Here is a 522,434-nt window from a genome sequence, read left to right on the forward strand (position 1 = left end):
CCAGGCTTCTGCTCAGTCACAGGCTGCCAGCCCCCTATCGCGCCCACCTCCCCGCTACTCCACCCGCCCCCACCAGGCTTCTGCTCAGTCACAGGCTGCCAGCCCCCTATCGCGCCCACCTCCCAGCTACTCCACCTGCCCCCACCAGGCTTCTGCTCAGTCACAGGCTGCCAGCCCCCTATCGCGCCCACCTCCCCGCAACTCCACCCGCCCCCACCAGGCTTCTGCTCAGTCACAGGCTGCCAGCCCCCTATCGCTCCCACCTCCCCACTACTCCACCCACCCCTGCCAGGCTTGTGACGTGACCAGAGGCTTCCAGTGGCAATCGCGGCCCTGTCTCCCAGCTAGGAGGCGGGGCTGTGAATGCTGCTGGGAGCCTGTGATTGCGCAGAAGCCTGGCGGGGGCGGGGCCACCTTCATCAGGCTTCCGTACGGTGCCCAGCCGGAAATATCAGAGAATACTGGACACTGCACATGTCCGGTATTGTCTGATTTTTTTTTACCGGGCGGAGAGCTCAAATACTGGACTGTCTGGTAGGATACCGGACACCTGGCAACCCTAGAAAGGAGTGTGGGTGTGGAAGGGGGAGAGGGCTCTGACTGAGGGTGTGAGCCCTGAGGGGGGGCTGGGAATGAGGCTTTTGGAGTGCAGGCGGGGGTCCAGGCTGGGGCTAAGGTATTTGGTGTAGGAGAGGGCTCAGGATAGGAGGTGTGGTGGGAGTTAGGGCACTGGAGCAGGCCTAGGGTTGGCTACAGGGCCTGGGATGGAATTAGAGTGCAGGAGGAGGCTCAGGGCTGGGGCAGGGGTTGGGGTGCAGAGCCTACCTGGGGCAGCTCCCATTTTGTGTGTGTATGGGGTGGGGGGAAGCAGGTGGCTCAGCATGGGCTGTACTGCCCTGTGCTTGCCTGCTGGCACCATCCCTCCCCTCCCTGCCATGCAGCTGAGAAACCTAGTCAATGGGAGCTGCAAGGGCAGCATGGGGACAGAGCTTCCCCAGCACTCACAGCTCTGTGAGGCCTCCCAAGCAGGGGGATGGCAGTGCATAGAGGCCAGTGGCTTTAGTGCCTGCATCCCAGGGCCCTGGGCTAAAGAGGCATCTCAAAAAGATCCAGACTTTTTTTGGCGGCCTGGAGATCTTTATGTGCCCTCTCTTACCCTGGGGCCCTGCGCTGCAGCCACGAAAGCCCCTGCATTAATCCATCCCTGCCTGTAATTGGGAATAGGCTTGGAACAGCAGCAATTGCACTCCACCCCCATGTGTACCCCAAGGCTCAGGGCTTCCAGCCTGTGGCACAGAAACTTGCTGTGGGCTGGCAAATTAAGCAGTGGTCTGGGTCCAGCTGAAGGTTCCCTACCCCTGGACTTGAAAATCACCACCTATATAGCAAAGGCCACAGAAGATCCCCAAATAATCCCAACAGTGCATCTTTTAGAAAACTATCCAGTCTTGATTTCATAGAATTATAGAATAATAGGACTGGAAGGGACCTCAAGAGGTCATCGAGTCCAGCCCCCGCCCTCAAGGCAGGACCAAGCTCCACCTACACCATCCCTGACAGATGTCTATCTAACCTGTTCTTAAATATCTCCAGAGAGGGAGATTCCACCACCTCCCTTGGCAATTTATTCCAATATTTGACCACCCTGACAGTTAGGAATTTTTTCCTAATGTCCAATCTAAACCTCCCCTGCTGCACTTTAAGCCCATTACTCCTTGTCCTGTCCTCAGAAACCAAGAGGAACAAATTTTCTCCTTCCTCCTTATGACACCCTTTTAGATATTTGAAAACCGCTATCATGTCCCCCCTTAATCTTCTTTTTTCCAAACTAAACAAGCCCAGTTCATGAAGCCTGGCTTCATAGGTCATGTTCTCTAAACCTTTAATCATTCTTGTCGCTCTTAACATTGTCACTGATGAATGACTGTGACGGGGCAGACAGGCCCCGCACTAAAGGGCAGGGAGTAGCCCCGACCCAGTTGGCTGAGAAGGCCCAGCTCCTCCAGCCCTGCTGGGCATGCTCTCAGCACAATCCAGGTATAAAAGCAAAGGGAGCCCTGCAGAGAGAGGGAGGTTGCAGGGGGAAGGAGTAGGGTAGGCAGTGCTGGTGTTTCTGCAGCAGCTGAGACCTGAGTTGCTGACCTGGGAGCAGAGTCAGCAGTTGCCACCCATTGAAAGGCAGGAGTGCTCAACACCCACTCTGGTAAGGACTGGTCTGGGAGGCTAGTGTACTACAGGGGTACCAGGGTGTGGTAGGAAGCAGCTCAGGGCAAAGGACTGACAGTGTGGGTCAGCATGTATCTGCTGGATTCCCCACTAAGCAGGAAGGAGCCATAGTCTCTGCCTAAAAGGCTCTGGGCTGGGACCTGGTGGAGAGGGAGGGCCTGGGTCCCTCCCCAACCACCCTTTTCCCTACCCTGGACAATCAACCCCTGATCCTGGAAAGGCTTCTCTGGGTGGCTAGGCCTCAAAGGCTGTATTTACCCTGGTGGAGGGACATAAACTTTGGGACTAAGCTGTCATGATTATGAGGGTTAGCCAGCAGCCTGGGGATTAAGGGGTTAACTACATCTAGCCAGGTGGAGAGACCAATAAGAATGTAGGTGGGACTTTTCAAACTGGGACAAAGGAATTTGGGTTTTTTTTTCTTCTCTCCTTTTGTCTCTAAGAGCTCTCTGCAGCTACAGAGAGGGACAAGCATGTCTCTCTCTCTCTCTCCAAGACATCATTCTTCATTTTCTGTAAGTAGGGTAAAGTTTAGGTAGTTTCGTTAGGTTTTATTGTGTTATGGATTGGGTATGGGATCTGAGATCTGGCACTGCTTAAAAGATGTTTTGGCTTTTCTTTGTAACTAAGTTCTAGGCCCATGGAGTTTCTCCATGAGTATATTTTGTTACCTTCCTCTCTAGTCATTATACTTGCAACCAGAATATTGTTGTAATAATAAAAGTTCTTTCTTTTCTTTTATTAACCTGGCAGTGGTTAATGGTGTGCCCTGATTTTTGTTTTAGGGGGAAGATTTCCCAAATGATCTTTCCCCTGGTTTCTTTAGCAACATTTGGGTGGTGGCAGCGGAAGTTTTATTCCCAAGATCTAGGTTTTTAAGATCTTGGGGGAAGTTTTATACCAAAGCCTGGTAGATAAGGCTTTGGGGTACACTTGCTGGCCCCCACTTCTGCATTTATCATGCCAGAGTGGGGAAGGAGCCATGACATAAGCTATCAGAGCAGTATGTACTCTGATAGAGAGGCATTGACTTAGTGGTGAAGCTGGGAGTGGGGGAGAAGGGAGATGAGTCTCCCCACAAGGACCCATCAGGGCCCTTCAAAAATTGTTCTACCCCTGCCAATTTCCAACCTTCATTCTGGTTGGAATTTATCTAACTCCATCTTCCAGTCATTGGTTTGTGTTTATCTTTCTCTGCTAAATGTAAATACTTAGATTGCAATCAAGTCACACCTTAGTCTTCTTATCTAAATTAAATAGATTGAGCTCTTTGAGTCTATCACTTTTATTTCTAATCCTTTAATCATTCCCAAGGCTCCTCATCAAACCATCTCCTTCTTGAATTGTTGGCTACAGAAGAGGGACAAAGTATACCAGCAGAGGTTGTACTTATACCAGATAGAAAGATAAAATAATCTCTCTTCTCCTACTCTAGAATCCACTATTCATGTGTCCCAGGATTACATTAGCTATGCTGGATATAGACACACTGGGAACTCCAGGCAGCTGATTATCCACTACAATCCCCAAATATCTTTCAGAGTCACTGCTTCCCAAGATAGTCTCCCCCCCCCCCCATAAATATGGCATACATTCTTTGTTCCTACATGTATTGTTTGCTTGCATCCAGTTTACCAAACAATTCAGCCTTTTTTTTTCCATCTCACTGGTAAAAATCTTAAATAGTAGAGGGCCAAGAAACAAGCCTCACAGCACCCCACAGAGTTTGACAATTCTATGTTTATAGTTATATTTTGAGGTCTATGAGCACACTTTTAATCCACTTAATTTGTGCCATATTCATTTTATACCATTCTGGTTTTATCAGAATGTCATGTGTTTTCATGTGCCGAAAGTGTCTGTCTGCTATGTACGTTGGACAAATGTCTCAGACACTTTGCCAAAGGATTAATGCCCACAAAACAGATATTAGACAGGATCACAAAGAAAAAACAGTTTCTTACCATTTCAACCGGAAAGGACATCGTCTCAACAACTTAATTACCTGCATCCTGCTTCAAAAGCCTTTCAAGAATACTCTTGAAAGAGAATCCTCTGAACTGTCATTCATGCTCAAATTCGACACTTTATGCTTAGGTTTGAACAAAGACTCTAATTACCTTACCCATTACAAAGATAGCTTTCCCAATTATCACCTCTAATATCATTAGCTCACAGATATTTACCTCCTCCCCCCCCCCTCCTCCTTCTGTTCTGAAATTTGATTTGTCCTTTTCATATGTGTTCATTTTTTTTTAAATTGTATCCTTTGGTATATATGGTTGTGACAATTTTCTTCCACAGTTTGATCTGAGGAAGTGGGTCTGGCCCACGAAAGCTCATCACCTAATTGTTAAAGCAGGCTCTTTTCTGGCCAGGCCTCATGCACATAGCCTTCCTAGTCCAAGATTACCTTCCCCTCAAACCAAAAATCCTGCACTATGTGACTTAAGATCAGTAAAAACCAGGAGTAAAACACCAGGCAGGTAAGGGTCATGCAAAGTTCGTGCCAGTCAAGGGCCATCTCACCCCCTCTCCTTTCCCCTCAGCCTGTCACTAGGCAGACAGAATCTGTTACGCTTATCACAACTAAGCGCGGGAAAGCTCTTGCTCTCTCTATAAAGCAGCTACCTCTCATGCATCCAGTTGAGGGTTCCCGAAAATTTGGAAGGCAGAACATGAGCCAGGTTCTGAGGGCTGATCACCCGAAGGCCCCCTCCCGCTCACCGAATCTACTGAATTTTCCGCAGAGCGTAACGAATATGCTGTTGTCTCTGTTGTCCCTTGTATGTCTGATAAGTGTGAGTATTGCTGTGTAAAGTTAGTTAATCTTAACACTATTATTTATCAAACCTTTAAGTTAGAAGTTTGTTAAATAGTATAGTTAGGAGTTTAGATGTCAGACCTTATGAGTAAAATTAATGTAAATATAACTGATAAAAATCCCTAGGGTGTTATTGATAATTATTGGGACTTGGAAAAACTGCAGGGTATTTTCCTCTATTGCATTGCAGTTTGTTTATTGTTACTGTTAATAGTTATCTGGCACCCATGCATGTAAAAAGCTGATAAGTAAACAGTTATAGTTAAAAGCATTTTAATAAAAGTTAAAAGATATTCAGAACAAGGTTGCCTGTTTCTGCACCTCTCTGGGGCTGACCACATTCTCGAACCTTCCATTTTTACCTCATCACTAATAAACCATCTTGTTAAGTCTTTAAAGTGCTACATAGTCCTGTTTTTTGTTTCAGCTACACTTCAGACTAACACGGCTACATTTCTACAAGTTAAATATCTTATAGAAGTCTGTGTATGTTATGTCAACAATAATACCTTTATCAACCAAACTTGTAATCTGAGCAAGAAACAAATGTTAGTTTGAAAGGATGCATTAATTATGTTATCCTCTTCTAGACTTGCATTAATAATGAACCAGAGGAGGATAACAAAATTAATCAAATCTCATTTCAACTTCTAAATTATCTTGCCTAGGCTTGATGTCAGACTGACGGGCCTAGATTTACCTGGTCATTCTACTTACCCTTTTAAAATCAGCATAACTTTAGATTTCTTCCAATCTTCTGGATCTTTCCAAAGTTCCAAGTTGTACTAAAAAACTCAGCATTAATTGTCCAGCAAGCTCCTGAGCCAGTTCTTTTAAAACTCTTAAATGCAAGTTATCTGGACCTGATGATTTTAAAATGTTTACTTTTAGTAGCTTTTTAAAATATGCTCCAGAGATTAGTGGAATGGAAAGAGAATGATCTGTCTGCCCCTCTCCAAAACAGAACAATTCTATAATATTTCTGCCTTTTCTGCATTATTATGGATCATTTTACCACTCCCATAGTGTAATGGACTAATATTATTGTCAGGAGTCTTTTTGTTTGATACAAGTTGGACCTCTTTGGTCCGGCACCCTCGGGACCTGACTGGTCCCAGATGAGGGATTTTGCTGGACTAGGTGAGTTCATTTTTGGACTCCCCTTGCCCCAGCCTGGCCACTGGCCTCCCAGCCAGCTCCCCACCTCCTGCTGGCCCCGCTGACCTGCTGGGCAGCCATCACTGCTGGGGCTCCAGGCAACTGCATGCATGCTGGGGCTCCCTGGGCAGTCCCACACATCACATGTTGGGGCTTCCTGAGCAGCTGTGCAGGGGCTCCACAAACAGCCCCATGCATTGTGTGCTGGGTCTCCCTAGGCAGCTCCACGTGTACTGCACACTGGGTCTCCCAACCCTGGTGGGCAGCCCCACACTGGGTCTCCCAACCCTGGTGGGCAGCCCCACCATCAGCTCCCTGGCCCTGCAGGGATCCTTACTGCTGTCCCACCACCGGGACACTCTGGTCCTGCGCAACATCCATGCTAGACCATGGATGTTGCCAGACCAGAAAATCACAGTTAAGAGTTTCAACCTATATATTGAAGAAAAAGTCGTCTTTTCCTGAAGTCTGCTGGCCATAGAAACCTCCTTGTGTTCTTTTGCTAACCTAATCAATTTTCTACACTCCCTCTTCTGACTTCTGTTTGTGACTATCCCCATTCCCTTTCTTCCATTTGTTGCACATTGATCTATATGGCTGCCTTCACTTCCCCTGCAAAGCAGATGTCTTTCTTTTTAATTAATATGTCCTTTTTCTTGATTGTGACTTTTTAGGCATCTAATAAGATGTTCTTAAATTATTCCAGTTATCGTTCACATTTTTCTGATTAAATTCTTCCTCCCAGCTAACTTTCAGTTCATAATTATGTTTAGCTTTGTGAAACTGGTCATATTAAAGCACTAAGAGGCTTTCTGGACCTCATTATAAATGTAATCTAGTTATGATCACTTGTACCTAAGCAACCAGTAATTTTTAGGAGCTTCAAGGGATAGCTGAGTTAGTCTGTTACAGGAAAAAAACAACAAATGGTCTCGTAGTACTTTATTGACTAACAAAACATGTAGATGGTATCATGAGCTTTCATGAGCACAGCCCACTTCAGATGACCAGAGTTATGAGTAGGGGATATGAAAACTCGAAATAAATAGGCTGATAAGGTGGTTCCTTAGTTGTTGTTTTTGTGAGGGTGTGGCATAATTTCTGGCTGTAATCCGTGGGGTATGTAGATTGTTGTGGGTTTTTTACCCTTATTCCATTAGGTATAATGTCCATCTGTTTGCACTTGGAAAGGAAGATGTCAGTTTGGATCTGTGCAAGCTTCTTTGTGAAGTTGATGGATTTCCACTCCATATGGCTGAATGCTCGCAAAAAAACTAAGGAACCACAGCCAACCTCCAGGAGAGACCAAGGGTTCAGACGAAGATTACGACCCAGGTAAGACTGGAGGGAAAGCCCATGTCCACTCTCATGGACTCAGGCTGTAGCCAGACCCTGGTCTGGGCAGAGTTCCTCCCTGAGGGGCCAGTTCTGATACAATGTATTCATAGAGATATCAGAACTTACTCGACGGTGTGGGTTCACCTATCTGATGGAGTGGATGAGGCCATTTGTAGGGTAGCTTTAGCCCCGAAGCTCGTATATCCGGTGTTGCTGGGATGTGACTGGCCCAGATTTGGCCAGATTATGAGGGACTGGGGCCAGGAGGAACAAGGCTCCCAGAGTTGTGGAGCCAGCAGGGAGCTGAAGACATCTTTAAGCTCTGAGGAGATAGGAGCAGGTGAAGACTTTCTCTGTGAGCAACGGGAAGACCCCTCCTTGACGCATGCCTGGGAGCAAGGTGAAACCCCAACCGATGACCAACCTATTGAGGTTTGTTGAGGCCGGATACCCAGGTTTGAGGTAAGGGCCGACCTGAGGATCAGGGAGAGGTCAGACAATTGCTTTTGGAGGCAGGTATTAGACCTGGCCCACTGTAGTCAGACAGGAACTCCCCCTCCCCCCTTGTAACATCCATTTTTGCTTGCCTGGAGCATGCAGGGCACACAGAGCAGAAGGCCCAGGCTGTGTGACCATGAATGGCTGTAAACAGAGATATGCCAATTGCTGACCAAGAGGCTGCCAAGGAGTGTCCTTGACTCAAACCCATATTGATATGAACACACAGCCATCTGCAGGGGGAGGAATCTCTCGCCCAGTAAAAGAATATCTGGCACTCCTAATTTAGCTATCTTCCTCTCTTGCAAGTGTGAATTAACTTGAAACTTGCTTGTAAGAACTGGCGCCACAAAATGGACCAGTACAATTTGGCCTCTTAGATAAGAAGATACGGGCCCCCAGGGGTATAAAGATGGGTCCAGCAGTACATTTACTCTGAGTGTCAATCTACCATCTATCTGCTGGTCAGGTTAGGTGTTTGATCTCCTGAGGTTCCAGAGGGGACACCCACCTCGTATTTGTCTTTCCTAGGAATTGAGAGACTGGCCCTGGCCTGACACACTGAAGTTGAGAGGCACAGAAAGGGGTAAAAATTGTACCTGGATGTGGTCCTTTGTCTTAAGTGTACACAGACTTAGAGCTCTTTAAAGATTAAGCTGTCACTTGGTACCATTATTTCTATTTTCTATCTTTATTTTCTTTGTAACCATTTTTTTTAAATCTGTATTTGCTAACAGTTGAGAGAGCAATAGCCATTGTAACCATATGATTTATAAGTCTTTTTAATAAACCTGTAACTGTTTAAGTTTTAACCTGACTCCTTCAGTTGCTGTAATAGAACCAAGCACAATTTAAAAGAACTTCAGCCAGTTATAAAGAGATAGGCATAGGAAGAGCTTAGGCATTTGGATCTGTGTCACTCCCAGGTGACAGATTCGTTGGGGCACTTTTCAGCCTTCCCCAGGCTGCCCGCTGCGAAGGAACGTTGTGTTCTAGCAGCTAAAACCTAAGGTGTAATAAGCTCTTCCTATATAACGGGGCGTCTGTTGGCCTGCTGGCCACCCTCTGTGACGGGACCCCGGTCCTAGAAGTAAAGACATGGACGTTAAACCTTTTCTCGGAAACACGCACACGCACATGCACACTGCCCTGACCGTCGGCTGACGCCCACGCCAATACGTAGGCTGGACACCTGGGGTGAGAAAAAACATTTCAATGGATAACACAGGTTCTTTTGGCCGGGCATTCATAGAGCGGTTAGGGACTTTTGCGAATCTTGCCCTGAGTGCCAAAAGGCTGGTCTGGGGATAGTACCAGGGGCTCCTCTGATTCCACTCCCCGTGGTGGACGTCCCTTTCAATCAAGTAGCTATGGACCTGGTGGGACCCCTGGAAAAGTCTCGGCAGGGAAACCAGTACATTTTGGTACTTATAGATTATGCCACCCACTACCCTGAAGTGGTCCCGCTTAGGAACACCACGACCGCCACCTTTGCCACAGAATTGGTGAAAATCTTTGCCCGAATGGGGATCCCACAGGAGCTGTTGACCGACCAGGGGACCAATGTGTCATCTAAATTAATGACGGAGTTATGCCACCTCTTGAACATGAAGTCCTTACGGACTTCAGTATATCTCCCACAGATTGATGGGTTAGTTGAATGTTTTAATAAAACCTTAAAAGGAATGCTTCGACGGTTCATTGAGCTAAACATGAAGGAATGGGATATGTTACTGCCTGCGTTATTTGCAGTCAGGGAGGTTCTCCAGGCGTCAACAGGGTTCTCCCCCTTTGAGTTACTATATAGGAGACAGCCGCGGGGAATACTAGACTTATGTGAGACCTGGGAAGAACAAGACTCCTGGGTGAAGGGTACAATCCCCTACATCATAGACCTAAGAAAGAAATTGCAAACAAGAGGGGAGATAGCTAGGGAAAATCTACTACAGGCCCAAGAAAAACGGGCCCAGTATTATAACCGGGCAACCAAGCCCCGAACATTTTATCCAAGAGACTGGGTGCTTCTCCTACCATCACCAGAGTCAAAGCTATTGGCCAAATGGCAAGGACTCTTTGAGGTCCTAAGACAAGTAGGACCAGTAGACTACGAGGTGAGGCTGACAGGTAAACATAAAAACACCCAGATCTACCACATTAATTTATTATAGAAGTGGAAACCACAGGAAAGCGTGTTGATTATGTTACAGCCACCGGATCCAGAGTTGGGGCTCTGGGGAGGCAATCTGGTAAAGGATAGCTCAGCGTCCCTAGGGGCCAATTTGACAGACCACCAAAAGAACGAGTTGGGAGTCCTCCTACGAGAATATACGTACGTCTTATCAACACAACCTGATAAGTACGAGACCAATTGTGACACCTCCCTAGGAAAATGTGGGAACCCGTACAGGAGGAGGTACAACGGATGTTACAGATAAGGGTGGTCAAGGTATCCGGCCATGGCATAGCCTTCCCATACCACCATCCTGGCCCCGCACACACTGCCCTCAGAATGCCTACTGTAGGTGTTCTGGTGGCAGAGTGTTGCTGCCCCTTGTGCCCGCCTTCCCTGTGCTCCAGGGGTGGGGAGGCTGGAGCCACGTGCAGCCTGTGCTGCAGGCCCGAGAGTCTGGAGCCATACATGTCCACCCGCCTTCCTCCCCTCCCTATGGTAAGGAGGGGCAGAGGCAGCTTGGCTCCCATGCAAGGCAGAGCCTCAGCAGAAGAGGCAGAGCAGGGGGTGGGGTTGGGACCTTGCCTCTCCCAGCCCTACCCTCACTGGCTGCCCATAATCTCAGCAGTATCAAGAAAGCTGTCTTGGACGATCACCTGTGAGACTGAGGTGAAATCCTGGTCCCATCAAAATTAGTGTGAATTGTACTGTTTCTAGTAGGGCCAGGATATCAGCCTCAGCCATTTTCACAATGGAAGCATAGCACCAAATGTTGACAGTATCTGTCTTAGTGAGTTTATTAAAGAAATTCTCTTTTAATAAAACCTATGCACCTGTTAAATTGTGTCCAGTGCTGCATCTGAGGCAAGTATGACAAGCATGTAATTTCTTCCCCATCTCTCTGGATTTCTTTCTTAGTGTCTGTATTTATTTAGACAGAATATATAGAGCCAAAGGCTAATCATGTTAACATGACCCTGTCACTATCCAACATTAAACTGTGTTAAACAAGTTTTGGGGTTTGATATACAGAGATCATAGCTTGCTTAGCATAATGGCAAGCACACCATCTAAAACCCTTTTTAAACTTGAATAAAAAGACACAAGAAACATTTAACATAACATAAGAACGGCTGTACTGGGTCAGACCATTTGATGAAGCAGCATTTGAAATATAAAGGATTAAATATAGCTTTCATTTTAACATCCTTATTCCCTTTCTGTTGAGCTGCATCGATACCTTTACAAGGAAAATCCCCTTTTGTTTAACAGACTTTTTATAGTAAATGTTCTTTTTTTGGGGAAAGAGAAGATGTTAGTAGAGAGAGAGGCTGGAGCTGTTGTTGTTGGCTTTGCTATTTAGTCAATCCAATTCCCTATAAGGTAAAAGAGAAATGCACACAAAAGAGAAGAGCAAAGATAGAAAATGCATTTCTAGTTCTGCTGTTGACTTTCATTTTCAATCTCACTGCTGAAAAAACACAGGCCTGGTACACAATTTTATCAGTCTCTCCAAGACCTGGCAAACCCGTACCAGTATCAGGCTATTTAGGGCATTGCTTGCAGTTGCAGTTTCTGATCATGGGCTCAGTGTTGTAAAATATACCTTCGTGGCTGCCTAAGAGAAACTTATTAAACAGGAAAGAATAAATAACATGGGGAAGGAAAATTACACATTGTGTGAATGACAGTCTCATATCTTTTTAGTTATGTAAAGCCCAAAAAGGATCTATCCAGGAAATGGAAGGAGAGACATTTCACCAAAGAAGTATGAATAGGAATAGTGTATGAAATCAAGAAAGCCAAGCCAAAGAACGAGTGACAGCTGGTAAGGAATGCTAGAGACAACAAGAAGTGATTCTACAAATATCTGACCACAAGGAGAGACCAGAAATGGTGTGAGTCCACTGTTCAATGGCAAAGGTAAACTGCAGAGGTGGCACATGGGCAATGTGAAGGGTCGCCTGTCCCCTCAATGCCAGAATGCCATGGGAGTGGGGGGAGGGAGGAGAAAGGCAAGGGGCCAATAGGCAGAGCAATACCCACAGGCCCTGCACTCCACTTCCTGGTGTGGCTGCTGATGCATGAAAGGGGAAGCCTGAACCCTGCCGCCAGCTCCAGGCCTCTAATTCCCTAGGTCATATTGCTTAGGAAAGGAGGCTTGTGGGGAAGGAGTGGAATGGGACCAGAGAAGGGGTGGGGCAGGGGTAGAGATTTGGGGGAAGGGGCACAGAAGGGTTGGGAAGAAGAGAGGCCTGGAATGGAGTGGGGCAGTGGTGGGACTAGGTGGGCCCTCCCCTGAGCTACGGAAGGCACAGGGAGGAGTCACATGGGGAATGGTCATGTGACCAGTGTCTCCCTTTTGTCCTGCCCCAGCAGTTGTGGCTGGTGACCTGCTAACAGAAGATAAGAAGGCCAAGCTCTCAATGCCTGCTATGCTTCAGTCTTCTCACCCCCAAAAAAGTGACCAGGCAACTAGCAAAATTACCATAGACAAAAAAGGGAAAGGATGCAGACTGGGATAAGTAAATAATACCTCAGATCCTGCACTGCTCATTAGTCTTGTGATGAGCATTATGAAAACAACACAGCTGATTCTGCAGAATTTCATGAGCTGAGACTTGGAGCAGGAGTCCATGCTCTCTGTCCTGTTGGAAAGAAACCATTCAAGATAGATGTTGGTATTCACGGAACAGCTGTATGAAGTAGAACATTGCTATTGGGCTCAGGAAACAAGCACTAAATGGGGGTATCAAACCATGATGCAGTTATGGCAGCCACTGCTTATCATCCCATATTGTATGCACAAATCCATCTTTTTTGAACTGTGTGCAGAGCGAATACGAGCCTTGTGGTGTAAGGACACCAAAATGAGAAGAGCCCTAATGGTGGAAAAACACGTGGTGATGGCTGCATAGAAGCTTCTTTTGGTCAGTCACAAACTGGTTTGTAGTTAGGAAATCCACCATGGGGGTTATGGTGATGCAAATGTGCAGGGTTATTAATCTCCTCCTACTACTAAAAAGTAATAGAGATACAGCCGTGTAAGTTTGGTCTAGCTGAAACAAAAGACCGAACTTTGTAGCACTTTAAAGACTAACAAGATGGTTTATTAGGTGATGTCTGGCCCACGAAGGCTCATCACCTAATAAACCATCTTTAAAGTGCTACATAGTTCTGTCTTTTACTACTACAAAAGACTGAGATGCTGGGCAATGTGCAAGAAACAGGGAATCCTCTTATCACAAAGCCACCCATGAACGATGGCAGGGTGATAGAGGGCATGTATATCTTAACATTGGCTCCAGACCATGTTGTAAGCTAAGTTTCCTGTAAGCTGCACAGTTGCCCATTAAGCACTACCCAGGCACTCAAAGCAGCAGCAGGTAGAGATGCCTCTTTCCCAGCCCTGGACTTGCAGCAGTGGGAAGAGGTGCCCCTCCCCTGGCCTCAAACCAGCCCCACACCCACTGTAGCTAGAGGAAGGGTGCCCCAACTGAGCTTTGGACTTGCAATGGTGGGGAGTGGTGCCTCTCCCTCCCAGCCCAGATGCCGCTGCTGTGGGTGCAGAGAGCTGGGAGTGAATGGGTTGTGTCCTCTCTCCCCAGGGCAGCTTGCACCGCCTCCCCCACCCCCAGCTAGAGCCCTCACCCCAGTCATTGCACTAGGCCTAAATCCCCTCATCCGTGGCCTCACCCCAGAGCTCACACCCCCAGCTAGAGCCCTGCCCAATCTCAGAGCTTGCAGCCCCAAGCAAAACCCTCACTTCTCCCTCATCCCCAAATATCTGTCCCAGTCCTGAGCCCCCTGCCACGCTCCATACCCCTCACATCACCTTCATATTGGTGTACATAACAAAATTCATTCTGCACATTCATAGGAAAAGTGAGAGGGAACATTGGAATTTGTGAGTACCTCAGCAGAAAGGGCTGCTTTTCTAGATGTTGCAGGCACCGGTGGATCACTGGGGCCATTTCACTGACATCAGTGCAGTGAGTCAGTGCATGACACACACATCTGTAGAGAAAGCTGCAGGCAGGTACTTTTTTACCAGACCAGAAGATTCCAATAGATGTGGAAATGTCCAGAGTGCTCCTGAGCAATACAGTTGCTTATGTAGCCATATACCAGACTTTTTTTAGTAGAAAGGAGCATTTCAACAATAGGTTCACACGTGCAGAATGACCATAGAACAGAGGTCCTCAATCTGTTTATCATTGTAGGCTGCATAGCAATGCTCAATGTTAGCTGGGTCACAGACTGAGAACCACAGCACTCCCAAATTCCAGACCAAAATGCCCAATGCCCTGGCCCACCTACAGACCCTTCCACAGAGTGGAGCCAGAAATGGACCTCAGGAATGGGGCAGCAGGGCAACCTTAAGCCTTGACCCTGCCATACAGGGCTGGGTGACCAGCAACCCAAAGCACCATCCCAAATAGTGGGGTAGCCCGCACACCTTTCTCAGCAGGTCCCAGCAACCTTTAGCACACAGTTGTGTGACAATTGGGTTGCATGTGGGCTGCATGTTGAGAACCACTGCCATAAAATTTGCATCTGGCAGATCAGAGTTGCTGGTGCTACCTTTTTGGTAGTTAGACCTCGATAAGGAAAATATTTGTGAAATTATACTAGTCTTCTGTGTTCTGTATAACATTTGTGACTCCAAGGGGGAAAAGTTTCTGCAGGGGTAACACTGAGGTGGATAACGGGATATCTGATTTTGAGCAGCCAGACTCTAGGGTTATTACAGGAGGCTACTGGAATCGGGGAGTCTTTGAAGCAACTTTTGACACTGAGTCCCAGTGATGTGTCTTTCTGTAATGAATTAAGCCATGTGTCATCTAGGGAAAAAAACTTGTAACTCCCACCTGAGCATTAATTGTGGTTTGAAAATGCATTAATTTCTGTTGCAACCACCATGTGTAGACAGGAATAATCATTGTCTTTGTAAGCCTAAATTATTATTAAATGGCAATACATTATTAACATATCTCACAAGGGATATGAGAGTGAGCAGCACTCTTTGAAGCTGCCTGTAAGTCCAGTCATAATTATGGGATATGTCTGTCAGGATGGAGTGCCAGGAGTATTGTGACAGGCCAGAAATGTGTTTGGGGAGGACAAGGAAATCTACAGCTGAGCACATGTTCCACCTGTAGCACAAGCAGAAGCATCTCTGTTTCTCCATGAATTTTATTGTCCATTCCTGCCCATCTCCTCTCTCGGCTATCCATTTCTAATTTATCATTTATTGTGTCTCTCTACACCCTGGGCTTACTATCAGTTTAATCTGAAGATTGCAGCAATGCACAAAAGAAGTGCCTCATCTGACAGGTTCTTCAGCAGTATGTAGGAGTTGGACATCCAGGGTACATTGACAGAAGCAAAAAAAAAAAAAAAAAAAGAGATCCAGAATTGTGTGCAACCTGGGAAAGGGGAGATTTGGATTTAATTCTCTGCTCTGCTATATAGTTCATGTGTGATGTTGTGTCTTGCTCAAGGCTTGTCTACACTTTAGTGCATCACAATCCAGAGTGTGAAACTGTGTGCGCTAGCCTGTTGTGCAGTAACAGCTGCTGAAGTGTATGAAGAATTCTGCAGTGCACTTGGGACATACTCCTCTGTAACTTTTAGTGCATTTTAGTATGGTATGTAGTCAGTGAGCCTGACAACAGTCTGGTGCAGAATAATTCATACTTGTGATTGCTATGTGCTAGCTTGCCATCTAGCATGCCCTCAGTCTCTGTGCCAGTTATAGAATGGGGATGATATAGTATTGCCAATTCTTGCAGTTATTTAATGCACTGTTCAGTTTATTTAAAACTGCTGTTCTTGGAAATAAAAGATTACATGAGACTCTTGGCTTTTCTAAATAAATTCTAATTCACTCTACTATCAAAAAATAAAATAAAATAAAATCCTGGCCCATCATATAGCCCCAAAGCTCAGAAACTAAAAGGGCAAATCTAAAGAACGAGACAGTTTTCTAAACTCTCTTAGGGGTGTGGAATGTTCTTATGTTCTCAGTCCTGTAATGGGTCTGCACATAGGCCATATGCATGTCTGCACTATCACCCCTAGTATCATTATCTCATAGATAATAACCCTCCCCCTTCTGTTCTAAATCTGATTTGTCAGTTTCATTATGGCTGTGTCTACATTGGCATCCTTTTCCGGAAAAGGGATGCTAATGAGACCAGTCGGAATTGCAAATGCCCCGGGGATTTAAATTTTCCCCGCAGCATTTGCATGAACATGGCTGCCGCTTTTTTCCGGCTCGGGGCTTTGCTGGAGAAAAGCGCCAGTCTAGACAGGGATCTTTCGGAAAATAAAGCCTTTTCCGGAAGATCCCTTATTCCTGATTTTAGGTAGGAATAAGGGATCTTCCGGAAAAGGCTTTATTTTCCTCAAGATACCTGTCTAGACTGGCACTTTTCTCCGCCCCGAGCTGGAAAAAAGCGGCAGCCATGTTCATGCAAATGCCGCGGGGAAAATTTAAATCCCCGGGGCATTTGCAATTCCAACTGGTCTCATTAGCATCCCTTTTCCGGAAAAGGGTACCAATGTAGACACAGCCTATGTGTTCACGTTTTTTCATTGTATTCCTTTGGTATAAACAGGGGTTGACAAATTATGGAAAACCCTACTCACCAGACAAAAAAGGGACTCTCCACCCTCTCCCACAAAAAGTGTTTTTTTAATGGCATAAATTCTTAATAAGAACAGTAATTACTAATAAGTTATTAATAAATATCACCCAGGTTATTAATAAATATCTTATAAACCTCTACCTTTTCTCTCTGCTGCCATGTCTCCTCCCCTTGCTCCATCAGCTCCCCTGGTGCCTGCTGCCCCCCAACCCCTCACCCTCTGCTGTCTTGACTGCTGCCCTTCTCACTGCCCTCAGCCTTCCTGAGACCTGCCCCCCTCCACCAGCCCTTCTCTCCGCCCTGTGCCCACTCCTCCAGTAGCCCCACTCTGATCGTGTAAGCTACCCCTCCTCATCCCCTCTCCTAAACCTCCCTCTACACACCTGCCCTGCCTCTCTCCTCTGGTGCTGGTCCCTCCCCTGCAGCTGTCTGCCCTTCTGCTTCACCCCCAGAATCCCTTGGCACCTGCACCTTCCCTTAGCCCTGTCCCCTCCTGCTGCCTCTCCCTTCCCTCACTGCCCCTGCCCCCTTTGCTCTCTTTTTCCCTGATACCCACCCCCTCACCACCCTCTGCCCCCATTCCCTTCATGCCCCTGTGCCCTCACAGATGCCTTGCTCCATCCCTGCCTTCCTCATGCCCACCCCTTCTTTCAAGCCTTCTCCCAGCACCTCTCCCTCCTCCTCTAGCCCCCAGTGCCCTTACCCTCTCCTCTCCCAGCATCACCCTGTCCCCCCTCTCACTGACACCTCCCCTCCTGCCCTTTTCCTCATTGTCTGTACTTGGCCCCTTGGCATTTGTCTCTCCTGCACCACTGTCCCTTGGTGCCTTCCCCTTTCTTCTTCTTCTTCTTCTCCTGACCTCCTCCCCTCAGCAAAAGCCCCTTCCCCATATTTTTCCCCTCCCCTCCCAACTGCCCAGCCCAGCCCCTTTCCCTCCCCAGGGGCCAGCTCTAGGTTTTTTGCAGCACCAAGCAAAACATTTTGCCCCCCCGCTTTGTTGTTGTCTTTTACACGTTTGCATTTTGCAAGGGGTTTTTTTGTTTCTTTTCTTTTTTGTCCTGGCATTTTAGCCCTATAAACAACAAATAGCATTTTCATTCATTTTTTACCCTAAAGGCAAAGGCGCTTCAGGTGAACTCCCCCGTTCACTCGCTGCTGGGTCACAGCAGCCTTTTCCCTGCTCTGTGCAGCCCCTCCCTATGGGCAAGCATCCTTCACTCCCTACCCACAGGGGGTGCAGGGACATCACAGAGCCAGAGGGGTGCAGGGAACAGTGGGGGAGTACGGAGGTGGCACGGGGAACGGGAGGCACAGAGCCTCGCCGGCCGGCGGATCAAATGGGGCTGCGCCACCCGTAGTGCGGGCTTCGGCCAGCGTGTCACAACGGCCCACTGGGCCAGTCCGCCCCTGCACTCGCCCAGCTGGAAAAATCTACTCGCCATGGGCGAGCGCATTTGTCGAGCCCTGGGTATAAATATGGTCATGCCAATTCTCTTCCAGAATTTGATGAGGAAGTGGGTCTGGCCCACGAAAGCGCATCACCTAATAAACCATCTTGTTAGTCTTTAAAGTGCTGCCTAGTCCTGTCTTTTGTTACTGACAGCCGGGTGAGAAGAGGGGTCGGTCCAGGCTCTCAGTACATGTCGGTTAGTCTGTGAGGTGCCCGGGCATGCTGGCTTTTAACGTTACAGACTCACATGGCTGCCCCTCACAGATGAAGCACAGTCGAGTCGGTACCTCGGGGCGCCTGCTTAGTTGAGAAAAGTATCAAGTCTGGTTTAACCGTCTTAAACTGCCGCGGGGGAACCCGGGATCCCCTTCAACAGCGAGCGGCCCTGCGCTGCGCCTGCTCCCCGTGTCCCGCTGCTCTCGGCTACCTCTGTGCCCGTTTCTCACCGGGCCCCGCCTCCCGTCGCTGGCTGGGGCAGAGGAGCCCAGGCGGGAGTCCCTCCGCCGAGCGGCCCTTCCCCCCAGCACGGAGGGGCCGGGCGGGCTCGGTGTCTGCCCCAGAGGGGCCGGGCCGAGCCAGGCCGCGGCGGCCGCTCGATGTTTCGGCGCTCGGCATCAGGCCGCGGAGCCAGCCTGGCCGCCATGGCGCTGAGCGGGGTGCGCGTGCTGGAGCTGGCGGGCCTGGCGCCCTCCCCGCTCTGCGGCATGATCCTGGCCGACTTCGGGGCGCAGGTGGTGCGGGTGGATCGCTCGCCCCGCTCGGCGATGAGCACGGACGTGCAGGGCCGGGGCAAGCGCTCCCTGGCGCTCGACCTCAAGCAGGCGCGGGGGGCGGCGGTGCTGAGGAGGCTCTGCCTGCGGGCGGACGTGCTGGTGGAGCCCTACCGCCACGGTGAGGGGCTGCCGGGGAGGGGCGCAGGGTTGAGGGTGGGGTGCCGTTGGGGGAGGGCCCCTGGGTGCAGGGCTTGGGAGGAGGGGTGCTGCTGCCTGGGAAGTAATAGGGAGCAGGGCTTGGGGAGCGTCTCTTGCTGTCTGGGGAAGTTCAGAGGTGGAGAGGGGCTTTGGGATCCTGGGGGTCCCCTGCAGAGGAGACGAGGCAGGATGGGGGCTCGGTATCAGGGGTACCAAGGTGGGAAGTCAGGTGACTATATGGCAGTAGTGAGTGTTGCCCTTCATGGGAGATAAGGAGTTGGTGTCTGGATGACAGCTGGCACCTGGCTGGATAGGATGGTGGGAGCAAATGTTAGGAGATGTAAAATCCTGTTTAATTAGTTAACTGGGCAAACATTGGCTTCATCTAGACTGGCAAGTTTTTCCTTTGCGGAAAAACTTTCCAGCTGTCTACACTAGCGGCTTGAATTTCCACAAGAACACTGACTTCCTACTGTCTGAAATCAGTGGTTCTTGCGGAAATGCTATGCTGCTCCCGTTCGGGAAAAAGCCCTCTTGCGTAAATGCTTTTACACAAGAGGGCCAGTGTAGACAGATGAAAACTGTTTTGCGCAAAAAAGCCCCAATGGTGAAAATGGCGATCGGGGCTTTCTTGCGCAAAACCACATCTAGATTGGCATGGATGTTTTTCCGCAAAAAGTGCTTTTGCAGAAAAGCATCCGTGCCAATCTAGACGCTCTTTTCCGCAAATGCTTTTAACGGAAAACTTTTCCGTTAAAAGCATTTGCGGAAAATCATGCCAGTCTAGACGTAGCCAAAATATTTACCTGGTTAAATGATTAAATAGGGTGAGTGGGGGCTGCCTTGGCGGGCTGAAGTGCCCCCCACTCATGGTGGACCCCACCGGTTAACTGGTAGGCCTCACCTGGTAAGCCAATGGATGACCCCAATGCCTATATAATGGGTTAAATTGTGGCATGCAGGGGCTTTGACCATGCAAAGATAAGCTTACACTTTTCAATCGTTTAAACACTTGAACTCCCAGGCTGCATCTAGACTGGCATGATTTTGCGCAAAATCAGCTGCTTTTGCGCAAAATCTTGCTGCCTGTTTACACTGGCCGTGAGTATTTGTGCAAGAACACTGACTTTGTAATGTACAAAATCAGTATTCTTGCGCAAGAAGCCAAGTGTAGATAGCAACATTAATTTATTGCGCAAGAAAGCCCGATGGCTAAAATGGCCATCGGTGCTTTCTCGCGCAAGAGAGCGTCTACACTGGCACAAAAGCAAATCTTTTGCGCAAAGGCACATGCCAGTATAGAGGCTCTCTTGTGCGAATATTTTTAACGGAAGAACTTTTCCGTTAAAAGTATTTGCGCCAAATCATGCCAGTCTAGGCGCAGCCCCAGTGTCTACAGTTTATCAAGCCTGTAAGGATTTGTATGTTTGGGGCCTTAATTTTTAATATGGAGGTGCGATTCCTGTGGAGAAGACAGCTCCAGCATGCTCTGTTCTTTTCTAAGCCACGCAAGCCCATATATTTGAGCCACAAAAATGGCAAGTTGTAGCAGGAGGCAAGTTGTATATCACATATTGATTCCTGTGCCCTTTGGGCTGAAATTCTGTATTAAAGATTGAGCACTCATGGAAGTACTCGTACATTGTGATCTGACCACATTAGATTGAGGACTAAAGGGTCACATTATCATTTTAAATATCAATTGTTGTAAATGATCATATTTATCTGTGTTACTAATAATGCCTGTGGTCATTAAATCTTGGAACTACATATATCTGGTGTGCTTTTTCTTTGTCTATTCCTGGGTTTTGACATATTTTTTTTTCCCTTACAGGCTGTACTGTGGAAATCAATAAAACTGATTTCATTTTAATTTATAATTTCACATTTTCTGGTTGAAATGTTTGGATTGCCATGGGATTGTATGGTTAAAAGTGAGACAATTCCATTGGAATTTTGTGATTATTATAATAGAAATTTCTATTGCCTTTTGGTATTGTAAAAACCTTTCTGCACAATTTAAACATGAATGCAAATATGAATTGATGCTGGTGTCTCATTAAAGTTAAAATTCCATCTGCAGTTCCTTGAAATTTGGGGTCTTCAAAGTATTTTTGGGGTCTTCAAAGTATTTGAAGGCTTCAATATCTGAGATATAGGTGAGAGGATTATTCTGGGAGGGGTGGGTGAGATTTTGTGGCCTGCACTGTGCAGGGGTTCAGACTAGATGATCATAATGGTCCCTTCTGACCTTAAAGTCTATGAGTCTATGAAATTCTATAAGCTAGTTAATACATCTTATGGACCTTGTCCTGAAATTGGTTTCATACTGGTTCAGAGATCTTCTGTCATGGAGCCAGGAGCAGGGTTGGGGACCAAGTGATACATGGGGAGATTTTCATTGGCACAGACTAGTTAGACACCCAGATTCCATTGGCTTTTAGTTATTATTTTGTGAAATCTGTGGGAGGTAGGCATTTGAAAATCTGCTCTATCATGGTGAGAGAAAACCAACACATTGGCTGTGTCTAGACTGGCAAGTTTTTCTGCAAAAGCAGCTGCTTTTGCGGAAAAACTTGCCAGCTGTCTACACTGGCCGCTTGAATTTCTGCAAAAGCACTGACGATCTCATGTAAGATTGTCAGTGCTTTTGTGGAAATACTATGCTTCTCCCGTTTGGGCAAAAGTCTTTTTCCGAAAAACTTTTGCGCAACAAGGCCAGTGTAGACAGCAGAGATTTCTTTTCCACAAAAAAGCCCCGATTGCAAAAATGGCGATCGGGGCTTTTTTGCGGAAAAGCGTGTCTAGATTGGCCACGGACGCTTTTCTGCAAAAAGTGTTTTTGCGGAAAAGCATCCTGCCAATCTAGACACACTTTTCCGAAAATGCTTTTAACGGAAAACTTTTCCATTAAAAGCATTTGCGGAAAATCATGCCAGTTTAGACATAGCCTTTGTGTCTAGTTTAGTAAATTTTCACCACAGTTTTGTGAGGCTGTATTATAACTTGTCTGGTAGTAAAGGGCTCTATTCATAGGGCCTATTATTAATAATACAGGTCTTTTCATTTTGAAAGTACTGAGTTAACATTGGCAAAGCTAAAACTAGTTATTTCTAGATTAATTTTCTTAAACTTTGATCCTGCATCTATGCAGATGCAAAGCTTCATCAACAGTTTCTTGTGAGTGAATCCAATTTGAATATACAGTCATGAGACCTTAACATTTCATTATTGCAGGAAGGGTTGTCTGTTTGGGAACTTGTTATTCAGTGAGTTCACCTTTTAGGGCAAGTGGAAATTGAAGAGCCAGATCTACATAATTTTAAATATTATTTAATTGATGCAAACATATCAGCAAATCTCTCTGTTTCTCTTCTTAATCATTATCAGTTGACTCTTTCCAGTCAATGTCATGCTCCATTTGGATCTTGAAGGAGTTGAAGGATGATAGGTTTGTGTTTTTATAAATTAGTTTGGGCAGGTGTGTTCCATTTGAAAAATGTGATGAGCAAGCACTTTTAAGAATCTAGTATTTCTCCTCTTCTCTCCTTTTCAGATTGTATTGCTCTGCTATGTCAGCCCTGTTTTATCAGATAAAGTTCTGACCAAAGTTTAGCTGTAGTTTGATAAACACAGATACAGGTCTGTTTTACAAATTATACACAGTTTGAATATTTCATCTGTAAAAAAAACCAAACACAAACAAAACCCAAGTCACTTTTTGAGAAGTCAGGCACCAAAGGGAGAGACAGAGAATTAAAAATGTGAATTTACATAGTTTTTCATTCTTGTACTGTAGATTAAAATTGATCAAACCTACATTTCTCTAATTTTGCAAAAGTTTCTTGCACTTCAGGGTACAGAAGAAACTTTGCTTGTGCAGTTTCTGCAAATCATTTGCTGAGTGTCAGTCTACTCTTGTTTTTATGATAGATAAAAAGTAATAGTAGTAGAAGGGTAGGCTAGTGTAAAGATAAAATTAAATGTCTTATACACATTGAACCTCTGTTAACCAGGACTCCCTGGTATGGGTGCCAGACCACGATGTTCCAGGACCAGAGAGTCCTGGTGAAGGGCTGCCGGTTCCCCACAGTTGGGTTGTTACGTACAACCTAGTGGGGCTGCCTGGCAGGGCCAGGAGCCCAGCGTGCCACACTGGGGCCGTCTGGTGAGGCCAGGAGCCCAGTGTGCAGGAACCTGTGCTGGAGCTGGGCTTCTTGGCATAGTAGGGACGGGGGTGGAGGGACTGGCAGGCAACAAGGCTGGTGGCATCGGGGGAACCAGCCAGGAGGTTGGCAGCCTGTCCAGGGCTGGGAGCAGGGGAGCCGGATATGACCTCCCCTGGTCCGGCAAAATGCCTTATCTGGGACTGGTCAGGTCACTAGGGTGCTGGTCCAGGGCAGTCCAATCTGTACCAACACTGAAGGAAAGGGTAAAACTATATTAAGCAAGTAAGCAAGGAGAGTTGTCAATAAGCGTTATGCTGATAAGTGACAGAAGCAGTCCTGAGAAAGTTGTCCAGAGGTTCAACTTTGTAAAGATTGGGGAGTGTGTTAGTCACTTTTTCTATGGTGCCTAATCATCTGGGAGCTGTCTCGTTGGTTCAGCTATATTCAGTCATTCATAGCAGACGAAGCTTGTCAGGATGGTTATGAGGAGTCTGAAGCTGGGAGAAAAAAACTATTTTTACATTGATTTTATATTTGGTGCATTCAACATATATAATAAATTTAGTGCATTATTAATTTGTAAAATATTGGCAGTTTGTGTTTTAATATGGCTACTGTCTGTACTGGAGGCTTTTTTGAACTGAATCAGTATGTTAGCTATGATTCAAGTTCATAAGACTAATACATTTTACAGTTTTTTTTTTTTCAAATCAAGTTTATTTTGAATCGAAGTTAAAAGAAAATGTTTGCATTGGGATTAAACAATTTATTTTACTGTTAAGGTGTCATGGAAAAACTTGGTCTTGGTCCGAAGGTCATTCTACAGGAAAATCCAAAACTCATCTATGCTAGACTTACTGGATTTGGCCAGTCAGGAAAATATGCCAACTCTGCAGGTCATGACATCAATTATTTAGCTTTGTCAGGTAAAGTGTAAAAATTCCTATTAGATTAACTCTATTTTTGCTTGAATAAGAATTGTATTAACAGGCGTTTGTGCATGTGGTTTAAATTTCTTGAGTGTATCGTTCTCTAGGTAAAAGACTATAGAAGAAGAAAATCTCAGTAAAGTAAATAATTTTTATGATAGTCTTCAGTTTTATCTTTTCATTTTAGGCCTAATCCCCCAACTTTTACTCACTGAAGCAATCCTTGCATGTTTAGTCCCATGCAACTATAAATCAAACTACAGATCAGTATGTCTGCTTGTGTGAGAATGTTGAGTGAAAGCTGCAAGATCCAGGACTTTTGTGAGCTCTATCATGTCTTAGTACTCCGCATATCCTTATATTGAATGCCAAAATGAAGTAATATTATTGATTTAGTACTGCTGGACTGCAGAACAAAGTCCACACTGCTTTCTAAAATAATTTTCTTCCTAATTTTGGTTTAATTGGTACCATTTTGTGTGGTTCTTCGCATCTGTTACTGCAAAGTAACACCTGTATTTGTACACACTTCTGGGGGAGGGCAGTGCTCTTTGTATTAGAAAATGTAAACTGTGCTTGTGCACCAATTAACATTTTTCTCAACAAATTAAATTTTATCAGAGTTTTTAAAAAGATCAGACAAGTATATAGAGTGTTTACAAATCTAGCTGTATGTTTTCTATGTTCTCTAGAGTTAATATTTCTCCAGCTGCTTTTGCCAGAAAATCTAAAAGTAAATGATAATCCTACTTTCTGGCAAACTGGTTTTATTTTAGCACATAGACAATCTGCCTGAAATGTCACAGGCATGCCAGGGAGAATTTTTTTTGCCAAGTTTATGGCAAATTAGACAAGGCATTTGAGAGGTCTGACTGCTCAAGAAATTAGGTGATCTCATGTCTTGGAAAGTTTCCTTATAGTTTTCTGTTTGCTGTAACTCAAAACTGATTTGCCATGGAAAGTCTAAATTAGATTTAATATGTTTGTCTACTGGTACTTATGACACCAGTTGGACTGTTGAATGGCAGGTTTTAGTTAATGAAAAGCTTTGTGCATGCATCCTAAGCTCAGTGGTTTAACACTGTATGTCAGTGTGTGTCTCTTTAGAAAACACACACTGGTATATTTTCATCAGTGCCAGGCAGTGTTTTAGGATGCATTGAATTTGTGTGCTGCTTCAGCTGCAAGAATCAACTCCTAGGCTGGAGGCTTAGGAGGAATGTGGCTCTGCTGCAGAGCTGATAACCTCTACCTTGCCCCACTGGCAGGAGGAAGAGAAAGAGGGTGGTTATGGGGAAATACATAGCAAAATGAAGGTAAGGGGAGTGGTCAGGGGAGCAAAACCGGCTAGCAGTGTAGAAGCCCCTTTTCAAAACAATGGCCAAATACTTGACTCTGCTTCAGCCCTTTTTTATCACTCCAGCCATGTAAAGAGAGCATAATGTTGTTTTAAATTGCTAGCTGAGGATTCCCTTGGCATATAGGGGATTCTGTTGTTATCTTGATTAAGGTATAGAAATTGAAGAAATGTTAATTTTCATTTTTCTACACTTTGATTACATTTGGGTTTTTTTTTTCACAGGTGTGCTGTCGAAACTTGGTAGAAAAGATGAAAATCCTTATGCACCAGTAAATCTTCTGGCTGATTTTGCTGGTGGAGGTGTAATGTGTGCAATGGGTATAATTATGGCCCTCTATGAACGTACAAAATCTGGCAAAGGGCAAGTAATCGATGCAAGTATGGTAAGTCTTTGGTTTTGAAATGTATGTATTTACTTTTTGTTTTTAAACTCTGACTCTATAGAAGGGAAAAATGATGAAGTTGTTAGTAAGGCATAGCACTAGGAGTTAGGGAAATGTCCCTAATGTCCCTAATCTTTATTCCTTCCCCCTTAGGCAAACATCTTATCACACCTTGGCTTTGTCTACCCTTGTCATGACATGAGCATTGGGAGCGGTTTTCCCCTGGGCTCTTTGCAAATCACCTCCATGAGGGGAATAGCTAACAGAGCTGAGAGCCCAATGCTGTAGCCTTGTTGACACTGACGTTTTACATCACTGTAACTTGCTGTACTTGGATGTGTGATTTTATTTTTTCACACCACTGAGCTATATAGTGCCAATGTAGACTTAGCTCTTGCCTCTGTCCTAACTACTGTACTTTATACCACAGAAAATGGACCACAGTCTTACCTCTGCCCCGCCATGATTGCTAGAGTCTGACACTCCCTTTAACAAACTACCTCTCAATGCAATTATTTGAAGCTGTATGAGGTGGTAGTTGGATGAGTTGGAAGAAAGTATGCAACAAGAAAACGTTGTGCATCACGTACCCAAAATGATTTATAATGGCAAAAAATGACCTTTAATCCTGAAAATTACTTTTGAAAACAACCTGCTTGCTGCACCAGATTGATCAAAATTTTATCTATCTGCCAATTTTGGTTTAGATAGACAATCTCTTTTGAAAAAATATCTTAAAAAAAAAGTCAGAATGTCTTGGATGAATTTAAACAAATCAGTGTCAGACACTTTATATTAAGAATTATGAGAACAAATCAAATCCGTGTAGAAAATTCAGAGGACTTAGAAATGAATACTGAAATTTGTCTCTGAAAGAAGAGAAAAACAAACAAAAATGTGTGCCACACTTTAAACCCTTGTAGAAGCCATGGAGCCTTAATTGTCCCTCCATAATAGTGTTTTAAAATAAATTTTTGCTTCTTTTGAAGGAACAAAATACAATTTTCTTTAAAAATATTTTAATACAATAGGAAGAGTCATTTTGATGTTTAAAAATTTGAATTTAAAAAAGTAATTAATTAACTAATTAGAAATTAATTCTCCATTAAGAGTACTTTTCTAATCATTTTACAAGAAAACGGGTATTTTAATCTACACAGGCCAATAGAGGGACTTGCATTGCCTTCAGTGAACTTTGGATCTCTGTTTGATGAACTTGGAAAGTCTTTAGTAGGCGCGACACTAATTACAAATATCTTGTATTTGGGAATATTGTCTTATCTTCACTATCTGTACTTTTATTCCTTTACAAAAAATTTTGATTTTCAAGTAGGGATGTGAATGGTTATCTGGTAATCATCATCCTTACTGGGTGATTCTTACTGGTTACAGTTAACCAACGAGGGCGGGAGCTGCCCGGCCCGTGGTGGGCCCGGCCTGGTCCACTGCAGGCAGGGGTACTGCAACCTGGCACGAGCTGCCCCCATTCATGGCAGAGGCACCGCTGCTCCAGCCCACCTCCATCAGCCCACATTTAATCGGTTAACCAGTTAAACCTAATGTTTATCTGATTAACTAAATAATTGGATTTTACATCCCAAGTTCCAAGGAGAGCATTTAAAATTCACTGATGTCCTGATAATGTCTCCAGCTAGTTGGGAACGAAATGTTAAAAAACAACAACAAAAAAAGCCTTGAACCCTTCCTCACTCCCAAGTTTTATTTTATTGGAATATTAACAGTGTAGCTTAATTACAACACTTCACTTCTTAATGATGAACTGTGATTTCTATCAGATGTGCTTGTTCAGTGTCACCAAATGTACTTTAATCTGGTATTTCATTATGTTCCATTCCCTTGAACAGACATAGCATAGGAAAGTGATGATGGAAAACATATACTCATCATCAGTAGCAAAGACAGTTAAATAATAAGTCGAGACAGATGAGTCTGGTTCCACTTCCAACTCTGACTCATGGAAATATTTTTTAAGCCTAATACCACAACCTACCAATATTTGAACTGTTCTTTCATTTTAACCTATTTTGGTTTAACAGGCACAATACTTACGTTATTATACAGGCATCTGCATCACATTATGAATTCCTTCAAGTAGTGGAATTTTCTTAAGGAGAAAAGGAGGAAGTAGTTTTTTAACCTTCTCTCATGTTCCTATAATGACTGTTGTACCATTTCATAGTCTTCCATAGATTACTTTGCCCTGTGTCATGACTACACCAAAAGGAGGACTTGTTCTCAACTTCCTGCCAAGCAACCTTTTTCAAAAGTGTAGTTAATAATTTTCACACCATTCTCTATAGATGGTTGGATTGAGAATACCTGGGATTTGAAGTTATGTTTTTAAACACATACTCTCTAGCAAATGTTTTAAAATAATGCCCATCAAACTGCTGATCATTATCAGGGATTCTATGCTTGGACAATATGGATATCATGCACATTAATACATCTATCTATCTATGGTCTAGATGGTACTGGGTCCTGGCATGAGGGCAGGGGACTGGACTCAATGACCTCTCGAGGTCCCTTCCAGTTCTAGTGTTCTATGATTCTATGTTTTGATGTACTAGTATCTAATGTAACAACCACTGGTTAATGAGAGTTATCCAAAATCAAAACATAGTCTTTAGCTATATATGTAAATAAATCCATACTAACTTTAAACCATGCCCTTAGCTGTTCATTGTTTTATAAACCTCGGTTCTTTTTTTAGTTTAGCTTGATTTTTCTGGCATGTTTAATACATTGAAAGTGTTTTTTCTATGTCATTGTTCATCTGTAGCCAATACATTATCTCTTTGGCTCTGAGTTTACATTTCTCCATGTCCCTGTGTCCTTCATGTATTCTTGTGAGTGTGTCAGCTTGTTTTATCTTCTGTTTTCTGGAAACAGTAAGACAGACAGTTCTGCTTCGAATTGGAAATATGGACTTGGAACTCTGTGGTAATAGCTTTTAATTACCTCTGTGAAGTCTCATCATTGTGGCCTCAGAAAATTCATTCCACTTCCTTTCTGAGACAAGAAAATTTTTCCTTTATATTTGGTTAGCGTACACTCTGACTCATTCCACCTCTCTTTCTAGTACAGTTTATCAAATGCTCTGGACAATGTGTCCATTACCACCATGTATTTTCCTGGTGTGTAGACAATTGTTCAATCATACAGTTGGAGCTGGAAAAATAGTTGTCATATTGTTGACAGAGTGTCCATTCACCCCTTCTTTGCAATTGAGTCAGAGACTTATGGTCTGTTTCTGCAGCACTTGGTCTTCTATGCAATGGCTCTTAGGGAGCAGCCTGCTTGCCCCACTCCTTGCACTGCCGTCTCTGATACAGCATGGGACAGCAGGTAGAAGCCACCTGCCCTCCCTCCGCCCCCCATGTATAACTGTGGAAACGCTTAAATTTCCAACTGTTACAGAAATACTTACACATTTGAACATCCCTATTTTATGTAGAGATTGCTGGTTTGTGAAGCCAAATTAAGTATAAATATGCCAATAAAATTAACCATTCCTATGAACCAGTGAACTTTATCTTTATTTTCTGGGTGTGGTATATTTGTTAGAGCTTGTGTTCTCCTAGGATCAATAAAGATAACTAATTTAGGAGAAAAGTTGAGTCTCTGAGTCTGAATTTACATTTTTTTTAATTTGCTTAGCTGCGGACCTATTGCTCTAGCTCTGTCCAGTATTTTTTCTAACCTGTAATTATGTTGTGCTAATATGGAGGATGTCAAGGCTATTCCCCACTCTGGCACAATGAATGCAGAAATGGGAGCCCACAAAATCACCCCAAAACCTGATCTCTACAGGCTTTGGTACAAAAAACTTCCCCCAAATCCTGATACCTGGACTTTGGGAAATAAAAAAAATCCACTACCACCACCCAAGTATTACAAGAAAAACCAGGGAAGAGGTTACTTAGGAAACCTCAGCCCTAAAGTAAAACCAGGACACAAAAATTAACCAATACCGGTTAAAATAAAAAAGAAAGAACTTTTATCATCAAAACAATACCCCAGTTACAAGCATAGTTGGAATGGCTGTGTGGTAAGAGCCACCAATTAATATACTCATGGAGGATTCCACCATGGGCCAAAACTTAAAAGAGAGGAGAAACCATTTCTTAACAGCACAGACATCAGATCCAAAGTCCCAAACCAGAAAACAATACAACCTGACAGATTTATCTAGACTTTACCATACTTACACATTATGAGTATAATGAAGAGTCTTTTTCTTGGAGAGAGACATGTCTTCCGTCTTCCTCCGTATCTAGAGAGCAAACTGGCTCAGAGACAAAGGAGAGAAAAGTTACAAATTCCTTTGTCTCAGTTTGAAATCCCTACCTGCATTTCTATTGGCTGTCCGCTACCTGGCTAGGTACAGGGGCCATAGTTAAGCGCTTTGTCCCCAGGCTGCTGGCCATCCGTCATGGCCACGGCAGACGATAATGTCATTGATATAGAACGTAAGAATGACCAGACTGAGTCTGAGCAAAGGTCCATCTATCCTATTATTGTCTTTCAACAATGGCCAATGTCAGGTGCTCCAGAGGAAATAAATGGAACAGATAATCATTAAGTGATCCACCCCTTTTCGCCCATTCTCAGCCCTGACAAAACAGGGACTAGGGATATATCTGCCCATCTTGGCTAATAGTATTTCTGGGAGGCATTCTGCTCCAAAAAATAAATAGTTCTACAAAATTTTGCATATTTCATTTGTCAAAATAATGCAGTATGACTGCATCAGTTTCACTTACTTTGGTAATTTATTTAAACTACCATAAATAAAAAAAATCACAATAACTATTGAGGACTTCCTAGACACATGAAAGTTAAATACAAATACTTGGTAACCAGGATCCTGTGTTCCAGTTATAATCCTGGTTTAAAAACCTCTGTACAACCTTTTTAATTTTAAATGCCAGCAGTCTGGTTCCATTTTGGGTTAGGTGGAGCCTGTACTTCTTGAATAGGTTCCCCCTTCTCAAAATATTCCCTAATTCTCAATAAATCTGAACCCCCTCCTCCCAGCATAGTCATCTCATTCACACACTGAGCTCCTGCATTTCTGCCTATCTGGTACTGTGTGTGGAACTGGAAGCGTTTCATAGAAACATTCCATGGACTTCAATCTTTTAACTAGCAGCCTAAATTTGGCCACCAGGTCCTCTCTATGTCCTTCCCTATGTCATTGGTACCTATATGTAACATAACTACTGGCTCCTCTCCAGCACTACACACAAAACTATCTAGATGTCTCAAGAGATCCAGAACCTTTGAACTAAGGCAAGTTCCATGTGGTTCTCCCAGTCATCACAAACCCAACTATCTATGTTTCTAATGATACTAATACCAATCTTTTCCTAATGACTGGAGTTCCTTCCACCAGATTACACAGTTTTTGTGCTTTCAGTTTTCTCAAATATTTGCTGGATAGCTCCGTAAAAAGGTCTCAGGCAGATTTTAGACTAAAAGCAGCATCTTCCATATTGTGTAATAAAAGTACATAATTTGGAGATCTTCTCATGTGAGGGAATTTGCCAGAATCCACACCATGCGTTTAAGGTAGTAAAATATTTTGTACCACTCATAGCCCCAAATTGTCTTCCCTGATGGATTACTGAAAGTGTTCTCTTTTGATAAAGTTGTTATGTTTCCTTAGGATCCAGGCATACATAATATCAATATTCCATTCTTTTCCTCCATACTATTTGCAGATGAGTGCACATATTTTGTAGGCTCTTCGAATTACATCATTTGCTACTAAGTGGTCATGTTCTATTTGTTTCATGCTTAGGAGAATATTTCTAGGGTCTTGTATAAGAGGTTTTGTTCTGCCAGTTAAATTCTATATTCAGTTGCTAATTTTTTCTATGCCCTCAGAAACATCCTGATACTGTTCCTCTGTCTCTTATCTCTTCTACCATGAGCACTCTTTGAAGCAGCCCAACAGCTTGTCATGTCTTTAAATCTGCTAAAGTTGCTTTATTTCTTTTAATTATCACAAAGTGAATTAATTCTTTTTGATCTTTTGCTTTTGTATCTAGTACACATGTACTTCTAGTAGGAAGGAGTTGTCTATTATAACCTTTCAGTTTAACCTGCTAGTTACTTTGTTCCCTGTTTTTTTTCTTTAAATGTATAACACTAAAATATGGGGGGGGGGAACCCATTTATCTGAGCACCAGTGTCTAATTGGTAGGTTATTTAAAGTTACATCAGTCTCTAAAGAAATTATCCATTCAACTGCTCCTTCCTCATCAGATACAGTTCCTAGATAGAACTCTTCTATGCTTCAGTTTGTCCTCTCTTCTTAGATTTGACATCAGCATTTATGCTTTGCTCCCTCTTCTGAAATTGTTGATCCTGATTGCACACTTACAGGACTCAATAATGCCCAGCTTTTGATAAATGCTGTAATTTTTGTAAGAAATACAGTTATTTTACTGTATTTGTGTCCACATCTTGTGCAAACCTTGAAACTCCTCCTTTCAAATTATTGCTTTACTGTACTTTTTTTCATGCTTCTCTTTGTTTTTTGCTCTGTACCAAGTTATTGTTTGCCAGTTTTTTTTCTCTTGTTCTACTCATAGTAGCAGTGGCCAGTTTTCCTTCATTTTTTTTATTCTGTTCAGAGTGGCACCAGCTGCCTCACACCGTCTTATTGCTTTTTCTAAAGTGAGAGATCTTCCTATGGTCATTTCTGATTCTAATTACAGTCTCAACCCTTGTAGCGGAATCTGTTAATTCATAGTTGTAGGTTTGGCTCATTAGCTTCCGCTCTGTTAGAAATTCTTCAAAGGACTTTCTTTCCTTTTGTCTTTTAAGGTGAAATATACCTTTCAAATGTTACCCTCTTTTATGTATTTTAAAATTTCTGCAAAGTTGTGTCATAACTTACTGTCTTGGCCTGGTCTAATGCATACTTTCAACTCCTTTGCCTCAAGTCTTGAAGGCTATGTCTACACTGTGCATTGTTGCGCAAGAAGATATGCAAATGAGGCATGGCGATGAATATCGCCACGCCTCATTTGCATACCTACCGAGCTGCCATTTTTGCGGAAGGGGCTTTTGTGCAAGAAGGAGCTGTCTACACTGCTCCTTCTTGCGCAAAAAATCCCTCTTGTGCAGGAGCCGTTCTTCCTGAAAAAAAGTGGCAGAACAGCTCTTGCATAAGAGGGGGTTTTTGCGCAAGAAGGAGCAGCAGTGTAGAAACCTGCTTCTTGCGCAAAAGCCCCTTCTGCAAATATGGCGGCTCATTAGATATGCAAATGAGGCACAGCAGTATTCATCGCCACACTCCATTTGCATATCTTCTTGCACAACAATGTGCAGTGTAAATTTAGGCGCAGTGTTTAAGAAGATTGCTATATTCCACTTCCCCCCCCCCCATCCCACCAAAGTCAGGCCACAGGGCTACAGGAGAATCGTAGAAAGGAAATACATTAGCCCCAGATTAAACAGGCCCCTCTACTTAGGATAAACTAACAAAGGCTACTGCAGAACCAGCAGGAACTTGCCAGAATTAATCCTGACTAAAAAAAGGTTCCCACCCCAATCTAGACTCTTAGAAGTGGCTTTATCAGAACTAAAACGGAGTTACATAGGACAAAGGAGAGCTGTGCTCTCCTAGCGACATACCTTCAGACTGCTTGGATTCTTTCTAGCTCAATCCACTTCCCTCTAACATGTGCTCTGCTCTTAAAGCACAGTGCATACTTCCTAGAATGCCTCTGATACCTTTCTATTTTTCATATTTACATAAGCTTAATATGCTCAAAGCCAAACATATTTTTGGTTTTCTTTATGTAGTTGTGATAAGTGCTCCGAGCTCTGCACCCACATGTCAACATCCTCACCATCTCTGCTACACTGTAAGGTTCCTAAAGAGTGCTTGCAAGTGAGAAGCTGGAAGTGCCACAGATTAGAGAGAACTGTGGGGAATAGTCAGGTTAACACTAGAGGTGTAAAATTCTATTTAATTGTCTAATTGAATTTGATGTTTAACCATTTAACCGATTAAAGGGGGGTTATGGGATGTCTCTTTGGGCTAGAGCAACCCCCCTTCCACCCACAGCAGCTGGACTGGAGTGCCCTCCCCCCGCCATGGATAGGGGCTACTCCAGTCTGGCTGGAGCAGCCCTTGCCTGCTGTGGGTGAGGAGCTACTCCAGCCCTCGTTAAGGGTGATGTTAACGGGTTAACCTTTCACATCTCTAGTTAACATAGAAATCATTATGTGTACCTCTGTTTTCTGGGTACTGAGAACTAGAGAGTAGGGATGTTAAAATCATTAAGTAACCAACCATATAACCAGCGGAGGGCAACCAAAATGATTAGGGGTCTGGAGCATATGACCTACGAGGAGAGGCTGAGGGACTTGGGTCTGTTTAGTCTGCAGAAGCGAAGAGTAAGGGGGGACTTGATAGCAGCCTTCAGCTTCCTGAAGGGAGGTTTCAAAGGGGATGGAGAGAGGCTGTTCTCAGTAGTGACAGATGGCAGAACAAGGAGCAATGGTCTCAAGTTGTGGTGGGAGAGGTCCAGATTGGATATTAGGAAAAACTATTTTACTAGGAGGGTAGTGAAGCATTGGAATGGATTACCTAGGGAAGTAGTGGAGTCTCCATCCCTAGAGGTGTTTAAGTCTCGGCTTGACAAAACCCTGGCCGGGTTGATTTAGATGGGATTGGTCCTGCCTAGAGCGGAGGGCTGGACTTGACGACCTTCTGAGGTCTCTTCCAGTTCTGTGATTCTATGATAAGGGGATGGTTGGATGAAATAACATGATCTTGGTAACTAATTGACCATTCATTATAGGGAACTTTCTGGGTGTCTGGCTGGTGAGTCTTACCCACATGCTCAGGGTTTAGCTGATCGCCATATTTGGGGTCAGGAAGGAATTTTCCTCCAGGGTAGATTGGCAGAGGCCCTGGAGGTTTTTCGCCTTCCTCTGTAGCATTGGGCACAGATCACAGCTGAAGGACTCTCTGCATGTTGGGGCCTTCAAAGTATTTGAAGGCTTCAATATCTGAGACATAGGTGAGAGGATTATTCTAAGAGGGGTGGGCGAGATTCTGTGGCCTGCGCTGTGCAGGGGGTCAGACTAGATGATCATAATGGTCCCTTCTGACCTTAAAGTCTATGAGTCTATGAGAACTGTGTGCAGCAGCGTGGGGGAGAGCTGGTGCATGTGGGGAGCCTGTTTTTAAGCCAGCTCCTCCCGTGCACCGGCTCCTGGGTTCCGCCTGTTCCCCATCCCCGTGCCGTTGCTTCTGATAGAGTCAGCAGGGTGGGGGAGAGAAGCTTCTCCCTGGCTTTCAAGCTGGCTCCTCATGCATGCCGAGTGCCTGCATGTAACCATGAAGGTTAACCAGTGAGCCCAGGCTCATCGGTTAACTATGTAAGGTTACTCTTTCACATTCCTACTAGAGAGAGGCTTTTATCTTTTGACCTCCTTCATGTTTTCTGAAAGCAGTTTTATTTCAGCTAGTAAATTGCTGAGGCACTTACTGTGAAGTCACTTTACAACTCTTTTCTTTAATATTTGAACCTCTAGGAGCTTGGTAAAATAAGAAACTTTATCCATCCAATATATGAATGTGTCTTATACCAATCTGATATTATCAGTCAGGGCTCCTTATTATTGCTTTTAAACTTAGAAAACCTCACACACACCGCTTTAAAGGCAAGGTTGGTCTTATGAATGATATAATCCTTAAATCAATTACCGAATAAAAATATTACTATTAAAAATCCTAAGCACGTATAGCCTTTCTTGTAAGGTTATGAATACTTGCTTGTGTAGAATTGTCAGACATTGTACTAGTAACACTAATGTGTATGTTTTGTTTTTTTTAAATAAATCTTTTAAGGTAGAAGGAACGGCATATCTAAGTTCTTTCCTGTGGAAATCCCAGAATTTAGGCCTGTGGAATAGACTTCGTGGGGAGAACTTGCTGGACAGTGGAGCTCCTTTTTATGAGACCTACAAGACCTTAGATGGGAAATACATGGCAGTTGGGGCCATTGAGCCCCAATTCTATGAGCAGCTAATCAAGGGTAAGTAACTTCCCACAGTTGGTTCAGATCCGTCGAGCCTTTCCTTAGCCAGGTAGGGTTGAAAGAAATGAAGTCATTATTATTTAATTAATATCTCTGTTCTATGAAATCCATTGATTTTGGGGGAGGGAAGGTTGTACAGGCAAAATACCTTTTAAAACCAGCTTTAATAAACTACTTATTTTTGTAACATTTGAATGGGTAAGATTTGTTAAATGTATATGTTGAATTAAAAATTTTCTTCTGGAAATGTGCTACTGTGTTATTTTGTGACTGAACTACTGAACAATTTATTTGTAAACCACTATTTTCAAAGGGTTATAAGTCTGCTTTAAAAACTCACTATGGGTGGAAAGCAAGATTTTAGGCTAGACTGCAAATTAAAACATAGCTTTCTATTGTTCAAATAAATTAATTAAAACTATTTAAAAATGCTCTTGCAGTGTAGATAGTCAATAATAGTGTTTCACTTTTTAGGTAAAATTGGATTTTTAAAAACAAGTTGGCTATTGTATAGTAACTTTTACTGCAAAATTTCATAAAGCTGTGTAGTATCTGCTGTCAGATTGTCACACTAGTAATCTGTTTTGCAAATACTATATGCAGTTTTTCTAGTAATCCTTGATAAAGTAATAAGTAAAAAGATCATCAATCCCAGTCTTCACTAGACTTTCATCTTGAATTTAAAACCTGATATGCTCCTGGCTTCCCACACTTTGCCTCTACTCACAGTGGTTCCTTCTGTTGCAAGATACACCTTTCCGTTCTTTCCAGTCAAGATCGGGGTTCTTTTAGAATTGAATTTGTGTATCCTTTAAAAACATACTTGGGTAGATTTGGGCTTTATAGTCCCTTTCCAATATTCAAGTTATGAACTGTGTAAGAATCTCCTTTTAGTCTAAATTTCAGTTTTGTTTTGCAAGTAGAAGAAACACCAATATAGGGGGTGCATGAGGCAAATACCGAAATATTTGTTCCCAAGAGTATAATGAAGTTCTGCTGTGTTATGTAGTGCTAAACAATACTGCACCCTTTTTATTTTGAAATAATTGTTTTTGTTCATTGTTTTATTACAGCAAATATGTTCACTGTTATAAGGCTGTTTTTGAATAGAGTGTTAAGTGTAATTTATTTTATTGAGCTGGGATCCCAGTTGGAGAGTGTAACTGACAGTCTTTTAATGCAGGACAGTTCACATATTCATCTGATATAACAAACCCAAAATTTGTCACCATTGCTGCTGACCCTTCATAAGTTTCCCAGACTGCAATTGCAGCATCTCTTCCGTGTTCAGAAGAGGCACTTCTCTTGGGAAGTAGCTACGTAATACTGAGTGCCGCCTTATGAAATTCGCCCCCACCTCCCACCGATCTCCCCCGGCCAGCCACGCTCCCCCCAACCCCCTCCCAGCCAGCCGATTCTCTCCCACTTCTCCTCCCGATCTCCCCTGACCAGCACCGCTGCCCCCGTCCAGCCCTACTTCTGGCGGCTGGTTCTCCCACCCTCCTCCCGATCTCCCCCGTCCAACCCTTCCCCCCCCTCCTCCCGTCCAGCCTTACTTCTGCTGGCCGGTCCCTGCCCCTCTGCCCCAATCTCCCCCAACCAGCCCCTTTCCCCCCCCGACCAGCCGGCCGATTCTCCCCTGCTTCTCCTCCCGATTTCCCCTGGCCAGTCACCCTCCGTCCCTGCCCCCTGTCCAGCCCTGCTTCTGCTGGCCACCTGCCCGTCTCCCCTCCCCCCGATCTCAGCCAGACAGCCCCACTGCCCTCAACCCTGCTTCCCGGTGGCTGGTTTCCCCCACATACACCCCTCCTCCCAGCCCGCCCCACTCCCCTCCTGGCAGCCATGCTGAGGCCCGGTATTTTTTTCCCACGGCCCAGTACCGGCCTGCGGCCCATAGTTTGGCAAATCCTTCTTCATCAGATCAATAAAGGCCATATACGACAAGGAGTGGCCCAGGGGGTAGCACGGGCTGAGCACAGCCCTAGGCCAGCAAGTTGCGGGCTGGAGCCCCTGCTGAGCCAGGAGCAGCTGCACTGCTGCATTCAGGACCCCTGGCCCGGGGCGCAGTGGAGTGGGTTGGTCTGCGCCCCCCTGCCACCCACTAAGCGGGTGGCAGTCTCCCCCACGCCACTGCTGCAGGTGCGCTACCTGCCCAGCTCCTGAACTAGGAGGCTCTACAAATCTGTGTGTTTGTTTGCAGCCACGTCTTGCACCAGGGCCTGGCTGCCATTTGCTGCCCCACCTTGAGCTAGGGCTGGGCCTCCATTTTGATTAGCTGCCCTGCCCTGTACCAGAGCCTGGGCTCAGCTTATTGAATTTATCACCGCGCTCTGCATCAGGGCCTGGGTTCTGCTTAATGTGTTTGCCGCCCCGCCCTGCTCGAGGGCCTGGGCTTGCACCCTGTGTTTGTTGCCCCGCCCTGCTTGAGGGCCTGGGCCTATAGACTGTGTTTGTTGCTTGAGGACCTGGGCTTACCTACTGTGCTTTGGTGCCGGCCGGGAGTCAGGCTGGACTTTTTAAAGGGGCAGGACAAGAACTGTGAGCTGATAGACTTGCGTATATGATGAACTTCTTCCCCTGCGGCCCGGATCTGAAGCAAGGCTAGGCACGTGAACTATTGCCTCTCACCCCGACCTGAAGCAAGGCTGGTTGTAGACTCACTGACTTGGACTATTTTAAGGCATGGTAGTGCAGTGGGGGCGGACCGGCAGCCCACTGCAACAACCAACCAGCCCCCGGAAGGGGGGAAGCTTAGAGGCTGTTGTGGGCACTGCGCCATCTGAGCTAATTCCCAGGACCAGCTGTGGCAGTGAGTGTACCCCGCTACAGGCTGTAATTTCAATGCTGTTCTTGTCAAACCAGTCCTGATGGTAGCAGGAGGTAGCAAGGCTGATGGAATTCTCACAAGCCTCACGCATAGTTTATTTTAGAGATTTCCAGTCTTCTTTGACTCTTGTGCTGTCATTTCCAGGTGTGCATATGGTTAATTTTTCACCGAAGAGTGATTGGAAGTTCTCTTGGTGCACGGAGGCTTGTAGTCTTTGGATGTTGTACTGCCATCTGTGTGATTTGGATTGCTTTCTGTGTTTTGTTGCAACTCTGATGGCCATGACTGACCTCACAAGATGGTGGTCGGTGCAGCAATCATCAGCTCCTGTCATAACATGGGTGATTTGTGCACCTCTTAGATCCTGTGTTCTTACAATGACGTAGTTTAGAAGCTGCTACTCTTTTGAGTGGGGATGTTACCAAGTTATTTTGTACTTGTTGCTTTGTCTGAAGATTGTATTTGTGATCACATGGTTGTATTCTGCACATTTGCAGAGTAAAAGGATGCCACTGGATTTGGTCTTGTCCACTCCTTCCTTCCCGATGGTACTACTCCATTTGTTAGACTCCCGGCCAACTCTTACATAAGAGTCCCCCACCTATTTTTGTAATGGATGACGCATGCACTGATGATAGTGGCAAATAACTTATTGGCCGGTTGCATGCAGAGGGTCATACTCCTATGAAGAGTCTTACTGCTTTGAATTACTGATTTTATTCTCAGGATGTCAAAACTCTTTATTGATGTTCATCTCTCCCCATGAGGTAAATGTGTTTCTGATTTTGCAAATAGGGAATCTGCAGCCAGAGAGATGAGTGACATCTGGGACTAGAATTCAATTTTCTGACTCTCAGCTGATGCTTTAATTCCCAGACCAATTGTCTCCAACGTTTTTAACCACAAGATCACTCTTTCAGTTTAAGTTCAGTGTAAGAGCCACCTCAAATACCCTTGCTCCACTTCCCACTCCTTCTTCGAGGTCTTGCCCTTCCTCAACCCCTTCTTCTCCAAGGCCTCACCCTGCTCACTCTATCCACCTTTCTCCCCCATCCTCACTCACTTTGACCAGGCTGGGGTAGGGGGTTGCAGTGCAGGCTCTGATCTTGGGCCAAGGAGTTTGGAGTGTGGGAGGGGCTCAGGGCTTAGCCCAGAGTGGGGAATTGGGGTCCAGGAGGGGTTTCAGGGTTCAAGCTCTGGGAAGGAGTTTGGTTGCAGGGGGATTAGCATCTGGGACAGGAGGTTGGGTGTAGGAGGAGATTCAGGGCTGGGACAGGGGTTCAGGAAGTAGGCTCTGACTGGGCACCATTTAACTGAGACGGCTTCTGGGTGGTGTAGCAATGGGGATAAGGCAGGCGTACTCCTGTCCTGGCCTTGCACCACTCCAACTTATCGCGGGACTTTGTGCTAATGAAGTCCTGCCAACCAGCTCAGGGCTCCTTCTTGCTGTCCTTGGCTTCTGGTAGCTGCCCTGCCTAGGGTTTTGTATCTCCTTCAACTAGCTCCACACCGTCCACACTTACAGCGCCAGCAAGGAATTGAACTCCTTCTGGTCCTGCAATTGTTATCCTAAGCTGCCGTACCCTGATTGTGTCCCACAGAGCCAATCCAGGCAGCTGAGAGGACTTTCTCTAACTGCTCTTCTTTGAGGTGGGATGTGACAGGGCCATGGAGGTCTCTAAAAGGGCCTCAGCGGGTCCTATACCAAGTCTCCATTCTATGGCCTTTTTATAGGGCAATGGCACTGACTATTGGAACTATTTTCCACTGGTAGTGGTGAGTCCATCATCTCATTCTTGAGGGTAACAAAGACTCTGAGCTCAGCTCTTACTATTGTCCCAGCGCTCCCCATATCCTTAGACTGGTACTGTAGTTTGTTTATCGCAGTGATGCCAGTTGGACTCATTGTGGAGTGCTGCGGGAAACTGTCCTACAGAAGAAATAGGAGCCATCCCTTAAAACAGGGCGGGAAACCTTTTTTGGGACAGGGGCTGCTGACCCACAGAAAAATCAATTGGGGGCCATACACAAGTGAGAAGCAAACAAAAACCAAATAAATAAACAAAACTCCCCTAACTGACACAGCCCCCAACTGAGGAGAAAGACATTCCCCTCATTCCCCTTGCACATGAGAGCCTAGGAGGGCCCAGTTTGGTGGATTTTGTGTGCTCCAGCCCTGTGGTGGGGCAGCAAGGGGGCTGGAGTGCCAGCATGGGCTCCCCTATGCTGGGGGCAGGGCATGCATCCGTCTCCTAGACCTGAGGTTCTCCAACCCTGCCTTAAAACAATCTGAAGAGGACTATCTTCCTAGCTCTTTCAGGAAGATAAAAAGGACATCGCTATGTATATAAAATACTTAGCAATCTTCTGCAAGTGTTAGGAACACACCATGATTATGGAAAGGTCTCTTTTTTTTAACTGTAAAGGACCACATCACAAACAAAAAGTAAAGTTTTATGTTCTGCAGAAATTGATGGCTGTAGATGATCATGCTCATTAGGGAAAATTTTCTACTGGACATTAATAAAGTTTTCAAGCCTGGGTTATATTATAGACAGTGATACAATGTTTCAATTAAAGTAAAAACTTAAAAAACAACAAATAGTCTGGTAACACTTTAAAGACTAGCAAAACGTGTAGATGGTATCATGAGCTTTTGGGGATACAACCCACTTCTTCAGATGACTGGAGTGTTGGTAGTCCAGATCCAAGGATAAATAAGGGAAGAGGGTAGTGGAGGGAGAAGGGAAAAAAAATGAAGGGGAGGAAGAAAAAAAGACTGAGTAGGTAAGCTTCAGAGGGATAGCCGAATGAATCTGTAACAGGAAAAACTGAGTAGAGGCTGATAAGAACCTGGTTAGAATCTGGTGTTGGTCATCTTCCTTTCCAAGTGCTAACTTACAGTTCTTATCAGCCTTTTATAACTACAATACTTAGATTACAAGTTAATTTGTCTTTTGCTAAATGAGCTTCTCTTTGACACTTCATTTATGCTGAAAGTCTTCGCAATAAGATATGAAATGGGCAATGGTTTTGAAAGAAGAAAGAATTATTGTGACTGAGTAAAATTTGAATTATTTTTAACTGTTTAATAAAAACAATCCTCTGCCTTCCTATAAGGGCCCAAGGAGTTGTCCTTTCACTGTACCAGTAATTATTATAGCGTGCAGACTGCAATTATTGTTTGCTGAAGATAAGTTGGATGTATTGCTGCTTATGTTCATGAGTAATCATGATAATTGCATACACAAACTAAACAGGCACATGTGGGCATTACAGCACTCATCTGCTGACATTCCCGCCCACAAAGTCTATTTTCCAGGTAGAAAATGCTGAGTATCTTAGACTATGGGGTGGAGGAGGAGAAAAAATAATGTATAATCTTCTTTGAAAAATGTCCCTATGGGTGCTCCCCATCAGGTTGGTGTGCTGCCGCCAAGCCTTTGATTGAAGTCTTCAGAGTAGTGTCCCTGGAGCCACGCAAGCCTCTAGCTGCATGCTCCTATAGTGCAGGTATCACGCAAGTGCGAACCTTCCTTCCCTTCAGTTCCTTCTCTACTGCCTTCAGCCAGAGACGGAGCTTGGCAGTGTGCTTTATAATTATATTATAAGGATTCATCATAATACATTGCAAAAATCAAAACGTATTTTAACATATAGATACTCAGTTCTGTAAGAGCTAGCAGAGGAATTCAATTCTGTATCACCATAAAAAAGAAAGTCGGATGATAACGTGTATGTAATTCTGTTTCAACACATGAAATCCTATCAATTTGAAATAATGTTTTTTTATTAAGGCATTTAGCTTTGTGTGCTTAAATTCTATCATTTGTTTTGACTTAATGTAGTCAGTCTATCCTGAACAGAATTGCATCATTATCTGATTACACAGTTAGACTGAAAGATGATTGTGAGGAAGTGAAGAGAGGAGGGCCTGACATTACAGGGGTTAAAAAAATCCTTTTGGCCCAACTAGCCCTGCCCCACTTTATCTGTAGCTAGTGCCAGGCCTGAGGGGAGGATAAAAGGAAGGAGCCTGTCTCAGTTGCCTGCTGGCCAGCAAGGAGACAGGAGCGTGGTTCTGCTGTCTGCGGGACAGGAACCAAAGCCTGTCCACTTGGCCAGCCACAGGAGCCTCCAACCCCACCCTTGTTGGACAAAGCCTGCTAGAGCCCTAGCTAAAGGGAAGATCTGGACACTTGGGGCCACGCCCTGAACTCAGGGACTACACTTATAAAATGGGCTGGAGTTTTTAGGCCAGGGCAGCCAGTGGTAGGGGTCTGCACCACTGTTCTGCCAGCTAATTCTGGGACCTAAGCAATAGGCTACCCCGCTGCCAGGGTGACCTTGCCACAATGATGTTTAAAGGAAAATTAGCAGGACTTATCCTGAAGAAATACAACAGCACATACATCTTAGAATTTGGAATTACACACTTATTTTCCAATAACCATTGCAGACTTTAACTTTAAAAAAAAATCAAATCATAGCCTTTAAGTTTGAAAGCTTTTCATTTTCCAGTCTGGATTATTTGCGGTGCAGACAGAATCATAACAAAGAAAATTATGTCAGCAGGGAAACAATTATGTAATATAACATTCTTCAGTTTACCACAGAATGTCCAATTCCACCAGAACATAATCAAAATGTGAAATGTTTTCTATGTAGCATATCTGGTATAGAAATTAGGAACTGGTTTTGGTTTATTTGGTTATTTTAATCTACTGGTATTTGCTTAGAAACGGTCAGTAATTTACAGTAGAACAGCTTTAAATACAATGGTTTTCTTCCATTCCCAGAGAAAAAAAAATTTCCCCTGTATACTTTTGCTATAAAGATATGTGCTGTAATTAAATTAATTATTGAAATATTTTACAAAAACTGTATTTTTAGGGATTCTTAAAAAAGCAACACTGACATTCAGACCCCTTAAGGGAAACAAAATATTTCTTGTCAGCTCACTTGCAGATGGGGGTAGCTGTTGCTAGGGTTTGCCATATCATCGTTGCTGGTTCCATGATGGCTGGGTTAATCAATAGGGCAGTTTTAGAAAACGTCACCATTTGCAAGATGTCAGTCAACTTATGTTGGTTTCTGGTAACTTCCTGAAGTGGAATGTTCAGTTCTGGGGACATGCATTTAAAAAGATCTTGAAAGTGTGCAAAATCATTTGCAGTAGTAGGTGGAGGATGTATTATGATGAAGGATTAATAATATAATCCTTACAAAATTAATGTAATGTAATGATAACGTGATAATGTGTTCTAGCTGATAGGCAGCTAGAAATTTTAATTTGAGTGAGGAAGCTAAACTAATAGAAGTTGGTTTCATCTTTCATTGGGATTGATTTGGATATTATGAAAGGTAGATATTAGCCCAAAGATTAATTCAGTGTGTGGTTACATGAAACTCACAAAAGAAACCAAATGAAACCTGTATTTCTGAATCTGTAGATACAACTCCTGTATGTATGTCAAACAGCAGCAGACTGATACTAACAGAGTTTTATTCCTTTTATTCTTGTTCGCAGCTGCTATTCAGAATATTATGGGCATCAGTAAAACGTTAATATTTCTGGAGAAACTGAGGCACAACAGAGGCAGGCACTGGAATTATTCACAGGGGAGGAAGATCCCAAAATAATGTGGATGGGCAAGATGGTGGAAACCTCTTTTTCCCCCTCTTCCCATCCCCCACCCCCACTACCTTGCAACAGCCAGGAAATGCTACAAGAGAGGTTGGGTAAAAAAAGCCTCTTTCACCCTTGTAACATCCAGAAAGCTGTAGTGAAAATGCAGAAAGCTCTTTCTCCTTACCTTCAGCTAAAGTAGAAGGAGCTTTACATATAATCAGTCATCCATTAGCCCAGATCTTGTGTGAAAGATGATCGCCCAACCATGTTCTAGGAACAACACTCTGGTGAGAATCCTAGTTGCCCCTTTCTTGCGCAGAAGCTAAGGTAATGAGAGATGGAGATTAGGCTTCTCACCAGGACATTGCATCTGTAGCTGGGTTGGGGAGGCTCTCCCACCCGGTGGTTATTTTCCCATCTCTGGTATATTTCATTCCTGACTAATAGGCAAATTTTTCAAGTCCTGCTTATTTTTGTTAATTTGTCTCAAATATCATTGACTTTTTACTATTATATATCTTTTAAAGTAAATTTCTTAGAGAATCTCTTGAAGGTACCAATCACTTGGCTAAACTTGGCACTAGAATCTTACTCTTGCTCCTACTTTTCGCAATTTGTGTATGCAGGGAAACCCTGTAGAAAGATCATTTAGCTGAATTGTGCCTTTGTTCCTGCAAGAACAAAGCACTTTCCGAGTGGTAACTATAACAGCAACATGAGTATAGCTTCTAGTCTATTTCATGTTCCAAATGTTGATCTTGTTCTAGTTAAGATAGTGGAAGCATCCTGGAGTCCAGGCATAGTTACACAATCAATGACCAGTTTCCTTAGCAATGGAAGGAAATTTTTTTTTTCAGTTTTGCTGAAATTTTCCATGGGGAAAATTGAAACTATGACTCTGAGTCTGCCCGTCTGGAAGGCTCTTGTCAATTTCACTTTTTGCCTGTTAAATTGACATGAGTTTTTCTAGAGGGCTCAGGTACTCTTCCTGACTCCTTGTTCTGGGGTTGGAGAGTCAAAGATCCCAGGCACATGTGAAATTGACAAAAGCCTTTGTGGTGGGTTGCTTCTCTTGAAACAGTATTTCTTTGAATTCATTTCTATGAAAAAATTAGTAGTTTTTGAGAGACTTTTTTAAAAATGAAAAATTGGTTGTGGAAAGAGTCCTTTTCTTTTTGTTGCCACTTCTTTGAGACATATCTTCTGAGCATGCTTTAGTAGGCAAAGACTTCTAGCAAAGTTTTGTAGTACCCTTCTGCTGTTGTGACAGTCGCCTTGTTCTGTCTGGTGTGCTTGTCCCAAAGCTGCCTTTGGAGCTATTCATAGTTATAATATTATGAGCAAAAAATTGTGATTTGTTTAATTTGTTGTTTGTATGGTGCAACTACATTTGTATGGTATCTGGTGCTTTTCAGACATGCAAGAGGACATGGAGTCTATGCAGTCAAAGGCCAGGTCTACACTGTAAAGTTAGATTGAGGAAGCCATTCACCGATGTGAAGGATCCATATCCCTGAGCAGCTCAGTTAGGATTACTAACACCCTCATCCCCTGTAGACAGCACAAGGTTGATATAAGAATTCTTCCATCTGCTGGAATGCTGCAGCTGTGCCTCTGTAGTGTTTCAAGTGTAGACAAGCCCTCAGTAGGCAAAATTGAGATAAAGAAATGAGAGAAAGTGATGCAGCATCAAAAATAAATCAGAAGTGGATTTCCATATTTTTGTTGCATTTTACAATAAGGTTTCATTTAAAACATGTTTCTATTGCTTTTTCTATTGAGGTCATAGTATAAATGATAGAATCATAGAAGCTAAAGATTGAGAAGGTCTGTTAGGCAATAGGATCTCCATCCTTGTCTTTTCTACATTAATTTTCCTTTGTTTCATATTTTTCAAGTCTTAAGTATACTGTCCCCATTGTATGCTGTCTGTACCCATTGCATATTGTCTTTATGAACATATACCTCATATACTTTAATATAATGGCAAGAACAAGGGACATTGGTTTTTCCTTTCCTTTTTCAAATTATGTGCCCTGCAATAAATTTTGAAACCATTTGTCATAGCACACTAGTCTTCAATTACCATAGGTCCTTGTAAGGTGTGCACCTGCATGGCCGTGCACAAAAAATTCTCCACCTGCCCACCTCCTTTGCTGAGTCGAACAGCAGCACTTACCTTCCTGCTGGAAGGTGAGTGGCACAGCAGGTGGCTGCTCTGACAGGCGGGGCTGGCTAAGATGGCATGGGGGGGCCAGCTGAGACTGAGATGCAGGAGGTTGGGGCCTGCTCCGGAAACCAGGGCCTGCTGTGTGGTGGGGGGCAGCGGCAGCAACCTGCTCTGGTGGCCACGTGGCAGAGCCTGCTCCAATGACTGGGGCCTGCCATGGGCTGAGGGGAGAGTGTCTGGGGCCTGCTTCAGCGGCTGTGTGGTGGTGGTGGTGGGGCTGCACTGGAGGCCGAGGTCACCCAGGGGACTGCTGCTCTGACGGCCGAAGCTGAGGCCAAGGCTGCCCAGAGGGTGACTGCTCTGGCAGCCAGGACTGAATAACAAAGTATTCGTACTGTAACGCCAGAAAAGCAACCATTCTTCCTGACAGTGTTCATTATGGGATCTTTGAAAATGTAAATATTGTTATATTCCCCTTAAAGTGCATCAGGGTATCCTGTCTTGAAAGTTCACTGTGGATAACTGGATTACTATTGCAGTAGTTGTAGATGATTCCTTTCAGTGATGCATTATCTTTTAAATCTTCCTTTGATAGACCCAACAACCTTAGCGGGCATCTAGGAATTTTTGGTCAAGGGTATGAAAGTGCTTTAGAGACTTTATCTAATTAAACCTCTCAGCAGTTTTGCCAGACAAATGTAATTATGACCAATTTAGAGGTGATAAAACAAGGCGCAAAGCTTAAATCACCTAGGGAATCCAGTAGCAGTGTTGAGAATAGAATCCAGGAATTCTGATGCTCCATTCTTGCTCTAATTGCTAGATTATGCTCCTTGACTCAAAGTCCTCTGCTCCAACCAAAAGAACAAAATCTCTCTCAGAGATGTAAGTCAGAGATCATGATTCCCACTTGTTGTTTCTCTAACCCTCACTGACACTGTACATACTTCCTTTTATGATCAATGCACTGCAGATCGTCATCCCATGTATGTTTTCCTTCCCTGCTTTGCCTCACTCGTTAGCATCCAGGTTGTCAAGAGAGTTAAAATAACTCACCTTGAGTCAAGACTCATTTCTTCATGTAGGTTCCTTGCTAGTGAGCACATCTGATGCTGAGTAAAGTCAGATTGATGCCTTGGCACAAGAACTGATTCATCGGCCAGAGCTGCTTGTGGTGCAGGACACAGCAAATTAACAAGGGCCTCCCTTTGGACTGAGTATGAGGATGGACTCTATGATCTGACGTGTGATAGTGTAGGAAACATCAAGTAAGAGCAAGCTAAGAAGAATAACTAACACACATGACCCCCCAGTAATTCCTCTTTTTAATCTGCTACAGAAGTTTAATTTTTAGGGCACTCAGTTTTCTTATTTGTTTTAAATTAGATTCGCAGCTACAAACATTAAGAGTGAAACATATTACAGTAAAACTCCAGTTGTCTGGCATCCAGTGGTCCGGCACTCCCGATAGTCTGGCACCAACTGGAACCGGGAAGTGCTCCGGCCAGCCGGACAATTCAAGCTGCTCAGCGCTGCTTCACCAAGTCTGCTGCAGTCTCTGCTGAAACTGACCAGTGGCGGACTTGGGGAAGAGGTGCAGAGCAGAGCAGCTGCTGCTGCTGAAACTGACGAGTAGCAGACTTGGGGAATCTGCGGAGCAGAGCAGCTGGGGTGCTGCCGGGCACTGAGCAGGGGGGTGAGGGGCAGGGCTGCGGGATGAACCAGGCAGCACCCCAGCTGCTCTGCCTCCGGCTTCCCCAAGTCCACTGCTCGTCAGTTTCAGCAGCGGCAGCACCCCAGCTGCTCTGCCCCCGGCTTCCCCAAGTCCGCCGCTCATCAGTTTCAGCAGCGGCCTCCCTGCAAAAGGCGGAGGGTTTGCCCCATGCTGCGCCATTCCCCCCCGGCCCCTCTCAGCCCCCCTTCCGGAGTACCTCCTGATACTCCGGCACCCTCTGGGCCTCAAAGGTGCCAGCTTATCGGAAGTTTACTGTACTTCTTTCACTAAAGAAAGAAGGGTGGGATTTATTTGATCAGTTATTGATTTTACCCTCGATATTCCTTTCCTCCATACATAGTCTATAGTTAGATTTAAAATATTTATTTTGCCCTCTTTGACCTTCTTTCTCACACACTCCATGGTCACCATGGTTGTGTGGAAATACCCCAAGCTCTTACATCAGGTTTTGTATGTTACATTCCTTTCCATCAAATGGTACTGTGTATGAATGAAATGAATTCCGACAGTAATCATGGGACTGGAAGGGAGCCTAAGAGATCATCTATTCCAGCTGGGCAAAAGTCTGGGAGAGGGGCTTTAAACAGAGGAAGCTGCTTACCTAAAATTTTTCAGTATTAATTTTCTTTTTATTTGACTTCATGTCATGGCTCCTTCTCTACTCTGGCACGATAAATGCAGAAGTGGGAGCCAGCAAGTACCCCAAAACCTTATCTACCAGGCTTTGGTATAAAACTTCCCCCCCAAAATATTAAAACCCTAGATTTTGGGAATAAAACTTCCGCTGCCACCACCCAAGTATTGATGCGAAAAATCAGGGGAGAGGTCACTTGGGAAATCTCAGCCCTAACGTACAAAGCAGGACACAACCATTAACCAATACCAGGTTAATAAAAGAAGAGAGAGAACTTTTATTATCACCACAATATTCCTGTTGCAAGCATAATAACTAGATGGAAAAGTAACAGATAATATACTCATGGAGAAACTCCATAGGCCTAGAACTTAGTTACAAAGGAAAGCCAAACATCTTTTAAAAAGTGCACAGACAGCAGATCCCATAAAACAATAAAACCTAATGGATTTATCTAAACTTTACCCTACTTACAGAAAGTGAAGAACTGTTCCTTGGAGAGAGAGAGAGAGACATGTCTGTCTCCCTCAGAAGCTGGAGGGAACTCTCAGAACAAAGGAGGGAAAAAAACAAAATTCCTTTGTCCCAGTTTGAAATTCCTACCTACATTTCTATTGGCCACTCCACCTGGCTAGGTGTAGTTAACCTCTTAGTCTCCAGGCTGCTGGCTAACCTTCATGATCATGACACTTCATATTAAGTAAATGCTTAAAAATCATGCTTCTTGTTAATGATCCCTCGTTTTAGTATTCTGTTTTCCATAACATTTTAAAATATCTATATCTATATTTGTTTGTTAACTTGGGTGCCACAGTGACACACATCCAAACAAGTGCACATGACCTCAATATTGGTGCACAAAACAAAACTCACTCTACTCATGGATAGAAAATCTTAGGCTTAATCTACACTGCAGGGTTTTTGCACAAGAAGAAGAGATCTTCCACAAAAACTTATTGCAAAGTGCGTCCACGCCTAAAAGCACATCACAAAAGCAATGTGTTTTTGTGCAAGAGAGCTCTGATGGCCATCAGAGCACCTGTGCTTTTTTCAATAGGGGTTTCTTGTGCAAAAAGCCCTCTGGAGCATCCACAGGTGCCTTTTTGCGCAAGAGCTATAGTGCATAAAGGAGTTATTCCTCATGGGGAGAGGAATAACTCTACCGGCAAAAGCCCTCTGTTCTGCCGATTTTCTTGCGCAAAAATGTGCTTGAGGTGCAGACGTAGCCTTAGAGGGAACACTGGCTATGACCCTTATGCTATATGAGGCTTCATGCAGTAAATCTGGATGAACTGTGTGTTGCAGAAACAGCATTTACTCTATTTTTATTACTGTACCTAAAGTATAATACATCTATCACTTTGTTTTTATCTTTTTAGGATTGGGGCTGGATTCAGATAAGCTTCCCAGTCAGTTGAGTTTCTCTGACTGGCCTGAAATGAAGAAAAAGTTTGAAGCTATATTTTCCAAGAAGACACAGGCAGAATGGTGCAGGATCTTCAATGGCACTGATGCCTGCGTAACACCTGTTTTATCTTTGGATGATGTTGCCTTACACCAGCATAACAAAGAGCGTGGATCTTTTATCAAAAATGATCAGGAAGAGATAAGTCCTAGGCCATCTCCTCTTCTTTCAAGGACTCCAGCTACTCCATCTCCCAAAAGGGATCCTTTTATAGGAGAACACACAGAAGAGATACTTCTAGAATTTGGGTTTACCAGGGAAGAGATTGCTAAACTTCACTCGGAAAAAGTAATTGAATTCAATAAACCAAAAGCTAATTTATAATATCTAGACATGCAAATTAGAAAGGTTTCAAACTATCATAATAAGATTTTATGCATTAAAGGAATTACACGAAGAAATGTGAATGTAGCATCACGTTTTTGGGGTCAGGGGTGTTACTGTTAAATTAATGTATTAATTGAGGATTACATATACAAACTGTACTTCTGGATTAGAATGCCTTAAGAATGAAACCACTGAAATTTTTCCTGGGGGCATTTGTTATGAAAAGAGCAACAATGTTTGCTTGTTATAAGAGTTTACATCTTTTTTATGTTTCCTTCAGAAAGTATATGAAAGGAAATGCGTGATTGTTTTAATCCTTGCATTTTTAATATATGCTGCTATTAACCGAAGGCAATGATTTTTATAAAATCTTGTAATATTTTATAAATGGGTTGATGTGTTGTTCATTTATAAATTTGAAAGAAATCTCTTAGCTGGTATTTTCTCATTATTGGTATAAAATTCATTTGCATTATCATCCCAGAATATATATTAAAATACCATTATTTTGGCATGATCTGCTTATAGTAGTATATGGCAGAGCAGCTATACTTCAGCCTGGCTATATTTCCATTGCATAGTTAGTCCCATGACTATTACATTTGGAGTCTTAATTTGGCTGGAAAAACTGCTCTGGGTTAAAATTTGATATATTAGTGTCTGCCAATAAGCAACCCTTCTTTATTCTGTAAAAATTTGAAAATGGCTACAACTATGTGAGTAATAAAGTTTTTCTTTAGATTCGCTTTCAATAAATTGAGAGATTCCAAAGTGACTTTGCCTTTGATTTCTCGGAACCAACAAAAATGTATACCTGGATTCATTTACATGAAATGGATGCAACTAGTTATAAAAAGAGCTGTACTGATAAAAATGCTCCAGATCTTTCTGTTCCACAGTTGAATTTGTATGTTATCTTTGCTGACCTCGTTTATAATTGAGTGGTGGGGGTTTCTGTGTTTTTAATTGGGAAAAAATGGGAGAGTTAATTACATGACATACAGTGTATTGCAAGATTGTATTAAAGTATGGGCTGCTGTTAAAGTGAGAGGGGAAATCTAGTGGACGGGAGGGGGGTCTGTTACTTATAAATAGTTTCATTATGACTTAGATAATGGAGTGGAACATAGTATTATAAAATTTGTGGATGCCACCAAGATTGGAGGACTTGCAAGCACTTTGGAGGACAGGATTAGAATTCAAAACAACTTTGACAAATTGGAGAATTGGTCTGAAATCAACAAGATAAAATTCAGTAAAGCCAAATGAAAAATACTGCACTTAGAGAGGTAAAATAAATGGATAGCTACAAAATTGGTGGTAACTGGCTAGGTGGAAATGTGCTGAAAAGGACCTGGGGAGTTACAGTGCAGCATACTGAATATGTATCAACAATATAATGCAGTTGCAAAAAAAAGTTAGTATGATTCTGGACGTATTAAAAGAAGTCTTGTATATAGGACCCTGAAAGCAATTGTCCCACCCTATTGGACACTGGTGAGACCTAACCCGATGTATTGTGTCCAATTTTGGATACCACACTTAGGAAAGATTTGGACAAATTGAAGAGAGGCCACAGGAGAGTTACAATAAATGATCAAAGATTTAGAAATTGGATCTATGATAGAAGATTAAAAATCTGAGCAAGTTTAGCCTTGATAAAAGAAGATTATGGGTGGGGAGACCTAATAAATCTTCAATATGATAAAGGCTTTCACACCGAGGATGGTTCTTCATGTTCATTGATGATAGGACAAGGAGTAATGGGCTAAATTTGCAGCAAAGGAGATTTAGGTTAGAAGTTAAGAAAAAACGTCCTTAGCAGCAAGTTTCCAACTAGGAGTAGGGAAGCAGTGGAATAGACTTTCAGGGGAGACCGTGGACTCTCCATCACTGGAGGTTTTTAAGAACAGGTTGAGTAAACACCTTTCACAAATAGTCTAGATTCTTGTAGTACTTAATGCAGGGGACTAGATGTGATGCTCTCTTGAGGTTCCTTCCAGTCCTACGTGTCTATGATTCATTTATCCTCTACTTGGTAGCTTCTAGTGATCTTGTAATAATAAGTAGAAAATACTCAGAAGTGTGTTTATTTTTTCCAGATTGATGGTGTTCCTTTACAATAAAATGATCAGAGAGCCTAGTGTGTACTCAGTTTTGCTAAATGGTTTAATTTACTTTAATACAAAATGTAAGCAAATATGAACGGTGGAATATTCTTTCAGTATGTAATTTTGGCTCCCCACCACCATGGAGAATGAGCACACAACTCAGTATTCAGGATGTTTGCTGAATGGAAGAATGTGGGCCTACGTGCTTAGTATCGTTACTGCCTTATAGCAATAATAGTAGTTTTGTTTTCAAGCCAAACCTATGCCCTAATCCATGAGACACGGGCATCCGTTATCTTTTCCCCCTTAAAAGATAATCCTTTACTCATGGATAATTGGGAGCTCTCCAGATAGCCGGGAGCTCAGTTCTGTTAATCTGCACATACACTTCTCCCCTCCTCTTCTTAACTTGTGATCTCAAAGGCAGGAAAGTATGTGAGCCCCTCCTCCACCCTAGACCTTTCCCTCTGTGCATGTGAGCCAGGCTCCCTTTCATCCAGAGTCAGAACAAACTTCCTCTGAGCCACTTACAGGAACTTCAGGCATAGCTAATCCAATGACTTTAACGAAACAGGATTTCAGTGGGGGACTTCTGCCACCCTCTGAGCTGGGCACTGCTGGCACAGACCACAGCAGAGGGAAAGAAAAGGCAATGTTGGAATCTTTTGCAGGAGGAGACCCCTTTGGATCAGTGGAGCCTGAAAAAAAGCCCACTGGAAGGCTGATTATGCACAGTATGGCCATGCTTGGTCGAGAATTCTGCTATGCAGTGGAGGCTGCCTTTGTCACCCCGGTACTGCTCAGTGTGGGGCTGCCCAAGAGCCTCTACAGCTTGGTGTGGCTCATCAGCCCCATCCTGGGCTTTGTGCTGCAGCCAGTGGTGGGATCCGCCAGTGACCACTGTACCTCGGGCTGGGGCAAGCGCCGCCCTTACATCCTGGCTCTGGGCATCATGATGCTGCTGGGCATGGCCCTGTACCTCAATGGAGACATGATGGTCTCAGGTGAGTGAGCTGCACGTGCTGAGCTAATAGACAAAGCTCATCCTGTTTCTTGAATTAGAAAGAAAATAGGGTTGGTGGGGTTTTTTGTTTTGGTCTGTAAATAAGGTGAGAACGGGCATCACATTAGTAGGTCTCACTGGAAGAGCTTGAGGGAACAATATGAACCTTTCCAGGTTTCATCTTAGCTGCCTGTTTTTTGCCAGAGTGTTCTGCACTCTGCATGCATGTACAGTTTGTTTTATGTTGGTTGCCTCAAAATGCATCTCAGTAATGTCCAGGCCTGACAGCTTTAAAGAGCTAACATATGACTTGTTCAATTTGATAGCAGATTTTATTGGTATGGGTCAAATCTGACATCTGCAAATTGAGTAAGTTTTGCCCTTCCCCATCCCCCTGCTCCAAAATGACTAAACCTGTGTTCATGTTCACAGCAAATAATGTAATTATTCATGCATTTAATTCAGGGACCTGTAGTGCTAGTGAACAACTCTCTGGGAATTATTTTGCATTGGAAATCTTGACTAAAACACCCTAAGAATAACATGCTAGAGGCTATTATGTTGCAGCCCAGGCTGTGTTATTGAAGCAGTCCAAGTGGAAAGGTCTCTTTGCTGGTATAATAGGTTACTCAGGAGAAGAGTAAATTTCTTTAAATGAATGTCTGCTGCACTGTTAGCTTTCCCTTCAGCTGGGTAAAGTGGGATGTGTGTGTCCATATGATATGAAGACTTTGTTTGCAAACACTGAGGGAGAAGTGAAATATCACCGTTAGGGTCAGCGCTCAGTTGCGTTTAGTCTATAAACGAGTGCAAAGCAGGAGTTGTAAGAGTAAATTTGTTTTTTTCTTTTTGCAGCTTTGATCCCTGAGCGAGGCAAGCAGCAGACCTGGGCTATAGTCATAACTATGCTGGGAGTAGTGCTCTTTGACTTTGCAGCTGACTTTATTGATGGTCCCATCAAAGCATATCTATTTGACGTTTGCTCTCATCAGGATAAAGAAAAAGGTCTTCATTACCATGCTCTCCTCACAGGTATGCAGGCCATTTTCTCGCTGTCTGTGGAGGCAGGAAATGAGCAGTTGGGTTTTTTCCTCTCACTGCACTTCTAATCTTCTTGAATGAACTGATCATCTGATCCTATGCCTCAGTCACGAGTGTTTTGTTGCTGGGCTTTTATTCTGGGAAAAGGTCAGCTTGTGACTACAGAAGCAGGGATTCTGCTGAAGAAAGCTCCAGGCACAGACTGAAAAGTGACATTTGCAAAAATTCCTACCTAAGGCTACAGAGAATTACCCAACAGTCTCCCTTCCCCACTTAGTAAAAGAGTTAGCAGCCTATTTTGATTCCCACTCAACTAATGGCAAAAGTTAGTGAAAATCATCTGGATTCACAGTTAGAAGAAGATAAAAGTAAGGAACAGCTATTGAAAGGAATAGCTCTCCTTTATTAAGTAGAACTGCCTATATGGCCTCAATTGGACCCAAACTTGAGTATTGTGCAGATGTAAGTTGGGGCTGGCTTGTTATTTAGGGATGTCAGTGTTTAACTGGTTAATAATGGTTAACTGGTTGATCGGTAAGCCTCACCCTTAACAGCTGGTCCAGCCCTGTGGCAGTCCATGGCAGGCCTGAGTGCCCCACAGGCCACCCGGTGCAGCCCCTGCTTGTCCTTCCTTTAATCAGTTAACCAGTTAAATAATATGTTTAACTGGTTAACCTATTTAACATGATTTTATATCCCTTATAGATGTCCAGGCTGATGTGAAGTTAATAGAGCCATACTTTTTCAGACCAAATCCAAATTTATACAGACTTTGGGAGTGTTTGAGTGCAGTGTTTTAGTTTCATTTGTTACATTTGTGTATACTGTGTGAAGTTCACTCATGCTGCAGAAGACTAAGGCAAGGCTCTCTGTACAGGAGGCCCCCGATTTACGACAGCCCAATTTATGATCCCCCGCACTTATGACCTTTTCTGTAAGGGCAGAAGGAGCTGAAATCCCCCGACTTACGTCCTCAGCCCCGTATTTACGACGGCATACGACGCCTGTCATCAAATGCGGGCTCGAGTTACGACGCCCACGTCTTGCAACGTTATCCCTGGAGCCGATCGCATCACAAGTCGGGGGCAGCCTGTACCTATTAAGCCCCATTTTGAGGATACACAGAGGATCACAGAAAGTTTCCTGCACTAAAGGGTCTCCTGGATAGGTTAATGTGGAAGAGCTAATAATAGGAGCCAACCAGATGGTCTTTGCAATCTGTGATTGTTGTTCAATACCAAAAAATGGAATAGAGGCAAAGATCCTATGTTTGGAGCACTGGTCTCTAGGTGGGTGAATTTCCAGCCCACCTTGATTTTATTCTGAGAGCCTGATTACTCAGACTCTTTAAAAATTAAGTCAATTTAATCCATTAAGGATACCTAGGTAGAAACTATTTGAGAAGAGCACTAATGTTAGTTATGTACAAATGAAGATGCAAGTCAATAGAGCATGTACACTAAATGCATCCCTTCTCCTTTTAGGTTGTTTTTTCATATGATGACACAGCAAAGGCCTAATTGCCAAATGCTAAATTGTGCAGCTGCAATTCACAATTGTTAATGAAGCTAATCTGTGACGCAATAGGCTCCAAATATTAATCTTATTCAATGCTGCACAAAAGGGAAAACTATTTTACTAAAAAAAAAAACCCATTCTCAGTTTAATTATTATTATTATCATCCACAGTGATTCACATGTTCAGAAATATTTTAGGCACACAATATATATTCAACATAAAACAATGAATAAGGATCATAATCAGTCAAGGGAAGGCCAGGAAGGACAAGGATTGACTGTAAGATCACGTGGTTATGGGGTAAGGCAAATGCACATCCTGTGGGTTCAGTAACTTTTTGTTGGAGGTGATGGTATTGCCTTACTCCTTTTCAGTTCTCCTAGGCAGGAGGGCAGGTATAGGCCCTGATCCTGGAGTTTGTTTTGTTATGTGGAGCATCGTAGCAGAGCCCCACTGAAGTGAACAGGGTGCATGTAGATATAGTAGGCCTGCCTGCATAGATCAGCTTGCAGAATCTGGACCTTGTATTGTGTTAACTAAATACCTGTTATGTGTGCTACTGATGACACCAATCACTACTAAAAAATAAGATAATTTTAAAAATTGCACTGCTTACGCTATTTATTTACCTTTATCCTTTTTCTCCTCATAGCTAAGGGTGCTATGTAGACGCACTCAGTGTGAATATGTCTGGATTGTGAGGACTGCAAAAGAATGGTTACTTGTTTAAAAACCACAGTTTTCTGTGGATTTCTTTAAAATCCAGGCAGTATTGCTATTGATTTTGTGAAAGCTTAATTTATAAACATCCAAAATGTAGGCAACAGAAATATAAATCAAATAGCTATATTCTGTGATGCTTTTCACATTCTGAGGATATTACGAATATTAACTCATTGGTAGGCATTTTCTCAGGGAAAAATGAACTTTTGGTTGGAATTGTCCAATAAAAAATTAAAGGAAAAGAAAATTCTACCTGGGATTTTAGTAGCCACTGAAGAAAATATACTCCGATGCCCATCATCATACTACTCAGCAAAGGACTACACTCTGACGTAACAGTACAGGAATTTAAATGTTTGTTTTGTCGTTTTACACTATTTCTTTGCTTGCCTGCTCGTTTTGGTGAAATCTCTAGATTATTTTTTCTGGCTGAAGCAGATCAGGAGAAAACCCATATATGACAGTCTCTCTCACATAGAAATATAACAGTTAGTGAATTGGTACTTCTTGGTGTTTTTTTATCTCACTGGTTCAGTTTAGTTAATATATTACAGAGCTCAGTGTCACCACCCTTTACTTATACAGACAGTCCTTGTTACAGAAGCAGGCTAAGGAAGTCAATGGGCTTACTCATGTTAGTAAGAATTATTCACAGGAATGAGATCTGAAGGAGACAGCTTTGATATTAGAGCCAGACAGATTTCAAATTCCTCAGTGATGATTAGGCTGAGATATTACGGAATAAGATCTATCACAGGTCTGAATATAGCCTCCCTTCACCCATCCAAGAGTAGGTGAAAAATTAGTTAAATCAAGATGATTGTTCTTAATAAAGGAAATACAATGTGCCTAATAGTGTGCACGGAATTGCCAACTGAACCAACTGAAGCAAAACAGATATCAGAGAATATCAAACATTTCTGCTGTTCCATATGTTTCTGTGGGTTTGGAATGAGAGAATTTTCTGCTCTCCCGTTATATAAGGCAAAGACGAGTATGAATAATCTGTGGCCCAGCATTTTCTTCTCTGTTGTTACTGTATCTAGACACCTTGTTATGTGCTTGGTACTAGGGCTGAATCCATTCAAGAAAGGGTACAAATAGAGATGAATGCCCTAAGCCTGCATTGAGATCTGCTTCAATCTGGGTGGAATCCCAATAACTTCAGTAGGACTCTTATCTGGACACAGGAGTATCTGACTGGATACTGATGAAGGATTCAGACCAGACATATTAGAAAGAGATTTTTTTTTAAAGCGGGAAGCACTGCATTAAAATCATGTAGTGCATTTAGCAATCAAAGACATTCATATCTGTGAAAAGGGAATAGTAGCATCTCAGGACCCCATCCTGAGAATAACTGAAGACAAGAAATGCAAGAACTTTAAATCCATTAGCAGTAGAAGGCTTGATTTTTACAGCCTTGAAAGAAGGGTGAATTAGAGATTAGAGAATAGAACTGGGGCTCTGTCGTACATTCCTGGGTTAAATGCCTATGCCTCAATTTCTCAACCTTAATAAGGGGTTGAGGCTAAATTCACTGATGTTTCTGAATGCATTGAAATTGCCAGAAGGAAGGTCCTTAGAAGACATGAAAATGTAATGTATCTGCTTATGGGTTTGAACCTGGCACCTCCAGTGCTTAACAGTTAATTTCTTGTTACTCCTACACAGTAAGTGAAATTCTGGCCTTACTGAGGCCAGTGACAAAACTTCCACTGACTTCAGCAGGGCCAGGATTTCACTTAATGTTCCATGCTGATTAGTTATACCACACTAGCCCCAGAAGAGGCAGTTCTTGCTTTTATCTCTGAAGGTCTTGGTTTCAAACCCTGCTGCTGGCCCAATTAAGTCTTATTTATTTCAATAAAAATCAAAAACTGAAAGGGAAACTAAACCCACTGTCAGATCTAAGTGCTTGTGTGCCACAGGGCATGCAAAAGCAGTTGCCAATAGCAGCTTTTATTTTAATGGATGGTCTCTTTTCCCTGTTGGTGGCTTTGTAATGTGACTTCCTGTGTGGTAGCAAAGTGCAGTGGAAGGAAGCTGCTGCTGGATCCTCAACTGATTATTAAAAAATCATCCTTGCAGCTCACCAGTTAGGAATGTGATGAAGCCAATGGATGGATTGTGGTAGAAACAGATTAAATTCAGATCATGGCATTTTCAGTCTAGAAGCCAGGGATGAGTGAATCATAGGGAATGGACTCCCATCTCAGCCCCTTGAAATCAGGCTTGAAGAGCACTGAGTGAGGCGTGAGGGAGCCTGCACTGCTGTTGTCCTTCCCCTACCCTGTCCACCCCCAGTTGAGCTGGCCAGCTCCCCTTTAAAGCCACTCTGCACAGATGGGGCTTCCTGAGCCCAGAATTTCTCTTGAATCCTTTGCTATTCCATGAAGGGTTTATACACCCAGACACAGGGATTCTATTTCTTTTTATGATGGGAATTCCCCCATAGACACTGTTACATCTTCATAATAATTCTTCAGCAACTTATTGAGGATTGTTTTTTGTTTGTTTGTTTTGTTTTTAATAAATGCCAGTGGAGTTTTCTTTCTTTTTCTCTCCAGGTCTGGGTGGTGCCCTGGGTTACCTAACAGGTGCTATGGACTGGGGGCATTCTGTACTAGGAAGATTTTTGGGATCGGAATTCCAGGTGATGTTCGTCATTGCGGCTTTGGTTTTCCTAATCTGTCTTACTGTACACTTGTGCAGCATTCCTGAAGCCCCTCTCAGAGATGACAATACAGAAACTAAGCACTTGCTGAAAATGGATGAGCCCTGCAAGTATGGTTCCATAGACGGAGTCAAGAATGGTTATTTAAATCCAGGATATGATGAAAAAAAGACTTTATCTGAGTTGGGGAAATCCTTAGAAACACCACATACACAGGTAATTACAGTTATTGTTCTGTAGTCTATAACATTCCATTTGGGGAAGGTCACAGCCATATAATAAGCCTGGAACCTATGATGCAATGGCAAGTGTGGGATCAACTAAACCCTCAAGTCCTCTGGAAAAGTAACATGGAAGCAGTGACATTTTTCTAGGGATAGTTACTTTTCCTCAGTTTGTCATCAGTCCGATCGACTACAAGACAGGCAGTATTGTCTAGCGCTTAGAGAAGGCAACAGAGGATCAGGAAATCTGGGGTTTCTAATCTAGACTCTTCCATGAACTCACTGAATAAACTCAGCAAACTTTCTTAGCCACTGGTTCCCAATAGCTCCCCAAATGAGGTTATGAACTTTAACACCATATTACATAGAAAGAACTAGAAACCCAACTGCCCTGCAATACATGTGAACAGCTCCTGTTGAAGTCAATGATACATGCACATGTAAGCTTCAGAAGCAAAATACCTCAATACTCGCTGCTTTAATTAATGTGCTGATTATGGCATTCAGGTCTCGGAAAAGTAAATCCTGGCATTGCTGATTTAGTTTTAATTGCTTCTCTCTTAGATACACCGACCGTGAAGTGAGTAGTAAGCAGCTGGATGCTGCATTTTGTTACTTAGGGGCTTTGCAAATAGTGGTCTCTCCAGTGGTCCTGGGGGATGGGCAGAGTGGGTACTGAAGAGTTGTAAATTGGCATGAGTATTTTGTACATTCCACTTAGACATTTTTTCAAGCCTAGGCAATGTGAAAAAATCACTGAGATAATTCTTTCTGAAAAATATGGCAACAAGGTATCTCTGGCATAAGGCTAGCCAGATGGAATAGGTAGTGTTTTGTTTTTTGCTGTTATGTTGGCTAGAAGTGTTCAGAATCCTTCTTATACTGTTGTAGTATCCTAGGAAGATTAAATGCTAATATATGTGTTAAGTTCCTTAGCCATAAGTAAGGAACTAGTGATCTGCTTATTTTCCTTCCATTATGTGTAAGTGTCTCTGATTTAAATCTTTGGAAACTAGATAAATTCTGTAGCCAAAATAATCAGATTTGGGTGCTTAAAATTAGGCACCTAAATTGTCATTTAGGTTCCTAAATGAAAGTGAGCTGATTTTAGGTGTGTTATTGTTTGTTTGCATTCCATTAACACCTGGTGGCCTCTCTGTGCTAGGTACTATGCTGAAAAAAGAATGGATTATGGGCACTACTTAAAGGGAAGATAAAGAGAAAGACACAAACAACAAATAAGCAACAAATGGTCTGATAGCACTTTATAGACTAACAAAACATGTAGGTGGTATCATGAGTTTTTGTGGGCACAGCCCACTTCTTCAGATGACCGGATTTTTGAGTTTAGGATGTGCAGACCCAAAATAAATAGGAGGGGGGGGAAGAGAGACAGGGAGCTAGAGGGAATCATTTTGTTAGTCTATAAAGTGCTAGCAGACCATTTGTTGTTTTTTCTGTGCAGACTAACTCGGCTACCCCCTGAAGTTTCTGAACAAATAAGCAATTTGTCAGAATTAATGGAACTTGTATATTACAATGTTTCTCTGCTTTCCCTTCCATGAGGCTATAGCAGCCAGCAACTTATATCTTCACTGCTTACCACGAATGCTGTTCCTCCGATTGTCCGAGGTGTTGAATATCCAAGAAGTTCTAAGAAAGGGAGATTTATAGAGAAAACAGGTCACATAAAAACTGATACATACAACTAGCCTCTCACTGCACAAGCTAATACCAGTGAATCAATAATACATGATATGTCAGAAAATCCAATCTCTGTTCTTGCTGTTCCGTTCTCTTCCTCTCTCATCGTTTGGTTGAGTAACTTGCCAGAGACTTAGGATATGTCTAGACTGTATTGCTATTTCAGGATACCGGAAGTATCCCAAAATAGCAACACTGCATCTTTAAATGTGCCTGCTATTCCCCGAAATAGCAGATGTACTATTCTGGCATCCCTGTAACCCTCGTTCCATGGTGGTTAAGGGATTTGTTGGAATAGTGCCTTATTTTGAAATTTGGCACTGTCTACACAGCACCAAATTTCAAAATAAGCTCTTTCAACCTAGACTTGGAATAAGCTACACAATTTGCATAGCTTATTCTGACAGAAGGGTGCTGTATAGACGCACCCCCAGACACTCATATCGAGGGTTTTGGTCTCTGTGTCATCTTCTCTTCTTCCACCGGATATCCTGATATAGTATTCTTATGCATCTAATGTTCCTTTTTATGTGCATGACTGAAACACCCTCACCTTGCCATAAATGTGTGCATCGCTCCAGTGACTTCCTAGTGACACATGCCATAGTCTGTTTCATGCCATATCTTCTGAATGTTTTCCATGTTCATTGCTAAACCACTTAGGTTCCTATTATTCTCTATCCTTTTTATATTTTATTTCCAAACAAGCACCGACTCAGAATTATATTTGTTCTAGCTGAAGAACTATGCTCTTGCATGCTTATTGTCTTGGCAAGAGCTATCAATTTGGATCCAGGCTGGTCTGCCTTTAAAGGAGAAAGGATTGGATTAGTTTGCAGTTCCCTCTTAAATTGATTTCTGTACTGTGTCAAATATAAATTGATATTGCTGAAAGCTTCTACAGCTATGAGTTCAACCCGACCCTTGAATGACACTAAAAATAACATCTTCATTTACAAAATCAGAAATACTATATGAACTAAAAAGCACTTGCAAATTGCTTTTGCTATAAGAGGAATGGTTCAGCTGACATCTTTTGCAAAAAGCAATGATTGTGCTTTATAAGGGCTACCAGTGAATTTAGCTAATCTAATTAATGCCGGTGTGTTATTCCAGGATTAGATACCTTAAAATCAATTGTAGACTTTCAAATGTATTACAAATCTTTTGACTAAACTCATGCTTCTTTATTTTGATAGAGCTACTATCAGATGAATAGACATCTGGACCGAATGTTTGTCCTCTTAACTTGTTGCCAGATTGTTTAGGGCGTGATTCTGTAACCCTTACCCATACTGAACAGCACTCATCCCCATTATTAATCCCCTTGGTTTCAAATTGATTTCATTCAGTGCTTCTGGGTGCTTGGTGCTTTCAAAAAAAGGTCACATTTTAGGTGCCTATGATTGGACTCTATGGTACCTGTCCCCTTTACTTTGCATGAACTGCCCAGAGATCTTTTCTAGATAACACTGTGCCATTTGTTTAGTGTTTCACTTCATCGCCTTTCACATAAACTGCACTGCAGTCACTGTGGGGTTTTCTGTGTGTGTGCTTTACAGTGTTATTCAGTGTTGCTAACCTTTCTGCAAAAGATGGGGAAGAGGAGAAGATATCTCCTCCCAAAGATCTCCCATTTGCTTGCCACTCAGCCCACCCATTCATATGAAAAAACCTAATTACCTAACCTAGTGCTGTTTAGTAAATCCTACAGAGATTTTTTTCTAGCAATGCTTGGCCATACTGCGCATATGCATTCATTGTCTTGTAGTGTTGTTGGCACCTATTTCTTACATGCGTGGCGTGGCTCCTTCAGTTCCGTCTCTATTGTCCTCGGCAGCAGGTGGCGTGCTGTGCTGACTCCTTCACCCTGAAAACCAAAGAAAAACAACTTTAAAACAATTTACTTCCTCAACAAACTGTAACCCTACCTTCCTTATTTAAAAAATCTTCTTTATTATTTATTTTATTTTATTTTATTTTATTTTATTTTATTTTATTTTATTTTTTATTTTATTTTATTCCTACTTTCCCATCTGAACCCTCCTTCCCTTCCAGGGTTATGTCTCTGTTTAACAATGGTCATCATATCTGACTCCCCCAGGTTCAAGAAAAGTGAAACTTGTTGATGGACAATCTTTTTGTGTCCAGTGCCTGGGGGAAGACCGTATTCCCCAGATAAGTTTGCACTGCAACACTCTCAATGTGAGAGCTAGGTAGGACAGAAAGCTTCGCTTTAAAATGATACTCATTGAGAAGTCATTATAGCCCGCTGAAGACAACCCCTGTACAAGCTCTCAGAAATCCTCCAGCAGAGACAAGGCTCAAACTTCCAGGAAGCAAGCCTCTTCATTGCCTAACTGGGACACTCACAAGATGAGAGTTTCCATGGCGAGATCCCTTCCCTCAGAGCCAAGCTCAAGAGTTGGCACTGCTGAAGCACAGGCACATCCGCCACTGCCGCAGCATGGATGTTGATGGCCCCCAAATGTGCCAAATTGGAGCTGACACGCAAAGTCCCCTCCATGACATCACCAATGCTGACATGCAATCCATCACAGAAGCCAATGCTCTTGGACATGTCACATCTATGTATGGCAACAGCCCATACCTCAGTACCAACACATAATTCTTCTTCCAGTGATGTTACTGTGGGTTCTCCACTATTGGTGTCGGGCTCGTCCCTGCGCCACAGATCGGAGACTTTCAGGGAGTCATCAGGTGGGCTGCGCATGTGCGAGTGGAGAGCAGCATTCCTGCCTTCTAAGTAGCACGTGCAGCCCACTTTTCCCTCAGTTCCTTCTTCACCACCTTGGGCTATGGGTGGAGCTCAACCCTCTCTTCCTCAGAATGCTCTGCATATCAAAGAGAAGCAATTGACAATCAATTGAGTACTATAGATAGTCAAAGAGAAACTATTAAGTACTTTAGATAGACTCCTCTCTTTATTCAAACAAAAACAAACAAACAAAAAAGCTGCTAGCAGCTCTCACTGCCAGGGACAAGCCACAGCAAGGGAGTCAAACTGAAACAAAACAAAAACAAACCCCTAATGAATAAACGAACTAATAACCCAAGAAGGCAGCTTGGTTTACACAACTTGGGTGGTATATTTAGCCTTGGGGAGACACACCAGTCCTGCCTAACGATAAGATATGTGGAAGATGCCGGGAGCCTATGCCAGCCTCTGATGCCCACAGTGAATGCATACGCTGTTTGGGAGAGACACGTACAAAAAATGTGTCCACTGCCGCAACCTGACAGCGAGGAGAAAGAGCTCACAGTCCACACGCTGTCTATTGACGAAGTCCTTGACTCCCATAGCTATAAAAGGGGCAATAAGGGCTTTAGAGCAAAATCACTTCAGGGCAATCCCTCCAGCCTTTTACCTCAGAAGGCATGGTCAGAAACCAGATCCTCACCAGCCCACTCTCTGCCCCCAAGAATCAGTAAAGGGAATGAACTGGGCACCTTGGGCACGGGGAAATCTTGAGCCTTTTCTACGACAGGCTCAAGAGCATGCACTAAACAGGTGGCCAAACCACCTGCCCAGGAATCAAAAAGGGCACCTACTAAGGGGCCTGATATAACAGAGGCACCAATGGCATCAGACACAGGACAAAGACCACAAACACCTCCATGTCTTTGGGAGGAAGATGTACTCCTCAACCCTGCAGCTTCGCATAGCCCACTATACAGCGCTGCACATCAGCCTGTGAAGAATTCCCGAGTCACACTGTGCACCAAACAAAAGACAACACTACATACCATACGGGAGACCTCACAACACTTCTTTCAACAAGCAACACCAATAACCTTTAAACCAAAGGGCAAAACAATGTTCCCAAGAACACAGAATACCACATGTGTAGACCGGAACATCTCAGCTCTCTACTTTGAGACTACAATTTTGAAAATTTGGTCGAAAGTCTGAATGACCTCTCCCCAGCACCAGAAACAACGGATTCTCCTAACTGTTTGACTACCATTTATGCACCCTTTTCCATACATTGGCCAATATAACATCAGACTAGTGGGTATTGGAGATTGTAAATTCCAGATATTCTATCCATTGCTATCCACATGCACCCCACTTTGGCCCTGGAGTCCACACAAACCCTAAAATTTATAGGAGCACTCAGACTTCACACAAGCCAGAGAAATACTTCTCCAACACAGATTCGATAACTCACACCACTCATAACTAGAATTACACACAGCCCCTATACCACAGCAAGAACTTGCCACCAAATCTTAGGAGATAGGTTGCAGCTGTCATATGTGGTAAAATATGCCAGACTTCATATGCACTACCTCCAAAGTTGGCTTACTACAGTAGATACACCTGCCTGCCACAGCCTTAGTAATAGACTCATGCTTCCACACTGTGTACTCACCTCTCTACACTGGTGGACACAACCTCAGAACTTGCTGATGGGCATCACCTTCTGTCATGAACCTCTGACATATGTCATTACCACAGACACCTCCCTTATAGGTTGGGGCACATTACAACATCCAGGACAAATAGTCCTTATAAGAATCCCAGCTGCACATCAACCTTCTAGAATGCCATACGGAATGGAATGCATGCCATCACATCATTAATACAAAACAATATGAATTGTCACAGACACTGTTGCATGCATGTTCTACATCAACCAACAGAGCAGTGCCCGCTCTCATTCCCTGTTCAGAGAAGCCCTCAGACTATGGAACTGGTGTATCTAACACAACATCACGGCATCCTATCTGCCAGACTCCTAGAATACCATAGCAGACAACCTCAGCTTTTATTTCACTTCTTAGAGCAACACAAATGGGAGATCCAAACCAGAGTCAGTTGGGGACGCCTTTTTTATCACATGGAGCGGATTGCTCATCTGTGCTTTCCTACCCATACCTCTGATCCCATGGGTCATGCAAAAGATCTGCATGGACTAGGTGCACGTTATCTTCATCATACCGACATGTCCAGACAGACTTGGTTCCCTTACCTTCGCCAACTTGTGCTGTGTGATCCACACACACTACCCCACTGACCAGATCTCCTGTCGTAACATCAGGGAAAGGTATTGCATTTGAATCCAGTGACTCTTTGACTCAAAGCATGGCTGCTCCATGGTTCCAACATGGAGAAAAAAACCTGTTCTGACAATAAACAAATATTATTAAATAGCCGTCATTCCACAATCAGCTATACGTATTTGCATAAAAGAAAAAGATTCTTCCTATGGTGCCAGCAACACCAACTGTCTACTACCATGGTGCCTCTCTCCACAATACTTAACAACATGCTGGACCTCAAGGGATCCGATGTATCCCTGAGCTCCCTTAAAGTCTGCCTCTTGTGGCTATCACAACATTTTGTGAACCCCGTCACCAAAAGCTTTCTCCCAGGGATCCAAAAGATGTGCCCCAAAGTGTGGAACACCATACCACCTTGACCATATCTTTAAAAGCCTTACAAGAACTGTATTTGAACCCTTAACCTCATACTCCGTTCTCCACTTGTCCAGTAAAGCTGCATTCCTGGTGGCAATCATGTCAGCCACACAGGCAGGAGAAATAGCAGCCATATGGCAGACCTTCCACTGTCTTCAGGAAAGATAGATTCATGTTATGCACACACCCAACATTTTTAGCAAAAGTGGCGTCCACTTTCCACATAATGAGCATCATGGCTCATTCCATCAGAGCTGTGACAGCTTCCATATATTCCTTAAAAGTGTCCCATTATCAGACATATGCAGAGCTATGACTTGGGTCATCTGAACACTTTTGCAAAACTTTACACTGTCACAAGTGGTCCCATTCCTATTACTGTCGTTGGTCTTGCTGTCTTCTCACCTACTTCCAGGTCATGACTCCAAAGCCCCCTGGCTCTGTGGAGGATACTTGTCAGGTAGTTGACAAGCTTGTTGACTAGTCACTCCCTCTCCCCCCCCAACTTTGCTGCCACTATCGGAAAAAGGCAGAAGGGGGGGAGGGGAGAGGGTACTTCAAAGCAGCAGCAGCACCACGTGGAGCCTGGGGCCAGTGTCAGGCTCCTTTCAGCCTGTCAAAGTGGCAGTGCCGCATGGAACCCAGGGTCAGCTGGGGACTCCCCTGCTGACCCTGGTCTCCATGTGGCACTGCCTCTTTGAAACATCGCGAGGAGCCTGACGCTTGGCTCTCATGGTGGCATTTCAAAGTGGCAGTGCAGCATGGAGCTCGGGGGCAATGGAAGCCCTGGGGCTGTTCCTATACTTCAAAGGCAGAAATGTCCTGTTGAATAGTCGATACAAAATGCACTGACTATTCGATTAGTCAATTACCCACAATTTAACATCCCTACTGTACAGACACCTAGAGTGGAGCACCCACAAGGACAGAAGAAAAAGAAGAAAAGCTGAAAAACAACAAATGGTCTGGTAGCACTTTAAAGACTAACAATACGTATAGATGGTATCATGAGCTATCATGGGCACTTCTTCAGATCAAAGAAGAAGTTACTCACCTGTGCAGTAATGATGGTTCTTCACGCTGTGTCCCCCTGTGTGGGTGCTCCACTGCCCACACTCCTCCCCTCTAGTTTGGAAACCATCTACTGAATTCCATGGTAAAGAAGGAATGGAGGGGGCCATGCTGTGTGTGAGAAACAGGCACCAGTGCACCATGAGATGGCTACTGCGCATATGCAGCACGGCTAAGCTCTGCTAGGAAACAGCTCTGATCACCGGAGTGAGGTCGCACCAACACCCAGAGCGGAGCACCCACGAGGGGGATACATCTTGAAGAACCATCATTACTGCACAAGGCAAGTAACTTCTTACTGAACCTAACAAAGGGAATGTCAACATTACAGTGACCTTTCTTAATGAAACAAACAGAAAGGACCCTGAACTTGAAAGAGGCTGAGGCTTGCCAACCCGCTGCCAGCTGTTTTGTTAGTTTTCAAGGCAGCAACACTGTAAGCTGTTGTTAATTGCTTTCTTCCAGGTTCAGACACGGATGACAGTTAAAAGCCTCATGAAGGCACTGGTAAGCATGCCTTCCCACTATCGCTGCCTGTGCGTCAGTCACCTCATCGGATGGACAGCTTTCCTTTCCAACATGCTCTTCTTCACGGACTTCATGGGTCAGGTAAGATATGCACACATCTCCTTGCATACCCCAGGAGCAGTCTTCTCATGGGATTGCTTTATGCACTTGCCTGTGCTGTGACAATGGTGTCAAGGTCAGTAACTGCTAGAACTGCTGACTGAGAGTTTTGTAAAGGACAGATGAATGCCCTCAGGCCCTCATTATAGAACTAGATCTGTTGGCTAGCAGGAGTGGGGGGGGAGAATGGGAGGATGTGGAGGACGAGAAGGGAGCCCTCTGTCTTTGATGTACATTCTGCTGCAAGAGATGAAATAATGATTTTTAATCATGCTTCTTTGAATGTACAAGGACATTGATTCCCATTTAACTATTTAAACAAAGCACAGAGATCTGTTGCACACGCCAGTTCTCTGCATTGAGTGTAGGGCTACTCACTGACGAGCAGGTGCACTAATTAAAGACCTGCTGCTGCTGCTGCTTTGGAATAGGCTCTGCTGTGGCAATCTGGAGTAGCAGGCACCATGTGGACCTTTCATCTGGAGGAAAAAGAGAAAAGCTTCCCTGGGGCAATACATGCCTCTGCGGCTCAGCCCGCTTACCCCCTTTATGAACAGATTTTCTCTGCTATGTCCCCTAGACTGCTGAGGTGCCTTCATCTCCATGCCCTCAGAGATTCCTTCCCTTCAGGGCTCCTGAAGCAGCTCTCCCTTCCTTCGGGCAGTTTGTGAACAACAGCATGGGAGTGAATGGGAGAGAGAATGAGTCTGACAGAGAATGAATGGAAGGAAGTGTGTGTATGGGTGAGTGTCAGGATGAGTGTGAGAGAGGGGATGAATGGCTGGAGCAGAGTAAACATGACTGACTGCAGGCAAGGTTTGTTTGGAAAAGGGGAGGGATAGATGGGGAAGTGAGGAGGGGAGGATGACAAGGAAGAAGGGAAGCAAAAAGCAACGTGAGAAAAAGGAGAAAGCAGAACCTTAGAAAATGGGTAATCCAGAGAGAAGAGGGCACCAAGAAGAATGGGGTTCAAGGTAAGTTTGAGAGGGACTGTGGGGAGCTAGCTGAGGGAAATAAATAGGAATGGGAGAGGAATTTAAGGAGAAGAGGAAGAGAGAGATGGTGGTAGGAATTGGGGATGGAGGAGAGACTCAGTAAGTAGGAAGAGGCAAGAACAGGTGATAAAATAATAAAAAGGGTGGGAAACAGGACATGGAAGTGAGAGGGGAGAGAAGAAAAGAAAGGCAAAGTGTATGGTAGTGAATAACTTGAAGGCTATAGGGAGTTGTATTATTGTTCTCGGAACTTGTTCCCTTGGATGTGAGACATTAATTGACTGCAAAACACTCACCTTCACTTTGTGGTATATTTCAGATAGTATACCATGGTAATCCTTATGCACCACATAACTCCACAGTGTACCTTACCTATGAAAGAGGAGTAGAGATTGGATGCTGGGGCATGTGCATCAATGCAATTTCTTCATCACTCTATTCCTGTAAGTACCTGGGAATGTACCCATCTGGCCCAAGAATAGGGGACAAGGTGGGCCGGTTTCAGGTTGGGGTGGGGTGAGCAGAGGCCTCCCTCCAGCACTCCCCAGGCCCAGGCCAGGGACGAGAGGTGGGGCTGTGCAGGCCAACCCCAGCAGCACTCCCTGGGCTTGCAGAGCCATTCTGGGTGGCCCAGCAGTATTGACAGATGGCTGCCTGTGTGTCAGAGGGTGGGGAGGGGGTCAAGGCTGTGCTGCCCAACCCCGGTGGTGCTTAGGGGGACCACGGCAGTGACTTCCCCCTCCCCCCCCCTTGTCCAGCACTAGAGCCTGGCGGGAGGGAGGGGGGAAGTGAATGGTTTGGGGCAGGAGAAGTGGTCCATATGTGTTCAAATGGATCCCAAAGGTGAATGCTGGAGCTAGAGTGGATACACTAGGGATTGTTCTAAGGTTCTGTTTCACCAACAATCCTGCAGCCATGGCCTCTCCCCATCTGTACTCCTCACAAGACAAAGTCATCACAGTGTATTGCAAGACCTTGTGACAAAAATGAATCCTGCCCTGCAATAGCATTGAGCAAATGTGTTAGACCAGGGCCAAAAAATCTGCTTTCTAATCCGTGGCAGGGTGATAAGGGAATAATATATGTATTTTTTAAATTAAAAAACTTAACTTCCTATGTAGGCAAGCAAGCAAGTGGACTTTTGAAAGGCTGAGTTATGCAGTGAATAAAATGGCCATATTCAAATCTTGTGCAGGTCCTTTCCTTTTGGTCTCAGTAGTAGATAGCTATGTAGTACTTCCTTCAACTCCAACAAGAATGTCTAAAACTGGCGTCAAATGCCCTGATGTCAAATAATGGATCTTTGTTTTCATCCTAACTTCTCTGAATGATTATGTTGTAATTGAGTGCTCAGAAGAAATACTGTTGTAATTACTAGGTTGTTGTTTTTTTTAAAGTCTCAGCAGTCCCCCTCCCCTTTCTTTTCACAGACTTGCAAAAACGTCTTTTGCCTTATATAGGATTAAAGGGACTTTATTTCATTGGATACCTGCTTTTTGGGGTAGGCACTGGGTTTATCGGACTGTTTCCCAAGGTATATTCTACTCTGGCTCTGTGCTCGCTCTTTGGAGTCATGTCCAGCACGCTATACACTGTCCCGTTCAACCTCATTGCAGAATATCACAGGGAAGAAGAGGTGAGTTTAATGTGTAGGTAAAGAAGGAACTGGTACTTGCCTTGGTTTGTCCATGTTATTTATATTTCAAATTAAGTGTTGCAGCAGAGGTGCCATGAGGGGAAGTTGAGTTTCCAGTGTCTGGAGCTTTAATAATGTGGTGATAAATAATGCTACTGTTACAAATCATTTTCAATTGTAAAACACTTTTGATCTGAGGAGCTCAAAGAACTCCAGAAACCTAAATGAAGCCTTGTTCCAATCCTGTGAGAATGGTAAGGACTGAATCAGTATGGCTGTGTCTACACTGGACCCCTTTTCCGGAAAAGGGATGCAGATGAGACAAGTCGGAATTGCAAATGCAGCGGGGATTTAAATTTTCCCTGCTCCATTTGCATGAACATGGCTGCTGCTTTTTTCCAGCTTGGGGCTTTGCCGGAAAAAAGCGCCAGTCTAGACAGGGATCTTTCGGAAAATAAAGCCTTTTCCGAAAAGTCCCTTATTCCTCTTAAAATCAGGAATAAGGGACCTTTTCGGAAAAGGCTTTATTTTCTGAAAGATCCCTGTCTAGACTGGCGCTTTTTTCTGGCAAAGCCCCGAGCCGGAAAAAAGCGGCAACCATGTTCATGCAAATGGAGCGGGGAAAATTTAAATCCCCGCTGCATTTGCAATTCCGACTTGTCTCATCTGCATCCCTTTTCCGGAGAAGGGGTCCAGTGTAGACACAGCCTACATGTATGTACCAACCCTGTTCCTGCAAGCAAGACTGGGAGCCAGATCTTCATCTTGTATGAATCACTGAAGCTCTGTTTACTTCAGTGGAACTGGGCCAGTGTTGAAGATGCAGCTGAGTCCCAAAAGTAAATAACCAAAATATGCAAGGACATTTAAATAGCTTAGTTAACTAAATGTATGGTACGAATGTTTTGTTAAAGAAATGGAATTTAATGCAGTTCAGCATTAAGTTATTGAATAAAAAGAAGGTACTTGTTATGCTGGAATAGGGATTTATATGCAAATTAACAACCTGCAGTGATATAATTTCTCTACCAGATCACATTTAGCCTAGCATTCTGTCTTTGAGAGTGGACAGCACCAAATGCTTTGGAAGTTATGAGAAATCCCATAGTGGACAATTCTGGCATGACCAGACATTGGTAACATTTCTTCCAGACCTCTGTGAGAGTTGTTGGCTCATGCCCTGAAGCATGTGTGTCATTCCTTTAAAAACTGCTTTTATCCTGTATAGAGTCATGAAAATAGTATGAGGTTCTCATTATCCATACAAATGTTTGGAATCTGCTTGCAAGCCTGGACAGTGTGAAATACAGCTCCAAGATAAAACCTTGAAAGAACTTCATTTCTTATACTCAATTCTATCATCTTACTAGGCACAGCAGGTCCTTCATGTCATGTAAGATAAGATGTTAAGATCTTTAAAGAAAAGTTCTCTCAAGTGTCTTAAGTTGGTGGAACCATTTGAGACATGAAAGATTAATAAGAATATGGTGGACTTGATCTTTTAAAAAGTTTTTAATATATGTTAGAACTGGAAACTGTAGGAAGATGAATAAATGAAATGTGAGCAAAGCCAAATATATGCTGCAAGCAGTGTAAGGCTAGATTGAGTCAGAAGGAAATACAGCAACTATAAGAACAAATGAAAATGCAACGCAACAGTTGAAAAGATAACAGAAAGCTCTTATTCCAATGAATCCTTGGAGGGTATTTTTCTTGGGTGGAATATTTCCCAGAATTGACTTTTAATTTTGCCAGTTAATGTTCTTGACAGTTCAGATCAGTTGTAACTAAGTATTTTAGAAAGACTTAATGGATGGGGCTGAACCACAAAGCTAAAATGTGTGTGTGTGTGTGGTGGGGGGGGAAGGGGATTTAACTCGTTTCAGGCTAGTCCATTATGGTGATAGGAATACGATGCATAATGCAAATCTAGCTTTAGGGAGGTTCAGGGATGCTGGATTCAGACCCATCTGTCATTAGATGTAACTGAATTAAAAGATGTGCAAGTGGAAAGGTGAAGTTCATCTTTAATAAGCCAGTGTTCTCAAAGAGATAGATAATCAGAAGAAAACCATTTGCTTCTGTTTTGATGCCAGATGCTTGATTAACTCTGTTGGATGGTATGGTTTCACCAGTTCTGACATTAACACAGTTAGTTTTAATCTCAACTTTCTAAAATATACAGGATAGAGTATCTAATAGTTGACCGGATTTCTTCAAACATTGACGTACTTTTTGGTGGAACGATAGGCGCATCATGAGACTAAGCATACGCCAGTAAAACATTTCCCATTTCAATAAAAACTACGATGTAAGCTGCCAAAATATCCCCGTTGACATGCTTTTGCATGATGTCATAAAAATAAATGTGGTTAGATCACATAATTTAAGAAAAACATAGAACAAAGAGCAGACCTTTTTAATCAATGGGCTTTCTATTACAACTGAACTGCACTGGAAAGTAAACTATTGGCCTCTCAGTCCCACTTATGCATTGTGCACAAAGCTCACTTGTTCTCTCTTATCTGAATAGGGTTGACTGTACCTGATTTGGAAGACAGTAGGGGTAGGATTCATGCTTGGATGTAAATATTGTAGTGCTGAAAGTCACAGCCCCTAACTTTAGGTGGAAAGGAGAAGGAAGTGGCAGTGGCACCCATGCTAAAACTTAGCTCAGTGGCTCAAGGACTAGAGAATAATTCCCCCTGGCTCAATGACAGTTTATGTACCGTATTTTCCGGCGTATAAGGCTACTGGGCGTATAAGACGACCCCCTAATTTTTTAGTTAAAAGATATGTTTTCATCTTATACCCCAGCGCCCCTTCGCCTCCTTTGCTCCCGGTGTCCCTGGTCTGCTGGAGACGGTCCCCAGCAGACCAGAGGCACCGGGAGCAAAGCCGCAGCAGCGGCGGGGTCCTGCGCCTCCCCGGCTTTGCCAGAGCAAAGCCTCAGAAGCGCGGGATCCCGCCGCCGCTTCGGCTTTGCTCCTGGTGCCTCTGGTCTGCTGGGGACCGTCTCCAGCAGACCAGGGACACCGGGAGCAAAGCCTCTGAGGATGCCCCGGCAGTGGGACAGCCCCGGCGCGCCTGGGCTGCCCTGCCACTGGAGCCCCTCCGCGGCTTTGCAAAGCCTCGGGGGAAGCCGCCACCGGAGCCCCTCCGCGGCTTTGCAAAGCCTCGGGGGAAGCCGGAGCCCCTCCGCGGCTTTGCAAAGCCTCGGGGGAAGCCGGAGCCCCTCCTCGGCTTTGCAAAGCCTCGGGGGAAGCAGGAGTCCCTCCGCGGCTTTGCAATGCCTCGGTGGAAGCCGCCGTCAGAGCCCCTCCGCGGCTTTGCAAAGCCTTGGGGAAAGCCGGCGGGGGGGGCATCCCAGGCGCGCCTGGGCTGCCCTGCCGCCGGAGCCCCTCCGCGGCTTTGCAAAGCCTCGGTGGAAGCTGCCGTCGGAGCCTGGGATGCCCCACCGCCTGTATACCCGCTGTATAAGACAACCCCCGATTTTTGGGGGATTTTTTTTTAGCATCAAAATTCATCTTATACGCCGGAAAATACGGTATTTATACACAGTGGAATTGTCATTGGGCCAGAAAGCAAGGAAGTGAGGAAATAACTCTGTAGCCTGGTAGTTAGGACGCCTACCTAGGAGACCATGGGACCAGTCCCCTACACTGTGCCTCCGTTTCCCCAGGGAAATGGGGGAAATGATAGTGATTGTTGTACCAAATAAAAGCAAGCAGGATCTTATGAGGGGGATAAGGCAAAAAGCCACATTTATTGTAAGGATAATAATAAAAAAATAAAGAAAAGATAGAAGCAAACAACGTTGTTTAACTACTTAACCCTTATACATATAAACATTCATTCATCCATTCATTCAGGTTCTGTGTATTGTTATAGTTACCAGCCTGGAAGTTGCTTGTGACAGAATACTGGCCAGGTATTCTGTACACAAGTGATGGTAGTGGGGAGCGAAGTCCTGATCAGATGCGCATCTGAAGCTCCTGGTAGGCTGGCAGCAGAACCTTGAACTCTGATTCCATAGTTTTTTAGTCCAGTTCTTATAGGAATTTTTTCCTATGCCAGTCTATGGAAATTGCTGCATCATGCCGATGTCTCCAGGGTGGCTGCCAGGTGCTCATCAGTGATCTCATCGGGTGGACCTCCAGTACTTGGTTTTCTCCACTTGACACCTTTTGGTTGCACTGGCACCTGACGCCTTCTTCAGCCCTTTGTTGCTGTATTCTCAGGCTGGCACCTCTCAGAACCATTCACTCATCATCCAAGCACTCTCTCTCTCTTACATACATTCCTTAATTAATGTTTCCCATGCAATATTTTTGTATAATAATAACTTTACATATATCAGAGTTGTAGTTACAAAAAGTTTCAGGGTGGTATTGCTTAAAACATTCTCTGAGTGCTGAGTAAAGTTACAATGTTTTAAAGAGAACAGGCGTCAATTAAGTAACAATGCCCTTAGTCAATTACAGGGCTTGGCTCCCATAGCAGAGTTAGTGGCTTGACAATGCATTGTTACAATGTATCTCTGCAATGTCAATTTCAAGCAGCCCCTTGCACAAGCTTGAGCATGTCCTGGGACACAGAGGGGGGGCTGTTTCTGGCTACATAGGATTATATTCTTAACAGTTCTAAGTTACATGACCTATTACATTATATTCTAAAGGGGCAATAATAATAATAAATCTAAACATTTAACAATCTTAACTAATAATAAGAATAAGAATTAATAATCAATCTAAACACTTTAAGTTGTGGGGAACAAATTATGGGGAGTCCCTTCCATTTGGGGGAATCACATTTTTAATACATTGATATGTTATCCCTACATGATTGCTTTTGTAAAGCACTTTGAGATCTACCAATGACAAAAGTTATACAAGAGCTAGATATTATGTGTTAATCAGTTGTCTCATTTGATTGGATTTTATTGTATGCTTACTTGCAGAGTCAAAAGGAACAGAATGGAGGAGAAGCTGAGGCCAATGGAAGAGGGAAGGGAATTGACTGTGCTGCTCTCACGTGCATGGTGCAGCTGGCACAGATTATTGTTGGAGTGGGTCTGGGGTTCTTGGTCAGTGCTGCGGGCAGTGTAATAGTAGTTGTGATTTGTGCATCTGCTGTGGCATTAATAGGCTGTTGCTTTGTTGCTTTTTTTGTCCGATATGTGGAATAAAAGAGTATGTAGCTGACGGAAGAAATCTCCATCGGAACATTTTTGTTCTTGATCTGTATCCATGTGGTGCAATTTCTACAATTGTATTTTATAGCACCCTCTTCTTTAATTGGCTGGAATGGTTAAAATTCCAGGGAATTATTTTTCCACAGGGTGGCAGTACTTAGTAAAATCAGTGGCCTCACTTTTCAAGCTGTAAGATCTCTCCATGGCTTTCCTTTCTCTGCCCCAATTTCATGTTCACATGTAAGCCACTTTTATACATGGCAGTGTAAGGCTTTTCATGATTAGTGGTAATGCCCATTATGAGCCAAACTGGAGAAGATAAGAGATTAAATGTGTGTCAAAAAGTATGTACCCAGTAAGGATGAAAGTGGGGGTTACTGATCCCAAACTCTAAGGATGTACTTTTAAGATGGAGGGGAGGAGGGCATTAACTTGGAATTATAGTCCCGGGGAGGTGTCAAGGAGTCACACCAGTGCTTAATTTGTGCCAGGGCTGAGTCCCAGCACTTCTAGGGTTGGCAGTTCATAGCCCTGGCACCTCTGGACTTATTGCATCAGTTATGAAAGTAAAAAAAAAAAATTGCTTGAGCCTCCAGCACCTCCATTACAGATTAAGCACTGGTTACAGCCGTGTCATTCCATTATTGCCAAATGAGACAGGTGTTCTGGGTAGATGAGGAGCAGGCATGGTGTGGAAATGGGAGATCTTGGCGTAGAAAAGATTGAAAAGGTATATCCTACTGCTGGGCAGCTTTATGCTGTAAATTGTGCTTTATATAAATGTGAAACAAAAACATAAACCAAGATTTTCAAACCTGAGTGCCTAGATATGGGCTCTTACATCCGTATTCAGGCTCCTAAATGGGGAGTCAGTGGAAAGCTGCTAGGAACAGAGCACCTTTGAAAATCTAATTATGTGTTTACATGCCTAAAATTAGGCACCCATATTTTAAAAATCTTGGCCAAAAATTCTAAATTTGTGAGCCACCTACAGTGTTCAAACTGAGTGATATAGTATGTATCTTAACAATGAATTCAGAACTGTTTGCGCTCTTTTTCTGCACATAAGGGTCTAACTTAATTACATTCTTGTTTTGCTGCTTTCAGAATATTATTGTGACTTAATTCAGTTCCACAAAGCATTACTATGAATTATTCAATGTATACACCTCAAACCAGTCTGTTAAATCCTGTAGGCAAACTAGTATAGTTATAGAATAGTGATAGAAATAGTGATAGTATAGTTGTATTGAGTACAGATTAAAGTGTACATTTTATTTTTCATTAAAACACCAGAATTTGTTACACTTTAAGCTTTTCCTGAATCATTCCTTCTATATTCAAGAAAGTTTCAAATTGGACCAATAAAGGGTTAAGAGTAAAGATATCTGAATGAGCTTTAGAAAATTGATTTTGCATTCCCTAGTAATTGGAGTCAATGGGAATATGGGGTACTTAGGAGACACCAGACCTGACCTGTTATTAAGATGTATTCCTGGCTAAAATACATCCAAAAAGAGCATTGAGTTGCTTGCTTCCAAAATTTTGATTTTAAAGTGAAGTATCTTCATTGGTGATGTGTGTCTTCTTCTCTGGTGGCGTTCCTATCCATGCCCCAGGGTAAGTGCTCAGCCACCTTAAGCCCTCCGTCAATACAATATTTTGATGAAATCCCACAGGGAGGGATTGTTGCCACATTTGTTTCTAAAAAGTAATGTATGGCTCTTATTAGCACCATTAATTCCAATTTGTTATTGACTTTCAGCACAGCAAAGTACCCTTAAGCAATATGACATCATAGCCCTATGAATGTTGCTCAGTTTTTGATCTGAGGGCTTGTGTGCATTTGTATTGACATGCCACTCAGATGCATTCGCTTATGTTTTTCATTTCTTCCAAACACTTCCCACTGTGACTGGTTTAATCATTGAAGGCCTCTTGGGCTGCATCTCAGGGACAGCAAAGCCCTGAAAGGCTAACTGATGATGGATCCCAGCTGGGCAGGGGCAGCAGCAGGGGCAAGCTGTGCTTGTAGAAAGCCAGCAAGCTGAGAGCAGAAGAGGGCTGCAGGGAAAGTAGCATTCAGTCTCTCCCTGGGAAAAAGGGTATGTGTCTGGAGCTACACAGCCTGGCAAGATGTCGAAGAAAGGAGTTGTCTACAACTATTCCTTGGGAGGAGAGAGTTTGGACTGATAAACCCAGAAGAGGGAGCTGAAGATAAGAGCAGGGAAGTAGGAATGAGTCTAGGGAAATAGCAGCAGGATTTGGAAGCAAGCAGCCTGGAGTTACTTGACAGAGGGTCCCTGAACTGGAATGTGGAATAGGAGATAAGCCTGGTTTCCCTGCCAGCCATCAAGAAAGTAGTGTAGGACCAGGACTTTGAGCAGAAGATTGTCTAGAATGGCATCAGAGAAACTGAGCCAATGGGACTTTGATACCCCGGAAAGGAAAAACTATAAAGGGAGCTAGTCAGAGGATTGTCATGTGAAGTGAGAGCTGCAACTCCTGGAGAACAAGGGGGCAAGGAGATGCCATGTGAACTATCAGATCCAAGTGGAGTTAATCCTCAAATCTAGCCACAAGGAGGTGCCCAACAATAAGTGAATCCTGTGAAGTCATTTATCATAAGTCCCTTGGAGGTCAATTAACAAAGGCGTTTCCTTGCTGACATTTGGGACTTCTGTGAATTATTATACTGGGGAATTCCATTCTAACTCCTTGGGCATTTACTTCCCCTCCATGTTGTTCTCATCCCTCCTCACAGCCTAGCGCATGACAAACTCTACCATTGCATGGCTGCAATTAACCGCCCCGCCCCTTATTATCTCAGCCGTTTGGAATCAGTGGAATCAGGCTGAAGGTTCTGCAGCATGATCCCCTCTCCCACCTGATTTTGCTGAAGCCCCTTTATGAATGCTGTGTTGCATCGGAGTGCCCATAGCCAGTGGTGGGACAGAAACTATAAAACATCCTTTACTTCTTTAAGGGTACGTCTAGACTACAGGCTTTTATCGACAGAAGTTTTGTCGACAGATACTGTCGACAAAGCTTCTGTTGACAAAGAGCGTCTAGACTACATTCAGTTCTGACGACAAAGCAAGCTGCTTTGTCGACAAAACCCTGTAGTCTAGACACAACCCTAGATGCAATAACACCTTCTGTCGACAGAATTCTGTCGACAAAAGGCGTTATGCCTCGTAAAATGAGGTTTTCCAGCATCGACAAAACTGCTGAGTTCTGTCAACGTTATGTTGAGAGAACTCAGCGGTAGTGTAGACGCAGGTATAGTTTTCTCGACAAAAGTCCACTTTTGTCGACAAAACTGTAGTCTAGACACACCCTCAGACTCCAGAATAATAAGAACATAAGAACGGGTTAGACCAATGGTCCATCTAGCCCAGTATCCTCTCTGCTAACAGTGGACCATCTAGCCTAGTATCTTGTCTGCTAACAGTGGTCAATACCAGATGCCCCAGAGGGAGGGAACACAAAAAGTAATCCTCATGTGTTCCCTCTCCTGTCTCCCATTTCCAGACAAACAGAGGCTAGGGACACCATTCCTACCTGTCCTGGCTAATAGCTATTGATGGACCTAACCTCCATTAATCTATCTAGCTCTTTTTTGAACCCTGTTAAAGTCCTAGCCTTCACCACATCCTCTGGCAAGGAGACTCAGAAATTGACTGCAATGAATGAAGAAAAACATCCTTTTGTTTGTTTTAAACCTGCTATCTATTAATTCCATTTGGTGACCCATAGTTTTTATATTGTGGGAATAAGTAAATAACATTTCCTCCTTCACTTTTTCCTCACCAGTCATGATTTTATAGACCTCTATCATAGCCTCCCCGGCCTTAGTCTCCTCTTTTCTGAACTGGAAAATCCAAGTCTTTTTAACCTCTCTTTATACGGGACTCATTCTAAAACCTCTAATCATTTTTGTTGCCCTTTTCTGAACCTTTTCCAATGCCAATATGACTTTTTTGAGATGAGGTGACCACATCTGTACTCAGTATTCAATATGTAAGTATACCATGTTTTTATATAGAGGCAATATGATATTCTCTGTCTTATTCACTCTCCCTTTTTAATGACTCCTAACATTCTATTTGCTTTTCGGATTGTCGCTGCACAGAGAGTGGATGTTTTCAGAGAACTATCCACAATGACTCCAAGATCTCTCTTGAGTAGTTGGAGCCAAATTAATCCCCATCATATTGCATGTATAGTTGGGATTATTTTTACCATTGTGCATTACTTTACATTTATCGATATTAGATTTAATTTGCCATTTTGTTGCCCAATCATTTAGTTTGGTGAGCTCTTTTTGAAGCTCTTCACAGTCTACTTTGGTCTTAACTATCTTGAGCAGTTTAGTATCATCTGCAAATTTTTCTACCTGACTGTTTACCCTTTTCTCTAAATCATTTATAAATAAGTTGAATAGGATTGGTTCTTTGGGGGACCCAACTAGTTACCTTGCCCTACTCTAAAAACTTACCTTTTATTCCTACCCTTCATTTCTTGTCTTTTAACCACTTATCAATCCATGAAAGGACCTTCCCTCTTATCCCATGGCAACTTACTTTACGTAAGAGCCTTTGGTGAGGGACCTTCTCTAAAGTATACTATATCCATTGGATACCCCTTGTCCACATGTTTATTGACCCCCCTCAAAGAACTCTAGTAGATTAGTGAGGCATGGTTTTCCTTTACAGAAATCATGTTAACTTCCCCCAATAATTATGTCCAGCTATGTGTCTTACAATTTTATTCTTTACTATAGTTTCAACTAATTTGCCCAGGACTGATGATAGACTTACTGGTCTGTAATTAGCAGGATCACCTCTAGAGACCTTTTTAAATATTCCTGCTTAAGTGTCTCCTATAGAAAAATGTATTTAGCATCCAGCTAAAAATACAAATATCCTGGCTAGACAAATGGAAAAATTCCGTGTGTGTGCATCTTAAAGAAAAGCTTTTTAAAAGGCACCAAAATCAATCTAAAATATTACAGGTCCTAAGTAGGAAACAAAGGTTCACTTCAGCACTTTGAAAATGTTACAGGTATCAAACATGTTCACTGTAGCACCATTCATTCCAAGGGTTCCACCAGTTCTGCCCTATTACTTCATTTCAATGCATGGACCAAATTATAAATAGCATCAGTTAATGTTTTTAATAGGTGCCTGATTGGTGCTTTTAGCTCAATAACATGGGTTATGAAGTCAAGAAAACAGTGAGATTGGTATTGATCATCCAGGCTTAACTTCATATAAATAGGGTCCAGTATATAAAGCTTTGATGTGGAACATAGCCAAATAGAGAGAGAGAGAGAGAGACTGTGTGTTTATATAATCTCTCTAGGGAGAGAAGCATAGAAATGTAGGGCTTAGTAGGTCATCTATCTCATCCACCTGTGCTGAGGCAGAACCCAATATATGTAGGCATCCCTGACCGGGTGTTTGTCTAACCCAGTGATTTGCAACCTATGGCCTGAGGGCTGCTTATGTCTTGATCATCAGCTATGGCCCATGTGACATCCTCTGGGATGTGCAGATAGAATTACATCTGGGGGGAATTCTGTGCCACTGTGCACGTGCAGATTTTTACATGATAATTGAGAAGTGCTGCAGTTTTGCCTTTCACCCACAAGAAGCCATTGTGGTTCCAGAACAGCCAGCCACTCACTGTGGTCATCAGAGCACCTGCTCGTGGAGCATGGTTAGAACAGACAGAGTGGGGCATATGGGGCTGCTGAGTGTGTGTGTCACTAATTGGTGTTCAGAAGAGCTAGTGGTGGGGACAGACTGGGACGTGGGCTCAGGAGCGAGTGGAATGACACCATTGTGCAAGGAGCTGCATGGAAGGGTCACATGAGGGTAAAAGGGGAGAAGGCTGCAGGAACACAAGGGGAAGAGGGAAGATGTACCTGTCAGAATAGGAAAGGCACAGTGTTAGCCAGGGTCTGCATGGGGGAGGCGCCGCAATTTTTTAACAATCCTCCTCTCAAAAAAAATCCCTATTCCATACTATCCCACTCACCCTCTAGGCTCTTTTTCTCTCCCTCATATCCTCTATTACCCTGATTGCCCCAAGCCTTTGCACTGCTTCTGAGGGGTGCAAGATGTACAGTTCTGAGGTGCAGTTTAAATGAATTAGTCCAAATTCTGTATTAATATACCTAGTAATGAATGTTTGTCAAAAACACATTTCTTGAATCTAATTTTTTAGTCTGTATTGTTTCAGATATACTTGCTGATGGATATTTCAAAATAAATTAACAAAATAATCAAAACTAACATGGTTACATTGTGTTATTTTGACAAATAAAATGTCATAGAATCATAGAATTCTAGGACTGGAAGGGACCTCGAGAGGTCATCGAGTCCAGTCCCCTGCCCTCATGGCAGGACCAAATACTGTCTAGACCATCCCTGATAGACATTTATCTAACCTACTCTTAAATATCTCCAGAGATGGGGATTCCACAACCTCCCTGGGCAATTTATTCCAGTGTTTGACCACCCTGACAGGAACTTTTCCCTAATGTCCAACCTAAACCTCCCTTGCTGCAGTTTAAGCCCATTGCTTCTTGTTCTATCCTCAGAGGTCAAGATGAACAAGTTTTCTCCCTCCTCCTTATGACACCCTTTTAGATATCTGAAAACTGCTATCATGTCCCCCCTCAATCTTCTCTTTTCTAAACTAAACAAACCCAATTCCTTCAGCCTTCTCTCATAGGTTATGTTCTCTAGACCTTTAATCATTCTCGTTTCTCTTCTCTGGACCCTCTCCAATTTTTCCACATCTTTACATAAGAACAGCCGTACTGGGTCAGACCAAAGGTCCATCTAGCCCAGTATCCTGTCTACCGACAGTGGCCAGCACCAGGTGCCCCAGAGAGGGTGGACTGAAGACAATGATCAAGCAATTTGTCTCCTGCCTTCCCTCTCCAGCCTCTGACAAACAGAGGCCAAGGACACCATTTTATCCCCTGGCTAATAGCCTTTTATGGACCGAACCTCCATGAATTTATCCAGCTTCTCTTTAAACTCTATTATAGTCCTAGCCTTCACAGCCTCCTCTGGCAAGGAGTACCACAGGTTGACTACACGCTGTGTGAAGAAGAACTTTCTTTTATTAGTTTTAAACCTGCTCCCCATTAATTTCATTTGGTGTCCTCTAGTTCTTCTATTTAGGGAACTAATAAATAACTTTTCTTTATCGGCCCTCTCCACACCACTCATGATTTTATATACCTCTATCATATCCCCCCTCAGTCTCCTCTTTTTTAAACTGAAAAGTCCCAGTCGCTTTAACCTCTCTTCATATGGGATCCGTTCCAAACCCCTAATCATTTTAGTTGCCCTTTTCTGAACCCTTTCCAAGGCCAAAATATCTTTTTTGAGGTGAGGAGACCACATCTGTACACAGTATTCAAGATGTGGGTGTACCATAGTTTTATACAGGGGCAGTAAGATATTCTGGGTCTTCTTTTCTATCCCTTTCCTAATAATTCCTAGCATCCTATTTGCCTTTTTGACCGCCGCTGCACACTGTGTGGAAGTTTTCAGAGAACTGTCCACGATAACTCCAAGATCCCTTTCCTGATTTGTCGTAGCCAAATTAGCCCCCATCATACTGTATGTATAGTTGGGGTTATTTTTCCCGATGTGCATTACTTTACATTTATCCACATTAAATTTCATTTGCCATTTTGTTGCCCAATCACTCAGTTTGGTGAGATCTTCTTGGAGTCCCTCACAGTCTGCTTCTATCTTGACTATCCTGAACAGTTTGGTATCATCTACAAACTTTACTACCTCACTGCTTACCCCTTTCTCCAGATCATTTATGAATAAGTTGAAAAGGATTGGTCCCAGGACTGACCCTTTGGGTACACCACTAGTTACCCCTCTCCAATCTGAAAATTTACCATTTATTCCTACCCTTTGTTTCCTGTCTTTTAACAAGTTCTCAATCCAAGAAAGGACCTTCCCTCTTATCCCATGGCCATGTAATTTACACAAGAGCCTTTGGTGAGGGATCTTCTCAAAGGCTTTCTGAAAATCCAAGTATACTATATCTACTGGATCCCCCTTGTCCACATGTTTGTTAACCCCTTCAAAGAACTCTAACAGATTAGTAAGACAGGATTTCCCTTTACAGAAACCATGTTGACTTTTGTCCAACAAATTATGTTCTTCTACATGCTTCACAATTTTATTCTTTACTATTGTTTCGACTAATTTGCCCGGTACTGAAGTTAGACTTACGGTCTGTAATTGCCAGGATCGCCTCTAGAGCCCTTTTTAAATATTGGTGTCACGTTGGCTACCTTCCAGTCATTAGGTACGGAAGCCGATTTAAAGGATAGGTTACAAACCACAGAAAATAGCTCAGCAATTTCCCATTTGAGTTCTTTTAGAACCGTTGGATGAATGCCATCCGGTCCCGGAAATTTGTTAACATTAAGTTTTTCTATTTGTTCCAAAACCTCCTCTAATGACATTTCAATCCGGGACAGTTCCTCAGATTCATCACTCACAAAGGACGGTGCAGATTCAGGAATCTCCCCAACGTCCTCAGCCGGGAAGACTGAAGCAAAGAAATCATTTAGTTTCTCCGCAATGGCTTTATCGTCCTTGATTGCTCCTTTTATAGCTCGATCATCTATGAGACCCAGAGGTATTTTAGCAGGCTTCCTGCTTCTAACGTACTTAAAAAACATTTTGTTATTTCTTTTTGAGTTTTTGGCTAGCTGTTCCTCAAAATCTTTTTTGGCTTTTCTTATTACATTTTTACACTTGATTTGCCAGTGTTTATGTTCCTTTCTATTTATCTCACGAGGATTGGACTTCCACTTTTTAAAAGATACCTTTTTGTCCCTCACTGCTTCTTTTACATGGTGATTAAGCCACGGTGACTCTTTTTTAGGTCTCTTGCTATGTTTTTTAATTTGGGATATACATTTAAGTTGGGCCTTTATTATGGTGTCTTTAAAAAGTTTCCATGCAGCTTTCAGGGATTTGGCTCTAGTCACTGTGCCTTTTAATTTCTGTTTAACTAACCTCCTCATTTTTGTGTAATTCCCCTTTTTGAAATTAAATGCCAGGGTGCTGGACTGCTGAAGTGTTCTTCCCAACACAGGAATGTTGAATGTTACTGTATTATGGTCACTATTCCCAAGCGGTCCTGTAACGGTTATCTCCTGGACCTGATCCTGCACTCCACTCAGGACTAAATCGAGAATTGCCTCTCCCCTTGTGGGTTCCTGCACCAGCTGCTCCAAGAAGCAGTCATTTAAGCCATTGAGAAATTTTATCTCCACTTCTCTTCCTGAGGTGACATGGATCCAGTCAATATGGGGGTAATTAAAATCCCCCATTATTATAGAGTTCTTTATTTTGGTAGCCTCTCTAATCTACCTTAGCATTTCAGTGTCAGTATCGCTGTCCTGATCAGGTGGTCGGTAATATAACCCTACTGCTAATTTCTTCTTATTGGAGCATGGAATTACTATCCATAGCGATTCTATTGAACATGTTGATTCACTTAATATTTTTATTTCATTTGATTCTACATCATCTTTCACATGCAGTGCCACTCCGCCACCCACCCGGCCTGCTCTATCCTTTCTATATATTTTATATCCCGGTATGATTGTGTCCCACAGATTTTCCTCATTCCACCAGGTTTCAGTGATGCCTATTACGTCAATCTCCTCATTTAATATGAGGTACTCTAGTTCACCCATCTTATTAGTCAGACTCCTAGCATTTGTGTACAAGCACTTTAAAAATTTGCCACTGCTTATTTGTCTGCCCTTCCCTGATGCATTGGATTCCTTTACATGGGGTTGTTTGTCTGCTCTGGCCCAGGGTTTGCCCTCTCCCCTCCTCTCTTTCTGACTACAGCTTAGAGAATCTCTATCAATGGATTCTCCTCTAAGAGAAGTCTCCCTCTGATTTATGTGCATCTCTACACCAATCGGCTTTCCTCCATCTCTTAGTTTAAAAACTGCTCTACGGCCTTTTTAATGTTTAGTGCCAGCAATCTGGTTCTACCCTGGTTCTTGAAATGCGATGCCCAGAACTGGACACAATACTCCAATTGAGGCCTAACCAGCACAGAGTAGAGTGGAAGAATGACTTCTCGTGTCTTGTTCACAACATACCTGTTAATACATCCCAGAATCATGTTTGCTTTCTTTGCACAGCATCACACTGCTGACTCATATTTAACTTGTGGTCCACAATAACCTCTAGATCCCTTTCTGCCATATTCCTTCCCAGACTGTCGCTTCCCATTCTGTATGTATGAAACTGATTGTTCTTTCCTAAGTGGAGCACTTTGCATTTGTCTTTATTAAACTTCATCCTATTTATCTCAGACCATTTCTCCAATTTGTCCAGGTCATTTTGAATTATGACCCCATCCTCCAGATTAGTCGCAACCCCTCCCAGCTTGGTATCACCTGCAAACTTAATAAGCGTACTTTCTATACCAATATCTAAATCGCTGATGAAGATATTGAACATATTTAAAATATGCAGAATTTTAAAATATTGGTGGCAGAATTTTTAATTTTTGGTGCAGAATTTTTAATTTTTTGCACAGAATTCTCCCAGGAACAAAGCATTGTATGGATGCATTTGCGGCCACAATGGTAAATAGGTGTAGAACTATTGGGCTAACCCAGGGATGGGGCACCCTTTTTGGGTTGGGGGCTGCTGACCCACAGAAAAATCAGTTGGGGGCCAGGGGCTACAGGGAGGTGGCAGGGGGGCTGGAGTGCCAGCTCAGGCTTCCCAGTGCTGGGGGAGAGCCTAATCCTCGGGAGCCAGATTCAGGCAACACAGGGGCCACAACCGGCCCCCGGGCCTTAGCTTTCCCATCCCTGGTCTAACCCGTTACTACAAATCCCCAATGAACCTATTCCAGTATTTAACTATTCTTTAAAAATAGTTTCTTTTTCTCGCATCTAACCTGAACCTCCTGTGCTGCAGATTAAGCCCATTACTCATTGACGTGCTTCAGTTGATATGGAGAACAATTGATCAGCATCCTCTTTATAACAGCTCTTAACATATTTGAAGACTGTTATCAGGTCCTCCCTCCCCTTAGTCTTCTTTTCTCAAAGCTAAACATTCCCAGGCCTCTTTAAATTTGTCTTCACTGTGATGTTATCTAAGCCTTTTTTAATTGTATCACTTTCCTTTGGACTCTCCCATCTGTCCACATCTGTTCTGAAGTGTGGAATCCAAGACTGGACATACTACTCCAGCTGAGGCTTCTTCAGGACCAACTACAGTGAGATAACCTCCCTGGTCTTAGAGTCTACACTCCTGTACTACATCCCAGGGTGGTATTTTTCTTTTTTGCAATTGTAAAATATTGACTAATTCAATTTGTGATCCACTCTATCCTCGAGATCCTCTTCAGCAGTACTATTATCTTAGTTATTCTCTTTGTATTTGAAAATGTGTCATTTTTCCTTCACAAATGAAATACTTTCCACGTGACTTTATGGAATTTCATCTTGTTAATTTTGGATCAGTTCTTCATAGAGTACTTTTTAATGCATAGACCTCAAAGCACTTTACCAAGGAGGTCAGTATCATTATCCCGATTCTTCATGTGGAGAAACTGAGGCATAGAAAAGAGAAGTGAATTGGCCAAAGTCCCTCAGCAGGCTAGTGGCAGAGCCAGGCATAGAACCTAGATCTCCTAAATTTTAGTTCCCTGATTGATCCATTAGAACACAGTACAGTTGGCAATGAGCACATGCCCAAGCCTTACAGGAAATAGCTATGGCTTAAATGAATCAGTGCAGAAAACAAGGGTGAGCTTTGTTAACTTTCTAGGATGATACTTTGTTTCCTTTTAATTTCCCTCAGGAAATGCTATTTTATGTCCTGTTTCGCAATCTAGTATAGAACTTAAATCAAAATCAATCAAAATATTTATTTGCTTGCTTAGAAGTGTTTTACAGTATTAGTAACGAATGTCATGCTCATCATCCCAGTTTACATCTTATTTTTTCATAATCCCATTTGGTTTCCTTGAAAAAAAGCCACTCAAGCAGCTTGTGTGAAATGCTTTTGTCTTGATCCAACATACAGTTCAGGAGGCAAACAGAAAAATCTTAAATTTGGCAAAGCTTGATGAAATAGCACATTTCCCCCCGACACTGATCCCTTCAGTCTTGTCAGACAATATTGGGGAAACAGTGATTGACAAGAGGAGATCTAGTGAGGTTATGATTGGTGTTCCTGAACTATTATAGTTTACTAGCTCAGTGGAGGAAAGGGATGATGGCTTTTGCTATAAAACTACTTTGAGTGGTCTTTCTCAGTTTAAAGCTATTGAATATGACACTATTTTTCTCCAAGTTTCTGAAAATTTTCATTTCTCAGGGCCTATCTATGTGTGTCCATGAAACAAAACATCTGAAGCATTCATCTCAGTATGAGCTATTAAATTATTCTTAACTCTGTGGCTTGCTACAACGAAACCAATATAATACATAACTTTTTAGTTATTTTTATATGGATTTCCTTTTTTTTTTGTTAGGGGACTTAAATCTTCCTTTATATATTAACATACCCTGGTGTGTTAACTATATTAGTTCTATTCCCTTGTAGGGTCCCTAAAGCAAGTTAATATTGAGGAAGAAAGACTCGGGTCAGCTGCCTGTGTGTATTCAGAGTAATCAATGCTGACTAAAGCGAGAAAAATAAATGCTTAGCACTTTCCATTTTTGTTATCCTGACAGGGCTGACAGTGAGAGAGATCTGTTTTGTCACTTTCAAGACAGGAGATCTTGTCTAAAAATTACTTTTTTTGTAGGCACTATTATTTGTCAGAACAAGATTGTGTCTCAGTGATGGGAGGCTGGCATTTGTCTTTAAGTGTCAGGTAAATGCCTCCCACCCCAAAAGCTGAATGTTTGGTTGATCTCCAGTGTCCAATTAGATAAAACTTCTTAAGAATGTTGCAAATAACCTTCCTTATCAGTTTCTAGCCTGATAATTCCCTTTCATATCATTCTGAAGGTTCATTATAAGTATATATCATCCTAATCAAAAAACCATGTGCCTCTTTCTGGTTTTAGAGTTCTTTTACCAGCATCTCATGGTATAAGTTTCAAATATGCTCAGAAAAAAACTCTTCTGTACCCATATGCCTGAGATTTAAAAGCCCAGTTACAAAGAGGGATGTTTGAGTGATCGGAACTAGGGATGTCAACGTGTAGTCGAGTTCACAATTAATTGATAAACCTAGGTTTATCGGTTAATTTTATTGACTAAATTATTTTATTATATATACACATCTGCTATATAGGGGCAAGAGGGAAATAGGGATGTAATAGTGTAGTCGATTAACTGATAAGCAAAAGCTTATAGGTTAATACTATTGACTACATGAATTTCCCTCCCCCCTCCCTTGCCAGTAAATTTTTTTTTGCAGGCTGGCTAGCAGCCCGGCTCAGTCTTGGCTCAGGTCGGGTCCAGGACCTACCCCCACTGCGGCTCTGCATTGAAAGTGTATTATGAGCCAGGTGGTCAGGCAGCCCAACTCAGTTCTGGCTTGGGCTGGGTCCAGGAGCTCAGATGGGCTGCTGCCTCTTTATCAGAGGTAGCAGCACAGGGCGACAGGTAGTCAATTTGCAAGGGGGAGCTGTTTTTTAAATTGTCTCCCCTTGTGGACTAGCTCCTGCCTGGCACCCTGTGTTGCTGCCTCTGATACAGAGGCAGCAGTGCAAAGTGGCAGAATGCTCCCTGGGAGTGAGGCTGGAGTGCACTGGCTGCTGGCCTTCCCCCGGGAACTAAAATATAGTCAACTAACCAATAAGAATTTGTGTGGTTACTCAACTATTCAATTAACCAATATTTAATATCCCTAGAGGAGAAATGAAGGCCTTATTTAGAGTTGTGGAACCCTTATTACCTTCAGATTAGGAATTCACTGACAGCTGAGCAGGCCACTTTTCTATCACTGGGTTTGCACTAGTGCCACTGATTGGTGATAATTAAACAATTTTCTTGATGATGTAAAAGGAGACTTCCCTCTTAGCCTTACCAGATCTGTGGGCTCTTCTGTGTGAGTCCATCTGTGAGGCAGCATCCATATCCAGCATAGGTGTGCATTTATATGAATATGTATACATTTATATGGATTTAAGAATTCAGTTATTTTCTTACTTTGTATGTTCTAAAGAACAAATCCAACTGCAATTGAGACACTGGACAGTGGTTAGAGAAAAGCAACATGATGTTTCAGATATACTGAGCCAAAGGAGCCATTTAACCCACTATCGATCCTTTTCTTCTTAGCTTGCAGAGCTTATTTTACCAGCCACCTTTGACACCTTGTGTGATGGAGACAATTCTTACAATGAAATTGTCATTATAAATAGATTGTCAATAATCCCCTTCATCTGGATCATAACAAATTCTCTTACTAAGCTGGAGAGAAATATCTCTTAGCAAAAACTTTAAATCTAAGCTCCCAGACCAGCAAGCAATTCCTTGAAGAAAAACGTCCTTTTGTTTGTTTTAAACCTGCTACCTATTAATTCCATTTGGTGACCCCTAATTCTTATATTAGGGAAACAAGTAAATAACTTTTCCTTATTTACTTTTCCACATCAGTCATGATTGCATAGACCTCTATCATATACCCCCTTAGTCTGCTATTTTTCTAAGCAGAAAGGTCCGAGTCTTTTTAATCTCTCCTCATATGGGACCTGTTCCAAACCCCTCATTTTTGTTGCCCTTTCCTGAACCTTTTCCGATGCCAACATATCTTTTTTTTGAGATGGTGACCATATCTGTAGAAGCATTCAAGATGTGGGTGTACCATGGTTTTATATCAAGGCAATAAGATATTCTCTGTCTTATTCTCTATCCCTTTTTAAATGATTTCTAACATTCTGTTTGCTTTTTTGACTGCTGCTGCACACTGAGGGTATGTCTAGAAAGCAGGGCTATCAGGGTTATCCCAAAATAGCTACTCTGCATCTTTTAAATGCACCTGTTATTTTGAAATATTTTTTGAAATAACAGGCGTGCTATTTCGGCATCCCTTTAAACCTCTTTCCACAAGGGTAAAGGGATGTGTTGAAATTTGAAATTTGGCACTGTGTAGATGCACCCTGAGGGATGTTTTCAGAGAACTATCCACAATGACTCCAAGATCTCTCTCTTGAGAATTTGTAGCTAAATTAGTCCCCATCATCTTGTATGTATAATTGGAATTATTTTTACCAATGTGCATTACTTTATATTTATCAGCATTAAATTTCATTTGGCATTTTGTTATCCGATCACTTCGTTTGGCAAGATCTTTTTGAAGCCCTTCACAGGCTGCTTTGGTCTTAACTATCTTGAGCAGTTTAGTATCATCTGCAAATTTTGCCAGCTGACTGTTTACCCCTTTTTCTAGATAATTTAGAAATAAGTTGAATAGAATTCGTCCCAGGACAGATCTGTGGGGGACCCAACTAGTTACCTCTCTCCACTCTGAAAACTTACCATTTATTCCTACCTTTTGTTTCCTGTCTTTTAACCAGTTATCAATCGATGACAGGATCTTCCCTCTTATCCCATGACCACTTACTTTACTTACGAGCCTTTGGTGAGGGACCTTGTCAAAGGCTTTCTGGAGATCTAAGTACACTATATCCACTGGATCCCCCATGTCCATATATTTGTTGACCACCTCAAAGAACTCTAGTAGATTTGTAAGTCATGGTTTCCCTCTACAGGAACCATGTTGACTTTTCCACAACAAATTATGCTAATTTAGGTGTCCAACAATTTTATTCTTCAATATAGTGTCAACCAATTTGCCCAGTACTGACACTAGATTTACCAGTCTATTATTGCCAGGATCACCTCTAGCCCTTTTTAAATATTGGTGTCATATTAGCTATGTTCCCGTAATTAGGTACAGAAGCCTATTTAAAGGATAAGTTACAAACCACAGTTAACAGTTCTTGGGTTAATGCCATCTGGTCTTTGTTAAGATTATCAGTTTGTTCTGAAACATCTAATGACACCTCAATCTGGGACAATTCCTCAGATTGGTCACCTAAAAAGAATGGTTCAGGTTTGGGATTCTCCCTAACATCCTCATTCGTGAAGACTGAAGCAAAGAATTCATATAGTTTCTCTGCAATGACCTTATTATCTTTGAGTAATTCTTTAGCACCTTGATCGTCCAACGCCCCCACTGGTTGTTCAGCAGGCTTCCTACATCTGATATACTTAAAGAACATTTTGCTATTACTTTGAGTTTTTGGCTAGCTTCAAACTCCTTTTGGGCTTTTTAAAATTATATTTTTACAGTTAATTTGACAAGAGTTTATGCTCCTGTTTTCCTCAGTAGGATTTGACTTCCAGAACAGGTAATCATCAAGTGATCCATCCCCTTTCCTCCACTCCCAGCTTCTGGCAAACAGAGGGTAGGGACACTCAGAGCACGGAGTTGCTTTTAGCTTATTGTTGCTTTGTGAACACTGCTGTATGTCTCTAATACCCTACTCAGTCAGTGTTCAGGGTTATAAAGATACCACCAGATAGGTCTCAATTGTCTTGAGGCAGATAAATGGCTCTTTGGTTTCAATGACTGGACCAGTTGCAGTCTGAGCACAGGAGCAAGTCTTAATTCTACCCTGGGCTTCACTAGCATGTACAGCATGGGCCAAATCCAGGACTCTGTTTGTACCTCCCTAGGACTGAGTAAAATTCCAATTGAAATCAATGCAAGGTTTTCCTGGCCAAAAATTGAAGGCCTCATCTTCTATGGCCATAATGGGGAATATTCCCCCCTCCCCCCCCCCCCCCCCCACACACACACAGACACCAGAATGCCATTTTATGGAATACCCCACTTCCCTCCCCTTTTCCACCCACTTCATTTGACAGGAGTGAATTTCACAGATGAAATTTGTCTATACTAGAGGTTTTGCTCTTGTTGTAAGTGGGGTTAATTGATCTCCAGTTAACCATGCAACTTTAAATGCCAATGCATGTTCTCCATTTTTCCAGTTCACAACTTTTTCTGATCCACTGTAGGCTGAGCCCAGAGGGGAATCCCAAACATTTGATTTCTGGAGTGAACAGCAGTGTCTGGGGTATCAAATTTACAATTGTGTTAATGAACTCAAATTATTGGCTAGTAGCTTGAGCTACAACAGGAGCAAAACTTCTAGTCCAGAAGAATCTATAGTAAGATGGAAATTCTACCCTCTAATCCATTCTTCCCCTTTCCTCTCTTTTCCCTCTGTGGGATTCCCTAGACTTCCAGCTTCATGTAATTGTAGAAGTCAGACCAGCAGCAGAAGGGGGCTCCTCCAGATTCTCTTCTCCAAGCCCACAGCAGAAAGAAATGCAAATTAATATGGCCTAACCTTGTGCTTCAGTCTCACACCTCCCTCCCCATTCTCTTAGCCCTGTGGAACTCTTTTTCCTCCGAGTTTCAAGGGCTGCTGTGTAGGAGAAGCACCTGGGAAAAGAGATCCTACAGAAGCTGCTGTGGGACCATGTACATAACAGAGGCAACAACATTTGCACTGTGTCTTCTGTAGATCTCCTGAAATCAGTGTAGCTTCACAGTCCTGCTAATGGAATGGATCCTTCCACACAACAAAGGGACAAGTCTGTCTCCCCAGATGAATAGGAAACTCCATAAGCTGAAATACTGGGGTTGGTCTCATCCTTGTCACCCTCATCCATTTCATCATGGGTTAGAATGTATGAACTGTGACAAGAGGCATGTAATGACCTCTTGTGGCATGTTTTATATGAATAAAGCCCAATGATCTTTGGAGATCTAACATCCACAATAGCAGATATGAACAAAAACAGACACATGGAAATTCTGCCAAGGACCTCTATATTCATATTTGTCTGCATTTGGGAGAAAACAAATGTCTCATTTTATGATAACACTCAATTCCATACTATTAGAAGTAAATGTTTTAAGTCAGCAGGTCCAGAAAACTTGCACCCAAAAGTTTTAAAAGCTCTGTCTGATGAGCTTGCTGTATCACTAATGTTGATTTTTCAGTAACTCTTGGAGCCCTAGGGAAATTCTAGAAGACTACAGGAAAGGTAATGTGCCAATTTTAAAAAATGGTAAATGGGTTAACCCATGTAATTATAGGCCGGTCAGCCTGATATTGATCCTGGTTAAGATAAGGGGCAGCTGGTAGCAGACTTGATTAATAACAAATGAAAGGAGGATAAAGTAATTAATGCAAATCAACAGGGGTTTATGGAAAATAGAGCTTGTCTAGCTAACTGAATATCTTTTCTTAGCTCTATACTACAGGTTGCACCTCTATAAACTGGGACTCTAGTCTGGCAACATCTGTGGTCCAGCATGACCACAGATGTTCCGGGATCAGAGAGACCTGGCTTGCTGTGGTGGGCAGGAGCCCTTCACAATGCAAGGGTGGGGGGGGGGGGGGGAGAGCACGAGCCCATTGCGTGACTCAGCTGGATTGCCCAGGAGGAGGGAAGTTGGGAAGCTGCCTGGGGAGGGAGCTGGATGGAAGCAGGGAAGGCTGGTGCATGGCTCAGCTGGGCTGGGCCAGGGGAGGGCCAGGAGCTGGAAAGCTCAGCGCGCTGCTCAGCTGAACTGTGGGTAAGGGACAGGAGCTGGCAAGCCAGATGGGGCCAGCAACAGTGGGACCAGAAATGACCTCCCCTGGTCTATCAAAATCTCTCATCCAGGGCCAGTCAGGTTCCGTGGATGCTGGACCAGGGAGGTCCAACCATTTATATAAACTACAAGCAAGAAAACAAAATCATCACTGATAAAATTTGTAGAGGACACAAAATAGGGCAAGGGGGTCACTAATGAAGAGGACAGGTCACTGCTACAGAGTGGTCAGGATTGTTTCGTTAACATGGTGTAAGCAACATGGTTGAATATGGGGAAGTGTAAATGTATATACATCTAGGATGCAAGCCATACTTACAGGATGGTGGAATCTATCCTGGTCAGCAGTGACTCTGAAAATTTTGGGGCCAGGGTGGATGATCAGGTGACCATTATCTCCCAGTGCGGTGCTGTGGACAAAAGAGCTAATGCAATCCTGTGATGAATAAACAGCAGAATCTCAAGTAGTTGCAGACAGGCTATGTTGCCACTGTATTTGGCACTGGTGTAACTACTGCTAGAATGCTGTGAGGGGTCTGGTAAATAGGAGAGGATTCAGAGAAGCACATAGATTGATTAAAGGGTGAGAAAATATGCCTCATACTTTGAGGTATGCCGAGGTTTTCTAGGGGATACATCAATTCATCTAGATATTTGCCTAGTTTTATAATAGGTTACATAAAAAGCACTTGTGAAGTCACTAAAATCTAAAACCATGATTTGTTTATACTGCTCTATATTGCTGTACACTGAAATGTAAGTACAATATTTATATTCCAATTGATGAATTTTATAATTCTATGATAAAAAGTCAGCAATTGTTCACTATTAGTGTACTGTGACACTTTTATATCTGCTTGTCTAAGCAGGTGGTTTTTAAGTGAGGTGAAACCTGAATACATGAGACAGATCTGACTCCTGAAAAGTGAACAGTAGTTTGGAAAGGTTGAGAACCACTAATTTTGAGGCATCCCTACAGTGTAGATGTGTTATTTTGAAATAAGCTATTTCAAAAAAACTACTCCGGAATAGCTTATTTTGAAATAGCCAAGCAGTGTAGATGTACCCTAAGGTGTCACAGGACTCCTCATTGTTTAATCCAGCTCAGTTATAACACAGTCCAAGGACTGGAAATTTTTAAGCTAGGCAAATACAGACTGGAAATATGGTGTAAATTTTTAACACTGAGGTTAATTAGCCACTCACTAGGACTCATGGCTGATTCTTCATCAGTAACAATCTTTACATCAGGACTGGATGTTGCTCTAAAAGATGTGCTTTAGGGAATGATTTTGTGGAAGTTCTGTGGTTGGTGCTCTATGGGATATCAGACTAGATGGTCCCCCTGGTGCCTTTTGGCATAGGGCTTTGAATAGCCTGTCCTTAAAACTGGCAATGCAGTGGCTTGATTCCTTCTAGACAATGATCCGTTACAGATACAGTACCCTCTGACCACAAATGATTGACAACAATAGCTGATGGTAGGACATAACATTTCACAACTAGTGCAAAGTTTATAATTACAAATAATGAACTAGGGGGAAAAAAGCCCCTTCCCCTTCTCAGCAGCACTCAGATCCCAAATATCAGTTACTCTAGTTTTTGTTTATCGGTGTGAATCATTTCACTTTGAAACAGGCTAACAGAGGGTGAAGTGCTGCAGTGAATGCTCCATGAACAGCGTTCTCAAAGGAGCTGTGCTAGAGCCAAGCATGCAGTTGTATTTACAGTGAGTCGTGCTTGGTTCCCCAGCTCAGTGCTGGGGGAGAACAAAGCCAGGCCCTCCCAATCTGGGCTCTAGTGGGAAGTGGAAAGTCCTGACTTGCTTCTCACATACCTCTTGCCACCTCCTCATACAAAGTCTGCAAGCATCTTCCACTTCCAAGGAATCCTTGCTCCCCATGTAGTCCCCTCAGCCTCTCCACATACAGTAGCCTGGCCATATGGAGCCTCAGTCTCCCCCATTGCCATCCCCTTTCCCTAGAGGAAAGAACACTGCCCCACAGATACCCCTTCCACTACTCCACAGCCAGCCTGGGGCAGACCCAGGAGTCCAACCTCCACAGACGCCCCTCCCCCACTCCACCCACTGCTGGGGTGGTCCCCAGAGGCAAACCCTTACAAACACCCTTGACCTCCATCACTCTCAAGGCCAGGACAGTCCCAGGAGTCCACTCCCCACTGCTGGGATAATCCCCGGAGTTACTCCCCCTAGAGACACCCTCCATCATAGGACACTCCCTGGAGCCCATCCCCCAACTCCTCTCCTGAAACCATCCTCCACAGGCACACCACCATTCACTGCTGGGACACTCCTGAGTCTGTCTCACATGGACACCCACTGTCCCTGGGCTAGGAGGATCCTAAGAGCACATCCCTCACAGACACCCCCTCCGTTGCCCCCAAAAACCCCCATCAGCTCAACAGCGCTGTTCGGCAGAGCTGCTGGGCAGCATGTCCCAGCGGCTGCTGCACACCACCACGCCGGGTGGGTAGTAGAGGAGGTCAGGCTGGGGAGGGGTGACGGCGGGCACCAGGGTGCGTAGTGCTGGCTCCTCGGGCTCGGGCTTGGTGGTGGCAGTGAAGGGCCGTGTGGCGGTGAGCGAGGGCGAGGCCAGGCGCCAAAGCAGGCGGCGTAGGGCGGCACGGAACTCGCGGCGGAGCAGGCAGTAGAGCAGAGGATTGAGGCAGGTGTTGCAGTGCGCCAGGCACACGCTGATGGGGAAGAGGTAGGCCTGCGAGAAGAAGTACTGTGGGCTGAAGTGCACCACGTTGAACTTGATGAGGACACTCCAGGCGGTGATCGCCTGGTTGGGCAGCCAGCAGAGGAAGAAGGAGAGCACCACCACTGTCACCGAGCGAGTCACCTTGGCCCGCCGCTTGGGCCCGCCACAGGCCCGGCCCGCGTGGCGCTCACCCAGGAAGCGCAGCAGCAGCAGGTAACAGAGGCTGATGACTGCCAACGGCACCACAAAACCTAGCAGCACTTTCTGGGCCTGGTAGAGGCCTAGCCAGAACTGGGCGCTGTTGCCACGGCCCTCGGGGAACTTGACAAGGCAGAGCTCCTCGTTGAAGACAGTGGCAGTGGTGGAGAAGAAAGCGTGAGGCAGGGCGGCCAGCATGGCAGCCCCCCAGATGAGGAGGCACAGCCATTTGGCCGAGCAGCACCCTGGGCCGCGCCGTTGGCTGCTCAGGGCGGAGGCCACCAAGTGGTAGCGGACCACGCTCATGGCGGTGAGGAAGAAGACGCTGGCGTACATGTTCATGGTGGTCACATAGCAGACGATCTTGCACATGGCCTTGCCGAAGAGCCAGGTGAAGTCCAGGGCGTTCTCCACCGCCCAGAAGGGCAGCGTCAGCACGAACTGGAAGTCGGTCAGCGCCAGGCTGGTCACGAAGAGGTTAATGGAGGATTTCTTCCAGCCCTGCTTGCTCTTCATGAGGTAGAGCACCAGCAGGTTGCCCACCAGCCCCACGGCGCACACCACCGAGTAGACGCTGGAGATGACGATGCGCAGGGCGGCCGAGACGTCCCCCTGCAGCCCCTCGGCTCGCTCTAGGGCGATGCCCCGGGAGGGCTCCGGCAGGGACTCGTTGGTCCCGTTGCCGAACTGCCCGCCCAGCAGCAGGGAGACCGGCGAGCAGGCGGCGGGCTCGCAGGGGGCGTCCATCCCATGGCAGGGGGAGGCTGGCGGGGGCGGGTGTCTCGCTCCCCGGCCGGGCTGCGCTCAGGAGCCGCGCTGCGCGGGCTGGCCCGGGCCCCCCTCGCCTGCCAAGCACATGCTCAGCCTGGCGCCCCGCGGCAGCCACCGGCTCGGACCGCCGCGACGGCTCCGGGGGCCCGGCGTGGGAGCCAGCCGGGCTGGGGCGTGGCGCGGTGCAAGGCGGGTGCCCCCCGCGCTCCGCTGCTGCTGCCGGCGCGTCTCCCCTGCCCGCAGCTCGCCGCGTTATATCCCCCTTCGGCCCCCGCGGAGCGGGCGGGGGGGCGTGCGCAGCGGCCGGAGCTCTCCGAGGTTCTTCGCGGGGCAGTCCGGCTGGGCACTGCCCGCCTCGCGGCAGCGGCCCGGCACCCCCGGCGGGAGCAGCGCAGCCGCCCCTGCAGCAGGCGGCTCTCCCCCGCCCAGCCTCCTCGGAACTCACCTGCCGGTAGCCGGGACTTGGCTTCCCCCGCGCTGGTGGAGCGAGCTGCGTTGGAACAGCGCCGGAGAAAGCGAGCATAGGAAATGCAGCCCTTCCCCACGTCCAACCGCCCTTCACCTGGGTCCCCCACCCTTTAAACCGCCCTGGTCTTCTCTGTGTATCCCAAAGTCCAACGTGGAACCCAACCCCGCTTCCCTTCTCTACAGACTTTAAATGAAGCGTGGAGTGTGTCTCGGGTCTAATGAAACTCCCAAGCTGCCCCTTCTGTGTGCATCCAAACTTTTAAAAACCTGTAGTCCGGTGGCAAGTTTTGCGTTGAGTTTCAACAAGCACAGAGCTTGTTTACCATGAGGCTTGTCCGTGCCGCAAGCGGACTTTCATCTCTGTTATTTGTTCTGTTGTGTAACTAATTCTGCTTATAAATGGGGTGTGATATTTATTTCCAGTGTTATTTTGTTCACATGATATTTTACACCCACCGTAGTCATTTCCATCCTTACATTCTCCAGGGTTCCGTTTGGTGGCTATCGGCTTCAAGACAATTCAGTTTAACGAAAAGCGTTGCAAATGTTTTGGATTATAAACAAACCCAACCTGGCATTATCCAATGTTCCTGTAACGCATGGATTCCTTGGAGGCATGCGGTACTACATTTTGCTTAGCTACAGAACGAATCCAAAATTATTTGATCTTTCTTTCCCTCCCCCCCCTTTTTTTGTGAGCAACTTGAAAATGTCTCGGAATTATTTTTCTATAACGAAAGGTAAATATGTTAAATGACCACAGATGAATATTAAATGACTGACAATCTTTGACTTCTTAAAATAAAGGCTGAAGGTACCGATGATCCTTATCTCTTAATTTGGAATGGGTTACATGAAAACAGCAAAGATGAGCATCAGACGCTGGATAAGGCCGCAAGAATGCGATAGAGGATTACTATGAGAAATAGTACAGGTTAGGTGGGTGGCCCTGGATTTGAGTCCTATTATTCTCCCACTGAGGTGCCTCTGAGCTTTGCCGTTGACTTCAAACAGCGGAGACCCTTTGATAGAAAATCCTTATGAATATTTTAACATTGGCCACTAGGGGGCTCTGAGGTTTCAGGGGAAAATAGTGCTTTATAAAATAAGGGTTTCGAGAAAATCAGCAGCCACTAACAAATAAAACCTTAGTATCCATGTTTCATTGCTGTAGCCCCTGGGAGGGTGGAGAAAAGTTTAAGTGGCAACTGGGTTGTTGGAGCAGCCTTACCTTTTTATGTCATCTCCCCCCCCCCCCACACACACAACAAACAAATCAAAGCAAATCTCCTCCCCTCCTTGCTGGCACTGACCCCTTCCCCTGTCCAAAACCCAGCTCTTTTCTTTTGGTTACATATGTCATTAGGAACAATGCAGATTCTGGAAAATAACCAAGCTGGCCGTTTTGTTTGTGCACTGATATTGCACATGAGGCAGTACAAAATACAGCATGTTCTGCTGCAGGTACATTGTTTATTGTGCTTTGAGGTAGTGAAATATGTCTTTGTCAGCAAATTAGGCAACAGATACATTGAAAATATGTGTCTGTGTGAAGAAGGGGCTTTAGGAACCAAGTCTCAAAATATTCAGTAATTTTTCTGACCACAATTCATTCTAAATATAACCTCTGAAGAGCACAAGAGCAACTTACACAAGTCAAGTATTATCCCCGTGGTCTGTAAACTGATTTTATTTGATTTACATTTCCACACAGATATTTCTGTACCTTATTACACGCTCCCTCTTAGCCATGGAATGCCTTTCTCTAACTGAAGTTTACTTAAAACCCACTTAGGTGTTGGTATCTGTAAAATAAATCAGCAGTTAATAAAGGTTCAAGAAGAATATAAGGATAATTGGCAGAACTTTTATAATATTTAAAAACTTTGCAAGAGGGCATATGTGTATAGAAATAGTATATATTGTGTTTCCTGTCAAATTTGGTGTATTGTCTGTCTTCTTAGGCCCTGACCCTGCATGTGAGAGCATGCATGCAGACTGCAGAACCCACATAGATTTGTTGGGGCTCTCTGTAGATATAGCACTCTGCCTGTACATTCTGAACTGAAGAATAGTGGCATTAACTTACAAATTTTTGAGGGTGAGAAACTGTATTTTCATCTATGTACAGTGCCTAATACAATGTGGTTCCAATCCACATTGGCATCTCTCAGTACTCCTGTAATGGAAATACTCTGTATTAAAATGCACTGGTATATGTTAGCCCTCATTTAGGAGCATAGGATTTTCACTAACAGATTATGTACATGAAGTGTCCAGTGTTCATCTAGCCTTGTCAGCATGACAGAGACATAGACAGTCAGATCAATTGGTTAGAGAACGAGTTGGGCTAATTCAGATACCAGGAGGTCAGAGTCCAAGACAGGTGAGAAGGCAGGCAGAGAATCAGGTATCAGGAGACAGGAGTGGTGTTACTCACATAGCTCCTCTTCATGACTTCCTGGTTTAAGTACCTGTATAAGGCTGTGTGGGCTGCCACTCAGGTCCTGCTGGGTGTTGATTCTTGCCAATCCCAACTTCACAGGGTCCTCCTGCAGGAGCCTACCCAAAGCCTCCTGTGGTGATGCAGAGGTGTCAGAACCAGAGCCGGTCCTAACCAATTGGTGGCCCCGGCCAAGCAAAAACAAAACAACAAAAACCCACCGGGGAAAATTCATCGAAAAAAAAAAAAGGATCGGGGACAGTTGGCCAAATGTGATTAACCACAAAATTCACCATCATCTTTTAAAATCCAGTTATAGTGTGTGACTCTCTGACTCCCTAGAACAGAGAATTCCACAGGCAGAGGGCATGCTGTGTAAAGAAGTGCCTTCTTTTATATCTTTTACATATCTTCACCCTTTCCTGTAGTTATTGGGATGGGGCTATGACCAGGTAATACTGCTCATTATTAAAAACTTAATTTGCACCTTTTAGATAGAAGAATTCCAAAGTACTTCGCTGACTAGGTACCAAATTAAACCACTTCCAGGTGTTTAATCCAATAGGTGTTTAATGATGTTTCATAGTATCATAGGACAGGAACCAAAGAAGGCTACCTCCTATAATGGAACCTACAGAAGAATGTTATATAGAGAAGGTAGAAATGCCTACATCTGAACATGGCACAACAAGTCTGATCTTGTGAAATGTCAAGGTCTCCTTTTCAGCAGTGCAGAGTCTTTAATCCTATATCCAGAGCATTGTTTTAGATCTTACTCAAAATTAAGAGTACAACAAACAAGTTTCTTGATTTTCTTGAAGGTTGCTCAATTTCTGTTTTTTTTTTTTAATTCTTCTCCTCATCCATTTGTAATTAGCAGTCAAGGAATCATCTTTATTTGACTTGAAAGTCAAATAGTTCAACTGCTATACAGTAGTTTGAAGAATAATCTTAAAAAATAAATGATTTATTTGAAAGTAATGTGATATTCGGTGAATGAATTATTTGTAAATACATTAATCAACCCATTTCTGTACCCGGGGAAAATTCTGTGAAAAAAGTAATCACATTTACTGGAAAAAAAACCAAAATTCATAAAATAAATAATTTCCTGATTATTATTCCTATATTTCCAAAAAATACTATTCCTTATACTTTCATTTGGCCATTTAACTTCTTTCACAGCCAATCCAAATGCCAGGAACTAATAGGACACAGAATGCAAAATTTGATTTCTCATCATGATCTCTGAAGATTTAAAGCCCTTTTCTGAGCACACAGATCTATAAGCCCAATTTTCTTGTAACTTAAATGGGAAAAAGACAGAACCTGTCTTTTGTGTGAAATGAGTTTTATTCTACTTGTATATTTTCTTGCCAATCATATTTGGTTGGTACACTATAGAGACTAAATTGTAATGAAGTTCCAAAACAAGAAAGGGACACAAAATACTGGGGATGGAAGGAAGGGAATGATTAAGAAGGAAGACGTATGTATTCATAATGCAAGCCGATCAAATAAAGCATGTGGGAGTTGCTCTAACTGAATATGAGCTAAAGCATCTCTTGGCAGCACGAGAATGGCTGGCATAACTGCTTGCACAGCCTTTATGTTTATCTTCTGTTTTCTTCTTCATTTCTTTTTGATCTTGGAAAAGAATTTTAAGGGATAGCAAAAGGAGCAAGCTATAGCTCGAAGAATAATTTTAAAAAATGAATGATTTATTTGAAAGTAATGTGATATTCGGTGAATGAATGATTTGTAAATACATTAATCAACCCATTTCTGTATCCGGGGAAAATTTAGTGAAAAAAGTAATCACATTTTGTGAAAAAACCCCAAAATTCATAAAATAAATGATTTCCTGATTATTATTCCTATATTTCCAAAAAACACTATTCTTCATACTTTCTACATGCAGTAATGTAATTCAGGACCTTTCAGAACACGTACATTGTTTGTAGTGCTTCTTTTTTATCAGAATATCAGTGGAGTTTGTAGTAACATGTGAATACGCACGGTGTACTTGGCATAAATCAGTAAGGCTCCAAACATACAAACAATCTGATACATATAAATAGTTGCATAAATGTTCCTGACTGTAACATTTTTCAGAATCCAGGCAGGGTCTGAAATAGTCCTTGTCCCCTGATGTTCAGGGAATGTTACAAAGTATATCTATGTACTAAGGCTTTTGGAAAGGGATGGAATTGAGGCTCACTGGAGGCTCTGCATCTGTGATACTATTGTGACATTTCAGAGGGGTAGCTGAACATATATATTGTTGTTATATATTGAGGGGTGTGAATATAAATATGAAGTTTTATTACCTTGCCTTAGCATTGGCCAAATGAGATTGACTGTAAAATTATCCATCACTTTTAAAAACCCAGTCAGAGTGTGTGACCCTCTTACCCTCTAGAATAGAGAATTCCACAGGCTGAGGACATGCTGTGTAAAGAAGTTTTTCTTATTTAGCTCCTTAACCTACATCCAAGGATGGCACTTTTGAGGCCATATTTTATAAAGCTATAGTAATTAAATAATCTCTATTCAGTCCAATACTCAATGGATATCAATCATCTTATTTGACCATTGAAGACAATGGTGCTTACATGATTTACACCAGCTTGAGAATTTGGCCCTTTCACAGCAATGGAATTACACCAGAGATTATTTTTGTCCAGTATATGCTTTAAAATTGGCTTTCAAATATGCTTTAACTATGTTTATTTAAAATAGTAATTTTCATACTATTTATCCTGAAGGATTCTTTCTGTTTTCTACCTCCTTTTGGACCTTCTCCAAAGACAAGGCATTTATTATTATAATTGCTTCTAATTACTTGCCATTATAAATACAAAAAAATAACAGGCGAGACCACCAAGAGACTGCTTATTGTGACATTTTTATAGCTGTGAAGGATTGTTTTCCTCCTCCTGTTATTGAAGAAAAAAGTAATAAAATTAAAGGTCTTGAATGGACTTAGTTAAAAAGAGTAATTACCATAGGATGCTCAGATGGGATCTGCATAATTCAAGGTTTTATTTTCTCTATAGAACTGTGCTCAAAGAATAACTCCTTTAACAACAATTTTCTGAATATTTATTTATTTATGTATTTATTTATTTAAAGGAAAGGGACCTTTTTTATTCATTTGACTCTCCTCTTTCCCAAGGTTTATCTCTTGGACTCATCTGATCTCTCTCTGGCTTCTCTGAGTATCTTTGATCCCTCCATCTTGTACTAACACAATAATTGTTAACAGCTGAAAGTTTTACAGCTCATCTGTATGTTAAGGTTTCACTGTTCCCACACCCCCTATTGAGAAGCAGAAGTTTAAATGGGACGTTGTGCAATAAGTCTTGGGACAAGGATGAATTTCACCTCCAAAACTCCCTTTTTGGGATATAGAAAGGAAATGAACACAAGGTTTTCAGTAGAAAACCTCCCTCCAAGATGAGAAGGCTATCAACATACACCGGCAATAAAGCTTGGTAGAAAGTTTGATTTGAATATTTAATGTTTAAATCTATACTTATGATCCTTTTGTCTCTGATTTATAGGAATACTCATGTAAACAGGTTTTAATGGCATGAATTTTCATGGGTAGCTAATGTCACAGTAACCACTGATGTGGTGGTATCATGAATTGGAAACACGATTAAATTTGGACATGTGAATGATATTGTCAGCTGGATTTTCCTATTAATCCGAATGGAGAACAGAAATAACACTTTATAACTTAACTTAGTTGTAACCATTTACAACTAAGCTACATTGCTTGAAGAGTGATGGAGGATTAGCCGTTTAGGGAGTCACAAAAACTCTCTGAATATTTTGTTTTTTCCCACTTATTTGAATTTGCTCACAGATACTTCATGCGCAGACTTTGGGGCTAACTTTTTTGCACATCAGTTATTAATTGTAAGTCCTTTACTCAGCACTGAGAGTATTTAGAGTTATCACAGGTGAGCTGTCAATGTCCTTTCCAATGTCCTTCATGAACAATATTGAAACAGAAGATAAGGAGAAAGGAATCTACCAATGTCCATCCCCTAAATTTGCCAGATGTTGGTTGTGCCAAATAAATGGCAGTGTCCCCAGAGAAGAATAAGGAAACAAGATTAAAAATAACATATCTGAAATTTCTCTATAAATGGACCTCAAAGAAGAACAGATGACATTTGGTTATCTAGATAACCTGTTATATAGCCTTCGGGATGGGAGAGAGATTTCTACTACCTCTGTTCACCTCTTTAGTAGAATCAGAGCCACAGCCAGCATTGAAGTGGGAATATTGGGATACTAGTTCTGACGTTTACTTTGTAGTAGCTCTTCCCTGTTGAACAATAGAACTAACACTGTTTCTTTGTGTAGAGTAATTTTAATGACTCCACAGATGGGGCTTCCATCACTTCTTTTGGGAGACAATCCCAGCTCTGTAGACTTAAGTCTGAACTGACATTCAATCTTCATTTTCCTTGCTTGCTTTTAGCCTGTTTCTTCTGGCTATATCACGCAGCACCAACACAAGGAATTCTTCTCCCTCCTCAGTTTTTACAGCTTACACATCTGTAGACTGTCACCAGATTTCATCCTCGTACCTTTAATTGTGCCCTAGCCATTCTATTCACATATAGCTGTGTGACATTATCAGTTTAAACGGTGCCCAAACAGCTTACTGTTGCAACCACTGTTATATGTTTGCATGAAATCTTGTACAAAGTGGGCCAAGTGAAGTGTCTATCAAAAGGTGGCTCTGTTTATAGCTTTTGTATGCATGTATCATTTTTGTATTTGAAGTGATGAGTGTTGGCTTTGAACTTAATGTTTCAAATGTTCATTTCTGAGAGACACCAATAGGAAGCTTGGCTAGCCTATTGTGACAGGACTTCTGGTCAAGTGAATAGAAGTATTTGACTGACAATGGGCCTTGAGTGGGGCCAATTCACATCCAATGAGCTTTTCTGTGAATGTTTAGATTAGGGTTTCCAGGTGTCCAGTTTTCGCCCGGACAGTCCGGTATTTGTGGCCTCTGTCCGGTAACAATAACAGAAAATACTGGACATGTAAAATTTCTGGTATTTTCTGTTTTTCTTGGATGGAAGGCCAGTGGGATGTATGGGCAGGGGCAGGGAGAGTGGGATTTAAAGGCGCAGTGCCTCTTTTTTTTTGTTGTTTTTTTGCTCAACGAATTTTTTTCCCGCCATGTTCGGTATTTTGTGTGAAAGTATCTGGCAACCCTAGTTTAGATCAGCATGGGAGCAATCACATCCACCTGTAAAGAACTGAGTCATGCATGGAAAGGTGATTTGCTCATATGAAAAATTCTATTTTGTATCTGTATTTTTCCACAGGAGAACAATGGGATTCCCTCTATATCAGGGCTGGGCAAAATACAACCTGGGGGCTGGATTTGGCCCACCAAGCCACTGGATCTGGCCCGCGGACCACCCTGCTGGGACCCTCAGGCAGCAGCTGCTATGGTTTCAAACACTGTCTCTGCCATTCTCTGTTCTGCAGGCAGAGGGAAGCTTCGTGCAATCTCCTGGCCCCCAGCCCAGTCCTCAGCTCCTATTGGCCAGAAACAACCTGCCAATAAGAAATGACCTCAGCCAATCACTCAGCTTCTATTGTCTGGAAACAGCAAGCCAGTCAGAGCTAAGAGATTGGCCTGAGAGACTAGGGCAGTGCAAGCCTCTTCCTCGTGCCCAATTGAGAGCCATGTGGAGGGAGGAGGCTGCATTTTCAAGCAGGCTGGGACTGCAGCAGGCAGGGAGCCCAGCCTGCCATGGAGGTGCTGCAGCCTGCTGGCCAGGAGACACTTAGGTAAACTTCTCCCAGCCAGCACCTGCCTCCTGCACCCCAGCCTATTCTGCACCCCAGCTCCCTTCCCTAGATCACCATCCAAAGCCTCTGCACCTTCTGCCCCAGGTGCCAACACCCTCCCAGACCCTGTTACCCCATCCCTCACCCTTCCCCCAGGCCAGAATCCTCTCCTGCACCCACACTCCCTCCCTGACCCTACACCCCAATCTATGCCAAACACCCCAATCCACCCAAACACCCTCTGAGACCCCACACTGTCTTCTGCACCTCAGTCCCTTACCCTGTATGCCCTCCTGCACCCCATCCACAAAAAAGTGTGGCCTTTGACCACTTTCCAAAATCTAGGAGTGGCCCCCCACCAAAAATTATTGCCCACCACTTGCTCTATATGGCCAAAGATATATAAAGGGCCCTGAAAGTCCTCCATTTTGGTTTTCAATCCTGCTTTTCCCCTCTGTAGGATCTTTGCTATGAATTGAAGCTTAGAAAAAAGGACTGATGACCCATCCAATGTGGATGTACTCCAGAGATTCTGTACTCCAAGGACTTCATAGAATCATAGGGTTGGAAGAGACCTCAAGAGGTCATCAAGTCCAACCCTCTGCTAAAAGCAGGGCCAAACCTAACTAAATCATCACCAGCCAGGGATTTGTCAAGCCGGGACTTAAAAAACTTGACTAAACATTATTCCATCTCTGCTACAAGACTGCACCAAGAACTTTGCAATTGGTGTATGTAATTTCATTCCTTTAACAATTCTTTTCCTTCCTTCCTTCCTTGTCTAGACTACTTGCCTCTGCCAACAGAGACTACATGCCTCCCCCGGTTCATTAAAATAAAAATGGCCACCACGCTGTTCCAGCTCAGCTGATCATCGGCACAGCGCGGCAGTCAAGACGTGGAGCGGTCGACAGGGAACGCCTTTGTCGACCGCTTCTGTAAACCTCATTTCATGAGGCATAAGGGAGCGGTCAACAAAGGCATTCCCTGTCGACCGATCCACGTCTTGACTGCCACGCTGTGCCGATGATCAGCTGAGCCGGCACAGCGTGACAGCCATTTTTATTTTAATGAAGTGGGGGATATTTAAATCCCCGCTTCATTGACTATGTCGGGTAGTCTAATTTACATGCCTCTGTTGACAGAGGCACATAGTCTAGACATACCCTTAGATTCTGAAGGATTTATCATCAGCATGCTTTTTGGGTAAGATTCTCTACTTCACAATTTCTGTTTGATTATAATTTTGAAGGATTTTTTTTCTAGAACTAAAGGATTTTCCTGCATTAACAAAGATCCCAGGCTCTTAAATATGGCTCTTCCAGAACAAGAGGCTAGCTATTAACGCCTAATCCCTGGGCTTTGCTTTTCTTTGTGTGTGACCAACACAGTAAAAACAGAAGAAAAAAATACAGTCACACAAATGACCTATTAGAAAGTGTTTTTTGGTCTCTTAAATCACTTCACTTTCCAGATTCAGTATGATATTTCTTGCCTTAACTCTGGAAAGCAATACACTGTTCTTTTCTTGTTTGGGTTGTATTTCTCAGTCTATTTTCCCCACTACTGAATCTCCTATAACTTCCACCACCCAATTTATTCTGTTCAACAGCTGGTGCTCCTTCTTTATTCCTGATTGTTATTTCTTCCTTCTTGTCTCATTGCAGGTCCTTACTTTTATTCTGAAGGTTCACTGCACCTTGATCATAATCCAAGATGATATACGGTGTAGGATTGTAAGTCCTATGGCCTGAAAGCTAGAAGAGAAAGGAGATAGTTGACTAAGCTCTGTGCTAGCAGCTATGTCTAAACTACATTCCTCTTTCGAAAGAGGAATGAAAATTAGGCTAATCAAAAATTCAAATGAAGTGCGGATTTTCAAATCTTGCGCTTCATTTGCATAATCACGTGAGAGCGCTTTTTCAAAAAACGTTTTTTTGAAAAAGAAACCGCAGTCTAGACGGGGTTCTTTTGAAAAAAAAAAAAACCCTTTTTTTGAAAGAACCCGTACTCCTGAAAAAATGAGGTGTACAGGTCCTTTTGAAAAAGGGTTTTTTTGAATTTTCGATCAGCTTCATTTACATTCCTATTTAGAAAGAGGAATGTAGTTTAGACGTGCTGGAAAAGAAGGGGAGTTGACTGTGTGAGGCAGTACCTCATATAAATGTCAGCTGTACTCTCAACCATACCTCATTTAGGGTATGTCTACACTACAAAGTTAATTCGAAATAACAGCAGTTATTTCAAATTATCTTTAATAGCATCTACACAGGCAAACTGCTAGTTTGAAATAAATTCAAAATAGTGGAGCCCTTATTTTGAATTTGGTAAACCTCATTCTATGAGGAGTAACAGCAAATTCGAAATAGCTATTTCGAATTAAGTGTTGTGTAGACATTTAATTTGAAATAGGGGGCCTCCAGCCCTTGCCAGTGAGCCCTGGTGGCCACCCTGGGCACAACCAGGAAAACTTACTCTCCTCTCCCCCAGCCGCGGAGACACTAAAGGGGTAGACCCTGGCCACAGTGCCTGTGCCAGCTCCAAGCCTGCCAGCCCAGAGCCAGCAGTGGCCACTGGGGCCCCTGACCCAGTGGCCCCAAAACATGAGCCAGCAAGCCACTGGCAGCTCCACCGCTCCCCAGGAGCAGTCTGCCAGCTCCCAGGAGCCTGCCTGATAGGAGCTGGAGAAGGCTAGTGCCTTCCTGGTCCAGGGTGGAGATCATGGACCTTATTCAGGCTTGGGGGGGATGCCCCCAACATCCATGATCTCCGCACTAGATGGAGGAATGCGGCCCTGTATGGCAGGATAGCTGCCAGCCTGGCCACCAAAGGCCACATTCAAACCCAGGAGCAGGTTAGCATGAAAGTCAAGTTGGTCTGACGAGACGCCCAACCCTGAGCCCTGAGCCCCTCCCCCTTCTTCCCCTTGCTTTTCCCTTCCAGCTCCCTCCTCCCAGGTTTCCCCCTCCCTCTTCCACCCTCTCTCTCCCCTCTCCCACCTCCTTTTCCCAGTCTCCCCAGAGGTTCATCCCCCCCAGTTTTGTTCAATAAACCCAGTTTCTATTTTTGAACATATGTATATTTTATTTGACATCAGGAAGGGGGGCTAGGGAGGGGTAAATGGAAGGACGTGAGGGAGGAATGGGGCATGAGCCCCCGGTGGGGAGGACCGGGGAGACTCTGAGGGCTCCTTGGGGTGGACGCTCTCCTTCAGGGCCTTCTGGATCCTAACAGCCCCCCCGATGGACTCCCCAGATAGCAGCCTGCAGCAAATGCAGCTGGGCTGATGGCAACGACCCCACAAGATGCACCGGAGTGCCCAGGGGCAGCTCTAGCTCCATGTGGATGAGCGCTGTGGAGTCCTGAGTGCAGGCACTCAGGGCACTCCAAGACAGGACTGCTTTGCTGTCCCTCATCGAGGTAGACAAGCAAGCGGGGAACCCTGAGAACCATCTGTCCGGGGTGGGGGTAGGTTCCCTTTAAGCACAGAGCTCAGTTAGCCTCAGGCAGCAGCCCCACACACTAAGTCCTAACCTGATGCCCTTCCAGCACTGGTTCTGGCCAGCCTTAACTTCGGTTCAGGGTCCACTCAGTGTGGACGTGCTATTTCGAAATAGCAAAATACTATTTTGAAATAGTTTTTGTGTATACAGGCAGTCCCTGACTTACGCGGATCCGACTTATGCCGGATCCGCACTTACGAATGGGGCTTTCTCGCCCTGGAGGTCGAGGTGGCGGATTGCTGCCTGCGAGCTCCGGGGCGAGAAAGCCCCGTTCGTAAGCTGCTCCCGGTGCCCCTGGTCTGCTGGAGACCGTCTCCAGCAGACCAGGGGCACCGGGACTGAAGCCGCAGCCGCGGTGGGGTCCCGCGCCTCTGAGACTTTGCCAGAGCAAAGCCACAGAGGCGCTGCACCCCGCTGCCGCTGCGGCTCAGCTCCCCGTGTCCCTGGACTGCTGGGGGGGGGGAGCAGCTGGGGCCCCCCCCCCAGCCCAGGCTTTTGTTGTGGACCCTGGGGCAGAGCAGCTGGGGCACTGCCGATTGGTCCTGCAGCGGCCGCTCTGGGCACTACTGGACCAACCCGGCAGCACCCCAGCTGCTCTGCCCCAGGTCCTGATTCAGCCGCTGCTGGTCAGTTTCAGCAGTGGCTGAATCAGGGCGCCTGGGGCAGAGCAGCTGGGGTGCTGCTGGGTTGGTCCAGTAGCACCAAGGAGCGAGGAGCGGTGCTACTGGAGCAACCCAGCAGCACCCCAGCTGCTCTGCCCCAGGCGTCCCCAAGTCAGTCGCTGCTGAAACTGACCAGCGCTGACTACAGGAAGCCCGAGGCAGAGTTGCTCTGCCCCAGGCTTCCTGGAATCAGCCGTTGATCAGTTTCAGCAGCAGCTGACTTGGGGACGCTTGGGGTTCTTAAGTTGAATCTGTATGTAAGTCAGAACTGGTGGTCAGTTTCAGCAGCGGCTGAATCTGGATGCCAGTTCCGACTTACATACAGATTCAACTTAAGAACAAACCTATCTTGTACGTAACCCGGGGACTGCCTGTAGATGCGTTATTTCGAATTAACTATTTCGAATAAAGTTAATTTGAAATAGCACTGTAGTGTAGACATACCCTTACATAACAAATGTTTTGGGTTTTTTTTTTACTGTCATTGCTAGAGAGAAGAGGGAGTTAAATCAGTGAGGCAATACATTATTTACATATTTTGGTTAAGATCAAGTGTATTAACTGTGGATATGTTGCAGACTTTGGGGTAGAATCTGCAAAGTTCAGTTCTTGAGAGCGGTATTTTAGAGAGAACTGTTGGAAAATCCCTGGACAAAGCCTGGACAACTACTGGGTTCAGGGTAACTCTGATGATGTTTGCTGAATTTGGGTAAGAGGCATTGAACAGAGTGAGAGTTCAAGAGGAAAGTGATTGAATGTCCCTGGTTTCTTGCTGTAATATCTTTCTGGATGACAGGAGGCTGGCAGCTTTTTATAAAACTGATCACCTTGCACCTAAAAAAACTGGTGAGCTGAAAACTATTTGCCTTTTTTAAACAGAGATCAGTAGGGATCCAGTCATCTGATTAGTGGCAAGTAGATGAGAAGGCTTCAACGGGAGAGCAGCAGATTGAGAGTTGTTGTATGGACTATGCTCAGCACAGGAGTTTGAACATCAGTGTACACCGGTGTCATGGGTGTGGGGAGTCACCGGACTCTGCACTAGCGATGTTAAATTGCGGTTATCTGACTAATTGCATAGTCGATGAGGACCGCTCTGCAGAGCCGCAGCGGGGGTAGCTCCAGGAGCCAGCTTAAGCCAGGACTACTAAATTTGGCTCAAACTGGCTCTTGGAGCCAGCTTCACTGTGGTTCTGCAGTTTAAATGTAGTAAGAGGTGTCAGGCTCGCAGTCCCAGCTTGCGCTAAGTCCCGCAGGCCCTACCCACAGCCAGCCCTGTCCACCGCAATCAGAAGCTGCTCCGATAGCAGCCCCTGTTCATGGCAACCATGGCTGGCCGCCACCAAGCGTTGCTACTGGAGTAGCCTCTGTGCATGGCCAGCCCAGGGCACTGAGAACAGGAGCCTTGACCCGCCGTGGGCAGATGCTGCTTTGCAGCAGCCTCCCTTAGCCTCTTTTTGCTGCCACTGCTAGAGGGGTGGGGGAGGCGGCACCACAGAGCCAGTGCTGCAGGGAGCCAGCTTTAAGCTGTCTCCTCCCAGCACTGGCTCCTGTTCCCTCTCCCCCCTTACTGCCTCTCGTAGTCAATACTCTAGTCGACTACTCGCTAACATCCCCATCCTGCACCCCCATTCTCAGCCAGATGTGACTCTCAGACAGCAGAGAGAACAGAAGCTTTTTTAGTTCACAGGGATACAGCATAGAACAGACTTTTTAACACAGGAACCAGGAGCAGTCAGAGTCCAGAGCCCCCTCCCTGCATACTAAGCCAGCCGAGACTAACTCATACACTCAGCAACCGGTCCAAGCCCTACAGGCAGCCCCTCCTGCTTCCTGGGCAAAAGGTGTCACCTAGTTGCGTCCTCCTCCCAGGCTCATGTTATGGAAAGCTTCAGCCATTGCGTACATGCTGGGAATAGGGAAGCCTCCCTCCCTGAGTGTCACACACAAAATTCCCATCCCCATCTAGGCACCCAGGTCCGTGCCCAGGGAAACTAAGGCACACACACAGAGTTACTACAGGACAGGACAGTAGAAATCACATGCAAGCAAACAGAGCGAATACAATCTCCACTTCGTCACAATTGGCTTAAAGACTCTGGAGAGGTCTTCCTGTCCTAGCTGCTTAAATCATCTGTAAGCAGGGGCTGAACTGCTGCTTGCTGTCAGCCAGTTAAAGGGAGGGGTGGGTGTGCCTGCTACAATTGTTTAGTTCTGCAAGGTAATTAACTGTTAACTGTTGATATGTAAATACTGCTCAGGAGAGAATCCAAGGTGTGGCTATGTAAATCCCATTCAGCCAGGGCTGATGGAGGGTCAGTGTTGGAATGGAATATGGAGAATTGTATATAATTTGGGACTGTTGTGGGGGTCACTAATCATGCTACCCCTAAATGTGGGAACTGTAAAACATGCCACCAGTGCTTGCAGGAGAGACACCACCATCATGGTATGAGGGCTAGGAGGAACAAGCCTCCCCCCCTTCCAGAGTTGAGTGAACTGAGCTGGGGGGAAGGGTTAAAGGGCTTGAGGCAGCCTGCTTCACACCTGCCAGGCATGAGCTGTAAGACTGGCCCAACCTACCCCATTTCCCCTTTGTTTTAAGGCCAGACCTAAAGCAGACTCCAAGAGGAGTCTTTTTCTTTTGATAGTCCAGTGGAAGCTGGATTCCTTTGCCAGTCCAGCTGGTGGCTAAAGAGTTGAAATCACTGAGAGCTGAAATCACTGGTTTGGCTGAGAGCCAGACCCATTGCAGCCAGTGAAGCAGTGATGGCCAGTAGAGTGGCTGGTGGGAATCACTGGCTGGTGGTGTAACGTGGCCGGTAGGAGTGGTGGCAGGCGAGGCAAGGTGACCAGCAGCGTGGCATGGCGCGGTGACCAGCGGCATGGCATGGAGCAGCGGCAGGCGAGGAGCAGTGACCAGCGGCAGCAGCAGGCGAGGAGCGGCGACCAGCGGTGGCAGCAGGTGAGGAGCGGCGGCAGGCGAGGAGTGGTGACCAGTGGCGGCAGCAGGCGAGGAGCGGCGGCAGGAGACCAGTGGAGCATCCGGTGGTGTGGGTCGAGATAGCTGGTGGAGCGTGGCGAAATGTCGTAAGGTGCCCCCTATCTATCCCCTCACCCCCATTTCTACCCAGGTTGGGAGGTGAAACCCTGCAGGTGAACTTTGAGACTCTGGGTGGCACGGACCAGGGACAGAGACTTTTGGGGTGTCAGACTCTTTGGACTTCAGGTGATTCTTGGGTGGCGGGGGGGGGGGGGCTTAGCTCATGTTTGGGTTATGAACTCTGTTTGTGGTGGTTTCCCCAAGTTAATGCCGTATGACTTCTCTCTCTGTTTCATTAAATGTTTTTTTTCCCTACACTCAGACTCAGTGCTTGCGAGTGGGGAAGCATTGCCTCTCAGAGGCACCCAGGGGTGTGTGAATTTCCCAGGTTACTGGGTGGGGGCTCGAGCTGGTTCTGTGTGAGATGGACCCCAAGATATTGAACCCAGCCCTGGTTACAGCCAGGCCTACCTGGCAGAAGGGTTACACATCCTATTCGGACAGGGGGTAGAGCCCCAAAGTTACCTAAGAAGCAGGGACCCTGATTTTTTTGAGACTCATGGAGCCACAAACTGTGAGTGCGAGTCGGGGAGACAGAAAATCTGCTTTAGTAACTCAGGGTCCAATTGTTCAGGAAAGTGATTCCTGTATCCTGGGTAATAATAATGAATGGAAAATAATGAAACTACCCTACCAAGGTAAGGCCACGAGATACATGTGACTTTACGTGGAGAAAGGGCTGAAGTTTTAGAAATGTTCATATTGCCCGAGGAGGCTTCAGTCCTTTCTCTCGTACAAGGGACCAAACTTCTTGCAGGCCATCTAGTGTTCTCCTTCAGCAAGGGACATTTCATGATTTGTTTCCAACTTCAGCCATATCCTTTCTTTGATGGAAGCTCCTTGTGATCTCAACCAAGTGTTACAGTTGAGTGTTTGACCCAGTATCCTTCATCATGTTTCATCCCTCAACATGTAAGCGAGTTTGTCTTGTCTACAGAACTAGCTCGTCAATTGGATATACTTTCCCTTTTTCACTCTTCTGACAGCTAAACAATTTTCTCCTTTGAGGCTAGCACTCTCAGGCAAGTTCCCATTGCTTATTCCTCATTCCTGTTTTCAAGATAATGACTCACTTTTCTCTGTTTCATTGCCAGATGATTCTGAAACAAAACACGCTTTTTAGTCTCCCCCAACTCTCCTCTTCAAAGATCTGTGCCTTTCCCTGTTGCTTCCCCTCTTCTCTTTGTCTAGTCAGAGCTTTTTTATTAGAATTAGAAAACTCAAAAAAGGCTGGTTTGCACTTTCACTGGGGATGTCTATGTGTCTATTATACTAAACAGGACTGCAAATACAGCAAGAGGAGTGCACAATTTGGACAAAGCCAATTTGCAGCATCTCTACCATCTCTTACTAAGGAGCTAATTTGTCAGAAGTACTTACATGACCCCTAGTACTAAGGTATTGGGACACCTTACAGTCTTTAATGTATTTATAGTCACAGCACCCTGTGAGATAGGGAAGTGCTGTTTTTCCCATGAAACAGTTAAATCTGTGGGGGAGCAGGAAGTTTTATCCTGGATATTTCAATATCCTCTATATTTCAATTTCCACATTAGTGCTGGCATGCTAACCACTGGACCATGCTTCTTCTAGTCTTTGCTATTGCTCAATTTCCTATTCTCTTGGGCTACGTCTACACTGGCCCCTTTTCCGGAAGGGGCATGTTAATTTCACCTATCATAGTAGGGAAATCCGCGGGGGATTTAAATATCCCCCACGGCATTTAAATAAAAATGTCCGCCGCTTTTTTCCGGCTTTTAAAAAAGCCGGAAAAGAGCGTCTACACTGGCCCTGATCCTCCGGAAAAAGCACCCTTTTCCGGAGGCTCTTATTCCTACTTCAAAGGAAGGAATAAGTAGGAATAAGAGCCTCCGGAAAAGGGCGCTTTTTCCGGAGGATCGGGGCCAGTGTAGATGCTCTTTTCTGGCTTTTTTAAAAGCCGGAAAAAAGCGGCGGACATTTTTATTTAAATGCCGTGGGGGATATTTAAATCCCCCGCGGATTTCCCTACTACGATAGGTGAAATTAACATGCCCCTTCCGGAAAAGGGGCCAGTGTAGACGAGCCCTTGTATTTTAGATCATTTACTTTGTCACCATCTTCTTTAATTAAATAATTCTAGAATAGTAGTGGAGTTTGGTTTGGCGTGTTTCATCCAACAGTCTGTACATGCTGCGAGAATGTTGAGCACTGCATGTCACATCAGTGCCCTGTGAAGCAGGTAAGTATTATTAAATTAATTTTGGAGATGAGTAAATAATGGGATAGGCTGGTTAAATTGATCTTTCAATGTTGCAAAGCAGATCAGTGGCAAAGCTACAAATAGAATCTTCAATGATTTCCAACTCCCAGTCCCCTGCAGACTTCATTATACTACAAGATATTTTATTATTAGTATTTCATGTTATTAATCATGTTTCTTATACTAAGGCTAAGGGCCAATCAAGAATATGCCCCCATTGTGCTTGTCACTGTACAAATACACATTAGTAGATGGTTGCTGCCCCCAAGAGATTATAATCTAAATAAGTTATTTATATACAACAGAACAGGAGCCATACACGTTGAAACTAGAGATCCTCGCTTGAAATAGTCTCCATCATATCCAGGGTTTACAATTTGGATCAGGGGCTCCTAGCACCCCCACTATACAAATTTGTTCAGCTCCCCGTAAAGAGCTATGTATTAAAATAAAGAAATGACATTACAGTGAACAAAACTTTTCAAGATTGCTGAGGATTATCAGACCCTTGTTATACTTGAAAGAATTTCACAGGATTTTTTTAGGGGAATAAGGCAAAATACCATATTTATTGACAATATAGCATGAATTTGTTATATGCATATTTACACACACACACACAGTCTTGTTGTTGTTTAAAGTTACCAGTTTGTTGCTTACATTAACTTACTGGTCAGATGAGTTAAATGCAAGAGGGAAGAGCAGGGGCTTCTCTCGGTTCGGACCGACACTGATTCTGATAAGGGAAATCTGAAGATTTATACAAGATACCCCTTTTTTATAGAAAATTTTAAATTTAGGTTTATACCTTTTGCTGTGCCAGTTTTTAATTAATTACCATTAGTTTTGTTTGACAACTGTTTATTTGGAAGGTTTTTTTTTGTTTTTGTTATTTGGCATTAGTATGTTGGTGCCTCCTTTTCAGTGTTTATTTAAAAGGGGTGCTTACTTTTAATTTTAAGGCCATTTAATTGTCCTGCACTGGTTTGCCTTATATTGGGCCCAGTTGACAGCACCTTGGTGACCCTGAGTCTTTCAGCTTCTTTTCTTCCTTCTTCAACCATTTAAACTGTGAAACTGCTGAGCCTTTAAGTTGTTACTTACATTTCAAATGTATTTACTTTCCCTTTCCAAGAACTCTACAATTGTCACATGGGGAAAAAAGACACAATTGCCTTTACAAAAGGGATCGATTTGCTTCTAATACAAAACTTCTTGTGGCCAGGTCTTCTGGGCAGTGGGGTGGCTTAGTGGTTAGGTCCTGGAGTTTGCTGGTGGCCCAAGGTGTAGGCCCCTGCCGCTGTCTCTTCTGTCTCTTCACTGGTCAGCCCCTAACTAAGCCAGGTTCCTCTCTTTTATTCTCCCTCCAGGCCTGACATGGGCTGCCGTTGCTAGTTGGGCAATATGGCCTTGTTTAGCCTCTGCACTGTCAGGCCCTCCTCTCACTCCCTCACACTTTTGTTATACAAACTTTTAATTATTTATTACATTTTTTTATAATACAACCTATATTTTAATTACTTCTAAGAGCATCAGTATGATCATGATGAATCATAAGGATTCTTCTGATTTCTTTCTCCCTTGACATCAGATAGGGTCCGTCTACAAAGCAGAGTTATTTTGGAATAACGGCCATTATTCCAATATAACATTATGCACTGTCTACACAAGAAGCCCACTATTTCAAAATAAATTTGAAATAACGGGCTTCTAACTCTGACCTCCTGTAAACCTTGTTGCACGAGGATTAAGGAAATCAGCAGAATAGTGATTTATTTTGAAGTAAATGTTTTATAGACAGCACCAAATGTTGAAATAAGCTATTTTGAGATAAGCTATGCAATTTGCATAGCTCAGGTTGCATAGCTTATTTCGAGGTACACGCTACTGTGTAGATGTACCCATACAGACACAAGCGGTTTGCCTGATGCATCTTTATAGAAGACTGTTCCTCCCTACTAACCAGAGAAGGATGACTGGCAGAGTTATAGTTGTTTAACATTTATTTTTATATTACCCATTAAGCATAAGCGACGAGGAGTCCTGTGGCACCTTATAGACTAACTGAAGTGTAGGAGCATAAGCTTTCGTGGGCAAAGACCCACTTCGTCAGATGCATGTAGTGGAAATTTCCAGAGGCAGGTATAAATATGCAGGCCAGGATCAGGCTGGAGATGAGGAGGTGGATCCAATCAAGGAGGATGAGGCCCACTTCTAGCAGCTGATCTGGAGGTGTGAATTCCAAGAGAGCAGAAGCTGCTTTTGTAGTTAGTGAGCCATTCACAGTCTTTGTTTAATCCAGAGTTGATTGTGTCAAACTTAAAGATGAACTGTAGCTCAGCAGTTTCTCTTTGAAGTCTGGTCCTGAAGTTTTTTTGTTGCAGGATGGCTACTTTTAGATCTGCAATTGTGTGTCCAGGAAGATTGAAGTGTTCCCCTACAGGTTTTTGTATGTTGCCATTCCTAATATCAGATTTGTGTCCATTGATTCTTTTACGTAGGGACTGTCCAGTTTGGCCGATGTATATAGCAGTGGGGCATTGTTGGCACATGATGGCATATATTACGTTGGTAGATGTGCAGGAGAATGTACCAGTGACAGTATGGCTGACCTGGTTAGGTCCTGTGAAGGTGTTGCTGGTGTATATATGTGGGCAGAGTTGGCACCGAGGTTTGTTGCAAGGATTGGTTCCTGAGTTCAAGTTATTATGGTGCGGTGTGTAGTTGCTGGTGAGAATATGCTTCAGGTTGGCGGGTTGTCTGTGGGCAAGGACCGGCCTACCTCCCAAGGCCTGTGAAATTGAGGGATCATTGTCCAGGATGGGTTGTAGATCACTAATGATGCATTGGAGAGGTTTTAGCTGGGGACTGTAGGTGATGGCCAGTGGTGTTGTGTTGGTTTCTTTCTTGGGCTTGTCCCGTAGCAGGAGGCTTCTGGGTACATGTCTGCCTCCATCGATCTGTCTCCTCACTTCCTCGTGTGGGTATCGCAGTTTACAGAATGCTTGTTGAAGATCTTGTAGGTGTAGGTCTCTGTCTGAGGGGTTGGAGCATATATGGTTGTACCTCAGTACTTGGCTGTAAACAATGGATCGTGTGGTGTGTCCGGGATGGAAACTGGAGGCATGCAGGTAAGTATAGCGGTCGGTAGGTTTTCGGTATAGGGTGGTATTGATATGACCGTCACTTATTTGTATCGTGGTGTCCAGGAAATGGACCTCCCGTGTAGATTGGTCCATGCTGAGGTTGATGGTGGGGTGGAAGCTGTTGAAATCATGGTGAAATTCTTCCAGAGTCTCCTTCCCATGGGTCCAGATGATGAAGATGTCATTGATATAGCGTAGGTAGAGAAGGGGTGTAAGTGGACAAAAGCTGAGGAAGCGTTGTTCCAGGTCAGCCATAAAAATGTTGGCATATTGTGGGGCCATGCGGGTGCCCATAGCAGTGCCACTGGTCTGGAGGTACATGCATTAAGCATATTACATAAAACATTATAAAACTCGGTTGTCTATACCCTCGCTTGTCTGTTCTCCTAAGCAGCCTCATTATATATTTCTGTTAACTAGCAAAATACACATTAAGGCTCATTAATCAAATATCAGTTCTTTGTAAACATGTCTTTTTTCTGCTGGTCTCGTGACTGCAAAGAGATGCATTTCTTGCTGGCTTGAAAGATTGTATTTTAACATATTCCTAAGACCCAATTCTCTGGAGCTTCATTAGACAGCTAAACTGAGGTGACTATTTCCCTCTTAGTTGGCTTTGCCTGTTTCACACAAAATGAAGTAAGTGATAATGAGACCTGAAGAAGAGCTCTGTGTAAACACCAGAACTTGTCTCTTCCACCAACAGAAGCTGCTGCAATGAAAGATGTTCCCTCATCCACCTTGTCTCCCTAATAAGCGATAATAAGCGTAAGTTGCCAGAAAATCATTAGGAACAATATGGCACCATCAGTGTTCAGCAGAAGCGCCTATTAAAATTAATGAGGTGCTCTGCCTGGAAATGAATGACACAGGATTCAGTGAGCTGTGCCTCTGGTAAGTGTAAGCATAGGTAGGCAGGGGGCAGCGTGGCCAAACTATAATCCAGAATGGTATGAAATTGAAGTGACATTTGAGAGAAGATATTAATGAAGGGTAAAACAAATGACAAGAGTGTTACAATGGAAACACACATTATAAACCCAGGGAATTGAGAGAGAAGGGTAAACCAAAAAGAAATCCAAGATGCTAAAGGCACCCGTACAACCTTAGCTTCGCCCTCTAGTGGCTCTAAGATAAAACATTAAATAAATATAAATTCAGTTTAATTAATCTGGGTTCACAAACACAAAAGTTACGTCTATATTGCGCAAAAGCCCTGTGCTCATTATGTATGCAAATGAGGCACAGCAATATTCATTGCTGCGCCTCATTTGCATATGTTCTTGTGCAAGAGAGCTCAATGTAGACGTAGCCAAAGGGTATGTCTATACAGCAACATTATTTCAAAATAACTAGCATTATTCTGAAATAACTTAGTCCATGTCTACACAGCAGGTGGTTATTTTGAAATAATGTCAAAATACTATCAAGCTGGAGGACTTCTTACTCCATCTCTTGTGACCTTCATTGTACGAGGAGTAAGAGAAGTAGGAGTAAGAGAAGTAGCAGTGCTCTATTTCAAAATGAGTGCTGTGTAGATGCTCCCAATTTTAAAATAAGCTATTTTGAAATAAGCTATGCAATTGATGTAGCTCAATTTGTGTAGCTTATTTTGAATTAAGCCCTGATGTGTAGACACACCCAAATTGTCTTAATAAGAGTTGTATAGTTATTGTACGGCATTACTAGAGAGCAGCGTGAAGGGAACCCTACAAGGGCTACTAGGAATTATTGTTTTTGAGGGTCTCAGAGTTATAGACCACTGCAGCAAGACATGCTGGGAAGAAGACAGATTATATAAACAACTGTAGGAGAGGCCAGATTGTTGAGAGATCTTTAGGCAGGGAAGTATATGTATGGCTACATCTACACTACAGGGTTTTTGCACCAAAACCCATGGAGCGTCCACACCTCAAGCACGTTTTTGCACAAGTAAATTTACAGTAAATCAAAGGAACAGAGGGGTTTTAGCGGGGTAGGTATTCCTCATTCTACAAGGAATAACTCTCTCGCGCAAAAAGGTGTGTGTGGATGGGCAAAGGGGATTTTTGTGCAAAAAGAGCCAATCAAAAAAAGCACAGGTGCTCTGGTGGCTATTCTGTAAATAGACATCAGAGCTTTCTTTCGAGAGAGTGTTCATGCAGTGTGGACACTCTCTTGTGCAAGAAGTTTTTGATACAGATCTCTTCCTCAAAAAGCTTCTTGCGCAAGAAGCCTGCAGTGTAGACGTAGCCTATGAGTCCTGCAATTTTGATGTGGAAGAGCAGCTATGGCAAAAGCATCTTACTTTACTTTGAATCTTGGTTTTTTTTTTTATGGGGGCTATTTGGTACCTGGGAGGTGGGCAGGCATTAGCCCGGCCACATCTAAAGGACCTCCCTCCAGCCTCTGGGGAGGGTCCACAGAGCCCAGAAAACCAACTGATTATGCTGGACAAATAATGAGAAAACAGGGACGGGTGTGAGGGTCAGAGGGCTAAAATGAGGGAACCAGAAGGGGACACTGAGCACAGAATCCCGGACAGCTCCCACTGCCCCTCGAAGGTCTCAAGTGAGTGTAGCGGCTTCCCGCTCGCCACAGCGCCACCTGCCGTCGAGTTGGGGAATTAGCACTGCTGGCAGGTGGCCGGATCCCTTTCAGGACACTGCCCTCCAGCAATGTCCACAACAGCCTGAGCTTTCCCCCCTTCCGGGGGCAGTTTGTGATAGGCCGGTAGGCCTTCAGGAGGTGGCTCCTCCACCTCCAGCACAGGGAGAGACGTGCCTGCCTCCCTGCGTTACTGCGCCTTAAATTAGTCCAGGCGGGCGAGTCTCGTCCCGGCCTTCCTTCAGGTCCGGGCCGCAGAGGAATAAGCCCACCACTTGTCAGTCTATTAGGTTCGGCCCTCTGGCAGGGCAGCCCACAAATACAGCCAGCCAAACCCAGGCCCTAACTCCGGGCGGGCGGCAAATGGCGCCCAGGCCCTGACGCCAGGCGTGATCGCACCCAAACACCAGTTGGTAGAAGCTCCTCCTTCAGGAGCGGGCCCGGGAGGGCACCGGCAGCAGCAGCGGAGAGGGGGAGACTGCCACCCGGTTAGGTGTGGCAAGGGGGGGGCGCAGGCCCACCCACCTCACTGCGCCCCGGCCCAGGGGCCCTGATGGCAGCAGTGCAGCTGCGACTGGCTCAGCAGGGCTCCGGCCCGTAACTTGCTGGCCGCGGGCGGCTCTCCGCCCGGACTATCCCCATGGCCACTCTCGTCTCCCCCTTCCCAGGTACCTGTAGCTCCAGCAGGTTCTTCGGGGAGCCGAGGCCGGTTTCGTCCCATCAGGGTCCAGGCAGTCCAATCCAGTGGTCAAGGGGTTGGAGCTCTACAGCGTCCCGTGGGCTCGTCCAGCCCCGGCGTTCCAGTACCCATCGGGGTTCCAGCCAGTCCCCCGGCTCGGGCCCGTCCTCTGGGTCCCTGGGAGGTTCTGCTGGCTGGCTCGGCCCAGCCTCCGTAGCCCTGGCAGGGACGCCTTGGCTGGCCTCCGGGGAGGCAGCTGAGGGCGGCCTAGCCCCAGAACTAGTCTCCCCAGGCAGGAGCTCGGGACAGGCCTCTGTCTCCTTCAGAGACTGGGCCCTGACTGAGCTCCCCGGCAGCCTTCTTATAGCCCTAGCCCCGCCCTTTGACTTCCGGTCAGGTGAGGGAGCGGGGCTAGGCTGGGCCCAAAATGGCTCCCAGAGGGGTTCCTCCACCTCCGGCTCAGTGGGGGGCCACTCTACCCCACTTCAGTGAGCCAGTGGACGCCACCCATTGGAACTCTGGCCAGATACTTGAGCAGATACAGGAACGGAAATAGGCCTCACAGTCGCAGGCTCCTCCTCTGGCCAACCTCTGCTCTTTGGTTTTATAGATTGCCAATTTGGCAATAGACAGGAGGAGGTTGACCAGGAGGTCCCGCGACTTTCTGGGGTCACGGATGGGGTGTGCATAAATTAACAGGTGGGGGGAAAAGTGCAGCCAGAACCTCAACAGGAGATTCTGGAGGAGCTGAACGAGGGGCTGTAACCTGGCGCACTCAAGGTAGACATGCACCAGGGTCTCCCTCACAGAAGGGGCAGGTACCGGGAATGGGGGTGAACTGCGCCAAGTACACGCCAGTGCTCACTTCACCATGCAGGATTCTCCAGCTGATGTCCCCAGTGGGCTGTGGAACCAAGGCTAGTCCCACCACTTGGTGTCTGGGCGGGACACGAAGGTGGGGAAGTGGAGTGTGTGAAGCACACGTGTGTATAGGTGACTCTTTGGCGCAGTTCGGAAGGGGACTGGCTACAATGCGTGCAGCCGGCTTGGGTGACGAGGGGGAGGCGGTTGGGAAGGTATGGGGGGCTGGCAGCCTAGAGAGGTCTCACGGAAGACCTCTTAAATAAAAGAGCTGCCGGTCATATTGGAGCCCTCAGAGGTTGAGAAGGAAAGCCTCCACACTGGACTACCTGCATCAAATAGGAGGGTCTGCAGGGCTGGGAGGTGGAGGACATGAACCTAGCTGCACAAACACATCAGGCCCTGCCTTCCCTCCTCCAGGGAGAGATGGAGAACCCCTGCAGAGATCCAATGTAGTCCCGGCCAGAAGAACCACAGCATCAGCTGCTGGATACGAGCCAGAAAACCCAGGGGTGGGGACCAGGGTGTTGAGACGGTTCCAGAGCATGGACAGGACCAATTAGTTAAGCACCAGTGCTCTCCCACTCAGGGAGAGACACCAGAGCAGTTCCATCCATCTCTGCAACCACTCAACACCCTGGACTCTAAACCTTGCCAGTTCTCTGACAGAAAGGGATGCATGGCAGAGAGAAAAACGCTGAGATAGAGCAGCAGACCCACACTCCACCTGATGGTCTGAAGTGTGGGTGGGAGGGAGCCCACCTGCCACCCGGCCCCTACCACCAAGCCAGAGCTCTTGACCCAGTTGACCCGGGCAGAGGAGGCCGTTGAGTAGACAGCTTGCTAAGCCTCCACCCATGCCAGGTCGCCCGGGTCCTGGACCACGAGGAGCATGTTGTCGGCATATGTCGACAGGACCAGCTGCATCTCCAGCTCATGGAGCACCAAACCTGTCAACCTCTTGTGAAGGAGACAGAGGAAGGGCTTGATGGCCAGAGCGTACTGCTGGCCTGACAGCATACAGCCTTGACGTACTCACCTCCCGAAGCTAACCGATGTGGTCAGGGTCCCCTACTGAGCATGCTCAGAATGAGCATGACCAAGCACTCTGCAGAAGCTTACAGCACCTGGAGAAACCCCAAAAAATGGGGCCCGAAGCCGAAGGCCCGCAGGGTACCCAGGAGGTACCCATGGTCCAGCCGGTCGAATGCCTTTTCCTGATCCAAGGACAGGAGAGCGAATGACGGACAGTCCCTACACCCAAGCTCTAAGAGATCCCGGATCAGAAAGAGGTTGTCAAAGAGGGTTTGTCCTGGGACGGTGTACGTCTGGTCTGGATGGACCACGAATACCAGTACGGACTTCAGTCTTAGGGAGATGGCTTTGGCAACGATTTTATAATCCGTGCTGAGGAGCGAGATAGGATGCCAGTTCCTCAGATCGCGGAGGTCCCCCTTCTTAGGCAGCAAGGTGAGCATGGCTCTCCTGCATGATAAAGGAAGGACCCCGCTCTCCAAGGACTTGGCCCAGACACATGAATCTTGTTGCAAGGCAGGAAAGGTGGGTTTCCCAGGAAACCTCTGGGAGGTGAAGTTTTATTTATTAAAAGGCAAATTGGGCCCATCCACACCTTACATTTCCAAAGAGCCAGTTAAAGGCAAAGCTCTGGAAATGGAAGCTTGATGGTGTAAAGAGAACTCAAGGGATGTGGGGATGCTACATTTAATATGCAAACTACAGCAGTTCATTGCTGCCACCTCTGGGATGAAATGTGCAGCTATTTCACACAGCACTGCCCAAAGGCTTCCACAGGGGAAGGGGAAACTACCCTTTTCAGGGTACAAACCACCACCATAATGGGTACAATGTGCTTTACAGACATGTGCCCTGTCCTACCCTGGGGAGTTTATGATCTGACTCAGACATCGAGGAAATACAAAACTAGAGGGAGGCTATCCAGTGAAATGGATGTGAAGGACACGGGCCCCATCTATAGGAGAATGCAATTGTTTCTGCTTCTGCAAACACCTTTATTTGATCTATTTTTCAGAATGTGTTACTATGCTTGTCCAGAATGCTCTCTGTGCTCTGGGAGCGAAAGGAGCCAGGATGCAATCTCTGGCATTAGAATTCAGCTGGAACATCGACAGGATGGGAATTGGTTGGTTGCAGCGCAGAATGGGTGCCTGAGGAGGGGCAGCACTGAGTGAACCTTAGGCAAAGGCCGCTCCCGGGGGCACACCCAGGACAAGACAATTTCAGCCTAGGAGGGCTGAAATTGGGTGCAAAGGCACAGTGCATTCAGCATTAGGGTTGCCAAGTGTCCAGTTTTTGATTGGACTATCCAGTCAAAAGGGACTCTGATGGCTCCAGTCAGTACAGCTGAGTGGGCTGCTAAAAATCTAGTAGGTTGCAGCCGCTAGCTCTGCATGGCTCCTGGAAGCAGTAGGTATTTCCTCCAGCTCCTAGGCACAGGGCAGCCGTGGGGTCTCCATACAATGCGGCAGGTCCTCCTGGGGCAATGCTTGTAGACGAGGACAGTGCACAAAGCCCCATGGCTGGCCCTGTGCCTAGGAGCAGAAGGATGCTGCCAATTCCCAGTAGCCACCTGAGGTAAATGCTGCCTGGAGCCTGCACCCCATCCCTTCTCCCACACCTCAGTCTCCTACCCCAGCCTGCAGCCCACTCTCAAACACCGACCTTCCCTTGGCCCCATTCTCAAGCCCTGCCCCAGAACCCATATCCCTAGCTGGAGTCTTCATCCTCTCCCGCACCCCAGTCCCCCTGCCTCACCTTAGTAAAATGAGGAAAGAGTGAGGGTGAGGGAAAAGCAAGCAATGGAAGGAAGGGGGATGGAACGAGCCAGGGCCTGACAGGCCTGCCAAAAGCAATTCTGGCCCCACCATACAACAATTAATGGATCCCTCCTCCACATAAGCCATGCCCGCGCAGATGCAATCCACCTGGCATTTGTTTGAGGGGTCCAGGCTTTGGGAGAGAGCTTGGGTGTGAGGTACAGGCCCTGTACTTGGGCAGGAGGGTGCAGGCTCTGGGAGGGGGCAGGGACTCTCAAAAGTAGCATACTCCTCTAGTCACGGCTCCCAGGCACATGGCCAGGAGGTCTCTAGGGGTATGTCTACACTACCACCCTAGTTCGAACTAGGGTGGTTAATGTAGTCATACGAACTTGCAAATGAAGCCCGGGATTTGAATTTCCCGGGCTTCATTTGCATGTTGCCTGGCGCCGCCATTTTTAAATGTCTTCTAGTTCGGACTCCGTGCCCGCGGCTACACGCGGCACGAACTAGGTACACCTCGTTGGCACATGGCACATCTGTACACCTCGTTCCACTAGCCTATTCCGAACTACCTAGTTCGTGCCGTGTGTAGCCGCGGGCACGGAGTCCAAACTAGCGGACATTTAAAAATGGCGGTGCCCGGCAACATGCAAATGAAGCCCGGGAAATTCAAATCCCGGGCTTCATTTGCAAATTCGTATGACTACATTAACCACCCTAGTTCGAACTAGGGTGGTAGTGTAGACATACCCTGTATGTTGCAGCCTGCAGGCACAACCCCACAACTTCCGTGGCCACAGAACCCAGCCAATAGGAGAGCTACAGAGTTGGCACACAGAGGTACCCCTCTGCAGGGGCCTCAGGGACCGTGCTGGACACATCCAGGAGTGGCATAGAGCAAGGGCAGGCTGGGAGCCTGCCTTTGCTTTGCTGCACTGCAAGTGGTGTCTGGGGGTTTCTGGGCCCTTTTAGATTACCTGTGCCCAGATATTCTCCCTCTGATATTGTCTTGATACTGTACTATTGAGACTGTCCTGATATTATGGGCTTTGTCTTTATACAAAACTATATTACCTCCCTTTCCCTGAAATAAAATAAAATAAATCTCCCTCTGTCAGCGGCCCTAGGGCCTCAGAGATGGGGTGGGGCAAGGGTATTTGGATTTCTGCCATCAGAAAGTTAACAATCCAGCCTGGTTGGTATTCAGGAGCAGGCAGGCATTGCTTGGGGAGCTGGAGGCAGGTGTATGCAGGGGACGATAGGTGTTAAGTGGGAACTCAAGGCATCCAAGGAAGCATGTAAGGGAAGGCACAGTGCTCCCAGGACAGAGCTCGTGCAGCCTGGCCTCAGTGCAGTGCATACAGGGTTTCTGACCTCCCTTCAGGGACAGACCCAGGAATTACTTATCCCAGATGATCTCCTCCATATGCCCCCCTTGGGGGGAGGGGCTGTCAGGGGAAGGACCAACTACTAGAGGGTTTGAAGGTTTAGCTGGGGTGCATGGGAACTGACACCAACATTGTTATTTGTATGAAGGAGGGATTCCCTGGAAGCAACTTCCTTGCTGAACCCTCCTTCCTCCCCTTGCAGAAATCAGACACCAGAACTCCTAATCACTCCCCTTTTCAGGAAAAGCTTCTTTGCTCTTTCTCTGCAAGGAAGAGTCTCTCTCTCTCTCTCTCTCTCTCTCTCTCTCTATTAGTTTCCCTCGGCCATGCACCTTTACAGTTTTCTTTCTAGCTAGGAGTTGTTGAATACACTCTGTTGATTTCCCCCAGCTAAAACATGCCATGTGTGCAGAGAAACTGGATTGCAAACTTTTTCTTTTGGGTCCAGTTCCTTCACATGCAAGTGCTCTGCTATGGTAGAAATCCTCCACCGGGCAGATTTTTCTTTCCAGACAAGAGGCAAGGTCAGTGGCTTCTCTCATTTTCATTATAGTTATGTTAAATAGATGCAGATTCGGCATCCTTTCTCTTTCCACCTCGGATCTAAATAAACCAGGGTGACCAAGATCTAAGTAAATATTTTCAGTTTATTCTTTTGTATGAAGTGTCTCCACGTCTGTATTTGCACAATGTTTCACTTACAATAGTAACTTCCAGGCAGCTTTGTGACTGATTTACTTTTCCTGGATCAGAGTTGCTGAATCTCACACTAAAGATTGCAAACATTAACAGTGCTATGCTAGATACTCCCTTCCTCTCTGCTGCAATGTCTCTGTGAGTTCATCTCTTTTGGAGTTTCAACGTACAGCTCTGCACTTGCAACGCTCCTGTGGCATACTACTTGATTTTAAAGTTGATGTCAAGAAAGCATAGTACAGGCAACTCAGACTGTCATGTTGTTACCTTCTGGAAGCAATCAGGCTAAATTTCAGTTGAAAATTTCATTGCTGAACTCTGTTTTCATTAGGAACACCCACCGCATTTTTAATTGCAAAATGTAGGAAGTTCGGGTCTTGAAAATAGACTATTTCTTTTTCATAGCAACTCTGAAATACTATGTTGTGATGCAGCAACACAAATGACATAAGGGTCAATGACATCTGGAGCTCAGATCTCATCTTCTTGGATACAAAATGAATTGGAGTTATTCATTTCAGTGGGGGAGGGAATTAAGACACCGAGGGACCTGAAAAGTGCAGAAGAAAAATTCATTTTCTGCAAAATCCCTTTTGGTCTAATCCGGACCCTTCATCCTCACAGTTAAAGAAGGAAAAAAATCACCTGGTTTGGGGGCTCAGGTAGGGAGATATTGTCTTGATTCTGTACTATTGAGACTGTCCTGATATTATGGGCTTTGTCTTTATACAAAACTATCTTACCTCCCTTTCCCTGAAAAAAAAAGTATCTTGATTTTTCATACTTGCTATCTGGCCACCCTAATTTTAAATTAAAATTTAAATTGGTTATATAGTTAAATAAGCTCTGCAGCTCCATGCCCTGCAGGATACTGGCCCGTAGGCTCCTGGCTGCACCAGCCTCCAGCTCTTGCAGATTTCAGGCTTCAATATCTCCTGGCTCCATTGGCCTCCAGCCCCTGCAGGCTCCTAGCTCCACCAGCTTCCAGCCTACGTGAGCCCCCAGACTCACCAGCCTCCAGTCCTTGTAGGGTCCTAGAAATGGATGTAGAATTAATTTCTCTTTCTGTGCATTGCAGGCTCAAGGGCTCATCAGGAGCCTAAAAATTAGAAACTACGGTAGGACTTCAGCCTATCTTCCCGTTAGTTACTAGGCTGGTTCCTTGTCCTAGGAAAGGCAGCAAGATTTTATTTGTTTAGTGTTTCAATGCAATTTCCATATGAAATGTTGCTGCAATTAGAAGAAAAGATGGGCTTCAGAAATGAACCAACCCTGCATTCTCATCCAGCTGAAATGGCTTTGAATGTTCTATTCAGTGAGGCTGTGTCTAGACTGGCCAGTTTTTCCAGAAAATCAGCCGCTTTTCTGGAAAAACTTGCCAGCTGTCTACACTGGCTGCTTGAATTTCCGCAAAAGCACTGACTTCTTACTGTAAGAAATCAGTGCTTCTTGCAGAAATATTATTCTGCTCCTGTTCAGGCAAAAGTCCATTTTGCGCAAAGCTTTTGCGCAAAAGGGCCAGTGTAGACAGCTCAGATTTGTTTTCCACATAAAAGCCCCGATCGTGAAAATGGCAATCGGGGCTTTTTTTCAGAAAAGTGCATCTAGATTGGCACGGACGTTTTTCCGCAAAAAGTGCTTTTGCAGAAAAGCGTCCGTGCCAATCTAGACACTCTGTTCCGAAAATGCTTTTAACGGAAATTGCAACCCATATGCTAACCAGAGGGGTCATTTGAAAGGAGGTCCATTAGTCGAGGAGTCAGTAGAGGGAACTTGACTCCAAGATGCAACAATGGCAGATGACAAGTGTCTCTTATTTTGAAGGAATACCATTTACTTAGAAAAGTATTTGTATTTTTGTCTGAGAGTCTTTAACCATCTGTTACTGTAAATGCCACCACTCAGAGATGAAAGAGACTGTTAGAGAAAAAAATTATGTTTCTCCTTGCTTTGGTTTGTTTACTGTGTTCAGTAGACAGCAGTTTATGTTGGTTATTTCTCTGTGAGAAATACTCTTTTTTGTCTGAGTGGCTTTGAATCCTCACAGCAATAGAATAGACAAAAACATTTTTTTTTTTAAAAAGGCAATGGAGTTGTAAAACCACAAAGTTGGCAAGGAGGTGGATCTGGAGATGCAGTGGCTCCAGTTACTTTAAATTGTTTTGTTAATTTGTGTATGTGCTCCTCATGGGTTTTATAATTTGGTCATGTCCCCTGTCAGTTTTGCAAAGAGAAAGGAGTTCACAGATGCAGTGCCTCCAGAACATACATTCACCACAGTGCAGTGGTTAAAAAGGGATCCAGGCACCCTCAGAATCCCAGATGCATAAAGCTACTTCTGGCCTTCCTCTCTTGGCCTACATGACCTGAGCTATGACATTTGATAGGGCCATCTTAGAATCAGAGTCAGGAACTTTCTCTGAAGGGAGGGAGGAGGGGAAGGCTGAGGAGAACTTTGAAAGTTACTTGGAGAGGCTCCATGATAGCACAAGGGACTGAAGATCCTGAGTGCTATTAGTGAGGACTTCAGGGCAAAATGCCAAACCAGAGCTCAAAAGAAGACCTCAAAAAAAGAGACCCTCACCAAGAATAGCTTATCAAGCCCTCCTCAATATAAGGATATAAAATCCTCTTTAATCAGTTAGTCGGTTATGTAACCCCTTCAATGGGATCCCATAGGCAGGGCGCTGCTCCAGCCCAGCTGGGCCATCAGTTCATTAGTAACTGGTAGGGTTAAAATGTGCTGGTTAACCGGTTAACTGGTGACATCCCTTCCCCAGTAGTACATTGGTCCCATATCTCATCCAGGAGGAAGGAATCTGGATAACTTATGTAAAGGTTTAGAGGAGGTGTCACCATAGGCACCAACTCTGTGGGTGCTCCAGGCTGGTGCACCAATGAGGAAAAAATAGTGGGTACTCAGCACCCACCAACTGCTAAACTCCTTCTCTGTCCCTCTCCCCTCAGTGCTTCCTGCCCACTGGCGCTCCGCTGACCTACTCCTCCCCCTTCCTCCTTGCAGCTGTTCTGAGGCCTTCAGGGGCTCCAGGGGGGAGGGGTAAGAGTAAGAACATGGTGCTCTTAGGGTAGGGGATAGAAAGAATCATAGAATCATAGAATCATAGGACTGGAAGGGACCTCGAGAGGTCATCGAGTCCAGCCCCCTGCCCTCAAGGCAGGACCAAGCTCCGTCTACACCATCCCTGACAGATGTCTATCTAACCTGTTCTTAAATATCTCCAGAGAGGGAGATTCCACCACCTCCCTTGGCAATTTATTCCAATATTTGACCACCCTGACAGTTAGGAATTTTTTCCTAATGTCCAATCTAAACCTCCCCTGCTGCACTTTAAGCCCATTACTCCTTGTCCTGTCCTCAGAAACCAAGAGGAACAAATTTTCTCCTTCCTCCTTGTGACACCCTTTTAGATATTTGAAAACCGCTATCATGTCCCCCCTTAATCTTCTTTTTTCCAAACTAAACAAGCCCAGTTCATGAAGCCTGGCTTCATAGGTCATGTTCTCTAAACCTTTAATCATTCTTGTCGCTCTTCTCTGTACCCTTTCCAATTTCTCCACATCTTTCTTGAAATGTGGCGCCCGGAACTGGACACAGTACTCCAGCTGAGGCCTAACTAGTGCAGAGTAGAGCGGCAGAATGACTTCACGAGTTTTGCTGACAACACACCTGTTGATACAACCTAGAATCACATTTGCTTTTTTTGCAACAGCATCACACTGTTGACTCATATTCAACTTGTGGTCCACTATGACCCCTAGATCCCTTTCCGCCATGCTCCTTCCTAGACAGTCGCTTCCCATCTTGTATGTATGGAACTGATTGTTCCTTCCTAAGTGGAGCACTTTGCATTTCTCTTTATTAAACCTCATCCTGTTTACCTCTGACCATTTCTCTAACTTGCTAAGGTCATTTTGAATTATGTTCCTATCCTCCAAAGAAGTTGCAACCCCACCCAGTTTGGTATCATCCGCAAACTTAATAAGCGTACTCTCTATTCCAATATCTACATCATTGATGAAGATATTGAACAGTACGGGTCCCAAAACAGACCCTTGCGGAAGCAGGGTGGGAGTGGAGTCTTGGGGAAAGGGGTGGAGTGGGAGTGGGACAGGGGCATGATGACATAGGGTGTGGTTGGGAGTTTGGGAGAAGGGGTGCCATAGGGGTGGAGGGATGGGTCAAGCAATCCCCTCCCCCTGTTAGAGCAGAAATTGGTGTCTATGGGTGTCGCTACTCCCCTGCCCTACACAGAGATTTCACTCCATCCCTGGAGGCCTTTACTTACAGCATTGGGCCTCCCAGTTAGCAGCATGCCCAATGTGTGTGCACTTAAGACTGAGCTTTATGTGAGTGATCAGGACTTGTATCCAGCACAGAAAATATGTAGGGCCTTCGCCTTCCCACAAGTTGTTGAAAAGGAAGTTAGTTGGTGGGGTTTATATTAAAGATGTTAAGGACTAGCTGACTAGTTGATAGTATCAGATAGAGGCAGCAAAGGGGGTGGAAGAAGGGGTACTTCAAAGTGTTAGCACTGCACAGCTAAGCCAGGGATCAGCTGCTTTGAAACCCCAAGGCGGCATTTCAAAGAGGCAGCCGCTGCACAGCTGATCCATGGCTCAGCTGTACAGGGCTGCCCCTTTAGAATGCCAAAGTGCTGTGGAGCCTGGGGTCAACTGGGGACTCCCCCACTAACCCTGGGTTCCAAGTGGCATTTCCCCAGAACCTGGGCTCCATGGCTTTGAAATGCATAAGAGCCCCCACCGAGGACTCTTGTACATTTCAAAGCAGGCATGCTGCATGCAGCCCTGAGTCAGAAGGACTTCCCGCTGGCCCCAGGCTGTATGCGCAGTACCACATTCTTGCTTTGAAATATACAAGAACCCCTGCAGGTGCTCTTGTACATTTCAAAGGAAAAATATGGAAGTGCCTATCAAATAGTCGAGTAGTTGATGGAAATTCTATGGACTACTCGGTTAGTCAGTTAACCGCAATTTAACATCCTTAGGTTATATCATTAGCGTGTTTGCAATAGAATTTATCCACCTTTCTTTTTATATCATTTTTTATTTTCAATTTCCACGTCTGTTAATTTAAATAAAGCCATTCAGGCTAGAACTACCCCCTAATCTGCTTCTATGGCCACTTGCACTGGCGATTTAGGTGTTAAGTGATAGAAGGCCATGGAGTGTATACTGTGGTAATACATTATATCTCATCCTGTACTAATGAAGTATGCCATGCCGTTGTGAACATGATGGCTTCTAAGCTCACAGTTTACTAAATGAAAAAGATTAACAGGAATGGGGGCAGAATATTAAATTTGCATGGGAGGGCAATGTATTAAATTCAATATATGTGTGTGGATCCATTAAATATTACCTTAGGAAAGTTGGAGGAGTGATATTGAAGGATAATAGACTGAATGTGAACATATATATATGCAGTTTATGGGTCTGTTTGTTCTCCAGACTGACATTGCTAGTGAATTCATTAGGGTAACTATATAGCAGAACAGCAGCAGGATGCTGTGATATGGTACCTCTTGTCTTTGATTTAGATTTAATAACCACACGAGGCTTACCAGAGAGCTGAAGGAAGTGTTCCAGTGTTGATAGTGCCTCTGGTAACCCTTTCTGGAATAAAAAAGATCAATATTTTAGTTGTATTGATTACCGGTGAGAAATGCCTTTATCCCCCTTCTACTTACATTTTGGTGTACTATTAACTCAGGGTATATCTACTCTACAGTGCTATTTCAAATTAACTTAATTCGAAATAGTTAATTCAAATTAAGCTAATTCAAAATAGCACATCTATACACAAAAACTATTTCAAAATAGCGTTTTGCTATTTCGAAATAGCACGTCCACACTGAGTGGACCCTGAACCGAAGATAAGGCTGGCCGGAACCAGTGCCGGCAGGGCATCAGGTTAGGACTTATTGTGTGGGGCTGCTGCCTAAGGTGAACTGAGCTCCATTCTTAAAGGGACCCTACACCCATCCCGGACAGACTGTTCTCAGGGTTCCCCGCTTGCTTGTCTACCTCAATGAGGGACAGCAAAGCAGTGCTGTCTTGGAGTGCCCGAACTCAGGACACCACAGCACTCGGCCACATGGAGCCAGAGATGCCCCTGGGCACACTGGTGCATCTCGTGGCGTCATTGCCATCAGCACGGCTGTACTTGCTGCAGGCTACCGTCCGGGGAATCCATTGGGGGGCTGTCAGGATCCAGGAGGCCCTGAGGGAGAGCGTCCACCCCGAGGAACCCTCAGAGCCTCCCCAGTCCTCCCCACTGGGGGCTCGTGCCCCATTCCTACCTCAAGTCCTTCCACTTACCCCTCTCTTGCTCCCCTTCCTGATGTCAAATAAAAGACACGTATGATCAAAAATAGAAACTGGGTTTATTGAACAAAACTGGGAGAGATGAACATCTGGGGAGACTGGGAAAAGGAGGTGGGAGAGGGGAAGAGAGAGGGTGGAAGAGGGGAGGGGAGGGGGAAACGTGGGAGGAGGGAGCAGGAAGGGGGAAGCAAGGGGAAGAAGGGTTAGGGGAAGCTCAGGCTTGGGGGTCTCGCTGGACCAACTTGACTTCCATGCTAACCTGCTCCTGGCCTTTGGTGGCCAGGCTGGCAGCTATCCTACCATACAGGGCCGCATTCCTCCATCTAGTGTGGAGATCATCGATGTTGGGGGCATCCCCCTGAAACCTCAATAAGGTCCATGATCTCCACCCTTTACCAGGAAGGCGCCCGCCTTCTTCAGCCCCTATCAGGCAGGCTCCTGGGAGCTGGCAGACTGATCCTGGGGAGCAGTGGAGGGCTGGCTGTCAGTGGCTTGCTGGCTCATGTTTTGGGGCCACTGGGTCAGGGGCCCCGGTGGCCACTGCTGGCTCTGGGCTGGCAGGCTTGGAGCTGGCACAGGCACTGTGGCCAAGGTCTACCCATTTAATGGCTCGGGGGCTGGGGGAGAGGAGAGTAAGTTTTCCTGTTTGTGCCCAGAGTGGCCACCAGGACTCACTGGCAAGGTCTGGAGGCCCCCTATTTCAAATTAAATGTCTACACAGCCCTTAATTTGAAATAGCTATTTCGAATTTGCTGTTAATCCTCGTAGAATGAGGTTTACCAAATTCAAAATAAGGGCTCCACTATTTTGAATTTATTTCAAACTAGCGGTTTGCCTGTGTAGACGCTATTAAAGTTAATTTTAAATAACTGCTGTTATTTCGAATTAACTTTGTAGTGTAGACATACCCTCACTCTTGTTGGTCTCAACATGATTTTTCAGCATTAATTTTTGCAAGTCTATTCCAGTATTTTCTGTTCTTGCATCTCGCCTCTTTAAATTGGCTAGCACTCACAAATGAGTCATTAAATAGCACCTAAGGGAAATATAAGTTTCTATAATTTTATGACATGACTGGCAGTAGAGATTCGAAAGCTATTTTCCATCCTTCCTGAAGAAGATAGTCCAAATATTCACCATGCTTTTCCTCCCACCGCAGTCAAGAGTCATTATTGAGTCAAGATTTCATTGAGTCCTTTGAAATGCACAAACATAGGTCTGCTATCTCTCAAGGTGCCTCACAGCTGCTTAGAAATGTTGATCCCTTTCTGCCCCTGCTGCAATCAGTAGGAATTGAGAGAATGCTGTATCTTCCCCTTGATTGCAGTCAGTTGTTTTAGTAAGTGATAATGACAAACAACAGAACAGACCAGGCCAAATGACAAGAGCGGGCAATCCTAATGTGCAGGACAAAGCCATGACAATCTAATATATAAAGGAGAATGTTTGTAAGTTTGTGCGCTAATAACTTGGACACTATCAAAGCTACCACAACCAAACTTTGTATGGGCTAACCTTTCATCCAGGAGAAGGTTTTAATGTACTTTTGGACCCAATTGGGCCTGAGCTCAAGCTGTAAAAATAAAAAAGTAACCCGCCACGCTGTGCTGCAGGGGCAGCCCCGCCCACCCTAGGTCACGTGCCCACCGCCTGCGGCCCCCAGCGCCATCCGGGACTCGCCCCCTCACACCCACGAGGTTACATAAGTGACCCTCTTTCCCCCCCCCTCCGTGCCGGCATGCAATGCCCTGACCCCCACATGCACAATGGCTCAGGCACCTGCCCTGCCCCATGGTGGCACCTGCAGCCCCAGGAGCGAGCTGGGGCGTTCCTCCCACATGTAACCTCCCCTCCACCTGGGGTCGCTCCCCACCTGCCACTTCTCCCTCCTCTGGGGATGAGGCAGACCTATATTTTAATCCCTATAGAAATCAGTGCAACTTTTCTACCATTCAAAAAAAGATAATGGACTATTGTTTTTCTGCATTGTGCTCCTCAGGTTTCCCGAGCATCACCAGGTAACTCCAGCGAGTAAGCTGATAAAGACAAAACAGAATTCATAGAGCCATGGGGTTATAAAAACAATATTTTCTTATAATAAAGCAAATATAAACAAACATGGCAGAGTGGAGTCTGACATAGGGATGGTAAATATCAATTAATTGAATAGTCGATTAACCTCATGAATTCTTATTGGTTACTCGACTATTTTATAGTCCCCGGGGATCGGGCTGACAGCCAGAGGAGCCCCCTGCCACTCTGTGCTGTTGCCTCTGTGTCAGAGGCAGCAGCATAGGTGCCAGGAGGGAGCTGGTCCACGAGGGGAGCCAGTTTAAAAACCAGCTCTCCTAGTGGACCAGCTGCCTGTCACCCCATGTTGCTGCTTCTGATGCAGAGGCAGCAGCATGGGGTGATAGCAGCTCTTGTTCAGAGGGGGTCTGAGCTCCCAGACCCAGTGCAAGCCAAAACATAGCTGGGCTGCGTGTCCATCTGGCTCCTAATACACTTTAAATGCAGAGCCACAGCAGGGGTAGGTCCCAGACATGGGGAAAGCAGAGAATAAGCCAGGCTGCTGGCCAGCCTGCTAAAAAAATTTACTGGTGGGGGACAGGGAAAAGTGTGTAGTATATAGCATTAACCAATAAGCTTTTGTTTATCAGTTAATTGACTATACTATTACATCCTTAGTCTGATTGCTTCAGGTGTAAGAATAGGTGTCTCTAGAATGGAAAATAATAGGTAAGGTGTCCTTTGGATCATATATCTTTTGACTGAAAGAGTCTTAGGGCAAGATCTAACATGGGGGGTACTGTTTAATGTCTTCAAAAGAAACGTATGCCACCTGTGAAGTTTGCCTTTAATGTGTAAGCTTTGGCGGGTGGGGACATTTTTGACTATCATCTGTCTGTTATCTCTATTTGTGCAAAAACTAAGAGGTACAGGTTGAACCTCTCTAATTTGGCACTCCCTGGTCTGGCAACATCTGTGGCCTGGTTTGATTTTAGTCGGATGTCCACTAATGGGTGTGACCAAGTGTCCCTTGGTCCCATAAAGTTTGCTGGCAGCCACCAGTCCTGGTTTTCAGTGTTCTGTGCCATAATTTAGCTCTAATTTTCCCCTAATTGTCTTTGAAGAACCCAGTAAGCAGTGGAAGTGTGGGTAATGCTGCTAGACAATATTAGCTTCTCATGGTCTGGCAAATTTCTCTGTCTCTACAATGATCAAGTCTCAAGGGTGCCGAACTAGAGAGGTTCAACCCGTAGTAGATATAGTTAGTATTGGATGTTAGTGAGAGTTAAGAATGCAGTGAATTTCTTCTCCCACCTCTCTTCTAGAGTTTGATAATAGTGACAATGGATTGTTAGAATCTAAAGGTGGGTGTCCTGTTTCCTTAAGTTAAATCCATCACTACAAATATGTCTGTCGCATGGTGTGAAGAATCAGCCTCTCCTCCCGGAGTTTCCCTTTCATGAGAAGTCCTGCAGAACCTGAGGGTATGTCTACACTACCACCCTAGTTCGAACTAGGGTGGTTAATGTAGGCAACCGAAGTTGCAAATGAAGCCTGGGATTTGAATTTCCCGGGCTTCATTTGCATCTTGCCAGGCGCCGCCATTGGAATGAGGTGTACCGGTAGTTTGGAATAGGAAACCTAATCCGAACTACCTACTCCGTGCTGCGTGTAGCCGCGGGCACGAAGTCCGAACTACCGGGGATTTAAAAATGGCGGCGCCCGGCAAGATGCAAATGAAGCCCGGGAAATTCAAATCCCGGGCTTCATTTGCAACTTCGGTTGCCTACATTAACCACCTAGTTCGAACTAGGGTGGTAGTGTAGACATACCCTTACAGACTAACAAAATATGTAGGTGGTATCATGATCTTTCATGGGCACAGCCCACTTCTTCAGATGAAAGAAAGATTCTGCAGGACTATTCGTTGTTTTTAAAGTTTTTTCAATTACAGACTAACATGGCTACCCCTCTGGAACCTTTCATGTGTGTGAGTTCTGAAATGACTAAAGCTAAAATTTCCCCTGTTTTTTTTCCAGAGCACTTTATCCGTACGCTGCAAGAATACCATGTAGTTGGTCCTACGAAAGTAGATGCAAGCGGCCATTTTCTCTCTTACAATTTGCATCATCACACCTCAGGTGCCAGGAGAAAAAGAGACGTTAGCTGGAAGGAAAACTTCGTGTATTATAAAATTAACCACAAGGAGAAGGATCTGTTTTTAAGCTTGACTGTCCATCAAGGATTTCTTTCTCCTAATTATGTACTGGAAAGGAGATATGGGAACCATACAGGTGCAAAGAGTGTACCTTACTCAGGAACCTCATGCCACCTCATTGGCACAGTCTCAGAGCCAAATTGTGGGAACGGGACAGCAGTGATAAGCACTTGCAATGGACTGGTAAGTGATGTGATCTTGCATCATGGTTCAGTACTAATTTTGATTGCTTTGGAAGAGAGTCAGAGGTGTGCGCATGTGTGGTCAAAATGCTAGTGGGACTAGTATGAGTATGATAACCTGGTTTTATTTATCACTTGAATAAGGGCTAGCTAGAACTTTAAACCAAATCTAAATCTTTTCTTTTTGTGGTATCAAAGTTTGCAACTTTTAAAAATGTTGAATGTCTCTACTCTCTCTAGTTTAGACTAAGTTAGGGAGGTGACATGCTTATTCTCTTCAAACAATATTTCTACCACTGCTAAAGCTCAGGTGCACTGGAAACTTAAGGAGAGTTTGGGATTTCTAGTTCAATGTCCATACTGCAAAGGCTCAGATGAACTTTTGGCTGATTATTAGATGACTAATGCAAGTTCTTATGTGAAACTGGAAAGCACTTCTCTGTGTAATGCAGTAACTTTTGACTGCCACATTCAGTCAATTCCAAAATTTCAGAGACTGTTCTAGGCATCAGTAGGAAAAATACTATTGACTTTGGTGAAAATTGGAAAACTACAGCAGGATGTGAATGGCATGTGGAGCCCCTTGGATCCAGTTAGCAGAGCCAGTAGCTTCCCCCATCTTCGAACTTGTCTATGGAGCAAAGAAATATCTGGCTCCCCATCTTGTCTTTGTGCTTGTTTCAATAATTTGAACAGCTTAAGAGGCTTCTCCGAAAATGAGAATTGTGAGGGGAAAGGGAGGAGCAGAAAGAAATGTGCTCCTACTATGGAAGAAGAGAAAGGAATAGGGTGTACAGACAGCTGCTGACTTGAAGAAAATGGGTGAAGGGGGGGTACTCAGAGTATCTGGCGTGATGGGAGAGAGAAATAGCGGGGCACTGAGAGCCCCGGTCATGAAGGAAGGGGTCCAGGCTGTAGCAAATCACTGAAATAGAGGGAAATGGAAGGCTGGCACACAGAGAGCTTTTTTGGGGACTGGAAGGATGCAAGGAGTCTGTGACCTTTGCAATGAACTTGGTCTACGGAATTAAGAGTGTGCAACTCCGGAACTTGTGAGCTTCTTGTTCTTTCTGGATAACAAAGGAAAGCTTTGGAAAATGCCCCAAACAATCATTATATTACAGATTGTACCTCCTAAATCTGGGACTGTCTAGTCCGGCAACATCTGGCAAGACCAGAGATGCTCCTGGAGGAGAGAGCTTGGGAGCCTAAGGACAGGAGCGCCAGCAGGGCAGCCATCTGAATCAGCAGCTTGCCTGAGGCAGTGCAGGGCCAGTGCTGGAGCCCCACAGCTTCCCCCAGCTATGCGGGGCCGGGCCTGAAGTCCCGTGACTTTCCTCGACTATGCAGGGCTGGGGTTGGAGCCCCATGACTTTCCTCGGCTGTGCAGGGCTGGGGTTGGAACCCCATGGCTTTCTCTGGCTGTGCAGGGACGGGGTTGGACCCCGGTGGCTTTCCTTGTCTGGGCAGGGCTAGGGCTGGGGCTACGTAGTGCCAGTGTCAGAGCTTAAGCCCTATGGCTGTTGCCAGCTGCACAGGAATGGACCCCACGGCAGGAGCCGGAGCCTGTGCCACCCCGGGAGCCAGCAGTAGCTGGGCAAGCAGCCCCGCTGGAATAGGAGTAGGGAGGGCGAGGCAGGATTGCCTGCTGGGGCGGCCTGTCAATAGCAGGACCCCGGTGGCAGGAGACCTCCCTTGGTCTGGCGAATTCTCTTATTGTCCTAATGATGCCGGACCAGAGAGGTCCAACCTGTATTCTCATTCAGTTCAGTGGCAGCTGGGTATCTGCAGTCAAATGCAGAATTCAGTCTGCGTTATTTGAGATTGGGGAATCAACTGGGCAGTGGAGTAAACTTCCTCGGGATTGTTTGGTTTACTGAAAGACAGTAACAGTGGTTACCAGAACTTTGTGTGATGTGTCTCAGTGTGCAATAGCCTGCAAAACAAGAGACCAGAATGCACTGTGCCAAGATAAACAGCTGTGGAGAATTTCCTCCCCTTTCTCCAGTCTATCCATATGTAAGGAAATCCCTTGCTATTCTAAAGCTGTAGAAACCCCATGGGCTTTGAAATATCCTGAACACACATGAAATTGGGGCCTTTAGAGTAGCACATCACAAAGTACTGAAAAACAACAGCTGCACTATTCTTAAAGATATGTTTTATGTCTAAATAAGATGCAGAATATTTCTCGGCGAAATGGCAAAGATTATTGTTTGTAGGATTGTCACAGTCTCTTTGGAGCATTTTAGAAATATGAAGTGACAATTAGGCTATAGAGAAAAGTGTCTGATAGGAAAAGGTAGTGAGAAGCAATTAGTTTCTTTTGATGATTTTTTTTGCCTTTACAGCAATTTTGTATTAATATCCATGAGATGTATAACGTGAGTGAAATGCTCATTCTTTTCGGTCTTGAATACCAAGTTCCTTCCTAATATTCTGTCTACAGTGACATGCTAAGACATATTTTGTGTGCATTTTTAAAAGATTCAGCAAGTACATGTATGGTGAATTTTCAAAAGTGTCTAGAAATAATATAATGCATATTGGGGTCTGAGTAAAGTTCAATGCCATATTGGAAACACAGACTTTTGCTCATCAGCTCTGTGTCTGATTCTTCCATTATTACACTAAAACCTACACCACCAATAATGTGAGGCCTTTAGTTGTGAGAACTAAAGCAGTATGAACAAGTTTTATGTGCTAGAACTTTAAGGTTAATCAGAGTTTGTTGTCATGGTTTTTATATTTTGGATTGAATATATTCTTGGGCTATCAAGCCTTCTGTTTGGGGAATATATTTGCTGCTGCTGTGGGCTTTTTTGTTTTGTTTTCGTTTAGGTTTTTGTGTGTGCACTGAGTTAGTCAGGAACTTGTATTATACTGGGTGGAATGTAGATAACATATATAATTAGCACTGTTGTGTAACACCATCTTGTACACATTACTGAGCTGACACTTTGTTTTAATTGTAGAATCAGTGGGAGTTCTACAGAATGGGTAGAGACAATGATTGGGGTCCTAGACAATGTGTCATATAAGTAGAGATTAAAAGATTGTTTACTTTAGGAAGGAGACAAATTAGAGGTGACATTATAGAAAAGTATTAATAAATGAATGATCCAAAGAAAGTGGGTTGGGAATTTTGTATTATGAGATGGAAAGAAAAAAAGGGACATTCAATTAAATTAAAAAGTGGGAAATTCAAAACAAATGTATGGAAAAGTATTTCCAGTTAACACATCATTAGACAGTGGAACTCATTACTGCAAACACTGAGGGTATGTCTAGACTAGATGGCTCTGTCACCAGAGCCATGTAGATTAGTTTACTAGACATACCCAAATGAAGTGGCGATTTAAATAATCACCGCTTCATTTAAATTAAAATGGCTGCCGCGCTGAGCTGATCAGCTGTTTGTTGGCTCAGCGCGCTAGTCTGGACGCTCTGCAGTCGACATCAAAGGCATTTGTTGACTGCCCCGGTAAACCTCATCCCACGAGGCATAACGGGGCAATCGACAAATACCTTTGATGTTGACCACGGAGTGTCCAGACTAGCGCGCTGAGTCGACAAACAGCTGATTGGCACAGCGCAGCAGCCATTTTAATTTAAATGAAGCGGCGATTATTTAAATTGCCGCTTTATTTGGGTATGTCTAGTAAACTAATCTACATGGCTCTGGCGACAGAGCCATGTAGTCTAGACATACCTTTATAGAGGCCAAGAATTTAGCAAATTTTTAAAAAATCATTGGACATTTATATGAATATCAAAAATATTCAGAGTTGTCCTAATTATAACACATTTTGCAAGGGACCTTATGCACTGGAGCGGGGAGTGCCAGGGTTGTGTCCAGAGAAAAGAGTACAGGCTTGGGACACACCTATATCCCATCAATTTTGTACAGCTAGAATTGGCCCTCAGAGCTGCTCTGATTTGCTCCAGGATTGAGGTTGAATCTTTAATGTCCATGCAGAGCAGACAAGGCCTTGGTTTGTAGGTTTCTAAAATAATTTTCTGATGTGTGTAAAATGATTTAGGAGTCTGTTTCACTGAACATCATTGGGACATAAGCTTCTAAGCCACTTAGGCCCAGATCCACAAAGCTATGCAGGCACCTAAACCCCAGATTTTTTAGCCAATTTTAGCCATCATTGTGATCCATATAATTCCCTCTTGCCACTGCCTAACCCTGAAGGTGCCTAAACTCACTCAATACCTAAAATTGCAGGATAAAACTTCCCTTGGTGGCTAGTTATGATATTTTTTTGGGCTGCCCAGGATTGTGGGTTAATTTATTGTCCCCCTGCTTCCAACATGAGGGCGTTTATCATGTAGTAGCTGGGTGTCATCTCTTGTACACCACCAGCCTTTCAATCAGTCTCCTCAGGACTTGGTTAACATCAGGCATATCCCAAACCCTGAAAGTCTTATGGAGAATGTTCACTGGTAGCATTCAGTGCCTGGCACTGGACACTCTCAGAAATTACCAAGTAATCTGCCTCTTAAAGAGACATACACACACAGCTGGAAGGGTACAGATGAGGTTTCAGATTGTTATATCAATGTGTATCTATTTATAGTGAAAACAAATATCAGTTTATCAACAAAAAATAGATTCCCCAGATTCAAGTGAGTTCTGTTGCTGCTCTATCCTGCCCAGAGGGCTTGAATCTGAGAGTTCACCATCCATCCCAGCCAGCAAGCCTGGCTCTAGGCTGCTAATTGACTTGCCCTGCCCTTAGGGGCCAGGGTCCTAGACTCTTTGCTGGCACAAGGCCAATTGACAGAGTAGGGATTAGTGCACTAGGAGTGAGGCAGAGTGATCTCCCTCTGAGGCTGAAAGGGAGGAACCACTCAAAGCCACTACAGCCACTCCCTCCTGCCAGCAAATGCTCATTACTGAGTGGAGGGAGTGCATGTGAAACTGTTTAATATGCCATCTATAAAGAGTCCATGTCTCAGAACCATGCTGGAGAAATGTTAGGACCACTACACTAGACTCTTCAATGTGGTGGAAAGACAAATGTTGTGTTGGTTAAGGGCTTTTGTTCTAAGTTGTCCAAGGGACTGGCTGGCTTTACTGATTCTAGAGGTAATTTCCTTGCCACGGATATAAACAATAAAAGCTTTATTAAACTGCGTAAGGCACCATTCTGCTACACTGCTACAATGAAGCTCCTGACTGCTACCCAACTAACACCAGTGTTCCTTACTCATGAACATTCTCTAGCAGAACTTACTTTTGTATCAAGTTTTTCTCAACTTTCAGTTCATTTTTGCAAGTTACAGTTTTTCCGAGTTTCAGATGATAATGAAATGTAAGAGCAGATCCTCACCATGCTGAGCACGGATGTTCCTGGATTTACGTCCTGTCATAAAGATCACACAGATGCAGCATAGATGGAGATATAGAAATATAAGGAGCATATTTTCAATTCTCTGTGGGTTTTTGTAACTTATTTCTGCTTCCATTTAATATGATGTATCCTATCCCTCTTTCATGTAACCATGACTTTGCTATTACTATTCATTTTTATTCATTACATTTTTATTGCTTCATAAAAAGCAGATATAGACATAAAACATCTGCTGCTGGGAGATCAATTTTCTAGTAATTTGCACTGGCCATCTATTGAGTGAATCACATTAAGATCCTTGGTAAAGATAGCTGACTTCTCTAATTACCTGTGTATTTGAAACAACTTTCTACCTGTTACTGGCTGTGTTCTCCCAGGATGACAATATATGGCTTTTTTTGCAGGAGGAATAATGGTAGTTTGAATTAGGAGCTTTAATTCAAACTACCTAGTCTGTGCCGCGTGTAGCCTCAGGCAGGTAGTTTGAACTATGGGGATTTAAAAATGGCACCCGTCCGGGAACATGCAAATGAAGCCCGGGATATTTAAATCCTGGGCTTCATTTGCAAGTTTGAATGCCTACATTAGCCACTCTAGTTCGAACTAGGGTGGCAGTGTAGACATACCCGGGGGAGAGAAAGAGAATTGTGATAAAGTCTGCAGTAAATCCACAGAGGCTCTTAAAAATTAGTGTGGGATTTCTGAACTGGCAACAATGAAGAGAGAGGCAGTAGAAGCATCTGAGGACAGGTGTGTGTGACATGATCTTGTTTGCATAAGCGAATTGTGATGGCTTGCACATCATTAGGTTTGTTATACAAATTTGACTTCCTTGACCTCTGAGATCTTATGTTCATCAAGTGATTTCCTAAACTTTTGAGAATGGGAAGCATGGGCTAAATAACAATCCTAAATTTTCTAGACTCACAGTACAGAGGTTTGTGCTAGGGGGAAACATCATGTGTTCTTATGAGTTGATCATCCCAGAATTGTTTTTATTTTTAATTGAAATCATAGAATCATAGGGTTGAAGGAAACCTCGGGAGATCATAGAGTCCAACGCCCTGCAAAAAGCAGGACCAGTTCCAACTAAATCATCCCAGCCAGGGCTTTGTGAAGCTGTGACTTAAACCAACGCTGTCACTATTTATATCTTGATTCTAGCCTGTCCATGGCCTGACAGATAATACCTTCTTTTCTAGAGATAATACAATGGGTTTTCTCTAAAAAGTTACTCCAGCCATGCAGGGCCAGGGTCTGAACAACTAGAAAGAAATGTCACCCGAGAGCCAAGTTAACTTTCTCTTCGGCACCCCTCCCCCTCTCAAAAGCCCCCAAACCTCTTACAGATTTCTAATTTAGTTAAAGGGTTCTTGTTCAACTGACATAACATGGGAAATATTCATTTTTATGACTGTGGAACACTCTATGGTGGCTTCTGGTTAACAAATTGCTGCCACTTCCTCTTCTGCATCTGGCCCAGCCCCCTTTAAGGTTTTGAATCTCACTAGGTACCGCTCCACTTGATAGCTTCAGCTCAGAGAGCCAGTCATAGCTAGCACTATGCAAATACTTGTTTTGATTGGCAGGCCGAACTGAAACAGTTCATTTTGGATCTCCCGAAACAAAATATTTTTGATGTTCGTACCAAAACAATAGAAATGGTTTTGGGTTGAACGGAACAGTTTGTATGACCCGAAACATAATGGTTTGTTTAAATTCTGAGACCTTTAGCTGTTTTTTAAATGAAAAATAAAGGAAGTGTGGACACTTCCTTCCCAAAATCAGAGCAGAAGGAGGAGGCAATGTTGCCACCAATGGTGAGTAAGATTAAAGCCCTAATGGAGCAGTATTGGGCCAAGAAGGCCCTGTCCATCAGCAGCTGCAAAGCATGCTGCAAATGGAGGGCCTGTTTAAAAGGGAGACACTGACAGGTAAATAGAGGTGTGTGAAGGAGCCAGTGGTTACAGGTGGGGAAGCAGCTTCTGGGAAGAGTCTGGACTGTGGGTAAGACTGGGAAGCCAAGGGCTTGACCCTTTTCTCTGACAAAGGGGAGTATATAGACATTGGAAAGTGATCTGTGAAGACTGAACTATTGAGACTGCGGCTATGTCTACATTGCACTAGTTTTGCGCAAGAAATAGGCAAATGAGGTTTAGGGTGGAATATTGCTGAGCCTCATTTGCATAATTAATGAGAGGCCGCTTTTTGCGCAAGAGGCTTTTGCACAAAAAGGAGCCATCTACACAACTCCTTCTTGTGCAAAACCCCCCTCTTGCACAAGAGCCATTCTTCCTGAAAAAAATGTGTGGACGGCTCCTTTTTGCACAAAAGCCTCTTGCACAAAAAGCAGCCACTCATTAATTATGCAAATGAGTCCATGCTTAGCCTTATTTGCATATTTCTTGTGCAAAACCAGCACAGTGTAGACTTAGCTTCCCTCTCAGAGGGTTATTCCTACAGGAATTGCAAAGTATGACTTTATTTTGCACAAACATATCCACAAACAAATTCTTCAAAATATATAGTAGATATTATAACTCATGGTTCTGTATGATTTCCTTGAGTGACTTTATATATGTATTGGACAGGGGCAGGGAGTCCCGCAGCATCCTATCTGAGAAATATCTAGCTGAAGATTAATAAAAACTATAAGCCTCCTGCTGAGCTCTCTCCTTCAGGAGTGAGTGCAGCATCTCATGAGTAGCCATTTTTATTCCTGACAAGACTCAAATCCTCATCTCCTACTTCTGACTGATCTTTCATTGGCCTTTGGAACTGTTGACTGACAGCAGCGGAAAGCATGTTTTCTGATAGGACTTACAGTTGATTGTATGATGTTTCATGTTCATTTAGCATCAAATGCTGAATAACTTACACTTTTTCACCTAGAGATTGTAAAGCATTTGTAAAATGGGAATATTATATTGCCTTTTGTTGAGGGGAAATTGAGGCACAGAATTTTGAGGTCACATGACAATTCAGGGGACTAGATGGAAATGGAACCCAGGTCTCTTGGCTTTCATTGTTACTTTCAGTCCCTGATGACTGTTGCTTCCTCTAGTATTTTGCATTCCTTAAAACAGTGGCCTAAAAGCGGGTGTCGTCATTTAGGTAAATGCAAATGTTTCATGGAAGAATTTTCTTGTTCCTCTTGGAAAAGACCCATCATATAATCAAATGCAAAATCTACAATGGAGTCTCTCAACAAACTCATTAAGGGGTAGCTTGTGTTGTGATATTTTCCTAATGTGGCTGTAATGTACAATATAGGCATACACGGCTTTTGTACATACTTGCCATCAAGACCACACAATGCTTCATATGCCATGTTTTAACCCTCAAGATCCTGCAACGTAAAGAAAAGTTCTCCATTTTTTTTGAAATGGAGGAACTGATCCACAGAGATATTAATGAGCTCAGCAAGGTGACACAGGAAATCTGTTACAGAGTCAGGGGTAGAGTCTAAACAAAGTCCGTGTCAAGTGCATTCATCACAAGATCAACCTTCTTCCCACACTAAATATGCATACCATCAATGCAATGCTCTTTGTCTTCTCCAATAATTGTGGTAACTAATCAACTTAGTAACTTACAAATAGTATCTTTGTTCCAAATGTTAGTTCATTGTTAAAGAGAATGTTCCACACTTAGCAACATAGAAGGACGTACAAACAGGTTATTGTGTATCCTGGGGTAAAATAACTGCAATGCAGTTATCTTGGAAACAATTTATTTGGCATGTGGATAAGAATCTACACGCTATTGCATCGTCAGTCCTGGCTACACATTGGCAATAGATACTTTCTTTGTGAAGGTTTCTTTGCTATGAAACATATGCTGATGGTAAATCTGTTTCTGTGAAATGCTAATGTTTACTCACCTGCGAGAAGAGAAAAATCATTTGACAGCAAATCATACACTGGAGTAGAAATCCCATTGTCATCCCCACAGAATGCTGCCCTTGTGACCACCTCAATTTAGGGTTGCCAAGTGTCTGGTTTTGAACTGGACAGTCCAGTATTTGAGCTTTCTGTTTGGGAAACAAATTGAGAAAATATAAATGTCCAGTATTTTCTAAATAAGATGTAATGTAGATTGTGATGTAATGTCAAGTGTGTCCGGTATTTTTGTTGAAACCACCTGGCAACCCTACCTCAATTTGATTTCAACCTTCCTCACTGACATGGTACCTCGTGGCCACAGAGTACATCTGATCAACTTGTTTGGTGGGCCGGATTTGGCTCACAGAGGCCCTTTTGCCCACCCCTGTCTCAGCTGCTCCCATTGAGACCAATACCCCAGTTGTGGGTGCTTGAAGTTCTGAAACTGCACCGTTAAGCTTTATTCATTAATATTATTCTTTTCAATGTCCCATTATTAGGGAGCTTGGGGTATGTCTACACTACTGAGGAAGACTGAAGTTGCTACTGTTAATTTTCCAGGGTTTGAATTAGTGGGTCTAGTGAAGACATGCTAATATGAACTGAAAGGGGCACTCCGATTGATTCTGGTAGTTCTGCTTGTATGAGAAGGAAGGGCTGTCGAAGGGAGAATGGTCTCCCTTCAACTTCCTGCAGTATTGAGAGTACCAAAAGCCAAGTTAAGCCACTTCGACTTCAGGAAGTTGCGTAGCTTAATTTGACTTTGTCCCATAGTGTAGATGTACCAATACCAAGCATACTGTGAACACCACAAACTGTCTGGGTGAGAGAGGTCCTTTTGCAATGGCTATCTTTCTGCTTTACAACAAATCTACTTCCCATTCTCCTTGAGTGAACTGTTCCGTATGCCTCCAAGAATGGGTCAAAACTTGCAGAAATGTGTTTTGGCTTCTGTCCAAATCTTTCCATTCTATTAAAATGAAACTTATTTAAACTGGGTCTCCCCTCTCCTCATGGGACCCTGCTGTATCCTTTGTAATAACTGGCAGATCCCTCCCTTCCCCCCCCATTATTCTATTTGTGCACATTGCTTAGATTTCATTAGCACCTATGGGACAGCAGCATTCAGAATCCAGTAATTATTAATTTGCTGAATCCAGTAATTATCTGTAAGATTCAGAATTTACCCGTAGAAAGGATGGGGTTTTTCAGGCTAAAAGATGTGTGGTCCCCTGCAACGTTTTTGTGGTTCTTTCCAGACCCGGACATAGGAAGCCTCTAATCTCAGCCTCATGGTGCTGTAAACAAACATGGAAAGGAAACCACAGAGGGGTCCCCTCTGCATATTTAAAAACATTTTCTGTTGTCAGTTAACTATGGTATGTATAGAAAAGCTCACCCTTAGACAGAAGTCCCATAGCATGCAAAGTTTCCTGTGCATCTGTTTTTTATCCTGCCTTAAATGTGGCCAGATTTCTCTGTATTGTGGGTGATTATGTTGCTTGGTTTCTAGAGACATTTCTTACTGTGTTAATAAAGACAAAGAAGTTAGGTTTTACAACTTGTTCAGGATTGTATGACCAGCATTCACTGCAGGTTTTGTGTATTTACCACTTCCTTAGGAATGCACTCCTTTCCTTAGTGTCCAAACCTCAGCTTTGTTCATAACTCCAAGAGCTCCAGTCATGTTTGTCTCCCATCTGTCTGCATGGAAAAACCCAAGCTGACAATCCAGGAGTTCTTAGTATGTGCGAATTCCACTGCCTTTACTGATTCCGTAACATGGTTCCAGTCATGAGATATTCCCTTTGAATAATATAAAACAGTTAGCCCAGAATTCTGGTATCAGCACAAGTTTTGCAATTTAGCATTTCAATAGAACTATTAGGATGGGAGGATTGAAATACATATGTTAGTAGTAAGCATCAAGTGCAGTAGAACATTGCACCTTAGGTCTTTAAAATAGCACCATTTTTTTTCTTCTTCAAATGATGAAATTTTTTTATATGGCTTGGAGACATCCTGTTCTCTTTCATTGGCTTAATCTACTCCTGCTAATGCTTTAATTGTCTTAATACTAACATCCCGAAGTACACTTGTCCAATTTCATCATGAGTCTTATGATGTCAAGATTATCTGAGAGTCTCATCTTTCATTTTTTAAAGTAAATTTCTAGCTTTTGTGGTTTCAAGATTTTCCCTTTACACATGTGTTACTTAAACACACAAAACCTAGAAAGCAAAATTAAATAACCAAAAAATGTTACGGTGAGTTTTTATTTGGAGTGGGGAGCTGACTCCGGGATTCTGAATACTTGAGGTTGGTGATACTGTGTAAATCGAAGATCAGAGGAAAAAAGTTAGTGCCATGCCCCACAGATGGCACTTCCTCTAGCACTCCTTTTGTGCATGGTCCTTGAAGACAGCCAGTCAGTGATGTATAGTAATAGTGCCTGTGCGCTCACTTTCAGGAGGCATAGAGGAGTAATGATGGGGGAATTAAAACACAAGCACTACAGAGGAGTTGTTTATTGAGGATGAGAGAAGAACCCCAGAGTGCTTGGTTGGCTTATTTTGCTTGGGAGATCAAATATTAGATTGGTTGCCCTTAATGATTAAAGTTCTGTTTAGTGATAGAATTAATACAGCACTAGAGGAGACACTTTGGGTTTCCCAATACTGCCTGGCTATAAGGCCTCTAGTGTGATCTGGGGTCATAGGACAATTCTGTCTCAATTCCTCTTCAGCTGGTCTGCTGAAATTGACTAGAGGGTAGGTCATTAATTATGATTATTGTGATCTCTAGCCCCCATTACCATAGCGTCTGAGTACAGTAGCTAACAATCTTCATTGTAGCTGGATTTTCCCCCACAATACAAACACACCATGGCCATCATGGAAGTGGGTTGTAGAAGGGAGTTGCGTGAAAACATGGGAGACTCCATAGTGGGCTCCTATGAGATGGGGGGAGTAGACTTGGGTGGGGGAGGAGGAATGAAGTTTCAGGACCAGGAGGCTTTGCTCAAAACAGCATGGAAATGGTTAGAGGAAAAACAGGACCTCAAGTCTGGCATTGGGAAGCAGACAGAGGGAATGACTAAAGCTTCTCTCCTTTGTAAACAGCTATTCTTTGTGGCCACTGAAAGGCCTTTAGATTTCCTAGCTACAGTGAAACCTTTGTTATCTGGCACTCTGTTAACCAGAAAACTTTGTTAACTGGCATTGCCCCCAGCCACATTACTTTCACATCTTCAGGCGCACAAGCCTGGCTTGCTTTACCATGATTGGCTTAGCCATTTTTTATTTAAGAAGTACTAATCATCTTTAACTCAAAATAGAAATGTGAGACCAACTGCCTCACACTACAAAACTACCAATATTAAAAACTTGAGTTTTACTATTATTGTCCATTGGTTTTTCCTAGGTAGATGGGACCCTAGGAATTTTTAGATGGGACCCTAGGAATTCCAACTGGAATTTTTAGATAACCAGAACACCCTAATCCTCGAGCGTGCCAGATAGCACAAGTTTTACTGTATTTAAAAAACAAAACAAAAAAAAACCCCACACCTTCAAATCAGTGGCTAGACCTAAAGTAGTAACCCAAAAACTTGTCATGTGTCATTCATCCTGGTCTTTTCCTGATCCCTTAAATCTTGCTCCCATCAGCATTAACTAATGTTAAAGCAAACAGTCCATGTTGCTCCTGGGATAGTGAAACCAGGCCTAATCTGATTTGCTTTGTGGGCCCTGTGAATCCATATAACAATTATATGTGTTTTTCTAAGACTGAAGGAAAAGTTCCTCTCACCCTAACAACGAAAATGTGGGTCTCTGTCCATCTCAAGTGACTGGTTTTCAAAGAAGGATCTGAGCCTAATATAGTTGTCCTTTATTCCTTTTAGCACTGAGGTTTCAGAGTTCAAATCCCACTCATGGCCAAGATGGGGTCAGTTACACTTGCATCCAAACTCTGTCTGTAAGTTGAATTTATTTGAACAATTTTTTAACATAACACATTTTAAAGCACAGATGTGAGCTTCTTGAAACTGTCCACTTAACTGTAGGAGGTGTGTGTGTTTTCCCTCCACCCTCTTTTAGAACTGTCATTAATTTTGGTGCAATAAACTGGCACAAAGCTCCTAAAGGCATTTCTCCTACACAGTCTTGTCTGGAAATCATGGCCTGAAGTCCTGTGAGTATTGGGTGATGTGGCTGCAGGATGTTTATCTTTCTTGTGTAAATGATCTAGCTCTGTGTTAGCCTGAGGTTTGCAGCTGTTCAGAGTTCCTATGATTGGGAGTATTGTATTGGCTAAGGTATAAAACAGGATGATTCTCTCATCAGAATCGTTTGTAGCAAAAGGAACCAAATAAGAGATAACAAAACTAAAAGAATAACTATCTACAGTTGAAGTATTGCATATAATGGACACTTCAATACCTAAACTTCACACCACAGAACAAATCAACAATGGAAAATTAGACACCACTCTCTACAGAAAACCCACCGACTCATACAGTTACCTACATGCTTCCAGCTCAAATCCAGAACACACCACACGATCCATCGTCTATAGCCAAGCCCTTCGATACAACCGCATCTGCTCTAATCTCACTGACAGAGACCAGAAGCTTCAGGATCTCTACCACGCATTTATAAACCTCAACTACCCACCCAGAGAAATAAAAAAGCAAATTGAAAGAGCCAGACGAATACCTAGAAACCATCTACTACAAGACAGACCCAAGAAAACCAACAATAGAACACCACTTGTCATCACCTACAACCCCCAACTTAAACCCGTCCAACACATTATCAATAAACTACAGCCTATACTGGAACAGGATACCATACTCCAAGAGGCTCTGGGAGACAGACCCATAGTCTCCTATAGACAACCACCTAACCTCAAGATGATTCTTACCAACCACCACAGGACATACCACACTAATACCAGCCCTGGTACCTTCCCTTGCAACAAACCCCATTGCCAGCTTTGTCCACATATTCATTCTGCTGATACCATTATTGGACCTAACCAAGTGAGTTATAAGATCAAGAACACATATTCCTGCGCATCCAGAAATATAATCTATGCTATCATGTGCCAAAAGTGTCCGTCTGCTATGTACATTGGACAAACATCTCAGACACTTCGCCAAAGGATTAATGCCCACAAAACAGATATCAGACAAGATCACAAAGAAAAAACAGTTTCTTGCCATTTTAACCAGAAAGGACACTCTCTCAATGACTTAACCACCTGCATTCTGCTACAAAGACCTTTTACATCTGCACTTGAAAGGGAATCCTCTGAACTGTCATTCATGTTAAAATTCGACACTCTCCAAAAAGGAATGAACGAACACTTGAACTATCTTACCCATTACAAAGATAGCTTCCCCAATTATCACCTCTAATACCATTAACTCACAAACATCCCACTCTCCCCACCTCTAATATCATCAATTCATCGACACTTACCTTCCTTCCTTCCCCCCCCCCTGCATCCCCCACCTGTTCTGCAATGTGATTTGTCCTTTTCATGTGTGTTCATTTTTTTAATTGTATCCTTTGGTATATATGGTTGTGACTATTTTCTTCCACTATTTGATCTGAGGAAGTGGGTCTGGCCCACGAAAGCTCATCATCTAATAAACCATCTTGTTAGTCTTTAAAGTGCTACATTGTCCTGCATTTTGCTTCAGCTTGCCCAGACTAACACGGCTACATTTCTATCACTAAACTTCACACGGTCTGCCATGAACAGCACATCCAGTTTATAAATTGGATAGTCAATTGTTTGATCATTCTGAAGTATACTTGAGATACCAAATTGGTCAAGTTCATTGTTAGAAGTAAATAGTATAGTACATGAAAAAGATTCAGTGATACAGCTACCAGTTTCTGGGAAGCCATCCTGTGCAACATTAAGTAAATTCCGTTTTCACAGAAGGTAAACTCCTAAAGTTACACATCTGGCTACAAGTATTTTTAGGTTGATTTTTTTTTTACAAGCTATGAAACTTCTTACATCTCCCTAAAATCTAACCCAGCAATTTTTACCAGTTCCTTAACTTGCTGTTTTTTATCTATCTAGGTATTGGTCCATGAGGCATCCTCCTTGCTTGTACAAAGACACAAACCAAATGGATCTTGGTTTTGACACTTCCTATTTGCTATGCCAGATGCTGAGCTGTAATATTGCAGGATGCTATGGAATGTAGCTTAGCATGACTGAACAGAACTCAGAGAAAAAACATAGGCTTGGTCAGCTCTTATGCAATCCAGATATAGTATGTGGCATGTATGAATCTTATATGTGTTGTGTAACAACAGGGCTGTGTCTAGACTGGCAAGTTTTTCCACAAAATCATCTGCTTTTGCGGAAAAACTTGCCAGCTGTCTACACTGGCTGTTTGAATTTCCGCAAAAGCACTGACGATCTCATGTAAGATTGTCAGTGCTTTTGCGGAAATACTATGCTGCTCCCATTGAGGCAAAAGTCTTTTTTGTTTTCTGCAAAAAAGCCCCGATTGCGAAAATGGTGATCGGGGCTTTTTTGTGGAATAGTGTGTCTAGATTGGCCACGGACGCTTTTCAGCAAAAAGTGCTTTTGCGGAAAAGCGTCCTGCCAATCTAGATGCGCTTTTCCGAAAATGCTTTTAACGGAAAACTTTTCCGTTAAAAGCATTTCCAGAAAATCATGCCAGTGTAGATGTAGCTCACGAGTAAATGATACTCAAACAGAGCTAAATGAATCACAGTAATTCATGAGAATATCTTCTTTTGCTGCTTAGGGGATTGCAACTTAATTCCTCATCCTCTCCCTCACAAGTATCTCTGTAAATATCCGATCTGTGTAAGCATCAATAAGTTAAAGCAAGACTTATTAAATACTGCTGTTTCATACAGTTTCTGTGGGGTTACTTCAGTTGTACCCTGAGAAGAGAGTCAGGCCCTTTGTGACTCAATGTGATTCAGATCGTATCAGGAAAACAGATGAAGTCTCTGAGAACCAGAACTACTTGTTTTGGTGAGACCAACTGCCAAATACTTTTGTTTCCTTTTTGTAAAAACTCTGGCTCATTAGGTATATGGATATTTCTCTTATAGTAACAGAAGCATGTCTGTTTAGTAGTACCAATGAGCACTAGGTAGAGGTCTCTGCAGTTGGTCTGAGTTGAAACTGCATCTACTGGTAATATTTCAACTTTAGTTTAATCTGCTGCTTCTGAAAATTCTGGCAGACAACGCATCTCCTGGGTATCAGGCATTTATTTCAGTTGAAAAGAAAAGCTTACTTCAAAATTCCAAACATTACAATAATCCCTTAAATCCACTTTTGTAACACCTACTTAACTTTTGCTACCTCTTCTGTGGCTTTGCTTCTGGAGGCATGTACAGGAACTGAATCCACATCAATAAAAAAGGACAAAGATGACTTTGTTACATAGTAAACCATGCACATATCTATGCTAATTCTGTGATTGTGGATTGTCTCAGTGGTCTAGTGCCCATTGTTTATAGTCTTAATTCCTAGGTGTGCAGAAATAAACTTACTGCAAATCATTATTCATTGTTGTTGCAACTATGTTGGCCCTAGGGCTATGTCTAGACTGCAGGCTTCTTTCGAAAGAGGCTCTTTCGAAAGCATCTTTCGAAAGAGCCTCTTTCGAAAGATCTCGTCTAGACTGCAGGCGGATCTTTCGAAAGAGCAATCCGCTTTTTCAAAAGAGAGCACCCAGCAAGTCTGGATGCTCTCTTTCGAGGAAGCCCTATTTACATTGAAGAACGCCTTCTTTCGAAAGAGGAACTTTCGAAAGAAGGCGTTCTTCCTCGTAAAAAGAGGTTTACCGCCATCGAAAGAAAAGCCGCGTTCTTTCGAAATAATTTCGAAATAATTTCGAAAGAACGTGGCTTGAGTCTGGACGCAGGGGAAGTTTTTTCGGGAAAAGGCTACTTTTCCCGAAAAAAACCCTGAGTCTGGACACAGCCTAGGATAGCAGAAACACAGGGTGGGCGAGTATCAGAGGGGTAGCCGTGTTAGTCTGAATCTGCAAAAGCGGCGAGGAGTCCTGTGGCACCTTATAGACTAACTGAAGTGTAGGAGCATAAGCTTTCGTGGGCAAAGACCCACTTCGTCAGATGCATGTAGTGGAAATTTCCAGAGGCAGGTATAAATATGCAGGCCAGAATCAGGCTAGAGATGACGAGGTGATCCAATCAAGGAGGATGAGGCCCACTTCTAGTAGCTGATCTGGAGGTGTGAATTCCAAGAGAGCAGAAGCTACTTTTGTAGTTAGCTAGCCATTCACAGTCTTTGTTTAATCCAGAGTTGATTGCGTCAAACTTGAAGATGGGCGGGCGAGTTAATCTTTTATTGGAGCAACTTCTGTTGTAGTGTGAGACACAAGCTATCAAACTACAGAGATCTGTGTTGCTTGAAAGTTTGTCTCTCACACCAACTGAATTTGCTCCAATAAAAGATTAACTCTCCCACCTTGTCTCTAATCATATTCGTCATTTTGCAACCCCAAATAGGTCAGATATATAGTCGGACTTTATCAGGAGTAATCTAGTGGTTTATTATTTGTAATCAGAAGTAATGCCTTAATAATAATAACAACAATAATAATAATAATAATTAAAATTAATAATAAAAAATAACAAATTTTAGCAGACAGAACCTAGTTCTTGTTTCGTTGGGTTTATTATTATTAATTTATTTATTAACTAGAATTTCCAAAGTGATTTTTCTGACAAACTTTCATCACTGCAGTTCTTAACAAAGCTATTGCAATCTCTGCTAGTAATTGGTTTAAAATCAATCAAAAGTCCTCACATTTTGTGAAGCTGAAAATCCTGTTGACCCCACTCATCAAGGTACCAGTATTCTTCAGGAAGACAGCACTATCTCTATTTTGATCTAATGGTAGATTTTAGTTTTATGAGATACCACTCTCTGAAATCTTGGGTCATGATGGGGGGAGCATGCTAGAATTTAGGGGACTAAGAAATGCTTACATTAATTAAAATATATTTCAGTTTGGTGCTATTAACTCTGCTTCACTAATCTTAGTACTACATCTTCTCCAGCTCCTAAGCAGCTCTCTGTTCCTACACAAGTTAGTTATAGGGCATATATTCAATATCTTTGTTCATATATGTTTGTAAAATGCCTTATGTAAAGGGGCCTAATCCTGGTTTGGGCCATGCGCATTCATGGAATATAAGCAAAATGCAGGACAATGTAGCACTTTAAAGACTAACAAGATGGTTTATTAGATGATGGTTTATTATTTAAAGTGCTACATTGTCCTGCATTTTGCTTCAGCTACCCCAGACTAACACGGCTACATTTCTATCACTATGGAATATAAGATTTTTTTTAAATACAGGCAGTCCCCGGGTTACGTACAAGATAGGGACTATAGGTTTGTTCATAAGTTGAATCTGTATGTAAGTCGGAACTGGCGTCCAGATTCAGCCGCTGCTGAAACTGATCAGTTTCAACAGCGGCTGAATCTGGATGCCAGTTCTGACTTACATACAGATTCAACTTAAGAACCCCAGGCGTCCCCAAGTCAGCTGCTGCTGAAACTGATCAGCGGCTGATTCCAGGAAGCCGGGGGCAGAGCAACTCTGCCTCGGGCTTCCTGTAGTCAGCCGCTGGTCAGTTTCAGCAGCGGCTGACTTGGGGACGCCTGGGGCAGAACAGCTGGGGTGCTGCTGGGTTGCTCCAGTAGCGCCGGTCCTCGGCGCTACTGGAGCAACCCAGCAGCACCCCAGCTGCTCTGCCCCAAGCATCCTGATTCAGCCGCTGCTGAAACTGACCAGCAGTGGCTGAATCAGGACGCCTGGGCAGAGCAGCTGGGGTGCTGCCGGGTTGGTCCAGTAGCGCCGAGGAGCGGCGCTGCGGGACCAACCCAGCAGCGCCCCAGCTGCTCTACCCCAGACGTCATGGGCAGAAAAGCCTGGTCTGCTGGGGGGGAGGAGGCACTAGCTGCGCCCCCCCCCCCAGCAGACCAGGGAGTCGGGGAGCAAAGCCGTGGAGGACGCCCGCAGTGGGACAACCCAGGCGCGCTGCGGCTGTCCCGCTGCGGGCGGCCTCCGAGGCTTTGCTCCCCATCTCCCTGGTCTGCTGTTCAGACCAGGGAGACGGGGAGCAAAGCCGCGGAGGACGCCTGCAGCGGGACAGCCCAGGCGCGCCACAGCTGTCCCGCTGCGGGCGTCCTCTGCGGCTTTGCTCCGCATCTCCCTGGTCTGACCAGCAGACCAGGGAGACGGGGAGCAGCTTTTCTCTCCCCAGAGGACGCGGGCAGTGGGACCGCGGCTCATCTGGGCGTCCCGCCACTCCCGTCCTCCGGGGCGAGAAAAGCCCCGTTCGTAACTGCGGATCCGACATAAGTCGGATCCCCGTAACTCGGGGACTGCCTGTAATGTAACAATCAGATGTAAATTTACCCAGGTCTATTAGGAGCTTAAGTCATGTCCTATATTAATGAAGGAATTTCTGTTCTTATGTCTTCCGTGAGGTATCTGGGTTGATCTCTGAGGCTACGTCTACACTGCAGGGCTACGTCTTGACTGGCATGATTTTCTGGAAATGCTTTTAACGGAAAAGTTTTCCGTTAAAAGCATTTGCGGAAAAGAGCGTCTAGGTTGGCATGGACACTTTTCCGCAAAAGCACTTTTTGCGGAAAAGCGTCCGTGCCAATCTAGATGCGCTTTTCCGCAAAAAAGCCCCGATTGCCATTTTCGCGATTGGGGCTTTTTTGCGCAAAACAAATCTCAGCTGTCAACACTGGCCCTTTTGTGCAAAAGCTTTGCACAATAGGACTTTTGCCCGAACGGGAGCAGCATAGTATTTCCACAAAAAGCACTGATTTCAGACAGTAGGAAGTCAGTGTTCTTGTGGAAATTCAAGCGGCCAGTGTAGACAGCTGGCAAGTTTTTCCGCAAAAGCAGTTGCTTCTGTGGAAAAACTTGCCAGTCTAGACATAGCCTGGGTGTTTTGAGGAGAGGAAATGCAAATGGAGTGCTCATTTGCTTATCTCACACTCCCATTTGCATATCTTCTTCTGATCCTTTTTGCAGAAGAGGTTTTTGCCATAAAAAGCCCTGTGTAGTTGGGGCCATTTGTCGGAAAAAAACCTTTTGCACAAGAGCTTGTAAATCTCATATTTTGATGAATAAGGACTCTTGGGCAAAAAGGTTTTTTTTCTGACAAATGGCCCCGTCTACACGGGGCTTTTTATCACAAAAGCCTCTTCCACAAAAAGGATCGGAAGAAGATATGCAAATGGCAGTACGAGATATGCAAACGAGTGCTCCATTTGCATTTCCTCTTCCACAAAACACCTGCAAGTGTAGATGTAGCCTGACTGAGATGACACAATATTTTGGCCAATATCTATTCCTTGAATGCTTCCTTCTACCACAAGATTCAGGAAGGAACAATATACAGTAAACTTCCGATAATCCGGCACCTTTAGGACCCAGGGGGTGCCGGATTATCAGATATGCCGGACTATCAGAAGGGAGGGCTATGAGGGGTCTGGAGTGGGGTGGGAAAGCATGCCACCCCAGACCCTTCATAGCTCCCCCTTACGATAGTCCGGCTCTGCCCCAGGCGTCCCTGATTCAGCCGCTGCTGGTCAGTTTCAGCAGCAGCTGAATAGGGGATGCCTGCAGTAGAGCAGCTGGGGTGCTGCCGGGTTGGTCCCGCAGCCCCAAGGGGCAGCGCTACGAGACCAACCCGGCAGCACCCCAGCTGCTCTGCTCCCGGCTTCCCCGATTCAGCTGCTGGTCAGTTTCAGCAGCAGCTGAATGGGGGAAGCCTGTTCGGCTGCCCCAGCACTTCCGGGTTCCTGATGGTGCCGGACCATCAGGAGTCCCGGAGCATTGGATGCCGGACTAAGGGAGTTTTACTGTATCCTCCTGTGTGGTTACATTTGTAGCATAGTTGAGAAATATGCAGACACATTCTAAAATGAGCAGAGCATCTGTAGGCCAGGAGAAGTAAACCTCCAATGCCCAGAAACAGCTGTGATCATGCTGGGACACAAGTTAGGAGGATCACTGAGCTGCTCTGACTCTTGCAGTGCACAGTGTAATTAGAGGCGAGGACTCCTCGCCGCTTTTGCAGATTCAGACTAACACGGCTACCCCTCTGATAGTGTAATTAGAAGCACTCTACGGTCTAGATAGTGGTCCAGCCTGAGTGCCAGCACAAGATACCCTTGTTTCCTTGAACTGAGCCCTAGACTACAGCTGTCTGCACAAAAGCAGTAACAGAGGGGCAAGAGGGAGGAAAATACTGACTTTCCTACCCCCGCAAGTGTCCTAGTGATATAGATCTGGGAGCCATATAGTGCAACAGAGCAATCAGTATTTACTGCCACCCAGAACAACTGGACACAGAGTCAGTCTCCACCTAAAAACTGCACCTAAAAACTGCACCTAAGCACTGCTCCTCGCTCTGAGTGTGACTATCAACTAGCACTAGCCCTCTGTGGATAGAATGTAGAGGAATATAATCCAAAATATACCCAGAAATTAACACTGGCATACATTTTCCAGTCTGCAGTAGATTGACCCTCTCTGCTGTGTAGACGAGGTAAGGGACAGCCCAAGGCACAAACACTGGGCTGGGATTTTTTCTACCTAGTTTTTGTATCTGCTCAACCACCAGCCCTGTCTCTCTGCTCGCAGACTCCATGCTGGATGGCTCTGCATGTCTGCACAGGGGAGGGCAGTTGCTAGCTGGTGGTGGCTGTCACTGCGTAGTGGGGGAAGGAGATGGGCAGTTTGCTGAGACTTGTGAACTGTTGCCATGTCAGGCTGCAGAGAGTATTGGTTCTCTCCTGCCACCGCTAGGCTGTGTCTAGACTGGCCAGTTTTTCCGGAAAATCAGCCGCTTTTCCGGAAAAACTTGCCAGCTGTCTACACTGGCCGCTTGAATTTCCGCAAAAGCACTGACTTCCAACTGTAAGAAATCAGTGCTTTTTGCGGAAATACTATGCTGCTCCCGTTCAGGCAAAAGTCCCTTTTGCGCAAAACTTTTACGCAAAAGGGCCAGTGTAGACAGCTGAGATTTGTTTTCCGCAAAAAAGCTCCGATCGCGAAAATGGCAATCAGGGCTTTTTTTGTGGAAAAGCGCGTCTAGATTGGCACAGACGCTTTTCCGCAAAAAGTGCTTTTGCGGAAAAGCATCTGTGCCAATCTAGACACTCTTTTCCAAAAATGCTTTTAATGGAAAACTTTTCTGTTAAAAGCATTTCCAGAAAGTCATGCCAGTCTAGACATAGCCCTACAGTGCACAGAGCCCTGTATGCTTCCCTATCTTGACTCCTGGGCTCCCCTGTCAAGGCCAGGCACACCCTTCCCCTGTAAGTATGTGTGCCCTGGGACTTGTCATTGCCTGGATTGGAGCCTTGGGGCACAGAGCCCTGTCTCTTTTGATCACCAGATGGAGACCTCTTTCCCTCCCCAGGTGGGGAAAAGGGCCTGCTACTGCTGGCATGTCTGTGACTGGCAGCTGCTGTCTTCTTGGTCCTGCCTCTGTGACAGGAAGGACTGTGATTTTTGTGATGCGTTCTGTTCAGAGACTCCTTTTTTTCCCTGTTCTCTCCAGGGCACAGTATAGTGTGCTTTTTGGTTGCTGGAAGAAGCCCTTTCTGTGCCAGTTCCAAAGAGCTGGTGCAAGCTATGATAATCTGAAGTGTAACTGCACAAGTCACCATGCTTGTTTGATTTTGTTTAAATATTATTGTAATTAGGATTTAGAGCATAGTTTTATAAACAATTTACTTTTCTCTACTTACTGGGACTTCCCCGCCCACTTAATATTAACACAACTATTTACCTTGAAACTGTGCAGTTAGATTTTTCCACTGACTTTTTTTTCATTTCTTTTAAAATAAACACTCAAACATACATACAAACAAACAAAAAACAAAGGTCATTACCCAGAGTTATGTTGTTTTTCCTTTACACTCTTTTTTTTAAAAAGTGTAAAATCCCAATTTCTGCAGAATAATGAAAATTGTGCTCCCTGGTATTTTTGGACTCTGGGATAGAAAGAATGATGACTCACTCATTTCAATCTCTTCTCTGGCAAAACAGTTGCACATTTGTTCCCCCACTGGGCTTGCATTGTACATTGTCTTCTAGTTTTAACTTCTGGTTCATGGACAGCTGTGAGCTAGTGACCTGTACTGTCTCAGATTAGTGTTGTGTTTCATACTTTCTAGCTGAATGAAGCATGGGCTGGATCAGAAATTGCCCTTGGTTCTGCTGTGTTTACTGATAGGACATGAAGACCAATGCTACAAGCAGAGATAGTTGTTCCTACCCTTTAGTGCCACAGCTGTAAGATATGTAGGACTCAGCCTTGTTTTTCATGCATTATATTAGTAGAACGTTTCTGTTAGCAGAACTTGCAACAAGCTTCAGTAGGTCTGTAGTAAGGGTGTTGACAAGTATAGCTGCAATACACTGATGAAATACATCATTGAATAAGATGGAGTGGTATGAAATTAGTAGGCCCCATCAGGAAGGGAAAGGCACATGGAGACGGCCAGGAGGTGAATCGTGCAGGTGTCCCAGCCATTGTGTCCTCATCAAAAGGAATGTTTGTTGGCCTTGAAGTGGCTGAGGGCAAGGCCTCCTCGCATTGTGAAGCATGTAGGCCCACCAGGAATTCTGGTCTCACCCGTGAGAATGTCAGACCTGATGTGGAGACCTATGTGGCGGCCTGGCTGGTGTGCTTGCTTTTGCTGTCACCACCTGTCAGATCTAGGCTGTGCATTCATCTTCCCTGGGCAGACTCATGGAACAAATATTAATGCTGTAAAAGGAGCAGCTTTTACTGCTAGGGTATTTCTCCCCATATCAGATGATATAAAATCCACCTAGCTAGGGACTCCCAGGCAATTGTTATAGTTCTTTTACACATTTCATTTGCATGTTTATGAAAACGGATTCCCCTTTTATCCATTCATTTAATTATATTTTGTTAAATATATAAAATAGGGAACATATATTTGTTAACTAGATTTACCTGACATTGCTTAGGTCCTTCAGGACAGGGGACTGGAGGTGTATAGGGGTGTAGAAGTCAGGGTTTGGGGGTGAGGAGGGGCTTAGGGCAGGGGCATGGGTGTGTTTGTGGTGGTGCAGGACTCAGGGTTGGGGGATGAGGAAGGGCTGAGGGCAGGGGCTGGAGGTGTGTGGGGGCGGCGGGGGGGTGAAGGGCCAGTGGGGCCCATACTGCCCAGGGGGTAGCTCCCCAGGGCTGGTCACAGTGGGGACCTCACTGTCTTGGCAGTAGGTGGAAAGGTGACATCCACCACTGCTCCCTGCTGGCCCAGTGAGGTTTTAGCTGCCCCAGTCCCTGTCTCTGGTCCCTGGCTGCCCTGCTGTGGTCATTACATGGTATAACTGTCCCTGATAGCAGCCACCTCCCTTTCCGTGTTATGGAAAACAGGTACATCTCATTGTCCTGGCACAACCAAACCCTGACCTTGCTTTACATTATGATGAGAGGAAGATGCATACCAATTTGGGTAGTCCTAGCTCTTAACCGTTTAGGAGTTCTTGAACAAACGGATGAACAGACAGACTCGCTCTCTCACAAACAAGCTCTCTTAAGTATATAGTAGATGATATGCCTCCCATTTTCTCATAATAGACTAGTTATTAATATTTCCCATACTTGAACCCCTTTTACCATATAGGGACACCCTAGCCAGAACCAGTATCCTTTGTGGTCACCCCAGACTTGTTTGACACCTTTCTGGAGGTCATGATTCCTCCCCCTCCCCCTTGAAGATAGAGAATCCCTGTAGTAGACTAATATCCATACATTGTTTTTGAGGCTAGTTACCATAAGTAGGGCTTTGTGTTTGTCATGAAGGTGTGGCCCTGGGGACTGCCTGAACAATGGTTCTGGTGGTGGCCAGAGCAGCTGCAGGTCTCTCAGGGCCCCATAGCCACTGGTGCCATGGATTAACCCTTGTTGTGCCCTCTCCAGGCCTCAAGATACAATCAAGGGCATAAATCAGGGACAGATCACGGGCCTTGGTTTGTTTGTTTGTTTGTTTCTTGCTTGTGAGCTGTCCATGACTTTTACTAACAAGACCTGTGATTTAAATTGTCGTGTGTTAATCATAAGTAATACACTGCCCTGAAATGCAACAATTAATTCTTGCTAAAGAGGATGTAATGCATATTCCATCGCAAAACATCTTTCCTCTTACCCAAATTCTTATGTGAGTAATCGTTGGAACATAAACACCACACACAATCCTTCTGAGAAACTTAAATGGACTAGGCTTCATTACTTTATATGGGCTAAGAATGATTATTTTGTGGGGTATATAAGATGTAGGGTGCCTTTAACTACTATTTTCTTGCTTTTGAACGCTTGGATTTTGGAAATGATCTGATAGATGGAACAGGGTTGCCACACAGAACCCTTACTTGCTTTAAAGACGTAATGTGGAAATACATTGTGATTTCCATCTGATCTAGAATATGGCCTGGTTGTCTGCTGAACTCCTCACTAGAAAACATAAAGAAAATCCAGAGGAAATGATAATCTCTGCTCTTTAGGTTAGGGATTATCTTCTGGGTCTGTGTGTGTACCCCAGGATTTTGGAGCCCTTGTCCATATCTAGGATTTTCATGTGTTGCTTCAATACAAATAATGAAGTGCTACCATTGACAGCCCCACAGATCTTGCAGGGGAGGGTGGGATTCTTCTTCAGTAGCCTAGATGATCTTTGTAGCACATCATCAAAAGTTAGTGCTGGGTGTCTGGTGGTTCAGGCAGGGCCTTTTCCTGGCAGTCCCACAGGATTCCTTCCTCTCTGTTCTACCTGTAGTGGAAGAGACAAGACTCAGGTGTCATTACCACAAAGGGGTTTCAGTTTGTTTTTAAGTTTCCTCTCCCTCTTGCTCACTTCCCAACTAATTCATGAAGTCCTCTGCTGTCTGTGTCCTTCTACAGGGTCTACTGTGGTCCTGACTTTGGACTAAGCAGTCTTGGCAAGGACTTTTGACTATTAATGTGGGAAAATCTGTGTTCTCTAAATTTCAGAGCACTTTCAGACTCATGCCTGCAGCATATGAGGATTTTACGTATCTCCTTCTTCCTTAGAACTCCTAACTGGAAAAACAAACAAACAAACAAAAACCCAAACCAAAACATGTTTCTGCCCAAGGGCTGTTCTACAGCATAACATTTGAGCATCGCTTGCTGACTGGTTACTGCTGGGTCTATGACTTGTTCAATGAGCCACAAGTGGACTGGTTAGTGTATAATAGCAGCCAGTTGTCAGGAGGGGGCAGACATATTTATGCTCTTTGAAACAAGCTGGAGAGATGAAACTGCAAGTATTTCCTCTGTCAGGTAAGAGTCAATCTTCACAGTTGGTGGGGAGGGAGAAGACATTAACAGAAAAACTCTCTTTGTGCCGAGAAATGCTATTTTTTTCCTTCTAGTATAAGGCACGCTGAAAGTCCAATATGCCATTGAGTTATCCTGTTAACCTTTTTAAATGATTTTTTTTAAAATGAGGAAATGAATTCCATTCTGCTCTGGGGAAGGATTAGGACATCTGATGTACTGCAGCAATTTGGAGAAAAGAAAACACAAGCCATCCACCCCACTGACCCATGGGAAGAAAATCTCAGGGCAGGAATATAAATTAAAGGGCAACATCCCCAGGTCTTTGAGAATGGAGATAAAGCTCTTAGACTATTCCTTTTAAGAACTTGAATCCTAGAGACTCTCAAGAAACCCCATTCTCTGCCACACAGATTCCTGTTCCCTTTCTTCTTAGCCTGCCAGATGACAAAGTAAACAGTTTTTCAAAACAGACCATCCAGAGAGGCCTATAGAAATAGCATTATTATTAAAAATGGTTTCATACAGTTCCCAGAGAGGGAGTAATCTAAAAAGGGAATGGTACACACTTAATTAGGGCATGTAAATTAAAGGTAATGCACTCGCTTACTGCAGAGCCATTACTTGATACAATTACTACTGTGCTGCATGCCGTGTGCTTTGGGGGTGGATGCCACTAAAGGCAGCCCCCCTTCCCAGAATGCATGTGGTCAGCACCTCAGCTGGAGCTACACTGGCTTAGCCTAGATGAGGGTCTGAGTCCCTCCAGGCTGGCCTGGGAAGTGTGTTGTGCTGGAGTTCTTCCCTTGGCTCTGCTCATATAATTAACATGTTTTCTTTCATCAAATAGGCAGAGTCCCAAATGTTTGTATTTTATGCCTGTGAACATTTTCTTGTGTGGTATTTGCTGTTCCATGTGGGATTAATACAATGACACATACTATGCCAACAAGACATTTCTTCTTGAAAGAGCTGGAAAAATTGTGATGTATTTTGAAATACAAGCTGGCTAGATTTAGCATTATTTGGAAACTGAAGCCTGACAAATTTTTACTTGTTTTGACAAGTGCTTGGCATTCTCCATTGCTAAGAATCCCTGTTATTTAAACCAGGAAGCCACATGAAGTGTGGTTAGACGCATCTTTTTTTGGAGGGCAGGCAGGGAGAATACATTTCAACTGAGAACAGGGTTTCCTCTGATTTTTTCCATCCAAGGGCAGAATGAATTTTATGTGAGCCAAGGCACGTGTGAATGTGCATCACCAGTAAAAACACATGATGCTGGCTGTGGGAGCTCTGCTGCTCAGCTGAGCGACACCTTCATCTTTCCTGCCCAAGTACTCAGCTTATGGGAACACTGGTTGAGAGACTACAATGCAGAGCACTAAGAGTTCTAACACGTAATGTACACAGTACTTCATAAAACACATCCACAGATAAACTCCTCCAGGACCGTACAATCCAAATCAGAAAAAAATCAGGGAATAACAATCCAGGCACAATAGTGGGATAAGTTCCTTTGTAAAGTGTAGGATGTGGAGGGGGAAGAGCTTGGCTTTCAGTCCTGGCAGAAGCTATCTTCCTGGGCACAGGAAAGTCACTGTGAACCCATCTGCAATATAACAATAACTAATTCTAAGGTGACCTTTGTTTGCTTTATCTGAATCCTCCTTCAAAAGGCTAAAGCAAACTAAGACTATTTACTTGGGACTGTGTGTGTCCAAACAAGGGCTATATAATACAAACTGTGCTTTTTTGAAAGAGAGCATGCAGACTGCCTGGGTGTTCTCTTTCCAAAAAATCGGCTTGCTTTTTCGAAAGTACTGGTTGTAGTCTAGACTCTTTTGAAAGAGGCTTGCAGTCTAGACGTAGCCATAGTGGGATAAGTCTCTTCTGGGGAGTACTTAGCCAGGGCATTCAAAGCATTGCTTTTGGATTGGAATTGCCAGTGTACACATTTAGAATCTCTGTAGCAGAATTTTAGAAGTCTCCTGAGGGCATGTCTACACTTGGAAATAATTTCAAAATAAGTAAAATTGAAATAATAACTTCAGAAATAACGAAATCGAAATAGCGCATCCCTACTACTGGGAAGCATCAAAAGAGCACAGAACTATTTTGAAATAGTGTGTCCATGCTGATCCTCCCTTGGATTTAGAGCCCCCAGAGGCACTCTGGGGAGGGCACCAGGAGCTCAGATATTTCCTGTGTCTGCTTGGTCAGGCAAGCTTCAACGCATGCTTTCAGGGGCTCCTCTCTACGGCTGCATCTCTCACACCACTTCTCCACTGCCTCTCCCTTGTGAGATACAAAAAGGATGTAATGAACTCTGGTTGCCCTTGCGGATGTCACAGCACTGACACCGTGGAGCTGGAGCTACTGCAAACCAGTACCAGGCTCATGGACCTCATGCTGTGCATCCTGGTGCAAGTCATCCAGACTGCCCACGTGCTGCTCCAACAGGATGACTACCTGCCCAAACTGGAGGACTTTTTCACCCAGGTCCTGATGCTCATGCTGCTGTAAATGCCCCTCAATGCCCTGGACACTGTCAAATGTCACTTCTGGCAGTGGGAGACCAGTTCCAACTGGTGGGACCGCATCATCCTGCAGTGATGGGACGACCAGCAGTGGCTGCAGAAGTTCTGCATGTGGAAGGTCACCTTCCTGGAGCTCTGTGAGTGGCTCGCCCCTGCCCTCAGGTGATAGGACACCCAACTGTGACCCACCATTCCCCTGCAGAATCGCGTCACCATTGCTCTGTGGAAGCTCACCATGCAGGACAACTATCGCTCCATCAGGAACCAGTTCAGAATGGAGAAATCCACAGTTGTGGCCGTGCTCTTTCAGGTAGCCAAAGCCATCAATAACCTCTTGTGATGGAGGGTTGTCACTCTGGGCAACATCAACACCATCGTGGGTGGCTTTGCTACCATGGGCTTCCCCTACTGTGGAGAGCCATAGACGGCATTCACATCCCCATCCTGTCCCAGACCACCAGGCCTCAGATTATATCAACAGAAAGGCGTGTGATGGACCCCTCCATGCTTTAGGAAAGGAACATATGGACACAAATATACATCACTCGAAGATGGTTGGGACAAATTGTTTCATGTAATTTATCAATCTTCATGTCTTAATCTACTGGATCTGTTTCTTACTTTCTGTCTCATTCTTGTGTGTAAAATTAGACATATGAAGTATGGAATGGTTTATGGTTTTTCAATGTGTAAATGAAAGCCATCAAGGGTGATTCCACTGCTGGAAGACTTTAGTGTCTGGGCAATTATATGCAAACAGTCTTTTGTCCAATCTTAGTAGTGGTTGGTAGGGATGGGCCAGATGATTTCCCATGCAAAAAGGGCATCTTTAAAAAAAAAAAAAAGAAGGAAAGTAGGAGTGTTTTGTCTTTGGTTCCTTCCCTCGGGTGTGCCAGCCAAGGACCCCAGAGTAAGGAACATACCTGGTTTGGAAGGCTTTGCTGGAAAAGAAAGAGTTTGCAATAAGTTTGTGACTTGAGGTTTCTGTGTTAGAATTAGCTAAGTGTTTTCTGTTACTTTGAGTTTGTAATCTACTTTGCTCTGCCTGTTCTCACTTATTACCACTTAAATCTGCTTGTACTTAATAAAACCAGCTTTATTTTCTATCAAGCCCAGTGTAAATAATTGTTATCTGGAGGGGAGGTTGGCAATCAGTGTGTACATTTCCCCTTTCATTGCTAAATGGGGCTTACCTAAATAATTCCCCTGGGGTTCTGATCCCATCTGGGGAGTGGCATCCTGGGAAGCTAGGCCCTAAACTGCACTTTCCTTGGACCCGAAGATATTCAGTGTTTGTGCTGCTGCTTGGGGGAGGTGGGAGAGGAGGAGGAGGGGGAGGCGGGAGGGCTTGCAGCCTTGGCTGGAGGAGACCAAAAGAGCTGGCCCAGCAGGACCAGATGGTGAGAAGCCCCAGAGAGCAGGAAGGTGAGTGGCAGTGGCTTTGTCAGCATTCTACATGGGCTCTTCTGTGACCGCACCTCAAGGGGTACTTCTCCGTGGTGCTGCAGGCCATGGGGGACCACAAGGGACACGTCACTGACATCAATGCTGGATAGTTGGGGAAGGCGCACGATGCCTGTTCCAGAAGGTGTATGCTGGCATTTTGCCCTGACCACCCCATCAGGGCCAGGGACTTGGACATGCTGATCTGCATCCTGGGTGACCCTTTGTTCCAGTGGCTTATGAAGCCCTACACAGGCAGCTTGGACCCCACCACGCAGAACTTCAGTGCCGCGTGGTGCCGCATGGCGGTGGAGTGTGCATTGGGCCATTTAAAGGGGAGGTTCAGGAGTCTCCTCACCTGCCTAGACCTCAGCGAGCACAACATCCCTTTCATGGTGGTAGCCTGCTGTGTGCGTCACAACTTCTGTGAGAGCCAGGGGGAGGCTTTCCTGCCAGGGTGAGGGGCAGAGGCTGAATGGCTGGCCAGGGTTTACAAGCAGCTGGACACCAGTGCCATTTTACGAGCACATCAAGGGGCTGTGCTCATCCAGGAGGCCTGGGAGAGTCTCACAAGTCCATCTGTGGGACTCTCCCCTATGCCTCTACACAAGGGGCCCCTGCACTCCCTCTGTGTACCTTTCCTCCCCCTCCCCCTGCAGAGAAAATAAAGCCTTTTTTGTTTGAAAACAACCCTGTTCATTGGGGGGGATATAAAATGGGAGGGACTGGGGAAAGAACCTGGATTAGGGGAGGGGGATTCAGAGGCGAGGCTGGGAGTGGCACCTGCCTCTGGTAGCTCGTGAGGCTTCGGCTGCCCTTGAGGTCCCACTGCCCTGTGTTCTGGGATCCTGACAGTCCATGGGGAAGCTAGGAGGATAAGCCACAGGGAGGGGGTGAGGACGGAGAGGTGGCTGGTGTCCCGCTCCATGCATGAGCCCATGTGCTTCATCACAGAGGTGAAGGAGGAGCATGTGGCTTCATGATGGTGTGCTAGCTGGTCACAAGTGGTCTTCCATGGCTCCTGGTCAGCGGCCCACTCCTGGATGAGGGACCGGAGGCAGGCCATCTGCTCACACAGCAGGTCTTCCCGGATTTTCTTCCTCTGGCTGCTCCTGTGGAGTCGGGAAGATTGCATGGGAGGTGGTGGATGGGCCACACACACAGCTGCCCCAGGTGTGAGTAAGTTACAAGGGCAGTCATCCCAGGAGCCACTGTGTATGCAGCCTAGCCCTAAACTCTGAGCCTACACCGAAGGTCTCAGGTCAGACAATGGCGACGTGCTTCGTGCAAGGCCATATGTTGCCTAGAGAGTGGGCACTTTCCTGCAGGGGCACAGATGGCCACAGGACTCATCGCCGCTTTTGCAGATTCAGACTAACACGGCTACCCCTCTGATATCAGACCCTGATGAGATCCAGGAACTCTGCACCAGTCCAGGCCAGTGGTTTCCTGTGTCCCTGTCCAGTGGCTGCCAAGGGTGCTGCAGGAGTGCTGGCAGCCATGGAGAGCTCAGAGGGAGTGGGGCTGGCAAAGGTCTGCACATGCCACAAACCCTTTTCCTGCAGCCTGCTGCTTTTCGCTCCACAGAGGAAGGGGAGCAGTGGTGTGGCTAGAGTGGCTACAAGAGCAGCTGTGAGAGGCTGCTGGCGGACAATTATTTTGAATTGGCAGCATGGGGTTGTCCACACTAATACTATTTTGAAATAACAATTTTGAAATAAGCACTATTCCCTGAAGAAAGCAGGAACACAGATTTCAAAATTACCAGGCCCTTATTTCAAAATAATGGGCTTGGTAGTGTGAACGCTCTGCTTGTTATTTCGAAATAAGGGAAGTTATCCCAGAATAACTCCCTAGTGTAGACCAGAGTTAGGTGTCCTCACAGAGCTCTGCTGTCCAGGAGTTTCCCTGGTTCCTAGCTCCCTGGCTACGTCTACACTGGCCCCTCTTCCGGAAGGGGCATGTAAATTTCACGAGTCGTCGTAGGGAAATCCGCGGGGGATTTAAATATCCCCCGCGGCATTTAAATAAAAATGTCCGCCGCTTTTTTCCGGCTTTTAAAAAAGCCGGAAAAGAGCGTCTAGACTGGCCCCGATCCTCCGGAAAAAGTGCCCTTTTCTGGAGGCTCTTATTCTTACTTCAAAGAAGTAAGAGCCTCCGGAAAAGGGCACTTTTTCCGGAGGATCGGGGCCAGTCTAGACGCTCTTTTCCGGCTTTTTTAAAAGCCGGAAAAAAGCGGCGGACATTTTTATTTAAATGCCGCGGGGGATATTTAAATCCCCCGCGGATTTCCCTACAACGACTCGTGAAATTTACATGCCCCTTCCGGAAGAGGGGCCAGTGTAGATGTAGCCCCTCTGTCTAAAATAGGGCTTTGTGGAGGATTCCACAACTTTGTCTTTAAGGAAACTGCCACTGAATCAATCTTTCACCCTCCAGTTACCTCAGAAAATGTTTTTCCAGCCAGTTCATTTTCTCCCAGCTCATCCTTTCTGATGCTGAGCTTCTGTCTCCATGCAAGGAGAGTGAAATGCTTGTTTTGGGTCCGAAACATCTCTTGGTGAGGTGTGGGACTACTCTCAATAAGATCCATTTGCTGCAATCTTCTCCCAGACCTGAGAATTGCTGGTTTGCCTTTCCTGATAGCTGACTCCTCGCCTAAGTTAGGCACAAGCTTTGGGTGCCCAGCAGAGGAAAAGAGGGTCCAACTTGTGGCAAGAGAATAATGGATAGCATAGAATGTGAATGGGCTGCAGCTGTGTAGGGAACTAGAGCTGAAAAAAGCAAGAGAGCCATAAATGTTTCAGGGAGGGAAGCATATTATTTATGGGAAATCTTTCAACAATTAAATTGTTTAAAATCTGTCCTGCTCTGTGATGAGACCTCCATATCATGCAAGTGCCTCATTATTGGCCTAATTTAGATGGATAGCAATTGAGAACAGTCCATGTCCTCCACTCTGTGGCCTTCAGCACCAAGGAAACTGATAGCACTTAATACTTGGAAACAATTTTTTATGATTATATAATTATTCATGGGGCACTCTTTAGAACTACTGGATATAAAACAAATTAATTAAAAATCACATTTGAATAACTTTGCAATCCAAGAAACATTGCTACAGCAATAGGCAGGGATTTGCAGGGAAATTCAATTCTGGCATGCTGTCGAAAAGAGTCCTGCTTTTAAAAATAAATATTAAACCCTCCTCTTTGCTTGTTTGCTAGTTTTGTTGATCTGGGAATATTGTTTGTTTGAGATGCATCATAGTTTCCAGCCAGTATTTGTTTTTACCTCTACGCTAGCATTTGTAGTGCCTAATAGTAATAACTAGTCTCCCTGACATGAGTATAATGTTGACTTTTGTCATCAGACTCAGTTCTTTTTTGCTGAAATGGAGCAGTGGATATTTCACCCTTTGTTTTTTTCAGTGTTCTCATTGTGCACAAGATTGTACAGAGCAAAACTTAGTCCCAGGAAATGTACATGCTAAATTCTGCAAAATATAAGTGATTTATGATTTAGAGAAGTACTTTTAAGCTTTTGTTAAGTCTGGAAAAGGCTCTCACAATTACCAAACTCCTGAGAAGTTTCTAGGAAAACATCAGCCTGCAAACTTCATTTTTTGGCTCAGATTCCATAGTTTTTAGTCACATAGTGTGGCCTCTCTTCATTTTCCTTCCAAAAGCTGAGTCTTGCTCCATGGGCAGTGGGGAGAGAAAGGAGAGGTAAACTGGCTTTGTCCACACTGCCAGTTTTTGCGGCAGAAAATATGCTAATGAGGGGCTCATTAGCATGAGTTGCGACATCATTGTGCACTGACACAACCCGACCCCTCCTTATGTCTAGGCCACCTGGTCAATGGAATAGCATGAGCAACTGAGGCTGGTAATTATATCCCATCTGTAGAACTGTGTGTATGTGTGGTGGATAATTTTAGTAACTAGGGATAGTGAATGAATTCTGCCTTCTCAATAAACATACTGTCTTATCCCCTAACAAGAGTCTGCTAGTTCTATTTCTACAAGTATCACAATCCAAGAGTCCTCACTCCTGGTTTTGCACTCTAACCATTAGATGAACTATTCCCCCCTCCCCTGAGCTAAGCTTTACTCCTATATTCACAAATTGAAATGCTCCATTAAAGCACTGTGTTACAAGCCATTAATTAAATTTACGCTTGCTGATGAAGAAAATTGGTGCTCTTTTCATAGAGTGTCTGTGAAATACAGATTTGAGTCCATTTCAAGAATATTTTCTGTGACTTTGTCAGACACACAGTGAGACAATGTCTACACTGCCAGTTTTTGCAGCAGAAAATATGCTAATGAGGGACTCATTAGCATGAGTCACGACATCATTAGCATATTTTCTGCCAACTCTTTTTGCGCAAGGGGTTTTTGCGCAAAAAGAAGCAGTGTTAGCCATTTCCGTTTTGTGCAAAGACCACCTTTTGCGCAAGATCCTTATGCCTCATGAGGATCATAAGGATTATGTCTCATAAGTATCTTGCACAAAAGGGTTTTTTTTGCGCAAAACAGAAGCAGATACACTGCTTCTTTTTGCGCAAAAACCCCCGGCGCAAAAAGAATCGACAGAAAATATGCTGATGATGTTGCGACTCATGCTAATGAGCTCCTCATTGTGAGTATAGACAGCAGAATCCAGGCCTTTGTGAAATTTTCACTTTTGGGGGTTTTTTTTAGACATTTGTTGCAAAACGTATTGCTCAGATGTGTTTATTTTTCTTCATCTTGGGCAAAGTCTCTGTTCTCACCACATCCTGGGCCCCTAGGGGCACATATTGCAGATACATTGATGTGCTATGGTTTAGCACTGTTTGCAAAGAGAAACATGCATTTGAATAGACGTAAAACCAAATATATATTTTGCATTTAAACACTGCCCATTTACAACAACAGATTCTCCAAAAGCAATTTTTAACAGGTTAATAACAAATTAATCCAAATCCCATTCATAAGAATTGAGCTGCATAAATGAGGTTACATATTGACACGTTGGTAGATATAATTAATTAAAGGAGCATTTTCATTCTTCAGCCCTACAGGATTATTTCCTCACCTCTTACTGACTCTGACTAATTGGACAAGTCAGTTAATTTGTGCCTCCATCTCTTTCTCTAAAATGGATATAATAATAACCCCTTGTATTAAAGGCTAAAACTAGTTTAATGTTAGTAAATGGGCAGTGTTTAAATGCAAAATATGTTTTGGTTTTACATCTATTCAAATGCATGTTACTCTTTGCAAACAGTGCTAAACTGTAGCACATCAATATATCTGCAATATGTGCCCCTAGGGGTCCAGGATGTGGTGAGAACAGAGACTTTGCCCAAGACGAAGAAAAATAAACACATCTGAGCAAAACGTTATGCAACAAATGTCTAAAAAAAATCCCCAACAGTGAAAATTTCACAAAGGCTTGGATTCTGCTGTTTATACTCACAATGAGTAGTTCCTTACGACAAGAGCTAGTCATAAATTCAATGGAACATTTTTCTCAGAGAGCGATGGTTCAAAAATTGAATATTATGCAGAGTATGTTAGACTTTGAAGAAGCAAAGTGACTTAAGCTGCCATGGAGTGGTGCTTCCAAGCCCCAGCTCCTCTACAGCTTGCTAGGCAGGCTGTCAAGGAGCTGGAAACATCAGGATGTGCAAACTCCCAGGTGCCCTTCAGATGGGTAGCTGTGAGCTTGCAAACATGGAAAGAGACAGATTCCAGGTTCCCAACTCCTCGTCAGTCTGGACTCGCAGAGTGTGTCTACACTGCTGTCGTAGCTCAAAATAAACAAATTGCATGACTTATTTCAAAATAGCTTATTGCTAAGGTTGCCAGATGGTTTCAACAACTGGACACACTTGACATTACATCACAATCTACGTTACATCTTATTTAGAAAATACCAGATATTTATATTTTCTCAATTTGTTTCCTGAACAGAAAGCTCAAATACTGGACTGTCCAGTTCAAAACCGGACACCCGGCAACCCTACTTATTATGTAATTTCTCACTGTCTACACAGCACCAAATTTCGAAATAACCTGCTATTCCAAAATGTCCCTTACTCCTCATGGAACGAGGTTTACAGGGATGTCAGAATAGTGAACCTGTTATATTTCAACATAACGGGCATGCTATTAAGACACAGGATAAATATTTCAGGTACCATTGGTATCCTGAAATAGCTCCACAGTGTAGACATAGCCGCAAGGTCTATGGTTCCAGTGCAGGAATGAAACCAAAATTCAAACTATCACAGGATGAGATGGGATCACAAGACTCATCTAGTCTAACTCTCTGCCAAGATGCACAGTCCTACTGCTTTGTGAAGTGGAATTACCATTCTCCATACAGCTCTACTTGCTACATATATATATTACCATTGAAATCCGTTCAACCCTCTTAGGAAGTTTTAGGGGTTTTAAAAATGGCGGCTCCCCGCTTATGCAAATGAAGCCCGTGAAATTCAAATCCTGGGCTTCATTTGGAAGTGCGGTATGCCTACATTACCCTCCTAGTTCGAACTAGGAGGGTAGTGTAGACATACCCTGAGTTAGTTCCCTTCTCACTGGCTGACAGAAGACACAACAGGAAATAAATGCACCCATAGCACAGAATTTTATTAAATATTATGCACAATACCAACTTAACTTTATGTTGGCTATAGAAAGATCAATAGCACACGGTAATTTCTGCTATCGTGTTTAAGCATCTGAGTTTAATTACATTTAACTTGTTATATGGCAGGTGTTTGCATCTAAATAATCTAGACAAACACAAGTTCAGTGTATTTTCAGAGGCACCATCTGACCAGGTGTTCAAAGGCTTCATATCTGGGATTGCAACTACCAGGGAAGGGAAACAGAGGAAAATCACTATTCTTCTCAAAGCAGCCTTTCTGTATTTCTCTTTCCATCTAAGATGGTTTCAGGGACAGGATATATTATAAAAAGGGATTTTTAACTTGGGAATCGTTCCTGGAAAATAAATACATGAGCATTTTAGATTTAATTATTGTCAAAATAGATTATGGCCACTCCCCAAAAGACTCCATCATTAATCTCGTTGCAACAGTCCATGCTCTTAATCATGTCATTTTCTGAAACTCTATACAGGGCTTGCAGTATCAGACATACACTCAGACTTTTCATAGTAGGCGAAAGATGTTCTCAAGTGCCCATTGGAGAGTGGAATGAATATCAGGCATAACTAAGAGCAAACAAGAAAATGAAGAGTGGGCTTTTGGTACAATAGATTCTAGTCTATTTTTATCCAGTCAGTCATGCCCAACAAACTACACAAGTAGCTAGATACCTGGTGTTATCTCATTTGTGGTGGTAGGGTAATGGTTTGCATTTTCCATCTAACTCCATACTGTTCAATTAGAGAAAAGATTAACTTTTCCCCCTCTTCCTCCTCCTCATAGTGCATATTTTCATTTTGTTTTGTTACACCCACACATGGCTTCAGAGTGCTACAGCTTTTATGTCTCTGTTTTTATAGAATGGAAATTCTTGTCCTGTTTATAAAAACATGTAATAAAAACCCAGGGAACTGCCAGTGAGGGGAACTTCTGTGCAGGAGTCTGCAGGTTGAACTCTTGCCTGTGTCCGAACTGAACACCATTTACAAGTCCCATTAGAGTTTCTTATGACCATTATGCAGTTGAGAGAGCCACCCTGTGAAATTACATAGTGAAATACGAATGGCAATTTCTTCTTATGAGGTTCAAGACAGAAATAGCATTCACAGAGCCATATGGCAAAGCGAGGACAGTGCCTATATGTACTATTGCTGGTGCTCTTAATCCCTGATTTCTATGAGCATCAAAGCTAAAGGTTTCAAACAGTGATGAAGCTGCTATAACTCCTTTGTTATTTTATATTGTCTCACTCTGCTTTTAGGCTGTAATAGGATGCACCTTCTTAATATAAGCCAAATCCAAAGGTCCTTATAAGTTTTCACTGCATCCCTATGTAGGGAGAACTCTCATTTGACTTAATAAAAGGCTTTGACCAAGTTAGGACTGCAGAATTTACTCCCTTAACTCGCATGTTTGTGGCCCTTCAGTATGTGATATGATACTTGAGTTATCTCTCCCTTTGCAGCTTGGGGAGAGAACAATTTATTTCCCCCAGATACCTTGACTGTTGCTCACAATCACGTGTCAGCCATCTTCCCGCATAATACTATAGAGCAAGCAGGTTCTGAAGTCATCAGGGATTTGAGTGATTCCTAATGTTTCCCAATCTTCACTGTGTATGTCTGCATCCGAATTAAATCTGCACAGTCTAAAATGAGAGCCTGAATGTATATTTGTAACATGATGATGGTTTATTCAGTACTGTTGTTTGTTTTTGTATGGTAAGAGGTAATAGCTCAAAGGGAAATTTGCCATACCATTACAAACGTGATTTTTTAAAATTACTCTTTGCAAGTTTAACAACTGTAAGGTTTCTGTGTTTCGTTTCTGGTTGTTTTCCAGTTACTCTGAGCCTTGCTAGTCACTCTTGAACAGTTGAGTTCTGCAGTAGATAACCACCATCTACATGTTTTGTTAGTCTTTAAGGTGCTGACTGAGGAGATATCCGAGCCATTAGCTATTAACTTTGACAGTCATGGAATGCAGGAGAGATCCCAGAAGACTGGAAAAGGGCAAATATAGTGCCCATCTATAAAAAGGGAAATAAGGACAATCCAGGGAATTAGACAAATCAGCTTAACTTCTGTACCAGGAAAGATAATGGCGCAAATAAAGAAATGCATTTGCAAACATCTAAAAGATAATGAGGTGATAAGTAACGGTCAGTATGGATTTGTCAAGAACAATTTATATCAAACCAACTTGATAGCTTTTTTTGACTAGGTAACAAGCCTTGTGGATAAAGAAGAAGCACTAGGTTACTCTATCTAGACTTTAGTAAGGCATTTGATACAGTCTTGAATGATCTTCTCATTAATAAACTAGGGAAATACAACCTAGATGAGGCTACCATAAGTTGGGTACATAATAGTTCCCAAAGAATAGTTATCAATGGTTTGCAGTCATTATGCTGGAAGAGCATAATACGTGGGATCAGTTCTGGGTCCAATTTGATTAAATATCTTCATTGATATTTCACAATGATGTTAGATAATGTCACAGAGCATATGGTTATAATGTCTGCAGATGATACCAAGCTGGAAAGGATGCAAGTGCTATGGAGGATAGGGTTATAATTTAAAATGATCTGGAGAAATAGTGTGAGGTAAATAGGATGAAATTCAACAAGGACAATTGCAAAGTACTCCACTTAGGAAGGAACAATCAGTTTCACACATACAGAATGGGAAATGACTGTCTAGGAAGAAGTACTGCAGAAAGGGATGTAGAAGTCATAGTGGACCACAAGCTAAAGAGTCAACAGTGTGACACTGTTGCAATAGAAAGATATTTGCTTTTTTTTTTTGCAAGGAAGACAAGAGAATTCTTCCACTCTACTCTGCACTGATTAGGCCTCAACTAGTGTATCATGTCAGTTCTGGGTGCGCATTTTTGGAAAGATGTGGACAAATGGGAGAAAGGCCAGAGAAGAGGAACAAAAAAAAAAAGTCATGTTTTCTAGACCTTATGAAGGAAGACAGAAAGAACTGGGTATATTTAGTCTGAAAAGGAGAAGATCGAGGGGACATAATAACAGCTTTTAAGTACCTAAAAGATTGTTACAAGGAGGAGGGAGTAAAATTATTCTCAACCTCTGAAGCAATGGGTTCAAATTGTAACAAGAGTGGTTTATGTTGGATATTAGGAAAAACTTCCTAATAGGGCTGTCAAGTGATTAAAAAAAATTATTGAGATTAATTGTGCAATTAATCGCGTATGCTGCCCCTTTGAAATGCTGTGGTGGTGTTTCAAAGAGGCAGTGCCACAGAAGCCCGGGATCAGATGGACTTCTCAGCTGACCCCAGGCTCAGTGCAGCTGCCTTTTGAAGTACAGTGGTGGCGTTTCAAAGGGGCAGCACCACAGGAGCCCGGAATCAGCTGGAGTCCCCTGCTGACCCTAGCTCCGTGCAGCACTGCCCATAGGAAAGGCCACTCTGGCTTTTCCAAGGGGTAGCACCGCAGGAGCCCAGGATCAGCTGGAGACCCGGCTCTGTGCAATGCTGCCCCTTGGAAGCACCACGTCAGCATTTCCAAGGGGCAGTGCAAGGCAGAGCCCGATGTCTACTGGAGTCTCCATAGCTCCATGCAGTGCTGCCACTTTAAAGTGCTGCTCGGGCACTTCAAAGATGCTTTGCAACAGTGGAGCCAGGGATCAACTGGCGACTCCAGTTGATCCTCGGCTCCGCTTGCGCTGCCCCTTTGAAGTGCTGTTTTGGCGCTTTAAAGGGGCAGCACATTAGGAACCTCGGCTCAGCTGGGGTCTCCAACTGATTCCCAGCTCCACTTGCGCTGCCCCTTTGAAGTGCCGGAGTGTCACTTCAAAGGGGCAACACAGCATTAATACCTATGATTAATGTGTTAAAAGGATTAAGATGTTAATCCTGTCCTGTGTTAATCGCAGGTATTAACGCGGGTCAATTTATAGCCCTACTTCCTAACTGTCAAGGTGGTTCAGCACCAGAATAAATTGCTTAGAGAGGTTGTGGAATCTCCATCACTGGACTTATTTAAGAGCAGGTTAGATAGACATCTATAAGGAATGATCTAGATGGTGCTTGGCCCTGTTGTGAGGGCAGGGGACTGGATTTGATGACCCCTCAATGTGCCTTCCAGTTCTGTGATTCTATTATGCAGACTACAGTAGTGATTTCCAAATCCCAAGAATATGGTGCTCACCAACGGTGCATCTACACTGTACCATAGGTCGCAAATTGCGTATCTTATTTTGATCTTATTTTGAAATTGCTTAATTTGAAATTTCGCACTGTCTACATAGCACTAATTTTGAAATAAATCACTATTCCAAAACCTCTTACTCCTCATGGAGTGAGGTTTACAAGGATGTCAGAATAATGAGCTCGTTATATTTTGAAATAATGGATGCACTCAAAAGGTGTGGAATAGCTATTTTGAGATACCTCTGATATCCCAAAATAGCGCTGCTGTGTGGACATAGCCTAAGGGCACATCTACACAGCAGTGTTATTTCAGAATAACGTCAATTATTCCAAAATAATACAGTCCATGTCTACACTACAAGCAGTTCTTTCGACATAATGTTGAAATAATGGCAAGTTAGAGGACTTCTTACTCCAATTCCCGTAGCCCTCATTTTACAAGGAGTAAGGGAAGTTGGAGGAGGAGTGCTCTACCTCGGACTTCCTTCTGTGTAGACAGCGCCAAAAGCCGAAATAAGGTCTTTCGATTCAAGCTACGCAACTGATGTAGCTGAAGTTGCGTAGCTTATTTCAGCTTTAGCCTGCTATATAGATGTACCCTAATTGATTCATGTATATCTTGCTTGTGTGTAGTATAGTGATGATGTTTGAAATAGAAAAACTATGTTAAAGTACCCTTGGAAACATTACAAAGAGAACTTAAGAACAGCCATGCTTGGTCAGACCAATGGTCCATTTAGCCCAGTATCCTGTCCTCTGGAAAGCTACATCTTCACTGCACTGCTTTATTGGAATACTGGAGGTATCCCCAAATAGCTATTCTGCATCTTTTGAGTGTACCCGTTATTTCAAAATATAACGGGCTCACTATTCTGATGTCCCTGTAAACCTCATTCCACAAGGAGTAAGGGATGTTTCGGAATAGCAATTTATTTCGAAGTAAGTGCTATGTAGTCAGCACCAAATTTCAAAATAGCTTATTTTGAAATAACATTGAAATAAGATACGCAATTTGCATAGCTCAAATTGTATCTCTTATTTCGACCCATGGTGCAGTGTAGACTCACCCACAGTGACCAATGCCAGATGTTTCAGAGGGAATGAACATAACAGACCCTCATTGAATTATACATCCCTTGTCATTCCATTCCCAGTTTCTGGTAAACAGGCTAGGGATACTTCAGACCATGTGTTTGCATCCCTGGCCATCCTGGCTATTAGCCATTGATAGACCCATCCTCCATGAACTTATCTAATTCTTTTTTGTGAACTCTGTTAAATTCTTTGTTTTCATAATATCCTCTGGTGAAGAGTTCCACAAGTTGTGTAAAGAATTATTTTCTCTTGTTTGTTTTAAACCTGCTGCCTATTAATTTCACTGGTTGACACCTAGTTCTTTTGTTTTGAGGTATAAATTTCACTTCCTTATTTACTTTCTTTATACCTGCCATAATTTTGTAGACTTCTGTCCTATTCCCCTTAGTCATCTGTTTTCCAAGCTGAAGAATCCAGCCTTATAAATCCCTTCTCATATGGAAGCTGTTCCTTATCTCTAATCATTTTTATTGTCCTCTTCTGTGTCTCTTCCAGTTCCAGTATACATTGTCTGAGATGGGGTGCCCAGATCTGCATGTAGTATTCAGGATATGGGCATACCTTGGATTTATATAGAAGTTGTTTTCCGTATGCTGAGCCATCCCTTTGCTTTTTTGACTGCTGCTGTACATTGAGTGGATGTTTTCAGAGAACTAGCCACAATGACTCCAAGGCCTTTTTTTGAGTAGCTACTTTAGACCCCCAACATTTTATATGTATTGTTGGGATTGTTTTCCAATGTCCATTACTTTGCATTTATTAACATTGAATTTCATTTGCTATTTTGTTGCCCAATCAACCAGTGTCTCAACAGAGATTATTCACTGCATCATATGCATAGATGTAATGAGTCACTGTAGGCATGTAGTCAGTAGGACATCCCATGGCCTTCCTATAAAAGGGATCGTGCTCTTTCGTGTGATTCTCCAGAGAGAATCCCTCTTTATTGCTCCATCTCTGTAACTGGCTCAATAGTGGGGAATTAGCATTGTCTGGCCCTAGGGCCTTAGCTAGGGTGTGCTCAGGGGACTGGGTCCTCAGCCTTGTCGAGTACAGTTTCCAGGAGTCTCCACAACAATCTAGGGTGCAGGACACAGTGTCAGGGCAGCCAACCCACTGATGAGAGCAAGTACTGCCATTTGCTTGACTGCCCTGCAGTCCAGCCCAGGGTCCTTTCAGTGACAGAAGGATCCATTGCTGGGTTGTAGGGGATCCCACCACAGTGTGCCGGCCATTGTGCATGGAAGCCCACAGTCGGATGGTAATCAGGCATGCCAGGGCTTCTTCTTAAGCTTCCCCTCAATTGCACCTGCATCCACAGCTCCTCCTCCTCCTCCTCCTCAGGGTATATAGTTAGTGATAGCTGCAACAGCTCATCTTCTTTGGGTGCATCTGGGAGTCCAAGATCCCAGGAAGCCTCCTCAGTGTGGCCATTTGTCACTCACCATGATGGATCTTCACTGTTGGGCAAAGGCCCCCAGCCCATTGCCTGTGCTCCCAGAGATGGAGATGGTCTCCCAGCTCAAGAGCAGGTGGGAAGGTTCTGTCTCCTCCGGTGGTTCAGCCCAGACTGAGCTGCAGGGCCCGCCTCTTAAACTTGGTTCCATCAAGGCGTCGCTCTTCTGCTTCTGGCGGGGCAACCGAGGCTTTCCTGGTGGCTGGCTCTAGAGGGCGTTGGGCTCTTCTGTGCTGGGATTCTCCATGGAAGGCCATGCCCATTTGCTGCAGTTATGTACATGACTTATTATAGCATATCAAATGTGAGAGCTCCAGAACCCCTGATTTCTTTTTTACAACTAGATGGAACTCAAACATTGCTAAAAATAGCTCCCTGAAAATGAAATGAATAATCCCAAAGAACAGAAGCCCTGTTTTATGATACCTCAGGACTGGATTGTGCCTGACCATTATATGAAATGGTGAGGGAGACATGGCGTTTCCTCTGCTTCTGTAGCCCCGCTCCTTCATGTGCCATAAAGAATGCAGTTTCTGCTCTCAGGGGAGCACAGGGACTGCTTTGCCCCAGTCTTCTGGGGATACACAAAGCCACAGCTGGAGAGTGAGAGAGGCAGAGGCATTATTTCCTTAATGCACATGGTTAAAAAGATTAGCTGAGCTTGTCCGGACTGAGAACTTGCATTGTGTTATGAACACATGGTCATCAACACAATGTCAAACACTACTCACTGTATACTGTTGTATTTAAAATCCTGTCAGTCTGTCAGCTACAACCAGTTGCTGTGGTTAAAATTGTCTCAGGAGATTTCCAAAAGCACAAATTACAGTTAGGAGCCTAACTCCCATTGACATGTAGGGTATTTGGTTTCCATGGGAGTTAGGCATTTAACTGCCATTTGTGACTTTGAAAATCTGCTCCATCTATATCCTGTGAGCTGACGTGTTATAAAACTCACTTCCATGCGCCCATAGTATGGACAAACCTGCTGTGTCCAAAATTAGCTGATTGCATCCAAGTAAAGTTAGATGATTGGATTGTTTTTAAGTTAAAAATATAAATATTGATATCAATAAATCCTGAGCACAATTGGATTGAATCAGATCTTACTATCCGTATGTGAGATCTGTTCATATTTTTTGGCTATTAGACAAACTAGAGTTACTGTTATCTCCGTTTCATGTACACTTCAACCAGTTTGCATATCTGACTTATACATTGTTTTTTCTCTTTAAACAAGTTTAATTTATGTTGCTTTTTAACTGAATTACTCAAGAGCTTGCTAGTCAATTATTAGACTAATTATTTTTCTGGGTTTATTATTGGTTTGAATTTACCAAAACACATTATGTCTTGTTAGAGGATTGGCTAAATAAATATTTTATTATATTTTTTAGCAGGTGTAATGTATCTTGGATAGCCATGAAAGTTAGAAATCTCCCATGTGTCTACTTCAACATGCCATCAGCCTGCACAAGCCTAATAAATGAAATTTAAAAATCCAAAACTGATTTTAGGGATTAGAGAGATGAATTCAACAAGCCATTTCTGATCCAGGGGCTTAGCCATTTCAGTGTTTTACTTTTAAGTTCTTGCAAGAAAAATGCTACAAACTGATTAATGAAAATGTAATACTCCAGAAGATTTCTGCCACAAAGATGTTGCCAATTAGCCAACAAATCCTAAAAAGTGGAGGAAACCCCCCTCAAACATAACTGAAGGAAAACCTCAAGCTGTGCAGCATGAAAAAAGAAACAAACTGTGCATTACCTTCTTTCTCCTGGTTGTGTAAACCCGTGTATGCATTCTCTCAAATTTAGATTGTCAGGATATTGGATTGGGTCTTATTTTGTGTTTATACGGTAACTAGCACAAAGTGGCACTGATCTGAACTAGCACCTTTGGGCACTACCAATAATCCAGTGCTGTGAATTACTGTGGGAATTATTGTAGCTGGCCAATTGAGTTCTTGAGCTTTCCGCTCCAAGAGACAGAGACTTGTCACGATATTGTATATTAAGCCCAATATACTAGATGCATACAGCGTAAGGCCAGAAGGAACCATTACATCATCTGGGCTGACCTCCCATCTGGTCTGACAGCTCATTACATTTCACCCGCTTACCCCTGTGTTGAGTCCAATCTCTTCAGTCTGGCTAAAACATCTCTCTGAAAAAGGCATCTAGTCTTGATTTGGTGCGGGCTTTAAACTTGCATGGGGCAGGGGATGGCTGGAGTGCGGGCAGGGAGGAGTGCATGGGCCAGCAAGCGTGGCCGGGAGACATGAGGGGCAGGATGCATGGAGACAAGTCCCCCCGCCCTGAGCCCTACTACTGGCTCACTAGGAAGATTTAAGGACAGGCCCTGGCCAAGGAAAATTTGCATTTGAGATCCCTGTTCTAGCCAGTTCTCAATCCACTGAATATGTGCTTTATTGATATTGGAGGGTGCTGCTTTTAAAAAAAATCAGCATGTCATGAGGTACAATGTGAAAAACCCTTATAAAAGTTTGTGTCTAATATCCACACAGTTACCCTTCTAATCTTCTCAAAGAATGTATTCAGGATTTGATTGCCAAGACTTATTGTCCATAAAGCCATATTGACTGGCATTAATCATACTGCTCTCCTTTAATTCTTTGTCTGTTCAATCCCATATCACTTCTCCACAGCCACGCTATATAAAGCCCAACACATACACATGATTTACAGTATAAACAGAGGGGGGATATTCTTGCAGACAGAAACAGGACTGAATGAAAACTTCTTGTGTTACAGCTTTAAGAATTGTCATTACTTTGCTACTATATCCCATTTTCTGGTAAGGCTGAGAGCTCTATTGGGGCTGTGAGTGCATCTCCTGGCCAAGCCTGTGGTTGGTTTGTTGGACAAAATACATTTCTTTTTCCTCCCTACCATTACAACTGGGGAGAATTTTTCAGGAAGCCAGAATTGGATTTCCTCCCTTTTAATTTGTTTCTTCACCAAGTGAACCAGAAATGGAAAGCTAGTCTCAGTTGAACCTAGTTTCCCCAAAGCTATGGGAAACTAAGAACTTTATAATTACATAAAACTATAAGCTGAATCTGCATTTACTCCAAAGCTGAGTCTTAATTCGCTTGCATTTTGGACCTTTATCTGTGACTGTCAGCCAGTACTGTGACCCTGATCTGAGTTTAGAGAGTTTGTCGTGAGACCTGAAACCATGGGAAACTGAACCAGCTTATTGCTTCATTGGGACTTCACGCAACCCTACCAGATGCTTTTCCTGACACTCCTATGGGGTCCAGCACAGAAGTGCTATCCTCATGTTACATGTAGGGAAACTCACACTGAAATTACTTGCCCAAGCAACACAGGGTGTCACCATCAGAGCCAGCCCTAGAATGTAAGCATTCCCATACCAAGACCACGCTGCACGGCACACAGATCCCAGTTAGGGATGTGAACGGTTAACTGGTTAACCGGTGGGAGCTGGAGCAGTTCCCTGCCTGCTATGGCAGGGGACTGCTCCAATTCCGCAGGGCCTGTTGCAGACAGGGCACTATTCACCGTGGGCCTGCCCTGGGGACTGCTGGAGCTGGCCAAAGCAGCCCCCTGTCTCTCCACCCCTTCATTCGATTAAACACTACATTAAACTGGTTAACCAATTAAACAGGATTTTACATCAATAGTTTCAGTGCTATATTCTTACCTGCATGGCAGGAAATACAGCATGTAATATAAAATGTAAATTCCACTTTCTGGTGTTTGCAAGGTACTCAGAGAGAGACAAAGGAAATCAAGGAGATGACTTGGATGCATCCAGCAACCACCAGAAGATGCTGAACCTCTCCTCAGAATGTAATTATCTGGGACAAGCTTTTTTTTTTTTTTTTTTCAAAACTCGTAGCACTCTCTCAGTGCAGGATATTTGAAAGCAGAGTCTGTAGAAGAAAGATGAACATGATGAGCATAAGAGATCAGGTTCCTTTTATTTATCCTCGGGGGGGGGGGGGATCTATCCCAGTTTAGAGTACTTTGTGTAAATATGATCTCTTCAGACTTCAGGAAAAGAGTCTTTGCAAGTCAATACAGGCAAATTAACAGGAGAGATTTAGGCTAAATAATAAAACTGGATGTCTCCACCCACCCTCAAAAGGTTACTGGAATTTTGAAGCCTGTTTGAAGCCTGTTCAAGGATGAATCACTACAAGGAATAGTAGAAATAACATTGATTTTGACTCAACTGCTGGTATAGCCAGTTGCTCCTGTTTAAAAGTAGAATTCACCTGGTAGAAAGCAGTAAGGTAGACTCATCTCCTCTTTTGTTTTCAAAAATAATTTGTACAGGTTGTACCTCCCTTAATTGGGACTCCCTGGTTTGACAACCACAGATGTTCCTGGACCACGGAGCTCAGGAAGAGAGCCATCTGGTGGCAGGGCAGGAGCACTGGTGACTTAGCCGGGAGCCCACAGTGTGAGTGTGTATGTGGGGAGGGGCTGGCCAGGTGGCACGGTGGGGAGTTCTGTCCCAAGCGGAGCTCCCTGGCCTCAGGGACTGGGGAGCTCTCATCTGGCCACAGCAGTGGACCTATGGCCCCAGCCAGGGAGCTCCAATCCCAGCAGCAGCCAGAGAGCTCTGGCTGCAGAGCTCCAGCCACGTTCTGGCACCAGCAGCCTGGGACTCCAGCCCCAGCCCCAGCTCCAGTGGCAGCCAGGGAGCTCTGGTCCAGGTTGCGGAGCTCTGGCCCCATCCCTCCACCCAGGCCGCAGACCTCCAGCTTCAGCTGCGGGGCTAGGCAGCAACAGGGCTCTTCCCCAGCTGTGGAGCTCTGGCTGTCGTGCTCTGGCCCGGGAGTAGCAGGGCTGGTGCCAGGGGAAAGGAGGCTGAGGTAGTAGTGGGGGCAGGCTGGACCTCTCGCCTGGTGGCAGCACAGCCATGAGGGGAGGGACCTTTCCTGGCCTGGAAAATCCCCTAGTTCAGGACCAGTCAGATCCCTAAGGTGCTGGACCAGTGAGGTCCAACCTGTAGTGTGTGTGTGTGTGTGTGTGTGAGTGGGGTTTTTTTTTTGTTAAAATGCCATGTACCTCATCACAGGAAAAACAATATACACAAATTGCCCTTATTCTCCTGATGCTTTATAACACTAGTAAACATTGACAATATTCACCACTGAAGAGTTAGCGCTTCTCAACAGTAACCATTGGGGCACTGAAGAGTTAGCGCTTCTCAACAGTAACCATTGGGGCTATCAATTGACCTGTGTTAACTCCTGTGATTAATGCAGGATAGGATTAACGCATTAATTGCAGGCGTTAATGCTGTGCTGCCTATTTGAAGTGCTGTGGAGGCATGTCAAAGGGGCAGTGCAAGCGGAGCTGGGGATCAAATGGCATGTGTAACTGATCCACGTTGCAAAGCCCCTTTGAAGTGCTGCTCCAGCGTTTCAAAGGGACTTTGCAATGCGGAACCAGAGATCAGCTGGAGTCCCCAGCTGATCCCAGGCTTCTAATGCACTGTCCCTTTGAAGCACCACCACAGTGCTTTAAAGGGGCAGCGCTGCATGGAGTCCAGGGTCAGCTGTGATTTCCCCCCCCCCCCAGCATGATTTTCACAGAAGAAAACTGAATACTTCCCTGAAAGTCCTATATTGACACCTGCATGGTTAAATAAGCAGGGCTGGAACTGTCAGATCCATAGGCCTCTTGTCATGTGAGCTGACAGAGTGACCGATAGCTTCTGGGGATGGATGGGCCAGCGGTGGTGGGAATGCAGCGATGGGGGGGGGGGGGGATGAGACATTTTTGTCAGGGGTTTCAAACAAGTATTTGATGACTGAAGAGGAATGGTGAGATTCTGGAATCTTTGGTTACTTTCTAGATGCTGGGAGCACTTTCCATTGGACATTGTCTAAAGAATACAGTTCTATGTATTCTTGGGGCTAAAACTTGGAACATGAAAGAAAAAAAATCAGCAAACTTTTATATTCTGGGATTGGGTCTGTGTGACAGGGCATCTGCCCTGCACTGTCCCTTTAAGGGTAAAAGTCAGCCCTAGCTGAGGCAGTTATTGCTAATTAGGACACAGATGGAGGCTATATAAAGAAGTGCTCCTGGAGGAAGAAGGAGGAGGACTTTTTCTTACTTTGGATGGAGAGCAGGAGGGATCTGGCTGCCTGGGAAGCAGGAAGCTTCCTGGAGGTAGAACAGTGCTGGGGAAGGCAGGCAGAGCTGGGGAAGTTCTGGCCAGGCAAGCTCCCAGGTTGCAAGGCCTGAAGCAAGGCCTGAGGCTATTAGGGCTGCAGAGAGGCAGCCAGGGTAGGAAAGGCAGCAGGTCCACAGCCCCTTGCCAATGATGAGTGGCCATTACAGACTGCAGTTTGCCCCTGAGGCAGGGGCTAGATGAAGACTGGCAGTGGGTCACTGAGGCAAGGAGAGTACAGGGGAACTGGGTTTTCCCTGGGAGGGGAGGACCCTGGAGTGCAGAGACTGATAAACAACCCCCCGGTGGGTCAAGAGACTCTCGAGTGGACACTGCCGGAGGGCAGTATCCTGAAGAGAATGCTGCGGTCTACAAGCGACGTGGGTCTGGAATGGAGTGCATGGAGTGAAGACATGGGGAGACACTAGCCAGAGGAAGGCACTCTGTGGGCATGTGAGCTCATTCCCAGTGCTACCAGAAGGAGGCGCTGTGGTGATGAGGCTGCCCCGTGAAGGTCTGTCTTTTTGTTCTGTGCAATATAGACCTATTCAACTGAGTTTTGCAGCTGAATTCTCTGAAGATTCTGTTTGTGCTGAGCATGTTCCAGCCCAGGGTTGTTCTGCGTTCTGGGATCCTGGTCCTTGACAGGGGATTGATTGTAGGAAATCTACAATCCCCTGTCAAGGACCAGGATCTCAGAACAAAAAGACAGCCCCCATCCTTAAGAACTCGCAAGATAGCTATTTTTCCTGGTATTATCAATACATTATCACTGTATTATATATATAATTGGATAATCGTGGAAAATAATTTTTACATCTCTAAATGGAACAAAACATTGTTTTATTGCTTTTAAAACTTGGCTGCATAAGCAACATTTATACAGTAATATCCCTCAGCACAGTTCAATGAAGCAAAACCTTGATCTTAATGCCATATTAGGTATAACAGCAATCAGTAAAAAGTTTGTGGAATGATTACACACGAGGACAGGAATCTGTAGCACAAGCATGTTTAGAAGCACTTAACTCTTTGGGCAGGGCAGCATTAATTTTAATTCCAGTTCAGATCCCCCCTATTCAGACTGTAGTCCTACTTGTAGAGGAAGGTGTTACTTGATCAGAATGAAAATAATGCAAATACTAACTAATTGTTTGCCTTAATTAATATATTTGAATGAAGAGTAAAAGTTGGATACAGTGAACCCTCGTTTATCCCGGTAGATAGGTTCCAAACCCGACCGCGATAGCTGAAAATCCGCGAAGTAGGGACACCATATTTACGTATTTATTTAACATGTATATTCAGACTTTTAAAACCCTCCCTTTACGTAGTACTGTTAACAAACCACCCTTTAATGTACAGAGAAAAGTCCGCAAAGTCGTGAATCCGCGATAGTCGAACCGCGAAGTAGCGAGGGCTCACTGTACTACAGGTTGAACTTCTGTAATCCAGACTTCCCTAGTCCAGCAACATCCCTGAACTGGAATCATCAGCGACCCCATGGGGCAGGGCCAGATTAAGACCTACTGAGGCCCTAAACAATGTCAGAGGCTCCCAACAATGTGTAGTATTCTAAGAGAAAGGACAATGAACAGAAAAATAATAAAGTTTTATATTTGCATATATACTGGTACATAGGTAAGGATGCAACCAAAAATTAGTAACTTTTTTGTATTTAGAGTTCCCCTCATAATATGAGGCCCTAGCTGACATAACTCGTGCATAAATCTGGCATTGCTGTGGGTGCTCCAGGACTGGGGCCCTTGTGGGGAAAAACTGAGTCCTGGCACCCTGGGGGAATGGACGCCTGGGGACTGGCAGCTGGGAGAAGAGCCCTGATCTGGTGGCAGCTGAAGGGCATGCATTGATTTCCTGTGGTCTGGCAAATTTTCTGGTTTCCTCCCCTCCCCTTGCTGCTTTGGATACAGAGGCAGCACAGGGGTGCGTGCGTGCATGTAGTTTTAGGATTAATCGATTAGCCCAGGCTTACCTCAGTTAATTGTGAAGGCACCTACACACTAACACCCCTACTCAGAACCTTTAATGTGTGCCCTCCCTCCCTTGCACATCATCTCTAGCTGTGGTAGGACTGCATGTTTTTAAATGCCTGTAACAGATCCAGGGCATGGCTGTGATTTGCTGGTTCCAGGACCATTCATCCGGGTTATAACTTTCCCAGTCCACCAACTATTTTGAGTTGTCATCTAACTCACCAGCCATCAAGTGGGTAGCTAGATCTGTGACTGCAGCTACTGGGAAATTTATAGAGCTGTCTGAATGAAAGCAGGGATGAAAGCTGTAGTTTTTTAAAGAAGGGCATTGCTGGGTAGATGCAGGTATGGCATTTCTGTAAGCAAACTTGGCGTATTGGAGTAGAGACAGTTCAGAAACGATGCAGATATTGTTAAATGGGTGAGCGATGACTATGAAATCAAATTAGGCAAAGACAAGGGACCAGCAGATCAACTGTTGGTTGAGGTGAAGATTTTCCAGGTTTTTGTGATCTGTGAGCACTAGGACAGGGAGCCTAGCCACCTCCAATAGGTGACACCAATCTTCAAATGCTGCCTTAATAGCTAATTGTCCCTTGTTTGGTATATCACTAGGGCTCTGGCTGGCTAAAGCAGCCATAGTTCACAACCCCAGGCAATGACTGCTAGTGCCATGGCCTTGGGTGCCCCCTCAGCCGTGAGCTAAGTTCTTCCCCCCCCCCCCAGCAAGATTTAATCACAAGTATTTTTAGAAAGTAGATGCCCAGGAGATCACCCAGTGTGCTGGGTCATATGAAGACCTCCTGGTGACCATGAAGAAGTACAAGCTGATGTGGTACAGCCATATAACAAAATCATATGGCCCATCCAAGGGACAATACCAGGGGAAGAGAAGAAGAGGTAGAGAGAAGAGATGAATTGATAATATAAGAATGGACTTTGTAGAGATGCAAGCACTTTCACACAATCATCAGGGATGGAGACAATTGGCTGATAGTTCATCAGTGATGGTGCCCCAATGACCAATGCAGATATGGGAGTGGTGATGATGATTTTTAGCAAAGGTAATGGGCAGATCACTTGACTTTTTTATTGCCAGTCACTTGTCCTTGACTTTTACTAAAAATGCCTATGTCTAAATCTTAGCCTTAATCATAATTCTGTTCTACCCAGGCTAGTCTGCAAACGTATTAGGCATATGGACGAAGTTGACTGTCAGTACCCATCAGGCAACTAACCTGACTTGTTTGGCAGTCAGGAAACTGAAGAGGAACAGCTGAGGGACTTACTGCTGACAGTTTCTGCGCATAATCACCTTTGGAGACACTAACAGACTTATTGCTGTCATAGCAGGCTCCTGTGGAAGATTGCAGCAGTGTTGTTTTTCTTTTGTACTCAGTGATCTTATGGCATTTGTTCTCTCTCTCTCTTTCTCTCTCTCTCTCTAATCTTTACATGCAGAAGCAGGATGTCTTGCTAATTAACTAGTGTCTCCAAGATTAACAGCATTTTGGCAGCACCTGTACAACTTCATTTTAATTTATGGTAGTCACTGAACTGTTGGATCTGTTCAAGAATTCATCACTTCACAGTAAATTTCCCACTGACATGATTATTTTGCATTAAACTAGATTTAGATAGACTATCCAGGAAGCATCTCATGAAACATGGTTTGTACAGAGTTTGAATCACAGAATAGACAAGACCATTACTGTGCAATAACAAAAAATTTCAAGGGTTATCAGGACATAAACTGATGGCCAGCTGGGGCTGGGAACTAAGTCTCTACCATGATTTGGCTTCACGCAGTTTCCTTTTGCACACTGCACTGGGGGTTTTCAGATCTCTCCGAACTATTTCATTTGTTATAGGCTAGTACCGAGACAGGAATATTGTGATCCACTGACTAGTTCTGTTCATTATATTGTTGTTTATCGTTGCACATGTTTATATGCACCTAGGTGGGGCTAGGCCCATTTTGTAAATCGCAATAAGTATTTTGCCCTTTGCATAGTTTTGATCAAAAGCAAACAGCATATTCCTCAATACAGAGAACATGTGCTCACAATGCACACACTAACAAACTAGCTAACTTGGAAGGACAGAAGCAGGGGGAACATAACCTGTAAACTAAATGCCAGAAGATTTAAGATCTGTAGTTAATCAGTTTGCCCATGGATGGCTCAAGTGTCAAGGGTGGGTAATGGGCAGCCAGAGCTAGTGGTCAGAGCCAGGATCCATAATCAAGAGGTAAGAGCCAGCTTGGTCAGGATACCAGGAGATCAGAAGCAGGTATTCAACCGGACACTCCATTTTTTGCGCCCTCTGTCCAGTAAAAAAGTTCAGAAAATACCGGACATGTGTAAAGTCCAGTATTTTCTGCTTTTCTGGCTGGGCACCCAACAGAAGCTTGGCGGGGACAGAGGGAGTGGCTGTGGAGGCAGGGCCGCAATCGGCGCTGGGAGCCCTCAGCTGGTTGCGTGCAAAAGCCTGGTGGGGTTGGGAGGAGTGGCTGGGGAGGCGGAGCGCGATCGGTGCTGGGAGGTACATGTAGTCAAAATACAGGATGTAGATTGTTGATTGTTCATAATAAAGTTCCCATTCAGTGTTAAGCACAGTTGTGGTGGTTTTCTTTTTGCTCGACAAATTTTTAGCACGTGTTCGGTAATTTTTGGGAAACCATCTTGCAACCCTACATATTTTCTAAAGCCAGTATCTTTATGATTTGTGATCTGAGTAATAAATTTTGGCACATATGTCTGAAAGGACTGCCTGGGGTGAAAATAATGGTAGATGAGATCCTCACTGTAGGTGAAGGGAGTAATGACACAGAAACTGACTGTGACTATGACAGAAAATTACAAGCTTTTGTATAGTTAGGCAAGAACATAAAATTCAACCTACAGAAAGTCACTCAAGCAGCATGAGGACATCTGCTCACCACCAAGAGAATGAAAACAGATCTCAACAAGATCAAGGCAGTCAGAGATATGCCAGCTCCAGTAAACGTTAAAGGGATAAATTGCACCACGGGAGATTCAGATTAAACATTAGGAAAAACTTCCTAAGTATAAAGATAGTTAAGCACTGGAACAAATTACTTAGGGAAGTTGAGAAATCTGTCATTGGAGGCTTTTGAAAACAAGTTATATGAACATTTTTCAAGGGTGATATAAATAGTATTTATTCCTGCCTCTGGGCAGGAGACTGGATCACCTACTTAGGCCCTTTCCAATCCTACATTTCTATGACTCTGATTGCTTCATTGAAATGATATATTTTTCTGTTCAAGTTCTGTCTATACTTGACTGCTCTAGCAGAGCTCCTATGACGGTTCACAGGCAGGATGCTGAGTGGGACTAGGAAGCACCCCAACAGCAAGCAGTGGATATACTGGAACAAAGCATAATGGATGCCCTTGTCCTGAAGTAGTCCTAGCACGGAAAGTCACTGACAATGCAGTATGACGTGCCAGAAAAAAGACTGTGTCACATCATAACTCTTTTGCCGAGCTATTCATTTATTTGAGACAATAAGAAACTGAACACAGGTGCACCCAAATAGGAAAAAACCTTTTGTATGGCTATCCGGAGTAGTGTGATTTCCTTGCACACCTATGGCCAACCTGTAATAGTGCAATCAGAACACAAGCCTCTAAACACATTCATGGAAAAGCCCCTTGTTAGTACTCCAAAGAGACTGGAGCACATGCTGATGTGCCTTCAGCATTACCAGATAAATATCAGATATGGTCTATGTTGATTACTGATATGTGTTGATGCCACAAGCAAAGGATGTATACCCAGCATCAGCAAGTTGGGGGAAGGGGATCAGGATATGGTACAGCATGTTAATAGATTCAATCTCCGTTTTCAAAGGGAAGCTGATGGAAAGCAAAGAGGCTGCGGAAACAGACCTACAACTACAGGCAGTAAAGAAAACAAAACTAGTAGGCTGGCAAGAAGATCAAACCAAGTACTAGAAAGAGAAGAATCATACTTTCAAATTAAAGATGAACTGCGTGTACAGGTTAAAATTGTACTCTGAGGTCAGAAAGCTGTTGTCCACACTTCATTACATAGGGATGTCATGGAAAAAAATACACGGATCAGACCTGGGCATTGGCATCTGTGTTAGATCAGCTCAATAGTGTATTTACTGGCTGGGAGGGAAAACCTAACTCCAATCATTGATAGAAGGGTGTGATCCCTGCCAGTCATGTGATAACTGCCAGCAGAAAGAGACATGAGCTACCTATCTGGGAAAAGGTATGACTGGACCTATTCTTGTTCAGTGAAAATCAACATTTGATTACAGTGGAGCACTTCAAATATTTGGGAGGTTGATCCCCTGCCTGATACAAAAAGCAGGATCAGCGATGGCATATTGAAGGCCCACTTTGTGAGAAGTGGAATTCCAGACACTGTTCACTGACTCGGATCTCTATTTTCCTCAGAATTCAAGGAGTTCACCAATATACCCACAAAGTAATGGTAAGATGAAATCAGCTGTGAAAACAGCTATGACAGTTACACAAGTCTCTTTCTTAGCACTGACTCCTTGTTAACACAGGAATACCCATCACAGGTACCAAAACTGTCTAGCAGAGGCACTGGTATGATGAAGGACTAAAACCTTGTGATCAGTGAGGAAATGCTTGTCACAACCAGAAGGATGGAGATACTGCTGTGAGGGGATGCCCAATAATCAGAGGAAGCAGGCACTAGAGTATGAAAAATACATGATGTCTCTGGAGACAGGTGCTTGTATGAAGATCCAGCCATTAGAGAAACACGAGGAGTGAAGTCAGAGTGTCATGAGAGGTGCAGTGGCACTCACATCATACAAAATGACTGTGCAAGAGGAGCAAATGATGTGAAGGAACCAGAAGCATTTATGAGCCAGCAGACACTCAGAGATTGCCTACTGCAATCATCACAGAATGGAGAGATGGAACCATTCCAAGGCCAATCCCATGGGGAGGGAGGAGACACCCCAGAGAAAGAGTTTACTTCGCTCAAGCACAGGTGGCAAGAAGACAGTGAGGTCACTCCAGAGATGGCTGCCTGTTGAGAAAACCAAGCCGTCTTAAAGGTTATATAACCCGCTGAGTCTGCTAGGGTATGTCTACACTAACACCCTAGTTCGAACTAGGGTGGTAATGTAGGCAACCGGAGTTGCAAATGAAGCCCGGGATTTGAATTTCCCGGTCTTCATTTGCATCTCGCCGGGCGCCGCCATTTTTAAATGTCCGCTACTGCGGACTCCGTGCCGCGCGGCTACACACGACACGGACTAGGTAGTTCGGACTAGGCTTCCTAGTCCGAACTACCGTTACTCCTCGTTTCACTCCTCGTTTCACTAGGAGTAACGGTAGTTCGAACTAGGAAGCCTAGTCCGAACCACCTAGTCCGTGCTGCGTGTAGCCGCGCGGCACGGAGTCCGCACTAGCGGACATTTAAAAATGGCGGTGCCCGGCTTTATGCAAATGAAACCCGGGAAATTCAAATCCCAGGCTTCATTTGCAACTCCGGTTGCCTACATTATCACCCTAGTTCGAACTAGGGTGGTAGTGTAGATATACCCCTATAGATGAGATGTGAACTCATCTGTGTGCTAGCAACCCCTTGCCAAAGGGCTCTGTGATGGGGTCTGGGTGTCAATTATTTGTTTTAATGTTTATGTAACCCTTCTGCCAGGCACCTTGGCATCTGGTGGTGAACTGTGGCGAGTGGTGCAAAGAGACTTCAGGGGCTGATCTCATTTGAATCACTCGCCACAGTTCACCACCAGATGTCAGGGTAGAGCTTATCCTGACCCTGCTTACATTTATATTATTTTTTTTTGCAAAATAGGTATGATGTATCATTCAGTGGAACTGGAATCTGAGGGCTTATGTTCCTTGGAGGAAATATTGTTGATGGGATACCAAGAAAATAAGGAATGTGGGGAGGAAGATTGGAAGCACATGGACAGATCAGTGAATAAGGTTTAATAAAGTTTCATTTTGTTCAACCTAAACTGCATTCAGATTCACTTTTTGTGAATGAAACAGCAGGCCTTGGGGAGAAGTTGTATTGGCCCTCAAAACTGTGTTTCTATTTTGGCAAATCAGGAAATATCAGACCTTTATGTGTGGATGTCTTGTCATTTTTTTTCCTCAGTCCCTTTGAGTTTCTAATGATAACTTGTAAAGTTTCACGTATATTTGAGTCTCTTCTGTTTCAGACAAAGTCTGAGACCTGTTTGAGTCCTCTGTGCCTATCTCATGCTCAAGAGGAGCTGCAGTAGTTCTTGTGAAATGTGGTAACAGAAAATGACTGGTAACAGCAGAAACATTGGGGCTCAATTGGCTGTTCATGGAGAGAGGGAATTACAATGTGAGGTACAAATATAAATATGCTTTAAGTTTTGTGGAACACTCGTGAAGTTGTTATTCAGTAACATGTGAAAATAAAATCCCATGGTTAGTAAATTAGGTGACTGGGTCTTTAATATGAGGCTATTGATTACTGCTCGCTACTGGCTTAAATTCCTGTGTTAGCAGCCAATAATCTCCTATAAGAACATAAGAACGGCCATACTGGGTCAGACCAAAGGTCCATCTAGCCCAGTATCCTGTCTGCCGACAGTGGCCAGCACCAGGAGCCCCAGACAGGGTGGACCGAAGACAATGATCAAGCGATTTGTCTCCTGCCATCCTTCTCCAGCCTCTGACAAACAGAGACCATGGACACCATTTTATCCCCTGGCTAATAGCCTTTTATAGACCTAACCTCCATGAAATTATCTTGCTTTTCTTTAAACTCTGTTATAGTCCTAGCCTTCACAGCCTCCTCTGGCAAGGAGTTCCACAGGTTGACTATACGCTGTGTGAAGAAGAACTTTCTTTTATTAGTTTTAAACCTGCTACCCATTAATTTCATTTGGTGTTCTCTAGTTCTTCTATTATGGGAACTAATAAATAACTTTTCTTTATCCACCCTCTCCACACTACTCATGATTTTATATACCTCTATCATATCCCCCCTTAGTCTCCTCTTTTCTAAACTGAAAAGTCCCAGTAGCTTTAACCTCTCCTCATATGGGACCCGTTCCAAACCCCTAATCATTTTAGTTGCCCTTTTCTGAACCCTTTCCAAGGCCAAAATATCTTTTTTGAGGTGAGACCACCACATCTGTGCATAGTATTCAAGATGTGGGCGTACCCTAGTTTTTTACAGGGGCAGTAAGATATTCTGGATCTTATTTTCTATCCCTTTCTTAATAATTCCTAGCATCCTATTTTTCCTGAAGTGTATTACTTTACATTTACCCACATTAAATTTCATTTGCCATTTTGTTGCCCAATTACTCAATTTGGTGAGATCTTTTTAGAGTCCCTCACAGTCTGCTTCTGTCTTGACTATCCTAAACAGTTTGGTATCATCCGCAAACTTTACTACCTCACTGCTTACACATGAAGTCAAGTGCACTTTTTACATGCTTATAGATCAGCATAATACACAATCTGTCTGCACTGCACATTTCTGTCTTTCAGAATTCTGTTGTCATCTGTGCTTTTCTTCCCTTGACTGTTCCCTAGCAGCAGGGTACTCCTTTTCTCTCTTCACAGAGAGGTCTGACTTTAAATTAGTAAGAAAAAAGCAGTCCATATCTACTAATGTGCATAATTGTTTACATTTTCTGAGGTTTTCAAATACTGTAGTTGACAGTATTGTAAAAGCAAAATGTTGCCTTAAAAGATCTGCTGCATTTTAAAAATAAGGAAGGACTAATAAGCTGCTGGCTGTTTGGAGAGAGTACTTGAAAATACGGGGTGGACTCAATCCATATCCTAGTAGACAGACATTGATAGACTGTGTTCTGTGATGCCTCACTCTCCACACTTGGGTCAATGCAGACTGAAACTGCCAGACAAAGCATTCTACTTAGTGGCAGAGCTCATCCTAGGGGTGGGCAAGTTGTATAATTATGTGTTGGCTGATACACCGGAGAGTGAATTGGGGACCTTCAGAGCCAGCCCAAGCTGCTACTTGTTGATATAAAGAGGTGGCACTCCCTCTCAGCCGAGGGTTACAAGTGCATGTGGCACTTTGTGCTTGTCATGGCTCTTAGATGACTAGTGCTTGAGTTGAGGTCATCAGTGTCACCCTACTGAACACTCAACAGACACCCATTTGCTTTTAAGCTCCCTTTTGTCTAGACAAACTTTCTTTGGCTTCTCTGACATACTCCCTGGCTATAGTTCCTGCCTGGTACCTCTTCTGGAAACAGGCCAGCTGCCTCAGGATCAGTTCTGGCCTCTCCCCCACTCCCGCCCACCACCTCTTCCAAAGATGCCCTAGGTGCTTAAAAATATCTTTTCTCAGGACTCCACCCTGTGGACACTGGCTTATGGTTTAATCCTTCAGGGACCCGTGATCCTGGAATCATAAAAGTATAGGGCTGAAAGAAACCTTGAGATGCCATCTAGTCCAGTCTATGATGCTGAGGCAGGCCCACGTAAATCTAGACCACCCCTGGAAGGTGTGTATCCAACCTGCTCTTAAAACCCTCTAGTGACAGATTCTACAGCCTTTCTTGGAAGCCTAATGCAGGGCTTAATAATCCTTATAGTTTTTCCTAACATCCTAGGCTATGTTTACATTGCAGTGCTATTTTGGGAAACTGGAGGTATCCCGAAATAGCTATTCCGCATCTTTTGAGTATTCCTGTTATTTTGAAATATAATGGGCTCGCTATTCTGATGTCCCTGTCAACCTCATTCTATGAGGAGAAAGGAACATTTCACAATAGAGATTTATTTTGAAATAAGTGCTGTGTAGACAGTGCCAAATTTCAACATAAGCTATTTCAAAATTAACTCGAAATAAGCTACACAATTTGCATAGCTCAAATTGCATAGCTTATTTTGAGCTCCGGGTGCAGGGTAGATGCACTCCTACTGTCCACAGACATGGACAGTGAGCAGCTGTTCTCCTCTTGATAACAACAGCCCTTTGCAGAGCTGAAACTATAATCAAGTCCCAAGTCTTCTTTTTCTCAAGACTCAACATGCTTGGTATTTTCACACTTTCTTCATAGGTTAGGTTTTCTAATCTTTTGATCACTTTTGTTGCTTTCTTATGGACTATGCAATTTGTCTGCATCTTTCCTAAAGCGTGGCACCCAAAATTGGACACTGTACTCCAGCTGAGGACTCAGCAGTGCCAGATAGAGGGGGATAGTTTCTTCTTTCAATATACTCTGGAGTGATACAATTTTTTTTTTACAACTGCCTCATATCATTGGCTTGTATTCAGTTTGTGATCTATATAATCCCCCAATCCTTTTCGGCAGTACTGATGCTTAGCCACTTACTTCCCATTTTGTAGAGTTGTATATTTGATTTTTCCTTCTTCCCAAGGGTAGTACTTGTCTTTATTGAATTTCATCTTGTTGATTTCAGATGAGTAGTCCAATTTGTCAAGGTCATTTTGAATTCTACTCTTGTCCTCCAAAGTGCTATCAACTCTCTCAGCTTGGTGTCATCTGCAAGTTTTAAAAGCATACTCATTACTCCATTATCCAAGTCATTAATGAAAATACTGGATAGTTCCAGATACAGGACAGACCCTTGCTGTCATATGTATGACCAGTTCAATAGCAAACTCCTGGTAATTAATGTTTTTGAGTACAGTCTTTCAGACAGCTTTCATCCACGTTAAAGTAATTTCATTTATACTATATTTCCCTAGTTATTTCATGAGGCTGTTTTATGGGACTGTCAAAAGCCTTACTAAAATCAAAACATATCACATATATAGCTCCACACCCCCATCCACCAGGCCAGTAACCCTGACAAAGAAGAAAGTTAGGTTAGTTTGGAAAGATTTGTTCTCAACAGATCCATGCCTGCTATTACTCACAACTCGATTGTCTTCTAAGTGCTTGCAAACTGATTGCTTAATCATTTGTTCCAGGATCTTTCTAGATATCAAAGTTAGGCTGACTGCACTATCATTTCCCAGGTCCTCTTACTTCCCCTTTTTCAAAGATAGGTACTGTGTTTGCCCTTTGGTATTCTGGCTCCTCACCTGTCCTCCATGAATTCTCAAAGATAGTTTTAATTTTTGCTGAGATTGCTTCCACTACTTCCTTAATATACATAGGCTGAATCTCATTAGAGACTGCTGACTTGAATACATCTAACTAATCTAAATATTCTTTCAGCTATTCTTTCTGTATTTTGACTTGTTCCTTCCCTTGTTGTTAGTACTGATTGGCTGTGTCTACATTGGCATCCCTTTCCGGAAAAGGGATGCTAATGAGACACATCGCAATTGCAAATCCACGGGGGATTTAAATATTTAAATACTTTCAAGTTATTTCAAAATTAACTCGAAATAAGCTACACAATTAGGAATTCCTTTCAAGTAGGAATAAGAGATCCTCCGGAAAAGGGCTTATTTTCCAGAGAATCACATCTAGACTGGTGCTTTTCTCTGGCTTATCCCCAAGCCGGAAAAAAGCGGCAGCCATGTAAATGCAAATGCTGTGGGGGATATTTAAATTCCCCGCGGATTTGCAATTGCGATGTGTCTCATTAGCATCCCTTTTCCGGAAAGGGGTGCCAATGTAGACACAGCCATTGTGTTAAGTGTTTATTGAAGACAGAAGCAAAACACTTCTGCTTTTTTGATGGTAATTGAAGCAGGAATGCTGATTTTGCAAAAGAAATTCTGACCCAATCACACTTTAGTCACAGGCAGCAGAAGAGATGTACAAATCTGAGGGGAAACAACACAGACTGCAAGCAAATGTCCTCATCAGTTTCCCAGAGCCCCTTGCGATTTGGTCAGGGGTTTGTGATTCTGCACAAGTCCCTCTCTGCCTTCTTTACTCCTGTTCACCTCAGGCTTCTGTTCCTTTCTCAATTGTTAAAATGGTGGCAGCTAAGAGCATTTTCCTTTCAAAGACTCCCAGTTCCCATTGTCAGGTGAGCCACCTGGTCAAAACCCGCATCATGTGATGAGTTGCTTAGTTCCTAGCATGTATAGACTAACTCTTCTGGATGGTAACTAGCTCACTGACCTAGGTTGCCATCATGTCAAGGCCCATCAAGGTTAAATTCCACTGCATTGTGTCAATGTCCCCTTGAAAATTCAGCCCAAAATGGAGGAAAAAAGGAGGCACAGATCTACCTCACAAACAAAATGGCATTTGATACAGATATCTGTTCATAATGGGAATAGAATTCATAAACTATACATAGATTCCACAAATTGTCACCTCTGGCAGTAAAGCAGGGTTTTCTCCTTTTAAATTGCAGCACAAAGAAAAGAATGTGAATGATCGATCAGATCCTGTGTGTGCTGGGGAAAGAAGGAGGCAGAGCAGCCTTTTTGGAAGGGAGCCATGGGGGGAGGAGGTGCAGAGCAGGTACTTCCTTGTGAGGTTAGCTGAGAAGGGGCATTTAAATTAAATAAACTGGTTGTCATCATTGATTCTTGTACGTTCTCTAAAAAGATGTAAATGTGCATTGTTGAAGAGTACCAGCTCCCTGAGTGGTAGGGAATGAGAATGATTTCAATGTGCCTCGGGAGGGTTGTTGTTAATATGTTTCCCTGCTGGAGCTAGTTCTGCCTCATTAATTGAGCATATGAACGGTTTTATAAACCACATACATGGATTCTCTTTCAGGGCAGTTTGCCTCTGGAAGATGCTCCGAGGGGGCTACATCCTTAGAGTATAATGTGGTCAAAGAGAATTGAATAGCATAAATGAGCATGTAACAGCTAAAATCATACATCACACGAGAGACAGATAAAAATGGAATGTGTAGGAAAATTCCTCATTAGTAGCCACCCAGTAGATTGGATGATGATACTAATGTAAAATGGAGAGAGGATTAATAAAACTTGCAAGCAGCCATGTGTAGAAACTAGTGTTGCTGGACAGCAGTATCAGGTTCTGTTCTGCCAGAGCTGAACCAGTGGAGACCTCTGATGGAACATCCTAAATGCCCATCTTTGACACAAAAAGGTTAGTCAGGCACCCTTTAGTACTCAGTATAGAGGCCATGTATTGGAAGGGCTTGTACACTGAAGCACTTTCTCTCCCTTAGATGTGGTTCTTCTAGGAGATGATTGAAGTACATTACAACTTCTTCCATACTCCTCAGTCACTGTCACTATCCTCCTTGTTGCATCTATTCTGTGGATACAAAAAAAAACCCCAACCAAAAATAAATCCAAAATCCAACGACACCCTCACCCCCCTACATCAGACATCCACCACAAACCTTTCCTTCATTTCCAAGGCAAATCTTGTACCTTTTGTTTACTCTGGATTTACTGAGGAAAAACAGGAAGACATGCTGGCTAAAGTGCTACTCCCTAATGAAAATAAGATAAAGCAATATAAGAACAGTGTTGTGACCTTTTTTTGCTCCTGGGTGCCAGATGTCCAGTGATTATGAGTCAAATTCATTCCTGTATTGCAGCTTTCAAGTCAGTAACATTAAATCACTTTAGCTCAGTGTTGCATTTCCTGCCTGGATCGTCTCATTTTAACTCTGTAGCCAGATAAAATAAAGCAAACCCCGTCACTTCCATTGATGGACTGGTTTTCAGGAACAACATAAATGTCATATACATGATACTTTGATCACACAGAGCCAGCAGTGGACAATAACTAGCCCAAGGGCCAGACATGGGTCACTAGGGATTAGCCTCTGGCGGGTTGCCAGAATTTTATTTACTTTCGCTTCGCAGGTACACCTGCTTGAAATTCTCGTTTGCTGTGGATCGCTATTACCAGCCAATAGGAGTTGCAGGAAGTGGCATGGACCGGGACACCACTTCTGGCTGCTCCCATGGGTTGGGAACAGTGATCCGTGGCCTATGTGAGCTTTAAGTGGGCATACCTGCAGAGGTGCAGGTAAATAAAGCACTGGCAGCCTGCCAGGAGCTAACTTTGGCAAGCCACATCTGGCTTATTGCCCACCCTGCAGAACCTTCACTGTTGTGATTTTGCAATCAAAAAAGGATACATGTAATCCTTTAAGTCTGTTAAAATGTTAAGATTAATAATCCTGTACTGTTGGCACAGTAATTTGAAACTTAGAAATATAAATATAGTTTGTTGCATGTAACTTTCTCTAGCCATAAGGCAGACAGCCTTTATTGCTGTTTTTGTAGTACATTATTTGCTGTAAAATCATTAGAAAGGAAAAATGTATAACCCAAAATGCAAATTAAGAAATGTCAGGGAACCAACACCCTGTCATTTAACAATCCAACTGACTTTTCCTACTCAGTGTGCAGTTAATTAATTCAAAACAATAAGGGCTTGTACACTTAAATGCTATGACCACAAAGCTGCACTTATGCAGAACTTCATCGTAGACCTACCTATACCAACAGGCCTGATTCTCCCACTGGCACAGGTAATCCACCTCTTGGAGAGGTAGTAGCTAGGTCAACAGAAAAATTCTTTTGTCATCCATGTGCTATCTACTGGGGGACCTGGGTTGGTTTAACTATGCAGCTCAGGAAAGTAGATTTTTTCATAGCTGGATCAACATAGTTAAAATGACCTAATATTCTAGAGTAGACCAGGCCTCCAGGAGCTCTGAGAGGAAATTTTTAAAGGCACAAAGGAGAGCAGCTGTACTGCCGTAATGTTTCAGTACACACATTACCTACACTGATGGGAGAGTTACTCCAGTTGGCATTGGTAAGCTACCTCCTTGTGAGGTGGTAGGTAGGTTGATGGAAGAATACTCCCGTTGGCCTGTGGCTGTCTACACGAGGGATTAAGTTATAGAATAATAGAATACTAGGACTGGAAGGGACCTCGAGAGGTCATCGAGTCCAGTTCCCTGCCCTCATGGCAGGACCAAATACTGTGTAGACCATCCCTGATAGGCATTTATCTAACCTATTCTTAAATATCTCCACAGATGGAGATTCCACAACCTCTCTGGGCAATTTATTCCAGTGTTTGACCACCCTGACAGTTAGGAACATTTCCTAATGTCCAACCTAAACCTCCCTTGCTGCATTTTAAGCCCATTGCTTCTTGTTCTATCCCCAGAGGCCAAGATGAACAAGTTTTCTCTCTCCTCCTTATGACACCTTTTAGATATCTGAAAACTGCTATCATATCAAGTCAGTATGGCTATGTCGATCAGGGGGTGGATTTTTTCCTGAGAGATCTGCAATGCTGATGTAAGTTTCCCGTGTAGACCAACCCTACAGCATCCAACTGCTAATGAGCTTCAGATCTTTCCCATCCTCTGCCTAATCCACTTGTCTCTTTTTGCTACACATTGTGGAATTTCCACTCATATCAATTGCATTGGAGGAGAAAGGACTCCCATCCACACTGCTCCAAACCTTCCACACTAATGATTACTCAGAGGAAGTCATTCCAAGCTAAGTTGTACCTAGTTGCAGCTGAGTAACTCCATTTACTTTAGAGGAATTTCATGGCATCATCTCTTCTTTGGAAAACAGACACTGGTCTTGTCTGCACTTACTCGGGGGTGGGGCTGTGCTGTTCACTCTCTTGCTGACTTTGGTACTCCACCAGATTGAAAAGCATAAGGGAAATCAATGGGAGAAACTCCCCATAGTGGAGATTCTGCAGTAACTTGACCTAAGTTACGTCAACTCCAGCTATAGTATTCATGTGTAAATTAGATCAAATTGGTTTCATAGTGCAGACCTGTCCATTGTTAGTGAAAGTCCTTTATGTAACATTTTTTCAAAGATATTTTGAAATAAATATCTTCCTCAGCATTATCAATAGAAATTGAGTACTATGAAGCTTTGTCATTTTAATACAATGATATTAGCCTAGCTATTTTTAAAATTTAATTTGGTTTTAGATAATTTGTGATGTTCTCTCTTTCCTACAAATAGTGGAAACCCTCAGATTAAATACACAGTTGTAGTCCTAGGAAGGTTGATAAGCTTTAGATAAGAATATAGTCTTTATTTTATTTGTTGATTTGGTTAAAAAAGCTAAGCAGTGATATTATTTATCATCTTCTTCAGTTTGGTGGTTTCTTTGTACTTCAGGAAAGTGATTCTTTTTTTATCCCCTGCTTTTCATTTTCCTCATAACCTAGATCTGAATTTGTATAACTACTCAGTAGAGCTTTAAAATTTTGCTGACAAAGTTTTCCATCAGAAAATATTTTAATTGAAAATGAGTTTGTGTGGGATTTTTTTTCTGGTATTGACATTTTTCATTTTTAAAATTTGATTCCTCCCCAAAAAATTCGTTTTAATGTTAAAACTATTGTTTTTCCCCCTCCACTTTACAGTACATTGTGTTGCAATTGGGAAAATTTAGGCAATAGTCAAGGCAGTGGGAAACCCCCACTTTTCACAACCTTTACAATTGCCATAAAATAAGTAAAAGAAAGGGGCATTTTTTCCATTCTGCCACACTTTTTAACCCCTTTTCCTCTTTTTCCAGTAGGAAAGGGGGGAGAAGTAAAAGGGCAGTTAGGGGATCAAAAAGGCAGTTAGTTTCTTGGGATCATCTGTTTTACAGGCAAAAAAGTCTCTCTAGATATTAGCCTGAACAAAGGCAAGTCCTCCTTTTGGGACAGGTCAGTGAAAGCGGAAGCAGAGCTATTGTCATGTTCTCAATCATTGCTATTTGTATAGTGTATCAAGAGTTCCTCTGTGTCTTGGTTGCATTCTACTGCTTGGATATCGGTTTTTAAAAAACCAAAATAGAAAAAATCCCAACAGACTTTCCACTAAACAATAAGAGAGTGAAAATAACAGCCATGATATTTTCTTATATAAAATTCCTGTTGTTATTGGGTTTTTTTGAAAGAAAATAGGGTCAAACTCTTGTGCGTCTATCAGTTATATTTTGGCGCCACTTCTGCAAGCTGCTTTGAGCTCTTGGATACCTGCTCTTCCTCAGTGGTCCTCTTTGCAGATGTGCGTTAATGGTTTACGCTTTTAAAACAGGTAGAAAAGATTGGAAAGTGGGATCTCACTCATGTTAACTAAAACAAAAGCCTGATTGCAGACAGGACGGTGGGTAAATCCTTGCTGTGTGGACAGAAGAGGAAAGTATATTCCAAGAATATACATAATTTTTGACTGATACTTCTGTGTTGGATACAGAAAAATAGAATTCATGATTGTTTTGGGAAATAGTTTTTTCAGTTTTTTACTTCATAAAATAACTTATTAAAGCTAAAAATATCTGTGATACTTTCAGTATTGTACAGTAATAAGGACAAATAATGGTAGCTTCATCTATTCTGACTCTAAAGCGTACCACACCTCGGCTTAATTTAACAAAATGGTTAAAATGTCATTTCTGTCAGCAGAGAGCTAGCAAAAGTTCATCCAATATATTTGTCTCGTATTGTATGGTAAATATTTACTTACAGGAACTGGCAGATCTCAGAATTTCTGGAATTTCTCTGTGCAAACAGATGTATAGAAATCTAGCCTCTAATGGCATGCTATTTGTTATTGAAAGCAATGCAGGTCAGTTCTGGCTGGCTTCATCTGTTACACACTATGCCAAATTATCCATACTACAAAGCTGATTACCACATTGATAGATAAACAGTATTATTATAGCAGAAAAGCATGGTAGCACCCCAGTCACATTTATTCTAAAACTCTCAGAACTCAAAAGAAACTAGTTCCTCTCTATATACGTGCTTAACATCCCATAATCATTAGTAGAGGCAGTCAGAAAATGTCAACATTTTGACAATAAGTGAGAGAAAATTCAGAATCCCCCCATCTTTCAACCACCTTTCTGCACCTCTACTTTAATCCCACTTCAGATGAGATTTTTTTCTGCTCTTTTTTGCCTCCAAATTAAACATTCTATCATTTTTTACAGGCCTAACATTTTTTTCTTTAAAGTCCACTCTCATACTTCTTTCTTCCGTTTGTTCTTTCCCCCTGTGGACATGATTTCTGCTTAGCATAGTGTGCATGCTACACAAATGTGAATAATGGTATATTTGGAGAAAATAACATTGTAAAATGGACTGTTATAGGAAAAGGTGAATGTAATGGATTTTCGTGGTAGTGTTAATGGAAAGAATTTTCCTTTCTTGCTTTTTCTAATAATTAAAATAACTTGAATGTGATGTGGGGGAAAGCCTTTAATTTAGAATATTTCAAATAGTGGTGACTTTATAAGTCTATGTAAAATATCATACCTAGGTTCCGATCTTACAAGTATATGGTAAGCTGGTGTTCAGTTATGGCAATAGTCCTCTGAAGTGAAGTTCTGAATGGATATAAGTATTTCCAGGATGTCGGCCTTAGAAAAGAAAAACAGTCTACATTTAAAACTTGAATATAATTTAACTTCATACAAATGTATGCAGTTCTACAAACCAATTAGTGCTCCACAGCAGGCGATGGGATTGTTATCCATTAATCGAATGAGACATGTTGCAGGTGTCTGTGCATGATGGGGTATTTTACAGATGCTTTAGAGCAACTGCTTCTCAGGTAGTACAGTTACGTGCATGACTGCTAATCCATATTTATAAACTACCAATTGAAAGAGGCCAACAAGGCTCACAGCTGTTAATCTAAACTAACACATGCTGAATTGATGTATAATTTTCCAGTTTTTAAGAATTCTGTCTGATTTATATTTTTTCTGTCCATCATTTTGTAGTATCTCAGTCCTTTTATCCTTAATTTTTAAGGAGATGACAATGGCTTTTATTACAAGACCTAATTTGTATCTCTAATTTTGGAAAATCAATTCTGGCGCCTGTATTTTATAGGGCCAAGAGTCACACACACAAAAATACTTAAAGTGTGGGACCAAATGGTAATTCTGCATACCTTTTGTTGCCTTATAATTGTCATCATTGTAGTCCCAGTCCAATAAACGTCCCCACTTGCTGAAGGCTTGGAAAATAATTTGTGAACTTTGAGGCTGCATTTTAGGAACAATCCTCCAACAGTTTACAGCCAACAAGAATGTGGTCTAGCTACAATGCACACATTTTGGCTGTGTCTAGACTGGCAAGTTTTTCCGCAAAAGCAGCTGCTTTTGTGGAAAAACTTGCCAGCTATCTACACTGCTGCTTGAATTTCCGCAAGAACACTGATTTCCTACTGTCTGAAATCAGTGCTTCTTATGGAAATACTATGCTGTTCCCATTCGGGCAAAAGTCCTTTTGCGCGAAGCTTTTGTGCAAAAGGGCCAGTGAAGACAGCTCAGATTTGTTTTGTGCAAAAAAGCCCCGATTGCGAAAATGGCGATCAGGGCTCTTTTGCACGAAAACGCATCTAGATTGGCACGAATGCTTTTCCGCAAAAAGTGCTTTTGCGGAAAAGCGTCCATGCTAATCTTTTTCTCAAATGCTTTTAATGGAAAACTTTTCCATTAAAAGCATTTGCGGAAAATCATGCTAGTCTAGACGTAGCCTTTATGTTCAGAAGTATTTCTGAGTGTTTCTTAACCCAAAAGTACTTAAAGGCAGCAATGAACTAAAATCCATCAAATCAAAAGTGACTCAGCTTTTTCACAGTTTGGGAGCTGTTCTCATAACAAAATGAAAAGGCAAAGGCAAGGCTTTATGACAGGAGTGGGCATATTTTAAAAGGAAAAACTAAAGGGCTTTTGTGTTTTAAAGGAAATGATTATTTTGGAGGACAAAATCCTACCAGTAAAGTCCCCTGCATTCAAGTTCTTCACATTTTGCCCAAATGTCACAATTGTTTCACAGAAAAAAATTGTCAAGCAATTTTGGCACATATGGATAGAAGCTTCAGAGGAAGAACACGCATATAATAATGTCACATAAAAGGAAGACAAGTGTCTAAAGCCTTTTTTTTCATTAGTCTCCAGGGGCTTGTGCACTGCAGTTTGAATCCTCATGTAGCACACAGGTTGTCAAATGTGAGCCTATTACAAAAAATAATCTATTTAAATCAAGGAAGTTACATAACATCAGGGATGATTCAGTGTTTTCCCTTCTTTTCCTTAGTAGTAGGAGGGAAAAAGAAGGGAAGAAAGGTGTTGTGGATTGGAAGTAGATCTATTTGAATAGTTTCTGTTGAAATGCTTGGACAAAAATGTCTTTTTTTTAATGGAAGTGTCAGCCAAAATGTTTCCCTTTTTCTTCAAGATTTTTTATGATGTTGTGGAAACATGAAAAAAATAAAAAAAAGTTTGTTTTCAGAGACTGACATTTTGGTTTCTAAACTTAAAAAAAAATCAGGCTTTGGTTGTCAGAAACCAAAAGAATTTTGCTTTTTGGAAAAAAAAAAGAGATGAAAATGAAAAGTTTTGATTTATTACAGGAAAAAATTCTCATTGCCTGCCTAGCTCTAGTCAGCTGACTCTGGCTCTGTTTACAGACTTGTTGCCCATTTTCTGAGCAATCTTATCTCTGTCTCAGTTTTAGAACCTGTAAAATAAGGATAAAACTTACTCGTATTATGAACCTATGAATAAGTGAATGTTTGGGAAGTGTTAATAGAACCATGAATGTTAAGCAAGTGGAAGCATGAAGTATTGTTGATTTCTGAATGCTCTGCCTTATTTGCACAACCTGAAATGTAAGCAGCTATGACTAGTTTTTTCACTAGTATTGGTTCTTTGTTAAGTTTCATTTTTAATAGAAAGAGAGAGCAGGGAAATTGCTTTCTGAATCACAGCTGCCTTGTGTTTTCAGGAAGGAAACAGTCCATGTGCACAGCATCAGATTTACTTCATCAGCAGGGACTCGAAGTCCCGACTTGCTGCTCATGCTGATCAGGAGCCCCGGGGTGCCCCTACCGCCAAGTGGAAGATGAGAAATGTGGGGTACCCTACTACCCATGGTAGTTCAGAGCTCCAGGAGTGGTCAGTGGCTCAAAGCTTCCAACCACCACGGGTAGTGGGAGCACCCTGCCACTTTTAACTTGTAGACAACCAGCTCCCCACTGCCCAGCTACCAATACCACAACCAACTCTACAACATGCGCACTTGCAGGGCCAGATTTCCCATTAGACACAGTGCCCCCTGCATAACCCCACCACAGCTTGCCAGTGTCCCATACAGATCCCCCAATACTTAGCACCCCAACAAACACAGACTCCCTCATTGCTCATCACCTACCACGACTCCTTCGCCCAGAACCCCTCCCACGCCCTCAGAGACCCACTTTTCCATGCCCTTCCCTCTGATAGCACTCACCGCCCATGTGGGACGTGACTGGCTGCTGGGCTGAACAAGGAACTCTCCAGTGCTATGTGCAGTTGGCCCTGCCCCCTGCTGGGGACTGGGATCAGCTACATTTGATTTTTTTAAGTGCCCCTAGAATGCCCATAACTCGCCTCTCTCTGAGTTACGAATGAGTTACGGACCAAACACTTGGCCATAACTCGATCCGTTCGTAACTCGGACCCCATTGAGTTACACGCAACCATGCAGTTCGTAAGCGCGGGTCGCGTTCGTAACTCGGGGACTGCCTTTACGACCGCTCCATGGGAGTTTTGGTCATAAGAACGAACGGTTCTAAGTCGACTGTTTGCAACTTGTGGAGCGGCTGTACACACAGGCCCCTGTGCCTAATGGGAAATCTGACCCTGCATGTGCACATGCTGTAGAGATGAGAGGGGTATTGCCGGTCAGTTAATGAGATGCCCTAGGTCTGTAAAATATGATGCCATGTTGGGTCTACGGGCTTCTGTTAAGGCTGACACCACATCTAAGGCACATAAAAGTTTGCTGCAGTTTAATAACGTTACAGCACAGTTAAAAACTAAAAGTTCCTAGAGTTAAAAGCAACATTTGGTTTGCTCATGATGCAGTGTGATCCTTTGATGGAGTTTTTTTAAAAAGATTGTCATCTGTCAATAAGTCAGGCTTTCTCCTCCCAGATCAAAGGGTTTCTGCTGCACAATTTTATAGTTTCCAAACTTTGATTTCTTAGTTAAACCTCTGAACATTTCATAACAACTAGTACTGGATAAATTATTTATCACCATTAATGTTTGTTGTGAAGTATCCCTTTTTTGAGGGGGGAGGAATTGAGAATCACTGGTGAATTAATCCTGATATTTACTAATGCTTTCATAAGCATTGACCAAACAGTTTTGTCTGCAAATTGTCCACTGCTGTCCTAACATGTCTTGAGTGTAGGTGAAGTGGTCAAATTTGTCCCTGTGTAAAATTTACAGTTTTAGTAAAAACTGTACTAAAATGACAAGCTATTATAAGTTGCACTTTAAGCATAAGGTCTCTTGGTCCTGCTTGCAGAATAGGGAGCTCAGTAGGAGGGCATGAGATATGAGTCTTCAATAGTTGGTTTGCAAAAAGTCAGACTGGAACAAGATGGGGTAAGTTGTGCCTCTTTGATTTAATGGTCTGCCAGATTTCTCTCTCTCTCTGTTTTTGGTTCTTGTGTGATAGGTTTCTCGATTCTAAGAAATGAAGGCCTACATTGGTGCCTTCCAGCAAGAATGTTGCTGGGAACATACAGTCCACTTTAAATTCTACTTGACAATGAAGTTACACCAAGGATGTTCTCATCTAGTATTTCTTCTCATTTTAAGAGGTCACACATAGCATTCTGACTAGGCATGTGTTATTATTTGTCTTTCAGTAACACATAGGGGCATGTAAGTCATGGATCAGTGGGACTTGTTTTGCAAGGTGCTGTACAAACATAGAACCAAGCACATTCTCTGCCCCAATGAGCAATGTTTTCCCATCACTGGTGTCAGGTGGCCCTAAAGCTGGTAGTTGACCACATGGATTTCCCCCTTCCCCTCCCCCCGCCTTGCAGGAGCTAAACTGGAATGATGGCTCTAAACTACTCCTCTACCCAGATGTAATTCTTTGCCATTGACTTCAGTGGCACTATTCCAGTGGAAAGGGTTGCAACCAGGAGCAGCTAACAGGGAGTTTGGAGAGGGAGTTCTCCAGGTAAAAGAGGAGTAAATACGGGACCCTTGTGGTAAGTGGCTGTCTGTAGTGTGTGTTTGTGTGTGGGGGGGTTATTTGCTGTGTGCTGAGCTTGTGTTTGTCTGTTTGGTTTGTTTGTTTATTTGAAGGAGCTTCTAAAAGGTTTGAAATCTAGAAGCCTCTGTTAATTGGCTGAGCTTCAGTCAGGGGGAGGAGCCACCAGGGCTTTATAAGCCTTTGACTCAGCGACCAGGGAGCTTGCGACCAGGAGCAGCTAATAGGGAGTTTGGAGGGGGAGGTTAAATGGCACTAGTGACTTCTGACCTTCTTTAAACATAACTTTTATAATAATCTATATTCCAGACATTTAATAAGAAGCCCAGTTTATACTTAAACTTATTTATAAGAAAAATGGAGACAGAAGCCCAGCAGCAGAGTGGGGGCTATCCTGTTTATTACGTCGAGTGTAACATGTGGGCGAGTGGCGTATGTGTGCACCCATTGCAAGGAGCTCCTGAACCTCAGAGACTGAGTTTGGGCTTTGGAGGCCAAGATGGCTGAACTGGAGGAGCTAACAGAGGTAGAGAGATATGTTGATGAGACTTTCCGGGACACTGTAGTACTGCCCCACCTCCAGTCTGAGAGCCCCAATGCTCTTAAAGAGGATGAAAGTCTCAAAGGAACAGAGCATTCAATGGGAACAGAGGGAAACCATCCCATAGTTGGGACCCTCCTTCCAGAGGATGCTGCGGTATCCTCTCGCACTGAGGATACCTCTGAGGGGGACGGAACTCCAGTTGTTAGGAAGAGGCAGGTGTTAGTAGTGGGTGATTCGATTGTTAGAAACATAGATAGTTGGGTTTGTGATGACTGGGAGAACTGTATGGCCACTTGCCTGCCTGGTGCGAAGGTTGCGGATCTCTCGAGGCATCTAGATAGACTTATGTGTAGTGCTGGGGAGGAGCTGGTGGTCGTGGTACATGTAGGTACCAATGACACAGGGAAGGGTAGGAGAGATGTCCTGGAGGCCAAATTTAGGCTGCTAGGAAAGAGACTGAAATCCAGGACCTCTATGGTGGCATTCTCGGAAATGCTTCCAGTTCCACGCGCAGGGCCAGGTAGGCAGGCAGAGCTTCAGAGTCTCAATGCGTGGATGAGATGATGGTGTGGGGAAGAGAGGTTTGGATTTATTAGGAACTGGGGACACTTTTGGGAGAGGGGGAGCCTATACAGGAAGGATGGGCTCCACCTAAACCAGGGTGGAACCATACTGCTGGCACTAAACGTTAAAAAGGCCGTAGAGCAGTTTTTAAACTAAGAGATGGGGGAAAGCCAATTGTTGTGGAGATGAACGTAAATCGGATGGAGACTTCTCTTAGGAGGAGAATCCAATGATAGAGATTCTCTAAGCTGTAGTCAGAAAGAGAGGAGGGGAGAGGACAAACCATGGGCCAGAGCAGACAAACAACTGCATGTAAAGGAATCCAATGCATCAGGGAAGGGCAGACAAATAAGCAGTGGCAAATTTTTAAAGTGCTTGTACACAAATGCTAGGAGTCTGACTAATAAGATGGGTGAACTAGAGTACCTCTTATTAAATGAGGAGATTGACGTAATAGGCATCACTGAAACCTGGTGGAATGAGGAAAATCTGTGGGACACAATCATACCGGGATATAAAAGATATCGAAAGGATAGACCAGGCCGGGTGGGTGGCGGAGTGGCACCGTATGTGAAAGATAATGTAGAATCAAATGAAATAAAAATATTAAATGAATCAACGTGTTCAATAGAATCGCTATGGATAGTAATTCCATGCTCCAATAATAAGAAATTAGCAGTAGGGATATATTACCGACTACCTGACCAAGACAGCGATACTGACATTGAAATGCTGAGGGAGATTAGAGAAGCTACCAAAATAAAGAACTCTATAATAATGGGGGATTTTAATTATCCCCATATTGACTGGATACATGTCACCTCAGGGAGAGAAGGAGAGATAAAATTTCTCAGTGCCTTAAATGACTGAGACTATAACAGAGTTTAAAGAGAAGCTAGATAATTTAATGGAGGTTAGGTCCATAAAAGGCTATTAGCCAGGGGATAAAATGGAGTCCCTGGCCTCTGTTTGTCAGAGTCTGGAGAAGGATGGCAGTATTTAAGGAAAAATACATCTCCCCACTCTCAGATCTCTCCAAATGACATGATTTTGCAAAGGAATACCCTATTATTTTGGCCAAGACTTCATGGGGAGGAAAGTGTGCATAATATCTCGCACACAAGCACACAACAGCACAAACTTGTCCTAAAGTTATATGAGTTAGCCACGGGGGGAAAAATCCTCTACTGCCAGTGGCCACGTAGTGGCAAAATTTAAGTGAACTTGCTGTGCTTGCCCTACGTTGCATTCAGAACACTATATTATTTCTCACCAAGACAATAATGCATACAATAGGAAAATCATTGGATCTGAGATGTTATTATTCTCTCTCTATAATTGGAGTTCATGTTTGATCAGCTGCACTTGTCATTTTTGCACAGCAGGCAATACACCCACATGATCTCATCTTCTGCTGCCTGGCTGGTGACTCAAGAAGAATTAAATTTACTTTGGACCTAATTCCACAAGGTTTCACATGCTCTGAACTCCTATTGACTTCAGTGGGAATTGAAGGCATTGAGCATTTCACAAGTGGAACTCAGTAGTTCAACAGATCAGCCGGTAGCTTTGCAGAAAGGAGTTTGGACAATGATTAATGGTAGGGCTATCTTGCTAATCTGAGCAAAACAAAGTTATTTATTTCACAGTGTTTGTGCCAACATTTCATTTGTTTCAGTTCACGCCTATTCATGCCCTCCACGCTTTGAGGCGAGGCTTAAGTTTGAATGGACTGAGCTTTTCATGACTTTGATGCAAAAGCATAAAAGATCTGAGGTTCAGCTGGGAGATTTGTCATCATTTTGGTGCCTCTCAGCATGCACAAATCCAGAAGAGTTTGGGATGTGTAATAAAGTTTCTCACAGCTCTCAAAACCAGTAGAAATCGATCAGAACCAAAATCCTCAATCCAACCGTACCTGAACTTTGAAATCCATGGTCAAAGCTAGATGCAGACTTTTCAAAGAAATCCATATCTTTGAAATGACTCAAGCCCACATGCTCATAACCTTTTCTTTTATTTTAAGTGAATTTTGTAATGTTGGTTCGATGCTACAATGGCTAGAGTTTCAAGCTTAACAGTGAAAGTCACTTCTGCTACTTGCTTCAGATTGAGTGTCTCTAACAACACACAGAAATTCAAAGATAGGGAACACACATGCATTTCAGAAGTACAATGTTTAGTCTGTTTTACAGGTTTTATTAAAGTTACAGTTAAAGTTCTGATTTCTTGAGCATATAGAAATTCTATACCAACCCTTGCATAAGTAGCAAATCTAGTTATACTCTCATCCTCCTAGATAGTGTTAGTATTTGATGGGTCTCCCGTGAGTTTATCATTAGTAGAGCATTGGTTTCTGTTGGAGTTTCCCATAGGGAGCCCAATTTTCCTAACTGGGCACCCTCTTTTTATAATGTGATTCTGACCATACCATTAGCATTTCCACATACAGCACCACCCTGAAGGTAGGGCATATATTAGAATAATGTAATTATTAGGTGTCTTATAATAAAAAAAGATTATTACTGTTAATTTTTGTAATAGCACCAGTTGGAACTTCCTTTCTCATAATCTTGTGGTATAAGTAAGTGACTAAAGAATGACCTTATGTCAAGAAATTCTTAAATCTATGGCCTATTATGGCTAAGTTAATATCTTACAGGTATTGGCCTTTGGGCTTGCATTTCAGCCCTGCTAGGGTATGTCTACACTGCATTCCTCTTTCAAGAGAGGAATGAAAATGCAGACAAATGAAATTGCAAATGAAGTGCGGATTTGAATTTCCCGCACTTCATTTGCATAATCACATCCAGCCGCCATTTCGAAATACCCTATTTCGAGATTAAAAACGCCATGTAGACACAGTTATTTTGAAAGAAACCCCTTCTTTCAAAATAACCCTTACTCCTTAAAAAATGAGGTTTAACAGTTATTTAGAAAGAAGGGGTTTCTTTCAAAATAACTGCGACTACATGGTGTTTTATATCTCGAAATAGGGTATTTTGAAATGGCGGCCGGATGCAATTATGCAAATGAAGCACAGGAAATTCAAATCCACATTTCATTTGCAATTTCATTTGTCTGCATTTGCATTCCTTTCTCGAAAGAGGAATGCAGTGTAGACATACCCTTACCTAATTACATTATCACTGCTAACTACTAAACAATCTTATGTTCTATAACCCTGCAATTTAATCCCATTTTACCTACAATGACTATATATGGCATATACTGTAATTAGTTTGCTATAACATCACACCACAAATGAACAACAAACTAAAATAATTGGTTATAGGTTGGAACTGAAAAGCCTTGATGTTTGGAGTGTTTGTGATTTGGATCTGTGGTTTATAATTTAAGATAGCTTTGCACAATTGTTATGACATTGTCAGCCAAAGTCCAAAATCTATTCACCCTTCCTATGAGGGAACTATGAAGGGAAACAGTAAAATGAGCAACATTTTACTTACTCGAGACAAACAGAAGTTTACCTAAAACCTGTCTCTGTTGTTGTGGATTATTTGTATTGTGTTAGTATTTTGAGTGTTATTGTACATAGAGCTGTACGTTCTATAATGAAAAAATATCTGTGAGGCACGAACTTACAGTTTTATGTCTTGCCATCTTTTCCTTTGTCCTCAAAATTTTGTTACTACATTTTATTCTCTCTCTTGCAAATGTATTATTTCTCTCATTTCCTCAATTAGTATTTTATTTTAAATCCTTTAAATAAACCTCCTGTGGCAAGTGATACAAAATAGGATGTGCTGTATCTTACATGGTTTGCTTTACGTGCTTCCCATTGCCTTCCCCAGGTGAGGCCAGCTGCACATTCTCCAGTTCTGTAAGTTATTTGTTTGCTTTATTCTTCTCCAGAGGCAAACAATGAAGCAAGTGGCAGTTCCAGCATGGCTCTGTCAGCATGCCAGGGACACGTAATGCAGAATGAATAGAGCAGTTGTTTCTGTGTAGCAGCAGGGGAATCAAGTAAAATATCTTGCAATCTGCAATTAGAAAGCAGAAGCCACAGTTTTTATTGTTTGTGCTGAGCAGAAACGGTCACTGGCACAGGGATGACAAGGCATGATGGATGTCTTTTGCTGGAATCACCTGCTTACCCACTCATGAGCCTTCAGAATGTAGCAAGAGCTAGGAAGATGTTTTATGCAGAAGTGTTGGGAGTTTGATAAACTAACAACAGACTGAGTTCACTGCTGCTAGGCTTGGACGGAAGACCATTGTGGGGCAGCAATTTTATGGTAGACAGCGGCCCACCACCTTCAACATGGTGGTCTTCATTAGTGGGCAAATCTCTTTCCCTTTGCACAGAAAGGGACTTGAGGAGTTGAGAGGAAAGAGGGAAGAAACCTTTGCCCCCAGGCTGGAGAGTTGAAGTGCACTGGCTCCAAAACTGAATGAAGCCGTTAAGAACATAAGAATGGCCATACTGGGTCAGACCAAAGGTCTATCTAACCCAGTAACCTGTCTGCCGACAGTTGCCAAGACCAGATGCCCCAGAGGGCGTGAACGGAACAATGAATCATCATGTGATCCCTCTCCTATCATCCATTTCCAGTCTCTGACAAACAGATGCTACACCATTCCTACCCATATGGTTAATAAGTATTGATGAACCTTACCTCCATGAATGTATCTAGTTCTTTTTGGAACCCTGCTAAAGTCCTGGTCTTCACAATATCCTCTGGCAAGGAGTTCCATGGTTGACTCTGCGCTGCAAAAAGAAAATCTTTAGTTTGTTTTAAACCTGCTACATATTAATTTCATTTGGTGTTCCCTAGTTCTTACGTTATGGGAACAAGTAAATAACTTTTCCTTATTCACTTTCTCTATACCTGTCATGATTTTATAGTCCTTTATCATATCCCCCGTTAGTCACCTCTTTTCTGCACTGAAAAGTCCCACTCTTTTTAATTTCTCGTCATATGGCACCCTAATCACTTTTGTTGCCCTTTTCTGAACCTTTTCTATTGCCAGTATATCTTCTGTACACAGTATTCAAGATGTGGGTGTGCCATGGATTTATATAGAGGCAATAAGATCTTCTCTCTTATTCTGTATCCTTTTTTTAATGAATCCTAACATTCTATTTGCTTTTTTGACTGCTACTGCACACTGAGTGGATGTTTTCAGAGAATTATCCACAATGACTCCAAGATCTCTCTCTTGAGTGGTTACAGCTAAATTAATCCCCATCATTTTGTATGTATAGTTAGGATTATTTTTTTCCAATGTGCATTACTTTGCATCATCAACATTAAATTTCATTTGCCATTTTGTTGCCTAATCACCAAATCATTTTGCAGTTCTGTCTCTTCCCTCTGCCTGCAACCTTTGTGTGTTGTAGGAGTGAGGATGGCAGGATCTATATAGTCCAGTCTGTATCAGCTCTGTTTCTCAAATATTTCTTGCGTATTAGAGCTGATCACTCAGCAAAAGCTTGAAGCTGCTTACATCATCATCATCATCTCCCTTTGCTGCGCTCTTAAGGGCAGACAGGACTTCCTTTATGGAGAGGGTGGGTAAAGGACTCTCAGATGCAGAACACCTTTTCTCCTGAATAGGGCCCTTTGAAATTCACAGTCCGTTTTGGTCAATGTTATCATCATAGGATTTTAAAAATCATAAATGTCATGATTTCTGCTAGTTAAATCTGAAATTTCACAGTGTTGTAATTGAAGGGGTCCTGACCAAAAAAGGCATTGTGGGGGGAGTTATTGCAGAACTGCTACCCTTACTTCTGTGCTGTTGTTGGTGGTAGCGTTGACTCTACAGACGAGCAGCTGGAGAACAGTGGCTGCTGGCTTGGGACACAACTTTGAAGGCAGAGTAGCCCCCAGTAGCAGCACAGAAGTAAGGATGGCACAGTGTGGTACTGCCACTCAGATTTCTGTGCTGTTGCCTGCAGAGCTTGGCACTTAGTTAGCAGCTGCCACTCTCCATTAGCTCAGCTCTGAAGGCAGCAGTGCAGAAGTAAAGGTGGCATGGTATGGTGTTACCACCCTTACTTCTGCACTGCTGCTGGCAGGGCACCACCTTCAGAGCTGGGCATCTGGCAACAACCACTGCTCTCTGGGCACCCAATCCTGAAGGCAGCACAGAAGTAAGGGCAGCAATACCATGAGCCCCTTCAAATAACTTTGTGAGCTCCCTTTAACTCCTTTTTGGGTCAGAACATCTGATTTAGGAACATTGGTCTCCCCTATGAAATCTGTAAAGGGTAAAAGCAATCAAAAGACCAAATTTCACATGGGGTAGGGAGAACCAAGTTTCATGGCCTCAGACACATTTTTCGTGGCTGTGAATTTAGTGGGACCCTGATCATGAGAGTAGCTGCTGCCTTTGTGAGCCCCAGAAACTCCTCAGCCAAACATTAACATCTCCTGTTGTACTGACCTATAGTGGGTCCTTCCCTATAGAGGGAATTCTAGGCAGGGGTGGATGAGAGTGCTGCAGGGCCCCAGGCAGCACTGTGGGGCCCCGGGCAGCACAATTTCACGGGGCCCTCCCCCTTTGACACGGCGCATGCACCGTGGCGCCATGGCATATGTGGGGGGCTTCTGCAAGCGCAGGCCTCGGGGCAGCCGCCCCACTCGCCCTGCCCCTAATCCGCCACTGATTCGAGGGTAGCTGTGCTTCCCTGAGCCAGAGGGAGGAGTGGAATGAACTCTCTGCCTATGAAGAGAGAGTGGTGATTCCCTGCACGCTTTTTATTTTAAACTCTGTGCTGCTGCATTCAGAAAGTGCACTTAAGTAGAGAGCAGGAAATAGCAGTGTTTCAGGGTGGCCCTTTCAGAGGGCTGGGGCTCACTCTGACCTTTGCTCATCTAACCTACCTCCCCAAATGAAGGGAAAATGTTTAAGGGGTCATGTCACAAGGGTGAACCTATGATTAGGAACCATAATGGCCTACTGGCAGATGTCTGAACAATCTGTGGCTGAACCTGCCACTAAGCTCTCTGTTAAAAAGCAGAAGGTCAATGAGGGGCCAGACTTATCTCATAGAAAGGGATGCTGGGAACGAAAGACAGGGCTGATAACCCAATTATGTGGTGTCCCACAGGTGTGAAATGATAGAAGGTTGTGTGTAGGATTCGCCTATTCTGCATCTTCTTGAAGTGTACAGTTATCTCAGTACCAGTATATGGAGAATGGATTGAGTGGCAACTAGAAGTCAATGAAAAAGACTAACCAATGTTGGGGACAGGAAAGACCTTGGAGGGGGCGGGGAGGGTGAGGAATCCAGGACGGATTTTGATGTTTTCCTTTGGAGTTTGATGTAATGCTGGAAGGAGTGAACTTTTGTGTCTATACTATAGTGCTAAGTTACATCAATGACCTAACGGCAATGAAATCTGATGGTTGATCATCTGTAGAGAAGCAGAAGACAGTGCCCTAAGGCTAGGTGAGCCAACAGACTGGCCAAAAGCCAAGCTGGATAAATCCCTACTACAGACGGTAAACTATGTCAAGAAAATCCCACTGATAATGTTTCTCAGACTTTCCTATAGTCCTGCTAGGTAGAGTGTTCTTGGATACATTCACAAGGAATCATTCATTTCACAAATTTTGCACGTCTTCCTTCATTCTACAAACAAATCTCAAAATTCACAAACTTGTCTCCAATGAGTAGCCTGTGCCATATGTAGCAAACCAAAACAGAGTGAATTGTGACTTCTGCAATCAAATATACAATAAAAAATTGATTCGTGCTTTTATTGAGAATTTATAAATATTTGAGGTTTTAAATAGTGCCAGAGGTTGGTTTTGGAATATGAAAGAACAATATAAAATATTCCCAGTATAGGTTCATCTCTAGGATTAAAAATCCACACTCTACTCAGTATGCATTCTGTTTTATTTCTATTTCATGTGTGCCTTCAGACTTATGCCTTTGGTGTTTACTCTTAACTGTTCAGTATAATATTCATTTTTAGAATTAGTTTTAGTTGGTCTGCTTTACTAACTGCAAAAGTTTATCTCTTAGCTCAAAGCTGTAGAAATCCTCTTGATATTAATGGTCTTTCAGGTTAATGCTTGCAGGCAAGAGTAATGGGGTATTGGTACCACACTGGCCTCTAAATAGTAAATAGAACCTTAAGGAGGTTATGCAGGAGGCAGCCAATTAGAGAGGGGATGGAAGGAGCAGCCAATCAGTGCATGGCAATCCCATATAAGAAGTGCTGCAGGGCAGAGCAGTTTTAGAAACTCTGTGGAGTTCAATGAGGCAGTTTGGGTGCTTGGCAGACAGGTGAAAGCTAGCATCCTGAACAGAGCTGTGCTGCTATCAGAGACTGGGGAAAGCTAGGGATAGCTCTTGGCTGTTGGGGTTTGCAGGATGAAACCCTGAGGCAAGGGCAAAGAGGGTTCTGGGAATATGGGGAAGTGGCCGGACAATTGACTTCAGACACTACTGGGAAAGTGGCAGAACAGTCCAACTTCAAAGCTTACCTCTGGCAGTATAACAAATAGGACACTGAGATTCTTTGAGTGATGTGGGTCCAGGAGCAGAAGTGACATCAAGGCATTGGGAAAAGGCATACTCACCTGTGAAGCTAATCTCCAAGACTGCCAGCAGAATGTGCCAGTATGATGAGAGGATCCATGTTATAGCAAATAAGAATATTATAGGGAGCAAAGAATATTAGAGGGAGTGACATATGAAAATTAAATAAAAGGGATTTTTAATGCACCTGTAAACTAGGGGACATAGAGTGTCTTCACCAGCTGTGCTAGCAACTACATTGGTGCAGATGTGCCACTGTAGCATTTTTAGGGTAGACTAGCCCTCCTATAAGAAGAGTTGGATAATCTTGAAAACTGAAGTAATAGAAATGGGATTACATTTAATAGTATAATTTGCAAGGTATTGGGTCTAACAAGGAAAGTTTTGCTATAAATGGTGATCTATCAGTTGGAAACCACGGAGAAAGAAAGACCTGGGAGTATTGGTCGATCATAGGTTGACTATAAGCCACTCATGTGAGGTGGCCATGAAAAAAGCAAATGTTAGCTCAGGATGCATTAGGTGAAATCTTTCCAGTAAAGATAGACACGTGTCATTACCATTGTATAAGACATTGATGAGACCTCATCTTGAATACTGGCTGCAATTATATTCCCTTGTGATTAAGAAAGATGAATTCAAATTGGAACAGGTGCAGAGAAGGGCTATTAAAGCAATCACTGGGAATGGATAACCTGCCTTAAGAGAGGAGACTTAAAGAGCTCGGCTTTTTTAGCCTAACAAAACAAAGGCTGAAGTGAGATATGATTGCTATGGCTACATGAGTGGGGCAAACAATGAGGGTGGAAAGGAATTATTTATGGTAAGGGACAATGCGCTGTCACATGAAAGACATATGTGGGTCCTGCAGCTTAGCAGGCCTGGGATGGATGTTTCCATCCCTGCTCTACGCAACTTAGCATAGCCTGGGACCCTACAAGCCCAAACAGCAACTGGGCTTTATCAGCTCTAACCCGTGCCTTGAATTGGGAAACTACTGAGCAGTAAACAAGTTTGACCTCTGTCTCAGCCCATAAGAGTGATAAGAATGGCGTTGAGCCAGGTACGTGCACACCTGGTAAACAACTAGGCTGCATCTAGACTGGCAAGTTTTTCCGCAAAAGCAGCTGCGATCTCATGTAAGATTGTCAGTGTTCTTGCGGAAATACTATGCTGCTCCTGTCCGGGCAAAAGCCCTCTTGCGCAAATGCTTTTGTGCAAGAGGGCCAGTGTAGACAATGCGGTATTGTTTTGCGCTTTCCTCAAATGCGGCCTGGTGTGAAGTGACCGGAACGGAACTCCCCACAGACCTGAAGGGGCATAAGCATTTCCAAGTGCCTGTTGTTCATTAATTGCTTTGCCTATGCTAATTATTTGGATTAGTTTGCTGTAGCGGTGTATTTGGCAGTATTAAGCCTGTAGTGGTAGTGATGTAGTGAGATTTGTATTTTGTAGTAGCTGTGTAACCATTTGGCAGTATTAAGTTTGTTTTTGTAGTGAGATTAATAAAAGCAACTATCTATCCCTAATTGACTCTGTCTTGAAGCGAATTCACAACCCTGTTGGGCCCTGCCCCTGTGACTTGACAGGTTCTAGGTGCCACTAGAATAAACCGGTTTAAACTGGCCATCAACAAGTTTAGGCTTGAAATTAGACAAAGCTTTATAACCATCACAGGAGTAAAGTTCTGGAACAGCCTCCAGGGTGAGCAGTGGGGGGCAAAAACCATAACTAGCTTGAAGATTGATAAATGTATGGACGAGACGGTATGACGAGACTGCCTACGATGGCATCTGTGATGGCTAGCAGCAAATATCTCCAATGACTGGTGATGGGACACTGAGACTGGGGAAGGTTCTGCAGAATTTCTTCCTAGCTGTCTGGCTGGTGGGTCTTGCTTATATGTTCCAGTTCTAACTGACTTGATCACCATAATTGGGCCTGGGAAGGAATTTTCACTCAGGTCAGACTGGAGGAGATTCTGGTTTTTGTTTTTGTTTTTGTTTTGTTTTTTGCCTTCCTTTGCAGCATGGGGCATGGGACACTTGCTGGTTTGAATTAGAGTAAATGGTGGGTTCTCTGAAACTTGAAGTCTTTAAATCAAGATTTGAGGACTTCAGTAACTCAGACAGATGTTATGGGACTCCCTCAAGAATGGGTGGGGAATGTTCTGTGGCCTGCAATATGCATGTCAGACTAGATGATTGTTATGTCGTGGGGAGTTTCAGAGCATAGGAAGAAAGCAGTGGAAAGGCAGAGAGCTGGAGTAGGTGCAAGTGTCCATTTTATTGCATAGCACAGAAGTCACTAGAACAAGCCCAGACTAGCTGGGCTGACCCCAGTGACCTACTCAGTTACCATAAAAACAAGATCTATATCTACAACCCAATATACAACAATGATCTTGTTGGTTTCTTCTGGCCTCAAAGTCCATGAGTCTGACTACAGAACCATTTTTATTCTATTTATTCTATTTGCACCAGAGAGTTTTGGAATTAATGAGAAAAAAAATAATTTGAACAAGCTGTCCCTTCAGTTTACAGGCTTCTTTGAGCAATCCTAATTAAAGAGAGAGACTGGATATTTTAAGAGGCTTTTCCTAGAATGGAGCATCTGCTATGCTATTCTTCTTTTCCAACTGGCATTTTTTGGAGGGGAACTAAACAATTCTCCTTTTCAGAACTATTATTTCTACGTTATTTTGGAATTTCAAATGTATGCTAAGTTTGCAAGAATGTGGCACTCTTAGTACTTTGGTTTAAGCAAACATCCCTCATTTGTAACAGGGGTCTTCATTTTCATGGAGCCAATAGTTCCTCATCTTCTGATCCATAAACTGTGAACTGGTAGTGAAGAAAAAGCGAGAAGTCCTACAGAGATGGCAGAATAATAGCAATTGTTATAAGGGGAAAGAATAAACGATGCAAACAGGGCTCTGTTCTGCATACTGGAGCGTGTTACTGCATCTGAAAACTAGGCTCAGGATAGCTGTGCAGCATTAAATAGACTGTTAGATGAAACAAGGGTTGATTGTGGTCATACCTATGGCTGATAGTTCTGGCTCAAGTGAAGAAGGACTAGCAGTTTTCAGAGAGTAAAAAGAGAAAATGAGGGAAATGGAGGGGATGAGTAATGGGTATGTGATACCGTGAACAGCTGGAGCAGTCTGTGGTCAAAGATGAGATAGCTGAAAAGACCAAACTGAGGAGCAGCTGTTCCATATGGCATGCTCTCCTTAAAATCCTGTGGCTTTACAAGCACAGAAATTAATGTGACTCCAAGCAGCTTCACAGCTGAATGACCATATCTACCTTTTTTTAATGGATAACTTTATCCACCAACAATTTTCTACCACGAGTAAAACAATATTTATTGTGAAACTGATACAGATCTTGATGCAATGGTTTGTTGGGCAATCGTAACCACATAGATAAGTGACTATTTTATGGAACAGCTCTCATAGTAGAACAGTTATACCCAAATGCATTAAAAGGAAGATGGCATTGTTGCTAGCCAGATATGTGAAAATTAACAAAAGAGGAAATCATGGGTTCAAGAGTGAGCAAAGCTCACTGTTTTACAAAAAACCTCTGAACTTCTACAGGATGAGAATTTAAAGGAGATATTTTCTTTCAACTCTTTGCAAAGCCCATCAGAAAGCTATTTGGTGGGTTAGAACAGATGATATCCAAATGGGGTTGGCTATCAATATTAATGAACCTGTAACACCTGTGCATTGCCTGGGCATCAGTGAAAACAGTATGTATCTTGTCTGTTTCTTTTTTCCACTTTCATTTTCTAATAGTGTATTTTAATGCAGATAAACTGGATCAGGATCTTTTTATCCATCTTAACTGGAGCTAATGTAAACCACTAAACTTTCATCAAATCACTCTCTGCCTATCTCTGACAGGCACTGAAAGAGAAGTTGTTCTGTCCATGGTTGGTGAAAAGAAGAAACAGAGTTGAGTGTAGTAATTGCCATGCTGATGCTATAACTGCTGTTCTCTCCCCTACTACTCTTTTTCCCACTAGGGAAGTCTGTTTTAGGTTCCCATTCTGGGTCAGTCAAAAATTTGACACAACTATTTTTGATGGAAAATTGGGTCTTTGACTAAGTGAAATTTTTCAGAAATGTGTCTGTTCTCCAGGGAAAATCTCTGTGTTGTGTGTGTGTGTGTGTGTGTGTGTGTGCGTGTTTAAATTTTGTCCTTTTTGTCAAAGTAAATACCAAAAACTTTAGCCAAAATCATTGATTCAGATATGCCAATAGCAGTGTCTGGCGGCAGTTGTAGTTTTAGCAGCCTGTGCTTCCCTCCTACTCTTCCATGTACTGGGCTCCCCAGATTGACCTCATTTGCCATTTTTTTGGTGAAAAATACAATAATTTGCAGATATTCCTTGAGTGGGATGAGGGAGAAGGAGGGGAAGACAGAAACCTTTTTCCAGCCAGCTCTTTTCCCATTACTGACTGTAGTTTTCATAAACAAGCTTGGGTTAAATGCTGGTTTTACTGCAGTAGCACTTTTTCCTGGGAAAAGACTGAGACAGATGTTTGGCAATGAACACAAATAGGCCACCTCCGGTGTGAATGCATTTCAGATATCAGAATTCATCATCCTGTCATCCAAACTCTGTGGTTCAAGCAGCATATCACACGTTTTCTTGCCATGAAGTTTTCCTTACCAATTTGAGCTCTGCTGGGCTTCTAGATTGTTTCTTCACCTACCTTGGTTAAGTTGCTTTTATGTTCATGATTCTGAAGACAACAAAGTGTATGAAATAACTGACTTTCAGAAACAATTACTGAAGGTTCATAATAACAAAGGACATTTTCCTCAATGTTGACTAAAAAAATAAACTAAAGCTCTTAAACAACAAGTAGTCTTGTAGCACTTTAGGGTACGTCTGTGCTGCATGGCTATTTCGGGTTACCAGAGGTATCCTGAAATAGCTACCCTATCTCTACACAAGCTGTCTGTTATTTCAAAATATTTTTCAAAATAACGGGTGTGCTATTTCGCCATCCTATGAAACCTTGTTGCACTAGGGATAAGGGTTGGCTTGAAATAGCCCATTATTTCAAAATTTTGTGCCGTGTTGAAGTGCCAAATTTCAAAATAAGGTATTTCAAAATAGATTTGAAATAAAATATTCAATGTGCACTATGCAAATTGCGTATCATATTTCGAGTTTAGGGTGCTGTGTAGATGCACCCTTCAAAACTGACAAAAATATATATCATCTGAGAGCTCATCTGAGGAAGTAGGTTCACACACACATACATACACACACGTTAGTCTCTAAGTAGTCTCTAAGGTCCTACAGGACTACAGACTAACATGTGTAAAGCCATACTCAACGTTACAGACTAACATGGCTATACCTCTGAGACTTTTAAAGTTGTTAAGTTGAAGAATAATTAAAACTTTCTTCTATTTAATATAGATTATAAATCAGGAAAGGTAACATGCTACAGATATCCAAAGTATATTACATTAAGTAATTAATGTGTTATGGGAGCTGTCTGGGCCATCAGTAGATATTTAAGCTTCAAACCTGTTTGTACAATAACTTCTACACAAACGGCACTAATGAGCACAGAAAATAACATTGAAAAGAAATTAATAGGAAATTGATGACAGTGATTTTTTTCCTATTTTTAACTTGGAGCTTGATTGCCTGTTCCCTATGCATTTTTCCAGAAATTGTGTGTCAGTGAAAATTATGTCTCTGGTGCTCTGACTTGATCTAAATCCTCATTGAGAAAAATGCAAGTGAGGATTTTACCATCATGCATATGATAGACTACAGGAAGGGCAAATTAACTATACAACTGTGTGAAAGTGTCTGTGGGTATGAATCAGGTAAATTCATTTAATAGCTTCCCATCTGCAACTGGCGTAAATGGCAGAGTCTGGAAAATGATCACTCCAAAGCCTACTCATTTAAGGAGAAGCATGCAGATAGTAGCTTTTACATGTAACACAGGTTGCTCTTACTCCATATTATAGTGATTATGGTCTTGTCCAGATTTCCAACTGTGTCAAAAACTCCCAAAGTTCAACTGAAAAGAAAGACCATTTACAAATCCTTTTTGCTTTCCCTTGGAAAAATATTAGACATCCAATGGGTAAGATGGTTCAAACAAGTCCAAGAAGTTAGTAGAATATAAGCTCTACAGTACTTGCTGTGGAGCAAATTGATTTTTTTTTACAGCAGACAGAAGTTGACCTTCTTGTGCAAAAACAAAATCACTTTGTTGTAGAATGTGTTATATTCCCTCAATCCCTTGACATTAGAACTGTAGATGTTTCATCCCAGTCATTTTATTCCACTGCAGTCACGATAATGTCTAACTGTTAATATTGTCCAAAGGCTGGTGAGGGTAAGTCTGCAAGACAAAAGCAAATGGGAGAATACATCCACTGACATGAATGCCTCAGAACTGAAGCTTTCTAAATCCCAGAGTGCTGAAAAAACACTAATCCTCCCTTTGTGTCTGTAAGGTCATTACCATATAGTAAGTAAATAATTTCCCCTGTGCTCTGAAATCTTGGATTTCTTCAGTATTCATTTATTTAGAAGTCATTTCCGTTCACATGGCTGCAATATTTCTTAGTTTTACTGTGGCTCTCTTGAGTCCTTTTCAGTGGCAACTGGTCTCTGAGGTTTGTCAATCCAGAATAATATAAGCAATAGTGACAAATCCAGGCATTGATAAATTATGATGATTGAAAAATACATTTGAGTTCTTGTTTGGCTGCTGTGTATTGAGCCTTCTGTGTTGGTATTTTCAAGCTTTTCTCTACAACGGAGAGCTCGTACTTTCTTATGTACAAGGTGTCCTGTGGTTGGGGCTGGTCATTGTCCTGCTGAAGCAGCACACAGGCAGTTGGATGAACTGCGCCATGAGGCGCAGTACGAAGCCCGTGAGCCTGGCACTGTTTTGCAGCAGATCTGGCTTCATAATGTCAATGGAGGAGCAGCATGTGAGACATGGCCATAGAGAGGAGGCCCTGTAAGTACATGCCTCAGGAAGTGTACACTTTCCTAGTGCTCCCCCTGGAGTGCTTCTAGGAGCTTTAAATCCAATGCAGGCTCCAATCAGTGTGAATGTGCTAATTCAAAATTATTGTTTCGGGAGTTATTATTTCAAAATAATTTCCTAGTGTAGACATGCTCTGTCATCCTGAGGCTCACAGTGAGTCCAAAACTGTGAGCCAAAGAAGCAAAATGATCAAGGACACACAGCAGCATTTTGACTGAACAAGCCAACAATGCATAGTTGTTGGGAAACAGGAGATCAGGAGAGATAGTGGGTGGGTAGTTGCTGGGCTACCTGCTAACTCAGTTCCTATAAAAAGGTTTACAAACTTCTGAGATTCAAGGTTAATAATCAATTTCTAAACCTAGTAAATTCCCCCAAGTTTCATTTACTAAAGTTTTGTGCAGCTCTTGCCATGAGATCCCTTCATTTTTTATTTTTGTGATAGCTTCCAGAGGGTCATCTCGTGGGTTTCACTAGTCATTGCATGCATGCAGAGACGCACACAACTAAGATTCCCTGTTTCATAGTGCTTTGTATACCAGTATATGAGAGACAATAGGTGATTACAACAGAATGATATAGGGGTGCAGAAGATTGTTACAATTAGTTTCATAAGTAGTGACATATCACACTAGTTGTTCAGCCATTGTCAAGTTTTGTAGGTTTCAGAACAAAGATGACCTGGCACAAAGTTACTATGGTGAGAAGCTATATGACTCTGAAAACAAATTTTCCATCCATAGTAAAAAAAAAAATGCTGTTTTTGGTGGGGAGGTAATATTGTTTCGCCCGAACATAATGGTCAGACAGAGATACGTACTCATCAAGAATTGGGATGTGTGAAACTAGGGTTTTGGAGTCACTGCTATCATTATAACCTACTCTATGAAAGAAAAGTCTGGTCTCTCCTTTTACAAAGTAAGTAGCTGTGATACAACCCTGGTGTAACTTCCTAGTTTTCTGCTTTTGCAGTCTTATTTATTGGACTCGTGCTTGCTTGACATCTTTAGCTATAAACTTAAAAACAACAAATGATCTAGTAGCACTTTATAGACTAACAAAACATATAGATGGTATCATGAGCTTTCGTGGGCATAGCCCACTTCTTCAGATGACTGATCATCTAAAGAAATGGTCTGTGCCCACAAAAGCTCATGATACCATCTCATTGGTTTTTTTAGTCAACAAAGTGCTATCAGACCATTCGTTGTTTTTAAGTTTATCCTGTACAGACTAACTTGGCTATCCCCAGAATCATCTTTATCTATGCTGACCACAGTTTTAATGCTAGTTGTGTACATTAATACCGTGAGTAGATTCTTGGTTTGTGGTACCCAATTTGTATGTTTTGTTTTTGTGCTAAAAACTGTGACTCCTAACTCCTTTAAAAATGTATATTCTCATGTAAACCCAGAGCAATAAACCTTTGTGGATTTGAATCCTAATCCAGAATCTGTAACTCTTGGCTGGGTCTTGAAGTTTGTATTACCATCCTCAGTAAAATCACAAGGCTTTAAAAAATAAAGGCAACTCTGGTCTTTTTATTTGCAAGAAAAGTGGGGTGAGAGGGAAGGATTTCTGCAATAAGGGAATTAATTATTCCAATAACAGAAACTCAGAGGAAAGTACACTTAATTCAGTTCCCATCTTAGGGTATGTCTACACTACAAAGTTAATTCGAACTAACGGACGTTAGTTCGAATTAACTTTGATAGGCGCTACACTAGCGCTCCGCTAGTTTGAACTTAATTCAAACTAGCGGAGCGCTTAGTTCGAACTAAATAAACCTCATTGTACGAGGACTAAGCCTAGTTCGAACTTACTAGTTCGAATTAAGGACTGTGTAGCCCCTTAATTCGAACTAGTGGGAGGCTAGCCCACCCCAGCTTTCCCTGGTGGCCACTCTGGCCAACACCAGGGAAAATCTATTGCCCCCCTCCCGGCCCCGGACCCCTTAAAGGGGCACGGGCTGGCTACGGTGCCCGTGCCAGGTGCAAGTCTGCCAGCACCCAGCCAGCAGACCCTGCACCTGGCACGGCTCGAGTCAGCCACCCGATGTCCCCCAGCCCTCCCGCTCTTCCTGGGACCAGGCTGGCGGCTCCCAGGAGCTTGCCCAGGACCGCAAGAGGCGGGTACCCGCCTGGTCCAGTGCAGATATCGTGGACCTCGTCCACGACCTCCGCACTAGGCACAGGAAAGCGGCCGTCTAGGGCAGGAGAGCTGCCAGCCTGGCCACCCAGGAGCAGGTTTGCATGAAAATCAAGGTGGTCCACTGAGACCCCTGACCCTGAGCCCTGAGCTTAGAATGGCCGTACTGGGTCAGACCAAAGGTCCATCTAGCCCAGTAGCCTGTCTGCCGACAGCGGCCAACCCTAGGGACCCTGGAGGGGATGGACCAAAGACAGTGACCAAGCCATTTGTCTTGTGCCATCCCTCTCCAGCCTTCCACAAACTTCGGGCAGGGACACCACTCCTACCCCCTGGCTAATACCACTCATGGACCCAACCTCCATGAATTGATCTCACTTCTCTTTAAACTCTGTTCTAGTTGTAGCCTTCACAGCCTCCTGCAGCAAGGAGTTCCACAGGTTGACTATTTGCTTTGTGAAGAAGAACTTTCTGTTGTTAGTTTGAAGCCTGCTACCCATTCCTTTCCTTTGGTGTCCTCTAGTCCTTCTTTATGGGAACTAATGAAGAACTTTTCTGTATGCACCCTCTCCACCCCACTCATGCTTTTATAGACCTCTATCATATCCCCCCTCCATCTCCTCTTTTCTAAGCTGAAAAGTCCCAGTCTCTTTAGCCTCTCTTCATATGGGACCTGTTCCAAACCCCTCATCATTGTAGTTGCCCTCCCCTCTCCCACCTTCTCTCTTCCCCTCTCCCACCTCCTTTTCCCAGTCTCCCCCAGTTTTGTTCAATAAAGAGAGATTCTATTTTTGAACACAATTGTCCTTTATTTTGTACATCAGGAAGGGGGGCTAGGGAGGTGTAAGTGGAAGGAGGTGAGGGAGGAATGGGGTACGCGCCCCTGATGGGGAGGACTGTGCTGGCTCTGTGGGCTTCTGGGGGTGGAACCTCTCCTGCAGCCCCCCAATTGCCCCCTCTCCCCAGATGGCAGCCTGCGGCAAGTGCAGCCGGGCTGATGGCCGAGTGCTGTGATGTGCCTAGTGTGGGTACTCCAGGCAATCCGAGCCAGGGCTGCTTTGCAAGTGGGGCACCCCTGAGAACTGTCTGTCCGGGGTGGGGGTCGGGACCCTTTGAGCACAGCCCTCGGCTAGCCTGAGACAGCAGCTCCACGCTCTAAGTCCTCATCTGATGCCCTGCCGGCACTGCTTCCGGCCATCCTTAACCTCGGTTCAGGGTCCACTCAGTGTGGACATGCTAGTTCGAATTAGCATTTTGCTAATTCGAACTAGTTTTTTAGTCTGGATGCGTTAGTTCGAATTAGCTTAGTTCGAATTAACTAATTCGAACTAAATTAGTTCAAATTAGCGCTGTAGTGTAGACATACCCTTAGAGAGTGCAGAAGGAAAACCGTGCTGTGAATATCTGCACTCCAATCCTTCAACTCAAGGGGTATATTTGTATATAGACATTGGGAGATGTGGCCTGGGCACCTGATAATGATACTGGAAATAAGTGGCAAGGGCCTGGAGAAGACTGAACCAAGGAAGAGTATTTGTTAGGTCTTTAATGAACATCTTGGACTTGGGCTAGCTGTGGGGCTGCTAATACTCAGAGTATGCTATTAATTATTCATCCCCTCTCCCTTTTTCGCTGATATAGAGATTCGAGAATGATTTTCCTTTCATGTGAATTTGGCTAGCAGGGCTAGAGAGTGTCTGCCAGGTAGTCTTTTCTGCCTTCCTGGCATCAAAGTAGGAAAGTAGGAGAGTTTAAGGACCAGAGTGCACAGTGAGGGAGAATTCTCAATATACTACAAGCATTATGATGTGTGGCTTGGTGTTGGATCCGAAGCAAGTCTGGTTCAATGGGTATGCTGACGAGAGTTGCTTTTTCCTGTTTAAATGCATTGTTCAGAATGCCATGTGGCTAGCGGGAGAGAGTGAACCAAGTTCTCCAGGACAGTGCCTAATTCCCAATGAAGCCCATAGAAAATCAGGGCTGGGATTTTTAAAGCAAACCTAAGAAATCAAGATTGCGTGTCTTCATTTGAAGATGCTGTAGCTCAGCCAGAAGTTATGCGCTTGATGGAGAAACTGGGGGAAATTCTAGTCTGTGCTGTGCAGATTGTGATCATAATAGCTCCTTCTGGCCTTAAAATCTACGGGCTCATCTAAACAGCAGGGCAAATGTCGAATTAAGATACACAACTTCAGCTACGTCAATTGTGTAGCAGAAGTCGAAATAGCTTAATTTGGCTTTTGACGCTGTCTACACAGCAGGAAGTCGAAGGAAGAATACTCTTAGTTTGACTTCCCTCATTCCTCATGAAATAAGGGTTACGGGAGTTGGAGTAAGAAGTCCTCCATGTTGACATGATTTCAAAATAATGGCTTGCTGTGTAGACATGCATTTTGTTATTTTGAAATAACATCAGTTATTCCGAAATAACGCTGCTGTGTGGACATACCCTATGGGAATAAACACCCCTGTTTCACTGTTTCTGAGGGGAGTAAAGGCTTTTGTAAGTGATCACCAGGAACATCTAGTTTGAGCTTCAGTATAACATAGGCCATGGAATTTCATCCCGTAATGCCTGCAGTGGAGAGAATTATTCTTCCCCATTATGCAATAGCCTCTCTACTATACAAGTTATGTTGTTTAGATGCACAGCCCTAGAAAAACAAAAGCAGACTTTTCTACTGTATGATGGATGCAGCATTTTGACTGATTAACTTTGCTCTTTTGGCAGTTTTTGGAGTCTGAATAACTTTGCCTTGATGAAGAGGGAGAGAGGTTCTTAGAAAGGTGTTTATCTGAACAACTCATGTATGCTGGGCACAGCAGAACTATGATGCTAGCAAGCTGCCAAAGCAGTGTCCTCCAATGTTATTACCCTCAAGTACTGAGTTCCTAAGCAAGAATTCCTAGCAAGACTTCAAAGTTCCCCTTTTTGTATGCTATGTTACAAAGAGAATAAAAGGAGTAAAAATCCAGCTATTGTTTTTGTATAAAACTGTTGAGTTAAACATTGCTAACTTATCAGAAAAGCCCAAAGCTGCTGATATGAGAGACCATCTGCTAAAAATATATATACTATCATGAGAGAGCTCATCTCAGGTAGTGGGTTTTCTCTCTCTCTCTCTCTCTCTCTCTCTCTCTCTCTCACACACACACACATGCACGCACGCACACGTTAGTCTCTAAGGTCCTACAGGACTACAGACAAAATGTTTAAAGCTATGTTCATCTACTTTCAGTCTTGTTTGAATCCCAGTGCTGGACAGATGCAGTTGAAATTAACATTTCTGTATTTATTTTCAGACTGGATATTTCCATCTGCCTCATGGAGACTACTTCATTGAGCCTGTTAAAAAGCATCCAGTGGAAGATGGAACACCACACCCACACATAATCTACAGGACAAATATCCCTCAAAATGCTTTAAGGCAACGGCGGGAGACCACAACAGGCAAGGCACAAGTTTGTGGATTGACTGGTATGAATTTTGTTGGAGCTTTTTGCTTTTTTGTTGCTGACTTATTTAACCTAATCTAACCTTTCCTGCCTAGATATTTACACCCTTCTTTTTCAAGTGCATTACACTGAAAGGTGTGCCATAAATACAGTTTTGTGACTTACTGTATCTGATATTTAGAGTTTCTTGTATGATTTTTAAGCTTAGTGTGATTTCAACTTTATATTTCATTAGAGGTAAAGCTTGTGAGTATCCATCTGATCCATTCCTGGTGCAGCCCTTTTGCAGTCACACCCAGACAGTACTCAAATAGGTCCAGATGCTTGCAGCCAAATCTTCAACTGGTGTAAATCAGCAGAATCCCATTGATTTCAGTGTATCTAGGTGCACTTACACTCTGACTTCAGTGATACCATCTTCCCATTCACACTATCAGAAAAAAACTAAACAAAATCATACCATGTTTTAGCTTAAAAACAAATAGTTCTGCAGCACTTTAGAGACTAACAAAACATGTAGATGGTATCATGAGCTTGCATGGATACAATGAATGAAGTAAGGGCTCCAGGATACAAATAAATAGCAGGGAAAGAGAAGGAAAAAAATAGGAAAAATATTGTCAATTAGAATGTCTGTGCTAAATTGGGCAGATAGAGTGGGCTATAAATACCCTGGTGCTTAGCTTTTTATGTCATTAGGGTGTGGAATGTAGCCGCCCATCCAGGGAAGGTCTTTGTTCACATCTTGATTACAGGTGTCAGTCTTGTAAATGAAACCAAGTTCTGCAGCTTCTCTCTCAAGCTCGTTTTTGAAATTGTTTTGTAAAAATATAGTCACTGTGATGGGGCGCTTCCGCCCCGCACTCAGGGCGCTCGGGGGGACGTCGGGCGGACACACCGGGGGGCGGGGAGCCCGGACAGGCCCAACACATTGGGCTGCGCGGACGCACCAGGACCCGGTGCGGGGAGCGCCGGGAGGCAAAGGGCGCCGACAGACAAGGCCCAGGAGGGAGGGGCCAGGGAGGCGCGGGCTGATGAGGTCACGGGGGAAGGGAGGCTAAGGAGCGTCGCAGAGGAAATGACGGACAGGGGGAGCGGAGCCGGCGGGGGATTTAAACCTGGGGCCGGCACGGTGAAGGGGGAGGAGGTGAACGGAGCAGCGGGAAGGGAGAAGAAGGGAGAGGTGAGACGGGACAACGTGGGAGAGGCGGGCCGGGAGGCCTGGTGGAGTAGGAAGCAGCCCAGGGCAGGGTCGTGGAGCCCGTGAGCGGGTGTGTTTTGGGGCATTTCCCCCATCCGCTCGGGAGGGACCGTGGGTCCCTGCCTTTAGGGCCCTGGGCCGGGGTTCGGAGAGGGGGCGGGCCCAAACCCCCCTACTCCGCTGACCGACGGATCCAGTGGAGGTGAAGGCGCAAGCAAGCGCAATAAAGGGCCATCGGCCGTGTTGTTGACTCCCTGTTGTTGACTCTCTGTGGCAGACTAGCTTACAGTCACTTTCAGATCCACTCACTAATGGCTCTAAAAGTGACTATGCTATTGCTATTTATTTGTACCCTGGTCCTGTTACTCCATTCATTCTGTAGAAGTGGGTTGTACCCACAAAAGCTCATGATACCATCTACATTTTTTGTTAGTCTCTAAGGTGCTGCAGAACTATTTCTTGTTTTTCAGTTGCAGACTAGCATGGCTCCCTTCTGAGACTTTTAAACATGTTTTAACTATTGGTTCTATATATTATCATCTCTGTGGTTGAGTTCCTTAAAAGCCACACACATGCTTTTTTTTTCTCTCGGTTTCTACACATCGGTAGAGCATGCTACAATCATGTTTAGAGCAGGAAAAGGGAAAACATTTGACAGTCAAAAGAATTTGTGACACTATGAGGTCTGCTCCTGCAGATGCTGTTTTGACTTTGAAAATTAACTATAATGTTATAAAGAGAACCTTATTAGACATAGGCACTTCAAATTCCAAAAAACGATATGCAAAAACTAACGCAAAATCCTTAGAAAAGTTTGAAAATATTGCTATTGTTACTATTTTGTGGAACTATTTACTTCAAAGAATTAATGTTGTCAGCAAATTACTGCAAAAAATTTATACACATTTATTGAATGCTGCACAATTATTAGCTTCGGTTACAAGTTTTGTCATGGACATTTGAAATGATTATAGATCCAAGGAAGCGACATGTTCACATTACAAGAAAATATAGGTTCCTCTGAGATATATGATGAGAAGCATAAAAAACCAGGAAGCTATTTTTTGTTGCAACTAGAGACAATGAAATCAATTTGATAAGAAAGAGAAGATCATCATTGAGACCATCAGTATTATGTGTGACACAATAATAGTGCAATTGCAGAGTGGAAGTAACTCTCTAAAGAAAAGTGTTCATTTATTTTGTGTGTTTTTTGACAGAAATAAAGATGAAGATGCTAAAAACCACTACAGTGAGAAATTAAGTGAATTCTCCCAAGAAGACATAGACACAAATGTTTTGAAAGTGAATAGAAACATTTCATTCATTTTATCAGAAATGATGAGATCTGTGCTTCGAGATCACCAATTGATTTGTATAGACTTGTACATAATGGTTTGTGGGGAACATTTCCAAATGTAGAAACTATTCTGAAAATATATTTTACTAATACCTGTCACAAATGCTTCTGACAAACATTTTTTTCTGTATTGAAATGAATTTAAAATTATTTACAAAATATGAGTCAGAAACATTTGACAGTTAAGCAAGACTGACAACTGAAAGTGTTTTTTTACAAAATATTACTTATGAGGACTTAATTGACAATTTTATAAAGAAAAAGTGTAGAAGGAAAGCTATCTGAATAATTTTTTTTTCAAATTGAATAAGTTTTTTCAGGAGAAGTTAACTTTTATTTTTCCATTCATGTGTCATCTATGCATTTTATTTTTACTCTTTTTTCGCATTAGCTTAATTCAAATTCAAGCTTTCACCTAGACCAGAAGTTATCAAACTGTTCTCTGAGAACTCTGTTCAGGTGGACTGAGGAAAAGTTACGATGTGTTTTTTTTTAAATAAAGCGCTCTTACCCAAAGCACTTTACAATAGTTAGCTAATGGTACAAACAATACTTGGAAAGATCATTAAGTGGTCCACCAAGACCCTCAGCAGTTTTCAGGTGGTCTGTGGGAAAAAAAAGTAAGACTACAAAAACAATCAAGTACCTCACTTCATTTACTTCTTACTACTTATAATATAGGAGGTGGATGAAGAAAAAAGAATGAAAAATTTGAGGGACAGGAAGAGGGAATGTTTTTTTTCTTGATGGGGGTCCCCAGGAGGACCCGAAAAATGAAGCTGAGTGTAGGACCTCGCTAATTCTAAATCTGCCACTACTTTGGAATATAACTCTTGTTGATTAGAAGACCCTGGAATAATGGAACCTATCCACAGAGTGCTCCTGTTCTCTCCTAATTGCAGTATTTAATACACAGCTGATTAGAATGTTGACTGTTCTACTTCCACCACCTGCATTTGTTCCTTACTAGTGGAAATTTTTCAGTCTAGCCTGGACACAACATTAGTAAACATACTATAGGAAAGAAACCTTCATTGGCAGGAAGTCTGATGAGGGGATTGTGTCTACGTTAATCACAAATTTCTAGAAGTGGAGTTGCAGTGAATTCAGCTTGAGAATATGTTTGAAATTATAGTGGTTAAAAAGGCTAATTCTTTTCCAGGGATGAAAGATTAATAATTAGTCTCCTGTCTTTCTGAGCCATGTCTACTGCTGAAGTTTTTATTATATGTACTGCTAATTGAGGAGTAAAAGGAGCAGACAGTCTCTCCCTCTTCTCTCAGCCCTCATACATGCCTTTACAGCTGTAAACCTTGAGTAATATTTGCTGTTTGCTGACATGAACAGTCAGTCAATGGGAGCTGTGCTTGAATATATAACATGCCCTACATTGCTAAGTACAATGTATTATGAAAATTCAAATTCCTAGGCAATTCAGGTTGAGCAATCAAAATGAATGGCTACTTTGGACCTTAATCTCTTTGTCCTCGGCTGCCCATATATATAATATGGGGATAGTACCTCCTAAGCGCTCACTAGTTGTATGAAAGTTAATTAATATTTGTGAAGCAGTTGGATGGTATATAGGCATAGAAATGCCCTTGAGGAAATTTAATAATTCTGTCTTCAGAGCAGGGTTTGAATAGTGTGCAGTAACTACAGCCAAGGGCAATCCATGGAACAATGCGAAGAGAAAGAAATACTGTATGGTTCACGTGAAGTTAGCAGTGTTCATTCTGTGCACTGAAGAGGTGGGGGTCCTGTATCAAAAACAGTATGGAATCATGTTATGAAAGACTATCTCAAAATGGATGCACAGAAAGGGACCAAATTAAGGCTGCACAGACAACCTTAATTCTGGCATTTACTAACTTTGGAGGGCTTGACTCTGCAACCTTAATTTCTTGTAACATAGCTTTTTGTGTATAACATTAGGTAACGCATAGTTCTAATACATCAGTATACTGCTGAAAATCTTTTCTCTTTCACTCCTTTCTTCCCAGTCACTTTCCACATAAGCTAATTTCACATCAAAATAGTACTTAGGAATTGCTGCTGAGTTCACTGTATTATAGCACCAGGAGCCTGAAGCCTCCTACGTCTTTTTTCTCATATTCTAAGTGATGGAATGTGCAGAGGAGGTGTGTTTTGTTTATTTTCCTCTGTCCAAAACTCTCCTTCAAACTAGTTAAAACCAGGGTTGGACTTGAGTCATCTGTATTGTAAAGAGGGCAAAATAATTCTTCCACTGAGCTTCCCAATCTCCCTTATCTCAGATTCTGAATTTAGTCATTGTGGGGATTCACTAAACCAGCTGTTGCTTTCTGATTGTTTTATAGCTGACTTTAGAAATGGAAGTTACTTTTTCTACCTGTGGTCAAGGGGGCTGGAACAATTTGTATGATGGAGGGTGCTGAAAGCCTTTGAATCAAACTGCAAATCCTGTATATGATGGAATCCACTTCAAGTGAAGAGGTGTGGTAGTACCCCAAACTCCAGCATCTATGTCTGTGATTTGGCTGAGCAAAGTTTCTTACGCTGGCGGACTGCTTGATAGTGCACACTTTTTTCAAAGAGCATGAGTTAGTTTCAATGAATGTGAAGTCTCTCTCAAGAGGAAATGAAATATTAATCTTCGCTTAGAGACCAAGAGCAGTTACTGTAGAAGCCCTATAGTTAGGCTGATCCAGCTCCTATGGGAATCTATGGATATTTTTCCACTGACAGCAATAGGAGTTGGTTTAGTCCCCTATGGCACTAATATTTCAGTATGTCCGGTAGCTCCTCTGCAGAAGAGGGCTTTCTGCTTCTCTGTACAGATTTGAGAAAGAAATAACTATGGAGATGCTTGTTGGTGGAAAGAAATATTTAATGCTGAGCCATTTAAAGCCTGACTAACTTTACTGTAGTACGTTTCAGGCACAATACATTTCTAGAAAAGTTTTTGTGTGTTTGTGTTAAAAATCTTAAATTCCTAGATGACTTTAAAAAAATTCTCCTTTTCATAAATTGTTTAAACTTCTTATGGTGGCTTTTTTTTAGAAGAATGAACATAGAAATATATTAGGACAATGTCAGATATGGATTTTTAAAAAATATTAGGTTTTCTGGTTCTGATGGTTTAGTGTATGCATCTATCTGACTCTGTCTACACTTCGCTGGAGTGTAGAGTACAGTTGCTGCATGCCCATGCTATAAATAGCAGTGTAGTCCATGAAACATGGCTTAGGTGAGTAGAATAAACTGAGGTTCCTACATTGGCTGAACTCCCAGTGGATTCCTGGATAGGCTCTCTGCATACCCAAGCAGTGCTTCCCATGTCTACCCTGGTATTTTTAGGAGCATAGTGTCCCATGGCCTCCCCAGAATCTTTCACTGTCACATGTAGCCCCCTGTGTGGAGCCCAGGATCAGCTAGGGGTTCTCCCACTGACCCCGGGCTTAGTGCGGCGCTGGCTCTTTGAAATGCTGTGGGGAGCCCAGCGTTGGGCTCCTTGCTGCATTTCAAAGCAGCAGCACTGCTTGGAGCCTGGGATCAGCTGGGGAGTCCCCAGTTGACCCCAGGCTCTGTGCGGAACTGCCACTTTGAAATGCCATGGAGAGCCTGGTGTTGGACTCCTCATGGCATTTCAAAGTGGCAGCATTGCATGGAGCCCAGGGTCAGCAGGGAAGCCCCCAGCTGACCACGGGCTTCGGAGATTTCACCTTTACCACTCAAGAAAGCGATCTTGAAATCATTGTGGATAGTTCCCCCAAAGACATCTGTTCAATGTGCAGTGGCATTCTAAAAATTAAAAAACTAACAGAATATTGGGAATCATTAGGAAATGAATAGATAATAAGAAAAATTACCATATCACCTCTATATTAAGTCATTGTATGTCCACATCTTGTATACTGTATGAAGAACTGGTCACCGCATCTAAAAAAAGATACATTGGATTAGGAAAAGGTACAAAAGGAGCAACAGAAACGATTAGTGGTAAGGAACAACTTCCACGTGAGGACAGATTAACAAGACTAGGACTTGTCATCTTGGAAAAGAAATGACTAAAGGGTAGGGGGATTTGTTAGAGGTCTAAAAAATCATGAATGGTGTGGAAAAATAGAATAAGGAAATGTTATTCATTCCTTCGCTAACATAACACAAGAAGCTGACCCAATTAAATTTATAGGCAGCAGGTTTAAAACAAACAATATAAATTATTTTTTCACAATCAACTTATAGAACTCTTTGCCAGAAGATGGTGGAAAAACCCAACTATAACAGGGTTCCAATAAGAACAAAATAAGTTCAAGGAGGATAGCTCCATCAGTGGCTATTAGCCAGCATGGGCAGGGATGGTGTCTCTAGATTCTGTTTGCCAGAAGTTGGGAATGGATGACAGAGGATGGATCATGATGATTGCCTCTTCTGTTTATTCTTTCTGAAGCACCTTGCATTGGCCACAGTTGGAAGACAGGATGCATGGCTAGAAGGACCATTGGTCAGTATGGCCATTCTGATATTCATATATAGATCTGAAATGTATCTTCCCCCTTGGTGTAACCCACCAGACCCCACTCCCTTTCCAGAGCTGAGATAGAGTCCAGGAGTCCTGTTGGGGTTTGTCTCTCTCCGTAAGTTAATAATGAAGTAAGAATATACATTAAAATGTTAAGGTTAACCAGTGTCCCTTAAATGACTTGCCACAAGATGTTAGAATATGTTATTGTTAGAGCTGAGTGGGTCTAATATTTATTTAATTTGCTTTCTTTTATATAGGAATTAGTTACAGTGTTCCTGTCAGTTAACTGCTAGGATATCTGAAAAAAAAAAAGAGAAGAGTCTTCTAGTACCTAAATAGCCCTTGTGTTGGTGATGTGTGTTGAGAGGAGGGCAGATGGGGTTGGTTTCTCCTCTCCCATTTGGTGCTTCTCTTGTACTGAGCATTCTCAGTAAGAATGCTGAAACCCATGTCCTCAGTCTGTCCCCCCATGCTCTCACTAGCTTCTCTCTCCATCATGGCATGCACAGGTCGGCTCCCCAGTACCAAAATCTGAAGTGGCATCTCTGCTAGATACATGTGTAATGCCAGTGCACTGTATGCTACCATATGTGTAGACCTAGCGTATATCAAACTACACACAAGAAATAATGTATATTTCTTGCTCCTTAGGCTTCAAGGGCCAGTAGCCTAGTGGTGTTGCTGTTAAAGTAGCTGGAGGCCTGTTTGGCACAATATCTCTTGTACTGTGTCTGCTACCCAGAGTTTGTCTGCACTGTAATTCACATCTGTGGCTGACCCATGTCAGCTGACCTAGGCTTGAAAGACTCCAGTGCCTTGGCTGTCTAATTGCTATATAGACATTTGGGCTTAGGCTGGAGCCTGGAATCTGGGATACCACAATGGAGGAGAGTCCCAGAACCCACCAAGCCTGAATGTCTATGCTACATAATTAAACAGTCTTGAAATATGAGCTCAAGTCACCTGACATGGGCCAGCCCAAGGTGTTTAATTGCAGTGCAGACATGCCCTCAGTGACTCCAGAAACCTGGCGTATTTTAGAGCTGAGGTACAAAAGACTTAGTTTAAGCACCCTAACAACTCCTGTCCAGAGGAACTTCATGGAAGCAAAAGCCCTCTTCTCTGGTGCCCTCATTTTGGCATTGAAATCACAGACTGAGTTTGGCATTAGTTTGAATAAGCATCTAAAAACAGAGGGTCATTAGATCCACTTCATGCCTCCGTATGTAGGTCAGAAACTTCATAAGCAGAAAACCTCTTACACGATCTTAGATGTGTGTGTCTATTCCTAGAAGTTCTTGTGGGGACAGTGGCAAGCAGAGAATCCTTTTGGAATGCTGGCCTGGGAACTGCCATGCCTGAATGGTTGTGTGTGTGTGTGTGTGTGTGTGTGTGTGTGTGTGTGTGTGTGTGTGTGTGTGAGTGGCAAGCAGAGAGTCCTTTTGGAATGCTGGCCTGGGAACTGCCATGCCTGAATGGTTGTGTGTGTGTGTGTGTGTGTGTGTGTGTGTGTGTGTGTGTGTGTGTGTGTGTGTGTGTGTGGTATCTTAGTTCGAGCTTGTACCCAGATGGAGCAACATCTTGTACAGGGCAGCTGACACTCCCTCCCCCAGAATGTCTCCAGTGCTTGCTGAATAACTTACCGCATGGGATAAAAGGCCTTAAAATACAGTGGTTAAATGACCTTTGTACTTCCTACAGGATACCTCTGAATGTAAGATTTTATTGAATGCTGGGGACTCTTTGAAGATTAACTTACCATCATCAGAAGACTCCTTAAATGTATGGCATAAATTGTGACTTTTGACAGTGCAGTTCTTTGTTTTCTGTCTTAGAAATGAAAGAAACCAGGTCACCCATTTATTTTCAAAGGATGGCCTTGTCTTTTTTGGAAAATATTAGAGACTTAGCCAATATAAACAGTCTTTCTGACCAGCCACACTCTGCTGCATCCTATATAACTAACTTATCTGCCAATGGAATTGCACTAATATAATCCAGTATTTGTATATTTTCTGTTTAACCATATAAAAAACTGGTTGGTCTCACTCTTTCTTTAGCTTCTCTAAAACATCTGGCCCATTCTTCCTTATGACAAACTCCCAATGGAAAAGCTCAGGTATACAAATTGCGTTACAGGATTAAGTCAGTGTGATAAATATAAAGGAAGGAACATCTTTCTGCCTGTTACTTTGCTTTATGTAAGAGTTGTTTAAACCTCTATAGAAGAGGTACTACATATTTGCCATACATAGAGAGTAAATGAGTATGCTCTGTTAGAATGATCTTTCTTAAACTAAGAACAGCAGGGTGCACACACAAAAATCTTCCGTGGGCACAGACAGCCTCCCTGAGGAGCAGTGTGCACTGAAATTAACATAAAAAGAGTGCTTGTCTCTGCAGACAGAAGAACCCTTAGAGGTTTACCGCTACCATACGCTGAAAACAATAGCATAGCAGCTGACAGAGCTGGATCAAGTAATCACATTTCACTGCTTTCAAGGTCTGGTTAAAATGAATATCGCTGGGGCCTGTACATTTCAGAAAGTTTATGATTTTATAAGCAGAAATGCTATGTGGAAGGAATTATATTATCATTACTGTGCATCTCATTAAGTATAGAACCCTGCCTTCCATTTTCCTTGTCTCCTGCTTTTCTCTTCAAGCAACTCTCCCTGCTCTCAACTTAGAGAAATCTTTTTCTATTTGTGTAATTTCTAGATTTCATTCTTGGGAATCAAAGCATTGAAAGTAATGCTGACACATTAGTCCTAGGTACAGCTGGATGGGAAATGTTTTCATCCACCAAATAATTGAAAGAATTCAAAATCTGTTTCTCTTGAATCAGTATGAAAAATTAGAAATCTTGACATTGTTTTTGCATGCCAGAGCAGATACAGGAGTAGTACAGCATCACCATTTATTCCTGTCCATGTGTAGTCCCCTTACTAAAGGGGCCTCTGACTTTTTCTGGGAGGATCCTTTGTGCTGCACTCTAGCCCTAGAGACTACAAGTCCCATAAGCCCTTGAGGAAAAAGGAGGAAGCAGGGGCTCGTCTGGGCATTTTGGGAGAGAGAGAGAGAGAGGCTCTCCATTTTGGGAGAGAGGAGTCAGGCTGCTGTGGAGGACCCTTTGTCCAGTCCAGGAGCTGTTGTGTTACAGCTAGAGCATGGGACTGAGCCTGCAGGACTTGGATCTAGCAGGCTGCTTATTGTCCCTAGAGGGGAGAGACTCTGGCTGTGCCTGTGGCTGAGAAGGGCTACACATAAACTTGCACAGCTGAGGAAACAGTGAGTAACCGGGGTCTGGGAAAGTGCTGCCTGGGACAGACCTCAGAGATATAGACTAACTCTGGGTCCAAAGGGAGGCAGAGTGACCAGCCCAGTGAACCAAAGCTGCTGGCATTTGGTGGAGCCTGCTCCAGTGGCAGAGGGATTTTGCAGGTGGCTGCTTAGCTTGGACTAAAACACACAGGACCTGTCTCCACTCCAGCTGCAGACCTCCAAGCATGCCCATGCAAGCAAGTGTCTGGGACTCTAAATCCAGAGGAGCACACACTCTGGGGTGGGATAAATGGTGGCAGTGCAAATGCCAGATAGAGAAATTATCTTTCTTTCTGTGTATTTCTTAATTTATTTTGTTCACTTTTAATCTGTTCAACCCTCTTTCTTTAAGTTGTTAAGTAAAGGTGTGATAATTCTAATATAATCAATTAGATATATTGTATTTATAATTATTGTCTTGGCATTAATTCCAAGTTATTACTGGAATAATTTTAGTCCTGGAGGCTCCCATGGCACACCATAAGTGTGAAAAAGGGCCAGCCAGGTGGAGGTACTACTACTGTATATTCTGTAGGAGCCAAGTACTGCAACAAAGGGGTGGATAGGGAAACCCCAAGTAAACAATATTGCCACTGGGGTACTCAGGCTCTCCTTTTATGTTAAAACATCAGGTGCCCAGGCACACTTGTGAGTGTGACCTGCTCCTGAGTAACCCAGGGAGGGGAGTGGGAGGAGGTTTATACATGTTTTCCACCATGAAGCATAGACTGATCCTCTCCCTGTGGTGCCCCTATCTGAAGGTACTGTCCCTGCAGCTCCCTAAACACATCAACTATGCCATCAAAATCTTGCTCACTTGTACATCTACTATTGTGATATATGCCACCATGTGTCAGCAGTGCCCCTCTGCCATGTACATTGGATAAACTGGACTATCTCTATTGGGACAGATCCAGACCAGCTGGCTGCTGCAGTGTGGTGACAGGTAAATATGCTGGTCTCTGAGGGTGTGTCTAAACTACAGCGTTTTTTTTTTTTTAAACTTAACCTGTGTCTAGACTGCCACCACTTTCTTTCAAAATTAAATCAAAAGAACACGGCGGGTTTTTCAACCACGATAAACCTCATTTTATGAGGAATAATGCCTTTTTTTTAAAGTGTTCTTTTTTGAAAGAGAGCATCCAGACTGCCTGGATGCTCTCATTCGAAAAAGCATTTCTATTTTTTGAAAAAAGTGCTTGCTTTCTAGACGATCTCTTTTGAAAGAAGCTTTTTCACAAGATTCTTTCGAAAAAGCCTCTTTCAAAAGAGGCTTGTAGTCTATACGTACACAGTGTGTGTCTAGATTACATCCCTCTTTTCACAGAGGGATTTAAATTAGGCACCTCATTGCAGGAGGAATAACAGGTAGTTCAAAATAGGGCTTTATTTCGAATGCCTGTTTCACTGCCGCATGTAGGCGCGGGCAGTTATTCCGGGCTTGTAAATTTAAAAAATGGCGCCCGGCTGGGAAGATGCAAATCAAGCGTGGGATACTTAAATCCCAGGCTTGATTTGCTATTCCGAATGCCTACATGTGCAGCCCTATTCCGAAATAGGCTGCAAGTGTATACATACCGGCTGTGTCTACACTGGGCCACTTATTCCGGAAAAGCAACTGCTTTTCCGGAATAAGCTGCGAGCTGTCTACACTGGCCCCTTGAATTTCCGGAAAAGCACTGACGATCTACTGTAAGAAATCAGCTGCTTTTCCGGAAAAACTGTGCTGCTCGCGCTTGGGCAAAAGTCCTTTTTCCAGAAAACTGTTCCAGAAAAGGGCCAGTGTAGACAACACAGTAGTCTTTTCCGCAAAAAAGCCCCGATTGCGAAAATGGCGATCGGGGCTTTTTTCCGGAAAAGCGCGTCTACACTGGCCACGGACGCTTTTCCAGAGACAGGGCTTTTCCGGAAAAGCATCCTGCCAATGTAGATGCTCTTTTTCCGGAAATACTTATAACGGAAAACTGTTCCATTTTAAGCATTTCCGGAAAATCATGACAGTGTAGATGTAGCCACCTTGAGTGAACAGTTTTCTCTTCCCTGAGGCTGTGTCCAGACTCAGGGTTTTTTTTCGAAAAAAGTAGCCTTTTTTCGAAAAAACTTCACCTGCGTCTAGACTGCAGCTGCGTTCTTTCGAAATTAAATCGAAAGAACGCGGCTTTTCTTTCGATGGCGGTAAACCTCATTGCACGAGGAAGAATGCCTTTTTTCGAAAGTGCTCTTTCGAAAAAAGGCGTTCTTGAAAGCAAACAGGGCTTTTTAGAAAGAGAGCATCCAGACTCACTTGCTGCTTTCTTTCGAAAAAGCGGCTTGCTTTTTCGAAAGTTCCGCGTGTAGTCTAGACGCTCTCTTTCGAAAGAGGCTTGCAGTCTAGACATAGCCTGAGTAACCAGGGCAGGGGCTGCTGCAGTGCAATCAGGAGGAATCTGAAGTCAGATAAGATCTTGCCAGAAGCAGTAAGCTAATCACCTGTGCATCCCATTAAGGGCTTGCTGGGGCTAGTTTTAAAAAGCATTCATTCAGGGAGGTTCAGGCAGCAAAGGGCCTGGAGGGAAGGGTGAGCTAGAGAAGGGTAGAAGGTTGTAATCAGGTACTAAAAGAAAGGTACTGGAAGGAGTTGTTTGGGAAAGAGGCCCAGGGAAAAGCTGCAGTTCTGGTGGTTCAGGAATCACTCACTGCCTATTGCCATTAGGATCCCTGATGCCACCAGACTCCTTATTTTTGCTGAAATAGACTAACATGGCAACTTTTCTGAAACTTGATGGAACTGTCAACACTGATCAAGCTTCCTAGGTACATATAAAATTCTGCTTCATCTATTGTCCCCTTACCAAGATGCAACTGCTTTGTCAAGTTGATGACATTGAGGCTATGTTTAGACTGCAAAGTTTTTCTGGGATACTGGAGGTATCCTGGAAAAGCTCTGCCACATCCAGGGAACGCATCCTCTTTTTTGGAACAGTTTCCGAAAAAGCAGGCACGTTCTTTCGGTATCTCTATTCCTCTCAGTGAGAGGAATAAGGGATGTTTTGAAAGAGGAGATTTTTCTGAAATTTGATCCTGTATAGATGGGCCAAATTTTGGAAAAGCCTCTTCTGAAAAAAAAGCTGAAAAAGATACACAAATTGCAGAGTGCAATTTGCGTACCCTTTTCTGATAAAACTCTGCAGTCTAGACATAGCCTAATATTCAAAGGTAGCAAAGAAAATCATCGTAAATTCAAACCTGTCTGCAAGTTGCATAATATCATCTATATAAGCTAAGGAGTTGAACTGTAGACGATCCAGTGCCATATTTTCCAACTCACCTAGCATTCTTAATATCCAGTTTAAAAACACAGGGAAAGAGAAGGTGAGGCCATGCTCTCCAGTCTTACATCCAACCTTTATTTCAACAAGTGGCTTAATTTTCTATCCATTCTTATGGCATTGTTGGTGATTTTGCAAATAGTTTTCATAATTGCAAGGATTTTTCTACTTTCCATAATGCTTTTTTCCAAACTAAATGAAATGCCTTTGTTAAGTTGATGAAAACAACAAATATCTTTAATCCCCATTCTCACATTGTAATCAATGCAACATTGACCTGGTTTGTAGTGTTCTCCTACTACTGCTTCCTCTAAAACTGACCTTAATCTGACAGTTAATTTCATCATGATTTTTTCCAGGACTAACGATAAGTTCATACTTCTATAATTATTCACAAAACCAAATCTCCTTTCTTCAGAATTGGTACAAATATGGCCTTTAGCTATTCATCTCATACCTCCTTTTGCTCCCATACCTGCTTTTATATTTTTTCTAATACTTTGATAGCACTTATCCCATGAGCTTTTAGAAGCTCAGCTATTATATGGCTGTCATGTTATCTGAAGAGGCTGTCAACTGAGAGTGCCAATGTCAGAACAGACTGTCAAAATCACAGCGGACCCCACAAAGTGATGATATGTTCTATAATTAAATTTCACCACCACTGTAACAAATGGGAATTCCTAAATCACTGAAACAGTTTTAGCCTGGAGTCACAGACTCTTTGAGCTCTCCTGTCTATTTGCCATCCAAGCTAGCTGTACTTAGTGATAAATGATCACTTAGACTAGGTCTACTCTAGGAGGCAATGTCAAACTAAGACATGCAACTCCAGCTATGTAAACAGCATAGTTGGAGTGATGTACCTTAGTTTGACTCACTGCGGTATCCCCATGGTGAGTCGACTGCTCTTACTCTTCTCGCTCTGGTGGAGTACCAGAGTCAACAGGAGCATGATCAGTGGTCAATTTAGCAGGCCTTACCTCTGGGAGATCAATCCCTGTAGTAGTAAGTGTAGACAAGGCTTTACAGCAAATATCACAAAATATTCAGGTTGCTTCAGTACCAAGAGACTTTTACTTACTTGTAATTAACTAAAGGTTTATTAACAAGGAAAAAAGAAATTAGCTGTTTATGGGTTAAAGTAAACAAGCATGCATACACAAGTGCGTTTTGATTCAAAAGTTGACAGAACTGTAATCAGTCTATTCAAAATGTCTTTCAGAGCTAACCTATGCTAAGTTGCATAAGGATCTCTTTTCTCCTGTAGGAATCTTTTGCCCCTCAGAACCCAGACAGCATGAAAGAGATTCAGTTTCTCCTTGTCACGATTAGGTCTATACTAGCCCCCTAATTCGAACTAGAGAAGCTAATGTAGGCATTCGAAGTTGCAAATCAAGTCCGGGATTTAAATATCCCAGCCGGTTGCCATTTTTTGAAATTTACAAGTCCGGATTAACTGCCCACGTCTACACTCGGCAGGGACCAGGTATTTCGAATTAAAGCCCTACAACCTGTTATTCCTCCAGCAATTTTTGGAGGCAGTTACAAATACAGTCAACAGATGTCTGACTTTTGATGCTACATAATATTTCATTTGCTTTCAAAGCATCATGGGCAAGAACTTTATCTTAATCAATGCTGCTTTTCCTGTTTGTAAAGATCTGTCATTGTGTAACTCACCAGTGTGAATGCTCAATATAACTTTATACCATGGGCTATGGAGGTTAAAAGTGAGATCAATATATGCAGCAGCCCACCAGCATTTTGTAGTCTAACCACATTCTTGTCAATTTAACATCTAATATCTATTTTTGTAATGCTAGTATATGTAAGCAAGACTGGTTTCTAGCTATGCATTCGTAAGCGTTCAATGAGGCTGTGGGCCTTGAGATGAGCTGTCATCCCATCTACTGGCATCACAGTGGTGTATTTCTATTGTTTTTCCATTTTTTTAACTGCTTCACTGCACTTTTTATTTCTCCTTCTGATGGTGCTTCAGTGTTTTGCAAACCTCTCTGTTCATCTAGCTTGTCTAGAATTGCTGCATGTGTTTTGTTAGATGGGGACAGAAGCAGGTCAGAAAACAAGGAGGGGAAATTTACATGTTTTGTGATTGCAGTGGGAGGAGAACCTACCACTGCTGCCACTTACCAGTCTTCTGATCCAGCATGGAAATACTAATTGCATTGTATTTGCTGTTCAGTTGAAAGTTCTTGGTGCATGCAACAGACCTACTGAATACCAGATGGATGAAAACCTTGCTGAGTTGATATGGAACAAAATGAATTACTCACAGAAAAATCTTACCTCTTGGGCATGAGCCTGTTGAGTAAATCATGCCCTTGCTTTCCCTTCCTATAGAAGATCCTAAGCACAGTTGAACAGCAGCAGTGTCTGCATGACTATGGGTTTGTCTACTCTACACAGTTAAGCAGACATTGAGCCTCTGAATTAAGTTGATTGTGCGTGTCCACACGATACTTATCTCGGTGGAGTGTGTCCTCACTATCAGTGCTTGCATCGATGCACAGACCAGTGCATTGAGGATAGCTATCCCACAGTGCAACTAGCCACAGGATTTTGGGGAGAGCTTGTAACACCTCGTGGGACCAAAACTTTATGGGTGGTAATGGGAACATAGCTTTGGCTTCCTATGAGACAATTTATTCCCTCCCTTTCTCTCTCCATCATCTTAACAGCAAGCAATGCAAGTTTCCTCACCTTTTTTTGAAAGCCTGGCTTAGTCACACTTATACCGTAGCCTAGGAAGCATGGACCCCACTCAGCATTGTTGTCAGCATTATAAACACATTGCTCCCTATCCTGCAGTATTTCCAGAGCCAAGACAGGAGATGCTTCATGTCTCACAAACAGTCCTGCTGCAAACCATAGAGGGAAACAATTCCCAGTTGCTGTTGGCAGTCATGCATCATCTGAATACAGCTGAGTGCCATTTCTGGTCCCAGGAAACAAGCACTGATTGAGGGGACTGCATTATTATGCAGCTATGGGATCACAAGCCATGGCTGCAGAACTTTTGAATGCAGCAGGCCAGTTTCCAGGACCGTATACAGAGCTTTCCTCAGGAACTGGAACACAGTAATGTTAAAATGAGAGCTGCTCTGACAGTGAAGATGCGAGTGGTGTTTGCTCTATGGAAGTTTGCAATGCCAGACTGTTACCTATCAGTGGGGAATCAGTTCAGAGTTGGAAAATCCACCATGGAATCTGTGGTGATTCAAGTTGGTAGATTTCAGTGAAGAAAGGGAATGACTCTGGGGAATATGCAGAACAAACTGAATAGTTTTGCCCTATTGGGATTTCCTACGTGTGCAGGAGTGATGGATGGATCCCTAACGTGGCACGAGATTACTTTACCAAAGCGTATATGAACCGAAAGGGAGAATTGTCAAGCCGTGTTCCATGTCATAGACCCATAGAATAATAGAACTGGAAGGGACCTTGAGTGGTCATCAAGTCTAGTTCCCTTCCCTCATGGCAGGACCAAGCACTGTCTAGATCATCCCTAATACATGTCTATCCAACCTGCTCTTAAATACTTTAGTAATGGAGTTTACACAACCTCCCTAGGCAATTTATTCCAGAGTTTAACCACCCTGACAGTTAGGAAGTTTTTCCTAATGTCCAACTTAAACTTTCCTTGATGACATTTAAGCCTGTTGTTTCTTGTCCTATCTTCAGAGGCCAAGAAGAACAATTTTTCTCCCTCCTTCTTTTAACATCTCTTTAGATATTTGAAAACTGCTATCATGCCCCCTCTCACTCTTCTATTTTCTAAACTAAAGTAGCCCAGTTCCTTCAGCCTTCCCTCATAGCTCATGTTTTTTAGGCTTTTAATCATTCTTGTTGCTCTCCTCTGAACCTTCTCCAACTTTGCCACATCTTTCTTGAAATGTGGTGCCCAGACTGGATACAGTACTCCAACTGAGGCCTAATCAGTACAGAGTAGAACAGAAGCATCACTTCTTTTGTCTTGCTCACAATACTCCTGTTAATGCATTCCAGAATCATGTTTGCTTTTTTTGAAACAGTGTCACACAGTTGACTCATATTTAGCTTGTGATCCACTATGGCCCCAAGATCCTTTTCTGCAGTACTCCTTCCTAGACAATTACTTTCCATTCCTGTAGAATAGTGATAGAAATGTAGCCGTGTTAGTCTGGGGTAGTTGAAGCAAAATGCAGGACAATGTAGCACTTTAAAGACTAACAAGATGGTTTATTAGATGATGAGCTTTCGTGGGCCAGACCCACTTCCTCAGATCAAATAGTGGAAGAAAGTAGTCACAACCATATATACCAAAGGATACAATTAAAAAAATGAACAAATATGAAAAGGACAAATCACATTGCAGAACAGAAGGGGGATGCGGGGGGGGGGGGGGGGGCCGGGAAGGAGGAGGAAGGAAGGTAAGTGTCTGTGAATTGATGATATTAAAGGTAGGGAGAGTGGGATGTTTGTGAGTTAATGGTATTACAGGTGATAATTGGGGAAACTGTCTTGGTAATGGGTGAGATAGTTCAAATTCTTGTTAAGTCCTTGTTGGCAAGTGTCGAATTTTAACATGAATGACAGTTCAGAGGATTCCCTTTCAAGTGCAGATGTAAAAGGTCTTTGTAGCAGAATGCAGGTGGCTAAGTCATTTAGAGAGTGTCCTTTCTGGTTAAAGTGGCAAGAAACTGTTTTCTCTTTGTGATCTTGTCTGATATCTGTTTTGTGGGCATTAATCCTTTGGCGAAGTGTCTGAGATGTTTGTCCAATGTACATAGCAGACGGACACTTTCGCCACATGATAGCATAAATTATATTTCTGGATGCGCAGGAATATGTGTTCTTGATCTTATAACCCTAACCAAGTTCTGCAATGTGATTTGTCCTTTTCATATTTGTTCATTTTTTTAATTGTATCCTTTGGTATATATGGTTGTGACTACTTTCTTCCACTATTTGATCTGAGGAAGTGGGTCTGGCCCACGAAAGCTCATCATCTAATAAACCATCTTGTTAGTCTTTAAAGTGCTACATTGTCCTGCATTTTACTTCCCATTCCGTACTCCACAGTAGAGTACTTTGAATTTGTCCTATTTATCTCAGACCATTTCTCCAGTTTGTCCTGATCATTATGAATTATGATCCTATCATCCAAAGCAGTTGCAACCCTTTTCAGCTTGGTATCATCTGCAAACTTAATAAGTGTACTCTCTCTGTTCAATATCTGCCAATGAAGATATGGAACAGAACCAGTCCCAAAACAGATCCCTGAGGAAACCCAATTGTTATGTCCTTCCAGCCAGACTGAGAATCATTAATAACTACTCTCTAAGAATGGTTATCCAACCAGTTATGCACCCACCTTATAGTTGCCCCATCCAGGTTGTATTTCCCTTGTTGATAAGAATGTCACATGAGACCCTATTAAATGTTTTACTAAAGTATAGGTATATCATGTCCAGCACTTCTCCCTTATCCACAAGACTTGTTATCCTATCAAAGAAAGCTATCAGATTGGATACAAATCCATGCTGGCTGTTATCACCTTATTATCTTCCAAATGTTTGCAGATGAATTCCATACTTACTTGCTCCATTATCTTCCCTAGCAGAGAAGTTAAACTGACTGGTCTGTAGTTTCCTGGGTTGTTCTTATTTCCCTTTTTAAAGTGGGCACTATATTTGCCCTTCTCCAGCCTCCTAGAATTTCTCCTAACTTCCATGACTTTTTAAAGATGATAGCTAAAGGCTCCAATACTTCCTTTATCAGCTCCTTGAGAATTCTAGGATGCATTTCATCCTGGTGACTTGAAGGCATCTAACTTTTCTAAGTAAATTTTAAATTCTTTTTTTCTATTTTAACTTCTAAACCTACCCCATTTCCATTTAGCATTCAATATGTTAGGCATCCTGTCACCATCAGTCTTCTTGTTGAAAATGGAAATGAAGTAATTAAGCATCTCCTGTTGTTTCTTCCTCTTCACTGAGCAATGGGCCTACCCTGTCCTTTGTCTTCCTTTTACTTCTAATACATTTGTAAAATGTCTTCTTGTTACGCTTTATGTCTCTAGCTTATCCCTGCATACTTGCATTATTAGCTTATATTCATCCTTTGTAATTTGATCCACTTTTTATAAGGCTCCTTTTTATTTTTAGATCATGTAAGATCTCCTGATTAAGCCAAGGTGGTCTCTTGCCACATTTTCTACCTTTCCTACCCAGTGGAATAGTTTGGTTTTTCAACCTTAAAAATGTCCCTTTGAAAAACTGCCAACTGTCTTCAGTTGTTTTTCCTCAAAGGGTATGACTACACTGCAAGCCTTTATTTTGAAATAATGTCAAGCTGGAGGACTTATTACTCCAACTTATGATTACCCTCATTTTATGAGGAGTAAGGAAAGTTGAAGGAAGAGTGTTCTTTCTTCAACTTCCTGCAGTGTAGACAGCACCAAAAGCCAAAGTAAGCTATTTCGACTTAAGCTACACAATTGGTGTAGCTGAAGATGTGTAGTTTGATTCAACTTTTGCCCTGCTGTGTAGCCTTAGTCTTGCTTCCCATGAGAGCTTACCTACCAGCTCTCTGAGTTTACTAAAATCTGCCTTCCTGATATCCATTGTCTCTATTTTGCTATTCTCCCTTCTACTATTCATTAGAATCATGAATGCTATGATTTCATGATCACTTTCACCCAAGCTGCCTTCCACTTTCAAATTTTCAACCAGTTCCTCCCTATTTGTTAAAATCAAATCTAGAACAGAGTAGCTTTCTCAGCTTTCTGAAATAAAAAACTGTCTCCAATAAAGTCCAAGAATTTTTGGATAATCTATGCCTTGCTGTGTCAGTTTCCCAACATGAGTCTGGATAGTTGCAGTGCCCCATCACCACCAAATCCTGTGCTTTGGATTCTTTTGTTAGTTGTTTAAAAAAAAAGATTCATTCACCTCTTCTGCCTGGGTAGGTGGACTGTAGTAGACCCCTTGCATGACATCACCCTTGGTTTTTTTATCCCTTTTAACCTAACCCAGAGACTCTCAACAAGTCTGTCTCCTATGTCCATCTCCACCTCAGTCCAAGTGTATGCATTTTTAATATACAAGGCAACACCTCCTCCCTTTTTCCCCTTGCCTATCCTTCCTGAACAAGCTGTATCCTTCTGAAACAATATTCAAATCACGTGTATTATCCCACCAAGTATCTGTAATACTAACTATGTCATAGTTGTGTTTGTTTATTAGCACTTCAAGTTCTTCCTATTTATTTCCCATTTTTCTTACATTTGCATACAGGCATCCAAGATATTGATTTGATTATGTCCCTGAGTTCTTCCTTGTACCTCCTTTATCTCTGCTATTATAGCCCATCCTCCCTCCCATTTCTGACCCATCTCCTGGTGGATCACAAGGAGGATCACAATCTATTTCACTGATATCAACTTGACATGGCCAGGAAAGGATCATAGGTCTGATTAGACAGATAGATAAAAGCAGGGGCTTTCTTTCCAGATTGTGAAATAACAATTGATGTTGAAATGATAATATCCTGGGAGATCCAGCCTATCTCTTGCTCCCATGACTCATTAAACAATACACCAGCCACCTGGAAGTAAATAAGGAGCAGTTCAACAATAGTCAGAATAAGTGCAGAATGGCAGTGGACTGTCCCTTTGGACTTTTAAAAGGTCTTTGGTGCAGTTTGCTTTCCGGGTTACTCCTCAGCTGAAGCAATTTCCTCTTTGTCATCACTGCCTCTTGTGTGCCCCATAAAGTCTATGAGGCAATGAGAAAAAAGTTTCTGCCAGGCTGGGGTGTGGAGATAGCTTGCTTGGCAGCTCATTTTGAGCAGCCAGATACCAAGGCAATAAGAAGAGCCCAGCAAGGGGCTTTGTGCGTCTAAGAGGCTTTGAAAACCTGTTTCATCAATGAGCCACAGTAATGTGTGATATATATCCGTGTTGTGCTTTCCCAAACTATACTCTCCATCACATTAGTTCAGCTTTAGTGCCCCATTCCCTTGTGTATGATCTTAATTAAAATGTTTTTTTCCTCAAACTAATTTGTTGTGTTATACAGACACAAACACAGAAATAAAAGAAAATTAAGAGGATAAACAAAATTAGCTTATTTGCACTCCTAACCATCACAGATCTTGGAAAGGGAGCCTTCTGTTATTTGTACTCTCCCCTGGAGTTGAGTGGAAGGGATAATGAATCTCCTACTCCATTTATTGGAACAATTTGGGGAAGAGGACTGTGGACAAAGAGATTCAGGCAGGCAGCTCTGCATTGGCTGCAGAGGAAGTCTAGCATCCGGTTGCCTTTCTTGAAGCTTAACCAGATGCCTTAGCTTATCTGATTGGTTCTTCATAATAATCTCCTTCTCTGTAGCACACTCCTGCTCCTGGGATACCCTTCAGTTCTCCATGTCCATGTCTACGTTCTCAGCTGTCCCAGAGGCGTTCATTATCTCACTGAATATGTCATCCCTAATCCTATTTTTCTGCCTTCTAATCTGGGAAAGCCGTTATTGCAGAGTGCAGGATGCACCAAAGGACATGCTTTCTGTTATGCGGCATACAAAGCACAAGGCAACCATTGTCAGAGCACAGATTGTTTCTGGTGCAAAGTTGATATTTAAAGAAATAAACCCATTTGCACACTTCACTGCAAACAACATTATCACAATCCTTGGGTATCCCGTGAATCAGTTTGCTGGTCCAATACATCATGACCATGGCCCTGAGGCCCGGACAACAGGTCATGTGCTGCAACTTTTGACAAGCCCATGTTTGTCAGTTGTGCTACTCCCCCTTCCCCTAGCTACATGGAGAATGCTCAAGAACAGGTTCCACCCTTAAGTGTCCCAAATAGCTTTATTTTCCCCCCACAATGGCTTCCTGTGTCTCTCTCCCACACCTTTTCTTCACACTGCTCATAATAGATGGTGATCTTTTCCAATCACAGCAATGGTGCATTAGAAGAGTGTGCTTATGGAACCTGGATTTCACCAGGGGGAGGAAGGGGGCAGATCACTTGCACTATTGGTTTTGGATTGAGGCCTTGTAAACTTCCCCCATTTCCTTTAGGTGACCCTATGTGATATCAGTCACCTGAGGGTAACTGAGGCAGCAAGGGAGCAGAAGCTGCAATCATCTGAGTAGCGACATAGTCCTTATGCTGCTATACTGTGTAGTGATGCCCACAGAGCTAATACTGGAGTGGCAAGGAGAAGTGTCCTACCCTAGTGGAAAAAATACGGCAGCCCTACCCAGAGACCTCCTACAAAGGATTGTGGAGTACCTCCCTCAACATATCCTGGGGAACTCAGTTGAGAAGTTCTGGACCATCCCAAGGCACATAAACATAATATTTTGGGGAGCATCTTCAGCATAGCTGGAGTGGCTATCAGGAAGCACATGCCTTTTTTTGTTCTGATTAAACACATTATTTAGCAGGATATGTATGTTTAACAGAAGTGCCTTCCCTCTTGCTCAGCCACCATTCTGTCCTGCCACTGCTGGGCTCTGGCATTAAAAACAGCTCCTGGTTGTCAGGGTGAATGGATCCATTGCTCACCTGTCTCCCATTGTGTGTGTGTCAATGCAGGAGTGGGAGGGCAGGACCAGAATGACTGTTCGCCTCCCTTAACTTCTGGCACGCTAACTCTGTAGTAAAGACCAGGCCAGAGACTTTGCACATGGGCCTTCATGTCTCCTGTGGACTGAAGTACAGCCCATTATTTCTGACATGCTTCTTTAGCTGTGAACAGTTTAGACAGGAAATAATTGAAAACAATGAGCTTCCTAATATCAGACTCTTGGGAAATTCTCACTTAACTTGTTAATGGGATTTAATCGGCCATGAAAGACTCTTTTATAGGTTAGTGCGTGTTTCCCTCTCGTTCACATGAGCATAATTTGCAGAAATTATCATTTAGAAGGAAATCCTGTAACAGATATTTCTTCAATGTATCCTACTTCTGTGAAAGTGACTGTCTTGAGTAAACAGTGTACAAATGAAAATAGAAACAAATTTAAATAGACACCAATTACTTGAAAATAACATGGGGTGGTTAATGTCTGGACTGTGTCAACAAGTCCTAATATTAAATGGATACAAGTAAATTATATGTTGCTTGTGGAGGGTATGGAGAGCAAATTATTTCTTGTAACAGTCACTGTGACAGAGGTTAGTCCTTGGATTGACTTAGATACATATTTTTTTTTAGAAGTTCTGAGTTTGTTTCTGTCTATTCCGTTTTTGTGTGGATGTCCAGAGAAATGAGTGCAAAAATAATAACAATAATGATACTAAGTATATAAAAAGGCTCCAATCTGTTCAAAAGCATATGTCAGTTCAGATTTGGCCTGTGATTCACCTATTAACTATCCCTATTATAGAGAATAGGGATACCCCAATCGTTTGGCTAGTGATTTCAGCAAAGTCACCAAAAGGTCTTATTCCATGCATGCTGAATCTGTCCAATATCCAGTCTGTGAATATCTTGGAAAAAGAGACAATTCAAGCCCCTCAACAACCACACAAGTGAATGAACAATTTTCAAAGCTAGCACTTCAAATTGCTCCATTTTTTAAAATGTGAAAACCCTTTGAGTATCTAAATGATAAAAAAGGAACGGAAACTATTCCCCTTGCAATGCAGCACTGCAGATAACAGGCCCAGCTGCTCTTCCTGGGCTACATAAGTTCCTATTAACTTGGACTCAGGATTTAATTTCATTTGATTAATTGCATTGGAGTGTGGATGGGAGACGTGAGGGTGCTTGCCTGGTAGGGAGCTAGGGGAGGGCTGTTCTACTGCTACACACACACACAGAGCAAGGGGGCATTATTTGACATGTAAGGAAAAGAAATGAGACTGCAGTGTGAGTTCTCTGTGTAGTTCTCTAGAAACAAAAGGCTTGCAGAGCTCATCACAGAGAGAGATTCCTTAATGTGCCATGCATTGAAAGCAAAAGGCAACCCAATTTAATGGGTAAGGGTTGTGAAAGTAAGATAAGCATGTGGCAGGTGCCTCCACATCCTTCTGTATGGGGAACAAGGGACATTGAGATGGGGGAGCAGAAGCCACAGCAGGACTGTTTGGCTAGTACAGAAAGCAAGTTTGGCCCGACAGTGGGGAAAGAGGTAGTCGGTTGGGTGACATTTCTTAATGAGTAGCTGCTATGAAAATATGCTAGCAGCATACTTTGATGAATAATTTTTCATTAGCTGTTTGTGGTAATTTACGGAAGATGAAGAGTGCCTGACATGTCTACTTATTTATGCTATAGAGAACTCTGGAGGGGGTCTCAGTTAAGTGAGGCTAATCAGCTTTAATATAAAAAAACAGCAAATGAATTATTAAAGCCAGCGATTGCCCATTGTTAAATGGGATTTGTGTATGTACTTCCCGTATGCCACACTGAATGCTGCTAATTATTAAAGCCAGCTCATTTGACAAAGGTTGCAAGATTATACTTGCTGTTGGCAATGTGGCTGCTGCAGGCAGCATGAAGTGAGCTCTGTGCTGTAGAGGTGGGTAAGAACGTTTCTAAGCCAAAACTACTGACAGAAGTTATGTGGCAGGATGTTATGGCTCAAATTCTAGAGTTAATTATGAGTAAATGTTGTGCAGTCAAACTTAGGAGTGCTGAAACTGATGGTGTGTCAGGGACCAGTGAATCAATGACAGTGTAATGCACATGCTTGATGAGTGAGGGGTGAATTGAATCTCACAACTTCCTCCTTTCCGCTATTGCTCCTGTGGCAATTCTGCCTTTCTGTCTCCTTTGTGTGGAAGCTACTGATTTCCTTGAAAAAGATTACATCACCATTTACATCACCTCAGAAAGTGGCTTCCTCCTCCTGGATCTGATGTAGTGAAAGTGTGCAAAGCATCTTTCACATTGAGAGAGAACTTTTGGAAATTTGGCTATTTCACTTCCCGAAACATGCTTGTAGGCTTTTATGTAGTGGAGCCCAAAGGTGGTGTGGTTTATTATCTCCTGAAATAACACTGAAGCTATTAAGAAACAATACCCAAATACATAGGAGCCACTCTGAAGGTGGAGCACCCATGGGGAAAAACTCTCCCACTCCTCTCCCTATGCCTCTCATGCACTGGCAGCCCTTCAATTACAAACTCTTCCTCCTCCTTCCCAGACCTTCCTAAGCACTACAATCAGCTGACTTATGGTATTCAAGCTCCAAGAGGGAGGGGGAAGAGTGGGGATGGAACATGCTTGGGGGAGGAGGTGCAGAAGAGGTGGAGTGGGGGCAGGGTCTTGAGTAGAGGGAAGGGGTCAAGCACTTTGGTGCGTGACTCCAGCAAGAGCTGGCTGAGCTGCAGCAAAAGCCAGCAGGGAGCTATTTAAAGAGCTGGCAGGGCCCCAGGGTGCAATCTGTAAGAAAATTTAAGTTACTTTTACCACTGCGCCTATGCCTAAACGATAACACGGGGGGCGGGGAACAGTGCAGCTATAGGGAAAGCATGGGCCGCTAACACCTTTTTTGATCAGGTGACTTCATCCGCATCACCACAGTACAAAGAGCTGGGAAATTCAAATCTGTAGAGCATCAGGAGTGCATCAAATCACTCCAAAAGATTGTAAGCTCTTCCAGACTGGGATGGAAACTTCATCTGAGTTTCAGAAAATGCCTAGCACAATGTGAGCTGTCACCCAATTTAAATACCAGTGAGGATAAAGCTGGTTCTTAAGGCACTTTTCATCTGTTGATTTCGAAGCTCTTTGCAAAGGAGGTGTAAGTCTTGTTATCACCATTTGAGAAAGGGGAAGGCAGAGACAGAGAGATGAAGTGACTTGCTCAAGGACATCCAGCACGCCACAAATACATTTCTTCAATCACTCAGGTAAATACAAGAGAAGGACAAAGGAACCAGAGTTCAGATTGCTTTTGCATCCAAAAGTCCACAAAGTTCTGGGTTTCTTCACATCAAAGGTTTTTGTTAAGCTAATTATAAGAGAGAATAGAAGACTTACCTGGCATTGGGGAGGGTACAGGAGTCAGGGCAGGACCAGGGAGGCTCAGGGCAGGTAATGGGGGAATCAGGGCAGGGAGGTGGGAGGTATGGGGGGATGTCAGGGCAGGGGGCTGGAAGGCCTGGGGGTCTCACTCAGGGCAACCCATGATGGTGAGGATGGCATTACAGCTGCTGGCCCCTCTTGGCTACTTGAGGAGTAGGAGTGTAGGGCAGCAGGATTGCTGGCTGGCAGCCCTTCCTCCCCTGTCCAACACTGCAACTGAGGGCTGGTGGGAGGGTTTGGGGGCACAGGTGCACTTACGAGGACCAGTGGCCAACAACATGGAGAGTGCTGGCCCAGCTGGCCACTCTCCTGCTGGTGCAGCTACCCCCCGTGGTCACTCTGCATATACTGCAGTATAACTGTCCCCCGCATTCGCTGTTTCCAGTGGTCACTCTGCAGTATGATTGTCCCTTCTCTAAGCCTCCTTCTTCCTATGTTACAGGAAACAATTCCATTCCAGTCACATCCTCTATTCCTAGCACAACCAAACCCCGATCTTGCTTGAAGTCAGGATAACAAGGAGCTGCATACCAAATCTGGTGATCCTAGCTCTTACCATTTAGGAGGAGTTCTTGAACAAACTGACTCATGGATGGACAGAAACTTTCTCTAAACATCCATATCTATATCTATCTATGTGGGGTCCAGGGTTTTGGTATGAGCTTGTCTACTAATTATACAAAAAGAAATACACACTCAATTTGGCAGCCAATTAGTTCATTTTATCATTTAATTGTGTTATCTATCATTATGGTTAACTCACATGTTATTCCATAGGTAATTAATATGCATATAAGTAGGAGCAGATTATTGAGGTGTATATATAAAGATTGATAAGGAGAAAAGACTGTGAATTAGGAATACAAGCAGGGCTATAATGCAGGGCTTCAGGCTGAGATCTGTACGATTTCAGCTTAGCTGTATGAGGCCTCAGGCTTAAGGAGGATTGAAATAAGTAGATGAGTAAGGATACATCTGTGCCGGTAAAGTTACAAAATCACTGTAAAGAATGGTCTGGTAGCACTTTAAAGACTAACAAAACATGTAGATGGTATCATGAGCTTTTGTGGGCACAATCCACTTCTTTAGATGACCTATTTATTTGGAGTTTTCTTATCCTATAGTCATAACTCCGGTCATCTGAAGAAGTGGGCTGTGCCCACAAAAGCTCATGGTACCATCTACATGTTTTGTTAGTCTATAAAGTGCTACCAGACCATTTGCTTGCTGTTTAGATCTATAGAGGAAAGCGGAATATGTCCTCTGGACTGTATTGGGAAGAGTAACCAGAAATGGGTACTATTAATGGCACTCATTTAATTTATGGCAAAAGAACAAGAAACTTATGATATGCTGGTAAATAATGGTTGTACCAGTACTGGGAGGTGAAGAATGCATTTGACAACAGCTTTAGTTGTATTTAGTAATAAAATTTTCACTGTCAGTAGTTTCACAGAGAGTACCAAGCAAGTAATGATTTCCGATTAATAATATTTCAAGGAAGAATACAAAGGAAGAGTTGCACAACATTCCTCCTACCTGTACTGTTATTGTTACTATTAGAAGCACAACCAGCAGCTTCTGGTTTCTGGTTCAAAATCAGACAACCTTTACCCTGACCCCAGCACTCTTTTTAAAGCTAAGAGTAATACAGAGATGTCTGTTTTAGATGGACCATGGCTTTGTTTGTACAATATTGAAGAATGTTAAGATTGTCCATATTCCATTGCTTATGATTACTACAGCAAATCTCTTTTTCCTTCCATTTTTAAAGAGTCTTTTATTTCAGTACACGTATGGGAGAATGAAGTTTAATATCAAGTACATTAAGCATACCTCCGACAGCTGTAAAAACCCTACATTTTAATCTTCAAGGATAGTTCAAAACAGAGTGATTCCATTTCTAATGCATAAATTTACAAACAGAGTAAGCTCCATGAATAAGAGTAAGCTGATGGGAACATTTCCTCTCATCGACCACCCGCTGTCTGGACAGCAATTTAAAATATGTCGACACCAGCTATGTTAATGTCACTGGAGTTGTGTATCTTAAGTCAACCTTCCGCTCTAGTGTAGACCAGGCTTCAGTCATTAAGCTTCCAGGGCACCAGTAACGGCTTTCATTAGCACATTTAGAACTATAAACAGATCCACACTACTTATTTTTACCTTCATATACAAAAAGATATATGCACTAAAATAGGATATGCAGATCTAGCAGATTGTAACTGTATAATTGATGTTACATGACCTATTTTGCATAAAGCATCTTTGAGTTATGCATATTCATATAAAAAAAACAATTCTCAGAGGGCTTTGGGTGGAGGGTCATCACAGTTGATTCCCAATATTCTCTTAGCTTTTTATTACCGTTGCTGCACATTGAGTGCATGTTTTCAGAGAACTATTCACAATGATTCCAAGACTGCTCAAGAAAGAGATCTTGGAAACCATGCTCTGAAATGTCCTGAGCTTTCTCTTTGACAGAAACTGGGAATTATATAGGCTTCATATTAAAAAGCTCATTCTCAGTGCATTAGCTAGGAAATATTGCTGTGATATTGTGCTAAGAAAAACATGTCTTTCATGGTTTAATTATAGAGATAAAGTAGCATGCAAATACAATTTTAATGGGGATTTTTAATAGGAATTTTTAATTTTCAAGCTAATTTACATAAGAACTTTTTTCATAGAGTATTTGACAGAAGTATATAACGATGGTTATGTAGGAATAGAATCCTTATAACAAGGTAACAGAGAGAAGAGTTCCTGGATGTAAAATTTCCAGAAGAGATGCTTGGTGGTGGCAGCAAATGTCTAAGACTGGATCATAGGAATTGCAACAGATTAGAATTAATCACGACACGTCTACAGTGATAGTACTTCTTGCCTACACCCAAATTAGGGACAAAGGCCCCAAATGAGGATTATAATTAAAATAGTAAAGCAGGATGCTTTGAATGGTGTGGGGTGGTTTATTCTACCACAATGTCCTATTGCCTCATATTGATGATTCAGTGTTTCTAGTGTGAACAAATTAAAATAATAAACATGAGAGAGTATTTGGTTTGTGAGAAGTAGAAGTAAATTGAGGGGTAAAAGACTGGTTTTTCTAGATGCGTTTCAGGCTGCATATGCCAGTGTTTGCCCTAAACCCATTCTAATCTGTTCCAGAGCTCTTGTAGTGAGACATACTTGAGCGGAACCTACAAGGGCTGAGGATATCCTGCAATGTTGAATGCATCTTTACTCTCTAAGGGTCTGTCTACACTGCCACCCTAGTTCGAACGAGGGTGGCTAATGTAAGCATTCGAAGTTGCAAATGAAGTCCAGGATTTAAATATCCCCGGCTTCATTTGCATCTTGCCGGGTGCAGCCATTTTTAAATCCCCGTTAGTGCAGACTCCATGCCCGCAGCTCTCTACTGCGAACTACCAGTACACCTCTTAGAGAGCCTAATTCGAACTATCTACTCCATGCCATGTGTAGCCATGGGCACGGAGTCTGCACTAATGGGGATTTAAAAATGGCGGCTCCCGGCAAGATGCAAATGAAGCCCGGGATATTTAAATCCCGGGCTTCATTTGCAACTTCGAATGCCTACATTAGCCACCCTAGTTCAAACTAGGGTGGCAGTTCGAACTAGGGTGGCAGTGTAGACATACCCTAACTGATTCTGGTTGTGTTTCTGGGCACTCTGAGGTCCCAGAGTGGTACACTGCACACAGCATTCATTTTTCCTTGAGCACAATCTGTAAGAGACAAAGTGAAAAAAGGGCCTTGGTTGTGACAGTCAAATCATGTCAAATGTCATTTATGTAAGGGGAATCCAATCTCTCTGAGAGAGAAGTTTGCGGAAAAATTGACTTGACAATTTGTTGCACTGATGCTGTGGGATTGAAGAGTGTGATCAAACTGAAGATTAATTTAAATCATTTTTTTTAAAGTGAAGCTATCAGAGTTACTGACCAAAGGCTGGAAAATAAATGGTATGAAGGAGGATCTAGCTCAAGCATGATGGCAATGTAAATTTATCACTTAGCCAACTCTAATAGCAAGCTGTATTGATTTATTAAATAAGGGTATAACAGGGCTGTACCAAGGCCTGACCACGGAAGGGAGCCACTCTCAATCTGGGTCCCCAATAAACACTTTATTACATACCACTTGTACTCCCCCCGCCCTCTATGTGCCCTTAATTCATCAACTTAATAAATCAGTTCAATACCAATTACATAGTCAAAGTCCTCCTGACAACTTCATAGACAATACCGCTGTGCGCTAAAAGTTCCCAAATCGCCGAGCCCCAGTGGCGGGGTAGGGGGACTGGGGCCCGCCCTCTCTCCCGGGTCCCGACCCAGGGCCCTAAGGCAGGGATGCCAGTCCCTGACCAGCGGATGGGGTTGTGGTCCCCAAACATGCCCGCTGATGGGTTCCACGGCCCTGCCCTGGGCCGCTTCCTCCCCAGCCACATATAGCCCTTCCCCACTCACCGCTGGTGCATTCTCACCTCCTCTCTCCTCTCCCTCAGATCCAAGCCCCATTTCAAGTTCCCCACTGGCTCAGCAGGTGACATCAGCCACCGGCGCCACTGGAGCAGTTGGTCTCCCCTCTAGTGCGTCTACACTGGTGGCTCTCTTGGCTCCGGACGTGGCTTTTGCGGGGGTGCAGGTTTCTCTGCCCACGCTGCTTCTGCTGCCGTGCAGCCCCTGCAATTCCCCCTCTTGCGGACCCTCACAGAGCCCTCCTAGAATGCGGGGTTCCTTTACCCCATCACAAGGGCACCCCTTCACTCCTATCTTCTTGGCCTGCTGAAACTGTACAGACACCAGTAGTTGTACATTGTACATTTACAGTACCCTTTATTTTGAATTCATCCCACCAATACCACTACTGACCCCTTGCGGCCATTATGCCCCACTGCTGGTGAAACAGATTCATTACTCAGAATTCTATCTGGGGGTCTGTCATAGCCTGTTCATGCGCATGCCCCTCAAGGACTGGATTTAATTTACCACCCTGATAGGAACTAAGCGTATAAGCCTTTAATTTTGTACTAAGAATTGCTGTAATTAAAGATGGCCTTGATACTAAATGACAGAGCTCAATATCTCTTGTATGTTGGAAAGATTTGTACCCAGATCTAAACATTGCAGCTGGCCTCTGCCCTGTCATGGGCACAATCAATACCTGGGATCCAAGCACTCCTGTCTTTTTAGTAAAGTTTGGATCCATTTGATTTGGACTCAATCTGTAGAGGTCTGACTTACCTATAAGTATTACCACAAGACATTTAAAAATTTAAAGTGATCCTGAAGCACAATATCTCCATGAAAAATTAAATCAATGCCCTTTAACATTCCAGATACCTTCAGCTTTTTCAAACAACAAGAGCATTGGAGGGAGAAGTGGGAAGGAAATCGCAGAGCAGTCAAAACGATTTCTCGGCGTTCTGTCAGCAAGGAACGATGGGTGGAGACGCTTGTTGTTGCAGACAGTAAAATGATTGAATATCATGGAAGTGACAATGTGGAATCCTACATCCTCACTATAATAAATATGGTATGTGATGTACTTAATTATTTTTCAGTTAGACAAATTACATAAATGCAAGCAAACTTGATTACATTGTTAATCATCATAAAAACAGTGATAACGGTCTGTTATTTAAAGAAGTGGAATCATTTTTATATATATTTTTAAAGTCCTATCTGTTATTTCATGCAGAATGGGGTTTTCTTCTATCAGTTTTAAATTGATATGTGCATTACACTGGAACTTTCATTCCACTGAAATTACCAGTTCTGAATCTCATGCACCTTTTCTGCATGAAATGTTCCTAAACAGCAATATTAACATATTGTGTCAGGGCAGTTAGATGCAGCAGAACATGAGAGCTTTATCCAATCAGTGATATGAAGTCCCTTCCCCATGGGTAGGAATGGTGTCTCTAGCCTGTTTGTCAGGTCTGGAAATAGATGACATTAGAGGGATTACTAGATGGTTACCTGTTCTGTTCACTCACTCTGGGGCATCTGGCATTGGCCACTGTTGGAAGATAGTATCCTTAGTTAGATGGATCTTTGGTCTGACCTAGTATGGCTGTTCTTACGTTCTTATTTCAAATGTTTAGGGATTCCCCTATTGAATTGGACATTATTCCCTTACCTAAACAATAAGCAATTTGGTGTGTCCCAATTCTTGTTCATCAATTTCATAGATATTGGGTCTGATTCTGATCTCCTTTACACAATTGAACGCCTATTGAGAGAAATGGAGAGAGGTAATTAGTAATGTCCCTCACGGGTCCATACCGGGCCTAGTTCTATTCAACATATTCATAAATGATATGGAGAAAGGGGTAAACAGTGAAATTTGCAGAAGATTCAAAACTTATTAAGAAAGTTAAGTCCAGAGCAAACAGTAAAGAGCTTCAAAAGACTCTCACAAAACTAGGTGACTGGGCAACCAAATGGTAGATGAATTTGCATGTTGATAAATGCAAAGTAATGCATATTGGAAAATATAATCCCAACTTTATATATATAAAACGATATGGACTAAATTGGCTATTACAATTCAAGAGAGATCTTGGCGGCATCGTGGATAGTTCTCAGAAAACATCCACTCAATGTACAGCAGCAGTCAAAAAAGTAAACAGAATGATTAGGAATCATTAAGAATGAAATAGAGAGTAACACAGAGAATATCTTATTGCTTCTATATACCTCTTGAATATTGTGTGCAGATGTATTTGCCTCATCTAAAAAAGATATCTTGGCACTGGAAAAAGTTCAGAAAAGGACAACAAACATGAGTAGGGGTTTGGAATGCCTGCCATATGAGGTGAGAGTACTCAGGAGGTCATCGAGTTCAGCTCCTCCTTCCACCCCCAAAAAAAGCAGGACCAACCCTAACTAAATCATCCCAGACAGGGCTTTGTCAAACTGGGACTTAAAAACCTCTAGGGGTGGAGATTCCACCACCTCCCTCAGTAACCCATTCCAGTGCTTCACCACCCTCCTAGTGAAATCATGACTGTTGAGGTAAAAGTAAATAAAGAAGAGATATTTACTCCTTCCCATAACAGAAAACTAGGAGTCACCATATGAAATTAATAAGTAGCAGGTTTAAACATACAAAGGAAATATTTCTTCACACAGTGCAGAGTCAACCTGCAGAAATTTTTGCCAGAGGATATTATAAAGTCAAGACTATAATATAATTATAAAAAGAGCTAGATTGATTCAGGAGGACAGGTCCATAGATAGCTGTTAGCCAGGATGGGCAGGAATGGTGTCCCTACTCTCTGTTTGTCAGAGGCTGCGAATGGGTGACAGGGTGGGATCACTTGAGGATAACCTGTTATATTCATTTCTTCTGGGGCACCTGGCATTGGCCTATTGGAAGACAGGATACTGGGCTAGATAGACCTTTGGTCTGATCCAGCATAGCTGTTCTTATGTAAATGGTGTTACAGGCAGTCCCCGGGTTACATGGATCCGACTTACATTGGATCCCTACTTACAAACGGGGTGAGGCAACCCCGCGCTAGCTGCTTCCCCCCAGCAGACCAGGGAGACGCGAAGCTAGCGCGCCCCCCAGCAGAGCAGGGAGACGCGGAGTGGCTTTTCTCAGCAGACACCTCAGCTTGAGAAAAAAGGACTGAGGGAAGTGAGGTGTGGGAGAATAAAACTGAGCTCTGGAGAAATGTTTGGCTAGAGTTTCCCCTACAGTATGTACCAGTTCCGACTTACATACAAATTCAACTTAAGAACAAACCTATAGTCCCTATCTTGTACGTAACCCGGGGACTGCCTGTACTCCTAATTTACACTTTTGATATTGTGAAAGTTGTGCAGCAGTTTTACTAACTTTTATGGAGACCCAGTCAAACAATTTTTTTTACTCTCAGAGGAAAAGGTTCAATCAGTTGTATTACAGAGGTTTCTGTTACTGAGGCTGATGTTTAAATATGTTTTCTTTCTCCATCATTTCTGTTTTTAGAATGGACAGTAATTTCTTGTAGACAATTGTGGTTTTTTCCCCATGGATAATGAAATCTAAATTAAAAATGTAAAAATAAATAAAGTTTAAATAAATTCCCAAATGAGTAAATTTCAAAAAGTGATCTCACTTAAAAATATAATAGAGGCTTGTGATATTTGTCATGCTGTTTGGAGTTGCTCATGGCTATGAGTGCCAGTCTCATGACAGACTGTCAAAAAGCTAGCCTCCCCTAGACAGCCCTCAGCATTGTCTGGACCATGCCACATGGGACTCCGGCCACAATTTATGGGACCCAGGTTTCCGGCTGCTGCTGTATGAGTCATGATGGCTGGGAACCCTAAGCCCTTTTAAATTGCTGGGCCCTGAGGCAACTGTCCCCTTCGCTCCCCCCATCGGCAGCCCAACCGTGATAGTAAATAATTTTTTACACTGTATTTGAGAAAGGAAAGCTGGGGAGGTTGTTGATGGGCACTGTTCATCACTGGCGTTTGGCAGAGTCTAAAACATTACCCATATTATTTATCACAGTTATAAGATCCTTGTCTGGTCTCTCTGAGCACATCCCCTCACTGTTGGGCCTCATTGCTTTATGTTTCTGAAGGTGGAATCCCACAATTCATGCAGTGCCCAAGCTATGACAGCCTGGCTACTGGGATGTCTCAGGCCTGACTGAGTTTGGGGAGCAGTGACCAGGCAGCTTTCTTTTTAAAAAAGTGTTTTTTAAACTTAACAGTAGGAACCCGGAAAAGCATCAGAAAAAAAGAGTTTAAAATAATACGATGTCTATCTAAATGTTTATCTTACCTGGGGGGTTGCCATCCCTATTCCAGACACCTGACCTCTTGATCAACACAAGAACCATTTCTCATCAGGAACTCCCAGCAACCCAGTCCTTGAGAATGTCCCTTTTTATCCCTTCAGATGTCTTTTTTCTTGCTTTCCTGGGTTTTGATTCTTCAGTGTTTACAGCCTAGACTAGAGTGACCAGACAGCCTGATTTTCTAGGGACAGTTCTGATATTTGTGTCTTTGCCCAATTTTTCACACTTGCTATTACAAGCTGGGATCTCTCACACCTTGACAGACTGCTCCATTCAGTTCAGTATGGGACAAGAAGAGATCTGTGAAAGTGAATAAGTCCAGTATTATCCACCAAGTATGGGTAAATGTCAGCTATCTGAAGCTATTGTTCTCTTTCCTGCACAGTAGGAATGTATCATACATTTCTACCAACCTTCATCTAGCTGTATTATAAACTCTGTTGTAGACTCTTTTTTATGTGACTGTCCAGCACCTACCATCCGAGAGCCATGATCTTGGTTGGGGTCCCTAGGCACTAAATATAAATCTGTTAGGGTATGTCTACACTACAAAGTTAATTCAAACTAATGGACGTTAGTTCGAATTAACTTTGATAGGCGCTAAACTAGCACTCCACTAGTTCGAACTTAATTCGAACTAGCGGAGCGCTTAGTTCGAACTAGGTAAACCTCATTTTACGAAGACTAAGCCTAGTTCGAACTTACTAGTTCGAATTAAGGGCTGTGTAGCCTCTTAATTCGAACTAGTGGAAGGCTAGCCCTCCCCAGCTTTCCCTGGTGGCCACTCTGGCCAACACCAGGGAAACTCTATTGCCCCCCTCCCGGCCCCGGACCCCTTAAAGGGGCACAGGCTGGCTACGGTGCCCGTGCCAGGTGCAAGCCTGCCAGCACCCAGCCAGCAGACCCTGCACCTGGCACGGCTCGAGCCAGCCACCCGATGCCCCCCAGCCCTCCCCCTCTTCCCGGGACCAGGCTGGCGGCTCCCGGGAGCTTGCCTAGGACCGCAAGAGGTGGGCACCTGCCTGGTCCAGTGCAGACATCGTGGACCTCGTCCACGACCTCCGCACTAGGCACAGGAAAGCGGCCATCTAGGGCAGGAGAGCTGCCAGCCTGGCCACCCAGGAGCAGGTTTGCATGAAAATCAAGGGGGTCCACTGAGACCCCCCGACCCTGAGCCCTGAGCTTAGAATGGCCGTCCTGGGTCAGACCAAAGGTCCATCTAGCCCAGTAGCCTGTCTGCCAACAGCGGCCAACCCTAGGGACCCTGGAGGGGATGGACCAAAGACAGTGACCAAGCCATTTGTCTTGTGCCATCCCTCTCCAGCCTTCCACAAACTTCGGGCAGGGACACCACTCCTACCCCCTGGCTAATACCACTCCATGGACCCAACCTCCATGAATTGATCTCACTTCTCTTTAAACTCTGTTCCAGTTCTAGCCTTCACAGCCTCCTGCAGCAAGGAGTTCCACAGGTTGACTATTTGCTTTGTGAAGAAGAACTTTTTGTTATTAGTTTGAAGCCTGCTACCCATTCATTTCATTTGGTGTCCTCTAGTCCTTCTATTATGGGAACTAATGAAGAACTTTTCTGTATGCACCCTCTCTACCCCACTCGTGCTTTTATAGACCTCTATCATATCTCCCCTACATCTCCTCTTTTCTAAGCTGAAAAGTTCCAGTCTCTTTAGCCTCTCTTCATATGGGACCTGTTCCAAACCCCCCATCATTGTAGTTGCCCTCCCCTCACCCACCCTCTCTCTTCCCCTCTCCCACCTCCTTTTCCCAGTCTCCCCCAGTTTTGTTCAATAAAGAGAGATTCAATTTTTGAACACAATTGTCCTTTATTTTGTACATCAGGAAGGGGGGCTAGGGAGGAGTAAGTGGAAGGAGGTGAGGGAGGAATGGGGTACGAGCCCCCGATGGGGAGGACTGGGCTGGCTCTGCAGGCTTCTGGGGGTGGAACCTCTCCTGCAGCCCACCAATTGCCCCCTCTCCCCAGATGGCAGCCTGCGGCAAGTGCAGCCGGGCTGATGGCCGAGTGCTGTGATGTGCCCAGTGTGGGTACTCCGGCCAATCCGAGCCAGGACTGCTTTGCAAGCGGGGCACCCCTGAGAACTGTCTGTCTGGGGTGGGGGTCGGGTCCCTTTAAGCCCAGCCCTCGGCTAGCCTGACACAGCAGCTCCACGCTCTAAGTCCTCATCTGATGCCCTGCTGGCACTACTTCCGGCCATCCTTAACCCCGGTTCAGGGTCCACTCTGTGTGGACGTGCTAGTTCGAATTAACAAAATGCTAATTCGAACTAGTTTTTTAGTCTGGATGCGTTAGTTCGAATTAGCTTAGTTCGAATTAACTAATTCGAACTAAGTTAGTTCGAATTAGCACTGTAGTGTAGACATACCCTTATATATTTTGAAGAGTTTGTTTGTGGATTGGCTTGTGCAAAATAAAGTCATATTTCCCAATTAGCTACAGATACCAAATTTTGCACAAACAATCTTGCCACTTAAATTAGCAGAATGAACTACTTTTTATACCAGAATATGCTGGATGAAAGGTTTAAATAATTATTTTTAAAACCTTCAGAGGGGTAGTTGAGTTAGTCTATAATTAGAAAAACTTAAAAAACAACTAATAGTCTAATAGCACCTTAAAGACTAATAAAACATGTAGATGGTATCATAAGATTTTGTGGGCATAACCTACTTCTTCAGATGACTGGAGTATTAAAAGTCCAGATCCAAGGACTTTTAATATTCTAGTCATCTGAAGAAGTGGATTATGCCCATGAAAGCTCATGATACCATAATTATTTATGTTTTTCATTGGGAAGAAAGTCATGACTATTATGATTAAAGTTCATAACAAATATTTCCTAACAAAATTAAATTCCAGTCACCTATTCAACTGTCTTTTTAGTGCAAAGAAAATTTTTACTGTTACAAATCACAAAATAATTCAAATTAGTTACAGAAATAGTAATGGAAGCTTTACGAGTTTCTGATTCAAATGTGCAATGTATGGTAATTATTCAATAAACATACCTGCTTGGGCCTGGCAGTGAAAATGAGCACATGAGAAAGGGTGGGAGAAAATAAGCAATGGAAGGAATGGAGAGAGAGTGGAGGGTGGGGCTTCTGGAAGGGGTGGGGCCTCTGGAAAGTGAGTGGGCAGTGGAATTAAAAAGTTGACAACCTTAGTCATGAGAAAAGTCCCATGGCTATATTTTTTGTAAGCAAGATGCAAGCTCTTTTTTAGGGCTTGTTGCTACTTAAAATACTATAACTAAAATACTAAAAACACTGCCTATACCAACGAGAAGAGTTCTCCCATAAGTGAAGGTAATCCACCTCTGCAAGAGGTAATAGCTAGGTCACCAGAAGAATTCTTCTGTCAGACTTGCTTTGTCAGACTATACATGGGGACTTAATGGGATTTTTCACAACACTAATCAATGTATTTAAACTAATCTAATTGTGTAGAATGGACCATGCCTATGTCTGAAACATCTGTTTTAATTTCAGTTCTTAATGAGGGTGCTTCCCAATGTCAGATTTTGTCATCAGATGTTTGTATCCTGGTCTTACAGTTAATGGGAGTCTTAGTAATGCTATGGGTGATGGAGCTGAGGTTTTGATTTTTAATTAAAATTAAATAACTTAAATAATCAGATCTCTCCTCCTCCCCTTCAAAATCCTTCTCTTCCATCAATATTTGTGTACTGAAGTGTATTAATAACCCCAGAAAACATCTGATGTGTACTAAAAAAAATAAGTACATAATATTTCAATATTCCTTTGTGTGACAGATTTTTTTAGATCAACCAGCCCCACTAGGAATAGCCTTTTTGCCAGCTGCTAATGAATGCAAACTATTTAAACAATTATCTTTCATTTGAGAGATTTTTGAAGAATTAAGAGCTAGCACAATATATTTTTTTTCATCCCACAGTATTCAGCGAATGCCATTCAGATAACTCCTAGATTTTTGTTTATATAATTTGCACCAATGAAACACATCTGCAGTGGAGTCACACAGAAAATCTTGGAAATTATCTTTCATTGTAGCCATCAACACCATATTGTTTTAGCTGGTTTAGCTCTGCCTAAGTACAGTTTTCCTCTTGCTGATGGCTCCTTTTCCCCTCCTCATTCTCTCCAAGCAACATTCCGTTGTATTAGGTCGTATCCACACTTATTGTATGCAAGCATTTCTAGTTCCTTCCTGTCTAGAGCTGGACATTTTTTTCATCTAATAATAAACTCACAAAATAATGCATTTTAAGGGAATCAAAAGTCTTTGTGAATTTTGCTTAAATTCTGCAAGTAGTTTTAGCCAAAAAAAGTGATGTGACCTATTTCCACCATTTCAAAATAAAAGTTGTAACCTTTTGTTTCAAAGCAGCATTTAATTTTTAGATTTATCTAATTGATAAAAACAAAAACAAAACAAAAACAAAAAACAGAAAAGGGAACCTGCCCACCCCCACCCCCCATAATGACCCAAAACTAAACCCAAAACAACAAAATTCATTTCTGGTACAGAAAAGCTGTAACAATTCAGTTTCCATTCAAACAGATCTAGTTTATGTTTTGACTTTCATTTTGGCTCCCAAACCAAAAACTTCAATAACTCCTTCATCTCTATCCTTTTCCTAGTTCTATTTCCACCTGTCTAATCACACTCTCTAACATCATCATTTGGTCCAGGAGGACTCAAGAGTTCAATACTGGGTCCTTTGTTATTTTTAAGTCTAACTGCATCATCATTTTATCTTTAGTTTCCGATCTGGTCTACACTAATGAGATAAGACAATTTCAGATACGTTAGTTAAGTCGCATAAGTTACATAACTGAAGTTACAGTAGCTTAGATTGTTTTACAGCATTCCCATCAGAATAGCTTCTGCAGCTAGGGAAGGTGAAGTGCTAAAGTTGATGGGAGAGTGCCCTGCCATCAAGGTACCGTATCTTCACTAAACCCACTAAATCAATGCCTTCTGCATTGAGTGCCAATTTAGGCAATAGTGAAGAGAAATCTCCACTTTTCCACTGATATTACTGTATATATATTTTTATTGCCCTTCTATTTGCCTAATATTTACTTCCACTTTTTTCTCTTCTGCTAGCAGAGTCCTCATGGAGTTTCTACAGAACCCAACTGTTAATACCTCATTTGCTCTTGCCCGAATCTTTGGTCATCATTTGCACCAGTTCAAAGTTGATGTAAAATGCTACCATTGTGCACTGGTAGTCTGTATCTAGACTACATCCCTCTTTCAACAGAGGGATGTAAATTAGACATGTCAAAATTGCAAACGAAGTGAGGATTTAAATATCCCGTGCTTCATTTACATAATAGTGTAATGGCGCTCTTTCGAAAAAGCGTCATTTGGAAAGCAAGCAATCTAGACACAGTTCTTTCAAAAATGGCAGGCTTTTTCAAAAGATCCTGTACTCCTCAAAAAATTAGGTTTAAAGCCTGTCATTTTCGAAAGAACCACATCTAGACTGCGGTTTTACTTTCAAAATCTTCCTTTTTTTGAAAGAGTGCCATTACGTGATTATGCAAATGAAGCATGGGATATTTAAATCCCTGCTTCATTTTCAATTTTGAAGTGTCTAATTTACTTCCCTCTGTCGAAAGAGGGATGTAGTCTAGACATAGATGTAGTGTTTTACAATCAACTTGCACTGATGTGAACAACTATGCTGGAAGTAGAACAATAGTGGATTGTACCCTGAGAAAAGTGAACTTAAAATAGTTTTTCTAATGGGTCATACATTTTTTTTTTCTGCTTAACATTTTAATAACTTCTTTAATTACTGAATTTTTTTTTATCATTTGACTGGACTGTTGTAGTTAATCATGGTTATTACGTTTCAGAATGTAAAGTGAACTTTCTGTAAGTACAGTGTATAGGGGTGGGGAAGACAAAGAGGGAACTTTGCTTGAAATAACCTGCATATTTTCTCTTTAAATCTCTGCCATGATGTAGAGGAGTTATTAATTTCATACCTCCTGGCTCTGACACAGGTTACAGGATTGTTCCATGATCCAAGTATTGGCAATGCAATCCACATTGTGCTCGTCCGTCTTATTCTTCTTGAAGAGGAAGAGGTGAGATACTGTTTTCCCCCAAAATTACAATGAAGGGTTGGGAACGCAGGGCATTGCAGCAGGTATTTAGATCCACATTGATTGAGAGCAATGAATGCACCCACTTTGTGTAGACAAAGGGTTGCTTGTTTAAAATGTTTTGTTCATTCCATTCCTCTGTTAATCTCTTGACTCTGGCACAGCCAGTTTATGGTTAACTGCTGTTCGAGATGGCACATCATTTAACTCATCACTGCAGGTGTTTGCACATCAACTCCCAAAATAAAATTGAGTTAAAAAGTTCAAATATTAGGATAATTGTGCATGAGGAGGAAACTTTTCAGCACCGGGAGAGGACTTCCAAAGATTGAGGTGGCTTGCTATGGAACAGAAATTCAAATGAACAGGATACTCAAATGAATCATCCACAATCTAATGACATAACACATTCTTAAAGTACAGTGCAGCTGCCTGTGGAGTGCTCTGAAGAAGCAGATCTACTATCATACACCTGCAGGACAGATTATTTTCTCTACAAGCTCCTTTTACAAAACTCAAAGAAACAGTGACCTATAAAATGTTCATTGTTGTGAACTAACCACACACAGTTTATTGCATGTTCCATGTCTCAGAAATGCTGTAACTACCCCCTAAATGAATGCTGATTATTATAATTTTAATGGATGATTTCAAATCATCATAATTACGCAAAGCTTTCAGTGGGTATAGCCTTAAAATAAGGTCTCCGTTCAGAAGGCTTTATCATCCATCAACCTAAACCAGGTGGAAGCCTGTGCTATTGAAATCAGTTGGTGTCTATGTAAGAGTTGAAACCTGCACAAGTGAAAATAATTTGGAGGATAGGAGCCTAATTTTATTCAGCTAACCCTATGGATAAGGATATCAAGGTTACATTTTCAAAAGCACCTAAGTTTCATTTTCAATATGGACATAAACACTTCAGAGTTTTAATCTTCATTGACTTTCAATGTGACTTAGGCTCCTGTGTGCCTAATGCACCTTTGAAAATGGGACTTAGGTGCTTATGGCACACCAATGCTTTGGAAAATGTTTATCTATGTAATAATATACAGAGAGTGAGACAGAGTAGGTGGCAAACCCAACAAAGAAGGAAACAGGTTGTTGATAGAGCATATTTGCAAAACATATTTTTCTTCTTTAACTTGTGTTTGTTCTATCTGATCATAAGACTACTGTTGAGTATCTTTTTCAGCTTAAAAAACGGCGTGCAGGAGCATAAAATGAGATTGTTCGTATTGCATTAACGGTACTAAGCATGATAGAAAATGGCTTTCTTCAAGTTACTTGCTAATTAATCTTAATCTTCTTGGTGTCAGGAGGAATATTAGTTTCCAAGAGGGAAACAAAATATTATTGCTTGAAAAAATGCAATTATTGATTTTGTTTACTTTCAAAAAACACTATTTCCCTTCTTTGATATACTTCTTTTTTTCTCTCTCTAGATACACTAGCTGCAAAAATGACAAAGTTTTAATTTAAGATTTGAGGCATTAGACAAATAGCTGCCATTGTGCCTAATGATGTTTCTAGCTTTGGGCAAAAACGTAACCAGTCACATTTCAGTGATAGTAGTAAGCATGATAATTAACATTTCTGCTCTGCTCTGGCAATATAAAGCAGTCTTTATAATAATATTTTCTTCTTTTTTTTCTTTAGCAAGGCTTGAAAATCATTCATCATGCGGATAAAACTTTAGCTAGCTTCTGTAAGTGGCAGAAAAGCATTAATCCCCAAAACGATAACAACCCTATACATCATGATGTAGCTGTACTTCTAACAAGGTATGGTCACAGCCCTGGAGAAAAACTGTCAACTATTGTTTTATTCATATTTCTTTCACCGAGGACATGTTTACAGGATAATAGACTCCTTTTGCCCCCCCTCAAAACACACACTTCCATGTAAACTGTTGTGCCCATCTTAGTACAAAAATAAGTTTGCTTGATGAGTGCATCAGATGCTAGTAGTACAGGCGGAGTTTATGAGCTGTTATATAAAAGCACAGTGTCATGGTTGTAAGGTGCCAAAGCTAAACCACTGTATCTTTATATTGGATTGCTTACATCTGTTTGGAAATGTATTCATGTCTCTGAGTGTTCTATTAAACGTGCGTCCTCGCCAGGAGATTCAGATCTGTAAGCAGATATGTGGCCTCCTGTCGGACCCCTCCCCCATGCATCTCTCATGCATGCACTGGAGCCCCGCACTTCATCCTCCTCCTCCTCCTCCTCCCTCCTAGCACTTTTGCAGCACCACAAATTACCTGATTCGTGCTCCATCTCCATTCCCCCCTTCCCTCCATTCTAGAGCTTGAACAGGCTGGAACAGCTGATTCATGGCATTCCAATTCTGGGAAGGAGGGGGAGGAGCTGGGATCAAGTGTGAATCAGGTGATTTGTGGTGCTCTGAAAGTGTTGGGAAGGAGGAGAAGGAGTAGGAAGTGCGGGGCTCCAGTGCACGAGAGATGCATGAGAAAGGGGCAAACCAGAGATCAGCAAGCTGCAGTGTGTCCATTACCGGTCTGACAGATTTAGTCTCTCTCTCTCTCTCCCTCCCTCCCTCTCTCCTTCTGCATTGCTGATATCCTTTGGAAGATCATGCTTAGCCCAAGATCTGGGCCCCATTGTGCTAGACACATCAGAAATAGTAAAAAACAGTCTCTGCCCTAAGATTTCATAGTTTAAAGAAACAAGACAAACAAAGGGTTGGAGTAGGGGAAAAGGTATTCCCCTCCACTCTGCCTTCACTGATGGGAAACAGGGCCACTGAGAGATAAAATGAGTTGCCCAAGATTCTACAAGAAGTCTGCATTGAACAAGGAACCAACTCCAGCCTTCTTGAGGCCCATTCTAGTGCCTTATAAACAAAACTGTCCAACCTTTTAAAGCACATAGACTCTAATCTTGTAAGCTTGGCAGAACTGCTCCCTTCTCTAAAGGTAAAAGTGTTTAGGTGTGTTTGAGGGATGGGGGCCTTAGTTTCTCAGTTGTACAAAAGTAAGCATCCTTTGTTTGTCGAAAAACAATTTTATGGCCAGCCTTCCTTGAATATAAACAAACTTGAATGAAACACTTGATGCTGCAGATTACTGTTTGTTACAAAGTTTCAGGATGCTCTTGTCTGGGACTTTTATAACAATGATGTAAGTTTTGGTAATTGAAGTTTCTTGACTACTACTGTAATTATTAGCAATCTAATGCTGTTTGCAGGTCTATATATATTACGTGTATGTGCATGTGTGTACGTGTGTGCACGCTACCAGCACATCACTTGCTTCATTTACTTAATATATTTTATTTGATTTGGCCCCTAAGCACCACATCATAAGGCCAATGCAAAACTTCCAAAGGAAAATTAAAGTTCTAGTCAGCCTACATTGTTCATCAACTGAAATAAAAGTATTTGATGTAAAAGCAAAACCACTCATGCTTAGCTTAATCAGTCCAGACAAAAGAGGTATGTCTACACAGCAAAACAACAAAAACAAAACAAAAAAACAGTCTTACAGCAATGAGTCTCAGAGCCTGGCTCAACTGCCTGAGGCTCACATGACTCCCTGTTGCTGTGCTAAAAATAGTTGACATTCAAACTCATGCTGGAACCTGGGCTGTTAATCCCAGTGAGAGGGGAAGGAGGATTTCACACTCCAGCCTGAGCTTGACCGTCTAGACTGCTATTTTTTGACCTGCAGCACAAGCCATGGTTAGTTGACCCGGGCCCTGTGACTTGCTGTCAATAGGGTTTTTAATTTGGTTGGGGGTTTTTGTTTGCTGTGTAGCCATATCCAAAGTAACCATTCCTAACAGATGCATAGAATAAGGATCAGTACATATAAAAAAGTAGGACAACAGAGAGGGTCTCCAGCTGATTAATCTGCCAAAAAGAACTAGCTTTATATAACAACCTAACAGTAACACACTCACACTCGCACACATTCACGCATGGAATCTAGGGAATGGAAACTACCCTATCCCAGATACCACACAGGATGAGAGCTGATTTTACCTGCTGATTCTTTCCATTGTAGATTGCATGCCTTGGGGTTAGTACTGTAGCTCTTCATGTCCAGAATAAAAATAAATATTATTTCTGTCACACTTCTAGTGATGCTCTGCATGCCTTCAATCAGAGAGTTTCATTAGCCAGGTCCATTCGGACCACGCCTGTGCTGCTGCTATCATCCTATCCCCACCCTAAAGGATGCATCAGGCTGCATGTTCCCCCTGGGTTCCTTCTCTGCTTGCAAGTTTCAGAAGGAAACTCCAAAGCAGAAGGGAAGGTGGGTGGACAGTGGAGCACTCACGGGGGACATATATCAAAGAAGTGCCATTACTGCATAGGGGGAATAACCTTTCTGTTCTCTCATTGGTCTCCTGTACTCATCCAATTAGATGAAGAAGGAATAATTAAGTCTCTTGGCTAAAGACTTTATTGGTTTACAGAACTCAGTTGTTTATCTCTAGCCAGAGAACATTATCACTCCCCTGCTGGCTGAGAACAGATCTTAGATGCCTATAAGGAATTTAGCTACCTGCTGTGGCTTGCTGCTGTCCCTGTAGCACCACATCAACTGTGGTCCTTGAGTGGTGCTCCAGGTGAAATTGTCTTGTCCAGATTAATGAGCTGATGTAAACAGTTTTTTCTTAAAATTATAGCAGGGATCCAGGCAATAAGAGACCTGAGGAAAATTCCAAGCAGAAGGCCTAATGTGGGAGGATGAGAGAGTAGCTTTAAGGGTAACACTCTACCTTATTCTAATAAATATCCCTGTTCAGTGTTAGAAGAAAATGACTCTTCCTGTGATACCAGGGACGAACCCCTCAAGCTTCAAGTAATCAACATGAGGATCCACAGAGTCATGCACTGAATGTTGTCATAGGCAAAAATTTAAAGATTTTTTTCATTCCAAAGAACTAAGTGGATCGTGGATGCTACAACAGAGAGTATTGCACAGAATATTCCCAGCATGTTTATTATTCAGTTGCCATTCTCTCCTGTCTTTCCAAAAGACAGGGATTTTAAACCACATATTGCAAAAAGTAAAGTATTGTCCTTGCCTAAGAAGAGACTTGGGATAATACTCCCTTTACTTCATAATGCCCAGCCCATGCTCACTTCCATTTAGGGAGTGTCTAACCCAGAGCTGGAAGGTTTACATTTCAGCTGGAGTAGACACACTCATACTGACATAATCAGAGCAAGTGTGCTAAAAACAGAACTTTAGCCATATTGGTGTGAGTGGCAGATGTGCTAGCTACCCCAGTTTGTACCTAAAAATTTGTGTGAAATCATACTCAGAGTGGCTAGTCCCTGCCATTTGAACTGTCCAGCTCCAGTGTAAAAATACCCATAGAGGGTGGGAGTTCTCAAAGTACTTAGTTATGTAGTCTTCACCTGCTAGTCACGAGGAGCTCTAGCTAACCTTTTAGAATGGTACAGATGATCACAAGGATATGGAAAATGAGCAGGGAAGGAACATTTACCTTCACTGTTTTGAATCTCAGATGTGCACATTCTAACCTTATCCTGAGCATCAAATGGAAGATTCTGCTCCACAATAGCTGAACTTTTTGAGCCAACAGCAGGGATTACAATGCCACTTGCATGGAAAAAAAAGTGTAATTTCCAATTAATCAAGCCTTTACATTCAAGTCCCTTTATAATTTAACTTCCTGCCACCAAGCTGAGAAAGCAACTTAAAATGATGCCAATTTACACTCAGTCTGCTCCCTGCCTGCATTTGCAGCCTTGGCTACCACCAGTCAGCTTCTAAAACACTACCATGCTGTGTCTGATGCTGCCTGCCCTTTCAGCCATGGAAAAACTGTGATAAAATCTATACAGCCACCACTTTATCCTCCTTCAGATCCCTCCATAAGAATAAACTCTACAATGAGCCCTACAAATGCCAGCCTAATGATCATATATAGACTACAGCCATTTCCCCCTTCTTTCCTCTTCCTACTCCCTTCCTTCTTAGCTCCAGCCCCAGTTAAAACTCAGTGAAACAATTGCAATCCATGCAACTAATTATGCAAGTTTGATTCTTTACTCTATTCATTTGCATGTCTATTGTATCCTCATCCCGTTCTTTTTGTCCATTTGCTGAGGTTGTGAGAGTGATGTCTCTTCTCGTTATTTGTATAATGCCTGTCAAAAGTGGACCCCAATCTTTGGGCATTACCACTAATATTTACTTATAAGAAGTCCTATATATACTGGTATAAATGGCAGCTGTACCGTTTTTGCTTAAAATTCAAATTAACGCCAATGCATGATGATACGGAGGTTTATTGGCCATAGTAAGGAGCACTAAATACAGTTTCAAACTCACTTACCTACAAGTCTTTGCTGTGCTTACAGAAAGGACATTTGTGCTGGCATGAATCGGCCCTGTGAAACCTTAGGCTTGTCTCATCTATCTGGTATGTGCCAACCTCACCGCAGCTGTAATATTAATGAAGATTCTGGGCTGTCTTTGGCATTCACTATTGCACATGAGCTTGGACACAGGTATAGTTGGATCTGAAATGTAGAGTCTAGCCAGGGGCAAATTTAATGTTTTATGTGTTTATCTTAACATGGCATTTCCTTCTTAGATTCAAAGGGACCATCGTAGTAATCTGGAATAGCAGGGGCCATAGCATTTTTATTCTTTTTTCCCCTTTGGGGAAAATGAAAAATTGATGCAAAATTGGCAAATCAAAATTAGTCTGTGGAAAATTTCAATTTTGCAGAAAATTGCATTTTTTGTAAAAAATCCTTCAGATGGAAGCTTCATGACCAGCTCTAGCTTTCTAGCCTGACAGTCATAATCCTTAATTAGTGCCCTATGAAATTATTTTAGGCAGAGATTTACAACTGTACCTGCATTGTCTCAGCCTTCATTTTTGCATACACCCACAGAAAAAATTTGTAAGAAAAAAAGTTCCAAGATTGTGGAAGAGGAAAAGAGCCACCCAAGCTCTGGAGTCATTTAAATGTGATGTCTTCAAAAAATAAACATGTCTAAAGTTATTGGGGGTTTTAATTCCTTGGACAGTTGCCATGTCTGGGGCTGTACTGAGCTACAGTGACAGTTTGCTCACGTTGCTCTTCCAGTGGGGTGCTTGTTTATTATTGTTAAAAGTTATTGAGTAGTAAATCTCTTACAAGGATTGACAAAAGCTTTGCTGAGGTTAGACAAGACTGAGTTATGAACAGTTGTGGGAGGACCTGCTTTGGGGATGGTCTGTTACAATGCACCTCTGTTTAAATCAAATTAGAGTGACATCCTTGAAGTTATTTGAGAAAGAAGGAAGGAAAGAAAGAGTTTTGTAACCAGAGAAATTATTACAAGAAAAATTAATGGGTCAAATTCTGATGTGAGTCAGATATAACTATTCTGAAGTGAATGGGGTTATTTTCATTTGCAACACAATCATTGAGCAAAATGTTGCCTGTAATTTTTGTGAGATTTGTTTTCAGTATTGTTCCAGACTCCCTACTTGCAGTCTTGTCTTTGAAAAGTCTCTCACAGCAAACCCCAGACCTGTAGCCAAGCTGCTCAGTGCTGTGAGCTCATCCAATTTAATAGATTATGCTGGGTTTTGGCCTTAAGAACAAAGTGCTGCAGGAAGTGTTAGACATGTTCTCCAGGCACCATCCTTCTCTCCAAATCATTACCAAATTAACTTCATTGTGGGGGTGAGGGGCCGACTTCTGGGCCCCTGAGCAAGGTGAGGTCCAACTCTGCTCTTGCAGAAGGGGTGGGGCTGTGGGCAGAATGGGAGGGGCTGGAGACAGCCAGCCTCAGTGCTTTACAGAATATTCCACGCCTCCCCAAACAGCCCTAAGAGCTTCCCAGAACCCTGGGGCAATTGCCCTCTGTGCCCCCCGTCAGCAAACCTGACTGCAGGGTACTAATGGACACTGCCAAGTGGATGAAGGAAAAAGCACGAGACCTACGGTTATTAAAAATCCCCTGGAACTGTTAGCTAGAGTCAGGATATAAACAGTGGTTAATTTTTGCCAGGGCTGAGCCCCAGTATCTCTAGACTTGGCAGTGCATTGTCTGCCTCTGGGCTTGCTGTATCCATTATAAAAGTTTTTTAAAAATTGCTTGGGCCCCGGCACCTGATTGCTTGATTCTTGCCATCTCTTTCATTACAAATTAAGCATGGTATAAACTATGGGGCCCGGCACAAGTCAAATCAGATGATTATGTTTTGGCTTCCTAACATTCTCCCACAATTTCAACTCAGGAAGTTTTATTCTTTGCTTTCTGCATGGAACATTGCTGTGCATTGTGTGCCTGATCTAAAGCCCACTGAAGTTAACAGGAGTGTTGACTTCTGTTGGCTTTGTCTACTTTTATTCCATGGATGAAGTGATACCTGTATATTTTCCTAAGCATTTTGGAAGAAAGTTGCTATGTAAATTTCAGCTATAATAACTATTTCATATGCTTGGTAATATGTCTTATAGTTTTGGTATCCAGCATGATGGAAAAGAGAATGACTGTGAGCCTGTCGGAAGACATCCATACATTATGTCCCGTCAGCTGCAGTATGATCCTTCTCCACTAACTTGGTCACCCTGCAGCAAGGAATACATCACACGTTTCCTCGAGTGAGTGATTAGAATATTATGTCTACCTCGAATAACGGAATGCTGTGTAAGGTAACAAAGAGTTCAGGAAGAATTCTTAATTATTTTTATCCTTTTGAGGTATGTTGATGGATCCCATGTCATGCCACACCCTAATCTAACCAAATAGTGGTCAATTGATAGTGGAAGAATTGTTACATTGTGCAATGTATGGATTGGATGTAGATTTCAACAACCTGAGTTAAAAATGTGTGTAACTGGAAGATATCATACAGTTATTGGGAGAAAAGATCGTCTTACAGATAAGATATATGGTGATGAGATCTTGGAGAAATCACTTATGCTCACATTTTCAAAAGTGACCTCTTATTAGAGGAGCCTCACATTTTGAGTACCCAACTATTGACAACTCTGATGTGACTTTTGAATGTGGCTGCAGCTCTCCCTGAAGTCATCCAATGATTGAAGCGATTTCCAATTTGACAGACTACATTCTGCCTCCATAACATTCCTCTGCAAGGTGAACTGGGGAGAGCTATGGCAGAGCCCTTCACCATAATTCAGAGAAGGAAAGAGCTGCGGAGAAGGTCACACAAGAGCAACAATATCCCACCAACGAGAACCACACCAGTTCTGCTGCCTTTGCAGACTTCAGTGTCCCTTCTATATGCTATGGGTGGGTGAAGATACCAAGTATTAATACCCAGGTTGCTCCTCAATGGCAGGTCCTCCCAGGTTTTTTTAAGTTCTTTGCTTTTATCTGAGGTTCCTAAAACATTACTGAAAATAAGAATTATTTGCAAAATTCCCCAGGTCCATCTTGAAATCTAGAAGTCTTGTTTCTGAAAAAACATATGGGAAAATGCCATTCATGATTAGAAATGTAAAGTTGAATTATTTTTTAAAATTTATAATTACAATTACAAGCACATGATTGTTTGGTTTCATTTAATTTCCAATTTGATCTTTAGTCGAGGATGGGGATTCTGTCTAGATGATATCCCAAAAAAGAAAGATTTAAAGTCAACACTCATTGCCCCAGGAGTAATCTATGATGTACATCACCAATGCCAGCTGCAGTACGGCCCCACAGCTACTTTCTGTGAAGAGATGGATGTGAGTTCTTTTTGTTTTCATCTATTCTACTAACAAGAATTCAAGTTTTTACTTCTTAGTGTGACCTAACTAAATTGTAGTTTGGGGACATTCTATTCTGCCTACCTAAAGTTCTTCTCCAGTTTCAAATGAATATGGCTGTCCCATTTTGTTTTGTAGTTTTCTTGGAATATTATTGAATGGTTACTATGTTCTGTGCAGATGTGACTGCATTTCAATGGTAAAGTGGTGTAATTGGTAAATATACATTATAACTCTTGGGTAAGCGTATAAACAGAATCTTTATGACTTAGAAATCTATGTCCCATTTTCAAAAGCAGCTTAAGCATTTTGGCATATCTGTCCCATTGGCTAGCAATCATTTGGTCAAATTCATTAATTGGCTACACTTGCTCAACTTCTGTGAGAATCATTTGAACAAATCTCAGAGCAGTATTTGGCTTTGTATTCCTTACTTTTGCCCATTTTTGTTATGGACTAAATTGTTTAGGAAAGAGGTGCAATAGGTATGCTTATAAAAACTTTCATTTGCATACGCATCAGGAAGTCACTTGTGTGGACAATTGAAGGCAATAGGTGATTTACCAAGTAAGGCATCCAGTATCACTCCTTAACCTAAAAACAGTGGTTTGCAAAAATCATCTTGATTACTTTTTTTATTATGATCACTACATTTATCCTCATCTACTCACTATTATTTAATATTGGCAGTATTATACATTGCTGATTAATCTTCTCAGTCATAATGAGCAGTATGGGTTACAGTGCTGAATTGCAGCAATTGAAGCTGAATCATGTATTGAAATAATGTGTTCATTACATGTTTCACAGCTGTTCTTTACTGCTATAATTTCTTTTTGTACAGATCGGAAATTAAAGTATTTTACATTGTCAGTTGTGTCTCTGCTTAAAGTGAACAAACAGGCCTTTGCATTTGGTATCTCTTGACTAGTTGATTTATAAATAAATATATGTCAGTAAATTAATTTGTAATGTTTTTACTGCAAGGCCTCTATTTTTCAGGTAACAAAAGAGCAAAGAATTGCATATTCTGCTCAATCCTACAGTGAAATCAGCAAAAAGTGGGTATTTTACATTGATTATCTTGAAATGGTTTTGTGTCCTGGGGATGCAAGCCTATATGAAAGGATAATTTACCATCATGTTGTCACAGATTGAAGAGTCAAGGGCATGTAAAATTAACTCTAGTTGACTTGCAAGGCACGTGTGACTGCATGCCACAATGATCCATGCTGTGATGTGCAACCACTTTGTGGCAATGAAAGGCTTGTGGCAATGAAAGGCTCTGGCAGAGGCGAAGCTGTTGGGAAAGGTTTCAGCAATTCTCTGCTGCTGGATCCTTTCCCCGCTGCTGGAAACTTTCCCTGTGGCAGGGAGGCAGTAGAATACTACCGTGCTAAAAATAACAATGTAGTCAGGAAGCAGAGCTTAGGCTGAAAGAGAGTCCTCTTGGGTAGGTACTCAGGTGCATATCCACACCCCTCAGGCATGTCTTTACTCACGTAGGTGAGAAGGTGGGGCCTCAGCAGAAAGGGGCAGTTAGGGAGATGTGGCCGTGGTTTGGGCATCTATGCCCCCCACTTTCAGGGAGCTTTTGCCACTCCTGCTTTAATGCCAGCTTTCTGACCAACTTGCACTCAGTGTGTAGCTTACCCTACTGTTTACAGGTCTAGCGAATTCCCATGTGTCTGCTTACACTTAGCTGCATTTGCCTGAATTTGGCTAAGGATTTTCTTTCTATATTGACATGAACACTTTGAGCAGGGTTTATAACCAGCACCAAGTGAAGCGGGTAGACAGTATCCCCACTATACTGAGGAAGAAAATGAAACATTAATGGGCTGCCTTTTTTTCCAACAAGCAGAGCACCCCACCACTCCCTTTGAAACAATGAGAGCGACAGGCAATCTGCACCTCGGAAAAACTGGTAGTTAATGTCTTGTCACTGAATCTTTATCTCCAAAATGCCCATCGATTGTAATGAGATTGGAATTTGGTGCTTAACCTAGAATCATAGAATCATAGAATCATAGGACTGGAAGGGACCTCGAGAGGTCATCGAGTCCAGCCCCCCGCCCTCAAGGCAGGACCAAGCTCCACCTACACCATCCCTGACAGATGTCTATCTAACCTGTTCTTAAATATCTCCAGAGAGGGAGATTCCACCACCTCCCTTGGCAATTTATTCCAATATTTGACCACCCTGACAGTTAGGAATTTTTTCCTAATGTCCAATCGAAACCTCCCCTGCTGCACTTTAAGCCCATTACTCCTTGTCCTGTCCTCAGAAACCAAGAGGAACAAATTTTCTCCTTCCTCCTTGTGGCACCCTTTTAGATATTTGAAAACCGCTATCATGTCCCCCCTTAATCTTCTTTTTTCCAAACTAAACAAGCCCAGTTCATGAAGCCTGGCTTCATAGGTCATGTTCTCTAAACCTTTAATCATTCTTGTCGCTCTTCTCTGTACCCTTTCCAATTTCTCCACATCTTTCTTGAAATGTGGCGCCCAGAACTGGACACAGTACTCCAGCTGAGGCCTAACTAGTGCAGAGTAGAGCGGCAGAATGACTTCACGAGTTTTGCTTACAACACACCTGTTGATACAACCTAGAATCATATTTGCTTTTTTTGCAACAGCATCACACTGTTGACTCATATTCAACTTGTGGTCCACTATGACCCCTAGATCCCTTTCCGCCATGCTCCTTCCTAGACAGTCGCTTCCCATCTTGTATGTATGGAACTGATTGTTCCTTCCTAAGTGGAGCACTTTGCATTTCTCTTTATTAAACCTCATCCTGTTTACCTCTGACCATTTCTCTAACTTGCTAAGGTCATTTTGAATTATGTCCCTATCCTCCAAAGAAGTCGCAACCCCACCCAGTTTGGTATCATCTGCAAACTTAATAAGCGTACTCTCTATCCCAATATCTACATCATTGATGAAGATATTGAATAGTACGGGTCCCAAAACAGACCCTTGAGGAACTCCACTTGTTATCCCTTTCCAGCAGGATTTAGAACCGTTAACAACCACTCTCTGACTACGGTTATCCAGCCAATTATGCACCCACCTTATCGTGGCCCTATCTAAGTTATATTTGCCTAGTTTATCAATAAGAATATCATGTGAGACCGTATCAAATGCCTTACTAAAGTCTAGGTATATGACATCCACCGCTTCTCCCTTATCCACAAGGCTCGTTATCTTATCAAAGAAAACTATCAGATTAGTTTGGCATGACTTGTTCTTCACAAACCCATGCTGGCTATTCCCTATCACTTTATTACTTTCCAAGTGTTTGCATATAATTTCCTTAATTACCTGCTCCATTATCTTCCCTGGGACAGACGTTAAACTGACCGGTCTATAATTTCCTGGGTTGTTCTTATTCCCCTTTTTATAGATGGGCACAATATTTGCCCTTTTCCAGTCTTCTGGAATCTCCCCTGTCTGCCATGATTTTTCAAAGATCATAGCTAAAGGCTCAGATACCTCCTCTATCAGCTCCTTGAGTATCCTGGGATGCATTTCATCAGGACCTGGTGACTTGCTGACATCTAACTTTCCTAAGTGATTTTTAACTTGTTCTTTGTGTATCCTATCTTCTAAACTTACCCTCTCTCTGCTTGTATTCACTACGTTAGGCACACCTCCAGACTTCTCCGTGAAGACCGAAACAAAGAAGTCATTGAGCATCTCCGCCATTTCCAAGTTTCCTGTTACTGCTTCTCCCTCCTCACTAAGCAGTGGGCCTACCCTGTCCTTGGTCTTCCTCTTGCTTTTAATGTATTTATAAAAGGTCTTCTTCTTTCCCTTTATGCCTGTAGCTAGTTTGATCTCATTTTGTGCCTTTGCCTTTCTAATCTTGCCCCTGCATTCCCGTGTTGCTTGCTTATATTCATCCTTTGTTAGTTGTCCTAGTTTCCATTTTTTATATGACTCCTTTTTTATTTTGAGATCGTGCAAGATCTCCTTGTTAAGCCAAGCTGGTCTTTTGCCATATTTTCTATCTTTCCTACACAGCAGAATTGTTTGCTTTTGGGCCCTTAACAACGTCCCTTTGAAATACTTCCAACTCTCCTCAGTTGTTTTTCCCTTCAGTCTTGCTTCCCATGGGACCTTACCTACAAGTTCTCTGAGCTTATCAAAATCTGCCTTCCTGAAATCCATTACCTCAATTGTGCTGGTCTCCCTTCTACCTTTCCTTAAGATCATGAACTCTATTATTTCGTGATCACTGTCCCCTATACTGTCTTCCACTTTCAAGTTCTCAACTAGTTCCTCCCTATTTGTTAAAACCAAATCCAGAACAGCTTCTCCTCTGGTAGCTTTTTCAACCTTCTGAAACAGAAAGTTGTCTCCAATGCAGTCCAGAAACTTATTGGATAGCCTGTGCCTCGCTGTGTTAGTTTCCCAACATATGTCTGGATAGTTAAAGTCCCCCATCACCACCAAATCTTGGGCTTTGGATAGTTTTGTTAATTGTTTAAAAAAGGCCTCATCCACCTCTTCCACCTGGCTAGGTGGCCTGTAGTAGACTCCTAGCATGATATCACCCTCGTTTTTTACCCCTTTTAGCTTAACCCAGAGACTCTCTACACAGCTATCTCCTATGTTCATCTCCAACCTCTGAAATTAGAAGTCATTTAGGTTGCTAGCGGATACATAATCCACTATATATTTGGGAACGTTTATCTGTTTGTCTGTGCTGTATCTTCTATGGTATGTGTGGTATGCCTAGCATTGTTAATGACGGGGAAAATTCATATGCATGATGACTTATTTGGAAAGCTTCTATGAAAGCTAATGAGTTTCCTTCCTAAATCCCTAAGGGTATGTCTACACTACCCCGCTAGTTCGAACTAGCGGGGTAATGTATGCATACCGAACTTGCTAATGGAGCCCGGGATTTGAATTTCCCGGGCTTCATTAGCATAAAGCTGGCTCCGCCATTTTTAAAAGCCGGCTAGTGCGAACCCTGTGCCGCGTGTAGCCGCGCGGCACGGGGTTCGCACTAGCCGGCTTTTAAAAATGGCGGAGCCAGCTTTATGCTAATGAAGCCCGGGAAATTCAAATCCCGGGCTTCATTAGCAAGTTTGGTATGCATACATTACCCCGCTAGTTCGAACTAGCGGGGTAGTGTAGACATACCCTAACTTTTGGAAGAAAATATTTGTCTATAAAATCTATGGATTTTTTCCCAATGTGAAAATGAAACTGCCAGCAGCAGGATGTACTCATTTTAAAGCCCATTTCTAATAATCCAGCAAGCTATTCTAGTGGATGAAAGATAAAAAGTACACTTTTGATTGTATTTCTTCTTGAGTATATAGTAGCAGAGTACCTTTCACACAGAGAACAAAACATATTCCATGAAAAACAAAAATTCCATGCACCCTGGTAGACCAGACATCCAGAACAGATTTTAATTCTGTGACTACATCCCAAAAAATGTAGTGTCCCCAAATGCTCCCTAAAATGGGGTTCCCAGATTTCCCCCCCCCCCCCGAGGCCCACGTGTGCAGCTGCAATTGGTGCTGCATTCCACAGTTAATACTTCTTAAGAAAAAATATTAATTTTAATGATTACATACTGTGACAAAGTCAAACCTGAGGGCTGCAATAGAGTGGGAAAAGGCAGCTCTAGCTGGGTAAAAAGACAACTCTGCTGTTAATTAGAAGTGGATTACTGCAGGGCAAGCTGGAAGCCCTATCCCAGGTAAGACAACCCCTTGTCAGCTCTATCTTAGAACAATTAGGATCAGCTGATTCCACTTCAGACCTGCCTGAGACCTTTAAAAGCCTCTCCTGTTAGCTGGAAAGGATAGGAGTGACAGGTAGACAGAAACACCAACAGCTACTGAAGGAGGAGACAACCAGTAAGTGAGAAACTGGGCTTCCCTACCCCAGGAAAAGATTACCAGCCCAAGCCCTGCTAAGAGGAAGGCTGACTGCCCAGATGACACTGCAGATGGGAGAAGAGGTGTTTTACCAAAACACTTCCTACCAAGGGGAGAAGTTCAGAGTATGTCAAGGGAAAGAGGGGTCCTTACTACAAAACATATAGGCTACATCTAGACTGGCAAAGTTTTCCGTTAAAAGCATTTGCGGAAAAGAGCATCTAGATTGGCACAGACGCTTTTCCGCAAAAGCACTTTTTGCGGAAAAGCGTCCATGCCAATTTAGACACGCTTTTCCGCAAAAAAGCCCTGATCGCCATTTTCGTAATCGGGGTGGTTTTGTACAAAACAAATCTGAGCCATCTACACTGGCCCTTTTGCGCAAAAGCTTTGCGCAAAAGGACTTTTGCCCGAATGGGAGCAGCATAGTATTTCCACAAGAAGCACTGATTTCAGACAGTAGGAAGTCAGTGTTCTTGCGGAAATTCAAGCAGCAAGTGTGGACAGCTGGCAAGTTTTTCCACAAAAGCACAATGGAAAAGGAAAAGTGGAGAGCACAATGTGGTGTTCAAACATGGAGAGCATACGGTATAAATGTATAAAGGTGAGCAATAAGTGATATAATGTTAACAAAATTTTTACCAACAGGCTACGTCTACATTGGCATGATTTTGCACACGAACACTTTCGCGGAAGAGTTCTTGTGCAAAAACTCTTCCAGAAGAGAGCATCTACACTGGCATGTGCTTTTGCGCAAGAGTATCCGTGCCAGTGTAGACGCTCTCTTGCGCAAGAAAGCTCTAGTGGCCATTTTAACCATAGGGGTTTCTTGCGCAAGAAATTCATGTTGCCTGTCTACACTGGCCTCTTTCACAAGAACAATTGCGCAAGAGAGCTTATTCCTGAGAGGGAGCATCATAGTTCTTGTGCCAGAAGCACTGATTTCATACATTAGAACATCAGTGTTCTTGCACAAGAACTCGCAGCCAGTGTAGACAGGCAGCAAGTTTTGGTGCAAAAGCGGCTGCTTTTGCTCAAGATCACACCAATGTAGGCACAGCCTTCCAATGCCAAAATAGTAACTGAGCTTTTCTGAAAATCTGTGACCAACAGTGTGTGCTGAACTGTTTTGATAATTTGGCCTCACTTCTATAAAAGGTTGAACCAAAACCCTAGATATGAAATTTACTTGTAATATGTATGCTGGGAGGGCTTAAATTCCTGAACTACATCCAGATTTTGCCCCTTAAAGCTCATTTTTAATTTTAATAACACATGTGTTTGTGTACAGTTGCTATTTATATATAATGACCATTTATTTATACAGACACACGCGCGCACACACAATTGCTCAGTAGGAAAAAAACCCATATACTATAATAAAACTAAAAAGGGATGAAAATTAAGGTGCATCGGACTAAATATGAATTACAGATATTAGACAACAATAAGAAATGTCTAATGACAGCTCAGTCCAGAAAGGAGAAATACCAGCCAAACCTGAGGTCCTAACTTACTTTTCAACAGTCTTTTTGCAAGTGAGTGCCCACTGAAATGTCTGGGTGCTTGCTAGGATTGCCAGCTTTCTAATCACACAAAACTGAACACTCCAGTCATGCCTTTTCCCCGAGGCCCTGCTCCTGCACCAGCCCTTCCCTTAAGCCCTGAGCACACTCATTACATTCCCCCTGCCTCAGTGGCTCACTCTCTCCTACCCTCATTCACTTTCATTGGGATGGGAGAGGAGGCTGAGGTGCAGGAGGGGGTGAGGGCTTCAACAGGGGTGTAGGCTGTGGGCTTGGGGAGGCAGGGTTGGGGCATGGGCTTACCTCTGACACAGCTCCCGACCAATGGCTCCTTGAGGCTAAGATAGATTCCCTGCCTATCCTGGTGCCATGCTGCACTTGGAAGTAGCCAGTCGGTCCATCATCTAGACTATGGGGGTGGGAGGAGGCTCCATGTGCTGCCTCTGCCCCCAGCTACTGTTCCCCCTCCCCAAGCTCCCATTAGTTGAGGACTGGTCCACGGGACAGAGGCAGAGTGCGGAGTTCTGTGGTCCTCCCAGCTATTAGCCAGACCTGTTAGCTGCTTGTGAGGTGCAGTGTTGTGCCAGGACAGGTGGGGACTAGTCTTACTTGGCTCTGCAGCACAGTTGACCAGATTTTTAATGGTCTAGTCAGCAGTGGGTCTCATCATACATTTTCTCCTCTTGAGGCTGCTTGTGCATCTGCAATATGCTCAATATGCTCAAACTTTTTTCAAATGAACATTCAGTTGTTAGGGGGCACGCCGGTTGAGAGAGCAGGAAGAACTTTCAAACTCTCAAGAGAACTCTAATTCAGTCAGCTGGACACAATAGCTACGTCTACATTGGCAAAATTTTGCACAACTATTTTTAACGCAAGAGTTTTTGCGTTAAAATATTTGCACAAGAGAGCGTCTACACTGGCATGTGCTTTTGTGCAAGAGAGGTGCTTTTGCGCAAAAGCATCCATGGCAGTGTAGACGCTCTCTTGCGCAAGAAAGCTCCGATGGCCATTTTAGCCATCGGGCTTTCTTGCGCAAGAAATTCATGTTGCCTGTCTACACTGGCCTCTTGCGCAAGAACACTTGCACGAGAGGGCTTATTCTTGAGTGGGAGCGTCATAGTTCTTGCGCAAGAAGCACTGATTTCTTACATTAGAACGTCAGTGTTCTTGCGCAAGAACTCGCGGCCAGTGTAGACAGGTGGCAAGTTTTTGCGCAAAAGCGCCTTGCCAGTGTAGACACAGCCAGTATGGTCACAATTTTGTATTTGTACACAGATCCATGACAGGACAATAATGATGAGTAAAAGTTCTGTGGCTAAAATTTTAAACAGAGACTAGAGATTTGGTGTATCTGATCTTGCAATAACTTTCAAGGAGCCTAGTTTTCAAAAAGTTCTAAGTAACCTGACTGCTTGAAGTCAAGCCCTTTAAAGGTATCACAAATTAAAATACCCACAAATCCTTGATGACTTTTGAAAATTGCAGCCTGGGAGTTTCAACTCTTCTGGAGACAACTCCAATTCGCTCTCCTTCTTACAGAATATTTGCCAGACGCTCTGGTGCTCAGTGAAAGGTTCCTGCCGCTCAAAACTGGAGGCTGCTGCAGATGGAACTAGATGTGGAGAAAACAAGGTGATTTACAGGCTTCTTTTATATTAACATGAAGATAAGAAAACATGATGGCTTCGTCTAGACTGGCAAGTTTTTCCGCAAAAGCAGGTGCTTTTGTGGAAAAACTTGCCAGCTGTCTACACTGGCCACTTGAATTTCCGCAAGAACACTGACTTCCTACTGTCTGAAATCAATGCTTCTTGCAGAAATGCTATGCTGCTCCCGTTCAGGCAAAAGTCCTTTTGCGCAAAGCTTTTGCGCAAAAGGGCCAGTGTAGACAGCTCAGATTTGTTTTGCGCAAAAAAGCCCCAATCGCGAAAATGGCAATCGGGGCTTTTTTGCGGAAAAGTGCGTCTAGATTGGCACGGATGCTTTTCCACAAAAAGTGCTTTTGCGGAAAAGTGTCCTTGCTAATCTAGATGCTCTTTTCCACAAATGCTTTTAATGGAAAACTTTTCCATTAAAAGTATTTGCGGAAAATCATGCCAGTCTAGACGTAGCCAATGGGTTTTGTCATTGTCATAGATTAAACTAAGTGGCATACTGAGAGATGTCTCATATCTTTGTGTTGCTGAGTTTTTCCAGCATTTCATGTTTTCTATTGCTTAATGGAGTTCACTCGTAGTAACATTTTTCTCTGATTTTAATCTTAAACCCTGACCTTTCTCCGCTTGCTTTTATTATCATTACCTTACTGTTTTTCTTCCAACTGAGGGGACTATGCTTTCTTTTTGATCAAAGTTTATTGCTAGCCAGCAGGAGCTCAACGTCCTAGTTCATAGGGGCTGTAAGATCTGACCTCAATACTTTTTAATGCGATTCATGGCCTCTGCTTGCTAAGGGAGTCAGAAACCTCTGAGGTGTTCTGAATTTGTCTTGTTGCTGGAATCCAAAGCACCACACTCCATCTCCATGACCCAGGTGTTGTCACTATTGCACTAGCTGTCTTGTACAGGAAGATGTGAAATGCATAGTTATTAAATTATTTGGAGGTTCAATTCTAAAACATGACAAGCACTTTAGTGGGAGTAAGGAGTGCTCAGGTCCTCTCAGGAATATGTCTTTAATCAGGATTTCATGAGATGAATCTAATTCCTCTCCGTCTTGTTAATTGAACAACTCTTGGTGCTGTGATTCTGTGGTAAAGAGGGCCATTCCCCTGGCTGCCCCCCTCAAATTGCCTATGAGGAGTTGTCAACATCATTATTCCCAAATAGTTCATCCACTTCACATTTGCACCCTATCTTATTCTGGAATAACTTCCACAGACCATGAAAGATGTTCAGGTTTGCCCCATCTGTTGTTGTTGCTCAGACAAGTCAATAGTTCCAATGAAGAAGGACCCATCCAACCTCCCAGTCTGGAGGAAAGCCTTTATAGAAAGGTTCAATACTGGGACTCATAGAATGAATTTGCAGTTTAAATAAGAGGACTGAAAGGAAATGAAAGAAATGGAAAGTTTCAGAGCAGAATATCAGGAAAGTTTTCCTGACCAGTGCGGGGATAATCAGCTATTTATCTGGGGATACTTTCCCAGAAGGAGCAGTAAACAGTGTGGTTGAATAATAACATTTCAGAGTTCCTGTAAATACCCTGTAGGGCAAAATCCTCCATTGGCAAGGAAAAGAAATCACCTGGTGCTGAATGGTGATTTGCCATGGCAAAATTCACTCTAGAATGCCTCTGAGCCAGAGCAGCATAACAGCGTGAATCAGTGTGGGGCTAATGATTACTGAACTACTAATGGATTGGAGCAGGTGACCACAGGAGAGAGGGTTTTCTTCAAGAGTGGGGATTTGGAAAGCAAGGAAGGAAAGGTTGGGGGAATATAGATTCATATGATATTCTCAATGGAATGCTAGGTATCTATCTAAATGGATGGGAAACACTGTTGCGGAGAGTATAGTAGATATAAACATAGCCTAGAGCTATTGAGATGGGAATGGTCTCTCTAAGGTGGACAGCACAGGAAAGCGTTTAGATCCTTAGAACCTAGAATTCAATGGCTTATTTAAATCAAAGTATAGTATACACAGGGAATGGATACCAAGACTATCAGAATAAATACTGATTCTGAACTAGCTAGACATCTTCATAGACAGAGAAGGGGATTGAAAGACACAACAGCAGTACTTTCTATTGCTGAATCATTGAAAGCAATTACAGAAGTTGTATATTTGCTATAATTTAATTAAAAAAAATTATGTTTGTGGAAGAGGACTGTTGGCTCCTCATTAAAACTCAGTGGGGTTGGTTTGGTTTGGTTTGGTTAGCTTGCTCCCAGTACTGAAAAGATGAATGGGAAATCAGAACTCGGGGAACAATGGGAAGAGGCCATTGAGGTGAGCCTGACTGACAGAGCTGGTGGGCTAATGAGGGAGTCAGGAGGCCGGGGGGGAGGGGTTTCTAGCCTCCATGTGAGCTGTAATTGCCTGGGTCAGACACAGAGTGGGGCTGAGCTAAGGAGCGAGCAGGGTCCAGGCTGAGCTAGGGAGCAGAGACATGCCAGACAGAGAGAACCATAGGAATAGCTGAGAGAGCAGATCCTGTCCTGAAAGAGGGCTGCAGTAACAAGCACCTGAGACACATCCCCAGAGAGCAGAGCTGCAGCCACAGAACCAGAGGGGCCAGGGAAGCGGCCAAGGGAGCTGGAGGCAGAGTAGCAGAGAGTGGAGCTGGAGCTGTGTCGGACGATGGTCAGGGCAGGGTGTATTCCTATACCTGTCCCTTATGACCGGCTGAAGTTCTTTTAAATTGTGCTTGGTTCTGTTACAGCAACTGAAGGAGTCAGGTTAAAACTTAAACAGTTAGGGTATGTCTACACTACCCCGCTAGTTCGAACTAGCGGGGTAATGTAGGCATACCGCACTTGCAAATGAAGCCCGGGATTTGAATTTCCCAGGCTTCATTTGCATAAGCGGGGAGCCGCCATTTTTAAAACCCCGCTGGTTCGAACCCCGTGCAGCGCGGCTACACGGGGCTCGAACTAGGTAGTTCGGACTAGGATTCCTATTCCTAACTACCGGTACACCTCGTTAAAGTTCGAACTAGGAGGGTAGTGTAGACATACCCTTACAGGTTTATTAAAGAAGCTTATAAATCATATGGTTACAATGGCTATTGCTCTCTTTCTTAACTGCTAGCAAATATAGATCTTAAAAATGGTTACAAAGAAAATAAAGATAGAAAATAGAAATAATGGTACCAAGTGACAGCTTAATCTTTAAAGAGCTCTAAGTCTATGTGTACACTTAAGACAAAGGACCACATCTAGGTACAATTTTTACCCCCTTCTGTGCCTCTCAACTCCAGCGTGTCAGGCCAGGGCCGGTCCCTCAATTCCTAGGAAAGACGAAAATACGAGGTGGGCATCCCCATGGAACCTCGGGAGGTCAAAACACCTAACCCGACCAGCAGGCAGATGGTAGATTGACACTCAAAGTGAGTGTGCTGCTGGACCCATCTTTATACCCATTGGGTCACATATTTCTCTTTCTTATCTGTGATGCCAAATGGTGCTGGTCTGTCTTTTGTGAGACCAGTTCTTACAAGGGAGTTGTGAACTTAATTTATACTTGTAAGAGAGATAACTAAATTGGAAGTACTGGGCATTCTTTTTGCAGTGGGAAATTCCTCTCCCAGGGACGGCTGTGTGTTCGTATCAACATGGATGCCAGCCAAGGCAGTTCTCGCAGCCTCGAGCTCAGCTTATTGCCTTAATCGCTCTCTCCTCATATCTATGTTTTCAGCTTCTCAGGATCAGATGAGCCAGCATAGACTATGCTGATTTTATTGCTCCTTCTCTGCCCTGTATGCTTCAGGAACCTCAGAGAGGCAAATAAGATGGATGTGAGGGGGGGAGGGAGGGTGTGTCTGTCTACAAGCTGGTGCTAGAGCAGTCTGGAGCCAGGTGCAGTGAGAATTTGGGGAGAGTGAGGGATGGGGGGGGGGGACTGATGCTGGGGGAAAGGGCCCTGCTACTTATTTAGAGCCAGAAGGCATGTGGCCACTGCCAGAGTAGTGTCCATTCCACAGCATCCCTGCAGCACACCCAGGCCCAGGGAGGGAGGCCTTGGGACATGTGAGGAACAGACTGTGAACTGACCTTACATTCCAGAGATGCTGTTTGCAATGTCCCATGCAACAGAGTGGGGTCATGTATTTTCCTCAAACCTTTCCCATTTTCCTTATTCCTTTGAAATTGATTGCTGTTAACTCCTTGTACTTGCTTTGAACTGTATGTAATGTTCAGTAGGTCAGGGAGGCTACATCTAGACTGCAAGCCTCTTTCGAAAGAGGCTTTTTCCAAAGTATCTTTCAAAAAAGCCTCTTTCGAAAGAGAGCATCTAGACAAGAAGATTTTTCGAAAAAGCAACTCCCTTTTTCGAAAGAGAGTCTAGACGCTCTCTTTCGGAAAAGCCCTGTTTTCATACAATAGCGCTTTTTTTTAAAAAATGACTTTTGAAAAAAGACATTATTCCTCATAGAATGAGGTTTACCACCATCGACAAAACGGCCATTTTCTTTCAATTTACTGTTGACAGAACGTGATGGTAGTCTAGATGCAGGTACAGTTTTTTTCGAAAAAACCCTGTAGTCTAGACACACCTGGAGAGAGCACCCAGAGCAGGGACACCCTAAAGGTATGTCTAGTTTTGTTGGAAAAATGGCAAAACTTGAGGAAAGTCCACACTGCAGTTGTGTTCTTCTGCAAGAAAACCGAAAGAACAGTGTTTTTTTCCCGCATTGGTAATCCTCATTCTACAATGAAGAAGCCTTTTTGTGAAAGAGCTCTTTCACAAAAAGGCGTGTGGATGTGGAAGAGGGAGTTTTTTCAGAAGAAGAGGAAAGAGGAAACAGCACAGGTGGCCTGGTGACCATTTTGTCCATAGCAATCACAGCTTAAATGCAAGAGAGCATCCATTCAGTCTGGAAGCTCTTTTTGAAAAAGCAGATCGCTTTTTCGATGGGCTTTTGCAGTGTGGATGCTCTCTTTCGGAAGAAGTTTTTTTGGAAGATCTCTTCTGAAAAAAGCTTCTTCAGAAAGAATCCTGAAGTCTAGATGTAGCCTGAGTGCCCACAAGAAGGCTGGAAGTTGAGAGTTGAGGCCCCCACACCAGGAACCCTGGGCCCAGTCTTACTGGGGTTACAAGGACTCTGCCACATGGTAGAGTGGAAGGGGAGCCCTTGCATTGTTGACCTCTGGGTACAAGAAGTGGTAGCGGGGACTCCGAACCTTTCGTTAGCCCATTTCACCTAGGTAGTATAGAAGCCAGGAAAGTTCCCCACAAGAGAAGGACCATTCCCCTGATACATTTGCTTCATTTTAAGTCAGTTCTGTCTCACAGCTTCTCTCCTCCATCACCACTAATTGTCCTCCCACCTGTGGAATTCACAAATGCTCTAGAGTTGCTGCTGGAGGGTCTCATTTTTATCACATAATAAAATATATTGGTATATAAATACTACATGTACATTTCAATGCATAGCAAATATAACAATGTAAATAAAACATTGTATGAAATTTGAATTTGAACGGACTTCACTAGTGCTTTTTATGTAGCCTGTTGTAAATATAGGCAAGTATCTAGATGAGTTGAGGTACTTTCTGGATGATGTCTGCATCCCCCCAGGGGCATACATACCCCTGGTTGAAAACCACTGTTCTAGGTCATCAAGCTGACTAATTGGTTTTCTGCACACACACAGCAGACTCAATTTTTATTTAAGCATTCCTTAGTCTGCATTTTATTTTGCACTGATGATTTTGTGATCCTCTGTATTTGCCATTTCTTTATTAATCAGTGGTGCTTCAATGCGGAGTGCATTCCAGTGGGAAAGAATCCAGAAATGATAAACGGTGGATGGGGCACATGGTCCTCCTGGTCCCATTGCACACGAACATGTGGGGCAGGAGTTCAGAGTGCAGAAAGACACTGCAATAATCCAGAGTAAGTTGAGTGCACAGTCCATCACCAACTCTTTCAATGCCTTTCCTATATAATGCAAGGTGTATGAGATATCTGAGGCATATTTGTGAGGATAGCGACGCTTCTGTTTCTCACAATATTATCAACAGCTACTGCTGCAAGTCAATCACTGAACCCACTTCATCCAATAAAAACACTTTTGTTTAGAATACACCAGCCTTCCCATTATAATCTTCATCTTGCTTCTGCAAAAGTGACGAGAAGTCCTGTGGCACCTTATAGACTTAGGGTATGTCTACACTACAGTGTTAATTCGAACCTGATTAAAGACATATTCCTGAGAGGACCTGAGCACTCCTTATTCCCACTAAAGTGCTTGTCATGTTTTAGAATTGAACCTTCCCCCCCCGAACTACTTAATTCGAACTACTTACCCGGTACGGTCTCCCTGGACGCTGGGACATCCTGCGGTGGCCCCTCCGGTGTGCCCGGGTCAGGGCTCTCTGGTCCCGGCTCGCTGTCCCCCGGGCTGGCATGGACCGCCCCACCCCCCAAGAGTCTGTCGAGGGCGGGGAAGTAGGGGCAGGTGTCAGCCCCTGCAGTGGCACCGCCCCTGGTGGCTCTGGCATACCTCTGCTGCAGCTGCTTCACTTTAATGCGCACCTGCTCCCGGGAGCGCCTGTGTCCCTTTCAGGCCATGGCAATCGCTATGCGGCCATAGACAGCCACGTTCCTCCTCCTAGTGCACAGATCATGGAGATTGGGGGCCTGCCCCCAAACCTCAATGAGGTCCATGACCTCCGCACTAGTCCAGGGGGCCGTGTGCCGTCTACGGCCCCTGGCTGGCCCCTGGGTGCTGGGGGACTGGGGAGAAGACGGCTCGCTGCCACTGGCTGCCTGGCTTATGGTGGGGCCACTGGGTCAGGGGCAGAGACCGCTGGCAGGGCTGGCTGTCTCAAGTGCCGTCTGGCCAGAGTCTATCCCTTTAAGGGCCTGGGGCTGGGGGAGAGGAGTGGAGTTTTCCTGGTTGTGCCCAGAGAGGCCACCAGGGGGAACCTGGGAAGGGCTAGCCTCCCACTAGTTCGAATTAAGGGGCTACACAGCCCTTAATTCGAACTAGTAAGTTCGAACTAGGCTTAGTCCTCGTGGAATGAGGTTTACCTAGTTCGAACTAAGCGCTCCGTTAGTTCGAATTAAGTTCAAACTAACGGAGCGCTAGTGTAGCACCTATCAAAGTTAATTCGAACTAACGTCTGTTAGTTCGAATTAACTTTGTAGTGTAGACATACCCTAACAGATTTATTGGAGCATAAGCTTTCGTGGGCAAAGACTCACTTCATCACTCACTTATGCTCCAATAAATCTGTTAGTCTATAAGGTGCCACAGGACTCCTCGTTGCTTTTGCAGATTCAGACTAACACAGCTACCCCTCTGATACTTGACATCTTGCTTCTGAGTCTTCTATCTTCCTTGGAAATTCCCCCCAGAGGGAGATGAAATTTTCACCTGTGGGTTTAGTACAAACCTCAAAAACATTGTTTTAACAAAAGTACTTTGGATAATTTGCAATATGTTCAATAACTATGCAGGGGTAAAGATTAATGACCTATTCCCAAGAGCAACTCACATATGATCCTAAATCAGCTTCATTTGAAGTCTGAGGGATTCTGGAGATGGATTTTAAGAATCTAGAGACATAGGTATCTTTTGGCCTTTTTTTAAATTGTCTCATTTCAAAAAGGGCAGAAACATTTAAGGCCCAGATCTTTAAACATAGTTAGGCACTTGACTCCAAGGAGTGATCAGCTCCTGACATGGGTGAGTCTATGATGAACTATGTATATGTTACTCTCTTAGGGCATGTCTACACTACCACCCTAGTTCGAACTAGGGTGGTTAATGTAGCCATACGAACTTGCAAATGAAGCCCGGGAAATTCAAATCCCGGGCTTCATTTGCAAGTTCATATGACTACATTAACCACCCTAGTTCGAACTAGGGTGGTAGTGTATACATACCCTTAAATATGTAATACTACATGTAACATTTTCTGAAGTGCCAGAAGTCTTGTTTATACTGCAGACCTATATTGGCATAGTTACATCACTTGGGAGTTTGAAAAATACACATCCTTCAGTGATGTAGTAATACTGAGCTACCCTGCCAGCCCCTGCTGTATATAGTACTGTGTCAGCAGAAGGGGTGCTGCCTCTAAGAAGGTGGATTAGCTATTTTGATGGGAGAGATCTCTCCCATTGGCATAGAGCATCTTCATTATCATACTACAGCAGCCCCAAAAATTCACACTTTACTTCTAGGCCTCAGTTTGGAGGAAGGTATTGCACTGGAGAACGGAAACGCTACCGCATGTGTAACATTCTGCCATGTCGACGAGACACACCAACCTTTCGTCAGATGCAATGCAGTGAATTTGACACAGTTCTCTATAAGAATGAATTCTACCAGTGGATTCCAGTTTATAACACAGGTAAGACGTAACACAGTCAAAATCATAGTACTTACAAATCGATAATGTGTGAAAGGGATGTAAATGAATACAAGACTTTGTCTTGCCTAGGAAAAATATCATTTTGTAGGCCATGTGGACTGGTGGTCTATGAATAAATAAGGGCTTTTATTTCTGTTTATTTACTTACATTTCTGAGAAAGTATCAGTGTTTATCTCAACTATTTAAAAAAGGGTGAAAACCAGTGTCAAAAATTAGCCTTACTGTTTTCTGGATAAGTATGTATCAGGATTAGTAAGGGATAGTGGGGCTGGAAGGACAGAAAAAAAGAAAAAAGCATCCATTATCCTGGGGGTAAGTGACTAGCTCTTTGTGGCAGGAAGTACCTAATATGTGGTGATTTTGAGTGTTAATAAGCTGTCATCACTGAAGTCCAGTTTGTCTGGATGGCAATATAGACTGAAGTGTATCTAAGGGGACAGTCTGTGGCTCCATTGTAAGCTAGAATAGTGATCTAGGAGTAGACATTTGCTGCTGGTTTGGTTAAATATCATCATAGAGTATACACCCAGTTTGGGGTGTCTGTCCTGTTTAATGACAGTCTGACCTGAGATTAGCCTCTAAATTGTGAGCAACATGCCAGGCAATGTGACAATCTGATGTACCCATCAGGATACGGTTGCCACAGGTCAATTGGGCTTTAGGGTCAGAACCCCAAACCACTGCAGGCTTCTTGCGCAAGAATGGCTGTTCTTGAGCAAAATCATGTGGAGCATCTACACTGCACGTGCATTCTTAGGCAAGTAAATTTACAGTAAAGCATCAGAAAAGAGGCTTCTTGCACAAGAGTTAATCCTCTCCCCATGAGGAATAAGCACTCTTGCGCAAGAGCTCTTGTGCAAGAAAGCAGTGTGGACGGGCAACAGGGGTTTCTTGCACAACCCCTATGGTTAAAATGGCCATCAGAGCTTTCTCGTGCAAGAGAGCATCCACACTGCCATGGACGCTCTTGTGCAAATGCACATCTCTTGTGCAAAAGCACATGGCAGTGTGGACGTGCTCTTGCGCAAGACCTTTTGCTCAAGAACTCTTGTGCAAAACAGTTATTGTGCAAGAAGCCTGCAGTGTAGACATAGCCCTAAAGTTTAAATTTGACATTGAGAGTTTTAAGGTTTAAAGCTTAGTTACAATGGATGATTTACAATCATATGAAAGTCTTGACACCAAGGGAGCTTAAAAGTTTATGGTCATCTACTTTCTGTACATTAAGAAGGATACCCCAGATCAGGGGCTGAGAGCTATGCTCGTGGGCTATGGCCAAAAAGCAGTCCCTGAGCATCCTCATGCCCTGGATGCAGGAGTGATCCATATTCATTTGCTGGCAGCTGAGCCACAACATGAGCATCAAATTAAAATGATGAACTCTGAATGAGAGAGGAAAAATTAGTTGATGAGATGGAGAGAAGGAAGCCAGTCAAAGTGCCCAGATGACTGAGACGGAGAAGGAAGCTGAGGAGAGATCCAAGGAAGCCCAAATGATGTGAAAGAAGCAAACCAGAGAGAGGCAGGAGCTCACACACATCCTGGACAAGCACAAAGAATAGCTGACTCAGGCTGACTGTACAGAGGAATTCCTATCCACCTTTGAGAGAGTCTGTGAAATCTGCAAGATTTCAGAGAATAATCAGATGCCTATCTCATTAGCTGGATTGACTGGAAAAGCCAGTCAGGTATTTAATGAAATGAAGGGTGACGCTATGGTGTATGAGAGCTTAAAGGAAGCTGTACTGAAAAGGTTTACAGTCATCCCTGAGTCTTATTGCTTCAAGTCTGACAATACAACTTATACGGAACATGTGCATAAGCCGCTTTGTTATGTGAAAAAAATAGGGGCTAGTGTTGAAGGCAGCTTTGATAAGCTGTTACATTTGGTGATGCAAAAGCAGTTGTTACACCTCAGTGGTTCCTGATCATGTCAAAGCAGCCATTTGTGGCAAAAAACCTTCCACAGTTTTGATGTCAGCAGAAATTGCTGATGAGTATGTTGAATCTAGGGCACAAGAGGGATGTAAACTCTGAGTCATAAAGGAGGTAGGATTTAAGAATAAACCTAACCCCAACTTTGTTAAAAAACCTCAAGGGAGTGGTAATGGGGCATCGACCCCACTCTGGTGGAGAAAGGGTTAAAAGTTGCACTGGGAGGCTGTGCAGGAGGCAACTAATCAGAATGGGGATGGGCTGCAAGGTACAATTAGTCATGGCAGAGCAGGCCCATATATAAGGAGGGCAGAGGAATCAGTTCCATCTTGGGAGCTCAAGGAGGAAGAACTGAGTCCTTGAAGGGCTTGAGGGAAGTGCCAGCACCCTGGCAGGGGAAGATCAGTTGAAGCTCCAGGCAGCAGACTCTTACTTGGGAGCTGCTGGAGCCTGCAAGAGAGGGCAGCACTATTGACTCTGGCCATTAGGCCACATACCCTTGCAAGAGAGCATCCCTATTGACACAGACCTCTGTGCCAGATTCCCCTGAGCTAAGGACATTACTTTGCCTTTATCAACATTAAAATGTATTTGCCATTTTGTTACCCCATCACTTAGTTTTGTGAGATCCTTTCGAAGCTCTTCACAATCTACTTTGGTCTTCACTATTTTGAGCAGTTTACTATCATCTGCAAATTTTGTTACCCCTTTCTCCAGATCATTTATAAATATGTTGAATAGGGTTGGTACCAGTATGGACCTTTGGGGGACACCACTTGTTACCTCTCTCTATTCCTGCCCTGTTTACTAACAATTTGACCTGAGATTATCTTCTCAGTCTGGAGCTACATACCAAGTGCCACGATAGCAGCTAAAAAAGTAAAACTTTGAAACAGTCACAAGCACTCACCTTTCTGCACTAGAAGTACTCAGGAAACTTTACATGCATTGCTTTGTGCATTAAACAAGAGTATTTGTCAGCTCTCCTGTGGCTTGTGAAACAATTCTCTGGGTAATTTCATGTATTTCTTTCATGAGTTGTGTGCATAATCAGATGAGAAGAAGAATCCTCACCTTCTGTAAATGGTGAGGCAGTTTGCTAACCACTTATCTTCCAAATCAGAGCCTGGTTTGGAACAAAACAAAATTCTAAACAAAGGAACAGTTCCAAGGATTCTTGGACCAGTTCCTCAGCTGGTGTAAATTGGTGTAGATTCACTGAAGTTTAAGGAACTATCTCAATTTAGACCAGATGAGTATCTGATCCCTTATCTTTCTTATAGAACTCTGAGACTAATCAGCTGTGCCTAGACTGGCCAGTTTTTCCGGAAAATCAGCCGCTTTTCCGGAAAAACTTGCCAGCTGTCTACACTGGCCGCTTGAATTTCCGGAAAAGCACTGTCGATCTCATGTAAGATTGTCAGTGCTTTTCCGGAAATAATATGCTGCTCCCGTTCAGGCACAAGTCTTTTTCCGAAAGACTTTTGCGCAAAAGGGCCAGTGTAGACAGCACAGTACTGTTTTCCGCAAAAAAGCCCTGATCGCGAAAATGGCGATCGGGGCTTTATTGCGAAAAAGTGCGTCTAGATTGGCCATGGATGCTTTTCCACAAAAAGTGCTTTTGCGGAAAAGCATCCTGCTAATCTAGACGCGCTTTTCTGAAAATGCTTTTAACGGAAAACTTTTCCGTTAAAAGCATTTCCGGAAAATCATGCCAGTCTAGACGTAGCCACCCAGTTCAGTTTGTCTTTTCATTTCAAAGGAATTTCAGCCTCATTTTAGTTTGCTGTCAAGAGGATTGTCCTTAAGAGTTTGGTTTATTGTTTTATCAACAGGTATTGTTTTATCAAAGCTCTCCATTTATGTATACGGCTTAGGTTAAAAAGTCCCCAGTTCCTAACATGAAGCTTTCCCAAATACTAAATGCAGCCAACTTCTTTTCTGTGGAAATCCTTTGTCAGTGAGATGAAATCCAACGCCATAATTGTCGTGGATTTTTTTCTGTTGTCTTTTTTATGCTTCACCGTGAAGGAAGCATTTTAAATGTTGCAAGGAGATGAGGTGATCCTAATGGTCCTTTCTGACCTTAAATCTGTGGGAAAAAACTAAGATATTTAATGCTTCTGGAGACCTGTGCTGATTATTATTATTATTATAATAATAATTAATAATTAATAATTAATAATTTGTTAGCACCTACAGGTTCTAATTAGGTTAGAGGCCCCATTGTGCAAGGCACTAAACAAATTCAGAGGAAAGCACAAACTCTGCCTTAAAGAGTTTGCAATCTAATTTAAAATAATGAACATAAATAGTAAGAGGGAAAAGAAGAGGGGAGCAGCGGTAATGAGATTTTGTGGCTACAAATGCGTGTATGTATAACTTGATTGTTCCAAATTATTTTGCTTCCCTCTTCCCCTCAATACACACAGATTTTAAATTGAATGATGGCACTCAAAGTGGAAAGTTTGGGGAATAGCAGGAAGGGAGGGGAGTTAACATGAGGAAAGAAATAGGAAAAGGAAAGAAGGGGCAGATATTCAGGAGAGCGGATGGAAGGGGGACTGAAGAAAGAAACAATGGGTGACAAAATGCAAAATCCAACCGATATCTTCATGAGCCAGGGAGGAAGCTCGGGAATATAGTAGTGGTACGCTTATGGAGTGTCCCTGCCCCACATTACCAGGACTGGGCAAGAAGTGGCATCATCATGGGATGAATGTTGCTGCTGTTCGAAAAACAACACTTGAATGAAATACAGAAACTGGCAGACTAGAGCTGCTTTGCCTGAAGCAGTTCCTTGCTGCTAGGTCTTCCTACCCACCTGCAGTGTCCTTCTGCAACTCCAGAGGATTCTGCCTAGAATGTTTGCGGATAGAACTGATAGAACCAAACTCTCTATTGGGTATAATTTTATAAATAAGAACTACTGTGAAAAGAGATGTTGAACAATATGAAGCTCATTTCTTCAGGCGTGAACACTGATGAGGAAAATAATGCTATGATTTATTTTTGAATTGCATCTTTTAAACCAAATGCTTCATACTCAGTTCCAGTCTATCAATGCAACCCCCTATATAGTGTCTATTGTATGATCCAGATTAATTTTGTGGCAGCTGGGTTTAGGCAGAAGAGAGAAAAAGATAATAGGTAAGTTACAGGAAGAATAACTGAGCCTGGAGCAACTGAAAGAGGATTTTAAACCAACATTTTCTAATTATGGAAGCCTAAAATAAGCCCCCCAAATCAATAATTAGGAACAAAAGTCACACTAAACTGTAACCTGATATTATAAAGCACTGAGCTGCAGTAGCTCTTGTTGACTTCAATGGATTTTGTGGGGGTTCAACACCTCTGAAAGATAAGTAGTAAATGATAGACTTTAGGTATTCTAGTTTGAAAATTGTGGTCTGAGGCTACATCTAGATTACAAGCCTCTTTCAAAAGAGGCTTTTTCGAAAGAACTTTTCAAAAAAGCTTCTTTTGAGAGAGATCGTCTAGATCAGTAGTCTCAAAAGTGGGGTGGGCACACCCCAAGGGGTGGGCAAGATGATCCATTGGAGTGCGGGAAGAAAATATTATAATTTTTATTTATATTTATTTATCTAAAAAAATAAGAAAGAAATTAAGCTTTACTAATATTCAATATACGGATTGACACTGGTGCCCTCACTCGATCCATATGCCAGACGGTCACGTGTCACGTACGGTACGCAAGGTACCCTGAGGGAAGAGTGGGAGTTCTACAATGCAGAAGGATTGACAGTGGCACCCGCACTCCTTCGTTCGCTTTGAGCGTATTGCAACGTATTGCAGTTTACATGTGCCCAGTTAAGTGGATTTACGGATTATATTATCTAGTTTTAACTAAACTAACCCTCAGAAAATGGACAAGTGGCTTAAAAAGATTCCTACAAAGAAACCGCGGATTGAAGGTAATACTAATAATGCGAGCACAAGCGAACAATAAGAAAATGGCAGAGCTGACACTTCTCCTACTCCTAGTATGAGCTCTTCGTCAGCCACTTTACGAGGTAAAAAAAATGATGATCTAATTAGATCTGACAAGAATTTGGCCAAAAAAATCGAAGTTATCAAGAAGTCTATTTGAAATATGGATTTACATCCACTATCGTTAACAATGAACCTCACCCTAAGTGTATATTGTGCCTTGAGATATTAGCTAATGACAGTATGAAGCCATCACGATTAGCAAGACATTTAAAAACTAAGTATCCAGAACATGAAGACAAACCTCTACAATTTTTTCAGCGATGTTTAAAGTCATGAGATATTCAATCCAGTACTTTACAAAATTTCACTAAACTTAATAATAATGTTTAGAAGCCTCTTTTGAGGTTTCTTTCTTAATAGCAAAAGACAAAAAGCCACATACCATTGAGGAAACACTTGTTCTTCCTTCCGCAGTAAAAATGGTTGAAATAATCCACGGAAAACAATATGGCGACAAACTAAAATGCATTCCTTTGTCAGAAATACTGTTGGAAAACACATAGAAAACATTGCTGAAGATTTGAAGAAACAAGTATTAGAACAAATTACGCAGTGTGGTAGGTTTGCTCTACAGTTGGATGAAAGTACAGATGTTTCTAACATGTCTCAGCTTATGGTATTTGCTAGATTCTGTTTCAATAATGAAATACACAAAGAACTACTTTTTTGTGTGCCACTAAAGGAAAGATGTACCGGAGAAGATATATTCTCAACAGAAAATGTCTTCAATAAAAACAATGTTCTGTGGAAACACTGTGTAAGTGTAACCACTGATGGAGTGGCTGCTTTGACTGGAGCAAAAAAGGGATTCCGGAGTAAAGTTACAGAGATAGCACCACACGTGAAATTCATTCACTGTATCATTTATAGGCAAGCTATTGCAGCAAAGAAGTTGGAGCCAGAAGTGTACAAAGTGATACAGGATGTCATCGATATGGTTAATTTTATAAAAACAAGACCTTTAAATAGTAGAATCTTTACAATACTTTGTAATGAGATGGGGAGTGACCATGAAAATCTTTTGTACCACACAGAGATTCGCTGGTTATGTCGTGGCAAAGTGCTTAAAAGAGTTGTCTAACTTAAAGATGAGTTATGCATTTTTCTTTTACAAAAAGACAAGTGTTCCAAATTTGCTGACCTTTTCTGTGATGACAAGTAGCTATCAGTAGTATGCTACTTAGCAGATATTTTCGAAAAAATAAACACACTTAATCTGTCCCTTCAAGGTAAAGGTGACATTTTAACAATAAGTGAGCAAGTTACTGCTTTTCGAAAGAAGCTCGTGCTATGGAGAGAGCATTTTGAAAATAGATGTTTGGAAAGGTTTCCATCGAAAATGATGTAAGTGTGTCACCTATAAAAACTCTCATATCTGCACACTTAGAAAACTTGGAAACAGAATTTTCTAACCTGTTTAAAAATCTTCCAAATGAAGAGTTTCAGTGGGTTTTGAACCCATTTGTTAAAAATATAAAAATGCAACACCTTCCGATTAGTTTGAAAGAACAACTGATTGACATCAGGGAAGATGGAAATTGACTAGCCGAATTTCAACAGAAACCTTTGCATAATTGGTGGATGGGATGAAAAAGGAGTACCATGATTTAGTAAGTGCAGCCAATTAAGGACTTCTTCCATTTGGATCTACGTATCTTTGTGAGGTGTCTTTTTCAGCTATGACAGCCATTAAAACAAAGTATCGAAATAAACTGAACTTAAAACTAGACCTTCGGATCGCTGTATCACAAAGTGTTAAACCAAGATTTTCAAAATAATGAAGCATATTCAATCACATTGCTCTCAGTAAAAATATTATTATTAATAATAATATTTTTTTAGTGAGAGCAAAAAGGTTTTCTGTACCATTAATAAATAACATTTTAAAAAATATTTTAAAAATATTGTTTATTTCATCTTTATCTCATCCTTTTTTAATTTCTATTTTTTGTGTATGTTTTATAATGTACATAATATATTAGTACAGTAGTACATGTATATAATTTATAAATAAATACATTTACATATATTGGGAGTGCGTGATCGAAAATTTTTTACTGATAGGAGTGCGTGATCAAAAAAGTTTGGAAACCACTGGTCTAGTTGTTAAATTGTTCAGTAGTCTTATACCTTCACTTTTTAAGAGCAAATTCATCCTATTCTTCCCTCAGTTCAGTGCTCAGACAATTCCTAGATTTGAAGAGAGATGAGAAGCCCAGCAGAGGTTGTTTCTCTTAATACTGGATATGCAGTTACAGTTTCTCCAGCATTATATATAAAAAAGCATAAATACAGAAATATCCGGCTGAAGAAGAAAAAGTCTTATTCATTTTCCACAGGTAATTCTCTTGGAAACTGGCAGACTAGTGCCACTGTGACAGAGGTAATTAAACCAGGATACAATGTTTATCCTTATGGTATTAAATCCACCTATCTCTGATAAGGAAGTGATATGCAGGTTAGCTTACTTTATTGCTTTATTTTATTCAGGGGAGTACAGTTAAGCTTATCTAAATCCGCTAGTTTCTTGGAGAACTGTATTTCAATGTAAGGGCTACACTGAGGTTATGAAATAAAGGCTAGAAAGAGAAATAATCCTATATGGATACATTATATTTAACCAATCTGTGACAGTGATGGGCTCACCTGTCTGTTTAGCCTCTTCTCAAATTTTGGAGGATAGGGGTTACATAACTAAACTGTGACGGATCTCATAGGACTTCAGAAGGCAATATGCCTGTGTTTCATATGAGATCTGTACAGCTTCATTCTCCGGATCTCCAGTCGCCATTAGTCTGTAATCAGGCAGAAACTAATGTTGCAAGGATGGCTTGATGTTCTAAAGCACCCGCTTGCCGCCTTACTCTTGCCCTTTGTTGCCCCCTTCTGATGACTAGTGTATTTGCAGTAGGAGTAGAGGTTGTGTGGTTGATTTTTCTCTTGCAACCTTCCCTTAGCCAAGTCCCAGTCCTGTTGAGTTCGGTAGGGCCAGGATTTCAACAGAAATGCAGAGTCACTCCTTGTGTTGTAGGGGAAAAAATATTGCAATCCTGTCTTTAGGCAGCAGCACACATTGCTCAAACACCTAGTTAATCAGGTGAGAGTGGATCCTTTTCTTAAAGGTATAATTTCCTGCTCAGGTAAACCCACATGTGCTAACTTTGATCAAGCTAAAGCACTCAAAATACCAGAGCCCTTGTAAGGGAGGCAGAATAGGCTAGCTGTCCTGAGTAATAGCGCACCTGTGGCCTCAGATATCTGGCTGGTCCCATAGATTGTGCCACTACAACTACACTGTGATTTTTTTTTTTTTTTGGTACACTGATTTGATCAAAACTAGGACATGTAATTTGCCACTTGGGTAAATGTGCACCTTCACCTGAAGAGGATAGGCGTACTTTGGTGTGAATTAATAGGAGTAAATTTTTAAGGAAATAATTTAAACCACTATATTAATAATTTTGATGTACAGAGAAACTCCACTGGTGTTATTGGGTGCCAATTGAAGACAATCTGCCGCAGAGCTAAGTTGGAATGGGATGCTGTGCTACAGGAATGAAAGTCGAATCTCCCTGCAGATAACTCATTCCATATGTAGACCCCTGAGATCCATAGGTTCTGAGAATGGAAAAATCCTCTTTCTCCTAAAACAATTTGAAGAAAATTTTATGATGTTTTCCTACCACAAGAGCTGCCTCTTTGTGTGTTTTCTGTATGAAAGGGAGAATCAGGCTCTCTAATGTGTTTTTATGACCTAAAATAGGAATATTGTCTGGGCTATAGCTCTCGGTATTTGCTGCTTCTCTTCTGATTATAGACTTCATATTTTGAAAGCTCTTGGTTTTTTAATTCCTTGCTAACCAGTTGCTTAAAATAGGTACTTTTCTTAAGAAATGTTGGTTCAATATCTGGCTTTTCTGTGCATTTTCAGTATGACCCAGGCAGTCTCTTAATCTTCTTGTGCCTCAGTTCCCCATCTAAAAAAGGAGGATAATAGTACTTCCTTGCTTCTATCCTGTTTACTTTGTTACCTGTATATCAACAGAATTAGAAAGGATGTCTTAAGGACAACCTTCCGAAGGTTAATTTAACAACTTGACCAATCCGCAAGGGATGGTGATTAAGGTAACGACCCCCTACTCCGTATCTATTCACCGGAGAGTGTCAGATCTTAGTTTATAAGGCGCGTAAATTAAAACGTAAGTCTGGTTTAAAACTGGAAACCACAGGACTATATTGTTTAACAGAAATTTTAACAGCAATACCTCTAATGAACACACAAGGGGGCAGTCCCCTCTTTACATTAAATGAACCAGGAGGGGAAGTCCCTCAAGGTCCCTATACCTACAACAGAGTCAGCGGCGCTGAAGCCGATTGATGCGATGCTGGCGACCTACGACCTTTGGGCTAATTGAAAGCCTTCAGGGAGGAACTTCCAGGCGTCCCTTGTTGGGTGATCCTGTCGCTTGGCGACCTACAATCCTTTGGCTAATTGGAAGCCGCAGGAGAGGAACAGCCAAGGTGATCCCTCGAAGTGCCGGTTGAGTTCGGTGACGGTCGGTTCACCTTCCGTGAAGCCTCTGGTCTCCGGATCCTCTTCCTGCGCTTCGGTGCAGCAGGATCAGGCGATGGATGACTCTGTACTACACTAACCTTATCCTAAAAACAAAACCCTATCTAGATCCCGACACGCCCGCCGGACAAACTCGATGACGGCCGATATGCATCCACCGACGCAGCCTGCCGGACAAACACAATGACGGTATCTAATCTATCTAAGATACTAAGCTAACTAAACCTAATCTAAGAAAGAGGAGGTCTAACCTTCCGTTAGCCTACCTCTAAAAGGGGCTAAATTAGTTTAAAAGGGTGGGAATCATGACCTTCCGTCATATAATCCCAATGAGGAAAATTATAACACCATGAAGATGTTCGGTATCACAAGGATACCTAGGACCATTACGATACTAAGGGATGCTGTACAGGACAAATACCATTAAGGTATTCTTCCTAGAAAAGAGCCCAGGCTAGGATGCTCTAACCCGACGAACCCACGACGCTGCAGGCCCCAGCTAGGTCCGGGAACCAGCACGAAGTGACGTTTGGTCACACCTTATATAAGGTAGGTTCATACATATTCATAACCAGATGGTTTAAATTGATTGGATATAACAAAGATGCTCTTGCAGCGTGGTATGATTTGATTGGCTGATATGAATGCTCATGCATATTCATACTTATGCCAAGTTAACTGTCAGGTAGCTTAAGGTTTAAACTCAAACATTCTACCTGCACATTTGATGCCATACTCAACTGCAAAAGCAACTCTGCAAAGTTCTAAATACAAAATGGAGTTTTGGACTCCATTTTGGAAAACCACAATTTAAACAGTTTCTCCATCATTAATGTTCTTTACACACATTTTCTTATAATTTGCAATTCCTCCCAGCATTTGACAAGAATACAGCGCTAGATTATACCACTTAGATTCATTACAAGTAGTGGGCCTTAAAATTTACACAGTTCTTTTCTCTATTCAGCATTTCTGCCTTACAACTTAACATATAAGCTCTTTTGGGACAGTGATTATTTTTTATGAGGTTGTGTACCGAGTCTAGCATAATGGGGCCCTCATCTTAGTTAGAGCCTGTGGACACTACAGTAATCATATATATAGTAGCCCAGTGTCTGTAACACCAGTATGCTGCTGTTCCCTCTGGGGGGCGCTGTTGCCTGAAATGCTGGCTGTTCCCTCTGGGCAGCCCATGCTGCATGGTGAGTGCGGGGCCCAAATGGTTGCTTGCGCCGCTTGCTCCCCCGCGGTGGCCCGGCTGAGTGGCGCAAAAGTCAGCCGAGTGCCACGGCAGAAGGGGAGAGGGGGCGGGGCGGTGACGTACATGGCCAGGGGCTGGGGCCTGGCCATGTATGTCACCGCCTCGCCCCCCTTCACCTCCTGCCGTGGTGCTCGACTGACTTCTGCGCCGCTCAGCCGGGCCACCGCTGGGGAGCAAGCGGCACAAGCAGCCGTTTGGGCTCCGCGCTCCCCAGGCAGCATGGGGAGTGTGGAGCCCAAACAGCCATTTGGGCTCCGTGGTCCCCCGAGTGAGAGGCAGGCGTGGGAGGAGAAGAGAAAGAGAGAGGCAGGAGGCGGATGAGAGCTGAGAGAGAGGGGGGGAGGCAGTAGGAGGAGGAAAGAAAGAGAGAGAGAGAGAGAGAGAGACGGAGCGAGAGACTGGAGGCTCAGGAGAAGACCGACGTGGAGGAAAGACCTGAAAATCCCGTCTTATGACGGGCTGATTGTCTAGTATACATAATAATCTGGAAAACAAATGGCTATTAAAGTGGCCGGGATAATAGGCAATTTCTTCAATGGCTGCAGTGGTCAGTCCATAGTCAGTTGTGTCTGAATGTGAAAGACCGAACCTTAATACTTACATCATTGCTGGAGTTAAAGTGCCCGTCTGTTGAATAATGAATTGACACTGTGGGGTAGGAACAGGAACTACTCTTATTTTCAGTGAACTTCAGTGGAGAACACAATTTTTTTTTTGTTCATGCCCAATATGTCTGTTTCATTTTTTAACAGTTGCTGCTGTGCTCTTCTTTCTTGCTCAGCACTTCCAGAAATGAAATTAGACACCTGGTGATTTTTGCACAATTCCATACACTTCTCCACTGAGAAGTCAAACTTCTATGCTACACTTTAGGAATGGCTTGAAAGCAGAAAAAGGGTTTTGCAAAATTTCCAGGTCAGACAAGATCAGTTTAGAGCAGGAGACAAAGATGAGGTGGGATTCCAGAATCCTTGTTTCCTAGAAAACATGGTGTTTTTTAATTGAAAATGGTGCTTTTGATGGTAGCAGAAATAATACTAAATCAATCTTAGCACCAGGTACTGAAATTAACCACAGCAGGCAGAAAGCTCCTACATGAATTTAAATAGAAAAAAACAAAAATCAGACCTCTTTTGTGCATCTCAAAGAACAGAATTAAAATGAAGATTGTTTGATTGCCCCAGTTAGCAAACTTCACAGACTGTTAAGGATTGAACAGGGATTAATTTTTTCATCCAAGCCTTCAAAGCCTTACATAATTCCACCCCAACTACATCCCAGACCTTAACTCCTGCCACTTGCCTCCTTGAATGATGCCAGGTTCAAAGCTCAATTCCATCCACCCTCTGCACACTCCTATCTCAATCATGCCTATGATAAGTGGAATGCTCCTCTTCATTCCATTTGCCAAGCCACGACCTTCTTTTCAATCAAGTCCCGCTTAAAAAAACCCAACTTTTACCATCGTGTACAGTTAGCCAAAACCAGCTACGTTTCTGAGTTTCCTGGAATGTCTCATTTGATTTTGTCTTTGAGACCCCCAATTCTCCAAAATCTATATTGACTTGAATGGGATTTCTTGCATGCTCTAAGTTGAGACTTTGCAAGAATAGGACCTTCCAGTTCTTTGGGGGAAGGGACAGCTTTTATTGTGTGTGCTACACATGGAGGGGTTAAATTGCCCGGGCCTCGGACAAAGGAGGCAGAAAGGGCAGGAAAGGGGTAGAGCTGGGGGGTTAGCTTTCCCCGTCTTGCACTTCAGCTCTGCACAGGGCTCCAGTGGTGATTTGAAAGGGTCTGCAGCTCCAGCCACCACTGCTGCCTCAGTGGCAGTGGCTGGGATTCCCAGGCCCTTTTGAATCACCAGATCCTGGGGCAGTTGCCGTTTCCTCTGCCTCCTCCCCCACCCCATCAGCAGGCCTGGCTACACAGAGCTGAACATATTGTCCGTGCTGTTCAAACACGAAATAGAGACTGAGCTACCTTCTTGCTCGTCTATCATTTATAAGTATAAGTTTGTTTTTGTTTTTAAACAGTGCCAAAAATTGCACTGCACATGGGCCCTGCCCTAGCATGTTTGAATATTGCTGCCCCATTAGATGATGAAAGTGCAACAAAACAGTGATGTGGGAAAGTGAGAGCGGTCGCAATATTCACGTCATTAGGCTTTGGTTCAGGCTCTCAGCAGAGATGGGTGTACAGACAGTTGAATATTCCTTGAAATGTTTAATAAATGCCTATCTAAACTGCATAAATGCCTTCGTTTTTTGGTTGACTTGCTTCTCATGGGTCTGTCAGTAGTAATAGATTTAAACCTTCAATCCAGCAAAGCTCCAGCTGCAACACTATTGCCAAGAGGGCTAAAATGCTCCATGGACGTAGAAAAGGGGGAACTCAAATATGGGTAAAGAGGTTATTTTATCTCCATACTTGGCACTGGTGCAATGGCAGCTGGAATGCTCTGTCTAGCCAACTCTGGTACCTGCAAGAAATTTTATAAACTTCAGAGCATTCCAGGAAGAGCCACAAGGATGAATAAAGGATTAGAAATTAAGTCTGATGGCTGCAGTGGGCAACCTGCGGCTTGTCAGGGTAAGGAATGACAAATCACAGCCAATGTAAGCTATGGGCACCAATACCTGTGGATGCCAGGAAACAATCTGTCTGTCTGGTGACCCACCAGTAGCTTACTCTGATGAGCCATCTGCAAGCTGCAGGTTATTCACCAGTATCTTATGGTAACAGACTACAGGAGCTCAATCTATGTCACTTAATAAAGAGATTAAGGAGTAACTTGATCACAGTCTGTAAGTATCTATTCAGGGAACAGTTAATAATGGGCTCTTCAGTCAAGGAGCCATAACACAATCCAATATCTGGAAGCTGAAGCTTTCTTGACTGGGGCCTTAGATCCACTATGAAGAACATTAGCCACTGTTGTTCAACAGTGGGACTGTCATTTGAATATTTTTCATGACTACTAAATTCATTTTAAATATTTTCAGTCCTGTATCTGACTCTAATACATTTTTGAGATGAGAGGTTCTCCATACGTTTCATCTTCCAGATACCTTGAGGTACCAGAGATTATCAGAATGCTGCATATTTTATTTCAGAACATGGTTACTGCATCCAGTAATTGCTACTCTGAGAAAGTATATGTTTTTTTCCTTCAGCTAATCCTTGTGAACTCTACTGCCGCCCCATAGACGGCCAGTTTTCCGAGAAAATGCTGGATGCAGTGAGTGATGGTACTCCTTGCTTTGAAAGAAGCAACGCCCGAGATATCTGTATAAATGGCATGTGTAAGGTATTGGGTATGTTTGTATGTTTCCTTCTCTAAAATTTCATGGGAAACTATTTCCCAAATAATTTAAGAGGCTACCAGCATGGGGTATTTGATTTCATTGTATTTTAAATTATAATAGAAACAAGTTAATGGACATTAGAGTTACCTTGACCTTTTCTACTCAATAGATTGCCCTGGGTGTTGTTTCTTCTATTATCAGAATCAGTTTAAGAATGTCTGTTTGCTCTGTTCTTATGGAGATATTGTTTTCACAGAGGATTATACATTTTGGAGACACAATTAGTTTTAACCATTCCACATAGCTTCATTTTGAAAACGTGATCCTAATTGTATGAAATCATGTGTTATTCATCAGCTTAGAATTAAATCCATTGCACTTGCAGTATTTAATCACACACTGAAGGACTTTCAGGCATAGAAACAATGAAACTGCATGACATTTACAAGTAGTTTTTATAGAATAAGGTAACTGGCAGAGCACTGAATGTGTGCTTCTGTAATGTTCTAACGCCGGCTTAATTACAAAGGTAACCAAAGCAAACAAATGAGTGTATGTACCAAAGTGGTTTTTTTTCTCAATTGTAGCCACATTACTCTTTTGACATAATTCTCCACTAAGCCTACGGGTGCCCAGCAGCCACAATTTTCTGTTGGTGTGTTCTATAACTACAGGAAGTCCCCGGGTTACGTACAAGATAGGGACTGTAGGTTTGTTCTTAAGTTGAATTTGTATGTAAGTCGGAACTGGTACATATTGTAGGGGAAACTCTAGCCAAACATTTCTCCAGAGCTCAGTTTTATTCTCCTACACATCACTTCCCTCAGTCCTGCAGACCAGGGAAACGCGGAGCGGCTTTTCTCGCCGCGGAGGATGCGGGCGGCGGGACCGCAGCGTGTCTCGGTGGTCTGCTGGGGGCGGGGGCGCAGCTAGTGCGGAGTTGCCTCACCCCGTTTGTAAGTAGGGATCTGATGTAAGTCGGATCCATGTAACCCGGGGACTGCCTGTACATGCAATTCCTGAGATACGGGGTAATGGTTATACAGAAGAAAAGGTAATCCCATTGTCGTAGAAATTGAGTTCTTTTTTTCAATGGGATAGCAATATATTGGAATATGTTTTTGTGTTATGGAAGAGTTCTAGCTGTAGTTTTCATTTTTTTAAAAATATGAGGTGGAGAACCTGTTCTTGCTGAAACCCAAAGGAGATTTGGCCAGTGACATTGTTGGGAGCAAAAGAAGGACTAAGGTCCCTAGAAAACAGTTAGTTGCTGGTGGAAATTAATTTTATCATCTTCCTGGAGGGATATTTGCATGTCTTAAGCAACTGAATACCAAGTCATGTATTTGCTATGTGTCTACTCTGCTAGGTGGAATTATTAGAGGATGAAAGAACAGCACATTTATGAGCAACAAAAGGGTTAATTCTTAATATTTTATACAGTACTTACACTTGTACTAGTGTATTCTTAGGACAAGATGGAGTTCCTGATCCAACTTCCATGGGAGTCATTGCAAAGATTCCTCTTGCCTTCAGAGAGAGAGAGCTGGGATGAGCAGGGGGAACTTGAAGTCATACTTGAAGATGTGCTGAAACAAATCTTTTTTTTTTTTTTTAAGATATGAAAATATTTGGTACATGTTTTCAAATGTGTATTTTTGCTAGAGTGATCATGTTGCCCAAAGGGAAAACAGGACACTGTGTGGGGCTGGGCCTGAGCCCTCCTTCATCTGTGCCAGAGTGGTCCAAGCTGCTCACCCAACCCACCTCGCATTCCTCTGTGTGGGGCTGATCAAAACCATGCACCAGAGTCCCCCTTTTATATACAGTGGGAGGAGGGGAGACAGGATTGGAGCAAGCTGTGATACGCACACTAGATAGGATGCCCATATTTCCCAAAGGTTGGAGCTGGCACGATTGTTCACTCTAGCTCTAGGTCTCCCTCCGTCCTCCCCGCTCCCATGGGGCTGGCATCACCACTTGCTCCCCCATTCCCGCCAACTCCCACCTCCCCACATGTTCCTGTGCACCGTGCTTTATGATAACAGTGGGGATTTGTCCCAAAGGTACTGTGCTAAACAAAATAGGATGGGTGATCATCCTCTTTTTTGCTCATCTCTATGCCTCCTGACTCCAGGCAGGACTACTCTACGAGGGCTATTTTCATAGTATATTTGATGCAGCTCCAATAGTATCTGAAATTTTATAACACTCATCTCATGAGACTTTCACTCTGGTTTCTAAGTAAAAGGGATTGAGATCAGCATGACTAAGCATCAAGCTTTCGGGGATTTATTCATATCAATTCTCACAAGCTTTGGCAGTTCACACATCACTACAGATATATGCCTAGTTTATCCAAAGCTGGTTCTTTTAAAATTCATTTGAATCAGCAAGGATGAACAGATGCAACTCTGTTAAACACAAGTTCTAGCATGTATATTAGAGGTTCCCAAACTGGTACATGAGCATGTTAGAAGTGATCTATGGCAAAAGGTTGGATTGTTCTCTTGAAGGAATAGTGGACCCTGCCAACCCCTGTTCCATGACAAAATCCTTCAAAAAAAAAAAAAAAAAGGGAGGAGAGCAGCAGTTGCACAGAGGAATGAGATCCAGATGTTAACCCGGTCACTGCTTCCTTCAGTTGAAAACCCAGTTGTGTGATATCTTACAGGAAGGTTAAGATTACAGGAACATTGCAGAGAAGCATTGAGTCAGAAGAGCAGTTCCCTGAGACAGGAACCAGAAGGGAGACAGCGGGGCTGGGGAGCCTACTTGAACCACAGCCCAGCCCCAAAAAGGAGTCACCAAGAGGAAGGAGTTGTGTGGTCCAGGACTTTGCAATGGAACTGCAATGCAAATTCTGGTGGGCCAAGGGGCCCTGCTTTAACCACGTCATAGATCTAGGGAGGAAAGCTGTGGAATCCCTTAATTTATGAGAGACCATAGTTGTGAGTCTGGAGACCAGGGCAAGAGGAGACCTACAGAAAAGACTTTCCAGAGAGGTCAAAGGTTGCACTGGGACAAGTGAAGCACCCTGGTTCAAAGGGAGCTGGAGGAGATTCAGAAACCTGAAGCAAGGTGAATTGTAATTGAATATGCCTATTACCCACAGCTGTGAAATTCCAGTCAAGGCACCCTAGCACTCTGCCTCTCCCCTCCGAACCTTCTCTGGCTTCTTTTCCACACACACAGTCACCATCGCCAGCAGAAACTCCCTGCTCTTTCTCCTTCTTCACTCTCCACATGCCACCAGAGTGCTGTTCTCCCCTCCCCCACCCACGCACACTACCAAGGCCCTTTTTGCCTTTCTCTCTCCCCAACCCGCATGCACACAAGGGTCCTCCCTGTTCTTCTCCCCCCCAACATGCACACCAGGGCCCTTTTTGCCTTTCTACTCTCTCCCCATACACACAGCAGGGCTCTCTTTGCCCTTATCCACCTGCCTTCCCCACTCTTTCCTTTCCCTTCCTTTTACTTATATTCCTGCTGACCCCGCAGGCCACTCCGTTCTCCATCCATAATCTGTATTCTTAGTCTAACTTCATTAATGGTGAGATGGAATCCATTTTACCTTCTTGTGAAACTTCTTGTAATTTGAAAAAAAATTCCCAGACAAAAGGGAGACCACTCAATGTTCACAACAACCCAGCAAGAGAGGCCCAGCCTGCCCAGCATATTCAATATCAGTCTGGTCAGTGCACTTACCTGAATCAGGCAGAGCAAGAAGGTGAATAAGAGACTAGGTGGATGAGGTAATAACTTATATTGGACTAGAGAGAGGCTATACAGAGCACTACTTCAAGGACCTGAATGTGAGTTTCTCACAACCCAGGTGAGTGCCCTGGCCACCAGACTGATGTCTCTGGCCTTGACCAGAAATTCCATCTTGCACTTAAGAATATTTCCTAGTGAAAGTTTCATCAAAATCAGCAGGTTCTCATAAGATTTCAGTTTGGACATATTGGCATTTTCTGATCAAAGATGAATTTTGTTTTAACTCTTAACTTCCTTTCCTCCAACCCTCCCCGTCCTGACTTTTCCTCCAAATTCCCCAGGCAAATGTCTGTCAGGCAATTCAATGCTTAGTCTATCAAGGCCTAAAATAAATGTGTGTAAACAGTAGAAATTTGCATATGGTATTTCAAGCATCATTTTTTTCTGAAGATGGTACATGAACCTATGAAATTCTGAGTTGTTCACAGATAATGATTGTTTTCAAGGGGCATTTTGTAAATATTAGTCATGTATTATCATAAGTGATTCGGGAGAAATGAGGCTGCTTTTTGAATTGGTGTACTTGTGCTATAAGTTAACAGCCCATTTACATTCAAGCTATAGTTTCAGTTCACCCAACAAACAGAATGAATCAGAGCAAGGATCATGTGATGCAGTATGTAATCCGTCAATTTCCAAGGATTGGAAGAAATGATTAATAGGTAACTAAAGCAGGCCTCTTCTCTGAATGGTAGCACACGTTTTATATAAAACTAGCCAATTAGCCCATCATAAGATGGGATTTTCAGGTCTCTCCTCCACGTCAGTCTTCTCTCCTGAGCCTCCAGTCTCTCGCTCCGTCTCTCTCTCTCTCTCTCTCTCTCTTACTCTCTCCTCCTTCTACTGCCTCCCCTCTCCCACTCTCTCAGCTCTCCTCCGCCTCCTGCCTCTCTCTCTCTGTCTCTTTCTTTCTCTTCTCCTCCCCTCTTGCCTCTCACTTGGGGGACTGCAGAGCCCAAATGGCCTGGAGCCTCTGTCACGCTGCACGTCACCGCCTCGCCCCTCTTTGCCTCCCGCCGTGGAGCTTGGCTGATTTCTGCGCCACTCAGCCGGGCCGCCGTGGGGGAACAAGTGGCGGTTTGGGCTCCCCCATGGCAGCCTGGCTGAGTGGCGCAGAAGTCAGCCAAGTGCCATGGCAGGAGGCGAAGGGGGGCGTGAAGGTGACGTACATGGGTGCTGCATGGGGAGCATGGGGCCCAAATGGCCGCTTGCACCACTTGCTCCCCCGCGGCAGCCCGGCTGAGCGGTGCAGAAGTCAGCCGAGCACCACAGTAGGAGGTGAAGGACGTGACTCAGGCAACAGTGCCACCCAGAGGGAACAGCCAGCATTTCAGCGTTACAGGCTCACAGACACTGGGCTACTATATATATGATGTGTATCCAGCTTACGCACTTGAGGAAAAAACCTTTTCAAACATCGCAGAATAATTTGGCACAATATTAGTTCAATTCAAGTGAATGCAATACATGTTGTATTTGAAAATACATTTGTTCGTGCAGGGCTAATTCTGGTACTGGAATAATAGGTGAATATTGAGATTGCTAATCTGAAAAAGGAGTCCTTGAACATGAAATAGTAAGCCCTGATCATGTTTTTAATCAGACATTCTAGGTACTGAATTTCTCACAGAATGTTTCCTTTGGCTAAAATAATGTTTCATACTGGCCTGAAGTCAAATATGAAATAACAATGGTAGGGTACTATATGATCTTATATCTGATACCCATGTGTATTTGGTGTGTCTTGAGGCACAAAGACCAAGGCCAATGCTTTCAAACATAGGTACCAAAGGGCAAACAATTTGTAAGAAGGTAACTGTTGCCCTCCAGGTGTTGCCCTAGTTTGGATGTAATGAAGAGGTTGGGGCAGTCCCAGGGAGAAACAGCCAAAAGGCAACCGAGCGAGTCTGGAGTCCAGAGTATGCACAGAACTCAGAAGAGAAACAGAGCTGGGCTGAGAGCTTTAAGGAGAGGATATCACTGAAGGAGGGAGCAATGAGCATTCCCCAGTTGAGCAGTGGAGCCAGATCAAGCTGGTGAAAATGGAAGGTAGTCAGGAGGTCTGTCCGCAGGCCAAAAAGCCTCAGCCAGATAGGGATAGCAGCAGTGGGATGCCTGCCAGCTGTCTGAGATGATGGCTAGAGAGGGCTGAAAGCAGGAGAATGAAAGAGGGGGTGAGTTCACTGGTATTTCTAGGCAAGAACTACAACCAGACCTGAGAATGAAATGAGGTGAGAAAGCACCCCAGCTGGAGCGGCGGAGGGGAGATGTGTGGTGAGGGGCCTTGAGCATCATACTTGAGAGCTGCCGTGTGGTGAGAGGTGCTGGAGCTATCCTTGATGTGCTGATGGACTCTTGGGGCTTGAAAAAGTGAATGAGGACTGGACTGGGGAATGTATCTGTTCTATATATTTGACTGTGTCCACCTACTGCCATCTTAGGGATTAGAAACCGTATGGAGCTTCCCATTTATTCATATATACAATAAAAGCTTTGTTATACATCATGTTAGGGTATGGGGGGGTGAATAAATTAAATAATCTGATTAACTAAAAGTGTAGGGCCAGATATGAGGGTTCAGAGTGTGGGAGGGGGATCCGTCAGTAGAGGTTTGGCCGCAGGAAGCGGTGAGGGCTCTAGCTGAGGGTGGGGCCAGAGCTGAATGGTTGGGAGTGCAGGAGAGGGATCCAGGCTGGGGCCAAGGTGGATCATATTGTGGGATGGAGTGCAAGGTTCAGGCTCTAGGAGGGAGTGCTGGAGGGGGGCTCAGTGTTGGGGTTTGGCGCACAGGCAAAGGTGCAGGGTGCAAGCTCTGGGATGAAGTTTAAGTGTGGGAAGGCTCAGGACAGGGATTGGGGGGGGAGGTTTTGGGATACTGGATCTGGGTGGTGCTCACCTTGGGTGGCTCCCTGCAAGCAGGGACATGTTTGCTTGCCTGCAAGTGGAGGAGTGTTTAGGTGACTCTGAGTGTTGCCTCCACTTGAAGTCACTGCCCCAGCAGCTCTTGTTAACCATGGTTCATGGCCAATGGGAGTTGCAGAGCTAGTGGGGCGGAGCAGCACTAGGAGCTCCTGTGTCTGTTTCTCTGCCTAAGAGCTTAGGGACCAGTAGCCTCTTCCAGGGAGCCACATAGAGCCAGATAGGAAACCTGCTGGCCCAGTGCCAGCTGGACTATAAACCACACTTTCAATGAGCATCAGAAATGGCAGTTTATAGGGCTTTCCAGCTGGTAACATGCCGGATAACTCATCTTTTACTGTATAATTAAACATAACACGTACATAGTGCTTTTATCAGTAGATATGAAAACAATTTTTAATCCTCATCATAGTCTTGTGAGGTAGGCAAATGTAGTACTAAAGTGCATTTTGCAATGATCTCTGATCTTTATTGGAACATGTGGGTGCTACCAGAATATAAATATTTATTACCACTAATAAAGAGGCATTGCCACCATAGTAGGATTATGTGAGAGGGACAGATATGGACGTTTCCTGGACTTGGGTAACAAAAAGGGAGTTGACTTAATCTGATGTGTGTCATTATCTGTAACTAAGAGTTTGGTTGGCATATGTGTGTGTGAGATTCGCTATAAAAACTGATAGGTGGGAATTTTGCTTCTCTCCTTACAGAAAATTAGATTTAGTCTACATAGGTTCAGCTAAAATGTTCTGTCTCCCTTCAAATCATATTCAATCAGCCAGGAGAATAGTCTGTTCTTTTTTTAAAATCATGATGTAAGATGTATTATTAATATCTTCTTGTTGGAGGGTAATAATACCATATGGAGAGGAAAAGGAAAGTTAAGTTGCGCTTTTGGGAGTTTTTGTTTTGTTTTTGTTCTGGTTTTGGTTTTAACATGTAAGGTATCAAAGTGCATGTTTCAATCTTGCAGAAACAGCACAGTTCTTTAATGCTGTGGCCTCCACTTTTTACCCTTCCACTGTCAGTCCAATAGAACATCAATTCTCTGCCCTCCCGCACCCCCTCCCGGCTAAACACGTATCAAGATAAATAGATACACCAGGATGTGTCGCTTTCCCCGTTGAAGCAGCAGAGGGAGACACAAGTGAAAGGAGAAGCTTGTAAAGGTATCGTGTGCCGCCCTAGCAATGTTGAAATTCAGTTTGCTTTTGTGTCCATATCTCACAGCTGAAGGAGTGATTTTTCATTTTGACCTCCTGCTAACTGTGCTGACGTGACATCCAGGTCTCTCCTTGTGAAAATGGTATCAGGAGACAAAAGGGAAACACTCCAGGTTGTTTTCCTTTTTGAAGCTGAGAGACAGGAAATCAATTGTTTTTTCTTCTTGTAGAAAGGCTTTCAAATTACAGTCACATGCCCATATGAATACATCCATTATGCCATGTGGTGAAGCACGTAATCAAACAGTGAAATTAAACCTCAAGGGCTAAATCCTGACATATGTCCCAGTAGCACTTGCTATTGCAGACAAGGAAGGCTTCCTGCAACTCTTTGTCCTCATCCTTTTTGCTGGGGCTGGCTGAGAACTAGTTTGCCTAGCCATGAAATTTAGAGCAATGTCAAGACTGCTTGGAATTACGCTGCTGTGTTGTGGCCTTCTATGCACTGTTATGCCAGTTGAGGGATTGTTGGAGCCCAGAGCCTTCTGGTCATATTCCCACTCATCTTTGGTACTCCTCTTACATGGGGTGACATATTTGGCAAAGTATTCCACTAAGGTGAAAGAACCTTTATATGCCTGTCTGAGGCCTGTCCCGTTTGCCTCAGGCATATACCTGTCTACCTATCCTGGAGTGGCAAGAGGATGTTGCATAAAAAGGGGTTTTTTCTCAAAATGGACACGTCCACACTGCATATTTTTGCGCAAAAACCTCTTGCGCAAAAACAGATCGGAATAGATTTTGCAAATGAAGCATGAGAAAATGCTAATCAGCACTTCATTTGCATTGCCTCTTCTGACAAAACACGTAGTATAGACATAGGAGTGTATCCATTCTAACAGAGCAGCTTAGAGGCAGATATGAACATTCCAGACTTGTTGCCCCTAGGGGATTTAGTTCCTGCAGGAAATATGCTTTAGTTGATCTATTGAGCCATGCTACAGTCACTAGCCAGCCTATAAAATTGCACATAACTCTTATAAATTTGATACACTGGGTCCTTAGTAGCTGCCATATCTCAACATAGGTGTTTGAATAGTCCGTGTTTCCAAAGTATTGCATATATTGTATATTACATTCTAGCTTTTCTTTAGTTCTGTATTCGTTTCTTTCTTTCTGAGATAATCTGGGGTCAGAGTTTCCCTTGCATCTGAGCTTGGCTCTGTGCAAGAGAAAGAAGTTCCAGCTCTTTGAGCCTATAATATACTCTGAACTATCTCAAAGCTCATCTAAGACAAATTGGATTGTTCTGTCATTGGAATATGGTCCAACTCCTAATAGGCCATATATGGATGGATGATTGGCTAGGTGTAGTTCCACTACACCTCACCCTCTTGCCCTCTGACATGTTCTCCTGTGTTGGGGAACTACAGAAGCTGGCTTCGCTGGTGTAAAGTTTTATGCCATCAGAGAATGTGTCTTTCAGGTCTGTCAAAAAATGTTCATGTCAGTAATATGCTTGCAAAGGTTAATAGATATGATATTGGTGCACTAACACTGCTACTTTTTAGTTCAATTGGCAAAGCAGTTGCTTCGGAAACCTAGGATATCTGTATGCAGTACAACAGTAGAGAAAAAAATCCAGGATAGGCTGGACAATTCAGGTTAATTGAAAGGTTTGTTTCTGTTAACAAAGTGGTTTCTGTTTACCATTGCATGCTTCATAGCATATACTGTGCAAATTATGGCTGTCACTCTTGTGCAATACAGTATGTACTTAAAATAAATGTGACAGTCTCTGGTACTAAATGTTTACACGCAAAGTATATTTGCATTCTATGAAATTAGTTCACTTCCCCTTCTGAAGCAGCAGATTAGAACACAGCACCTGAGTCAGTGGCATGTTGAGTTTGGAGTGATTAATTATAGATAGAATATTTATGTTAAAAATATCTTTCTCTTTAGGCTGTTGGCTGTGATTATGAAATAAATTCCAATGCAACTGAAGATCGATGTGGAGTTTGCCTAGGAGATGGATCTGCTTGTCAAACAGTGAAGATGGTGTTCAATCAAAGTGAAGGATTAGGTAAAGAGGGCTTCCCCCTCCCCTCCTTGCTAACACTGTTTCTGCAAATAACAAGGCTTGAAAATTTCTTTGCGTTTTATGTCGGTGAGTAAACTGAATGGTAAATTACCAGTGGAGGTTCCTAGTCTGTTTGAATCAGAGACGATTCTTTAGCCTGTACTGTGAAATGTCTCTGAGTGCCCCTTAGCCAATTAAATGCCAATTTGTCTCCGTGCTGTTAGATGTCAACAGCCTCCACTGTAAATTACTCAGATAATAAATAGCCAGCAGGCTCATTTTCAAAAGGTATGTAATTAACCTCCTTACAAAAACTGGGACAAATCATTAGATAGTAATTTCCCGGAAAATTCCCCAGATGAGTAACTTGGGGATTTGTTCCATGGCACCCATATATCTAGCTTATTTCAGTTTTATCTACCCACTTGCAGCCCATCCCCCCATGCAGATAGCAGAAAGGGGTGTCACTGGGTTGATCTCTGTGTAATGTAATGGTTCATAGATGCCTGAGAGGTCCCTGGAAGCTCTTAGGATTGGGGGAAAGGAAAGGTGGCTTTATATCACCTAACCTTCACTCATCTCCTGTCTCTTTAATCCTGCATCTAGAACAGCTTGGGTGGTTAAGATCTAGATAGAATGGTACTTGGTCCTGCTGTGAGGGCAGGGGACTGGACTCGATGACCTCTCAAGGTCCCTTCCAGTTCTATGAGATAGATATATCTCCATAAGTATAGCAGATTTCACTCTGAACACACAAACTTTTGATAGTGGTTTCATTTTTCTTGACCTACTTTGCTATTTATTATTAAAAGATCTCATAAATGTTATTAAAAAAACCTAGTGCTTCTGAAATGTAGTGGCCTGCAAAGTCTCTGATTAGCTACAGGACAGTTACAACATGGGTGTCAATAAAGAAAGCCTCCTCAACCACCCCTATCATCTGCTTACACCTGATGTTGCCAGTAGTGCCTTTAGAAATGAGGAGAGTTCATTTACTAAACTCATTTAATCCCTTGCCATCACCTGAAACTACAAAGGTTTATTATTATGAAGCAAGGTTATCAGTTAGTTTACTATATATTTGAGAGGGTTTGTGAGTGAGCGAGTTTATCTGTCTGTTTGTTCAAGAACTCCTCCTAAAGGAGCTAGGACCAACAAATTTGGTATGCAGCTTCCTCTTCAAACTTAAAGCAAGGTAAGGGTTTGGTTGTGCATGGGGGAATGAAGCTCTCTCCCCCTCCAATCCTCCCATGTGTATGGAGACACATAAAACATACAGAAAAGAGACAGACTCACCAGGCAGGTGAAAGGGACTTGCTGGGTGTGCCTATCCCATCCAGGACTTTCCCAGCCCAAAGCCTCCCACCCCCAGGTGCCCTTTAGAGGAGGTGGAGGGGGGGGTTGCAACACCCCATTCATATGGGAACATTATTGGCTGTTCCCCTTCATCAGGGAGCTAGGGGGAAATGCACAGTTTGCTCCATTCCTCATTCTGGCTGGAGAGCGTGGGGGGCAGATAAACATGAACCTAAACCAGCCCCAGCCAGGGAACATGCACCCCGCCCCTGGCTGTGGCCACTGGAGCTGCAGAGGCTATGGAGAAGCACTTTTCACCTGGCTTGAAGCTGCTGTGGTGAGAGAGGGTTTGGTGAAAATTGAAACAAAGGAATCATTAAGCACCTCTACCATTTCCACATTTTCAGTTATTGTTTCTCTCTCTTCATGAATAATGGGTCTACCCTGTCCTTTGTCATCATCTTGCTTCTAATATATTTTTAGCATGTCTCCTTGTTACCCTTTATGTCTCTAGCTTGACTGAGCTTGTTTTGCATCTAAATCTTCCTAATTATGTCCTTACGTACTTGTGTTATTTGTTTATATTCATCCTTGATAATTTGACCCAGTTTCCACTTTTTTTGCAGGACCGCTTTCTTGATTTTTAGATCATTCAAGATCTCCTGGCTAAGCCAGGTAGTTTTCTTGCTATATTGCCTTTCTTTCCTACACAGCAAAATAAATTGCTTTTGTGGCCTTAATATTGTCTTGACTGGCTTTGACTTCTCTTTACAAACAACGGGTGATTTGCACAATTTTTGTTCATGTTTAAGAATCTTTGGTGAAAGCTGGATGCAAACTTTCTGTCAGGATATTTGTGATTTTTTTCCCCCCTGTGTCTATTTTGAGTGTGGCAGTGTAGTCTAATGAATAGTGCACTAGCTGATGAGTCTGAAAATGTGGGGGGTTATTTCTGGTCTGGCCATTGGTCTCTAGGGTAAGACCTTGACCAATTCACTTCACCTCTCTGGACTTTTGTTAAAGGAAATTAATTATACTGACTTTTTACAAAGAGATCTCCTGATGAAAAACAACACAGGACTATAAAATATTATTGTAAGGCAAGGCAGGATGCTTCCTTTTAACATGTTTTATGTTTATAATGCTCTGGTATCAAATATCAGTACTTTTTGAACCAACTTCTGAGGCATTGTGCATACTTTTGATTGCCTTTTTTATGGAATTGGAATAAAACCTGAAGTAGGGGAAGGTTATTTGTATATTTTGGGGGTGAAGGGTGGAAATGCCATAAATTCAGGAAAGTGCCATTTTTTTGTTTGACTTGCCATTTTCTGACAGGCAATAGCATGGCTCATTTACAATAAGGGCTGTAGTGTGATGCAGCACTTCAGAATTTCTGAGAGAACTAATTAATTCAGGAGAGTTGCAGGGAACTAATAAATTAGATGGTAGACTTACTGCAACATGTCTCCAAGTTAGCTTATTTCAGTATGTCTAATGATCAGTTACTGCCTCATAAACTGGACACAGTTGGTTTAGTATTTTATTATTAATGGACACCCTAGTTATTCAAATGGCATTGGTTTGTTATGTTAATTATGCAGGTGGAACAAAATAGCAAGAAAGGTTAGACAAATTAAAAAATCTCTTAGGTCTTGACTGGCTAAATTATCAACTATTATAGACTTCCATTTATAGACCCCTAAATGGTTAGATGTTTTAAAGATGAGCTAACAAATAAAGAAAATAAGGGAAGAGAAAGGATACTGACTGTATAAAAGACAACCCGAATCAGGGCTCAGATTCAGTGGGTGCCTGCTGGTAAAATGCTGACACCTGATTTCATGCAGCTGCTGTATTTTCCAGACTCTTTGGCTATGTCTACACTAGCAGTTTTGTTGGTATAATTTACGTTGCTCTGGGATGTGGAAACCCCACCCCACTCCTGAGTGACTGTGTGGACAGTGCTATGTTGGTGGGAGATGGTCTGCCAACATAGTTACCACCACTCATTAGAGATGGTTGTGTTGGTGGCAGAGCTCTGTCCTGTCTCCTCCTACACAGGAGATGGGTACAGGTGTCAGTGTGGCTGTGCCATTGTAAGGGCTCTAGTGTAAACATAGCCTAAGATTACTTCTTTTTGAATGGGAAGTTTCTCCTTGTTATGGCTGTTGAGATGCCTCAAAAACATGAACCAGGTAAAACTGATATAGAGATTCTGTGTGCAGAATATAAGCAACAGGTCTGAGAAGTGTGAACTGCCTCATTCATCTCAGAAAGTGCTATCCCATGACAGCAGTGCACAAGGGGGAGCCATATTGAAGAAGTCCAGTGGGGCGTACAAGGAGAAGACAAACACAAGGAGCCCAGCTAACATTTCATTGACTATATTTGGCCTGACTCGCATTTAAGGCTGGCTGGAACCAGGTCCGGCAGGGCATCAGGTCAGGAGTTACTTTGTGTGGCTGCTGCCTGAGGCTATGAGGTCTGTGCTTAAAGGGACCCCCTCTGGACAGCCGGTTCTCAGCTTTCCCTGCTTGTTTGTCTACCTTGATGAGGGACAGCAAAGCATTTTGTCTCTGTGTGCTCTGGTTGCCCTCACTCGGGACACCACAGCACTTGGCAACATGGAGCCAGAGCTGTCCCTGGGCACTCTGGTGCTTCTCGTGGATGCATTGCTGTGAGCCTGGCTGCACTTTCTGCAGGCTGCCATCCGGGAAGTCCATTGGGGGGCTGTCAGTATCCAGGAGGCTCTGTAGGAGAGCTTCCTCCCTGAGGACTATTACGAGCCTCCCTGGTCTGCCCCACTCGGGGCTTGTGCCTCATTCCTCCCTCATGTCCTTCCACTTAGCCTTCCCTAACCCCCCTTCTTGATGTCAAATAAAATACACGTATTTTCATGAACACAAACTCTCTTTATTTAACAAAACTGGGAGAAGGGAATGAAACTCTGGTGAGACTGAGGAAAGTATGCAAGAGTGGGTGGGAGAGGGAAGGAGGAAACCTGGGAGGAGGGAGCTGGAAGGGGGAAGCAAGGGAAAGAAGGGGGAGGGGAAGCTCAGGGTTGGGGGTCTCACCGGACCAACTTGATTTTCATACAAATCTACTCCTGGGCTCGCATGCGGCCTTTGGTGGCCAAGCTGGCAGCTAGCCTGCCATAGATGGCCGTGTTCCTCCATCTATTGCAGAGATCATGGATGTTGGGGGCATCCCCTCCAAACCTGAATAAGGTCCATGATCTCCACCCTGGACCAAGAAGGAACCTGCCTTCTCCAGGCCCAGGCAAGCTCCTGGGAGCTGGCAGACTGCTCCTGGGGAGCGGTGGAGGGCTGGCTGCCAGTGGCTTGCTGACTCATGTTTTGGGGCAACTGGGTGAGGGGCAGTGACTGCTGGCTCTGGGCTGGCAGGCTTGGAGATGGCACAGGCACTGTGGCCAGAGTCAACCTCTTTAAGGGCTCCGGGGCGGGGGAAGGGAGAGTAGTGTCCTTGGTTGAGGCTTGATTGGCCACCAGGGCACCCTGGGAAGGCTGGAGACCCCCTATTTCGGTATAAGTGTCTTCACAGCACTTAGGCTGTGTCTAGACTGCAGGGTTTTTTCAAAAAAAGTAGCCTTTTTTTCTAAAAAACTTCACCTGCGTCTAGACTACAACCGCGTTCTTTCGAAATTAAATTGAAAGAATGTGGCTTTTCTTTCGACTGCGGTACTCCTCATTTCACGAGGAATAACGCCTTTTTTCGAAAGTGCTCTTTCGAAAAAAGGCACTATGTAATGCAAACTGTGCTTTTTCGAAAGAGAGCATCCAGACTGCCTGGGTGCTCTCTTTCGAAAAAGTAGCTTGCTTTTTCAAAATTACTGGTTGCAGTCTAGATGCTCTCTTTTGAAAGAGGCTTGCAGTCTAGACGTAGCCTTATTTTGAGATAGCTGTATCAAATTTGGTGTTATTCCTTGTGGAATGAGGTTTACCAAATTCAAAATAAGCGCTCCACTATTTTGAATTAATTTTGAAATAGCAGTTTGGCTGCGTGACACTAGTAAAGTTATTTCGAAATAACAGCTGTTATTTTGAAATATCTTTGCTGTGTAGACATACCTCCAAAGACTAACAATATATATATAGTACCATGAGCTAATATGGAAAATATGCAGTGTTATTATAGCCAGGTCTGTCCCAGGATATTAGAGGCAAGGGAAATGGGATAATATCTTTTACTGACCAACATCTATTAGTGAGGGAGACAAGCCTTTGAGCTTGCAAGAAGCCCTTTTTATCCAGAGAAGAGTTCTGTGTAGCTTGAAAACTCATCTCCCTCAGCAACAGAAGGTAAAAGCTATCTCATCCACTTTGTGTCTCTAGCATAAAAAGGTATGAAAGCCTTTAAATTCTAGTGGGAGTTTTGACTTCACAGGATTAGGCTCTTGACATACATTTAGTTTTAGTATAAATTTCTTCATATCCTACTTATAACATTTCCATTCCCTTCAGTGGTTATGAGTACATACACTTAACTTTTCAAAAAAAGAGTTGAAGGGGGGAGAGATTAATAGCCTCAGTGATTTGCTTGGTTCAAAGATGATTATAATGCCAACAACATTAATACTCTAGGATTCAATAAATCCAATCTGTGGGCTAGATGGCTATGACATGTTGACTGAGATGCTGAGTCGCAAATCTCCAGATCCTTGTCAGTCTGAGCTGTGCACCCTAAGCTGTGGAAACTGGATGGCTACGTAAAACCAGCTCTCTCAGCATCTTAAGCAGAACAACTGAATTACTGAATAACCTGCAGCTTGTTTAGCTTTGCTTTCAAAATCAGCACAGTATTCCCTGGGAATTAGTTTAGGCATCTGGGAAATCAGGAAATAATTCAGCGAGTCAAAAGAAAATGAATGTAGTACAAAGACCAGAAGGCAAAAATGTATTAGCAAGCTGTCCTGGTACACCTTGGAATCAAGTTTTTGAGCTACAATGGAAGAACTGTGCCAAACTAATTGTATCTGAGTTGTTGTTAACAGATTTTTGTTAAATTTGTATTTTAACACTAATTTTAGCAAACATTAGTCTAAGAAGCTTGAATCCAAACTTATTGTGGAATGCTGTAATTACATACAAACATTGGAATAATAAAGCACTTGTATACCTCAAAGGATAAATATAATAGAGACTCAGGTGCTTGGATACCATGGTAACGAGTGTTAAGTACTTATTTAAGATAGTAAAGATGGTTCAGTATGGCTAAGTGTAAAATCCTCCTTGCCTTACTCACATGAGTAGACCTATTAAGGCCATTAAGACTATTTGTGTAGGACAAGTAGAATTGAATTGTAAATCCTGGTGTACCCTAGGAATTTTGACTAGTAAAACTTGCTTTATTTCAGCACACTCTGACCACACTCAATTTTGAGTTCTGTCAGTAAAATCTGGAGTTTCTGTTGGTGGCTGAAAACACCCTCCCCCCCTTATTAGGCCCCCATCACTGAAGTATCGTAGGGTATGTCTACACTACCCCGCTAGTTCGAACTAGCGGGGTAATGTAGGCATACTGCACTTGCAAATGAAGCCCGGGATTTGAATTTCCCGGGCTTCATTTGCATAAGCGGGGAGCCACCATTTTTAAAACCCCGCTGGTTGGAACCCCGTGCAGCGCGGCTACACGGGGCTCGAACTAGGTAGTTCGGACTAGGCTTCCTATTCCGAACTACCGGAACTAATAGGAAGCCTAGTCCGAACTACCTAGTTCGAGCCCCGTGTAGCCGCGCTGCACGGGGTTCAAACCAGCGGGGTTTTAAAAATGGCGGCTCCCCGCTTATGCAAATGAAGCCCGGGAAATTCAAATCCCGGGCTTCATTTGCAAGTGCGGTATGCCTACATTACCCTCCTAGTTCGAACTAGGAGGGTAGTGTAGACATACCCTGAGTGTTTCAGCCTTTCATGAATTTTCCCTCACAACACCCCTGTGAGTCAGGAAAGTGTTGTTATCCCTATTTGGTAGATGGGGAACTAAAGGACAAAGAAGCTAAGTCACTTTCACAAGACCACACAGGAAGTCTATGGTACAACAAGGACTTGAATCCAGAACTCACAAATTCCAGGCTAGTGACCTTCTTCTCATACATTGGTGACAGCTGATAACATTCCCTTCAAGTTTCAAAAATCTTTTCCCATAGGAGGCATCATAAATTAATGCAGCTGCCATAGATTTTCTCTAGACTAATCACACCCTGAAATATACAGTGATCCATTTCACATGTCACAGTATATATATCGTAGATGGTGCCACCTATGCATCCTCAGTAGAGTTCCTCTAGATTTACTTTAGTGTATCTCAGAGAAAAATTAATCTCAATATGTCTTCTAACAGCATAAATAATAATTATGTTCTGGTCCTCTAACTAATGTTTAGTATCAGAGGGGTAGCCGTGTTAGTCTGAATCTGCAAAAGCGACGAGGAGTCCTGTGGCACCTTATAGACTAACTGAAGTTTAGGAGCATAAGCTTTCGTGGGCAAAGACCCACTTCATCAGATGCAACCCACTTGCATCTGATGAAGTGGGTCTTTGCCCACGAAAGCTTATGCTCCTAAACTTCAGTTAGTCTATAAGGTGCCACAGGACTCCTCGTCGCTTTAACTAATGTTTGAAACCCAAGAAAAGTTTGTAGTGAAAGGCACTGTTAACTAGATAGAAAAGGAGACACTGAAACTTAAACCAGATAGAATGTTCACTCTTACATATTGCAAGGGTGGCTGACATTTCAGTCCTGGGGGAATTCTACAATTTTATTATAGCACCAAATGTAACACTTACAGAGTACCTCTTGGACCAACATTTGTTTTTTATAAAGGTAAGTAATAGAGATGTATACAAAGGCAGCAAGTGGGGGAGAGGCAAGCAGGAACCATTGCTGCAGGGAGCCATTTCCCCCCAGCATTGGATCGATGGTGGTGCCTCCACCCCTTTCACCTGAATTGCTGCCTCTATCAGCATGTGGAGGGGCAGGGGAGACTGCCGCAAAGCAGCCTCTGTCTGCAGCAGTCCCAAGCTTCCCGTGGACAAAGGATGCTCCACCTCCCAAAAAGCACCCTCTGTCCATGGTAAGCCTTGGCTCACCACGAACAGAAGCTGGCCACAGCAGCGGGATACAGTGGGATGGCAGGGAGCTCCATGTAGTGGGACCAGAGAACACTGACTGCCAGCCCCACCCCTGGGGACTGTAGAACAGTCAAGTAACTGAGAAGAATTCATGCAGTTATTTGACTATTCAACTACCTAATATCTAACATCCCTAGTAAGTAACATATAATCATTTTCGATTACAATAATGATTATCTAAAGGAACTTCTCTTTTCTCCTTAGGTTATGTTGACATTGGACTGATTCCAAAAGGAGCAAGGGACATCAGAGTAGTAGAAATGGCAGAGGCAGGAAATTTCCTTGCAGTGCGGAGTGAAGACCCAGAGAAGTATTACCTAAATGGGGGGTTTATTATCCAGTGGAATGGAGAATACAAAGTGGCAGGGACAACATTTCAATATGAGAGAAAAGGAGATCTTGAAAATCTGACAGCATCTGGACCCACCAATGAGTCAGTCTGGATACAGGTATAGTAAAGGGTCAGCAGCAGAAGCTGGTAACTCTGACTGGAAGCAGAATGATCTCGAGCTTTTAAAACAAGTCAGGAAAAATAGCTTTTATAATTAATTCCATTAGTACTCCAGCAAAAGTTCCTTCATTATCTATTTGGCTTTCAATGTAGTCATATGAGTGAAGGCCTTGATTCAAGAGTTACTTAAGCACATACCTACGTTTAAGAATATAAGTAGTCCAATGACTTTGCTTAAAAATGTGCTTGAATACCTTAATGAACTGGTACCAAAAATCCAAAGGGAGAAAGTTCTATTCAATCTTTTAATGCTCACTGCCTAAGAGTGCTCCTTAAAATATATGTTCTGTTGATTTATCCAGTCTAACTTTAAATAGATCAGACTAATATTTGCCTGTGGGAAGGTACTTGTAGATTCCCTTTTTCTGTCTGGAATGTATCTATCCTCTTTTCCCTCATTTACTTAGTATGCCACAGATTTGTATTAAACATAAAACCATAGAAAAAGAAGGGAGGAAGGAATGGGACCTACTAGTGCACCATTCCCACATCTTACATTTATGGGAAAGATGTATCCAAGAGAGTTCACTGGATGATCCTTGTTCAGTGTGCAGAGAAACAGACTTAGAGCAGGAAAATAAAGATTTTTGTCAGTGTGTTTTGTGTTCAGTGTTGCCTGGTTAGGTGGGAGTAAACTATTTTATGGAAGAGTTTCAGTATTTATCCCCTAAAGATTATCTTCTTCCTCACCTCTGTTATCTGCCAAAAGTAAATGAACAATTTGTTTGACTTGCTTACTGCCTGTTGCAGCTAAGAATTTTCCTCTTTATTTAAGGAGACATATTACAAAACAACATTAAAGCCACGTTTTGATAAATATGCTGCTGTTTGCTGTGATACCATATGGAACTGCTGTTTCATACAGTTGAGATACTGTCATTTAAAATGAAATTAGCATATAAATATAGGTATTAATAAAATGTCCATTTTCAGTTATCTCAATGTGTTTATTTTGCTTAGCCTTGTCTTGTAGTTATAACGACAGAATATACTCTAACGCGAATTTTCAAAAGTATGCTTGTAAAAGTACATGTTTGCTTTAGTGCACCCCACATTTAAATCCAACTTATCCCCCCTAAACACCTGTGAACAAGTGAGGGTTTGATATTATAGACGTTTCTCAAGTGCAGGCATGCTTTGAGAGTCAAGTGTTTCCAGGCTGGGTGCCTATAAAGATTTGCTGACACTTTGGAACTATACTATTGCACATGGGTGGGAAATAATTTTTGAGGGGGCCCTCCAAGATTCTGGAAAGTGGTCAAAGGCTGCACTTTTCGGTGGAGGATGTGTGGTTTGAGATGGATGTTGGGTGCAGAAGGGATCTTGGAGTAGGTGATTGGGGTGCAGGAAAGGGTGTGGGGTCTGAGAGGGAGTTTGGGGTTGTGACCTGGGGCAGGGGATTGGGGTTCAGGGTCCATGAGGGAGTAGGAGTGCAGGAGTGAATTTTGGGTAGGGTGTAGCAGGGGTGCAGGGTCTGGGAGGGAATTGTGACCTGGTGTAGGATGTGTGTGACCTAGGATAGGAGGCGGTAGTGACCTGGGGCAGGGAGTTTGGAAGAGGCAGGCTCTGGCCGGGAGACACTTACCTAAGGCAGCTCCTGGCCAGCATCCCAACAGGGTCCCTGAGACAGGCTCTCTTCTGCAACAGCCCATGGGATGCTCCCCTGCCCCCAGGCCAATCATCACAGCTGGTAGTGGGGACGGGGGAGCACACAACCTTTCTCGCCCCTGCCAGATTCGAGTGGTGCTTAGAGAGAATCGCAGAGGGGAAAGGGAGAAAGACTTCTCATGCTCCCGTACCCCCAGGCCAGTTCGGGCCTGGGAGCATGAAAGTGCACAAAGTCTGTCACCCTGCCACATTCCCTGCCAGGCGTATACCTCACTGATCAAAACAGCTGGCGGCTCTCTCTAGGCGCTGTGTGACCCTGGTGGGTGGGGAGGAGGAAGGAGCCACTAGATATTTTGAACAGCCTCAGGGTCTCGGCAGGCCAAATCAAATAGCGTGGCGAGCCATATCTTGCCCACCGATGCTCTTGAAGTTGTGGGCCAATGTGTTATTATCATAGACAGAACATAATTAAATCATATTTTTTTTTAGCTACTCTTTCAGGAAAATAACCCTGGAATAAAGTATGAATACACTATACGTAAAGAAGGAAGCCTGGAGAATGAAGTAGAGGATCCAGAATATTTTTGGCAATATGGAGGCTGGTCGGATTGTAGTGTAACGTGTGGAAGAGGTTGAAAATACCTTTTTATTCTATTATGTTTTTAATTCACTGACAACTGATTTACTCTGTTTATTACAGACAGGGGAGATGCATGGGGGGCATGAGGAGTCACATGCCCCACATGCTGTAGGTGTAAGGGGCTGGCCAGCAGCTGGCAGGGGAAGTCTAACCCTGCACTGGAGTCCCTCCACCCCACACTCACCAGCAGCAGCTGAGCAAAGCAGCTCTGCTCTGGGAGAGGGGCTGGACTATTCCACACTCCCTGGTGACAGAGTAATGCAACTGAAGGAGCAAAAGTGAGCCTTTGTCCCAAGGCTTCTAGGGTTGGCTGTCCCCAGAGGGTGAGTCTCCACCCTTTGGTGGTGGGTACCTTGACCACTGTATGAGCTCCCCAATATTCTACACCCCCCCCCCTTATCCTTCCTTTGCCCCAGGGTGCCGGGTCTGTCCATCACCAAGTGGGGGAGGGGTGTGATTGTCCCCAGGGAAGGCTTGAGCCCTTGACCTCTGGCTCCAGAGGCAAGTACCTTATCCACTGTGCAAGACCCCCCCCCAACCTCTTGACTTTCCGTGCCGCCCCTTATCCTTCCTTTATCCCAAGGGTGGGGGACAGGGCTTGAACCCTCCACCTGTGGCTCAAAAGACAAGTATCTTACCCACTGCACAATCCCCCCAACCTCCCTCTAGTCTACACTCCTCTTACCTTCATCCCCGGAGTACCAGGTCTGTCCATCACGAAGCAGCAGTGGTTGTCCCTGGGCAGGCAGGCGGGGGGGAGGGTGCATGGGCTTAAGCCCTTGACCTCAGGGTCCAGAGTCAGGTACCTTATGCACCATGCCACTTGCTCTGCTTTCCTCACCACTGCTGATGGCCCTGCTAGTCTCCTTCAGCATCCTCTCCCCCCCCATTCCAGCTCTGCTAGTCCCCTGGGCCACCTTAGTTGGGGGAAGAGGCAGGGCAAGGCTGGAGGGAGGTGGGGAGAGAGTGTTGCAGGGCAGGGAGAGAGCAGGGAAGAGGCAGGATAGGAGCAAAGCAAGGCTGGGGAGGGGTGGGAGAGTTCCTGGGGTGGAAAGGAGTTGTCTCAGCCCTTATCCAGATGGTGGGAGGGGCATGTGGTCAGTGGCCCCCAGATACTTCCTCACCCATTCACCTCTCATTAAAGATTAATAGAGTTTGAAGCTAGAAGGGTCATGTAGTATGACTTCATACACAGCTAGGTTTGGTAGAATTTGACTTAAAAAAATCCAATTCTGACAGATAATATTGACGTGTTTAAGCATTTTGCCCCCTATTTATATTGCGTTCATTTTCACAGTTGTGGGAAATAATTGGTTCCGGGGGAGTGTGACACAGTAGACATATAATGACCATATACGTAAGATTAAAAAAGTGAAAAGATTTATAAGATGGCTGTCAATAAATGTTATGCTGTATTCATTGCATGTTTTACATACATTAAGACGGGACCGTAATAAGTTCACAAATAGCATTTGCTTATTTTGCCTATTCATAGATTTAGGATATCATCAATGGAAATATTTTTTCATAGGTGTGTTGTTTGTATGATGAGGTCATTGTTTACTAATATAATTCTAATCTTCTAAGCCAATATATAACACAGGTGATACAACTCCTTGAATTAATTCCTGATGAACTAGAACATATCTAAATTTAATGATGAATTTAAAAATTGCTAGTGATGGAGACTCCACCATAATTCTTTGTTAAAATTTCTTAAGGTGGCAAATGGTTTTTTATAACATTTCACCTGAATTTCATCCTCTTCTACAAACCTACCTGAAAAAATTAGTTTAACAGTGAGGGTACTCAATGGTGCACATTATTTCCTGTCTGTACTTGTCTAGTTTCAACTTCCAGCCATTCAGTCTTGTTAGTCCTGAGTCTGCTAGGCTAAAGAGCCCGTTTTTGTTCCCAATGTAGGAACTTAGAAACTGTGATCCTGTCAGTCCTTACCTAGAGCTGAAAGTAAGCTGGTTCTCCCTGGTGCACCGAGAATGCCCCATACTCTTTGCTTCGAGATGTATAGCTTTGCCTGTGGCCATATCAAGTGCATTACACTTGGCTTACTAAGAGAGACAGATTGTTCCACATCACTGGTGTGTTATCTCCATTATATATCACTACCCCAATCTTTGAGTCAGCCTCAAGTTTTATCAGTGATTTTATTTTTTCTTCCAAGTCATTGATAAAAATGCTAAATAGCATTGGCTAAGTGCTGGTCCCTGCAGAACTTCACTAGAAACACATTGGCTGAATTATGATTCACTATTTTCAATTACAGTTATCATTTAAAAAATAACAAGGTAGCACCTGTAGCACCTTAGAGACTAACAAAAATATATAAATAGTATCATGAGCTTTTGTGGGCACAGCCCATTTCTTCACATGACAAGCATGGTGAAATATAAAGCTTGAAATATAAAGTTTGAAATATAAAGCAGAAAAAGAGGGGATGGGGGAGGAGAAAGAAAGGAGGGAAAGGAAAAAAAACCCTGTCAATTAAAATTTTTTAAAAAACAAAAAATAGTCCTGCAGCACCTTAGGGTACATCTACACAGCAGCATTATTTTGGAATAACTGACGTTAGTCAGAAATAACAAAAAGAGTGTCTACACAGCAAACCATTATTTCAAAACAATGGCGAGCTGGAGGACGACTTACTCCAACTCCTGTAACCCTCCTTTTACAAGGAGTAAGGGAAGTCGCTGTGTAGACATACCCTTAGAGATCAATAAAAATGTAGATGGTAGTATGAGCTTTTGTAGGCACAACCCACTTCTTTACATGAATGAAGTTAAGGGGTCAAGGGTACAAATAAACAGCAGAGAAAGAATGGAGATGGGGAGTGAAAGAGAAGGGAAAAAGTGGGGAACAAATATTGTCAATTAGAATGTCCATGCTAAATAAGGCTAATCGAGTGGTTTCTAAGTATCTGGTGCTTAGCTGTTTATGTCGTTAGGGTAGGAAATATACCAGCCCATTCAGTTCAGGTCTTTGTTCAGACCTCAGTTTCAGGTGTCAAACTTGTAAATGAAACCATCAATTATTAGCTCTGTGATCAGTTCCTCTTAAACTGTTGAGAGGACAGTTAATGTAGAATTTCTCTGTTGGAATATAATTAAAATAACTAATAATTATTACAGTGCACTCATAAAATTATAACAAGCAGAAATGCAAAATGTCACCTTAGTCATCCTCTGGCTGCTGTAGTTTTGTTCCCTCCTAGTTCATGTAGTCTAATTATAAATGACTCAAGCAATCGGACTCCTATCACTTTGCAGTTGAATTGTTAGAAAATTCAACGAGGAGTCCTGTGGCACCTTAGGGTATGTCTACACAGAAACATTATTTAAAAATAAAGTAACTAGTGTTATTTCGAAATAACAGTCCTCATCTACACAGCAGGAAGATATTTTAAAATAATGTTGAAATACTCTCAAGCTGGAGAACTTACTCCAACTCCTGTAACCCTCATTGTATGAGGAGTAAGGAAAGTTGGAGGAAGAGTGCTCTATTTCAAAATAAGTGCTGTATAGATGCTCCCAATTTCAAAATAAACTACAGCCACTCCCTGAGTTACGAACAAGTTACGGACCAACACTTAGTCCGTAACTCGAAGTATTCGTAACTCGGATCCCATAGAGTTACATGGCAACCGCACTGTTCGTAAGCGCGGATTGCCATTCGTAACTCAGATCTGCATTTACGACCGCTTTGGTCATAAGTGCGGATGGTCATAACTGGAGGTGGTCGTAATGTGGGGAGCGGCTGTATTTTGAAATAAGTGACGCAATTACCATAGCTTAATTTGTGTAGCTTAATTTGAGTAAAGCCCTACTGTGTAGACTCACAGCAAAGGTGCGTCTACACAGCAAAGTTATTTTGGAATAACGGTTCCACTTCTGCTATTTCGAAATAGCCCCTTCAAAGTAGCCTACTTCAAAGCCTACTTCAAAGTAGGAATAAGAGATCCTCCGGAAAAGGGCTTTTTTCCGGAGGATCGGGGCCAGTGTAGACGCTCTTTTCCGGCTTTTCTAAAAGCCGGAAAAAAGCGGCGGACATTTTTATTTAAATGCCGCGGGGGATATTTAAATCCCCCGCGGATTTCGCTATTACGACCTGTGAAATTAACATGCCCCTTTCGGAAAAGGGGCCAGTGTAGACGTAGCCCTAGTGATGGAGACTCCACTACTTCCCTAGGTAACCCATTTCAGTGCTTCACCACCCTCCTACTGAAATAGTTTTTCCTAATATCCAACCTCTCCCACCACAACTTGAGACCATTGCTCCTTGTTCTGCCATCCGTCACTACTGAGAACAGCCTCTCTCATCCTCTTTGGAACCTCCCTTCAGGAAGTTGAAGGCTGCTATCAAATTCCCCCCTCACTCACCCTTTCTACAAAACAGAGGCTTCAAGTCTTTTCTTTAAAACACAAAATACATTTTTGGAGACAAATGCTACGAATAGTAAAAAGTAAGTTGATTTTTTAATTGATTGGTAACTTTCAGCTGTGAGTAAGATTGTTCTTCAGAGATGTTTGTTGATCTCAATAAGAGCTATTAGATAGCAGGAAAGTCTAAGCAAGATAATAGAAATACCATTGTCTTAGCCATTTATAACTAGACTGCATAATATAGTGGGGGAACAAACTTGCCCCTGTAAGGGGATGGCTAAGAGAACATTAATCTTTTCCATTTCTAATTGTTAACATTTTTGTGAGTGTTGGAAGATAATTATTGGTTACTTCAATTACATTCCATGAGATTTTAGTGTTAAAGAGACAAACAAAAAAATCAAAAAACAAATTAAGTGTGAAGTCAAGTGTATTAAGACAGCAAAGAAAAACATTAATGCTGGTGTTTAAATCTTCCGCACGAGGAAAATAACTATGGTTGTTTATTTTCCATTATTCGAAGAACTGTCTTGTTACAGATTTCATTTTAGGAAATTAATGCCTGGGGTCAATGTGATTTCTTTTTCATGCTAATTGTTAGGTCTGTCACGTGATTGATCACATGATTAAAAAAATTAATTGCTATTAATCACACGATTAATTGCACTGTAAAACAATAAGAATGATATGTATTTAAATATTTTGATTTAAATTACAACACAGAATACAAAGTGTATAGTGCTCACTTTATATTAATTTTTTTATTACAGAACATTTACACTGTAGAAAAAAACTTCAGTTCACCTCCCTTAGGTATTGTAGTGCAAATTCTATCATGAAAACTGAACTTAAATTCTTCTATATAATCAATATATTTGTATCCTATTCAAAAGAGTCCTTTATTAGCTCAGCTCCAGCTGCAGGCAGCACAGGTTGCTTCTATTTTCATGGAACATAACTTCCTGTCTCAACCTTCTATTCTGATTAGCAGGACTGCAAACATGCAACTGCAGCTGCATGGGTTATTCCTAGTTGCATTATGTTTGATTTTCAGTTGCTAATGGCTGAACACACAAGATAGCTGACTGCAGTCTTGTCAAATTCTGGGTTACATGCAAGTATGACAAATTCAGAAGCTACAACACTTGATGCCATTTGAGAGACTTCCATGCAGGGTTTATCCTCAAAGAGATTCTGAGATGGCGATAAACGTTACATTTAAAATGAAGGTTTACTTGTACATCTGAGATATAAAGATTGTCTAGTGCTATTTTTATTTTCATGTTCACTGTGCATTATAAATATATTATCTAATGTAATATGAATAATATATGAAACAACACCTCCTATATTTTTCCCTGCCTGTCTTTTTAGAGCAAGTGGTACCCTTCTGTACCAGTCATGATATTATCACACCAAGTCTCTGTGTTGCCAACTGTGTCATAATTGTGTTTATTTACTGGTATTTCAAGTTCTTCCTGATTATTCCTCATACTTCTTACATTAGTACGCAGACTACTAAGATACTGATTTGTTTACACACACCCCACCTAGTTCTGTCTTTTTTCTCCTTTATCCCTGCTACTACAGTCCTCCCAGTTTCTGTCCTGTCTCACAAGTCTCCATGTTTTTGAATTCCTGTGGGTTTTGGTCACCTGCCCCTCCCCCCTCACCCATTCAACCCTCCTCATTAGATTAGCCAATCTGTATCCAAATGCTCTCATACTGTTTTAGACACCGAGTGTCAAGGCAGCACATAAATCCCTTAAATAATATATTATTTGATTTATATAAAACCTTTACTTTGCTTTTTTTCTTGCACATTATTCTTTAAATAATTGTTGATAAAAATATTGCAGATACATTTAGTCCTTCCTAAAGGCCATAATCATGTTTCTTAGAATTAGACTAAAGTGGCCTTGAGCATAATCTTTCTAATAGAGGACAGCCTCTTGGCTGAAAGATAGCATTAAGCAGAATGCAAAAGTTTATCTCTCTATAGAAATAGTAAGCATGTGGTAAATTTTCAAAGCTTATAAAGGGACTTAACCACAAGATGCCTATTGGGGTTAATTAGTGTATACCCACTAAATCCCTTCTCAGCTTCAGCATTGCAAATATAACTCCAGATGTACATGTTTAGTTCAGCGGTGAAGTTTAATCCAAAAGTTGTGGTGTTAGTTTTACAAATCAGTGGTCACTATGTTTTCTTTCTGCATTTATGTGCTGATTTTCAAAAAGTTAGGGATGTAAGTTTGTGATGATAATTTGTGCATACAATCTGCATGATTATTTGTGCATTCAAAGGGCAATGTAAAACACTCTGTGTGTATATGCATGAGCACACATTCATGCATACAATCAATTTCATGCTCATTGCAAATAAGCATGCAGTCACTCGGATGCTTTTACACAAGCACTTTGTACTTTCTGACTTTTGCCAACACTGACCCTTCTTATCTACATTTTCACTACTTTTTATGACATTTTCAAGGGAAGTGTTCAGACGCTGTGTGTACATCAGAAAAAGCCCAACCCAGCCACGCTTCAACAGGCATTTTTGCTGGTAAATTTAACAGAGGAATTAAACATTGAAAGGAAATGAAAGGTGAACTGGACTTTCCAGTCAAAAATAGTCATTCCAGCTCATAGTTGACCTGACATAGGCAAAGAGCAGGAAAAATTTTGTGGGGAAAAAAATCTCAATTTGATCTGATTATGTTTGATACTTTTTGTTTGCATTTTCATGAGCATTGGTGTAGACACATTCAGTTTTTGCGATTGTTGGATATCCATGTCCCTTATGCCTCCTGCAAGGAGGTTTACAGGATCTGTCAAAAAAAAGGCTTTCTTTCTCGACAGATCCCCCTCTAGACTGCTACTTTGTGCCGACAAAGTGCTGAGTCTGCAAAATGTGGTGGCCATTTTATGCAAATTAGGCACGGGCTATTTAAATCCCTGCCTCATTTGCAATGTCGACCTGCCTAATCTGCATCCCTCTGCCGACAGAGGGATGTAGTCTAGATATACCCTCTGAGTGTGATCGCATGCAAAAAAATCTCAATTGCACTGAAAGTGCTAGCTTAACCACTTCTGTATATAGTTATTTTATGTATTTGAGAGCGAGACTATCAGGCACAGAAGGATTGGAAGAATGAAAACGTGAATGATTTTCAAGCATCTGACAGCAGGTCTGTACTTAAAATGCTGCAGATATGCCTATGTAGAACTTCAGAGAAGATGCTACCTATGTTAACGGTAGAGTTTCTTCAGTAGCATAGCTTATTCACATCCTCGAGAAGCGGTAGCTGTGTCGGTGGAAGAATTCTCCCATCGGCTTAGTTCTCACAGAGAATTAGGTCGGTAAGACTGTGTCACTCTTAGATGTGGATTTTTCACACCCTTGAGCAACATGGTTATAGCAAGTTAATTTCTTAATGTAGACCTGGCTTAAGTGATAATTCAATGGGACCAGCAGTGAGAAGACAGATGTAGGAGGGATGCTGCTTCATCAGCCAAAAGGCCTCTTTCCTAGAGATACTCCCACACATGTTCTAGTTTCTTAAAATAGAGCAAGGTCTCTGCAGTAGGGATCAAATCTCATGGACTGATTTCATATACACATAGAGCCATATCAAATTGTTGCTAGCATGCAGCAGGGCCACGCCACTGTGATCGGGGGAAATAGCTAAACAGAAGCAGTAATTCCATATAAACGTTGTAGAGGCCTCAGTTTAAAGAAGTATTTAAGTATGTGTGTTGTGTGACTTGTGTTTTAAATTAGACACGTGTTTGAGTGTGGAATAGGTCAGGGCCAGCATGAGAGATTTCTGACTTGCTCCATACAGAATATTAGATATTTGCAGGCCTGCCGACAGGGGGAGGAAAAAGGGGTAACTCCCCCAAGGCCTGGCCATTCAAAGGGCCTGAGGCTCCCAGATGTTGATGACGCTACTGTAGCAGCGGTGGTGGCCAGAGCCCTGGGCCCTTTACATCACTGCGGGAGTGCCACATGACATGTTCTGAGCAGCTCTAAGGACTGGGGTGAGCCAGTGCAGTGGGGTCTGGGTAAGGATGTTAAATATCGAATTATTTACTAGTTGAGTAGTCAATGGAATTTCCACCAACTACTTGACTAGTCGATAGGCACTTCCACATTCCTCCTTTGAAATGTACAAGAGCCCCCACTGGAGCTTTTGTATATTTCAAAAGAAGAATGCAGAACTCCTCATTTAGCCTCGGCCAGTGAGAAGTCCCAGTGACTCTGGGCTGCACACGGGTGCCAGCTTTGAAATGTACAAGAGTCCCCAGTGGGGGCTCTTGTGTATTTCAAAGTGGAAGTGCCCTCATAGATGGAGCATGAAGTCAGCGAAGGACTCAGAGTCCCCCGCTGCCCCACGTTCCATGCTGTGCTGCCACTTTGAAATGCCATGCAGCGCCTGGCTCAGCCTGGGTCACCTGATCCCGGGCTCCATGTGGCATTTCTGCGGAACCCGGGATCAGCTGGGGACTCCCCAGCTGTCCCCGGGCTCCATGAAAATGCCATGGCCCCTTTGAAGTACCCCTGTTCTCTCCCCCCCCCCCCCTTTGCTGCCTCTATCTGATAGAGGCAGCAAGGGGAGAGAATTGACCAGTCGACTCGATTATCCGATAAGCATTTGCTTATCGGATAGTCAACTAATCCTTAAAATCCTTAGTTCTGTGTGGCACTGAGAGTTGACTGATCCCTGCCCTGCCTCTACTGCCCTAGGCCCTGTCCATTCCAGGAGCACGGAGCAGACTCCTACCTGACAAAGGGGCCCAACATGGCTGTACGCTCCCATGGATATTTATAGTTATCAAAAATGGCAATGTTTGTTTTGTGACTGTTTCATTTAATCTAGTAGCATCTTGGTGTGCACATATTATACCCTCTGGTTTTGAAGTAAGTTATGTACATCCATAGTGGAAAGATTCAGGACTTATACCCACCTTTAACTTCTAACCAACCCAGGATTTTCTGAAGTTCTGAAAATAAAATGGATCCACTTAAGGATCCTGTTAAAAATAGGATTTGTGTGATTACAGCTTGAAATAAATGGCGAGACTAAAATAGGCGGGTATACTGATGTCTATGGTCAGATGTCAGAGATAAGGGCACATGTACTGTAAACAAGACTTCTGTACATGTTTGAAGAAGCTACCTCCATCACCTTACTTCTGCTTCAAAGTGCTTTCCAACCAATGAAGTAATGTCTTGTATTGGACCAGTTAAAGAAACAAGTTTCAAGTTTTCAGAGCTCTTCTTCAGGTCTAGGAAAAGTACACAAGGGTGTCATAGCTAAACCCAAGGTGGACAGATTGTTTGGCTTACATAGTTAACATGTTCCAAGGCACGATGCAAGGTGAAGTGGCCCATTAATACCCTCCAGTCATAAGGCATGGCTGTACTACTGAGTTAAATTGGTATGTCAGCTTAGGTCAACCTAAGTGCGCACAGTATTCCTCCTGCCACTGTAACTCACCTGCTATGCTGACCTAGTAAATCCACCTCAACAAAAGGCTTAAGGCTTAGGTAGTTCAACACACATGGGTCTTAGACACTGCATTATTTGCATTACATGTTGGCTGTCAGCATTGCTGTCAATTTCACTGCTGGTAGGATCCCTGTTTTGAAATTAGGGGGTGTATGTTCCAGCAGTGGGCCCCAGTAGTGCTGACAATTCTAGTCTTGCTGCCCAGATCTCACCAGGAGCCTGACTGCCGCCCAGGTTCACAGATCCCCTAAGTGCAATCTTTGTGCAATATTTGGTGTTGAGCACCCAGGTGGGAGCCTGGCTTCGGCTGGGAGCTCTGCAGGGAGCTGAGGGCCCAACTGGTAGCCTGGCTCTATCTGGGACCTTGGCACCAAGCTGAGAAGCCCAGGCTTTCAGGCCCTCACACTGCCCCCTTCAATCAGTGCATCTGCTCCTCGTGATATGCATGTCACCGACAGAAGGAGTGCATGGACATGAATCTCTGCAGCAATTCCTGCTGTGTCTGTGTTAAGCTGACTTATCTTTGTAATATAGACATGCCCATGGGGGGAGGGAGTAAAAAGAAAAACTAGCTGAGAGGGGAACTGTAAGTGGTTAGTTGATTATTGTAATGAGCCATAAATCCAGTATTTCTCTGATAGGTTGGGACCGAGAGAGCTACAACACTGCATTTCCTCTGTGGATCAATGAAGAGAGAGTATCTTGTGTTTGTTCATCCTTTATTTCAGCACAGAGGAATGGAGTGTGAGTAATAAATACACAGCACACAATCCAAGCTGAAACCTAAGACAGTGTTTATCTCCTCAGTGAGTGTTTGAGCCATTGGTATCTGGTTTAGCTCTATCTCTTTTTGTAAGGGATGGAAATATTTTTACGACTTTGAGTTGTGGCCCATTGTGTAATGGCTAAGACAGTTTCCCAAATGGTGTTCTGCAGAACCCCGGGGTTCCACAAAGTGAAAATAAAGGTTCAGTGAGAAAATTCCATTATAACAACATTTTATTATTTAAAAAATAATAATTAATCGGTAAGCATTCATGAATTTTATTGAAAACAATTTTCATTTGTGTTTGCCATGGTAAGTGTCCCTGTGTAATGCCAGCTTAGCAAGAGATTGGGGACAATGATGTCACTACTCAATGCTGCGCTCGTAGTCAGTCAGTGGTGCGATCGCCTGTTATATACCACCCTAAATCTCAGTCTCAGGGAGTGTGGATCACATGGTCACTGAATACGAATATACTAGCACCATGTCAGACAAAGTCAAAGCTTCAGCTGTCAAACCAGTTGCTTGTACAGGAGTGCGCAGGTAGTTCTCTCGCGAATACTTTACTTCAGTATAGTTGCGTGATTTCTTGTATTTAAAAATGTAACCATGACAGATATAAATTAACTATGATTTGGGACCGGCTCTGTTCAATATCTTCATTAACAATTTAGATATTGGCATAGAAAATATGCTTATTAAGTTGGCAGATGATACCAAGCTGGGAGGGGTTGTGATTGCTCTGGAGGATAGGGCCATAATTCAAAATGATCTGGAAAAATTGGAGAAATGGTCTGAGGTAAACAGGATGAAGTTTAATAAAGACAAATGCAAAGTGCTCCACTTAGGAAGGAACAATCAGTTTCACACCTACAGAATGGGAAGCGACTGTCTAGAAAGGAGTACGGCAGAAAGGGATCTAGGGGTTATAGTGAACCACAAGCTGAATATGAGTCAGCAGTATGATGCTATTGCAAAAAAAGCAAACATGATTCTGGGATGCATTAACAGGTGTGTCGTGAGCAAGACACGAGAAGTCATTCTTCCGCTCTATTTTGCGCTGGTTAGGCCTCAGTTGTAGTACTGTGTCCAGTTCTGGGCACCACATTTCAAGAAAGATGTGGAGAAATTGGAGAGGGTCCAGAGAAGAGCAACAAGAATGATTAAAGGACTAGAGAACATGACCTATGAAGGAAGGCTGAAAGAACTGGATTTGTTTAGTTTGGAAAAGAGAAGATTGAGGGGGGACATGATAGCAGTTTTCAGGTATCTAAAAAGGTGTCATAAGGAGGAAGGAGAAAACTTGTTCATCTTGGCCTCTGAGGATAGAACAAGAAGCAATGGGCTTAACTGCAGCAAGGGGGGTTTAGGTTGGACATTAGGAAAAAGTTCCTAACTGTCAGGGTAGTTAAACACTGGAATAAATTGCCCAGGGAGGTTGTGGAATCTCCATCTGTGGAGATATTTAAAAGTAGGTTAGATAAATGTCTATCAGGAATGGTCTAGACAGTATTTGGTCCTGCCATGAGGGCAGGGGACTGGACTCGATGACCTCTTGAGGTCCCTTCCAGTCCTAGTATTCTATGACTCTATGATAGATTAATCTATATATCATGACCTTGTTTAGCATTTGTTTATTATTATCCTTGCTTATTTGTAGTCTACTTTTTCAGCTCCATATATAAGACTGTTATTAGGGGTTCCGCAAAATTATTTCGAGTTTAAAAGGTTCCCATGGCCAAATCAAATTGGGAAACACTGGGCTAAGATATTCCAAGTGCTGTGATATGCTTTTTATTCTTCTAATATGACCAAGAATAATAAATTAACAGGGAATCGTCCTCTCCTTTTGAAACCAAAACTAATACAGCACAATTGTTGCTTTTCAGATAGTTGCTACTGCCTTTTCCTTTTTGTTTTGAAAACCACAGACAGAAAACCACATTGTGAGATGGGTCTGGTAAGCCAACATGATCAATGTCTATTTGAAACTGAGCACAAAAGTTTAAGGATTTAATATTATTTTCACAGGTGTTCAGCGACAGACAGCCAGGTGTGTGAAAAGGGGAGGAAGTGTGATCAAAAACTCCTTCTGTGACCCAGAAATGCAGCCAAATGGACGACAAAAGAAATGCAATGAAAAGGATTGCCTACCCAGGTAACAAATGCTGTGAATACTAAGAGGATATTCTACAGGAGCACTATTCAGCATGCCTCTATAATCCAGTACTCTCTGGTTAGATGGCCACTTATCATGGGTGTGGCCAAGTTTCCTGCAGTCCTGTAAAGTTTGTTTACAGCTACCAGTCGAGTGCTGTTATGTACCTCTAATTTGCCCCTAATTGTCTTCTAAGAACCCAGTAAGCAGTGGAAATGTTGGTAATGCTGCTAGACAATATTGAGGTCCTGTGGCTCAGCAAATTCTCTGCTTTGGCCCTGGTCAGATCCCAAGGGTGCCAGACTGAAGAGATTCAACCTGTGTTCTAATTCAAAAATAGTATGAGACAAACATAGGGGAGGCAAAAGACATAGGAATTGCAATGACAGCTCAGACTTAACAGCTCAGACCAATATTTCATCAGTGGTTTCTAACAGTGGCCTTGACCAGGTGTTTCAAGAGAGAGTGAAAGAAAACCCATAAAGGACAATTTCAGGATTACCCTCTCATAAGCGAAGTGTCTTACTAATAGTTGATAGATAAGTCTCAGAGGGTAGCTATGCTAGACTGTAACTGTAAAAACAGTGAGCAGTTCTGTACCACCTTCGAGACTAACACATATAAAGCTCATGATCTAATATATTTGCTAGTCCCTAAGGCTACTTCTACACTGAAATAGCTATTCCGTATCTTTTGAGTACATCCGTTATTTCAAGATATAACAGGCTTGCTATTGTGATGTCCCTGTAAACCTCATTCCACAAGGAGTAAGGGACGTTTCAGAATAGCGATTTATTTTGAAATAAGTTCCATGTAGACAGTGCCAAATTTTGAAATAAGTCAGAGGGAAGGGTGACGGCTGGGCAAAAGGACTAATATCTCTCCTAGCCTCCCTTGAAGGAGAGATCTAGCCCTGCTGTTGCTGTACTACTGTTGCTGTCTCTCTCCTGTTAGGACTCAGATCTTTCAGCTGCAGGTGTTGCCTGCAGCCATTACCAGGGGCGGCTTTAAAGCCAGAGGCTGCCCCTGGTGGCAGGCCGCCCCAAAAGGGCGAGCCAAAGGGGGCTGCCCTTTGGGGAGTTCTTTGCAGGCAGACCGAGGGCAAAGGGTGTGTTGTGATGGTGGCAGTTTTATGTGATATTATAATTATTGTGTGTGTGTTAGTGTGTGCTGGTGAGAGCAGCACACTGTCGGTTGTGTGGTGGCTTATTCAGTCCCTGGTGAGATCAGGGAGGGCAGGCAAGGGTTCTTGGTGAGAGGAAGTTCCCTTTACCTGCCCAAACTGAAGGTCTGTGTTTGTTCTGTCTTTCCCCACCCTCCCATTATGTACTTTGGCACAGATGGGGTACCTGAGGGGGAGGGCTCAGATGGCACTGTGGCAGTTAGGGGAAGATATGGAAATAAGATGCAGACTGGCCAGCCAAGAGGAATGAGGTTTAGACAGTTACATGCTATACCTTTTTCCGGTCCTGTTCCCAGCCTCAGTAATTCTGGGAACTTCAATACCTGGCCATCTGAGGGTGCTGCTGCTGAATGCTAGATCAGTATCCCAGAAGACAGTTGTCATCCATGATTTAATCCTGGATGAAGGGGCTGACCTGGCTTGTATCACTGACATCTGGCTGGGAGTGGAGGGAGGTGCTGACCTTTCCCAGTTGGGCCTGGCTGGGTTCTCAATACAGCATCAGCTGCAGCTTACTGGTTGGAGAGGTGGGGTAGCAATTGTCTATCAAGATACTATCTCACTGGCTAGGGCCTTGGTCCACCAAAATGTTAGATTCGAGTGTTTTTACTTGATGTTGGGTAGTTGGGATAGGTTGGGTATGCTGATTGTGTACCATCTACCTCGCTGTACTGGCCGACGTGGTCTCGGACATGGCATTGAGGACCCCAAGGCTTCTGATCTTTAATATCTACGCTGAGACTGTCCTATCTGGTCCAACCCAAGATTTTATGGATACCTTGACCACTCTAGGAATAACTGACCCAATGCACGTTGCAGGTCATACGCTCAATTTTGGGTTTTGGACTAAGGGAGATACAGTTCTTGGGATAAGGGATGTGGCTACACTCCCTTTGTCATGGACTGATAACTGCCTGGTCAAGTTTAGACTATCTGCTGACCTTCCCCTGTACAGAGGCAGGGAACCGATTAAGATGATCCACTCTCAGAGGCTGATGGATCCGTAGGGTTTCCTGACGTCCCTGAGGGATTGTTCAGCCATTATGGCAAATGGTCCTGTTGATGCCCTAGTCAATACATGGAACATTGAGGTAGCCTGGGCAGTTGATATGATTGCTCCTATGTGCCCTCTTCAGGCTAGTCGAGCCAAGTTTGCTCCCTGGTTTTCTAGGGAGCTGATGGCAGCAAAATGGTCTGTGTGACAGCTAGAACACCACTGGAAGAGAACTAGAGCTGAGTCCAATCGATTGCGGGTTAGAGCTGAATTGCGAGCTTATCCTGTGGCAGTGCTGACACCGAAGAAAAGCTACATCTCCACCCGTATCATATCCGCACAATGCTGTGCAGTGGAACTGTTTTGAGTGGTGCAGGGCCTGTTGCAGTCTGGCACTCATGACGAAATGAAGGCGTTCTTGGCCCCACACTGTGATCTGTTTGCGAAGCACTTTGCAGATAAGATTGCTCGCATCCGTTCAGATTTGGACTCTGGTTGCTATGAAAGTGGGACACAGAATGTGTTGAGTGTACTACCTAGTCATTTTTCTCTGGATCAATTTCAGCTATTGAAGATCAAGGATGTGGACAAGGTGCTTGGAGGAGTGCAACCAACCACATGCTCACTTGACCCCTGGCCTTCATGGCTTATTAAATCTAGTCGGAACCTTATCTACCAGGCCTTTGGTATAAAACTTCCCCCCAAAATCTTAACAACCTAGATTTTGAGAATAAAACGCCACTGCCACTACCCAAATATTAATAGAGCAACCAGGGAGAGACTACTTGGGAAATCTCACCCCTAAAGTACAAACCAGGACACAAAAATTAACCAATACCAGGTTAATAAAAAGAAAAGAGAAAGAACTTTTATTATCAGGGCTCGACAAAGCATTAAATCTACTCACTCATGGCGAGTAGATTTTAGCCAGTCACCCTGTTCACCGGCGGCACACGCATGCGCAATATGGGTCTTGCGCATGCGCAGTGCGGGGCTGGTGAGCGGCTTTCGCCGCTGTTTGTCAAGCCCTGTTTATTATCACCACAATATTCCTGTTGCAAGCATAATGACTAGATGGAACAGTAACAAAATAATATACTCATGAAGAAGAAATTTACCATGGGCCAGGAACTTAGTTACAAAGGAGAGCCAAACCCATTTTTAAATGCACAGACCAGATCCCATTTCCCAAACCATAAAACAATAAAACCTAGCGGATTTATCTAAACTTTATCCTATTTATAGACTGTAAAGAGTATTTTCTTAGAGGGAGACATCCTGACCCCTTCAATAGCTGGAGAGAAACTGCCCAGGGACAAAGGAGGGAAAAACCCAAAAATTCCTTTGTTCCCATTTGAAATTCCTACCTAAATTTCTATTGGCTGCCTGCCACCTGGTTTAGGTAAGGGACATAGTTAATCCCTTAGTCCCCAGGATGCTGGCTAACTCTCATGATCATGACAGAGGTGCTCTTGGCCCCCTGCTGTGATTTGTTTGTAAAGCACTTTGCAGATAAGATTGCTCGCATCCAGTTGGATTTGGACTCTGGTTGCTATGTAAGTGGGACACAGAATGTGTTGAGCGTACTACCTATTCATTTTTCTCTGGATCAATTTCAGCTACTGAAGACTGAGGATGTGGACAAGGTGCTTGGAGGAGTGCAACTGACCACGTGCTTACTTGACCCCTGCCCTTCATGGCTTATTAAATCTAGCCAGAAAGGGATGACTAGCTGGGTCCAGGTGATTATTAATGTGTCTTTTTAGATCCGGTATGGTTCCCGCTGCCTTGAAAGAGGCAGTGATAAAACCGTTACTCAAGAAGACTTCCCTGAACCCACATGATATAAATAACTATCGCCCAATTGCTAATATTCCCTTCTTGGGCAAGGTACTTGAGAGGGTGGTGGCATTGCAACTCCAAGCTTTCTTGGAAGAAAGAGATTACTTAGATCTATTTCAGTCTCGCTTTAGGTCTGGTTTTGGAACTGAAACCACCTTGGTTGCCCTGGTAGACAACTTATGCCGGGAGATAGACAGGGGGAGTGCATCCCTGTTGATTTTCTTAGACCTCTCAGCAGCTTTTGATATCATCGACCATGATATCCTTCTGGGACACCTGGCAGAGTTGGGTATTGGAGGCACTGTTTTGCAGTGGTTCTGGTCCTACCTGTCGGGACGCTTTCAGAAGGTGGAGCTAGGGGACTGCAATTCGACCCCATGGTGCTATGGGGTCCCACAAGGTTCCATCTTGTCCTCTATGCTTTTTAATATCTTCATGAAGCCGCTGGGAGAGGTCATAAGGAGTTTTGGAGGACAGTGCCATCAATATGCAGATGACACCCAACTCTATTTCCCTGTGACATCAGAACCAGCTTTGGTGGTGACTGATTCAAATTGGTGTCTGGAGGCGGTGATGGTTTGGATGAACTCAGACAAGCTGAAGATGAATCCAGATAAGGCTTAGGTCCTGTGGATCAGGAGGCCATCCATTTCGGACTGTGGCGTGTCACCTGTTCTAGATGGGGTTTCTCTCCCCCTGAAAGAACAGGTATGCAGCTTGGGAGTCCTTCTGGACCCTTTTTTAATATTTGAAAATCAGATTCCTTTGGTGGCCAGGAGTGCTTTTGGGCAGCTTCATTTGATCCACCAGCTGCAACCCTTCCTGAACAATCATGACTTGGCCACAGTGATCCATGCTCTTGTTACATCCCGACTGAATTACTGTAATGCACTTTATGTGGGGCTGCCTCTAAAGAGCCTTCGGAAGCTTTAACAGGTCCAGAATGCGGCTGCTCGAATCTTAACTAATACTCGTTATATGGAGAACATTATGCTACTTCTTCGGCAGCTGCACTGGCTTCTGGTATGTTTCCGGGCACAATTTAAGGTTTTAATTATGACCTATAAAGCCTTAAATGGGCTGGGTCTGGGGTATCTGAAGGACTGTCTTCTCCCTTATGAACCTGCCCAGGGATTGAGGTCAGCTGGGGAGGCTTTGATTCGTGTTCCCCCACTTGTGGAGATAAGATTAACATCTACGCGGAACAGGGCCTTCTCAGCTTTTGCTCCCAGACTGTGGAATTTTCTTCCTCAGGATATTCTCATGGCACCAACGCTAGCATTGCTTCAGCGTCAGGCAAAAGCCATCCTTTTCACTTGTGCTTTTATTAATGTTTGAGTCTGTATGTATGTGTTCTTCTTCTCTATATGTTTTTAGCAGGTTTTATGACCCTCTGGGGTCTCGTATTCTAATTTTTTATATATATTTGTATCGTGTTTAAACATTTTTTTTGTAAGTCACCTCGAATATTTTAAATAGTGAGGTGGGGTAAAAATATTTAAATAAAATAAATAAATTTTGAAATTAACTCAAAATAAACTATGTAATTTGTGTATCTCAAATTGTGTAGCTTATGTCAAGCTATGGGTGCAATGTAGACACACCCTAAGGTGCCACAGGACTACTCATTGTTTTTAAAATTAATAATGCATGCTGTGGTGCATGATTGTGTGTATATTTTATACATATTTCATCTTATGTAATAAAGCCATGGATGTACACCAGTAGTTCCCAACCTGTGGGCATGTCCTCTTGGGGGGCACGCAAGAGGGCATGAGAGGGTCTAGGCCAGTGAGTCCCTCTCTGTCCCCAGCTCCACCTGGCCCCACTGCAGCTCTGGGTCCAGCCACAGTCCCATTTGTAGCTCGGACTACAGTCCCTAGCCCCAACTTCAGCTCCTGGCCCCAATTTCCAACGATGGATATCTTGGGTATGCTCACAGGTTCCATTATGGATAAAGGAGAGGCACAACAGAAAAAGATTGGGGACCACTGATGTACTTGTTACCCATATAAGTATCTAACCATTTTAAAAATCTTGCTAATCTTTTAGGCTTTCTTTTAGCCTCGCTGATATCTTGTGATAAAGGTTAATTTCTCACTGTGGGTACGTCTACACAGCGGTGCTATTTCAGGATAATGTCTGCTATCTCAAAATAGCCTTCTGTACGTCTTAACAGGAAGACTGTTATTTCAAAATGCATTTGAAATAACGGATTTGTTATTCTGAGGTCCTTTAAATCTCGTTGCATGAGGATTAAGGGACTCATTGAAATAGTGCTGTATTTTGAAATTTGGCTAGGTGTAGACAGTGCCAAATTTTGAAATAGGCTATCTTGAAATTGTTTGAAGCAGTTATTTCTTTTCAACAGTTTTACATCTTCTGCTGTTCAGTTATATTGGATGTTTCCTTGTTCTGCTAACATAAGGGAGGGTAAATAGGAATGCCAAATTTACTTTCTCTGTACTATTGATTATTTAATACTCTTCTCATGTCCCTACCTCAATGTCTGCTCTGTCTAAACGAAACAGTCCTGACATTTTCACATTCTATTCAAATGAAAGTTTTCCAATATGCCTGTCTCTGTTGCATGATGTTAATTTTTACTCATCGTGATTGTATTTATCTCTGGACACCTCTTTTTGATACATCTCTTTGTGAAATGGAACAACCAGAATTGAAGAAAGAATTCTAAGTCAGAGCAGATTACTGACTTATATGTGATGCACTATTTTTAGTACTGTTTTCTATTTCACTGCTTACATACCCAAATATGTTTTGCTTTCTTTATTTTTGACAAGTGTCTGTCACTAAGCAGATGTTTTCATTGAGCTGTCCACAATGATTTTAAAGGCTTTTTCCTTAGACATTCCAGTGATTTTAAACTCCATCAATGGGTGGAGTAATTAAAATTATTCCTATTGCTATGTATAACTTTGCATTTGTCGACACTGAATTGCATGATGTATATTGCTGCTTAAAATGTGAAGATATTAGGGGGATTAATGGTTTTATTACTTGTTCCTGCAGCATTCACAATTATATCTGATGTCTCTTTGGAGAAATATCTAGAAATGCTGTTACAGCCTATGTAAATCATTTTAAACATATAAAGTACACAGCTTGGTAGTAAATCTGCACGAATTGCCAAGGAAGTCAATTGACAGTAAAATCAAACATATTAACTAATGACTTCCATAATAGCTGAAGCTAAACTGAATACACAGGAACATTTTTATATTTATAAAAATATAAATTAAGCTCTCTAGTCCAAAGTTCTAAAGAGAAATGACTGGATTTTTCATATGTTAAAAGATCTTCAAGTGAAATATTATCTAGCTTCTGCTGCTTATATTTTGAAATCGCTGTTTCTCTTCAATAGCAGTCAGAGCCTGCTGTAGAAAATTAGATTGCTGTAAATCATCTCTTAGCAATTATAGAATTATGTTAAACATGACTTCGTGTGCCTAGTTTTCTGTACTCTGCTGAAGAGATGCTCTTGCTTAATCCCAGTCTGACTGACAATTCTAAAACCATTAATAATACTTTCTCTCTGCTTTGATAAATGTCCTTTATAGAGTACTAGTGGCAATAATTAAATATTGATAATGTGCAATGTAGGAGTTTCATAAAACATACTCATAAGGATTTGGTTGTTTATCTCTTTTTAGTTGTGATAATGTATTGGCTGTGATGTATATGAGCTGCTAGACAGCATAGCTACTACCTGTAAAAAAATAATAATAAGGAAACCAGATAATGAATCTAACTGCAATTAAAGCACACACTATGCCACATGAAGCATGGAACATAGGAGCCCCTCTTCTAAAAATACAGGGCTCTGCTACTGAGCTGATGGAGGATTATAGTTCCTTATTGAGCCATATAGCAATACATCCTCTTTATAAACTGGTTATTGTAAAGGCAAAACAAACACAGACTGATTTAGTCTGTTCCCCAGAGGCTAGTGTACATGCACATACCCACACTACAGCCATAGATTCATAGTGAGCTATTGCAATTATTTTCTAATGTTATGAAATCCACAACTAGATTCCCACAGCTGTGTCGTATACAATCCAGAAGGAGAGCTAAACTTCCTCTCTGCAAAGATAACAACACCCATGGGGTTTCCTGGTCTCAGGAGCTATATTGCCATCAAAGGCAATTCTCTTAGTAGCTAGTCATCTACCTTCCAATATGCAGATCAGTTTCTCAACAGAAATATCTGATCAAAAACAGTCATGAGGAAGTTTTCTCAGATAGCTTCCTTACCATCTATTGGATCTGATGGACTGAAAACATTTGACCACAAGATTAGCCATCAGACTATGAATTCAAACCAAGTCATACAGTAACTAGAAGACATTCCATTCTATCACTGTGGATTTACTTTTGATAAAATCTACATAATCACCTGTATGGCTGTAAGTCACTCAGGGGCATATCTTCACTTACACTATCTTAACTCGTAGACTCCCGGTTTCTGAGAAGTCAGAGTCCTAACACTGATGTTTAAGTGATTAGGGGCAAGTGATAAAACTCTTTTGCCCATTTACTAGTTAAATAATCTGAAGTTACATAAGACATTTCTAAAATATTGTATTTAACATAAATATGCAAAGTGTCAACCCAGAGTAGAATGGAAATGACTGACTCCTACATGGGAAGCTAGCATTTGATGAAAATTCAGATATGATAGACCCATTAACTAGAGTGGTATTGATAGGCAGCAACACAGAAAGATGCTGGTATGAACCAATGTAACTTACAATTATATTGTTTGGCTGGTAAGCAGTTGTTTACAGATGCTCAATATAAAATTCATTGTATTGTCCTAAAAGGAAAGAGTGATGTTTTTTCCTTTACTAACACTCTTCTGTACCTACCGAGTGAATAGAAATTTTCTTCCTTTCCTCTAAAGAAAATTGCCCTGGCCTTTTCTGACATGAATAACTGCTCAAACAGAATGCCCATAAATAGATAATTTGAAAAGTCTTCAATCTCCTGCCATCTCAGCAGTGTTCTCACATTCTAGTGTAAGCTTACTGCTGTTTTTAGGAGACAAACTTTTTTAACCACCTCTAATGGTTTGCTTAGCAAATTCCAGCAATCCTACGAGGACAGAAAGTATGATTATTATTTATATTACAGTAATACCCAGAAGTCCCAGCCAAGATTTGAGCCCTATTGTCCTGGGTGCTATAGAGAAATATGACAAAAATAATACCTAGGCCTTTTCATCAGTAGCTCTCAAAATGCTTTACAAAGGAGGATAGTATCCCTACAGCACAGGGAGGGAAATGACTTATCCAATATCAATGTGAATTGAACCTCTTGGATTCTTGTCTTGTGTGACAAGCCCTCCCTCATGGTGCTTACAGTCTAAAACCATGAAACAGACAAATGTTGAAATAAAGGAAGCATTTATATTTCCATCTTTTTATTGGGAGAGAATGAGGCACAGAGAAATTAAAAGATTTCTCAGTCACACAAGGATTGAACTCAGATCTCCCAAGTCCCTGTGTCCATGTTGGGAGAAGCAAATATTGCCTGTGCAACCTTAATTTGGCCCTCTGGCGCATATCCATTATAATACATGAAATACAGGCTATAGTTACCTGACCAAACACTGTTGTTCCACAGGACTCCTGCCTCACTCAGTGCACTGGATGGAACTGCTCTAGGGGTGAATCAGCACTGTGCAATGAATGAGACTGCTGTTGACAGGACTCTTGTCTCATTTCTTGCAAAATTTGGAGGGTATGTGGTGAATGAGGCAGGGGATTGCTGGTAAAGAAAGGGTGAGTCTCAAGACTAAGGCACTGAAGAGCTGGATTCTGTCTATGGCTCTGCCACAGAGTTCCTGTGTGATGGCAGCAAAGTCAATCAAAGGACAGGAAAAATAATATACTATTGAACAACCACTTTGTGATAAGAGAGGTCTGCACCCTCCCTTCTGGCTGGACCCCTCACCTCTGCACCCAGCAGGGCCATCAGCCACCACAGGCCCAAGGGCAAGGTGGGAGGGGGGAACAGCTCCACGTCCTCAGAAGAAGCAGGGCCGAGGGCAGTTGGTCCTTAGCACTGCCGGGGCCACAGTGCTGCTTCCTCCCAGCTGTGTGCTGGAGCTAGAGCCAGGGTGCAGTGCAGCCTCAAAACAAGCTACCTGCCCCGGGAGCAGCCAGGCAGCCACCAGCTTCCCCAGGGCTGGAACTGCAGCCAGGGTGTATGAGTGGTATTGTGTGCTGAGGTTGCTTGTAATGGCGTGGACAGAGCCTAGCAGCCCTGGGCCTTCCTTCTGGTTTATATTTGGGGTTTCTAAAAACTCATCTTTCAAGGTTTCAGTCAGCCACCAGGAGAGGTCAGAGAGCAATTTCCCCCTCTCCCAAACATATCCTGAGTTTATTTCCTTCCTCTAAAGTATGTGGGATGGCCTTAGGTGGAGCTGGGACTCTGGACAGTGTGGGCCAAGCCCTTTGGTCTCACCAAGAATTCTCCCTTCCAGCTGCATGGCTGGCAGGTTCTTGCTTACATGCTTGGGGTCTATTTGATCATCATATGTGGAGTCAGGAAGCAATTTTCCTCCCTATCGGACTGGCCCTGTCTTTGGGGGCCAGTTTCATATTCCTTTGAAGCATGCATGTGTTGGTTACTTGCCAGCATTATCTGGGAGTAGCTCATTAAATCATTTCCCTTTGATTGCAAGGGACATAGCAATGGTATGCCTCAGTCCCTCTTATTATCTCCCCTGATACATAATGGTCTAGCCTCCTGGGGGCTGTAACAGTTTGGGCTAATTTTTAGTGACAGCCCTGTGGCACTTGGAGTGAAACTTCCTGAGGGCAGAGAATGGGGGAGGAAACTGGGAAGCCAAATTTGAGAAAAAAGATTGGGATGGGGGAGGTAAGAAGTAATAGTGAGTGGTAAGAAGTGCAAAGAGTGATGTATTGCAAAATAGGATGCTTGGGAAAAGAGAAAATGAAACCTGATACCTATGCATGTATTAGATTGGCAGGTGTTTTTTATTTATTTATTTTTACTCTGCTTCTGTATTAAGCAGTATTTTGCCCACAATGAGGTAGAAAGTAATAGCTAGTTTCCCAGAGGTAATGAACTGATACAAATATTGCCATGAGGCTAACTGAGGAAATGGTAAGAAGTGTCAGCAAAGAGGTACATTATCGCTTTTTGGTAACACGGCCAAAATCCCCTGATGAGGTAACTGAATAAGTCCGATGTTCAGTCAGCATGAATTGAAGTGCTTTCAGAATGACAGTTAATACAGTCAATATTGAATATAGAAAATATCAAAGGTAGTACACGATAATTCAATTAGCATAGTAGGCACTGGTTTTGTTTTATATCATACACTAGAATTGAAAATATGAATGCTTTGTACATATGCAGCAGCCAAGGTTTAGTGGTGTGGATGGGGATTTAAGAAACATTGACTCCAGCTACATAATTTACACAGCGAGGGTTGCATATTTTACTTCAGCCTTCCCATGTAGTGGGAAGAAGAGTGGGGATGGTTAGTTTTATTTTGTTTTGTATTTGCTGAGAGACCAGATTAATTATGGAATTGTAGGAGCTTTTTCTTAAAGCAGAAGGAGTGCATCTAATGATCTTATTTAAAGTACTTTTAAATTTCTTTTGAGTAGTTTTATTTTATCAGTATGCTGGAAATGGGATGAGTCCACTCTTTTAGCACACGTTGAATACTGTCCCAAATAATTAACGCTGGTATTTAGTGATTCACTCCCATTAGTTGTTCTCAAAGATTTCAGTGCACATTTGGACTCCATTTCATATGAGCCTAGCCATATTTCTTTCTGGCTATAATGCTCTCTTATTGAAAATTCAGAACTTATATAAGCATGTGCTCATCCATTGACGCCTATAGAGTTGTATCCATGAGTTTGAAACCTTTTATGTTTTATCCAGAAGGTCAATGAGAGTTCCCTCAGAGATAGCCAGAGCTTAACTCTCCCTATCGAGTCTGGTTTGAATATTTTGGAGACTCAGGACATGGGGGTTTTGAAATGCAGGTATTATAGCATGCTTGTATCACCACCAGTCCTCATAACCCTGGAGACTTAAAGAATCCAGATTTTAGGTCAAAATTAGGGCTCATGGAAGTCTACTGACTCATGTAGAGTTGTACCTACTTACACCTCTGAATCAGCACCTGTGACTTTGCAAGCATCTGTTGACAGTGGAAGTTTTCAGAGGACATGCCTGAAGGTCAAGAAGCACATGTCATTTTTTTGTGATTCCTTCACGGACTTGTAGTTCACAGTTAAGCCAAACTCCCATTTAAGAAGATTATGGCCGCCTTCTCTGCAAATAGTAAGACCACAAGATGTTAATGCTTCTCAGATGGCTTTTAACCTTTTTTATCATGCAAGGCTGCCATGCAGGTATCCGAATGCATACAGTGGTCCAAGAATATGTACCAGGAAATAACTGGGTGAAATTAAGGAAAGCATAAAGAAGGCTTTTTCTTTAAAGAAAGAAAAATCTAAAGACAAATCTAATAATGATGTTTATTACAGTGTGAAATATTGCCCTAAGGAAAGCAGTGGTCACCCAAACGTCCTTTAAAACCAGACAAATCCCAGTAGTATGTGCTGTTGTGAACAATTCTTTACTGACAGAGGGACAAATGAAATGATCTGTTCAGTTTCTTCCAGTTCTAATAATTGGCATAGTTATTTGATTTCATTTGCTTTTGATACTAAGGTCATAATGAGCAAGTGAACCATAGGACCAAATAAACAAAATGCAAAACTTCCTGGACAGTATAGATATCAGTCACAGTTAATGTGGCTTATGTTCCTTTAGTATTTTAGAAATGTAATCTTCAGAGTCTGCTGCTGATACTGGGCCATTGTCAGGTGTTTAGTGGTTTTTTATGAATAACTTAAATACAAGCCCAGAACTCTTGATTATGTTACTTCTTCTGTATTGTCTGAGCCTCCCCAAAGCTAGCGTTATCTAGTATGCCTGAAACAGATTAATGTTCTTGTCCTCCTGATGGTCTGCATTCCCTTTGACTTGGATTACAGGTGGTGGATAGGAGAATGGCAGACGTGTTCAACCACCTGTGGTCCAACAGGAGAGAAAAAACGAACTGTCCTTTGCATCCAAACAGTGGGATCTGATGAGCAGGCACTGGCTGCTAAAGACTGCCAGCATCTGCTGAAACCAAAGACCCACCTTTCCTGCAACAGGGATGTTCTGTGCCCATCCGATTGGACAGTGAGCAACTGGACAGAGGTAAGCATGACAGTTGATAGAACTAATGCTTCTGTTCTGTCTCCACCTGACTTCAAACTTCAAGGTGGAAAATCTTTTCAGAAGGAATCATGGGGAGATTCAAGAAAGAAGCACGCTATCAGTGCTCCATTCCTCCAGAAATAATCATAAACCTATATACCCACCTGTATACCTAAATCAAAGCTCTGTTGTATAGTCAGGTTCAGTTACTAGTTCTGAGCTCAAATCTGTCAACAGTGGGGCAAATTCAAACTCAGAATCTGAACATCTTAATTTTGACCAAACATTTGGAATTTGAATTTCAAATTCAGCAGTAATATGATGGGGGGTTGGTTCTGCCAAGAAATACGAAGCTAGCTCCAGAGTCCTTCTACATATTTGTTTCAGGATCTTCTCTACAAGAAAGAAGTAATGGGTAAAAGCAAGGGTAATGGTGCCCCTTCTTCTTACACCAAGTTGCTATTCAGACACTAATGTCAGCCCTGTCCTGAGCAGTAACAGAAATCTCTAGGGTCTTGCAGGCTGGCTTCTTAATGAAGACAAAATCAGTGATGCAGAGTCTGCGCATATTCCTTATGTAACTCTCCTTACTTATGGACACCAGTCCTGGAACACATCTGGGGCTCGTCTACACTGGCCCCTTTTCCGGAAGGGGCATGTAAATTTCACCAGTCGTCGTAGGGAAATCCGCGGGGGATTTAAATATCCCCCGCGGCATTTAAATAAAAATGTCCGCCGCTTTTTTCCGGCTTTTTTAAAGAATCTCAGTCCAGTGTCAATGCCTATTTAACGGGTGCTCTGTGCCTGATGGCAGACAGGAAGGATAGAGATAAGAACATAAGAACGGCCATACTGGGTCAGACCAAAGGACCATCTACCCCAGTATCCTGTCTGCCAACAGTAGCCAATACCAGTTACCCCAGAGGGAGGGAACACAACGGGTAATCCTCACGTGATCCCTCTCCTGTCACCCAGATTTTTTAGAGATGTGATTTTATAATCTTCAGCAACACACAAATAAAATATTTTTAAAATACATTTTAAACTAAGGTTCCTGTAGATTAACACTACCACTTGAATGACCCTTTCACAGGTCCGATCATATACCAATAGATCTGGCAGGCTTTTTCACTTTGAAGTTAGCTAGAGCCCCTCTTGAGGAAGCAGAGCTACACAACAGAGATAGGAAGAGTTGAGTAGGTGGATATTTGGACCCAGCCATGCGCCTTAATTTTCAGGTGCCTTACACAACTGTGTAGTCTGTGTATGGGTAAGGATGGTTCTGGCCATCATTCCCAGAGAACAACTATAGACCCAGTTCTTGAGGTAATCAGAGACATTGCTCTCTCAGATCCCTCTCTTCAAGGACTGCTGCCTCTCCACTAAATCTTGCATAGAAAAACCAAACACCAGTGCATGCCCTCCCAAACGTAATATTTACTCACATGCTGAGGAAAAAGAACTCAAAGACTGAGTAAGTCTACACTGTGATTAAAAACCTGTAGCCGGCCTGTGCTAGCTGACTCAGGCATGGGCTGCAGGGCTGTTTAGCTTCAGTATAGAATTTTGGGTTTGGGTTTGGGCAGCACCTTCTTTCCTAACTCCCAGGTCTCAGACCCTGGGAACCAGCTCAAGCCAAGGTAGTGGCTAGCTGCAGTTGTCTAATCACAATGTAGACATATACTATGAGTAAAAGAGCTAAATAGCAATGCCCACCATAACAACAATAACAATACCACTTACAAAAAGGACCCTGACCTAATACTTGATATAGACATGCCAAACTTTGAATCCAATCCAGTTCTTGACTTTGAGGCTTTTATTTCAACTTCAGCATTTACATTATGCTTTTCATATTTACTGTGCTTAACAATCATTAACTGGCTTACTAGAAAAAGTCTTCCGGGTGTCTGGCTTGCAGAGCATGTGATATAGGAAACAGCTGCTTGTTTGTTCAAACCTTTCGGAGGCCAGACATCAGCTCTGCTATGGAGCAGATCTGGGAGATTTTGCAGCATTTTATATTGGCACATGAAGCCCTAAAGCCCTCATTCTATTTTCTAAGCTATATCTCCTATATTGCAATAACATGTGATCTTGTTGTGTTTCCCTTGACTATGATTGTTTGTCAGCACTCCAGACTCTCTGCATAGCCTTAATATGGTCAGCAAATAATGCACAGTTATTTTAGTGGTGGCCAGTGAACTACAGAATGAAGTAATCAAAATATAACTTTATCAAAATTGTTTTAATATAGTAAAGTCACTGTTTAAAATAGTTTGAGTCATTGGGCCCCATGACAGCCGCCCCTTTTGCCTCCCCCATTGGCAAGCCTGATAGGAAGGGCAGGATGAGTTGTCTGGTTAGTCACTTCAGAAGCCAGGAATACAATGGCAATAGTTGTCATCCCCATTATTAACCAAAATTTTGTCCTAGCCATTTGAATGGCGGCACAGTGGCTAAGGTATCTGCCTTCACAGCGAGAAGTCAAGGGTTCAAATCTAATAGCAGCAAGGAAGTGAGGTCTAGCTCAGTGATTTGAGCATTGCCCTGCTAAACCCAGGGTTGTGAGCTCAATCCATTTAGGGATCTGAGGCAAATCTGTCAGGGCTGGTACTTGGTCCTGCTGTGAGGGCAGGGGACTGGATTCAATGACATCTCAGGTCCCTTCCAGTTCTATGAGATTGGTATTCCCACCTATAATTAGTTCAAAGGGAGAGAGCCTTATCTGAAGTAAATTAACATGGCTCAGGATCTGGTCCCAAACATAATCTTCAAAGAAAGGAACCATAGATTGAATGTGTTGTTGCAGCTGTGATATAACAGGCTGGCCTGGAACAGCTCCTACCATACTTGGCAGGTCAGATCTCTTCCCTGTAAATCCATCAGGACCACAGACCTGCCAGCTGTTTAATTGTAATGAGTTAGCTGTTTTAACAGCTATTTACATCCCCAATACAAATACAGGAAGTGTGGGTAATAAACAGGAAGAAGGGGAAGTATTAGTATAAAAGCTAAATTATGGCTTAATTGGTGAAGAGGAGTATAACTTATTTAGGAAGGACAGGCAGGAAAAAAGGGAGATGTTGCATTATACATCAAGAATGTATATGCAGATTCTGAGGTCTTGAAAGAGGTGAGAGGCAGACTGATTGAAAGTCTCTGGGAAAAGACAAAAGGGAGCGAAATAGGGATGACATCATGATAGGGGGCCACTATAGACCACTAAATCTGGAAGAAAGGGTGAATGGGGCATTTCTGGATGAAACATTAGAAATATCCAAAACGCAAGGGCTGGAAAGAAGATATTGATCAACTGTTCTCCATGTTGTCCACTGAAGGTAGGACAAGATGCAATGGGCTAATTTGCTGCAAGCAACATTTAGGTTAGATATTAGTACAGACCTTCTAAATATAAGGTTAGTTAAGCTCTGCAATAGGTTACCTAGAGAGATTGTTGGGTCCCCATACCAGGAGGTTTTTAAGGACAGTTTAGACAAACACCTGTTAGGGTTGGTCTAGTCTTACTTAGTCCTGCCTTAGTGCATGGGGCTGGAACTGATGAATTTTCAATGTGCCTGCCCAGTCTACATTTCTGTGATTCTGTAACCTGGCTGCTGGTGTTTCTACCAGCGTGTCACCTAAACCTGCTTTGAGCAGGGTTAGATGACCCTGTAGTTAAAGTGCCATCTGTTCATCTTCACTAGCACTATTGCTAGCAGCTAAAGAAATGTGTGGAAAAATTCAGAAAAAATCTCAACCACTGAGGACCAGATTGTGCTTGTGGGTGTGGAAGGAAAGTCGAAGGAGCATTCTTCTCCCTTAGCATAAGGCCAGGCACAACTGTGGACCCTGAACCCATTAGAACACAAGGACTGCTCCCCATTTAATCTGCTGGATGGAATGGGACAGAATATCCAAGGAATTGAAAGAGTAAAAAAGGAGGCAGGCCCATGGTCTTTCCACAAGTCTTTCTAGGCTAAAGAGTGTGTCTTCATAGTGAAAATAAATTACAGCTTACACAGGCTTCCTCATGAAGTTCTGTGACTACTCTGTTAAAACTTTATTAAATTAGCATCAGTTCACCATGAATCCATGCTGCAGAAAACAGAGCAAGAGGGCTAGCTCAGCTCACTAATGGGGCAGTTACTGGAAAACTGAGAGGATGCAGTTTGACTCCATTTAATATTCAGCAGGTTTTAGGGAATCCTTTACTCTCCTTCTTCCCCTTTTGGTTTCCCTCATAGGGCAGAAGAGAGCAGAAGAATCTCAGAAACTAAGACTTAGTCTGCACGATGGGGGCAGATCAAGCTAAGTTACACAACTTCAGCTATGTAAATAGCGTAGCTGAAGCTGACATACTACAATCTAGTAACCACGGTGTCTTTACTGTGCTGTGCAGACGGGAGAGTGTCTCCCATTGACTTCCCGTATGTTTCTCAGAGAGGTGGAGTACACAAATCAATGGGAGAGCGCTCTCCCATCAATTTAGTTTGTCTTCACCAGAACTGTCAAATTAACACTTGCTGCATTGATTGCAGAAGTGCCAATCTACTGGCAAGTGTAGACATACCCTAAAAATAAGGTAGAATTTAGGCAGAACCTTTACAAAATATGCTGACTGATTGTGACTGAAGCAAGGAGTATACACAGGGGAATTCGAAAAACAGGTTAGCTTCTGGAGTTGTAGAAGGCTGAAGGGCAGTACATGAAAATGCACCTCTGGGAGACTGACAGCAATCAAAAGTGAACATGCCAGGCATGTTTTAGGTGGTATCCTTTTAAGTCTCTGACATTTCTTAACCTTCATGTGGGGAAAGAAATTGTGCAAACAGGACGTGAAAATGGAGTGCTCTAAGATGCTCTGTGCAATAGAATGGTCCTACTCTGAGATTCTGCCTTTATCATTTAATCTGAATCATTTCTATCCTTCTTAGATGACATTCACCATATACAGTAGGTAGGAAAGTATTACAAATCTCCCTCCCATGAAGAACTCCCTCCTTGCATGAATCAAAATGCTAATTTCTAGGGGAAAGCTTTGTTATTGATTTTGATAAGAATATTGATTTTATAGATTGATGCAAGGTTTGTAATGATTGTATGAATATGTGCAGGAGAATCAAGAAATAGGGACTGAAAATTGTCTATTTATTTTGCAGTGCACAGTTACATGTGGTGGTGGGGTACGGACTCGTAAAATCACTTGTGCCAAAAACAATGATGAACTGTGTGATATGTCCAAGAGACCAAACTCTAAAGCGCTATGTGGCCTCCAGCAGTGTCCTTCCACTAGACGACTATTGATACCCCACCTGAAACCCAACAGAGGAAAGATCATAATAAGGAAGACAGCAATTAATCCCAAAAGAGACCAAAGAGACCAGACCACAACAAAAATGCCTGAGTTCCAAAGCACAACTGATTTGGTTTCTATTGCCTCTACTTCTGTCCACTCTTCCAAGAAGGACAATCTGGAAATAGGAACATTACAGAATAATTCTACCAGAACAAATGATGATTATAATCCCTTTATGTTTAATGGAAGCAGGTCACACCACGAAAGTACTGTAAGTAATAGTTCAAGTACTGAAAATATAAGAAACATCCAGAATATCTCTAACACATATCCAGATTTTGCTTCAGAAGGGGACCTCATTCAGACAGAAGTTCATTACACTACTTCGTTAGCCAAAAGTCCAGCAGTCACTCCAGGCTATGATTATTTAACTGAAGAGTCTGACAATATTGATTGGCCAACAGAAGGCAGTGAAAAACCTACTGACATCCATTACAAAGTCAAAAGCAGCCCTGCAATCAAAACCAGGAGCAAACCACCAAACATCAGCTCTCATGTAATTAAGACTCCAAAAATCTCACCAACATTATATCATCATGAATCTTCTACACTGTCTGCAAGTAGCACTGCAGCAGAAAAACTGTCATCTTCAACCACAGTGAACCAAAGGGGTATCAGTGTGCAAATAGATACACCTATCACTGAAAAGGTCACCACAGAAGGACCAGCAATGTTTGATAATGTATCAAGAGGCCAGTTTGGAAATGGAGCAGAAATGGAACCCTCTGACAAGATAGATTATACCCAAAGCACAAAATCTCCAAGTTTTGAAGATGCTCCAAAGGACCACAGTACAGCTTCTGAGGGAAAATTATCCAATGCCACAGAATGGGACTATGCAAGAATGTCCAATAATTCTCATGGTGATGTGTACTGGATAGTGGGGAACTGGAGTGAGGTAAGTGATTTGTAATTTATATCTGGAGACTTAACTCATCAGTCTGATACTGTGGTCTCCCATGTTTCAGAAAGATGCATTCAAACTGCAACAGATAAAGAAGAGCTACAAGGATGATCAGAGGACTGAAGAACCTACCTTATGAGAAGCAATTTAAGGAGCTTGCCTTGTTTAGTATGGTCAAATGAATGGTGAAAGGGATGTATGATTCTTCTCTATAAATACATCAGAAGGAAATACACTAGGGAGGGAGAGGAGTTATTTAAGTTAAGGCCTAGCGCTGGCAGAAGGACAAATGGATATAAACTCATCATTAATATGTTTAGGTTTTAAATTAGTTGAAGATTTTGAATCATGAGATCAGTGAGGTTCTGGAACAGCTTTCCAAGGGGCGTAGTGTGAGCAAAAGTTGTTTCAGGAGAGAAGACTGACCAGCTACCTGTATAAGACACTCAGGGTATGTCTAGATTACATGCCTCTATTGACAGAGGCATGTAAAATAGGCAACCCGACATAGTCAATGAAGCGGGGATTTAAATATCCCCGGCTTCATTAAAATAAAAATGGCCACTGCACTGTGCCGGCTCAGCTGATCATCGGCACAGCACACAAGTCAAAACATGGATTGGTCAACAAGGGAAGCTTTTGTCGACCACTCCCTTATGCCTCATGAAACAAGGTTTACAGGAGCAGTCGACAAAGGCTTCCCTTGTCAACCGATTCTCATCTTGACTTGCGCGCTATGCCGACGATCAGCTGCTCTGGCACAGCGCAGCGGCCACTTTTATTTTAATGAAGCTAGGGATATTTAAATCCCTGCTTCACTGACTATGTCGGGTAGCCTATTTTACATGCCTCTGTCAGCAGAAGCATGTAATCTAGACATACTCTCAATTACTCTGCCTCTGAACATGGAACAGTAACGGGAGCCATAATTGTGTCATTAACCCATTTGTCTTATTATTAACCCTTATCTTCACAGCTAGAAAGGAGCCAGTGTTCTCTTTCCCCTGCACTAAGGCTTTGACCAAAACTAAGAATTTTATCTCTCAGTAGTTGTAAAAGGGAGGGCGATGTTAATATCCTGTAATAGTCGTCTGAATGTTACAAAAAATAATGGCTCACTTTTTGAGTCTATCAGCAGACCTTTTGTGGTTTATGTGAAATTGTCTAGAATGACTGTTTGAAACCAGTGATGACTCCCAGTGAGTTTGGAAACTCTTTGATGTTGCTGTTTATTTGCTTCCCCATGTATTGAAGTCATTTGTTCCATTCAACAAATAGGTCTCAACATGGTCAACTCACAGAGTTCTAAGATGAGTTATTCAAGAAGTCAGGGCTGAGAAACAATCACCACATTCAAGCAAATGTAATAATAGAATATAAGCAACAAGATCCCACATAAATGCTGTGTGCTTTTATTTAGTCCCTTTTTCATCATTTTGCCAGAATGTTTTGCTTGTTTGCAAATGGGACCTGTCTCAGCAGTGGTATTTTTAATCAGTTGACAGCAACATTTTCAAATCATGACACCTGAAGTTAATCACCTACATTAAGATTTAGGCACCTGAACAAAGATTGATGAACCCTCATCTCTCACTGATTATTTTTAGCAAGCATCAGGTACAGTTTATGTAGCAACAATGGAAACCTCTTCATGTTGGCCTGCCATTGTGCTTCAGCCTTGATGCAGAGGGAACACTTTTAGAGGTGAGAAAGGAATTTGTCTTCTTGTCAACTCAGTCTTACAATTATCTGCAAAGTGCAAAATTAGGCTTTTTGGTAGTAGATGTGGACTCATGGGCCCTAGAAACTAGACTAAGATGACGAAATTCACTCCACATAGGACACCAAATACAAGATGATGGAGATTTTTGGCCGCTATTGGAATTTATCTCCTAATCAGCCTCCTCTTCCCGTTGGTTATTTAGTAGTGTTTTAAATATATTCTGATGTTTCAGCATTGCAGTCAATTCGAATAGTTAATTATCTCCTTTGTCACCAGCAATATTGGCAATAGACAGGAGAGACAGAGTGGAAAATAGATGTATTGACAACTTATCCTAGAAAAACAGAAGTTGGAGGACCAATGAAGGACTGAATAATTACTAAAGAAATGCAGGGCTGCTATTACAGATGCATCATGTTAAGTGGAAGAAGTTTTCCAGAAAAGAAGAGATCTTACTATAAATCAGAAGATTGTTCCTTTTCATTTTCATAGTTAGGCAGAAGAATGGCATGTACTGTTATCGAGGCAGCTTCTTTAACTTGAAATCTGTCTTTTTAATGTTGTGACCTTTTGCAAGGCAGGCCAATCTCTATGAAATCAGGGATTATGGAAAAAGTCATCCGCAAGAGGATATTTTTGTGGAGCAAAATATGAAAAAGGTGGAAAACCACTGCACTGTTTGCCATGACTGGAAATTTAATGGTGCTTGTGGCAGGGCAGCTGGTACTTCAATCCATATCCATCTCTGAGCATTCCCATTTGCTAATTGTGCTCTGTACTGAATATGACTGATGTTTCAAAACATATTCTACTCTTTTTTCATTCATTTCCTGCTCCTATAGTTATCAAATGATTTATTAACTGCGACTGATTTCTACCTTTCCTCTCTCCTCTGTAGTGTTCTACCACCTGTGGTGTAGGAGCTTTTTGGAGACATGTGGAATGTAACAGTAGGAATGAATCTGACTGTCAGCACATTAAAAAACCTGACCCTGCAAGAAGATGTCATCTCCGTCCATGTGCTAAGTGGAAAACTGGATCCTGGAGCAAGGTAAAGTCTCTCAGCACTACATACAGTGGGTTAGCAGTAAACTCACTAACTTTAGACACCAGGCAGTTTTATACTTAGATTTAAAATGGCTCACTAAAATAATAATTTTCTGAGTGAATGCACACATGATTCCTACTTGATCTTTCAGCATTCATCTGATAATTTCCTGCCTAGCTTATTTACACGTAATTTCATTTTGTTTCTGGGTAATCTTTGTTAAACATATGCTACAAATTCTGATCTCTCTTAATTGCAGAACAGGGGGAATCATGTTTGTTACATCTTGTACGTAGAAATATAGCAATGATCACTCCTTGTGTTTCATAAAGTATTTTACAGAGATCTATGGGGCAAAGCTTCCCCCTGCTGTGTGCATGCTTTCTCTCATTTTTTTGTTTGTTTGTTTGTGTTTGCAGGAACATTTCCCAACTAATATAATCTTGTTATTACCTTGCTAAAAATATCACTATTGTCATGAACTAATGGAGGTGATTAAAGTGGATATAGGACTAAGCTTTACAATACTTGTAACCTTGCTGCCTGAACTTCAGAGAAATCATTGCCTTATTTCAAAACTGAAGAAAAATGTAGCTGAGAGAATGATTATCCATTTTATTTTGTAGACTCATAGCCAGTTCCCGTTATACACATTGTCCTTTGTCAGATTACACATGAATTTTAAAGGCAATATCCAAATTTAAATGATTGGGATTTATCCTGTTTTGCAGCTTGAAGGTGTCTGAAGAAGGCTTGAAATGTTTTGGTGATAGTATAAAAATTCATTATTTTGTTTCCTAGTCAATCAAAACATGCCACCATAACTCTCATGCTATTCTCTAAACCTGAACAATGTGTTGATTCACAATATGCATTGATACCACTTAAAAGAAGAGAAAGCTATCCCAAATTCTTTCCCTCGGCAGAAAGCGACACTGCCAATGGAGCAGGGATGAGTCGCTGGACAGGATGGTCTCCAGAAAGGTTGCGTCCCTATTGTTAGTACAATATGAAAATTGTACCTTCTCAGTGAGAACCTCAACTAATGAGTGGCTGGTGTGCCACATTCACCCTGTGTAGAAAACCCATGGAAGACTACTACGCCACTTATGCCTGGGCTACATGACACAGTAAGGTCAATGTAAGGTCACGGCCAACTTATCCATTAGGCACAGTAGGCACAGTGCCTAGGGCCCACGATACTTTTAGGGGCCCACGAAAATGTTTTAATTTCTTTTAAAATCAGAAGAAAAAAAATGAACTTTTAGGGCCGAAGAAAATGTTTTAATTTTTTTCTCACATCAGAAAAAAATGAAACTTTTAGGGCCCACAAAAATCTATTAAATTTTGCCTAAAACAGAAAAAAAAAGTTGAAGTATTTAAAGTTATATCAAAAATAATTTTTAATATTTTTTTTATGGAGGAAGGGGCCCACGAAGGCAAAAGTGCCTAGGGACCACGAAAGTCGTAATGCGGCCCTGTGTAAGGTAGCTTATATTGATTTAATTGTGCTGGAGTCAGCACACACACTAGTTCCTTGTCCTGTCAATACAACTGCCCTTCTATAGTGGCACAATAACTCCTTCTCCATGAGGACTTATATCTATATTTAGACACTGTATTACTTACATCAGCTATTCACTCTCTTGTCAGTTTCACAGCTCCAGGGAAGCCATGAAATTGACAAGAAAGCTGTGCAGCTAGAGCCCATCTGCCCTGGCTCCCTACTCCCAGCTGGGCTGTTTGGAGGCTCCCCACTCAGGAAGGTGACAGAGCTTGGGCATCTGGCCATGGCTCCCAGGTGTGCTCTCAGCTACCCATATGGTCCCTCTTTCGTCCTTTGATGTGCTCCAGAGGAGGGAGGTGGGATCTCAGCCACCACAATAATTACTGTGGTTGCTGTAAATCAATCTAACATAGGTCGATTTAGGGCGGTAGTGTAGACATGGCCTCAGTCTTATTAGAGCCTTCAAGCCCTCTGCGCAGGGGTGAATGTTGCCCTCTCTTTTCTCCATAAATGTCACTGCTTCTGTGACAAGTAAAAGATGTTTATATTGCAGAAAGAAACTACAAATCAAGGCTAGTAAGAAAGTACTGTAAACAAAAGATGTTTTAGGGATTATGAGTCTAGTTATGTGGCCAATTTGAGGTAAATAATCTCTTTGTAATAAAATTTCCTGCCATATTAGCCACCTGTTATTTCCCTGGAACCTAGTGCTACAAACCAAATTATTCTCTCACATATAAAAATATGTTTTGGGGCAGAGGGTGCTATTTGTTTGCTATGATGTGGATTTTTAATCATGGCAGTTATTATGCTCATTACTCATTGTTGTCATTATTATTATTACAAACATTTATAAAGCACCAATGACAGTAATATTGCTGCATCCCCACTGCAGGTCAATGTGAAGAAGTCTGGATTAAATTAGTTGGTTTTTATGCTTCATTGTTTTGGAACATGATCCTACAAGTTTCTAGGGCTACGTCTACACTGGCAGCTTCTTTCACAAGAACTGTTTTGTGGAAGAGTTCTTGTGCAAAAAGTCTTCCACAAGAGTGTGTCTACACTGTCATGTGCCTTTGCACAAGAGATGTGCTTTTGCGCAAGAGCATCTAGGGCATGTAGAAAGAAGCAGGAAGTGCGGGGATCCCGTGCCCCTATTTGTGAGAGGCACATGGTAAATGGGGACAGCCAGGGGTTTATGAACTACAGATTGCCCACTACTGCTTCAGAGGAACATGTGAAATACCCATAAAACCCTTGCATGGTGTTGAGTATCAGAGAGGTAGCCATGTTCGTCTGAATCTGCAAAAGTGGCGAGGAGTCCTGTATGGGCAGAGGGGGAGCACGAACATTCATCTTCTGAAGTGGGTCTTTGACCATGAAAGCTTATGCTCCAACACTTTGGTTAGTCTATAAGGTGCCACAGGACTCCTTGCCCCATAAAACCCTTGTTTTTAATTACACAATGATGGAAATATCCTCTAAACCCTGAATGGTGATTGGCTTATTTCTTCCTTGACAAATCAAGCAGTTTAGATCTCCTGCATGTTTTATTGTAGGGGATTTTTAATGATGTATTATTACTCTCTTACTATGAGACTATTTGGAACCAGCTGTCAGGGCTTCCTAATTAACAAGGCATTTTTATCACTGATGGATGTTTCAAACATGCCAGTGATGGTAGGGAAATAATTTTGGCATATTTAGATCTGCTGCAATGTGAAACAATTTTTCATCCTAATGCTACTTGGCTCCTAAGAAGACAGGAAATTCCAGCCATGTTTCACAAGGCAAATATTTGCATTGATCCTCTGAATGTGGAAATGTTAGCCTGTCAGAGATTTGTGGTTTAAAGATGTGCTTCTTTCTGTTCTGTGTACAGTGCTCTACAAACTGTGGTGGTGGTTTCAAGACCCGAGATGTTCACTGCACTGATGTTCATGATAAGCGAGTTCTGCGGCCTTTTCACTGCCAATTATTAGAACATAAACCACAACTGAGCATTAGCTGTAATACAGAGCCCTGCTTGGAATGGCGTGTGGCGCCTTGGAATGAGGTATTGGCCTATAAAACAAGCAATTAGAGCTAGCCAATAACTGTCAATTACTAAAGTGACTATTATGGCTCATACTATTATGTGAACTTGCTCTCAAAGGAAGAGATTAAGCTATTACATAATCATAGGATCTGCAGCTTCTGCTTTTGGTCGGAGATCACTTATACTAACAGTAAACCACATCAGAGCCACTCATAGTCTGTATTCAATATACAGCTACATCCTGCAAGGACATGTTTACATTGTATAGTAAACCTTGGCTTAGATTCAGGTTTGAGCACAAGTCATCCACACACAAGGCTTTTTGACCCACATCAGAAACCTCAGGATGTAGGTCTGTAGACTCATCCCAGCCTATGGGTCTGAGCCTGTATCCCACTCTGGTTCTGGTCCAAACCCAGTACTTTAGCAGCCTGACTGTAGTGGATGTCCAGGTTGCCAGGCTCATGTTTGGAGAGTCTGCCAATGTTACCCTATAATTACCTAGACTTGTGTGACCTACTCTTCTTTATCCAAACTTCCCAGGAATGGGAAGCAACCTCCTAGGTCAAAGGCAGTTACTTGGCAATTAACCTTTCCTTTCCACAATGGACTGCTCAAGTGTAAACACGATTCACTCTATCTTGTATTGTCTATGTCCATCACTAAGAAAACCCATAGCCAGCATGCTGCTAGCTGGCCAGAGGAACACAGCTGGATTCTGGTACATCTATGGTTTCAGGAGAGCAGGACCTATGACTTGCACAAGAAATGAGCATGTGTATGGAAGGGTGTGTGTAGATTACATGGCTCCATTGATGGAGCCTTGTAAAGTAGTTTACTCGACATAGTCAATGGAGCAGGGATTTAAATAATCCTTGTTTCATTAAAATAAAATGGCCTCCGCACTGTGCTGACCAGCAGTCTCTGGTATGCCTCATGAAACCACACCTCAGGGAGCACCCTTGATTCCCTGTTCTGGGAGGGAGTGGGCTCGGGGAAGCATAGTGGTGCGGGAAGTGGAGTGACCCAGCCCACCGCTGTGGTGAAATGGAGCAACCTACCTGGCAGATGGCAGCAGAGCGGAGCAGACTGGAGAAAGTTAATGAGTTGCTCAGCTTCCTGCAGTTCTTACTGCCATAGTAAGGGGGGGCCTAACTCCTGCTGCTACCCCACAGCCAGCCCCCTGGTAATCTCCTGGGTCATGTCATTTGTGGGAGAGAGGTTTGGGGAATGGGTGCAATAGAGGTGAGAAGGGGCAGAAAGAGGCAGGGTAGGGTGGAGCAAGGGTGGGTCTTTGGGGAAGGCATGGGGTAGGAGCAGGGTGGAGCAGGGGCAGGGTGGAGTCTAGAGTAAAGGCGGGGGTTGCCCTGGGCCCTGAAACCCCTTTAGGAATGGCCCTGACTACATACAAAGGGGACAACTCCATGGGTGCTCCAGAGTTGGAGCACCCACAGGGAAAAGCTAGTGGGTGCAGAGCACCCTCACAGCACCAACTTCCCTCCTCTGCCCCCTTTCTTCTATGCCTCTTGCATGCCAGAGTCTCACTGATTGACTCCTTCCCCTCTCTCCCAGAATCTCTGGGGCATTGCAGATCATCTGTCTGTGGCATTCAGGAAGCTTTGGGAGGGATGGGGAGGAGCAAGAATGGGGTACAGTTAGGTGAGAAAGTATGGTGGGGGTTTGGGGAAAGGGTGGGGTGAAGTGGAGGAGTGGCGGGGGTGATACAGGGGCACAGGGTGGGAAAATGGGTGGAATGACAGTGTAGAGGGAATCAGGTTTAGGAGAAGCAATGGAGTGATGACATAGCCTGGGACAGAGTGGGGGGGTTGAGTACCCCCCAGCAGAAGGGGAAGTCAGTGCCTATGGCTAAGTCTAGACTGACTTAGAACAACATTTCCTCAGATCCTATCCCTTTTTACCCCTTCTCTACTTACTTTACATCGATGACATCTTTATGATCTGGACCCATGGCCAGGAAACACCGGATGCATTCCACAGAGACTTTAACAATCTGTGGGACGGGATCTGAGGAAACGTTGTTCTAAGTCAGCCATAAAGATGTTAGCGTACTGTGGGGCCATGCGGGTACCCATGGCTGTGCCGCTGATTTGGAGGTATAAGTTGTCCCCAGATTGGAAATAATTGTGGGTGAGAACAAAGTTACATAGGTCTGCTACCAGATTGGCAGTAGTATCCTCTGGGATAGTGTTTCTAATTGCTTGTAATCCGTCTTCATGTGGGATGCTGGTGTACAGAGCTTCTACATCCATGGTAGCGAGGATGTTGTTATCAGGGAGGTTATTGATGTTTTGTAGTTTTCTCAGGAAGTCAGTAATATCTCAGAGATAGCTGGGAGTGTTGGTTGTGTAGGGTTTGAGCAGAGAATTTACGTAGCTGGAAAATCCAGTAGTGAGTGTGCTGATGCCTCCAGCTCCCATCCAGAGCACACCATATGATACATCATCTATAGCCAAGCCCTTTGATACAACTGCATCTGCTCTAATCCCACTGACAGAGACCAGAAACTTCAGGATCTCTACCAAGCATTTCTAAACCTCAGTTACCCACACAGAGAAATACAAAAACAAATTGAAAGAGCCAGACGAATACCTAGAAACCATCTACTTCAAGACAGACCAAAGAAAACCAACAATAGAACACCACTTGTCATCACCTATAGCCCCCAACTTAAACCTGTCCAACACATTATCAATAAACTACAACCTGTACTGGAAAAGGATACTACAGTCCAGGAGGCTCTTGGAGACAGACCCATAGTCTTTTAGGGTATGTCTACACTAGCTCGTTAGTTTGAGCTAAGTAGGCAAATGAGGGCAACCGGAGTTGCAAATGAAGCCCGGGATTTAAATATCCCGGGCTTCAATTGCATGTTTCCAGGCGCCGCCATTTTTAAATCCCCCTTAGTCCGAACTAACTGCCCATGAGGAGTAACAGTTAATTCGAACTAAGGAATTAGTTCGAATTAACGTTTAACTGCTGCATCTAGCCGCGGGCAGTTAGTTTGGACCAAGGGGGATTTTAAAATGGCGGCGCCCGGGAACATGCAAATGAAGCCCGGGATATTTAAATCCCGGGCTTCATTTGCAACTCCAGTTGCCCTCATTTGCCTACCTAGCTCGGACTAACGATCTAGTGTAGACATACCCTTATAGACAACCACTTAACCTCAGGATGATTCTTATCAACAACCACAGGACATACCACACTAATACCAACCCTGAAACTTTCCCTTGCAACAAACCTCGTTGCCAGCTTTATCCACATATTCACTCTGCTTATACCATTATTGGACCTAACCAATTGAGTTATAAGATCAAGAACACATATTCCTGCTCATCCAGAAATATAATTTATGCTATCAGAAGCCTTGGGATAAATGTATTGTATCTCTTCCAGTGCACTGCTTCGTGTGGAGGGGGCATTCAGCAAAGAACAGTAACATGCATCAGTACAGAAGATAATGAAGCCAAAAATCAATCTCTGTGTGAGCATGAGCCCAAGCCTCCAGAATCTCAGAAATGCAATATGCGAGAGTGCAGGAAAAGTGCAAGTAAGTTAATGCACAATGTGCTAGCTCTCTTGAAAATCAGACAGATCTCTCCCTCTGTTGAAAGGCTTTTTCCCCTGCACCATCAGAGGCACACAGCTCCTTTTTGCACAAAAGCCTCTTGTGCAAAAGTGGCTGCTAATTAATTATGTAAATGAAGTGCCACGATATTCCATGCCGCGCTACATTTGCATAAGCTTTTCCAGAAGAAGGTTACAGTGTAGCCATAGCCTCACTGCTCTCTGATAGATAAACAGCTCCAGGTCAGACTCTAGTCTAGGCAGTCCTACAATCACTCATCCAGTAGGACTTGGCTTGTGTGCCATTTTAAATAGTCTGCCAGGGAAAGAGCCAGGGTAAAGGATAAGGGAACCGAGGTGAATTAGATGTGTGTGATGGCACAGGATCCGCTCATCATGGAAGTAGCAGGTAGGACTATAGAACGTAAGAATGGCCATACTGGGTCAGACAAAAGGTCCATCTAGCTTTATTTTCCGAAAGATCCGCGTCTAGACTTGTGCTTTTTTCCGGCAAAGCTCCATGCCGAAAAAAGCGGCAGCCATTTTTATGCTAATGAAGCGGGGGAGATTTAAATCCCCGCTTCATTAACAATTGCGATACGTCTAATTTGCATCCCTTTTACGAAAAAGGGATGTAATCTAGACGTAGCCCTGGTCTTTACAACATTCTTTGGCAAGGAATCTCACAGGTTGACTATGTGTTGTGTGAAAAAAAACTCCCTTTTGTTTGAAACCTGCTTCCTATTAATGTCATCTGGTGACCCCTAGTTCTTATGGAAGCAAGTAAGGATGTAAGGCTCAGGCCTAGTTGAGATTTGAGCTCATAACTGTTGATTTACAAGACCAATGCACCAACCCCTGAACAATGGAGCTGGGCCTGCCTAAACTTTGGATGTTATCTTTCATAATAGTAACAGAGAGGACCATGCCAGCATTAACCAGTTCAGATATTGTGCCCTTCCCTGTTTCTTCTCCACATAGGCTACATCTTCACTACAAGGTTTTTGCCAAAAACCTGCAGAGTGTTCACGTCTCAAATGAGCTCTTGTGCAATTAAATGGGCAGTTAAATGGCAAAACAGAGGGCTTTTTCCACCATAAGTAAACCTCCTTTTCTGAGGCATAACTGCTTTTAGCGCTACAGCTATTGCACAAGAATGAAAGTGTGGATGCTCCAGAGGGGTTTCTTGTGCAAGAAACCCCTATGGGAAAAAGCACAGGTGCTCTGATGGCCATTCGCAGAAATGTGCATGAAAGCACATTGATTTTGCCATGTGCTTTGAGGTGTGGACATACTCTTCCACAAGAAGTTTTTGTGCAAAAACTCTTGTGCAAAAGGCTTCTTGCACAAGAAGCACGTAGTGTAGATGTAGCCATACAGTGCTCTTAGGGTATGTCTACACTACAGCATTAATTCGAACTAAGCTAATTCGAACTAGTGCATCTAGACCTAAAAACTAATTCGAATTAGCGTTTTGCTAATTTGAACTAGCATGTCCACATTGAGTGGACCCTGAACCGAAGTTAAGGCTGGCCGGAAGCAGTGCTGGCAGGGCATCAGATTAGGACTTAGAGCATGGAGCTGCTGTCTCAGGCTAGCCGAGGGCTGTGGTTAAAGGGACCCGACCCTCACCCCGGACAGACAGTTCTCAGGGGTTCCCCGCTCGCTTGTCTAACTCGATGAGGGACAGCAAAGCAGTCCTGGCTTGGAGAGCCCTGAATGCCCACACTCGGCACATCACAGCACTCGGCCATCAGCCCAGCTACACTTGCCGCAGGCTGCCATCTGGGGGGTGTCAATCGGGGGGCTGCAGGAGAGCCCGCAGAGCCACCCCAGTCCTCCCCATTGGGGGCTCGTACCCCATTCCTCCCTCACCTCCTTCCACTTACCCCTCCCTAGCCCCTGATGTACAAAATAAAGGACACATGTGTTCAAAAATAGAAACTTTCTTTATTGAACAAAACTCAGGGAGACTGGGAAAAGGAGGTGGGAGAGGAGAAGAGAGAGGGTGGGAGAGGGGAGGACAACTAAAATGATCAGGGGTTTGGAACAGGTCCCATATGAAGAGAGGCTAAAGAGACTGGGACTTCTCAGCTTAGAAAAGAGGAGACTGAGGGGGGATATGATAGAGGTCTATAAAAGCACGAGTGGTATGAAAAGGGTGCATAAAGAAAAGTTCTTCATTAGTTCCCATAATAGAAGGACTAGAGGACACCAAATGAAATGAATGGGTAGCAGGCTTCAAACTAATAACAGAAAATTCTTCTTCACAAAGCAAATAGTCAACCTGTGGAACTCCTTGCAGGAGGTTGTGAAGGCTAGAACCATAACAGAGTTTAAAGAGAAGTTAGATAAATTCATGGAGGCTGGTTCCATGGAGTGGTATTAGCCAGGGGATAGAAATGGTGTTCCTGGCCTCTGTTTGTGGAAGGCCGGAGATGGATGGCACGAGACAAATGGCTTGGTCATTGTCTTCGGTCCCTCCCCTCCAGGGTAGCTGGTGTTGGCCGCTGTCGACAGACAGGCTACTGGCTAGATGGACCTTTGGTCTGACCCAGTACGGCCGTTCTAAGCTCAGGGCTCAGGGTCGGGGGTCTCAGTGGGCCATCTTGATTTTCATGCAAACCTGCTCCTGGGTGACCAGGCTGGCAGCTATCCTGCCCTAGACGGCCACTTTCCTGTGCCTAGTGCGTAGGTCGTGGATGAGGTCCACTATCTCCGCACTAGACCAGGTGGGCGCCCGCCTCTTGCGGCCCCGGGCAGGCTCCTGGGAGCTGCCAGCCTGGTCCCGGGAAGAGGCAGAGGGCTGGGTGGCAGCGGGTGGCTGGTTCGTGCCGTGCCAGGTGCAGGGTCTGCTGGCTGGGTGCTGGCAGGCTCGCACCTGGCACGGGTACCGAAGCCAGACCATGCCCTTTTAAGGGCTCTGGGGCCGGGAGGAGGGCAGAAGAGTTTCCCTGGTGGTGCCTAGAGTGGCCACCAGGGAATGCTGGGGAGGGCTAGCCTCCCACTAGTTCTAATTAAGTGGCTACACAGCCCTTAATTCGAACTACTTAATTCGAACTAGGCGTTAGTCCTCATAGAATGAGGTTTACCTAGTTCAAATTAAGCGCTCCGCTAGTTCGAATTAAGTTCAAACTAGCGGTTTGCATGTGTAGCGCCTATTAAAGTTAATTCGAACTAACGGCTGTTAGTTGGAATTAACTTTGTAGTGTAGACATACCCCAACTGACACAGATCAAGGAAAAGATCCTATGATTCATCCTCTCCAAAGCTGAGGGAGAACCCTCTCTGGGCTGCGTTCAATGCCTCTGCTTTACAACTCTGTGCTTGGGGTACTACATAGAACATAGTCTAGTTCACCATAAAACAAACAGGTGGCTGGGGCAGCACTCGATCTGGAATTCTTAGCTTTGGTCTTTTGTACATTTCCTTGAGCTCCTTTATCTTTTCCCTACACTACTACCCAATTTGATTGATCCCACGACTGACCGGCAGCTGCTTAGTTAAAAACGGTACAGATTGAGGCTCCTCTTTGAGGTGCTACCGGGGCTTTTGCTTGCAGCAGTCCAAAACTTCATCAGGATTCTGGGTAAGCGCCTCCAATCAGGTGGCTGCTAGGCATTGTTCTTCTGTATAAAACAACGGATGTGGGTAAGATGAAGAAGCCACAGGTAGTGCAGGACTGAGAGTGCTGAGCAGAACACAAGTAGATGGAAAGATAATCTACAGTAATGATTCAGTGTATGTTTTACAGACAGTGCTGGGGGGGAGAGGAAGGGGACACAGAACTGCTGCACTCTATCTGCTCCCTCCTGCCGTTCTTGAAAGCTCCCACTGCTCCTCATAGTCAATACAGCCTCTTAGAAAAGTAAGTTCCCACAGTTTCTGGAGTCCTGTCCCTTAGGCCGTGTCCAGACTCAGGGTTTTTTTCGGGTAAAAAGTAGCCTTTTCCCGAAAAAAAACTTCCCCTGCATCCAGACTCAAGCCGCGTTCTTTCGAAATTATTTCGAAATTATTTCGAAAGAACGCGGCTTTTCTTTCGATGGCGGTAAACCTCATTTCACGAGGAAGAACGCCTTCTTTCGAAAGCTCCTCTTTCGAAAGAAGGCGTTCTTCAATGTATAGAGGCCGTCTTCGAAAGAGAGCATCCAGACTCGCTGGGTGCTCTCTTTCGAAAAAGCGGATTTCTCTTTCGAAAGATCCGCCTGCAGTCTAGACGCGATCTTTCGAAAGAGGCTCTTTCGAAAGATGCTTTCGAAAGAGCCTCTTTCGAAAGAAGCCTGCAGTCTAGACATAGCCTTAGATAGCCAGTGGCAATGCGTATCTGTAAATGCAGTACTTTTGAGAATAGTGTGACACACTGTGGCTTGGGCCTTGTTCCAGGGGCATAGCCATGGGTATAGCATGGCCCACCCACTCTGTATCTAGGCCCACCCACCCACTGCCATCCCATTTGCCATTGCAGCTGGAGAGTGGGGTTCGGTACTGGGGCTTAACCCTACTCCCTATCATTTCCTACCCAAGTGTGCCCTTCTGACTATGCCATTGCCAACCCCCTTGGTGTATCTGCTGCCTTGGAGCTCAGACACTCTGCTTCTCTCCTATTCTGACCATGCATTTGCACAGTTCTAAACCTGGCTATAGGTTATTCTCATCTAGATGCTAAGACTATAACTAACTTGCATCCTGTTTTTCACCATAGGCCTGCCGTGCCACAAAGACAAGCTGTCCATTAATTTCTGCCAGAAGCTGAAATGGATTGGCAAATGTCTGGTGCCATCAATAAGGACTCAGTGCTGCTTCACGTGTAATAGGCCCCGAATTCCTAACAAAACAAGATCTGGAAATCAACAGACCTTCAAAGAACAAAATTACACCAAATCCAGAAGAAAATTGCCTCCAATCAAAAAGAGCAACAGCCAACGTGCTGAGCACTAGGGTATTTTGCTCCCTGGTGAATTTAATCAGTAGTTCCATTTTCTCTTTTGTATGGAGCCATTCTATATAGATGGAAACGTAAAGAACAGATCAAAATTGGGGAAATACATCCTTTAGGGCAATCAACCCCAATATGCTTCTTCAGCCCTCTTTTTAAGACAGCTACAAATTTGTCATTGTGCTTTGCAATGTGTACCTGTTCCTGGTACTTATGTGAGCATGGAATATAGGTTAGCGGCATGCATACAGGTCTTTAGAAGAATGTTGTGCTTTTCATTGTCTCCATTTACAGTGGAAGAACAAATTGTGGTTGCCCCCAAAACAGTATTAAAATAACTGGCACTTGTACAGAGCACCATTTAGTCTCAGGTCCCAAAGTGTAAAGCTAATCTCTCCTGTTTCTTGTAATTACTGGGACTTTTCTCTACACAACCTCCTGTGATGTCGGTAGTGTGTCTGCCATACTGCAACTTGGAGGCAAGCTCTGTAGGTTCTGCAGCAGCTAGGCCTTATTGGTGCTAGCTGTAGAGGATCCCAATAATTACTCAGCTCCATTGGTGATGGTATAACTATTCTCAATGGGAGCTGATTGGCTTTTAAAACACTCAAGGCTGGGAATTTTAAAGAAGATGAAAGGAGTTTGGTGCTTAAGGTCCACTGAAATTCAATGGAAGTTGGATGCAGAGGCCTCTCAGGACAATCTGCCATCTTAAGCAAACCTTCAGTGTTCTATCCCCCTCCTCATTGGTTCAGCTGCCCTCCAATATGACAGAGAAGAGGCTGGGCTAAATTTGAGTAGCATTGTGGCCTGGCACATGAGATTGCAACTCTGCTCAAACTTGGTCCAGTTGCCCAAGATGGAGGGGTAGCGGGTCCCAGTGTACCGCCCTAGGCAGTGCCTACGTCACCTATAACAAGAGCATACTCCGGTGGGTGTTTCACTCAACCCACTAGTTTGTGACAGCTCAGTTTTTGATACTTCCCTATACTTTCCTAGCCCTTCTTTAGAATACTATGTTCTAAATGTGGATGGGCTCTGAAAGTACATCGTACCCAGACTTATAGCAACGTATGCATGCCTCTTTGCTTTGACAGGTTTTCTATTTTCTAATGCCAGAGCTGACTTCAGATTTTCAAAGTGTTGGGGAATGCTCAACATGGGTGCACAGAACTATGGGAAAAGCATAATATATTCTGTTAACCTAACTTCCTGACACTTGGCTGTATCATGTATTGTATATTAATACCATTTATTTAATATGTAGTAATGTATTGTGCCTAACATATGTATTGGCTAACATTTGAAAAATCCTAGACATAACCTTCAGATTCCTAACTGTTCTAAGACTTCAGGGGGTAGCTGAGTTTCGTCTGTACAGAAAAAAACAACAAATGGTCTGGTAGCACTTTATAGACTACTAAGGTTGTGCTACTTACAGTCTTCTTGGTTTTATACCATATGAACAGGTCATAAATATATTGCAGTGACTAAAGAGGCTTTTGACTGTTAAGGGCCATGTTTCCAGACTAACATTATAAAACATACTAGAAATGTGTTTAGACCTGACTTCTAAACCTCCTGAAGGGAGGTTCCAAAGAGGATAGAGAAAGGCTGTTCTCAGTAGTGACAGATGGCAGAACAAGAAACAATGGTCTCAAGTTGTGGTGGGAGAGGTCCAGGTTGGATATTAGGAAAAACTATTTCACTAGGAGGGTGGTGAAGCACTGGAATGGGTTACCTAGGGAAGTAGTAGAGTCTCCATCCCTAGAGGTGTTTAAGTCTCGGCTTGACAAAGCCCTGGCCGGGTTGATTTAGTTGGAATTGGTCCTGCCTAAAGCAGGGGGCTGGACTTGATGACCTTCTGAGGTCTCTTCCAGCTCTGTGGTTCTATGATTCTATAACTTATAGTGTATTAATTAAGGCCTCAGTCCAGCACCTGCATCATAGAATCACAGGGCTGGAGGAGACCTTAGGAGGTCATCGAGTCCAACACCCTGCCCAATGCCGGACCAATTCTAACTAAATCATCCCAACCATGACTTTTTCATGCCAGGACTTAAAAACCTCTAGGGATGGAGATTCTATCACCTCCCTAGGTAACCCATTCCAGTGCTTCACCACTCTCCTAGTGTAATAGTTTTTCCTAATAGCCAACTTAGACCTCCCCCATTGTAACTTGAGACCGTTGCTCCGTTTTCTGCCATCTGTTACTACTGAGAACGGCCTCTCTCCATCCTCTTTGGAACCTCCCTTCAAGTAGTTGAAGGCTGATATCAAATCCCCCCTCACTCTTCTCTTCTGCAGACTAAATAAGCCCAAATCCCTCAGCCTATCCTCGTAGGTCATGTGCTCCCGCCCCCTAATCATTTTGGTGGCCCTCCACTGGACCCTTTCCAACATGTCCCAATCCTCCAATTTGTCTAGGTCACTCTGGACCCTATCCCTACCCTCCAGGATATCTACCTCTCCCCCCAGCTTAGTATCATCTGCAGACTTGCTGTGGGTGCAATCCATCCTCTCATCCAGGTCATTAATAAAGATATTGAACAAAAATAGACCTTGAACCGACCCTTGGGACACTCCACTTGATACTGACCACCAACCAGATATTGAGCCGTTGATCACTACCCACTGAGGCCAACAATGTAAGCAGCTTTCTATCCACCTCACAGTCCATTTATTAAAACCATACTTCCTTAACTTGTTGGCAAGAATACTGTGGAAGGCCTTATCAAAAGCTTTGCTAAAGTCAAGGTGTATCACATTCACCAACTTCCCCATGTCCACAGAGCCAGTTACATCATCATAGAAGGCATCCATGTAGGTGAGTATAGTGGTCCCTCCCTCTAGAACGCACACACACCCACGTACCCTGAAATGGTGGTGTTTGCTAGATCTGTGCCTTCCGGCTCACTTCTTCTCTTGACGTTAATGGAAAGTTCTGCAGGTGAAGCATCACATGATCAGGCCTCTTATTGTGTCTGGGATGACAATTTAATCACAATTACAGCTACTTCATATGCTGCTTTAAATCAGCTGTTAAAGATATGTTGCTGCTACAAAAAGGTGCTAATATTTGAATAGTAGCTAAAATGATGTCTCAGATGTCCATGTACGTATGCATACATAGTCTATATGCACATGCATGTTCTAAAGATATATACACCTAGGCTGTGTCTAGACTGGCAAGTTTTCCGCAAAATCATCTGCTTTTCCGGAAAAACTTGCCAGCTGGCTACACTGGCCGCTTGAATTTCCGCAAAAGCACTGACAATCTCACGTAAGATTGTCAGTGCTTTTGCGGAAATACTATGCTGCTCCCGTTCGGGTAAAAGTCTTTTTCCGAAAAACTTTTGCGCAAAAGAGCCAGTGTAAACAGCAGAGATTTGTTTTCTGCAAAAAAAGCCCCGATAGTGAAAATGTCAATTGGGGCTTTTTTCGGAAAAGCGCATCTTGATTGGCCACGGACGCTTTTCCGCAAAAAGTGCTTTTGCGGAAAAGCGTCCTGCCAATCTAGACGCGCTTTTCCAAAAATGCTTTTAACAGAAAACTTTTCCGTTAAAAGCATTTCTGGAAAATCATGCCAGTGTAGACGTAGCCCTATGGTGTTGCTGGTCAGTACCAGTTCTATTGCCTTTAAACATTACAAGATACTTAAAAATAGTTGCTGTTTATTATTTGAATGTTTCTTGAATGTTTAATAGCCTGAAGAAGGAATAAAAATGAGACCATTTTATACAGTTTGGATATAAAGTTATTAAATAAAATGAAAGGACCGGTGTGTATCATCTCTGAAGAAGCAAAACGGGTGCAAAGATTTGGTCATAGAGCTCCATTATTTCAAGCTGAGACTGTGTTGAGGGCTAAACACAGACCCATCTAATACAGTGGAACTTGCAAGGGCTCTTTGACTGAACTAGAACACTAACTATTGATGCTGGGGCAGTGGAAAGATCTGATAAACGATTCTGCCTCCCATCCCACCACCATGGCTACACAGTTAGCTAGATCAAAGCTAGTGTCTGTACATCTACCTGAGTTGGAAATTACCTCCCTTGTCAATATAAACTTGTTCATCTTGGCCTCTGAGGATAGAACAAGAAGCAATGGGCTTAAACTGCAGCTAGGAAGGTTTAGGTTGGACGTTAGAAAAAAGTTCCTAACTGTCAGAGGGGTTAAACACTGGAATAAATTGCCCAGGGAGGTTGTGGAATCTCCATCTCTGGAGATATTTAAGAGTTGGTTAGATAAATTTCTATCAGGAATGGTCTAGATAGTACTTAGTCCTGCCATGAGGGCAGGGGACTGGACTCGATGACCTCTCAAGGTCCCTTCCAGACCTAGTATTCTATGATTCTATGATTGCACTAGGATCATCTATTCAGATGACTATCCACCATGACACCCTCCATACACAAAACTTTTTCAGCAGCACTGCCTCCCAGAATAGAGTCCTCCATCCTGTAAGTATGGCCTGCATGTTTTGTTCCTAGTTGAATATATTTACTGAACTGTATTAAAATGTTGTTTGCTTGCACTGAACTTACCAAGTGATCCAGATCAAGCTGTATCAGTGTCCTGTCCTCTTCATTACTTACCACTCTCCGAATTTTTGTATGAGAGGTTTCTTTGGGTGACCTCAGTAGGGACCTCACCAGATGCACCCTCCCCTACTAAGCATTCCCCTTTGAATCTGTTCACTGTGGATAAGAGCTGACAGTGGTTAGGGGACAAGTCTGGTAATAAGGTGACCTGTGTTAAATTCCCTGCACTGCTCGAGTCTTCTCATTGATCTTGGTTAAGTTAGATAGGGTCAGATTCTTGGAAGTATCTGTAGGAACTCCCTCCATAAGTATTCCTTCCATTGACTAGCTGTGCCTACACTTGGAGTAAGGTTTGTGTACTTAGGCACTCACAGGGATGGATTTTTCCTAATCCTGAGCACTGTAGGTAGGTGTCTAAGGCCTGGTTTACTCTTAAAACTTAGATCAATGTGCCTCCATGAGAAAAGTGGGGTTTACAAAACCTTCTTCTCACCAGCATTACCATCTCCTTAGGTGGCTGCCCACTTAGGTTGCTAGCTTTTGAGCATCACATTCTAGAGCACTTCTCTTTCCACGTTAATTATTTACAGAGTCTAGGTTCCTAACTCAAGCTCTGTGAGTAGCATTGATGTGATTGTGATTTTTCTAGGCAACTAAAAGTTAGGTGCAACCTTGCAGAGTTGGGTCTAATTAATTAACCCGCATGAAAGCATATTGTGTGCATCTATGCCTCACTCATTTGTCTCAATGCAGGTGACCAAGCAAGTGCCACCAGCTGTCAGAAAACTGTAAAGAATGGTGAGCTTGCAAGTACTGCTGAATGTTGGCAAGTAGTCTGAGCCTCGTCTTGCAAACATGGGAGCTGCCATGAGACAGAGAACTGAAATTCAGCAGAAAGAGCTAGCTGATCTTAGGAAACTGCGATGTGTGTTGATTCAGTTGATCCAGAAGGAACTTGTGACATGATAGGAATGACTAGGCATTAATAAGTGGAGTTTCTTTTGCAAAGCATTGTTATTCAAAGGACAGCATGCTCTGCAATAGCCTTCCTTTTTACCCCCAAGTCAGCCCCTTTGCCATACAGAGTTTGTAGTAGAGTAGCTCACTTTCAGTAATGCAAAAGTACTGATTATTAGAAATTGGCACCAGTGTACAATAATTGATGTCATATAGATACCTAACGCAGATTAATATAAATGTTGAATTTATAGTATTTATATTTATAGACACATGGCAATGTAGTGCTGAAAGGGACTGTGAGTTCTTTTAGTCCAGCCCCCTTCTCTCAAGGAGAACCAAGAAAATCTAGACCATGTCTGACAGGCGCTTGTCTAATCTGTTCTTAAAATCCGCCAGTAACGGGGATTCCACAACCTCCCTTGAAAGCCCGTGCCAGTGTTTAATTACAATTATCCTACCATAAATCTCCCTTGTTCCACAGTAAGTCCATTATTTCTTGTCCTACCTTCAGTTGTCATGGCAAACAACTGATCACATTGTTAGCCCTTTACATATTTGAAGACTGTTATCAGGTCCTCCCACAGTCTTCTTTTCTCAATGGTAAACATTGTTGTTTTTTACTTTAACCTTTAAGCTTACTTAATAGGATAGGTTTGCTAAACCTTTTATCCTCTGGATGCTCCAGTTTATTCATATGGTTCATAAAGTGCTGCACTGTGGCAATTGGACACAGTTGTTCATCTGAGCCCTTGCCACTGCTGAGTACAGAAAGAGTTACCCGCCATGTCTTACATATGACACTCCTGTTAAAATATCCCAGATTACGAGCCTTTTCTGCAACTGCATCACATTGTTAATTCATACTCAATTTATTATCTACTTACTATAACTCCCCTTTGCTCCTTTTGATCAGCATTACCATCTAGACAGTTTTCTCTCTTTTTGTAGTTGTGCATGTGATTTGTCCTTCCTACGTGAAATATTTTTCACTTCTAATTTCATCTTGTTGCTTTCAGACTAGTTTTCCAATTTATCAAGTTAGTTTTGAATTCTAATGCTGTCTTTCATACTAATTGTTACCCTTCTCAGGTTGGTGTGATCCATAAATTTTATAAGTGTATTTTGCAATCTGGTATACAAGACATTATTGACAATATTTGACTAGTACCTTACTCAAGACTGATTCCTGTGAGATCCCAGTTGGGCAGCAATGCACTGAAAACTATTCTTTGAAGAAGGTCTTAAAAACAGCGCATCCTTATAGTAATTTCATCTGGATGACATTGCTCTAGTTTGTTTATGAGAATGTCATATTGGACTATGCCAAAACCCTTCCTAAAATCAAGCTAAATCACATCTACTGCTCACCCCAAACCTGTTGTAATCCCATAAAAGAAGGAAATTAAGTTGGCTTGGCATGCATTTCCTTGACAAATTCATGCTGGCTATCCCTTATAACCCTATTATCCACTAGGTGCTTACAAATTAACTGTTTTAAAATTTGTTCCAGTATCTTTCCAGGTATCAGAATTAAGATGACTTCTCTATATAGTTCCTGGATCTTCTTTGTTTCTCTTTTGAAAGGTAAATTTTATAATATGCTTACAGAAAATAATCCCATCTCTTTACAGCTTTTTCTGCAGTTTTTTCCAACAATCCTAATTTGGTGTCTTGTTCTACCTATTGCTTCGGCAGGTTGAGAGATGCAATCGAAAATCCATCTCTGATGTAAAGAAGGAAATCCCAGCAACCACATTTCTGGCTAGGAATTTCAGAGAGCAAGGATTGTGTGCTGTGAATGGCTGAACTAAAAAGTCCCCTTATAAGACATGGTTAGAGGTTTCTAATTTCAACGCATCTTTAAGGACCAAAAACAAATGATGGCATGTAAATGTTTTTTCTTACATGATTTAAATTCCCAATATGCTGTGAGCAGACAGCCCCATGAAAGCAGGGAGCATGTTAAAGAAGCGAGGTCATCATCAGATCCTATTTGAAAGGTGTGATCAAAGGGAAAGTTTGTCAAGATTTCAAAGGGCTGTTATTTGTTCAGTATTCTCATTATGTGCTCTTAGATGTAGCTGTTTCTAAATCAAAGTAAGCAAAGCTTTTGCACAGGATGTAGAGGGTTATTGGAAGTGATTATAGAGAGGCTGTTACCTGTTCCGGGATTTTCTTTTTACTTTCATGTTTATCAAACTTAAAAGCTTCTAGGGAGGCTCCTTCAATTGCAATCACATCTTAGCATGCAGGATAAGGCCATGTGAACACTGCAAGCTCTGATTGATGCGAGTTATTTCATCATACAGCTGCCAAAATTTGTCTATTGGTTGGGTGTGAATATACTAGGCTTTTTGTGTCAGTGGTGCATCTATGCAGCAGGAGTTCTTAAGATAATGTAAAGTACTGCACCAGAGGTAGGTATCCCACTTTACCATGTGCTGCCTTTTGGAACAGCGCCTTTTGGGAACTTTTCACAATGTGTTATGCCATAGAAATGATCTCTGGGAGCCAGAAATAAAGTGGCTTGCATGCAACATTGTCCAGTACATAAAGCCATCCACTACCCATAATTTGTATGCCTTTTGTACTGTCCTGAAAAGAAAGGAACAGTGATGAAACGCATTTTGGTCAGTGGCCAAAACTCCAGCAGCATACTTTCAAGGGGGTCCAGATACCCTAAGGTAGGGGTTCTCAAACTTGTGATACCACAAAGCCCCTCTCAGTTGCTCGTGACTCCCCTCTCCATTGCTGCAACCACCCTCTAGGTTGCTCGTGCTCCCCCTCTAAGTTGTTCACGACTCCCTCTAAGTTGCTCATAACCACCCAGGGAGTCAGGAACCACAGTTTGAGAAACACTGCCCTAAGGGGAGAATAGAGGGTCAAACCCCAAAGAATAAGCAATTAAATCAACTTGTATACAATATTCGTGTACTGTAAAAGACCATAGACTAAGGTTTTATATGAAAGCTGGTGACACACTGGTCATAAATATCATTCCCTGGTATATATTGGCAGTGTATAAATAGGGGTTTGTGTGTGTGTGTGTGTGTGTGTGTGTGTGTGTGTGTGCTAGAAATATGTTATTTCCATATTTCCAAATATATTATAAAACAGCTCACGTTAGACAAAGGAATGTGGGTTTACTTGTCTAGGTCGCATTTTGTAAGTCAGAGGACAGTGAAAGTGCATTTGCATATAAAGTGAACAAAGCGATCACACGAACAAGTAGCAGCTTGGTGACCACAGTAGGTGACAGAATTTGCACACCTACTCTTGCAAAGCCTTCCTGGTTCTTGAAACAAAGACAATGGACTTTGGGTAACAAAAGAGGAGCAAAAAACTGTTTAATTTCCTACCACTGAGGAGACACAGAGTGCAGCATGCCTGTGAAAGATAGATCTATTAACCTGAGTCTTCCGTAGAATGTTATTGTTCCCAGCCATGTATCTACTGAAAAAATATCTTTGATTCCATTATAGCCCTGAACTCTTAGGAATCTGGTTGGAGGTCAGAACCACAGCCAAATATTTTTGGGCAAACACAAAAAAGAAGTGGTAGCTCTGGTACCAATCTGCAAGAATTCATTGCCTATCTAATCTGCTATAAAGTACACTGTTTATGAGAGACCTTCTGCATCCATCCATTCCTAACTCTACTTCAATTCTTAAATTTTAATCAAAATATGTAGGTATTACTGCTGTTCCTGCCATTTTCCTCTCTGTTCCCTCTGGTGCTTCCTATACATATTAAAGAAATATGACTAAAGTTACACATTGTCCTAAATTTTACTTTATAGCAGCAAAACAAAAAAAAATCTACACTACCTTAACGCTGCCTTTTATTTAACTACTTATCTTCTATAAAATCAGTTACTGAAAACTAAAAGAAGGAACTTATCTTATTTTCCAAATCACATCATTCACAGTATATATCAAGTAATACATCTGACGATTTATATCCATTCCAAGGCCTCCATATTTTCCAGACTTCCTCTTTCCTGTTTTAACATCCATATACAAACTTATAGAGATTTACTTCACACCCAATTGATTCCAGCTATTTTCCACACTTGTGGTAGATAGGAAGGTAACAGGAGCAATGATTTCAACAGAGCAAGTTGGTCCTGTATCAATATACATAATTTGTTGGAGTAATCCTTTTGCAAAAGTAACAAGAACCAAAAGTCAGCCCCATTAATCTTTTATTGATTTGGTTATAATATTTGGATGCAATTCCAAAGGTCGACGTTCTTTACATATTGCATTATCCACAGAAGGGAGTTCAAATAATGAGAGTTTTAGAGGGGGCAGTTCAGTTAATAAAAGGTTCAGTGGGAGAGTTCAAGGATGATTAGGATTCAGTGGAGGGAAATTTTGACAATGAGGTGAGTGATAAGGGTTCAGGGGAAGGGGTTTTTCAACACTGAAGAACCAGGGAGTGGTAGAATCATAGACTACTAGAACTGGAAGGGACCTTGTGAGGTCATCAAGTCCAGTCCCCTGTCTTCACAGCAGAACCAAATACCTACTAGATCATACCTGACAGATGTCTATCTTACCTGCTCTTGAATATCTCCAGAGATGGAGATTCCACAATCTCCCTAAGCAATTTATTCCAGTGTTTAACCACCCTGACAGTCAGGAAGCTTTTCCTAATGTCCAACCTAAACCTTCCTTGGTGCCATTTAAGCTTCTTGTCCAATCATCACAGGCCAAAAAAAATAATACACACTCCCTGTAACACCCTTTTAGATACTAGAAAACTACTATCATGTCCCTCTCAGTCTTCTCTTTTCCAAACTAAACAAGCCCAGTTCTTTCAGCCTTGCCTCATAGCTCATGTTTTCTAGACCTATAATCAATTTTGTTGCTCTTCTCTGGACCTTCTCCAATTTCTCCACATCTTTCTTGAAATGTGGTGCCCAAAACTGGACACAATACTCCAAATGAGGCCTAGTCAGCTCAGAGTAGAGAGGAAGAATGACTTCTTGTGTCTTGCTCACAACACTCCTGTTAATGTATCCCAGGATCGTGTTTGCTTTTTTGGCAACAGTGCCACACTTTTGTCTCATATTTAGCTTGTGGTCCACTATAACTCCTAGATCCCTTTCCGCTGTACTCCTTCCTAGACAGTCGCTTCCCATTCTGAATGTGTTGAACTGATTGGTCCTTCCTAAGTGGAGCACTTTGCATTTGTCCTTTTTAAACTCCATCCTATTTACCTCAGACCATTTCTCCAGTTTGTCCAGATCATTTTGAATTATGACCCTATCCTCCAAAGCAGTAGTAAGATCTACTAGTCTAGACAATGAAAAAATAAAAGGAAAGAAATTAGATACGAATCCAGCAAAAGGAGCGATTCAAAGAATGAGAGTCCTGATGGAATAAACCTCTGTTCCTGATTCTCCTGTATCTCCTCCCCTTATATTTTCCTTCTTTGCTGTCTTTTCTTTTTCTTATCTGTCTATACATATATAAAAAATTTCCCGTTGGGGGAACAGAGTGATGTCAGCACCTGACTCTGTATCCTGCAGCTCTCCTCTGCTCACAGCCATGCAACCTCCTCCTTCACTCCTCCCCTGTGCTCTGGGGAGGAAGAAGCCACAGGCACAACCTGCGAGCCACGTGGCCTTCCCTCACCTCCCTGATGTTTTCTGTGTGGTCTGGCCTAACATGCAATGTCCAGGCTGCAACCTTGATGGCATGTGAGGGAACCAGGAACGGCATGCCCAGACCAGCCTCACCTCGAGAGCAACCCGGTAGGTCTGAGCTGGGGAGCGGGGCCTGGCTGGGGGCCCCAGGTGGAGAGGATGATCTGGCAGGGGGGCCCTGGCTGTGAGAGGTGCAGAGGGGGCACCTGGCTGGGGGCATCCAGCTGTGAGAGATTAAGGGGGGGCCCTGACTTGGGTGAGTTTAAGGGTGCTGGGGAGCAGGGAGCTTGGGGGGACCCTTGCTAGCATGAGAACAGGGGCCACTTAGCTCTAGGTGGGTGACTGGTGGGGGCACCTGCTGGGAATGTATAGGGCTGAGTGGATGATATAATGAGACTCCCTGCCCCCTGCACTCCCGGCCCCCTCGCATACCTCTTCAGCTGAGACCCTGCACTCTCCAAGCCGCTCACATGCCCCTTTGGCTAAGACCCCACACTCCCAGCCCACTCAGTCATACCCTCCAAGCTGAGACCCACAATCCCAGCCCCCTCACTCACCAATGTGTTAAGACCTCACACCCCCAATCTCCTCTCACACCTCCTCCACCGAGATCCTGAACTCCAGCCTGCTCCTGCCCCCTCCCACCCCGGGAAGACACCCTGCCCCCAACCTGCTCCTATACCCTCCCCTGGCAAGACACCTATCTCCACTCCCCCCTCCCGCCGCAGAGACAGGGGGATTGGTGAGCATAGCAAGCAGGAGGCAAAACCCCCTGGTCTATATTTAAAATAAAAAAATACACTTAACACTACTTATTACACTAATCTTACAATAACAAAAATAATGTTCTAATTTCTAATCTATTTCACACACTAATCTGTGTACAGTATACACCCCTCCCTCCCCCCGACAGATCCTTTGCCTTCCAGCACTTTAGCTGAGAAGAATGAAATCATTTTGACATTTGCCTTTCTCCTGATGCATGTCCAACAGTTATACATTGCTTCATTTTCAATTCTAACAGGTCTAATCCACACTGATCTGAGGAAAAGGGCTTTTTTCTTTGCCTACCTACACATCACTATGTCCCCTAGTTGCTACTCCTGTGGATGCAGGATCAGTCCCATCTTTTTATCTCTTTGCTTAACATCTGCTTTAAATGCGATAGCTGCCTGCCTGTGGATATCTGCAATGGATTTCAAGAGCTGCTGATCCAATAATATGCTAGGCTGCAGCTCATTTGAAGGCACCCCGTCACCCATCACTGAGCAGTTTCATATCTCTCCTGTTCATGGCTTTAAATGGGGTTATTCCATGTGATGCTACAGTTCCTCTAAGGGCCATTAAAAACAGTGAGAGTTTCTGGTGCCAGTCCTTCTTCTGCAAACTTATTGCTTTCCCTAGGGCAGTCTTTATGGTTCCATTCATTCCTGCCACCTCTTCTGAACTTTGGGGACATCCTGCTACATGCAATCTTTGCTTAATAACAAATGCCTGACAAAGTTCCTTTGTGATTTCTCCCACAAGTTATCATCCCCCATGAGAACCAATTTCTTGGGGAATATTCCTTCATGTACCTGCTCAGCTAAGACACAAGCCATAGACAGAGTAGCATTGATTGTTGTAGGTATTGCTTCTGCACATTTTGTGAAAACATCTACTATTACCAAACAATACGGATTTCCTTTTGTAGGTTTAGCTAGAGGCTCTATTATCCAATTTTTATTCTAGCCCAGGAACCCTCTCTTCTTTGATGACCCCAGGTCTTTTATCACTTTAGAATCTACATTATTGGTAGCACAAGACAAACAATTATTTACATGCTGCTCTATATTGGTTCTCATACTCAGCCACCATCCTATTGCTTGAAGTCTACTGCATTTTCTCTATACCCAAAGATCATTATTATGGGCTAGCTACCATTTCTGACTTTATTTCTGCTGGGACTACCAATACTGGCACATTTTCTCACATTTTAGTGACTAAAATTAATCCTATGACAGACTACCACATTTTCCACTATTGATATTCTTGTTTTGTTACAAGACTTTATTTCTGGATCCTTTTTCTGTAGAGATATTAGCTCTGCCTGTTCTATTTTATCCCCTCATAGTTTCACTAGTGGAGCTTGTTGGAATTTTGACTGTCACAGGGACCACTCTTTTGCTTTTATTTTAACTTCCCCTGAGTTTCCTCGGTGTACTTCTGGTGAGCTTTAACTTTTCCCATTTGCTCCGGCAGTTCTCTTTGCAGTGCTAGACTCCAAAGATAAGACAATTTTTCAGCATGTGCAATAGGCTTATTGTCTGCTGAGCTCATCCCTCTGTTCTTTGCCTGGAACATCCAATTTACTACAGTTCTTAGTACCCCCACTCTGAATCTGTAAAAATAGCTACTTCCTTATCTACCTGTGTGTTTTCCAATGCTACTGCTATTGCTATGATTTTAGTGGCTTGTGCTGAATGAGGTATGCACTGTTCCTTGAAAACATTCCATCCAAAATTCTCACCGTGGCATGTCCAGTGCAGGATTTTTCCTCACTATCGTAGCAAGAACAAGGGGTGGGTAAATTCTGACCCACGGACCAGATCCGGTCTGCAGGATTAGTCCCTGGCGGGCCGTCGCCACTATGTTTACCTGCACCTCCCCAGGTGTTGGAGGATTGCAGCTCTCATTGGCCGCAAATCGCCATTCGCAGCCAATGCAAGCAGCGGGAAGTATCATCCTGGTCCACGGCATTTCCTGCTGCTTGCATTGGCTGTGAATGGTGATTTGCAACCAGTCAGAGCTGTAATCCTGTGGAGTCGCAGGTAAATACGTGGTGGTTGCCCGCGATGGACTAATCCCGTGGATGGCCACTTTTTTATTGCCCATCCCTGAGCTAGATCCATCCACAAAAGAAACATCACTTGTTTTTTCCTTTATATCCCCCCCATACTTCTCCACCTTGAAACAATAGAAGTTCCTCTGCAGGGATTTTGGCAGGATATACTCACGCCGTTCGCCATCCATCATGATGCTGTACAGGATAGGAGATAAAATGTTTCCATATTTACATGTTTGTTTTACAATGCCAATGACCATTTAGCTCACCAGGGGCTAGAAAAATGACCCTCGTTAATTTTTTCCTATCAGTACATATTTTACTGGATGATGGGATATTTTAAAGACTAGGAGGGATAATCCAAAAACTGCTTATTACTGGGTTTAATTCTAGTAATAATACCCCTTTAAACTATGGTGCTTTAATTAATCCAGAATGTTGTATATAGATTGAACCTCTCTAGTCTGGCACCCTCAGGACCTGACCGGTGCCAAACCAGAGAATTTGCCAAACCACCGGAGGTCAATATTGTCTAGCAGCACTAGCAACACTTCCACTGCTTACTGGATTCTTAGAAGACATTTAAAGGTAAATTAGCTAAATAACAGCACGGAACACTGAGAAGCAGGACTTGTAACTATAAACAAACTTTACGGGACCATGGAAAACCTGGCCATGCCCATGATAAATGAACCTACAGCTAACTAAAATCATGCCGGACCAGAGAATGACGGACTAGAGAGGTTCATCCTGTATTAACTTTTTCCTAGACGTGTATGGCTCCAGTGTCTCCTCTGGTTGTTGTTTTTCCCCAAGAGCCCATTTTATAAGATCCTCATTGGTAAAGCTTATTTTCTTAACTTCCTTTCTATGATATTTCTATCTCTTTCCTGCCCAATCTGAATTTCATAAGGGAGTCCTGCAAAATTCTCTGAGTTTATGAATTATTTTTTCATTGCTGACACTGCTAGACCTAATATGCTGGATACTTAGCTAAGCACTCAATTGCTGTATCCTTCTTTAAAATATCCATAGATTTAGCCAATACTCTAATCTGGTCTGAGGTACATAGTCTCTCCTCTGGCTTTTCCTCCTGTCTACTCTGATTTCCAAGCACAGCTGTCTTAGTTACTGTGGTAGTAACTATTGGAGCTTTAGGAAGTGGTCACTGCATCTCCTCTAATTGCTTTCTAAGGGTACATCTACACATCAGGGCAAAAGTCGAATGAACCTACGCAGCATCAGAACACTCTCCCTTCGACTTCCCTTACTCCTCATGAAATGAGGGTTACATGAGTCAGAGTAAGAAATCCTCCAGCTCAACATTATTTTGAAATAATGGCTTGCTGTGTAGACATGTACTATGTTATTCCAAAATAACGTGGCTGTGTAGCAATAGACCAAGTGGGCCATACAGACCTAAAGGAAATGCCTCAGAATACTCATAGCAAGGGAGATACAAACCTGGTGGATTATCATCCTATGTGTCTATTTTTACACTAATCCAATTACTTTCTCCAGATTTTACTGCTCATATTATTCCCTTGCTTACTTTTAACTTCATTTTTTTAAGATACATATGTCCACATGTTTAATTCCCTGCTTCTTTATTCTTACTAGCATTAACTGCATTCTTTATTCTTACAGAATTAACTGTCCCCTTGTGATGGTAGAGATACACATGCCTCTTCCCTCCCTGCTGTTCACAGGAGCAAAGAAGCTTGGGCCATGTGGCCACCTCCCTTCCCACTGCTCCAGGGCTGGGAAGGCTGGAGCCACATGGCCTCCTCCCTCCCTACTGATCCTGGGACCAAGGAGGGTTGGGCCAGCTCCTGCCATGGGGCCTCCTCCCTCCCTGCTGCTCCTGGGGATGGGGAGTGCTCAGGCCATGCCACCTCTTCCCTCCCCACTGCTCCCAGAATGCTGAGGCACGCACTCTTCCCCTCCCCATGGCGGTGGGGGGGGAGGCGCTCATGTGGCCTCCTTCCTCACTGTTGCTCCTGGGGATCGGGAGGCTTGGGCCAGCTCGGGCTGTGTGGCCTCTTCCCTCCCCACTGCTCTCGGGATGCTGGGGCATGCGCAGGCTCTTCCCAACCCCATGGGGGTGGGGCCTCCAAGGAGGGGGTGGTGCTGTAGGTGGAGCTGGGGGCTAGAAACTTCTCAAGTCTTCTCAAATATTCTCTGTGACAGATGGCATGATGGACACCTCTCCTTTTGTAATAGTATAGATTCCCTGCATTGGTAAGTACAGCCCTTCCTGCAGCTCACCCATCTCATGGCTTTTGATTCCATTCTGCTACTTCTTGAGTTAAATGCTCTCTTTCACCTTTTTCTTTATCTACCTCTTTCTGTGAGGCGAGGATTTGAGCAGCTTGTGTCAAATTAACAGCTCTCAAAGTGGCTGTGGCTACTTTCATATTAACTCCTTTTGCCTTTCTTATTTCTCCTCTATTACATTCTGTACCTCCGCTTTTAACTTATTTGTAAGGGAGCCATCATGTGTAACCCCTGCAATGTAGCCAGTTTTTTTCCTTTTGTTTTTTCCCTTAGGCTTAATCCACTGTTCTTATTGCTTACACATATGTATATAAGCACTAAGTCCTATAAAATCATCTTCCTGCCAAAGGCCTTTTGCCTCTTGCTTAACAAAATCCTGTAACCCATTTCCTAACATTATTGCTGAATTGTAACTGTTACTTAGCTTTTCTTTTGCTGTCCTTTGTTGTTACTTGCTTAGCCAAGGCAATGGTCTTTGGTATAGTAATCCCAGCCACACCCACATAGTAAATTCTTTAACAAAACTCATGGACTATTGCAGAAACACTGGTTCAGTGAAGCTGAACTAAAAAGATAGCACTGGAAAATGAAATTCTCTTGTCCTTAAGCAAATGCTTCTATGCCCTGTTCTGTCACTGGGCTTCCAGTTCTATACTGTGTGTTGTTTAAAAAGGAAGAAAAAAACTTAAGAAAAGAAAAAAGATGTTGGACACCCTTAGCAAACCCTCAGCTAGAGGAGGAGAGAGATTCAGGCAGTAATTGCCAGTGTTTAATTACACAGCTATTATTGGCATTACAGCAATCATAAAAGTCAAATAAGGTTAGTCTGTGAAATTGAATTATTTTACCTCTTCAAACAGAAAAAGCCTAAACAGTAGGAGAACATATCTAAATACAAATCATTTAATGCTTACAGAAAAGCTATCTATCCTCAAACAGATTAGCTTATTATACAAAAAGTTATATTATCCTCAATGGAAGTATTCAACTCTGCCAAGGGTATAATTGGGAATGAAAAAAATCTTTTGGCTTTATGAGAGTCAGAGCAAAGTTATTTAATCCATTCAAAAACCACACAGAGATTTGCTGGAAATGAAGACAGCTGCATAGGCAGTGATTTGAGAGAGTTCAGAATGAAAAAAAAATAGACGTTGTACTAGTCTTTGGTTAGAGGCACTTTATTTAAAAAACTGCCCTTACTGCTTCAGATAAAAGATCATGTTCTTTGGAGTTAGCCATATTATCGTACATGTCAACTCACTGTTTAACAACTATGTCACTATGGGGCTTTATTGGAAAAAGGTACGCAAATCACACTTTGCGTACCTTTTTCCGGGAGTTTTTTCAGAAGAGGCTTTTCTGAAATTTGGCCCATTTACACTAGGCCAAATTTCAGAAAAAACCCGCTTTCAGAAGAGCCCTTCTTCCTCATGGAAGGAGGAAGACAGGGCTTCTGAAAGAGTGGTCTGCTTTTCCGCAAAAAAAAGCAGAAGAGCAGACGCATTCCCTGGACGTGACGGAGTTTTTCCAGGATACCGGAGGTATCCCAGAAAACCCCTGTAGTCTAGACATAGCCTATCTGAGCTTCCATGCCAAAAATATAGGAGGAACCCCAAGTAACGTTTTTAGAGGACACCAGTGGGTTTGATTTTGGGGTAGCTATTGGGTATTAACCAGGAACCTGACACTTTGTTACCACTTATTAAAAGCCATTGAACTTAAAAACTAAAACCTGGCTAAACAAAAGCTGCTCCCCACAGAGGTGGTGTGGAACATGATTAAATTGATTTGGTTGGGATTAAATTGGCTGGTCTTTTCATATAATGAAATCATGTTGATTTATGTTACTGATTTAGCAATACTGTGCTCTTAGAACATTGCTTTTGAAATCGTTGTACCATTCTATGTGTGAATAAGGCATGTGTGGAATGTGAGTAGATAAGAGAAAAAAACACCGGCAAATTACAAAAAAGAAAGTGAAGAAACAAGACGTCAGTGTCACCATCCTGAGACTTGATGGCCAGACGGAGCGTGCAGATTGACAACCCTAAAGAGCAAAAGGCATCCACCCTAAATGAAAACCAAAATACAAAATAAGGAACTGAAGGATAGCTCTGAAAACAAAATGCTGCTGATGAAAGAGAACAGCACAAACAACCTGCTTGGAATGAATCCTCCAACTATGACACAGCACAGTCCCCAGGCTTACATAAAGATCTGTTAGAATAAAAGATGGGCAAGGGCCTAAGGGCTCTGAGCCATTCTGCAACCCCGGAGTCTGGGACATTTCCAGCTATGGTGCAGCTCCCCTACTTGTGCTTAGACTAGCTGGCTGCTAGATGGATTGGAGCACAATAAGGGTTGGGAACTAGAACACAGGGGTGGGCAAAAGCCTCTAGGGCTTTGATCCGGCCTGTGAAGCAGTTCCAGGCCCTGCCCCTTAGCGCAGGAGTCGGCAACCTATGGGACACGTGCCACGCATACCCATTTTCAGCAGTACGGGGGAGGTAGCTCTGCCCCGCCCCTCATCCCCTGCACAGCTGCTGGAGAGCGCTTCCTCCTCCCTGCAGCAGGTCAGGCTGTGGTGGGAGGAGGCAGCGCTGGGGCTGAGGCTCCTCAGCAGCACCTCTGCTGGGCACCACGGCCACCAGGCTTGGGCCAGCCCTAGAGGCTGGAGGTGCTGCTGCCATGGCTATGCAATCGGGGGCTGGCCCCAGAGGCTCCGCTGCTCTCCAGCCTCTGGGGCTAGCCCCAGACTGCGGGGCCACTGTGGCAGCAGGGCCTCCCGACAGGGTGTCCGGGACAGTGTGGCTACAGCCATTGCTGCAAAGGGGCACAGAGCCAGGTAAGGTCCCCCCTCATTCCCAGACCCCCCATAGCCCAATCTCCTCACTCCCTCCCTCCCCAAGACCCAGCACCCACAGTTTGTGCTGACACCCTCCCTTGTTCCTGCACCTTCTTTCCTGGCCAACATCCCACCCCGCTCCTTCATCCACCTTGCTTCTGCATCCTCCTTCCTGGCCATACACTGCACCCTCCTTTGCTCCTGTTCCCTCCACCTGGCCAGACACTCCCAACCTGCTGCTGCACCCCACCTCCCTCCCAGAGCCTTAGTCTATTTGCTGGCAGTCCTGTCTCACGCATTGTACCCCTCATTTTTGTCCCTACCCCAGAGCCTAAGGAGGTCCATAAAATCTACTACCTCCAGAATCCCAGAAAAGTAAATCTGGTCTATGGGAAGCCCTGAATCTCAGGCCTTTCCTTTCCTTCCCCTCACTCCGTGAGGCTGGGGCACCAGAGGAGTGAGGGGTCTCAGTTGGGGCCACATCAGTGAGCACTGAGGTTTTTTTAGAGGAGTTTTTTTGCTTCTCACTTGTGTGGTCCCCAACTGATTTTTCTGTGGGTCTGTGATCCCTGACCCCTGCCATAAATAAAGAAAACAGAAACTTTTTGTGTTGGACATAATATTTTACTTTATTTAAACTGAAGTTAGATTAAGTGCTTTAACTTTCTCAAGTTAGTCTATCAGTTTCATAATTTAAATTAAATCGTTCTCACTAGCTGCAGCTGGTACAGAAAATAAGGTCACCATACCCAGCCTGCCCTTGCCTTTCCTTCCCCTGGCACACAGATCCATGAATAAGTTAAATCTCTGTACGTCACTTCTGAAAGGTTGCCAACCCCTGCACTAAAAGGCAAGATGTGCATCTTAATTTATTTATTAATGAAGCTACTGTCAGTAGGACTATTACTGACTTTGAAAAGTATTACCAGCACTCAGACCCATACATAGAGGGCGAATAAGTCAAATCTCAGCACTCCACCTCCAAAAAGTTGCTGACCCCTGCCCTAGAGTGTTGCCTGGCAGCCACCCGGCAGTCACAAGCCCTTTAAACAGAAGCAATAAGAGCTCGCGACTCTCAGTCCCACTGGCCCATTGCCTGGGAGCTGCCCGGGAGGCGCGAGCCCTTTCAACTGTTTCTATTCCAAGGGCTTGCACCTGCTGAGCGGCTGCCAGGCAACAGGTTAGCAGCAGGGCCAGGGGCTGTTGGCCATGTGAATTCTAAGCCTCCACCCCAGAAAGCACTGGTGGAGACTAGTCCCCCAGCATCCGCTCATCTGCTCCAGCTCGCTTCCACTGCCCAAAAGTCAGGGGGACAGGGACCCCCGGCCAAGCAAAGCTCCTGGGAGTGTAGTTGTCAACCCCGCCCCTTTTGCCTAAGCCCCCCTCCTCCCCCCTTCAGGTCTGTCTGCAGCCACTTCTGAAATTTGTGAAGTGGCCCTCCCCTCCAAAAGTTATTCCCCACCCCTGCTATAATACCAACTGCAGAAGCTTGGGCAGGGGAGGGAGTATGGTGTGATCATTTGCATATGCTGATTTTGCATGGCTGTGTTGTACTTTAAATAAATGTGGGGTATTGCCTTGTCCCCTGAAGAAGATTCCATGTGCTTTTATAAGCATAACAATGAGAGGGGAACTCAGGGATCACATCCCTCCCCACAAATTCTGCAAATGCCAAGCTGCCTCTTGCCGGGCTCAGTGTGACGAGACCCCGCAGCCCCACGAAAAGCCCATGGCTGCAATGGCTGGGAGCACCCAGCGCTGCTTCCTTTCCAGCTCCTGGCACTTCACTGCAGTTCAGCTGGCCACTTCCACTCTGCTCAGCCTGCCACAAGGTGTGTTCTGTCCTTCTCAAGCTGGGCCCCCCACCCCCAGCACGTTTCCGGGTTGCTCAGCCCTTCTCAGCTGTCAAATGCCCCACAGACTTAACATGTACCCTATGTCACTTATAGCCTCCCATGTGTTGTTTCTATAGCAGAAATGTCTTCTTTAATGCCAAGTACCAGGAGCGTTTTATTTTAGTTTGGTTTTCCAGAGTTAATTACCCAGAAGCTGGAAACTGCATGGTAACTCCAACCCCAATCTCATTTGTTATCTCCAGAAACATGTTTGTATTTTATTCTTGCTCTTAAATATCTGAACAACTTTGTCCTCAGTCTTAGAAAATGAAGAGGATGGCCCCGAAGATAAGCTACTAGCCTGGGACCAGGGTTCAAGTCTTTTCCTCAGCTCAGATTCCTTGGGTAAATCACTTACAGTCAGATTTTGAAGTGTTAACATACCTAGATATGAAGACAGGCCCCAGTAGGGTCAGTAGGAATTTGTCATCTAGTGCATTTGAAAAATCCCTTTTGGAGGTTAGCTGCATTTTTGGGCACCCAAACACCTTTAAAAATCTTGCCCTTAGTCTCTCTGTGCCTCCATTCCCCAGCTGTAAAATGGAGATAACAGCATTTTCCTGTCTGGCAGGTGTGTGGTGAGGATATATATCACAGACTGTGTCCCAAATCTGGTATCAGTTCTCTCTTCAGATGCCTTCATGTTATATGCTAGTAAACTTCTCAGGGCAAGCTGATATCAATCACTGACTCTGGCTGAAATACAGCCCTTAGTGGGCCTAAAAAACCCAGCAGCAGGAGAGTTCCAGTGAGTCAGCTCCTCCCCTGAGGCACTAGCAGCAGAACTCAAGAGATTTTCTCCAGGATTTTGGAAGCTGTTTATTTAATTTTACTTCTATCTCCTCCACCTCTTAGAGCTGCCTGTATGTTTTAGAGCCATAGCAGTGAACCAGTGAATGAATCCCCCAGGTAACACAGGGTCTAACAAGTTGGTCATTTAATCTAGGGTAGGATAGCAAGTGCATGAAAAAAAAAAAGAGAAGATCATCTCCCCGAGCAGAGTGGAGCTACAGCTGCTTGTTTCCATCTGCGATCTTTCTCTGAGAGACAGAAGTTGGGGAGGAGAGATAAAACAAACTGGGGGAGAGCACACTAAGAGGAATAGTGTGGGAAAGAGACAGGAGAAGCATGTTAATAGTAATAATTTATACATAGTACTAGCTTTGCGCATAGATTTTTATTCTGAGATGTACAAGGGGTGGCAAAGGTTGTCATCCCCATGGTCCAGAGAAGGAAACTGAGGTACCAAGAGTTTAAGGTCAAACCTGAAAAAAATTGGATTTTACCTAGATGCCTAATTTTGAGCATCCAGACTTGAAGATTTTGGTGCAGGTGACTTGATCAAGGTAACACAATGAATCCTTGGCAGATCCAGAAATAGAACCCAGGTCTTCTGACTCTTCTCCCTAGTTTTTTGCAGAAAACAAGAGAGTGAGCTTGAGAAAGAAATGACAGAGCAGAAAAGGGAGAGGGAGCTGGGGAAAGAACAGGCTGCAACTGCCTCGAGGCATGATTAGATAGGAAACTGGATGAGGAGGGTTGGGGAGTGGGGAAAGGAACTGACAGCTCATCACTGATGCAGTTCCAAGGTATACAGAGTCTCTGGTATGCATGGAATGTTCTTTAGTGCAGTTGGTAAAAACTCCAGTGTAACTTAGTGTAAATGAGAGAGCCTGTGGTATGAACTGAAAAAGTGGACTGCTTTATGAAAGCTCCTAGCTCCTGTCCACAACCTGAAGCACAGTGTCAAAGCCTGTTTTCCACCTTGGCAATGCTGCCACTCGCTGATGTTGGCAAATTAGAGAACTACCTGCAGTAGCCATTTCAGTGGAATAGGTCATTGGGAGGAATGGGACTTCCACACTACTGAGCAGTCCAGCCAATCTGGCATCGCCCCGCATAGAAAAGCAATGTGAAGGGACATTACTGCATAGGAGACTTCAATATGATGGAAACAGCTGAGCTGACAAGGCACCAGTGCTTTATAACAATGAATTTCCGTAGACTTAATTGTGTGGTAAAGTTACAACTCCTCCTTTCTGCCCCCCCCCCCCCCCCACCAGCCCCACATTTATTTAAACAGGTGACCAGAAACAAAAGATCACGATTGTCTTTTCTCATGCATATGCTCTCTGTTTCATACAATGAATGAACTAATGAAGCATGAGATTAAATTATCTCTTATCCACAATGTTCATTCTAGAAATTGTTATTTGGTTTCTTGGCTGTGGCTGTAAAAACACTGTCATTTTATCATACATGGCAGCCTCAATCAGACTCGTGGTAAAACAATAATTGTTCATAATCTTCCTGCCCTTTGCCACTGCTGATGCTCTCTGAATTCTAATTGAATAGCAAAAAGCAGCAGAATAAAAACTCATACAAGAGCATTTGTCTTTGCAGGGAAAATCTGTAGCTGCATCACCTATTTTTCCTCCCACCTGCTTGCATTTCACCAGAGACAGAATCAGAGCTGCCATTCAAACCAGGCTGGTGTGGGACTATACCACTGAAGCCCCAGGCAGTTCACTCTGCCTATCACAGCTGCAGGCAGACTTTACCAATGGAAACAACAGATCCAAGTCCCAACACATCTTCTTAATACCCAGCTGCCGGGCTCTGAATTTCCTTGGGTTGTGGTTTTCACTTCCTCGCACTGCAACAAGGGGGCCCTTGGATGGAGACAGAAGTGCCTAGTGCTGGTGTGTGAAAAGAAAGAACGCTGGGATCGGTGTCACCCAGAGCCACTCAGGCTTTGCAGACGTCACAGGAGAAGTATTGGACCAAATGCAAGAGAGTGAAAGTGCAAGAGTGCTTAGAGCAGGACTCGGTCACATGCTTTATCCCTGGCAGCCCCCTTGTTATCAAGTCGGTGCTCCATGCACAGTCCCTTGAAAACCCTTGTGATGGATGCAGGATAAAAACCTCAACAGGAGATTATTCAACAGCTCAGTGCCCACATTTCCACTGTGCCTGGCCCACTGGGGGATGTTTGGGCAAGTACACAAATGGACATTGCCCCAAGGACACCCTTTGTCAGTGTTGATCCACAGGGAGCAGCATTGGGCTTGGCAAGCAATGTGTTTGTGGCTTCCATTAGCTTGCTCTTGCCTGAAGATGCCAAAGAGTGCTCCCTGCTTATCGCCCCCTTCTTTGGTGATAGATGTAATGGCTGATGGGACATGGCTCTCTGCGGATATAGGGAGAGGTCAAATAAAGTGGAATCAGAATAAAAACAAAAGGAAATACCAATGCTGTTCAGGGTGGGCTAGTTTGCATTTGAGCCACATGCTGCTTTGGAGAAAGGATGAATGAGCTGACTCCACAGGGAATCACAGGAGGAATCTGGCATCCTGGCACAGTTAGATAATAATACCAGAGCGGGCACTTTGCAATGGCAGGGCTGCCAACTCTCAACACTTGTGTGGAGTGTTTGCCTGGCCCTCGGCCCTCTCCAGTGGCCTTTCTGTGAGGAGCCTAGTGCTGCCAATGGCATGAAGCAGGTTGCATCAGGATGGAGCTCTGCCCAGAGACACAAGCTCCGAGCAGCTCTCTGTGCACTCAGCCTCCTCCCCTTGCTCTGGTCTGCAGTCGGGAATTATATGGTAATAATTCCCCTTATTTCAAAATAACAAGCAGAGCATCTATACTACCAAGCCCGTTATTTCAAAATAAGGGGCTGGTTATTTTGAAATAACAACTCCTGCGTTCCATGAGGAATAATGCTGATTTTCAAATAGTTCTTTCGAAATAGCGATAGTGTGGACACTCCACAGCTGCTATTTTGAATAACTATTCCCCAGAGTCATTCAAATTACTGACTCCCCAGTACTTCCTGGGGCTCTAAGTTGAGGTAGCACATCCACATGAAGGGAGCGTGCCTCGGCCTAATTTAAAGGCTTCCCTGTAGTGTGGACACACTATTTCGAAATAGTTATTTCGGGAGTTATTATTTTGAAATAAATTCCTAGTATAGACATGCTCTAAGGTGCTACAGGATCACTCGTGGTTTTTTTGTTTTTTAAGTTACCAACTTACATGGCTACCCCCAGGAAAGGAAAGGAAAGGAAAGGAAAGGAATATGTGTCTGTAATGTGATAATTATGCTTACCTTTAAGCCTGACTCTTAAAATACAAGTCTCTCCAAGTTTTAAATTAGTAGCATTACAACGTTACATCAATAGCTGCTGTATACTTCCTGCATGAAGTGGCTTCTACAGAAAGTATTGGCTGAGGTGAAGAAAGCTTTTACATTTGCAAAAGTGTAGCCACTGCCCTGGCACTGTGACTATTAGCATTGGACATTGATATAAAGTACTGTTGCAGTGTGTGTTGCTTTAGAAGGAGAATACAGACATGAGATGAAATCCTGGCCTTGCTGAAGTCAATTGGAGTCTTGCCATTCACCTTAGTCAGGCTACAATTTCACCAGGCCCGAAGCTTCAAGCAGCTCACAGTTTAGCGAATGGAAGGAGACATGCCATGCTGCTATTAAATCTGTGTTAAGCATGGAGGAAGTGATCGCTCAGAAAGGCCTTTTATTGGTATGGCTAGCAAATTAGTTTTGCTGATTTTATAGGGGCCATCTGTTGCGGCACCATCAGAAGCTCTTCTCAGCACAAAGGGAACATTCTATGACCTCACGGTCACAGCAAGCTTGGAATGTATCTTGGCTAGAGTAAATAGTCAGTAATAATATAAACTTTATAGACCGTCCCCACCATTTTTATAGACAATTTTTGTCTGCCTCATATATTTCCAAGTACAAAGTGTACCCTTATAGTTTCAGCCTGAATAACTTTTCTTTTAGATTAAAAAAGGATCCGTATGAGAGAGGGAGAGAGAGACAGAGAATTGTATTGTTGCTTGATCTAAGATTACGTTTAAATTTCTAATTACCCACCATTAGGATCGACAGGTTCTTTTCAAATAGACTACGTCTAGATTGGCCCCTTCTCCGGAAGAGGCATGCAAAGCAGGCAAGTCAGAATAGGGAAATCCGTGGGGGATTTAAATATCCCCCGCGGGATTTAAATAAACGTGGCCGTCGCTTTTTTTCCGGGTTGGGGAAAAGCCGGAAAAGAGTGTCTAGACTGGTGCGATCCTCCGGAATAAAGCCCTTTTCTGGAGGATCTCTTATTCCTACTTGCAAGGATAAGAATAAGAGATCCTCCGGAAAAGGGCTTTATTCCGGAGGATTGCGTCTAGACGCTCTTTTCCGGCTTTTCCCCAAACCGGAAAAAAAGCGGCAGCCATGTTTATTTAAATCCCGCGGGGGATATTTAAATCCCCCGCAGATTTCCCTATTCTGACTTGCCTGCTTTGCAGGCCTCTTCCGGAGAAGGGGCCAGTCTAGACGTAGCCATATAGTTTATTAACACAGCACAGTCACGAACCCCCCAATTTCACAAGGCAGGGAATGCATATTTCCATCCCACATCCTTACATCATTTCTTCTAGAACAATCTTAGGTGTTAGCCCATCATCTTCACCTTCCCCATCACCTGGGACCATCATTCTAGCCCTTCCGAGGACTACATCATCTGCTCCCCATCGCCCGTAGGCAGGGGTCCCACTTTCATACTATGTGACACTGACTTGTATAATGCATAGTTAATAGGGGATGTTTCTAATGTTGAAGTGTCCTTTTCCCATAGGTAAATGTATCATTGCACTCAACATATTATCATACACATCAATTTGTTACCATGGGCCTTTGTGGTCATCTATCACATCCTGTGTCCTGATTACTCAACTCAGCCTGAACCAATTCTTTGCGGAATTTTATATAATGATGCATCTACTGAGTCTGAGGGTATTTTTCCTACCATCCTGTGTGGGTGAATGGTCCCAGACATAAGTTCCACTTTTTAGTCCCAGGAAACCATAAATAAGCTATGACCTGTATCTGGGTGAGACCATGTCTCAGTCACGGAGATCTGCTAATCTTAGTTTCTGCTGATCTTGCAAATGGCCTGTTATAGCCTGGACCAAAGATAAAATATAGCCCCATATTACTTGACCTGGACTATGAGCTTATATGTGCATTTGTCATTTAAGTACAACCCTGCCCTGTAATGCAGCCATGGCACTCATTGGAAAGTGCATTCAGAGGCTAAACCATTTAGTTATACCAATGGCCAGCATGAGCCCTTTTGGTGCCTTGGGCCTCGGCGTGCGGCGCTGCCCCCGGGTGCAGGGTGCATGTGCGGGCCTGCCCATGGGGCGCGGGCCCGCCGCCCAGGGTGCACGGCACATGCGCTGCCCAGCCTGGCCTGGTCAGCGCTGCTGGCGCGCGCGCCAAGCCATGCTTGGCCCCACAGCCGTGGGGGGAAGGGTGCTGCTGGCCGGCACCGCAGGGATGTGGGCGGGCTGGCGCTGCGGGAGCATCAGGCACCCCCCGGCCCATCGGTTGGCACCCAGGGCAGCTGCCCGGCTCGCCCATGCCTCTGTCCAGCCTTGGTTATACCCTAGAGCAGGAACCACTGCAGGGGAACCCAATTCACCAGACAGACCTTGGGCTGGGCTGTACTGCACCCATGCTGCTCCTATGCCTAATGGCATCTGGACTGCCACACAGCCCAGTCAGTGCATGATGCCAACAGGCTTGCGGTTGGCTGTGTAGGGGGAAGCAGGGCTTTTTACCAGACATGGGCACCATCTGAAGCAGCACATGCACACATATAGGTACAAGCAGCAGGACCACTAATTTGGGGCTCTTGTTAGACTCTTATTTACAAACATGCTCTGGCCCCAGCTAAGAAAGGGCACAGACCTGTACCCAGGCAGGTCAATAGCAAAGCCCCCACAAGGAGTTGAGTGCTGCTGTGCTAGTATTCAGTGGGCCTTCACAAACTACAATGGGCAGACATAAGTCCTAGTGTATTACACCTGAACCAGACGTCAGTCAAGCTAACACAAAGGGCCGGTGGGAATGCTAAGCAGCTTTGTAATGCCTTCCTCCCACTCCCCCGAGTGTAGCCCTCTGGCCAGCTAGCTATGCCACCCTCCAGTTGCCCCAGTCTGAGGCACTGGGTAGGCAGGGCACATTGTGCTGCAGACCAGCCTTTAGCAGATTTCTTGCATTACCGCTTTTAACTATTACCTAATTAATCTAAATTAACAGAACCCTATTATTAGCATGATAGGCTGTAGCATCCTATAACATGCTGTATTACCTCAGCATCACAGAATGGCAATTGTCTTCTACGAACTTTAAAGGTGCAGTACAAAAATCACTTACACATAGAATCATAGAAGACTAGAACTGGAAGGGACCTCGAGAGATAATCGAGTCTAGGCGCCTGCTCTCACAGCAGGACCAAACACTGTCTAGACCAGGGGTTCCCAACCTGGGGTACGTGTACCCCCAGGGGTACGAGAAGCTTGTCAAGGGGGCATGGGGAATATTTGGTAAATAACTAGATTATCCTAATTGAAATAGTCCAAAAGTAGTGGTGTTAGTGAAAAAAGTTGTGGATTCTAGAGTCTAGAATTTAGTTCCTTTCATATTGAATAGGGGGTCCAGGAAGGTTTACTAAAAGCCAAGGAGGTACAGGGACCAAAAAAGGTTGGGAACCTCTGGTCTAGACCATCCCTGACAAATGTCTGTCTAACAAGCTCTTAAATATCTCCACAGATGGAGATTCTACAACCTCACTAGGCAATTTATTCTAGTGTTTAACTACCCTGACAGTTAGGAAGTTTTTCCTAATGTCCAACCTAAACCTCCCTTGATATGATTTAATCCCATTGCTTCTTGTCCTCTCAGAGGCCAAGGAGAACAATTTTTCTCCCTCCTCTCTGTGACACCCTTTTAGATACCTGAAAACTGCTATCATGTTCCCGCTCAGTCTTTTCCTTTCCAAACTAAATAATCCCAGTTCTTTTAGTTTCCCCTCATAGCTCATGTTCTCTAGACCGTTAATCATTCTTGTTGCTCTTCTCTGGACATTCTCCAATTTCTCCACATCTTTTTTGAAATGTGGTGCCCAGAACTAGACACAATACTCCAATTGAGGTCTAATCAGCATAGAGTAGAGTGAAAGAATGATTTCTTATGTCTTTCTCACAACACTCCAGGGTCATGTTGGCTCTTATTGCAACAGAGTCACACTGTTGACTCATATTTAGTTTGTGGTCCACTCTGACCCCTAGATTCCTTTCTGCAGTACTTCTTCCTAAACAGTCGCTTCCCATTCTGTATGTGTATATCATAGCAATGGGTACCATTGGTGCAGACTCTGGGGCTGGAGCACTCACCAAGAAAAATTAGCAGGTGCTCAGCACCCACTGGCATCCATGTTCTTCCTCTGCCTCCCTTTCCGCAGCACCTCTAACCTGCCAATGACCCCGCTCACCTATTCCTTCCCCTCCCTCCCAGTGCCTTCTGCCCACCATGGACAGCTATTTTATACTGTTCAGAGACTTCAGGAGGAAGTGGGAGGAGCAGAGAGGAGACATGCTCAAGGTAAAGGTGGAAAAAAGCAGGGAGGAGGCAGGGCAGGGACAGGAAGAGGTATGGGGGAGACACAAAGGAGTGTTGTAATAGACATGGGCCAGGGTGCCATTTCACACGTGTAAGGAGAGCAGCAGCTGTGCGCTCTGGGATGTAGATAGCTTTTCATCCCATTCCCCAGATGCTAACAGGAATGAGGGGAACATGCTTGCATTCTGTGCATGCCTCTCACAACGGCCAGGATGTTTACCACTTGCTTAGCTGTAGACAGCTCATCCTGGTTGCAAGTTGCTGGCAGACTGTTTCTAGGAGTGCCTTTACACCGGCTATGGGCTATGATCCACAGTATTGAGTCATTTGTATGAAACGAAGCCTTGTATGATTTTTTTTCTTCTGTTACTACAAGACTATGAAGGCTCCACTCTTCCCATGTGGTGATTTGTGAGTGCTTAATATCAGGGGCCCATAGAATTTGCAATGAGAGGCCTAAAGAAAAAATGTAAAAGAGATTTTTGAACACAGTGTAATTCGATGATAAACTCTGATGCTTCTGATCGGTCAGGGAGATGGCCATCATGTTTTGACTCAATTTGTTCTTGTCAAATTTGATTTTATTTAATGAGATCAAAATTTGATTGCAAAAGGTTACTCTGACATAATATACTTTGATTTCCGCAAGGCATTTAACTTAAGACCACACGACATTCTGATAAATAATTTGCACAATGCAAAAGCAATATCACTCATGCCACACTTATAAGAAGCACATGGGATCTTTTACAGGGGAAAAGGCAATACACTACGTTTACTGAAAATACAACATGAAAAGCAGCATACCATTCACACACACACAGGTCCTGCAGATGTTCTTATAGTTATCAGTCTATAGTGGCTCAAGTCAATCTAGTGGCCAGTTAGATTAAACATGAGTGAGGAGCTGAGCTCTGTCAGTCATGATTCAATGCTTCAAGGTGCTCTGCAGAACTGAACCCAGAGAGCAAATGCTCCCCATCTTTATGCTTATAAATTCCCATTTGAGTCTTTAGGTTTTGCAGTGTCATGCTGAAATCATTAATCCTTAAATTGTGTTAATCTCAGAGTTTTCCAGTTATCCTGTGATTGTTATTGTCAGGCTTCCCATTGTTATCTCCTGTTTGTTGTCTAACTTTTAGAGATGTCTGCCTGTCTCCAGCGTTCATTAATTCTTCTAATTTGTTTCTAGCATTGAGCACAATTGATGCCTCCTGGTTGTCTTCAAGGTTCTCACTTTTTCTTAAGAAACAAAAACTGGTCTGGTAGCATTGTATAGACTAACAAAACATATACATGGTATCATGAGCTTTCTAAAACCATTGCTGATAAAATAGCAGATGAAACAACAGCTGAATTGGTAAATAACAGGGATAAGTCAGTTATACAGCTTAGTCTGGCCACTTGGTAAGGTGAGCTCATTTGAATAATATGCATTTTAAAGGTCTTATCTCTAAGAACAAAGAATGTAGGACACTGAAAAGGACTTAGGGGTAATGGAAAAAAAGCCAACTGGACAATTCTCTGGCTAAGAAAGTATATGTGATCCTTTTATATATAAGCAGAGGCATATCAAATAGGAACAGAGAGGCAGGATTATCTCTGCATGTGGCATGAATGAGATCATTACTAGAATACTGGGTCCAGTTCTGGTATTCACACGTCAAAGGGGATGTTGAAAAATTGGAGAGAGTCCAGAAAAGAGCTACAGGAATGATCTGAGGTCTGGAAAACATGCTTTATACAGACTTAAGCAGAGATACTTAAGAAGCTCAATCTATTTACTTTATGCAAGAGAAGACTAAATAATTATTCAAATGTAGTCTACAAATACCTACATTGGGAAGACATTTCCTATCGAACATGGGTCTTTAATCTAGCAGACCAAGGCATACTCATATCCAGAAGTTCAAAGATGACGCCAGCCAGGTTGAGACTAGATATAAGGGGCATCTTTTTAACAGTGAGAGCAAGTTATTAAGTATTGGAAAAACTCAAGGAAGGACTTAGTCTTTAACTTGACCTATTAACTAATCAGAGTATAACAAACCATCTTGTCTTCATTAGGATTTTACTTTGAATTAGATTACACAAATTAAGAACGAATTTTTTTCCCCCAGTGAAGACAAAGGTCCTTAGTCAAAAAAACCTCACTTTATTAATCAAAAGGAAACATATTTAAAAATAATTTGGCAAGTGGAACGGAATTCAGTGTCTAAAGAGAAGCAATGATATCCATTATTATAGGCACCAACTTCTGCTCTGGTGAGGAGGATACTTGAACCCCCACTCTGCTTTTGGCCCTGTTTCCACTCCACCCTTACCCACAAAACCCCCATCCCACCCTGCCTCTTTTCCCACCTCTGCTCTACCGTGTTTCTCCCCTAGTCCTCCTCTTCCCTATACACATGCACGGGCCTTATCTATCTAGAGTCAATATTGTCAGAGGTTGAACTGAGACACCCAGAGATTCTTATAAACAGAACCTCTTCCTCCTCTCCCTGAAGAAAGATCAATGCCATTAAATTGAATGTGGGGCCTTGTCTTGGCCAAAACTAATTTACAAAGTGAGGCTAATATTGGCTATGTTTGAGCAGGAGTTTTGCAGTTTACAATGGCTGGGAATCAAAAGGATAGCCTAATGTTTGGAAATCTCTCCTTTTTATCATTCTGTGAACTAGAAGATTTTAAGAGGGGTCTTGTGATGAAGTACTACACTCTCGACAATTAAGCTTCCGGGGGAATAAAGCTAATGAATAAGCTGTGTCTCCTTGCCAGATCAGAAAGAGTTAAAGCCCTAATTAGCCCATTGTCTCAGGGAGAAGAAGATGGCTCTGGAAGAAATGGAAGGAAGAAAGTGACCATGGCTGGCTAGCTTTGAGAGGTGATGGCCTCTCTCTTCTCTACTTGGCCTGTGGGACTGAGGAATTCTGTGGCATAACAGAGAAGGTGCTGCACAGTGCTTTAAAGGGGTTGGGTTGGCAGAACAGTGTAAATAAATCCCATGTGGTGTTTATTACAAAAACTCTTCAAATGCTCTTTGTGACCAGAGGAAGACTGGCACGGGGAGGGGGGATTCCTTATTATAGGGTAGGTTAGCTGTTCCTGATGTAGAGTTATTTGATAAAATATAGCACGTGGCAATTTTAAAAAGAAAGAAGTGGAAGCTGTTCATTTCTTAAAATGGGAATCTCAGGGTGTATCTACACAGCAGGACTTAATTCAAAATTGAGTTTATTTCAAAATAGAGCACTCTTCCTTTGACATCCCTTACTCCTCATACAATGAGGGTTACAGGAGTCAGAATAAGAAGTCCTCTAGCTTGACAGCACTTCAACATTATTTCAAAATAACTGCCTGCTGTGTAGACGTGGACTAAGTTATTTTAAAATATCATTGCTGTGTAGACATACCCTCAGAGTCAGAATTCCTCACCACACACACACTGCCTTCCCTCAAATGAGGAGACCTACCCTCTTTGGGAACAGCCATGATTACAAGTAGAAGGACCATGCCGATTCATGTGTGCTATTTTAATGTTTTGACTGGTATATGCATTTCATAATTTTTATTTCTCTTACACATACATTTCATTATTAGACTAGTGAGTTCTAAAATGCCTAATCTGTCCTGTCTGGAGGGCTGGAATAATTATTCCAATGGTAACTTTCAAAAAATGTATAAATAGGACTATTGATTAATCACAGTTAACTAAAAAATTAATTGTGATTAATTGAAGTTTTAATTGCAGTGTTAAACAATAAAATCCAATTGAAATGTATTAAACATATGTGGATGTTTTTCTAAATTTTAAAATGTTTTGACTTTAATTCTAACAGAATACAAAATGTACCATGCTCACTTTATAATATAAGAACATAACATAAGAACATAAGAACGGCCGTACTGGGTCAGACCAAAGGTCCATCTAGCCCAGTATCCTGTCTACCGACAGTGGCCAGCACCAGGTGCCCCAGAGAGGGTGGACCGAAGACAATGATCAAGCGATTTGTCTCCTGCCATCCCTCTCCAGCCTCTGACAAACAGAGGCCAAGGACACCATTTTATCCCCTGGCTAATAGCCTTTTATGGACCTAACCTCCATGAATTTATCCAGCTTCTCTTTAAACTCTATTATAGTCCTAGCCTTCACAGCCTCCTCTGGCAAGGAGTTCCACAGGTTGACTACACGCTGTGTGAAGAAGAATTTTCTTTTATTAGTTTTAAACCTGCTACCCATAAATTTCATTTGGTGTCCTCTAGTTCTTCTATTATGGGAACTAATAAATAACTTTTCTTTATCAGCCCTCTCTACACCACTCATGATTTTATAGACCTCTATCATATACCCCTCAGTCTGCTCTTTTCTAAACTGAAAAGTCCCAGTCGCTTTAACCTCTCCTCATATGGGACCCGTTCCAAACCCCTAATCATTTTAGTTGCCCTTTTCTGTACCCTTTCCAAGGCCAAAATATCTTTTTTGAGGTGAGGAGACCACATCTGTACACAGTATTCAAGATGTGGGCGTACCATAGTTTTATACAGGGGCAGTAAGATATTCTGGGTCTTATTTTCTATCCCTTTCCTAATAATTCCTAGCATCCTATTTGCCTTTTTGACCGCCACTGCACTCTGTGTGGAAGTTTTCAGAGAACTGTCCACTATAACTCCAAGATCTCTTTCCTGATTTGTCATAGCAAATTAGCCCCCATCATACTGTACGTATAGTTGGGGTTATTTTTCCCGATGTGCATTACTTTACACTTTCCACATTAAATTTCATTTGCCATTTTGTTGCCCAATCACTCAGTTTGGTGAGATCTTCTTGGAGTCCCTCACAGTCTGCTTCTGTCTTGACTATCCTAAACAGTTTGGTATCATCTGCAAACTTTACCACCTCACTGCTTACCCCTTTCTCCAGATCATTTATGAATAAGTTGAAAAGGATTGGTCCCAGGACTGACCCTTGGGGTACACCACTAGTTACCCCTCTCCAATCTGAAAATTTAACATTTATTTCTACCCATTGTTTCCTGTCTTTTAACCAGTTCTCAATCCAAGAAAGGACCTTCCCTCTTATCCCATGGCCATGTAATTTACACAAGTGCCTTTGGTGAGGGACCTTGTCAAAGGCTTTCTGAAAATCCAAGTATACTAATATCTACCGGATCCCCCTTGTCCGCATGTTTGTTAACCCCTTCAAAGAACTCTAACAGATTAGTAAGACAGGATTTCCCTTTATAGAAACCATGTTGACTTTTGTCCAACAAATTATGTTCTTCTACATGCTTCACAATTTTATTCTTTACTATTGTTTCGACTAATTTGCCCGGTACTGATATATTATTTTATCACAAATATTTGCACTGTAAAAATAAATAAGTCACAGTATTTTTCAGTTTGCCTCATTTGAGTACTATAGTGTAAAATGTTTATCATGAAAGCACAACTTATAAAGGTAACTTTTTTTTGTTACAGAACTGCACTCAGAAACAAAACAATGAAAAACTTAAGCACTTAGCGAAGACAAACACGTTTGTTTACACTCATAGGAGATAGTACTGCCCACTTCTTATTTACAATATGAGCTGAAAATGATACCAGGCATGTGCCTGGTACTTTTGTGGCCAGCACTGAAAGGAATTTACATGCCAGATATGCAAAACATTCATATGTCCCTTCATGCTTCAGCCACTTCTCCAGAGGACATGATTCCACGCTGATGACAGCCATTAAAAATAACGCATTAATTAAATGTATGACTGAATTCCTTGGGGGGAGAGTGGTATGTCTCCTGAATGTCTATTTTACCTACATTCTGCCATATGTTTCATGTTATAGCAGTCTTGGATGATGACCCCAGTACCCATTGTTTATTTTAAGAACACTTGCATGGTAGATTTGACAAAATGCAAAGAAGATACCAATATGAGGTTTCTAAAGATAGCTACAGAACTCAACCTGAGGTTTAAGAATCTGAAGTGCCTTCCAAAAGCTGAGAGGGATGAGGTGTGGAACCTGCTTTCAGCTGTGTTAAAAGAGAAAGACTTCGATGTGGAAGCTACATAACCCAAACCATCAAAAAAGAAAATCACTTTTCTGCTGGTGGTATCTGATTAACATGTGTTGGTCTACACTATTCTGTATTGTTATCAAGCATTGTGCCTTATAAGCAAACTTGTTTTTCTGAGTGATTGGCTGAACAAGTAGGACTGAATGGTCTATAAGCTCTAAACTTTTACATTGTGTTATTTTTGAATGCAGTTTTTTGTACACAATTTTACACTGTAAGGTCAACTTTCACGATAAAGAGATTAGACTACATTACTTGTAATGGAGGAATTGAAAATGACTTTTTTTGTTTTTAACAGTGGATATAATTGTAATCAAATAAATGTAAATTGATCACTGCAAATTTTTATCCTGTGATTTCATAGAAATCAATATATTTGAAAATGTAGAAAACATCCAAAATATTTAATAAATATTATTCCATTATTGTTTAAAAGAGTGACTAATCACACAATTAATAACAATAATTGCTTTAATCCGGCAATTAATCACATTTAATTTTTAATTGCCGTACAGCTCTATAGATATTATGCCTAGGTTTTTTGTTTCTAGTGGTGGTGCATATCTGCACATGCCTCTGTGCACACAACACAATGTGTTGCTCACATGGATGAACAAAGAAGAGAATGAACATGGATGAACGTGTAAGCAATGCAAGTGCAGCACCGCCCATATGTCAGGCAGGCTGCTCATAGCGGGGTCTATTATCTAGTCTACCCTGGTGACCAGAAATGCTGACAGTGATCCTGTGAAGATGTAGTAGCCTAACGGGTATATCTTCATTGGAAGTGGAAGTGTGACTACAGCCTGGGTCCGTATGCTCTTGCTAGTTTTAATGTAACTAGCATGGGTATTGGGCAAAGTTCCCTCTAATCTTCACTATTCATATATGGATTTTTTCTATCCATGTGCAGAATACATTTTTATGTGCACAGAGGCATTTGTGAATGTGCACCACCAGTAGAAACACAAAACCTAGCCATGGGTGCTCTGCTAATCAGCTGGGCAGCATTGGAATTTCTCCTGAGCAGTTGCACAAGCTCACAACTTACAGAGAACACTGGTGGTGAATGTAGACATGTTGGAATGGGTTAGCAAACAATGTCTCATCCCTCCAAGGATGCTAAATGCATACTCTGCTAGCTAGGCTGTGCTGAAGCCTTTGCCTGTGCCGCCACATGTAAACTACTCTTGCTACGTGTGCTAGTTTAGATTATACATTCACTTGCAGTGTAGCCATACCATGGGATTCCACTAATCAACACAGTCTGAAACTGGGAGACAGCAACCTCCAAGCCTATATTTAGAGAAAGGAGGATTCATAGCAGAAGATGGATGGGAGGCACTGTGGAACTTAACACTAATTAGGGGCACATAGATTCATGCAGGGTCTGCTCAAACATTCTTAAGAGTCACCAGCTGGCTATTGAACATACAGAATAAGACCAAAATGATAGAGTGAAGCTCCATTTGCATATCACTTTGTTTTGCTACTAATGGTACCTTCACATACCTTCCAAGTAAGTATTCCTGAAGGCTATGTCTAGACTGGCATGATTTCACGGAAATACTTTTAATGGAAAAGTTTTTCTGTTAAAAGTATTTCTGCAAAAGTGCGTCTAGATTGGCACGAATGCTTTTGCGCAAAAAGTGCTTTTGCTCAAAAGCATCCATGGCCAGTCTAGGCGCAATTTTGCGCAAGAAAGCCCCGATCGCCATTTTCGCCATCGGGGCTTTTTTGCACAAAACAGTCCTTCCCTGTCTACATTGGCCCTCTTGCACAAAAACATTTGTGCAAGAGGGCTTTTTCCTGAGCGGGAGCGTCAGTGTATTTGCGCAAGAACACTGACAATCTTACATTAGAGCGTCAGTGTTCTTGCGCAAATTCAAGTGGCCAGTATAGACAGCTGGCAAGTTTATGCGCAAAAGCAATTGCTTTTGCGCAAAATCTTGTCAGTCTAGATGCAGCCAAAGTGTTTTCAGACTGACAGAGGAAAAGTGTTGCTTTCAATCTTTCTATAGACATGTCTGTCCTTAGTAAAGAAACACATGCTGCATTATAATTATATTTCACTTCTTTCTAGTTTGAGGCACAGATAAAAAGATATAGATTATAGTCTGTGAAGTAGTAAGGATCTGCAATAGGGAGCAGATGCCAGTGAGCAAGAGAAATTTAATCCTGAACATTATGGATCCTGAACTACCTTAAACAGTGATTTTGTCAGAGCCTGTCAAAAAGTAGCCCTAATCCAGTCAGTACTTCAATAAGAAATACCCCAGGATAGCACATGGGATGGAGATATCATGTTGGCTATTTAAGTGGAGCCTCTCTGAGTCTCTCAAACCAATGCCTATCACAATACTATTTATTTATTTATATTACAGTAGGACCTAGTTGAACCAATCAGTTTACACTAGGTGCTGAACAAACATGTAAATAAGAGAGTTCTTGCTCCAGGAGGCTCATAATCTGGGTGGAAATAAGATTTCAAACAAGGGATGCAGAAGTGGAAGGATGCAGGAACAGCAAAATGAAGATGTTATATAAAATAAGCAGTAGTCTAAGTTCACTATTTGCCCAGCCATTGCAAGATGCTATCTTTTGTGGGAGATGTAAAGAACCTTCCCATCTATAGATGAGATCTAGCCACAAAATACAAATCTTGATTCTGAACCCCTTGAAAATTTGAAAACGCTCAGGAAACTTACAGTTTTCCTATGAGTAATTTCAGCTAGCTTCATTTAGGGATGTTGGCTTCTTGAGTTTCTGTTAAAAACGATATGTAGTTGAGACTAATCATGTAACGGTTACCTCCAGTAGCCTAAGTTATGCGTTGAGTAACTATATCCTTTCCATTAAATCAGCCTTCTAGAATTCTTCTTTGCTTTTTGTACTATGCTATATTGTTTAGTATTCTGGTGCATTGTTATATAGCCACCGCATTCCATCCACATTCCTGTTTTTCCTGTGTTTTTGATTTTGTTCTCTGAGATCAGAATTTAGGTAAATGCAATACCTCAAACTTTTGATTGGTTTCAGGCAGAAACTAATGATCTGAATACAGTTTTCACCTTGGACTCTAAATTAAAATATTTTAAAACTAGACCTCATTATCAATAAGAGAACTTTTCACAAAAATTTCCACTAAAAGTTTATCTCCTTTTTTTGTAAGACATTTTTCAAAATGGAAGGGTTTTTTTCCTTGAAACTCAGTCCATGTTCACAAAAAAAATTTTTTTGTAACTTCGGCAAAGTATTTGGTGAATTTGAATGAAGAATCAGAGTTGTATCAAAACCTCCTGTAACTGAGATCTGCTTGATTTTCCTTCTTGTTCAGAAAGCTGTGCACCACACTTGTTCTATTATTAGTCTTTTTTTCCACCCGCTACAATAGATAACATCCACTTTTTTTTCTTGGAGGCAAGGACACACCCACTGGGGTAGATTTTGTTCCTATTACATTGCTAGACATTGGGAATAAATGCAGTTAAAACACAGGAGCTACTCCATATTTACAGAGCTATAACTGAGGCCTTATCTGCACCTAAAATTTAGATTGACCTAGTTACAATACTCAGGGCTATGAAAAATGTAAAACCCTCCATGACAAAGTTAGGTTGATCTGACCTCCACTACAAGAATTCTTCTGCCAACCTAGATACTGCCTCTCAGCAAAGTGGATTACATCATTTTCCTCATTCTATACACAGACTGAGTATCATCCAACCTGTGGATTACAAATTGGCCCCTGAGGTTCCACATATTATACCGAAGATTTCCAAAGGGCTATGCATCTCCATTTAAAATATTTAGGAGTTTTCACAATGAAAAAAAATGTTGAAAGCCAATAACCTACATGGAAAAAAACGTTTTGTCATTGTAAGGATGTGTCTACACTACACAAGTACAGCTGCAGTGCTGCATTGCTGAGGTATAAACAACATACCCAGCAGGCATACTCTGGCTCATTGCCTTACAACCTAGGTGAAAGAAGGGGAAGAAACAAAAGGTTTGTTGCCCTGTTTACCATATTTGTGGATGGTAAATGCAAATTTGTGAGTTGTAGTAAATTAGTAAGTCGTGCTTCTGTGAATCTCCACTGCATTTCATGTAGCATTCAAGATGTCCTCTGCTACCCTCCACCCCAACCTGTGTACACTATCCACATATGCTTTCCCTCTCCTTGAGCTGAAAAGCTTTTTACCAAAAGTAGAACCACTTTAATTGTAACACTACTCAACTGCAGCAAAATGACACAGAGAAAAGCTGTAAACCTTCCTTGTGCAGACAAAACTGTCTGAGGCACCCTCTCATCTTTGGAGGGGAGAAAATTGAACACTGTCATGTTGTTGATGTGGCTGCCTTTTCAAGTGAAGCATATAAATGTTCTGTTTGCTTCCCCCCACTCCCCCCCCAATGCCCCAATGTGTATCACATTCTGCAGCTGCCCAATAAAATCATCATTATGTGTTCATCAAACATCTTGAATTGTTCTCATGGATTGGAATGGATTTGAAAAAGGTCAGGTTAATGTCACTGGTGAGAGGGACCAACCAACAGCAGCTCAGCAAGACATTCTTATTGGCCCATATAATACTCTAACTACCATATATAATCATGCAGTATCATTACTCTAGGCAAAAGGATGAGCTGTAAAGACTTGGTATACATTCCTTTCTCGCTACGCATAAGCCTGGTCATGGATAGCCAATGAAAAATGAATGATGCATGATGTGAGTAGATTTGAAAGCCTTTTATAAAGAGTGATGGTGCTATCATTAGGTGCAGCGGATGAAAATTTTCTTCTTTGTATTTTTTTTAGACATTGTTTCTTTCTAAACCATCTGTCAACATTGTCCTGTGAAGGCCTGTGCCGTCTGTTTACACGTATTAATAGCTTCAAAGGACTTTGTGATTGTTTAGCGAGTGCTAAATCAATAGCATGTCTCAACTCTGCAAGTGCCTCCCAAAATTGATCTTGGAAAAGGAATGAGCACTTTTCCCCCAAGCATCTTTTGAAACTTTGGGGACTCTGTTCTCTTTGCCTTCAGTTATTTGTTACCACTGTCTGGCAGGTTGTTCTTTTCACTGTACGTTGCAAGGCTTGGCTACAGGGGCGACCCTAGACTAGCTGCCAGCACCTGGTGCCCTAGGTGAACCATGCAATCGGCACTCCCACCTCCAAACCCCTCAATGATACTGTGCCACCATTTGGCATTCCATTTAACTTGGCGCCCTAGGCGACCTCTTAGTTCGCCTATATGGACGGGCCACCCATGCTTGGCTATGCCAGTTTGCATTTGCCCAATCTGACTTAGCAGCTGTGCTGCTGCAAACAGGTATGTCTACACTGTGGATTTTTTCCGGAAAAATGGCCATTTTTCTGGAACAACTACACTTATGTCCACACTGCTATTGCATTCTTTTGAAAGAAAGTCGGAAGAATGGAGGATTTTTTCCATGAGCAGTAAACCTTTTTCTCCAAGAAAGAAGCCTTTTTCTAAAAAAGCTTTTTCAGAAAAAGGAGTGTGTGGATGAGGATGAGAATGTTTTTTCAAAAGAAGAGGCCTCCTGGAAAAAGCCCTGGTGGCCACTCTATCCACACTAATCACAACTGAAATGCGAGATAGCGTCCAATCAATGTGGACGCTATCTTTCGAAAAAGCACATCTCTTTTTTGTTGCAGTTTTGCTGTGTAGACGCTCTCTTTTGAAAGAAGTTTTTCCAGAAGATCTCTTCCAGAAAAGCTTCTTCCAAAAGAAGCCTGCAGTCTAGACATAGCCAAGGAGTCCGAGTGGGTCCCAACTTCTGTGCTTGGCTGGAAGAAGAAAACTGCTGCTTAGAACCCTAATACAGGCAGATGGAGACATGGTCATTCCTACTGGAGTGCTTGTGTTAGGCCCCATTCAACAAGTGTGACTTTGCTATGGATGGACTTAAGGGGCTGAGCCTGCACTCACTGAGAGTGGGGAGTACTCAGCACTCCCCTGGATGCTCATTACCTTGCACAATTATCTTGGCCACAAAGGGGATAAAAGGGATATTATGAATAAACGGCAAGGAGAAAATGGCCTGGGCAGCCTGAATAGATCTGATCTAAGCAGCACACCACAGACCAGTTGTAAGGTTGGGAAGATCTCACTGTGAATTATGGGTTTGTGTCCCCTACCATTATACAACTAGTTCCATTTGGCTCCTTACCCTCAATCTCAATCTGTGATGCTACCAAAGGGAAATGTGAACACAGGGCAGTGGTATGGAAAGATTTAATGCATGATATTTGACAGTATAATGTAAACAGCTTAGAAAGCACAATCTTTTCACAACACAGAAAAATTGAAGGTTGCCAACATTTTTCCCTCTTCTATGATTGTTAGCAAAGTGCAGAAATTATGCTATTGTGTTGACATGTGACCTTTTATTGGTGATTCAGCACCAGCAGCTAGGCAGAATCAATTTATCAGTGCAATGAAGTGCACATTATTCCCTTTCATGTCACATGCATTTTATACAGTGTGTGCAAGAGATGCAGACATGCACACACACACACTCATGTACACCTGCACAGACCTCTAATGAAAAAAAGTTCTCATTAAAGTCCATAGGTAGCATAATCATTATTGACAAGGAAGTAGGGACTAGTAGGGAAGTGAATGGAACACAGGCTGGTAAACCAGGCAACTTGGGTTCTGTTTCAAGTTCTTCTGTGGTCCTGCTGTGTGACTTTGGAAAATTACTTCACCTCTCTTCACCATTGACCCCTTTGTCTAATCTGAATATAGGCTCTGTGTGACCAGTGCCCAAAACAATGGGACCTTGAGCTCATTTGAGGCTGCTGTAGGCTGCATGAATGCAAAACATAATCTTAGATGATTTGTTAGCACATCACAAAGACAGATTTAGGAAGGATGAAATAGCAATTCATGCATCATACTAAAGAGTAAGGAGGCATGGGTTCTGGTCCACAGACTGGTCAAGTAACTCCATTGAATTTGCTCAGTTTTCAAATACATGGATTTCATGGAGTGCTATCAGGCGGAATATAAATGAAAATTTGTTAAGCTCTTGTTATCTCTTTGCGTTATTATTATTATTATTATTATTATTATTATTATTCAGTTTGCCTCTGAATGTGACACTGGCAACACTGCAGCTTCAGCTAAACAGAACACAAAATAAGATATGTGATAAATGATCAGTTGTAATCAAACATCGTTATTGTAATGGGTTGTTTCTGAGAAATGAGCTGACTAACTGCTCCAGAGGAAGGAGAGTGGAGAAAAGGTGGGGAAAGCACTTTTTGCCAAAATAATGCCTACCAGCTTTTTTTAGTGGCTACAGTTAATATTGCAGTGTAGTCCACACTAAATTAAACTGGGATAGCAAAATATCTACGCAGCACATTTGGAAGCACCTGTGCCTGCATGGCATTACTCATGGCACCTCAGATAAACACGGGGCTAAATCAACTCCATTGTCTTGGGACTCCTGGCCATGGTGCAGTTGTCTCTAGTTCACCCACCTTAAAAATAGTACCTATGGGTGAGAGATTGTTTGTGATGGGAAGCATTGCCCAGTATGGGTGCCTGAGGGCGTAGTTAGTGTCTCCTAGGTTAGTGTTGAGACACGAGGTAGTGTGCTTGTTAATTTTTAGAGGAGGCCCTAAATAGTTGAGCCTAGCCCTTGTTGCAGCGGTAACACTTGGCAGAAGAGTTACACACATATATATGCTGAGGACTAAAGCTGGTCCCCAAACTCAACCATTTTTCACCCACATTTCAGCCTGTAATATAATGCCTTTGAGACACAGGGTTTAGATCTGAGCAGGTGCTATGACTGGAAATGGGAAGGGCTCTGTGAGGGTTTTAGAAAGTCTATATAGAGAAATTAAAAACCAGGAGGAAAGGGAATCCTACCCCACTCTCCAAGTCTTGGGTGTGAGAAGGTGAGTGCAAGGTTTCTGCACATGATGAAACGTGCTGAGGTGAATCATAGGAAGACTGTTTGGGTGGGGAGCTGCGCATGGTCAGAGAAAGGAGAGATAAAAGCAGAGGGGGGTTTCAGCAGGCAGGAAGTTAAGGTCATCTCAGATATAGGCGTTTCTGTCAGGGTGGTGACTGGTATATTTTCAGACAGAAGATGAAGAAGAAAAATGTAGAGCTTATAATTATGCTAAGTTTTTGGAAAAAGTGCAGGATATAGTATGTTAGTGTTTGGTTTTTTTAAAATAGCTCATAATATCTTGTTTATGCTATAGCACAGAGAAATAGAGGTGTCTATCTGTCCCCTAAAGTAAAATAAATACAGTCAGAGCAAAAGTCAAAAGTACGAGAGTTTTAACACAAATGTAAAAGCCAAACACTCACAGAATCCCAAGAGTAAAGTGCTATCTTCAAGCCTGTATCTTCAAAAAAGAAGTAGATACATTCATGGAGGTTATGTTCACCAATACTTAGCCACAATTGCTAGGAACGGTGTCCCTAGCCTCTGTAAGAGGCTGGGAATGCATGACAGGGGAGGGATCACTTGATGATTACCTGTTCTGTTCATTCCCTTTGGGGCATCTGGCATTGGCTGCTTTCGGAAGACAGGATCCTGGGTTAAATGGACCTTTGATCTGACCCAGTATGGCAGTTCTTATGTTCAAGCTGGATACAGAGGCAGCCAGGGACTGCATCATCTCTGCCCATGGATCCTATGGAACTGTAGTAACATCTGACTTTCCCCCTGGCTGCATTACAGAGGATGAGACGGAACACATTAAAAATCTTTAATTGTTCAGAAGGAGGTTGGCACCAATGACTACCACTTGAAGTTCCTGTTGCAGTGATTCTAAAACCTGCCTATGTGAAACCCCATTGAGTGACTTCTGTCTCTGCCTCAACCCATCATCACCTACCAAATGACAAGGACTGCAGCTGATACCTCTGCAGAGACCATCCATCTAGGTGTAAACCAGGTGTCACATGGGCAGGCAGGAGCAGTGGTAAGAGCAGAAATCAGAGCCCAAGGTCAGAACCAGACATGCTGGAACAACATGTATAGTGGGGGTGCTGAGCGTCACTGCACCAAACTGCAAACTTTGTACGTGATGAAAGGCACTTTAAGCAAGGGGGTACCGCAGCACTCCTGCATTTCTAGTGCTAGTGCCTCTGGTCAGAACCAGAGTCAGAGGCCAGAAACTGGAGCTGATGGCCAAAACTGGGTTACCTACAGTGAAGCAGGGTAGGGAACAAACAACTGTAGGTGCTATTACAGCTTTTGAGCAAACACTTTGAGCAGCTGCTGCCGTTTCTGGGCTGAAGAGCCAACCTGCTGACTTCCAACTAATCAGGCAGCATAGCCAATCAAGCAGCCTACTTCAGGCCAGCTGCGCTCATCAGGTGGCCCCAGAAACTCACTCTTCTGCAGGCCCTGATTTCTGACCCCAGCACTTACGGTACATGTGACTGTTCTTTTTCCATATCTGAGGTAGGGTATTTACTCATAATGATGTTATCTGGTTATCATCTCTAATCTAGCGAGGCATGCTTTCAAAGGTAGGCTTGGCGTGTCGTCGTAATTAGCATCGTTACTTAGAGGGCCGTAAAAAGGAACCTTTCCCACCCGCCTCAAAAAGGTCTGTAATGCCTTCATTTCTGTATGCAAAGCTGCTCCAATGTGCAGCCTGAACTCCCCGGAGATGCTGACACTTCCCTTCTGTGCCTTTATCCTGGGGACCACAACCAAGAATAAATCTAGCTCCATTACCAGTGCAGTCTAGGAAGGGTACAGTGCTAGCTCTGCAACGTAGGCTGGATGCATCACATATTAAACTATTCATTACAATTTGCAGTTTAATTGTACACATAACCCAACAGCTGAATATTAAATAATTTGTCATGATTTCAGCAATCTAGTTCACCTGCAGAGGGCAGTTGTGAGGGTCCCTTGAATGATGTTACATACTGGGTGCAATAAACCAATATGCTGGTTTGTTTGCCTGCAATTTGCTGTGATCTATTCGGCTACGTCTAAACTGGCATGATTTTCCGGAAATGCTTTTAACGGAAAAGTTAAATGGAAAAGCACTTTTTGCGGAAAAGCGTCCGTGGCCAATCTAGACACGCTTTTCCGCAAAAAAGCCCCGATCGCCATTTTCGCGATCGGGGCTTTTTTGCAGAAAACAAATCTGGGCTGTCTACACTGGCCCTTTGGTGCAAAAGTTTTGCGCAAAAGGACTTTTGCCCGAATGGGAGCAGCATAGTATTTACGCAAGAACACTGACAATCTTACATGAGATCGTCAGTGCTTTTGCAGAAATTCAAGCCGCCAGTGTAGACAGCTGGCAAGTTTTTCTGGAAAAGTGGCTGATTTTCCAAAAAAACTGGCCAGTCTAGACACAGCCTTCAGCTACGTCTACACTGGCATGAATTTCCGGAAATGCTTAAAACGGAATACTATTCCATTTTCAGCTTTTCCGGAAAAGGAGCGTCTACATTGGCTGCGGAGTTTCCGTGATAACAATGCGCTTTTCCGGAAAAGCGCATCTACATTGGCGGCGTGCTTTTCCGGAAAAGCAAAAGCCCGGAACCATTTTGAAAAGGGCAAAGGCCACCAGACCTTTCCGGGGGCGGGGCCGGAGCTCCGTCCAGACGCGTGGTTAAAGGGGTCTCGCCGGGCAGCCGTTGGTCTCGTGCTCCCGTGCCTTGGGACCTCTGCCAGGGACTGGCAGCCTTCACAGGGTCGGTGGTTGCCCTGTGAGTTTTGGGGACACCACCCTTTGGCCCCCAACTGCTTTTCCCAGCGTCTTCTTTTGTCTGCCCTGCTCTGTCTGCCATGGAGCCGTGGGTGGCCATGTACCTGCTCGGGCCCCTGTTGGACCTGTACAGGTGCCTGGAGCTTGTGCTGCAGGCTGGTGCCCTGGCGTTCCTATACCAGGAGACAGAGATCGCCTTGGACTCCCTCACCAGGGAGGTCCTGGCAACCGCGTGGCATCAGCACCCTACCATAGACCGGCCCATCTGGACTTTGGAGACGAGCACCGACTGGTGGGACCGTGTGGTCCTCAGATGATGGGACGACCATCAGTGGATCCGGAATTTTCGGATGAGGAAGGGGACCTTCATGACGCTGTGCACCTGGCTCACCCCCGCGCTGCAGAGAACCGCCACCCGGCTGCGGACACCCATCCCCATGAACAAGAGGGTTGCCATCGCGCTGTGGAAGCTGGCCACACCGGACAGCTACCGCTCGGTGGCACACCAGTTCGGGGTGGGAAGATCCACCGTTGGAGTGATCGTCATCCAGGTAATTCCAGGTGGAGTGGGATGGGGGGAGGGTGCTCCACTCCAGGCCCAGGGTCACCCAAGACTCCAGGCTGGGTCGCCCAGGGGTTTCGGCCGTCCCTCCCTTGCACAGGCCTGCTGGTGGGGGGGGGGCATGGGGCGAGGGGGGCCCTGGGGTGTGTGTGTGTGTGTGTGTGTGAGGACAGAGGCAATCAAGCGGGGGGGACCCAAGGGAGCGCACACTCACCCCTGGCTGTATGTAATGTGTTCCCTTGTGTTTCTCTGCACCCTTCTGCAGGTTGTCCACACCATCAATGACGTCCTGCTCCAGAGAATCATCCGCCTGCGCGACGTCGATGAGACCATGGCCGGCTTCGCTGCCCTCGGGTTCCCCAACTGCGGGGGAGCCCTGGACGCCACCCACATCCCCATCTGGGCCCCGGAGCATCGAGCAGCCCACTTTATGAACAGAAAGGGGTACTGCTCCATCGTCCTGCAGGCCCTCGTGGATCACCAGGGCTGCTTCCTGGACATCTATGGCGGCTGGTCTGGCCGGGCACACGACGCCCGCATCCTCCGGAACTCAGGACTGTTTCAGAGGTTGGAGGCGGGCACCTACTTCCCCCGGCAGGACTTGAGTGTCTGGGATGTGCCTATGCCCATCTGCATCGTCGGGGATGCGGCCTACCCCCTGATGCCCTGGCTCATGCGGCCCTACACGGGGCAGCCGGACCAGAACTGGGCCCGGTTCAACGACCGCCTCAACCGGGCCCGAAACCCAGTGGAGCTTGCCTTTGGACATTTAAAAGCCCGCTTCCGTTGTCTGCGCACCCATCTCGAGATGGGTGAGCAGAATGCAACGGAGGTACTGGCCGCGTGCTGCATGCTCCACAACATTGTGGAGCGCAGTGGGGAGGCCTTCCTCCCTGCATGGGTGGCAGCTGAGGCACAGACCTTGGACCAGCCCGACACAGCTGCCATCCGCCAGGCGCACCAGGAGGCGGTGCGCATTAGAGAGGCCCTGGTGGACATGTTTGCCCAAGCCCCGTAGCAGGGTCGCTTGGGTCACCCCAGAGTACTCCGTCCCAGCTCCTACCCTTTCCCACCTCCTCCCTTTACCTCCCCCTCCCCAATAGTAAAGCGTCGGGTCACAGCACATCGGCCGTCATCGAGTCTGTTCGTCGGGTGCGTCGGGCGTAGTTAGGGTTTTTCTTTTAAGTTAGGCTAGGGTTTAGGCCACCATCGCCGTCCTGAAGAACAGCCAACAGGATTTGGGACTTGTGCAGAAGGCTTACATCAGTGCCATCTTCGATGGATCTCCTGGCTCTTCCTCTCCTGAGGCCCGGAAGGCTCAAAGGATTGACGTGGCCAGCTTTGCTGTCATCGTCCGTCGAGGGATCTCCCGGCTCTTCCTCTCCTGAGGCCCGGAAGGCCCAAAGGATTGAGGTGGCCAGCAACACCACAATCGTTCTCCCTGCGCCTAGACTATGTTTTACAATCTGTACTGTGCTGCATCTTTTAACCATTTGTGCTTGTTTGTTGCTATGTAAATATAGTTTGTGGTTTACATCTTTACTGAAAAGTCTCAGTATTTCTTTATGCGCCGCAAACCAATGACCACTGAAAAAGCCCCCCCCGGTGATAGAGTCATGAATTTGTTGTCCACAGTTTGTAACCCTGTTAAATTGAAGTGGCTAATTGGCATCTCACATAATTTCTTTGCAGTTACTAGAGGAACACAATAACCACACAAGATTCAATTGAAAACAGAACTTTTTATTTACAGAGGGGGGAGGGACCTTTAACTGGGAGACGGAGGGGGGGCAGTTACTGGGACAGGTGGCCCCTGCGAGTGCCCCTCTGGGGGCGGACCTGCCCACGCTGGGCAGGCCGCGTCGGGGCAGCCTGCATGGTGAGGTGGCCACAAGCAGGAGCACGAGTAGGAGCACGGTCAGGGTCAGGACCGGGAGCACGGTCAGGGTCAGGACCAGGAGCACGGTCAGGGTCAGGGTCAGGAGCAGGAGCAGGAGCAGGAGCAGGTGCAGGAGCAGGAGCAGGGGCAGGGAGAGGAGCAGGAGCTGGGAGAGGAGCAGGGATAGGAGGGGGCATGGGCTGTGCTCCGGGAGGGATGGCGGGGGCATGCGGTCCGGCCGTGCCATAGTGGATGGCATGTATTAAATGTTATGTCAGGGTGCCCATTGTGGCGCGCATCTCGCGGCATTCCTCCAGGAACGCAGCCCATCCCTCCTGCCGCCACTCCTGGTCCCCCTGCACACGATCCGCAATGGAGGTCTGGATTCCCTCCACCGCGGTGACGTGACGCCGGAGCAGCTGGTCCCGGGGTCGGAGCCTGGGCCTCTGGCCTTGGGCAGCTGGGGGTGCCGCTGCTGCTGGCTGGAGTCGCGGGTCTGGTGCTGGGTCCCGCTGCAGGGAAGAGAAGAAAGGACGGGTCGGTCAGGCAGGCCGTCCACTGTCCCCACACCTCATGCCCTCCACCCCGGAGCCCAGGTGACTGCACACTTGTGGCTTGGGCCCACTCGGTTCCCCTCCTGCTCCCGTGTTGTATGTTGGCAAGGAGGACCGCCCCTGGAGTAGGGTCCTCCCTCCAGTATTGTAAGCACCGGTCTGTATCCTGGCCCCGTGCAGGGCGGGAGGGTGCTTGTGCTGCGTTCACCTGTGGAACTCCCTGCCAGTGGACACTGTGAAAAGCTTAGGGCTAATCAGTGGTGTTTGACAGGGAGTGAGATGCATCCCCACGGCAGTGCCTGGGAGCACATCTGGCAGAGGCGGTCTGGGCTCTCAGATCCCCTCGCGTGGGATATCTCCTGGACAGAACCAGAAGGGTGACTGGGTGGGGGGATGTCCCATCCTTGCAGCAAAACTCAGGGGCCCTTCTCCCTCCCACTATCCCTCCCACAAGCCTGGTAGCCCAGGGACAGGTGTGGCCACAGTGGGGACTTCCCTCGGGGAACCTGCCAAGGCACTGGGAGCAGGTGAGGGGCTCGGTGGGGGTCCACGGTCACAGGACTGTGACGCTGCGCTTATCCCAGGAGCAGCTGGCTGTGCCTCACAGCCAGGTATGGGACAGTGTGCCGTTCCCTGTGCTGCATCCCTTGGTGGAGCTGCGGGCTCTGGGCTGAGTCCCTGGGGCCCTGGCCGGTTCCAATCGGCATCCATCCTTCCCCCTGGTCCCGCCGAATGTGTGCGAGGAGCATGGTCCCAGGCGTGCCCTGCAACTGCCTGCCACGGCCACCTGCCGCTCGGTCACCAGGCTGCACGTGGTTGCACGTGCTGCTAACTGCCTCATGCTACGCAGCGTGCAGCTCACGTGGCCTGAGTGACATGCTCTCCCACTCCCCCCTTCGGGCACCTGGCTCTCCCTCCCCCCCGCCCTCCGCCCCCCGCCCTTTGGGAGTGTAACCTGCAAAGACTCATCAGTGGGTTCCTCCCCGGCCACAGAGGAGCTGCTGGAGGGGGCCTGCTGGGTGGCAATGCTGGCCTCCTCTCCTGACGCGCCGCCATTGTCGTCTCCCTCCTCTGGCTCGGTGGGACAGTTGATGGGGGGGTGCTAGCAGGTGTCTACAGGGACAGCTGGGGCTTGCGGGGCTGGCTCGCCCAGAAAAGACTGCATCCTCTCAAAATAGGGGCAGGCATCGGGTCCTGCTCCCCTCCCCTCCGTGGCCCGCACGTACCCCAGCCGCAGCTCCTTCACCTTGGAGCGCACCTGCTCGCAGTTGCGGCTGGGGTGGCCTTGCTAGGCCAGGTTCCATGCCAGACGGGTGTACAGCTCGGCATTCCGGCGGCGGGACTGCAGGTCATGGAGACCCTCCTCCTCCTCCCACAAGTCCAGGAGGGTCTCCAGCTCCCTGGGGGTCCAGGATGGGGCCCTGCGTTTGCAGCCCCTGGGGGCTTCCTCCCCTGCCCCGGGTGACGGTGGCTGATGACCACCTGGAGCTGCCATGCCTGCGCTGAGGTGGCTGGGCAGCACAGTTGCCACGTGGCAGAGCTGGGAAGGGTGGTCTCCGGGGGGCTCCTGCCACGTGCGGCCAGTAGCGTGCGGGCTCTTTAAGCCCTCGGGTAACGCAGAAGTCCGTGGCTTCTACGGGGTCTCCCACTGTCCAAACTGCTTTTTTTCGTTTCTTCTGCTTTTCCGGAAAAGCTGTCTACAATGGCCCTTTTCCGGAAAAGCTTTTCCGGAAAAAGGACTTATGCCCGAGCGGGAGTAGCGTACGGTTTCCGGAATAGCGGCTGATTTTGTACAGTACAGCGTCAATGCTTTTCCGGAAATTCAAGCGGCCAGTGTAGACAGCTCGCAGCTTATTCCGGAAAAGTGGCTGCTTTTCCGGACTAAGTGGCCCAGTGTAGATACACCTTTCATGTTTAGGTAAAAGACATTTTAAATATCAGCTCAAAACTGGCATGTAATGAGTATTGTTTCACAGCTTGGAATGTGATGAAATGGCAAAATGCTTGAAGCAGGAAAAAGTGAACTTCTTTTCCTCTTATTTGGACAAATAAAACACTTGCTTTTCCCCCAACATTTCTTTGTAATTTGAGACTTGTCTGATCACCATTGCCCTTGTTTGCTTATTGCATCATCTGTGGTGACCCTATGTTTTCTTTCCCATCTCCCCTTTAAAACATCTTTGCACTAGGTATCTAAAAACCTGCTGTTCCAAAGTCATGCTGACTTTACACCAGGGCGAGAGCAGAATCAGGCCACAAATGTTCATTTGACTTGTGATTTTTATTTTAAATTTCAGCCTGTATAGCTGTAGTTAATGTTCCCAACACACAGAGAACTGGACATCAAATGCTAGAATTAGTGGAGCATTATTGAAGTTGGTTGGGGAAAGGTGTGTGCAAAGAGGGCGGTCTTACATTGTGCACTGAATATGGACAGCTTGCATTGGCTCTGGTAGCAGGGGGTGCCATAGTCAATGGCTGTCCCTGCTCAACACCCAGCTCTTGGCTTGAGGCGTTGTCAGCTGCAGGGGCTGTGTTCTTTGAGAGTCTTAGGGGAGTGCACAGAGAGAGGTGATTCCAAACATAGGTACTGTAACTAGCCATGCTGGGGATGCTCTCACATCTCTGGAGTGAAGTGGCTGCCACCATCAAATATAGGGCTCACAGTTTGATTCAATGCCTCCAGCACCCCTGACTCCAGATACTCCAAGGATGTGGTAATGTGGATGCAGCTGTTAGCTCTTCACAAATTGTTGTATATTGCTTCAGCCTTTCCTGCAGTGCAAGTGCAATTACTTGTAAAGGCTATCGAGTCTCTGATTGTCATTATTTCTTTCCTTCAGACACTCAGTGTCTTAATTGCTCCTTTTAAAAAAGTTTTCATGGGTGCACATTTCAAAGCTCCTTTGCTTGTTTTACAAGAGCTCTTCAGACCTATGAAAGGACTGAGTCTTTCAAACATAAATTCACCCTAATTATTTATTCAGAATTTTTAACTTTAACACACCTGATGGCCTTGAATAGGTCCCTAGATTCCTTTGTAAGGCTGACAGTCTCTGTGGAGAAAGTTTTGGTAGCATGTTGTGAGATACTTAACCCCAAAGACTCTGCTATTCTGCCTGAAAACTGACTAGAAAATTCACCTTGACAGAAAATATAAATACAACATATATTGCTCCTGAAGGTGCTTTCATACTGCATAGCAAGACATCAGGCCACATACTGTAGAAAAGCAAAGAATTGTTTTTGTCCAGAGCAGAATATAGATCAAATACTTTCAGAAATATTACCAGGAGAGAAAATGACTATCCTAACATGACTAGCAAGGTAGCAAGTAACTGGGAGCTATTTAATTGTACTGGTCAAGCTATAATATGGTGTATGCCTCCCTTTTTCCTTTGTAACTGTTTTACTGTAATAGATAGTCTTGTAATTAATATATAGTACTAGGTGCACAAAATCTGGGTTCAAAACTTGGCTCTAACATAAACGCACTTTGGGCAAGTCACTCACTTACCCCATCTATTCTTCACTGTTCCCATCTGTAAAATGGAAACAATATAATTATACTAACCATTTGTTTGTTTATAAAGCTGGAAAACGTGGGGGTGAGAGATGGAGGAAGGAGAAAATGCTGGTGTTGCAATGCTTGATTTGTTTGGCAAGTGCTTATGCTATTCAAAGAAAAAGCACTAAAAATATATAGGTACAGCCAGTGCCTCAGCTGTGGAAAGTGGCAGAGCTCCATTGGAGTAAATGAAACTGCAACAATTTACACAGCTGAGGGTCTGACTCATAAAGTAGTGGTATTGAAAAAAAATTAATGTGCTGCAAGATACATATTTCTCAAGAGCACTACTAACAATTCTAGTGAATTCTAGACTATTATCTGCAGCAACTGCAATTTCAGGAAGTACTGGGCATTCTTTTTTTTTTTTTTTTTAATTAGAAGTGACCAACAAGAATTGCAGGAACCCTTTTAACAGTAATATGTGAGGGGCTCCAGAGAGTTTGAGCAATCTACAGAATGCCTTAACTGGTTGGCCAAAAACAGAGCTGTCCACTTCATCCTGTTTTACAGTCTCCTGCTGCACAAATGTATGATCTGATTATTATTTTCATTGCTGTGATCTGTGTTTTTATCCTCCCGCTTAACAGGGATGGGAGTGATTTGCAAAATTAAATTAACCTAAACCACTTTTTTCTTATTGGTAATTGTCCTCTCTTGTTGCTAGATTATTGTAAATATTAAAATATCTGAGCAGCCCCACTGAACTGACTTCTTTTTCTTATACACTAGCTTATCCAGCCTCTTTACTGCTTTTTTGTTGTTGTTAATGCTGGTGATTGACATTTGGGGTTGGTATTTTACTAATAGATTTTTTCCCAATGATTTCTAACTTTGAAGTTTCCTCTTTTTGGCCGAATAAATTATATTTTTTTAAAGCATAGCATTTAATTGAGATTTGCATATGTCTGATTTGTGCAGGACTGACATCTACTGCTAGAAAATTAAATAGCAGCTAGCGTTTTATACCTCAGCTATGTCCTGGTATACTTGCTTTCATGCTTTCCAAAGTACCTTTTTAGGGAGAATATGGCAACTTTAGTCTTGCATGTAAATATAAATATGAATCATTTTACTATAATTCAATTATGAGGCAAAAAAGCAGGATATAGTGTGAAACCCAGTACAGCACACTAGTTTAATGGGATATTCTCAGAGATCTAATCTGAGCCTAATGATTTTTGGGACTGCTGTCTACATGGTAGTAAGTGCTAGCTGGAATCTGATTCTCTACTACCTTTTACTTTGTGTAGTCATTTTATAGGTACACAGGTGCAAATGTCTTCAAGATCAGGGAGAAACAGGTTCCCAGGTCTTTAAACAATGCTAGAAACAAGTCTGATAGACCAAGGAAGCTGGGTTTTGATTTTGTTAAAACTATTTGGCTAGATACCATCTTGACAAAATAGGAGAGGGTTCAAATCCAGGTTCCATTTTCTCCTCAAACTTAGGAAGGGGGGGGTGAGGTATTGGATGGTTTAAGGCAGATATTCCTTCTTCAAGCCAACTCTGATATGGGAAAACTGCAGTGGTTTGGGGTTTCATAAATCTGGGAATAGTGCAGAACTATGTTCTGTTGTAAGAAAAATATCACAGTTCTGGGGTGTCCAGCTAATAGGTTTGCTTTTGATCCTTCTCAAAAACTAATTCTCTTTTTAGAGTGGCAGGGTTGACAACCTTCTCAGAAGCTTGTTGACACAGTATTTATCTACTTCAACTGCATTTCCAATCCATTGGGGTAAAAATCACTAAGCTGTTTATACTTGTTATATTTACCTCTGTAGTGAACCAGCAGATTTGATGAAAGGCACTTTATGAACCCTTTCAAGAGTAGAGTGCTCTGTTAATTGGAAACTTCATTTATGTGGGATGAGAGACCTAACATTGGAACATCCCATTGATGTAGACTGTATTAAATTGAAAAAACTATTTGGTCTCTGAAAATGATAAAGAAACAGTAACCTGATTAACTCCACACTTACTACTACTCATTCACTTGGACTTCCTGAGTGGATAGATCAAACAGAGAGAAAAAAAAGGGGCCTAGCTTTTCTGTGGGAAGTCTTTTTTCCCGTTCCCTGAATTTCCCTGTCAGTTAAGACACTGCCCACCATTACCAGCCACCTACTGAGGAGAGCAGGATGCAATGGGAAGAGAGAACATAGGAACAGCCATACTGGATCAGACTAAAGATCTGTCTAGCCCACTATCCTGTCTTCCAACAGTGGCCAATGTCAAATGCCCCAGAGGGAGTGAACAGAACAGGGAATCATGATGTGATCTCTCTCCTATCACCTATTCCCAGCCTCTGAACAGAAGATAGGGACACCATTCCTACCCATTCCAGCTAATAGCTATTGATGGACCTAACCTCCATAAATCTATCTAGCTCTTTTTTGAACCCTGATAAAGTCCTCATCTTCACAATGTCCTCTGGCAAGGAGTTCCACAGGTTGACTGTGTGCTGTGTGAAAAAAACTTTCTTTTGTTTTAAACCTGATGTCTATTAATTTCATTTAGTGACCCCTCATTCTTTTATTGTGGGAATAAGTGAATAACTTATCCTTATTCATTTTTTCCATATACAAGTCATGATTTTCTAAACCTCTATCATATCTTCCCTTCATCTCCCCTTTTCTAAACTGAAAAGTCCAAGTCTTTTTAACCTCTCTTTATATGGGACCTATTCCAAATCCTTAATCATTTTTGTTGTCCCTTTCTGACCCTTTTCTAATGCCAATATATCTTTTTTGAGATAAGGCGACTACATCTGTACACAGTATTCAAGATGTGAGCATACCATGGTTTTAAATAGAGGCAATAATATATTTTCTGCCTTATTCTCAATCCCTTTTTTAATGACGTCTAACATTCTATTCGCTTTTTTTGACTGCTGCTGTACACTGAGTGGATGTTTTCAGAGAACTATCTACAATGACTCCAAGATCTCTCTCTTAAGTAGATATAGGTAAATTAGTCCCTATCATGTTGTATGTATAGTTGGGATTATTTTTTTCCAATGTGCATTACTTTACATTTATTAACATTTAATTTCATTTGCCATTTTGTTGTCCAATCTCTTAAGTTTGGTAAGATCTTTTTGAAGCTCTTCATAGTCTACTTTGGTCTTAACTATCTTGAGCAGTTTAGTATCATCTGAAATTTTGCCACCTCACTGTGAACCTCATTCTCCAGATCATTTATAAATAGGTTGAATAGGATTAGCCCCAGTATGGACCCTTGGGGGACACCATAAGTTACCTCTCTCCATTCTGAAAACTTACCATTTATTCCAACCTCTTCCTGTCTTTGTCTTCCTGAGCACAAGAGTTGAGGGGAATCCAGCCAGTTACAACAGAATTTTACATTCCTGCGTGTACTTATAACTTAACAGCCATTTTGTATGTTTAGCCACTGTCTACTGAAAATCAAACATTGCCTAGGGAGAACTTTGTGAGCCAAGGTCAGACAACTGCATACATGCAGTTTGTTAATTAGAATGGGGGGATGGGACAGAAAATTAGGGAGGAGAGTGAGTTCATAGCAACCTTGGTTTTAGGTGCCCTTGACATTGTTGTTTTGGCTAGAAATACTGGAACTGTTTGGAGATTAGTAGTTTGCTGAAGTTGATTGACCCAGTAAAAGTGACTATGCTGATCTATTAAGAGTCACTATAGGTCAGCATAGTGTTTTGTCAGAGTTAGCTGTAAAAGATTAGATAAAAATAGCAGTCCCAGAGAGTTTTTCTTTAGGCAAGCAGCTAACAGAAAAAGGACCACTAGAATCCCAGCTGGTGATCAATCAAAACCATCTCAGATTCTAGCTATCTGTATCTGAGATATTCTAACCTACTGTGTACGTGCACATATGCTTAATAGCTAATAAATAGTTGTAGATAAGAGTATGCTTCCTTGTATCAGTCACTTATCAGATCCCCTGTGTTCTCATTATTCCTGAAATTGCTTCGAGAGAAAGATGTTACCATTGCTTTGGATTCTGAAAACCTCACAGAGCAAGATCTCCCAAAGAAAACAGTTCAGGCTAGGTCCCCTTTATTCTAACTTCTGAGGTGGACAGCTGCTAAGGTGGCGTAAATTACCAGTCCCTGGAGCAAGAGTATTATTCTGAATACTACCACTGTCAGATTGACTGCTCAATTGTATCTGTATCTCTCTAGCTTTCCCCTGTGCATGCACAGCATGGGGGAATTGGCAGAAAACTTGTAGTGTGTTTTACGTTAGCTGTTTCCCACTGTAAATGCTTCATTTCACATTTTTGTGTTAACAGACATTAGCTTACATGAGACTAAGTATGAGATATTAATACATCTTCCAGCCTCAATACATTAAACTACCTCATTAACCCTTACTATTTTCAGGTCACAATGTCAGCATATATCAAACTTATTACAACTTTCTAAAGAGCAGCCTCAACCTTTCCACCCCACCCCAAGTTAGTACCATTCCCCAGCTCTGCGTACTTGTTTGTTGGTTATACAAGGTTGGAAGAGTACAGCCTGTATTTTATACAACACAATGCACACTGAGGCTTAAGCAGTAACACAGCCATTAATGTTATTTTAATACACCGAGAACGCATCTAAACAGCACCCTAAGCTCAAAATAAGATACACAATTTATGCTATGCAAATTGCATATCTTATTTTGAATTTATTTTGAAACAGATTTTGAAATCTGGCAGGTCTACAGAGTGCCAAATTTTGAGACAATGTGCTATTTTGAGCCATCCCTTAACCCTCGTAGAACAAGGTTTACCCGGATGGCAAAATAGCACACCTGTTATTTCATAAAATATTTCAAAATAATGGGCGGCTTGTGTAGACACAGTGTAGACGTACCCTGAGATAAGTACAGAGAGGCTCAAGAGAAATACTCAAACCAAAAGCATACACTAAGATTGTGAAGTCAAGCACTCAAAAACCAGAACTAAGTTTGCCTGTGCAACCTTAATTGGGCTCTTTGTGTATATTCATTAAGCTCCCTGTCTTTTCTTTATATGCTCACAAACTATTTTCCCCCACAGGATTCCTGCCTCCTTCTCTACACAGGCTGGATGGTGCTCACTGAATGAGAAACTGCCCAGTATTTTGTTTTCTTCTCATTGTTCAAGATGTGGCCCAGACCCTACTTATTGCACTCTTCAAACCCTCCTATGAAGACAAGATGTATTCATTTCCTCATGGACTTTTTGATGGCGCTCATCAATATGCTAGCAGAGTGTTCTGCAGCAATAAACAATAAATGTTCCATCACCTCAGTGAGGTAAGGAACTATCTGTAAAATGAAGAACTGAGACATATTAAGGGCAAAAGTAGCCACCACTTCTGCATGCCAAATTTAAGCGTGCTAGGATCTGATTTTTTAGCATACTTAACAGTATGTAACACTTCATATGTTCAAAGCACAGCTCATGATTTCCAGCTGAGTCCTCAGCACTTCTGCAAATTAGGCCCCACAGTAAAGTCCAGAATCCAAAAAAGTTCCTTGTGAAAAGTTAGGTTTAAGTACCTTGCCCAGTACCACACAGGACTCTCTGGCAGAGGGGAATGTAGTCTAGAATCCAGTTCTCCAGGGTAGCCAAAAACATCCTTTCTCTGTCTGCAACCCCCTGCTTCATTCACGAGGCTCACTGAACTTTTGCATCAAGTGAGGCAGAGACCCTATAGAAAATAGCCTCATTCACTACACAATTACCCCATGGGCAGCCTATCTACTAAATGAGGCAAGGCCCTGTGGAAAATGTGATCACCAAATTAAAGACAGTTATAATTCCATTACAAGGGAAACAAATTAGGGATGCATGGTGATACTCCCCTGTCACCTCATCTTGGTCCCAGTCTCCTTGCCCAGCTTGGCCTATTTTCCCCCTTGAAAATCCTCATCCAAATCCCAAGTCTCTCTCCCCACCTCCCTGCTCCAGATCTTTTTAATCTTTTTTTTGCTCATCCAGTCTCATATCCCCTCTTGATGATCTCTCATGCTTTCTTCCCTGTGGGCTCTCAGTCTGACAAATTTCTCACATTCATTGAAAGTATTTACAGTTGATAAACACATAGGTGAACAAACTAGACTAGCCCTATAGAAAATATTCTTGGCTGTAGTAAAACTCTTATAAAAAAAGTCACTTCCTATTTTTCAAACAGGTTGTAGTGGCAACCTCATGGTATTGTCTCTTCAGGTAATGTAGTTAAACATTTATACTAAATTACATTCTGTAGTTGTAGCCTGCATTTCTTGTTCCTACATGCTCAACTGTACCTTTGCCTCTATTAAAATTAATTGTTTCAATAGACTCAGTTAATCAAGCAATCCAGATTGTCCTATCCTCAACCATATTTACCACACCACCGGTCTTTGTCATTCTCTCCCCCTTCAGGTTGAGGTCATCTTCCCAACTCCTCACAAATCAGCCTTTTTCTGGTTTCAGCTCCTAGCTTGCTCACTCTTCCTCCTCCCACAATGTTCCTCCATCTCAGGACTTCAACTTCTATGTTAAAGCAGCGAGGAGTCCTGTGGCACCTTATAGACTAACTGAAGTATATAGGAGCATAAGCTTTCGTGGGCAAAGACCCACTTCGTCAGATGCAAGTTCTATGTTGATGACTCAGCCAACCTTTTAACTGCACATTTCCTCACCCATACCCTCATTATTTGACCTGCAGCCCTAGCTCAACTCCTCTGCTCTCTAATGAGGCTGTTTACCTCCAGGCCCTTAAAAAAATATATATCTATCTCCAATCTACCTCTCCACTCTCAAGATCAATTGTTGCCTCACATGAGGCCAGTCTCTGCCACTCAACTGTTACATTTTCAAAGAAGCACCTTCAGGCTTTCTCCCATGCTGACTCTCAGGTTTCAGAAGAGCCCCCTATAAGTTTACAAAAAGCTCCCTTATCCTCAACTCTCCTTTGCCATAATGCTTATAAAAAACTTAACAGCTGGCCTGCTAGTGTACACAGACTACAGACTTGGTTTCTTGTACTCCCTCCTCAGTCTGCCTCCAGCTATTGTCTGTCTTTAAACATAAGCTCTTTGAAGGAGACAGACAGACATTTTTGTCTATTTTTGCCTAGCCAGCCGGGGTCCTGCCCCATCACTATAACTCTTGGGTTCTCCAAGAATACAAACAGATTTATATTTTACTTTCCGATCACTGATGAAAGTGTTTAGTAACATCAGGCCTAGCACCAAGTGCTGCGGAACCCTACTAGAAACAGTTCTATGAACTGTTTTTGTAATTGTTTAGACATCAAGGTTGTGAACTAAACTCCATAAATTCAGACTGATCTTCTGCTTTTGAACATTAGTTTAAAATGGGACCTTTAAGCAGTCACCTCACTTATGTCAAACAGCTATTTGTGTGTGCACAAATACCTATCATGAAATAATGAAGGGGGGCATTTTGATACTTACAGTTCTTTAAACTTTTAAATAATTACTGAAACCATATCTCAGTTCCTTTCTATAGACTGATATAAATAGGACAGTTGCTGTCAATTCCTAAAGCAGCCAGGAATCATTAACCACTCTTGTACCGTGCAATCCAGTACATCTTGATTCATTAGTTAAATCTTAGGAAGCGGGCTACTACAAGGTCAGATTTTTTTTTTGTAATTAGTGAGAAAATGAAGCCAAAGTGTTTTTACTAGGGTTTGGTTCTCTACAGTGAGGCACATACATCAAGTTGCACAGCTCAGCTCTAGCATTTAAAATGCTACATGAACTAGATCCCAGCAACCCTAGTAGCATTCAGTACTCTAGTCTACTAACAATCTAAACCTTGGAGATGCAAGGGAATGAAGCTTAGTTTTGTCACTGAAGCCTCAGGAAAAATCTCTTTTAAAAGGGACTTTGTTTTAGGTTCTAAAACATTAGGTTCAGTTGTATTGAGATGTATTTTGTCGCTCTGTTTTACTCTACAATCTATCACATACCCACGCCAAACTTTATTAAATACATATTAGTTACCAAAATTTATTATTTTTAAACTATGACAGTATTTTAATCCTTCATTAACAATTCCATTTACCCTTAATTCATACTAAACCGTAGTCACCTGGCTTTGTTTTTGAAATCAGATACCAAGAAGCTTTGCTGCACTTCTTGTGTGCAAAGTGGTCTTTCCCTAGACACATCTAATATCTGAATAGTACAGAAAAGTGTTTCATGGTTGATTTTTTTGGCTCATTTGAAGATCTATTTCCAAATCAACATAGTGCAAGTAAAATGTTACAATATGATTTAGCTGCTCTATAAAAACTATCACCCTTTTTACACTAAGCCAGGTAGGGAAATAAAATGTTAGAATTCTTCTTCAGCATGTTTGCATCGACAGTGTTTCAACTGTAGCAGCCTCTCCACGGTATCAGCAACAGTTCGTTCACCGTGCACCTTGTTATCTCGGGTACGGATATTCACCGTTCCACTTGCCTTCTCCTTTTCACCAACAACTAAACAAAGAAAAATCCACAGATTAAATTAACTTTTTGCCCAAGGGTTGGTTTAAAAAGAAAAAAGAATTAGGAAATTAGGAAAGAACACACTAAAGCTTCCCAAGACAAATGAATCCTACACTGCAGCCCCCTTTACCCCTTCCCCACACTCACAGCTACCTTATGGTAATTCTAGTACAGACTCTGAATAATGAAAGCCCCATGACTGACACTGCTTTTATTAACAACTCTGTGTTATATTTCAAGTGCCAGATTCTCATGTTTGATGCACAACAGCAAGATTCAGCTCCTGGGTACATGTGCATGGACTCATCAATGCATCAAGATATCAAAAGCAGCCTGAATCAGTGATCAGAATGTGGTTCTCCTGCTTTAGCATACACTTCACAATGAAGTTATTGAAAACCATTTAATGTGAACCAATCTCTTGACCTGTTGAATGAAAGGCACCAAGATATTTTTCCTGATGCAGTGTCATTGTGCCAAGTAACTAAAAAGCAATCTCTTCAGCTAACAAAGCAACAGAGATTTGCTCCATGGTGAGCAGTCATGTGCAGCTTAGAGGACGCGGTCTGAGAAGAAAACATGAGAATTAAAAAGGAATTTGCAGGCGTAGCCATAGTCTCTGCTTCACTCATTCCTGGGAAACTAGGTTAGACCAAATTTCAGTTGTATACATGAAAAATAAATCAGCTACTGCAGTATGTGACCACTACTCACTATTTCTTTACCTAATATAAAGTTATACTGTGCAAGCTGAGCATTTCTGATCTTCTTGTTTAGCGTACAGCCAGGATCTACATCCACATCGGACATTAATCCAGCATCATGGAATTGCTGTCTGACCTAAGTAATAAAAGGACAAAATATTTAAATCCTCAACCATGAGAGTATGTAGACTGACTGAAAGAAACCATTTGAGCTTTGAGAAACAAAAATTAATACTAGATATCTGATTTACTTTCATTCAGAGGCAGATGAATTTTGGCATTTCTCCTGGACCGGGTCCTCAAAAAAGTACACAGGGCACTGAAATATGGCAGAATGGCTCAGATAAAAAAAAATTAATGGAGATTGCCTATCTCCTAGAACTGGAAGGGACCTTGAAAGGTCATTGGGTCCAGTCCCCTGCCTTCACAGCAGGACCAAGTACTATCCCTGACAAATTTTTGCCCCAAATCCCTAAATAGCCTCCACAAGGATTGAACTCACAACCCCGGCTTTAGCAGGCCAATGCTCAAACCACTGAGCTACCCCTCCCACCATAATAATGCATGAGATCCTCACACACTAAACACTAAGCAATCCTAGTATAGGTTGAACCTCTCTAGTTCAGCAACATCCATGGTCCACATGATTTTAGTTACCCGGATGTCCATTTATCATGGGTGTTGCCAACTTTCCTGCTGTCCCACAGTTTGTTTACAGCCATCGGCCCTGGCTCTCAGTGTTCTGTGCTGATCTTTAGCTCTAACTTACCTCTAAATGTCTTCTAAGAGCCCGGTAAGCAATGGAAGTGTTGGTAATTCTGCCAGACAATAATGACCTCCTGTGGTTTAGCAAATTCTCTGTTTTGGCACTGGTCAAGTCCAGAGAGTGCCAGTCTAGAGCTGTTCAACCTGTACCCGGATTCAATAGTATGGATACACTACAAGATTTTAGCCATACTGCAGCCAGGAGAGCTACAGGTCTTTGTGATCAAATGATCATTTAAAAGTTTAGGCCTGATATGGATAGCCCTATGCAAATACAAAATTGGTATTTGCAAAAACGAGCTGCGGATATAAAGTGGACATACCCAAATTTGCAGGGTTCTAGATATGAGATTTGTATCCGCATTCACAAAAATGAGCCATGGATATCCGCATTGTATACTCGGGTATCCTCATGCATGGATGTAAAAGCAGATACCTGCAGATTTTACAGTGCTCTACTGATGAGTTTAAAGGAGATATACACAGAATGAGGTTTGCAATATTAAAATACTATTTACAACATACAAAGACCCCTGTCTTTTCTGCTCCATCATTACTCAAAATGCTTGTGGGCACTGGAGGTCTAAGTACAGTCAACTGCAGGAGTAGGATACAAAATGTTAAACATGTTTTCTCCATAGGTTTCCCTCTGGCTACAGAGCTGAGGAATTTCCTTTGCCTCCACAACCAGAAACATCCTCTTCAGCATCCATGTTTGTGGCTTGGATACCCAGAATCCAGACTAAATATTTATGTAAGATGATTAAGCTCCATTTAAAAGTTAAGCAGCTTAATTTATTATCAGAATACAACCAAACTTATTTACAACAGGAATTATAAAAATTCCTTCATAAAAACAAAGCCAATGACAATTAAGCATCTCAATTAAATCACAACTTTATCTTGGAACAAATGAATTCACCTTTTGTGCATATTCGTCACACGTTGGTCCCACCGGAACAACCATCACTTGCTGAGGAGACAGCCAGAGAGGCCTTTAGAAGGAAAACAATTGTAAATGGAGCATTTAGTAGTCTTCAATTGTATTAGACATACTTAATGCCCTCTTCCACCATCTAGAGTGCTCCCTCTCTGGCTGTACAATAAGCTCATTTTTCAAATTTACCATTTGCCTGCATAGTTTTCAGTCAGGATAGCAATCATTCTTTCCACAGATCCTAAGATGGCCCGGTGAATAATAACTGGCCTTTTCTTGTCATCACCATCATGGCTGTAAATTTAAAAAAAAAAAAAAAAAAAAATTTAATATACTTGTACTTGATAGGAAAAACAGACTGTGTAATTACTACACACTCCAGCATTTGTAGTCGTACTCACCTCACAAAGGTAAGGTTAAATCTGACCGGGAGCTGGAAATCTAACTGAATCGTAGCACACTGGTGGTATCGGCCAATGGCATCTTTAATTTTAATGTCAATCTTAGAAACAAAAATCAAATGTTTAGAAGAGATTTTCAAACATCTTCACATGGAGTGAAATCTATTATAGTGCTGAGGAACCATGCAAACCTCTATATATCATCTATGTCTCTCTTCAGCCCAAGGTAGGACAGAAATGGCTTAGCAGTCCTGGGTTGAGCCATCTAATAGAAATTAATACAGCAGGAGTTTCACCAATTCAAATTAAGTTTACACATTGATTCAAGGTCCTGAACTAATTTGGAGCTTTCTACTTCACTTTTCCTGGAGTTCCTATTGAATCTATTCAACTGTACATGGGAATAACTTTAAAAAGTCAACCTGAACAATTATCAAAACCAAGACTTCTGCAACCTGTAGCTGAAAAAATTCCAAGCCTATTAATTCAAACATTAGATAATCAAATGGTGTCAGTTTTACAGCTTCTTACATGCTAAAAAGCACACCTCTGTAAGTGAGGGCTGTCTATGTCAGTTGAGGGAAAGAGACCACTAAGCAATGAAGATCATATTCCTTTCCTTCAGATTGTCCAGCTTCATCAATGTAATTTGGCTTCCAGATCTGAAAGCATGCACTTTTTAAATGCAGGCTGCAATCCTAAAACTATCTAGTTGAAAGTTAAGCAAGTATTTGCAGGATCTGGGCTTTAATCATTGAGCAAATTGTCCCTCTTATTCTACTGTTCTAAAACTGAACAGGGGTAGAAAACCCTATCACTTAGTCTGTTTGCACATAAAGTCAAACTATTGAATTAGTTTAAGATGTTTTATTGAACAAAGTTCTTAGTGACCTTCAAAATCAGCGGATCAAAACAAAAAGTGATTTAATGTTTTTAATCTTTTTTGGCAAATAAATGTGTGTCATTTGTTCAAGTATTTGGATGGCAATCAATTTTTCTGGATGATTTATCAAATTTTATAGTTATTCATTAAAATTCTTAAAAAAAGTTTTCTGTTTGCTATTTTCTTTAGTTATCCAATCATAAACTAATAAAAAAAATGCACTTAGATTGAGGCTGGACTCCATGAAGAGCTGCGTCACTAACTTAAAGGTACAATTTTAAACCATTTTAGTTAAACCAGTGCAAAAGGCTATATATATAATTATTTCAATTTAGTTTAGACTGCTGGACACATGTTTAAGCTAAGAGAAAAAGTATTCACACAGGTGTAAGCAAGCATCAGAATAACCTGATTTAATTATGTGGGTTCAAGCTTGTAGGCAGACAATGGTGAACAACGAGCAGCTGCAGACACCAATAGTTTGCTAAAAAAGCCCATAAAGGTGAAAACTGAACAAATTATTTGGTGAATATTTATAAACAACATACGTTCGCAAATATATCAAATCAGTCTACTACTGAGCTGTGAATAGTAAATTAGGCTATGTTTACTGAATAGCTTATTCAAAACAAATATATTAACAAGTTGCACACAAATGATGTATGGAGCTTCTTTTTCTTTGCAAGAGATTTCAATACAATTCCTACTTCACTTCACCAGATTGTGTCTGAATTGTGAAATTATTTATGCAAGAAGAATAGAAAAACTATAGTAGACACAAAATTGCAAATACTAGAAAAAATATTTTACCTCAGATAATTGTTTTTTATATTCAAGTTTTAATTTATACACTAGCCATAAACAATTTTAATTGCTCCTTTTTAAAAAAAAAAAAAAGTTACTGATCAGAATATGTCCGATATAGTTAAAACCGTTTAATAAAAAAGGCACAATAGTGCCACCTTCTGTTCATGCTTCCAAATGAGTTATCTACTTTCTCATTACAATAATAAAAGTAATACAGGTTGAACCTTTTTGGTTTGGTAATATTTGTGGTCTGGCAGAACCACCGATGTCACTGAAGCAGAGAGCCCTGGAAGCTGGAATGGGGGTGAGAGAGGAGGAGCGGAGCCAGTCCAGGGTGCAGGAGCAAAGCCAGTCCAGGTGGCTGGCAGCCTGGAGCCTGGCTGGGGGGGAGGACCAAGAGTGGAGCTTGTCCGGCAGCCTAAGGACAGGGAGTCCAACCAGGGCCAGCAGTGGAGTTGATGGCCATGAGGGGAGCCTAGCCAGGAGGCTGGTGGCCCTGGGGGAGAGCCCAAGGCAGGCAGCAAAGCAATGGGAATTGACCTCCTCTGGTCCAGCAAACTCCCTTATTCAGGACCAGCTAGCTCCCAAGGGTGCCTTACCAGGGAGATCCAATCTGCACTAATTGTTTTGTCTGTGAAAAGCTGGGTTGATCTGATTAAATAGAAAAAAGTTCAGCACAAAACAGATTCTTGGAAGTTGTCGTATCTAACATGAAAACAACAAAGTCTCAAACTCATTAAGAGTTATCCATCAAGCTACATATAGGAAGGGGGGAAAAAAAATCACATCCCAGAAAAACATGTAACTCTAAACTGAGCCTCTTGAGACAAAATAAAGGACACAGGAATTTATTTCACAATGTTTGTTCTTTAGGGACAGACTTTGATGTACATGACTTGTCATTTCCCTTAGGAATACATTTTATTTATTATCCTCCCTCCCGGCCAATGCAGGATGCTTTAATGAAAAATTAAAATGACCCAAATGCACTTGAATGTACAAAGCTAGATCAAGGAGTTTGTAGGATGACTGAGATGGGGGGGGAGGAGGAAGGGGTAGACAAGTCTGCAGGGGAAATGGTTGGAAAAAAAACCCTACCACAACACTCTTTACTCCCTCTTCCTGATAATTAATATAATGAAGGCTGCTGTCTGCTACTAATCTTCATCAATGCCAATAATACATTCAGTTAATATAACATGAGGGTGACCAGATGAAATCTTACTTGTTTTCATGTCCTCATCTGAAACCATTTGACAGATCTTTTTCATACTCAGAACTGGGGTTTGTCAAGGGATAGATATATCCCAAACCTCTCTTAAAAGAGGTTACTTAATTTTTAATATGATTTTGAGAACCCAAAAACACTTTGGGTTTGGAGGATTTTATTTCTTTGAAGCTCTCTAAGGATCATTTCTAGTGCTATTCCACTGTCTATCCCACAAAAATTGTGTTAAAATACTATGGTGATGGAGGTGTTCTTAGCCCTCAATAGTTGTTGACACACTTAGGAAAGATATGAACATTACAATAATTTACTAACCTTAGGTCCATAGAAAGCTCCATCCCCAGGATTCAATTCCCACTTCTCGCCAAATTCATTGAGGCTGTTTTCAAGTTGCTGGAGAAAGAATATATATTTTTAGTAATTCACTTTGTATTTACTTAATTAGCCATGTTTTTTCTTGCACATAGTACAGTATCAGATCACACACAGAGATAGTGAATACTAGATCTTTCCCTACTTAATTGTCATTCATGCTCTAGTATAACTGGGGACCCACTCCTGCTTCTCTTACTTATGCAGCTGAATTCTGCAGTACTACGGTCATGATTAAGTTGCAGCTGGGCTCTTTGATGGTGGCTCAAAAAAAAAAAAAATTCACATCACACTCATGTTTGGAAAAAAAACCTATTTTACTTTTCCTCCTTTTCAAGTACCCACATCTTTTGAATCTTTCTTTAAAAAGAGTTCACATTTTCAATACATCATCCACCATGGTCTCCACATATTGGAAGCTATTACTATTAGCAGTGGCACAAAGAATTAAAAACAGCTCTACAAGCTAAAATGAGTACAGTCAGAGCTGTCCCCAGTCCTTTTCAAGGCCTAACCCTCTTCCCCTACCCCAACATTTCAGTTTCCCACTACTGGCATATACAGTTAACACTTCTATACCAGGCCATTAAAGTTACCAATTACCTTTTCAGCTTGATTCCACACTTCAATATCTCCAAGGAACTTTTCAGGACGAGTGGAGAGGTCCAATTTGAAGGAAAATCCAAACACACCATACACAGCTTGCAAGAACTCCAGACAGCTCTTTATCTCCTCTTCAATCTTTCCATGAAGACAAATTATATTTGTGGCTTTATGTTGTTTGCACTTTAACACATAATATCTTATTCAACAACATACTTTACCTGCTCCATAGCACAGAATATGTGAGCATCATCTTGTTGGAACCTCCGTACTCTAGTAAGTCCTGTAAGGGCTCCTGACAGCTCATTACGATGGAGAACTCCAAAATCAGCCAGCCGCAGCGGCAACTCACGCCACGATCTTGGTCGATGGTCAAACATAAGGCTGAAGGAAAAGGTTCATTATTAGAAATGTATTCACAATTAAACTAGTAAAGAGCACCAGTGTACATTCATATAAGTCAGATGCTAGCAATTTCACTAATGCTGACAGGTTGTAATACAGTACACCATCGAACTAAGAGAAAGCTTTGAGGGAAACCGTTTCAGAACTGCTTGGGAGAAAGACAGGGTTTTTCTCATAAGAATCACACACACATTAGTTCATATTAAAAGCTGGCTTTTTAAACCTCATCTATGAAATGGCAGTTTATATCCATTCTTCATTTTTTTCTTTATCTTCCCGGACTCTCAGGTGCTTAGCACATTCAGCAGTTTCTGCCATCCTGTGTGGGTCCGTTCAGGCTTCTGAATATCACATTAATGGATCTGGCTTTCCTCTACTGTTCTGCATAATGCTTCTCTAGGTTGTAGGCTGCCATCTTTTTCTCTCTCCAGATAGAGTCTATATTGCCACCCAACACTGTTTCCATTAAAAGTGACAAGCGTCTCTTAAATATGTCCATCATCATCATCCCACTATATTTGGTGTTTTAGATTAGTTTGCTCTACTTAGAATTTCTGATGTGACAAGAAACTCTTTTCAGTGGACTCTGAAGATCTTCAACGGGCATTTACTTTGGAATGAGTACACCTTCTCAATCTCTGCTCCATAAAAAACTAACTTTTTTTTTTTTTTTAAGAAATTCTAGAAATGCTTCATTCACTATAACAGCTACTTTTGGAACAAGGATGGCCGTATACTTTGTCCTTCATTTGTGGATAAATAAAGCAACTTCTAAAGCAGTGTCTTTTTTTCCACCATTAAGGGATGTGTTGAATTAAGCAAGACAATTCTGTCAGCTAAAATGAGGTAATCTAATTGTGCTTTATCATTTGTCCATAAAACTCCTCAGTTGTCTTCTGCAGTTACTTTCCTATTGGTTCATAACCTAGTATGACAAAGAATTTAGTCTGAAAGTAATCTAGAATAATTCTTTCATTGACTTGTTTCCTACCCAGTTCTTACTCTTCTTTTGTATTTTGACCCTGCAAATCTGTCAGGGATGGTACTTAGTCCTGCTGTGAGGGCAGGAGACTGTACTCAATGACCTTTCAAGGTCCCTTCCAGTTCTATGAGACAGATAGAATTGCTATGTCAGTATCATGTCTAGAATCCACATTCCTAGAGTCGATAACAGCCATATTTGTTTCTCTAAAGCAGAGGTTCTCAACCACTTTAGGCAGCATATGCAGCTCTCTGTGTTAAGTGGGTCACATCCATACAATATATACACTACTTGAGGTTGTATATTGACCCTGAGGATGTCACATGGGTGGCAGCTGTGGGCTAACTGCACAAGAAGCTGCCTGTGGGGTAAGAACCTCTGGTCTAAAATGTAATTTGTTTACACCAGTCCATCTGCACTCATGGATTTCAAGGACATCAAGATATCTATCCATTTCTTTAAATATCTGACCAATTTTAGTTGCTTCTTACACTGTTCTCACATTCCAAAAATCCAATTTTCATCATTGATCTGACCTTCAGCAAGAAACTTCTCAGGAAATGCATTTCCTTGCTTATCTGGCCAATGCCAATCATCTTCCTCACAATAAGTTGATACATTAAAAACTGGCACTGCCCCATAAACAAATACGTATTTCAGGCATACAATTTTGGGGGGATTAAAGGAGATAGTTTTGAAAATCTAGCCCTTGAAATAATTGGTTCATAGCATTCATAACTATAACTCAATGAATGTAGGCATTGTAGGCTGTATGGTCCTTAATTATCAGATTATTTCACACTTGATAGGGTTTCAACTTTGAGTACCTGGGTTGGGCACCTAAATAAGAAGCTTGTATGTAAGAGGTTCAGAGTACTCAAAACCATAACTGAAACAGAAATGTGTACATCCTGGCCTGGGCTAAAATTAACCCAAGTTCTAACTCCATAAGAAAGATACACAGCTGAACTGAAGGTATAATTTAAGAACGTGTCTCTGCACTACAGGCTCATGCATAACAGCTAGAAATTATAGTGATAGTACTAAAAATAAACTGTATTTTAAATATGCCAAAGTGCACCTTGCTTGAAAATCTTCATACATTTCAGGGGGGAAAATGAAAGAGAGCTAGCCCAAACAAATTAGCAATATTTGGTTAAACAGGTGCTATATAAATACCAGTGCCCTGGGCAGTTCATGGGCTTCAGAGCAAAGATTTCCTTCTCCACCTCAAATGAAAACATGTTTTCACTGTAATGCTGCCAGTGTCCTGATGTAATCCAGAGTTTGCTGTTGTAGATATTTGGAGTGACAACCTCCTGGAATCCTCGTTTTCGATACTCGCTCTGAAAGAACAGACCCAAGAAACAGAAGAGTTAATAAGGCAGGCTAGAATAGTAGTGCTCAACTTATGGCTTAAAGCTACATTTGTCTCTTTAGAATAGCATCTGCAGAAGTTGCGCTTCTGAAGCATACGAGACAATAGTGAGTTAAACAGGCAGAAGCCAAGATCCCTTCCCATTCTTTTGCAAAGGCCAGACAGAATGAAGACATGGGTGCTGGAGAATAAGATAGAAGAAATACGTTTCTCCATCCCAGCAACCAAAACAGCCATCAAGAATCAGTTTTCATTTATCAGACACAAAATAATGAGCAAAGCCTTGTGATAATCCACTGCAGCATTTGCACTCTAGTATAGTACAGAAATATAACATGGTGCAGTGGCAATGCAAATATCATGGCACAATGTCAGGATGTTTTTCCCCTCCACCTCTTTTGTTTTCTTACCCGGCAAACTCTGCCAGGTTAAATCCAATAACCTATTAAACAAACATGCTGTGTGCAACTGTTCGTGTGTTTGTTTTAAAGCATGACACACACAAATATTTACAACTAATCCCAATTATATCACTATACAACTATTTCCTTTTTAATTCCTTGTCTAGAAATCTTTTAAAATACAAAGGGGCAGGGAGAGATCCAAAGAAATTAACAACTTACCTTGATGAACTGAATTAATGTGTTATAGATGTAAGCTCCCTTTGGCAAGAAAAAACAACTGCCAGGACTGAGCTCATGGAAGAAATAGAGTTCTTGGTCCTGTAGAAAAACATGAATACATCTTAATTTTATCTGATGTGTTTAGATTTCTGATCATGTTCCTTTCTTCTCTCCACGTTACAGCTAAAGCCAGGCCTAAAATGTTAGTTCTCACTGCACATCACTAATTAAACCACAATTTCATTTTTTAAAAGTTAACATACTGTACTGACACACAGAAGATCTGATATAGTTCCCTGTATAAATATCCCCTATCATGAGGATTAGTTTAAGATTGGTGTCCAGTTTCCTATTTAATATGGATGCTCCTAGATACACCTGTCATACCACATATCTGTGCGTGATGGCTTGTTAACTATACCCGAGGTGGTTTATCTGTTCTGCTTTCACCACTAACAATAACAAGTCCTACTGTGACATTTTACAATTCCAAAGCACTGTGCAAACCATTAATTAGTAAGCCGAACCCTTGCTAGATTGTGTTCCTGCTTTAATGCAGGAGATTTTAAAGAGTTGCCATCTCCTTTCTCCAAACAAAAAAAGCAGGCCCTGTAATGGTCTATTTAGGAGTCTGTTAATCACTGGTCTAAAAAAATGCATTTTCATTATGATTGTTTTATTTACTGGCTTTAAGAGACCCTATAAAAGCTATAAGAACCCCTAATAGGGCAACCTTCCTCTTCAGATTTAATTTAGTGCTGTGTTGAAGCCCATCACTGGTTACAGATATTCTGCTTTCTCCAATTTTGTACATAGTTATTCCATAGAGGACAGATATCAACTTGTCTAGATTTGTTATGTTTTGTTAATCAGCCAAAAACTCTTTAAAAGATGCTTCTTTTGTCTACAGTCCATTGTAGTAGTTTTCGTGCTCTGTTTTGAAGAGGATGATCATTCAATTATGCAGCATGTCCCTATATGTTCTGTGAATTACATCACATCTGGAAATACTAGCAGATAGGGTCCGTCTTTCACATGCCCTTTTATTCACTGTGTCACCTCTAGGCAGAATTTTAAAAGTAAATTACCAGCAAGTGTATCTTACCCGCCCAATCTTTCTGTGATCTCGATTTTTAGCCTCCTCCTGAAACTTCTCCCAGTCCTTTAACATTTTAACATCTGGGAATGAAATTCCATAAAGCCTTTGGAGTGTTTCCATATCAGATTTGCCTTCCCAATATGTTGAGGAATTCTGAAGACAGACAAAATGGAACAGCAGAATAATGTGGACAACAGCACCCTTATGACTGCAACTGTACAAGCTCTGTAATATAGTCTTTAAAGGCATGCAATAATTAAAAACTGGTCAGTTAAAAAAATGAAACAGATAAAAGCACTATGTAAAATGAATACAACCCTGTATACAGAAATCTTAGTTTTTTAATCATGATGAAAGCTAATTGTACACAGTCTATACTATTATAAAAGGAGAGGCATCCATCATGCCATCTGTCATAGTACCAGACTTCTCCCGAGACTCCTCTGCCTCTGGCAGGTCCCAAGGTGCCAGCCAGACGGGAAGGTGCAAAGCAGGCACTTTGTGCACCTTTGCCCACCATGTTACTGAAGACCAACCAACCACCACCAGGTAATGGCACGCGCCCTGCACACCGCAACCTTCACATCGCTCCCATGTCATGGCCCAGCCCATTTCACCAGCCCTGAGTGCGCCAAGACCCGGGTGGGGTTGCTCTGCTGCGCAGCCAGTGGGCTCGGGGGAGACTTGCACTGAAATGGAGTCCAAGAGGCCCCTTTCCCCAAACAACCACCAGAATCTAGCTGCCCCGCCCCCAGTGCAAGCCTGCCTCCTTCCCTCGCCCCCCAAGCAGCCTGTTAAATACCTGAGTCAGCCCCTCGATGCTGCCCTGTGCCCGCAAACCCGGCCCTGAAATACCTCACTCCCCTCCCGCACCGTGACCCTGAAATCCTCCCTCTTCCCCACTCAGACTGGTTCAGCTAAGTTAGAGGTCCATGTGCCGAGTGTAGAATAGAGGCCGTGCATTGCCAGGAGTGCAGGGAGTCCAGCCAATGGGTCCAGACAGGCTGGCCAGGATCCAGCCCGCCAGCACCCAGATGACGGACTCCAGTAGCTCCATGGCACCCTCTGGCAGGTGAGAGTGCATGGCGCACGCAGGCACCACAAGGTGGGAGGGGAGTAGAGGGGACATGGCCATTGCAGTAGTGGGTCCTTCATGGGCAAGATGGCAGCCAGGTCTGCTTTTGCCTCCCGCACCAGGCCAACCTGAGTGTATGTCTACCATCACAACGGGATGGATAATGCCAGTAAAAATAAAAGATCAGATTCTTCACTGCAGCAAAGATGCACAAAACACAAATCTACTGGAGGTGTGTAAAAAAAAAAAAAGTGATTTAAAGATCTCTTTTGCTGCCGTTTATCTGGGTGTGATTCTATGCATGGCCAGTCCCATCTGGCTGCTCCAATTTACAATAAGCTGCAAAGGGAAGTTACAAGAGGCAAAAATTGTAAACCAGAATTGGCATAGTTTATGACGTACCTGGATAAACCTCTTATCTTGAGCCATGTTCCCTCTCCTGCTATTCTATCAGCAGTCAGTGTAGGCCGAGGCCTGCATAATTTAACTGCACTACTGGAATATCACTCTTATAGTAGGATGATCCTTCCTCAGATGGGCTAATCTTAGTTTATGGTCAGATTATACCACAGATTGAACTTCTGTGGTCTGGGACTCTCTGGTCTGACAGGACCACGGCTATTCCCGGAAAAGGGAGCCCCAGTGGCAGCAGCTGCCAGCAGCTGGGAGCAAAGCTGGCTGCTGGGGCTTCCGGAGTTTGAGGGGCTGGCAGGGCCGCCAGAGCTCATTGGGTCCAATGGCCAGGGAGAGGAGCCCAGCAGGGAGGATAGTGTCCCACCCTCCCCTGATCTCCCACCCCATATCTAGCAAAATCCCTTATCCAGGAGTTGTCAGGTCCTGAGGGGCCAGACCATAGAAGTCCAACCTGTAGCTATGCAGCATGAAGTGCCATACCCCTGACTTCCAGAGATTTGGCCCAAGATGTCTATCGATAAATTTTTGTTTAAAATTATGCATAGAATCTCAATGTTTACCTTATGGATTTTTAATGCTTTTATCTTGCCAGTATGTCTGACATGGGGACCTCTGCACAGATCTATCAAGGGACCACATCTGTCAAAATGCAAACAAAGACTCAGTTAGCTCACATTACATTAGTAATGTTGGTTACTCGTGACAGACACTTCATTGAGCATGCATGTATATATTTTACCTGTACACTGTAGTAGTTGGAGTGTTGACTTTTTCATTCAAGATCCGACACTTGAACTTATTATACTGAGAAGGAATATAATGGTAGAGTCCATGTTAATTCTTCACAACTTGAAACGGCAATTCAAATCTCGAGAATTTTTATATGCTATTGCCAATGTGGGAAATAATCTATTCTACTAATTTAAAAGAATGCTTCAATGCATGCATCTGAACAAACTAATTCCTCTCTTCCTCTCCCCCTTCCCTACCCCCGATGGGAGAGTATCCTAAGGAATGGAATATAGCGATTAAAAGATCAGGAACAACTTTTTGTTGCACTCAAGTGTTTGTGTGTGGTCTGCTATACAGGGTAGACCTTCACAAAGAGATATAATTTCCATTTTGCTCTCACTGGAACAATATGGGCTCAGCTTGATTTCTACAGCTAGGGGTATTCTTTAAAAAAAAAAAACAAGTACTTCTCAGTCTAAATTCTAAGATGGGCGCTGAACACATGCATCTCCCATATTATTCTCTCACTCATTTGCACAGAATGGTGTGATATGTAACTTTTATCAGCATCAGTTTTGGATGGACACTTAGGAACAAGTGCACCACATTCTTGGGCAGACTGCAACAGAAAGTCTATTTTTTTTAAACAGCGGAGTAATAGACTTCTAAAAGAAATGAAGGTTTAGAAACAAGAACATGACCAACATTATACCAATTCTAAACAATATAACACACTTAGGGACAAATGACAAAATCACTTCCAAACAATGAGACTTGATAGCAAATTTCCAAAGGCGAGAACACATACTGGCTGTGCCAAATAAAACTGTGTAGATTCTCAAAGTGTAACTAGGATTTCTGGATAACCATTCCCAGAGAATAGTTATCAGTGGTTCACAGTCAAACTGGAAGGGCATATCAAGTGGGATAGAGAATACTCTTATATAAAGTTAGCAGACAATACCAAGTGCTTTGAAGGATAGGATTATCATTCAATTTAAACTGGAGAAATGAGCTAAAAGCAGTGGTTCCCAACCTGTGGGCTGTGGACTCCTGGTGGTCCAGGATAGTACTGCAGGGGATCTGTGGAAAGTTTTAAAATAAGGATCTTATTTTTCTTTTCCTTTCCTTACTTTTCTTTTTTTCTACCCCCATGGAGGACAGTCTGTGAAATTTTAATAGGTTGAAAAGGGGTCCATATGCTCACAAAGATTGGGAACCATTAGTCTAAAGTAAATTCAATAAGAGACAAAATGGGAAATGATGCCCAAAGAGTATTGCAAAAAGAGATCTGGGGATCATAGTGGATCACAGCCTAAATGAGTCAACAGTGTAACACTGTTGCAAAAATCCTAAACATCACTCCAGGTTATATTTGCCACAGTGTTCTATGCAGAATATGAGAGGTAATTCCTCTATTCTACTCTTCGGTGATTAGGCCTGAACTGGAGTACAGTAGTGTGTCCAATTCTGAGCACCACGTTTCAGGAAAGAAGAACTGGAGAAAGTCCAGAGAATAGCAACAAAAATGATTAAAGGTATGAAAAACATGGAAAAAAAATTGTGAAAAAAGGGTCTGTTTAGTCTGGAGAAGAGAAGACTCGAGGGCGGGGGGGGGGGGGGAGAAATAAGATAATTTTTTTACAGCATCTGATATCTGCAAATCCATCATTTACTGTCACCAGTGTTTTACATTCTCAAGGAGTCATAGTACCATCCAATTCATATTCACAACAGCCACAAACTATTATGCTCATCTTGCAAAAAGGGAAACAAAGCAACAGAAAGACAACATGCTCAGTAAGTCAGTGGAAGAACCAGATTAGAAGTCTGGTGTTTCAGGAACAGAATCCCATGATTACCTTTCATTCAGAAAGTGAAAAGCTTGTGTGTGCACTCACCTTTATTAAATATCCCAAGTAAAGCCACATTAAAACCTACACACTTGGAAGTATTCTGTCAACTTGCTGCACACAACGTCAGCAGTGCATCTTTCACCAATGCTAATAGCAGATGCACAGCTTACATTTCACACACTTACTGTGCAGCTAGAGTAAATATGAAACAGTCTAAAACAATCTACCTTAAACATTTCAAGTAGAGTTTCCTTCTTAATTTCCAGTCTTTCAAATGGTTGTTTTTCCTTCATGATCTTCTTGCATAAGGCCTCCAAAGCAGAGAAATCATTACTGGATACGCCTCTACAACAGACACATGTATTCTGCATTATCTCTTACTAGTAATCTCTTTGGTGGTTCCACCTCCACAACATAGCAGCATATGAACTAGAGTCACCATAATGAGGGAAACAATTTTCACCAGAAAACGTGCTGTTCAGAGCACTTTGCCCCAGGAGCTAGGAGAAGCAGGAATTAGATTGTGTCAGAGGGGTAGCTGCGTTAGTCTGAATCTGCAAAAGTGGCGAGGAGTCCTATGGCACCTTAGAGTCCTATGGCACCTTATAGGCTAACCGAGGTGTTGCAGCTGACGAAGTGGGTCTTTGCTCACGAAAGTTTATGCTCCAACACTTTGGTTAGTCTATAAGGTGCCACAGGACTCCTCGTCGCTTTTGCAGGAATTAGATTGTGACTCCATGCCTGCTCGTGGGGCAGCACACCAATCCACTGCCCTTTTCTTGATCTGGATTGGAAGGTTACAATACAGCCTCGTGGAAGTGAAAAGAAAGAACTTACCCATCCTGAAGGTACATGTCGTAATAAAATCCATTTTCTATTGGTGGGCCATAGCACAAACATCCACCATAGATTCGCTCCATAGCTTCACCCATTATGTGAGCACTTGAGTGCCAGTATACCTAACAAGAAGAATTAAAAGGGGCCCAGCTTGAGCAATTCTGTACAAAGCATTTCAAGATCCTCTGAAATCCATACAGAAGTCTTACAATGATTTGTTTTTATAGATACTTGAAGGGAAGATTTATTATTAGAGCCAATTATATAGTGGGAAATGAGTCACATATTTTGCCAAATACCCCAAAAAATCATGAGTAACTACCTAACAAATTATACTTGATGATCTTTATAGTCTGTTAAGTTTTGAAAAAATTTCACAATAGTTCTCTCAAACAGCGGGTAGGGTGCGGAAAGAAAAATTCACTTAGTTGCACAAACTTTAATTGACTAGCCTCATTTACTATCTTCATAGATCATCTATTATAAAACAGCACCAATGGAATGGTAATGCAGGCTGGTATCCACGAAGGGATTTAGGTGCTGCAACGCTGACTATCACAACACCTGGCTATTGGTTCCTAGAAAAAAATCATAAGAAACTACACTGTGATCCATTAGGGATGTAAAATCCCATTTAATCAGTTAACTAGTTAAACATTATGTTTAACTGGTTTAGGTTTATAATCTACATAGCCAAGTTAGATGTCTAGGGTCCGGAGAGAGACAGGCCCCTTAGAATGTGACCCATAAAATTCAGCACTCTTGGCTAGCTTGGGCGGCTTAAAGCCAAGAGGAGATGCCAATGACAGGGATATTTGCCAAGTCCAGCCCCTTTCTCAGAGATGGCAACTAAAGTCCCTGCTGCAAGGACGCGTCAGTCTTTGCTTCTTATCTAGGTGGCTGGTTCCCATTTCTGGAGAGTCAGGCAGTTTGGACAGCTAGGCTGCTTCGTACAGAAACGAGTTAAGTCCCTGCCTAAATCTACACAAAAAGGCCAAAAGAGGAGGTGGTGGTGTTACCACCTGCGGTGTATGCCTTTTAGCCCAGTGATAGAGCACTCACCTGGGATATGGGAGACCAGGTTCAATTCCCCTGAAGAGCTACAGAAGAGATTGGCAACCTATGCACGTGAGCTGATTTTCTTTGGCATGCAAGGCGGAAGCTCAGCCCCACTCATCCTCCCCATGAAGCCAGGAGCTTGCGCCAGTGTTCCCTTAACACGTGCGCATATGCGGCAATGCACAAAAAATTCTAATCTAAGCCCGTCCACCTCCACAGCAGCACTCACTTTCCTCCTGCTCCTGGAAGGTGAGTGTCTTGGCTGCTGCCGCTGGCGGGGACAGCCTGGGGTCACATTGGGGGGCGGCTGCTCAGGCAGTTGCTCTGGCAGCCAGGCCCATGGTGGGGGCTGGCTGCTGCTGGGCTGAGGCCACATTGTGGGACGGCTGCCCCCAGTATTTTGGACCTAGAACACGTGGCGGGTTGATGCCGGGGGGTTGAAGCCACAAACAGGCGGGTTGCTGCCGGAGGTGGGTTGAAGCTGTGAATGGGCAGGTTTCTACTGGAGGGGGAATTTGAAGCCACAAGCAGGGGGCTGCTACCACTGGGGATCGGAGTGGTGGGTGGGCTAGCGTATTGGACACAGGGACAGGCCCATGGCCACATTGAGGGTTGGCGGCTCAGACAGCCTCTCTGGCGTGCTGTAGGTTGCTGAATCCTGACTCAGAGGCGTGTGAGCTGCTTAAAAGTATCAAACCATGAGCCTGAGATCAGAGAACTCAGCAAGGCAAAGGAAGGCCAAGGATCACACTAAACGGTAAGATCTGCATCTTAATTTATTTATTAATGAACTGCTATAAGTAGGAGTATTAGTGACTTTAAAAAGTATCACTGGCACTCTGACCCATAAACAGAAGTAAGTTAAATCTCGGCACGCCTCTTCTGAAAAGTTGCTGATCCCCTAATTTAGAGGCTTTTTCTTGCCATGAGAGTCCTAATATAGTCTTAATTACTGCAACTGCTATTAATGCATGCCAGCATGCATATATCTGTAGTAGCACATCATACTTTAAGTAGTTGGTAGAAAATAAGGGATGTATAACACTATGATTTTCATTCTTTATGCCATTAAAGGTAGTAATGCTAACTGAGGACAAGTTCAATGTAGATTTCAAGTGTGTCATTCAAGAGAGGGAAGAATCAGTTTAGTGGAAGATACTTACTGCTTGAGCAGCTTCATCATCAAACTTGAGCAGTTCCAGGGTACAGTCTTCCTCCAACGGACGATCTAGATCCCAAACCACTTTGTTCACTTTAGCAATAACAGTGTTGTCAGCCAAGCCTTGACTATCCAAAAATAAAACTTATGTCAACTACAGGAATCAAAACATTGAGACACTCTCCCACATTGCTACTCTGCCCAGTCAGGGTCATATTTTCAAGACTACTTAGCGACGACTTAACTTTGCTTCCACTGACGTCAGTGGAAGAACAAGGGAAGCACAAAGTCAGACCAACACTACACATTTAAGAAAATCTCACACAGCGTGTTAATTTGTTTTACTGGGGAGGAGGCTGTATGCTGAGGTGTGTGTGAAGAGCAGGAAGAAAATATATGTTGTTCATTTTGCAAATTTCCCAGTGTAAAGTATTCTAACATTTGACTTAGGGCAGAACTTGCAGAATATGCTAATAGGATCCTTCTGCAATAGGAGATTCAGCCTCTTTTAAGCAAGTACCTGAATAAGGACAGATTTTTTTAAACTTCCTGTAAGTCTGACTTTTACATTTTGTCCCAACTAACTGAAAAAAGAAAACCCAATTCTTAAAGATGATAAAATTTGGCATTCACTTGAAACTTAAACTGAAAATTATTAAATACTTGAGCAGGTCACTGGTTCAGACAGATTGACTGCAAAAGTGGAAGCATACCATGAGTGTTTCTGAAGCACTTCCCTTAGAGCTGAACAAGTCTCCAAGACGACCTAATCTTTATTAAGTTTATTTCACTTCAACTGTATTGGAAATTACTTGATGTCTAAGAAACATACCAATATTGTTCAGAAACATCCACTGATACCAACTCATTCTGAGCTTACTAAACACTAAATGAACATAGGTAAAATCTTTATAAAATATAGCTAAAAATATAGCTTGAGACCAAATTTTCAGAGATCATCTCTTGACAGATGAATAATTGTGCAAACAGCACATGCATTAATTGCCAGCCTTAAATATATACCAAGAAAGAAGTTTCAAGTAAAGTGAGTAACCTAACCAAAAATACGGTTCGTATTTCTCTGCTAAAGTTTAAAATCTCATTTTCATTATTTTAATTTTGAGCATCAAACTGGGACCACAATGTTTTCCAAGATGCCTATTATATTGCCTCAAACGTTCTATTGTAGTTTTACCATTCGATAACACAAAGGTTGGGTAGTGCTCTTCTTAATGTGTGCCACATATATATAGGAAAACTAGAAGATTTACTCAGCATTGCTCAGGTCCTTAACTCAATTTGTTTTTTGGAAAATAAAATGAAATGAACATGTTTCATTTAAATCATTGCTCTGGGATGGGGCTGGGATGAGGGGTCCAGTATGTGGGCTGCCTTGGGGAAGAGAGGATTACCCCAGCCTTCTTTCACCTCAGCATTTTGAGGTCTCATGAGAAGTGCCTCTCCGTGACCATGGCAGCTCCAGCAGGCACAACCACGGGGAGGGGTGCAGCTGGGACAGGTCCAGATTCATCTGCCTCCTGCGCTCCCCAGCCAGAATGAGGAATGCAGTAAGCTGGGCACTTTCCTTTTGCTCCCTGATGAAGGGGACCATCCAGCAATGTCCCCATACAAATCAGGGGGTGGAGGGGAGCTCAGCTCACACCTCTGCCCTCCCTAAAGGGCTGGGGCAGCCACCCCCTTTCATCTTTTCACCTGCCTGGTGATCCTGTCTCTTTTCTATATGGTTTTCTGAGAAGCAATCCTATTCCAGGCACACCCCATTTTCCTGACACAACTAGATCCTTACCTATGATAAGAGGACGTTGTATACCAAATTTGATATCCTAGCTCTTACTATTTAGGAGTTCTTGAATAGCCAGACTCTCTCTAATATATAGCTGATAATTAAATTAAGATATTTTTATGATCAACTCCTATTGAAATTTACAGACTTGTCCCCACATGTCAATGCAGGATAGTTTAAATTATGTGATGCGCTAGCAACCAATCATGCAAACATTTAATACATGTGAGTAATATTACTCATGTGCTTGATTTGTTTCCAACTCAACAAGTGTACTCACTTAGTAAAAGTTACTCTCATATTTATGTACCTACAGGATCCAGCACAAGTAATGTTTTAATTTTAGAAATAGCATCTTCATAAGGCAAAGAATTAAGTTTTGAAATGAGAAAGCTGTTTAGTTTGAATCTACTATATATTTGACAGAGTTTGTCTCTGAGCAAGTGAGTCTATCTGTTCAAAGACTCCTCCTAAATGGTAAGAGCTAGGACCACTAAAATTGGTATATAGCTTCCTCTTGACATAACTTAAAGCAAGGTAAGGGTTTGGTTGTGCCAGGACAATGGATGTGCCTGGAATGCGATTGTTCTTCATAACACAGAAAGGGAGGGGCTGCTAGCAGGAATATTTATAGTGTAATGACCACAGGGAGGAAACAAGGGACCAGAGATGGGGACCAGGACAGCTATAAGCCCATTGGGACAGCAGGAGGAAGAAGTAAGCCTCCCACCCACTTCTGGCTAGCACAGTCCCCGCCGTGGCCAGTCCTGGGAACCTGAACCCCAGGCACATGGCCTGAGTTGGCTCCTGTGCTTTCCCACCGCCAGCCCTGAGCCCCTTCTGACCCCCCCAACTTTGAGTCCTGAACCCCTGACACCTTCACAATCCCCTGCCCTGCACCCCCACACATCCCCAAGCTCCTGCCCTGAAGGACCCAAGGAATGTTAGGTAAATCTTCTGGTTTATAATAAAAACAAGATAGCCTTGAAGAAAATTAAGTTGTATTAAGAAATAAATAACCCACCATGCTAAGGACTATAAAAGAACACATATGCAATTTGCAGTAGCTGTTTCTGAAAGTGATAGCATAGATCATAGAAGTCAGTCATACCTAATTCCACAAGCAACTTGATAGGGAGTGGTCTTCCAGGATTCAGCATCAACCTGCTTGCCATCAGGTAATGTGACTTTAATGGGTTTACTGTCTTTTGCAGCTTTTTCTGCTAGAAGTGCATTATGTTCTGCTTTAAGTTTATGATACATCTCTAGGCGCTGATCGATATATTCAGGCCAAGGATTCAGCTACACATAAAAGAATGGATGGAAGGAGAAGTATTTATCAAAGACTTCCAGTTCTAATGTAAAATAAACTTGAAAATTAAGCAAAGGAGGTACATTTTCTGGAATCAGAATGTAATTGATTTTCAATGGACCAAGGAATCTAAGTCACTTGGGCCTGGGCGCTTATGACAGTTTTCCAAAGGAAGAGGGGCCAGGCTAGTTTCTTAGCAAAAAAAAAAAAAAAAAAAAAAACAGTTAATGCACTGCAACAACAGTTTGAGATGGGCAAATTCTAACAGAGCTTAAAATATGCTGGAAAAAAAGACTGACATTATCATCACAGTAATAAATGAGAGCATGGGAAGAGTCTAAGAGCACAATGCTGCAAAATTACAAGCATAAAACTTTTATACTTAAATATGCCAAGATCTCCTACTTTTGCCTCCTAGAAGTACAAATTCTGACAACCTTATAATAAATCAATCCTTCTAACATCCCAGCTAACCTGTATTGACACTCCATCTTCTCCGTCCATCTTTACTTCCTTCCTTCTTCCATTTAACCTATTACCGACACTTTAACCTATTACCGACAGCGGGGATCCTCAGGAGTACAGGATCTGCCGAAAAAGCTCCCCGCTGTCGCGGCTAGACTTTACTTTCACTTTCAAAAGGGCGCTTGATTGGCACAGCACCCGAACATGAGTATGCAAATGAAGCCCAGGATATTTGAAGCCCAGACTCATTTGCACTTTCGAAGTGCTTGATTTGCATCCCTCTGTCTGCAGAAGGATGCAGTCTAGATGTAGCCTAGGTGTAGTGCACTGATGTCTTTGGTTTTTCATTCAGCAATGAAATTAAACTATTTAAAAACATATAAATGAACTGGAAATTCACCTCTGTGCAGCCTCCATCACCAGACCCTTCTTTGGTTTTCTTCTTTCCCCCTTCCTTCTTCTCTTCCCCAGCATGTATCTAAAAAAAAAAAAAAAAAAAAAAAAAAAGGTAAAATAAACTAATTTTATTGTACTCATCTTTCTCGAGATCACGTTTTTACAGGTTGGACCTCCCTTGTCCAACCCCCTCAGGACTTGACCCATCCCGAATGAGGGAATTTGCAGGATATGGGGAGATCCCTTGCCAATGGCCTCTCAGGACGCTCCCGCTCCCTGAAGTTGGCTCCGCGCCAGCCCCACTGCCACTGGGCTCCAGCCTGCAGGCCTTGGACATGGGCTCCCGCCTGCTGGAGCTCCCCAGGATGGAGCTCCCCAGCATCCACAGTCCTGCTTCTTCCCCGCCTTACTGAGGATCCCTACCTGGGACAAGGTTTGCCTATCCTGCTGCTGCCCTGCTGGCCAGGGCTTCCTGGGGACAGGGTTTGCCGGCTGGCCCACTTTTGCCACTCACCGGTCCCGTTACTGCTCTGTCCAGCCAGGGCTCCCCGGGACAGAGCTGTCTAGCCTCTGTGGCCCTGTTTCTCCCCTGCCCGCCAGGGGATCCACGCCAGGGATGGGGTTCATCGGTCCTGCTGCTGCCCCGGGGATGGAGGTCCCCAGCGTCCGTGGACATGCTTCGCTCCCACCTGACCGGGGCTCCCCAAGGATAAGGTTCACACTACAGATGTTAAATATCAGTTAACTGACTAATCGAGTAACCTCGTGCATTCTTATTGGTTAGTCGACTATTCTATAGTCCCTGGGGGCGGGCCAGCAGCAGCGCAGGGTGCCAGGCAGGAGTTAGTCCATGAGAGGAGCCAGTTTAAAAACCCAAAACACCCAGCTCCTCTTGCACACCAGCTGCTTGACATCCTGTGCTGCTGCCTCTGATAAAAAAACAGCAATCCGGGGTGGCAGGTGAGCTCCCAAACCCAGCGCAAACTGGAACTAAGCCCGACTGCTTGCCCGCCTGGCTCCTAATACACTTTAAATGCAGAGCCACAGCGGGGGTAGGTCCTGGACCCAGCGTGAGCCAGAACTAAGCCGGGCTGCTGGCCAGACTACTAAAAATTTAGTGGCTGGGGGGGGAAGAGGGGAATGCACGTAGTATATAGCATTAACTTATAAGCTTTTGCTTATCGGCTAGTTGACTACACTACTTCCTTTTTCTATACCCCGTAAAACACCTTGCTTATAGTTCTATGCTTTTTTTAAAGTCAGAGCTGTCCAGAGCTTAAAGTTGAACGTGGTGCATCCCATCACATTTAAATCACGGATTAAGAACCGGTAATTTAATGAGGAAAGTGAAACAACATTGGAAGAAAGGATAAAAACAGACAAGATAGTATCAGAGGGGTAGCTGTGTTAGTCTGAATCTGCAAAAGCGGCGAGGAGTCCTGTGAAACCACAGGCGCCACATGCATCTGACGAAGTGGGTCTTTGCCCACGAAAGCTTATGCTCCAACACTTCAGTTAGTCTATAAGGTGCCACAGGACTCCTCGCCGCTTTAACAGAGAAGATAGTTACTTGGTGGTTCGGTATATGCTGGTCATTTCCTGCATGCGCTTTCTGGCACTGTTTCAGTTTCTTTTTTGAGTTCATCTGGCCAGATCCTGCATCAGATCAGTGCAGCCCTTGTGCCTGCACCGAGCCCCATGGACTTTATGGGGAACCAGGGCAGGAGAAGGGCAATTTAGACTGCCAGCTCTGCAGTGCGGGAAGCAGGGGGGCTGGCACAATGTGTACAGTGGGGGTGCTGAGAGTCACCGAACCAGCTGTACACCTTGAGTACAATGGAAACCACTGCAAGCCTCGGGATGCTGTAGCACTATCCCCCCAATCACACACCCCTCTTTGCAGCCCCTATGGCAGGAGAAGGGAGCGCTGTGGGGGGGACACCCGCCCCGCTGGCGCTGCCAGACCGCACGCACCCAGCCACCCCAAAGGGCCGGCGAGGCTAAGACACCCGGCTGGAGCTAGAGGGCAACCGGCCACGGGGCCGGGTGGGGAGCAGAGGGGAGCAGCCAGTGTGTGACCCGGCCCCAAGGCGCAGGGGCTTTTCGGCCCCGGTTCAAACCCAGCCCCAGGCCGGAGGGGCCGCGTGGAGAGCCCCGGAGACCGGCGCGGCGCTCACCTGGCTCCCGGCCCCCGCCATGCCGCTGCCCGCACTCGCTCCGCACGCAGGCCCAGCCGGCTCCGGCAGCTGATGCAACTGGGGGCGCGGCTGGTCCCGCCCCCGGCCGCGGGCGGAGTTAGCAGCGCTGGGCCCCGCCTGGCTGGGCGCCGAGCGGGGACAGGGCCTGTCAAAGGGCGGGGCCCTCGCTCCGCCCGGCCTGACGTGAGACCAGTGAGCTCCGCCGCGGGCGGCCCAGGACCAGCCCTCTGCCGCCTGGAGCGCGGCCCCGCCCTGCCGCGGGTGGGCCCGAGCGAGGAGCCGATGACCCGCAGGGAGCGTCTAGGGAGGATTGACTAGCCCACGTCGGCGGCCCTGCAACCCGCTACCAGCCATCCTTGCTGGGCTCCGCTTGCTAAGGGAGCGGCTTGAGTCCCCCTCCTCTGCCTTGTTCTCGCCGTCCCGGGCTTCCAGAGCTGAACTGCGATCCCAGCCCCGTTTGCTAAAAGGCCTGCCTGGCTGGTCCCCTTCGGACGCCCTCTTGCAGGGAGAGGGACTCCGGCTAGAGAGACGCGGTGGGCCTTGGCCTGATAGTTTTATTGGCCCCGCTGCTGAGAGACAAGTTTTCCTTCTCTGTCAAGTCTATCCACACCCGCCTCTTGGCTTCCGGAATGGGAACAGTCGTGACTCTCTCTGTTGCATCAGTTGGTAGAGCTGGCTAGGCCAGTTTGTAACCTCACCCTGGAACCTGGCTCTGTGCTGAAGACCTGAGGGAGTGCTCCCCGTGGCTTGAAAACTTCACTCTCACCAGCAGAAGTTGGTCCAATAAATGCTATTACCTTAGCCACTTTGTCTTTCTAATATCCTGAGACTGACATAGCTACAACTACTCTATGGCTGTGTCTACACTGGCATGAATTTCCGGAAATGCTTAAAACAGAATAGTTTTCGTTATAAGTATTTCCGGAAAAAGAGCGTCTACATTGGCAGGCTGCTTTTCCGGAAAAGCCCTTTTTCCGGAAAAGCATCTGTGGCCAATGTAGACGCGCTTTTCCCGAAAAGAGCCCCGATTGTCATTTTCGCGATCGGGGCTTTTTTCCAGAAAAGACTACTGGGCTGTCTACACTGGCCCTTTTCCGGAACAGTGTTCCGGAATAAGGACTTATGCCCGAGTGGGAGCAGAATAGTTTCTCTGGAATAGTGGCTGATTTTGTACAGTAGAGCATTGTTGCTTTTCCGGAAATTCAAGGGCCAGTGTAGACAGCTCGCAGCTTATTCCGGAAAAGCGGCTGATTTTCTGGAATAAGTGGCCCAGTGTAGACACAGCCTATAAGACTAGGACTGTTCCTTTTTGAATGAGCACAACCATGGGCCTTGATTCTAAGCCCAAAGGGTGGGGGACAAAGGTGATTTACACCACTAGGATACTGGGTCTGCGAGAATGGCCAGTAGTATAAACTGGAGTGGTTCTGTTGTAATTCACACCTGAGCTGCAAAAGTCCACAAAGAAACATCCAGCAGTGTAGCTAGACTCCAGCTACACCAGTGGTCTCCAACCTTTTTAAGCACAAGATCATTTTTTGACTTTAAGTGCATCTCAAGATCTATCTCAAACCCAAATACCCTTGCCCCATCTCCTTTGTGCTCCTGCAAGGCCCCCTGCCCCTGCTCATTCCATCCTCCCTCCCCTGTCCTGCTTCACTTTCAACAGTCTGGGCCAGAGCCTGGAAGACCAATATGATGAACTGCATGTACATAGGAGTTCTAGCAGAAAAACGACAGGGAGCTGTACACGAACCTCAGTCTTCTCATACAGCAAACCCAAATGCTGGGGGACCCTGATTAACTTATTCATTTAAAAATCTGATTCCCTGCCATTTACAGTCCTTGAAGAACTCCATGGCAGCAGCTCATTACCTTTCCCAATATACTACATGACATCATGCTGCACATAAATATCCCTATATACTTCCTTTTATTTGTTTTAAACCTGCTACTTATTAATGTCATTTGGCAATACCCCCCAGTTTCTTGTGTTATGGGAACAAGTAAATAACTTTTCCTTATTTACTTTCTCAACACCAATCATGAATTTAAAGACCTCTGTCTGTCCTATTCCCCCTTAGTCATCTCTTTTCCAAGGTAAAATGTCCCAGCCTTTTTAATCTCTCCTCATATTGCAGTTGTTCCATACCCTAATCATTTTTGTTGCCCTTTCCTGAACTTTTTTATCTCATTTTTACCAATGCCAACATATCTTTTTGTGAGATAAGGTGGCCCCATCTGTACAGAGTATTCAAGATATAGGCATACCATCTATTTATATAAAGGCAATAATTGTATTTGCAATGCTCATTTCCTGATAATAGTGTAGTACTCAGTAGGCTCTATGCTTCTGTCAGAAATGGCAGACAGCAAAAAATTCCACATAGGTTTGTGAGATTTTTTTTTAAAAGGTACATAAATTATGGGATATGGGTGGCATTGCATGATGGAAAACTGACCCCTATTTCCAGAGATCCCTGAACAAGTGAATTTCCTTCCCACACTGTTCTGAAAAAAGTTCCTACGAGGAACTGCACCAGATTGTGCACCAGATAAGCACACGGATACCTACTCATGGTATACTGCATTTTGAATCAGCACAAGCATGCCACTTTTAAGGAAGTAGTGTTATTACATTGGTGTAATGGGGCATTTACATTAGCCAGAGATAGGCTTTAGTGTAGACATATGCACAAATAAGGTCCACACAAGACAAGGTATGTCAGCCTAACATTGTAATGTAGATCAGGCATGAGGGCTCAAAAGGTACAGCTTGCCCTGGAACCATAAAATAGGTGAAGGGTGGTTATGTAAGTCCTACATTGCACAGAGAATCTTTATTGTGTTGGCTGCTTTCTGGGCCCTTGCAACAATGATTTGGTGCTCTAGATTTTAGGTGTTACAGTCAGATAATAAAATTTACTGTACTAGGCAGTAGACCATGTTGAATGTTACAGACTTAATGAAAAGCTAAAAGACAAACAAAGGAGATTAACATTAGTAAACTTATACTAATCTTTATACAGACAAATAGGAAAAACAATCAATAAGGCCACTATCTAATAATTTAACCATAAATATGATCTTAAGAACATAAAATTTTTTGCAGTTTTAAAATTAAAAATGGGTTGAGAATTGCTTTGGATTTAAACCTTCTCTTGCAGTGTTTGCAACTCAAAAATTAGTTTCACTGAGTAGAACATGTGAACCAAGTTCATCACACACTATGTCATGTTCAGATGCCAGATAATTAGCATAAATGGTGAAAAAAAAGGAAGTTTTAGAAAATTTTGATGTTTAGTTTGGTGATGAGCTTTAAAGATAGTTCTTTCAGATAAAAAATTATCACTACGGTTGATTTAAAAGATTAAAAACACCCCACAAATTACATTCACATGTAATGAAAATAAAAACTGTGCAAGTCAGTAAAAAATGGACACAAGATGCTTAAAAGTCAACAAAATTTAATGAAATTGTCAGATGTGTAACAAAAAGTACACTTTCTGTCAGAAGATGGCAGCAAAGATGCAGTTTCTTCTGTATATAAAACTAGTTCCATGTTTCAGGGGTGACCTGTTTATGACATTGGAGTCAGAAGACGCTATTTCTGAGATAAAAACCAAAAGCTATCAGGCTCTTGTATGACTGTGTATCTCACCTCTGGCTCAGGCAGTTTAACTACCAATGGGGGAGTTAGTTGAGATAGCACCTCAGCTGGTGTAAATAGTTGCAACTATTGATTTCAATGGAGCTGTGATGATTATTACCAGCTGAGTGTCTGGCCTGTTTTGCCTAATGTCAAACTCACTTGAAAGTTGTGGTTGGAAAGACTGTCTGGAATTAGAATGTTATTGGGTTCACATTCTGCTTAGGAGAGACTGAAACAAGGAGCCAAGAAAAAAAAAGTCAGTGAAATAATAGGGAGAAGAATTGCAATGAGACTTTGAAACAGAGAGACTGGGGCAAAGGAAATGGGAGTGAAGAAATGGGGAAGAGGTAAACATTTTAATAAAAAATACCATAAACCCAGGCCAGTTACTTGTACCAGCCTGTTTTGGGGATCCTTTTATCCTAATTATATAGCAAGGCTTCCCTGGAGGTAGCAAACCATGTTTGGACTTTTTCATGGTTTAAACTGAAACACCCTTGTAGGAGGAATAAAGATTCAAGGAAGAAAATTTCCACAACCTCCCACTAGTTTTGCAAACAAAAACATATTTGAACATTTTGCAAAAAGCTGAATTCTCTGAAGTTCACCCACTCGTATCTAGCGTTAACAGAACATAACTTCAGGCAGGACTTGGTATGTTCCATGAGCCCATCACTGATGAACTGGCGGCAGAATCCATTTTCCAATTGTTTTTAGTGTTAAAAATTTAGGCTTTAATCTTTTAAAAATAAAGTTTTTAATTATGGCCTCTTGCCTTGATCACTGTGAACCTTCTAAATGGGACCTGATGCGGTTTTGTACCCTGGAATCTGCAAATAGCCTGGAAATACAGACACCTAAGCTATCTACTATAGATCATAACTCTTGTTCTATTATTTATTTCAGGGATGTGCAATAAGCAGCCAGACACAGTTTGCCAGAGTTAGCCCCTGGTGGGCCGCTGTCACTGAGGTGCGGGGAGCCACTAGGCCCTGCACCCCCATCTGCAGCCAAATGTGACTCTCAGCCAGTAGGTGGAACAGAAGGCTTATTAGTTCACAGGGCACAGCCTAGACCAGACTTATTAGCACAGGAACCAGAAGCAGTCAGTACAATCCATCTTGGGAAGTGGGGGGCCCAGAGCCAGAGCCCTGGGCCCTCTCCCTGTATCCAAAACCAGCTGAGATTAACCCACACATTCAGCAACTGGTTGCAGTCCTACAGGCAGTCTCACCTCCTCCTCTGTCCAGCTTCCCTGTCAAAAGGTGTCACCTGGTCACACACCCCTCCAAGGCTCAGGTTACTGTGAGCCTGGGCCATTGTAAATGTGCTGACCTCCACATCCTTCCTTAGTGAGTCACACCTGGAATTCCCACCCCCATCTAGATAGTAGGGCAATGCCTAGGGAAACTGAGGCACACATACACACACAAGTTACTACAGAACAATACAGGACAACAGAAATCACATGCAACACAACAAGTGAACAGAGCGAATACAATCTCCACTTTGTCATAGCCACCAACACTTTATTTACCTGCACATTTGCAGGTACAGCCGCTTGCAGCTTCCATTGGTCGCAGATCGCTGTTGCTACCTAATGAGAGCTGTAGGAGGATGTGTCTCTTCCCGAATCTCATTAGCCTGTATGAAAATTGCTACTGCTGTGCAAAAACCTGTGATCATGTCACCTGATGCTGGAATCCATCATGGATTCAGTACTTTTCCACAAGAAGGGAAGAAAGGAGTCAGGTTTGGTAGACAAAGGATTCCTGCCTTACACAAATCCTAGTAAAGGGTGGGGAGTGAAGTAATCCTGGTCATTGAATTGTCCCTGGAATTCCACTTAAGATGACTGCCTGAAACAACTAAGACTGAACCGGGGGAAGGAACTGGACCCAAGCTGGAGGATATCTGGTCTATGAAGAATATTGTTAGAACTTCTTGGGTGATATATTACATGTAACTAGGTTTTTTAGTGTATTACTTTTAGCTTGTGGCTTCTGTTTTATTTTGCTTAGTAACCTACATTGTTCTCTGTGCTGTTTTATGACCACTTAAATCCTGCCTTTTATTCTTAATAACATCACATTTGTTTATTAATAAATCCAGTGTAAATAACTGTTATGGAAGAAAGGGGGACAAGAATTCTGTGCATATCTTGCTATATTGAGAAAGAGGGTGAATTTTTATGAAACTTAATCTGTATGAAATTCCATATAGCATAAGATGGATTTTTCTAGGGTTCAGCTCCTGGATGGGCTGTTTATTTGAGTGCATTGTACTGCTTTCAGTCTCTGTTTGCAGCCTTGTAGATGTGGCCTTGTCCCTGTGTCTGTGCTGATGCAGGCTGGAGAGGTGGGATCAATAAGACAGGGTTACAGGGTACCCAGGTTGTGAAGGAAAACAGGCTCATTGGGGTCTCAGCACATCTGGTGACAGTCCCAAGGGAATTTCAACCCATCACATAGGATGCATCTGCACTGCACCTGGAGCTTGAACTGAGCTACACAAATTGCATAGCTTATTTCAAGTTAATTTCTAAATAGAGTGCTATTCTGAATCATCCCTTACTCTTCAGGGAACGAGGTTCACAGGGACATCAGAATAGCAAGCCCATTATATTTTAAAATAACAGGCTTGCTCAAAAGATGCGGAAAAGCTATTTCGGGATACTTCTGGTATCCTAAAATAGCTCTGCAGTATAGACATAGCCATAAGGCCCCTCTGAATGTCAGTAAGGCAGAAATGAAAGAATAAAACAAAGAAAGAACTTTAACAAGTATAAAGCAAATGAAATTGACATGTAAGCACCTATGTGAAAATAACTTCATGTGTCTAGATTAACCTGTTTATACTAGGAATACTGAAAGATGAAGCCTAATCTTTTGTTCTTAATTCACCTTTTTGAGTCCTCTGAATCATTAACGCAGTGATGTGTTGGACATTAGATAAATAGTTAATTTTGTGTATTACCAAAGGGTTCCGTTTTGTTTTTACATCAATGGTGGTGTCATGGGCAGAGTGAGTACAAAATCCAGTCCTAATGTTATTGCAATAAATTACCACAATTTTCTAGGAAAATGTACTCCTAGGAACACCAGATGGAAGTTTTATTTCTGTTTTTCATTTTAAAATAATAACTTTTAGAGATTGATCTCAGAAATCAATCCCCTGCTGTGGCTTTCATGGTATTGCCATTATGCACTTTGAATCTTATGTTTAGACTATGGGGAGTGGGACTTAGGACTGGATGTCCCCTATATTTTCACTGACCACTGTGTAACCTACACCAAATCACTTACAATGACACTCTCAATTTAAAAAGTTGTGTTTTTTTAAAAAAGGTCCTTAACTATGTTATTAATTGTGTTAGAGGAGCAAAACAAAACAGTTAAAACCATGTAATTTACATTTTATCTTTCCTCATCCCCCTACTCCTGCCTTTGTCTCTGTCTCTTAGCATGTCTACACTAGGAAATTATTTTGAAATAACTATTTTGAAATAATGTGTCCACACTATGGGGAAGCCTCAAAATTAGTCAGAAGCAGGCTCCATTAATGTGGACACACTACCCCAACTTAGAGCCCCAGGGAGCACCGTGGTGGAAGTAATTACTTTGAATGACTGTGGGGAGTAGTTATTTTGAAACAGCGGCACTGGAGAGTCCACACTACAGCTATTTCTAAATAACTATTTTGAAATTAGCATTATTCCTCGTGGAAAGCAGGAGTTATTATTTTGAAATAACTAGCCCCTTATTTCGAAATAATAGGCTTGGTAGTGTGGATGCTCTGCTTATTATTTTAAAATAAGGGGAGTTGTTTCAAAATAATTCCCTAGTGTAGACCAGGGCTTAGAGACACTCTCATATTTCTTACCTCATTTAAAACTGCGTACTTTTCAGCACCATCAATCATCCTACAAAACTAGGCTTTCCTTCACATTAGTGGGATGCATCCCATTTATAATTTAATACATGTTCTACTCCCAAACAGTGAGATTTTTTTTTCTAACAGCAGCATTTGGCTCTTTATGTTTTTTTCATACTGAGTAATTCAGTGTTTAAAGTTAAGACATGAGGCCATTTTATAGTAATGGAACTTTGTTGATTTCGAATTACCATGTTTCTCCCCATAGATATCCTTAAAATCCTTTTTCTCAAAAAGGTTGTAAACAGATCTCCTTTCGGAACCCCACAAAATGACCACAGTGGAAATGTTTAACTAATAACGTAAACTAAGAGTAAATCCTTGTTCCATAAGGAAATAGGAGTTCATATTTAATCTATATCTTTATTACCATCCTGTAGTGAAAGCATTACCACTCAGTGGGGCTTAGATTTTCATGTATGGACTTGCTTCATGACAACATATGCTAAACAACCACAGACTATTACTTCATTCGAATGGTCAAAGGTTGAAAATACATGTCAGATACGTTAATCGGAGTTGTGCTCACACACAGAAAGGAGAGAATAGGAGAGACTCTTGTACTGTATATAAAGATCTAACTTCCATATTCTTACAATTCTACATCTTATTAGCTGGCAAGAGTGAAGTAGACTAAGAGTTATAACCAATGGAAAATAAAAATAAATAACTTTAAACACCAGGGCTGTGTCTAGACTGGCCAGTTTTTCCGGAAAATCAGCCGCTTTTCTGGAAAAACTTGCCAGCTGTCTACACTGGCCGCTTGAATTTCCGCAAAAGCACTGACTTCCTACTGTAAGAAATCAGTGCTTTTTGCAGAAATACTATGCTGCTCCCGTTCGGGAAAAGTCCCTTTTGCGCAAAACTTTTGCGCAAAAGGGTCAGTATAGACAGCTCAGATTTGTTTTCCGCAAAAAAACCCCGATCATGAAAATGGTGATTGGGGCTTTTTTGCGCAAAAGTGCGTCTAGATTGGCCATGGACACTTTTCCGCAAAAAGTGCTTTTGCGGAAAAGCGTCCGTGCCAATCTAAACGCTCTTTTCCGAAAATGCTTTTAACTGAAAACTTTTCCGTTAAAAACATTTCCGGAAAATCATGCCAGTCTAGACATAGCCCAGTTGAAAAAATATAGTATTCCCGTCTCTCAGTTCTCACAACTCAACATTTGTTTAAATTAGCCGGGGAACAGGAGAGTGGTATATGATAGCAAGTTTGTGACATCAGTCCAGTTCCAAGTGGACAAATGTTCACATCATAAAACCCACATCATAATGGGCACTAGTTAACAGCTTTATCTTAACAGGGATACAGATGACTGACATGGCATGGATTCTGAGATTCCAAAGCCAGCAATCCTCTTAGGGTTGTCCCCTGGTGTGCTGACCCCTTAGAACTGAGTCCTCCCAGAGCTGAACTGTGTTGTACTGTAATGGAGTGGTAACCCCAGCACTATGCCTTGTCTGAGGGAGACCAGAGGATCTGGCCCAGCAGGACAGGGTAGTGGGGAGCCCTACAGAGCAGGAAGCTGGGCATCAGTGGCATAATCAGCACACCAGGGGACAACTTAAGGGGACTTCTGTGATTCACCCAGTCACAGGATCCATGAGATCATCTAGTCTGACCTTTTGTATAACACAGGCAATGGAACTTCCCTTGCATAGGGCTCTCTTTCAAGGAAATTCATCCAGATCAGGGCTAAGGCACAGTGGCACGATTAATATAAGGAAGCTGCACACATTATATGGATAAATACAGACTTTAGGCTCCAGAGCTGTCACTATGACACCTGGGTATGACTTTTCAAAAATTCTCTCTTTATTATGCTAACTAGAGTTAGAAATGAATTCTAGGCACTGTGAACAAAGAATCCTCTCTCACTCATGCACATATCCACTCATTTTTAGGAGGGGAAGATAGCAAAGGAAGGTATTGAATTCTAGGTTTTAGGGTCTCCTAAGCTTTCTTTTTTAAAAAATTGTATTCATGGTTGTTTTTTTATTTTGTTCCAGACATTTCCAATGAAATATATTTTGTTTGCAGTACATGTTCTTGGATTATTTCTTAGTCATGACTCAAATGTTCTGGTGAGCATTTTATGAACAGGTTTTGTTATGATGTTTCATGGAAGCATGCCAATAATGTTTTCGCAAAGAGAAGAGACAGTTGCATCTGAGCAAACAACTGGGTCAAAACAATATGTAACAGATTGCTCAGTGAATCGTGTCTATATGCTCACTGCCAGTTATGGAAACAAAGGGTTATTTTTATAGGTGTCTTCTTCATATGGAAATATTTGACCTAAGATTTAAAATAATACTGGAGTTGAAAGTTATTGCAAGATCCTATAGTTCATATGTAATAGTAAAGGAAAGACATTTGCCCTTATTTAGTTCTGAAGAGCCCTAAAATTGGATTTTGAGTGATTCCACTATGGAATAGCGCAGAAGGATTCCAGAGGGAGCTATGTCTAATTTTCAAGAACCAATTAAAAGATTACCATATTTACAACTTGCAATGAGGGACAAATGGATGGACTTCCACTTTCTTTGTTAAGAAAATAAAAATACAGTGTATTTGTTCTCAGAACTCCTTCCCTAACTCTTTCATGGTTTTCATTAATATGTCAATTTGCTCATCTTAAATTTCCTCTCATTACTCCTGCCAACTGGTTTCTACATTTATGCAAACACTTCTCTGTATAAGGCTCCCACTGGTTTCTCTTTTTCCATCTTTTTCCTGTTTAGAAAAGGGAGGGAAAAGGAGTTACTTTATTGTTGCCACTTTCAGCCCTAGAACTTTGGCCCACAAGAGACTGCAATTTGCATCCTCACTATTAACAAGTCCCAAGGACTAAATCTGCCTACACGACCTTCATGTTGCCTTGAAGGCCTGACTATTTTAATGCTTTCTTGCCAAGGCTTTCAGAAAAGATATGGAGAATGTGCACATGCCTGTTTTGTTTTTTAATTCCACAGTGATTACTGTCTCAGTTATAAGATTGGCTGTATATCTGCCCCCCTCTCTGATTTCATCCCTTTGAATGTCTCCTCCCCACCCTCCTGTACCTTTATCTCTCCTGAGGTGGAATCACCTAATTCTCCCACTATTAGAACAGACGTTAAACTAACAGCCCTTTATGTCAATCATGGTTATCCTGTTGATCCAGCTGGATACACTACCTGCAATTCTTATGCTTAGTAGTCTGTGACTAGTGATGAACACAGTGACCAGACAGACTTCTTATACCAAAATATTATTTAATCTTTAAAATAGTACTAAAGCTGTCACCATGCCTCAGTGGGCCACAATTAAGAATACCAAATTCAGGACAAACTGCTGCCAAACCAAAACTGGTAGTTATTCTTCCATAAGATACCAGGCCAGCAACAAAAGTAAAATTCTGTCTCACCACACTGCCTAACAAGGAGTCAAAAATGCAGCCTCCTTAGGTATTCTAGTCTTGGATTCAATACCAGACCCTAACTTAATGATCAGGGGTATTTAAAAACCAATTTCTTCAACCAAAGGGCTCTTTGGATTCCAAAAGACCAGTCACACCCCCAAGTCAATACATAATTCAGATCTCAATAACCATACTGTTGCTAACCCTTTAATACCTAGCATCTAAAGATTTATTTATAAAAAGAAAAAAAAGTGAGAGTTAAAATGGTTAAAGGAAGCAAATAAATATATCAATCGCAGAATTCTTGAATCAGGTTCAGAGAAGCGATGAACGAAACTACTTGCTTAAGTCTCTTGTTGCTTCCAATTCTTTGGAAGGCCCTCAGTCCCTTGGTTAGAATGCTCCCATTAGTCCCATTAGTATAAAAGTTAGGACTGTCATTAATTGCAGTTAACTCATGTGATTAACTCAGAGTTAATCATAATTTTAAAATAGAAATTAATTGCACCTTTAATCACACTGTTAAACAATACCAATTTAGATCTTTTGGTTTTTTTCTATGTATATATTGAAATACAGGCAGTCCCCGGGTTACGTACAAGATAGGGACTATAGGTTTGTTCTTAAGTTGAATTTGTATGTAAGTAGGAACTGGTACATATTGTAGGGGAAACTCTAGCCAAACATTTCTCCAGAGCTCAGTTTTATTCTCCCACACCTCACTTCCCTCAGTCCTTTATTCTCAAGCTGAGGTGTCTGCTGAGAAAAGCCGCTCCGCGTCTCCCTGGTCTGCTGGGGTGAGGGGGGGGCCGCTAGCTTCGCGTCTCCCTGGTCTGCTGGGGGGAAGCAGCTAGTGTGGGGTTGCCTCACCCCGTTTGTAAGTAGGGATCCGATGTAAGTCGGATCCATGTAACCCGGGGACTGCCTGTATATTGATTTCAATTACAACATGAAATACAAAATGTACAATGCTCACTTTATTTTTATTACCTTTTCCACTGTAAAATAATTGAAAAATACTACCTCCTACAAGTACTGTAGTGCAACCCCTTTAATGTGAAAATGCAACTTACATATGTAAAACTTTACAGCCTACAAGTCCACTCAGTCCTACTTCTTTTCTTATTCAGCCAATTGCTAAGAGAAACAAGTTTGTTTACATTTAAGGCGGATAATAGTGCCTGTGTCTTAATGACAGTGTCACCCGAAATTTAGAAAAGATATTTGTATGGCACTTCAGTAGCCGTCATTACAAGATATTTACATGACAGATATGGTAAAGATTTGGATGACACTTCATGCTTTGGCCACCGTTTCAAAGAGCATGCTTCTATGCTGATGACACTTGTTAAAAAATATTGCATGAATTATATTTATGACTGAACTTCTTGGGGAAGAATTGTATGTTTCCCGCTCTGTGTTTTATCTGCATCCTGCCATATATTTCATGTTACAGCTGTCTTCAATGACACAACATGTTGCTTGTTTTAAGAACACATTCGCTGCATGTTTGACAAAATACAAAGAAGGTACCAATGTGAGATTTCTAAAGATGCCTATAGCACTTGACCTAAGATTTCTGTATCTGAACTGCCTTCCAAAATCTGAGACAGACAAGGTGTTGAGCATGCTTTCAGAAGTCTTAAAAGAGTAACACTATGATGCAGTAACACTATGATACCACAAGAAAAAGAAAGCCAGTCTTCTGCTAGTAGCACCTGACTCAGATGATGAAAATACATATGCATTGGTCTGCAAGCAGCACTCACCATCAGCATGGACACATGTCCTCTGGAATGGTGGTTGAAGCATAAAGGAACATATGAATCTTTAATGCATCTGGAACATGAATATCTTGCAATGTCAGCTACAACAGTTCCTTGTGAATGCCTATGTTCACTTTCAGGTGATGTAAAAAAAAGTGGGCAGCATTATATCCTGAAAATGTAAACAAACTTGTTTGTCCGAGTGACTGGTTGAACAAAAAGTAGGACTGAGGGGACTTATAAGCTCTGAGGCTTTATGTTGTTTTGTTTTCTGAATGCAGGCTTTTTGTACATAATTCTACATTTGTAAGTTCAACTTCCATGATAAAGAGAGTGCACTACAGTACTTGAATTAAGTGAATTGAAAAATGCTTTTTTACGGTGCAAATATTTATAATAAAAATATAAAGTGGGCACCGTACACCTCATAGCCTGTGTTGTAATTGAAATCAATATACAGTTTTGACTGCTATAGTCCAGAATTCCATAATCTGTATCCCCATGGATGCTCCTGTGTTGGAGCACTCATGGGGTTAAGTTGGCCCCATGCTCAGCAACTCTTGCCACCTTCCTGGAGCTTCTGGAGTGGCACAAATAGCTCATTTGTGGCACTCGAGCTCAGGGAGGGAAGGTGAAGAGTGGGCACAGGGGAACTTTTGTGGGGGAAGAGGCAGGGTGGCCTGGCCCCCCAGCCCTGGGGCTTTGCAGCCACCCTGTCTCTCTACTCCTGCCCACTGAGCAACCCTTCCAGTCCCCAGTGGCAACAGAGGGGCCAGCATTAACTGAATGGGGAATGTGGAAGAGTCCTCAGGGGAAGAGGCAGGTGGATGCAGAGCCCAGAGGCTGGCATTTGGGCCAGGAGTGCAGGCTGGTGGCCACATGGCTTAGTGCACTCCTGCAGGACTACACTCCTGACCCTCGGTCACAGGGCTCCCCAGTCACCCTGTCTCTTCTCCTGAGCGTCCCCCCATTCCGCACTTGGTCAATGCACCCCGCCCCATTCCACACTTGGTCAATGCCAGCCCCTCTGCTGCCACCAGAGTGGAGCTCCACAGTCAGCAGCAGCAGAGGGGCCACATTGACCTCCCCTGGTTTGGGTCCGGTCAGGTCCCAAGAGTGCCTGATTAGGGAAGTACAACCTGCATTTGAAAATGTGAAATAACATGTGCATATACATTTTGGTATCATCCCAGAACAAGCACATTTGAGGACAAGGGCACAGTCAATACTCATAACTCCTGAAATAAAAATTATACATGCTCATAAATAGACTATACCAGCCAATTGGAGCTGCATAGGCAGTGCTTGTGAGCATATGCAACACGCAGAAACCCTCTGCTCCCCTCCCTCTAAGGGACACACCACATAGAGGTGCTCATGCTGGCCCCAGCAGCTGGCCACTTTGAATGTGTGGGGTCACGATGTGCCTCTTGAGGGGGAAGGGGAGCAACAGATCTCCTCACAAGCAATGCCCCTGAAGCTCCCTTTGGCCAATTTGTCCTAACTGAATGAGTGCACAGTAAGTGCCTCCCAGCCAGAGCCTGCACCTTGCTCCAGGTCAGAACCTTCTCCTGAACCCAAAGTCCCTCCCAGAATCCACACCCAAGTCCCCTACCCAGAGCTCCCTCCTGTACCCAAACTCCATTCCAGACTCTTCACCCCCTCCATCAATATAATAAAAAAGTGCCACCCTGACCACTTAACAAATTCTTGGAGTGGCTCCCTACAGAAAGTATATCCCACTCGTGCCTTATGGGAAATGCTATGATGCTTTTCTGTATGCTGCTCGACTAGCTCCTTTCAATGCAAAGGCAATTAAAATCACTCTTAAGCAGAGTTCATTGGTTTAAAAACACAGCAATAAAACTGCTAGACTTGCAGTTTCCCATGCATATCCCTTCCTCCCCACCCCAAAACTAGGGTTGCCAGATGGTTTCAACAAAAATACCGGACACACGTGACATTACATCAGAATCTACATTACATCTTCTTTAGAAAATACTGGACATTTATATTTTCTCAATTTGTTTCCCGAACAGAAAGCTCAAATACTGGACTTTCCAGTTCAAAACTGGACACCTGGCAACCCTACTCACAACACAATCCTGATGCTCCTTTCCCCTTTACTTGAGCAACCTTTTCTGGCCTATGACAACACCTGTAAAAGGAATAGAAGGTAAACAAAATATTCATTGCCCCAGAAAGAGCCATAGCTCCCTTTTTCCTTGTCACAGTAGCGCATGCTTATTCTGTCTGTTTTGGCACAGACAACTTTAAAAACAGAACAAAACAAAAAACCACCAAGAATTTCTCTCTCTTTTTGACCTTGGTCTGGAAGCACACATACAGGAAGACTAACAGCCTTTTGAAGCAATACATTTTATTTTCCATTAAAGTATTTACTGCTGCTGTAAGCAGAAATGAAACTTACAATTAAATAGGGGTGAAAGAAATTTAACAATGTTCCCAGTAAAGGGGCCTGATTCTGGGCCCTTGAAGGGGTGGGGGTGGGGGTCAGCCTCCCACAGTCAGCCCTTCAGCGCTGCACAGCATGTACTGCATGGGGCTCCAGTGGCAATTTAAAATGCCCAGAGCCACAGCAGCAGCTGGGAGCCCAGCCGAGCCCTTTTGCTCCCCTCCCCATCAGCACCCTTGACCCCTCCTCCATCTGTGGTCCTGCTGGTGGCGTGACAGATCTTTAACATCATTACCCCCTTTACCACAGTGGCACTTTAACGTTGGCAGTGTACAGGTTGATACGGGCAGCCACTTCTCAGTGGACCCACTTTCACCTCTGCTACTAAAGGAAAGAATAAAAAGCCAAGTGTGCACCTACAATTCAGAGAAAGTTGCATGTAAATTAGGCCTCCTTTGCAAAAGGCCTTTGAAACATAAATAAAGCCACATTCCCAAAGGCCTCTCTCTCTGTGATAAGAGAATGAGGCCACCCTCTCCCACACCCTTAACCCATGCTTTTACACTGCTTAAGCAAGTATTCTGTTCCTGCACCTGAAAGGTCCTGCCTTCTTGCTCTCTGATCCTATGTCACTTTTCTCTTTTTGACCTTTTGCCCACAGCACTGTACAGTAAGTAGTTTTATTGAAGTACCAAATGGCCTCCTCCTACTCAGAGCTAATGGCCTCTTTTCTGTCCTCATCTCTTTAGTTGGCTGTGGTGCCTTGCACATTGCTGGCCGCTCCCTTCTCATTCATTCACTGCGCTCTGAGTTTTCCTTCTTTCAGTATTTCTGCTCCGAGCATCTGTGAGTTTTCCTGAGAGCTCAATCCTCATCCCCTCTTTCTCTCCCTCAGTGCTTTCTCTTAGGTAAGTGGATTCATTCCTGCCTCACGTTTACAATGTGAAATCACAAATGCATTTCTACCCAGTGTCTTTTGTCCTCAGCCCAGACCTTCATTTCCCTCCCTTCCATTGCTACCTGCCAATATTTTAGCCCAGACTCTTATCTCTTGACTTGAATTTTGCCTCTTCATGGGCTCTTTTGGAGTTTTGGTCCCCTAGAACCTAAGCCCTTCAGAATGTTAGAATCAACATCTTCTCTCATTATTCTACAGTATAGTAATAGAAATGTAGCTGTGTTAGTCTGGTGTAGCTGAAGCAAAATGCAGGACTATGTAGCACTTTAAAGACTAACAAGATGGTTTATTAGATGATGAGCTTTCGTGGGCCAGACCCACTTCCTCAGATCAAATAGTGGAAGAAAATAGTCACAACCATATATACCAAAGGATACAATTAAAAAAAATGAACACATATGAAAAGGATAAATCACATTTCAGAACAGAAGGGGGATGCGGGGGAGGGGGAAGGAAGGTAAATGCCTGTGAGTTAATGATATTAGAGGTGGGGAAGGGTAGATGTCTGTGAGTTAATAGTATTAGAGGTGATAATTGGGGAAGCTATCTTTGTAATGGGTAAGGTAGTTGGGGTCTTTGTTCAACCTCCCCTCCCCCCCCCCGGAGAGTGTCGAATTTTAGCATGAATGACAGTTCAGAGGATTCCCTTTCAAGTGCAGATGTAAAAGGTCTTTGTAGCAGAATGCAGGTAGTTAAGTCGTTGAGACAGTGTCCTTTCTGGTTGAAATGGCAAGAAACTGTTTTTTCTTTGTGATCCTGTCTGATATCTGTTTTGTGGGCATTAATCCTTTGGCGAAGTGTCTGAGACTTTTGTCTAATGTACATAGCAGACGGACACTTTCGGCACATGATAGCATAAATTATATTTCTGGATGCGCAGGAATATGTGTTCTTGATCTTATAACTCACTTGGTTAGGTCCAATAATGGTATCAGCAGAACGAATATGTGGACAAAGCTGGCAACGGGGTTTGTTGCAAGGGAAGGTACCAGGATTGGTATTAGTGTGGTATGTCCTGTGGTTGTTGGTAAGAATCATCTTGAGGTTAGGTGGTTGTCTATAGGAGACTATGGGTCTGTCTCCCAGAGCCTCTTGGGGTATGTCTACACTACCTTCCTAGTTCGAACTAGGAGGGTAATGTATGCATACCGCACTTGCTAATGAAGCCCGGGATTTGAATTTCCCGGGCTTCATTAGCATAAGCGGGGAGCCGCCATTTTTAAATCCCCGCTGCTTCGAACCCCGTGTAGCGCGGCTACACGGGGCTCGAACTAGGTAGTTCGGACTAGGGTGCCTATTCCGAACTACCGGTACTCCTCGTTTCACGTTTCACGAGGAGTAACGGTAGTTCGGAATAGGACCCTAGTCCGAACTACCTAGTTCGAGCCCCGTGTAGCCGCGCTGCACGGGGTTCGAAGCAGCGGGGATTTAAAAATGGCGGCTCCCCGCTTATGCTAATGAAGCCCGGGAAATTCAAATCCCGGGCTTCATTAGCAAGTGCGGTATGCATACATTACCCCGCTAGTTCGAACTAGTGGGGTAGTGTAGACATACCCCCAGAGTTTGATATCCTGTTCCAGTATAGGCTATAGTTTATTAATAATGTGTTGGACAGGTTTAAGTTGGAGGTTGTAGGTGATGACAAGTGGTGTTCTATTGTTGGTTTTCTTGGGTCTGTCTTGAAGTAGATGGTTTCTAGGTATTCATCTTGCTCTTTCAATTTGCTTTTTTATTTCTCCGGGTGGGTAGTTGAGGTTTATAAATGCTTGGTAGAGATCCTGAAGCTTCTGGTCTCTGTCAGTGGGATTAGAGCAGATGCGGTTGTATCGAAGGGCTTGGCTATAGACGATGGATCGTATGGTGTGTTCTGGATGGGAGCTGGAAGCATGTAGGTAACTGTATGAGTCAGTGGGTTTTCTGTAGAGTGGTGTCTAATTTTCCATTGTTGATTTGTACTGTGGTATCCAGGAAGTAGACCTCTCGTGTAGAATGGTCCAGGCTGAGGCTGATGGTGGGGTGTAGGTTGTTGAAATCTCTGTGGAATATCTCCAGTGTTTCTTGGCCATGCATCCAGATCATAAAGATGTCATCGATGTAGCATAAGTAGAGAAGGGCTAAAAGGGGACGGGAGTTGAGGAAACGTTGTTCTAGGTCAACCATAAAGATGTTAGCATACTGTGGGGCCATGCGTGTACCCATGGCTGTGCCGCTGATCTGGAGGTATAAGTTGTTCTCAAACTGGAAATAATTGTGGGTGAGAACAAAGTTACATAGGTCTGCTATCAGGTTGGCAGTGGTGTCCTCTGGGATAGTGTTTCTAATTGCTTGTAATCCGTCTTCATGTGAGAAGTTGGTGTATAGAGTTTCTACATCCATGGTGGCAAGGATGGTATTATTGGGGAGGTTATCGATGTTTTGTAGTTTCCTTAGGAAGTCAGTAGTATCTTGGAGATAGCTGGGGGTGTTGGTTGCGAAGGGTTACTTATTCTACAGTATGTTTTGCCCCTTGTTGAGTTTCTGTATTGGCTTCCATTCTTTTTCTAAAAGTGGCTTAACATAAACCTTTATGCCTGCCGCCTATTCTATCTGCTCCTAAACCCCTTCTCTTGTCCTCCAGAATGTCCTCTCTGATCATTCCCATTTATTCTTTCCTCCCTTGTATGTCTTTGTAACTTCTTTCTCATTACAATCTTACTGCAACTGAACTGTTTTCCCTGCTACAGGATGTCTCAGTGGATCACAACTAAGAATACCAAATTCAGGACAATACGATAGACTCACGCCACACTGATGGTTATTTTCCCACTCAAGCATATTGTTCACAAGCTGTTGTGAAGGTCCCTTGACCTTCTGTATATGGAATTAGCCAGGTGTTGTGTGACACTCCTGGTCCAGAGGGAGGAAACAGGGGAAACATCTTTGGGATATGGGACAGCCACAAGAAAATCTAGACTGTCTCACCCACATCAGAGCTGGTGACAGATCCACCACAGCCCTCTTGCAAGACATACTGGCTTTAACCTCTTTCTCCTGTTTCCTTATACCCTACGGTGTTGCCTGCCACCACAGTTTTTAAAATATATTTTGTTCCAATAAAAAAACAAACATTTATAACATGTTTTCCAAAATGCTTGAAGTTAAAAAAATAAAAAGTAGAAGTAGAAGAAAACTTGTTTATTGGAAAACATCTGTTTATCCTTAAAGTAATATAAAATGTACAGGAGTTCATTACCTATCAATTCTGGTATTTTTAAAAGGGATCATTAGTTTGCACAATTTTTCATTAGCATACACATTAGGGATTCCATAGTAAATAGAGCAACTGTTTCTTTTTAACTTTGTTTTTTCAAGTGACCTGAATTGAAGAACTGAAATAAAAAGAAATAAAATGTTTACAGTATTTCATAAAAGTGGTACATCTGTCAAGGCTGCCTGAGGACAAGTTGTTTGAGAAATGTTAACTTTTTCAAACATGGGAATTCTTAAGTGGAGTGGGATGCTTGGCATGTTCATTTGCATGCCCGTACCCAGCATGCTTTTTGGTATCTGTCTTCAAACTGTGGGAAGAAACAAAATGATTAATGTGCTTGTGTTATGAGGGCACTGAATTACTTAATATAGCATAGGGGTGTTACTATGCACATTAATGTGGAGACCTTTTTCAATTGCTAGAGGATGTTTCCCCTCCCCCTTTAGACGTGTTCATGGTAAGACAAATGTGATTTAGACAAGGTAAGCAAACCCTGGACACTCCCTGTTAGACTAACTCCACAGTGTCTCATGATAAGTTTGAAAATAAAATTCAATAAGTTCTACATTCTGCACAAAATATATCTAATTCACTCTCCCTTTCCTTCCCCCCCACCCCCCACATTAAGATGGGAAAGATGGTAACCTGGCGAAAAAATATATTTGCAGATCAGGTCTGCTCTTTAATGTCCATAGCTTTGGCAGAATCTAAAAATAACTGTTGTTGAGAAATAAGACTCCCCTCCACATCTTTGTAAACAACTGAACACAATGCATTCATTTGAGAAAACAACTGAATCACTTTAAAGCAATAAATCAAGGGGCAAGAAGAGTAGCATGCATCTCGTTTAAATTACTCTTCAGATAAAAGTAAGTTCTTCTGACCATCTTGTTCAGATGCTGTTAATGGTGAAGCAGTATATGAAATATTACATTACCAACTCCTCTGCAATGCCAAAGGCATTTGTACAGGAGTTTTACCTGAGTAAAGCCTGCAGGACTGGACACATAGGAAGAACTTTTGAGATAAGTGGTAAATGTACTTCATTAAGGACAGCAGTTCGGCTGCATATTTTTGTGCCTGCACCCTTTAGGCAAAGGCTTTTGACCACAGCTTAGCTTGTCTATTGACTATATCCTCTGACACAGATAAAAAAATGTTTAACTAAAGGGTGATTTATGAGGAAATAGGGAATTCCACTGGTCTCCTTTATGATTATTTCCCATTCTATGGGCCAGATCCTAAAAACCATTGGAATGAGTTTACCCTTTCACCCTGCTTCCCAGGCAAGAACAATGGCCAGAACAATGGCTTTACAACAGACTAGACTAGCTCTCCTATCTCCGTCTTATCTTCCCTCTTCTCTCATTATATACCCCCCACTCCAGTGAATGGTATTAGCAGCAGAACCATCTTTGGGGCTGCTTTTCCATTTACAGTGTATACCCCTTCCCCAGATGACTTCTGACTGACACTTAAAGGTCATTTCACTAAAATTTCTGAAAGTCATTGATTTGCAGTACAGACTTCTGGAACTAGAGAGTTATCTGGGACTTACGGCTACTCCATAAACATAAAAACTTTATATATAGTTACTTTATAGAGATCTAATCTGAATTAATGATGAAGGAAGAAAATATAAAGGCATCTACAATATCTTTCACACTATGGGTATTTTAAAGAGTTTAGTCATGAATTCAGCAAATTAAAATTTTTCCATTCCATTTATGATGTATAAGCTTATAATGAACAATTTTAATGAGAAAAACTCTGAGGCTAAGTTATATCCTTCAATTTTGAGTCAGTGATTTACTTACATTAAATTGAGAGTTAGATAAGAGACACATGTCCTCAAAAGGGATCATTTGGTTTTTATTAAGTTTAGCATTTTAATAAATTGCTAATGGCAGAATTCCTAAAGTGCACAATTGTGTTTAATTGAATAACAACTTGCTGTTTTGGAATAAAATCGTCTTCCTATACTGTAAGCTATTTTGTTCCATATTTCAATATACAGGTAATGAGAGCTGTACTTCAAATGTTTCTGAATTAGAATTTGACATTGCTCAAAAAATTGGATGCACCTTTGGAAGTTATCTAAACCTCATACATCTGCCAAGCTGGGCATTGATCCTGTTGTATGCTACTGTATAAGCATCTGTAGGATCACGACCTTAAGCTGGGAGTCTTGAGAGACCAAGTCTTCACCTGAGATTTTCACTTAATTCATGGCTGAAAATAATATAAGAGCAACTTCTTCCGTAAGACCTTAGCTCTTCCAGCTCTAGGCCTCGCTACAAACTGGAATTTGAACATTTTGAAAAGATATTATGTCACACCTGGGATAGGCTCAGAGAGATTTAAACTGAGACTAAACAACCTACCTACTTGTGTTTACAGATTAAGAAAAACAACAATAAATTAAGTTAATGAATATCAATGCCTGTACCTAGGTTTGTTATATGTCATATGTTGTATTTAGTTAGCAATTCACTGGGCATGCTTCAGTTTAAAAGAATAAATATGGTTGCTTTTTCTCTGCCTTATGAAGTACAGTGGCGCCTTTTAGGAATTGTTTTAAAGATAGTTCTCTCTTTTACTGCAGGGGAGATTCTAATGACTGGAGAACTAGTAAAATGTTGATAACAAGAACCAACCCCCACCTGCCAAGTAACTGAAAGAAGATGTTTAATCAGAGCATTTTAAAAAAACCAACTCTTTGTTTTTAATGTGTGCTCTCGATATCTGTTCAGCTTTATTGGTTAATTAGCCTTCTGGGGAAAGGTTGCCTAAAAGTGAATACCTTTTCCTGTCAAGAGTCCCAAGAAAGGCTCCCATCAACACTGGGAAATAGAACTGACATTCCTGATACTGCTACAACCACAAACCCCCAGCAACGCTCTCTGACATGAGGGTCGACTGTGACTGTAAAAGGCCCCAGGCTAAGGCTCTTTAAATCTCTGCTGGAATCCCATTCATCTTTGATCCAGTTATGGCACCATAAGTACAAGTGTATTGTACACTATGAATTATCTGTTTATAATTATTGCAATAGTGGGACAAGCACAATAGAGCAGCGGTTCCCAAACTTCATTGCGTGACAACCCCCTTCTGATAACAAAAGTTACTACATGATCTCCAAATAATGCCTGAACCCACCCAGCCGCTGCAGGTAGCGGGGGCGGACGGGAGGGCAAGCCAGAGCCCCGCTGCTCCAGGCAGAAGGGGCCAGAACTGCAGTGGGCCTGTAACGTGAGTTCTGCTACCAAGAGCAGAAGCTCTCAGCTCTCAGGGTTTGGCCCCAGACTCCTGCAACTCCAAGTCAGCCCTCACCATCCCATTAAAATGGAATCAGACTCATAAAGCTGCAGTACACTTAAGAACCGCTGCAGTAGAGCTGTCACAGCCAGGTCATAAGTGGCCAGAGGGAGCAGTCATAGCCAGACTCCACAGTCACAAGACAGGAGTGAGCAAAATCAGGATACTAAGAGGTCAGAAGCAGGAGACGAACTGGAGATAAAATCCACAAGTCAGGAACCAGAGTCAGGCTAGGTCTAGATACCAGGAGGTAAGACTCAGGAGACAAACTGAAGGTCAGAACCACAAATCAGATGCCAGGAACTCATTCTGCGAAGAATACAGAACAGGGTAGAGCCCAGTTATTCAAATAGCTGCCTCTTCCTTCTTCTGGCTTAAGTAGAGCCAAGAGGCCAATTAGCTGTTCCAGGACTTCACCAATAGAACTACAGAAGTAACATCTGAAGGTAGGACTGGGCTTCATGGATCTTAGGTAAGCAAGCATCAGTAAAATACCAGATGGAAGATTGGCCTGTGTCTGTAAACCCTGCTGCCCTAGGTGTATGGCCTGTGGCTTATGATACTGGGTCTCCTTCAGGGAAAGAACCATGTATGTCAAAGTATGGAGTGGTTTTGTGATGCAGACAAGTGCATATTAAAAACTATATGAAAATTATCACATGAATGTCATGGATAAGCATCCAAGACAGACTTGAGCCCTGAAAGCTGATTTACTTTTCTATGATATTTATGATTATGTGCAAGAGTTTTGCAAATGCAACACCCACTTGTGTTGGCATTCACAGAGAAACAAAATATGTGGTCCCCCTACAATCTCAAGTAATCCATCACAGGAAATATGGACACCTAATTCTAAGAGCAGTGATCCCTCCTCTAACCCAATTCAGCACTGACGATAGAAAATTAGTTCCTTTGTCCCCAAATTGATCCATGGTGCATAAAACCTTGGCCATCTAAAAAGTGAAAATATTGATCACTAACTGGCTCCTTATGTGGTAATCTCAGAGACAACAACACAGCCAGCACAGTTGTCTGTGCTTCCAAACAAGTTTGCTCTTGCTGCTGGATCTTTTACAGTTTGGCTTTGACTCCACAGACTGTCATGCAAAAGAGAAGTATGCTGGGAGGAGATACCATGGGGAAAATGGTATTGCATATTGTTACATTTTTAGGTAATTAAAATAAGCTTGTTTTCTAAATATTTCTCTGATGGCAGCAAATACTTGGAAAATAAATAACAAAGAAACATGGGAGTACTTTTTTTAAATTGGAAAAATGTTTAGAAATATATTAACTCAAAAATAAACGTGTCTGTGACATTCTACTGTTAACTTATGTGTGCTTTTCTCTAATGCAGGCTATGTTGTAATCACATGTATCCTGTTAAATAATAATTTGAAGAATAGCTAGTCTTCTTTATGGTAAAAATTAGATCTTGTGCCATACTGCATGTCATGTTGGTGGCAGGAAGAGGGTGGGAAGCCGCTGTCCTTCCCATTCCATGTGCCATCAGCACAAAAAGATTTCTCTCTAGTGCTTGAAAATGATAGTAGGGAATGAGAGTTTCTCTACTCACTAGGCCAGATTCTCAGGAGGGATAAATCAGCATAGTTTAAATGAAGTCAATGGAGCTAACCTGATTTGTGTCAGCTGGCAATCTTGTTTCCAAGAGGCACAGTCATCTGGCTTGATACTTCTCCAGTCGGCTAGCACAGCAATGTATATGGCACTGAACTGTGCACTTGCCACTACAGTGCACTTCCAGAGTGCATCTACACTGCACCTGGAGTTTGAAATAAGCTATGCAATAGCTTATTTCAAGTTAATTTAAAAATAGCTTATTTCGAGATTTGGCACTGTCTACATAGCACTTATTTTGAAATAAATCACTATTCCGAATCGTACCTTATTCCTCGTGGAATGAGGTTTACAAGGATGTCGGAATAGCGAGCCCATTATATTTTGAAATAACAGGAGTGCTCTAAAGACGCAGAATAGCGGAATCCCAAAATAGTGCTGCAGTGTAGATGTAGCCCCAGAGTGGCAAGATCAAAAGAGATACCTGACAACACCCTTAGGGTATGTCTACACTACAAAGTTAATTAGAACTAATAGCTGTTAGTTTGAATTAACTTTAATAGCGGTTATACATGCAAACCGATAGTTCGAATTTAAATCTAACTAGAGGAGCGCTCAATTTGAACTAGGTAAACCTCATTCTATAAGGACTAACGCCTAGTTCGAATTAAGCAGTTCGAATTAAGGGCTGTGTAGCCACTTAATTTGAACTAGTTGGAGGCTAGTCCTTCCCAGGTTGCCCTGGTGGCTACTCTGGGCCAAACCAGGGAAACTTTTCTGCCCCCCTCCTGGCCCCGGAGCCCTTAAAGGGGCACAGTCTGGCTACAGTGCTCGTGCCAGTTGCAAGCCTGCCAGCACCCAGCCAGCAGACCCTGCACCTGGCACAGCATGAGCCAGCCACCCGCTGCCACCCAGCCCTCCGCCTCTTCCCAGGACCAGGCTGGTGGCTCCCAGGAGCCTGCCCGGGGCCGCAAGAGGTGGGCGCTTGCCTGGTCTAGTGCAGAGATTGTGGACCTCATCGAGGTTTGGGGGGAGGCCTCCAACGTCCACGACCTCTGCACTAGGCACAGGAATGCGGCTGTCTAGGGCAGGATAGCTGCCAGCCTGGCCACCAAAGGCCACAAGCAAACCCAGGAGCAGGTTTGCATGCAAATCAAGTTGGTCCAGTGAGACCCCCCGACTCTGAGCCCTGAGCTTAGAACAGTGGTCTCCAACCTTTTTACACTGAAGATCACTTTTTAAATCTCAGAACAGGCTAAGATCTACCGCCCCGCCCCCTCCTTGAAGCCCCGCCCTCTCTATTCTCCTCCTGTTCATCACTTGCTATCCCCAACCCATACCTACAGACTCTGATCAACATTTTATTTTTAAATTATGCGATACATACAATTAAAATCACGTGTTTATAGTTATGAAATAAATGGTCTGTTTTTTATTCATGCTATTTAAATCTAAAATGAAGCATTTATAATTATACATTTTGTGGGGGCAGAGTTCTGCGGCTGGGGGCAGGGGAGAGGGAACAGGGTGCTGGGAGGGCAGAGGACAGGATTCCGCAGCAGGGGACAGGGTGTCAGTGGGGACAGAGTTTGGGGAGTGGGGACGGGAATGGGGACCGAGCTCTGTAGCTGGGGACAGGGGAATGGGGACAGAGTTCGGAGAGTGGGGATAAGAATGGGGACAGAGTTCTGTAGTTGGGGACAGGGGAGTGGGGACGGGAGTGGGAACAGAGTTCTGTAGCTGTGGTCAGGGGAGTGGGAACAGAGTTCTGTAGCTGGGGTCAGGGGAGTGGGAACAGAGTTCTGTAGCTGGGGACAGGGGAATGGGGACAGAGTTCGGGGAGTGGGGATAAGAATGGGGACAGAGTTCTGTAGCTGGGGACAGGGGAGTGGGGACAGGAGTGGGGACAGAGTTCTGTAGCTGTGGTCAGGGGAGTGGGGACAGAGTTCTGTAGCTGTGGTCAGGGGAGTGGGGCCTGAGGAGAAGGGAGAAGGGACAGGGGATAGGGTGCCAGTGGCAGCAGAGAGTCCCCTGCATCTGCCTCCTCTCAGGATTCTTCCCCCCGCAGAGTGAAGCTAGCACATGCCTCCTCTGGGCCCGACCCCTCCCCCCCCGCGGCGCAGGGACACCCCGCGCGTGCCTGCCCCGGGGCCAAACCCCCCTTCCACAGCGCAGCCCAGACCATCCCCCCCTTCCCCTCTCCTCCCACAACATGGCCAACCCCCGCAGGCACCTGCCCCATGGCCACACACCCCTCCCATGGCATGGCACGGCCAACCCCCGTGTGCGCCTACTCCAGGGCCAAACCTCCCTCCTGCATCACGGCCTGGCCCAACCAACTCCCTCCTTTCCCACAGCACAGCCAAACCCTGAGGCCGACCCCCGCTTCAGGGTCGATGCCCCCTCCCCCAGCACACAACAGAGCTGTGGGAGGGGAGGAGCCCGCGCACTTCTGGAACTCCAGGAAGTGACGGGGCTTCAGAAAGGACTTCCATCTACCCTGCGGGAAGCCGGCACTACACTAGAGGTAGGTAGTGGGGCTTCTCGTGGGTGGGAGGAAAATGGAGGGTGGGGTTGCCCGAACACCTCGCGAGCGACTGGGCGAGGCCTCAACTGGTTGGTGACCACGGGCTTAGAACATAAGAACGGCCGTACTGGATCAGACCTAAGGTCCATCTAGGCCAGTAGCCTGTCTGCTGACAGCGGCCAACACCAGGTACCCCAGAGGGGATGGACCGAAGACAATGACCAAGCAATTTGTCTCGTGCCATCCATCTCCAGCCTTCCACAAACAGAAGCCAGGGACACCATTCCTACCCCCTGGGTAATAGCACTCCATGGACCCAATCTGCACGAATGTATCTAATTTCTCTTTAAACTCTGTTATAGTTCTAGCCTTCACAGCCACCTGTGGCAAGGAGTTCCACATGTTGACTATGTGCTGTGTAAAGAAGAACTTTCGCTTATTAGTTTTAAACCTGCTGTCCATTCATTTCATTTGGTGTCCTCTAGTCCTTCTATTATGGGAACTAATGAAGAACTTTTATTTATTCACCCTCTTCACACACCTCATGATTTTATAGACCTCTATCACATCCCCCCTCAGGGTATATCTACACTACCCTCCTAGTTTGAACTAGGAGGGTAATGTAGGCATACCGCACTTGCAAATGAAGCCCGGGATTTGAATTTCCCGGGCTTCATTTGCAAGTGCGGTATGCCTACATTACCCCGCTAGTTCGAACTAGCGGGGTAGTATAGACATACCCTCCGTCTCCTCTTTGCTAAGCTGAAAAGTCCCAGTCTCTTTAGCCTCTCTTCATATGGGACCTGTTCCAAACCCCTAATCATTGTAGTTGCCCTTTTCTGAACCCTTTCCAAGGCCAAAATATCTTTTTTGAGGTGAGTAGTGCACAGTACTGAAGATATGGTGTACCATAGTTTTATACTTCCCCTCCTCCTTCTTCCCCTGGCTTCCCCCTTCCAGCTCCCTCCTCCCAGGTTTCCCCCTCCCCTCTCCCACCCTCTCTCTTCCCCTCTCCCACCTCCTTTTCCCAGTCTCCCCAGAGGTTAATCCCCCCTCCCCCCCAGTTTTGTTAAATAAAGAGAGTTTCAATTTTTGAACACTCATGTCCTTTATTTTTTACATCAGGAAGAGGGGCTAGGAAGGGGTAAGTGGAAGGAGGTGAGGGAGGAATGGGGCACGAGCCCCCGATGGGGAGGACTGGGGTGGCTCTGCAGGCTCCTCAGGGTGGAAGCTCTCCTGCAGGGTCTCCTGGATCCTGACAGCCCCCCGATTGACCTGCCCGGATGGCAGCCTGCGGCAAGTGCAGCCAGGCTGACGGCCAAGTGCTGTGATGTGCCGAGTGTGGGCACTCAGGGCACTCTAAGACAGGACTGCTTTGCTGTCCCTCATTGAGGTAGACAAGCAAGCGGGGAACCCTGAGAACTGTCTGTCCGGGGTGGGGGTCGGGTCCCTTTAAGCACAGCCCTTGGCTAGCCTGAGACAGCAGCTCCACACTCTAAGTCCTAACCTGATGCCCTGCCGGCACTGGTTCCGGCCAGCCTTTACTTCGGTTCAGGGTCCACTCAATGTGGACATGCTATTTCGAATGAGCAAAACACTAATTCGAATTACTTTTTAGGTCTAGATGCACTAATTCAAATGAGCTTAGTTCGAATTAAGTTAGTTCAAATTAGTGCTGTAGTGTAGACATACCCTTGCTCCATGAGGACAGGATTTTGTCTTAAGGACAAGGTGGCTGTTAATTAATGATAGTATTTTGTAGTATTGGTCCTACAGACCCCAGTCTGGGATATACATTTTACACATATGTAATGAAAAAAGCTCCTTTCCCAGTGTTTCCAATGTAGATCATTTGTCAAGTTTCTAGGTTTTAGAAGGGATATCTCCATATTTTCAGTGTTTCAGTTTCCAAAGCAGGCACACACAATTTTCACCCTGATATATATAGTAGAATTTGCTAGTTTTGCTCTCTTTGAGAAACATTCTGTCTTATCCTTATAGTGAAACTAGAAGACTTACCTGGCATTACATGGGTAAGACCTGGGGCCATGCAGGCCAGCAGGGCACAGCCATGCTGGGTGGCCTGGCAGTTATGGGGGACTGGACTGTGGTTCCTGCAGGGGAGGGGGCTGTGGCTGCATTGGCTGGCTCTGGAGGTTCTCCCTAGATGTGGAGGAGAATGGTGGTGGGTCCTGTGGCCGGCAAGATGATGAGCTCTATCCCCAGCTAGCCACTCCCTTCCTGGTGCAGCTGCCCCCAGTGGTCACTCTGCAGCATAGATGTCCCCAGCCCTTGTTCCCTGTGGTCATTGTGCAGTATCACATCTCTCTCATCAGCCCCCTCCCTTTACATGTGTGACAGTTCCCTTTGGGTGTGAGCCCCCGCCCGAATCCAGGACGAGGGACCTGCGAGCCCGACTGCCGACTTGTGACAGTCCTATTTGGGCGCGAGCCCCCGGCCGAGTCCAGGACGAGGGCCCTGCGAGCCCGACTGTCTCGATTTCCCCTTTCAATAATCTGTGCCAGGGTCTGTTCCTGGCTACCTGTGGGCTTCATGCTCCCTCCCGGGTTTTGCCTTGCCTCCTCCTCATTGGGGTGGGGGTGAAAGGGGACCCAGACCCTCCCTTTCCACCGGGTCCCAGCCCGGGGCTCTAAGTACAGGGTCAATGTTTCCCTGTAGGGCTGATGGGGTGCATTCCCGTAACACGTCAGCCCACGTGCGCCACAAGGACCCCACCCCGGGCTGCTTCCTTCCCCCCATGAACCCCGGGGTGTTCGGCTCCAGCCCTCCCGCACCTACCGTGGTTCCAGATGTCCAGGCCTCCGTCAGTCTTCCAGTGCTTCTCCTGTGGGGCCTCGCTTTCCCATGGGGTTGCTCGTTTGGGGCTCTCCATCTCCCATCCGTGGACGCCCCACCAGCCCCCTCCCCCGATGCCAGTAAGCACTTTTAAAATGGCCCACCGGCCGTGACGCGGTACTGCGGCTCCGCCCCTTCTGTGATGTGAGGCCTTTCCCTGTCACTTCCGGGCAACTGCCCGCCACCTCCACTCCAACCGGCCACATGGTGGGGGCAAGGCTTGTGTCCTTCCTGCCGCCCAGGCGGGGAGGAAGGTTTCGGCTGCGCTTCAGCTGAGCGGCAGCGTCCCGCCACTTGAGCTCACTGCCCACAGCGTGACTCCCCACTCACCTCTCTCCATCAGCTAGTGTGCGGGCTGTTGGCGGCCCGTCACAACATGTTATACAAAACAATGGAATTTCAGGCACATCCCATTTTCCTGGCACAGCCAAACCTGACATTGCTTTAAGTGAGGATAAGAGGAAGCTGTATATCAAATTTGCTCTTACCATTTAGAAGGCATTCTTGAACAAACAGACACAGAGCATGTCTACGCTGCAGAGATTTTTTGGAAAAACAGCGTTTTTTCCGAAAAAAACTTCAATTACGTCCACACTGCAATCACATTCTTTTGGAAAAAAATCAAAAGAACTGAGGGGTTTTTCCAACATTGGTAAACCTCTGTACGAGGAAGAAGCCTTTTCTGAAAAAGCTCTTTCGGAAAAAGGTGTGTTTGGACGGGGAAGAGGAAGTTCTTTCGAAAGAAGAGGAAAGAGGAAAAAGCACAAGTACCCTGGTGGCCATTCCACCCATAGTAATCACAGCTTACATGTGAGATAGCGTCCATTCAGTGTGGACATTATCTGTTGAAAAAGCAGATCTCTTTCTCAATGCACTTTCACAATGTGGACACTCTCTTTCAGAAGAAGTTTTTTTGGAAGATCTCTTCCAGAAAAGCTTCTTCCAAAAGAAACCTGCAGTCTAGACATAGCCTTACAGATACACAAATCCTGAACTTGGTGTGATTTAAAGTTGAATTTTGCAAACAGCCCCTGTTTTTACAGTGAATCAAACAAAATCCTATGTCCAAACAAACAAAGTTTGGGATGTTCAGTGTTTTACTGAAAATGCAAAACAACTTTCACATAAGAGCACTGTTTTACTTAAATGTATAATAAACCAAAAGAGCACTGACCTTTGTTTATATTTGGTACGGAAATGATATCTGCATTGTATAAGCCACTAGGCTATGTAATGAGGGCACTTTTTGTTTTGGGAATATCTGAGGAATACAATACTCCATTACCCTTGAAGCTTTACCGTCCCATTTCTGGCTGTGAGCTGGTCTATGGTCAATCAATGTCCTTGTCCTTCTATGAAGCTTAAAAGCATTGAACAATTCCTAAATGTTTATCCTCACTGTGTAACTGGCTCTTTGGCATTGATTCAATTGTCAGTAAAATCTTTACCTTACTGAAGCTGAAGGCATAGAATTCACGTGTCATATTTTCAGTTAGTTTGTTTTGAATGAGGTGAGTCACATTTGTACAGTACAGTTGGCTTTTGTTAGCCTCTAATTACCTTTAAAATTGATCTTTACAACTGAAACTCAATTTGTTCTTTTAATAAGGCCATGTTAACAAATGAGGTCACGTTTTCAAGTTGGCAAAAGTCAGACTGTTGTTTTCCAGGCTGGATATAAAAAAGTAGGTAGTAGTTCCTGTGGGCTAGGATTTTTTTTCTGTGAGCATATGGAGTGCCCCATGGGGAGGAGGTTGCTGGAACATAAAAATTGGCATACTGGACCAGATTGGAGTCCAGCTACTTGGAGTCCTGTCTCTAATAGTAGCCAACAGCAGATGCTTAAGAAGAAGGTATAAAAATCTACAGTACACAAATATGGGATAATCTACTCCCCATATTAGGTTTCATCCAGACCTCTTATAGTTAGAAATTATTTATAAGCCCTGAAACATGAGGATTAATCTCTTTTTATTATTAAATTACGAAATACATCCTAGAATACTCAAGGAGTTGACTGAGGAGATATCTGAGTCCCAATCAATTATCTTTGAAGAATCAGGGGAGATTCCAGATGTCTGGAAAGGGAAAAATATAGTTCCAATCTATAATAAAGAAAATAAGGACAACTAGAGGGATTACAGACCGGTCAGTTTAACATCAATATCTGAAAACATAATGGAGTAAATAATTAAGCAAACACCTAGAAGATGATAAGGTAATAAGTAACAGTCAGCGTGGACTTGTCAAGAACAAATTGTGTCAAACCAACCTTACAGCTTTCTTTGACAGGGTAACAATCCTTTTGTCTATGAGGGAAGTAGAAGATATGGTATATTTTGGCTATTGTAAGGCTTTGACACTAACTCGCATGACCTTCTCATAAACAAACCAGGGAAATACAACCTAGATGACTGTGCAAGGTAAGTGCATAACTGGTTGAAAAACATTCCCAGAGAGTAGTTATCAGTGGTTAACAGTCAAGCTGAAAGGAGACCTGTTGAGTGGAGTATGTGTTGTGTGGGTGCAGGAGCTAAAAATATTCTTGTTTAGGGACCCCAATGGGCTAGCCCTTGCACTGGAGAGCTATCTATTCATGAATGGTCTCCTACTTTGTTGGGTCCAGCTTGATCTTTTCTGGGGATAGAACAAATAGAATACGATTCCCATAGAACTTGAGTCAAATAAGGCATTTTGTGTATAGGCTATGATGACGCAGTCTCTCCGAGACAATTCTAGCATGGTGGGTGTACCACTTGCGATTTTCTGAGAAGACAAGTCTACCACTGAGACAGATGGCCCAGACGGGGACGGAAGGTTGCAGTGGAGTTCATCAGACCAAACAGCATTGTTAAGGATCTAGTATGTCTGTAACACGTCCAGAAGAATCTTCCATTCGTCCCCTACCCTGATGTGCAGCAGGTTATACACTACCCAAGAGTCCAGTTTAATAAATACCGGTGAGGATCTCATTCAGTCCAATAGGTTAGGGGTCAGAGGTAAGAGGTACTTGTTTCTCATCATTACTTGATTCAAGGACCAATAGACCACACAAAGGTGTAGGGGACAGGCTCTGACTTTTCAATGTGCTAGAGTGTGCTCCAGCCCAAACTCTGCACCTGGCCCCACTCCCACTCCATCCCTTTCTCCAAAGTCCCATTTCTACCTCCACCCTGCACATACCCCCTCCCCTGAATGTGCCCTGTCCTTGCTCCTCCCAACCCAGAACCTCCTGCACACCACAAAGCAGCTGACCATGGCAGGCAGATGGTGCAGGAAGAGAGAGAGAGAGGTGCTGATTGACGGGACCTCCCAAGCAGGTAGAAGGTGTTGGGGGAAAGTACCCACTATTTTTCCTGTGGACACTCCCACTCTGGAGCATCCATGGAGTCAGTGCCTAAGGTGTAGGGTCCCATCCTTCTTGATTAAAAGGACTGGGGATGCAGATTGGCAGATAAACCCTTCAGCTAGTTTTGGGGAGTACAATGCACAGTGACTAACTCTGGTTCAGACACCACAGAGATTCAACCATAAGGTGCTTTTGCCCCAGGTTGCAACTATATAGTGCAGTTGTAGCCCTGATGTGGGGTAGGATGTCTGCATTCTTTTTCTCAAAAAATGGCCATGTACTCTTGATATTTTACAGGGAGGCAGGGGACAGTGCTGAGGGCAGCCTTATCTGACCCACCACCAAAGCCCAGGGTACCCTTGAAGTTGACATTATCTTACAGGGTCTATCTGGATCAGAAGAACCACTGCCAGCCATTCACAAGCGGACCCATCAGCAGAATTTGGGGGGAAGCTGATTTTTTGTACATACCAAAGGGTGAGGGGCTTATGGAAAGCCAGTCATGAGGCACTGAGAATCAGGGGGCATTGCAGATAATGGATTGCACCGAACAGCAGTGTCTCTCAGTATCCTTAGATGGCTTCTTCAAGAGTTCAAGTTTCTTCTACCACTGGACCTGAGGACAGGAAAGACCCCACTATCCTGTCCACAAGGTCTGAGGAAGGTTTTGGCTGTACCTCTGGTATCCCGGAAAAACTCTGTCGCATCGAAGGAATATGTCTGTTCTTCCAAATTTTTTTTCGGAAGAGCAGATGCGTTTTTTCGGCATCCCTGTAAACCTCATTTTACAAGGAAGAAGGGATGTTCCGAAAAGGTTTTTCCCCACATTTGGCCCAGTGTAGATGGGCCAAGTGTCTAAAAAGCCTCTTCCAAAAAAAGGAGAAAAAGCTACACAAATTGTGGTTCGCAATCTGAGAATCTTTTTTCCGGAAGAACTATGTAGTCTGGACACAGCCTAAGGGCCAGCAACGGAGATATCTGTAGCTCCTGTCTGGAATGCATAATTGTATCATTCTTGAAAGTGTGGGGCCCTCAGGGTATGTCTACACTACCCTCCTAGTTCGAACTAGGAGGGTAATGTATGCATACCGCACTTGCTAATGAAGCCCGGGATTTGAATTTCCCGGGCTTCATTAGCATAAGCGGGGAGCCGCCATTTTTAAATCCCCGCTGCTTCGAACCCCGTGTAGCGCGGCTACACGGGGCTCGAACTAGGTAGTTCGGACTAGGGTGCCTATTCCGAACTACCGGTACACCTCGTTTCACGAGGAGTACCGGTAGTTCGGAATAGGACCCTAGTCCGAACTACCTAGTTCGAGCCCCGTGTAGCCGCGCTACACGGGGTTCGAAGCAGCGGGGATTTAAAAATGGCGGCTCCCCGCTTATGCTAATGAAGCCCGGGAAATTCAAATCCCGGGCTTCATTAGCAAGTGCGGTATGCATACATTACCCCGCTAGTTCGAACTAGCGGGGTAGTGTAGACATACCCCCAATGAATATCGGGGGGGGACTGTCCCAGGTTATAACACGTTGGTTACACCCATGCCAGGCCTCTCTACCAGGCCTGAAGTTGGTCATTTCCCTGATATCTCCAGGCTAGCATTTGTGAAGAGCTGGCTGCAAAAACATAACCTGGCTCAAAGCAATACAAACATAGTTTATTATGCTAGGAAACTTCAGGCGGTAGCCGAGTTAGTCTGTACAGGATAAACTTAAAAAACAACAAATGGTCTGATAGCACTTTATAGACTAACAAGACATATATGACCGGTCATCTGAAGAAGTGGGCTGCGCCCATGAAAGCTCATGATACCATCTATATTTATATAGTATATTATGCCAGTGTCGCAGCCTCTCGTGGGTGGTCAGTTACCAGCAAGCTAGATCAACCTTGTGGGCTCAATATAAATAATGACATCAATGAAGGCATCCAAGTTTGGAGGGTCTCTATTCGGGCCAGTTCATCCTTGATCTCAGTCTGGAGACCTCACTGCAATTGATACAGCAGAGCTACCTCGTTCCACTCCACATAAGCAGCAAGCTATCAAAAACAAGCAGCATTCCTTAGCCGGGCCTATTCCTGTCAGAGTTTCCGAACGGTAGCTTCAGTTTAGTTAGTGGGTGCAATGGGGGTCATCAAAAATTGTCAAGAATGCTTGAAGGAAAATGTTCCACTCTGACAGCACCAGCCTGCATCATTCTAATTAGGGGGGATCACCAGCTCACAGTATGCTTGTCCAGTCAGTTTCCGTCTGCTCCTTCCCAGCCCATCTGCCAGTGCCAGCCTCCCTGCCCAATCAGTCCCAACTTTTCCAGTCCCCTCCTCACCAAACTCCTTATCTCAATCTACTACTTTCCCTCCCCTGGTCCAGCTCTTGTCCTCTCTGTATTTGACAAAGCTTCTTCCTTCATGCTGCCTCACTGCTAGTGGGGAGGCAGGGGGCAGAGAGCCTAGTGCTTAGCCTGGAACAGCTAGGACTAGACATTACAGGGAAACTCTGGCTTTAGCCCTGTTGTCCTGAAATGGAGCATGCTCAGTTGCTCTGTAAGGATGGCACATTTTCACAAGGATGGCAAAAGGCACATCCCGACACAAAGACCATGTCCTGCCAAACATCAAGTCCCGGCTCCCAAGCTTCAGGGTGCTAAATCTGGTCAAAGAAAAGGCTGCCAGAAGTTGTTAACATGGCCAGACAAGATATGTAGTCTCACTCTTGGAAGTGGCTGAATTATATTGATTGAATTTTTTCAAAATAATTCACCCTGAGGCAGCCACCAGGCAAGGAAAATTTCAGCCGAAGTAATTAAAATTTATGAAGGTTATAAGCAACTGAATACTGGGCCTTCTAATGAAGTGTATTGGAAACTTTAATAATAGGCAGTGCTACCAGACCACCTATAATGTCTAATATATCAAATGATCATCAGTATAGTAGCTACTGAAATCAGGATCTTGGTTTATAGAGAAAACTAGTACCTTCTTTAACCTCTATGTGTTTGGAAATGAAAGAAAAAGATGTGGCAAAGGCACAAGAGCAGCTGAAGAGACGCCTTGAGTACAGAAATACAAGTGCTAATTTCCCTTATATTAGCCATCAGGAGAGACAGCAAAACATGCAGAATCCTTCATGCTTTGTAATATTGTCTAATGATTATTTCCACTTGGAAGAGGCAGTGCTGATAAAAAAGAATAAACTTCAAATGGAAAAATACTTACATGTACACAATGTTTTCCTATTTTGAATCATTAAAAAACATGCTGAAAGCAGAAAGCATATAAGGAGTGGAAAATGGGAGGGATCAGTAAAGAAAGCTACCTTATTGAGGTGAGACCATGTAGGGATAAAGTGAGAAAGGCTAAAAGTCAGGTAGAGTTGGACCTTGCAAAGGGAATTAAAACCAATAGTAAAAGGTTTTATAGCCATATAAATAGGAAAAAAAAACAAAAGAAGAAGAAGTAGGACCGCTAATTACTAAGGATGGAGTGGAGGTTAAGGATAATCTAGGAATGGCCCAATATTTGAACAAATACTTTGCTTCAGTCTTTAATGAGACTAATGAAGAGCTTAGGGATAATGGTAAGTTAACAAATGGGACTAAAGATAAGGAGGTAGATATTACCATATCCGAGGTAAAAGCCAAACTTGAACAGCTTAATGGGAGTAAATCGGGGGGCCCAGATAATCTTCATCCAAGAATATTAAAGGAACTGGCACATGAACTTGCAAGTCCATTAGCAAAAATTTTTAATAAATCTCTAAACTCAGGGGTTGTACCATTTGACTGGAGAATTGCTAATATAGTTCCGATTTTTAAGAAAGGGGAAAAAAGCGACCCGGGTAACTATAGGTCTGTTGGTTTGACATCTGTAGTATGTAAGATCCTGGAAAAAATTTTGAAGGAGAAAGTAGTTAGAGACATTGAGGCTAATGGCAATTGGGACAAATTACAACATGGTTTTACAAAAGGTAGATCGTGCCAAACCAACCTGATCTCCTTTTTTGAGAAAGTAACAGATTTTTTAGATAAAGGAAATGCAGTGGATCTAATCTACCTCGATTTTAGTAAGGCATTTGATACAGTACCACATGGTTAAATTGGAAAAGATAGGGATGAATATGAAAGTTGAGAGGTGGATAAGCAACTGGTTAAAGGGGAGACTACAGCAGGTCATATTGAAAGGTGAACTGTCAGGTTGGAGGAAGGTTAATAGCGGAGTTCCTCAGGGATCAGTTTTGGGGCCAATTTTATTTAATCTTTTTATTGCTGATCTTGGCACCAAAAGTGGAAGTGTCCTAATAAAATTTGCGGATGACACAAAGTTGGGAGCTATTGCCAATTCAGAAATGGATCGGGATATCATTCAGGAAGATCTGGATGATCTTGTAAATTGGAGTGATAGCAATAGGATGAAATTTAATAGTGAGAAGTGTAAGGTTATGCATTTAGGGATTAATAACAAGAATTTTAGTTATAAGCTGGGGACACATCAGTTGGAAGTAACGGAGGAGGAGAAGGACCTCGGAGTCCTGGTTGATTATAGAATGACTATGAGCCGCCATTGTGACATGGCCGTGAAAAAGGCTAATACGATCTTGGGATGTATTAGGCGAGGTATTTCCAGTAGGGATAAGGAGGTGTTAGTCCCATTATACAAGGCATTGGTGAGACCCCATTTGGAATACTGTGTGCAGTTCTGGTCTCCCATGTTTAAGAAGGATGAATTCAAACTGGAACAGGTACAAAGAAGGGCCACTAGGATGATCCGAGGAATGGAAAACCTGTCTTATGAAAGGAGACTCAAGGAGCTTGGCTTGTTTACTTTAACCAAAAGAAGGCTTAGGGGAGACATGATTGCACTTTTTAAATATATTAGAGGGATAAATACCAGGGAGGGAGAGGAATTATTTAAGTTTAATACCAATGTGGACACAAGAACAAATGGATATAAGCTGGCTAGTAGGAAGTTTAGACTTGAGATTAGACGAAGGTTTCTAACCATTAGAGGAGTGAGGTTCTGGAACGGCCTTCCAAGGGAAGTAGTGGGGGCAAAAGATCTATCTGGTTTCAAGATTAAACTAGATTGGTTTATGAAGGGGATGGTTTGATGAGATAACATGATCTTGGTAACTAATTGACCGTTCATTATCAGTGGGAAATAGGTCAATGGAGGGATGATAGGAGTTACTAGAGAGAACTTTCTGGGTGTCTGGCTGATGAGTCTTGCCCACATGCTGAGGGTTTAGCTGATCGCCATATTTGGGGTCGGGAAGGAATTTTCCTCCAGGGTAGATTGGCAGAGGCCCTGGAGGTTTTTCGCCTTCCTCTGTAGCATGGGGTACAGATCACAGCTGGAGGATTCTCTGCATCTTGGGGTCTTCAAAGTATTTGAAGGCTTCAATATCTGAGATATAGGTGAGAGGATTATTCTAGGAGGGGTGGGTGAGATTTTGTGGCCTGCACTGTGCAGGGGGTCAGACTAGATGATCATAATTGTCCCTTCTGACCTTAAAGTCTATGAGTCTATGAGTCTATGCTTTGGCTCATCTCCTTTAGGATTTACAGTCTTCCTTCATGCAGTTAATAAGTTTTAGCATTTCTGAAGCTGGTGATGAATGACTAGAAACTGAAAATGCTATAAACAAAATTTGACAATTTTAGTATCATAAAAATGAAAAACTATTCCTCCATGTTTTCCGAGTAACATTTGAGTAAGTTAGATAGAGTTTAATATTCATGCAGGATACAGTATAAATTGGAAAAAGACCAAGAAATATAATTCAGACATATGGCCCTGATGGAATACTACTGCACAATAACATTAGTCTTGAAACTTCAACCACAAATGATTGATAGCATATTTTCAGGATTCTCTAATAAGATATACTGGCCAGATTTATCCCCGCCATAATTCCATTGAGTAAGAAGGGAAGGAGAGAAAAGGCCACTGCTACCCTATCCAGAAAGGGCTAATGAAGAATCCCTGATTTCAGAGCTGGTTATTGTTGCTCACAACAGACAGCAGAAGAGACAGCAATGCTACAGGTATGGATGAAAATGACCATATGCATCCTGATCCCTAGATGCAAATGCAGAGGGTGCATAACAAAGGAAGGGGATGTGCAAAGGCTACTTTAAGAAACATTTGCTCCACCCTGCTGTATTCCACACCAGTACCGAGCCATACATTGGAGCAGTCTACATGCTGCTTTAAGTTGTACTGACTTCCAGCAACATCCAGAAACAAGTGCACCAGTTATGCCTTCTTTCCCCAGCCACATCCCCTAACTGACAGCCCGGAACTGAAGTCAAAGGAACTTTACCATTTACTTCAATGGCAGCAGGAGCAGGGCTCAGAGTCATACGTTAAAGGACCGCCATGATCTAGTCCAGTGGTTGGCGCATGCAGCCCATTGGGGTTCTATTGGTGGTCCACAAGACATTTTATTTACCGTTCCCCATGCCACAGGATTACCAGATTCTGCTGTCTTCCATCCATTTTTTCCTACTAGTATTATTAAAGTGACCTGTATGTAAAGTAAGAGCATGTGAAGTGAGGTGCATGCTGATTGTATACAACATTGACTGTGAGAGCCTTCTGCATCCAATTGAAGCCCTGCTAGGGTTCACGCAGCATATCCCACAAATTCAAAATCCTCAAGCACAATTAGCAAAACTGCCCTATCCCAGGAAACTATATTGGTTTCAACAATCTTGCAGCCCTCTGAGATGAAGCAGGGCCACTCATGCGGCCCACTCACTAGCCTAGTTTGCCCAGCACTGATCTAGTCTGCCCTCCTCTACCCATTCCAGCAATATGCTCATAACCTCTGCCTGAATTACTGATGTAAGGACTTTGAGGGTACATCTACACTACGGGATAAGGTCTAATTAAGATGAGCAACTTCAGCTATGTTAGTTGCATAGGTGAAGTTGAAGTACCTTAACTCAACTTTTCGCTCTGTCCACACTGCAGGCATCGACCAGAGTGCCCCTCTCAGTTCGAATTAGTGGGTCTTCACTAGACCCAATAATTAAAACCTTGGAAGATCAACAGCAGCAGCTTCAATCTTCTCTGTAGTGTAGACATACCCCAAGTTAGATAGAATTTCACCATTTAGTCTAATTCAAACCAGTAAGTAACCTATGTCCCATGCTGTAGAGCAGGGGTGGGCAAAAGAGTCTCGCGGGATGGTTTTGGCTCACCAAGTGGGTGGATCCAGCCCACAGAGGCCCTTCTGCTGCCCCGCCCCCAGGCCAATTAGGGCCTGGGGGCAGGGGAGCATGCGAAGCCTCCTCCTGTCCTGCCAGGAGCACATGGCACTTTTAAGTGCCACGCACTGACTACAAGGCGGGGGCAGAGTGGAGGAGGCTTCAGGCTCTAAATGGCCTAGGAGCGGGGGAGCACAGGAAGTCTCCTCCCACACCAGGGGCATGGGCACCTAAGGGGAATGTGCGGGGGAGGGGATAGGCACTCCCTCAGCCCCAGATCAATCATTGTCTGGGTTTGGGGAACCTGGAAGTATATTGGTCCCGCCCCTCCACTTGATGCTCTGCCCCTTCCACTTGATGCTCCGCCCCTTCCACTTGATGCCCTCCTCCCCCTTTCCTGTGCAGCCCAGGGCCACTTCAAAAATTTCCAAAGTAGCCCCCAGCAAAAAATTATTGCCCACCTCTGCTGTAGAGGAAGATGAAAATTGCCCAGGGTCACTTTCAATCTGAGCCAGGGAAAATCCCTTCCCAACCCCATGCGTGCAAGACCTACCAGCCAAATACTTGAGAAAGAATTATCTGCAGTAACTCAGAACCCATTTAGTGTTCCTTCTCCAGCCATTGAAAACATTTGCTAATGGGAGCCGCAGATGGGCCACATACCATTGTATACAACCACATCAAACCTTCCCCTCCACAAACTCATGGAGTTCAGTCTTTTAAAAAGTTAATTGTTGACCCATGACTCCCACGACTCCCCTTAAAAGCCTGTTCCAGAACTCAACTGTGGTTAAAAATCTTCATCTAATTTCAAGTCTAAACTTATGGATAGCTTGTTTGTATCCTTTGCTTCTTGTGACAACTTTGGGCCTTAACTTAAATAACTCTTCTGCCTCCCTGGTGTTTATGTGTTTGTAAAGACCAATCACATCTCCTCCCTGCCAAGCCTTTGTTTGGTTAGTTAAGTTGCTCAAGTCTCCCTCTTGTAAGGTAGGTCCTCCAGTCTTCTGATCATGCTAATAGCCCTTTTCTGCATCTGTTTCAGTTTGAATGCATCTTTCTTAAACATGGGAGACAAGAACAGCACACAGTATTTCAGATGAGATCTCTCAACAGTGATTTATATAATGGTAATATTATTTCCGTGTCTTTCCTGGAAATGCTTCATCTAATACATCCTAGGATTGCATTTTAATGGTCTCGTCATTTTTATTGGCAGCTCATAGTCACCCTGTTGTCAAACACTATACTCTGTTTTTTATCTTCTGTTGATTCAAACTGATATGTCTCCAGCGTATAGCAAAAATTCTTATTGTTAGTCTCTACATACATTAGTTGCGCTGCTAAATTTCATCCCCATTTTATTAGGGCACGTCTAGACTGCCTGCGACTTTCGAAAGAAGACATGGAAATTCGGCACGAATTTGCATATCTTCTTCTGATCCCATTTATAGAAGAGTTTTTTTTTTTTAAAAAAAGTCTAGACTTGGTTCTTTTGGGGGAAAAAAAAACTTTTTTGAAAGAACCCTGTATTCCTCATTTTTTTAGGAAGAGGGGTTCTTTTTTCCGAAAGAACTGTGTCGAGACTGCTTTTTTTTTTTTTTAGAAAATACTCTTCCAAAAACAGGATCAGAAGAAGATATGAAAATTTGCACCGAATTTGCATATCTTCTTTTAAAAGCCGTGGGCAGGCTAGACGTGCCCTTACTTCAGGTCCTAGAACTCTCAGCAGGTTAGGGATGTAAGCTACTAGTCAACTAGTTGACTAGCCGATATGCATAAGCTCATCGTATAGTGGACTAATCCCTTGACTAGTCACTTCTGTGCACTTGCTGCCTCTAAAAAAGGCAACAAGGGGGGGGAGCAGGAGCCCGTGCTGGGGGGTGCTGGGGAGTGCCAGTTCCCCTCAGCACCATCTCTGCAGGGGCAGGGGGTTGTGAGTACTGGGTACGAGCTGGGAATCAGCTGATTCACAGCTCATGCCCAGTCCCAGGACACTGCACCTCTGCTTTTTAAATGTATTAAGAGCCTGCTGGCTCTTAATACATTTTAAAAGCATAAGCGCAGCAGAGGGGACACAGTGTGACCTGGGAATCAGCTGTCCTGGCTCACACTGGGTCAGCCTGCTGCACTTCAGCCTTCTAAATGTATTAAGAGCCTTCTGGATCTTAATACATTTAAAATGCAGAGCTGCAGCATGGTGGGCTCCTGGGGCCAAGAGCTAACCCTGCTGCAGCTCCCTTGCTTATTGACTAATAGACTAGTTGATGGAACTTCAATCGACTAGTTGATTAGTTGATTAAACTAAAGCTGGTACTCAACTTCATTAAATTTCAGGAAATCAATAAATAAATGTTCTTAACATCAGATAAAAAATGAGTCCAATATCAGTTTTCTAACATGAAACCAGATAGATGCCTTTCAGTTTGACATAATCCTGGAAGATCTGAAGATGATTTCCTACACCATGGCATCAGCTAAAGCTATGTTTCTTGTTTTACAACACTTGTGCAAAAATATCTAGTAATACTATTATTTTCTCCACAAAGGGAAACCTGTAGGCTGTGTCTACACTGGCATGAATTTCCGGAACTGCTTAAAACGGAATACTATTCCGTTTTCATTTTTTCCGGAAAAGGAGCGTCTACATTGGCAGGCTGCTTTTCCGGAAAAGCCCTTTTTCCGGAAAAGCGTCTGTGGCCAATGTAGAAGCGCTTTTCCGGAAAAGACTACTGGGCTGTCTACACTGGCCCTTTTCCGGAACAGTGTTCCGGAATAAGGACTTATGCCCGAGCGGGAGCAGAATAGTTTTTCCGGAATAGCGGCTGATTTTGTACAGTAGAGCGTCGTTGCTTTTCCGGAGATTCAAGGGCCAGTGTAGACAGCTCGCAGCTTATTCCGGAATAGCGGCTGATTTTCCGGAATAAGTGGCCCAGTGTAGACAAAGCCGTACTGTTCAGGGTAGTTAGCATTATATTCTTTCAGTCCTCTAGAGAGATTTTCTGGTTTATTTTTCCCATTTTTGCTCATTTTGTCAATATTACTTTGCATTGTTGTTGAAACAAGTGCATAACATATCTGGGGTTTCATATACATACAGGTGATTAAAGCATGATACATATTTAACTTGCTCAAGAGAAGAATTCCTGGGACAAAATATTTGCTCTTGACACTCAAAAATGCTAAAACAAAAGCTCTGAAAATACCAAATAGACTCGTTCAGTGGTTCTCCCAACCTTTTCCATATTGCGATACTCTTTTATACACCCCTGGAAGCTTTCTCCCATGTAGCTGGGACTACTCTGTCTCCGCTCCCCATTTAGCAAATAAGGAAGTAGGATAGGTATAAACCCCTGACACCTGTTTGTGATCTACCAGCTGAGAACTCATACTTTAATGGACACAGGTTAAGGTCCAGCACTGGAGGAAGACGATCCAAGTTCTTTCCCATGATCTATCTCAGACCTTTAGTGTGGCCATAATCAAGCCCCTTAACCCTTCTGTTTCCCCATCTGTAAAACTGAACTAATTATATTTACTTATCTTTCAAATAGGCTTGGTGTACAGTGAAGTTTAATTTGTTAATCTGCCAGGTACTTGGGATCTGCACATAGAAGTCACCACAGAACCAAAACGTTATTAATTATTAATTATTATTATTGTATTATTAAACTAGGTTTTCTAATATATCCTCTTTGGCCCTAATATACATCACTCATTGTTGGTGAATTTCCTTTATGTATTTCAATAACAAAAGAAAAAACATTAAAGAAGATCTTATAATAATTTGTTTAATTTAATTTTTTGTTATGAGTTTTGTCCTTCATGAAATTTCATGCTGTAGTATCTTCATTTAAAAGTTTGGTTGCATTTCACTTAACATTATGTACAAAAACATGAAAAAGATACACTGAGATATATAATGAATCAATAGCACATCCATAATATACAATATAACAACAAAATAAAATAAAAACTACATAGGAAAACAGGGAAAGAATTTAAAAATTGAAAAAGTAGGAAATTATTTGCACAGCAGACAGTATTAAGTTCTTTCATCTTTTCAACCTCTAGGGGGTACTGTGTTTTCATCAAACCCTCCCCCAAGAAGAACTTTCTTAAACTAGATGAGGCTTCATAAACTGTTCTTAATGTTATCTGGAACTTTAATTTAGGAATTAAGCCTTCCAGAATAAAAAGTACAATTTACTGTAATGCTTTGTGTTGGAACAGTGACTCTACTCTTGATTTGTATGCATGCTATTTTGGGAGGAAAATACCATTTCATAATTATCTTAATCCTAAAGGGACAGATTCTGAAATCTTCATTCTTATTGTAGCCAATGGGCATGTTGCCTGACAAAAGATTCAGGACTGTACAAGATTTTCCTCTTAACAATTGTGTATGTAGCTGAAATTACTTATGTTTGCTCATGAGAAAGCAATCTTAGATTTATAGCCCTGGAAAATATTTGTGGCCATACTGTATTTTTACTCATGAGAAGGTGGATTAAATGATAGATGCAATTTGGATCAACAATAAATTGTTATACATACACTTTGGGCTCCAAAAGATCCTGGTGCTTTAAGGATCTGATCCAGAAATGTTTATTAAAGCAGATATCCACTAGATTGAATGGCAATGCTCAAGTGCATAAGAGTTGCAGGTTGGGGCAGGCCTAAATCCAAATCTGCATCTATATATCAAAACTGGCCTTCAAGCTTCTATTAGCAACTGGTATTTTCCAGTCTTCTTTTTATCATTTTTGTCCTGTATACTTAGTACCTTATATTCCCTGAGGAGTAGTTAAAATAAATTAGGATGGCTGACTTGTGATTTGTTTGCTTCTTATCTCTTCCATATTGGCACAGTTTATGCTCTCAGACAAAAAGCAGCACACACAAATGAAAGACAAATTTTGAACAAAAAAAACTAAGAGATGTTGCCAGGTTGCAGTGTCATAAACAGACATGTGGGGTCAATGGAAAGCAGGGGCTGGCAATGCAGCATACAAAATTATCTTCATTGGAACAGATGTACCCATTTAACTTAAAAACCATTCTGAAACCAAATTAAGTAATCACATAATTACTTGAAATGTATATCTTCCAGGCAAGTTGCTTCTCCTAGAACTTCTGCATCTTATTTTTGGCTAATCTCCATTTGATAAATATTCCAGAAAAATATCCTAGTTTAATTTTTGTTTAGTTGCTGTGCACAGGAAATAAAATAATGTGATTGGGCATTTTTAATTCCATTGCTTAGTTTAATTGCTTTACAAGCATTTGTAGTTTCCTCCTGTGTTTAATTCAGACTTCACGTGCTCTCAAAGACAAACAGCTGGATTCCACTAGGAACCAAAGTCTCCAATTTGCACTCTGTACAGTAAGGCAGCAACAATTTGTTTATAGACATTGCCCTGACAATGACCTCAACCCTGAGTTAAACAGACCCCTCCTGTAAGGTTAGAAGCAGTTCACTCACCCTACCAGTATAACCTGGGGCCTCTCCTAATAAGTATAAAATGTAACATTATGCAGTATTACTCTGTGCATGCAGACAAGGACCACTGACCAATATGAAATATGCAGAATTCACAGAGATCTCGCATTTACAAGTGATAAATGCAGTTAGTTCTCCTCTCCACTCTGTTCCTATCTTCCTTCACTATATCATTTTAATTCTTTTCAATATTTAGTGTTGAGAAAGGTTTCTTATTCAGAAAAAAATCATCCATTTGCAAGTGGCAGTTCCAAAAATTATGAAGTTATAGTTCTTTGCTAGCAATACATATTAAAAACAAGACTGTTGTTTTTTTCTACCATGGACAACAGCTAAGTAAATTAGTCAGACAGTGGTGTCCAAACTACTTAAGGGAATTTTTCACACCAAAACATAGTGTTAAATAAGCAATTCTCTGAACAGTAAATACAAGTTCGTTATATGAAATAATATAAGTGAAAAACAAGTTTTGCTTTTAGTTAGACACTTTATTTCCTGGGGCACACAAAGTCTTCTGCGGAATTAAACAGTGTCTATTAAGCTCCTAAGGAGGGGTAATGCAGAACTGTTCTAAGGGTTACACCATGGGGCACTGTCTCAGAGTGGCACAATGTTTCCCAGATCTCCTCGGTTGCATGGGCGGAGTGGGGGTATTTACATCATTTTAAAGGAGGCAGTTTGCTTCTCATGCTGCCGACCAGTTCTGCTGGATAGTTTGTGGGTCACATCCAAAATCCTACCTACTCCCTGACCCTAGTGAGCCTCTTAGATCTATCCTCTGGGAATCCCTGGATGCTAGTGTTTCAATTATGCTTCTCCCCAAGAAAGCTGTGACAAGTAGCAGGGCTTACTCTCCCACACAACCCCAGAAACAAGGGCACAGTTAGCACATGTTAATTTAGGGGCAGATACTGCAAGCTTTACTCACATTGCTACTCCACTGATTCCCATGGAACTGCCAGTGAAATACAGGAAGTAGCCCGTACGCTCGTCACCCACTCTGGGGCTGAGTTGTTGTACCACGAGGAGTTGCTCCACTCGTGGCAATGGGTGCGCTCTCGCACTAAGGTACCACTCAGCCGGAGCCCATGTGGCACGCTGAGCGCAGTACCAAACTGCCCACTATAATACTGCTCTGTCTGGGATACTGCCTGGGGGCCCAAGGAAAGCAGCTACTATGTCCTCTTCCTTCCAGGTCCTGTGCTGATCCCAGCAGGACCGCTGACTAGCTGACCGCTACCTTCCCTTGCTGCAGAACAGCTGCAGGGTGCTTTTGCCCAGAGCATTTCTCACAGCCACTCTGCCACTTCCAGCGGGGGCTGCTGTTGCATGACAGGATCTTTTATTGGTGGGGCTGGGGGATTCATTCATTCGGAGGGCGGCTCGCAGTCCGGAGAGCAGCGCTACTAAACGCCGGTGCTTTGCTTTAGCTCCGGGACAGGCTGCCTCTTGCACTGGCCCAGCCGCTTCGCATCCACAGTTACTACAGCATTACGAGCCAACTTCGTGC

General features: G+C 43.2%; 5 protein-coding genes and 3 long non-coding RNA genes across 8 annotated transcripts; 3 read left to right on the forward strand and 5 right to left on the reverse strand.

Annotated features, from left to right (window-relative positions):
• Positions 1 to 7,142: 7,142 nt before the first annotated feature.
• Positions 7,143 to 18,700, reverse strand: LOC112544708 (uncharacterized). Its single transcript, XR_003088045.3, has 3 exons — positions 18,565 to 18,700; positions 12,751 to 12,862; positions 7,143 to 11,842 (listed from the first exon to the last, which is right to left on the reverse strand). It is a non-coding gene; the product is annotated as an uncharacterized LOC112544708 (long non-coding RNA).
• Positions 18,701 to 18,913: 213 nt separating this feature from the next.
• Positions 18,914 to 51,725, forward strand: AMACR (alpha-methylacyl-CoA racemase). Its single transcript, XM_075932583.2, has 5 exons — positions 18,914 to 19,208; positions 24,180 to 24,323; positions 25,909 to 26,069; positions 35,971 to 36,157; positions 50,538 to 51,725. The coding sequence occupies exons 1-5, from the start codon at positions 18,914 to 18,916 to the stop codon at positions 50,945 to 50,947; spliced, it is 1,197 nt and encodes a 398-aa protein (XP_075788698.1). The 3' UTR covers positions 50,948 to 51,725.
• Positions 51,726 to 51,871: 146 nt separating this feature from the next.
• Positions 51,872 to 83,774, forward strand: SLC45A2 (solute carrier family 45 member 2). Its single transcript, XM_006116515.5, has 7 exons — positions 51,872 to 54,065; positions 54,920 to 55,096; positions 59,918 to 60,240; positions 68,934 to 69,077; positions 70,410 to 70,533; positions 71,521 to 71,726; positions 76,687 to 83,774. The coding sequence occupies exons 1-7, from the start codon at positions 53,618 to 53,620 to the stop codon at positions 76,912 to 76,914; spliced, it is 1,650 nt and encodes a 549-aa protein (XP_006116577.2). The 5' UTR covers positions 51,872 to 53,617; the 3' UTR covers positions 76,915 to 83,774.
• LOC149524202 (uncharacterized) lies at positions 63,750 to 66,938 on the reverse strand. The gene is made up of 3 exons (XR_016349947.1): positions 66,350 to 66,938; positions 64,564 to 64,807; positions 63,750 to 63,822 (listed from the first exon to the last, which is right to left on the reverse strand). It is a non-coding gene; the product is annotated as an uncharacterized LOC149524202 (long non-coding RNA).
• A 10,465-nt stretch (positions 83,775 to 94,239) lies between the features above and the next one.
• Positions 94,240 to 100,007, reverse strand: RXFP3 (relaxin family peptide receptor 3). Its single transcript, XM_075932584.2, has one exon. The coding sequence runs from the start codon at positions 99,267 to 99,269 to the stop codon at positions 98,019 to 98,021; it is 1,251 nt and encodes a 416-aa protein (XP_075788699.2). The 5' UTR covers positions 99,270 to 100,007; the 3' UTR covers positions 94,240 to 98,018.
• Positions 100,008 to 129,260: 29,253 nt separating this feature from the next.
• Positions 129,261 to 391,016, forward strand: ADAMTS12 (ADAM metallopeptidase with thrombospondin type 1 motif 12). Its single transcript, XM_006116518.5, has 23 exons — positions 129,261 to 129,528; positions 140,116 to 140,477; positions 236,793 to 236,967; positions 269,069 to 269,265; positions 278,567 to 278,650; positions 280,328 to 280,452; positions 285,035 to 285,184; positions 287,138 to 287,281; positions 288,232 to 288,376; positions 297,372 to 297,464; positions 303,249 to 303,394; positions 305,693 to 305,862; positions 320,844 to 320,977; positions 330,803 to 330,923; positions 339,571 to 339,815; positions 341,975 to 342,116; positions 354,836 to 354,962; positions 368,053 to 368,263; positions 373,426 to 374,520; positions 377,148 to 377,300; positions 380,687 to 380,860; positions 384,260 to 384,413; positions 389,133 to 391,016. Exons 1-23 carry the CDS (start codon positions 129,402 to 129,404, stop codon positions 389,366 to 389,368), a joined length of 4,710 nt encoding a protein of 1,569 aa, XP_006116580.3. The 5' UTR covers positions 129,261 to 129,401; the 3' UTR covers positions 389,369 to 391,016.
• Positions 391,017 to 450,203: 59,187 nt separating this feature from the next.
• TARS1 (threonyl-tRNA synthetase 1) lies at positions 450,204 to 475,542 on the reverse strand. Its single transcript, XM_075932588.2, has 19 exons — positions 475,182 to 475,542; positions 473,009 to 473,086; positions 471,943 to 472,133; positions 469,032 to 469,155; positions 466,810 to 466,931; positions 466,200 to 466,317; positions 464,124 to 464,188; positions 463,945 to 464,023; positions 461,902 to 462,048; positions 460,797 to 460,895; positions 459,975 to 460,141; positions 457,630 to 457,792; positions 457,409 to 457,546; positions 456,749 to 456,826; positions 453,516 to 453,616; positions 453,304 to 453,408; positions 453,100 to 453,172; positions 451,434 to 451,548; positions 450,204 to 450,699 (listed from the first exon to the last, which is right to left on the reverse strand). The coding sequence occupies exons 1-19, from the start codon at positions 475,200 to 475,202 to the stop codon at positions 450,551 to 450,553; spliced, it is 2,133 nt and encodes a 710-aa protein (XP_075788703.2). The 5' UTR covers positions 475,203 to 475,542; the 3' UTR covers positions 450,204 to 450,550.
• A 17,422-nt stretch (positions 475,543 to 492,964) lies between these two features.
• Positions 492,965 to 509,213, reverse strand: LOC149524203 (uncharacterized). Its single transcript, XR_016349948.1, has 3 exons — positions 504,804 to 509,213; positions 504,024 to 504,167; positions 492,965 to 494,888 (listed from the first exon to the last, which is right to left on the reverse strand). It is a non-coding gene; the product is annotated as an uncharacterized LOC149524203 (long non-coding RNA).
• Positions 509,214 to 522,434: the final 13,221 nt, after the last annotated feature.

Source organism: Pelodiscus sinensis, chromosome 6 (genome assembly GCF_052426305.1).
Source record: "Pelodiscus sinensis isolate ZL-2025 chromosome 6, ASM5242630v1, whole genome shotgun sequence".
Classification (NCBI taxonomy): Eukaryota; Metazoa; Chordata; order Testudines; family Trionychidae; genus Pelodiscus; species Pelodiscus sinensis.

Coding starts and splice junctions, on each gene's coding strand:
- AMACR (XM_075932583.2), top strand. CDS start 18,914: ATGTTTCGGCGCTCGGCATCAGGCCGCGGAGCCAGCCTGGCCGCCATG. Junction 19,209..24,179: donor GGTGGAGCCCTACCGCCACG/GTGAGGGGCTGC, acceptor TTTACTGTTAAG/GTGTCATGGAAAAACTTGGT. Junction 36,158..50,537: donor CTATGAGCAGCTAATCAAGG/GTAAGTAACTTC, acceptor TTATCTTTTTAG/GATTGGGGCTGGATTCAGAT.
- TARS1 (XM_075932588.2), bottom strand. CDS start 475,202: ATGGCGGGGGCCGGGAGCCAG. Junction 462,049..463,944: donor AAGCATTAAAAATCCATAAG/GTAAACATTGAG, acceptor GTCTGTCTTCAG/AATTCCTCAACATATTGGGA. Junction 453,617..456,748: donor GAGCTTTCTATGGACCTAAG/GTTAGTAAATTA, acceptor TTTGTTTCTAAG/ATTGACATTAAAATTAAAGA.
- RXFP3 (XM_075932584.2), bottom strand. CDS start 99,269: ATGGACGCCCCCTGCGAGCCCGCCGCCTGCTCGCCGGTCTCCCTGCTG.
- ADAMTS12 (XM_006116518.5), top strand. CDS start 129,402: ATGCCATGTGTGCAGAGAAACTGGATTGCAAACTTTTTCTTTTGGGTC. Junction 285,185..287,137: donor GCACATGAGCTTGGACACAG/GTATAGTTGGAT, acceptor TATGTCTTATAG/TTTTGGTATCCAGCATGATG. Junction 368,264..373,425: donor CAGTGAGCAACTGGACAGAG/GTAAGCATGACA, acceptor TTTATTTTGCAG/TGCACAGTTACATGTGGTGG.
- SLC45A2 (XM_006116515.5), top strand. CDS start 53,618: ATGACTTTAACGAAACAGGATTTCAGTGGGGGACTTCTGCCACCCTCT. Junction 54,066..54,919: donor TGGAGACATGATGGTCTCAG/GTGAGTGAGCTG, acceptor TTCTTTTTGCAG/CTTTGATCCCTGAGCGAGGC. Junction 55,097..59,917: donor TTACCATGCTCTCCTCACAG/GTATGCAGGCCA, acceptor TTTTCTCTCCAG/GTCTGGGTGGTGCCCTGGGT.